The following is a 575,554-nucleotide window of genomic DNA, read 5'->3' as shown; positions in this document are numbered from 1 at the left end:
TCTCCTCAGCTCTTTCCGGGACAGTGGCGCAGCTGCCCCTCTGTTGGTCTTCCTTGGTCTCTTGTGTTCTGGGGGCCTCTGGATGTCTGGAGTTTTGATCTCCTCCACACCTGCTTCACGCCCTGGAGGACGGGGCTGTGGCCCCCCCACACCCTCTAGCAGATTATTACATGAAGGAACCTTTTAAAAAAACAAAAAACAAGCGCGTCCATGCTCACAGGTGTACACACGGGTGATCACACCCACAAACTACACCCTTTTTGGCTCCTACCTCAAAGCACACTGTGTTCTGTTGATCTTATGTGCTGCACAATAATGTTTAACATTTAGTATTTACTGTCATATTCCCATATATCATTGTGATGTTGTTTATTCTATTACTCTTGTTCTCTTCTGCTTGCTTTCTTTTTTCTTTCTCAGCAGGTGATCCAGGTGATTGATATATGCATTTTTTTTTCTCTGCCCATTCTGTTGGTTTTTGTCTTTTGCCCTTCTCCCCCGTCCCTCTTCTCAGCTGTTTCTCTTTCCCTCTTTCTTTCTCCCCTTCTTTCCCCCAGTCAAGTCTGTCCCGTATTCAGTAAGTGAAAATAAAATAAACAATAAAAGGTGAATCAAATGGACCATTACGGCAAGGCTGGGATGGTCAGTTTGGTAAAGTAAATCCGTTGGGCATCTTTCTTTGCCTTTAGACAACAATTCTGATGGCAAAAGAGCCAAACGGGACAGGCCAAAAAAAAAAAAAAAAAGAAAGAAATATTACAGAGCAGAAAAGGCAATTTACACTCTGGCACACATACAACTGTTAAACCAGAAAACATTTCATAAAAGTTTAATTATTTCCTTTGTGCTTTATTTATTTATTGTGTGCTGTTGTCATGGTCACTCTGACCTCCTGTGCCGATCCGCCAGTTCCTGTATTTCTCTCTCTCCCTGGCTGCTCCTTTCCTCTCACCTTGCCTTGTGTTTCAGGGCCGGGCTCATGTTGGGACCCACCTTGTGCTCCATATATCAGCACAATCAACTCACCTGTTCCTCATCAACTTGTCCTGAGTTGAACTAATAAAAGTTAGTTGTTCCTAGCTCATTGTTGGCTCTTTGTTGGTGCTGTGTTTTCCTGTGTTTCCTTTGCCGATGAAATCTTCCAAAGGTTGAGAGAAATAATCGTTTAATTAATTTTCTACATTACATAACACCCTAATACAGAAGCTGTTGCACTTAAATTTGCCAGAGTGTACATCCATACTATTGCTCTTTTGTTTTAAACCTGTCATTTTAGTTAAGTTTCCATAACAGCTACATTACAGCCCCAGTGTAGGACGTCTAAAACGCAGACCTTTGGAGAAGCTCTTCTGAACATGTTCAGCCGGAAATCAGCAGGGTGTCTAACAAAAACAAATATGATGTATATCTGCATTTACCGTGACAGCACCAGCAGCAGTACTTAAACCTAACACTGGTCAGTATGTGGCTGCCATCTATAACAATGCATAATACTTTCCATCAGCAGATGCTGAACAAAGATATCTCTCCAGACTTCACAAAGCCTGAAGAAACTACATAATCAATTTTCTGGTCCGATAGAAAAAACAAAAACAAAAAAAGTCACGTGTTGGATACCAAGATTACAGATACAGATGATCCTCTTTGTTCCCAGTGTGAGAAATACTTTTACACAGATTTAATTATGTCTAGATGATTGCCTATATTTTGATATCAGATTAAAGAATAATTTGGCTTTTTAACAGTGTTTAAATGATGATGTGGGATTACAAATGCTGGACAAAACAAGGCTACTTACAAAGGCATATCTTAACCCATTCATACTGTATGTACTTTGAGGGCCTGTAATTCAGACAATTTCAGTAGCATGAAGGTAAAATTTTGCATGATTTCATTGGACTTGATGAGGAAAGATGTGACAAATCTCAGGATGTCAGGTACAAGGAACTTGCAGGTTTTCATTGCCAAAAACACCTCATAGTTATATGTTAGCTTCCAATCAAAATCTGTGACTCTATTGTTTTTCTTATTTCTGTTCATCCTTTGTACACCAGCAAAGGATGTCTTGTAAGTGTTCAGTGTTATACTTATTTAAAGCAGGTTAGTATAGAAGGAGAGTGTTTCTGAAATGTGGTGCAGAATGTTTATTGAGCACCATCAAAGCAGCCAAACGAAATGTTTTCTTTGGAGATTCAACTGTTTTCCTGCTGTGTCAGGAGGCCAATTAGCTTTAAGCTCCATTCAGAGAAATTCATTGTTGCAGAAATCCTCAGAAGCAGCATTGCTCTCCGCATGGAAGCATGACTTGAACACAACCACCTCAAGTTCAAAATAACACAGCGGAGCAGCAAATTCTCAATTTTTACTTTGACAATCATTTAAAAGTTTCACAAAGAAAAAACAACAACGCATACAACTGAACAATTTCACTTTTACACTTTAGGTGAACCTTTCACCCCAAAAATCCAAACACTTCAAGGCTCACCACAACAGAAGAGTGACAAATATGTCAGACAGACATGGCGGTTACAGCAAACACATGCTTTGTATCAGATGTGGTCCCATTTGTTCTTTTCAGATCTTTTATGTGATGAGATTGGTTCAGCTTTATAATCAGCGATAAATGGTTTTAAATTACAAACCTGCCTTTCATAGTGAAAAACAGGAAGCAACATCTGGGTGACAGCAAAAAGGAAGCCACAGCAAGATTTGGAACAAAGAGCCGCATGTAAGAGGCTGATTGAAAACACCAAAGGCTGCTTGCTTCTTGGTGAACACATGGGTTCAGCCACACATATTTTGCACACAGGAAATTATTTATAAGGGACTGTGTGTGAAGCTTTTCCATGAAAGTGAAAATTCTTATTGAATGCAACGTCCAATGTCTTTCAGGGCCTTCTCTCTGATTTTTACAATTAAAGGTTTGGACTTGAAAGAAAACATTTTTTTTCCTTTGTGAGTGATTTGTACAAGTGCAAAAGTCCAGAGAGAATATTTAGGGAAGAAAAAACATATAGAAATGTGTTTTTAGCAGGTTAAAAAAATTAACCACAGATTCACAGAAACACACATGAAAAAGTGAGAAAGGGTTTTCCAAAGATTAGGCGTCACAGGTTCAAACCTTGGATGCACCTCGATTTAAAGCAAGTGTGGAACAGCCCAGATCAAAAGGACACATCAACTGTGGTGAAAATATCTGTGCACATTTGGAGGGGGGAGGTATCCAGATCTTTGAATGTAATTAATAGAAGGATTTAACATGAATCCTGAAAATCAAGGAAGCCAATGAAGGGAACCACAAACAGGGATGATGAGTGAGCACCTGTAAGTTTTTGTTGGAGCAAAAGCTGCTGCATTCTGAATCAATTTAGAGTTGGCCGAGGAAGAATGAAAAGTGAGTAACAGTCTCAAGTTACAGTCTAGAGAGGAGAATATAAACATGTGTGTTGTATTAAAAGTCAAAAGAGTTGTTCACTGACCACAGAGAGTTTTTGTTCTTGTATTGGTTTGTTTTGCTCAAGTTGCTCAAACTTTGTTTCCACCGAGGCAAACATGTCCAAAAAAGCAGTTTTGTTTCTTAATTTTTTTTTCGATTCCACTAAAATTTTCTGATCCTAATGTTTTTCTTCCTACAGAGACATCTAAACAACATTCATGTGGCTTTTTTGTAGGGAAGGTGCTGCAGGTGTAGCCGTCAACATCCTGAAATTTCAAATCAAATCTGTGTCAGTGAATCAGTTCACACCCATAAGCAGCCACTGCTCCACAAATAACCACATGAAAAGGTTCTCTTTCTCCTCGTCCTCGTCCTTGTATACGAGGTACCATCTGGGCATAAATTTGTGCTCGTGTCTGCTGAACCTTTGACAAAACGTTGTCTGTATCTTTTGAAGTGTTTTTCAGTTGTGCCAAAACTGTTTTGACAAACAGATTGTGTGTGTCTGTTTTTCACCTGACAAACAGCAGCCAAATAACACATCAAGACCAACACAGCCATTCGGCACTGACGGTCACTTTTTTTTTTTTTTTTGTCAGCTGAATAAAAAACAAGGACAGCCAGCTTGCTAAAACATCTTTGGTACAAATGAAACATTAAAATTCATGTCAAAGTTTTTTCACATATTGGAAATGACACAGACAGTAATCACACACATCATCTGCTCAAAAATTCACCGATTTCCATTTTCACATTAGTCTATAGATAAAATAATGAACGCTGAGCTCTACATCCTGACGCTCAGCAGGATGTAGTGATCTATTGAACATTATATACAAAGCCAATAGAAACCACACATGCAAACATTGCCCAGATTATTTTCATGGCTGAAAAATGTCAAATGCTTTGCCAAAAATAGCAACAAGGCAATGATAAGATCTCTCCAACAGCTTTGTGACAGAGCACATTCTTTGGCCTCAGGAACAAACGTGCACTGAGCGCATGCTGTAAAAAACACTATAAGAATAAAACCGGTGGTACAGTTTTAATTTTTATGTCAACAAGAAGCAGGAGCAACGACCAGTTTGTTGTCCAAAACAAACATTACCATTTCAGTTGCATCATCAGTAAGTGCGAACTGCTGCATCTGCCATGTGAAGAAACAGGATATGACTGGATACTGATATGTAAATCACAGAATAAATGCTCACTCTCATAGTTTTGCTTTCAGGAAATATGCAACATGGTGGTGAAGCCTGCGAGATGTGGTTAAAAGCACAAAGTGCATGCAACAACTCGTGTTTAACACGAACCACAAACAAATGAGGTCAAAAAGTCTTTGCATGTGAGCACCACAGAGCGTGTTGGAAACGAGCTGCAGAGAGATCTTCAGCTTTTAAAGTCTCACTCTAATTTTAGCTGAGAGTAAACTTCACTTTGTGCATACAATATCCTGCATTTTCAGCACCGACGTGTTTTAATATCCCACCGCAATGAATTTTTTTTAAAAACTAGAGATATTGAAGTTAAAGTTTTTGTTTCTGTGTGTGCATTCCTGCAATATTTTCTTTGAAGTAAGCTCAGAAGACCCAAGGATTCTTTTTCATGAACAAAAACCCTCCAAGCTCTCTGCACGTGTACTCTTTAAACAAGCCCTTTTCTGTATTGGCTTCTCCCACGAGGGAATGCAGCCTCTCCACAACCCAAACTTGACTGAAAGATGAGCCTCAGATTCGCATCCACCACAGATGTTCGGTATTTTGAAAGAAAACAGTTAAGTTCAATCGATACTTGTGAACAAGATTCAGTCAGTCCTCAAGCTTGAGATGAGGCAGATGAGAGGATGCTCTGTGACATCCTTGAAGGATAAAATCTGGAGCTGATCCACTGGCAGTCAACCAGATTGGCTAAGTTTAAGGACTGAACAGCTGTTTGCAGCTTCTTTTTCTCAGCAAGGCTCCTCTTTACCTGCATATAATCAATACTGCAGGCCTGTGTGACTGCACTAAAGAGGTTAATGAGCAAACTGCTTCTTCCAGCCCTATTTTTTTTCTTCTGATGCATGTATCTGAATTTTATTTTGATTAGATTTGATTTCATTAGAAGTTAACACTGAAGAAATGCAGGAAAGATCCAAAGTCAGACACTTTTCTGTTAATGATCAGCATCCAAAACTACCCAAAACGAATTTTTACATTTGCATTTTTCTAATTTTCATATCATAAGCACAGAAAAAGAAGTTCCTACATATAATTAAATGTCTGAACTTTTTATTTACATATGAATTTACCAATTAAAAACATTCCAGTTTGTTAGTTTGCAGAGTTTTTATGACTTTCTTTGCAAACTTTGTGCATCTTTATCACAGATTGCAGTGAAATGATGGATGTAGCCACATTAAGTCGTCCATTACTTTGTTTGCCATCATTTTGAAACCCCTCGGCTTTTTGGCAAGCACCATCTTTGTCTTGGAAGTGATTATAATTAGTCAAGAGGATCATGCTAATCAACTAATTTAGCTCTAGCTACTTAGCAGGACTTGCCAAACCAAGGGGTGACATCAATGCGGCTGTGAGCTCTTACACGCAGTGCATGCATGGTTACTGACACTGGCAATAGCTACAATGTTATTTTAGGCTGGATAAATATCCAGAGTTCAAACAATTGAATGCTCAGCAAATGAGGACATCTTAAAATCTGAGTTTTACTTTAAATCAAGTAATAATTGACAAAATAAAGCCTGAAAGTAATACTAAGGTAAATTAAGCAGTTGGGACAGTTTCCCAAAAATACACCTCAACATTTCCTTAACTTTCTAAATCACAAGGCTTCATATATCTTTTTAGCCTTTATAGTCTATCCTATATGAGACACACTTTTAGCCACTATATGTAAAAGAAATCCAACATTTCTGACTTCAGTGCCTTCAATTACTTGCATTAAAAAAATCTTCCTACAAAATATTTATATTTACTGTAATTTACAGACATGGGATTTAAATGTGTCACTTTAGTCAAATCTTTTTTCAAGTAGAGCTCTTGGAAACAACCACAGCTCCTCTTAGAGAATACACGAGGAAACTCTGTGATGTGTTCTGCGCTTATTAATGTTGTTCAATGTTAATTCTCCTTATCTGACTCGCTCTCTCTGTCCCAGCAGAGAGCATTGGGTGTGTTGTGTCTGGAGCCCTGAGCTTGGAGATGCTCCACAATGACGCTCCTCTGAGCCTTTGGTGGCTGAGTGAGAAGGGTGGAAAAAGGAAAGGAAAAAAGGAGAGGAAGGAGGAAATGGGGACAGAAGAGAGGAAATGAAAAGACTGGAAAGGATCTTAGGAGAAGAGGGAGAAGGAAATTACATATGAGGATAGGTAAAATTATAAAGATCAGCATAAATAGCTAAGGAAAAGAAATGAAATATACACAGAGGAGGAAACTAAAGCAGAAGATAAGGCAAGAAAGGGAAATCAAGGACATAAGACAAGTGAAGAAGCAATTAAGAGAGGAAATAAAGAGTGGACAGAAAAATAAAATGCAACAAAAAGAGGATAGAAGTGAAAATGAAGCATGGAAACTTTTTATTATGACCTGACATCATCTGTGAATTTAAATGAGTCACACTGGAACAGATACAGCACCTTAGCCTTGGCTTTGAGTGCGTGAGCCACAAATCGACTGTCAACTTGTTGCTCCAAGCAGAATAAATTGTTCAAGTTATTTATTGAGCTACACCCAGGTGAAGGCTGCAGCTGGAGAGGCCATTTGGAAACATCGCTCCACGGTCACAGATAAGGCGGGTTTCACAGAGGTGAGATAGTCCAGCTGGTTTGGGACTTCTGTGGATTTGTTTTTCCTGTCATCACAGGATGAACCCCAGACATTTTGAGTGTTTTGCTTGATATGTGCATCTGATAATTCAGCACTAATGAAATAAAGACAAAGTGTTAAGTATTTCCATAAGACTTAGAGTGAAATTGACATTTGATATTGTTACAAGGCCGTGATCTTCACCGAGGCTTTAAAATATGCAAATCCAGAGAGTACAGTGATGCTGTATGTATAGTTCCCTATGGGCACATGCCAAGAATCATTGGTTTATGCACGTCAAAGCATGGTAAACACTCATTAGCAACTTTGACTTTTAAACAAGTCTGAAGTGTTCATAATAGTTCCCAACTCTTACTAAATGTTATTTAGGAACCACCAATTAGTAAAGGTTCAGTTGCGTGTCAGATAATGTTTTTCAAATGTGGTTAGATATGTGAAGAACAACGTTAGTGTGCTGACTCCCTCATGTTGCTTGATGCTGCATCTCCTGCAGCACCTTGGCTCCTACCTCAGCCCGCGATTCCCATGCTCCTCCTGCCATCTCTGGAGCCGCCGGAGAGGCTGTTGCCTACACCTAAAGTCTTCTTTGTTGAGTTGGACAAATGTGGAGGTTTTTTAACTCAGTGTCTGCTTATTATTTTTATTTTTTTTACCTGTGCTTCAGATGCTTCTAAAATCATTTTTATGCTGGCACTACTGTGCACCTGACACACCCCTTGTTTTAGGGCAGCTTGAGTAAACACAATCCACACATTGACTGGACCCAGAATACCATTGCAGGATGGAGCCTCTCCTCCCATCAGGACTGCCTATGATCAGCTTCGCCAATGGGGCCAGTCCTTCACCAGATCACCCATCTGTCCTCCATGCCATCCATCTATCATGACCTAGCCAACATTTTCCATAAGAGTCTTGATCCTTCTCCCTCCTCACTGTGCATAGAGAAGTACATCACAGACTCATTGGCTCTTGGTATCTTTTGCCCATTCTCATCTCTGCTTTGTGCAGTGCAATCCCGAGGACACTCCTTCAGTCAGCACTTGTCTGTTAAACCAGTCACTGTAGATGCTCACCTCTGTCCTGGAGTCTGCCCTGTTTTCCTTAAGGAGGATTTATGCATGTGAATTGGAGAGGGAAGTCTCTTTTACTGCAGAGTCTAAAGACAGAGTGAAATCTATTGGACCACTGGCTTGGATACTAAACATAGAGACTGTGGATGTTTTCATTTTCCCTTTTTGAAATACACTGTAAATAGTTTTTTCACATCACTGTAAATTCATTGAACTGCATTCTGTGTCTGTGTTTGAGTCCTTCCTGCTCTTGGAGTATGATAGTACCATACTGTACCTCTGTCTCTGTGCCTTTTTGAGGTTACTCACTCATCTAAAATAAAAACCAATGCCTAAAATGAGATTATAAGGTTTATAAAGCTTTGGGGGAAATTATTGTTAAATGAGTGAAGGCTTTAAAATAGAATAGAACAGAACAATCTGTCATCTTTTTAGCATTTAGTAAACACTAAAATATGTACACAAATGGGAGATGTTTCAACCCCTCAAACATCTACTTTCCTGTTTGCTGGAGTTTTGGGTTCTTTGGATTCCTCCCACACTACAAAGTTGTGTTTTTTAGGTTAACTAGTGATTCTAAAATAGCGCTGGTTAGCATCGCTCAGGGCCTCATGACCCTGGATAAGTGGTTAATTAATGAATGGATAGATACCCACATTGTCTTTGTAGAATGTAACAGATAATTTCTCTGCACCCACTTTGAGGTCAACTTCCAGTGAATCTATTTGAACTCACAGGTCTTAAGTTGCTTTGAGCTGTTTTCACACATTATTACAGTTGCCCTTTCTCAAATGTGGCAATCAGCTGGATTTTCACATGCTTCAGACGCATTCTCACTACTGGAAATTGTGTTTGGTTTATGCGTGGGAGCTGCTTGGGAAGGACGTGCAGGATGCATGACTCCCACTGACTGTCTGTGGATTCATTGAACCTGCAATATTCCCACATCACATAAACTTTGTACTTGAAAGTAAAAACTTGACGGATTAAAGATCATTTAGTATATAATCCAGTTGCACTGCACATTTGTGTTGTTCCATGTAATGAAAACTTCAGTGTTGCAGTGCACACGTGGGCTAACAGCTTTAAAGTCTCCTAAGTCTCGCTTGTGTTTGTAAGTAAATACTTGCAGACATGCATTTGCCCCATAAGTGTTTTTATTCAGTCTGAGCCCAAAGAGGATTTGGTAGCCAGCAAGTATATCCCCCTATGTCAATTAGCTAACATGTTGATGTCAGCATGGTCAGTATAATCCCCCTCTTAATGTACTATAATGACCCCCCCCCCCCCCCCTCCTTTCCCAGCTCCCCTTTAGTGAGATACTCAGCACACACACAACAATTTCTAAGGGACAACAACATGACAGGATGCTGCATTAGCTCAGTGGTCATAACAACATTAACAGGGGCTCAATGAAACCCTCCAGGGCTTTGACAGAGACAACTTTCTGACCCTGCAAACAGCTCTGACATGCAAGCGTTAAATTTAAAGTTCATCTTGATCTCTCTCATACCGCATTCATACTATGCTTCCTCTTAGCGTTGCATTTTAATTTGATTTAACTTTATGAGCAGGATCAGATGCTGGGATCCATAAACTTTTAGTTTTTCTTTTTTCTTCAGGAAAATTATCACCATTCAGGAAAATCTAAAATTGCATGAAATCTAATAAAAGAGCAAAGGGAGGCTTTCTAAAACGATCTAATAGAATCAAATTCTACAGTCAGGCTTGTGGCTTGGAAATTGAACAAAGCTGATGCGAACTGAAGGCTAGCGTGCAAATATTCATCAGGTATAATGTTTGCCATTGTAATGCACACCATGTTTGCTGAAATATATGAAAGTGGTGACTGATGTGGCTTATGTTCATCATCCTTTGAAGCAAATAAAATATACCCCTATCAGGTTTCAGTTTCTCTAACATCTGCAATCAGGCTAATACGCAGCCACATGACAGTGTATATGCACAAATAAGCAATCGCGTGCCACTTTATTAGGTAAAGCCTGCTAGTACCAGGTTGGACACATTTTTTCTTCACAGGTAACTTAATTCTTAGTGGCAATAAGATTTAACAAGATCCAGGAAAAAATCCTGTTTAAATGATGCTTAACTGCACAAAGGGACTCAAAGTGAGCCAAGAAAATATTCCCTACACCATGACAGCAGCACCTAAAGCCATGACCCATCAACATAAGGCCAGCTATTTGCATCTGGCAGAATGAGAACTCCCGCTCACTGGATATTTTCTCTTTTTTGGATAATTCTTCATAAACTCTAGATTGTTGTGTTGGGAAATTCCAGGAGATCAGCAGTTTCTTATATACTCAGACCAGCCTTTCTGTACCAGCAACCATGCCAGGCATATTAGTATCATTAACCAGTCATTAAGGCACATGTAGGTCTGATTATAATGGCACCTATGTACTAAATTAAGTTAATGACTTGCAAGATGTATTATTATGGTATTTAAGACAGTTTGAACCCTTTGGTTTCAGCTACAAAGTGGGCCCACTTGTAGGTTTCCAGTAAAAAAGGAAAAAAGAATTTGTGTTTGAGAATGTCCAGCAGGACAAAATGAAACAGGATTAAAATTTGCTGTGCAGATAATCTGTATCTCACTGAGGTTCATCAGGGAAAACGGAGGATTTAGATGGCCTCTAAAAACGAGTCTTTTAGTATCTACACAAGTCCATCACATCTTCAAGAAATGGGGAGGAATTGTCCAAGGAATTAACTGGTCACCTTCTATGGCATGATGGTGATAAATGAAATTTTTGGTGATTACGCTGTCCCTTAAATTTGTATTTTTTTTTATGTATGTATGCATTTATTTATTTATTTAATGACACAAAATGCATCATTGTTCAGTGAAATGAGGAGTTTAGAGAAGGGTTTTACTTTTGAGCTGAGGGTAGAGCTATCCTTTCTGGACAAAGTGCCAGCTACTGCTAAGACTAATGCCTTTTTAAACATTAAATTTAAATATGTATACTAAAAAAGGGGACTTTTTTTGGTTCATTGTTAAAGAGAATCATGGTAAAGCAGTACGTCTCAATTGTTGTCCTGTTATCAGGCAGTTGCAACTCATAATACCCTGTTGGTCATTTGAATTGAGTGGGTTAGAGCAGGGATTGGGATCAGCTATTGAGAGCATTGAGTGAAGATGTGTGTAAGCAACCTGCAATGTGAAAGCAATGTGTAACCATGCACTAATATTAATTTGCAGGAAATGAGCATGAGGGCTTTTCATGGGAGGAAAGAATGTGATTGGACAGTTAGGGTCATAGTGTCACTCCACTGGTGAGGGCAGTGAACTTGACGAGAGTGACAGGGGTAAGAGCCGACCCCAGAATCAGGTCAGAGGAAGCGTCAGGAGATCAGGGGTCACTTAAGCAATAGTGTGAGCATGTAAATAGGGATGTGTGTACACACAATGCAGAGTAGATCATCTCAGACACATACAGACACACACAAAGACACACAGTCACACATACAGTGTAACCCATGAATGCATGAACACAGACAGAAACACACACACTTATTTGTTATTTGTTACTTGGGGGTGGCTGTGGTTCAGGAGGTCAAATCATCAACTGATTGTAAGGTTGGTGGTTTGATTCATGGCTGCTCCAGCAATGATCCTGAACCTCAAGTTGCTCCCGCTGTGTTCACTGGAGTTTGAAAGTGTGTGTGATACAATTTCTATATGAGTATATACAGAAACCTATGATATTTTGGTACCCTACCCATTGTTGCTCAGTGAACGAACCAGTAGAAAGGTTTTATGTGTTTATCACTTATCTTGGAGTGTGACAGGTCATTAGCAGGTGTCATCATGGCAATATACCCTAGTAACATGTGAACCACTATCAACCATCCAGTGCAGACTTCAGTTCTGCTTCTGTTTATTCCAAACTACCAGTTGTCTTGAACTTAAAACACAGTGAAAGACTTTGTTTGCTTATTGTGTTTACTGATAAACATTCATCAGGTTTGTAGGATTACTGTATTTCATTTCATTTTGACCTTCACAGCTAAACCAACAATAATGATGTCCAGCAACACAACCACAATGAAACGTTATCCCCTCACGTCAACATTAATTGGCCTCCTTCTCGCTCTACAGGACTCAGCAAGCGTCTGGGCCAAGATGGCGGCTATTGATGCCTAGCTTGCCAAGGGACTCAGACAAGGCTGCCATTTCAGCCAGGGTAACGGTCCAGTCAGAGTAGCACACGCATCCAAGACAGCTGGTCGCACAAACCCAGCTGTCCAGAGAATCTGATAGTCCAGACATCCCGCTGGACAATCAGCAATGAGAGTCAAAGCCGGTCCTGGAGGTTAATGTGTGGCTATGTTTACCATTAATGTCAAACTCGTTTTTGTTTATGAGCCACATACAGCTCTATTTGATCTCATGTGACTCAGATCAGTAAAACTAATCCATAGTAAGCTCTAAAACATAATGTCTCTAAATGTTTCCATTCCTTTTCAGTCTAAAGAAGAAAAAGCACACTCTGAAAATGTTCACATTTAATGATGATCACGTATAAACAGATAAAGATCAGCCTGCAATAGTTTTAACAACAATAAGTGCAGTAAGCAACAATATGTCTCCTCTTCCACATTCACTCTCCTGTCAAGAAAAGAAATGCTACAACCATAAATCAAAGAAGGAAAGCAAGAAGTCGACATGGCTCATTAGCTTAACCACCTAAGTTCTATACTATTGCAGGAATAATGTCTTTGCCAGTTAGGAGGCAGTAATGATTAACACATTTAATAATAAATAACTAGTGGTGCAAAATACAGCATAAAGCCATCCTTCTGTACAAGATATCATTATCTATAGCGATGGTTTCATTTCAGCAGTTATTAGGAAGTCCTGCTATGCTTACTTTTTGCCAAGCACTTTTTTCTGGCTTTATATAAAAAGAAGCTTGAAGGACGTACGGTAAATGTTCTTATATAGCACTTATACAACATGCCTCATTCACCTATATATTTATACAAGCTCTATTTATTTAATATTCACTCTGATTAAAGCACTGGAGAGCAATGTGGTATTCAGTACCTTGCACAAGGATACTTTGGGATACAGACAGGAATCAAACCCCAACCTTTCTATTACTAGATGCCTTGCTCTACCTCCTCAGCTACATCCACCCTGGTTTTTCGTGGGAGAATCTCAGCAGATATTCTTTCACAGCCCATTATTGTAAATAATTTGGGTAATATTTACAACTTGCACAGATGTTTGTTTACTATGGTATTTGCATCTGTGTGTATCTTTGCTGCAGTCATGGTTGCCTCATAAATGTATGATTCTCCAACGAGCAGAGAGACAGTGTGGATTTGTGAAATCTGAGCTATCAGCTCATACAGTGAAGGGGTTGTGTGTATGCATGACAAAAAAAGGTGGGCAGTTGGTGACTTTGAAGTAGGCTATAGGTTGCCTAGTGTACAACCTATAAACCTACAACCTTGAAAAGCGCTATATAAATCCAATCCATTATTATTATTATTATTATTATTATTATTATTAATGTAATGCAAGCATATTCTGTCTTTTGTTTTTTACATTTGCTGAACTATTTTTTTTTTCTTTACTTTTTACTGCATGAACAAGACACATGTTTGGGCGGGCTCAGACCACGCCTGCTCACAGCTATCTCCGGCCCGGGTCTCCAGTGAGCTGCATGGTGAGGGCAGGATATAAATATTAACATCAAGCCCTGAGGAGGCTTTCCATGCGTGTGCAAGTAGGAGAATGCAAGTTGTGCAAAACGGTGCCCAATACACAGCACGTATTAGCTGACGGTTAGTACTGTAAGTGATTATTAAAGCAAAAACTTCAAGCAAACAACAGGATGAATTAAGTGTCTCACCTGGCCTCAATGACAATCATGTGTGTGTGTGTGTGTGTGTGTGTAAGACAGGTTGCTTTGTTTCATACACATGAGAGTCCTCCAAGGGTTGAAGTATCTTTTCCACCTCATGTCTCCATGGTGAAACAAATTAGCTTTCTTCCCTGAGAGATCATTGAGGAGCCGTGTGTGTGTGTGTGAGAGAGAGAGAGGTGGTTCCAGGTGTCTTTTGCAGATCGCAGTGGTCGGGTAGCGACGCCGGTCTCATCCCTGCTGTCTGAACACACACTTGTTTGTTATTACACATCTGTCTTCTGAGCTGCACGCCTGCTGCAACTGAATAATGATCATAAACATACACACACACACACACACAAATTATCTTTAATTGGGAGAACAAACTCGGCTCATTTGTTCAGATGAAAGTATGCATTTTGTTATTAGATGTTGTTCTTAGATACTCCTCAGGGTGGTTTGTTTGATAAGCCTAGTATGTTTATGTGATCCTTCTCCTGGCTTTTTTGTGTGCCTGTGCCTGTGTGTGTGTGTGTGTGTGTGTGTGTGTGTGTGTGTGTGTGTGTGTGTGTGTGTGTGTGTGTGTGTGTGAAGGCATTGTTTGCATGAGTGTGTTTCTGTCTGTACTAGCTAAACTAAACCTGTGAGAGTTTCACTTGTGGCCTTGATTTACGTCTCCCAGCGCTACTCTGAGAAAGAGAAAAAACTGTTGAATAATTCAGCTGTGTTTAAAAAGAATAAACCGCGATCCTCCATGAATATGACCTGCTACTCCCTAAAGATGCCTCGTCGTTCTCGTTCTCTAGTTTTATTTTCATCTTCTCTTTTCCTTGACTTCAGCCCACTCCACTGTCAGTGATTGAAAGCTCTTCTCTTGGCTCTTTTCTCAGTCACCACCGATGTTTTCACTTAAAAAAAAAGAACAAAATCAGGTCATTTGCTGGTTTAAACCTTTTTCTTACATGATTTCTCAACATTATAATAAATATACTATCCTGTAGAGACTGATTATTTTTTAGTTAGCAATACATCTATAATTTTAAATCCGTTCTGTTTGTACTCACCCATATCCACCACCATGTGACTTATTAGCAACTGAAGTCTGATGATGAAGCCTAAATGGGAGTATTTTGGCAAGCTCTATATGATCCACTTTAATGTCCTTTTTGATTCTAATAGAGACCTGATTTAAAAACCCAACATCATGTTGTGTCAAATAAGAATTAAAAATAGAGACTGAGACCATAAACACGTTAGGAAAGTGTTTACTGATGTCATAATTTAAGTGAGAAGCAGGTTTTTTCTCTCATAGGCTTCTGTGTAAGCAGACTTTGTTTTAATATCAGAGGAGTCGCCCCCTGCTTGGCATTGGAAAGACTGCAGGTGCTAAACACTTGTTAGCATCCCTGTTCAGACCAAGAGCCATTGTTTCTAATATTGCGGCAGTATTTTAGTCATCTTTCCTGATTGGTCAAAGTTAATATCCTGTTTCTATGCTGGCTTCACTCGTTTTGTTTTTCTCTGGTGTATCAATAACATGTCTTATCTACAGCATATTTTACTTTTCTATGTAAATGTGATTCATAGCAGAGAACATTTTCACTTTTGATTTCAGGCAACAGTGAAAGGTATTTTCACATAATTCAATTCAAAAGTAAAAGTGAAATGAGTCTTAATGTGAGTAGAGTTTTCAGATAATATGGTCACTGTTGGTCTTTACCCATGATTAATGAGAGCTTTTAGCTTATTTCTGCCTCAGAGAGTTTACAACCCTCAGACTGAGCCTTCGCTCTATGTCTACTCATTAAAGAGATATTAAGAGAGGAATACGTTGAACTTAAAATTGCGAGAATGCATCATTAGAGAAATCATACTTACTCCAAAGAAAAATATCAGCTAAAGCCTATAAACTATCACATCACGTCCAAGGTGCAGATAGGATGGTGACTAATTTTATCTGAATAGTTATTATCATTATTATTGTTTTTATGAGCACAGGCACAAACTTCTCTGCTCAGTGCTGATGACAGAGGAGTCGTGTCCTGCAGGTCAGCAGGTGTGACAGAAATGTGACCTCCAACTCACAACACAGCCATCAACAACTCCACTCAACACATACGTCAGTAGCAAAATGCATTAACTCCTCTTTGAACGTTTGACCCCTGCTGATGAGCTCTGTGAAGGCCTTTACATCAAACATTAATGCTGATGGTAAGATGATTTATACCTTAATATCATTTATGCAGCAGAGCCTTAATATAACAGAGTGGAATGAAATGTAATGCAAAGCTGAACAAGGCTGAGCAGCAGGATATTGTGCAGCAGCAGAGAAATAAAAGGCTTCCCCCTGCTGGCAGTTCACTTCAATCACAAGTAAATGGAAAAAGTCTGCAGTTCAACTCAGAATTAATGTGTAATCTTCAAGTCAAACTTTGCTGCTTAACTTTGCTGAATAGTGACAATTATAGGACAATGATAGTTTTCTGAGGCAACTGTTGTTGTGATTTGGTGTTATATAAATAAAAGTGAATTAAACTTAATAGAAATAATAGAATTTAAAGAAAAGAAAGCAGTTTTTAAAGTGTCACTTAGTCTAGACAAACTGCTGTATTATAGATTAAGGTACTGAGAAATATATAAGTAATTAAAATAATCAATATCTGCAAAATTAAAGAGATCTACAGCTCAACAAATCTATAATTGTGTTCCAATAATATGAAGTAAAAAGTGGTATTTGTATCAGATTTAAGTACTTGTGCATCACAGTGTTTCATAAAAAAACGTGTTTTCCACACTGATCATTCTCTGCAATAACAGAGGATGATGAGTGTTAATTGTTACTTTTCATTGGTAATCATATGATCTTAATTACTACTCCTACAGTGGGGCAAAAAAGTATTTAGTCAGCCACCGATTGTGCAAGTTCCCCCACTTAAAATGATGACAGAGGTCAGTAATTTGCACCAGAGGTACACTTCAACTGTGAGAGACAGAATGTGAAAAAAAAATCCATGAATTCACATGGTAGGATTTGTAAAGAATTTATTCGTAAATCAGGGTGGAAAATAAGTATTTGGTCAATAACAAAAATACAACTCAATACTTTGTAACATAACCTTTGTTGGCAATAACAGAGGTCAAACGTTTACTATAGGTCTTTACCAGGTTTGCACACACTGTAGCTGGTATTTTGGCCCATTCCTCCATGCAGATCTTCTCGAGAGCAGTGATGTTTTGGGGCTGTCGCCGAGCAACACGGACTTTCAACTCCCACCACAGATTTTCTATGGGGTTGAGGTCTGGAGACTGGCTAGGCCACTCCAGGACTTTCAAATGCTTCTTACGGAGCCACTCCTTTGTTGCCCGGGCGGTGTGTTTTGGATCATTGTCATGTTGGAAGACCCAGCCGCGTTTCATCTTCAAAGTTCTCACTGATGGAAGGAGGTTTTGGCTCAAAATCTCACGATACATGGCCCCATTCATTCTGTCCTTAACACGGATCAGTCGTCCTGTCCCCTTGGCAGAAAAACAGCCCCATAGCATGATGTTTCCACCCCCATGCTTCACAGTAGGTATGGTGTTCTTGGGATGCAACTCAGTATTCTTCTTCCTCCAAACACGACGAGTTGAGTTTATACCAAAAAGTTCTACTTTGGTTTCATCTGACCACATGACATTCTCCCAATCCTCTGCTGTATCATCCATGTGCTCTCTGGCAAACTTCAGACGGGCCTGGACATGCACTGGCTTCAGCAGCGGAACACGTCTGGCACTGCGGGATTTGATTCCCTGCCGTTGTAGTGTGTTACTGATGGTGACCTTTGTTACTTTGGTCCCAGCTCTCTGCAGGTCATTCACCAGGTCCCCCCGTGTGGTTCTGGGATCTTTGCTCACCGTTCTCATGATCATTTTGACCCCACGGGATGAGATCTTGCGTGGAGCCCCAGATCGAGGGAGATTATCAGTGGTCTTGTATGTCTTCCATTTTCTGATGATTGCTCCCACAGTTGATTTTTTCACACCAAGCTGCTTGCCTATTGTAGATTCACTCTTCCCAGTCTGGTGCATGTCTACAATACTTTTCCTGGTGTCCTTCGAAAGCTCTTTGGTCTTGGCCATGGCGGAGTTTGGAGTCTGACTGTTTGAGGCTGTGGACAGGTGTCTTTTATACAGATGATGGGTTCAAACAGGTGCCATTCATACAGGTAACGAGTGGGGGACAGAAAAGCATCTTACAGAAGACGTTACAGGTCTGTGAGAGCCAGAGATTTTCCATGTTTGAGGTGACCAAATACTTATTTGCCACCCTGATTTACGGATACATTCTTTACATATCCTACCATGTGAATTCATGGATTTTTTTTTCACATTCTGTCTCTCACAGTTGAAGTGTACCTCTGGTGCAAATTACTGACCTCTGTCATCATTTTAAGTGGGGGAACTTGCACAATCGGTGGCTGACTAAATACTTTTTTGCCCCACTGTATATTATATCTTTTCTTGCTCTAAAATACGAGTGCAAATGATTTTGTACCTCCTCAAAGAGCACGAAGACGATATCATTGATTTTTGGATTAAAGATTTTTTAAATTGTGTGTTTTTCCAGGTGTGGGCAGAAGAATCAGTGTTCAAGGTTTTCAGTTACCTCTGGATGGTAATGAGACCTGGTGGGATCACAGTGGTGGTAATAAATCATGAACACTTCCAAAAATAAATAAATAAATAAATAAATCATGAACACTGGAGCTGAAAGATGAGCCTTCCTTGGTTTTCACTTCCATTTCACTGCAGTAACAGGCAGTACTCATTTTGATATCACTCTACATGAACAAACACTTGTAGTAACTATCACTGTCATGGTCCCAGGGTTTGGTACTTTTGTGCTTTGGGGTTTTGAGGATTGATTTAGAGCTTTTTTTAATCATTTATTTTTTTTTATTAGTTATCAGTTTTTTATTACTGTCAAACTTTTAGTTTTGCAGTTCACAGTATTCACCAGTGTTTCCTTTTCTGTAAAGTTGCTGTGTTGTGTCTTCCAACTCTATATATTTGTTACTTCCTGTTTTAATTTGACACAATTTCTTTTTTGGTCTGGGTTTTATTGGATGTTGCTGCTGGAAACTCAGCCATGGACTGTATGTAAGGTATACAGAGATACAGTAATCTTTCTGAAGTCTACAGTCAAGGCAGATCCTTGTAAAAACAAGATGAGTCAAAAGTAATAACTTAGAAATCCGGTTAACAAATAATATTTCACATTGATGAGCACTGATGAAGATTAGAGGAAGCATTTCACTTTATTCTTTATTTAAATCCTAATTGGTTATTAGCACCAGAACAACCATCCTTCTAGAGGTCCTCAGATGACAATAATGCAAAGTATTCGACCATCAAACTACAATCCACCAGTAACGTGAAAAAATAAAACACCACAATGATGGTACAGTGGAAATCAAGTAGTTTCCACTTGATCATACTGTATATTGTACAGCTGTTGTCCATAATGGGAAATAAACAGAAAAGATCGAACACACCTTTGTCTCAAGTTGGGAAATCCCTGTGTTGCATCAGCATAATGGAATACAACGTGACATATAATATATAATAGCCTTTATTAATACTGCAGTCAGGAAATTTACATTATTACAGCAGCAAAATAAAATTACTCACTTGCTCTCACTTGAGCATTACAACACAGCTGGATATTAATCATACATGAAGGATGTAAGTGCTATGACTGAACAACATTTATTATACCTTTAGCTTTATTGAATAGAGAGTTTTATAGTCTTAAAAAATGACTGCAAATCTATAACACTCACCAGCAACCGTATGATGAGTGGAGACATGGAAAAAATAATAAAATGACAATATATAATACATCTCTGTGCATTTGGACCTTTGTTTAATTAATCAGGCTGCAGAAACTGAACCCATGAGCATGAAGGGTTCAATTCCTTAACAAAGGCGACCTCTGCTGGACAAAAATAATAAATAGCTAGAGCTGGCACTTCATACATCCTGGATTTAAATCTATGGGATGGAAATTTATCTCTAAACATAACATCACACGGCTGTGTGGAACAAAATCTCTAGTGTACCTGTCTCTTGCCTTAAGACAGCTTGGATAGGCTACAGTGCCCCCAGCGACCCTGAAAAGGATAAGCTGAAGCAAAAGAATGGATGGATAATTCTGACATTTATAATAACTCTGGGCAACTGATGTCACTTGTGATTTCCTCCAACACTGGGACTCAATTGGTTATTTATTATGAAGCAGTGGGTCACCGATTATATTTTAAACACTCCACTGCTTCATTCAGACTGAATCAACTGATCTGACAGACAGATGTTTGAAAATTGGGCCCTATACTCATGTATTTAAGATGACGGAAACACCCCTGCGCAGTTTGCATCACTAATACCTGTCGCTTCAGTCTGAAAATGTGTGGAAAATCTTGTTACCTTCTTAAAGAGTGACTGCTGAAATTGCCCAAGAGCAAAGAATGTCAGGCTCCAAAGTAATCCCATTAATTCACATGCTCAGACATAGTAGACTTGTAGTCAAGACCGCCTAATCCGAGACCAAGACAAGACCAAGACCAGGGGGTATCGAGACCAAGACAAGACCAAGACCAGAGGGTATCGAGACCAAGACAAGACCAAGACCAAGAACAAGTCAAGACGAGACCAAGACCGAGACCGAGTCAAGACGAGACCAAGACCAAGACCGAGACAAAAAAAGTCTTTAAACTGCAGCCAGATGCTATTCTATGCAGGCCACCTTAAACTAGTTTTTTAATTAAGCAGCAAGGCAGAACAAAGTCGGGCCTGTATCAAGACACAGGGACTAAACCCCAATTCAACCAGACCCAGAACTGATCCGGAATTAAAACAGGACTACAACAGTTCAAAATCAGGACTACTGAGGACTTAACCAAGACAGAACCAGAACTAGATGATAGTAGCACTAAAAAAAATCATCATAGACCTGCACTACACTTATTTTTTAATTCTACCAAAGTACAATATTTAGATTGAGAAAAGTTTATATAATTATTTAGCCTTGTTGTGCAAACAAGCCTGCATAACTTAATAAATATAGAATTTGAAAAGTAACAAATGGTATCTAAAAAGAAACACTAGGTACATGTTCTGATGAGTTTTGGCAAACAACCATTTGACTAACATGTGTGTCTCACCTGCTCTTGTTCCATCTCTGTTCTGTCCTCATTCTCTCTCTCCCTCTCTGCTCCTCTCTCTCCCTCTCTGTTCCTCTCTCTCCCTCTTTGTGCTGACAATCAAGCCAAACACCAACATCATCAAATATACAGTTGAAACCAGATATTTACAAACTCTTCAGATAAAAACACAAACACTTTTTTAATTGTAACATCAAATCAGACTAAATGTTTATTTTTTTAGATTGATAAATATAAAAAACATATTTGTTAACTTTAAGAGTAAAGAGAGAAACTATCTGTATTTCTTAATTGCAAATGGCACCAAATTGTATTCAAATTGAGCCACACTTATGGAGCTCCACAGTTGTCTTCCTGGTGTTTTGGTTGACATCTCTTGATTTTTCCCATGTCAAAGAAACAGGCTCTGTGTTTTGCCTTATATGCATCCACAGGTGTGCCACCAATTTACTCACATGGACTCTACTAACCTATCAGAAGCTTCTTCAGCTCAGAATGGAATCGTCTGGAGTTTTCTTATTAATTAACAATAAACTTAGTGTACATGTGCTCCTAAATTTGATGAAAGTGATTAAAATAGACAGCTCCCTCTTTTTATTCTGACATTTAACTAATTCAAAAGATATTTCAACATTTATTTATCTAAAACAAAAGTTTACTCTAAATTGATGTTTAACAGTAAAAAACTGTTTTTATGTTTTCTCCATAAAGTGTATGTAAATATCTGGTTTCAAGTGTGAATATACTGCTGTGTATTGAAATTCCTCTTGTTTTGCATAGATATACTAAACAACATCCAAAGCATAATATATAAAATAACATCTACCTGAGTTTTTTCTTTGAAAGAAGCTCCTTATGTCCATTGTTGTGTACATCAGTACACAATTGAAACCGATTTAGAGAGTTTGTTTAGCCGTGGAGGGTAACAACTGAAAATATGAAATGTAAGCTAAGACTCTCTAAAAAATCAGCATTGCTGTTCGGCTTTTTATTTATCCATTTGTTGATTCACTCGAAGAGCAAGTAACGCAACCAAGTGATCAGTTTGATATCAATCTTTTGTGATACACCGTCATATTTACATTATTAGTTCGGTACGAATGATTTGCTTTGGTACCTGGTCAAACTTAAGCTCTCCTCTGTCTGCAGCAAACTCGCAGGCAGCAGCTTCTCCTCCCTCGCTCACATGGGTGCTGTGCTCAGTCGCCTAGTGCCTGAGCTCGGATCATACCAAAATTAGGGGGAATTTACGACGGTGCGCTCTGTGCTTCGTGTGTTGTTTTTGTTTTATACAGTTGTCAGTCAGGCATCTAACTAACAAATTACACTCCAAAAGACCCCGGGCTTCTGAAAAAATGACCCGGGCTTAAACCCAGTAAGCCACCCCCCCGCTCCGCTGATGGTTGACTCCAAATCTCCCGAACACTATGTCGATTTGAGAACGCAGGACCGAAACAGCAAGACCAAGACCGAGACCAAGACAAAAGTCCGTCGAGACCAAGACGAGACCAAGACCACGTAAAAGTGGTCTCGAGACCGGTCTCGAGACATCCAACTCTACAGAGCGGCAGATCAGAGCAGAGTTCAACAAGCTCCAGCAGTTCCTGAAAGAGGAAGAGGAGTCCAGACTGGCAGCTCTGAGGGAGGAAGAGGAGCAGAAGGGGAGGACTATCAGCAGAGAGATGAAGATGATTGAGGAGCAGATCTCCTCTCTGTCAGACAGCATCTCTGCTGTTGAAGAAGAGCTGCAGAAACACAGCGTGCCATTCCTCAGCAGTTATAAAGACACTCAGAGCAGAGCCAGAGCCCAGAGCTCAGTGTCAGATCCACAGCTGGTCTCAGGAGCACTGATAGATGTGGCCAAACACCTGGGCAACCTGTCCTTCAGAGTGTGGGAGAAGATGAAGGAGAAGGTCCACTTCAGTCCTGTCATTCTGGACCCAAACACTGCAAACTGCTGTCTCTATCTGTCTGATGATCTGACCAGTGTGAAATATGGAGACACAAATCAGCAGCTTCCTGATAATCTGGAGAGATACAGTTATAGTGCCACTGTTTTTGGCTCTGAGGGCTTCAGCTCAGGGAAACACAGCTGGGAGGTGGAGGTGGGAGACCATCCTGACTGGAATGCGGGTTTAGTTAAAGAGTCAGTTGACAGAAAGGGAGAGTGTTTTGTTTCACCAAAGTATGGATTCTGGTGTTTATTGCATCGCAGTGGAAAATACACTAATGGTGTTTGTCAGACTGTGACAGAGAAGAAGAGTCTCCAGAGGATCAGCGTCCAGCTGGACTATGACAGGGGGGAGGTGTCCTTCTATGACCCTGAAGACATGACTCACATCTACACTTACAGAGACACTTTCACTGAAAAACTCTTCCCATATTTCAGTGTTGGAAATGCAGGAGATGCCAAAACCTCTGATATCAAAATCTGTCAGACTGAGATTTGATTGTAAAGGGATTCTTTATTTTAACGGGGTGGGGGGATAGCTTTACAATATTTCTCGTGTTGTTTATGTAAATATTTTATTAATTTTAAAATCTAAATGATGATGATTTTCTTGCTTTTCAAAGTTGTTGAGTGTGAACAGTAAACTGTGACACTTCTTTAAAGAAGGATTAATGATTAAACTTGTGTCACATCAGCAAGAGTCAACTTTACAACTACAAGATCTTAATTTTCCTGAATATCAGCATCTTGTTTTCAGTTAAATAACATTTTATAGTAACACGTCTACTTTACAGTTTTCCAAATTCAAAGAAATGACTTCTAAGTTCTGAAACTGTCTCATCAGCAGGTTAAAAATGTTTAAACAGATAAAATTACAATGTTTACTTCAGCAGCATCTTCATTTCAGTCATTTCAGTTGATTATTGAAAATCACAAAATGTCTCTGTGAAGTGAAATAAATCAAATTCAGTGATTCTGTTGTTGTTGTGTTTGACTGTAAATCAGCTTTCAGACACATTCAGTCATTGGTTCAGATTTATTTAACATGAAACTTCACTTTGATTGTTGTGTAAACATTTACTGACTCCTTAGAATAAATGATCATTTACTTCTGTTGGTTTGTAAATACAAACATTCACATGTAACCTCAGCTCTCTTAAACTGCATATCAGAGAAGACTTGTGCAGTTTGCTTTGATGGAGTCACTGATTCTCACTTTGGTCTGATCCTCACAGAAATCAAATGCAAATGTTGATAAAGTTTACATTCTCACACCTGTATGTTTATAAACTCTAACATATGTTGTTTAAGAGTAAAAATAAAATTCAGACGTATCCTACAGAAATATTTACACAGAGCTGAAAATAGTTTGTATGAACAAAGCTGCAGAGATGTGAGCTGAAGGTCAGATTTTATAATATTTCTTTAAAAACATTTAACGCCTAAACAGGACTGCAAAACGAATTTTCCTGACATGCTGCCATGTATGTTGTTGTGAGACTTTCGGAGATCCTGTGTCTCTGAGATGCCATCATAGCTTCTGTTTAAGCTGCCTGTGAAGATTCAGGGAACAAGCTAAAAAGAAATTCTGCCCCACTAGCAGCAGGCAGCCATCTCTGATAGTTTGATCTTCTGATGTTTTATAATAAGGCTTTAATTTAAATTTTTACACTTCACTCTGAGTTTCAGTGTTTCAGTGAATCAAAAGTTATTATAACTCTCATTTCTATTTTATTTTTAGCTGACATGTTAGAATATTGATCACAGAACTGTTCAGCATGTTGCCTCTGTAACGTGAAACAAAAATCAATTTAGGTGATTTTGTGTTGTTGTGGTCCACACTGCACAGAGACAAGCATAAAACACGAGTAGTTTATGGAACAACTTTAGTATTTGACAGGAGAAGTTCACCTTTTGTTCCACCATTCCTGCCTACTGCACACAGTACATGACAAAGAAAACTTATTAGAGCAACTTAGAGGTTTCTGTTTGCCTCATCCGGTGTCACAGAGATCCACTAGCAGACACATTTGAAAGGAATAGAAAAATAGGATAAATAAATAAAAACAGTAAGACCAGGGTAAATGACACAGAGGCTTCAATAAGAAGCCAAAACAGTAAGTACAGATTAAGTGCCGTAACTGGCTATTTATTAAAAACATTACTAAAACTGTATGAAAAATGGGAAAAACATGAGAAGACATATCTGACAACTGCAGGAAGCCAACCAACCCCACTAAACAAACATGTAAACAAATTCTATCACCAGACAAAGTGAGTGAATTCCCAGCATGCCAATAGAATCAAAACATTTCAGAGAATAAAACTATGAATCACTAAGTAAAACAATATATCAGTACAGAAACAATAAAACATTACAATATCTAAAACAACTAATAATAAGTCCAACATTTTGTTGGTCACTTCAAACTACATGAGGAACCCAGCACAGTCAAAGGAAATGGCTCCAGGTAGTTTTCACCTATTTATCCACTTGTGCTCAACTTGGTTATTCTTCTGTCTGGAGTGGCTTTGCTACAATCTGGCCCATGACGTCCCAGGCACTATGAAACACTGGGAGGGAGTGTGACTTGATTTATGCAGGGGACAGTGGATCTGAAGTGGTGATTTTCTGTTTTCCTTTAATAACATTGTCTGCTCTGCTAGGCCTTTCCCAGCATGTTGTGAGGTGATTCCAAAATTACAAAAATTAAAATAAAAATTAAAAAATTAAATCTGAAACTGAGATTTCTCTTTAATGTTCAGAAAAAAATGTTGTTGCTTAATAATGATCTCATCCTGCCAATGGACAGCACAACCTTCATGCACACTACTTATAATTTCACCAAACACTGACTCCTGATGTACTGCAATAAAACCTGATCATGTGGACGAAACTGTGAACAGTTTTGTTCCTGCAAAAACCACAAGATGGAGACAAAGTTGATATTTTCTCAACACAATCAGAATCAGAATTGCGTTTATTGAACAAGTATATGCTCAAACACATACAAGGAATTTGTTTCCGGTAGATGGTGTCTCTACTGGATCACAACAATATGTAAATGACTCAATACACACACACATCTATTGCAGTCTAGCAGTGTGAAGCAGTGTGAGACTTAGGAGGGAGATGGTGAGGGGAAAGAATATGTTCCTGTGTCGGGTGGTCCTGGTCTGCAGGCTTCTATACCGTCTACCAGAGGGCAGCAGGTCAAAAAGTCTGTGTCCAGAGTGTGAGGGGTCTGTGATGATTTTCCCTGCGTGTTTCCTGGTTCTTGAGAGGTGCAGGTCCTGGGTGGAGGGCAGGGGGGCGCCGATGATCTTTTCAGCTGCCTGTACAGTCCGCTGCAGTCTGCACCTCTCCTGCTTAGTGGCTGCACCATACCAGACTGTGATGGAAGAGCACAGGACAGACTCAGTGACTGCAGTGTAGAACTGGATCAGCAGCTCATGTAGAAGACTGTACTTCCCCACTAGTCTGAGGAAGTACATCCTTTGCTGGGTCTTTTTAAGATCTTGGTCTCCCACTTCACCTCCTGGGAGATGGTGGTACCCAGGAACTTGACAAACAGTATTATAACACAATTTAGTTTCACTTTTTCATATGTAATATGATTTGCTTCAGTAACCTTAGTTCACAAGTAAAACAAAAAAATCAAGACTATAGTTTCAGAAAATATTGCAGATACATTCATTAAAACCTTGTACTGTGTCTGAATATGGTAGCGTGGTGGCAAGAAGCAAGAAAGTCCTGAGTTCGAATCCACAAACTGACTTTCTGTTTGCCTGGGTTTCCACCAACTACTCCCACAGTTAACTGATGATTTTCAAATTGCCCGTCGGTGTGAATGAGGGTGAAAACGGTCATTTGTCTCCTTGTGTTGGCCCTGGGGCAGACTAGACTGTCTTGATATGACAGCTGGGATAGGTATTTTGTAACAATGTGTCTGTTTCTGACTTTTAAATCATCTTGATTAAAACATGACTGCTCTTTTTTTTTTCTTTTTTTTTTTAGCATTTTACACTTTCTCTTTTGGTTCAGTCTTGATTTGGATTTGATCAAAAATGTAAAAAGATTTCTTTATTTTCTATGCATGTTGATGTTGTTGTTAAAGTCATGCTGGGAAAGTGTTTCCTGTGGCAGTTGCTGAAAAACAAAAATGTTGTAAAACTGGTTTAGTATCTGTCAGTTGAAATCCTCCTCAGCAGACTAAAACAACTCAGATTTCTCCTTCTTTCTGTTATTTTTATACTTTATTTAAGTAAAAGCAAATCCTGAGAGCTCAACATATAATTTTCTTCTTTCATTTTCTTTCTGTATGGAAACAAAACTGCCAAGATCTTCTAAGATTGTATTACGACAACACCATCGCCTGGTTGACTTGCTTTTAACAGTCATGAATGAAAACATTTCCACACTGTCAAACAGACTTTAAATTCCACTGCAAGGTGTGAGATCTCCTGCTGAAAAATACAACTACGAAAAATAGACAATTCAACAGGAAGTGCCTAAACTTTTCTGTGTGTCCTGTGTGTGAGTTTTCTCTCCACAAGAGTCACAAAGTGGTTCCTGTGGAAGAAGCAGTCGTGACCTGAAGGAGCAGCTGAAATCTGATTTTAAATTCCACTGCAAAGTGTGAGATCTCCTGCTGAAAAATATAACTACGAAGAACAGTCCTGCTGTTGGTTGGATTCTGAAAATAACTGTTAAGATTTTTACACATTTTTTTTACATGCTATGTTAAAATTCACAAAAAAAGATTGTTACTACTGCAATAACATATTTCTTTGTTTCATTTTTAACACATCCTTTCTAAGAGTGTACTAGCATCAGCCTAGTGAAAAGACTAATCGAGTACACATTCTTGTAATGCAGTGATCTCTCCAGAATTTTAAAAAACAAACATGTTTTTGAATGTTTTTTATTAATCCTAAATTAGTGCACTGTTTCATAAATTCATTTATATGATGAATATGAAATTATTATCATTGGCCTAACACAGTTATATGTGACTCTGTGCATTTACTGTGCAACCTAACATTGATACTGTGGTTTCTTAGACATGTTAGTCAGTGCATTGTAGCATTATCTCGGCACTTATCTGTTTACACTGACTCTATTAGAAAGAGTACTGTCTTCAGTGCACTGCTGTTTCTTTAAATGAATGATCAAAATATTTGTTGAATGAGTTTTGTGAGCAGACACCTTCTAGACTTCACATCACTAGAGAGAATCTGTAAGTGAAATCTACTGAACAAAACTTGGAGGAGAACCCATTTCTCTTTAATAAACTTCTGTCCAGCTGAATCTTGTTTCACGTGTTCTCCAAACCCTCTGCCTTTTCTTTCAACACATGTTCAGTTCCTTTAACTTCTCGTGTGTTAAGCTCTTCAAAGCATTGCAGTTGTTTCCTATAAATATGTTTGTCTTTAATTTCCTAGCAGTTACTGCACAGGTGCATTTATCTAAAAAACAGTAATTGTATGTTAATATTTTTTAACAGGGAGTGGTGCTTGATGACACAATTCATCATTGCTGAGTCACCAACCTGATTGGATTCCTCCATCCAAATGACTGCATCCAAACTCAGAAAATAGTTTGTATTAACAAAGCTGCAGAGATTTCAGATGAAGGTGCAGCTTTATAATAGTGATGTTTTATTTGTATATTATATTTACACACAAGATGGAGACAAAGTTCATATAATACATACATTTCTTAATGAAACTTTCATACAAATAATATGTTCGTCTTTCAGCTCAACACGTGACTCCAACTTATATTGGTGTTTTATTCGTATATTATTTTTACTCACAACATGGACACAAAGTTTGTATTTTCATTTACGGAAAAACGTTTAAACATTTTATTTCCACTTTCTCACATTTTTAAATGTAAATCGTTAAATGTTAGGAATGACTTACCAGGTAAAAAAGAGCATTAAGACTGAGCCGAGTTCATCTGTAAATATTTTAAATAGACAAATAAAACATCTTTTTCTTGTATTTCCATAAACAGTGGGTCTAAATAAATAATTTGTCAGGAGTTATTAAGAAATGTTGAGTTACTATAATTATCAGAGAAAGATGAGTGATTAATTAAAAGTCAGTAAAACTGCATTTATTCATTTTACCAAGTGAATCTTTTTTTACCCTGCAGACATGCAAAAACCTGTGATATCAAGTCAGACTGAGATTTCATTATAAAGTCAGCATTTTCTTATGGGGGGAAAAGTTACAGTGGCAAAGCTTTATCGTAAACATTTGGTTGTTTTTTAAACTTTCTTCTTGTTAGCAAACATATTGTCTATGGTTGATTAATATTTTACTCATCAGCACCTGCAGTGATTTTATTGTTTGTTTTTCCTGAAAATCCTCTTTCAGACATTTAACCAAGCATGTAGTTTTATTTAATTCAAACTAGTGATGTCAAATGATTAAAATTTGTAATCAGATTAATCACAGGATTGCTGTGGATTAATTTTGATTAATCACAATTAAATATCATTCATTTTTTGTCATGGTCCTTGTGCCTGTCCTTAATAGGCGATATTAATAGGTCTGCAATTTGTTGCAATCCACTCGGCAATTGTGTCAGTCAAATTGTCCAAGGTAGGTTCACTGAGTCCCCGATGCTTCGTGAGTGGTTTGTTGCAAGCTGGGCGACAAAGTGCTAGCAGCATCCCCGACTAACGTATGCTTCGCGTTAATGTGATATTTTGAGCTGGAAGTGCTTTGGTGAAAACAATTCTTTCCTGCACAAAGCGCATAATACTTTATGTTGCTCGACTGTTCAGTCTTGTTGTTTTTATACTCAGATTTCCCATTGAGAGGGCCAACATGCTGTTTGTCATCTTGCATATTGAGTTGGTTGGTTCAGCTGCCCGTCACCAGATCAACTGCTCATTTGACTCTACTTGGACAAACTGCCCGAAATGTGTTGACAGAGACATTCCAGGGATTTTGAGTCATTCTGCTCTTCAGATGGGTTAACTGCGTTAAAAATGTTAATCAGATTAATCATGATGATGGATTAACCTGCATTAATGAGTTAATTTAGACAGCCCTAGTTCAAATACATTCATCACAGAAGTTTCTACTTTTATTGTTGTTTTTACATTTAATTGATTCCTTAGAAGAAAAGAACATTTGATTCTGATGGTTTTTAAATACTCCTGTTGTGCTGACACTGTTTTCTTGAACCAGTTGTAGCACTGATGTTGCTGTAAAATAGATATATAAGCTGCTGGACTAGTTCTAGGTTCTGAGGAGTGATGGAGCAAAGCACAGTGAAGAGACCAGAGCCAGAAACGTTTCAAATGAAAAGCAGCCATCTTTAATAAAACAGAAAAACATCAACACGATCAGTTGATGTTAAGTAGCTCACACTTATCCTTACATTTGTTCTAAACCCCACAGCTAGGTTGTTTCTTTAAGATTTAGTTTTTTATTTAAGAATCAGAAATCTTCATAATTTACTTCTTTAAGAGACTTTAAGAGAATTCAAGATCAGTCTGTTCTGTGCAGGACTAATAAAGCTAATTTAGTGTTATAAGCTCATTTAACTTGTGCTCATTATTAATCATCCTGATTAGTTTCTGTCTTGCACGAGCAATCAAATCTTATCAAAACCCTTTTTGGTGCGTTGACCCTTTAACACAAAGTTCCTGTAGAGAAATAAAAATAAATTTACTCCCGTGAGCAGGATGTCTCTCCGAGCACAGAGAGCTACCTGCGAGAGCGTGAAACTGTCACAGCGCGTGTAAAGCAGACACTGCTCTACAAAAAGGTCAAAACCACACAAAAGTTCAATTCATTTTTTATATAGTGTCAAATCACAAAAACGGTCACCTCAAGGAAGTTTTTGGGAGTCCCTACAACTCTAACCAAGTATAACACCATAGTTATTGTCTTAATTCACATGTCATGGTCTGAATAAAGCCTGTGTTTTGTGTGGATAGTTATGCTACAATCATGGCCAATAATCGGTATACCCTACACACGTTGCTCCACGTTTGGTGAAAGTAATGAGTTTAGGATTGTAAAAAAACGGAATATTTCATTCATTCGGTTTATACAACCTGATTGGATCCCTCCATCCTGATGACTGCTGCTGTGGATAATGGACCCAAACCATCCTCTGCATCTCCTACTGGACCTGCAGATAAACACTTCCTTCAACAACTGTTTCAGCTTCACTGACACAAAGATACAGAAAATCTACACCTCACACCACAATCCCTGTACTCAGTTTAGACATAAGATCCTTATTGTGTCATATTATGTATTGATTTATTGAACACTTCACTCTTTGTATTTTTTCTTTCATTGGCTTCATTTAATGCATTTATAAGAGCTCTATAATGTTGTTGTTGTTTTTTGTCTTTTTAATTATTTTTCAAGAAAGTGGACGTGATTAACAACTTCGAGGCAGTAGGACCTTAAACATGACTTTGACCAGAATCTGATTTGTGACATGTGACTGTAAATTCTTCTGTGTTGTCACAGTTCAATGTCATATTATGTCATATCAACAGTTTATATCAGTTTTGTTTTCTGATTATTAGCATTTCTGGTCTGTTCGCTGTGATTTTTCTCTTTGTTTTTCATTATTATTTCGGTGACATCTCTAACACTGGTCAGCTCATCACATTTCAGTTCATGACAAACTTGAAAGTTGGAGTCTAAAGGTCTAAACTCTTATGCAGGTTTGAGGCCACAGCCCAGGTAGTAAAAGCAGATATTGTGTTTGGTGGTTATTAATTAACTAGAAGACCATTACAACAGGTGAATTCTCTAAAACAACTTTGCTTTCTTGAAGGACTGTAAGGTTCAAGCTGTAAAGATGTGACATTTGATGAGTGTAGAAACTTTCCTGAACTGTAACGTGTTCAGAGACATTCAGAGATCCTGTGTCCCTGAACTCGAACTACTTACAGGATGTAGTCAGTTTACAGTAATACAGTCATCTTTGATTGAATCTGGTCAAAGGAAATTAACTTCACTGGTATACAAGCATATTTTAATGATGTATTATTTGAGAAAATAAACTTTTGACTTCATGTATTTCAGCTGCATTTTACTCAGAATTATACCCTCATGTTCATGAGGGTCAAGAATTTTTCTTTGTTTTGAGTGTGAGAGCGGAGGTCTGGCAGGCTGACAATCTAAACCCTGTGATGAATCCAAATTTATGTCTTTGGCTGCAACGACAACTTTAGTTCAAACTGCAGATAAAAACTCTGAGAACATGCTGACTTTTCCTACTTGAACTTCTGAAACACCACAGCTTCCTTTGTGTCATTTTTATGTTCTATTTAGGTTTCGTTTTTTTTTAAAGGAGAAGTCAAAATTTTCTAAATTTTTCACTTTTGTGTCGTTTTAAGGAGCACAAACTGAAAACTATCTGAATGACACACACAGCGCCCTCTGACGGACACAAGTGTTTTGTGCGTGTTTCAGTTTAACACGTGATCGTGATTCATGAAAATGAAAGTAAATTCCGACACTTTTGAACTGAGCTGAGACGCCATTACAGGGAGTCAGATCTCTGCTGAAAAACACACGTTTGGAGGATTTTAATCAGAAAGTTCAAGAGACACTAATTTGGTGAGTTAAAAATACTTAAAGATCAAATGGCTGAGAAACTTAGACTTTTTGAAAATTTTCTGAGCTGCCATGTGTGTTCAGAGACTTTCAGAGATCCTGTGTCTCTGAGCTGCAACCACAGCTTCTGTTCAAGCTGCCTGCAGAAATTCTGGGAACAAACTACAAACAAAAACTGTCCCATTTGTAAAAGAAAATCTTCAAAGGATCATCCAATTGTCAACTTTACACTGAAAGAACTTGCTGATTCAGTTGCTGGGAGACAGAAATCTGGATCATCTGAGACAGAAAAGAGAGAGAAGAAATTAACAGTGGTGTGCAGTAAACATGAGGAAGTGCCTAAACTGTTCTGTGTGGACGAGCAGAGAGCTGTGTGTCCTGTGTGTGACTTTTCTCTCCACCAGAGTCACAAAGTGGTTCCTGTAGAAGAAGCAGTCAGTGACCTGAAGGAGCAGCTGAAATCTGACTTAAAGTCTCTGCAGGACAAGAGGAACAAATACAAACAAGTGGAGAAAACATACAATAAAGTGATTCAACACTCCAAGAAGCAGCTGTTGTCCACAGAGAGGCAGATCAGAGCAGAGTTCAACAAGCTCCAGCAGTTCCTGAAAGAGGAAGAGGAGTCCAGACTGGCAGCTCTGAGGGAGGAAGAGGAGCAGAAGGGGAGGACTATCAGCAGAGAGATGAAGATGATTGAGGAGCAGATCTCCTCTCTGTCAGACAGCATCTCTGCTGTTGAAGAAGAGCTGCAGAAACACAGCGTGCCATTCCTCAGCAGTTATAAAGACACTCAGAGCAGAGCCAGAGCCCAGAGCTCAGTGTCAGATCCACAGCTGGTCTCAGGAGCACTGATAGATGTGGCCAAACACCTGGGCAACCTGTCCTTCAGAGTGTGGGAGAAGATGAAGGAGAAGGTCCACTTCAGTCCTGTCATTCTGGACCCAAACACTGCAAGTGGCTGGCTCTATCTGTCTGATGATCTGACCAGTGTGAGATATGGAGACACATGGCAGCAGCTTCCTGATAATCCAGAGAGAAACACTAAGCATACCAATGTTTTTGGCTGTGAGGGCTTCAGCTCAGGGAAACACAGCTGGGAGGTGGAGGTGGGAGACCATCCTGTCTGGAATGTGGGTTTAGTTAAAGAGTCAGTTGACAGGAAGGGAGAGTGTTCTGGTTCACCAAAATATGGAATCTGGTGTTTAACACATCGCATTGGAAAATACACTAATGGTGTTGGTCAGACTGTGACAGTGAAGAAGAGTCTCCAGAGGATCAGCGTCCAGCTGGACTATGACAGGGGGGAGGTGTCCTTCTATGACCCTGAAGACATGACTCACATCTGCACTCACAGAGACACTTTCACTGAGAAACTCTTCCCATATTTCAGTGTTGGAAAGGCAGGAGACGCCAAAACCTCTGATGTCAAAATCTGTCAGACTGAGATTTGATTGTAAAGTGATTCTTTATTTTAACTGTTTTTTCAGTACAGCAGCAGGGTTAATTTTAGGGAAATTATTAATCACACTGTCTAACTTCATTATCAGGTTTTATTTCATTTTGTTGTTCTAGTGGAACTATTAGCAATTCAATGAAACCAAAGCAACTTTTTCATGTGATAATCTTGTGACCCACTCGAGTTTCTGTAAGAAACTTTTACATTTTTTTCTTGTTTCTTTTAAATTAATATTTTCAGAATATTTCTCATGTTGTTCATGTAAATATTTTTGATAGTTTTAAAATCTGAATGATGATTTCTTTGCTTTTCAAAGTTGTTGAGTGTGAACAGCAAACTGTGACACTTCTTAAAAGAAGGATTCATGATTAAACATCAGCAAGAGTCAACTTTACAACTACAAGATTTAAATGTCCTGATTATCAGCATCTTGTTTTCAGTAAATAACATTTGAAAGTAACACGTCTTCTTTAAAGTTTTCTAAATTCAAAGAAATGACTTCTAAGTTGTGACGCTGTCTCATCAGTGTAACTACACTTGATTGATTTCATTAAAAATGTTCTTTCTTGTGTTGTTTTTAACCTTAATCAGAAGCTGACATCTCTCACAGTTTGAAAGGTTTCTGGATCTTCTCATGTTTCATAATTAGGTTTTAATTTGATTTTCAAACTTCACTCTCAGTCTCAGTGTTTCAGTGAATCACCTACCTTTGATTTGTACTTCAATGTTATTCTTTAACTGCTCTCTTTGATTATTGAGATCACAAAATGTTTCTGTGAAGTGAAATAAATAAATTCAGTGATTCTGTTGTTGTTGTGTTTGACAGTAAATCAGCTTTTCAGACACAGTCATTAGTTCAGATTCATTTAACATGGAAACTCACTTTGATTGTTGTGTTTACATTTAACTGACTCCTTAGAATAAAATATTATTTGCTTCTATTAGTTTGTAAATATTCTTGTTGTGCTGAAGCTGTTTTATTGAAACAATCAGCAGATTTTATCAAATCAAGAATTGATTTTAAGCAGCTACATTTTAAATCTTTTTTTCAGACCAACATTCACATTTAACCCCAGACAGAAATCAAATGTGATCATTGATAAACTTTACATTCTCACAGCTAATCTGTATGTTTACAACCTCAGAAAATAGTTTGTATGAACAAAGCTGCAGAGATTTCAGATGAAGGTGCAGCTTTATAATAGTGATGTTTTATTTGTATATTATATTTACGCACAAGATGGAGACAAAGTTCAGATTTTGTTTTCTAGTAAAAATGTTTACACTGTAAACATTTACACTTATCCCATTTTTAAATGTAAATCATTAAATGTTAGAAATGACTTCACTTAACAGATAAACAGAACACTAAGACTGAGCCAAGTTCATCTGTAAATATTTTAAATAAACAAATAAAATGTCTAATCTCACTTTCACCTCAGGTCAGTGTCAGTCTGATCAGCTCAAATCCAGAATCCTGCTGCGATAAAGCAAATTGTCTCTTTAGGATCAAATCAAACTGATGCTGCTGATGTGGTCGCTGTAGTGTCTGTAAGTTTGAGTCTTGTGTGTCATCTGCAACCACCACACATTCAGAGGGGGAGAGAGGGCAGTACAGGCCTCGACCAACACCCACAAAGCTCTCCTGCAGGGAAAGAATCTGGCCAAAACTCCACTGGTTAAAATGTCTCTGCTCTCTGGTGTCACTGTAGTGCAGAGGCTTCAGAACTAGAATCCTCTGGTTTAAGGATTTCTTCAACATTAAATAATCCAGTGACAGTTGTCTGTATTTCCACCGCTGCACACAAACAATAACTGTTAACAATGAATTCAGCAAACTTTATTTTTCAAATTGTAAACAAATACAGTTTAAAACAGCATTTCTGTCGCTGCCACAGAGTAACTCACATTAGGACCCCGTCCTCGTTTGGGCTGTTAAAAGTCAATTTACTCGCGTGAGCAGGATTTCTCTCCGAACGCAAGGAGGTGTCCGTCAGAGCGTGAAACTGTCACAGTGCATGTAAAGGAGACACTGCTCTACAAAAAGTGTGATTTTTATCCTGGTGGGAGCAGAACAGCTAAAGTAAGAGGGAAATTCATAACAGTTTTTTAAATGAGACATGTAGTTTTGATCTTCTTTTGCTGCTGGTTCAGTGAATTTTGGTCTGAGAGTGACGAAACCTGCAGCTGCAGAATCTGTGAGGTGTCGGCTTTCAGCTCCTGACAGCATGTCCACTTACGTGACATCGGATGAAAGATCCACACTTTGTGTTTAAATCCATTCACCTGCTGTTATTTCCTGTTTTAGCTGTTTGCTGTGTTGAAATAGTTTTGTGAGCTTTAAGCTGAGATTTACACCTTAAGATCACACACAGAAACACAGAGAGAGTCAGAAGCAGGTCCAACCAGCTGGGCAGCTGCCCTTTTGTAATGATCCCTGGCAAGTGATTGACCTACTGTGCACAGATCAGCCAATAGACACATACCAATTAACTTTAAATGGGCCAATAGATACAGGCCTTACACTTGAAAGACAAGAGAAACAGAGGAATAACACTGCCACTAGTCGTGGCATGTAACAATTATACCTCAGACTGCATGTTTGAGGTATAATTTTAATCTCCAAAAAATGCATGAATTTAATACAAATATGTGGGGATAGAAACAAAGCATCAATCCTATCATGGTAGACTTGATCCCATAGCAATACCAGAGTCGGTATCGATACTATCAATACTTGGATCGATCTGCCCACCTCTACTGATTGCATTGTTCTTCAATACGTAAGATACACTTCACATTCTTGGTCTCATTTTTTTTTTTTTTTTTGCCATATTAAGATAAAGTAAAACATGAGAAGTTAAAATGTTTTATTTCTTTTCCTTTTTTGTTTTTGTTTTGAGGGCAACTACTCACACAAATAATATGAGTATCTGAACGACAGCCTAGCAGCACCATCTGGTGAAGACAAATAACATATTGTAGATATCAAGTGGAGGTGGAAAAAAGGCTGCAGAGAACCCACACAAACATGACAAGTCCACACAGAAAGGCCCCGCCCAGGTGATGAAGATGAACTTGGGGCCTTCTTGCTGTGAGGCAACACTGCCTTTGGACACCTGCTTTTTAGGTGGTCAGACACACTGAAACACTGAGGAGTCTGAGGCTATCATGTGGGTAATCTGTTGGTTTCTGGCTCACTATTTTTGTCATGTATGTCTTCTTATTGTCTTTTAACAAGAGAGTGGAGAGCAGGAGGCAGAAGCTTCAGACAAGAGGAGGCTGCAGCTGAAATTGTGGGAATCATCACTATAACATCATAGTTTGTGAATGAGCTCTCCAAAACCACTTTCAATCCTGCCTTATGTAAAAGTTCAGGTTTGCTCAATGTATAAAGTGATGTTATTCATTTAGACACAGGTCACTGTTACATTAAGATTCTTCATGAGTTCATTCACATGTTTTCATAAACCCGATTAAGAAATGAGCAACATCATGCATTTCTATTTGCAGAATTTGTCAGTACATGAAGTGGTGCATGATGCTTCTGATTTGATTTTGTTAGCTTGGCAGCTATATTTTGATAGTTAATTTCATAATTACAACAGGCAAACTTTAAAGTGAGTCATATAAACTACAGTCTGCAGAGAGCTGTCACTGCCATTTGCTGTTAACTCATCCTTGATCCTGCTTCTACTTCCTGTGTAATACGTTTCCAAAAGACACAAACTAACCCTCGTATTTTTTTGTTAAATCTCAGACTATAATTATTACTGTCACCTGTCACAGATTGTCTTCATCATGATAAACATGTTAAAATTAATTACAAATACATTACATACAAATTTTATATACCATATATGTACTCAGAGCAGAGCCCAGAGCTCAGTGTCAGATCCACAGCTGGTCTCAGGAGCACTGATAGATGTGGCCAAACACCTGGGCAACCTGTCCTTCAGAGTGTGGGAGAAGATGAAGGAGAAGGTCCACTTCAGTCCTGTCATTCTGGACCCAAACACTGCAAACTGCTGGCTCTATCTGTCTGATGATCTGACCAGTGTGAGACAAGGAGACACAAAGCAGCAGCTTCCTGATAATCCAGAGAGAAACACTAAGTATGCCACTGTTTTTGGCTCTGAGGTCTTCAGCTCAGGGAAACACAGCTGGGAGGTGGAGGTGGGAGACCATCCTGTCTGGAATGTGGGTTTAGCTAAAGAGTCAGTTGACAGGAAGGGAGAGTGTTCTTCTTCACCAAAATGTGGAATCTGGTGTTTACTCCATCGTAGTGGAAAATACACTAATAGTGATGGTCAGACTGTGACAGTGAAGAAAAGTCTCCAGAGGATCAGAGTCCAGCTGGACTATGACAGGGGGGAGGTGTCCTTCTATGATCCTGAAGACATGACTCACATCTACACTCACAGAGACACTTTCACTGAGAAACTCTTCCCATATTTTCATGTTTGGAAGGCAGGAGACGCCAAAACCTCTGAAATCAAAATCTGTGAGATTGAGATTTGATTGTAAAGTGATTCTTTTTTTTTAACTGTTTTGATTTTTTTTTTCAGTCCAGCAGCTTAATTTTAGGGACATTATTCATCAAACTTTCTAACTTAATTATCAGGTTTTATTTATTTTTTGTTGATTTAGTGGAAGTATTAGCAGTTCAATTAACCGAAAGCAACTATTTTATGTGACCCACTCGACCGACTCGAGTTTTTGAAAGAAAAGTTTACTTTTTATATTTCTTTTAAATTCATGTTTTCAATATTTCTCATGTTGTTCATGTGAATATTTTTGATAATTTTAAAATCTGAATGATGATTTATTTGCTTTTCAAAGTTGTTGAGTGTGAACAGTAAACTGTGACACTTCTTAAAAGAAAAAAGGATTAATGATTAAACTTGTGTCACACCAGCAAGAGTCAACTTTAAAACTACTGGATCCTAATTATCCTGATTATCACCATCTTGTTTTCAGTTAAACAACCATTTTAAAGTAACACGTCTACTTAAAAAAAAAAAAAAAAATCAAAGACTTGACTTCTAAGTTCAAAAACTGTCTCATCAGTGTAACTACACTTGATTTGATTAAAAATATTTTTTCTTGCGATATTTTTAACTTCAATCAGCAGCAGGCGTCTCTCACAGTTTGAAAGATTTCTGAATCTTCTGATCCTCTTTTATAATCAGGTTTTTGATTTTTAAACTTTGCTCTCAGTCTCAGTGTTTCAGTGAATGAAAATAGGTCCTACCTTTGATTTTTACCTCAATGTTATTCTTTATTTGGTCTTTTTGATTATTGAGAATCACAAAATGTCTGTGTGACGTGAAATAAATCAAATTCAGTGATTCTGTTGTTGTTGTGTTTGACTGAAAATCAGCTTTTCAGACACATTCAGTCGTTAGTTAAGATTTATTTAACATAGAAACTCACTTTCATTGTTCTTTTTATATTTAACCGACTCCTTAGAATAAGAAATTATTTGCGTCTATTGGTTTTTAAATATTCTTGTTGTGCTGAAGCTGTTTTATTGAAACAATCATAATCAGATTTTGTTTTCAGACCAACATTCACATTTAAGCTCAGCTCTTATAAACTGCATATCAGAGAAGACTTGTGCAGTTTGTTTTGATGGAGTCACTGATTCTCACTTTGATCTGATCCTCAATGTGAAACATTACCAGGCAGAAATCAAATGTAATCATGGATAAAGTTTACATTCTCACACCTGATCTTCATCTTTATAAACTCTAACTTGTGTTGTTTAACAGTAAATTTAATATTTACACTGACAGAGCAGAGCTGGAAATAGTTTGTATGAACAAAGTTGCAGAGATGTTTGATGAAGTTCCAACTTTATAATATTGGTGTTTTATTCATATATTATATTTACTCATAAGATGGAGACAAAGTTTATATCATCAAAGGTTTTTTAAACATTTTATTTCCAGTTTCTCACATTTTAAACTGTAAATCATAAATGTTAGAAATAACTTCACTTAACAGGTAAAACAGAACATTAAGACTGAGCCGAGTTCATCTGTAGTTCAATGCGAGTTTAAACACATTCATCACAGAAATTTCTAGCTTTATTGTTGTTTTTACATTTAATTGATTCCTTAAAATAAAAGAAAATTTGCTTCTGGTGCTTTTTAAATTTCCTGTTGTGCTGAAACTGTTTTCTTGAAGCATTTGTAGCACTGATGCCACTGTAAACAGATATATACGATACTGGACTAGTTCTAGGTTCACAAGAGTGATGGAGCAAAGCACAGTGAAGAGACCAGAGCCAGAAACCTTGAAATGAAAAGCCACCATCTTTAATAAAACACAAACACAATCAGTTGATGTGTAGTACATCACACGTATCCTTCCATCTGTTCCAAATCCAACACCTCGGTTGTTTCTTTAACCTCCTAAGACACGAACTCTTCCACAGCATGCATTTTTAATTTCTCTTTGATATTTGGGGCCTGATGAATGTAAAAACAAAGAATTACCAGATTTTTTTTTTTACCTTATTTTTTTTTAAGAAAAATAAGAGCCACATATGAGGATATTCGTTTAAAATTCTGATAGAACAGTAGCAGTATAATGTCCTCGTAAGTGGATATCAGGCCCTTGTAGAGCAAATTGAGTATTTTGGTCTAAATAACCCAAAATGTGATGTCCACATATGTGGATGCCAGGTCCTAGGAGGTTAAACTTTAGTTTTTGATTAAAGAATCAGAAACCTTCAGTTTCAGAATTTACTTCTTTAAGAGACGTTAAGTGAATTCTGTTCTGTGAAAAGCAAATAAAGCCAATTTAGTGTTATGAGCTTATTAAACTTGTGCTCATTATTAATCACTATGATTAGTTTCTGTGTTGTATGAGCAATCAAATGTGATCAAAACCCATTTTTGGTGTGTTGAGCCTTTAATGCAAAGTTCCTGTAAAGAAATCCAGTTTGGCTCAAAACAAAAAAAAATAACATCACTCAATGTCATTAAAGTCTGAATAATCACACTTTCAGTTCAGGTCAGGTTTTCACAGTTTGTCTTTGGGAAATAAATCCTTCATTTTCCGAGTAAACACAATTATATCTCTGATGCTTTACATTCATGTCTCTGCTCTCTGATGTTGCTGATTTAATTTATCAGAAGCTAATGTGCTCTTATGGAGGAAGAGGGAAGGGTTACGCTAAAGGAGCATTCCCACAAATCACTTCAATATGATCTTAGTCTAGTTCGAACAGGAGTTTTTACACACATGTTATACATTTGAACATGAATTTTAACTATGATGGCTTTCACTATGAGGGCGTTTATTTTTCTGTTGTAGTATAATATTTGTGGCCTGGGTTGCACAATCATAATTAGATTAGATAAATTTATTTGAAGAAACTCCGTTTTAAATCATCGTTGTTAAATTTCCATTTTAAATGTAACCTCTGTTCTGATGAACCGCATATTACAGAAGATGCTTTGATAGAGTAGAGAACAAATCTCAGCAAAGTCTTTACAAAATGGGAATTTTAAATCTTTTTGCATGTTTGTTCAGTCGTCTTTAGTCACAGACACAATCCTGCTGACATGTTGGCAGAAAATGTTTCCTGTTGCAGCTGAAAGAAAAAACCCCACAACATTCACATTCTGATGTCATTTTTACGTTATATTAAAATAAAGTAAAGCATGAGAGGTCAGTGTTTTATACTTGTTTTCCTTTTATTTTTTATTCCTGTGTTGAGGGCAAGTGCCCAGGCAGAATATTTAAGTATCCAAATGACAGCCCAGCAGCGCCATCTGCTGGAGAGAAATAACATATTGTAGATATTGCAGTCTATTTACACCTGCAGGCCAGTGGCCACTCTTTCAGTGATGAGGATGTACATGTCCTGGACAGGGAGGAACGCTGGTTTGAGTGCGGAGTCAAGGAGGGCATTTACGTGAAAAGGGAAAGACTGTCTCTGAATCAAGGAGGGGGCCTTTTGCCATCTTGCTGTGCCGTGATTGCAGCCATTCCCCAACTCACTGTGAATCGTACTCATGGCCATCAGTGGTCTTTGATCATGACAATTTGCATATTAATGATCACGGAACTGACGTCCCAGCCCATTGTTCATTCAGTGGGCTGTGAGGTCAGTTATTGTGCAAAGGTACTGTTTATAAGGTTGGGGAAACTTACAGTCAGCTGAGACTGAAGAAGTCACTTAGATGAGTGACAAAACGTTTCTCCCACTGATAACGCTACATCCAGATGAACAGAATCAACCTTTTGGGATCTCAGGTGGTAGTCAGTTTAACTGCTAATCTGTTAGCAGAGAACTAATCGCCCTACTAATTATCTCACTCACATACTATACACATGTAGCTTCTTCTTTTGACTATAAACATCACAGCAGTTATTCTAACACTTTGCTGAAGTATAACAAGGCATAAAGCACTAAAATGAATGTGAATCAATACAAACTCACCAGAGCAGTTTGGTTAATGCTGAATGTCTGAACTCAGCTCTGCTTCAAAGTTAGTGACTTCTCACTCTAACAACACATTAGACTCATTAGTTTCAATCATGTACATTTTTATCAACTTATCTAGCATGACTCATTTCATCATACCGGCACACAGAGGACACCTGGTTTCTATCACAGCTGGGATTTCATTCTGCTGTGACGGGCCATCGTAGTCTAATCACAAAATAGCATAACTGAATTCTTATATCAATAAATCATGTTTAGTTCCATCTATCTCTCCTTATTGAAATATCTGCATTAACGCTTAAGTAAACAAAAACTTTGCAGCTGTTTATGAGCCCTCTGACAGAGAAGAGAAGTTTGTATAGAGAAAGTTGCAGAGATGTCAGATGAGTGTCAAAATGTATAATATTTGATTGTTTTTTAACACATTTGGTCACTCAACAAAATTTAAAAACACATCTAAAAACAGAAAATACTACAACATTCCCAAAAGGAAAAATCTCAGCAAAGTCTTCACAGAACAGAAATTTTGAAACTTTTTGCATCTTTGTTCACTGAGTCGTCTTTAGTCACAGACACAATCCTGCTGACACGTTGGCAGAAAATGTTTCCTGTTGTTGTTGCAACTGAAAAAATAAATCTTGTAAAACTGGTTCAGTGACAATCAGCTGATTGCTAGTGCTGTGTGAGCCTGCAGATTTTTATATTGACCTGATACAGAGTAAATACAGGGCCAGTACCAATACTTGTAACCTATATAGGCAACTTATGTTGGGGAGAGCAGTGTGTCATGACTTAACAGAGGGCATTTTCCAATGAAAGTATAACTTAGATTGAAAGTAAAATTACTTAAACATAAATTAATTCACATAAATGTGATCACACTTTAGTGGGTATCACACACTCCCTGACAAAAATAAAATGGTTCCCGATATTCACAAAATCATGACATTTAAAACTTTTTTTTCAAACTCTCTCAAAACTTATCATAACTGATTTTATCAGTCCAAGAATTACTTTAAACAATAGGGGTGATGTGTATGCAGATGGGGTTAGTGATGCGTGATACTGGTATGGTGAGTATGGTATTGGGGTGCAGTACATTGGTGAATGTGACATACACGCAGGCAGCACAATTGCCAATGGTGGGCATGGAAATACAGTGCATGATGGTATGGTTGTGACAAGTAAATGTGGTGCTGTGCGTTTCCCCAACTAGATTAACTGCTGCATGTGACTGCACTGAGGGTTCACCCAATGATTCATAAGTCAGAAACTGTTGTGGCTTTCTGTGACAGGTAGACCTTGTAATGTCTATATAAGTGTGTCCCAGTGGTTGAACCTGTAAGTTAGACTGCAAATGAGTTTAAAGCTCATCCTCTCCAGGCCCTGTGGGTTCAGATAGATTGTCACTATCCACTTGCATTTCTTTTATCTCCTCTCTCAGAGAAAATGGCACAGGTGAACATTCTGTCCCAGTTTCATTTCCATATGCAAGGTTGAATAGCTTTAAATATCATCATAATACCCATATGTATGGCATATTCTTTGGGTGTAGCTGGAACGAAGTCATAAGTTTGCTGTACTGCGCTGCTGCTCCAGAGGGAGAGATAGTACTTCCAGGTTAGTTTTGTTCACCTCCTCATGTATGTGTATATATTAGGGGTGCAACGATATTCGTATCGATATTGAACCGTTCGATACAGTGCTTTCGGTTCGGTACGCATATGTATCGAACAATACAACATTTGTAATTTATTTTATCAACTTTCCTTCTGACGATGCTGTCTGTGTTGAGCGCTCAGTGAATCTGCGTTCGACTACTCCGCCTAGGCTCCACTGTCCAGCGCAGATCCACTGAGCGCTCAACACAGACAGCATCGTCAGAAGGAAGAGCGCAGGGCAAGCTAGCGAGACAGAAGTTAAGCTCTCCTTGCAACATGGACCTCCCCCACCCTCATTCAGATCTGGCGTTTGGAATTATTTTGGTTTTCATGTGACGTATGACCCTGAAGGTAAGCGTGTCATGGACTAAAGTAAAACAGTATGTTGGATGTGCCATGCAATGCTCAATTACATGGGTGGGAGCTAGCGTGTTAGCGCAGTTAGCTCGTTAACGTGTTGGCCGTCTAGCCCCATGCCCGGGGCGATCGGCGGTAGCTCGTTAACGGAGATTTGCCATGTTGTGGTGTTAAGGTCATTTCAACGAGATTAACCTGAAAGCACTAGTGGGAACACAACGAATATGACTGCACATTTACGCCGACATCATCCTAGTGCAAAGACAAAAACAACAAGCATGCTACTAACTTTAGCTGTTAGCACATGATTCTCCTTATGGTGCTGAGAATATAGCCCAGAAGAAGCGGATAGTATAGCTTTTATTTTGGAAAGAGACATTTCTCTGTAATAAACTCTCTTTTCCAAAGATGAGTGATTCCTCAATCAGATACAGGGCTTGCAATATCGCTAGCCCGACGTCCTGGGGCTAGCAATTTTTTCAGTCGGGCTACCAAAATCTATCTCTTCCCTGCCCGTCGGGCTATTGTAGGAAGGAAAAATATATGTCAATGCTTTTGCATTCTTTCGGAAATGTAGCTGGGTAATTATGTCATTGGCATCGGTGAGCCACTGTCAATATGTGACATATTGAAATCGCGTTTGAATTTGCGCTTGTTTTTTTGCTTTCACTTTGCAATCGCGTGAACTGTGTATAGAGAGCGACAGCACTGATCTGTGAGTGATGATAATTTGTGCACCAATTCCTCTGACATCGTCTTATTAATCGTTAGCTTACTATGCAAACATGACAAGTGAAATCTCCCGCAGCAAGCTTAAACATGTGAGAGGTTGATCGCGCAGAGAATCGCTGAGCATTATGTGAGTGCGCGTGTAAAAGCAGCAGGATTTATATTTTAGTTCTGCTGAGCCAAATAAGACAGGTCAGGGTGAAGAAGTGACAGCCAAAGAAAAGCTTACCACAAAACGGAAAAGTTATGACAAATCAGACTATAAGGCAAAAAGAAAGTGCAGCTTTATGGTTTCATGGACAAAAGAATTTCTGTGGCTGCGATATGATGAGCTATATAACCGGGGCTGCACATAAGTGGTCCACAGGTGCGCATTCGCTGTCAAAATAAAAAACACGCACAAGGGTTAGGGTTAAATTTAAAAACTGTACTTTTGAGTTAAAATATATATTTATAATTTTAATAAATGACAAATTAAAAAGGCATGAACATTTTTTTTGTATCGAAAAAATATCGAACTGTGACACCAAAGTATCGAACCGAACCGTGAATTTTGTGTATCGTTGCACCCCTAGTAGACATGTTACTATAAAATGTTATTTAACTGAAAACAAGATGCTGATAATCAGGATCATTTAGATCTTGTAGTTGTAAAGTTGACTCTTGCTGATGTGACACAAGTTTAATCATTAATCCTTCTTTAAAGAAGTGTCACAGTTTACTGTTCATACTCAACAACTTTGAAAAAGCAAAGAAATCATCATCATTTAGGTTTTAAAATTAATAAAATATTTACATAAACAACATGAGAAATATTGTGAAAATATTAATTTAAAAGAAACAAGAATATTAAAAGCAAAAATTTCTTACAGAAACTCGAGTGGGTCAGATTTTCACAAGAAAAAGTTCCTTTGGTTTCATTGAATTGATAATAGTTCCATTGAATCAATAAAATAATTAAAAAAAAACCTGATAATGAAGTTAAACAGTTTGATTAATAATTTCCCTAAAATTAAGCTGCTGGACTGAAAGAAAACCTCCCAAAACAAAACAAGACAAAAAAAAAACCCCAATTAAAATAAAGACTCACTTTACAATCAAATCTCAGTCTGACAGATTTTGATATCAGAGGTTTTGGCGTCTCCTGCATTTCCAACACTGAAATATGGGAAGAGTTTCTCAGTGAAAGTGTCTCTGTGAGTGTAGATGTGAGTCATGTCTTCAGGGTCATAGAAGGACACCTCCCCCCTGTCATAGTCCAGCTGGACTCTGATCCTCTGGAGACTCTTCTTCACTGTCACAGTCTGACCAACACAATTAGTGTATTTTCCACTGCGATAAACTAAACACCAGATTCCATATTTTGGTGAAACAAAACGCTCATTTTTGTCAACTGACTCTTTAATTAAACCCACAATCCATTCAGGATGGTCTCCCACCTCCACATCCCAGCTGTGTTTCCCTGAGCTGAAACCCTCAGATCCAAAAACAGTGGCAGTATAAGTGTTTCTCTCTGGATTATCAGGAAGCTGCTGCTTTGTGTCTCCTTGTCTCACACTGGTCAGATCATCAGACAGATAGAGACAGCAGTTTGCAGTGTTTGGGTCCAGAATGACAGGACTGAAGTGGACCTTCTCCTTCATCTTCTCCCACACTCTGAAGGACAGGTTGCCCAGGTGTTTGGCCACATCTATCAGTGCTCCTGAGACCAGCTGTGGATCTGACACTGAGCTCTGGGCTCTGGCTCTGCTCTGAGTGTCTTTATAACTGCTGAGGAATGGCACGCTGTGTTTCTGCAGCTCTTCTTCAACAGCAGAGATGCTGTCTGACAGAGAGGAGATCTGCTCCTCAATCATCTTCATCTCTCTGCTGATAGTCCTCCCCTTCTGCTCCTCTTCCTCCCTCAGAGCTGCCAGTCTGGACTCCTCTTCCTCTTTCAGGAACTGCTGGAGCTTGTTGAACTCTGCTCTGATCTGCCTCTCTGTGGACAACAGCTGCTTCTTGGAGTGTTGAATCACTTTATTGTATGTTTTCTTCACCTGTTTGTATTTGTTCCTCTTGTCCTGCAGAGACTTTAAGTCAGATTTCAGCTGCTCCTTCAGGTCACTGACTGCTTCTTCTACAGGAACCACTTTGTGACTCTGGTGGAGAGAAAAGTCACACACGGTACACACAACTCTCTGCTCGTCCACACAGAACAGTTTAGGCTCTTCCTCATGTTTACTGCACACCACTGTTAATTTCTTCTCTCTCTTTTCTGTCTCAGATGATCCAGATTTCTGTCTCCCAGCAAATGAATCAGCAAGTTCTTTCAGTGTAAAGTTCACAAATGGATGATCCTTTGAAGATTTTCTTTTACAAATGGGACAGTTTTTGTTTTTAGTTTGTTCCCAGAATTTCTGCAGGCAGCTTGAACAGAAGCTGTGGTTGCAGCTCAGAGACACAGGATCTCTGAAAGTCTCTGAACACACATGGCAGCTCAGGTAATTTTCAAACAGTTTCTCAGCCATTTGATCTTTAAGTAATTTTAACTCACCAAATTAGTGTCTCTCGAACTTTCTGATTAAAATCCTCCAAATGTCTGTTTTTCAGCAGAGATCTGACTCCCTGTAATGGCGTCTCAGCTCAGTTCAGTAGTGTCGGAATTTACTTTCATTCTCATTTTGAATTTTCGTGTCCGCCAGAGGGCGCTGTCTGTGTCATTTAAACAGTTTTCAGTTTGTGCTCTTTAAAACGACACAAAAGCGATAATGTCTTAACCTCTTAATTAAAAACAAAAGAAAAGCTAAACAGAACATAAAAACGACACAAAGAAGATGAAGCTGTGGTGTTTCAGAAGTTCATGTAGCACAAGTCAACGTGTTCTCAGAGTTTTTATCTGCAGTTTGAACTAAAGTTCAAAAGGACAGAAACTTAGATTAATCACAAGGTTTAGATTGTCAACCTACCAGAGTCCTGCTCTCACACTCAAAAAAAAGAAGAAAAATTCTTGACCCTCATGAACATGAAGCAATAATTTTGAGTAAAATGCAGCTGAAATACATAAAATTAAAAGTTCATTGTTTCAAATAATACATCATTAAAATATGCTTGTTATAAACTAAATGTATACCAGTGAAGTTTATTTCCTTTGACCAGATTCCATTAAAGATTTCTCTATCATTGTAAACTGACATCCTGTAAGTAGTCAGAGTTCAAGATCACAGGATCTCTGAATGTCTCTGAACACGTCACAGTTTAGGCAAGTTTCTACAGTCATCAAATGTAACATCTTTACAGCTTGTACCTTACAGTCCTTCAAGAAAGCAAAGTTGTTTTAGAGAATTCACATGTTGTAATGGTGTTCTAGTTAATTAATAAACACCAAACACACTACTGTCTGCTTTTACTTCCTGGGCTGTGGCCTCAAACCTGCATAAGCTGTTAAACTTTTAGACTCCAACTTTCAAGTTTGCCTTGAACTGAAATGTGATGAACTGACCAGTGTTAGAGATGTCACCAAAATAATAAATAGAAAACAAATACAAGAATAACAGTGGGCAACAAGAAACCAGAAATGCTAATAAATGGAAATAAACAAACTGATGTAAACTTGTTGATATGACATTAAACTGTGTCAATCACATCCACTTTTTTAAATGAAAAGTAACACTGTAGACCTCTTATAAATGCATTAAATGAATCCATGACAAGACAACTGATACTTTATTTATCCCAGACGTTGTGACATTACTTTGTTACAGCAACCATTCACACACACACACACACACACACACACACACACACACACACACACACACACACACACACACACAAAGTGAAGTGTTCAATAAATCAATACATAATATGACACAATAAGGAGCTTACATCTAAACTGAATACAGGGATTGTGGTGTGAGGTGTAGATTTTCTGTATCCTTGTGGCAGTGAGGATGAAACAGTTGTTGAAGGAAGTGTTTATCTGCAGGTCCAGTAAGAGGTGCAGAGGATGGTCTGGGTCACCACAGCAGCAGTCATTAGGATGGAGGAATCCAAACAGGTTGGTGACTCAGCAATGATGAATTGTGTCATCAAGCACCACTCCCTGTTAAAAAATATTAACATACAATTACTGTTTTTAAGATAAATGCACCTGTGCAGTAACTGCTAGGAAATTAAAGACAAACATATTTATAGGAAACAACTGCAATGCTTTGAAGAGCTTAAAACACGAGAAGTTAAAGGAACTGAACATGTGTTGAAAGAAAAGGCAGAGGGTTTGGAGAACACGTGAAACAAGATTCAGCTGGACAGAAGTTTATTAAAGAGAAATGGGTTCTCCTCCAAGTTTTGTTCAGTAGATTTCACTTACAGATTCTCTCTAGTGATGTGAAGTCTAGCAGGTGTCTGCTCACAAAACTCATTTAACAAATATTTTGATCATTCATTTAAAGAAACAGCAGTGCACTGAAGACATTACTGTTACTAATAGAGTCAGTGTAAACAGATAAGTGCCGAGATAATGCTACAATGCACTGACTAACATGTCTAAGAAACCACAGTATCAATGTTAGGTTGCACAGTAAATGCACAGAGTCACATATAACTGTGTTAGGTCAATGATAATAATTTCATATTCTTCATATAAATGAATTTATGAAACACTGCACTAATTTAGGATTAATAAAAAAACATTCAAAAACATGTTTTTTTTATTCTGGAGAGATCACTGCATTACAGGAATGTGTACTTAGTCTTTTCACTAGGCTGATGCTAGTACACTCTTAGAAAGGATGTGTTAAAAATGAAACAAAGAAATTTGTTAATGCAGTAGTAACAATCTTTTTTTGTGAATTTTAACATAGCATGTAAAAAAAAAAAGTGTAAAAATCTTAACAGTTATTTTCAGAATCCAACCAACAACAGGACCTAAAACTAGCAGCTCAGTAATTGGGTACTAGTCTTGTCTTTAGTCCAGGGGTGGGGGGACCTCCAGGCCTCAAGGGTCAGTCTCCTGTAGGTTTTACATGTGCCCTTGATCCATCCCAGCTGATTTATATTGCTAAATTACCTCCTCAGCATGTCTTGAAGTTATACCGAGGCCTGGTAAGGAACTAATCATTAAGGTGTGTTGATCAATGGTGATATCAAAAACCTGCAGGACACTGGCCCTTGAGACCTGGAGTTCATAACCACTGCTTTAGTCAATTAAGAAGTTTCACAGTTTGCTGTTCACACTCAAAAAATTTGAAAACCAAAGAAATCATCATTCAGATGAAATGCGAGAAATATTCAGAAAACATCAATTTACAAGAAACAAGAATATAAAAAGATTTTGATATCAGATGTGCTGGATTTATATTTTATTAATGTCATTTGTATTTATCCATCCATCCATCTTCATCCGCTTTATCCGAGGCTGGGTCGCGGGGGCAGCAGCCCAAGCAAAGAGGCCCAGACCTCCCTCTCCCCAGCCACCTCCTCCAGCTTATCCGGGGGAACACCAAGGCATTCCCAGGCCAGCCGAGAGATATAATCTCTCCAGCGTGTCCTGGGTCTGCCCCGGGGCCTCCTCCCGGTGGGACATGCCTGGAACACCTCACCCAGGAGGCGCCCAGGGGGCATCCTTGTCAGATGCCCGAACCACCTCAGCTGGCTCCTTTCGATGTGGATGGCCGAACTTCTCACCCTATCTCTAAGGGACAGGCCAGCCACCCTTCGGGGGAAGCTAATTTCTGCCGCTTGTATCCGCGATCTCGTTCTTTCGGTCACTACCCACAGCTCGTGGCCATAGGTGAGGGTAGGGACGTAGATCAACCGGTAAATTGAAAGCTTCGCTTTTACACTCAGCTCCCTCTTCACCACGATGGACCGGTACAGCGTCTGCATTACTGCAGCTGCAGCCCCAATCCATCTGTCGATCTCCGGCTCCCTTCTCCCATCACTTGCGAACAAGATCCCGAGATACTTGAACTCCTCCACTTGGGGCAGGAACTCATCCCCGACCCGGAGTGGGCACTCCACCCTTTCATTTGTATTTAGAGGCATATAATCATTTATGCTTAGAAGTATATAGTTGATTGCATATTGAAAGAATGTCTCATCCTAGGAGGTCTGTAACAACTCTGTGTAGCATGAAGAGGGGAGTTCGTTCACTGCTCTTCAGAGTGTTCTGGTATAGATCACACACCTCCTAGGATCATGAGAGAGGTCGTATCTTCTCTTGCTGATATAGGGTATAGCAAACACCAGTGATGGGAATGATGGCGTTACAAGTAACGGCGTTACTAATGGCATTACTTTTTTCAGTAACTAATTACTATTCCTATCCAGTTGTTCAGTGATGACGCGACGAATCCTACTTCCGGGTCTAAAGTAGTCTGTGTTTAATATGGCTTTTGTGTTGTTAACATGTTTAATGTTATGTATTTTCTTCTATTTGATCTCAAAAAGCTCCTAAAACAGTCAGTGATCACTGTTGACCTCCCTCGGCTTTTATTACCGCTAATCATTTATTTAAGCTCAGTTTTTAAAACCTTACGATGTAACTACAGCCCAGCCCATGCAGCAGTATATGAATGACTAACCTCGTATTGTGGATGGATTATCTCAGTTGTTCTCCTGGCTGAAGTTTGGTCCTTTTACAGCATCCTGCCATGCGATTACATTTGTTCCTGACCACCGAGAACACTCACATTAACTTTTATCGAGTGGAAAAAAAGTTAGCTTGTTTATATTATGCTAACATAGCTGTGTCGCTAGCGGTCACGTAGCACATCATTATATACCAGCTAGCCCAACTTCAGTAACCCTACAAACGTCACTGCTGTTTAGTTTTCTGTCTTCATTTATGCTGGAAGTGATAGCAGAGCTGTACGTTTTAATTTGTTTCCAAAACCCCGCAGTCAGGACATGCTATATTGTATTTAGATAGAAGCTAGCGAGCTAACTCCCTGCTAACTTCTAACTCCGTTAAATGTCATAAATTCCGTTTTCATGGATGCCTGGATGTTAAACTCAATTGTTACACCTGGTAGAGCAGAACGCTGATCATTTTATTAAAGATGAAAGACTTTAGACAGTTTTTCAACTCTCAGTAATCCCATAGTGATCGTTTGATATATGGACCTGCAGCGGAGTTTAGACCCAGACACGGCTAGTGACGTCAGACTGAACAACCGGATTGTTACAACGGTATTACAGTTACTAACGAGAAAATTTATGTGGCATCTTATTGAATGCAGAACAGCTGATTGTTCTGTAAATAGTTTGAAATTGTTATTTAAAAAATCAAGGTAAAAAGTAAATGGATGCAAATAAATGGTTTATATGGATGCATGGTTATTTGTTTGCAAACTTTGCAAAACTTGTGCATGAGATTTTAAAATTGACAATTTATATTTGCATTTAAAGTTATGAATTATGATTCATTAAACATGTTTGTGGTTGTTACAGTAAAAATATAACTTTTTCTAGTGGATTTTATGTTTTTTGTCTGATTTTAGATCAATTGTGTTAATACAGTATGTCAAAATGAAAACATAACTGTAAATTCAGACACATGAGGTTGTGCTGAAAAGGATGATACCAAACAAGGCAAAGTAAATAGTTTTTAAAGATAAAATGTTGAGGAAAAATCAAAAGTAGTTAAAAATGGGCAATTATACCCTGGACACCAGTGGGTTAAACGTTTTTTTAAAGTAACGCAATAGTTACTTTTCAACTATTAATTACTTTTAGAATATTGTAACTCAGTTACTTTTTTGAAGAAGTAACTATAATTAACTACATTTTCAAAGTAACTTGCCCAACACGCAAACACACGTATATCTGTTTGAGTGTAAGAGCCCTTTGTCTATGTGAACTGCTAGACTCCTGGCACCAGCTTTGGGGAGTCTTCTCAGGGACACACACACACACACACACACACACACACACACACACACACACACAGAGAGAGAGACAAGGTATTCTTTGTATACATGTACTGTATACTTGTGTAATACGTTAATGAACCTATGCATATTCATGTAACCACAATAAAAGGAGTGCTGCAGGGAACCTGGCTGAGTGTCTGATGGAGGTCAAGTGGGTGGAACGACACTTAGCTCCAGTTGGGTCTCCCTCAAATCTTGCTTTGCTGTGCAGTAGAATTGTCTCGTTCCAGCGGTGGGGTTGTGCTAGACAGACCCATTAAAATGTTTTTGCATTTCCTGCCTTTCCGACACCAAAATATGGGAACAATTTCTCAGTGAAAGTGTCTCTGTGAGTGTAGATGTGAGTCATGTCTTCAGGGTCATAGAAAGACACCTCCCCCCTGTCATAGTCCAGCTGGACTCTGATCCTCTGGAGACTCTTCTTCACTGTCACAGTCTGACCAGCACCATTAGTGTATTTTCCACTGTGACAAACTAAACACCTGATTCCATATTTTGGTGAAGCAAAACACTTTCCCTTTCTGTCAACTGACTCTTTAACTAAACCCACAAGCCAGCCAGGATGGTCTCCCACCTCCACCTCCCAGATGTGTTTCCCTGAGCTGAAGCCCTCAGAGCCAAAGATAAAGGCATACTCAGTGTTTCTCTCTGGATTATCAGGAAGCTGCTGCCATGTGTCTCCACATCTCACACTGGTCAGATCATCAGACAGATAGAGCCAGCGGTTTGCAGTGTTTGGGTCCAGAATGACAGGACTGAAGTGGACCTTCTCCTTCATCTTCTCCCACACTCTGAAGGACAGGTTGCCCAGGTGTTTGGCCACATCTATCAGTGCTCCTGAGACCAGCTGTGGATCTGACACTGAGCTCTGGGCTCTGGCTCTGCTCTGAGTGTCTTTATAACTGCTGAGGAATGGCACGCTGTGCTTCTGCAGCTCTTCTTCAACAGCAGAGATGCTGCCTGACAGAGAGGAGATCTGCTCCTCAATCATCTTCATCTCTCTGCTGATAGTCCTCCCCTTCTGCTCCTCTTCCTCCCTCAGAGCTGCCAGTCTGGACTCCTCTTCCTCTTTCAGGAACTGCTGGAGCTTGTTGAACTCTGCTCTGATCTGCCTCTCTGTGGACAACAGCTGCTTCTTCATGTGTTCCCTCATTTCATTGTATGTTTTCTCCACTTGTTTGTATTTGTTCCTCTTGTCCTGCAGAGACTTTAAGTCAGATTTCAGCTGCTCCTTCAGGTCACTGACTGCTTCTTCTACAGGAACCACTTTGTGACTCTGGTGGAGAGAAAACTCACACACAGGACACACAGCTCTGTCTTCATCCTCACAGAATAGTTTATATCCTTCTTGATGTATGTTGCAAACCACCGCCACTTCTTTTTCTTTTTCTGTCAGAATTTCTGCAGGCAGCTTGAACAGAAGCTGTGGCTGCAGCTCAGAGACACAGGATCTCTGAAAGTCTCTGAACACACATGGCAGCTCAGGTAATTTTAAATAACTTTTTCATCCATTTGATCTTCCCTCTTCACCAAATTCCTGTTGAATTGTCTGTTCTTCATAGTCGTATTTTTCAGCAGGAGATCTCACACCTTGCAGTGGAATTTAAAGTCTGTTTGACAGTGTGGAAATGTTTTCATTCATGACTGTTAAAAACAAGTCAACCAGCAGATGGTGTTGTCGTAATACAATCTTAGAAGATCTTGGCAGTTTTGTTTCCATACAGAAAGAAAATAAAAGAAGAAAATTATATGTTGAGCTCTCAGGATTTGCTTTTACTTAAATAAAGTATAAAAATAACAGAAAGAAGGAGAAATCTGAGTTGTTTTAGTCTGCTGAGGAGGATTTCAACTGACAGATACTAAACCAGTTTTACAACATTTTTGTTTTTCAGCAACTGCCACAGGAAACACTTTCCCAGCATGACCTTAACAACAACATCAACATGCATAGACAATAAAGAAATCTTTTCACATTTTTTATCAAATCCAAATCAAGACTGAACCAAAAGACAAAGTGTAAAATGTTAAAAAAAAAGAGCAGTCATGTTTTAATCAAGGTGATACAAAAGTCAGAAACAGACACATTGTTACAAAATGCCTATCCCAGCTGTCATATCAAGACAGTCTAGTCTGCCCCAGGGCCAACACAAGGAGACAAATGACCGTTTTCACCCTCATTCACACCCACGGCCATTTTGAAATCATCAGTTAACTGTGGGAGTAGTTGGTGGAAACCCAGGCAAACAAAAAGCCAGTTGCTGGATTCAAACTCAGGACTTTCTTGCTTCTTGCCACCACGCTACCATATTCAGACACAGTACAAGGTTTTAATGAATATATCTGCAATATTTTCTGAGATTAGTCTTGATTTTTTTGTTTTACTTGTGAACTAAGGTTACTGAAGCAAATCATATTACATATGAAAAAGTGTCATAGAGTGAAACTAAATTGTGTTATAATACAGTTTTTCAAGTTCCTGGGTACCACCGTCTCCCAGGAGGTGAAGTGGGAGACCAAGATCTTAAAAAGATCCAACAAAGGATGTACTTCCTGAGACAAGTGGGGAAGTACAGTCTTCCACATGAGCTGCTGATCCAGTTCTACACTGCAGTCACTGAGTCTGTCCTGTGCTCTTCCATCACAGTCTGGTATGGTGCAGCCACTAAACAGGACAGGAGCAGACTGCAGCGGACTGTACGGGCAGCTGAAAAAATCATCGGCGCCCCCTGCCCTCCACCCAGGACCTGCACCTCTCAAGAACCAGGAAACACGCAGGGAAAATCATCACAGACCCCTCACACCCTGGACACAGACTTTTTGACCTGCTGCCCTCTGACAGACGGTATAGAAGCCTGCAGACCAGGACCACCCGACACAGGAACATATTCTTTCCCCTCGAAGTGTGAAGTGGTGCTGGTTTCAGTCATTGTGCAAATTTACTGTTTATAAGATTGAGGAAACCTGCAGTCAGCTGAGACTGAACATGTCACTTGGATGAGTGACAAAATGTTTCTCCCACTGAAAACGCTTCATCCAGATGAACAGAATCAACTCTTGGAGTTGTATGAACAAAGCTGCAGAGATGTCAGATGAAGGTCCAACTTTATAATATTGGTGGTTTTTTTTTTGTATATTATATTTACTCCCAAGATGGAGACAAAGTTCATATTATCAAAGATTTTTTAAACATTTTATTTCCAGTTTCTCAAATTTTTAAATGTAAATAATTAAATGCTGTTAAGAAATATACTCTAAAACACTTCTTCAGTAAAGAGTCAGAGAAGAGAAACACACAGAACTTCTTGCTAGCAAGGGCAGCCTCCAGAACTGAGACTCGCGCTGAGAAACTGCCCCGGTCTTTATTTATACTTCAGTGGGTGCTTGTGTGTGTGTGTGTGTGTGTGTGTGTGTGTGTGTGTGTGGGGGGGGGGAATAAAAGGTGTGGCCCCATAAACAATTTCCCTTAACCTGCTGGTCTGGAAAATCCAACAGTTCATCTATATGTAAAAAAGCACTTAGACTAAAACTGACATAGCTACGTTAATCCTACCATAAAACAATAAAACAAGGTACGTCCTCTTCCCATGCTCCCAGGATGTGGGGGTGGACGCTAAAAGACCTTAGAATGTTACAGGACCCCTAGGATGAGACATTCTTTCAATATGTCACCAACTATATACTTCTAAACACAAATAATTACATGCAGTATTCTACCATATGCAAACTTATATCATTAAAATATTATACTGACTACTAAGTACAATTTCCTATTGACAAATGCTTTCACTTAATAGGTAAAACAGAACATTAAGACTGAACCAAGTTCATCTGTAATTATTTTAAATAGACAAATAAAACATCATTTTCTTGTATTTCCATAAACTCTGGGTCTAAATAAATCATTTGTCAGGAGTTATTCAGGAATGTTGAGTTACTATAATTGTCAGAGAAAGATGATGAGTGATTAATTAAAACCAATAAAACTTAATTTATTATTTTTGCCAACTGAATCTGTTTTAAACCCTGCTGCCAAAACTTGATATCAAGTCAGACTGAGATTTCATTATAAGGTGAACATTTTCTTATGAGGGAAAGTTGCAGTGGCAAAGCTTTATTGTAAATCTTTGGTTTTTTTAACTTTCTTATTATTGGCAAACATATTGTCTATGGCTGATTAATATTTTACTCATCAGCATCAGCAGTGAAGTTTTGTTTATTGTTATAGTTATTTTTCCTGAAAATCAGCTCTCAGGCATTTAACCCAGCATTTAGTGTTATTTAATCTAAACACGTTCATCACAGAAATTATAATATTGGTGCTTTATTCATACATTATATTTACTCATAAGATGGAAACAAAGGTCATATTTTTGTTTACGGAAAATGTTTTTTAAACATTTTATTTCCAGTTTCTCACATTTTTAAATGTAAATCACAAATGTTGGAAATAACTTCACTTAACAGGTAAAACAGAACATTAAGACTGAGCCGAGTTCATCTGTAGTTCAATGCAAGTTTAAACACATTCATCACAGAAATCTCTACCTTTATTGTTGTTTTTAAATTAAATTGATTTCTTAGAATAAAAGAACATTTGATTCTTGGGATTTCTTCAATACTCTTGTTGTACTGAAACTGTTTTCTTGAATCAGTTGTAGCACTGATGTCACTGTAAAACAGATTTATAAGATAATGGACCTGTTCTGGGGTCACAGGAGTGATGGAGCAAAGCACAGTGAAGAAACCTTGAAAAAAAGCTGCCATCTTTAATAAAACAGGAACACATAAACACAATCAGTTGATGTTAAATAGGTCACACTTATCTTTCCTTTTGTTCCAAATCTGACAGCTCAGTTGTTGATTTAAACTTTAGTTTTTGATATAAGAATCAGAAACCTTCAGTCTCAGAATTTACTTCTTTAAAAGACTTTAAAAGAATTAAAGATCAGTCTGTTCTGTGCAGGACTAATGAAGCCAATTTAGTGTTATGTGCTCATTTAACTTGTGCTCATTATTAGTCACTCTGACTAGTTTCTGTCTTGCATGAGCAATCAAATGTGATCAAAACACTTTTTGGTGTGTTGAGCCTTTAATGCAGAGTTCCTGTAGAGAAATCCAGTTTGGCTCAAAACAAGAAAATAATATCACTCAATATTATTAAAGTCTGAATAATCACACTTACATTCAGGTCAGTCTGATCAGCTCAAATCCAGAGTCCTGCTTTGAAAAAGCAAATTGTCTCTTTATGATCAACTCAAACCGATGTTTGAAGTGAACTGAGACGGAGTCAGATCTTTGCTGAAAAACACACATTTGGAGGATTTTAATCAGAAAGTTGAAGAGACACTAATTTGGTGAGTTAAAAATACTTAAAGATCTGCACGGTCGTTTGATGAATATTTATTAGTTTCATTTGTCTTCTGGAATGCTTCTGGTTGTTTGTTGGTGTGATCTGCTCCTGTTCCCTCGCTTCCCTGCGTTCAAGTTGGAGGGAGTGTGTTTGTGTTTGTGTGTGTGCTGTGGTATGTTGGTTTTTGTTGCCACACCTGGGATTAAAAACTCACCTGTTGCCGATCTGCCTGTCAATGAGCCCGACTTAAGAGAGCAGTGGAGCGGCAGTTGGCGTGGGATTGTTATACTAGGAACACAGTTAGTTGTCCAGCTCATATGATCGTTGTTTCTGTTATCTCCTGTGAACTGGTTTAAGTGTTTTTGTCAGCTGGTGAATAGGACTGTACTCACTGTGATATCTCTCGTTTCTAGGTCAAATGCGGAAACATGTGGAGGGAGCAGTACACTGTGTACAAAGGCACCAAGGAGGACAAAACTTCACCACATATCAAGGAGAGGAATCACAGCCTGGGAATGACTATGACAGGGGGGAGGTGTCCTTCTATCACCCTGAAGACATGACTCACATCTACACTCACAGAGACACTTTCAGTGAGAAACTCTTCCCATATTTCAGTGTTGGAGAAGCAGCAGATGCCAAGACATCTGATATCAAAATCTGTCAGACTGAGATTTGATTGTAAAGTGATTGTTATTTGACTTTTAACTCTGTGTATGTGTTCTCTTAGATACATTCTTGTTTCTTTAAACAAGAGTATTCTGAATATTTTCAGAATATTTTTCATGTTGTTAATTTAAATTCTAAGTGTGAACAGTAAGCTGTGACACTTCTAAAAAAAAGGATTAATCGGTAAACTTATATCCCTTCACCAAGAGACGACTGTACAACTAAGTTATCTTCATTATCCTGATTATCAGCATTTTGTTTCAGTCAAATAACAATTTTTAGTATTTTACTTTAAAGATCTCCAAATTCACACCTAATCTGTATGTTTATACAAGATTAGTTGCGAGAATGTGTGAAATATTGAGACAAAAAGCAGCAGCTTCAGAGAGAAATCCAGAAAAGGTGTCCAAAGAGAAACAGATAAACTAATCTGGAGAGAAACAGAAAATATTCTTTTGTTTTTGGCTCTGAGGGCTTCAGCCCAGAGAAACACAGCTGGGAGGTGGAGGTGGGAGACCATCCTGACTGGCTTGTGGGTTTAATTAAAGAGTCAGTTGACAGGAAGGGAGAGCTTTTCCTTTACCAAAGTATAGAATTTCATGTTTGCTGCATCACAGTGGAAAATACTATGATGGTGATAGTAAGACTGTGACAGTGAAGAAGAGTCTCCAGAGGATCAGAGTCCAGCTGGACTATGACAGGGGGGAGGTGTCCTTCTATCACCCTGAAGACATGACTCACATCTGCACTCACAGAGACACTTTCACTGAGAAACTCTTCCCATATTTTGAGGTTGGAAATGCAGGAGATGCAAAACATCTGATATCAAAATCTGCTAAACTTTAAAGTGAGTCTTTATTTTAACTGTGTATGTGATGGGCGGGTTTTTATATTCTTGTTTCTTTTAAATACATAGTTTCTGAATATTTCTCATGTTTCTTATGTAAATATTTGATCAGGTCAAAATCTGAATGATTTCTTTGCTTTTCAAAGTTTTTGAGTGTGAACAGCAAACTGTGACACTTATTAACTGACTAAAAGCAAGAGGGGGCGAAGTCCAGGCCTTGAGGGCCGGTGCCCTGCAGGTTTTAGATATCACCATTGATCAACACGCCTGAATCAAATGATTAGTTCATTACCAGGACTCGGTATAACTTCAAAACATGCTGAGGAGGTAACTTCAAAATCAGCTGTGTTGGATCAAGGACACATCTAAAACCTGCAAGACACCAGCCCTTGAAGCCTGGAGTTCCCCACCCCTGGACTAAAGACAGGACCAACACCCAGTTACTGAGCTGCTAGTTTTAGGTCCTGCTGTAGGTTGGATGTATGGACTTATGATTTTTTTTTTCCCCACCAGAATCTGACTCATGACATGTGAGAGTAAATTCTTCTGTGTTGTCAGTTTCAAGTATTTGTCCTGACCCTCTACTTGATAACCTACAGAAGATGAACGTTTCACAAACATGACTACAAAGGCACAGTCACACACAAACACTGAAACAAATAATAATTTAGTAATAATATCTTTGTTGTTTAATTGTGTTCATCATCCATCAGCAGAAACACACAACGATCATTAATGTCATGTCATATTGAGTTATATCAACAAGTTTATGTCAATTTATTTTTTTATTGGTATTTCTCACACTGGTCAGCTCATCACATTTCAGTTCATGACAAACTTGAAAGTTGGAGTCTAAAGGTCTAAAGTTTTATTCAGGTCTGAGGCCACAGCCCAGGTAGTAAAAGCAGATATTGTGTTTGGTGATTAATAATTAACTAGAAGACCATTACAACAGGTGAATTCTCTAAAAGAAGTTTGCTTTCTTGAGGGACTGTAAGGTACAAGCTGTAAAGATGTTACATTTGTTGAATGTAGAAACTTTTTCGAACTGTAACGTGTTCAGAGATATTCAGGGATCCTGAGTCCTTGAGCTCGAACTACTTACAGGATGTAGTCAGTTTACAGTATTACAATTGTTACTTTAATGAAATCTGATCACATGAAATGTACTTGACTTGTATACATTTGGTTTATAACAAGGATATTTCCCTTAATGATTTATTCTATTTTTGTATAAATAAGCATTTGGTTTGATATGTTTCAGTTGCATTTTAATAAAACGTATTATCTTTTTTTAGGGCGGGAGATGAGAGCAGGGGTCTGGCAGTTTGTCAATCTCAATGTTGAATCCAAATTTCTGACCTTGGCTACAACCACAACTTCTGTTCAAGCTGCAAACAAAACTTCTGAAAACAAGCTGACTTGTGATACTTGAACTTCTCAAACACCACAGCTTAATTTTCTTTGTGTCATTTTTATGTTCTGTTAGCATAAAAAGCTCAAAAGGTAAACATTTTTTACATTTTGGCTTTTATGTTTTTCTATGAAGCACAAACTGGAAAACTATCTGAATGACACAAACAGCGTCATCTGGTGGACACAAATGATATATTCATCTTTCAGTTTAACACGTCACTGTGATCCATGAAAATGAAAGTAAATTTCGACACTTCTGAACTGAGCTGAGACGCCATTACAGGGAGTCAGATCTCTGCTGAAAAACACACGTTTGGGGGATTTTAATCAGAAAGTTGAAGACACGCAAATTTGGTGAGTTAAAAATACTTAAAGATCAAATGGCTGAGAGAGCTCTTTTTGAAAATTTCCTGAGCTGCCATGTGTGTTCAGAGACTTTCAGAGATCCTGTGTCTCTGAGCTGCAACCACAGCTTCTGTTCAAGCTGCCTGCAGAAATTCTGGGAACAAACTAAAAACAAAAACTGTCCCATTTGTAAAAGAAAATCTTCAAAAGAAGGCCCTGGAGTGAACTATGCGCTGAAAGAACTTGCTGATTCCTTTGCTGGGAGACAGAAATCTGGATCATCTGAGACAGAAAAAGGAGAGAAGAAATTAACAGTGGTGTGCAGTAAACATGAGGAAGTGCCTAAACTGTTCTGTGTGGACGAGCAGAGAGCTGTGTGTCCTGTGTGTGACTTTTCTCTCCACCAGAGTCACAAAGTGGTTCCTGTAGAAGAAGCAGTCAGTGACCTGAAGGAGCAGCTGAAATCTGACTTAAAGTCTCTGCAGGACAAGAGGAACAAATACAAACAAGTGGAGGAAACATACAATAAAGTGATTCAACACTCCAAGAAGCAGCTGTTGTCCACAGAGAGGCAGATCAGAGCAGAGTTCAACAAGCTCCAGCAGTTCCTGAAAGAGGAAGAGGAGTCCAGACTGGCAGCTCTGAGGGAGGAAGAGGAGCAGAAGGGGAGGACTATCAGCAGAGAGATGAAGATGATTGAGGAGCAGATCTCCTCTCTGTCAGACAGCATCTCTGCTGTTGAAGAAGAGCTGCAGAAACACAGCGTGCCATTCCTCAGCAGTTATAAAGACACTCAGAGCAGAGCCAGAGCCCAGAGCTCAGTGTCAGATCCACAGCTGGTCTCAGGAGCACTGATAGATGTGGCCAAACACCTGGGCAACCTGTCCTTCAGAGTGTGGGAGAAGATGAAGGAGAAGGTCCACTTCAGTCCTGTCATTCTGGACCCAAACACTGCAAACCGCTGGCTCTATCTGTCTGATGATCTGACCAGTGTGAAACATGGAGACACAAAGCAGCAGCTTCCTGATAATCCAGAGAGAAACACTAAGTATGCCAATATTTTTGGCTCTGAGGGCTTCAGCTCAGGGAAACACAGCTGGGAGGTGGAGGTGGGAGACCATCCTGTCTGGTATGTGGGTTTAGTTAAAGAATCAGTTGACAGAAAGGGAGAGTGTCCTGCTTCACCTAAATATGGAATCTGGTGTTTATTGCATAACAGTGGAGAATACACTAATAGTGATGGTCAGACTGTGACAGTGAAGAAGAGTCTCCAGAGGATCAGAGTCCAGCTGGACTATGACAGGGGGGAGGTGTCCTTCTATGACCCTGAAGACATGACTCACATCTGCACTCACAGAGACACTTTCACTGAGAAACTCTTCCCATATTTTCATATTTGGAAAGCAGGAGACACCAAAACCTCTGATATCAAAATCTGTCAGACTGAGATTTGATTGTAAAGTGATTCTTTATTTTAACTGTGGGTTTTTTTTGTTGTTGTTGTTTTTGGGGGTCGTTGTTGCTTGTTTGTTTTGTTTTCAGTCCAGCAGCAGCTTGATTTTAGGGAAATTATTAATCAAATTGTCTAACTTCATTATTAGGTTTTATTTTATTTTGTTGATCTAGTGGAACTATTAGCAAATCAATGAAGAAAGAAACTTTTTCATGTGAAAATCTTGTGAACCACTCTAGTTTCTGTAAGAAACGTTTTCTTTTTCATATTCTTGTTTTTCAATTAATATATTTCACAATATTTCTCATGTTGTTGATGTTAAAATTTTGATAATTTTAAAATCTGAATGATGATGATTTCTTTGCTTTTCAAGGTTGTTGAGTGTGAACAGTAAACTGTGACACGTCTTCAACGAAGGATTAATGATTAAACTTGTGTCACATCAGCAAGAGTCAACTTTACATCTACAAGATCTAAATTATCCTGATTATCAGCATCTTGTTTTCAGTTAAATAATATTTTAAAGTAAAACATCTACTTTAAAAAAAAAAATCAAAGAATTGATTTATAAGTTCAGAAACTGTCTCATCAGTGTAACTACACTTGATATTATAAAAATGTTCTTTCTTGTGTTATTTTTAACTTTAATCAGCAGCTCTCTCTGTCTGTCTCTGACAGTTTAAAGGACTTCTGGATCCTCTGATGTTTTATAATCAGGTTTTAAGTTTGACTTTGAAACTTCAGTGTTTCAGTGAATGAAAATAGGTCCTACCTTTGATTTTTACCTCAATGTTGTTCTTTATTTGGTCTCTTTGATTATTGAGAATCACAAAATGTCTGTGTGACATGAAATAAATCAAATTCAGTGATTCTGTTGTTGTTGTGTTTGACTGAAAATCAGCTTTTCAGACACATTCAGTCGTTAGTTAAGATTTATTTAACATAGAAACTCGCTTTCATTGTTCTTTTTATATTTAACCGACTCCTTAGAATAAAATATTATTTGCTTCTATTAGTTTTTAAATATTCTTGTTGTGCTGAAGCTGTTTTATTGAAACAATCATAATCAGATTTTGTTTTCAGACCAACATTCACATTTAAGCTCAGCTCTTATAAACTGCATATCAGAGAAGACTTGTGCAGTTTGCTTTGATGGAGTCACTGATTCTCACTTTGGTCTGATCCTCAATGTGAAACATTACCAGACAGAAATCAAATGTAATCATGGATAAAGTTTACATTCTCACACCTGATCTTCATCTTTATAAACTCTAACTTGTGTTGTTCAAAAGTAAATTTAATATTTACACTGACAGAGCAGAGCTGGAAATAGTTTGTATGAACAAAGTTGCAGAGATGTTTGATGAAGGTCCAACTTTATAATATTGGTGTTTTATTCATATATTATATTTACTCTTAAGATGGAGACAAAGTTTATATCATCAAAGGTTTTTTAAACATTTTATTTCCAGTTTCTCACATTTTAAACTGTAAATCATAAATGTTAGAAATAACTTCACTTAACAGGTAAAACAGAACATTAAGACTGAGCCGAGTTCATCTGTAGTTCAATGCGAGTTTAAACACATTCATCACAGAAATTTCTAGCTTTATAGTTGTTTTTACATTTAATTGATTCCTTAAAATAAAAGAACATTTGCTTCTGGTGCTTTTTAAATTTCCTGTTGTGCTGAAACTGTTTTCTTGAAGCATTTGTAGCACTGATGCCACTGTAAACAGATATATACGATACTGGACTAGTTCTAGGTTCACAAGAGTGATGGAGCAAAGCACAGTGAAGAGACCAGAGCCAGAAACCTTGAAATGAAAAGCCGCCATCTTTAATAAAACACAAACACAATCAGTTGATGTGTAGTACATCACACGTATCCTTCCATCTGTTCCAAATCCATCTGTTCCAAATCCAACCTCCTAAGACACGAACTCTTCCACGGCATGCATTTTTAATTTCTCTTTGATATTTGGGCATATTGGGGCCCAATGAATGTAAAAACAAAGAATTACCAGATTTTTTTTTTACCTTATTTTTTTTTAAGAAAAATAAGAGCCACATATGAGGATATTCGTTTAAATTTCTGATAGAACAGTAGCAGTATAATGTCCTCGTAAGTGGATATCAGGCCCTTGTAGAGCAGAATTGAGTATTTTGGTCTAAATAACCCAAAATGTGATGTCCACATATGTGGACGCCAGGTCCTAGGAGGTTAAACTTTAGTTTTTGATTAAAGAATCAGAAACCTTCAGTTTCAGAATTTACTTCTTTAAGAGACGTTAAGAGAATTCTGTTCTGTGAAAAGCAAATAAAGCCAATTTAGTGTTATGAGCTTATTAAACTTGTGCTCATTATTAATCACTATGATTAGTTTCTGTGTTGTATGAGCAATCAAATGTGATCAAAACCCATTTTTGGTGTGTTGAGCCTTTAATGCAAAGTTCCTGTAAAGAAATCCAGTTTGGCTCAAAACAAAAAAATAACATCACTCAATGTCATTAAAGTCTGAATAATCACACTTTCAGTTCAGGTCAGTCTGATCAGTTCAAATCTAAAATCCTGCTGTGATAAAGCAAATAGTCTATTTAGGATCAAATCTGGCCCAAACTCTACTGATTAGTTTTCACAGTTTGTCTTTGGGAAATAAATCCTTCGCATTTTCCGAGTAAACACAATTATATCTCTGATGCTTTACATTCATGTCTCTGCTCTCTGATGTTGCTGTTTTATTTATCAGAAGCTAATGTGCTCTTATGGAGGAAGAGGGAAGGGTTACGCTAAAGGAGCATTCCCACAAATCACTTCAATATGAACTTAGTCTAGTTCGAACAGGAGTTTTTACACACATGTTATACATTTGAACATGAATTTTAACTATGATGGCTTTCACTATGAGGGCGTTTATTTTTCTGTTGTAGTATAATATTTGTGGCCTGGGTTGCACAATCATAATTAGATTTGATAAATTTATTTGAAGAAACTCCGTTTTAAATCATCGTTGTTAAATTTCCATTTTAAATGTAACCTCTGTTCTGATGAACCGCATATTACAGAAGACTATATGCTTTGATGGAGTAGAGAACAAATCTCAGCAAAGTCTTTACAAAATGGGAATTTTAAATCTTTTTGCATGTTTGTTCAGTCGTCTTTAGTCACAGACACAATCCTGCTGACATGTTGGCAGAAAATGTTTCCTGTTTAAGCTGAAAGAAAAAACCCCACAACATTCACATTCTGATGTCATTTTTACGCTATATTAAAATAAAGTAAAGCATGAGAGGTCAGTGTTTTATACTTGTTTTCCTTTTATTTTTTATTCCTGTGTTGAGGGCAAGTGCCCAGGCAGAATATTTAAGTATCCAAATGACAGCCCAGCAGCGCCATCTGCTGGAGAGAAATAACATATTGTAGATATTGCAGTCTATTTACACCTGCAGGCCAGTGGACACTCTTTCAGTGATGAGGATGTACATGTCCTGGACAGGGAGGAACGCTGGTTTGAGTGCGGAGTCAAGGAGGGCATTTACGTGAAAAGGGAAAGACTGTCTCTGAATCAAGGAGGGGGCCTTTTGCCATCTTGCTGTGCCGTGATTGCAGCCATTCCCCAACTCACTGTGAATGGTACTCATGGCCATCAGTGGTCTTTGATCATGACAATTTGCATATTAATGATCACGGAACTGACGTCCCAGCCCATTGTTCATTCAGTGGGCTGTGAGGTCAGTTATTGTGCAAAGGTACTGTTTATAAGGTTGGGGAAACTTACAGTCAGCTGAGACTGAAGAAGTCACTTAGATGAGTGACAAAACGTTTCTCCCACTGATAACGCTACATCCAGATGAACAGAATCAACCTTTTGGAATCTCAGGTGGTAGTCAGTTTAACTGCTAATCTGTTAGCAGAGAACTAATCGCCCTACTAATTATCTCACTCACATACTATACACATGTAGCTTCTTCCTTTAACTATAAACATCACAGCAGTTATTCTAACACTTTGCTGAAGTATAACAAGGCACAGCACTAAAATGAATGTGCATCAATACGAACTCACCAGAGCAGTTTGGTTAATGCTGAATGTCTGAACTCAGCTCTGCTTCAAAGTTAGTGACTTCTCACTCTAACAACACATTAGACTCATTAGTTTCAATCATGTACATTTTTATCAACTTATCTAGCATGACTCATTTCATCATACCGGCACACAGAGGACACCTGGTTTCTATCACAGCTGGGATTTCATTCTGCTGTGACGGGCCATCGTAGTCTAATCACAAAATAGCATAACTGAATTCTTATATCAATAAATCATGTTTAGTTCCATCTATCTCTCCTTATTGAAATATCTGCATTAACGCTTAAGTAAACAAAAACTTTGCAGCTGTTTATGAGCCCTCTGACAGAGAAGGAAAGTTTGTATAGAGAAAGTTGCAGAGATGTCAGATGAGTGTCAAAATGTATAATATTTGATTGTTTTTTAACACATTTGGTCACTCAACAAAATTTAAAAACACATCTAAAAACAGAAAATACTAAAACATTCCCAAAAGGAAAAATCTCAGCAAAGTCTTCACAGAACAGAAATTTTGAAACTTTTTGCATCTTTGTTCACTGAGTCGTCTTTAGTCACAGACACAATCCTGCTGACACGTTGGCAGAAAATGTTTCCTGCTGTTGTTGCAACTGAAAAAATAAATCTTGTAAAACTGGTTTAGTGACAATCAGCTGATTGCTAGCGCTGTGTGAGCCTGCAGATTTTTATATTGACCTGATACAGAGTAAATACAGGGCCAGTACCAATACTTGTAACCTATATAGGCAACTTATGTTGGGGAGAGCAGTGTGTCATGACTTAACAGAGGGCATTTTCCAATGAAAGTATAACTTAGATTGAAAGTAAAATTACTTAAACATAAATTAATTCACATAAATGTGATCACACTTTAGTGGGTATCACACACTCCCTGACAAAAATAAAATGGTTCCCGACATTCACAAAATCATGACATTTAAAACTTTTTTTACAAACTCTCTCAAAACTTATCATAACTGATTTTATCAGTTCAAGAATTACTTTAAACAATAGGGGTGATGTGTATGCAGATGGGGTCAGTGATGCGTGATACTGGTATGGTGAGTATGGTATTGGGGTGCAGTACATTGGTGAATGTGACATACACGCAGGCGGCACAATTGCCAATGGTGGGCATGGAAATACAGTGCATGATGGTATGGTTGTGACAAGTAACTGTGGTGCTGTGCGTTTCCCCAACTAGATTGGCTTTCTGTGACAGGTAGACCTTGTAATGTCTATATAAGTGTGTCCCAGTGGTTGAACCTGTAAGTTAGACTGCAAATGAGTTTAAAGCTCATCCTCTCCAGGCCCTGTGGGTTCAGATAGATTGTCACTATCCACTTGCATTTCTTTTATCTCCTCTCTCAGAGAAAATGGCACAGGTGAACATTCTGTCCCAGTTTCATTTCCATATGCAAGGTTGAATAGCTTTAAATAGCATCATAATACCCATATGTATGGCATATTCTTTGGGTGTAGCTGGAACGAAGTCATAAGTTTGCTGTACTGCGCTGCTGCTCCAGAGGGAGAGATAGTACTTCCGGGTTAGTTTTGTTCACCTCCTCATGTATGTGTATATATGTGTTCTACTGGTGTGCAATACTGCACATTTTGGTATGGATGTGATACCAAGTAAATACAGGCCAGTATCGCAGATACCGATAAAGAGACTTTTTAATAAATAAGGTGGATGCGTCATTGAATTGTTAAATCTCTGTAACCGAGGACAAGGTATGAGTAAACAGGGCAAAGAAACAAATTGATCATTTATTTATTACATTAGTTAGACATACAAATTCCCAGTTATTTCCAGACAGGACTTACAATACATCCTGCTGATATCCCAGCTGCACATGAGACTTACCACACAAACTGTGCGAAAATAACAACACTGCAACCCGTCACACCCCGTTTAGCAACACTGCAATCGTGGCACACACTGCAAACAATTCAGGTCTCAGCACAGCTGGGAATCAGTGCTATGCATGGCCTGCGATCTGGGAGATAAAGGGAAGTGGCACAAACAATTAGACCAAAAACAAAAAGGGAGGTTAGTCCGCCCTTACACAACTTACTCTCAATCAATAACTGCCTTTACGGCTGGACGGACTAACCAAAACAAAATTACAAATCAATCAAAAGAACGAAAAAAGGACAGCAGAGACAGCACAGCTGAAAAACACAAACAACATTATCGATTAAAATATTACCCAATAAAATATCAATTTTATGAAACCATTCAAAATCATGAAGCTAAAACAAACACTCAATATACCTACAATATTGATCAGTTTCCCTGCGCGCAGTCGATCTAGGGCTTGATCAATTCTTCTATTAAAATTCGTGGTCACACTAAAAAAGTCCAATGACACATTAAAAATAGGCACATACAATAGCAAATGATCCAAACAAAAATGGCAAAAGTCTCTTACCGACAGTATACCCACTCACACCCGAGTGAATTAATTGCCTCTGGTTTTTTCCACAGAAGAGCGCTGACTTCACCCCACACACCCACTACCTTTTCACAGCACTAAAATGAATGTGCATCAATACAAACTCACCAGATCAGTTTGGTTAATGCTGAATGTCTGAACTCAGCTCTGCTTCAAAGTTAGTGAATTCTCACTCTAACAACACATTAGACTCATTAGTTTCAATCATGTATATTTACAAACGTATCTAGCATGACTCATTTCATCTGTTGCAACTGAAAAAATAAATCTTGTAAAACTGGTTTAGTGGCAATCCGCTGATTGCTAGTGCTGTGTGAGACTGCAGATTTTTATATTGATTTAATACCAAGTAAATACAGGGTCAGTACCGATACTTTTAACCTATGTAGGCAGCTTATGTTGGGGAGAGCAGTGTGTCATGACTTAACAGATGGCCCATTATCAGTTTGCAAATTGTGACCACTAACTCACTCTGATTTTTGCTAACACAACAAAACACACCTTCCAGCTTTTCAAGTATTTTGAAACTGGGTTTTTGGAGACCTGGAATGTAAATGTTCCTGTCTCTAAAGGTCTTTGGGTCAACTTCTGTTGTTTGACATTTTTCATTGTGGAGGTTTGAGGTCCTATTTTAATTTCCAAAAAATGTACTAATTTAATACAAAAACGTGGGATAGAAACAAATCATCGATCCGATCGTATCAATCCCATACCAATACCAGAGTCGGTGTCGATATGATCAATATTTAGATAGATCTGCCCACCTCTACTGATTGCAGTGTTCCTCAATAAGTAATATACCAAACACTTCACATTCTTGGTCTCATTTTAATGCTATATTAAGATAAACTCACAATATTTTACTTGTTTTCCTTTTTCGTTTTTATATTGAGGGCAACTACTTACAGAGAAAGAGAACCCACACAAACATGACAAGTCCACACAGAAAGACAGAAAGCCAGGTGGTGGAGACAAACTCAGGGCCTTCTTGCTGTGACGCAACACTGCTAACTACCACTCAACCATGCTGCCTGTTGACTATAATGAATGAAACTTAAACTAAATTTCTACACTGTTGAGCTGAGACACATTGATTGTGTCAGATTTGTGCTGAAAAACACACATTTGGAGAATTTGTTATGTTTTTTAAATCCATTGATTGTCCAACATTTAACTGTTTGCTATATCTTTACATAAAAGAAGGTTGTGGTCAGGAACATTTGTTAATCCTCACTAAATACAGACTCTCACTCATGTATACTATTAATATTAATATGATAAGAGGGACTTCACCATGAATGACAGCACAGAGGGAGAGAACAATATTTGCTTTTGTACTATTAAAGGTACTTTTACTATTGTTTTAATAGTAAAAGTTAATTGAATGGATACCTGCTTTTTAGGTGGTCAGATACACTCTGTATGGAAACTGAGGAGTCTGAGGCTATCATGTGGGTAATCTGTTGGTGTCTGGCTCACTAACTTTGTCGTGTCTGTCTTTTTATTGTTTTTTAACATGAGAGTGGAGAGCAGGAGGCAGCAGCTCCAGAGAAAGCAGGAGGTGCAGCCTCAGAGAGGAGGAGGCTGCAGCTGCAATTGTCATGGCTGTGTGCAGGCAGGAAAAGGACCCAAACCCAGACTCCAAAACACAGAAGAAAAACTCAAAACACTCAGCTTTATTGCTGGCAACAACAAAACAGAGACCTGAACCTAAACCAGGGCCGCTATGGACAGAAAACACAGTGAGTATGAGGGTACTACACCATTACAAGTGGAATCAAGGATAAAGTTTACATCCTCACACCTGATCTGCATCTTTATAAACTCTTATGTTGCTTAACAGTAAATGTAATATTCACATTGACAGAGCAGAGCTGGAAATAGTTTGTATGAACAAAGCTGCAGAAATATCAAATGAAGGTTCAACTTTTATTTTATTCGTATATTATTTTTACTCACAACATGGACACAAAGTTTGTATTTTCATTTATGGAAACATGTTTTTTAAACATTTTATTTCCACTTTCTCACATTTTTAAATGAAAATTATTAAATGTTAGGAATGACTTAACAGGTAAAACAGAGCATTAAGACTGAGCCAAGTTCATCTGTAAATATTTTAAATAGACAAATAAAACATCTTTTTCTTGTATTTCCATAAACAGTGGGTCTAAATAAATAATTTGTCAGGAGTTATTAAGAAATGTTGAGTTACTATAATTATCAGAGAAAGATGAGTGATTAACTAAAAGTCAGTAAAACTTAATTTATTCATTTTACCAAGTGAATCTTTTTTTACCCTGCAGACATGCAAAAACCTGTGATATCAAGTCAGACTGAGATTTCATTATAAAGTCAACATTTTCTTATGGGGGAAAAGTTACAGTGGCAAAGCTTTATCATAAACATTTGGTTGTTTTTTAAACTTTCTTCTTATTAGCAAACATATTGTCTATGGTTGATTAATATTTTACTCATCAGCACCTGCAGTGATTTTATTGTTTGTTTGTTTGTTTTTCCTGAAAATCATCTTTCAGACATTTAACCCAGCATGTAGTTTTATTTATTTCAAACTAGTGATGTCAAACGATTAAAATTTCTAATCAGATTAATCACAGGATTGCTGTGGATTAATTTTGATTAATCACGATTAAATATCATTCATTTTTTGGCATGGTCCTTGTGCCTGCCCAGCCAGCCCAGTATGGATGGTATGGATGTGATACATTTTGTGCTCATTATTAATCACCCTGACTAGTTTCTGTCTTGCACGAGCAATCAAATCTTATCAAAACCCTTTTTTGGTGCATTGACCCTTTAACACAAAGTTCCTGTAGAGAAATAAAAATAAATTTACTCGCGTGAGCAGGATGTCTCTCCGAGCACAGAGAGCTACCTGCGAGAGCGTGAAACTGTCACAGCGCGTGTAAAGCAGACACTGCTCTACAAAAAGGTCAAAACCACACAAAAGTGACATCAACACATAACCCAGTGTTTTTAACAATTGTAGCTCTGGTGTCCAGCCTGCCACCACAAACAATCTGTTCACACTAGGGCAGGGTATCGATTTCTGTTTCTATAACTGATTCGATGTCAATTCACGAGGTCAACCGTCAGAAATATTATAATTATGATCATTTATCAGTACATTTATCCATATTTTTATATCTGTGTATTAAAACAAAGCTGACACTTGCGAGACTTTATCAAAGGTGTAACTGAGGATAAAACACAGGAAAATATGAAGGAGATTTTCCTGGCCTGGCTTTCTACAGCACACAACACTCTTAAAATATTCTGCAGTTGAACAAAAACACAAGAACACCATGAATCAAAATATGAACATTACCTGATGTTGCTGAAGTGAAGCAGAGCAAAGTTACAGAGGTTTTATTAGAGACACAGCTAAGATTTTTGTAATTTGGCATAATTTGTAAGAGTTTATATTTCTTCAGTATTGAACAGCAGAAATGAAACTTTCTTGTCAGAGGCCAATTTTGAAAAAACAAAAGCACTGAACACAACTGTAGACTGGTGCGTAATAAAAAAGCGAATAATGCAGAAAACAGATTTTTCATGGGAAACTGGTCTCTGAGTTACTGAGAGAGAGAATTCAGTTCAATTCATTTTTTATATAGTGTCAGATCACAAAAACGGTCACCTCAAGGAAGTTTTTGGGAGTCCCAACAACTCTAACCAAGTATAACACCATAGTTATTGTCTTAATTCACATGTCATGGTCTGAATAACGCCTGTGTTTTGTGTGGATAGTTATGCTACAATCATGGCCAATAATCGGTATACCATACACACGTTGCTCCACGTTATGTAAAATATTTTATTTGGTGAAAGTAACGAGGTTATGATTGTAACAACAAAAAAAACACCAAAATAAAAAATGAATATTTCATAAATTTGCTTTATACAACCTGATTGGATCCCTCCATCCTGATGACTGCTGCTGTGGATAATGGACCCAAACCATCCTCTGCATCTCCTACTGGACCTGCAGATAAACACTTCCTTCAACAACTGTTTCAGCGTCACTGACACAAAGATACAGAAAATCTACACCTCACACCACAATCCCTGTACTCAGTTTAGACATAAGATCCTTATTGTGTCATATTATGTATTGATTTATTGAACACTTCACTCTTTGTATTTTTTCTTTCATTGGCTTCATTTAATGTATTTATAAGAGCTCTACAATGTTGTTGTTGTTTTTTGTCTTTTTAATTATTTTTCAAGAAAGTGGATGTGATTGACAACTTCGAGGCAGTAGGACCTTAAACATGACTTTGACCAGAATCTGATTTGTGACATGTGACAGTAAATTCTTCTGTGTTGTCACAGTTCAGTGTCATATTATGTCATATCAACAGTTTATATCAGTTTTGTTTATTTTTGCATTATTAGCATTTCTGGTCTGTTCACTGTGATTTTTCTCTTTATTTTTCATTATTATTTCGGTGACATCTCTAACACTGGTCAGCTCATCACATTTCAGTTCATGACAAACTTGGAAGTTGGAGTCTAAAGGTCTAAACTCTTATGCAGGTTTGAGGCCACAGCCCAGGTAGTAAAAGCAGATATTGTGTTTGGTGGTTATTAATTAACTAGAACACCATGACAACATGTGAATTCTCTAAAAGAACTTTGCTTTCTTGAAGGACTGTAAGGTTCAAGCTGTAAAGATGTGACATTTGATGAGTATAGAAACTTTCCTGAACTGTAACGTGTTCAGAGACATTCAGAGATCCTGTGTCCCTGAACTCGAACTACTTACAGGATGTAGTCAGTTTACAGTAATAAAGTAATCTTTGATTTAATCTGGTCAAAGGAAATTAACTTCACTGGTATACATTTATTTTATAACAAGCATATTTTAATGATGTATTATTTGAAAAAATAAACTTTTGATTTTATATATTTCAGCTGCATTTTACTCAGAATTATTGCTTCATGTTCATGAGGGTCAAGAATTTTTCTTTGTTTTGAGTGTGAGAGCAGAGGTCTGGCAGGTTAACAATCTAAACCCTGTGATGAACTTCTGAAACACCACAGCTTCACCTTCTTTGTGTCATTTTTATGTTCTATTTAGGTTTCGTTTTTTTTAAAAGGAGAAGTCAAAATTTTCTACATTTTTCACTTTGGTGTCGTTTTAAGGAGCACAAACTGAAAACTATCTGAATGACTCTGACAGCGCCCTCTGACGGACACAAGTGTTATGTGCGTGTTTCAGTTTAACACGTGATCGTGATTCATGAAAATGAAAGTAAATTCCGACACTTTTGAACTGAGCTGAGACGCCATTACAGGGAGTCAGATCTCTGCTGCAAAACAAACGTTTGGAGGATTTTAATCAGAAAGTTCAAGAGACACTAATTTGGTGAGTTAATAATACTTAAAGATCAAATGGCTGAGAAAGTCAGACTTTTGGAAAATTTCCTGAGCTGCCATGTGTGTTCAGAGACTTTCAGAGATCCTGTGTCTCTGAGCTGCAACCACAGCTTCTGTTCAAGCTGCCTGCAGAAATTCTGGGAACAAACTAAAAACAAAAACTGTCCCATTTGTAATAGAAAATCTTCAAAGGATGATCCAATTGTCAACTTTACACTGAAAGAACTTGCTGATTCAGTTGCTGGGAGGCAGAAATCTGGATCATCTGAGACAGAAAAGGGAGAAAAGAAATTAACAGTGGTGTGCAGTAAACACGATGAAGAGCCTAAACTGTTCTGTGTGGACGAGCAGAGAGTTGTGTGTCCTGTGTGTGAGTTTTCTCTCCACCAGAGTCACAAAGTGGTTCCTGTAGAAGAAGCAGTCAGTGACCTGAAGGAGCAGCTGAAATCTGACTTAAAGTCTCTGCAGGACAAGAGGAACAAATACAAACAAGTGGAGGAAACATACAATGAAGTGATTCAACACTCCAAGAAGCAGCTGTTGTCTACAGAGAGGCAGATCAGAGCAGAGTTCAAGAAGCTCCAGCAGTTCCTGAGAGAGGAAGAGGAGTCCAGACTGGCAGCTCTGAGGGAGGAAGAGGAGCAGAAGGGGAGGACTATCAGCAGAGAGATGAAGATGATTGAGGAGCAGATCTCCTCTCTGTCAGACAGCATCTCTGCTGTTGAAGAAGAGCTGCAGAAACACAGCGTGCCATTCCTCAGCAGTTATAAAGACACTCAGAGCAGAGCCAGAGCCCAGAGCTCAGTGTCAGATCCACAGCTGGTCTCAGGAGCACTGATAGATGTGGCCAAACACCTGGGCAACCTGTCCTTCAGAGTGTGGGAGAAGATGAAGGAGAAGGTCCACTTCAGTCCTGTCATTCTGGACCCAAACACTGCAAACCGCTGTCTCTATCTGTCTGATGATCTGACCAGTGTGAGATGTAGAGTCACAAAGCAGCAGCTTCCTGATAATCCAGAGAGAAACACTAAGCATACCACTGTTTTTGGCTCTGAGGGCTTCAGCTCAGGGAAACACAGCTGGGAGGTGGAGGTGGGAGACCATCCTGACTGGATTGCGGGTTTAGTTAAAGAGTCAGTTGACAGGAAGGGAGAGTGTTGTGCTTCACCAAAATATGGAATCTGGTGTTTATGGCATAACAGTGGAAAATACACTAATGGTGTTGGTCAGACTGTGACAGTGAAGAAGAGTCTCCAGAGGATCAGAGTCCAGCTGGACTATGACAGGGGGGAGGTGTCCTTCTATGACCCTGAAGACATGACTCACATCTACACTCACAGAGACACTTTCACTGAGAAACTCTTCCCATATTTCAGTGTTTGGAAGGCAGGAGACGCCAAAACCTCTGATATCAAAATCTGTCAGACTGAGATTTGATTGTAAAGTGATTCTTTATTTTAACTGTTTTTTCCCTTGTTTTTTCAGTACAGCAACAGGGTTAATTTTAGGGAAATTATTCATCACACTAACTTCATTATCAGGTTTTATTTCATTTTGTTGATCTAGTGGAACTATTAGCAATTCAATGAAACCAAAGCAACTTTTTCATGTGGAAATATTGTGACCCACTCGAGTTTCTGTAAGAAACTTTTACATTTTTTTCTTGTTTCTTTTAAATTAATATTTTCAGAATATTTCTCATGTTGTTCATGTAAATATTTTTGATAGTTTTAAAATCTGAATGATGATTTCTTTGCTTTTCAAAGTTGTTGAGTGTGAACAGCAAACTGTGACACTTCTTAAAAGAAGGATTCATGATTAAACATCAGCAAGAGTCAACTTTACAACTACAAGATTTAAATGTCCTGATTATCACCATCTTGTTTTCAGTTAAATAACATTTTATAGTAACATGTCTACTTTAACGTTTTCCAAATTCAAAGAAATGACTTCTAAGTTGTGACGCTGTCTCATCAGTGTAACTACACTTGATTGATTTCATTAAAAATGTTATTTCTTGAGTTGTTTTTAACCTTAATCAGAAGCTGACATCTCTCACAGTTTGAAAGATTTCTGGATCTTCTCATGTTTCATAATTAGGTTTTAATTTGATTTTCAAACTTCACTCTCAGTCTCAGTGTTTCAATGAATCACCTGCCTTTGATTTGTGTCTCATCAGCAGGTTAAAAATGTTTAAACAGATAAAATTACAATATGTTTACTTCAGCAGCATCTTCATTTCAGTTGATTATTGAAAATCACAAAATGTCTCTGTGAAGTGAAATAAATCAGATTCAGTGATTCTGTTGTTGTTGTGTTTGACTGTAAATCAGCTTTCAGACACATTCAGTCATTGGTTCAGATTTATTTAACATGAAACTTCACTTTGATTGTTGTGTAAACATTTACTGACTCCTTAGAATAAATGATCATTTACTTCTGTTGGTTTGTAAATACAAACATTCACATGTAACCTCAGCTCTCTTAAACTGCATATCAGAGAAAACTTGTGCAGTTTGCTTTGATGGAGTCACTGATTCTCACTTTGGTCTGATCCTCACAGAAATCAAATGCAAATGTTGATAACGTTTACATTCTCGCACCTGTATGTTTATAAACTCTAACATATGTTGTTTAAGAGTAAAAATAAAATTCAGACGTATCCTACAGAAATATTTACACACCGACAGCTGAAAATAGTTTGTATGAACAAAACTGCAGAGATGTCAGCTGAAGGTCAGATTTTATAATATTTCTTTAAAAACATTTAACGCCTAAACAGGACTGCAAAATATATTTTCCTGACATGCTGCCATGTATGTTGTTGTGAGACTTTCGGAGATCCTGTGTCTCTGACATGCCATCATAGCTTCTGTTTAAGCTGCATGCGAAGATTCAGGGAACGAGCTAAAAACAAATTCTGCCCCACTAGCAGCAGGCAGCCACCTCTGATAGTTTGATCTTCTGATGTTTTATAATAAGGCTTTAATTTTATTTTTTACACTTCACTCTGAGTTTCAGTGTTTCAGTGAATCAAAAGTTATTATAACTCTCATTTCTATTTTATTTTTAGCTAACATGTTAGAATATTGATCACAGAACTGTTCAGCAAGTTGCCTCTGTAACGTGAAACAAAAATCAATTTAGGTGATTTTGTGTTGTTGTGGTCCACACTGCACAGAGACAAGCATAAAACACAAGTAGTTTATGGAACAACTTTAGTATTTGACAGGAGAAGCTCACCTTTTGTTCCACCATTCCTGCCTACTGTACACAGTACATGACAAAGAAAACTTATTAGAGCAACTTAGAGGTTTCTGTTTGTCTCATCCTGCCAATGGACAGCACAACCTTCATGCACACTACTTATAATTTCACCAAACACTGACTCCTGATGTACTGCAATGAAACCTGATCATGTGGACGCAACTGTGAACAGTTTTGTTCCTGCAAAAACCACAAGATGGAGACAAAGTTGATATTTTCTCAACAGAATCAGAATCAGAATTGCGTTTATTGAACAAGCATATGCTCAAACACATACAAGGAATTTGTTTCCGGTAGATGATGCCTCTACCGGATCACAACAATATGTAAATGACTCAATACACACACACATCTATTGCAGTCTAGCAGTGTGAAGCAATGTGAGACTTAGGAGGGAGATGGTGAGGGGAAAGAACATGTTACTGTGTCGGGTGGTCCTGGTCTGCAGGCTTCTGTACCGTCTGTCAGAGGGCAGCAGGTCAAAAAGTCTGTGTCCAGGGTGTGAGGGGTCTGTGATGATTTTCCCTGCGTGTTTCCTGGTTCTTGAGAGGTGCAGGTCCTGGGTGGAGGGCAGGGGGCGCCGATGATCTTTTCAGCTGCCCGTACAGTCCGCTGCAGTCTGCTCCTGTCCTGTTTAGTGGCTGCACCATACCAGACTGTGATGGAAGAGCACAGGACAGACTCAGTGACTGCAGTGTAGAACTGGATCAGCAGCTCATGTGGAAGACTGTACTTCCCCACTTGTCTCAGGAAGTACATCCTTTGCTGGGTCTTTTTAAGATGTTGGTCTCCCACTTCACCTCCTGGGAGATGGTGGTACCCAGCAGGGGCGGAGCGTGGGGGTGGCTTACTGGGCTTAAGCCCGGGTTGTTTTGTCAGAAGCCCGGGGTCTTTTGAAGTGTAATTTTTTCATAGTTAGATGCCTGGCTGACAACTGTATAAAACAAAAAGTACACACAATATTCGAAGCACATAGTGCACACTGTGGGAATTTACGACTGTGCGTGAATCCCCCCTGATATTGGTATGATCCGAGCTCGGGCACTAAGCGACTGAGCGAGGGGGCGGGGCAGCTGCTGCCAGCAGTGAGTGCGCTGTTGGAGAAACGGAGCCAGCCATACTAAGGAGAGCTTAAGTCTGACCAGGTACCAAAGCAAATCATTCGTACCGTACAAATAATGTAAATATGACAGTGCATCACGAAAGGTTGATATCAAACTGATCACTTGACCAATATTACGTTACTTGCTCTTCAAGTGAATCAACAAATGGCGAAATGAAAAGCCGAACAAATGCTATTTTTTTAGAGAGTCTTAGCTTACGTGTGTTTATTTCATATTTTCAGTTCTTACCCTCCCCGACTAAATCGGTTTCAGTTATGTACTGAAATATAAGAATGGACATTAGAGGCTTCTTTCAAAGAAAAAACTCAGGTAAATGTTATTTTATATATTATGCTTTGTATGTTGTTCAGTATATTTCTATGCAAAACAAGAGGGATTTCAGTACACAGCAGGATATTCACATTTGTAACCAGATATTTACATACACTTTAGGGAGAAAACATGAAACATTTTTACTGTACAACATCAATTTAGATTAAACTTTTGTTTTAGATAAATATTGAAATATCTTTTGAATTAGTTAAATGTCAGAATAAAGAGAGACAGAGCTGTCTATTTTTTATCACTTTGATCAATTTTAGGAGTACATATACACTAAGTTTGTTAATTAATAAGAAAACTCCAGATGATTCCATTCTGAGCTGAAGAAGCTTCTGATAGGTTAGTAGAGTCCATGTGAGTAAACTGGTGGCACAGCTGTGGATGCATATAAGGCAAAACACAGAGCCTGTTTCTTTGACATGGGAAAATCAAGAGATGTCAACCAAAACACCAGGAAGACAACTGTGGAGCTCCATAAGTGTGGCTCAATTTTGAATACAATTTGGTGCCATTTGCAATTAAGAAATACAGACAGTTTCTCTCTTTACTCTTAAAGTTAACAAATATGTTTTTTATATTTATCAATCTAAAAAAATAAACATTTAGTCTGATTTGATGTTACAATTAAAAAAGTGTTTGTGTTTTGATCTGAAGAGTACATAAATATGTGGTTTCAACTGTATATTTGATGATTGTCAGCACAAAGAGGGAGAGAGAGGAACAGAGAGGGAGATGCAGAATGAGGACAGAACAGAGATGAACAAGAGCAGGTGAGACACACATGTTAGTCAAATGATTGTTTACCAAAAGCATCACCGTATCATAGGTACTCATGTATCTCGTACCTAGTGTTTCTTTTTAGGTTTGCTATTTTTCAAATTCTACATTTATTAAGTTATGCAGGCTTGTTTGCACAACAAGGCTAAATAATTATATAAACTTTTCTAAATCTAAATAGTGGACTTTGGTAGAATTAAAAAAATAAGTGTAGTGCAGGTCTATGATGATTTTTAGTGCTACTATCATCTAGTTCTGATTCTGGTTCTGTCTTGGTTAAATCCTCGGTAGTCCTGATTTTGAACTCTTGTAGTCCTGTTTTAATTCCGGATCAGTTCTGGGTCTGGTTGAATTGGGGTTTAGTCCTCATGTCTTGATACAGCCCCGATTGTGTTCTGCCTTGCTGCTTAATTAAAAAACTAGTTTAAGGTGTCCTGCACATGTGATATATATTTTTCCCTATATGAAGTCATTCTTTTTTGAACAAAACTCAAAACAGAGCCTATTAATCTTTCAGTCATTTCTAAACCCCCCCCCCCCCGCCAAAAATAATAATAATAATCCCACATGCATACTACCCTTTAGGGCTAAGCCCCGGGTGTTTCAAATGTCTGGCTCCGCCTCTGGTACCCAGGAACTTGAAAAACAGTATTATAACACAATTTATTTTCACTTTTTCATATGTAATATGATTTGCTTCAGTAACCTTAGTTCACAAGTAAAACAAAAAAATCAAGACTATAGTTTCAGAAAATATTGCAGATACATTCATTAAAACCTTGTACCGTGTCTGAATATGGTAGCGTGGTGGCAAGAAGCAAGAAAGTCCTGAGTTTGAATCCACCAACTGACTTTCTGTTTGCCTGGGTTTCCACCAACTACTCCCACAGTTAACTGATGATTTCAAATTGCCCGTGGGTGTGAATGTGGGTGAAAACGGTCGTCTGTCTCCTTGTGTTGGCCCTGGGGCAGACTAGACTGTCTCGATATGACAGCTGGGATAGGCATTTTGTAACAATGTGTCTGTTTCTGACTTTTATATCATCTTGATTAAAACATGACTGCTCTTTTTTTTTTTTTTTTTTTTTTAGCATTTTACACTTTCTCTTTTGGTTCAGTCTTGATTTGGATTTGACAAAAAGTGTAAAAAGATTTCTTTATTCTCTATGCATGCTGATGTTGTTGTTAAAGTCATGCTGGGAAAGTGTTTCCTGTGGCAGTTGCTGAAAAACAAAAATGTTGTAAAACTGGTTTAGTATCTGTCAGTTGAAATCCTCCTCAGCAGACTAAAACAACTCAGATTTCTCCTTCTTTCTGTCATGTTTATACTTTATTTAAGTAAAAGCAAATCCTGAGAGCTCAACATATAATTTTCTTCTTTCATTTTCTTTCTGTATGGAAACAAAACTGCCAAGATCTTCTAAGATTGTATTACGACAACACCATCTGCTGGTTGACTTGCTTTTAACAGTCATGAATGAAAACATTTCCACACTGTCAAACAGACTTTAAATTCCACTGCAAGGTGTGAGATCTCCTGCTGAAAAATACAACTACGAAAAATAGACAATTCAACAGGAAGTGCCTAAACTTTTCTGTGTGTCCTGTGTGTGAGTTTTCTCTCCACCAGAGTCACAAAGTGGTTCCTGTAGAAGCAGTCATGACCTGAAGGAGCAGCTGAAATCTGATTTTAAATTCCACTGCAAAGTGTGAGATCTCCTGCTGAAAAATATAACTACGAAGAACAGTCCTGTTGTTGGTTGGATTCTGAAAATAACTGTTAAGATTTTTACACATTTTTTTTACATGCTATGTTAAAATTCACAAAAAAAGATTGTTACTACTGCAATAACATATTTCTTTGTTTCATTTTTAACACATCCTTTCTAAGAGTGTACTAGCATCAGCCTAGTGAAAAGACTAATCGAGTACACATTCTTGTAATGCAGTGATCTCTCCAGAATAAAAAAAAACATGTTTTTGAATGTTTTTTATTAATCCTAAATTAGTGCAGTGTTTCATAAATTCATTTATATGATGAATATGAAATTATTATCAATGGCCTAACACAGTTATATGTGACTCTGTGCATTTACTGTGCAACCTAACATTGATACTGTGGTTTCTTAGACATGTTAGTCAGTGCATTGTAGCATTATCTCGGCACTTATCTGTTTACACTGACTCTATTGGTAACAGTACTGCAGGCACGTGCAGGGGGGGGGGCTAGAGGGGCTTGAGCACCCGCCCCTTTCCTGATGGGTGCCCAAAGTGCCCTTTTGATAAGGCAACTTTTTAAAAAAAATTATTATTATTTTTTTAATGTGTGTGTGGGTGCGGAGTCCTGTCTGTGCCCCTCAACAATAATATTTAACTATTAATCACAGTTTTGCTAAATAAAAGGATCTGGCTTGCATCAGTCACATGATCACATTTAACCAATGATCGCCCTTGACGGAAGAACGCGCTGGTTACGAGCCGGGAACGAGCTCACAAAGAGCACGCGCATTTTTAGCGGTCCGGAGCTGTAGGAGAAACACAAGTTAACTCGGAGACACAGACTGATGCGACAAAACCAGTAAGTAGGTGTACAGCGCACACTGTAGTGTGTAGCACACAGGAGTATTGGCTTATTACGTACACGTTGGTAAGTTGTCTTGTTGCAAACATTACCTGTCCTTTTATTAACTGCACAGGTAGTGCTGGTCATAGCTGCTGGCTACCTGTGTAAGGCTGTCATGGGTCTGTAGCTCTGTCACCGTTTTAGGGAACATATTTAGTTTTAAATTATTTAGAACATATTTAGTTTTAAAGTAAGTTTCCGGGCTTTTCCTGCCTTTCTGGAGGGATTATATTTCACTAAAAAACGATCTAATATGCATGTCCACATAATTATGCATTATTATAATATTTTAAAAAACACACGCTGTATTTTAAAGAACATACATTAAGAAGCAGATTATATTAGATTTATATTTTAAATAAGACAAAATTTGGATTTTACAGCAGTAAAATGATTGTATCTCTACAGTTTAAAAATGTAATAAGCTTTGCCCCTGCACAGAGTGGATAGTGAAACAAATGGAATCATCATAAATACATTATTTCATATTTATTACTTCCCCCTCCTCTTTGCTTTATTATTGTAGCTCTAGTAATAAATAATAATGTAAGGATTCTGGATCAGCACCATGATGCCCATAGTATATACAGTATTCTGAAGAAGGTCTAACATGTCACTGTGTGTGCGTGCATGTGTGTGTTTTATTTAGATGGATTTTTAAAAAAAAATATTACTCATGATATAACATTGTCCAGACATGGCTGGTAAGGACATGAGGAGGAAACAGTAGGAGCTGTGTGAGGCTACTAAAGGCAGTGCTATAACATTTTTCTGTCATCATTTTATTATAGATTAAGTGCAAGAGTTGTTAGGTGTGGATAATTAGATTATAGTTTATTGCAATAACAAGTTGTGCCTTGTTCTCAGATAGACAGCAAGTGGAGAGTGATATATGAAATGATGGGATGGAAGGAAGAAGAGAAGCAAAGAGTGATTCACAGGCAGAGCCTAAATTATTTCTCACAGTTTTTTGTTGCCTTATGGTTCCAAGTGCTGTCACCAGTCTTTGCATTTTGTTATTATCTCATGACACTTGTTTAATCAGCTACCATCTCTCCTATGGACTTTTTAATGTCTACAGTCTCAGATCAACACAGCCCTGCCCTTCCCATATTAGATTCTTGATGAATGTGTGTTGTTGTTATTCAACCTGGTTCAATGTGCCCCTTTTTAACTTTGAGCACCCGCCCCTTTAAACCTCTCTGCACGGCCCTGCAGTACTGTCTTCAGTGCACTGCTGTTTCTTTAAATGAATGATCAAAATATTTGTTAAACGAGTTTTGTGAGCAGACACCTGCTAGACTTCACATCACTAGAGAGAATCTGTAAGTGAAATCTACTGAACAAAACTTGGAGGAGAACCCATTTCTCTTTAATAAACTTCTGTCCAGCTGAATCTTGTTTCACGTGTTCTCCAAACACTCTGCCTTTTCTTTCAACACATTTTCAGTTCCTTTAACTTCTCGTGTGTTAAGCTCTTCAAAGCATTACAGTTGTTTCCTATAAATATGTTTGTCTTTAATTTCCTAGCAGTTACTGCACAGGTGCATTTATCTAAAAAACAGTAATTGTATGTTAATATTTTTTAACAGGGAGTGGTGCTTGATGACAGAATTCATCATTGCTGAGTCACCAACCTGATTGGATTCCTCCATCCAAATGACTGCATCCAAACTCAGAAAATAGTTTGTATGAACAAAGCTGCAGAGATTTCAGATGAAGGTGCAGCTTTATAATAGTGATGTTTTATTTGTATATTATATTTACACACAAGATGGAGACAAAGTTCATATAATACATACATTTCTTAATGAAACTTTCATACAAATAATATGTTCGTCTTTCAGCTCAACACGTGACTCCAACTTTATAATATTGGTGTTTTATTCGTATATTATTTTTACTCACAACATGGACACAAAGTTTGTATTTTCATTTACGGAAAAACGTTTAAACATTTTATTTCCACTTTCTCACATTTTTAAATGTAAATCGTTAAATGTTAGGAATGACTTACCAGGTAAAAAAAGAGCATTAAGACTGAGCCGAGTTCATCTGTAAATATTTTAAATAGACAAATAAAACATATTTTTCTTGTATTTCCATAAACAGTGGGTCTAAATAAATAATTTGTCAGGAGTTATTAAGAAATGTTGAGTTACTATAATTATCAGAGAAAGATGAGTGATTAACTAAAAGTCAGTAAAACTTCATTTATTCTTTTTGCCAATTGAATCTTTTTTTACCCTGCAGACATGCAAAAACCTGTGATATCAAGTCAGACTGAGATTTCATTATAAAGTCAACATTTTCTTATGGGGGGAAAAGTTACAGTGGCAAAGCTTTATCGTAAACATTTGGTTGTTTTTTAAACTTTCTTCTTATTAGCAAACATATTGTCTATGGTTGATTAATATTTTACTCATCAGCACCTGCAGTGATTTTATTGTTTGTTTGTTTGTTTTTCCTGAAAATCCTCCTTCAGACATTTAACCCAGCATGTAGTTTTATTTAATTCAAACTAGTGATGTCAAACGATTAAAATTTGTAATCAGATTAATCACAGGATTGCTGTGGATTAATTTTGATTAATCACAATTAAATATCATTCATTTTTTTTCATGGTCCTTGTGCCTGTCCTTGGCCGACGCACCTGCAGCTGATTACCGATGATTCCTCACAACTGTTTGCTGACTCTTCATAAGGCAGGGGCGCTGAGCTACTCCTCGCTGGAATATTGAGTAACTCTAGTTAGTATTGACTGGCTCTGTAGAAAGCAATCATTTCTTGTGCGTACCTACGAGTAACTTTCGTGTTTGTGTGTAGATTTCCCGGAGCTGTGACCCTGGACCCCTGAGTGCGAGTGGAGCTGTTCAGAGTGGAGTTGTGTGTGCGAGGAGCGTGAAGAGTGGAGCGTGTGTGAGGACCTTGTGTTTCCCTACCCTGTGGACCCTTTTCCCCCCGCGTGTATATAGAGCACCCGGTGTGGTTAATAAAGCTCAGTTAAACTGTGTTTCTCAGTCTGCGCCCGAGTCTGTTCCATTCATCCTGACATTTTTAGTCGGTATAAATCGCATTTCATTTTGCATGAGCAAACAGACTCAAGAAAAAAGGGAATACATATGCACTTAACATGCTTATTGAACATCTTGAACATTCATGTTAACAAATAACTCTAAACATTTATCAACATCAATGTGGCCCTGTTACTAAGACTAACTTGTTGATAATGTTCGAGAGGAGAGCTGACCGCTTCTTATTTACAATGTTGCCTGCAACTGAGAACAGTCTACAGTTGTGATTTTTCCCTCAGTTTCCCAGTCATGTGCCACTGTTAACAAATGTTCAGCAGAGGAGGCTACCCCCCCCCCCCCCTCTGTCCCCTTCTGGCTGCCTCTGCCTCAATTTTATCCCACAACTTAGACATTCACATTACTCACACCCTCATTACACATACATATAGGATCTTGGGGGTGGGCACGATACACGGAGTCCAAATTACCATCAGGGTGTACACCTCACCCCTGGCATCGTTGCCCACCTCTCAATTTTAAATACACGTAGACATTGAGGGCTAGCAGGAGGGACTATGCGCTTACCTGCTGCTCTCTGGCAGGTAGCTCCATGCCCTCCTGGGTTTTAAATGCACCTTAGAACACACATGGAACAACACTACAATGAGCGGGTGGAGGGAGGTTTGGAGTCTTCTCCCACCCCCGTTCTCTGCGACCTGCTGGAGCGGGGGGGCTAGGAGGAGGAGTTGGCCGTCCGACTGCGGTCTGGAGTGTGGGGCCTCCCTGCTGCTGCGGAGTCGGGGCGGTCTGCCTCTCCCCACCGCAGGGACAAGGGTAACACCACCTGGGTCTGGGTGCAGTTCCCCCCTCCAGGGGCAAGGGTACCTAGACCCGGTTCGTAGAGTACGCTTGGGGAGTGTGATTGTGTGTACAGCGTCTCTGTATGTCTGTCTCCACGTTGGTTGAGTGTGGAGTAAGTGCATATGAGAGCATGAGGGTGGAAATGGATGTTTGTATCTGTGTGTGCCTGTATGTCTGTGTCTATATGTCAGGTTGGGTATCAGACGCCACCTCTCTGGGGACATCTCGGGCCCTCCAAGGTTTGGAGGCCTATCTCCCCACCACCACCACTTCCCCTGCCAGTGGCGGACTCCCTCAGGTGTCGGTGCGTTGGTGGTTCTTTGTGTCTGGGGATGGGCGTCCAGGTACACGCCAGCTCACTCCTTGGCGGCCGCTTATCGGGGCCTGGAGCCTGGGGCTCGCTCGGGCCACTTCGGAGGTGGGGTGCCCCCGGCCTCTCGGCCTGGGGCTCGGTCACTCAGGCACAGCTGGCTGCCAGCGGAGCTCACGGGCGCGTCACTGCAACTCCCCCTGGCTTCTGCTCCGCGGCTGCTGAGTGACCCCTCATCTGGGACTCTCCTCAGCTCTTTCTGGGACAGTGGCGCGGCTGCCCCTCTGTTGGTCTTCCTTGGTCTCTTGTGTTCTGGGGGCCTCTGGATGTCTGGAGTTTTGATCTCCTCCATACCTGCTTCATGACCTGGAGGACGGGGCTGTGGCCTCCCCACACCCTCTAGCAGATCATTACATGAAGGAACCTTTTAAAAAAACAAGCGCGTCCGTGCTCACAGGTGTACACACGGGTGATCACACCCACAAACTACACCCTTTTTGGCTCCTACCTCAAAGCACACTGTGTTCTGTTGATCTTATGTGCTGCACAATAATGTTTAATATTTAGTATTTACTGTCATATTCCCATATATCATTGTGATGTTGTTTATTCTATTACTCTTGTTCTCTTCTGCTTGTTTTCTTTTTTCTTTCTCAACAGGTGATCCAGGTGATCGATATATGCATTTTTTTTCTCTTTTTTTTTTCCTGCCCTGCCCATTCTGTTGGTTTTTGTTTTTTGCCCTTCTCCCCCGTCCCTCTTCTCAGCTGTTTCTCTTTCCCTCTTTCTTTCTCCCCTTCTTTCCTCCAGTCAAGTTTGTCCCGTATTCAGCAAGTGAAAATAAAATAAACAATAAAAGGTGAATCAAATGGACCATTATGGCAAGGCTGGGATGGTCAATTTGGTAAAGTAAATCCGTTGGGCATCTTTCTTTGCCTTTAGACAATAATTCTGATGGCAAAAGAGCCAAACGGGACAGGCAAAAAAAAAAAAAATGTTCAGCACTGCAAAGTGACGCTCCTCTGTCTTCATTATTCTCAATGCAAATGACTTTAATTCCTATGCAGCAGTAAGTAGATATGCAGTAACACCAAGATAGTTCCTGTTACTCACAGAAGTCCAGTAGTCACCTGTCAGGGCGACATGTTTGGCTACAGCTAAGCCCTCGTGCTTTTTTTCCTTTTCAGTTTCATAGAGCCCATGAATTTTTGACACTATTGTGCTTCTTGTTGGAGCTTTTTAAAAAGCAACTTGCAAAACCTTTGTAAAGCCCGTGTCCTCGGCGATATTAATAGGTCTGCAATTTGTTGCAATCCACTCGGCAATTGTGTCAGTCAAATTGTCCAAGGTAGGTTCACTGAGTCCCCGATGCTTCGTGAGTGGTTTGTTGCAAGCTGGGCGACAAAGTGCTAGCAGATTAATCCATAAAATATTATTTGCTTCTATTAGTTTGTAAATATTCTTGTTGTGCTGAAGCTGTTTTATTGAAACAATCAGCAGATTTTATAAAATCAAGAATTTATTTTAAGCAGCTACATTTTAAATCTTTTTTTCAGACCAACATTCACATTTAACCCCAGACAGAAATCAAATGTGATCATTGATAAATTTTACATTCTCACAGCTAATCTGTATGTTTACAAACTCAGAAAATAGTTTGAATGAACAAAGCTGCAGAGATTTCAGATGAAGGTGCAGCTTTATAATAGTGATGTTTTATTTGTATATTATATTTACGCACAAGATGGAGACAAAGTTCAGATTTTCTTCTCTAGTAAAAATGTTTACACTGTAAACATTTACACTTATCCCATTTTTAAATGTAAATCATTAAATGTTAGAAATGACTTCACTTAACAGATAAACAGAACACTAAGACTGAGCCAAGTTCATCTGTAAATATTTTAAATAAACAAATAAAATGTCTAATCACGCTTTCACCTCAGGTCAGTGTCAGTCTGATCAGCTCAAATCCACAATCCTGCTGCGATAAAGCAAATTGTCTCTTTAGGATCAAATCAAACTGCTGCTGCTGATGTGGTCGCTGTAGTGTCTGTAAGTTTGAGTCTTGTGTGTCATCTGCAACCACCACACATTCAGAGGGGGAGAGAGGGCAGTACAGGCCTCGACCAACACCCACAAAGCTCTCCTGTGGGGAAAGAATCTGGCCAAAACTCCACTGGTTAAAATGTCTCTGCTCTCTGGTGTCACTGTAGTGCAGAGGCTTCAGAACTAGAATCCTCTGGTTTAAAGATTTCTTCAACATTAAATAATCCAGTGACAGTTGTCTGTATTTCCACCACTGCACGCAAACAATAACTGTTAACAATGAATTCAGCAAACTTTATTTTTCAAATTGTGAACAAATACAGTTTAAAACAGCATTTCTGTCGCTGCCACAGAGTAACTCACATTAGGACCCCGTCCTCGTTTGGGCTCCGCCTCCAAACTGTCAAAAGTCAATTTACTCGCTTGAGCAGGATTTCTCTCCGAACGCAGGGAGCTGCCCGTCAGAGCGTGAAATTGTCACAATGCGTGTAAAGGAGACACTGCTCTACAAAAAGGTCATAACCACACAAAAGTGGCATCAACGCATAACCTAGTGTTTCAACAATTGTCGCTCTGTTGCATCTGTCCAGCCTCCACCCACAAACACTGTTCTGATTCAATTCATTTTTGACTCACTCAGAAATATAATTATGATCATTTATCAGTATATCCATATATATCAATATATGTGTATAAGTATATATATGTGTATGTGTATAAGAACAAAGTTGACACGTATGAGACTTTATGCCTTTGTGTCAAAGTACACAAGGATAAAACATAGAAAAAACATAAAGGAGATTTTCCTGACCTGGCTTCTTATAACAGATAACCGCCTTAAAAATATTCTGCAGTAGATCAAAAACAGAAGAAAACCATGAATCAACATATGAACATTACCTGATGCTGCTGAAGTGAAGCAGAGCAAAGTCACAGAGGTTTTATTAGAGGCACAGCTAAGTGCAGAAATGAGACTTTCTTGTCAGGGGTCATTTTTGAAAAAACAAAAGCACTGAACACAATTGTAGACTATAGTGTAATAAACAAGCAAATAATGCAAAATAGAGATTTTTGATGATAAACCAGTCTTGAAGCACAGAGAGAGAGAGAGGGAGAGAGAGAGAGAGCTTCTTCTTTATATTGTTTATTGGCAGTTGGCAAACAGCAATATTGTGCATTACCACCACAAACTGTAGAGAGAAAGCTGTGCAGAAAGTGTGGTTTTTATCCTGGTGGGAGCAAAACAGCTAAAGTAAGAGGGAAATTCATGACAATTTTTTAAAATGTGTAACGTGGTTTTGATCTTCTTTTGCTGCTGGTTCAGTGAATTTTGGTCTGAGAGTGACGAAACCTGCAGCTGCAGAATCTGTGAGGTGTCGGCTTTCAGCTCCCGACAGCATTTCCACGTACGTGACATCGGATGAAAGATCCACACTTTGTGTTTAAATCCATTCACCTGCTGTTATTTCCTGTTTTAGCTGTTTGCTGTGTTGAAATAGTTTTGTGAGCTTTAAGCTGAGATTCTGGCGTGCCGGGCAAATTATATTTCTTTTAGAAATCAATTCAGGATTTAAGGAATTAATTTTGTTTTATTCAAACTAAACTGATTTGAGTCAGGAAATACATTTCTTTTTTTTATTAAACCCACCTTAAGATCACACACAGAAACAGAGAGAGAGTCAGAAGCAGATCCAACTGGCTGGGCAGCTGCCCTTTTGTAATGATCCCTGGCAAGTGATTGACCTACTGTGCACAGATCAGCCAATAGACACATACCAATTAACTTTAAATGGGCCAATAGATACAGGCCTTACACTTGAAAGACAAGAGAAACAGAGGAATAACAGTGCCACTTGTCGTGGCATGTAACAATTATACCTCAGACTGCATGTTTGAGGTGTAATTTTAATCTCCAAAAAATGTATGAATTTAATACAAATATGTGGGGATAGAAACAAAGCATCAATCCTATCATGGTAGACTTGATCCCATAGCAATGCCAGAGTTGGTATCGATACTATCAATACTTGGATCGATCTGCCAACCTCTACTGATTGCATTGTTCTTCAATAAGTAAGATACCAAACACTTCACATTCTTGGTCTCATTTTTTTGCTATATTAAGATGGTAAATGGTAAATGGCCTGCATTTGTATAGCGCTTTTCTAGTCCTTAAGGACCCCAAAGCGCTTTACACTACATTCAGTCATTCACCCATTCACACACACATTCACACACTGGCGATGGCAAGCTACATTGTAGCCACAGCTGCCCTGGGGCGCACTGACAGAGGCGATAAAGTAAAGATAAAGTAAAACATGAGTTGTCAAAATGTTTTACTTCTTTTCCTTTTTTGTTTTTGTTTTGAGGGCAACTACTCACACAAATAATATGTGTATCTGAACGACAGCCTAGCAGCACCATCTGGTGAAGACAAATGACATATTGTAGATATCAAGTGGAGGTGGAAAAAAGGCCGGAGAGAACCCACACAAACATGACAAGTCCACACAGAAAGGCCCAGGTGGTGGAGATGAACTTGGGGCCTTCTTGCTGTGAGGCAACACTGCCTTTGGACACCTGCTTTTTAGGTGGTCAGACACACTCTGTATTGAAACACTGAGGAGTCTGAGGCTATCATGTGGGTAATCTGTTGGTTTCTGGCTCACTATTTTTGTCGTGTATGTCTTTTTATTGTCTTTTAACAAGAGAGTGGAGAGCAGGAGGCAGAAGCTTCAGACAAGAGGAGACTGCAGCTGAAATTGTGGGAATCATCACTATAACATCATAGTTTGTGAATGAGCTCTCCAAAACCACTTTCAATCCTGCCTTATGTAAAAGTTCAGGTTTGCTCAACGTATAAAGTGATGTTATTCATTTAGACACAGGTCACTGTTACATTAAGGTTCTTCATGAGTTCATTCACACGTTCTCATAAACCCGATTAAGAAATGAGCATCATCATGCATTTCTATTTGCAGAATTTGTCAGTACATGAAGTGGTGCATGATGCTTCTGATTTGATTTTGTTAGCTTGGCAGCTATATTTTGATAGTTAATTTCATAATTACAACAGGCAAACTTTAAACTGAGTCATATAAACTACAGTCTGCAGAGAGCTGTCACTGCCATTTGCTGTTAACTCATCCTTGAGCCTGCTTCTACTTCCTGTGTAATACGTTTCCAAAAGACACAAACAATTCAATTCAATTCAATTTTATTTATATAGCGCCAAATCGCAACAAAAGTCACCTCAAGGCGCTTTATATTGGACAGTAGATACAGAGAAAAACCCAACAATCATATGACCCCCTATGAGCAAGCACTTTGGCGACAGTGGGAAGGAAAAACTCCCTTTTAACAGGAAGAAACCTCCAGCAGAACCAGGCTCAGGGAGGGGCGGCCATCTGCTGCGACCGGCTGGGGTGAGAGAAGGAAGACAGGATAAAGACATGCTGTGGAAGAGAGACAGAGGTTAATAACAGATATGATTCAATGCAGAGAGGTCTATTAACACACAGTGAGTGAGAAAGGTGACTGGAAAGGAAAAACTCAATGCATCATGGGAATCCCCCGGCAGCCTACGTCTATTGCAGCATAACTAAGGGAGGATTCAGGGTCACCTGGTCCAGCCCTAACTATATGCTTCAACAAAAATGAAGGGAAGCCAAAACAGGAGAAATCTGCTCTCTCTTTCTAGTCCCCGTCAGGACTCTTGCTGCAGCATTTTGGATTAACTGAAGGCTAATTAAAATTAATTACAAATACATTACATACAAATTTTATGTACGATATTTTTCGGATTATAAGGTGCACTGTCGATGGACGGGTCTGTTTTCATACGTAAGGTGCACCAAGCAAAACAAAACAGTCACATCAAACTTTACTCGACTCCTTCTTCTTGCTTCCTCCACTTCTGTACCATTGATTCATTAATGTTGAAATTTCTTGCAGCTGCTCTATTCCCATGTTGTTGCAGTATATTAATGACTAACCTCGTATTGTGGATGGATTATCTCAGTTGTTCTCCTGACTGAAGTTCGGTCCATTTACAGCATCCTGCCATGTGATTGCATTTGTCCCAAACCATCGGGAACCCTCACATTAACTTTTATCAAGTGGAAAAAAGTTAACGTTCATCCTTCAGCTTCACTGTTTATGTTACACTTTAAATAATTCGAAATTAGTAAAATTTAAAAACTTGTATTTATCTAAAATTTGACAATGGTTGTATGACAAAAGTTTTTTGTCTAATATTTTCAATGCTCTTTTGTAGCATACTTCGATTGGCCCAATAGCAACAAGACTGGTAAAGGACCAACTTGTAATACAGTATTCAATATGAGCCAGTATCATAGAGTGCAGGAATGTAATCACTGCTTTTTCCGATGTGCGGATATGTCTAAAGTTCAGTATATTAACATTTACAGTTCTCACTACTTTTAAACGTGTTTTTTTAAAGGGTAATTTTGAGTCTAGCAGTACTCCCAAATACTTAAATCCTCAACATTAATTAGTTTTTGTGCACCCAAGAAAACTTTTACTGCAGCCACGGTAGTTTTAGGTTTACTAAAAAACATTGATACAGTCTTTTTAACATTAAGGCACAGCCATGAGTCATTCAGTCATTTTGTAAATCATGTAATGCCAATGAAAGCTGATGGGCTGCATCATCATCAGTTTAAGCTTCTGTAAAAAATTACCGTATAAGTCTCCTAATGCTAATTCAAATTAACACAGTTTACTTACACCCCACTACACAAGGTACCCAGTACTAGCATCGGCCTATTTAATCAAGTATTTATTGCTGCCATTTAGTGATCTCTCCAGAATTAAAAAAATTGTGGTTTTGAATATGTTTTTATGAATCATAAACTAATGCACTGTTTCATACATTCATTTATATGAAGAATATTAAAATATCATCATTGGCCTAACACTGTTATATGTGACTTTGTGCATTTATTGTGCAGCCTAACAACAACAGCCTAACTCTGGTTTCTCACACAAACTCTGTCTGACTTCATCAGTCACAGAAAAGTCTTAAGAGCTCTGCTGCTTCTTTAAGTGAATGATCAAAATACCTTTTAATATAATTTGTGACTAGACACCTGCCAGACCTCACACCATTAGAGAGACCCTGTACGTGAAATTGGCTGCTTTAACACAGTAATGTCACAACTTCTGGAATAAATAAAGTATTTGTTGTCTTGTCATGGATTCATTTAATGCATTTATAAAAGCTCTACGGTGTTCTGTTTCATAAAAAAGTGGATGTGATTGAGGCAGTAGTACCTTAAACATGACTTTGACCAGAATCTGATTTGTGACATGTGACTGTAAATTCTTCTGTGTTGTCACAGTTTAATGTCATATCAACAAGTTTATATCAGTTTGTTTATTTTTTCATTATCAGCATTTCTGGTTTCCCAGTGTCCACTGTGAATCTTCTATTTATTTTCTATTTATTATTTTGGTGACATCACCATCTCATCACATTTCAGTTCATGACAAACTTGAAAGCTGGAGTCTGCAGGTCTAAAATCTTATGCAGGTTTGAGGCCACAGCCCAGGTAGTAAAAGCAGATATTGTGTTTGGTGGTTATTAATGTATAAATGTATTCACTGGTACACATTTAGTTTATAACAAACATATTTTAATGATGTATTATTTGAGAAAATAAACCTTTGATTTTATATATTTCAGCTGCATTTTATTCTAAATTATTGCTTCATGTTCATGAGGGTCAAGAATTTTTCTTTGTTTTGAGTGTGAGAGCAGAGGTCTGACAGGTTGACAATCTAAACCCTGTGATCAATCTAAAATTCTTTCTTTGGCTGCAACGACAAATTTAGTTAAAACTTCAGATAAAAACTCTGATAACACGCTGACTTGTGCTACTTGAACTTCTGAAACACCACAGCTTCACCTCCTTTGTCTCATTTTTTTCATCTGTTTAGCTTCCTTTTTTTTTTTTTTTTTTTTTAAAAAGGGAGAAGTCAAGATTTTCTATATTTTCGCTTTTGTGTCGTTTTAAGGAGCACAAACTGAAAACTATCTGAATGACTCTGACAGCGCCCTCTGACTGACACAAATGTTATGTGCATGTTTCAGTTTAACACGTGATTCATGAAAATGAAAGTAAATTCCGACACTTTTGAACTGAGCTGAGACGCCATTACAGGGAGTCAGATCTCTGCTGAAAAACACACGTTTGGAGGATTTTTATCAGAAAGTTCAAGAGACACTAATTTGGTGAGTTAAAAATACTTAAAGATCAAATGGCTGAGAGAGCTCTTTTTGAAAATTTCCTGAGCTGCCATGTGTGTTCAGAGACTTTCAGAGATCCTGTGTCTCTGAGCTGCAGCCACAGCTTCTGTTCAAGCTGCCTGCAGAAATTCTGGGAACAAACTAAAAACAAAAACTGTCCCATTTGTAAAAGAAAATCTTCAAAGGATGATCCAATTGTCAACTTTACACTGAAAGAACTTGCTGATTCAGTTGCTGGGAGACAGAAATCTGGATCATCTGAGACAGAAAAGGGAGAGAAGAAATTAACAGTGGTGTGCAGTAAACATGAGGAAGAGCCTAAACTGTTCTGTGTGGACGAGCAGAGAGCTGTGTGCACCGTGTGTGACTTTTCTCTCCACCACAGTCACAAAGTGGTTCCTGTAGAAGAAGCAGTCAGTGACCTGAAGGAGCAGCTGAAATCTGACTTAAAGTCTCTGCAGGACAAGAGGAACAAATACAAACAAGTGGAGGAAACATACAATGAAGTGATTCAACATTCCAAGAAGCAGCTGTTGTCCACAGAGAGGCAGATCAGAGCAGAGTTCAACAAGCTCCAGCAGTTCCTGAAAGAGGAAGAGGAGTCCAGACTGGCAGCTCTGAGGGAGGAAGGTGAGCAGAAGGGGAGGACTATCAGCAGAGAGATGAAGATGATTGAGGAGCAGATCTCCTCTCTGTCAGACAGCATCTCTGCTGTTGAAGAAGAGCTGCAGAAACACAGCGTGCCATTCCTCAGCAGTTATAAAGACACTCAGAGCAGAGCCAGAGCCCAGAGCTCAGTGTCAGATCCACAGCTGGTCTCAGGAGCACTGATAGATGTGGCCAAACACCTGGGCAACCTGTCCTTCAGAGTGTGGGAGAAGATGAAGGAGAAGGTCCACTTCAGTCCTGTCATTCTGGACCCAAACACTGCAAACCGCTGGCTCTATCTGTCTGATGATCTGACCAGTGTGAGGAATGGAGACACAAAGCAGCAGCTTCCTGATAATCCAGAGAGAAACACTAAGTATACCAATGTTTTTGGCTCTGAGGGCTTCAGCTCAGGGAAACACAGCTGGGAGGTGGAGGTGGGAGACCATCCACGCTGGAATGTGGGTTTAGTTAAAGAGTCAGTTGACAGGAAGGGAGAGAATTTTGTTTCACCAAAATATGGATTCTGGTGTTTATGGCATAAAAGTGGAAAATACACTAATGGTGTTGGTCAGACTGTGACAGTGAAGAAGAGTCTCCAGAGGATCAGAGTCCAGCTGGACTATGACAGGGGGGAGGTGTCCTTCTATCACCCTGAAGACATGACTCACATCTGCACTCACAGAGACACTTTCACTGAGAAACTCTTCCCATATTTTAATGTTTGGAAGGCAGGAGACGCCAAAACCTCTGAAATCAAAATCTGTGAGATTGAGATTTGATTGTAAAGTGATTCTTTTTTTTAACTGTTTTGATTTTTTTTTTCAGTCCAGCAGCTTAATTTTAGGGACATTATTCGTCAAACTTTCTAACTTAATTATCAGGTTTTATTTATTTTTTGTTGATTTAGTGGAACTATTAGCAGTTCAATTAACCGAAATCAACTTTTTTTATGTGAAAATCTTGTGACCCACTCGAGTTTCTGTAAGAAAAGTTTACTTTTTATATTTCTTTTAAATTCATATTTTCAATATTATTCATGTTGTTCATGTGAATATTTTCGATAATTTTTAAATCTGAATGATGATGATTTATTTGCTTTTCAAAGTTGTTGAGTGTGAACAGTAAACTGTGACACTTCTTAAAAGAAAAAAGGATTAATCATTAAACTTGTGTCACATCAGCAATAGTCAACTTTAAAACTACTGGATCCTAATTATCCTGATTATCACCATCTTGTTTTCAGTTAAATAACCTTTTTAAAGTAACACGTCTACTTAAAAAAAAAAAAATCAAAGAATTGACTTCTAAGTTCAAAAACTGTCTCATCAGTGTAACTACACTTGATTTGATTAAAAATATTTTTTCTTGTGTTATTTTTAACTTCAATCAGCAGCAGGCGTCTCTCACAGTTTGAAAGATTTCTGAATCTTCTGATCCTCTTTTATAATCAGTCTTTTGATTTTTAAACTTCGCTCTCAGTCTCAGTGTTTCAGTGAATGAAAATAGGTCCTACCTTTGATTTTTACCTCAATGTTATTCTTTATTTGGTCTCTTTGATTATTGAGAATCACAAAATGTCTGTGTGACGTGAAATAAATCAAATTCAGTGATTCTGTTGTTGTGTTTGACTGAAAATCAGCTTTTCAGACACATTCAGTCGTTAGTTAAGATTTATTTAACATAGAAACTCACTTTCATTGTTCTTTTTATATTTAACCGACTCCTTAGAATAAGAAATTATTTGCGTCTATTGGTTTTTAAATATTCTTGTTGTGCTGAAGCTGTTTTATTGAAACAATCATAATCAGATTTTGTTTTCAGACCAACATTCACATTTAAGCTCAGCTCTCTTAAACTGCATATCAGTGAAGACTTGTGCAGTTTGTTTTGATGGAGTCACTGATTCTCACTTTGGTCTGATCCTCAATGTGAAACATTACCAGGCAGAAATCAAATGTAATCATGGATAAAGTTTACATTCTCACACCTGATCTTCATCTTTATAAACTCTAACTTGTGTTGTTCAACAGTAAATTTAATATTTACACTGACAGAGCAGAGCTGGAAATAGTTTGTATGAACAAAGTTGCAGAGATGTTTGATGAAGGTCCAACTTTATAATATTGGTGTTTTATTCATATATTATATTTACTCATAAGATGGAGACAAAGTTTATATCATCAAAGGTTTTTTAAACATTTTATTTCCAGTTTCTCACATTTTAAACTGTAAATCATAAATGTTAGAAATAACTTCACTTAACAGGTAAAACAGAACATTAAGACTGAGCCGAGTTCATCTGTAGTTCAATGCGAGTTTAAACACATTCATCACAGAAATTTCTAGCTTTATTGTTGTTTTTACATTTAATTGATTCCTTAAAATAAAAGAAAATTTGCTTCTGGTGCTTTTAAAAAAATTTTTACCTTATTTTTTTTTAAGAAAAATAAGAGCCACATATGAGGATATTCGTTTAAATTTCTGATAGAACAGTAGCAGTATAATGTCCTCGTAAGTGGATATCAGGCCCTTGTAGAGCAGAATTGAGTATTTTGGTCTAAATAACCCAAAATGTGATGTCCACATATGTGGATGCCAGGTCCTAGAAGGTTAAACTTTAGTTTTTGATTAAAGAATCAGAAACCTTCAGTTTCAGAATTTACTTCTTTAAGAGACGTTAAGAGAATTCTGTTCTGTGAAAAACAAATAAAGCCAATTTAGTGTTATGAGCTTATTAAACTTGTGCTCATTATTAATCACTATGATTAGTTTCTGTCTTGTATGAGCAATCAAATGTGATCAAAACCCATTTTTGGTGTGTTGAGCCTTTAATGCAAAGTTCCTGTAAAGAAATCCAGTTTGGCTCAAAACAAAAAAAAATATTATCACTCAATGTCATTAAAGTCTGAATAATCACACTTTCAGTTCAGGTCAGTCTGATCAGTTCAAATCCAGAATCCTGCTGTGATAAAGCAAATAGTCTATTTAGGATCAAATCTGGCCCAAACTCTACTGATTAGTTTTCACAGTTTGTCTTTGGGAAATAAATCCTTCGCATTTTCCGAGTAAACACAATTATATCTCTGATGCTTTACATTCATGTCTCTGCTCTCTGATGTTGCTGGTTTTATTTATCAGAAGCTAATGTGCTCTTATGGAGGAAGAGGGAAGGGTTACGCTAAAGGAGCATTCCCACAAATCACTTCAATATGATCTTAGTCTAGTTCGAACAGGAGTTTTTACACACATGTTATACATTTGAACATGAATTTTAACTATGATGGCTTTCACTATGAGGGCGTTTATTTTTCTGTTGTAGTATAATATTTGTGGCCTGGGTTGCACAATCATAATTAGATTAGATAAATTTATTTGAAGAAACTCCGTTTTAAATCATCGTTGTTAAATTTCCATTTTAAATGTAACCTCTGTTCTGATGAACCGCATATTACAGAAGACTATATGCTTTGATGGAGTAGAGAACAAATCTCAGCAAAGTCTTTACAAAATGGGAATTTTAAATCTTTTTGCATGTTTGTTCAGTCGTCTTTAGTCACAGACACAATCCTGCTGACATGTTGGCAGAAAATGTTTCCTGTTTAAGCTGAAAGAAAAAAACCCACAACATTCACATTCTGATGTCATTTTTGCGCTATATTAAAATAAAGTAAAGCATGAGAGGTCAGTGTTTTATACTTGTTTTCCTTTTATTTTTATTCCTGTGTTGAGGGCAAGTGCCCAGGCAGAATATTTAAGTATCCAAATGACAGCCCAGCAGCGCCATCTGCTGGAGAGAAATAACATATTGTAGATATTGCAGTCTATTTACGCCTGCAGGCCAGTGGACACTCTTTCAGTGATGAGGATGTACATGTCCTGGACAGGGAGGAATGCTGGTTTGAGTGCGGAGTCAAGGAAGCCATTTACGTGAAAAGGGAAAGACTGTCTCTGAATCAAGGAGGGGGCCTTTTGCCATCTTGCTGTGCCGTGATTGCAGCCATTCCCCAACTCACTGTGAATGGTACTCATGGCCATCAGTGGTCTTTGATCATGACAATTTGCATATTAATGATCACGGAACTGACATCCCAGCCCATTGTTCATTCAGTGGGCTGTGAGGTCAGTTATTGTACAAAGGTACTGTTTATAAGGTTGGGGAAACTTACAGTCAGCTGAGACTGAAGAAGTCACTTAGATGAGTGACAAAACGTTTCTCCCACTGATAACGCTACATCCAGATGAACAGAATCAACCTTTTGGAATCTCAGGTGGTAGTCAGTTTAACTGCTAATCTGTTAGCAGAGAACTAATCGCCCTACTAATTATCTCACTCACATACTATACACATGTAGCTTCTTCCTTTAACTATAAACATCACAGCAGTTATTCTAACACTTTGCTGAAGTATAACAAGGCATAAAGCACTAAAATGAATGTGCATCAATACGAACTCACCAGAGCAGTTTGGTTAATGCTGAATGTCTGAACTCAGCTCTGCTTCAAAGTTAGTGATTTCTCACTCTAACAACACATTAGACTCATTAGTTTCAATCATGTACATTTTTATCAACTTATCTAGCATGACTCATTTCATCATACCGGCACACAGAGGACACCTGGTTTCTATCACAGCTGGGATTTCATTCTGCTGTGACGGGCCATCGTAGTCTAATCACAAAATAGCATAACTGAATTCTTATATCAATAAATCATGTTTAGTTCCATCTATCTCTCCTTATTGAAATATCTGCATTAACGCTTAAGTAAACAAAAACTTTGCAGCTGTTTATGAGCCCTCTGACAGAGAAGAGAAGTTTGTATAGAGAAAGTTGCAGAGATGTCAGATGAGTGTCAAAATGTATAATATTTGATTGTTTTTTAACACATTTGGTCACTCAACAAAATTTAAAAACACATCTAAAAACAGAAAATACTAAAACATTCCCAAAAGGAAAAATCTCAGCAAAGTCTTCACAGAACAGAAATTTTGAAACTTTTTGCATCTTTGTTCACTGAGTCGTCTTTAGTCACAGACACAATCCTGCTGACACGTTGGCAGAAAATGTTTCCTGTTGTTGTTGCAACTGAAAAAATAAATCTTGTAAAACTGGTTTAGTGACAATCAGCTGATTGCTAGCGCTGTGTGAGCCTGCAGATTTTTATATTGACCTGATACAGAGTAAATACAGGGCCAGTACCAATACTTGTAACCTATATAGGCAACTTATGTTGGGGAGAGCAGTGTGTCATGACTTAACAGAGGGCATTTTCCAATGAAAGTACAACTTAGATTGAAAGTAAAATTACTTAAACATAAATTAATTCACATAAATGTGATCACACTTTAGTGGGTATCACACACTCCCTGACAAAAATAAAATGGTTCCCGACATTCACAAAATCATGACATTTAAAACTTTTTTTACAAACTCTCTCAAAACTTATCATAACTGATTTTATCAGTTCAAGAATTACTTTAAACAATAGGGGTGATGTGTATGCAGATGGGGTTAGTGATGCGTGATACTGGTATGGTGAGTATGGTATTGGGGTGCAGTACATTGGTGAATGTGACATACACGCAGGCGGCACAATTGCCAATGGTGGGCATGGAAATACAGTGCATGATGGTATGGTTGTGACAAGTAACTGTGGTGCTGTGCGTTTCCCCAACTAGATTAACTGCTGCATGTGACTGCACTGAGGGTTCACCCAATGATTCATAAGTCAGAAACTGTTGTGGCTTTCTGTGACAGGTAGACCTTGTAATGTCTATATAAGTGTGTCCCAGTGGTTGAATCTGTAAGTTAGACTGCAAATGAGTTTAAAGCTCATCCTCTCCAGGCCCTGTGGGTTCAGATAGATTGTCACTATCCACTTGCATTTCTTTTATCTCCTCTCTCAGAGAAAATGGCACAGGTGAACATTCTGTCCCAGTTTCATTTCCATATGCAAGGTTGAATAGCTTTAAATAGCATCATAATACCCATATGTATGGCATATTCTTTGGGTGTAGCTGGAACGAAGTCATAAGTTTGCTGTACTGCGCTGCTGCTCCAGAGGGAGAGATAGTACTTCCGGGTTAGTTTTGTTCACCTCCACATGTATGTGTATATATGTGTTCTACTGGTGTGCAATACTGCACATTTTGGTATGGATGTGATACCAAGTAAATACAGGCCAGTATCGCAGATACCGATACAGAGACTTTTTAATAAATAAGGTGGATGCGTCATTGAATTGTTAAATCTCTGTAACCGAGGACAAGGTATGAGTAAACGGGGCAAAGAAACAAATTGATCATTTATTTATTACATTAGTTAGACATACAAATTCCCAGTTATTTCCAAACAGGACTTGCAATACATCCTGCTGATATCCCAGCTGCACATGAGACTTACCACACAAACTGTGCGAAAATAACAACACTGCAACCCGTCACACCCCGCTTAGCAACACTGCAATCGTGGCACACACTGCAAACAATTCAGGTCTCAGCACAGCTGGGAATCAGTGCTATGCATGGCCTGCGATCTGGGAGATAAAGGGAAGTGGCACAAACAATTAGACCAAAAACAAAAAGGGAGGTTAGTCCGCCCTTACACAACTTACTCTCAATCAATAACTGCCTTTACGGCTGGACGGACAAACCAAAACAAAATTACAAATCAATCAAAAGAACGAAAAAAGGACAGCAGAGACAGCACAGCTGAAAAACACAAACAACATTATCGATTAAAATATTACCCAATAAAATATCAATTTTATGAAACCATTCAAAATCATGAAGCTAAAACAAACACTCAATATACCTACAATATTGATCAGTTTCCCTGCGCGCAGTCGATCTAGGGCTTGATCAATTCTTCTATTAAAATTCGTGGTCACACTAAAAAAGTCCAATGACACATTAAAAATAGGCACAAACAATAGCAAATGATCCAAACAAAAATGGCAAAAGTCTCTTACCGACAGTATACCCACTCGCACCCGAGTGAATTAATTGCCTCTGGTTTTTTCCACAGAAGAGCGCTGACTTCACCCCACACACCCACTACCTTTTCACAGCACTAAAATGAATGTGCATCAATACAAACTCACCAGATCAGTTTGGTTAATGCTGAATGTCTGAACTCAGCTCTGCTTCAAAGTTAGTGAATTCTCACTCTAACAACACATTAGACTCATTAGTTTCAATCATGTATATTTACAAACGTATCTAGCATGACTCATTTCATCTGTTGCAACTGAAAAAATAAATCTTGTAAAACTGGTTTAGTGGCAATCAGCTGATTGCTAGTGCTGTGTGAGACTGCAGATTTTTATATTGATTTAATACCAAGTAAATACAGGGTCAGTACCGATACTTTTAACCTATGTAGGCAGCTTATGTTGGGGAGAGCAGTGTGTCATGACTTAACAGATGGCCCATTATCAGTTTGCAAATTGTGACCACTAACTCACTCTGATTTTTGCTAACACAACAAAACACACCTTCCAGCTTTTCAAGTATTTTGAAACTGGGTTTTTGGAGACCTGGAATGTAAATGTTCCTGTCTCTAAAGGTCTTTGGGTCAACTTCTGTTGTTTGACATTTTTCATTGTGGAGGTTTGAGGTCCTATTTTAATTTCCAAAAAATGTACTAATTTAATACAAAAACGTGGGATAGAAACAAATCATCGATCCGATCGTATCAATCCCATACCAATACCAGAGTCGGTGTCGATATGATCAATATTTAGATAGATCTGCCCACCTCTACTGATTGCAGTGTTCCTCAATAAGTAATATACCAAACACTTCACATTCTTGGTCTCATTTTAATGCTATATTAAGATAAACTCACAATATTTTACTTGTTTTCCTTTTTCGTTTTTATATTGAGGGCAACTACTTATAGAGAAAAAGAACCCACGCAAACATGAAAAGTCCACACAGAAAGACCCCGGCCAGGTGGTGGAGACAAACTCAGGGCCTTCTTGCTGTGACGCAACACTGCTAACCACCACTCAACCATGCTGCCTGTTGACTATAATGAATGAAACTTAAACTAAATTTCTACACTGTTGAGCTGAGCTGAGACACATTGATTGTGTCAGATTTGTGCTGAAAAACACACATTTGGAGAATTTGTTATGTTTTTTAAATCCATTGATTGTCCAACATTTAACTGTTTGCTATATCTTTACATAAAAGAAGGTTGTGGTCAGGAACATTTGTTAATCCTCACTAAATACAGACTCTCACTCATGTATACTATTAATATTAATATGATAAGAGGGACTTCACCATGAATGACAGCACAGAGGGAGAGAACAATATTTGCTTTTGTACTATTAAAGGTACTTTTACTATTGTTTTAATAGTAAAAGTTAATTGAATGGATACCTGCTTTTTAGGTGGTCAGATACACTCTGTATGGAAACTGAGGAGTCTGAGGCTATCATGTGGGTAATCTGTTGGTGTCTGGCTCACTAACTTTGTCATGTCTGTCTTTTTATTGTTTTTTAACATGAGAGTGGAGAGCAGGAGGCTGCAGCTGCAATTGTCATGGCTGTGTGCAGGCAGGAAAAGGACCCAAACCCAGACTCCAAAACACAGAAGAAAAACTCAAAACACTCAGCTTTATTGCTGGCAACAACAAAACAGAGACCTGAACCTAAACCAGGACCACTATGGACAGAAAACACAGTGAGTATGAGGGTACTACACCATTACAAATGGAATCAAGGATAAAGTTTACATTCTCACACCTGATCTGCATCTTTATAAACTCTTATGTTGCTTAACAGTAAATGTAATAATCACATTGACAGAGCAGAGCTGGAAATAGTTTGTATGAACAAAGCTGCAGAAATATCAAATGAAGGTTCAACTTTTATTTTATTCGTATATTATTTTTACTCACAACATGGACACAAAGTTTGTATTTTCATTTATGGAAACATGTTTTTTAAACATTTTATTTCCACTTTCTCACATTTTTAATGTAAATCATTAAATGTTAGGAATGACGTACCAGGTAAAAAAGAGCATTAAGACTTAGCCAAGTTCATCTGTAAATATTTTAAATAGACAAATAAAACATCTTTTCCTTGTATTTCCATAAACAGTGGGTCTAAATAAATAATTTGTCAGGAGTTATTAAGAAATGTTGAGTTACTATAATTATCAGAGAAAGATGAGTGATTAATTAAAAGTCAGTAAAACTTCATTTATTCTTTTTGCCAATTGAATCTTTTTTTACCCTGCAGACATGCAAAAACCTGTGATATCAAGTCAGACTGAGATTTCATTATAAAATCAACATTTTCTTATGGGGGGAAAAGTTACAGTGGCAAAGCTTTATCATAAACATTTGGTTGTTTTTTAAACTTTCTTCTTATTAGCAAACATATTGTCTATGGTTGATTAATATTTTACTCATCAGCACCTGCAGTGATTTTATTGTTTGTTTGTTTGTTTTTCCTGAAAATCATCTTTCAGACATTTAACCCAGCATGTAGTTTTATTTATTTCAAACTAGTGATGTCAAACAATTACCGTAATTGTCGGGCTATAAGCCGCTACTTTTTGCACAAGCTTTGAACTCTGCGGCTTTTAGTCAGGTGCGGCTTTTCTATAGATTGTCCATGATTTTTGTGATATCATAAGACGATTTGTTTTGTTTGTTCCGCTGTTGTACGGCACTACGTTGCCTGGCGGAAGGATCGGGGTTCAAGAGTGGTATGTTGGTCACATGTCCATCCGCCAGGCAACATAGTGCCGTACAAGTAGCGCGAAAAACAAACTTCAAAGTAGCGCTACGCATTCAGCGGGAGGCGTGGATGATGAGCGGCGATAAACTTGCGAAAAGCAAGTTGTGTTCAACTCTACCGGTGGATTCTGACAGCGTGGAAAAGTGTGCAAACATCCACGATCACCAACGGATTTCGAAGGGCTGGACTGCTGCATGATGAAGAGGAGGACACCGCCACGGCCCTTCAGAGGGTGTTCGACTCCGACACTGACAATGACAATGAGGATTATCTTTGGTTTTGAAAGTGACAACGAAGGAAAGAAGCTGAGAGTGGATGACGAAGCCATCCTGAGCCTGTTCGTATCCGACACTGGAGAAGAGGACTTTGGTGGTTTTAGAGCGCAGGAAGATGGTGGTGAATGACTGACTTTTCTTCTTGTTAAAGCCGTGTCACTGCACCTGAGCCTAAAAGGTAGTCTGAATCTATTTTTCTGGTGTGCTGTAGGTTACTGTTATGTACTACATGTGCAAATATGTACCCATAACTTGATTTTCAAAATATTAATAAAAGGGGTGTGTCTCCAAACAGCCATCTCTTTCCTGACAATTCGCTTTGTGCATATTCTCTTACATATGATAAGTCAATATTGAAACACCTGCGGCTTTTGGTCAGGTGCGGCTAATGTATGTACAAAACAGGATTTTCCCCTGATTTTAGCTTGTGCGGCTAATATTCAGGTGCGCTTTGTAGTCCGGGAAATACGGTAAATGTTGTAATCAGATTAATCACAGGATTGCTGTGGATTAATTTTGATTAATCACGATTAAATATCATTCATTTTTTTGGCATGGTCCTTGTGCCTGCCCAGCCAGCCCAGTATGGATGGTATGGATGTGATACATTTTGTGCTCATTATTAATCACCCTGACTAGTTTCTGTCTTGCACGAGCAATCAAATCTTATCAAAACCCTTTTTTGGTGCGTTGACCCTTTAACACAAAGTTCCTGTAGAGAAATAAAAATAAATTTACTCGCGTGAGCAGGATGTCTCTCCGAGCACAGAGAGCTACCTGCGAGAGCGTGAAACTGTCACAGCGCGTGTAAAGCAGACACTGCTCTACAAAAAGGTCAAAACCACACAAAAGTGACATCAACACATAACCCAGTGTTTTTAACAATTGTAGCTCTGGTGTCCAGCCTGCCACCACAAACACTCTGTTCACACTAGGGCAGGGTATCGATTTCTATTTCTATAACTGCTTCGATGCCGATTCACGAGGTCAACCGTCAGAAATATTATAATTATGATCATTTATCAGTACATTTATCCATATTTTTTATATCTGTGTATTAAAACAAAGCTGACACTTGTGAGACTTTATCAAAGGTGTCAGCATCACAGCAAATGCCTTTGTGTCAAAGTAACTGAGGATAAAACACAGAAAAATATGAAGGAGATTTTCCTGGCCTGGCTTTCTACTGCACACAACACTCTTAAAATATTCTGCAGTAGAACAAAAACACTAGAACACCATGAATCAAAATATGAACATTACCTGATGTTGCTGAAGTGAAGCAGAGCAAAGTTACAGAGGTTTTATTAGAGACACAGCTAAGATTTTTGTAATTTGGCATAATTTGTAAGAGTTTATATTTCTTCAGTATTGAACAGCAGAAATGAAACTTTCTTGTCAGAGGCCAATTTTGAAAAAACAAAAGCACTGAACACAACTGTAGACTGGTGTGTAATAAACAAGCAAATAATGCAGAAAACAGATTTTTCATGGGAAACTGGTCTCTGAGTTACTGAAAGAGAATTCAGTTCAATTCATTTTTTATATAGTGTCAAATCACAAAAACGGTCACCTCAAGGAAGTTTTTGGGAGTCCCAACAACTCTAACCAAGTATAACACCATAGTTATTGTCTTAATTCACATGGGGCGATCGTGGCTCAAGAGTTGGGAGTCCGCCTTGTAATCGGAAGGTTGCCGGTTCGAGCCTCGGCTTGGACAGTCTCGGTCGTTGTGTCCTTGGGCAAGACACTTCACCCGTTGCCTACTGGTGGTGGTCAGAGGGCCCGGTGGCGCCAGTGTCCGGCAGCCTCGCCTCTGTCAGTGCGCCCCAGGGTGGCTGTGGCTACAATGTAGCTTGCCATCACCAGTGTGTGAATGTGTGTGTGAATGGGTGGATGACTGGATATGTAAAGCGCTTTGGGGTCCTTAGGGACTAGTAAAGCGCTATATAAATACAGGCCATTTACCATGTCATGGTCTGAATAAAGCCCGTGTTTTGTGTGGATAGTTATGCTACAATCATGGCCAATAATCGGTATACCATACACACATTGCTCCACGTTGCGTAAAATATTTTATTTGGTGAAAGTAACGAGGTTAGGATTGTAAAAAATAAAATAAACAACTGAATATTTCATTCATTCGGTTTATACAACCTGATTGGATCCCTCCATCCTGATGACTGCTGCTGTGGATAATGGACCCAAACCATCCTCTGCATCTCCTACTGGACCTGCAGATAAACACTTCCTTCAACAACTGTTTCAGCTTCACTGACACAAAGATACAGAAAATCTACACCTCACACCACAATCCCTGTACTCAGTTTAGACATAAGATCCTTATTGTGTCATATTATGTATTGATTTATTGAACACTTCACTCTTTGTATTTTTTCTTTCATTGGCTTTATTTAATGCATTTATAAGAGCTCTACAATGTTGTTGTTGTTTTTTTGTCTTTTTAATTATTTTTCAAGAAAGTGGACGTGATTGACAACTTCGAGGCAGTAGTACCTTAAACATGACTTTGACCAGAATCTGATTTGTGACATGTGACTGTAAATTCTTCTGTGTTGTCACAGTTCAATGTCATATTATGTCATATCAACAGTTTATATCAGTTTTATTTTTTGATTATTAGCATTTCTGGTCTGTTCACTGTGATTTTTCTCTTTATTTTTCATTATTATTTCGGTGACATCTCTAACACTGGTCAGCTCATCACATTTCAGTTCATGACAAACTTGAAAGTTGGAGTCTAAAGGTCTAAACTCTTATGCAGGTTTGAGGCCACAGCCCAGGTAGTAAAAGCAGATATTGTGTTTGGTGGTTATTAATTATCTAAAACACCATGACAACATGTGAATTCTCTAAAAGAACTTTGCTTTCTTGAAGGACTGTGAGATACAAGCTGTAAAGATGTGACATTTGCTGAGTGTAGAAACTTTCCTGAACTGTAATGTGTTCAGAGACATTCAGAGATCCTGTGTCCCTGAACTTGAACTACTTACAGGATGTAGTCAGTTTACAGTAATAAAGTCATCTTTGATTTAATCTGGTCAAAGGAAATTAACTTCACTGGTATACATTTAGTTCATAACAACCATATTTTAATGATGTATTATTTGAGAAAATAAACTTTTGATTTTATGTATTTCAGCTGTATTTTACTCAGAATTATTGCTTCATGTTCATGAGGGTCAAGAATTTTTCTTTGTTTTGAGTGTGAGAGCAGAGGTCTGGCAGGCTGACAATCTAAACCCTGTGATGAATCCACATTTATGTCTTTGGCTGCAACGAAAACTTTAGTTAAATGCAGATAAAAACTCTGAGAACAAGCTGACTTTACCTACTTGAACTTCTGAAACACCACAGCTTCACCTTCTTTGTGTCATTTTTATGTTCTATTTAGGTTTCGTTTTTTTAAAAGGAGAAGTCAGGATTTTCTACATTTTTCACTTTGGTGTCGTTTTAAGGAGCACAAACTAAAAACTATCTGAATGACACACACAGCGCCCTCTGATGGACACAAGTGTTAGGAGCGTGTTTCAGTTTAACACGTGATCGTGATTCATGAAAATGAAAGTAAATTCCGACACTTTTGAACTGAGCTGAGACGCCATTACAGGGAGTCAGATCTCTGCTGAAAAACACACGTTTGGAGGATTTTAATCAGAAAGTTCAAGAGACACTAATTTGGTGAGTTAAAAATACTTAAAGATCAAATGGCTGAGAAACTTAGACTTTTTGAAAATTTCCTGAGCTGCCATGTGTGTTCAGAGACTTTCAGAGATCCTGTGTCTCTGAGCTGCAGCCACAGCTTCTGTTCAAGCTGCCTGCAGAAATTCTGGGAACAAACTAAAAACAAAAACTGTCCCATTTGTAAAAGAAAATCTTCAAAGGATTATCCAGATGTGAACTTTACACTGAAAGAACTTGCTGATTCATTTGCTGGGAGACAGAAATCTGGATCATCTGAGACAGAAAAGGGAGAGAAGAAATTAATGGTGGTGTGCAGTAAACACGATGAAGAGCCTAAACTGTTCTGTGTGGACGAGCAGAGAGCTGTGTGCACCGTGTGTGAGTTTTCTCTCCACCAGAGTCACAAAGTGGTTCCTGTAGAAGAAGCAGTCAGTGACCTGAAGGAGCAGCTGAAATCTGACTTAAAGTCTCTGCAGGACAAGAGGAACAAATACAAACAAGTGGAGGAAACATACAATGAAGTGATTCAACACTCCAAGAAGCAGCTGTTGTCCACAGAGAGGCAGATCAGAGCAGAGTTCAAGAAGCTCCAGCAGTTCCTGAAAGAGGAAGAGGAGTCCAGACTGGCAGCTCTGAGGGAGGAAGAGGAGCAGAAGGAGAGGACTATCAGCAGAGAGATGAAGATGATTGAGGAGCAGATCTCCTCTCTGTCAGACAGCATCTCTGCTGTTGAAGAAGAGCTGCAGAAACACAGCGTGCCATTCCTCAGCAGTTATAAAGACACTCAGAGCAGAGCCAGAGCCCAGAGCTCAGTGTCAGATCCACAGCTGGTCTCAGGAGCACTGATAGATGTGGCCAAACACCTGGGCAACCTGTCCTTCAGAGTGTGGGAGAAGATGAAGGAGAAGGTCCACTTCAGTCCTGTCATTCTGGACCCAAACACTGCAAGTGGCTGGCTCTATCTGTCTGATGATCTGACCAGTGTGAGATGTGGAGACACATGGCAGCAGCTTCCTGATAATCCAGAGAGAAACACTAAGTATGCCAATGTTTTTGGCTCTGAGGGCTTCAGCTCAGGGAAACACAGCTGGGAGGTGGAGGTGGGAGACCATCCTGACTGGAATATAGGTTTATGTAAAGAGTCAGTTGAGAGGAAAGGAGAGCTTCTTGCTTCACCAAAATATGGAGCCTGGTGTTTATTGCATAAAAGTGGAGAATACACTAATGGTGATGGTCAGACTGTGACAGTGAAGAAGAGTCTCCAGAGGATCAGAGTCCAGCTGGACTATGACAGGGGGGAGGTGTCCTTCTATCACCCTGAAGACATGACTCACATCTACACTTACAGAGACACTTTCACTGAGAAACTCTTCCCATATTTCAGTATTGGAAAGGCAGGAGATGCCAAAACCTCTGATATCAAAATCTGTCAGACTGAGATTTGATTGTAAAGTGATTCTTTATTTTAACTGTTTTTTCAGTACAGCAGCAGGGTTAATTTTGGGGAAATTATTAATCACACTGTCTAACTTCATTATCAGGTTTTATTTCATTTTGCTGTTCTAGTGGAACTATTAGCAATTCAATGAAACCAAAGCAACTTTTTCATGTGAAAATCTTGTGACCCACTCGAGTGTCTGTAAGAAACTTTTACATTTTTTTCTTGTTTCTTTGAAATTAATATTTTCAGAATATTTCTCATGTTGTTCATGTAAATATTTTTGATAGTTTTAAAATCTGAATGATGATTTCTTTGCTTTTCAAAGTTGTTGAGTGTGAACAGCAAACTGTGACACTTCTTAAAAAGAAGGATTCATGATTAAACATCAGCAAGAGTCAACTTTACAACTACAAGATTTAAATGTCCTGATTATCAGCATCTTGTTTTCAGTTAAATAACATTTGAAAGTAACACGTCTTCTTTAAAGTTTTCCAAATTCAAAGAAATGACTTCTAAGTTCTGACGCTGTCTCATCAGTGTAACTACACTTGATTGATTTCATTAAAAATGTTCTTTCTTGTGTTGTTTTTAACCTTAATCAGAAGCTGACATCTCTCACAGTTTGAAAGATTTCTGGATCTTCTCATGTTTCATAATTAGGTTTTAATTTGATTTTCAAACTTCACTCTCAGTCTCAGTGTTTCAATGAATCACCTACCTTTGATTTGTACTTCAATGTTATTCTTTAACTGCTCTCTTTGATTATTGAGATCACAAAATGTTTCTGTGAAGTGAAATAAATAAATTCAGTGATTCTGTTGTTGTTGTGTTTGACAGTAAATCAGCTTTTCAGACACAGTCATTAGTTCAGATTCATTTAACATGGAAACTCACTTTGATTGTTGTGTTTACATTTAACTGACTCCTTAGAATAAAATATTATTTGCTTCTATTAGTTTGTAAATATTCTTGTTGTGCTGAAGCTGTTTTATTGAAACAATCAGCAGATTTTATAAAATCAAGAATTTATTTTAAGCAGCTACATTTTAAATCTTTTTTTCAGACCAACATTCACATTTAACCCCAGACAGAAATCAAATGTGATCATTGATAAACTTTACATTCTCACAGCTAATCTGTATGTTTACAAACTCAGAAAATAGTTTGTATGAACAAAGCTGCAGAGATTTCAGATGAAGGTGCAGCTTTATAATAGTGGTGTTTTATTTGTATATTATATTTACGCACAAGATGGAGACAAAGTTCAGATTTTGTTTTCTAGTAAAAATGTTTACACTGTAAACATTTACACTTATCCCATTTTTAAATGTAAATCATTAAATGTTAGAAATGACTTCACTTAACAGATAAACAGAACACTAAGACTGAGCCAAGTTCATCTGTAAATATTTTAAATAAACAAATAAAATGTCTAATCTCACTTTCACCTCAGGTCAGTGTCAGTCTGATCAGCTCAAATCCAGAATCCTGCTGCGATAAAGAAAATTGTCTCTTTAGGATCAAATCAAACTGCTGCTGCTGATGTGGTCGCTGTAGTGTCTGTAAGTTTGAGTCTTGTGTGTCATCTGCAACCACCACACATTCAGAGGGGGAGAGAGGGCAGTACAGGCCTCGACCAACACCCACAAAGCTCTCCTGCGGGGAAAGAATCTGGCCAAAACTCCACTGGTTAAAATGTCTCTGCTCTCTGGTGTCACTGTAGTGCAGAGGCTTCAGAACTAGAATCCTCTGGTTTAAGGATTTCTTCAACATTAAATAATCCAGTGACAGTTGTCTGTATTTCCACCGCTGCACACAAACAATAACTGTTAACAATGAATTCAGCAAACTTTATTTTTCAAATTGTAAACAAATACAGTTTAAAACAGCATTTCTGTCGCTGCCACAGAGTAACTCACATTAGGACCCCGTCCTCGTTTGGGCTGTTAAAAGTCAATTTACTCGCGTGAGCAGGATTTCTCTCCGAACGCAAGGAGGTGTCCGTCAGAGCGTGAAACTGTCACAGTGCATGTAAAGGAGACACTGCTCTACAAAAAGTGTGATTTTTATCCTGGTGGGAGCAGAACAGCTAAAGTAAGAGGGAAATTCATAACAGTTTTTTAAATGCGACATGTAGTTTTGATCTTCTTTTGCTGCTGGTTCAGTGAATTTTGGTCTGAGAGTGACGAAACCTGCAGCTGCAGAATCTGTGAGGTGTCGGCTTTCAGCTCCTGACAGCATGTCCACTTACGTGACATCGGATGAAAGATCCACACTTTGTGTTTAAATCCATTCACCTGCTGTTATTTCCTGTTTTAGCTGTTTGCTGTGTTGAAATAGTTTTGTGAGCTTTAAGCTGAGATTTACACCTTAAGATCACACACAGAAACACAGAGAGAGTCAGAAGCAGGTCCAACCAGCTGGGCAGCTGCCCTTTTGTAATGATCCCTGGCAAGTGATTGACCTACTGTGCACAGATCAGCCAATAGACACATACCAATTAACTTTAAATGGGCCAATAGATACAGGCCTTACACTTGAAAGACAAGAGAAACAGAGGAATAACACTGCCACTAGTCGTGGCATGTAACAATTATACCTCAGACTGCATGTTTGAGGTATAATTTTAATCTCCAAAAAATGCATGAATTTAATACAAATATGTGGGGATAGAAACAAAGCATCAATCCTATCATGGTAGACTTGATCCCATAGCAATACCAGAGTCGGTATCGATACTATCAATACTTGGATCGATCTGCCCACCTCTACTGATTGCATTGTTCTTCAATACGTAAGATACACTTCACATTCTTGGTCTCATTTTTTTTTTTTTTTTTGCCATATTAAGATAAAGTAAAACATGAGAAGTTAAAATGTTTTATTTCTTTTCCTTTTTTGTTTTTGTTTTGAGGGCAACTACTCACACAAATAATATGAGTATCTGAACGACAGCCTAGCAGCACCATCTGGTGAAGACAAATAACATATTGTAGATATCAAGTGGAGGTGGAAAAAAGGCTGCAGAGAACCCACACAAACATGACAAGTCCACACAGAAAGGCCCAGGTGATGAAGATGAACTTGGGGCCTTCTTGCTGTGAGGCAACACTGCTTTTGGACACCTGCTTTTTAGGTGGTCAGACGCACTGAAACACTGAGGAGTCTGAGGCTATCATGTGGGTAATCTGTTGGTTTCTGGCTCACTATTTTTGTCATGTATGTCTTCTTATTGTCTTTTAACAAGAGAGTGGAGAGCAGGAGGCAGAAGCTTCAGACAAGAGGAGGCTGCAGCTGAAATTGTGGGAATCATCACTATAACATCATAGTTTGTGAATGAGCTCTCCAAAACCACTTTCAATCCTGCCTTATGTAAAAGTTCAGGTTTGCTCAATGTATAAAGTGATGTTATTCATTTAGACACAGGTCACTGTTACATTAAGATTCTTCATGAGTTCATTCACATGTTTTCATAAACCCGATTAAGAAATGAGCAACATCATGCATTTCTATTTGCAGAATTTGTCAGTACATGAAGTGGTGCATGATGCTTCTGATTTGATTTTGTTAGCTTGGCAGCTATATTTTGATAGTTAATTTCATAATTACAACAGGCAAACTTTAAAGTGAGTCATATAAACTACAGTCTGCAGAGAGCTGTCACTGCCATTTGCTGTTAACTCATCCTTGATCCTGCTTCTACTTCCTGTGTAATACGTTTCCAAAAGACACAAACTAACCCTCGTATTTTTTTGTTAAATCTCAGACTATAATTATTACTGTCACCTGTCACAGATTGTCTTCATCATGATAAACATGTTAAAATTAATTACAAATACATTACATACAAATTTTATATACCATATATGTACTCAGAGCAGAGCCCAGAGCTCAGTGTCAGATCCACAGCTGGTCTCAGGAGCACTGATAGATGTGGCCAAACACCTGGGCAACCTGTCCTTCAGAGTGTGGGAGAAGATGAAGGAGAAGGTCCACTTCAGTCCTGTCATTCTGGACCCAAACACTGCAAACTGCTGGCTCTATCTGTCTGATGATCTGACCAGTGTGAGACAAGGAGACACAAAGCAGCAGCTTCCTGATAATCCAGAGAGATACACTAAGTATCCCACTGTTTTTGGCTCTGAGGTCTTCAGCTCAGGGAAACACAGCTGGGAGGTGGAGGTGGGAGACCATCCTGTCTGGAATGTGGGTTTAGCTAAAGAGTCAGTTGACAGGAAGGGAGAGTGTTCTTCTTCACCAAAATGTGGAATCTGGTGTTTACTCCATCGTAGTGGAAAATACACTAATAGTGATGGTCAGACTGTGACAGTGAAGAAAAGTCTCCAGAGGATCAGAGTCCAGCTGGACTATGACAGGGGGGAGGTGTCCTTCTATGATCCTGAAGACATGACTCACATCTACACTCACAGAGACACTTTCACTGAGAAACTCTTCCCATATTTTCATGTTTGGAAGGCAGGAGACGCCAAAACCTCTGAAATCAAAATCTGTGAGATTGAGATTTGATTGTAAAGTGATTCTTTTTTTTTAACTGTTTTGATTTTTTTTTTCAGTCCAGCAGCTTAATTTTAGGGACATTATTCATCAAACTTTCTAACTTAATTATCAGGTTTTATTTATTTTTTGTTGATTTAGTGGAAGTATTAGCAGTTCAATTAACCGAAAGCAACTATTTTATGTGACCCACTCGACCGACTCGAGTTTTTGAAAGAAAAGTTTACTTTTTATATTTCTTTTAAATTCATGTTTTCAATATTTCTCATGTTGTTCATGTGAATATTTTTGATAATTTTAAAATCTGAATGATGATTTATTTGCTTTTCAAAGTTGTTGAGTGTGAACAGTAAACTGTGACACTTCTTAAAAGAAAAAAGGATTAATGATTAAACTTGTGTCACACCAGCAAGAGTCAACTTTAAAACTACTGGATCCTAATTATCCTGATTATCACCATCTTGTTTTCAGTTAAACAACCATTTTAAAGTAACACGTCTACTTAAAAAAAAAAAAAAAAATCAAAGACTTGACTTCTAAGTTCAAAAACTGTCTCATCAGTGTAACTACACTTGATTTGATTAAAAATATTTTTTCTTGCGATATTTTTAACTTCAATCAGCAGCAGGCGTCTCTCACAGTTTGAAAGATTTCTGAATCTTCTGATCCTCTTTTATAATCAGGTTTTTGATTTTTAAACTTTGCTCTCAGTCTCAGTGTTTCAGTGAATGAAAATAGGTCCTACCTTTGATTTTTACCTCAATGTTATTCTTTATTTGGTCTTTTTGATTATTGAGAATCACAAAATGTCTGTGTGACGTGAAATAAATCAAATTCAGTGATTCTGTTGTTGTTGTGTTTGACTGAAAATCAGCTTTTCAGACACATTCAGTCGTTAGTTAAGATTTATTTAACATAGAAACTCACTTTCATTGTTCTTTTTATATTTAACCGACTCCTTAGAATAAGAAATTATTTGCGTCTATTGGTTTTTAAATATTCTTGTTGTGCTGAAGCTGTTTTATTGAAACAATCATAATCAGATTTTGTTTTCAGACCAACATTCACATTTAAGCTCAGCTCTTATAAACTGCATATCAGAGAAGACTTGTGCAGTTTGCTTTGATGGAGTCACTGATTCTCACTTTGATCTGATCCTCAATGTGAAACATTACCAGGCAGAAATCAAATGTAATCATGGATAAAGTTTACATTCTCACACCTGATCTTCATCTTTATAAACTCTAACTTGTGTTGTTTAACAGTAAATTTAATATTTACACTGACAGAGCAGAGCTGGAAATAGTTTGTATGAACAAAGTTGCAGAGATGTTTGATGAAGTTCCAACTTTATAATATTGGTGTTTTATTCATATATTATATTTACTCATAAGATGGAGACAAAGTTTATATCATCAAAGGTTTTTTAAACATTTTATTTCCAGTTTCTCACATTTTAAACTGTAAATCATAAATGTTAGAAATAACTTCACTTAACAGGTAAAACAGAACATTAAGACTGAGCCGAGTTCATCTGTAGTTCAATGCGAGTTTAAACACATTCATCACAGAAATTTCTAGCTTTATAGTTGTTTTTACATTTAATTGATTCCTTAAAATAAAAGAAAATTTGCTTCTGGTGCTTTTTAAATTTCCTGTTGTGCTGAAACTGTTTTCTTGAAGCATTTGTAGCACTGACGTCACTGTAAACAGATATATACGATACTGGACTAGTTCTAGGTTCACAAGAGTGATGGAGCAAAGCACAGTGAAGAGACCAGAGCCAGAAACCTTGAAATGAAAAGCCACCATCTTTAATAAAACACAAACACAATCAGTTGATGTGTAGTACATCACACGTATACTTCCATCTGTTCCAAATCCAACACCTCGGTTGTTTCTTTAACCTCCTAAGACACGAACTCTTCCACAGCATGCATTTTTAATTTCTCTTTGATATTTGGGGCCTGATGAATGTAAAAACAAAGAATTACCAGATTTTTTTTTTTACCTTATTTTTTTTTAAGAAAAATAAGAGCCACATATGAGGATATTCGTTTAAATTTCTGATAGAACAGTAGCAGTATAATGTCCTCGTAAGTGGATATCAGGCCCTTGTAGAGCAAATTGAGTATTTTGGTCTAAATAACCCAAAATGTGATGTCCACATATGTGGATGCCAGGTCCTAGGAGGTTAAACTTTAGTTTTTGATTAAAGAATCAGAAACCTTCAGTTTCAGAATTTACTTCTTTAAGAGACGTTAAGTGAATTCTGTTCTGTGAAAAGCAAATAAAGCCAATTTAGTGTTATGAGCTTATTAAACTTGTGCTCATTATTAATCACTATGATTAGTTTCTGTGTTGTATGAGCAATCAAATGTGATCAAAACCCATTTTTGGTGTGTTGAGCCTTTAATGCAAAGTTCCTGTAAAGAAATCCAGTTTGGCTCAAAACAAAAAAAAATAACATCACTCAATGTCATTAAAGTCTGAATAATCACACTTTCAGTTCAGGTCAGGTTTTCACAGTTTGTCTTTGGGAAATAAATCCTTCATTTTCCGAGTAAACACAATTATATCTCTGATGCTTTACATTCATGTCTCTGCTCTCTGATGTTGCTGATTTAATTTATCAGAAGCTAATGTGCTCTTATGGAGGAAGAGGGAAGGGTTACGCTAAAGGAGCATTCCCACAAATCACTTCAATATGATCTTAGTCTAGTTCGAACAGGAGTTTTTACACACATGTTATACATTTGAACATGAATTTTAACTATGATGGCTTTCACTATGAGGGCGTTTATTTTTCTGTTGTAGTATAATATTTGTGGCCTGGGTTGCACAATCATAATTAGATTTGATAAATTTATTTGAAGAAACTCCGTTTTAAATCATCGTTGTTAAATTTCCATTTTAAATGTAACCTCTGTTCTGATGAACCGCATATTACAGAAGATGCTTTGATGGAGTAGAGAACAAATCTCAGCAAAGTCTTTACAAAATGGGAATTTTAAATCTTTTTGCATGTTTGTTCAGTCGTCTTTAGTCACAGACACAATCCTGCTGACATGTTGGCAGAAAATGTTTCCTGTTTAAGCTGAAAGAAAAAACCCCACAACATTCACATTCTGATGTCATTTTTACGTTATATTAAAATAAAGTAAAGCATGAGAGGTCAGTGTTTTATACTTGTTTTCCTTTTATTTTTTATTCCTGTGTTGAGGGCAAGTGCCCAGGCAGAATATTTAAGTATCCAAATGACAGCCCAGCAGCGCCATCTGCTGGAGAGAAATAACATATTGTAGATATTGCAGTCTATTTACACCTGCAGGCCAGTGGCCACTCTTTCAGTGATGAGGATGTACATGTCCTGGACAGGGAGGAACGCTGGTTTGAGTGCGGAGTCAAGGAGGGCATTTACGTGAAAAGGGAAAGACTGTCTCTGAATCAAGGAGGGGGCCTTTTGCCATCTTGCTGTGCCGTGATTGCAGCCATTCCCCAACTCACTGTGAATCGTACTCATGGCCATCAGTGGTCTTTGATCATGACAATTTGCATATTAATGATCACGGAACTGACGTCCCAGCCCATTGTTCATTCAGTGGGCTGTGAGGTCAGTTATTGTGCAAAGGTACTGTTTATAAGGTTGGGGAAACTTACAGTCAGCTGAGACTGAAGAAGTCACTTAGATGAGTGACAAAACGTTTCTCCCACTGATAACGCTACATCCAGATGAACAGAATCAACCTTTTGGGATCTCAGGTGGTAGTCAGTTTAACTGCTAATCTGTTAGCAGAGAACTAATCGCCCTACTAATTATCTCACTCACATACTATACACATGTAGCTTCTTCCTTTAACTATAAACATCACAGCAGTTATTCTAACACTTTGCTGAAGTATAACAAGGCATAAAGCACTAAAATGAATGTGAATCAATACAAACTCACCAGAGCAGTTTGGTTAATGCTGAATGTCTGAACTCAGCTCTGCTTCAAAGTTAGTGACTTCTCACTCTAACAACACATTAGACTCATTAGTTTCAATCATGTACATTTTTATCAACTTATCTAGCATGACTCATTTCATCATACCGGCACACAGAGGACACCTGGTTTCTATCACAGCTGGGATTTCATTCTGCTGTGACGGGCCATCGTAGTCTAATCACAAAATAGCATAACTGAATTCTTATATCAATAAATCATGTTTAGTTCCATCTATCTCTCCTTATTGAAATATCTGCATTAACGCTTAAGTAAACAAAAACTTTGCAGCTGTTTATGAGCCCTCTGACAGAGAAGAGAAGTTTGTATAGAGAAAGTTGCAGAGATGTCAGATGAGTGTCAAAATGTATAATATTTGATTGTTTTTTAACACATTTGGTCACTCAACAAAATTTAAAAACACATCTAAAAACAGAAAATACTAAAACATTCCCAAAAGGAAAAATCTCAGCAAAGTCTTCACAGAACAGAAATTTTGAAACTTTTTGCATCTTTGTTCACTGAGTCGTCTTTAGTCACAGACACAATCCTGCTGACACGTTGGCAGAAAATGTTTCCTGTTGTTGTTGCAACTGAAAAAATAAATCTTGTAAAACTGGTTCAGTGACAATCAGCTGATTGCTAGTGCTGTGTGAGCCTGCAGATTTTTATATTGACCTGATACAGAGTAAATACAGGGCCAGTACCAATACTTGTAACCTATATAGGCAACTTATGTTGGGGAGAGCAGTGTGTCATGACTTAACAGAGGGCATTTTCCAATGAAAGTATAACTTAGATTGAAAGTAAAATTACTTAAACATAAATTAATTCACATAAATGTGATCACACTTTAGTGGGTATCACACACTCCCTGACAAAAATAAAATGGTTCCCGACATTCACAAAATCATGACATTTAAAACTTTTTTTTCAAACTCTCTCAAAACTTATCATAACTGATTTTATCAGTCCAAGAATTACTTTAAACAATAGGGGTGATGTGTATGCAGATGGGGTTAGTGATGCGTGATACTGGTATGGTGAGTATGGTATTGGGGTGCAGTACATTGGTGAATGTGACATACACGCAGGCAGCACAATTGCCAATGGTGGGCATGGAAATACAGTGCATGATGGTATGGTTGTGACAAGTAAATGTGGTGCTGTGCGTTTCCCCAACTAGATTAACTGCTGCATGTGACTGCACTGAGGGTTCACCCAATGATTCATAAGTCAGAAACTGTTGTGGCTTTCTGTGACAGGTAGACCTTGTAATGTCTATATAAGTGTGTCCCAGTGGTTGAACCTGTAAGTTAGACTGCAAATGAGTTTAAAGCTCATCCTCTCCAGGCCCTGTGGGTTCAGATAGATTGTCACTATCCACTTGCATTTCTTTTATCTCCTCTCTCAGAGAAAATGGCACAGGTGAACATTCTGTCCCAGTTTCATTTCCATATGCAAGGTTGAATAGCTTTAAATATCATCATAATACCCATATGTATGGCATATTCTTTGGGTGTAGCTGGAACGAAGTCATAAGTTTGCTGTACTGCGCTGCTGCTCCAGAGGGAGAGATAGTACTTCCAGGTTAGTTTTGTTCACCTCCTCATGTATGTGTATATATTAGGGGTGCAACGATATTCGTATCGATATTGAACCGTTCGATACAGTGCTTTCGGTTCGGTACGCATATGTATCGAACAATACAACATTTGTAATTTATTTTATCAACTTTCCTTCTGACGATGCTGTCTGTGTTGAGCGCTCAGTGAATCTGCGTTCGACTACTCCGCCTAGGCTCCACTGTCGAGCGCAGATCCACTGAGCGCTCAACACAGACAGCATCGTCAGAAGGAAGAGCGCAGGGCAAGCTAGCGAGACAGAAGTTAAGCTCTCCTTGCAACATGGACCTCCCCCACCCTCATTCAGATCTGGCGTTTGGAATTATTTTGGTTTTCATGTGACGTATGACCCTGAAGGTAAGCGAGTCATGGACTAAAGTAAAACAGTATGTTGGATGTGCCATGCAATGCTCAATTACATGGGTGGGAGCTAGCGTGTTAGCGCAGTTAGCTCGTTAACGTGTTGGCCGTCTAGCCCCATGCCCGGGGCGATCGGCGGTAGCTCGTTAACGGAGATTTGCCATGTTGTGGTGTTAAGGTCATTTCAACGAGATTAACCTGAAAGCACTAGTGGGAACACAACGAATATGACTGCACATTTACGCCGACATCATCCTAGTGCAAAGACAAAAACAACAAGCATGCTACTAACTTTAGCTGTTAGCACATGATTCTCCTTATGGTGCTGAGAATATAGCCCAGAAGAAGCGGATAGTATAGCTTTTATTTTGGAAAGAGACATTTCTCTGTAATAAACTCTCTTTTCCAAAGATGAGTGATTCCTCAATCAGATACAGGGCTTGCAATATCGCTAGCCCGACGTCCTGGGGCTAGCAATTTTTTCAGTCGGGCTACCAAAATCTATCTCTTCCCTGCCCGTCGGGCTATTGTAGGAAGGAAAAATATATGTCAATGCTTTTGCATTCTTTCGGAAATGTAGCTGGGTAATTATGTCATTGGCATCGGTGAGCCACTGTCAATATGTGACATATTGAAATCGCGTTTGAATTTGCGCTTGTTTTTTTGCTTTCACTTTGCAATCGCGTGAACTGTGTATAGAGAGCGACAGCACTGATCTGTGAGTGATGATAATTTGTGCACCAATTCCTCTGACATCGTCTTATTAATCGTTAGCTTACTATGCAAACATGACAAGTGAAATCTCCCGCAGCAAGCTTAAACATGTGTGTTCTGGCTCCTTAAGAGTCACCACTCATGTTATGTAGTGTTATACAAGTTCATGCAATCTTTATTCGTTTCTGGCACACTGTTCATTTTATTTTGACATTCTACCGGAAGTGCTACTTCTCATTACTTCCTGTCTAACGGGAGAAGGACAGTTTGCTACTCCTGTGCCTGCCTATGCTACCTCTTAAGCCAGCACAGTCTGTAAGTTGGCAGTATTGTTGTGTTTTATGTTAGCACTAACTGCCGTGTGTTGTTTGTGATATTTTGAGAAAGCAAATTGACTCAATGATGTGCTTTATTAGTCATTAGCCTAAACGCTAATTAGCGCTAGCTAACCGCTAACGTTAGCTTGTTAGCTTGTTTCGTTCTGCTTTGCTTTGCATAGTAACAGGTCATAGCATCTTCTAATTGTAAGAATGTTTGCTTATATTAGCTCACATGGGATATTTTGTGTTTGTTTACAGTTTTACCATTCATCCATTCATGTATTTCGACAAAGCCATGCTATGCATCCAATCAAATAAATCCACCAGAAAGGAACAACGGTGTGGTTTTTCTACATGGGATGATGGTTGTCTGTCTGCCTAGTTAAGTGCGAGGGCAGAACAGTAAAAAGACTGGCGAAACGGCTACTTCAGGAGGCAGTCTTCCAGACATCTGACCCAGACGCCACTATGCTGTCAGCAGAGGAGGAGCAGCTGGAGGTACGGTCCACCTGCTCTGGATCTACATCCAGATCCCGCAGCTCACTCGCCAAAGCAGCAGTCGAAGCACGGGCAAAGGCCGAAGCAGCACGCGCCAGAGCAGAGTTTACACGACGGGAGATTGAGGTGAAAATGAGGCAAGCAGAGTTAAGTGCTACATTAGAAGCACTAAAAGAAGAAAAGGAAGCAGAAGCTGCGCTCGCTGAAGCCAATGTATTTGAAGCAGCAATAGCAGAGGAGGTAAGCGGGGAAATGTGGTCATCTCGTGTGTCAGAAAAACAATATGGGGAATCACGACAGGGTCAAGAGAACTCACAACCAGCGCTGAACTCTCACGCTCTACTCCAGCTTCCAGCTTCAACCCAGTCATACAGACTACAGAGTTATCTTGGATATTCTTCACCAGAGCATCGCAGAGAAGACTTGCCGGACCCCAAACACTTTACGCTGATAAAACAATGTGACATCAGTCCAATCCCCGATCCAGCCACTTCACCTCAATATGTCCCACAGGTAAATCAACAGGACATCAAATATGAGATTGGCAGCCATCTGACACCAGCTGCTGATACCCAAGAAAAATGTGGCCAAAGGTATGTAAGTACCACACCGCAACCTATGAGCTTTTCCCCTTACACTCCACCTTTCCAGCCAACGCAAATCAACAACGGGAACAGTGACTTTGCTAATCTCGCTAAGTTTCTGGCAAAAAGAGAATTGGTGGCAGACGGTCTGACAAAGTTTACGGACAGAGCAGAGGACTACTGGGCATGGAGAGCTTCTTTCTGTAACGCTATTGAAGGGTTAAGCTTAAAGCCTAGCGAACAGTTAGATTTGCTCACCCGGTGGCTTGGAGAAGAGTCGTCTAAGCATGCCAAACGTATACGCTCTGTCCATCTCAACAATCCAGCAGAGGGCCTACGTCGAGTTTGGACACGGCTACAAGAATGTTATGGCACCCCAGAGGCTATTGAGAAGTCGCTCCTTGACAGACTTGAACGCTTTCCTAGAGTGTCAAACAAAGACCCCCAGAATCTCAGAGAACTTGGCGACCTACTTTCTGAAATTGATGCAGCCAAATCAGACGGCTCTTTACCTGGGCTAGTGTATTTGGACACATCACGTGGCATTGCCCCGATAGTTGATAAGTTGCCAACAAATCTTCAAGACAGGTGGATGTCAGAGGGGACTAAATACAAGCAGAGACATGATGTATATTTCCCTCCATTCTCATTCTTCTGTCGCTTCATACAAGATGAAGCGAAAATGAGAAACGACCCCAGTTTTAAGTCTACTGTATCAGGTCCCACATCCTATCCAACAACTCACGACAACCACTATACAAGATTTGCCAAGTCAAGACCGCCTGTTGCCGTCCACAAAACAGAGGTAAACAAAACTCACAAACCAAACTTAGGCAGCACGAGTGAGTTCACAAACAAACTGTGTCCCATCCACAAGAAACCGCACCCGTTAAAGAAGTGTAGAGGTTTCAGGGAAAAGACACTAGATGAGCGTAAGGCATACCTCAGGGAACACAACATCTGTTTTAGGTGCTGCAATTCCTCAGCTCACCAAGCTAAAGACTGTAAGGAAGAGATTACTTGCCTAGAGTGCAACAGCAACAAACACGTTGCAGCGCTGCATGCAGGTCCAGCTCCATGGACACAAAACACAAAAGCTCAAAACATTGCCCCAGACCAGGACAGGGAGGAGCATGGCGGGGAGAGTAGCCTAGACTTGGAGACTAGCTCAGCATGCACTCAAGTTTGTGGGGACTTAGGTGGGGGGCGTTCCTGCTCCAAAATATGTCAAGCCTACATTTATCCAAAGGGGCATCCAGACAAAAAGGTCAAGGTTTACGCTATCATAGATGACCAGAGCAATAGGTCATTAGCGAAGTCAAATCTTTTCGACACCTTTGGCATCCCAATGAGCAACCTAGCGCCATACACACTTAAGACATGTACAGGGGTTTCCACTACAAATGGCCGCTTAGCTGAGAACCTCTTTATACAGTCTGTTGATGGCCAGTTCAGCTCTCCTCTGCCTTCTTTGCTCGAGTGTGACTCACTCCCAGACAACAAGAATGAAATACCAACGCAAGAGATTGCCCTAGCCCATCAACACCTCAAACACCTAGCAGATCATATGCAGCCCCTAGACCCTGAGGCTGACATTATGTTGCTGTTAGGCCGAGACATAATACAAGTGCACAAAGTGTATGAACGAGTGAATGGACCAGTCAATGCTCCATTTGCCCAGAGACTTGCACTTGGGTGGGTTATTGTAGGTGATGTATGCCTAGGAGGAGCCCATAAGCCAGCCATCATAGGCACATACAGAACGAGTGTTCTAGAGAACGGGCGTCCAAGTCTCCTAACACCCTGTCAAAACAGCTTTCATGTCAAAGAGCAGTCACACAACAAATCCTGGAACACTCACAGTTCATGTCAAATAGGGAAACACATATTCCAGCAAAGTGAAAAGGACGAAGAGCTAGCCCCTTCCTTTGAGGACCAAGCCTTTCTGGAAATTATGGAAAGAGACTTTTACCAAGACGATGCAAATAGCTGGACAGCTCCACTTCCTTTCCGTACACCGAGAACCCACCTCCCAAACAACAGAAATCAAGCACTCAGCCGCTTAGAGTCGTTGCGCCGCACATTAAATAAACGCCCTGAGATGGAGAGACATTTTATGGATTTTATGCAGGGGTTGTTTGACAGGGATCACGCCGAACCAGCACCAGCTCTCGAAGAAGGAGAAGAATGCTGGTATCTGCCCTTCTTTGGCGTTTATCACCCGCAGAAGCCCGGGAACATCAGGGTGGTATTTGACTCAAGTGCTAAGTTTCAGGGAGTGTCCTTAAATGATGTGCTGCTCAAAGGTCCAAATATGAATAACAGTCTGATTGGGGTGCTCATCCGTTTCAGAGAAGAAACGGTGGCTGTCACAGCGGACATACAACAAATGTTCCACTGCTTTCAGGTGCGAGAAGACCACAGGAACTTCCTCCGGTTCCTTTGGTACCGCAACAATGACCCAAGAGAGCCAGTTGTCGAGTACAGAATGAAAGTGCACGTGTTCGGCAACAGCCCCTCTCCAGCGGTGGCAATTTTCAGTCTGAGAAAGGCAGCACACCTGTTCGACACACAGCACTATTCTGAGGCCAAACAGTTTGTTCAAAGACATTTCTATGTCGACGATGGACTCAAATCCCTCCCTACTGAGTCAGAGGCAATTAAGCTCCTCAAAGACACACAGGAGCTACTCGCTGCGTCCAACCTGAGGCTCCACAAAATAGCTTCAAACAGCCCAAATGTCATGAAAGCATTCTCTACTGTAGACTTGGCAAGCGGGCTCAAGGACATAGATTTCAACACAGAGTTTCCTCCAATGCAGAGAAGCTTAGGAGTATGTTGGGACATTGAAGGCGACACCTTCACATTCAGAGTCTCTCAAGCCGAAAAGCCTTACACGAAAAGAGGTGTTCTGTCCACTATCAACAGCCTTTTTGACCCGCTGGGGTTTGCAGTGCCAGTGAGCATCAAGGGGAGGGCACTGTTGCGGGAGCTGACAAAAGAGACTTGTGGGTGGGATGAGACTCTTCCAGAGGGCATGTTTAAGGAGTGGTCAGAATGGAAGAATGCTCTCAAACAACTCGAGCAAATCCGTATCCCAAGGCCATACTGCTCCTTCTCCTTTCTTGGTGCGAAGCACAGAGAAATCTGTGTCTTCTGTGATGCATCAACCCAGGCTATTGCAGCCGTGGCTTACCTGAAGTTAACGAACAAAAATGGTGAGACAGAGTTTGCGTTCATATTCGGGAAAGCCAAACTTGCCCCCAAGCCCGATCTTACCATTCCCAGGCTCGAGCTGTGTGCATCGGTGTTAGCGGTGGAAGTTGGGGAACTAATCAGAGATGAAATGGACATTCAGATTAGTAACATGCGCTTCTTCTCCGACAGCAAAGTCGTTCTTGGCTATATCTACAATGAGGCAAGAAGATTTCACGTTTTCGTGAACAACCGGGTGCAACGCATCAGACGAGCAACAGTACCAACTCAGTGGGGCTATGTACCCTCGGTGCACAACCCGGCCGATCACGGATCCAGATCTCTACCTGCCGAAAAACTGTTGTCCAGCACATGGTTGAAAGGGCCGGAGTTTCCCTTAAAGCCCTTACAGAGCAACTCATCAGGTACATTCCAACTTCAAAACCCCGACTCAGACATTGAAGTTCGTCCCTTGATCACTGCCACCATTCAAACATCATACCCCTGTTTAAAGACTGCAAACTTAGAATCTTTCTCCAGCTGGCAGTCCCTTACCAGGGCAGTTGCACGTTTGGCACACATTGCACGCACCTTTAAGGTAAAGCAATCAGGCGGACAATGTAAGGGATGGCATATATGTCATGAACTCACTACCTCAGATTTTGAGCAAGCAAGAGAGACGGTTATAAAAGCAGTCCAACAAGAAAGCTTCCCAGAGGAGCTCAAACAAATAGAGTCAAGGAAGGACATCCCAAAGAAAAGCCCTCTCTTAAAGCTTTCTCCCTACCTTGACAAATCAGGCCTCCTGAGGCTTGGCGGACGCCTTCTTCATTCTGACCTTGAGTCCGCAGAAAAACACCCCTTGATTATGCCGCACAAACACCATGTAACTAACCTGTTAGTCCGCTATTACCATGAAAGGGTCAGGCACCAGGGGCGTCATCTTACAGAGGGTGCTTTAAGATCCGCAGGTTACTGGGTCTTAGGAGGTAAACGCCAGATCAGCAGCCTCATTTACTCATGCGTAGTTTGTCGCAAGCTAAGGGGAGTAACACAGTTCCAAAAAATGTCAGATCTTCCTGCAGAACGCCTTAGTGCTGAGCCTCCATTCTCTTACGTAGGCATAGATGTGTTCGGGCCATGGTCTGTTGCCTCTCGTCGTACTCGGGGCGGACTTGCCAGCAGCAAACGATGGGCAGTGATGTTCACCTGCATGAGCACAAGGGCAGTTCACCTTGAGATCATAGAGGGGATGGACACGTCTAGCTTCATTAACGCTCTCCGCAGGTTCTTTTCAGTCAGAGGACCTGCAAAGCAATTGAGATCGGATTGTGGAACTAACTTCACAGGAGCCTCCAGGGAGCTAGGGTTTGACAAAAGGATTCCTTGTGACCCACGTGTTAAATCCTTCCTAAATGATCATGGATGTAGTTGGGTCTTCAACCCTCCCTACTCTTCTCACATGGGGGGCAGTTGGGAGCGGATGATAGGAGTGGCACGTAAGATATTAGACTCCCAGCTCGCTCAACTTGGTTCCAGGCCCCTCACGCACGACGTCCTGATCACCTTCATGGCAGAGGTGGCCGCCATCATCAACGCACGGCCGCTGGTTCCAGTGTCAAGTGATCCCGATGTTCCGTGCATCCTTACTCCCGCCACACTCCTCACGCAAAAAGTTGGTGCACCTCCAACACCCTTAGGTGACTTCGGGGAGAAGGACCTCTACAGGCAACAGTGGAAAAGAGTTCAGAGTCTGGCCAACTCTTTCTGGCATCGCTGGCGTAAGGAGTACTTATCAACACTGCAGTGCCGCCGCAAGTGGCATTCCACCAGACCAAACCTGCAGCAGGGGGATGTGGTCCTCCTGAAAGATCCTCTCGTGAAGAGAAATCAGTGGCCCATGGGGGTGATTGCAAAGGTTCATCCTAGTAGTGACGGACTTGTCAGGAAGGTAGAAGTCAAGGTGGTGAAAGATGGTAAAGCCAAAGTTTACTTTAGGCCAGTCACAGACGTTGTTCTTCTTGTATCAGCTGCTGTGCAACAAGTTTAGTTTGGGTACAAGTGTGACATCTTACCGATGTCAGGCGGGGAGTGTTCTGGCTCCTTAAGAGTCACCACTCATGTTATGTAGTGTTATACAAGTTCATGCAATCTTTATTCGTTTCTGGCACACTGTTCATTTTATTTTGACATTCTACCGGAAGTGCTACTTCTCATTACTTCCTGTCTAACGGGAGAAGGACAGTTTGCTACTCCTGTGCCTGCCTATGCTACCTCTTAAGCCAGCACAGTCTGTAAGTTGGCAGTATTGTTGTGTTTTATGTTAGCACTAACTGCCGTGTGTTGTTTGTGATATTTTGAGAAAGCAAATTGACTCAATGATGTGCTTTATTAGTCATTAGCCTAAACGCTAATTAGCGCTAGCTAACCGCTAACGTTAGCTTGTTAGCTTGTTTCGTTCTGCTTTGCTTTGCATAGTAACAGGTCATAGCATCTTCTAATTGTAAGAATGTTTGCTTATATTAGCTCACATGGGATATTTTGTGTTTGTTTACAGTTTTACCATTCATCCATTCATGTATTTCGACAAAGCCATGCTATGCATCCAATCAAATAAATCCACCAGAAAGGAACAACGGTGTGGTTTTTCTACATGGGATGATGGTTGTCTGTCTGCCTAGTTAAGTGCGAGGGCAGAACAATGTGAGAGGTTGATCGCGCAGAGAATCGCTGAGCATTATGTGAGTGCGCGTGTAAAAGCAGCAGGATTTATATTTTAGTTCTGCTGAGCCAAATAAGACAGGTCAGGGTGAAGAAGTGACAGCCAAAGAAAAGCTTACCACAAAACGGAAAAGTTATGACAAATCAGACTATAAGGCAAAAAGAAAGTGCAGCTTTATGGTTTCATGGACAAAAGAATTTCTGTGGCTGCGATATGATGAGCTATATAACCGGGGCTGCACATAAGTGGTCCACAGGTGCGCATTCGCTGTCAAAATAAAAAACACGCACAAGGGTTAGGGTTAAATTTAAAAACTGTACTTTTGAGTTAAAATATATATTTATAATTTTAATAAATGACAAATTAAAAAGGCATGAACATTTTTTTTGTATCGAAAAAATATCGAACTGTGACACCAAAGTATCGAACCGAACCGTGAATTTTGTGTATCGTTGCACCCCTAGTAGACATGTTACTATAAAATGTTATTTAACTGAAAACAAGATGCTGATAATCAGGATCATTTAGATCTTGTAGTTGTAAAGTTGACTCTTGCTGATGTGACACAAGTTTAATCATTAATCCTTCTTTAAAGAAGTGTCACAGTTTACTGTTCATACTCAACAACTTTGAAAAAGCAAAGAAATCATCATCATTTAGGTTTTAAAATTAATAAAATATTTACATAAACAACATGAGAAATATTGTGAAAATATTAATTTAAAAGAAACAAGAATATTAAAAGCAAAAATTTCTTACAGAAACTCGAGTGGGTCAGATTTTCACAAGAAAAAGTTCCTTTGGTTTCATTGAATTGATAATAGTTCCATTGAATCAATAAAATAATTTAAAAAAAACCTGATAATGAAGTTAAACAGTTTGATTAATAATTTCCCTAAAATTAAGCTGCTGGACTGAAAGAAAACCTCCCAAAACAAAACAAGACAAAAAAAAAACCCCAATTAAAATAAAGACTCACTTTACAATCAAATCTCAGTCTGACAGATTTTGATATCAGAGGTTTTGGCGTCTCCTGCATTTCCAACACTGAAATATGGGAAGAGTTTCTCAGTGAAAGTGTCTCTGTGAGTGTAGATGTGAGTCATGTCTTCAGGGTCATAGAAGGACACCTCCCCCCTGTCATAGTCCAGCTGGACTCTGATCCTCTGGAGACTCTTCTTCACTGTCACAGTCTGACCAACACAATTAGTGTATTTTCCACTGCGATAAACTAAACACCAGATTCCATATTTTGGTGAAACAAAACGCTCATTTTTGTCAACTGACTCTTTAATTAAACCCACAATCCATTCAGGATGGTCTCCCACCTCCACATCCCAGCTGTGTTTCCCTGAGCTGAAACCCTCAGATCCAAAAACAGTGGCAGTATAAGTGTTTCTCTCTGGATTATCAGGAAGCTGCTGCTTTGTGTCTCCTTGTCTCACACTGGTCAGATCATCAGACAGATAGAGACAGCAGTTTGCAGTGTTTGGGTCCAGAATGACAGGACTGAAGTGGACCTTCTCCTTCATCTTCTCCCACACTCTGAAGGACAGGTTGCCCAGGTGTTTGGCCACATCTATCAGTGCTCCTGAGACCAGCTGTGGATCTGACACTGAGCTCTGGGCTCTGGCTCTGCTCTGAGTGTCTTTATAACTGCTGAGGAATGGCACGCTGTGTTTCTGCAGCTCTTCTTCAACAGCAGAGATGCTGTCTGACAGAGAGGAGATCTGCTCCTCAATCATCTTCATCTCTCTGCTGATAGTCCTCCCCTTCTGCTCCTCTTCCTCCCTCAGAGCTGCCAGTCTGGACTCCTCTTCCTCTTTCAGGAACTGCTGGAGCTTGTTGAACTCTGCTCTGATCTGCCTCTCTGTGGACAACAGCTGCTTCTTGGAGTGTTGAATCACTTTATTGTATGTTTTCTTCACCTGTTTGTATTTGTTCCTCTTGTCCTGCAGAGACTTTAAGTCAGATTTCAGCTGCTCCTTCAGGTCACTGACTGCTTCTTCTACAGGAACCACTTTGTGACTCTGGTGGAGAGAAAAGTCACACACGGTACACACAACTCTCTGCTCGTCCACACAGAACAGTTTAGGCTCTTCCTCATGTTTACTGCACACCACTGTTAATTTCTTCTCTCTCTTTTCTGTCTCAGATGATCCAGATTTCTGTCTCCCAGCAAATGAATCAGCAAGTTCTTTCAGTGTAAAGTTCACAAATGGATGATCCTTTGAAGATTTTCTTTTACAAATGGGACAGTTTTTGTTTTTAGTTTGTTCCCAGAATTTCTGCAGGCAGCTTGAACAGAAGCTGTGGTTGCAGCTCAGAGACACAGGATCTCTGAAAGTCTCTGAACACACATGGCAGCTCAGGTAATTTTCAAACAGTTTCTCAGCCATTTGATCTTTAAGTAATTTTAACTCACCAAATTAGTGTCTCTCGAACTTTCTGATTAAAATCCTCCAAATGTCTGTTTTTCAGCAGAGATCTGACTCCCTGTAATGGCGTCTCAGCTCAGTTCAGTAGTGTCGGAATTTACTTTCATTCTCATTTTGAATTTTCGTGTCCGCCAGAGGGCGCTGTCTGTGTCATTTAAACAGTTTTCAGTTTGTGCTCTTTAAAACGACACAAAAGCGATAATGTCTTAACCTCTTAATTAAAAACAAAAGAAAAGCTAAACAGAACATAAAAACGACACAAAGAAGATGAAGCTGTGGTGTTTCAGAAGTTCATGTAGCACAAGTCAACGTGTTCTCAGAGTTTTTATCTGCAGTTTGAACTAAAGTTCAAAAGGACAGAAACTTAGATTAATCACAAGGTTTAGATTGTCAACCTACCAGAGTCCTGCTCTCACACTCAAAAAAAAGAAGAAAAATTCTTGACCCTCATGAACATGAAGCAATAATTTTGAGTAAAATGCAGCTGAAATACATAAAATTAAAAGTTCATTGTTTCAAATAATACATCATTAAAATATGCTTGTTATAAACTAAATGTATACCAGTGAAGTTTATTTCCTTTGACCAGATTCCATTAAAGATTTCTCTATCATTGTAAACTGACATCCTGTAAGTAGTCAGAGTTCAAGATCACAGGATCTCTGAATGTCTCTGAACACGTCACAGTTTAGGCAAGTTTCTACAGTCATCAAATGTAACATCTTTACAGCTTGTACCTTACAGTCCTTCAAGAAAGCAAAGTTGTTTTAGAGAATTCACATGTTGTAATGGTGTTCTAGTTAATTAATAAACACCAAACACACTACTGTCTGCTTTTACTTCCTGGGCTGTGGCCTCAAACCTGCATAAGCTGTTAAACTTTTAGACTCCAACTTTCAAGTTTGCCTTGAACTGAAATGTGATGAACTGACCAGTGTTAGAGATGTCACCAAAATAATAAATAGAAAACAAATACAAGAATAACAGTGGGCAACAAGAAACCAGAAATGCTAATAAATGGAAATAAACAAACTGATGTAAACTTGTTGATATGACATTAAACTGTGTCAATCACATCCACTTTTTTAAATGAAAAGTAACACTGTAGACCTCTTATAAATGCATTAAATGAATCCATGACAAGACAACTGATACTTTATTTATCCCAGACGTTGTGACATTACTTTGTTACAGCAACCATTCACACACACACACACACACACACACACACACACACACACACACACACACACAAAGTGAAGTGTTCAATAAATCAATACATAATATGACACAATAAGGAGCTTACATCTAAACTGAATACAGGGATTGTGGTGTGAGGTGTAGATTTTCTGTATCCTTGTGGCAGTGAGGATGAAACAGTTGTTGAAGGAAGTGTTTATCTGCAGGTCCAGTAAGAGGTGCAGAGGATGGTCTGGGTCACCACAGCAGCAGTCATTAGGATGGAGGAATCCAAACAGGTTGGTGACTCAGCAATGATGAATTGTGTCATCAAGCACCACTCCCTGTTAAAAAATATTAACATACAATTACTGTTTTTAAGATAAATGCACCTGTGCAGTAACTGCTAGGAAATTAAAGACAAACATATTTATAGGAAACAACTGCAATGCTTTGAAGAGCTTAAAACACGAGAAGTTAAAGGAACTGAACATGTGTTGAAAGAAAAGGCAGAGGGTTTGGAGAACACGTGAAACAAGATTCAGCTGGACAGAAGTTTATTAAAGAGAAATGGGTTCTCCTCCAAGTTTTGTTCAGTAGATTTCACTTACAGATTCTCTCTAGTGATGTGAAGTCTAGCAGGTGTCTGCTCACAAAACTCATTTAACAAATATTTTGATCATTCATTTAAAGAAACAGCAGTGCACTGAAGACATTACTGTTACTAATAGAGTCAGTGTAAACAGATAAGTGCCGAGATAATGCTACAATGCACTGACTAACATGTCTAAGAAACCACAGTATCAATGTTAGGTTGCACAGTAAATGCACAGAGTCACATATAACTGTGTTAGGTCAATGATAATAATTTCATATTCTTCATATAAATGAATTTATGAAACACTGCACTAATTTAGGATTAATAAAAAACATTCAAAAACATGTTTTTTTTATTCTGGAGAGATCACTGCATTACAGGAATGTGTACTTAGTCTTTTCACTAGGCTGATGCTAGTACACTCTTAGAAAGGATGTGTTAAAAATGAAACAAAGAAATTTGTTAATGCAGTAGTAACAATCTTTTTTTGTGAATTTTAACATAGCATGTAAAAAAAAAAAGTGTAAAAATCTTAACAGTTATTTTCAGAATCCAACCAACAACAGGACCTAAAACTAGCAGCTCAGTAATTGGGTACTAGTCTTGTCTTTAGTCCAGGGGTGGGGGGACCTCCAGGCCTCAAGGGTCAGTCTCCTGTAGGTTTTACATGTGCCCTTGATCCATCCCAGCTGATTTATATTGCTAAATTACCTCCTCAGCATGTCTTGAAGTTATACCGAGGCCTGGTAAGGAACTAATCATTAAGGTGTGTTGATCAATGGTGATATCAAAAACCTGCAGGACACTGGCCCTTGAGACCTGGAGTTCATAACCACTGCTTTAGTCAATTAAGAAGTTTCACAGTTTGCTGTTCACACTCAAAAAATTTGAAAACCAAAGAAATCATCATTCAGATGAAATGCGAGAAATATTCAGAAAACATCAATTTACAAGAAACAAGAATATAAAAAGATTTTGATATCAGATGTGCTGGATTTATATTTTATTAATGTCATTTGTATTTATCCATCCATCCATCTTCATCCGCTTTATCCGAGGCTGGGTCGCGGGGGCAGCAGCCCAAGCAAAGAGGCCCAGACCTCCCTCTCCCCAGCCACCTCCTCCAGCTTATCCGGGGGAACACCAAGGCATTCCCAGGCCAGCCGAGAGATATAATCTCTCCAGCGTGTCCTGGGTCTGCCCCGGGGCCTCCTCCCGGTGGGACATGCCTGGAACACCTCACCCAGGAGGCGCCCAGGGGGCATCCTTGTCAGATGCCCGAACCACCTCAGCTGGCTCCTTTCGATGTGGATGGCCGAACTTCTCACCCTATCTCTAAGGGACAGGCCAGCCACCCTTCGGGGGAAGCTAATTTCTGCCGCTTGTATCCGCGATCTCGTTCTTTCGGTCACTACCTGAAGGAAATTGCCATCCCGGGTTTCCTCCGTGGCGTGAGCGATAAGCAGAGTTTTGTCCTTTCCTTCTAAGATTCCTAATTATTTAAAGTAACACTCAGGTATGCCATTCAGCGTGTTAGTACGAGCTCGGGAGCAGCTTGGGAGAACAAGAAAACAGAGACTGCTTTAGGTTGCCCTCCCAATCGACTCAAAGGTTTATTTGATACACAGCAGTTTATATAGAGGAAAAAAAGGTTCGTGTGTCAGCAAGTTCTCAGTTCAAACCAGTACAGACCAAATAAGGAAACGTCTTCCTGCCTTCTGAGCAAAGTATCCCTTGTGTAGTTTATCAGTTCAGCTATAATTTATGATCATCCCAGCAAAATACACAGAATACAGAGTTCTTTCATTAGTGAATTCTGAAACAAACCACCTGGCCTTTAACGAGCCTTTTTCTAAGAGATAAGGAAGGGAGGATGGGAGTAAGGAAGTGGTCTCGTCTCTGTGGTGTTTTCGACCTTGGGGTACCAGCCTGTGAGTCTTACACATTAATTCTTGGGTCAGAGAGAAAGAGAAAAACAACTAGTAGATGGACCTTATTGAGTAACAGTTTTCCTGTATAAAACAATCTTCTGTAAATGCTAACCGTGGTATCAAAATATCATAACAGTTCTCCCCTTTTATCATGAAATGATAACATAGTATAAAGACAGAATGTAATAACATAATATAAAGACAAATCATAAATGTGAAACAAATCATAAATGTAACTAGTCCTTTGAGGAAGCTTAATATCAAAAATTCTGAGAGCGTATACATGGTATCACACAACAGACAATAATCATCGAAAACATGCTGCAACGGTTACAAAGGCTACAATTAGTTCCTTCCATCTTCCAAACGTGTCCTGTAGCCACTTATGTAGCCACTGACCGTGACCTGCATTGGCAATTAGTTCTATCTGCAATGCTTCAAGTTTATTCATAGCTTGTGTGAATGAACCGTTAGGAGCGGTGTTATTGGGAATGAAAGTACAGCATACATCAGCGGTTACTAGACCACAGGTACCGGTCCAATTAACAGGTAGAGCTAATCTAAGGGTATTATTGCACATCCAATAAGCATGTGGGATTGCTCTAGTTAGGCGCGTGACCATGTGTGATTTAACTAACTCCCCCCAGTCAGTATCATTTAATACACCCTCTGGGGGAACAATGATCGATTCTCTGCTCGAACTTGAACTGTGTGTGTGTTCCTCCAGATATGATAAAACTTCAGCCACAGAGACAGCTAGCCATGTCTCATTACAGCGTGCACCTGGGGAGTCAGAGAAGAATGTATAGTTATCCTTTGTATAATCTATGTGTGTGTCTGGGCCAGTTAACTTTAGTCTGCGCAGACATATCATACTAGTATTAAAATGGAGAGGGATCTGTCCTAAGGGCAGTGAGGGTTTTAACCTATTCTTAGGGCGTTTCATTGGGGCGCAGGTCCCTGCGGTGTCATTAGATAACTTCAATAATTCGCCTAATGGAGTCTCAGGGTTAGTTGGTGTGTGTGTGTGTCTAAGTAAGCAGTCGAGAGGGCTCAGAGTCAACTGTAAAGCGTCTTTAAAGAGAGCATTATCTCCGCCGATTTTCTCTAGTCCCTCAGTGAGGGGGAAACCGGATATGGGGTATCCTACTATTACCTGTTCTGGATTAGCCTTTGAACAGACATAACAGTTACTGTTTCCTAAATCACGAGCGGCTGTTCTGGCATTTTCATACCAGGCGTTAGCTCCTGCTCTAGAGGGTGCATAAAATGGTTCATTAGTGGCGTCTATGTTGCTATTTACTGATTTTAGGGAACGTGAGGAGTGCATTAAGTAGGTGTCTTGCAAAATAGAGCATGAGGTATAGTCAGCAAAATATGACCTGCAGAAATGTGAACATGGTTGCAGTTTACAATACAAAATAGCAAAGAGAAATCCTAAGGTTAATGCGATAGATATGATAAATAACCTAAATATATAAGACAATATATAAGAAAAACAGTTCTTCAGTCGTCTCCTGGCCTGGTCCCAGGTTCGAGAGACATTGAATAAGCGTCGTATGATGACAATGGGCATTTTCATTTTCTCCATTATCAGGATGGAATGAGTCTGGCTTTATCAGGTTAGACATCATGTGGTACTTTTGGCTTTCTGTTCCTGCTGGATGTTTGAGTACCTTGTTGTTGTTCTTTCAGACGTTGTGTGTTAATCAGTGATTGCGTGTGTGTATGTAACTTTTGGATCCGGGCGCTGGCTCGCCTGAGATGTCATCTACCCGTGTGTGTTTATTTGCTCTAGTTCCGGGCGCTGGCTCGCCGGAGATGTCGTCTGCTTGATCCGACGCCTGAGATGGTCCGATTGGGCTGGTCTTAACCCTGCTGGCATGAATCCACTGAGGTTGTCCGTCCGTAAGGATGCTGGTTCTTCGTCACTGCCAGTACAGTCTGGGGCTGGAACACGCGCGGCCTCCCAGAGAGTCCTTGGTTTTAGTGGCTTCTCCAACATGCATCTCCTTGTCTCCACTGGTGGAACTGTGGAGGGGAAAGGCTGAGAGAGACAAACTTTCTGATAGTTATTATTCAGTTTTTCTACCAGGTTGTGAACATCAGTGGACAATGCAATATACATCACCTTCTACTAGCGGTGCCCCTCTGGAAGCTGACCATGGTGTTGGAAATAGTCTTATTTCAAATGGAAATAATTTGGTTACTGTAGATTGAGTCATTCTAATCTCACACAGGACTTGAGTAAGTAATTTGACCCAGGTCATTAAAGTTTTAGCACACTTTTGAATTACTTCTAATGTGAATGAAGATCCTCTATCACTGTTAATCTGGTGAGGTATTCCGAATCTGGGTATTATTTCATTGCTCAACTTTTGACAGACTACTTCTGCAGTTTCTTTTGAGGTTGGATAAGCTTCTACTCATTTACTAAATTGATCCACTATTACCAGTAAGTACTTGATGCTTCCTTGCGCTGGCATATGTGTAAAATCAATTTGTAATGTATGAAATGGAAAATCTGGTTGTGGTAAATGCTGATGTTTCGCTTTTGATTTTCCTACATTAGTTCGTGCACATGTTAAACAGGTTGCTAATATGCTTTTTACTGCATGTGATGTTTTCTCAATTACAAATCTTAATTTTATTGCCCCTATTACCCCTCTTTGTCCGACATGACCCACACAGTGAAAATGTCGGGCAAGGACTGGCATCAGGGAATATGGGAGGGCAACCAAACCCTTAAGATTTTGTATAAGCCATCTCTGTCTTCTAAGGTACAGTCATTATTCTCACAATAGGTGTAATCACATGCAGAGGCTTGCTCTTGTATGAATTTTAAATCAACATTTGTGTCTAAATAGTCTGGGAGTGTAACAAGTGGCAGCTGTAGGGGCACAGATAATACTTCCTGCGGAGGTGGGAGCTGTGATGCAGCTGCAGCCTTGGCTGTCACGTCTGCTAAGGCATTACCTGTTGCTTCGTCTGTGTCAGCTGTACTGTGTCCTTTCGTTTTTACAACTGCAACGGCCGATGGTAGCTGTATAGCCTGAAAAAGTCTTTGAACAAAATCAGAATTTAGCAATTTATTTTCCATCAGCAGATCTAAATCCTCTCTGTCTCCACAATGTGCCAAAGTCATGCACAACGCCAAATGCATAGCGGCTGTCTGCGTAAATTGTCATACGCTTATCCAAATGTAGCTCACAGGCGCGTATTAAAGCCATGAGCTCTGCTTTTTGTGCTGAGTGAAATGGTAATGAGTGAGCCTCTAGTATGATGTCAGGCAATGTTACCACTGAATAGCCACAAAGAAATGAGTTGTCACTCGGCCTTGAACAGGACCCGTCCACATAAACCGTGGCTGAGTCTGGGATAGGTGTCTGCTCTAAATCTGGACGTGGTGCTGTGGATTCCTGTATACGTGTCATGCAGTCATGATCGTCAAGCCTGTCTGAGCCATCCTGTCGGTCAGAAGAACACAGCATAGGATCAATAAATGTGCTGGCGAATCAGGTGTGCTGCTCGCTTTTATAGTGAGATTTGCATATGTTGTGTAGTTATGTTTGCTACAATGGTCGTGACCTGGTGATTGGTGTGTAGAATAGTGTCATGTGAGAGTGTGAGCTTCTCGCAGTCCCTTATCATGATAGAGCAAGCTGCTACTGCCCTCAGGCAGGCCGGCATTCCTGAACAATTCAGGCAGCACCTTTGAGTGGCGGAGGTCAGCACTCCCTGTAATGCATTGAAAGAGGCAGTCATTTCTGTGGACCACAGTATTCGAGGAGGCTTGTCTTTTTTACAACAGTCACGCAGAATGTGGTCATGAAAAGAACAGTCTGGTATCCACTGTCTGCAATAGTTCACCATGCCCAGGAAGGACAACATTTCCTTCTGTGTAGTGGGACGAGGGACAGAGGTCACAGCTTTGACCCTGTCTGCAGTCATGGAACGTTTTCCGTGAGACAGTGTGAATCCCAAATATTGAACAGAAGTCTGACAGTACTGCATTTTCTTTGCTGATGCTTTGTGGCCAGTCTTTTGGAGGTGCTGGAGAGGCATGTGTGTAGCAGTTTGACATAGTTTTTCACTTTCAGCACAGAGGAGGAGGTCATCCACATGTGGATCAGGGTGCAGCCCTGGAGGAGTGAAGCACCATTGAGAAAGCAGCAGAGCTGTCTATCATGCCTTGGGGCAAACGAGTCCAAGTGTACTGCTTATTTCTATGTGTGAATGCAAATAACGGCTGTGTGTCTTACTGAGAAAAAGGAGCGGAGCATAAATCCACCACGGTGAAATGTGTATGCAATGCATGTCAATATGCTGTGAACATCTGAAACGAGAGGTGGCAGAGGAATGTTGACTGCATTAATTTGCCTTAAGTCTTGTATGAAACGCCATACGCCAGGTTTGTTAGGCTTTGGCACAGGATTGACAGGAGTGTGGGCTTTATTACTCCTGTAGTCAATAAATCTCCTATCATGACATCTAGGGCTGCGGCTTTTTCCGTGGAAATGGGATGCTGCTTGACATATACTGCTTGTTGTGTTTTAATAGGTGTACGTGATAAAGTGTACAGTCAATAAATCCTATATCATTCTCACTTTTTGACCACAATGTCATATTCTGGTATTCAGCTGGCAACGTAAGTGCAGAAATAGTACAGTCGATAGGGTAGGTTAGATCTGTGACGACATGGTGTAGTTATGTCATAACCTATGTCTGAGTTATGTGACAAAATCACTGTTTGACCTTCACTTGTGTGAGCAGTTATCATGTTGTTGAACAGTGTGAGAGAAACAAAAGTGTGGCTCCCAGTCATGGGATTACCTGTTAGTGGCGTCTGTACACGTTTTTTTGGCACAGTGTGTGACATAGAGTACCGGACAAAAAGGATGTTGAGTTCATTCTCTGCTGAGGGTCCAGCTGACACAGAGGATGTTCCTTCTCCATCATGTCGGTACATAGGGCAGAGAAAACATAAGCTGTTATCAGTGTCAGCAAACATTTCACACTTTGTGTTAAATTAAATACACAAATTCATTTTTGCTCTGGGTGTCTGCGGCTGCTGGAAAACTGAGCTAAATTTGCACCTCTAGCTTGTCCAACAGTGCATAAAGAGTTTTATGAATACTAGGATAGATTCATCAGGCTTCTGTTTACACATAGTTACTGCATTTAAGTCAATTTTGTCTCTGGACATTGTTAGCAGGAATTTCTTTAGATTCTTAAAGAAATCGGTGATTTTGTCATTATTTACCCACAAAAACTCTGCAGTTGTGGATGCTTTATCATGCTTTGGGTCTAATTCACCTATCTCTCTTATGAGTTGTGACTCGGTTACTCCAGGAATGCATTGCATGCAAGACTAGCTTTTCCCGCAGTAGATTTATTTTCTTTGCTAGAGCCTGCACTAGTTTTATTTGATGTTAAAGTATCTACGCCTGGTTCCGGTCCTTTTGTCCATAGCGGTAACATTTGATGCATCACGTCGCGGCATTCTGTCATATATTTTCTACAGGACTTTTTAAGCAGACTACTTTTCTTATCACAAATGATATTCAACATTTCTACTGACCTGTTTTCTGGCGATAATCGTTCGGGATAAGGCTCCGGAAATAAATTAGAATGCATTGAACTTCTTAAGTTGTAAACAAAGTCAGTCACATAAGCACTCCCGCATGTTCTGGATACGTGATCATGGACGTCTTCACCGATTCGCGGACGTAGGTTACACGTAACTGGAAATGGGAGTCGTACTGAGCTGTTGTTTGAGACTTTAAATTTAATTTTTGTTGGTTTTACAGGTAATTTTGATTTTTTATCGGACCTGTCTGTGGTCTTTGAATAATTCTGACTCATGTTCAGTGATTTCCAGAGGGGTTTACACGCTAGGAGGATTTATGTTAGTATTTTCGCTGCGGCACAGCTGAGGTCACTTTAAATTTATTGCTAGCAATTTTTTGTTTGTGTGAGCAACTCTCACTTAGCGAGCAACTTCTCGCTTAACGAGCAACTTCTCGTAAAACAACAGGCAACTTCCTGTGTCTTTCTGCTTTTAATTTACTGCTTTTAACCCTTGTATGGTAATCGGGTCTGTGAGACCCGTTTTCAGTTTTCTTTCGTTTTTTTTTTTTTTTTTAACAAAATTAAATTTAATTATTTACTAGCTTTCTGTGAGTGAGCAACTTCTCACTTTTTAACGTACGTTTCAAGATAACAGGCAACTTCCTGTGTCACTCTTTGGTGAGCAACTTCTCACTTAACGAGAAGTATTTAAGACAACAGGCAACTTCCTGTGTCACTCTTTGGTGAGCAACTTCTCACTTAACGAGAAGTATTTAAGACAACAGGCAACTTCCTGTGTCACTCTTTCTGAGTGAGCAACTTAAACAAAATTAAAATATTCAAGACAACAGGCAACTTCCTGTGTCCACCAACACCACACAAGGGTTAATTTACTTTATTCGGGGACTGAGGAAGTCAGTCAGTGTATCTCTCTGGATCACTAAGTGAAACTTCGTCAGCATATCCCGTTTTTTTATGGATCGATCACTGAGAGAGGTATAATAGGTCTTTATATAAATATGAAAGACGCATATTTACCTTCTGTCAGTCATCCCACTTCTGACACCAAAATTGAAGGAAATTGCCATCCCGGGTTTCCTCCGTGGCGTGAGCGATAAGCAGAGTTTTGTCCTTTCCTTCTAAGATTCCTAATTATTTAAAGTAACACTCAGGTATGCCATTCAGCGTGTTAGTACGAGCTCGGGAGCAGCTTGGGAGAACAAGAAAACAGAGACTGCTTTAGGTTGCCCTCCCAATCGACTCAAAGGTTTATTTGATACACAGCAGTTTATATAGAGGAAAAAAAGGTTCGTGTGTCAGCAAGTTCTCAGTTCAAACCAGTACAGACCAAATAAGGAAACGTCTTCCTGCCTTCTGAGCAAAGTATCCCTTGTGTAGTTTATCAGTTCAGCTATAATTTATGATCATCCCAGCAAAATACACAGAATACAGAGTTCTTTCATTAGTGAATTCTGAAACAAACCACCTGGCCTTTAACGAGCCTTTTTCTAAGAGATAAGGAAGGGAGGATGGGAGTAAGGAAGTGGTCTCGTCTCTGTGGTGTTTTCGACCTTGGGGTACCAGCCTGTGAGTCTTACACATTAATTCTTGGGTCAGAGAGAAAGAGAAAAACAACTAGTAGATGGACCTTATTGAGTAACAGTTTTCCTGTATAAAACAATCTTCTGTAAATGCTAACCGTGGTATCAAAATATCATAACACTACCCACAGCTCGTGGCCATAGGTGAGGGTAGGGACGTAGATCAACCGGTAAATTGAAAGCTTCGCTTTTACACTCAGCTCCCTCTTCACCACGATGGACCGGTACAGCGTCTGCATTACTGCAGCTGCAGCCCCAATCCATCTGTCGATCTCCGGCTCCCTTCTCCCATCACTTGCGAACAAGATCCCGAGATACTTGAACTCCTCCACTTGGGGCAGGAACTCATCCCCGACCCAGAGTGGGCACTCCACCCTTTCATTTGTATTTAGAGGCATATAATCATTTATGCTTAGAAGTATATAGTTGATTGCATATTGAAAGAATGTCTCATCCTAGGAGGTCTGTAACAACTCTGTGTAGCATGAAGAGGGGAGTTCGTTCACTGCTCTTCAGAGTGTTCTGGTATAGATCACACACCTCCTAGGATCATGAGAGAGGTCGTATCTTCTCTTGCTGATATAGGGTATAGCAAACACCAGTGATGGGAATGATGGCGTTACAAGTAACGGCGTTACTAATGGCATTACTTTTTTCAGTAACTAATTACTATTCCTATCCAGTTGTTCAGTGATGACGCGACGAATCCTACTTCCGGGTCTAAAGTAGTCTGTGTTTAATATGGCTTTTGTGTTGTTAACATGTTTAATGTTATGTATTTTCTTCTATTTGATCTCAAAAAGCTCCTAAAACAGTCAGTGATCACTGTTGACCTCCCTCGGCTTTTATTACCGCTAATCATTTATTTAAGCTCAGTTTTTAAAACCTTACGATGTAACTACAGCCCAGCCCATGCAGCAGTATATGAATGACTAACCTCGTATTGTGGATGGATTATCTCAGTTGTTCTCCTGGCTGAAGTTTGGTCCTTTTACAGCATCCTGCCATGCGATTACATTTGTTCCTGACCACCGAGAACACTCACATTAACTTTTATCGAGTGGAAAAAAAGTTAGCTTGTTTATATTATGCTAACATAGCTGTGTCGCTAGCGGTCACGTAGCACATCATTATATACCAGCTAGCCCAACTTCAGTAACCCTACAAACGTCACTGCTGTTTAGTTTTCTGTCTTCATTTATGCTGGAAGTGATAGCAGAGCTGTACGTTTTAATTTGTTTCCAAAACCCCGCAGTCAGGACATGCTATATTGTATTTAGATAGAAGCTAGCGAGCTAACTCCCTGCTAACTTCTAACTCCGTTAAATGTCATAAATTCCGTTTTCATGGATGCCTGGATGTTAAACTCAATTGTTACACCTGGTAGAGCAGAACGCTGATCATTTTATTAAAGATGAAAGACTTTAGACAGTTTTTCAACTCTCAGTAATCCCATAGTGATCGTTTGATATATGGACCTGCAGCGGAGTTTAGACCCAGACACGGCTAGTGACGTCAGACTGAACAACCGGATTGTTACAACGGTATTACAGTTACTAACGAGAAAATTTATGTGGCATCTTATTGAATGCAGAACAGCTGATTGTTCTGTAAATAGTTTGAAATTGTTATTTAAAAAATCAAGGTAAAAAGTAAATGGATGCAAATAAATGGTTTATATGGATGCATGGTTATTTGTTTGCAAACTTTGCAAAACTTGTGCATGAGATTTTAAAATTGACAATTTATATTTGCATTTAAAGTTATGAATTATGATTCATTAAACATGTTTGTGGTTGTTACAGTAAAAATATAACTTTTTCTAGTGGATTTTATGTTTTTTGTCTGATTTTAGATCAATTGTGTTAATACAGTATGTCAAAATGAAAACATAACTGTAAATTCAGACACATGAGGTTGTGCTGAAAAGGATGATACCAAACAAGGCAAAGTAAATAGTTTTTAAAGATAAAATGTTGAGGAAAAATCAAAAGTAGTTAAAAATGGGCAATTATACCCTGGACACCAGTGGGTTAAACGTTTTTTTAAAGTAACGCAATAGTTACTTTTCAACTATTAATTACTTTTAGAATATTGTAACTCAGTTACTTTTTTGAAGAAGTAACTATAATTAACTACATTTTCAAAGTAACTTGCCCAACACGCAAACACACGTATATCTGTTTGAGTGTAAGAGCCCTTTGTCTATGTGAACTGCTAGACTCCTGGCACCAGCTTTGGGGAGTCTTCTCAGGGACACACACACACACACACACACACACACACACACACACACACAGAGAGAGAGACAAGGTATTCTTTGTATACATGTACTGTATACTTGTGTAATACGTTAATGAACCTATGCATATTCATGTAACCACAATAAAAGGAGTGCTGCAGGGAACCTGGCTGAGTGTCTGATGGAGGTCAAGTGGGTGGAACGACACTTAGCTCCAGTTGGGTCTCCCTCAAATCTTGCTTTGCTGTGCAGTAGAATTGTCTCGTTCCAGCGGTGGGGTTGTGCTAGACAGACCCATTAAAATGTTTTTGCATTTCCTGCCTTTCCGACACCAAAATATGGGAACAATTTCTCAGTGAAAGTGTCTCTGTGAGTGTAGATGTGAGTCATGTCTTCAGGGTCATAGAAAGACACCTCCCCCCTGTCATAGTCCAGCTGGACTCTGATCCTCTGGAGACTCTTCTTCACTGTCACAGTCTGACCAGCACCATTAGTGTATTTTCCACTGTGACAAACTAAACACCTGATTCCATATTTTGGTGAAGCAAAACACTTTCCCTTTCTGTCAACTGACTCTTTAACTAAACCCACAAGCCAGCCAGGATGGTCTCCCACCTCCACCTCCCAGATGTGTTTCCCTGAGCTGAAGCCCTCAGAGCCAAAGATAAAGGCATACTCAGTGTTTCTCTCTGGATTATCAGGAAGCTGCTGCCATGTGTCTCCACATCTCACACTGGTCAGATCATCAGACAGATAGAGCCAGCGGTTTGCAGTGTTTGGGTCCAGAATGACAGGACTGAAGTGGACCTTCTCCTTCATCTTCTCCCACACTCTGAAGGACAGGTTGCCCAGGTGTTTGGCCACATCTATCAGTGCTCCTGAGACCAGCTGTGGATCTGACACTGAGCTCTGGGCTCTGGCTCTGCTCTGAGTGTCTTTATAACTGCTGAGGAATGGCACGCTGTGCTTCTGCAGCTCTTCTTCAACAGCAGAGATGCTGCCTGACAGAGAGGAGATCTGCTCCTCAATCATCTTCATCTCTCTGCTGATAGTCCTCCCCTTCTGCTCCTCTTCCTCCCTCAGAGCTGCCAGTCTGGACTCCTCTTCCTCTTTCAGGAACTGCTGGAGCTTGTTGAACTCTGCTCTGATCTGCCTCTCTGTGGACAACAGCTGCTTCTTCATGTGTTCCCTCATTTCATTGTATGTTTTCTCCACTTGTTTGTATTTGTTCCTCTTGTCCTGCAGAGACTTTAAGTCAGATTTCAGCTGCTCCTTCAGGTCACTGACTGCTTCTTCTACAGGAACCACTTTGTGACTCTGGTGGAGAGAAAACTCACACACAGGACACACAGCTCTGTCTTCATCCTCACAGAATAGTTTATATCCTTCTTGATGTATGTTGCAAACCACCGCCACTTCTTTTTCTTTTTCTGTCAGAATTTCTGCAGGCAGCTTGAACAGAAGCTGTGGCTGCAGCTCAGAGACACAGGATCTCTGAAAGTCTCTGAACACACATGGCAGCTCAGGTAATTTTAAATAACTTTTTCATCCATTTGATCTTCCCTCTTCACCAAATTCCTGTTGAATTGTCTGTTCTTCATAGTCGTATTTTTCAGCAGGAGATCTCACACCTTGCAGTGGAATTTAAAGTCTGTTTGACAGTGTGGAAATGTTTTCATTCATGACTGTTAAAAACAAGTCAACCAGCAGATGGTGTTGTCGTAATACAATCTTAGAAGATCTTGGCAGTTTTGTTTCCATACAGAAAGAAAATAAAAGAAGAAAATTATATGTTGAGCTCTCAGGATTTGCTTTTACTTAAATAAAGTATAAAAATAACAGAAAGAAGGAGAAATCTGAGTTGTTTTAGTCTGCTGAGGAGGATTTCAACTGACAGATACTAAACCAGTTTTACAACATTTTTGTTTTTCAGCAACTGCCACAGGAAACACTTTCCCAGCATGACCTTAACAACAACATCAACATGCATAAAAAATAAAGAAATCTTTTCACATTTTTTATCAAATCCAAATCAAGACTGAACCAAAAGACAAAGTGTAAAATGTTAAAAAAAAAGAGCAGTCATGTTTTAATCAAGGTGATACAAAAGTCAGAAACAGACACATTGTTACAAAATGCCTATCCCAGCTGTCATATCAAGACAGTCTAGTCTGCCCCAGGGCCAACACAAGGAGACAAATGACCGTTTTCACCCACATTCACACCCACGGCCATTTTGAAATCATCAGTTAACTGTGGGAGTAGTTGGTGGAAACCCAGGCAAACAAAAAGCCAGTTGCTGGATTCAAACTCAGGACTTTCTTGCTTCTTGCCACCACGCTACCATATTCAGACACAGTACAAGGTTTTAATGAATATATCTGCAATATTTTCTGAGATTAGTCTTGATTTTTTTGTTTTACTTGTGAACTAAGGTTACTGAAGCAAATCATATTACATATGAAAAAGTGTCATAGAGTGAAACTAAATTGTGTTATAATACAGTTTTTCAAGTTCCTGGGTACCACCGTCTCCCAGGAGGTGAAGTGGGAGACCAAGATCTTAAAAAGATCCAACAAAGGATGTACTTCCTGAGACAAGTGGGGAAGTACAGTCTTCCACATGAGCTGCTGATCCAGTTCTACACTGCAGTCACTGAGTCTGTCCTGTGCTCTTCCATCACAGTCTGGTATGGTGCAGCCACTAAACAGGACAGGAGCAGACTGCAGCGGACTGTACGGGCAGCTGAAAAAATCATCGGCGCCCCCTGCCCTCCACCCAGGACCTGCACCTCTCAAGAACCAGGAAACACGCAGGGAAAATCATCACAGACCCCTCACACCCTGGACACAGACTTTTTGACCTGCTGCCCTCTGACAGACGGTATAGAAGCCTGCAGACCAGGACCACCCGACACAGGAACATATTCTTTCCCCTCGAAGTGTGAAGTGGTGCTGGTTTCAGTCATTGTGCAAATTTACTGTTTATAAGATTGAGGAAACCTGCAGTCAGCTGAGACTGAACATGTCACTTGGATGAGTGACAAAATGTTTCTCCCACTGAAAACGCTTCATCCAGATGAACAGAATCAACTCTTGGAGTTGTATGAACAAAGCTGCAGAGATGTCAGATGAAGGTCCAACTTTATAATATTGGTGGGGGTTTTTTTTGTATATTATATTTACTCCCAAGATGGAGACAAAGTTCATATTATCAAAGGTTTTTTAAACATTTTATTTCCAGTTTCTCAAATTTTTAAATGTAAATAATTAAATGCTGTTAAGAAATATACTCTAAAACACTTCTTCAGTAAAGAGTCAGAGAAGAGAAACACACAGAACTTCTTGCTAGCAAGGGCAGCCTCCAGAACTGAGACTCGCGCTGAGAAACTGCCCCGGTCTTTATTTATACTTCAGTGGGTGCTTGTGTGTGTGTGTGTGTGGGGGGGGGGGGGGGGGGGAATAAAAGGTGTGGCCCCATAAACAATTTCCCTTAACCTGCTGGTCTGGAAAATCCAACAGTTCATCTATATGTAAAAAAGCACTTAGACTAAAACTGACATAGCTACGTTAATCCTACCATAAAACAATAAAACAAGGTACGTCCTCTTCCCATGCTCCCAGGATGTGGGGGTGGACGCTAAAAGACCTTAGAATGTTACAGGACCCCTAGGATGAGACATTCTTTCAATATGTCACCAACTATATACTTCTAAACACAAATAATTACATGCAGTATTCTACCATATGCAAACTTATATCATTAAAATATTATACTGACTACTAAGTACAATTTCCTATTGACAAATGCTTTCACTTAATAGGTAAAACAGAACATTAAGACTGAACCAAGTTCATCTGTAATTATTTTAAATAGACAAATAAAACATCATTTTCTTGTATTTCCATAAACTCTGGGTCTAAATAAATCATTTGTCAGGAGTTATTCAGGAATGTTGAGTTACTATAATTGTCAGAGAAAGATGATGAGTGATTAATTAAAACCAATAAAACTTAATTTATTATTTTTGCCAACTGAATCTGTTTTAAACCCTGCTGCCAAAACTTGATATCAAGTCAGACTGAGATTTCATTATAAGGTGAACATTTTCTTATGAGGGAAAGTTGCAGTGGCAAAGCTTTATTGTAAATCTTTGGTTTTTTTTAACTTTCTTATTATTGGCAAACATATTGTCTATGGCTGATTAATATTTTACTCATCAGCATCAGCAGTGAAGTTTTGTTTATTGTTATAGTTATTTTTCCTGAAAATCAGCTCTCAGGCATTTAACCCAGCATTTAGTGTTATTTAATCTAAACACGTTCATCACAGAAATTATAATATTGGTGCTTTATTCATACATTATATTTACTCATAAGATGGAAACAAAGGTCATACTTTTGTTTACGGAAAATGTTTTTTAAACATTTTATTTCCAGTTTCTCACATTTTTAAATGTAAATCACAAATGTTGGAAATAACTTCACTTAACAGGTAAAACAGAACATTAAGACTGAGCCGAGTTCATCTGTAGTTCAATGCAAGTTTAAACACATTCATCACAGAAATCTCTACCTTTATTGTTGTTTTTAAATTAAATTGATTTCTTAGAATAAAAGAACATTTGATTCTTGGGATTTCTTCAATACTCTTGTTGTACTGAAACTGTTTTCTTGAATCAGTTGTAGCACTGATGTCACTGTAAAACAGATTTATAAGATAATGGACCTGTTCTGGGGTCACAGGAGTGATGGAGCAAAGCACAGTGAAGAAACCTTGAAAAAAAGCTGCCATCTTTAATAAAACAGGAACACATAAACACAATCAGTTGATGTTAAATAGGTCACACTTATCTTTCCTTTTGTTCCAAATCTGACAGCTCAGTTGTTGATTTAAACTTTAGTTTTTGATATAAGAATCAGAAACCTTCAGTCTCAGAATTTACTTCTTTAAAAGACTTTAAAAGAATTAAAGATCAGTCTGTTCTGTGCAGGACTAATGAAGCCAATTTAGTGTTATGTGCTCATTTAACTTGTGCTCATTATTAGTCACTCTGACTAGTTTCTGTCTTGCATGAGCAATCAAATGTGATCAAAACACTTTTTGGTGTGTTGAGCCTTTAATGCAGAGTTCCTGTAGAGAAATCCAGTTTGGCTCAAAACAAGAAAATAATATCACTCAATATTATTAAAGTCTGAATAATCACACTTACATTCAGGTCAGTCTGATCAGCTCAAATCCAGAGTCCTGCTTTGAAAAAGCAAATTGTCTCTTTATGATCAACTCAAACCGATGCTTGAAGTGAACTGAGACGGAGTCAGATCTTTGCTGAAAAACACACATTTGGAGGATTTTAATCAGAAAGTTGAAGAGACACTAATTTGGTGAGTTAAAAATACTTAAAGATCTGCACGGCCGTTTGATGAATATTTATTAGTTTCATTTGTCTTCTGGAATGCTTCTGGTTGTTTGTTGGTGTGATCTGCTCCTGTTCCCTCGCTTCCCTGCGTTCAAGTTGGAGGGAGTGTGTTTGTGTTTGTGTTTGTGTGTGTGCTGTGGTATGTTGGTTTTTGTTGCCACACCTGGGATTAAAAACTCACCTGTTGCCGATCTGCCTGTCAATGAGCCCGACTTAAGAGAGCAGTGGAGCGGCAGTTGGCGTGGGATTGTTATACTAGGAACACAGTTAGTTGTCCAGCTCATATGATCGTTGTTTCTGTTATCTCCTGTGAACTGGTTTAAGTGTTTTTGTCAGCTGGTGGATAAGACTACTCACTGTGATATCTCTCGTTTCTAGGTCAAATGCGGAAACATGTGGAGGGAGCAGTACACTGTGGACAAAGGCACCAAGGAGGACAAAACTTCACCACATATCAAGGAGAGGAATCACAGCCTGGGAATGACTATGACAGGGGGGAGGTGTCCTTCTATCACCCTGAAGACATGACTCACATCTACACTCACAGAGACACTTTCACTGAGAAACTCTTCCCATATTTCAGTATTGGAAAGGCAGGAGACGCCAAAACCTCTGATATCAAAATCTGTCAGACTGAGATTTGATTGTAAAGTGATTCTTTATTTTAACTGTTTTTTCAGTACAGCAGCAGGGTTAATTTTAGGGAAATTATTAATCACACTGTCTAACTTCATTATCAGGTTTTATTTCATTTTGTTGATCTAGTGGAACTATTAGCAATTCAATGAAACCAAAGCAACTTTTTCATGTGAAAATCTTGTGACCCACTCGAGTTTCTGTAAGAAACTTTTACATTTTTTTCTTGTTTCTTTTAAATTAATATTTTCAGAATATTTCTCATGTTGTTCATGTAAATATTTTTGATAGTTTTAAAATCTGAATGATGATTTCTTTGCTTTTCAAAGTTGTTGAGTGTGAACAGCAAACTGTGACACTTCTTAAAAGAAGGATTCATGATTAAACATCAGCAAGAGTCAACTTTACAACTACAAGATTTAAATGTCCTGATTATCAGCATCTTGTTTTCAGTTAAATAACATTTTATAGTAACATGTCTACTTTAACGTTTTCCAAATTCAAAGAAATGACTTCTAAGTTGTGACGCTGTCTCATCAGTGTAACTACACTTGATTGATTTCATTAAAAATGTTCTTTCTTGTGTTGTTTTTAACCTTAATCAGAAGCTGACATCTCTCACAGTTTGAAAGATTTCTGGATCTTCTCATGTTTCATAATTAGGTTTTAATTTGATTTTCAAACTTCACTCTCAGTCTCAGTGTTTCAATGAATCACCTACCTTTGATTTGTGTCTCATCAGCAGGTTAAAAATGTTTAAACAGATAAAATTACAATATGTTTACTTCAGCAGCATCTTCATTTCAGTTGATTATTGAAAATCATTAAATGTCTCTGTGAAGTGAAATAAATCAAATTCAGTGATTCTGTTGTTGTTGTGTTTGACTGTAAATCAGCTTTCAGACACATTCAGTCATTGGTTCAGATTTATTTAACATGAAACTTCACTTTGATTGTTGTGTAAACATTTACTGACTCCTTAGAATAAATGATCATTTACTTCTGTTGGTTTGTAAATACAAACATTCACATGTAACCTCAGCTCTCTTAAACTGCATATCAGAGAAGACTTGTGCAGTTTGCTTTGATGGAGTCACTGATTCCCACTTTGGTCTGATCCTCACAGAAATCAAATGCAAATGTTGATAAAGTTTACATTCTCACACCTGTATGTTTATAAACTCTATGTTGTTTAAGAGTAAAAATAAAATTCAGACGTATCCTACAGAAATATTTACACACCGACAGCTGAAAATAGTTTGTATGAACAAAACTGCAGAGATGTCAGCTGAAGGTCAGATTTTATAATATTTCTTTAAAAACATTTAACGCCTAAACAGGACTGCAAAATATATTTTCCTGACATGCTGCCATGTATGTTGTTGTGAGACTTTCGGAGATCCTGTGTCTCTGACATGCCATCATAGCTTCTGTTTAAGCTGCATGCGAAGATTCAGGGAACAAGCTAAAAACAAATTCTGCCCCACTAGCAGCAGGCAGCCACCTCTGATAGTTTGATCTTCTGATGTTTTATAATAAGGCTTTAATTTTATTTTTTACACTTCACTCTGAGTTTCAGTGTTTCAGTGAATCAAAAGTTATTATAACTCTCATTTCTATTTTATTTTTAGCTAACATGTTAGAATATTGATCACAGAACTGTTCAGCAAGTTGCCTCTGTAACGTGAAACAAAAATCAATTTAGGTGATTTTGTGTTGTTGTGGTCCACACTGCACAGAGACAAGCATAAAACACGAGTAGTTTATGGAACAACTTTAGTATTTGACAGGAGAAGTTCACCTTTTGTTCCACCATTCCTGCCTACTGTACACAGTACATGAAAACTTATTAGAGCAACTTAGAGGTTTCTGTTTGCCTCATCCGGGGTCACAGAGATCCACTAGCAGACACATTTGAAAGGAATAGAAAAATAGGATAAATAAATAAAAACAGTAAGACCAGGGTAAATGACACAGAGGCTTCAATAAGAAGCCAAAACAGTAAGTGCAGATTAAGTGCTGTAACTGGCTATTTATTAAAAACATTACTAAAACTGTATGAAAAATGGGAAAAACATGAGAAGACATATCTGACAACTGCAGGAAGCCAACCAACCCCACTAAACAAACATGTAAACACATTCTATCACCAGACAAAGTGAGTGAATTCCCAGCATGCCAATAGAATCAAAACATTTCAGAGAATAAAACTATGAATCACTAAGTAAAACAATATATCAGTACAGAAACAATAAAACATTACAATATCTAAAACAACTAATAATAAGTCCAACATTTTGTTGGTCACTTCAAACTACATGAGGAACCCAGCACAGTCAAAGGAAATGGCTACAGGTAGTTTTCACCTATTTATCCACTTGTGCTCTACTTGGTTATTCTTCTGTCTGGAGTGGCTTTGCTACAATCTGGCCCATGACGTCCCAGGCACTATGAAACACTGGGAGGGAGCATGACTTGATTTATGCAGGGGACAATGGATCTGAATTGGTGATTTTCTGTTTTCCTTTAATAACATTGTCTGCTCTGCTAGGCCTTTCCCAGCATGTTGTGAGGTGATTCCAAAATTCCAAAAATTAAAAAATTAAATCTGAAACTGAGATTTCTCTTTAATGTTCAGAAAAAAATGTTGTTGCTTAATAATGATCTCATCCTGCCAATGGACAGCACAACCTTCATGCACACTACTTATAATTTCACCAAACACTGACTCCTGATGTACTGCAATAAAACCTGATCATGTGGACGCAACTGTGAACAGTTTTGTTCCTGCAAAAACCACAAGATGGAGACAAAGTTGATATTTTCTCAACACAATCAGAATCAGAATTGCGTTTATTGAACAAGTATATGCTCAAACACATACAAGGAATTTGTTTCCGGTAGATGGTGTCTCTACCGGATCACAATAATATGTAAATGACTCAATACACACACACATCTATTGCAGTCTAGCAGTGTGAAGCAGTGTGAGACTTAGGAGGGAGATGGTGAGGGGAAAGAACATGCTCCTGTGTCGGGTGGTCCTGGTCTGCAGGCTTCTATACCGTCTACAAGAGGGCAGCAGGTCAAAAAGTCTGTGTCCAGGGTGTGAGGGGTCTGTGATGATTTTCCCTGCGTGTTTCCTGGTTCTTCAGAGGTGCAGGTCCTGGGTGGAGGGCAGGGGGGCGCCGATGATCTTTTCAGCTGCCCGTACAGTCCGCTGCAGTCTGCTCCTGTCCTGTTTAGTGGCTGCACCATACCAGACTGTGATGGAAGAGTACAGGACAGACTCAGTGACTGCAGTGTAGAACTGGATCAGCAGCTCATGTAGAAGACTGTACTTCCCCACTTGTCTGAGGAAGTACATCCTTTGCTGGGTCTTTTTAAGATGTTGGTCTCCCACTTCACCTCCTGGGAGATGGTGGTACCCAGGAACTTGACAAACAGTATTATAACACAATTTAGTTTCACATTTTCATATGTAATATGATTTGCTTCAGTAACCTTAGTTCACAAGTAAAACAAAAAAATCAAGACTATAGTTTCAGAAAATATTGCAGATATATTCATTAAAACCTTGTACTGTGTCTGAATATGGTAGTGTGGTGGCAAGAAGCAAGAAAGTCCTGAGTTCGAATCCACAAACTGACTTTCTGTTTGCCTGGGTTTCCACCAACTACTCCAACAGTTAACTGATGATTTTCAAATTGCCCGTCAGTGTGAATGTGGGTGAAAACGGTCATTTGTCTCCTTGTGTTGGCCCTGGGGCAGACTAGACTGTCTCGATATGACAGCTGGGATAGGCATTTTGTAACAATATGTCTGTTTCTGACTTTTAAATCATCTTGATTAAAACATGACTGCTCTTTTTTTTTTCTTTTTTTTTAGCATTTTACACTTTCTCTTTTGGTTCAGTCTTGATTTGGATTTGATCAAAAATGTAAAAAGATTTCTTTATTTTTTATGCATGTTGATGTTGTTGTTAAAGTCATGCTGGGAAAGTGTTTCCTGTGGCAGTTGCTGAAAAACAAAAATGTTGTAAAACTGGTTTAATATCTGTCAGTTGAAATCCTCCTCAGCAGACTAAAACAACTCAGATTTCTCCTTCTTTCTGTCATTTTTATACTTTAATTAAATAAAAGCAAATCCTGAGAGCTCAACATATAATTTTCTTCTTTCATTTTCTTTCTGTATGGAAACAAAACTGCCAAGATCTTCTAAGATTGTATTACGACAACACCATCTGCTGGTTGACTTGCTTTTAACAGTCATGAATGAAAACATTTCCACACTGTCAAACAGACTTTAAATTCCACTGCAAGGTGTGAGATCTCCTGCTGAAAAATACAACTACGAAAAATAGACAATTCAACAGGAAGTGCCTAAACTTTTCTGTGTGTCCTGTGTGTGAGTTTTCTCTCCACCAGAGTCACAAAGTGGTTCCTGTAGAAGAAGCAGTCATGACCTGAAGGAGCAGCAGCTGAAATCTGATTTTAAATTCCACTGCAAAGTGTGAGATCTCCTGCTGAAAAATATAACTACGAAGAACAGTCCTGTTGTTGGTTGGATTCTGAAAATAACTGTTAAGATTTTTACACATTTTTTTTACATGCTATGTTAAAATTCACAAAAAAAGATTGTTACTACTGCAATAACATATTTCTTTGTTTCATTTTTAACACATCCTTTCTAAGAGTGTACTAGCATCAGCCTAGTGAAAAGACTAATCGAGTACACATTCTTGTAATGCAGTGATCTCTCCAGAATAAAAAAAAACATGTTTTTGAATGTTTTTTATTAATCCTAAATTAGTGCAGTGTTTCATAAATTCATTTATATGATGAATATGAAATTATTATCAATGGCCTAACACAGTTATATGTGACTCTGTGCATTTACTGTGCAACCTAACATTGATACTGTGGTTTCTTAGACATGTTAGTCAGTGCATTGTAGCATTATCTCGGCACTTATCTGTTTACACTGACTCTATTGGTAACAGTACTGCAGGCACGTGCAGAGGGGGGGGGGGGGGGGGGGGGGCTAGAGGGGCTTGAGCACCCGCCCCTTTCCTGATGGGTGCCCAAAGTGCCCTTTTGATAAGGCAACTTTTTAAAAAAAATTATTATTATTTTTTTAATGTGTGTGTGGGTGCGGAGTCCTGTCTGTGCCCCTCAACAATAATATTTAACTATTAATCACAGTTTTGCTAAATAAAAGGATCTGGCTTGCATCAGTCACATGATCACATTTAACCAATGATCGCCCTTGACGGCAGAACGCGCTGGTTACGAGCCGGGAACGAGCTCACAAAGAGCACGCGCATTTTTAGCGGTCCGGAGCTGTAGGAGAAACACAAGTTAACTCAGAGACACAGACTGATGCGACAAAACCAGTAAGTAGGTGTACAGCGCACACTGTAGTGTGTAGCACCCAGGAGTATTAGCTTATTACGTACACGTTGGTAAGTTGTCTTGTTGCAAACATTACCTGTCCTTTTATTAACTGCACAGGTAGTGCTGGTCATAGCTGCTGGCTACCTGTGTAAGGCTGTCATGGGTCTGTAGCTCTGTCACCGTTTTAGGGAACATATTTAGTTTTAAATTATTTAGAACATATTTAGTTTTAAAGTAAGTTTCCGGGCTTTTCCTGCCTTTCGGGAGGGATTATAGTTCACTAAAAACGATCTAATATGCATGTCCACATAATTATGCATTATTATAATATTTTAAAAAACACACGCTGTATTTTAAAGAACATACATTAAGAAGCAGATTATATTAGATTTATATTTTAAATAAGACAAAATTTGGATTTTACAGCAGTAAAATGATTGTATCTCTACAGTTTAAAAATGTAATAAGCTTTGCCCTGCACAGAGTGGATAGTGAAACAAATGGAATCATCATAATGACATTATTTCATATTTATTACTTCCCCCTCCTCTTTGCTTTATTATTGTAGCTCTAGTAATGAATAATAATGTAAGGATTCTGGATCAGCACCGTGATGCCCATAGTATATACAGTATTCTGAAGAAAGTCTAACATGTCACTGTGTGTGCGTGCATGTGTGTGTTTTATTTAGATGGATTTTTAAAAAAAAATATTACTCATGATATAACATTGTCCAGACATGGCTGGTAAGGACATGAGGAGGAAACAGCAGGAGCTGTGTGAGGCTACTAAAGGCAGTGCTATAACATTTTTCTGTCATCATTTTATTATAGATTAAGTGCTGGAGTTGTTAGGTGTGGATAATTAGATTATAGTTTATTGCAATAACAAGTTGTGCCTTGTTCTCAGATAGACAGCAAGTGGAGAGTGATATATGAAATGATGGGATGGAAGGAAGAAGAGAAGCAAAGAGTGATTCACAGGCAGAGCCTAAATTATTTCTCACAGTTTTTTGTTGCCTTATGGTTCCAAGTGCTGTCACCAATCTTTGCATTTTGTTATTATCTCATGACACTTGTTTAATCAGCTACCATCTCTCCTATGGACTTTTTAATGTCTACAGTCTCAGATCAACACAGCCCTGCCCTTCCCATATTAGATTCTTGATGAATGTGTGTTGTTGTTATTCAACCTGGTTCAATGTGCCCCTTTTTAACTTTGAGCACCCGCCCCTTTAAACCTCTCTGCACGGCCCTGCAGTACTGTCTTCAGTGCACTGCTGTTTCTTTAAATGAATGATCAAAATATTTGTTAAACGAGTTTTGTGAGCAGACACCTGCTAGACTTCACATCACTAGAGAGAATCTGTAAGTGAAATCTACTGAACAAAACTTGGAGGAGAACCCATTTCTCTTTAATAAACTTTTGTCCAGCTGAATCTTGTTTCACGTGTTCTCCAAACACTCTGCCTTTTCTTTCAACACATTTTCAGTTCCTTTAACTTCTCGTGTGTTAAGCTCTTCAAAGCATTACAGTTGTTTCCTATAAATATGTTTGTCTTTAATTTCCTAGCAGTTACTGCACAGGTGCATTTATCTAAAAAACAGTAATTGTATGTTAATATTTTTTTTAACAGGGAGTGGTGCTTGATGACAGAATTCATCATTGCTGAGTCACCAACCTGATTGGATTCCTCCATCCAAATGACTGCATCCAAACTCAGAAAATAGTTTGTATGAACAAAGCTGCAGAGATTTCAGATGAAGGTGCAGCTTTATAATAGTGATGTTTTATTTGTATATTATATTTACACACAAGATGGAGACAAAGTTCATATAATACATACATTTCTTAATGAAACTTTCATACAAATAATATGTTCGTCTTTCAGCTCAACACGTGACTCCAACTTTATAATATTGGTGTTTTATTCGTATATTATTTTTACTCACAACATGGACACAAAGTTTGTATTTTCATTTACGGAAAAACGTTTAAACATTTTATTTCCACTTTCTCACATTTTTAAATGTAAATCGTTAAATGTTAGGAATGACTTACCAGGTAAAAAAGAGCATTAAGACTGAGCCGAGTTCATCTGTAAATATTTTTAAATAGACAAATAAAACATATTTTTCTTGTATTTCCATAAACAGTGGGTCTAAAAAAATAATTTGTCAGGAGTTATTAAGAAATGTTGAGTTACTATAATTATCAGAGAAAGATGAGTGATTAACTAAAAGTCAGTAAAACTTCATTTATTCTTTTTGCCAATTGAATCTTTTTTTACCCTGCAGACATGCAAAAACCTGTGATATCAAGTCAGACTGAGATTTCATTATAAAATCAACATTTTCTTATGGGGGGAAAAGTTACAGTGGCAAAGCTTTATCGTAAACATTTGGTTGTTTTTTAAACTTTCTTCTTATTAGCAAACATATTGTCTATGGTTGATTAATATTTTACTCATCAGCACCAGCAGTGATTTTATTGCTTGTTTGTTTGTTTTTCCTGAAAATCCTCCTTCAGACATTTAACCCAGCATGTAGTTTTATTTAATTCAAACTAGTGATGTCAAACGATTAAAATTTGTAATCAGATTAATCACAGGATTGCTGTGGATTAATTTTGATTAATCACAATTAAATATCATTCATTTTTTTTCATGGTCCTTGTGCCTGTCCTTGGCCGATGCACCTGCAGCTGATTACCGATGATTCCTCACAACTGTTTGCTGACTCTTCATAAGGCAGGGGCGCTGAGCTACTCCTCGCTGGAATATTGAGTAACTCTACTTAGTATTGACTGGCTCTGTAGAAAGCAATCATTTCTTGTGCGTACCTACGAGTAACTTTCGTGTTTGTGTGTAGATTTCCCGGAGCTGTGACCCTGGACCCCTGAGTGCGAGTGGAGCTGTTCAGCGTGGAGCGTGTGTGAGGACCTTGTGTTTCCCTACCCTGTGGACCCTTCCCCCCGCGTGTATATAGAGCACCCGGTGTGGTTAATAAAGCTCAGTTAAACTGTGTTTCTCAGTCTGCGCCCGAGTCTGTTCTATTCATCCTGACATTTTTAGTCGGTATAAATCGCATTTCATTTTGCATGAGCAAACAGACTCAAGAAAAAAGGGAATACATATGCACTTAACATGCTTATTGAACATCTTGAACATTCATGTTAACAAATAACTCTAAACATTTATCAACATCAATGTGGCCCTGTTACTAAGACTAACTTGTTGATAATGTCCGAGAGGAGAGCTGACCGCTTCTTATTTACAATGTTGCCTGCAACTGAGAACAGTCTACAGTTGTGATTTTTCCCTCAGTTTCCCACTCATGTGCCACTGTTAACAAATGTTCAGCAGAGGAGGCTACCCCCCCCCCTCTGTCCCCTTCTGGCTGCCTCTGCCTCAATTTTATCCCACAACTTAGACATTCACATTACTCACACCCTCATTACACATACATATAGGATCTTGGGGGTGGGCACGATACACGGAGTCCAAATTACCATCAGGGTGTACACCCCACCCCTGGCATCGTTGCCCACCTCTCAATTTTAAATACACGTAGACATTGAGGGCTAGCAGGAGGGACCATGCGCTTACCTGCTGCTCTCTGGCAGGTAGCTCCATGCCCTCCTGGGTTTTAAATGCACCTTAGAACACACATGGAACAACACTACAATGAGCGGGTGGAGGGAGGTTTGGAGTCTTCTCCCACCCCCGTTCTCTGCGACCTGCTGGAGCGGGGGGGCTAGGAGGAGGAGTTGGCCGTCCGACTGCGGTCTGGAGTGTGGGGCCTCCCTGCTGCTGCGGAGTCGGGGCGGTCTGCCTCTCCCCACCGCAGGGACAAGGGTAACACCACCTGGGTCTGGGTGCAGTTCCCCCCTCCAGGGGCAAGGGTACCTAGACCCGGTTCGTAGAGTACGCTTGGGGAGTGTGATCGTGTGTAGAGCGTCTCTTTATGTCTGTCTCCACGTTGGTTGAGTGTGGAGTAAGTGCATATGAGAGCATGAGGGTGGGAATGGATGTTTGTATCTGTGTGTGCCTGTATGTCTGTGTCTATATGTCAGGTTGGGTATCAGACGCCACCTCTCTGGGGACACCTCAGGCCCTCCAAGGTTTGGAGGCCTATCTCCACCCACCACCAGGTGTCGGTGCGTTGGTGGTTCTTTGTGTCTGGGGATGGGCGTCCAGGTACACGCCAGCTCACTCCTTGGCGGCCGCTTATCGGGGCCTGGAGCCTGGGGCTCGCTCGGGCCACTTCGGAGGTGGGGTGCCCCCGGCCTCTCGGCCTGGGGCTCGGTCACTCAGGCACAGCTGGCTGCCAGCGGAGCTCACGGGCGCGTCACTGCAACTCCCCCTGGCTTCTGCTCCGTGGCTGCTGAGTGACCCCTCATCTGGGACTCTCCTCAGCTCTTTCTGGGACAGTGGCGCGGCTGCCCCTCTGTTGGTCTTCCTTGGTCTCTTGTGTTCTGGGGGCCTCTGGATGTCTGGAGTTTTGATCTCCTCCATACCTGCTTCATGACCTGGAGGACGGGGCTGTGGCCTCCCCACACTCTCTAGCAGATCGTTACATGAAGGAACCTTTTAAAAAAACAAGCGCGTCCGTGCTCACAGGTGTACACACTGGTGATCACACCCACAAACTACACCCTTTTTGGCTCCTACCTCAAAGCACACTGTGTTCTGTTGATCTTATGTGCTGCACAATAATGTTTAATATTTAGTATTTACTGTCATATTCCCATATATCATTGTGATGTTGTTTATTCTATTACTCTTGTTCTCTTCTGCTTGTTTTCTTTTTTCTTTCTCAACAGGTGATCCAGGTGATCGATATATGCATTTTTTTTCTCTCTTTTTTTTTTCCTGCCCTGCCCATTCTGTTGGTTTTTGTTTTTTGCCCTTCTCCCCCGTCCCTCTTCTCAGCTGTTTCTCTTTCCCTCTTTCTTTCTCCCCTTCTTTCCTCCAGTCAAGTCTGTCCCGTATTCAGCAAGTGAAAATAAAATAAACAATAAAAGGTGAATCAAATGGACCATTATGGCAAGGCTGGGATGGTCAATTTGGTAAAGTAAATCCGTTGGGCATCTTTCTTTGCCTTTAGACAATAATTCTGATGGCAAAAGAGCCAAACGGGACAGGCAAAAAAAAAAAAAATGTTCAGCACTGCAAAGTGACGCTCCTCTGTCTTCATTATTCTCAATGCAAATGACTTTAATTCCTATGCAGCAGTAAGTAGATATGCAGTAACACCAAGATAGTTCCTGTTACTCACAGAAGTCCAGTAGTCACCTGTCAGGGCGACATGTTTGGCTACAGCTAAGCCCTCGTGCTTTTTTTCCTTTTCAGTTTCATAGAGCCCATGAATTTTTGACACTATTGTGCTTCTTGTTGGAGCTTTTTAAAAAGCAACTTGCAAAACCTTTGTAAAGCCCGTGTCCTCGGCGATATTAATAGGTCTGCAATTTGTTGCAATCCACTCGGCAATTGTGTCAGTCAAATTGTCCAAGGTAGGTTCACTGAGTCCCCGATGCTTCGTGAGTGGTTTGTTGCAAGCTGGGCAACAAAGTGCTAGCAGCATTCCCGACTAACGTATGCTTCGCGTTAATGTGATATTTTGAGCTGGAAGTGCTTTGGTGAAAACAATTATTTCCTGCACAAAGCGCATAATACTTTATGTCGCTCGACTGTTCCGTCTTGTTGTTTTTATACTCAGATTTCCCATTGAGAGGGCCAACGTGCTGTTTGTCATCTTGCATATTGAGTTGGTTGGTTCAGCTGCCCGTCACCAGATCAACTGCTCATTTGACTCTACTTGGACAAACTGCCCGAAATGTGTTGACAGAGACATTCCAGGGATTTTGAGTCATTCTGCTCTTCAGATGGGTTAACTGCATTAAAAATGTTAATCAGATTAATCATGATGATGGATTAATCTGCGTTAATGAGTTAATTTAGACAGCTCTAGTTCAAATGCATTCATCACAGAAGTTTCTACTTTTATTGTTGTTTTTACATTTAATTGATTCCTTAGAAGAAAAGAACATTTGATTCTGATGGTTTTTAAATACTCCTGTTGGGCTGACACTGTTTTCTTGAACCAGTTGTAGCACTGATGTCGCTGTAAAATAGATATATAAGCTGCTGGACTAGTTCATGGTTCAGAGGAGTGATGGAGCAAAGCACAGTGAAGAGACCAGAGCCAGAAACGTTTCAAATGAAAAGCAGCCATCTTTAATAAAACAGAAAAACATCAACATGATCAGTTGATGTTAAGTAGCTCACACTTATCCTTACATTTGTTCTAAACCCCACAGCTAGGTTGTTTCTTTAAGATTTAGTTTTTTATTTAAGATTCAGAAATCTTCAGTTTCATAATTTACTTCTTTAAGAGACTTTAAGAGAATTCAAGATCAGTCTGTTCTGTGCAGGACTAATAAAGTTAATTTAGTGTTATAAGCTCATTTAACTTGTGCTCATTATTAATCATCCTGATTAGTTTCTGTCTTGCACGAGCAATCAAATCTTATCAAAACCCTTTTTGGTGCGTTGACCCTTTAACACAAAGTTCCTGTAGAGAAATAAAAAATAAATTTACTCCCGTGAGCAGGATTTCTCTCCGAGCACAGAGAGCTACCTGCGAGAGCGTGAAACTGTCACAGCGCGTGTAAAGCAGACACTGCTCTACAAAAAGGTCAAAACCACACAAAAGTTCAATTCATTTTTTATATAGTGTCAAATCACAAAAACGGTCACCTCAAGGAAGTTTTTGGGAGTCCCTACAACTCTAACCAAGTATAACACCATAGTTATTGTCTTAATTCACATGTCATGGTCTGAATAAAGCCTGTGTTTTGTGTGGATAGTTATGCTACAATCATGGCCAATAATCGGTATACCCTACACACGTTGCTCCACGTTTGGTGAAAGTAATGAGTTTAGGATTGTAAAAAAACTGAATATTTCATTAATTCGGTTTATACAACCTGATTGGATCCCTCCATCCTGATGACTGCTGCTGTGGATAATGGACCCAAACCATCCTCTGCATCTCCTACTGGACCTGCAGATAAACACTTCCTTCAACAACTGTTTCAGCTTCACTGACACAAAGATACAGAAAATCTACACCTCACACCACAATCCCTGTACTTAGTTTGGACATAAGATCCTTATTGTGTCATATTATGTATTGATTTATTGAACACTTCACTCTTTGTATTTTTTCTTTCATTGGCTTCATTTAATGTATTTATAAGAGCTCTATAATGTTGTTGTTGTTTTTTGTCTTTTTAATTATTTTTCAAGAAAGTGGACGTGATTAACAACTTCGAGGCAGTAGTACCTTAAACATGACTTTGACCAGAATCTGATTTGTGACATGTGACTGTAAATTCTTCTGTGTTGTCACAGTTCAATGTCATATTATGTCATATCAACAGTTTATATCAGTTTTATTTTCTGATTATTAGCATTTCTGGTCTGTTCACTGTGATTTTTCTCTTTATTTTTCATTATAATTTCTGTGACATCTCTAACACTGGTCAGCTCATCACATTTCAGTTCATGACAAACTTGAAAGTTGGAGTCTAAAGGTCTAAACTCTTATGCAGGTTTGAGGCCACAGACCAGGTAGTAAAAGCAGATATCGTGTTTGGTGGTTATTAATTAACTAGAACACCATTACAACAGGTGAATTCTCTAAAAGAACTTTGCTTTCTTGAAGGACTGTAAGGTTCAAGCTGTAAAGATGTGACATTTGATGAGTGTAGAAACTTTCCTGAACTGTAACGTGTTCAGAGACATTCAGAGATCCTGTGTCCCTGAACTCGAACTACTTACAGGATGTAGTCAGTTTACAGTAATACAGTCATCTTTGATTGAATCTGGTCAAAGGAAATTAACTTCACTGGTATACATTTAGTTCATAACAACCATATTTTAATGATGTATTATTTGAAAAAATAAACTTTTGATTTTATGTATTTCAGCTGCATTTTACTCAGAATTATACCCTCATGTTCATGAGGGTCAAGAATTTTTCTTTGTTTTGAGTGTGAGAGCAGAGGTCTGGCAGGCTGACAATCTAAACCCTGTGATGAATCCAAATTTATGTCTTTGGCTGCAACGACAACTTTAGTTCAAACTGCAGATAAAAACTGTGAGAACATGCTGACTTTTCCTACTTGAACTTCTGAAACACCACAGCTTCACCTTCTTTGTGTCATTTTTATGTTCTATTTAGGTTTCGTTTTTTTTTAAAGGAGAAGTCAAAATTTTCTAAATTTTTCACTTTGGTGTCGTTTTAAGGAGCACAAACTGAAAACTATCTGAATGACACAGACAGCGCCCTCTGACGGACACAAGTGTTTTGTGCGTGTTTCAGTTTAACACGTGATCGTGATTCATGAAAATGAAAGTAAATTCCGACACTACTGAACTGAGCTGAGACGCCATTAGGGAGTCAGATCTCTGCTGCAAAACACACGTTTGGAGGATTTTAATCAGAAACTTCAAGAGACACTAATTTGGTGAGTTAATAATACTTAAAGATCAAATGGCTGAGAGAGCTCTTTTTGAAAATTTCCTGAGCTGCCATGTGTGTTCAGAGACTTTCAGAGATCCTGTGTCTCTGAGCTGTAACCACAGCTTCTGTTCAAGCTGCCTGCAGAAATTCTGGGAACAAACTAAAAACAAAAACTGTCCCATTTGTAAAAGAAAATCTTCAAAGGATTATCCAGATGTGAACTTTACACTGAAAGAACTTGCTGATTCATTTGCTGGGAGACAGAAATCTGGATCATCTGAGACAGAAAAGGGAGAGAAGAAATTAACAGTGGTGTGCAGTAAACATGAGGAAGTGCCTAAACTGTTCTGTGTGGACGAGCAGAGAGCTGTGTGTCCTGTGTGTGACTTTTCTCTCCACCAGAGTCACAAAGTGGTTCCTGTAGAAGAAGCAGTCAGTGACCTGAAGGAGCAGCTGAAATCTGACTTAAAGTCTCTGCAGGACAAGAGGAACAAATACAAACAAGTGGAGGAAACATACAATGAAATGAGGGAACACACGAAGAAGCAGCTGTTGTCCACAGAGAGGCAGATCAGAGCAGAGTTCAACAAGCTCCAGCAGTTCCTGAAAGAGGAAGAGGAGTCCAGACTGGCAGCTCTGAGGGAGGAAGAGGAGCAGAAGGGGAGGACTATCAGCAGAGAGATGAAGATGATTGAGGAGCAGATCTCCTCTCTGTCAGACAGCATCTCTGCTGTTGAAGAAGAGCTGCAGAAACACATCGCGCCATTCCTCAGCAGTTATAAAGACACTCAGAGCAGAGCCAGAGCCCAGAGCTCAGTGTCAGATCCACAGCTGGTCTCAGGAGCACTGATAGATGTGGCCAAACACCTGGGCAACCTGTCCTTCAGAGTGTGGGAGAAGATGAAGGAGAAGGTCCACTTCAGTCCTGTCATTCTGGACCCAAACACTGCAAGCCCCTATCTCTATCTGTCTGATGATCTGACCAGTGTGAGATGTGGAGACACATGGCAGCAGCTTCCTGATAATCCAGAGAGAAACACTAAGTATGCCAATGTTTTTGGCTCTGAGGGCTTCAGCTCAGGGAAACACAGCTGGGAGGTGGAGGTGGGAGACCATCCTGACTGGATTGTAGGTTTAGTTAAAGAGTCAGTTGACAGGAAGGGAGAGTGTTCTTCTTCACCAAAATATGGAATCTGGTGTTTAAAATATGACAGTGGAGAATACACTAATGGTGCTGGTCAGACTGTGACAGTGAAGAAGAGTCTCCAGAGGATCAGAGTCCAGCTGGACTATGACAGGGGGGAGGTGTCCTTCTATCACCCTGAAGACATGACTCACATCTACACTCACAGAGACACTTTCACTGAGAAACTCTTCCCATATTTCAGTATTGGAAAGGCAGGAGACGCCAAAACCTCTGATATCAAAATCTGTCAGACTGAGATTTGATTGTAAAGTGATTCTTTATTTTAACTGTTTTTTCAGTACAGCAGCAGGGTTAATTTTGGGGAAATTATTAATCACACTGTCTAACTTCATTATCAGGTTTTATTTCATTTTGTTGTTCTAGTGGAACTATTAGCAATTCAATGAAACCAAAGCAACTTTTTCATGTGAAAATATTGTGACCCACTCGAGTTTCTGTAAGAAACTTTTACATTTTTTCTTGTTTCTTTTAAATTAATATTTTCGGAATATTTTTCATGTTGTTCATGTAAATATTTTTGATAGTTTTAAAATCTGAATGATGATTTCTTTGCTTTTCAAAGTTGTTGAGTGTGAACAGCAAACTGTGACACTTCTTAAAAGAAGGATTCATGATTAAACATCAGCAAGAGTCAACTTTACAACTACAAGATTTAAATGTCCTGATTATCAGCATCTTGTTTTCAGTTAAATAACATTTGAAAGTAACACGTCTTCTTTAAAGTTTTCTAAATTCAAAGAAATGACTTCTAAGTTCTGACGCTGTCTCATCAGTGTAACTACACTTGATTGATTTCATTAAAAATGTTCTTTCTTGTGTTGTTTTTAACTTTAATCAGAAGCTGACATCTCTCACAGTTTGAAAGATTTCTGGATCTTCTCATGTTTCATAATTAGGTTTTAATTTGATTTTCAAACTTCACTCTCAGTCTCAGTGTTTCAATGAATCACCTACCTTTGATTTGTACTTCAATGTTATTCTTTAACTGCTCTCTTTGATTATTGAGATCACAAAATGTTTCTGTGAAGTGAAATAAATAAATTCAGTGATTCTGTTGTTGTTGTGTTTGACAGTAAATCAGCTTTTCAGACACAGTCATTAGTTCAGATTCATTTAACTTGGAAACTCACTTTGATTGTTGTGTTTACATTTAACTGACTCCTTAGAATAAAATATTATTTGCTTCTATTAGTTTGTAAATATTCTTGTTGTGCTGAAGCTGTTTTATTGAAACAATCAGCAGATTTTATAAAATCAAGAATTTATTTTAAGCAGCTACATTTTAAATCTTTTTTTCAGACCAACATTCACATTTAACTCCAGACAGAAATCAAATGTGATCATTGATAAACTTTACATTCTCACAGCTAATCTGTATGTTTACAAACTCAGAAAATAGTTTGTATGAACAAAGCTGCAGAGATTTCAGATGAAGGTGCAGCTTTATAATAGTGGTGTTTTATTTGTATATTATATTTACGCACAAGATGGAGACAAAGTTCATATTTTGTTTTCTAGTAAAAATGTTTACACTGTAAACATTTACACTTATCCCATTTTTAAATGTAAATCATTAAATCTTAGAAATGACTTCACTTAACAGATAAACAGAACACTAAGACTGAGCCAAGTTCATCTGTAAATATTTTAAATAAACAAATAAAATGTCTAATCACACTTTCACCTCAGGTCAGTGTCAGTCTGATCAGCTCAAATCCAGAATCCTGCTGCGATAAAGCAAATTGTCTCTTTAGGATCAAATCAAACTGATGCTGCTGATGTGGTCGCTGTAGTGTCTGTAAGTTTGAGTCTTGTGTGTCATCTGCAACCACCACACATTCAGAGGGGGAGAGAGGGCAGTACAGGCCTCGACCAACACCTGCGGGGAAAGAATCTGGCCAAAACTCCACTGGTTAAAATGTCTCTGCTCTCTGGTGTCACTGTAGTGCAGAGGCTTCAGAACTAGAATCCTCTGGTTTAAGGATTTCTTCAACATTAAATAATCCAGTGACAGTTGTCTGTATTTCCACCGCTGCACGCAAACAATAACTTTTAACAATGAATTCGGCAAACTTTATTTTTCAAATTGTAAACAAACACAGTTTAAAACAGCATTTCTGTCGCTGCCACAGAGTAACTCACATTAGGACCCCGTCCTCGTTTGGGCTCCGCCTCCAAACTGTCAAAAGTCAATTTACTCGCGTGAGCAGGATTTCTCTCCAAGCTCAGGGAGCTGCCCGCCAGAGCGTGAAACTGTCACAGCGCGTGTAAAGGAGACACTGGTCTACAAAAAGTGTGATTTTTATCCTGGTGGGAGCAGAACAGCTAAAGTAAGAGGGAATTTCATAATAATTTTTTAAGTGTGAAATGTAGTTTTGATCTTCTTTTGCTGCTGGTTCAGTGAATTTTGGTCTGAGAGTGACGAAACCTGCAGCTGCAGAATCTGTGAGGTGTCGGCTTTCAGCTCCTGACAGCATGTCCACGTACGTGACATCGGATGAAAGATCCACACTTTGTGTTTAAATCCATTCACCTGCTGTTATTTCCTGTTTTAGCTGTTTGCTGTGTTGAAATAGTTTTGTGAGCTTTAAGCTGAGATTTACACCTTAAGATCACACACAGAAACACAGAGAGAGTCAGAAGCAGGTCTGACTGGCTAGGCAGCTGCCCTTTTGTAATGATCCCTGGCAAGTGATTGACCTACTGTGCACAGATCAGCCAATAGACACATACCAATTAACTTTAAATGGGCCAATAGATACAGGCCTTACACTTGAAAGACAAGAGAAACAGAGGAATAACAGTGACACTTGTCGTGGCATGTAACAATTATACCTCAGACTGCATGTTTGAGGTATAATTTTAATCTCCAAAAAATGCATGAATTTAATACAAATATGTGGGGATAGAAACAAAGCATCAATCCTACCATGGTAGACTTGATCCCATAGCAATACCAGAGTTGGTATCGATACTATCAATACTTGGATCGATCTGCCCACCTCTACTGATTGCATTGTTCTTCAATACGTAAGATACACTTCACATTCTTGGTCTCATTTTTTTTTTTTTTTTTTTGCTATATTAAGATAAAGTAAAACATGAGTTGTCAAAATGTTTTACTTCTTTTCCTTTTTTGTTTTGAGGGCAACTACTCACACAAATAATATGAGTATCTGAACGACAGCCTAGCAGCACCATCTGGTGAAGACAAATGACATATTGTAGATATCAAGTAGAGGTGGAAAAAAGGCTGCAGAGAACCCACACAAACATGACAAGTCCACACAGAAAGGCCCCGCCCAGGTGGTGGATATGAACTTGGGGCCTTCTTGCTGTGAGGCAACACTGCTTTTGGACACCTGCTTTTTAGGTGGTCAGACACACTGAAACACTGAGGAGTCTGAGGCTATCATGTGGGTAATTTGTTGGTTTCTGGCTCACTATTTTTGTCGTGTATGTCTTCTTATTGTCTTTTAACAAGAGAGTGGAGAGCAGGAGGCAGAAGCTTCAGACAAGAGGAGGCTGCAGCTGAAATTGTGGGAATCATCACTATAACATCATAGTTTGTGAATGAGCTCTCCAAAACCACTTTCAATCCTGCCTTATGTAAAAGTTCAGGTTTGCTCAATGAATAAAGTGATGTTATTCATTTAGACACAGGTCACTGTTACATTAAGGTTCTTCATGAGTTCATTCACATGTTTTCATAAACATGATTAAGAAATGAGCATCATCATGCATTTCTATTTGTAGAATTTGTCAGTACACAAAGTGGTGCATGATGCTTCTGATTTGATTTTGTTAGCTTGGCAGCTATATTTTGATAGTTAATTTCATAATTACAACAGGCAAACTTTAAAGTGAGTCATATAAACTACAGTCTGCAGAGAGCTGTCACTGCCATTTGCTGTTAACTCATCCTTGATCCTGCTTCTACTTCCTGTGTAATACGTTTCCAAAAGACACAAACTAACCCTCATATTTTTTTGTTAAATCTCAGAGTATAATTATTACGTTCACCTGTCACAGATTGTCTTCATCATGATAAACATGTTAAAATTAATTACAAATACATTACATACAAATTTTATATACCATATTTTTCAGATTATAAGGCGCACTGTCGATGAACGGGTCTGTTTTCATACATGAGGTGCACCAAGCGAAACTAAACAGTCACATCAAACTTTACTCGACTCATTCTTCTTGCTTCCTCCACTTCCGTACCATTGATTCATTAATGTTGAAATTTCTTGCAGCTGCTCTATTCCCATGTTGTTGCAGTATATTAATGACTAACCTCATATTGTGGATGGATTATCTCAGTTGTTCTCCTGACTGAAGTTCGGTCCGTTTACAGCATCCTGCCATGTGATTGCATTTGTCCCAAACCATCGGGAACCCTCACATTAACTTTTATCAAGTGGAAAAAAGTTAAAGTTCATCCTCCAGCTTCACTGTTTATGTTACACTTTAAATAATTTGAAATTAGTAAAATTTAGAAACTTGTATTTATCTAAAATTTGACAATGGTTGTATGACAAAAGTTTTTTGTCTAATATTTTCAATGCTCTTTTGTAGCATACTTCGATTGGCCCAATAGCAACAAGACTGGTAAAGGACCAACTTGTAACACAGTATTCAATATGAGCCAGTATCATAGAGTGCAGGAATGTAATCACTGCTTTTTCCGATGTGCGGATATGTCTAAAGTTCCGTATATTAACATTTACAGTTCTCACTACTTTTTAAACATGTTTTTTAAAGGGTAATTTTGAGTCTAGCAGTACTCCCAAATACTTAAATCCTCAACATTAATTTGTTTTTGTGCACCCAAGCAAACTTTTACTGCAGCTATGGTAGTTTTAGGTTCACTAAAAAACATTGATACAGTCTTTTTAACATTAAGGCACAGCCATGAGTCATTCAGTAGAGAGTTAATCCCATACAGCTTATGACAAAATTTGATCCGAAGTGATTGATGGCCCTAATCACGACCTTTTGACCCCCCGCCCCTCCCCTCCGTGGGAAACCCCCAGCGTGACGAATCGTATCCGGAGAAAGGGGGGTGGGAAACCCCCCGCGTGACGAATCGTATCCTGAGAAAGGGGGGCGGACCCCGGAAGCGCGCCATCTGTTGCTAACCGTAACGAATTGCACCCCGAGAAAGGAGGGGTGAACCCCCGGAAGCGCGTCATCTGTTGTTGGGGGAAAAAAAAAAGTTTTTAGAGGGAGGGGGAAAACCTCCGGAAGCGCGTCATCTGTTGTTGGGAAAAAAAGTTTTTAGAGAGGGGGAAACCTCCAGAAGCGCGCCATCTGTTGGAGGGGAATAAAAAAGCAGAGAGAGGAGTCCATCACAATTTCTAAGGCACAGACACAAGATGGATTTCCTTCTGCAGCCCCGCAGCGGTCCTGTGTCCGATGAGATCTGCTCTCCCAAAGAAGAAGGTTTTGAATATGACATATTCAAATACAGCATATTTACTATGGAAGGCATCGATCCGGACCTTATGACCCTACCGGAAATACTCCGGAAGTGTCTAGTCATTTTCAGACCTGTTGCATCATGTTCCCTAACCACAGCGGTGATGCAGCAGATGATTCTGTGATGTATAGAGAGACAGAGCGGATGTAATTTTACTTTCTTAAGCTGCACCGGCGTTTGTAATGGAAATAAAGAGTGACTTCCTGTAGAGATTTCAATAGTATTTTATTTTCCTATAATACAGACGCTGTAAAAAACCTTTAAGATACACCATAGCTTGTGATGAAAAGAAGAACTTTCTATCCGCTTGTAACCTACAGGCTGCCTATGTGTAAAAAACGAATAACTATCGCTTAGTGAATACTACTTTTCCTTTTGAGAGTCCTTTTTTTACAAGAGACTGAAAAAACAAACCAGCGACAGGCGATCTTGTTTCACACACACACACACACACACACACACACACACACACACACACACACACACACACACACACACCCCGCGGGCCAAGGAGGAGTTTTTTTCTTCAATACTTTATCAATAAGTTTTTTCAATAGATAGAAAATGATGACGCTGAGGAGTCAACATCCGATATTATCATTGCTTGTAACCCGGTAAATAATTTCGTACATCTCCCCATAAAACAAGTCTTAGTGGAAAAAAGCTCATATTCAAATAAGTTTATTCCCCTCTGTGGGAAAGAGTTTTTTTCTCAGAGTCAACCATGAGGCGAGTTTTGTCAACAGCAATTGTCCATTTGGTAAAACAAATATCCGCCTCAAAGTCGTATTTTACCGTTGCCGAATGTGGAAAACAGACAGCCCTCACAGGAGGCACCATAGTTAAAATATTTAAATTTCAACTAAATTTGTAGTAATGATCGGATTTCCTCACTTATCTACACCACACTCCTTGTCCTTGATTTCTTATCGTTTCTTATCGTTCCTCTGTCCCTTAATAGAAACCACATATATAGAAACTATCCTCCCTTTCAGTTGTCTTTTGCACTTCCATATCGCAAAGCAGTTACTGTAGGTTATTTTCTGCTTATGCATTAATGTAATTAATTAACTTATTTATCCTTAAGTAAGGTAATGACTTGAGTTCTAATGCTTTTTGTCTCTTGAGTTAGCTGTCAATGTGGGATTTTTTTCCCCTTTTGTCCAGTTAAAGCTGCCTTTCATTCTTCAACACAGCTTAAACTCTAATAGGTAAGCTTTCTTGTAATTTCTTAGTTCTGCAGGCTTCTTGAAAGACATCCGAGACTCTTCTTTGGATGCTGGCTGCCTTTTGTTTTGTTTTGTTTTCTGTCAAGATGATCCCACACTGCTTCGATTATCTTGAGGTTCGAACCCTGGAGAGATCAATCCATGACTGATGCGTTGTTTCATCCAGGCATACTTTGACTACATTGGCAGTATGTTTGCGATCATTGTCGTACTGAAAAATGAAGTTGAAGCCAATCAGACACTACGTGGTATTACATGGTCGATCAAAATCTGGTGGAACTTTTCTACATTCATAATTTGATTAATTTGGATAAGAGCTCCAACAACACTGGCTGAAATCCAGCCTCAAAGCACGGTAGAGTATCCACGCTGTGTTAAAGACGGCTATAGACATTCACTGTTGTATCTCTCTTCGGACCTCTTCCGTGCATATTTCAAATTTGGATTCATTACTCCATAAGACATATTACAGCTGATTTCTTTTTCCAGTCAATTTCTTGTGTAATTTGGCACACCTCAGCCTTATTTTTCTCTGTTCTCCTTCCTTAAGAATGGCTTATTAACAGCCACCCTTCCAACTCAGATAACTTTTGATGAGGTTTCATGAAATGTTTACAGCACTTGAGTTACTCGCCACGGCCATCCTAAATGCTAAAAACACTAAACTTTAATTCTAAATTACGTAATTAACGTTAACCAGAAAAAACAAGCCAAAGTCGAAATGTTGCTGAGCTGACCTGTGGTATGCTATGTCTTCTAAAGCACGTATAATGTAAACAGAACTGGTCTTTGCACAGAAGCCTGTGGAGCTTCATAATTAACCTCAGTGTGTGAAGAGGACTCTCCATTTAATAATAGCTGTAATAAAATGTTCTGGCCGACGGTGTTAAACGCTGCACTTGGGTCTAGCAGGGAAGATTTCAACTTTTCAATACGAATGAAGGCTGAAAACTGATTAGATTAATGTCTGATGATCTTTTCCGTGCTTCTTCAAGTTTGTAACACCAAACATATTAAAGGATGATGTAAGGCTCACAGGAAGAGTTTAATTAGACACACATTTACTATTTTTCTTTATACTCTTTCTTTCTTGACATGTTTAATATGATTACTATCAGAGGAGAAAATGAACCTTGTGTAGTCTAAAAACTTTTTTATTTAATCAAACTGTAATGTTGTTGAACTCTGACGGACGTGTCTTTTAATCTTGTCAACAAATCCTTAATCATCTAAATCTGCCATTTATCATCTTGTAAAATGTTCCCTCTGCTTCTGTTGCACATCTCCCCCCGACACTCTCTGCTTCACCAGCCCTGTGCAGGTGGTCCAACCCCTGCCTGCCTCCTTAAACTGGGGTGTTTAAATCTCTTTACCTCTGTTGTGAACTTCACACAAAGTTTGTGGTAACAAAATCAAACTGACGAGGATCTCGTTTGAAAAACACACACACTCACGAGACAAAATAAAAACAGACTGCTCAAAGCAAAAGCAGAGCCTTCACAGCTGGTAGTACAAACACAGTGACAACATGCGTATTAGATACCCTCAGTGCCAAAAGCATAAATATGAAAAAAATGTGATCACCAAGAATATCCTAAAAATGGCATTGAGGTGCGTGTTACAGTAAAGAAAAAAAAAAGTAGCCAAATTTTCATCGGAAAATGTTGAATTTTAGTAAAAACAATGCTCTGTAGTTTGATACTGTCGTTACAGACAAAGCAGATGTTTAAAGCCTTTGGACGCTCATTTGAAACGCACTCATTCTCCTTATCAGCTGGAAACATTAAAGCCGTAAAATGACTTTTTCAAACGGATAAAAACTATTGAACAGCAGCAATGTTGAGCCTGTTCCAAAATTTGAATGTACATGTGTTGAAGGTGCGGGTCTTGTTGAATTATTAAACATACTTTCTTTAATTTTTCGAGCCACAAAAACAACAACTTTTAATTTTCTTCTGCTTGAGTCTCGGCCTCGGGTAGCTCTACTTATCATTGCTCAGTCAGTTGTCTGTTTGTGCTACTTTTTTTCAAGGAGCAGTGGATTATTGGTAAGGGTGACTTTATGTGTTTAGTTACTTAAGTGGAAGTACTGTGGAAAGTTTTACCTTACATACATAGATCTACCAGTACAGCTTCTGAGGTATCTGTTTACAAAATGTTATAATCTATTCAAAGGTTCTTTGCAATTTTACATTGATAAACATTATCCTTAACACATTTGGCCCACATAAAGTACTATGGCCATCACACGGTCATTTAGAACTGTTTAAATAACTCGTGTCTTAAGTCCTTCCATCAAACAGAAAATTTAAAAAAAAAAAAACATGGTTCACTTTTACATCACAAAATGTTAGAAATATAAGCCGTTCATAACAACCTGAAAGGTTGGGAGTTTAAAATGCAAACCGATGGAAGCAGAAGTAGAAGACTATAATGTCTCAGAGCACACGGTGTCTATTAATGTGTAGACATGTATAAATAAGAGCTTAATAAAGATGCTTAATTTCTTAAGAAATAAACAGGTGGAGTGATCTTTATCAAAAGTGGATGTTGCATCTGTGGCTAAACCACTGTACCCAAAAAAACTTTAAAAATCTACTGTGTGTGAGGCTGTGTAAGTAAAGCTTGCCCTTCACACCTGCGTGTAATAAACCATTTGTTGGGGGTTGTGGATTTGGCACCTCAGCATTGTGAAAGTGGGGAAACATGTTTCTGGCTGTGCATAAGATTCCTCCTTACAACTTAGAATCTCAGTTCTAAATGAAATTCAGATGTTTTTTTAAGTATGGCTAATGTATTATTTGACTTCTAAGGCACGCACACACACACACACACACACACACACACACACACACACACACACACACACACACACACACAAGAACAACACAGAGAAGAAGAAGAGGGGGTCGTTTTACTACACATCATAAAAACGCAATCATTCATCTTCCAACTGTATCTTTCTGTTCTGGCTTTAGAATCATAGGTTGTTTACTGAGCCGTACTTTGGGAGTCATACTGTTGTGATACTGAGGAGAAAAGGGTAAGGTTTGATAGACTAAACCATTACACACACATAACTTGAAAAACCTAAAGAGTGTGTGAGACTGCTAGCTGTGTTGTTCAGCATTAAACTCATCTACAAATGTGTTAGTAAAGAGCGACTTGTACTTCTGTCCCATTAAGCAACGGTTTAACAAATTTCACTGCAAACTATAAAAGGAATCTGGATTTATATAGAACATAGTAGTGATGGATTAAGTGCAGGAAACACTAGTATAAGGTGTCTATGGAACAAATCTCCTTCAGCGTTCAAAATGACCAAAGTGAGGCCCACAGGCGTTTCTCTCGGTTGGTTGTGTTCAGGGAAAAAGCAGCTAAATACACTGAGACTGCTCCACATTGTTAGTGAGTTAACTCTGGATATCTGTAGGTTTTGTCAAACTTGGAGTGAACAAAAGCAGAAAAACAGTAAAAGATGCAGACAGTGAAAGTCTGGTTTATTTCATGAACACAATGAAACATTTTACAGTCCACAGAGCAAAGTAGCATACATGATAAATAGATACACATAACATGAGAAGTAAAACTCGTCGTCTTACCACATGTTATATTCTGTAAACTTAAAATAACCACAGAAATTAGAGTTTAGTGTTTTAAGTCATCTATTAAAAAACATGAGTCAACATTACTGAAGTGACGCTTTAACGATGCGTCTTATCACCGTGTTTATGATGATAAAACATGTCCTCTCGTTAGTAGATGTCAGCGCTGTCACTTGTCATGAAAATGTCCAGAGCCAGGGTTCCTCTTTAATCACCATTGATCATTAATAAGGTCACAAAAGATTTGTCACATTATCCCCATAAACAAAATGCTTTTATAGAAATCATTGTGATACAAATATTTAGATTCTTGATTCACAATGTGCACGAACTCAAAATCTTTAGAGGTTCATATTTATAAAGTATCGCAAATAATACATTTATACCATTGTATGAGCTACTTCTTGTAAAAACTGATTGAAAAAAGCTCCTGTCGTGACCTTCCTTCTGTGAGGACACACACACACACACACAGAGAGAGAGAGGGGGAAGATCATTAGGATTGGAGGCGTTTTTGGATTTTCACTTATTGTTGGCTTTACAGTCACATAAAATTCATTCCAATTTTTTTGCCTTTGCTTCAATTAAGGTGTTTCTTTAAATCTACAGCAGCTTCCTTTTCAAAAAGTTTACTGACATAGTAAGGAAGTAGCTAGGGAACTCAGTAAGTATGAGCAACAACAGCTTAGGGACTGTTTCTACAATAAAGAGGAATTCATCATCATCCGCAGTTCATCAAAAAAAAAAAAAAAAGTGCCATTAAAAACAATTCAGCAGATCCTCAAAGTATGGATACAATCTGTTTTCAGCTGTAGAGGTACGCTTCATGTACTTATCAACATGCAGTTTAGAGGCTTGCATTAGAGTGCTTTGGTACTTGGGCCTCTTTTATTTAGCACGGTTATACCATTGTGTATTTAGCTATATAAATATGCTCAAGAGTCTATTGTATGTTTGTCATGCAATTAAAAATTCAAAAATATAATTTTTAAATCAGTAACTTTGCAAATTTAGCGCGGACCCTCACCCCTCCCTCCGGCTCCCACGGCCCCGCTGTCACCGTAAGACTCATACTCTTCCCCCACGTATGCTGCTATTTCCCCGCGCCCCAATAATTCTTGTCCTTTTTCTGTTGCAGCCTCCCACAGTCCCGTTTTCGGCGTTCCTGCGCGACTCATCTCCCGGTCCCTTGGTTTCTCGAGTTTCACGCGTGTTTTCCTTCTACCCTCCCGGGACACCTTCAGTTAAAATAAAGTTTATTTTCTCGTACTCCTGTGTGTGTTGGCTCTGCTTCTGGGTCCAGCTTGTGCGCTGAACTTTGGTTCATGACACTAATAGTTTTAAATAGAGCACCACAAACAACAGGTATTCCTTTAGAAATAAACTTTTCTTGTGTTACTTCTAAAAACTACAGATTCTTAACTCTGCAACAGTTAGACAGAGTTGGTTACAGTTAGGCCCTCAACAGTCAGCAAAACAAGTCATAAAACAATAAAAGAGGCTCCCTTATCAAGAGCATCCCAGCACTGTAGTTCCATTACAATCAGTTTCCTTTATTTTATCTTATCATGTCAGAGGCCAACTGAAACCAAGTCCACCTATATAAAAACACCCCATCAGACACACAGTAGTTTCCTCAGCACTTCACAACTGCCGCAAGGTATAGCGTTTTAACTTTTTATTTTTTCGGATCCCAGACACAGCGGTGTGAGGTAGTTAGCACACAGTTTGGACGTGTAGAAAACATTGCTTGTTTGGAACACATCAGCAGAGAGGTAGAGTTCATAGCTGTTCATAAGAGTTTAATTTAATCAAACCTCATTTTACGGATCTAAGTGGCTCCTCATCACTAGCCAATTCACCATTTTATTTAAATATCTGAATTTTCGGAATGAGGATCCAAGCGGGACACAGAGGCTGCTTTAACGCACCAGAATGCAAATATAAATAAAAGCCTGACTATCCTGAGAGCCTAGCTGCAGCGAGACCTTTCTTTCACACGGATTCCTGGATGTGCGTCGGATCCGACTTTGCTACCCGCACAGAGCGTTTCTGACAGTCGGGCGCTGCTTATACAATAGAGAAAAGCAACAATACACCGTGTTTCTCTGCTCCAAGGTAAGGATGTCTGTTATACCCAGCGCATAAATGTCTCTGTGTTAACGCTGATTATTCAAACCCTGTTGAAAATGTGACACATTTGTTATCCAAAAACATTTCCTCTAAATTTGCAAAGTTACTGATTTAAAAATTATATTTTTGAATTTTTAATTGCATGACAAACATACAATAGACTCTTGAGCATATTTATATAGCTAAATACACAATGGTATAACCGTGCTAAATAAAAGAGGCCCAAGTACCAAAGCACTCTAATGCAAGCCTCTAAACTGCATGTTGATAAGTACATGAAGCGTACCTCTACAGCTGAAAACAGATTGTATCCATACTTTGAGGATCTGCTGAATTGTTTTTAATGGCACTTTTTTTTTTTTTTTTTGATGAACTGCGGATGATGATGAATTCCTCTTTATTGTAGAAACAGTCCCTAAGCTGTTGTTGCTCATACTTACTGAGTTCCCTAGCTACTTCCTTACTATGTCAGTAAACTTTTTGAAAAGGAAGCTGCTGTAGATTTAAAGAAACACCTTAATTGAAGCAAAGGCAAAAAAATTGGAATGAATTTTATGTGACTGTAAAGCCAACAATAAGTGAAAATCCAAAAACGCCTCCAATCCTAATGATCTTCCCCCTCTCTCTCTCTGTGTGTGTGTGTGTGTGTCCTCACAGAAGGAAGGTCACGACAGGAGCTTTTTTCAATCAGTTTTTACAAGAAGTAGCTCATACAATGGTATAAATGTATTATTTGCGATACTTTATAAATATGAACCTCTAAAGATTTTGAGTTCGTGCACATTGTGAATCAAGAATCTAAATATTTGTATCACAATGATTTCTATAAAAGCATTTTGTTTATGGGGATAATGTGACAAATCTTTTGTGACCTTATTAATGATCAATGGTGATTAAAGAGGAACCCTGGCTCTGGACATTTTCATGACAAGTGACAGCGCTGACATCTACTAACGAGAGGACATGTTTTATCATCATAAACACGGTGATAAGACGCATCGTTAAAGCGTCACTTCAGTAATGTTGACTCATGTTTTTTAATAGATGACTTAAAACACTAAACTCTAATTTCTGTGGTTATTTTAAGTTTACAGAATATAACATGTGGTAAGACGACGAGTTTTACTTCTCATGTTATGTGTATCTATTTATCATGTATGCTACTTTGCTCTGTGGACTGTAAAATGTTTCATTGTGTTCATGAAATAAACCAGACTTTCACTGTCTGCATCTTTTACTGTTTTTCTGCTTTTGTTCACTCCAAGTTTGACAAAACCTACAGATATCCAGAGTTAACTCACTAACAATGTGGAGCAGTCTCAGTGTATTTAGCTGCTTTTTCCCTGAACACAACCAACCGAGAGAAACGCCTGTAGGCCTCACTTTGGTCATTTTGAACGCTGAAGGAGATTTGTTCCATAGACACCTTATACTAGTGTTTCCTGCACTTAATCCATCACTACTATGTTCTATATAAATCCAGATTCCTTTTATAGTTTGCAGTGAAATTTGTTAAACCGTTGCTTAATGGGACAGAAGTACAAGTCGCTCTTTACTAACACATTTGTAGATGAGTTTAATGCTGAACAACACAGCTAGCAGTCTCACACACTCTTTAGGTTTTTCAAGTTATGTGTGTGTAATGGTTTAGTCTATCAAACCTTACCCTTTTCTCCTCAGTATCACAACAGTATGACTCCCAAAGTACGGCTCAGTAAACAACCTATGATTCTAAAGCCAGAACAGAAAGATACAGTTGGAAGATGAATGATTGCGTTTTTATGATGTGTAGTAAAACGACCCCCTCTTCTTCTTCTCTGTGTTGTTCTTGTGTGTGTGTGTGTGTGTGTGTGTGTGTGTGTGTGTGTGTGTGTGTGTGTGTGTGTGTGTGCGTGCCTTAGAAGTCAAATAATACATTAGCCATACTTAAAAAAACATCTGAATTTCATTTAGAACTGAGATTCTAAGTTGTAAGGAGGAATCTTATGCACAGCCAGAAACATGTTTCCCCACTTTCACAATGCTGAGGTGCCAAATCCACAACCCCCAACAAATGGTTTATTACACGCAGGTGTGAAGGGCAAGCTTTACTTACACAGCCTCACACACAGTAGATTTTTAAAGTTTTTTTGGGTACAGTGGTTTAGCCACAGATGCAACATCCACTTTTGATAAAGATCACTCCACCTGTTTATTTCTTAAGAAATTAAGCATCTTTATTAAGCTCTTATTTATACATGTCTACACATTAATAGACACCGTGTGCTCTGAGACATTATAGTCTTCTACTTCTGCTTCCATCGGTTTGCATTTTAAACTCCCAACCTTTCAGGTTGTTATGAACGGCTTATATTTCTAACATTTTGTGATGTAAAAGTGAACCATGTTTTTTTTTTTTTAAATTTTCTGTTTGATGGAAGGACTTAAGACACGAGTTATTTAAACAGTTCTAAATGACCGTGTGATGGCCATAGTACTTTATGTGGGCCAAATGTGTTAAGGATAATGTTTATCAATGTAAAATTGCAAAGAACCTTTGAATAGATTATAACATTTTGTAAACAGATACCTCAGAAGCTGTACTGGTAGATCTATGTATGTAAGGTAAAACTTTCCACAGTACTTCCACTTAAGTAACTAAACACATAAAGTCACCCTTACCAATAATCCACTGCTCCTTGAAAAAAAGTAGCACAAACAGACAACTGACTGAGCAATGATAAGTAGAGCTACCCGAGGCCGAGACTCAAGCAGAAGAAAATTAAAAGTTGTTGTTTTTGTGGCTCGAAAAATTAAAGAAAGTATGTTTAATAATTCAACAAGACCCGCACCTTCAACACATGTACATTCAAATTTTGGAACAGGCTCAACATTGCTGCTGTTCAATAGTTTTTATCCGTTTGAAAAAGTCATTTTACGGCTTTAATGTTTCCAGCTGATAAGGAGAATGAGTGCGTTTCAAATGAGCGTCCAAAGGCTTTAAACATCTGCTTTGTCTGTAACGACAGTATCAAACTACAGAGCATTGTTTTTACTAAAATTCAACATTTTCCGATGAAAATTTGGCTACTTTTTTTTTTCTTTACTGTAACACGCACCTCAATGCCATTTTTAGGATATTCTTGGTGATCACATTTTTTTCATATTTATGCTTTTGGCACTGAGGGTATCTAATACGCATGTTGTCACTGTGTTTGTACTACCAGCTGTGAGGGCTCTGCTTTTGCTTTGAGCAGTCTGTTTTTATTTTGTCTCGTGAGTGTGTGTGTTTTTCAAACGAGATCCTCGTCAGTTTGATTTTGTTACCACAAACTTTGTGTGAAGTTCACAACAGAGGTAAAGAGATTTAAACACCCCAGTTTAAGGAGGCAGGCAGGGGTTGGACCACCTGCACAGGGCTGGTGAAGCAGAGAGTGTCGGGGGGAGATGTGCAACAGAAGCAGAGGGAACATTTTACTAGATGATAAATGGCAGATTTAGATGATTAAGGATTTGTTGACAAGATTAAAAGACACGTCCGTCAGAGTTCAACAACATTACAGTTTGATTAAATAAAAAAGTTTTTAGACTACACAAGGTTCATTTTCTCCTCTGATAGTAATCATATTAAACATGTCAAGAAAGAAAGAGTATAAAGAAAAATAGTAAATGTGTGTCTAATTAAACTCTTCCTGTGAGCCTTACATCATCCTTTAATATGTTTGGTGTTACAAACTTGAAGAAGCACGGAAAAGATCATCAGACATTAATCTAATCAGTTTTCAGCCTTCATTCGTATTGAAAAGTTGAAATCTTCCCTGCTAGACCCAAGTGCAGCGTTTAACACCGTCGGCCAGAACATTTTATTACAGCTATTATTAAATGGAGAGTCCTCTTCACACACTGAGGTTAATTATGAAGCTCCACAGGCTTCTGTGCAAAGACCAGTTCTGTTTACATTATACGTGCTTTAGAAGACATAGCATACCACAGGTCAGCTCAGCAACATTTCGACTTTGGCTTGTTTTTTCTGGTTAACGTTAATTACGTAATTTAGAATTAAAGTTTAGTGTTTTTAGCATTTAGGATGGCCGTGGCGAGTAACTCAAGTGCTGTAAACATTTCATGAAACCTCATCAAAAGTTATCTGAGTTGGAAGGGTGGCTGTTAATAAGCCATTCTTAAGGAAGGAGAACAGAGAAAAATAAGGCTGAGGTGTGCCAAATTACACAAGAAATTGACTGGAAAAAGAAATCAGCTGTAATATGTCTTATGGAGTAATGAATCCAAATTTGAAATATGCACGGAAGAGGTCCGAAGAGAGATACAACAGTGAATGTCTATAGCCGTCTTTAACACAGCGTGGATACTCTACCGTGCTTTGAGGCTGGATTTCAGCCAGTGTTGTTGGAGCTCTTATCCAAATTAATCAAATTATGAATGTAGAAAAGTTCCACCAGATTTTGATCGACCATGTAATACCACGTAGTGTCTGATTGGCTTCAACTTCATTTTTCAGTACGACAATGATCGCAAACATACTGCCAATGTAGTCAAAGTATGCCTGGATGAAACAACGCATCAGTCATGGATTGATCTCTCCAGGGTTCGAACCTCAAGATAATCGAAGCAGTGTGGGATCATCTTGACAGAAAACAAAACAAAACAAAAGGCAGCCAGCATCCAAAGAAGAGTCTCGGATGTCTTTCAAGAAGCCTGCAGAACTAAGAAATTACAAGAAAGCTTACCTATTAGAGTTTAAGCTGTGTTGAAGAATGAAAGGCAGCTTTAACTGGACAAAAGGGGAAAAAAATCCCACATTGACAGCTAACTCAAGAGACAAAAAGCATTAGAACTCAAGTCATTACCTTACTTAAGGATAAATAAGTTAATTAATTACATTAATGCATAAGCAGAAAATAACCTACAGTAACTGCTTTGCGATATGGAAGTGCAAAAGACAACTGAAAGGGAGGATAGTTTCTATATATGTGGTTTCTATTAAGGGACAGAGGAACGATAAGAAACGATAAGAAATCAAGGACAAGGAGTGTGGTGTAGATAAGTGAGGAAATCCGATCATTACTACAAATTTAGTTGAAATTTAAATATTTTAACTATGGTGCCTCCTGTGAGGGCTGTCTGTTTTCCACATTCGGCAACGGTAAAATACGACTTTGAGGCGGATATTTGTTTTACCAAATGGACAATTGCTGTTGACAAAACTCGCCTCATGGTTGACTCTGAGAAAAAAACTCTTTCCCACAGAGGGGAATAAACTTATTTGAATATGAGCTTTTTTCCACTAAGACTTGTTTTATGGGGAGATGTACGAAATTATTTACCGGGTTACAAGCAATGATAATATCGGATGTTGACTCCTCAGCGTCATCATTTTCTATCTATTGAAAAAACTTATTGATAAAGTATTGAAGAAAAAAACTCCTCCTTGGCCCGCGGGGTGTGTGTGTGTGTGTGTGTGTGTGTGTGTGTGTGTGTGTGTGTGTGTGTGTGTGTGTGTGTGTGTGTGTGTGTGTGTGTGTGTGTGTGTGTGAAACAAGATCGCCTGTCGCTGGTTTGTTTTTTCAGTCTCTTGTAAAAAAAGGACTCTCAAAAGGAAAAGTAGTATTCACTAAGCGATAGTTATTCGTTTTTTACACATAGGCAGCCTGTAGGTTACAAGCGGATAGAAAGTTCTTCTTTTCATCACAAGCTATGGTGTATCTTAAAGGTTTTTTACAGCGTCTGTATTATAGGAAAATAAAATACTATTGAAATCTCTACAGGAAGTCACTCTTTATTTCCATTACAAACGCCGGTGCAGCTTAAGAAAGTAAAATTACATCCGCTCTGTCTCTCTATACATCACAGAATCATCTGCTGCATCACCGCTGTGGTTAGGGAACATGATGCAACAGGTCTGAAAATGACTAGACACTTCCGGAGTATTTCCGGTAGGGTCATAAGGTCCGGATCGATGCCTTCCATAGTAAATATGCTGTATTTGAATATGTCATATTCAAAACCTTCTTCTTTGGGAGAGCAGATCTCATCGGACACAGGACCGCTGCGGGGCTGCAGAAGGAAATCCATCTTGTGTCTGTGCCTTAGAAATTGTGATGGACTCCTCTCTCTGCTTTTTTATTCCCCTCCAACAGATGGCGCGCTTCTGGAGGTTTCCCCCTCTCTAAAAACTTTTTTTCCCAACAACAGATGACGCGCTTCCGGAGGTTTTCCCCCTCCCTCTAAAAACTTTTTTTTTTCCCCCAACAACAGATGACGCGCTTCCGGGGGTTCACCCCTCCTTTCTCGGGGTGCAATTCGTTACGGTTAGCAACAGATGGCGCGCTTCCGGGGTCCGCCCCCCTTTCTCAGGATACGATTCGTCACGCGGGGGGTTTCCCACCCCCCTTTCTCCGGATACGATTCGTCACGCTGGGGGTTTCCCACGGAGGGGAGGGGCGGGGGGTCAAAAGGTCGTGATTAGGGCCATCAATCACTTCGGATCAAATTTTGTCATAAGCTGTATTGGATTAACTCTCTTTCAGTCATTTTGTAAATCATGTAATGCCAATGAAAGCTGATGGGCTGCATCATCATCAGTTTAAGCTTGTGTAAAAACTACCGTTTAAGTCTCCTAATGCTAATTCAAATTAACACAGTTTACTTACACCCCACTACACAAGGTAACCAGTACTAGCATCAGCCTATTTAATCAAGTATTTATTGCTGCCATTTAGTGATCTCTCCAGAATTAAACAATTGTGGTTTTGAATATGTTTTTATGAATCATAAGCTAATGCACTGTTTCATACATTCATTTCTATGAAGAATATTAAAATATCATCATTGGCCTAACACTGTTATATGTGACTTTGTGCATTTATTGTACAGCCTAACAACAACAGCCTAACTCTGGTTTCTCACACAAACTCTGTCTGACTTCATCAGTCACAGAAAAGTCTTAAGAGCGCTGTTGCTTCTTTAAGTGAATGATCAAAATACCTTTTAATATAATTTGTGACTAGACACCTGCCAGACCTCACACCATTAGAGAGACCCTGTACGTGAAATTGGCTGCTTTAACACAGTAATGTCACAACTTCTGGAATAAATAAAGTATTTGTTGTCTTGTCATGGATTCATTTAATGCATTTATAAAAGCTCTACTTTGTTCTGTTTCATAAAAAAGTGGATGTGATTGACAACTTCAAGGCAGTAGTACCTTAAACATGACTTTGACCAGAATCTGATTTGTGACATGTGCCTGTAAATTCTTCTGTGTTGTCACAGTTCAATGTCATATTATGTCATATCAACAAGTTTATATCAGTTTGTTTATGTTTCATTATCAGCATTTCTGGTTTCTCAGTGTCCACTGTGAATCTTCCTACTTGAACTTCTTAAACACCACAGCTTCATCGTCTTTGTGTCATTTTTATGTTTTATTTAGGTTTCGTTTTTTTAAAAAGGAGAAGTCAGGATTTTCTACATTTTTCACTTTGGTGTCGTTTTAAGGAGCACAAACTGAAAACTATCTGAATGACACACACAGCGCCCTCTGATGGACACAAGTGTTATGTGCGTGTTTCAGTTTAACACGTGATTCATGAAAATGAAAGTAAATTCTGACACTTTTGGACTGAGCTGAGACGCCATTACAGGGAGTCAGATCTCTGCTGAAAAACACACGTTTGGAGGATTTTAATCAGAAAGTTCAAGAGACACTAATTTGGTGAGTTAATAATACTTAAAAATCAAATGGCTGACAAACTCGGACTTGTTGAAAATTTCCTGAGCTGCCATGTGTGTTCAGAGACTTTCAGAGATCCTGTGTCTCTGAGCTGCAACCACAGCTTCTGTTCAAGCTGCCTGCAGAAATTCTGGGAACAAACTAAAAACAAAAACTGTCCCATTTGTAAAAGAAAATCTTCAAAGGATTGTCCACTTGTGAACTTTTCACTGAAAGAACTTGCTGATTCATTTGCTGGGAGACAGAAATCTGGATCATCTGAGACAGAAAAGGGAGAGAAGAAATTAATGGTGGTGTGCAGTAAACATGAGGAAGTGCCTAAACTGTTCTGTGTGGACGAGCAGAGAGTTGTGTGTACTGTGTGTGACTTTCCTCACCACCAGAGTCACAAAGTGGTTCCTGTAGAAGAAGCAGTCAGTGACCTGAAGGAGCAGCTGAAATCTGACTTAAAGTCTCTGCAGGACAAGAGGAACAAATACAAACAAGTGGAGGAAACATACAATGAAATGAGGGAACACATGAAGAAGCAGCTGTTGTCCACAGAGAGGCAGATCAGAGCAGAGTTCAACAAGCTCCAGCAGTTCCTGAAAGAGGAAGAGGAGTCCAGACTGGCAGCTCTGAGGGAGGAAGAGGAGCAGAAGGAGAGGACTATCAGCAGAGAGATGAAGATGATTGAGGAGCAGATCTCCTCTCTGTCAGACAGCATCTGTGCTGTTGAAGAAGAGCTGCAGAAACACAGCGTGCCATTCCTCAGCAGTTATAAAGACACTCAGAGCAGAGCCAGAGCCCAGAGCTCAGTGTCAGATCCACAGCTGGTCTCAGGAGCACTGATAGATGTGGCCAAACACCTGGGCAACCTGTCCTTCAGAGTGTGGGAGAAGATGAAGGAGAAGGTCCACTTCAGTCCTGTCATTCTGGACCCAAACACTGCAAACTGCTGTCTCTATCTGTCTGATGATCTGACCAGTGTGAGATGTAGAGTCACAAAGCAGCAGTTTCCTGATAATCCAGAGAGAAACACTAATTATTACACTGTTTTTGGCTCTGAGGGCTTCAGCTCAAGGAAACACAGCTGGGAGGTGGAGGTGGGAGACCATCCTGTCTGGATTGTGGGTTTAGTTAAAGAGTCAGTTGACAGGAAGGGAGAGCGTTTTGCTTCACCAAAATATGGAATCTGGTGTTTAAAATATGACAGTGGAAAATACACTAAAGGTGCTGGTCAGACTCTGACAGTGAAGAAGAGTCTCCAGAGGATCAGAGTCCAGCTGGACTATGACAGGGGGGAGGTGTCCTTCTATCACCCTGAAGACATGACTCACATCTACACTCACAGAGACACTTTCACTGAGAAACTCTTCCCATATTTCAGTGTTGGAAAGGCAGGAGACGCCAAAACCTCTGATATCAAAATCTGTCAGACTGAGATTTGATTGTAAAGTGATTCTTTATTTTAACTGTTTTTTCAGTACAGCAGCAGGGTTAATTTTAGGTTAATTATTAATCACACTGTCTAACTTCATTATCAGGTTTTAGTTCATTTTGTTGTTCTAGTGGAACTATTAGCAATTCAATGAAACCAAAGAAACTTTTTCATGTGAAAATCTTGTGACCCACTCGAGTTTCTGTAAGAAACTTTTACATTTTTTTCTTGTTTCTTTTAAATTAATATTTTCAGAATATTTCTCATGTTGTTCATGTAAATGTTTTTGATAGTTTTAAAATCTGAATGATGATTTCTTTGCTTTTCAAAGTTGTTGAGTGTGAACATCAAACTGTGACACTTCTTAAAAGTAGGATTCATGATTAAACATCAGCAAGAGGCAACTTTACAACTACAAGATTTAAATGTCCTGATTATCAGCATCTTGTTTTCAGTTAAATAACATTTGAAAGTAACACGTCTTCTTTAAAGTTTTCCAAATTCAAAGAAATGACTTCTAAGTTGTGACGCTGTCTCATCAGTGTAACTACACTTGATTGATTTCATTAAAAATGTTCTTTCTTGTGTTGTTTTTAACCTTAATCAGAAGCTGACATCTCTCACAGTTTGAAAGGTTTCTGGATCTTCTCATGTTTCATAATTAGGTTTTAATTTGATTTTCAAACCTCACTCTCAGTCTCAGTGTTTCAATGAATCACCTACCTTTGATTTGTACTTCAATGTTATTCTTTAACTGCTCTCTTTGATTATTGAGATCACAAAATGTTTCTGTGAAGTGAAATAAATAAATTCAGTGATTCTGTTGTTGTTGTGTTTGACAGTAAATCAGCTTTTCAGACACAGTCATTAGTTCAGATTCATTTAACTTGGAAACTCACTTTGATTGTTGTGTTTACATTTAACTGACTCCTTAGAATAAAATATTATTTGCTTCTATTAGTTTGTAAATATTCTTGCTGTGCTGAAGCTGTTTTATTGAAACAATCAGCAGATTTGATAAAATCAAGAATTTATTTTAAGCAGCTACATTTTAAATCTTTTTTTTTTTGCCTGTCCCATTTGGTTCTTTAGCCATCAGAATTGTTGTCTGAAGACCAACAAGGATACCCAATGGATTTACTTTGCCAAATGGATCATCGTGGCATTGCCGTATTGGTCCATTTGGTCGATCTTTGTTTTTATTATTTATTATATTTTATTTTCAGATGTTACAGACGGGACAGACATGAGTGAGGGATAGGAAAGGAAGAAAGAAAGAGGAAGGAAAGGAAAAACAGAAGAGGAGAGGGACAGTGAGAAAGGGGGGGAGAAAAAAAATAAAAATCTCCTGGATCACCTGTTGAGAGAAGAATAGAAAACAAGCAAAAAAAACAAAGCAACATACTAAACACAACACCATCGCATTAATCTAGCTAAGTGTAAACAGCAGTAAATACTAAATATTCAATGTTGTTGTGCAGCACGCAGGACAGATGTGCTTCGAAGTAGCGGCCAAGAAAGGTGTAATTTGGGTCTACGAGCAGTGAACACCCGTGTGCATACCTGTGTGGATCAGCGCGCTTGTATTCCAAAGGTTTCTCCACGTAATGATCTGCTAGGGAGTGTGGGGGGGCCACAGCCCCGTCCTCCAGGGTGTGAAGCGGGTATGGAGGAGATCAAAACTCCAGACATCCAGAGGCCCCCAGAACACAAGAGACCATGGAAGACCAACAGAGGGGCAGCCGTGCCACTGTTCCAGTAAGAGCTGAGGAGAGTCCCAGATGAGGGTCCACTCAGCAGCCGCGGAGCAGAAGCCAGGGGGAGTTGCAGCTCCGCCGGCCCCCAGCTGTGCCTGAGTGACCGAGCCCCAGGCCGAGAGGCCGGGGGCACCCCACCTCCGAAGGGGCCCGAGCGAGCCCCAGGCTCCAGGCCCCGATAAGCGGCCGCCAAGGAGTGAGCCGGTGTGTACCTGGACACCCACCCCCAGACACAAAGAACCACCAACGCACCGACACCTGAGGGAGTCCGCCACCGGCAGGGGAAGTGGTGGTGGGTGGAGATAGGCCTCCAAACCTTGGAGGGCCTGAGGTGTCCCCAGAGAGGTGGCGTCTGATACCCAACCTGACATATAGACACAAACATACAGGCACACACAGACATAAACATCCATCCCCCCCCCCATGCTCTCATGTGCACTTACTCCACACTCAACCAACGTGGAGACAGACATAAAGAGATGCTGTACACACGATCACACTCCCCAAGCGTACTCTACAAACCGGGTCTAGGTACCCTTGCCCCTGGAGGGGGGAACTGCACCTAGACCCAGGTGGTGTTACCCTTTTCCCTGCGGTGGGGAGAGGCAGACCACCCCGACTCCGTAGCAGCAGGGAGGCCCCACACCCCAGACCCCAGACCGCAGTCGGACGGCCAACTCCTCCTTAAATCTTTTTTTCAGACCAACATTCACATTTAACCCCAGACAGAAATCAAATGTGATCATTGATAAACTTTACATTCTCACAGCTAATCTGTATGTTTACAAACTCAGAAAATAGTTTGTATGAACAAAGCTGCAGAGATTTCAGATGAAGGTGCAGCTTTATAATAGTGGTGTTTTATTTGTATATTATATTTACGCACAAGATGGAGACAAAGTTCAGATTTTGTTCTCTAGTAAAAATGTTTACACTGTAAACATTTACACTTATCCCATTTTTAAATGTAAATCATTAAATCTTAGAAATGACTTCACTTAACAGATAAACAGAACACTAAGACTGAGCCAAGTTCATCTGTAAATATTTTAAATAAACAAATAAAATGTCTAATCACACTTTCACCTCAGGTCAGTGTCAGTCTGATCAGCTCAAATCCAGAATCCTGCTGCGATAAAGCAAATTGTCTCTTTAGGATCAAATCAAACTGATGCTGCTGATGTGGTCGCTGTAGTGTCTGTAAGTTTGAGTCTTGTGTGTCATCTGCAACCACCACACATTCAGAGGGGGAGAGAGGGCAGTACAGGCCTCGACCAACACCCACAAAGCTCTCCTGCAGGGAAAGAATCTGGCCAAAACTCCACTGGTTAAAATGTCTCTGCTCTCTGGTGTCACTGTAGTGCAGAGGCTTCAGAACTAGAATCCTCTGGTTTAAAGATTTCTTCAACATTAAATAATCCAGTGACAGTTGTCTGTATTTCCACCGCTGCACGCAAACAATAACTGTTAACAATGAATTCAGCAAACTTTATTTTTCAAATTGTAAACAAATACAGTTTAAAACAGCATTTCTGTCGCTGCCACAGAGTAACTCACATTAGGACCTTGTCCTCGTTTGGGCTGTTAAAAGTCAATTTACTCGCGTGAGCAGGATTTCTCTCCGAACGCAGGGAGCTGCCCGCCAGAGCGTGAAACTGTCACAGCGCGTGTAAAGGAGACACTGCTCTGTTCTGTGATCTCTGTTCTCCCACTCAGAGACACAGGTTCCTGAGTGTCTAGCATTCCTACAGCTATCGGAGGCGCTGAGAACACTCTTCGTGTGAGAGAAAATCTCCTCACGCAAATATTTAGAGCCAAATACTGTCAATAATGCAATGTTCTTAAGACTTGTCAGGTAGTCGAGCTTTTTAGTTCAATCAGCTGCATTTCGATGTCTTCTGTGTCCAGCCAGTTTAAGAGAGACACATCCAGCTGCTCATTAAAGCTTTCTGACTTGATCAGAAAAGAAAACATTGGTCCATAAACCCGAAAGTCCTGAACATGCACAGTGATTTCTGTCTTGAGTCTTCGGATGTATCCGTGTATTTCCGTGGTGCTGATGCTGCGTTGAGTGGGCAGCACCTGAAGCATGAAGCGCCTCTGTCAGTGCGACCCAGGGTGGCTGTAGCTACAATGTAGCTGCCATCACCAGTGTGTGAATGTGTGTGTGAATGGGTGGATGACTGGATGTGTAAAGCGCTTTGGGGTCCTTAGGGACTAATAAAGCGCTATATAAATACAGGCCATTTTACCATTTTTACCATTTGAAGTGTAGGAGTGTGGACGTTTCAACATTGCTTGAAAAACTGCCAGCTAGTAACGTCTCTCACCGGTAGGCGAAGTGATTTTTAGCCAATTACAAGTTGAATCATGTAGTTGGGGTTGTTAGCTAAGATACTGTCATTAAGAAGCGGCACAACTAACATGTCTACTCGAGCTAATTTGCGATGTGCACCGCTGGCCTGGCCGTAGATATTTATTTTTAATGCACGTTTTCAGATTAATTTATTGCGTGTCGTGCCATCAGTGCCAGCTGTGGTTAGAGTGCCCAGGGTTGCCAACCCCTGATCTATTGCTTTCCTCACATCAAGAAGTTGTCAATCAAAATCAATACAGCTCTTCCTGCATCTGGAGCTTGTGAAAGACTGTGTGAGACTCCTGTTCACTGCTGAACAGTTACAGCTTCACAGCAAGAACCTTGAGAGCAAACTGCTCCTGAAGCTCAACCATGACCTTCCTGTGTGAAATAGAGTGAAGAAATAGTGCATTTTTAATAAATATGCAGAAATTGATGCACACCCATACAACTTATGGTAAAGTGAGCTACTTTGTATCTGTCACGGCTGCCGAGGCGAGCCGTGTGGAGTTGGAAGAAGGACCCAAGATGCAGGCAGTGGATGAAATGCTAGTGAGGTTTATTAACAAAGGTGTAGTGGCAAACAAGCAGTGGGGCATGACAAATAACTGAAGACACCTAAACTGGGAGAACTAAAAATAACAGACCTGGGAGCATACGACAAAGGGATGAGAAGCAGAGAGACGCAGACGAGGAACAGGACACCGTGGACCACAGGGTGACACCGTGGACCACAGGGTGACACCGTGGACCACAGGGTGACACAGACAAACCAACAACAGGCAGGAGAACACACAGGGCTTAAATACACACACCAGTAATCAGGGGATGAGAGACAGGAGGGCAACACAGCTGGGAGGAATCAGAGCTGACGGGACAGGGGAAACGTAACCTGAACACACTCACATCAGACAGAGACCTTCACAATAAAACAGGAAACTAACAGACAGAGAACCAGACAGGACACTGAACTTGACAGGCGGACTCATAAGTAGACACAATAACACCATGGACAGACAGAGGGAACACAGAGAAGTGGGAGCAGGCAGGCAAAGAACAGAAACCTAACAAATGGCAAAATCACAACAGAATACATACTCGGAATGAACAAAAGCATAAGGAAACACAAAACACTGAGTCCTCAGACTCAGGACCATGACAGTATGTACATATGTTGAAGTTGCCTCGTTCTAATGTTGTTGTTTTTTTGAGGCTGCTGTGCCATTTAGAGTAAAAGTGAATATAATGTATACAGCACATCTTGTCACTGGAAATGGTTTGCACTGTTCATATATTTATATTATTTATTGCAGTTATTGGTTAAAAAGCTTTATGTTGTGAAAAACTGAAATCTGGAAATTCTAGATCTTGTGCCTTATTTTGTTAATGTTTTTACATATTCTATTTGAAAATACTAACATTTGTATATTTGTTTATTTATTTTTGTATGTATGATAGCATTTTTTTAAGGTGAAAAATAAATCAGACATTACAACCAGTTACTCAGTACTTGATTAGTCTTTTCACCAACTACTTTACTCTTACTTGATTAATTTTTTGGACGACTACTTTTCACTTTTACTTCTCTGTAGACTGGTGCGTAATAAACAAGCGAATAATGCAGAAAACAGATTTTTCATGGGAAACTGGTCTCTGAGTTACTGAGAAAGAGAATTCAGTTCAATTCATTTTTTATATAGTGTCAAATCACAAAAACGGTCACCTAAAGGAAGTTTTTGGGAGTCCCTACAACTCTAACCAAGTATAACACCATAGTTATTGTCTTAATTCACATGTCATGGTCTGAATAAAGCCCGTGTTTTGTGTGGATAGTTATGCTACAATCATGGCCAATAATCGGTATACCATACACATGTTGCTCCATGTTACATAAAATATTTTATTTGGTGAAAGTAACGAGGTTAGGATTGTAAAAAATAAAATAAACAACTGAATATTTCATTCATTCGGTTTATACAACCTGATTGGATCCCTCCATCCTGATGACTGCTGCTGTGGATAATGGACCCAAACCATCCTCTGCATCTCCTACTGGACCTGCAGATAAACACTTCCTTCAACAACTGTTTCAGCTTCACTGACACAAAGATACAGAAAATCTACACCTCACACCACAATCCCTGTACTCAGTTTAGACATAAGATCCTTATTGTGTCATATTATGTATTGATTTATTGAACACTTCACTCTTTGTATTTTTTCTTTCATTGGCTTCATTTAATGCATTTATAAGAGTTCTACAATGTTTTTTTTTTTTGTCTTTTTAATTATTTTTCAAGAAAGTGGACGTGATTGACAACTTCGAGGCAGTAGTACCTTAAACATGACTTTGACCAGAATCTGATTTGTGACATGTGACAGTAAATTCTTCTGTGTTGTCACAATTCAGTGTCATATTATGTCATATCAACAGTTTATATCAGTTTTATTTTTTGATTATTAGCATTTCTGGTCTGTTCACTGTGATTTTTCTCTTTATTTTTCATTATTATTTCGGTGACATCTCTAACACTGGTCAGCTCATCACATTTCAGTTCATGACAAACTTGAAAGTTGGAGTCTAAAGGTCTAAACTCTTATGCAGGTCTGAGGCCACAGCCCAGGTAAAGCAGATATTGTGTTTGGTGGTTATTAATTATTATCTAGAACACCATGACAACAGGTGAATTCTCTAAAAGAACTTTGCTTTCTTGAAGGACTGTAAGGTTCAAGCTGTAAAGATGTGACATTGGATGAGTGTAGAAACTTTCCTGAACTGTAACGTGTTCAGAGACATTCAGAGATCCTGTGTCCCTGAACTCGAACTACTTACAGGATGTAGTCAGTTTACAGTAATACAGTCATCTTTGATTGAATCTGGTCAAAGGAAATTAACTTCACTGGTATACATTTAGTTTATAACAAGCATATTTTAATGATGTATTATTTGAAAAAATTAAACTTTTGATTTCATGTATTTCAGCTGTATTTTACTCAGAATTATTGCTTCATGTTCATGAGGGTCAAGAATTTTTCTTTGTTTTGAGTGTGAAAGCAGAGGTCTGGCAGGTTGACAATCTAAACCCTGTGATGAATCCAAATTAATGTCTTTGGCTGCAACGAAAACTTTAGTTCAAACTGCAGATAAAAACTTTGAGAACGAGCTGACTTTTCCTACTTGAACTTCTGAAACACCACAGCTTCACCTTCTTTGTGTCATTTTTATGTTCTTTTTAGGTTTCGTTTTTTTAAATGGAGAAGTCAAGATTTTCTACATTTTTCACTTTGGTGTCGTTTTAAGGAGCACAAACTAAAAACTATCTGAATGACACAGACAGCGCCCTCTGATGGACACAAGTGTTATGTGCGTGTTTCAGTTTAACACGTGATTCATGAAAATGAAAGTAAATTCCGACACTTTTGAACTGAGCTGAGACGCCATTACAGGGAGTCAGATCTCTGCTGAAAAACACACGTTTGGAGGATTTTAATCAGAAACTTCAAGAGACACTAATTTGGTGAGTTAGAAATACTCAAAGATCAAATGGCTGAGAAACTTAGACTTCTTGAAAATTTCCTGAGCTGCCATGTGTGTTCAGAGACTTTCAGTGATCCTGTGTCTCTGAGCTGCAGCCACAGCTTCTGTTCAAGCTGCCTGCAGAAATTCTGGGAACAAACTAAAAACAAAAACTGTCCCATTTGTAAGAGAAAATCTTCAAAGGATCGTCCATTTGTGAACTTTACACTGAAAGAACTTGCTGATTCAGTTTCTGGAAGAAAGAAATCTGGATCATCTGAAACAGAAAAGGGAGAGAAGAAATTAACAGTGGTGTGCAGCAAACATGAGGAAGTGCCCAAACTTTTCTGTGTGGACGAGCAGAGAGCTGTGTGTCCTGTGTGTGACTTTTCTCTCCACCAGAGTCACAAAGTGGTTCCTGTAGAAGAAGCAGTCAGTGACCTGAAGGAGCAGCTGAAATCTGACTTAAAGTCTCTGCAGGACAAGAGGAACAAATACAAACAAGTGGAGGAAACATACAATGAAGTGATTCAACACTCCAAGAAGCAGCTGTTGTCTACAGAGAGGCAGATCAGAGCAGAGTTCAACAAGCTCCAGCAGTTCCTGAAAGAGGAAGAGGAGTCCAGACTGGCAGCTCTGAGGGAGGAAGAGGAGCAGAAGGGGAGGACTATCAGCAGAGAGATGAAGATGATTGAGGAGCAGATCTCCTCTCTGTCAGACAGCATCTCTGCTGTTGAAGAAGAGCTGCAGAAACACATCGTGCCATTCCTCAGCAGTTATAAAGACACTCAGAGCAGAGCCCAGAGCTCAGTGTCAGATCCACAGCTGGTCTCAGGAGCACTGATAGATGTGGCCAAACACCTGGGCAACCTGTCCTTCAGAGTGTGGGAGAAGATGAAGGAGAAGGTCCACTTCAGTCCTGTCATTCTGGACCCAAACACTGCACACCCCCGTCTCTATCTGTCTGATGATCTGACCAGTGTGAGACGTGGAGACACATGGGAGCAGCTTCCTGATAATCCAGAGAGAAACAAAGAGTATGGCAATATCTTTGGCTCTGAGGGTTTCAGCTCAGGGAAACACAGCTGGGAGGTGGAGGTGGGAGACCATCCTGACTGGGCTTTGGGTTTAGTTAAAGAGTCAGTTGACAGGAAGGGAGAGTGTTCTATTTCACCAAAATATGGAATCTGGTGTTTAAATCATCGCAGTGGAAAATACACTAATGGTGATGGTCAGACTGTGACAGTGAAGAAGAGTCTCCAGAGGATCAGAGTCCAGCTGGACTATGACAGGGGGGAGGTGTCCTTCTATGACCCTGAAGACATGACTCACATCTGCACCCACAGAGACACTTTCACTGAGAAACTCTTCCCATATTTTAATGTTTGGAAGGCAAGAGACGCCAAAACCTCTGAAATCAAAATCTGTCAAACTGAGATTTGATTGTAAAGCGAGTCTTTATTCCAACTGTGTGGGGTTGGGTTTTTTTGCTTGTTTTTTGTTTGTTTCTTCAGTCCAGCAGCAGCTTAACTTTAGGGAAATTATTAATCACACTGTCTAACTTCATTATCAGGTTTTATTTCATTTTGTTGATTTAATGGAACTATTAGCAATTCAATGAAACCAAAGCAACTTTTTCATGTAAAAAATTTGGGACCCACTCAAGTTTCTGTATGAAACTTTTACATTTTTTTCTTGTTTCTTTTAAATTAATATTTTGAGAATATTTCTCACGTTGTTCTTATAAATATTTTTAAGAGTTTTAAAATCTGAATGATGATTTCTTTGCTTTTCAAAGTTGTTGAGTATGAGCAGGGAACTGTGACACTTCTTGAAAGAACTTTAAATTATAAAACATCAGCAAGTACCAACTTTACAACTACAACATCTTAATTATCCTGATTAGCTGCATCTTGTTTTTAGTTAAATAACATTTTAAAGTAACATGTCTACTTTAAAGTTTTCCTAATTCAAAGAAATGACTTCTAAGTTCTGAAACTGTCTCATCAGTGTAACTACGCTTGATCGATTGGATTAAAAATGTTCTTTCTTGTGTCATTTTTAACTTCAATCAGCAACAGATGCTTCTCGCAGTTTGGAAGATTTCTGGATCTTCTGATGTTTTATAATCAGCTTTTAAATTTGATTTTTAAACTTCACTCTCAGTCTCAATGTTTCAGTAAATGAAAATAAATCCTACCTTTGATTTTTATTTCAATGTTATTCTTTAACTGGGTTCTTTGATTTTTGAGAATCACAAAATGTTTCTATGAAAGTGAAATAGATCAAATTTGGTGATTCTGTTGTTGTTGTGTTTGACTGAAAATCAGCTTTTCACACACATTCAGTCATCAGTTCAGATTTATTTAACATGGAAACTCACTTTCATTGTTCGTTTCACATTTACTGACTCCTTAGAATAAAAGATTATTTGCTTCTGTTGGTTTGTAAATATACTTGTTGTGCTGAAGCTGTTATATTGAAAGTTTTTATTTTTATTTTCAGACCTGCATTCACATTTAACCTCAGCTCTCATAAACTGCATATCAGAGAAGACTTGTGTAGTTTGTTTTGATGGAGTAACTGATCCTCGCTATGGTCTGATCCTCAGTGTGAAACATTACAAGGCAGAAATCAAATGCAAATGTTGATAAAGTTTACATTCTCACACCTGTATGTTTATAAACTCTAACATATGTTGTTTAAGAGTAAAAATAAAATTCAGACGTATCCTACAGAAATATTTACACACCGACAGAGCTGAAAATAGTTTGTAATAGAAGAGTCTCCAGAGGATAAGAGTCCAGCTGGACTATGACAGGGGGGAGGTGTCCTTCTATGACCCTGAAGACATGACTCACCTCAGCACTCACAGAGACACTTTCACTGAGAAACTCTTCCCATATTTTAATATTGGAAAGGCAGGAGACGCCAAAACCTCTGATATCAAAATCTATCAGACTGAGATTTGATTGTAAAGTGATTCTTTGTTTTAACTGTTTTTTCAGTACAGCAGCAGGGTTAATTTTAGGGAAATTATTAATCAAACTAACTTCATTATGAGTTTATTTTATTTTATTTATTAAATGGAACTATTAGCAATTCAATGAAACCAAAGGAACTTTTTCATGTGAAAATCTGACCCACTCGAGTTTGTGTAAGAAATTTTTGCTTTTAATATTCTTGTTTCTTCTAAATTAATATTTTCACAATATTTCTCATGTTGTTCATGTAAATATTTTATTAATTTTAAAATCTAAATGATGATTTCTTTGCTTTTCAAAGTTGTTGAGTATGAACAGTAAACTGTGACACTTCTTTAAAGAAGGATTAATGATTAAACTTGTGTCACATCAGCAAGAGTCAACTTTACAACTAAAGATCTAAATTTTCCTGAATATCAGCATCTTGTTTTCAGTTAAATAACATTTTATAGTAACACGTCTACTTTACAGTTTTCCAAATTCAAAGAAATGACTTCTAAGTTCTGAAACTGTCTCATCAGCAGGTTAAAAATGTTTAAACAGATAAAATTACAATGTTTACTTCAGCAGCATCTTCATTTCAGCTGTTTCAGTTGATTATTGAAAATCACAAAATGTCTCTGTGAAGTGAAATAAATCAGATTCAGTGATTCTGTTGTTTTTGTGTTTGACTGTAAATCAGCTTTCAGACACATTCAGTCATTGGTTCAGATTTATTTAACATGAAACTTCACTTTGATTGTTGTGTAAACATTTACTGACTCCTTAGAATAAATGATCATTTACTTCTGTTGGTTTGTAAATACAAACATTCACATGTAACCTCAGCTCTCTTAAACTGCATATCAGAGAAAACTTGTGCAGTTTGCTTTGATGGAGTCACTGATTCTCACTTTGGTCTGATCCTCACAGAAATCAAATGCAAATGTTGATAAAGTTGACATTCTCACACCTGTATGTTTATAAACTCTATGTTGTTTAAGAGTAAAAATAAAATTCAGACGTATCCTACAGAAATATTTACACAGAGCTGAAAATAGTTTGTATGAACAAAGCTGCAGAGATGTCAGCTGAAGGTCAGATTTTATAATATTTCTTTAAAAACATTTAACGCCTAAACAGGACTGCAAAACGAATTTTCCTGACATGCTGCCATGTATGTTGTTGTGAGACTTTGGGAGATCCTGTGTCTCTGACATGCCATCATAGCTTCTGTTTAAGCTGCCTGCGAAGATTCAGGGAACAAGCTAAAAACTACTAGCAACCACTAGCAGCAGGCAGCCACCTCTGATAGTTTGATCTTCTGATGTTTTATAATAAGGTTTTAATTTTATTTTTTACACTTCACTCTGAGTTTCAGTGTTTCAGTGAATCAAAAGTTATTATAACTCTCATTTCTATTTTATTTTTAGCTGACATGTTAGAATATTGATCACAAAACTGTTCAGCAAGTTGCCTCTGTAACGTGAAACAAAAATCAATTTAGGTGATTTTGTGTTGTTGTGGTCCACACTGCACAGAGACAAGCATAAAACACGAGTAGTTTATGGAACAACTTTAGTATTTGACAGGAGAAGTTCACCTTTTGTTCCACCATTCCTGCCTACTGCACACAGTACAAGACAAACAAAACTTATTAGAGCAACTTAGAGGTTTCTGTTTGCCTCATCCGGGGTCACAGAGATCCACTAGCAGACATATTTGAAAGGAATAGAAAAATAGGATAAATAAATAAAAACAGTAAGACCAGGGTAAATGACACAGAGGCTTCAATAAGAAGCCAAAACAGTAAGTGCAGATTAAGTGCCGTAACTGGCTATTTATTAAAAACATTACTAAAACTGTATGAAAAATGGGAAAACATGAGAAGACATATCTGACAACTGCAGGAAGCCAACCAACCCCACTAAACAAACATGTAAACACATTCTATCACCAGACAAAGTGAGTGAATTCCCAGCATGCCAATAGAATCAAAACATTTCAGAGAATAAAACTATGAATCACTAAGTAAAACAATATATCAGTACAGAAACAATAAAACATTACAATATCTAAAACAACTAATAATAAGTCCAACATTTTGTTGGTCACTTCAAACTACATGAGGAACCCAGCACAGTCAAAGGAAATGGCTACAGGTAGTTTTCACCTATTTATCCACTTGTGCTCAACTTGGTTATTCTTCTGTCTGGAGTGGCTTTGCTACAATCTGGCCCATGACGTCCCAGGCACTATGAAACACTGGGAGGGAGTATGACTTGATTTATGCAGGGGACAGTGGATCTGAAGTGGTGATTTTCTGTTTTCCTTTAATAACTTTGTCTACCCTGCTAGGCCTTTCCCAGCATGTTGTGAGGTGATTCCAAAATTCCAAAAATTAAAAAAATAAAATAAAATAAAAATCTGAAACTGAGATTTCTCTTTAATGTTCAGAAAAAAATGTTGTTGCTTAATAATTATCTCATCCTGCCAATGGACAGCACAACCTTCATGCACACTACTTATAATTTCACCAAACACTGACTCCTGATGTACTGCAATAAAACCTGATCATGTGGACGAAACTGTGAACAGTTTTGTTCCTGCAAAAACCACAAGATGGAGACAAAGTTGATATTTTCTCAACAGAATCAGAATCAGAATCAGAATTGCATTTATTGAGTGTAAGTATATGCTCAAACACATACAAGGAATTTGTTTCCGGTAGATGGTGTCTCTACCGGATCACAAATATATGTAAATGACTCAATACACACACACATCTATTGCAGTCTAGCAGTATGAAGCAATGTGAGACTTAGGAGGGAGATGGTGAGGGGAAAGAACATGTTACTGTGTCAGGTGGTCCTGGTCTGCAGGCTTCTGTACCGTCTGTCAGAGGGCAGCAGGTCAAAAAGTCTGTGTCCAGGGTGTGAGGGGTCTGTGATGATTTTCCCTGCGTGTTTCCTGGTTCTTGAGAGGTGCAGGTCCTGGGTGGAGGGCAGGGGGGCGCCGATGATCTTTTCAGCTGCCCGTACAGTCCGCTGCAGTCTGCACCTCTCCTGTTTAGTGGCTGCACCATACCAGACTGTGATATAAGAGCACAGGACAGACTCAATGACTGCAGTGTAGAACTGGATCAGCAGCTCATGTGGAAGACTGTACTTCCCCACTTCCCATCCTTTGCTGGGTCTTTTTAAGATGTTGGTCTCCCACTTCACCTCCTAGGAGATGGTGGTACCCAGGAACTTGAAAAACAGTCTTATAACACAATTAATTTTTACTCTATGACACTTTTTCATATGTAATATGATTTGCTTCAGTAACCTTAGTTCACAAGTAAAACAAAAAAATCAAGACTAATCTCTGAAAATATTGCAGATACATTCATTAAAACCTTGTACTGTGTCTGAATATGGTAGCGTGGTGGCAAGAAGCAAGAAAGTCCTGAGTTTGAATCCACCAACTGGCTTTTTGTTTGCCTGGGTTTCCACCAACTACTCCAACAGTTAACTGATGATTTCAAATTGCCAGTGGGTGTGAATGTGGGTGAAAACTGTCGTCTGTCTCCTTGTGTTGGCCCTGGGGCAGACTAGACTGTCTCGATATGACAGCTGGCATTTTGTAACAATCTGTCTGTTTCTGACTTTTGTATCACCTTGATTAAAACATGACTGCTCTTTTTTTTTTTTTTTTTTTTTTTAGCATTTTACACTTTCTCTTTTGGTTCAGTCTTGATTTGGATTTGATCAAAAATGTAAAAAGATTTCTTTATTTTCTATGCATGTTGATGTTGTTGTTAAGGTCATGCTGGGAAAGTGTTTCCTGTGGCAGTTGCTGAAAAGCAAAAATGTTGTAAAACTGGTTTAGTATCTGTCAGTTGAAATCCTCCTCAACAGACTAAACCAACTCAGATTTCTCCTTCTTTCTGTCATTTTTATACTTTATTTAAGTAAAAGCAAATCCTGAGAACAACCTAAAAACAAAAACTGTCCAGTTTGTAAAAGAAAATCTTCAAAAGATGTTCTATTTGTCAACTTTGCACTGAAACAACTTGCTGACTCCTTTGCACTGAGACAGAAATCTGAATCATATCTGACAGAAAAAGAAAAAGAAGTGGCGGTGGTTTGCAACATACATCAAAAGGGCCAAAACTGTTCTGTGTGGACGAGCAGAGAGCTGTGTGTCCTGTGTGTGAGTTTTCTCTCCACCAGAGTCACAAAGTGGTTCCTGTAGAAGAAGCAGTCAGTGACCTGAAGGAGCAGCTGAAATCTGACTTAAAGTCTCTGCAGGACAAGAGGAACAAATACAAACAAGTGGAGGAAACATACAATGAAATGAGGGAACACATGAAGAAGCAGCTGTTGTCCACAGAGAGGCAGATCAGAGCAGAGTTCAACAAGCTCCAGCAGTTCCTGAAAGAGGAAGAGGAGTCCAGACTGGCAGCTCTGAGGGAGGAAGAGGAGCAGAAGGGGAGGACTATCAGCAGAGAGATGAAGATGATTGAGGAGCAGATCTCCTCTCTGTCAGACAGCATCTCTGCTGTTGAAGAAGAGCTGCAGAAACACAGCGTGCCATTCCTCAGTAGTTATAAAGACACTCAGAGCAGAGCCCAGAGCTCAGTGTCAGATCCACAGCTGGTCTCAGGAGCACTGATAGATGTGGCCAAACACCTGGGCAACCTGTCCTTCAGAGTGTGGGAGAAGATGAAGGAGAAGGTCCACTTCAGTCCTGTCATTCTGGACCCAAACACTGCACACCCAGTTCTCTGTCTGTCTGATGTTCTGACCAGTGTGAGATTTGGAGACACAAAGCAGCAGCTTTTCAACAATCCAGAGAGAAACACTCAGTATTTTAATGATTTTGGCTCTGAGGTTTTTAGCTCAGGGAAACACAGCTGGGATGTGGAGGTGGGAGACCATCTTCGCTGGAATATTGGTTTGACTAAAGAGTCATCTAACAGGAAGGGAGAGCATTCTGCTTCACCTGAATTTGGAGTCTGGTGTTTGCTATATGGCAGTGGAAAATGCTGTAATGGTTTTTGTCAAGCTATGACAGTGAAGAAGAGTCTCCAAAGGATAAGAATCCAGCTGGACTATGACACAGGAGAGGTGTCCTTCTATGATGTTGATGGCATGGCTCACATATACACCTACAAAGACCCTTTCGCTGGAAACTCTTTCCATATTTGCATATTGGAGAGCCTGGAAGCATAAAAGTCTGTCAGACTGATATTTCCCCCATAGTGAGAAAGATTTTGTACTATAGTCAGTGTATCATGCTTCTGTGTACTGTATGCACTCATGACAAGTGTACTTAACTGTATGTTTATACACTACATGGACTGCATTAAATATATTTTAAGATGACTGTATGGAGATGGGTTACATTTGTGACTTTTTTATATTGAAAATAGTCCGTGACTGATTAGATTTTCTTTCATCCCACAAAAGAAATGATTCGTTGCTTTGATTGCTTTTACCCGAAATACTTGAGAAATTAGATATATTTTTGTTTTTTGTTTTTTTAAAAATGTGTTAATGACGATGATAATAACTGTAAACAAAAGGAAACTTTCTGTTTTTGAAATGTACTGAATGTATTTTGATGAGATTTATCACCCGTAGGGGGCTGTCTATGGGGAAATGGTCAGCCAACAAACTGATCTTAGGTTGATAAGTTGGAACAGCACATATCAGATGCTGTCATGGCTACATGATGAGAAAGAACCAGTCTGGGTATCTCTTGCTTCTCTTCCAACAGATTTAACGCCACTTACGGCTGATGAATGTGACATCGCAAGGAAGGATGCGGTAACATTAATTTAAAAAATGACCTATGTTTGTTCGTTATTGAGCTTTTACAGCGTGGCAGGAATTATTTTTAAATAAATACAATTTCTTCCACCTTTGGCTCATTAAATTTTTTAAAGTGAAAGTCCAATTTATTTCATAATTGTAGAACTGTATCTTATTTTGGAAAAAATAGACGGAAGTTTTACTTTCTCAGTGATGCTGTGATGTAAACAACGACCATTACTTCCGGTTATGGCCGCAGGTATGGTTTTTCCTGATTTCTAAAGCGGTTTGCGGGAAATTAAATTGATTTTTTTGCACACTCTGTTTATTTCATATCACTAATTTTAGAACTAGTATCAGTTTCACGGATATTTTTATGGTTTTTGGTCCTGAGCGCGCTAACAGCTAGTTTAAAAAAACTGACTTGATAGCACATTGTTAAGCTAGTTACGTTTTTCTCGTTTCGACCGTATTTGCAGCAGTTTAAACGCAACTGTCCATTTCTCGCTGTAAACATCAATGCCCAGTAAGTATTCCTTTTTAAAAAAATATCCTGCAGAGACTGATATGTTATTTAGTGCGGTGCAGCTTCAAGGGTCGGTGACCCACTCAGCTAAAACACATTTTGGTGCTAAGCTGACCTGTTTTTCGTAAAGCGAAAGGCTGATTTCAGTTACTACATTTTCCCTTCTTGCATGTTCTTACGTGTGCGTTTTCCAAAATGTTTTGGTATTGATTCATTATTTTATGATTTTTCTATTGTCTTCTGCCCGTTTTCAGCTTTGAAAACCTGAATTAAAAATTAAAAACACACCACAGAAAAGTAATGAAATTCTGGTATTATAATGTTCTATTTCTGTTAGGACCTCTACTCAAGGAAGTAAAGGAGACTTTCAAGCAGTGAACTTTGATGGTGATGGATAACCCGACAGCAAATAAGAGCCACATTCCCTGTCCGTCTTGGATGGCCCAGAATGGCTGGTCAGCAGCTTCATCTCAGAACCCGCTTGTCAGCCTTCTCCCCACCTCCTATGAGCACATGCAGGCACCCAATCAGAGTTGTACTAACAACTTGAACACTGTATCTTCCAGAAACAACCCTCATGCTGACATGTATAAAACCTCTCATATTGGCAGCATTCCATCATCCAGCTCGCTGTTTGCCACAGATATCCCAAATCTCTCTCAAGGTATTTCTTTTAATCAGCAAAGCTCTAACCTTTCATCGATCATGGTATCAGCGAACCAAGGAAAAAATGTTACTATACCAGCTCTTCGACAGTCAAACCAAGGACTTCAGCTTTGTGGGGCCCAGGATTTATCTGTTCTCTCATCCCACAATGCCTTCAAGACATTTCAAAATCCAGTATCCAGTCAGGGTTTGTCAAGTGGGATTCAAGGTCTACCCCCCCGCCTGCCATCATGCAGACAACATCAAGCTGCTTTTGAAGGAGAAAATGTGGAGTCCGCTCATGGTGCAGGAAACACTCAAAGCTATACCTCATCCACCTCTCAGGAGCAGCGTGAGTGGTTACCTTCATCACATTGCAGAGGTAAGCTGTAGCTGTATTACATGCATGTTACAATGTATTTTTTCATATCATATTAATGTAGGTACGCATGCAAGGTTGGATTTAAACTCGGTCCAAAGCAGTGTTTAGTATTTTAGTTGGTGCATTAGTTAAGCGGCTTACATAAATGCAAATAGTTGATTAAGTGTTAGGGTTTTGAGGGGTGTTGAATCCTATTCTTGCTATCACAGGACAAGAGAACAACACTGTATGACAAAGCTAACAAATTAAATTCTTGAATATCTGATATTTAAGGAAAGCACTTGTTTTACTTGTTTTTTTTTGTTTCTTTTTTGTTTTTCTTTTTTTTGGAAGTGTAAATGTTTTTAAAGTCTTTTAGCTCTTCCTCACACAGTCTTTAAAAATGTAACCAAAATTTAAATTTAGTTACATTAGACTGATCTAATTTGTCTGTTGTGGATTGTTATACTTAAAATGTAAACTAAAAAGTTGACCTTGTTTCACCTGTCTAAACAAGTGTTTGCAGAACTGTTTAACACTTTGTGTGTTTGTTTTTAACTTTACTGTCTTCTCTTCAGGAGCTGTGAATGACCCCGTCCCAAAAGAAGCTGTTCAAAACAAAAACACAAATAGATCTACTACGGTGAGGAAAATAACAGCAAATGTTGTTTGATGGATGATTTGAAGATATTTGCATTTTTCCACACCTTTTTGCTTTTACAGAGGTTTACATTTTAAGTCCCTTTTAACTGTAGCACTGCAATAAAGGCAAAATCTTCCCTTTTAACCGACATCATGTTAAAGAGCCTTGGAGATTTTACATGATTACTACTATAACTATTATATTTTGTCCTGTAAAGGTTTTATTATGTCTGCTTTCAGGCCAGCAGTGAAAAGCGGCGTTCAGATGTTTTACAGCAGCGCGCTGAGCTGCTTAAACAACTGGCAGAGATGGATAAACTTGTAAGTGTGTTATGGCTTTTTTTTTTTTTTAAATAAAGGAGGTAATTGATGCTTTTAAATAGTTCCCAACAGACATAGTTGAAACCCTTATGGCACATCTCTGGTCAAAATTGTGCGCAGTACAACAACAAAAACAGAACTGTGAAGTGGTGGACATACCGATTAATTTGTTAACTAAGTAGTCGTGAACAGATGGGAACATGTTTTCTCCATGTGCAATAAGTAGAATTACGAGAGTCTGTTATTGCTATTTGTGTTAACATACATCAGTTTTGTCTCATGTTGCAATATGAACTTAAGTTAGTTCCCCCTGCCCATAATGTCGACGTCTTCCAGACTGAAAGACGTGGTGTTTAATTTTCTTTCTTGCTAGAAAGTGTAATGATGAAGCTGATGTTTTCTCAAAGTCAAAATGTTTGCTGGGTTGTTATCTAGTATTAATACTTTAAAATTATTAAAGAAAATTCTACACCGTTGCTCCCTGCTTACTTCACTTTCCTCCTGTTAAGCTGAAAGCATTGCCATCAGAAAACAGCAGCGATGGGCAGTCGTCAGATGATGAGCCACCTCAGTGTGAACAGACTGCTGCAAATTCAAAGGTAACTGCACAATAAATTATTGCCTGCACGTTCTTTGGGCTTTTCATATGCTGTGTGATTGTCAAGGTTGTTATCACATCATATCACCTTTTAATTATTTCTATTACAGTCACGTAATTCAGCAAATGGTTCTTCACCTTCATACTATGACGAGGAAAATGATGCTTGTGATACGCCAGAGTCACCTGCAGAATCGCTGGTATTTACCTGCATTTTTAACTTTGTTTATGATATTAAATTTTGCATGCTGATTACAGCATGTTGGATTTTATTATTGTATTACATTATAAATTGTAAATTATCATTAATAATAAAAAGTGACCATAACCCCATGTTTTGGGGAACCGAAAAGGACTTTTTTGAAGGGAAAAATGTTAGAGGTTTTTAATTTGTTTATCTTTGTTTGTTGTTGTTGTTGTTGTTGTTTTTGTTTAATCTTAAGTCAAGGAAAAAAAGATTTATTTTATTTCTTTCAGAAAAAGGAAGTTGTTTCAGACATGTCAGGGGACGACGATGATCAGGATTACTCACCAGGGAGTGATGAAGAGTTCAAAGAAGGTTCTTCAGATGAATCCAGTCATAGCGATCCAGAGTCCCCCGTGAGTGAAGAACCGCACCAAGAAGAGCAAAACTCAAAATCAGAAAATTCTTCTGGAAAGGATAAAGGAGTCACTCCTGTAAAAAGGAAACCTATGATTAGTCAGGCAGAAGCGTCACAAACGCCAGTGTTGCCAGCTGTAAAACGACCAAATTCAAAAGCTCGATTTTATGACAAGAAGAATTACTGCTTGTTTTGCTCCAAGGCTGTATTAAAACTGTCACGGCATTTTGAGTCAATTCACAGTGACAAACCAGAGGTTGCAGCTGCATTTCAGTATCCCAAACACTCCAAAGAAAGACAAAATATATGGAAAAAATTAACAAATGAAGGAAACTTTGCACATAATAAAAATGTTTTGAAAACAGGAGAGGGAACTCTTGTCGTACGACAAAGACCGAAAGTGCTTGGACAGGCCCGTGACTTTCTTCCTTGTCTTCACTGTCATGGTCTTTTTGTGAAGAGAAACCTGTTCAAACACATGAGGACGTGCCCAGCGAAAAGCAAGATTGAAAAGGATTCAGGTGTTGGAAAAAAGCGCATTGCATCAATGTGTGTGCTGGCAACTGTGGACTGTGAAGACCGTGGCATAAGTGATGTCGCTAGGAGCATTCTGAATGAAATGATATACGATGATGTGACGCGAGCTGTCATGGATGACAGGATTCTCTTGCAGTTTGGGGAATACATGTACAATCATTATGGCCGTGATGCGAAAAAGCACCCATATATAAGACAAAACCTTCGTCAGATAGCAAGACTTGTGCTTGAGGCTCAAAAAACGACCCCAATGAAGAAGCTGGAGGACTTCTTTCACCCTTCAAACTTCCAGCGTGTGGTGTCTGCAGTGAACGTCCTGGCAGGCTATGATTCAGAAACCAAAATTTACGCCGCTCCTTCCGTTGCAATCAAGCTTGGTCACAGCCTGCAGAAGACCTGCAGTATTGTTAAGGATAACGCGGTAAAGTCTGGTGATACAAAACAGGCAGAGGCTGCTAAAAACTTCCTCTCTGTGTACCAAAAGAAGTGGACTAAGCTTGTTTCTTCGGCCGCATTAAGAAGTCTCAGAGAAATTAAATCAAAACGAGCAAAGCAGATACCACTTGTTCAAGATATGAAGCGCTTGCATTTCCACTTGGAGAAGGTTCATACTACAGCTGAGAAGAATCTACGAGACAGTCTTTCTACAGAAAATTTTGTCGCTCTGGCCAGAGTCATGCTTTCCCGGATAATCCTCTTCAACAAGAGAAAACCTCGAGAGGTTGCAACGATTCAGCTGACGGAATTCATGTCACGAACAAAGTCAGATCCGCCTGATGACTTGGACCCGTCTGTCACAGAGTTGGAAAAAACCATGTGTAGGTTCTTCACCAGAGTTGACGTACGTGGGGACTGTGGGAGAAAAGTCCCTGTTTTACTGAAGCCCTCATTTGAGTCGGCTCTGGAGCTTCTAGTGGATTCTCGTGAGGCATGTGGGATCACCAGTAAGAATCCCTTCGTCTTTGCCCGACCAAATGCTCTGTCTAACTACAGGGGGACAGATTGTCTTCAAGGATTTATCAAAGAATGTGGAGCTCAAAACTCTGAAGGTCTGACATCAAAAAATGTCCGCAAGCATTTTGCAAAAATGCTACAACTGATGAACCTGGATGAAAATGAAGCCAACCAAATTTTTGGGCCTAATAACAAAATCCAGATCCTGCGGCAGTGCAATGACTCCACACTGGATGATATTGAAATGGATTCTGAAGGTAATAAGGCTTATAAAAAGTAGGCCTACACTACATTAGACTAATTGGCACTGATTCCTGACTCCCATCACTAGCTAGAAATATAAGAAAAAAGTAAGATAGTTGGATATTTTTAACTGATTACAGGGCTCTCAAAATTTCAAAATCCCTGGTAGCCCTTCGGGCAGGGACTCTTCAGTTTTTGGTAGCCCAAAATAAATGTAAGTAGCCCGAATAAAAAAAGAGAGCAATTTTTTGATTGATGTTTTGTTTCCTGTTTTGTTTCCTTTACAATATTATACATTAAAGTATAATATTGTAAAGGAAACAAAACATTAATCAAAAAAATGTTGAAAAACAAATTACAACATTGTATAAAAATTACAATCATCAACTCAAATACTTGGTTCTAATTGAACAGAAATTTCTATGAACTTGTAAGAACTGTAGGACATGAATCAGTCTGTGTCAGATCCTGACTTTGAAATTTCCGCTGAAGTCACGGGTAAGAGACAAGTGGAACCAAGATCGAGGCCATTTGCTTTTTGAAGTTTGCAAAGACTGCTAAATTTTGCCAGTGGTAGTTCACTCTTTGCAACATAGTACGCTGTTCTAAACAGATTTTTCAGGTTTATTTTTAGTATGTTATTTGCAATTGGTGTTTGTTCTGGGAAAGATATTGCAGACTGAGCAATAATGCATTTCTTGCATTTCTCATGGGTTCTAATGGGGGCCTTTCTTAAAATGACTGGTCCCAGTAACAAAGGCACTTGTCGACTCAGAAATCGAGAGAAAACCAACAACACATCCGGCAGAACATTATGTTATTTACACGGGTGCACATAAGTGGTCCGCATGTGCGCATTCCCTGTCAAAATAAAAGACGCGCACCAGATAAGAAGTTGCAACGCGCGTTTGCGTCCATATAAAAAGCACTGTTTTTGTCTGCTAGAGTGGGATTTTCACGGCACATTCCGCACCACATCTCTGTGCGTTCATCATTTGTTTGAAGCCAGCTCACCTCCTGCAACCACTTTTCTGAGAATACGCGCTTCTTTTGTGGTTCGGACTCCTTCTGACATTTCTTTGGAGGTGGAGGAACACCAAAGTAATTGCTTAAAGGAGCTTCTTCGACATCTTTAAGAGTTCTAAACAAATGTCTGTCCTCCTCGAGAAAATCTTATGTATGCAAACACGCGTTGCAACTTCATATCTTGTGCGCGTTTTTTATTTTGACAGCGAATGCGCACCTGCGGACCACTTATGTGCAGCCCTGGTTATTTAGCTCGTCATATTGCAGCCACAGAAATTCTTTTGTCCATGAAACCATAAAGCTGCACTTTCTTTTTGCCTTATAGTCTGATTTGTCATAACTTTTCCGTTTTGTGGTAAGCTTTTCTTTGGCTGTCACTTCTTCACCCTGACCTCTCTTATTTGGCTCAGCAGAACTAAAATATATATCCTGCTGCTTTTACATACACACACATAACGGTCAGCGATTCTCTGCTCAATCAACCTCTCATATGTTTAAGCTTGCTGCGGGAGATTTCACTTGTCATGTTTGCATAGTAAGCTAACGATTGATAAGACGATGTCAGAGGAATTGGTGCGCAAATTATCATCACTCACCAATCAGTACTGTCGCTCTCTATACACAGTTCGCACGATTGCAAAGTGAAAGCAAAAAACAAGCGCAAATTCAAACGCGATTTCAATATGTCACATATTGACAGTGGCTCACCGATGCCAATGACATAATTACCCAGCTACATTTCTGAAAGAATGCAAAAGCATTGGCATATATTTTTCCTTCCTACAATAGCCCGACGGGCAGGGCAGAGATAGATTTTGGTAGCCCGACTGGAAAAATCGCTAGCCCCGGGACGTCGGGCTAGCGATTTTGCGAGCCCTGGATTAAAAAAAACGTACACCATGAGCTACTCAGTTGTGATTGTTTGCAGAAGGCAACATGCTGAGTGAAGTTATAAAGCTGGAGTCACTCAGTTAAGTTAAAAAAAACAAGTGTGTGTAAATCCTGCAATTTATTTGAAGAAATGTGTGTATACGTGCAGGGATTGCTGAGAGAAAACATCTTTTTGTCTTTAATCCAGCTGACTCGTGGGATCAAAGTGAAGGCAGACCAGCATCGCTTAATCAACAAAAACATGGAGGAAAAAGTGCCAACAAATCTATCAGAGGTAATCATGGTGAACTTTAACAGACTTTCTCTTGTTTCTTTTTCATTTTTAGCCAAAAAAAAAACAGGACAGAAAAAAATAATAAATGGCAGCTAAGTCATTAAAAAATAGCAGGTCATGAAACAGTAAAAGAAGCAAAAGATTTGTTAAGCTGTTGTGTTCAAAATGTTCCAAAAGAGGTGCGCTCGTTGGCTTTTTTGCTGTTGATAAACCTGAACCTAAAAAACATTCTCACTGTCATCATCTGTCAGATGATTCTGTCCTCGATTATGCTCTCTGCATCCGTGAGTCCGCTCGTGTCCAAGTGACTTAATATTCATGATAAGTTAAAAGGGTCTGTGCAGACGTCCGTGTGCTTTGTGTTTTGTGACTGTGTTGACTCGTCCACAGGGAATTTCCGTTACAGTGCAACAGTAACTTGACACAGAAAAAATCCAGATTACAACAAGCGAAAGTGAAAATGCATTTGGCAAAAAAAAAAAAAAGAAAGAAAGTGAAAATGCACAAAACACAGTTTATGTTTGGAGGTTTTACATTTTCAGTGGAAAACAAGTTCTCAGGTTCAAAATGTTAATTCAAATCATTTTACGACTATATTTAAATGTGCAAACATGTTTCAACACATGGCTGAAATATGTTGGAGGTCACTAGAAAGATTTTAACGTGAAATGCATTCAGAAAAAGATTGTCTTACAGGGAATTGCAAACCTTTCTGAAACCCTACACCGTAACCTGATGTCCACCTCCCTTGAAATGTAACTGTAGTCTGGGTCAGTGCAGCCCACAACTCTTCTGATTGGCCAGCTCAGTACTGTTGATTCTTTCTATGCATTTACTGCTTAATATCTAAGCACGTTTGTAAATATGAAAATGTGGGCAAATTGCTCCAATATGAGATTTGACATCGACTGTATCAATAAATAAGTGAGAACTGAGTGATGGTGGAGGCGTAGCAGGAGAGGGTGAGATTCAGAGAGAATCTGTGGAAGAAAACCTGCCACCAAGCAGGTTGATTTCAGTCTGTTACCCCAGTAATTGTCAGAGAGTTTAACTTGGTTCTGTTTCTAGAACAGAAACTCCGGACATTTCCTCTTCTCAGGATTAATGTGAGTTCTCTTTTTTTTTTAATTCTGTTAGGCTCTAAATGTACACCCAAACACGTATGGGGGGATGCTGAGGTTCGTGCTGTAGAAACACACATGATGCGCTTCATTCAGGAGCACAAAGTGCCCCAGAAGGACGACTGCGTCAAGTGTCTTGAAGCTGAGGCAAAAGCACTGAGGAACCGCACGTGGAAAGGTCTAAAGAACTACGTCCGAAACAGGATCACAACTCTGAAAAGACAAAATGACTCTTCGCAGGATTCTCCGACCAGCTGCAAAAGGCCCAGAGAAGCAGAACCACAGCAAAGTACTGCACATTACCTACAGCTATAGATGTGATATGTTGCTGAAGGCCAAACCTGTTTTTTTGGTTTTTTGTAAATGTCTTCAGCAACCCTTTTTCCTTATTCTTTGCTATTCTTCCTTTGCTTATTCTTTACCTCCTTCTCTCACTCTTCGATCTCTCTGTTCAGCTTTTTTTTGGTATCTGTCTCTTTCACAAAGCCATGAGTGTCTTCCTCTATTAGAATGGCCAACAAAAGCTAATAATTGCCCACCACTTTAACAATACCAGTCTGTTCTTTTTATGAGCACAGCAGTTTTCATCGTGGTGTTGTTTCAAATAATCCAGCTGATTTTTTGAATACTCACAGTTTTATGCTGTACCCTTAAATGCTGTTTTAGGGTACAGATTAGAATCATAGTTGTTGTAAATATTGTATTTGCATGTCTGTGTATATGTGCTGGGATTTCTAAGGTGAACATAGACTTAATTACTTAATTACTTATTTATTTATAGCGAGACAGCCTTCGAGTGGACGACAAGCTGACTCACAGGATCACGATGAAGGCTCTACTGCAGACAGTGGAGAGGCACCTTTTAATCATCAAAAAGCACATGGAGAAACAAGAAGCTCCAGCAAGACTACACGTCCCAAATCTGTCAAATCAGGTGGACATGGTAATAATGGTAGTATTTAAGACTGACACGGTATTTTTAGGTAATATCATGTCATGCTAGCTACTTCCTGAGATGTTTTCATTACCAGACTGTCAGACTTAATTTTACTTACAGTATTTTACGTATTTTACGTACATTAGTAGAATTCAGTTGATCTTTTAGACCTCCATGGTTCTTACTCTGTCATTGCGTGGCTAGCATTTTAGCCCAGGTTTTAGGGATACCTGCTTTTTATCAGTGCAAATTAAATAATTAGATTTTATTTTTGGTTCTGGTCTTGCACACAGATCACAAGGAAGTTCTCAGAAAAATATTCCTATACTCTCTGCCCAAGATGAATTTTAATGTCAGGATCATTGATTTTTTTTCTTTTCTGCATGACAGGTTCCCTTCATAAAACTAAACACACGTGGGAGGAGGCAGAGGTCCACGCTGTAGAAAGACACATGATGAGTTTCATTCAAGGCCACAAGGTGCCTCAGAAAGACGACTGCATAAAGTGTCTTGATGCTGAGCCAAGAGTGCTGAGAAACCGCACGTGGAAAGGTGTAAAGGACTACGTCAGAAACAGGATCACAACCCTACAAAGACAAAGCGGCTTCTCCCTGGATTCACCGAAAAGCAGGAAAAGGCCCAGAAAATCAGCAGAGCCACAGCAGAGTACTGCATATTACTAACCGCTGTAGATTTGATATGATGTTGTTTTCTTCAACATTCCCTCTTAATTGACTTATCTCTCCCCCTACTCTCCCCATTAAGATTCCCAGTAAAAAGTAATAAAGTAATAATTTTCCTTATACGTATATATTTTTTGTCTTCAATACAGTGAGACAGTCTGCAGGTGGAGAACAAGCCAGTTCATGGGATCACAATGACTCCTATGCAGGTGGTGGAACAGAAATGTTTTATGATCAACAAGAAGATGAAGAAACAACAAGCTCCAGCAAAACGAGCAGATCTGTCAAATCCAGTGAGAAAGGTAATAATGGTCACCTTTAATATACTTCCTGTCTATTCATTTCTGTTTGCCTTTGGTTTAGATTGCCTTCATCACAATAATGGGACCGTCACACAAACTTATAATAAATTAATAAAAATACAAGAGTCAAATTAGTAGGCCAACCACCTTTTATGTGTTGCTGAAGGTTCAGGACACCTTACATCTTTCTTCATCTGCCTCGTTCATCTTTGCAATTTTTTGGAATGTTAGCTTTTTACCACGATGAATGAAATAATCACATATTTTGTCAAATAAGATTCAAACTATTTCACAAGTAAACCCACCAGCCTCTAGCAGCACAGTATATTAACACAATCTAGATATGGCGGTCCTACGTGCAGCATTTTAGGTGAAAAGAGCTCATGGAAAATAAACAAATAGTATCCAAAATGGAACAAAGTCTGTGTGTGGAGCATTTTACTTATAGCCCTTCCAGTTCAATATTATATATTTCATAAAAAGTAAAGTAGGCATTTATATTTAACATCTAAAAATAAACGGAATAGGTGTACCCACTTCTTTGTTGGGCATGATGGATGCACTTTCTCAACAAGCAGTCATTAGCATCCGAATGAAACAGTAATCTGGTATTATCTATAAAAACAAGGTGGGCACAAATACAGCAAATAATACATTCAGTTGCATGATAGAAGCATCTACAGATGGCCCCTGACAAAATCATAAAAAGAAATAACCATGAAAAAATAATATATTGTTATGGGTTTTTTTTTCATCCTCATAGGTTTCCACCTTAAAACTAAACACACGTGGGAGGAGGCAGAGGTCCACGCTGTAGAAAGACACATGATGAGTTTCATTCAAGGCCACAAGGTGCCTCAGAAAGACGACTGCATCAGGTGTCTTGATGCTGAGCCAAGAGCGCTGAGAAACCGCACGTGGAAAGGGGTGAAGGACTACGTCAGAAACAGGATCACAACCCTGCAAAGACAAAGTGACTGTTTCCAAGATTCACCAAAAAGCAGGAAAAGGCCCAGAAAATCAGCGGGACAGCAGAGTACTCCACATTACCAACAGCTGTAGATTTGATATGATGTTAATACTCAAACCTGCAACATTTCACATCCTTCAGCCGACTTATTGTTCTTTAGTCTTTCTGTCCATTTGTATATCAGATGTGAGAATATCTTTCCATTATGGTTCTCAGTTTTTGTTTTCTTTTTTTTTATGTTTTATTTTATCAAGTTTGTTTAACAGAGACTGTTCATGAATACTGAAAAATTACTGTTTTATTCACATTTAGATAAAAGGTTTTTTTTATGGTGTTCCTGGGTACTGTGACCAATTTTGAATACAGTATCTGGTTACATTGGTTGGTATACTGGCACATGATGCTTTGTTAAAATAAATGTTCAACAGTAAAGTCTCAAAAATAATATTGTAGCTTTTTTTTTGGCCAGGGGGGCAAAACCTTGTATCTTGATGGCACATTATTGTACACCAAGAGTGTACAGGAGTGGTAGGAAAATTAGTCATTCAGAATGTTTGAATTTGATCAAATATAACTATAAAAGGTTCATCAAAACAGTATCTTAATTTCTCAAAAAGAAAGTACTTGGTGACAGAACTGCACTGTTCATTCTTAACAGTAACAGAGAGGCATGGTACACCCTTAGTAGGTCGCCAATCTGACACTCATTTAAGCACGTGTTTAGTATTGTAGCTTCTTGTTGGCTGACCTTATTTCATTTACCATATATGTATTTAGTTACTTTTCAGGTTTTCTGGGCATCTTCAGCTGGAAAGAATTAGCAGCTACTTTTAAATTATTTAAATAAATGTGCAATAATCTGAAATTCAGCACAGATGATATAGTATAGAAAACATTTTCATCTAGTCCCATTATATAACTCCAAATTAGTAACCGAATTAAATATGTACGTTTTGGAGGCTTTTACTGTGAAAGGACAAACGGAAACGTGAGACTTTCCAGCGTGATGACGCTTCCATTGCAGTGAGTCTCAGGTGTATAACGGGAACCGGGGATGCTGGAGCTACTATCAAACGCTTAAAAAACTACTATTATTGCATTCGTGCATTCTTCTACATTTTAATATAACGTAAAGCATTTCGCTTCCGGTGTAGGGGAGGCGAAAATGAGGACGCAAATGTTCAAGTGCTGCATGCGGAGCCCGCCGTTTCCTTTGATGTCCGAGGGTATTAAGTCTTTTATAACCGAATATGAATTTGTTTCTTGAGTCATTGGTGTTTTATCTCATCGTGTTTGCTTATGTGTACTGTTACTGATCTGTTTCATGATCATTTAGATCCGGTGCTATCCGAAGGACAGCTAGCGGTTATGTAGACTCGACAGTTTCTGCTAAAATTTGCTTAAAAATCATAGAAACTGAACTCATAGCGAAAAATCTGTGTTTTTGAAAATGCAACGTATTCCAAAATCTAACCTGTGTCAGTGGAGAGCGCAGGATCACATTACAACCCTCCTGATATATTTTTCTGTTTTCTCTTTAGGTGACGCCTCCAAAACGAAATACACCTATCAGTGATGGTTATGGAGCATGATGGACGTCCCCTCAGCCAATCAGAGCCAGACACCCTGCCAGCCGTGGGCGGGTCAGAAGGACTGGTCCACAGCTTCACCTCCAAGACACCTCTTTGACCCTCTGCCCAGCTTTCAGCATCTCAACCTGAGGTCTCCTTCTGATTACACTCCTTGCTACAACCACCTCCAGATGTCCAGCTCCAGCTTCCAGAGAGACTTCACTGTATTTTCACCCAATAACAACAATCCTCATAACAGCTTGTTACATGTTAATAACACCGACCACAGTGTGCAGCCAGTCATTCCTGATGTTTCAGCCACGATTCCAGCTGCAAGCCAAGGAGGTAACATGAATGAAGACATTCATCCTTGTGACACCCAATGGACATCACTTCATTCCCCTCACAACCCTTACCAAGCTGTAGCTCAACATTTCCAGCATCCCTACACACAGCAGGATTCAGTAAATGGACCTCAGTCACCACATCAAAATCATTTGCCCATTAGGCCTCCTTTATATGAAAACGAGAGTCTACAGTGTATACCTCAGCCTGGATTTGAGGGAGCAAATGCCAGATCATCTGCAGTATTTACTCACAATCATGCCTCGCCCACATCTCCCATCGAACAGCAGCCTCAGTGGACACTTCCAGCACACTCTGGAGGTGAGTTCATTAATATTAATCAGATGTCATGTGCTGTAGTGTGAATAAAAATAGACCACTTATTACTATTCTGGATCTCCCCTTTCTCCCCAGAAAACATAAACCAGTTTGTTCCCACTGCAGCTGCACAGGTCAAAAGCTTCACACCTCAGGTGAGGAAACATCTAATATTAAATATGCATATATATAATTCTAATAATTTATAGCAAAATAATTTCTTAGTCTTTAGAACCCCATAAATTTAAGGAAGTTGTTTATAAGTTTCTAACATTATAAGCTAACTTCTTCACGTGTGTTTACTCTGCTGTAAAACTGAGGAACCTTTATTCTTTAGAATCAGAAACTAGGTTGAACATCAGCTCGTGTTGACTCTGTTATCACCTGTGTGTCATCTTAGCTCTGAGAATGAGCTTTTACCTTTCCTCTCTGCAGTCTCTTAACTCTGAATCTCGTTATGGTCTGGACCCAGAGCTACTGCCTAGCGCTGTAAGTTCTTTTATCCTCTTACCTTTCTGTCTTTTCCTAACTAACTCCTGTCTGCTCCTTTAAAGTGAAGAACAATGTTCTCTTCAACTTCTCTCAGGCTTTTAGTCTGAAGGACGATGCATGTTCTCTCCCTAATATGTCTAATTTCCATTAATGTAAAGTATCGTTAACTATTTCTGCTTGTTTCTTTTGCAGCTTAGTATTTATCCTTAATTCCATGCATTTACACGTATATGTCTTTCCTCTGAAATGTTAACATATTCTTGATTCCGCCTCTTGTTTCTCTCTTGGCCTTAGGTGAAGGTGATGACGGAAGACAAGGCTGAGTGGGAGGGGAAGGTTTTTACCTCTGAGCCTTTTTCCAGTCTTCCTCCATTGGCAACTACTTCCTGTATCGTAGAGGACAGAGGTGAACACACACAAAACTGTCTGTATTCCTAAATTTATTTTATCCAGCACTCTGGTTGCAGATGGCATATTCACCAGTGCATCACCATTACTTAAAACCTGCATCCCATCTTTGATCCTCTGTGCTTATCTCTGTTGTAGGTAATGCAAGTCCTTTTGCCATCCGCTCCACTTCGTACTGTGTGCCCTGTGAGGGTCAGGCCGCTCTGCTTAGCTGTCTGCCGCTGGGCGCTCTGATCACCCCTCTGGTAAAACAAAGTGCTGAAGAGGTTAGTTTCTCGCTGCTCAGTTTGCTTCATATTCTGTTAAAAATGGAGATGAAGCTACAATACTGTTGCTACAATCAACTAATATGGCATTTAGATATTAGATGCATTAAATGTGTTTGTTTGTTGCCTCTAGAAGCCACTCCCACTGTGCAAAGAGACAGAGTGTGTTGTGGGCTGTGGGGGGTGTGGAGCTTCCATGTGTCCAGCGATGGGCTGGCAGGATTGTGGTCAAAGGTTTTACTGCCCCTTCTGTGGCAAACTCAGTGAAGGTAAGATTTAACAGAGAGAAGGTAAACTCACAAATACCAGAAATACAAAAAAAAACTATATTTGATTAAATTCAAATACACTAAACTTCATCTATGCAGTAGTTATGTGGTCTGTACAAACACTAAGGGCAGTCGTGTATTCCAGGGGTCGAGCTTGATAATAAACTCCTTGCTTTCACTTTAAATTAAATTAAATTTGTACTGTCTTTTGTTTCCTTCAATAGTTTGTTTTTTTACCAACTTTTTCTACACTGTACTGTTTATTAACAGAAAAATATTTTGTGTCTTTTTGACCTGAAGACTTTATGGATTTATGGAACGTACTTGTTTGAGTAAAAATACTTAAAATATTGGTGGAATGAAGACAAGTAAGAAGTTTAAAAGCCATTTCAGTGTATTGAACTGCTGTGGACAAACTGAGTGTAGTTTGTTGTATTTTGTTGCTTTTTGTGTAGCTGCAGTTTGTCTGGCTTCTCTTGTGTTTCAGTACCATGGCAGCACTACCAGCCTACCAATGGTGTGAACGGGGTTCGGCTTGATAAGGAGAAGAGGCCTGAACTCAGCACGGGGTCATATGAAATCCTCAATTCTCAGAAGGTTACCCATTTACAGTTTTGTTTGCACGTTGATGATCATTAGCTGCTCTTGAAAACAGGCTTTGTGAAATTTAAGTACAACTGTGACACGCTTGTCATATTGTTTCAGGGGGAAGCTGCTGCACTCCTTCTAGCCATAGATGTGTCTGTCTCAGCACTGAGAGGAGGACACTTGGAATTTGTAACACAACAAATACAAATGCTGCTTAACTCTATGAACAGGTAAAACAGTGTTCAGTAATATTCCTGTGCAATTTTGATAAATCCTGGTTTGTCTTTAAGGTTTCATCCTGTGTGTTTAGGGAGGATGGTGATGCTTTAGATGTCCGTGTTGGTTTGATGACGTATGACAGCAGGATCCACCTCTACGACCTCACTCCTGAACTGTCCCGCCCACACATGCTGGTCATCACAGAGACAGAAGACCTGCAGCTTCCTGTGAGGGAAGGACTTCTGGTGCCCCTCAAAGACTGTATCAGCAGCATCGACAGGTAACAGAGATGCTAGCAGTTTTTTCAGATGTATTTTGCCGAGTCTGTATGACGAACTGATGCAGTGGTGCTACTTTGTTCATGTCAGTGTTTCATGTTTCACTCTTTCAAGTAATATTTTATCTTTTATTGGTAGCAAAGCAGGGAATCAGCACAGGCAACCACAACGTTTGAGGTCCATGTTGATAAAAAGCTGTGGAATTTGGCACATTTGTCATGGTTACTCCCCTGATCTCATTCAGTGGCCTTGACCACTGTGGTGCCACAAATGCTGCAGTCACTATAGTGAAAACGCTGGCTGGAGACTATAGAACAGGCAAAATAATTGCAAATGTATGCAATAAACCTGCAATCGTGTTGCCTTTGAAATGATTGCTTCAAACACAGGTACCAGGTGTGCGACCATGTGGGGTCAAGCTGGCATTTACATGCAGGCTGTTTCTGATAATGCAGCAATTAACTTGACCCATCACAAACAGGTGAACTCTGTCTTATTGCCATTTTATTTCTCACCTTTCCTCGTTTACAAAAATTAAACTCATGAGCTGTTTTTATGGCTTAATAAGGTAGATAATAGCCCTATTACCCTAATAACCCTAACCCATGGTAGACATGTTTTTAGGAAAACAATGCTAGTATGCTAATTACCACAAAACCCTGGCAGGCAGGCGGTTAGGTGTCATTTACATTCAAGTTTGTTAATGCACTTACTTAGGAAGTCACCCAGGAATTTCAAATTGATACCATAAGTGCTAGGAGGCTGATTGGTAGCACTTGCAGAGCACTTGCAGGTGCCACTGTTTTTAAACTCTGATGTAAGTATAGTCTTGTCTTGATGTCTTTTATGAGTTTCACAATCTGTTTGTCTCTGTTCTTCATGCAGCGTGTTACAACTCGTTCCTCAGTTCAACACAGAAGGAACTGACTCCGGTGGAGTTCCCATGGAGCTGCCTGTCAAAGCAGGACTTGCTGTACTACAGGTTTGGCATAACTGCACTAAACTTCATCAGGCTAAATGTCACAATTAAAGGTTTTTCTTTGTGCGATGTGGCTGCATTAAATATTGATAAAATCATAACTGACTGTATTACAAACTAGGGTCTGGGTTGTCCTGGCAAGCTGCTGATCTTCCATACTACCTCTCTGATAGAGACTGGACATACAAGCTCAGGCTTCTTTGGCACCAACAAACCAAAGGTAGACTATCTCAATGCCATAAGGTGTAAACATCTGTGGGTACTAGGGTCGCAATGTAACCGTTGAACTCATCCTTGGTGAATGACCCCTCACCATATGTAAATTTCTTTCTCCTCCCCCTCCCACAGTCCATCTTTCAGCCATCAGAACAGGCCGTGTCAGTGGTCAAGGAGTGCGTCCATCAGGGATGTGGTGTTCATCTGTTTGTCCTCTCTCACCAAGATGTGGGTGGGGCTTGGCCAGGCGACATTCCATATTTGACAGGTGGAGCTCTGCACACTTACAGCCACCTCCAGGTAAATCAGCGGCTTTTCCTACTGTTTCACTGAGAATTCCACAAATGAAATGGTTAAAATCCTGGACGTTGAATAATACTGAATTAAGTGATGGTTGTAAACACTGCAACATCAAACATGGCATATTTATAACCATGAAGGTTGCCACATGGGAGACACAGTAACTAAAAATGACACTACACTAAAGTCCAGCTCAATTTAAAGCCTACAGCCTGCAGTTAGTTATCCTAATGGGGTGACAAATTACATTCTGCTTCACTCTTACAAATCCTGTTTAAAATGTGTGCAAATACATGTGACAAATGGTGCTTTTTAAACCAAGAATAAAAACAGGAGGTCTAGATTCTTACATCAGCAGACAAGCAGATGGAACTAGAAAAAAGCCATCTGGAGAAAATCAAAGAGGCCATCAGATTTATCAGTACTGCAGGAGGTCTTTTATCTGTATCTGTATAATGACGATTTGGAAAATGTTTTGTGAGGTCTGGTTGTAAACTGGTATCTTTTTTATATGCTCCACAGGGAGAATTGGACAGAGAGCGTTTCAGCACTGATCTAAAGAGGACTGTAGAGACACACACAGGCTACAAGGCTGAGCTCAGGATATTTGTCAGCAAAGGTGAGATTTATTTCTTAGTTAAGATTTTGCAGGGAGTGCTCTGCAGAAATGCTTCCATTACATGTACGCGTCTCACTAGATTTACGCGTGTCCGGCTGTTACGGGCTGTTTGTTCCTGGTTCTAACCCTGGACGTGTCACTTTGGCCACCCTCGATACGTGGACCACACTGGCTGTGGAGCTCGCACACACCAGAGCTCTGGATGAGACGAGGGGCGTAGCCATACAGGTGGGTCTGTCATTTAAATCCATTATAGTGACAATTTTAAAGCTTTTTTGCTGATGTAGTTTACAAATAAGGTGATATCGATGTATCGATGAAACAGTAACTGCACATACTGGGAACCAGTTTACATGTTAGCTGTACACTAAACCTGTTTTTTTCCCTTTTGTCCTGTGTGTCAGGTTGTTTTATCTTACACCCTCCAGACAGGAGACCGGAGGACCAGGGTTCACACTCTGACCCTGCGGTGCTCACGTCAGCTACAGGACACCTTTCGTCACTACCAGGCCCAAACACTACTCACCTTCTATTGCAAGAAGAGTAAGGAGTTTGCACTGTTCACGGGTAGACTATTAGAGCTGTCTTTGATCTTTTCTAACTTTATAACAATATAAATTATATTGTGTGACAAAATCTACCTACACACAAGTTAAAGGAAGGAGTCCTGCTGGGATTTCAGCTCTACTTTCATGTAATATGAAGACTCAGAGAGCTGCAGCCTTCTGTCACTCGATAAACAGAACAGGAGCAGAGAGCAACACCAAGGAAACGAAAGTCAGATTAAACAGCTTTCTGCTTTTTAAGACGAATAAATAACTAAATCCTTAAAGTGAACAAATATTCAAATACTAAAATATTTAGGTGAGTCAATCCTAAACATAATGAAAATTGCATGAAAACCTGAAATTAATCAATATACAATTATCTGCGCTCAATAATCTGTAATATTTTTTAATATTATTATTAATAAAAATATGACGTCATTAAAACCACCTATCTCGTGCTATTAATTATCTGTTTACCAGTTTTATTTGGGGTTTTTGTAAGTCTGTGCAATAGTAAGTTTATCTCTTTAAAAGCTTATAGATGCAGCTTTACAGTCTCTCATGTGGCATCTTGGTAAAATTATTCACTCGCCCCTGTAAAGTGACGGCATTTACACTGAGGTCTGAATGAAGCTTGATGTAAAGATTCTGAGGTATTGATGTTGTCTTCTCTTCTTTTAATAAAGGCACCAACATCCTCATAAATATTGACATCTGAAGCTACCAAATGATATTCAAATGATGCCTTCGTTCTGTCTGGTCAGTGTACTGTGCAGTACAGGAGCGCCCCCTGCAGGAGCTGAGGGAGGAGCTGCAGACGGAGGTTACGGAAGCGCTGGCGTCCTATCGAAAACACTGCTGCTCTGCTTCAGTGTCCGCGGGGCAGGTGAGAACATTGCGTACACATGTCCCGCTTTTTATGGTTTTATTATATTGCACATAGTTGAATTGTTTTGAATCTTGCTGACCATACGTACTGCACTGTGTGCGTCCTGTAGCTGGTTCTTCCTCAGTATCTGCGAGCTCTTCCTGTTTACATCAACAGCCTGAGGAAGAGTGAAGTGCTGCTGCCAGGCTTGAGGAGCTCCATCCATCAGCGCCTGCAGCAGCGCTGCCAGGTGCTGCGCATGGACACCTGCAGCACTGCCACACACTTCTACCCTCTGCTGCTGCCTCTGGTCAGTGCCATCAACACATGGGAGTTTGTCTTACATGTCTTTATTCTGTTAAATAAAGGTGTTCTTGATCAGAGTGACGCTAATATGTCAGGATAAAGTTGTGATAAAGTAACTTCAAAATAGTGTCAGATGCTCATTTGGATGAAGCAGAGAGAAATGGTTAGAATTTATGCTCACATGTCGTGATGAGATATTCTAAAAGCAAGAAGAATTTATTCTTATGGTACAATAAGTGTCACTAGCTGTATTAAAAATTACTTTATTTATTTTTAATTGTATCATTACCGTGATTTTTAAATTTACATATATATTTAAATGCAGTGAGGTTTCAGCAGAAAAACTGTCTGCACAGTTTAGTTTTTCATTCATAAAACGAAAGGAGAAAGAGAAAGGATTGATTTCCTGTTACATGTAGCAAACTATTCTCTATTTTAAGAACAGAGTGCAGTCACAGCCAGGCAGCACAGGCCACGGTGCTGATGAGTCATTGACAAACTAGTATTTCTCCAGCCCTGCATTAGTGGTGAACTGTGACCTCTTTTTCCATTGAACAAGTCAGCATAGAGATTGCGCTTAAAATAGCAACGCTATGTATTTAGTAAGTGATTGCTCCTTTAAATAGTCACCATTAGCTTAGCCTTTGCACCATTGGACAGTTCCACTTGTGCCATTTTGAGCTTTGAAGACTTTTACTAAATTCAGCTTTTCACTCCTCCGTCACCTGCAGCCTTTATCAACTGACAGCTCCAACCTTCCAAAACCAGAGGAGGCACTGCGCTGCTCTGCAGCTAGCCTGGAGCCCAGAGGTCTTTATTTGGTTCATACACCCCTCACGCTGCTGCTATGGGTGGGCACCCAAGTCCCAGCATGCACACTGGTTGAGCTCTTCAACACCAGCTGTTTTTCATCCCTGCCCTCTGGAGAGGTGAGGATTGAGGAAAGATATGGATGCATAGAAGAGATTATGTCAGATTTTAGTGGTATTTAAATTTTCTTTCTTTATGATGATAAATATATTTATTACTTTATTGTAAATAAAATGTGATCACTATAATAACTGATTTACAGAGCAGAGCTTTGTTATTTTGATGGAAAGGGTCACAGAAGTCTACCATAATGTAATTTCTGCTCTCATTTTTGATGTACTCATTAAAATGAGTCATATTTAATAACATTACATTTTCAAAAACAACTTCATTACAATAACATATACACAGAAAACACTATGCATTTATGAGGGCATGGAGATAAAAGATAAGAGGCACACCGTACGGTCGCTTCCCACGTCAACACCACATGAATCGGATGAATGATTTATTTTCTGCAGTTACAGCAGAGACTAAAGCGCTGCAGTCGTCGTGCATAAACAGGCAAACGTGAACTAAAGGGACTGAAGCTGGCTGCTTATTTGAGTGAAATTAAATGTATCAAGGGAGGTTGCTGCAGAGGCAATGCTTTTTCAGTTTTACATCTTCACTGTTTTATTTCATTCTGACCGCTGAACCCTCGCTCTGCTGCCCCCCTGGACACTAAAATTACCGTCAACATTTCAGCTAGTTTTATAGTCGGGCAATATTTCTCCCATGGAGGTGATCACAAGTCAAAAACCTCTGAGCATGCAGCTTTCTAATCCTGCAACCACCTCACAGAGAGTGAAGAATGGGGTATCTGTTATAAGAGCGCAGAGAAGATGAATAGACATGCACACCGTGTGGTCACTTACTGGTGGAGCAGCACATAAAGCAGAGATTTTTTAGCCCATTGTGACCATGGAGGCCATTAAAGCAAAGCAGCCACCGTGTTAAAAAATAAACTAAATGCACTTAAACTGGAAGCGCGTCTGATCATCAGAGATTACTCCAGAAACAAATGCCATTCAGTGTAACATGAATGCTTGTCTAACCAGAGCTCACAGCATAATCATCTGGGTTGGGATGCACGCTCAATAATCCGAGTAAAACCCAGGAAAGTTGATTCTGTTTATCTGCAGCGCTTTCACTCATCCGAGTGACTTCTTCAGTCTCAGCTGACTGCAGGTTTCACAGTCTTTTAAACAGTACAGCTGCATAACAACCGAGACTATCACCACTGACTAACAATGAGCCATGAGCTCAGTCTCTTTAAACGTATACTTTCCCGTCAATTCAGAGTTATCGAATCACATGACAGAGAAAACAAGTCGAAAAAACTCCACACAGAAGGGCCCAGCTGTAACGTTAAATGTATGATTTAGCGTCTTTTCTGATAATTGAACTTGTCTGGACTCCACCAAAGAACCACCTAAGTTTCCTGATCCTGCGAGCTTGTTTCTTCTGGAGGAAATCCTGAAGCATGAGCGTCGTCCACACCAAGGTGCAGCTGCTTCACTCTATAAAACTTAGTGGCCACAGATGCACTCCAGGACCTTGAGGGAGGATTCAGCAGTGTCATGTTGGATGTTAGGAGTAAGATAGACCACTGATGCTGCGAGCACTGTTTCTGACAGTCCTGCTTGTTTATTTAGAGGTGCACTAGCTCACCATCAGTGTTAGTGAGCCTTTTGGTCATATTTCAACATTCAGCCAGTTTGCATGACTGAATTAACAAACAGTAAGGCCATCATTCTGTAATCATTTTAATATGTGTGTGTGGGGGAGGGAGTTTAACTGTCCTACTCTGTTGAGTCAGTAGATGTTAGTCAAAAGTGGCCAGAGTAAAAAAACAAAACACAAAAGCCCATAAAACTGTTAAATCTCAGCTCTTTTAGTAAAAAAAGAAAATGCAAGTACATAAAGTGATGATTGCTTTTGTTTGTAACAAAGTGCTATAAAAACACACCTATGAAAATGTCATCCACAAAGCAGTTTATGTGGAATGAGAAGTTCTTTTAAAAAATATATTTTTCAGGTGTTTCTTTTTCATTTTTGTTCCGTTTTTTCCTCCAGACCAAGCTGCCAGTTCTGGAAAACCATCTGTCCATCAGTATCCGATCCCTGATCAACACACTGAACTCAGGGGCATCGTGCACGCGCAAGGTGAGCGGCTGTGTCAACTGCAGCTGAAGGCTGAGCTTATTTGTTCAGACAGCATCACCCCAGTATGATGACCTTATGTTACACATCTGCTGTCATCTCAGCGAGTTCAGTCCACATCTGTTCCCAGCTCTCATTTGAGCTATAAACCTGCACGCTGAGATACACTGCTTCTTTCAGGAATGGTGATGCCGTTTTGTACAGAATCAGTCAGTAGGTTTTGTAGGGGCTTATTTATTATCTGGAACATTAACTCCTCTGGAGAAGGTGAGTTATGTATCAGCTGCAAGCTGAAATCTTGCAAGAAAGTTTCCCTGCAGAGCCCGATGCCTTCTTCACAGTAGCACCCTGTGATTCCAGGTCATAGACACAGACGGGGTTAGCTGCAGAAACTCGTGTTTTGAGTCTTGGTGTGTATATGTAATGCAGCTGTGTACAGATTAGCACGACTTAAGACCGGAGACGCTTTCGAAAGCGTAACCTCCTGCGTATCGTTCTTTTTCAGCTGTGGGTGGTAAAGCAGGGCGACAGTTGCGAGGAGGCCCTGCAGCGCCACCTTGTGGAAGACAAGAGCCCCAATGGAGGCGCGTCCTACGCAGACTTCCTCTACCATCTCCACGTCAACTCTGTCCGCCTGCTGCAGTGACACACACACACACATATTTACATATTTATGTGGATACAACGTCTTTAACACAAGATGAAACCACAGAGTATCCACCTCAAACAACAACCACAGGAGGAACAAAGCTCTCATACAGTAATGTAATCGAGTAATGAGGAAAGTCTATAGTCAGATATATAAGGAATGCATGGAGACATTTCAAATGATGCAATATTTGATCTGTTGAAGGACTGCTGTGATATTATTTATGTTTGTGTGACTTCTTTTGTTTTGAATGGACTGTTCATTTATTCCTCTATCGTGGAAAGTCTCTAATCTTTGCCTGAGATTTTTGTGTACGTGTGTCTCAGTGTGTGTGCGATGCCCAGAATGTGTTTCTGTGTGAGAAATATGTCCAATAAATAAATGAACTCAGTCAAGAAGGGAAGTTTCAGGTGTCATCTTGCAGCAGCAGATTCATTTGTGGCCAAAGGGGCAACTGTCTAATGAGTCCACGTGGCTGATAACATTAATTCACAGCAATTATGTTGCTACAAGTAACACTCAAGCATGTTGCTGAAGCATGGGCGAGGGGCTGCGGGGGGCACGTGTAGTTTGACACACTCTGTGAGGTTGTAGTTGAGCCCTGGGTGCTTTGAGCTAAATGCCAACAATTGCTCATTGGCTCTCAACAGAAAATATGTAAAAAAAAAAAAATGTTTCAGGTTTCTTTCATAAAGTGCATTGGACCAACAAACCATGGTGGTGCTACTGCAAAGAATACGAGAACAACGGAGTTTTCTCAGAAAACAGCAAATATAAACCTTGTGATTTGGGTGAAACTACACAGTGTCATAGAATTACTGAAGGTATTGTCTTCGTATATTTTGGGAACTGTAAATTTACCTCGTCCACGAGTCATTCTTTGAAATATCTGAGATTACTTATTTCAGACCAACACCTCTTGTGATCTCTTCTTGTGAAGAAAGGTTTTATTGACAGAAGTGCTTAAGTAGAAAGGTGCTTATTTTTAAATAACCTATGAAGATTTGATCTCATAACGACAGAGTTTAAAAGGTCAGTGCTGTAATAATATTTGTCCTGCAGCGAATGGTTTCTTTCAGAGGTAATCTGATTACCAGCAGCCATCTGGGCCTGCATCAAACTCTGTCTCATTCTTAGTCCTCGTGTCTCTGATCTCACAGCTTTTATTTTTAGATCTTGTTACCTTCTTATCCTCCCAGATTCTCACGATTAATCACAGTTATTTTTTTGTGTGCATTTCTCTGAAGAGTATTTGTTTCTGTTCTAGCCCATTTCAGGCTTTGCCGGCCAATTTCACAATGTCCTCTGTCCAGGTCTTGAGTCCAGCTCATTAAGAAAAGATGCAGATAGAACATTCAACATTCATTATTAGTCAGCGTGTCCTTCCAAGAAATCTGCTAACTGCTGAGTTGATGTCTGTAGTTTTTATTGGCAGTGTGTAGGCTTTTCACGCATTTTGGGTAGAGCTCAGATCAGTGAAACCATTTTCACTAAAGAGGATGTGGACCTCAGGAGTAGAGGTTAAACTGCAACCAGTCATTGTCCAACACTATCTGAAATGAAACTTGACTTCTTGGGAGAGTCCAGACGGTGATGAGGGACAAAAGCTGTGGATAATCTGAATCCTCACAAATAAGTAAAATAAACAAAATTTAAAATAAAAACAATGTGGTAAAGAAGGTATTCAGATCCTTTACCTAAGTTAAAGTGCCAAAACTGCGCTTTAGAAATAAGCTATGAAATATATACTGAGGTAGAACACTTTAGTAAAAGTACTTTTACATACGCTTAACATTAAAGTAGCCAGTACTAAATACAGTTTTGCACTTTTTCATACTTAATGAGTTTTTATTGTATTTCCTGCACAGCTGTGTCCATTACTTGACACATATTTGTTGTTTTGAGGAAGTCACGAAGATGCTGATGTAACTCTTCCTCAAACTTGAAGAGAAAACTTTTATTTACTGCACACATAGCGGCACGTTTTGACAGCAGAAACAAGCTCTCTCATATTTGCCCCTATTTGGAAATACGCACCAAGCTGGCGGGAGGTGTGTTCGATTACGTTGTCGCGCTTGCCGTTGGACTGTTTGTCCACCAGAGAGCGACAAAGAGTCGAAGCTCCGCTGCCGCTCAGGAAGCCGCGAACCAACTCAAGTTGACTGCGTCAATTTAGCCGAGCTGATCAGCACGAGACCGGAAATTCATTATTGCTGTTTTCATAATAGAATCCAACATCGTTTCTTAGACGAAAATGAAGACGGATGCACTCATTTGGATAAGATAGGTGAACTATGACATTTAATTACTAATCTTCACAAAGGTGCATGAATAAAATTATTAGATTTAAGGATAAATTATATGCTACCCAGCTCTGTTTTCTGTCACTTTGCATGCAGCTAAAAAATAGTCCTGATGTGGTGGCATGACCAAAGCGATGGTGAGAGGAGTGGTTTATGCACACACGTCGATACAGACTATACTGAGCGCCTCCAAATATTAATGAATGACAATACAAAATAATACCAAATACAAAATTTCTAACTTATTTTTTTTAGATAAAGAATGAGGAAATGTAGGCTGTGCATCATCTTCAAGTATTTCAAAGATTGAACATCACATATTCAAATTGCTCCAAATACACACTTAAATGCATGCAGAGAGAATATAGCTGTATTGCTGATTTTAACCACCAGGAGCATTACAACCCCAAGATAATCTTTGCTGTCAGGACTTAGTATCAAAATATATAGTCAGTACTCTTTTCTGATTTTCAGTAAAAAAAAAAAAAAAGGAAACAGTGACGATAACGTTATGGTATTACAACTTTTATCATATTATATAATGGTATTATTTTCTAAAGGCAAATTTGCATTTTCTCTTATTTTCTCACTATAATGCACATTTTTTCAAAAAGCCTCAAAATTATTTTTTGTAAGTAATGAATTTCTGATCAGTTCTTCCTGCTGGAAAAGGGTCCATGTGGTTATATAGCCTAGCCCTTAGCCAGGCTTATCCCACTTTTCGGGTGAGCTTTAATATTTTAGGTGAACCAGTCAATAGTCAGTAGCAATGTTTAAAAATCAAATAACTCTGGGCACTCTTCTTTTTCAAATAGCTAAAATGCTTTTATTCTCATAAGACTGTAAAATAACATGAAAAAAAATAATTTCAGCATACAACCCATTTCATGGAAACAATGGCTGTTTGCTAGTGATATTTTCCATTTGTGCTTTTCCACCGACTGGAATCTTCCACTTGTGGTAATATACCAATAGGAATCATCAGCTTGGAAAATGTGTAGGAATCAAAAAATATGTTAACTTCTAAAAAGCTTTTAGCTGATTGAAAATGCTGCTGAAAGAGTGCTAACAAACACTGGAAAGAGAAGTCATGGTTCTCCCAATATTAGCTTCTCTTCATTTTCTCCCTTTTAAATCCTTTTTTTCCACATCGTGCCAATTTATGCTAACAGTGCTCTTTGCTCTTGCACTGCAGACTTATATGTGGCTCCTAGAGTTTCCAAAAATAGAACAGAAGACAGAGCCTTCACCTCTCCTCTGGATCCAGCTCCCAGTTTGGGCTCGGGAAAAAGACAGACCGTCTCTATTTTTAAGATTAGACCTTTTTTTTTCTATATAACCTTATTAGAGGTGAACCAGGTTAGTGTAAAACATCCTTTAATTTTTCTTTCCTGTCTCTTTGCTATTCTACTTTATATTCTTTCCCCCCTCGCCCTCAGCTGGTTACATATATGGGTGCTGAACACGGTTCTCTGTTGGCATTATATTGACAGACAGCTAAGGATAGTTTGATCGCCTGCAGAGAGCATTTGTTGCCAGATGGAGGCTGTGTCCAAAGTATATGGTACAACTGGTCTTGCTGTCTCTCTTGTTCTGTTGTTGGTCCATCAGCCACAGAAACTGATTGTTAAAACAATGGATTACTGTATTTTTTTTGTCTATCTTTGATGTTTTTTCATGTTTCTTCCAATCACGGAGGACTCTGGAATGGGGGAAAACCTGATTCCTCTCCCTGCTCTGGTTCCACCTTTCAACAAATAAGTATTCAGACTACAAACACCACTACACACTGTTGTGTTTTCAGAGAACTGCATGGGAGTATGTTGGAAAAATACCTACTCAAACAGACACAACCACAAAACGATACCCCTTCCTGACTCTTCGGTCCGTCCGAAGGAGTCTTCCTGTTAAAAGGGAGTTCTTCCTGCACACCAGGAAGAACTGTAGTATTTTAGGGTCTTCGTAAATAATATTATGAACAGCATTAACATAAACAATTTAATTGTTTCTGTGGTACTGGTGACATAACCACCTGAGCCCTATGGTCCTGTTTTGGATGCATGGGATGCAACAGGTCTATGCAGAGCAGAATGATGAGGTGTATAAGGTGCAGAAAACCCAAATGTAATGTTCTCCTCTGAGGGTGAAGGGACACAGGAAGTAGCAGTAGAGCATTTTTTCCCTTTATAGACAGGTTAGCAGTGAAGACTAGACAGGGAACAGAGTAAGAGACACAGCAAAGAACTGGGGTCAAACTTCAACCTTGTTTTAACTATAGGACATATGAGTACCTGCTCAACCAGTGAGCTAAACTGGTGCCCAAATATGGGACATTTAAAATCTCTGCCAGACTGCTTCCAAACAGCAGCAGAGACAAAAAAAACCCCAAAACAAAACATTGTGACACTGTAGCCAAAGTGCTTGCTCACAGGGGGTCATATGATTGTTGGGTTTTTCTCTGTATGTATTATTGTAGGGTCTACCTTACAATATAAAGCTCCTTGCGGCTATTGTTGTTGTGATTTGGCGCTGTATAAATAAAACTGAATTGAACTGAATTGAATCCTGGAAACATTCTTTCTCAAATAATTTTTAATGGAAATATAGCTGAGTATAATATCATTTAACTCATGCAAATACTCCAGTCAGTTTGTTCTTACCATTGCATGAACTGGCATCTTGTTTAAAAAATGTATATAAAACCAACTTTATGCACTTAGTTGGCTGGTCAGGGAAAAATGCTAAGGCAGTGCTTAGGCTAAATAAATGGCCGTTTAATAGAAAACCAAAGGTTGCAACTTTTTCTTTTTTGAACGTAGACAATGTCAAAGCTTTTATTGTGAAAATCGCAAAAGGAAGTGGCATGTCGTAGCTCAACTGGCTTGTTTATAGGAGCGCAGAGCGCGGTAGCTGTCAGAGAGAGGGAGGGAGAGAGAAAGAGAGATAGAGTGAACACCCACCCAGGCTTCCTCGGTTCTTTATATCAAACCCTCCGTCACTCGGCGCCTCCTAAAAGGCACTTCTCCGCTCCACCGGCCGTCTCGCTGTTGGGCGGACCTGCACTTTTTTTACGCACATTCAGCCCGAACTAACCGCGAATCTTCGGAGTTCATTAACAAGAAGAAGCGAGAGACAGGGGAGAGACATGGCCACGACAACCTGTACGCGATTCACAGATGAATATCAGCTGTACGAGGAGCTGGGGAAGTGAGTATCTGTCGCTGTTTCTCTGTCAAAATTGACGTATTTATTATTTTAGTTGTGCATGTTTGCGGTACAGCTGTCTGCTAGAAAGTGTAGTGTAGTTGAAATGTAGGAGGAGGGCAGGTTTCCAGGCAGTGCAGAGCTGAGCGAGTCTGCAGGCCAGCAGTGTTGAGCGTGTGCGCGCTCTGATGGTGCGCGTGTGTGTGCGCCTTTTCGGGGATGACAGCTCTCAAAGTACACCCCCCCCCCCCCCCCCCTCTCTCTGTTTAAGCTCACCAAGTGTTTTGTTTGTTTCCTGATCATCACGAGAAACGGACGTCAGAGGCAACAATATTTGCAAAAACGTTGCAACGTTTTTGACGAGTTCGCTCGTTTCACGGTGAAACACGGAGAAACGTGGGGTGTCAGCAGAGTCCTGTGGTGTAACCATTTGAACCACAGATGAAAAGAAGACAACTGCGGTTTATGGAAAGTGCAGTTGCACGCTTTTTTTTTCTTTTTTGAAGACGGAGAGTCGAAGTTTACAGAGAAAAACTAAGGGTTTCACATATGACAGTTGCGGGTATGACCAAATATCAAATTCCTGTCTTCTGCAAAGCTATGCAATAAATATCCGATCAGAAAACCCTTTAAGACTGCATCTCGATTGACCATTTTGTCCTGTTTTATTGCATTGGTTTGAAGTGTGTGTGCTTTACTAACCTTTATATGAACAAACAGCCTTTTTTCCCTAGAAGACATTTTTTTTGCAGCACTATGGTGGCAGATTACACCAGCTAAGATATTCTGCAGTGCAGCAGCAAGCAAAAAAAAAATAAAAAAAATCCATCCGATAAAAGCCGATCTGTCAAAACCATAGGAATCATACGTTATCATACTGTAGGAAAAAACAATCATATGGCAGTGCATATGCAAAATATATTCTAGGTACTATTGTTGTTGTGGAAAGTTTTGATACCATAGGGAATTAAAAGTACTAAATACGGAAACTGAACTCATATTGTTTCATTATTTGTGTAACTAAATACTTCTGTGTATAATAACAGATGGAGGGAAGGGAATAGGTATGTAATATGTCTGAACCTAATCTTTGAACATGACACACGGTGTGTAGTGTGTAGCCCTTAAAAGGGCTGGGCAGTTCATTAAATGTTATTTTAAGTTATGGTTGTGGTGTCCCGTAATTATAAAAAACAAATTATTCGTGATTTAAAAAAAAAATACAAATTAATTGTTTTGCATCGATGCTCTCATTTTCTAGTCATTTAATGACCCAACACACACTTTCCTGTCCAGCAGTGGCTGTTGCTTCTTCCCAGAAGCATGTTTAGTTTAGTTGTTATGTATCAATTTTGTTATATTTTCGTATTTAATTGGAATTCTACACACCAGCCACTTTGTTAGGTACACTTGTTCACCTGCCCAAATGTTTAATCAGCCAATCACATGGCAGCTACTTGAATTACGCTTGAAGTTGAAACTGGGCATAGTCACCTCTAGGGTTTACAGAAGATGGTCCGAATAAGAGAAAATATCTAGTGAACGGGATTCCTCTGGATGAAAATGCTTTGTTGATGCCTGAGGGCAGAAGAGAATGAACAAGTGCTTTTGAGTTGACAGAAAGGCTACAGCAACTCAAATGACCGCTTGTTACAACCTCTGAACCTTGGAACGCACAACATGTTGGACTCGAAGTAGATGGGCAGACACAGAGTTCCAGTCTAACCAGCTAAGAAGAGGAAACTGAGGCTACAGTTCACAACTGACTGGAAAACTTCTGGCTGGTCTGATGAGTCTCAGTTTCTCTTGTAACATTCAGACGTTAGGTTTAGAATTTGGTGTAAACAACATGGAAGCATGGATCCATCCCGACTCATATTAACAGTTCAGTAATTGTGTAATGGAGCAGGGGCATATTTTCTTGGCATACTCTGGGCACCTTAGTACCATCTGAGCATCCTTTAAATGCCACAGGCTATCTGAGTATTGTTGCTGACCACTTCCACCACTCTGGGACCACAGTGTACCCATCTTCTGACAGCTGCTTCCAGCAGGATGGTGCACCATGTCAGTGCAGCTCAGATAATTTCAAACTGCTTTCTTGAATGTGACGATGAGCTGAGTGTGGTCAAATGGCCTCCACAGCCACCAGATCAGAATCCAAGATAGCTCCATTGGGATGTGGTGGAGCGGGGGATTTGCATCATTGATGTCCACCTGTGATGCCACCGTGACCAAAATATCTGAGGACTGTTTCCACCACCTTGTCTAATCTATGCCACCAAGAATTAAGGCAGTTCTGAAGGCTGAAGGGATTCAATTTGGTTAATCAGTACTCATTTTAAATAATCACAATTTAATCACGATGATTATGAGAGATAAAAAAAATTAATATAGAGGCAAACAAAACTTTTGGTGATTTCATTACAGTAGGTGATCTACACTTGGCACGGGGCAAAGGAGTAAAGGGGACAATTTCAAATCATCCTTCTGTGTCTATTGTTTACTTTGTTGCTGCAGCCCGTCATGCATCTTGTACTGGCATTATTTGATTATCATTCATATCACTCGTTATGTACTGCTAGCTTGATTTGCCTAATGCTGTTTATTCAGCCACCACAGTGATGACAACTTCAATGAGAACACAGAAACAGCCAAGTTATCTGGAGTGAAGTGCAGTTAATGTTGTGTTAGCTTTGTGGCTCTGACAGAATAGAGACTGAACTATGCTGTCATTGAGGAACACTGGAAAAGACCCTAGTGCAGGGCTGTCAAACATAAGGCCTGGGGACCAGAATTGGTCGGACAAAGACTTTAATTTTTTTTTTTTTTTTTTTTTTACAATAGATCCACAGGTAAAAACAAAACTGCATTTCTTTCATTTAAGTGGTGCTGACAGATTTATTTAATTTACTACAGCAGCATTTCTTTATGATGTTGAAAAATTGAGATGTGCTGTTGAAATTGCACTTCGTTTTCTTATGTTAAGATCTCTCAGTGAATAAATGTTTAGTTAATCTTCTTTACACAGACAGAAAGGGGAGTTTCACTGGTCTGGCCACTTACGATCAAAGTGGGCTGTATGTGGCCCTCGATGTAAAATGAGTTTGACGTCCCTGCTCTAATGTAATCCACCTCCGTGTTCCAAAGATTATATAATGAAAGATATTTTTCTTTAAGTTTTATTAGCTGTTGCATGATGATGTATAAACATGGAAATCGTGTTTTTCTTGGACTTTGTTGGCTTGAATCTTTAATCTATTTAAAAACAATGGAAAACGAGCCATGTTAAAGTATTCTTTTAATCTATTACGTGTTGTCCTAGATTTATATTATTTACAGGCCTGTGGAAAGATAGCATGATTATTCATAGGTGCGGAGAGACTTTTTAAACATGACGGCATAGTACTATTTTGTACATTTGGAGTGTTAACAGGTGTTTGTGACAGCTCATTTGATGTCTCTCTTCAAAGGCTGGTAAAATACGCACCTAATATGCAAATATGTCAAGAAAAAGTCAAGATTCATTGAAGGATTAATAAAAGGAACTGAAAAGATGCGTCACTAGAAGCCTTTGATTTTGAATATTTACATTCAGTCCTTGCTAACTTAACTGCCATCTTTTTGAGCCAGTTTTATCTGTGATTGATAATGAGAAACAGAAAGTTAGATAAAAAGCATATCTGGTATTTTACCATATCGTGGTGATGATGGGTTTTACAAAGCACACTTAATGCAGGGACTTGTAGCAGAGAGGTAAATTAGTGATTAGTTTATATGAATATTTTTAAGTCATGAATCTAGGTCGCCATTTCAATTTCATGCACTGCAACTGCTGTGAAGCTAATCTAGCCACGGCTGCCATCCATAGTGAAGTGCAATCTATGAATTCTTCAGAGTCTTCACTTACAGGAGGGGAGTGTATATACTCAAGTCCTGTTTCCTTGGTGGGTTATTGTTATTGAGCGAGCATAAATAGACAGAGTCATCGTCTATGTGACTGACTGCTTGTAGAAGACACGGGGCTCAGACTAATTTACAACACTGCATCCTTCCCATTCTCTTTTCATCCCATAAGTAATAAATACTGTTCGCAGGGATCATTATGCCAGCGTAGCTCCAATGCCTCCTGAACCCTATGAGATTTCATTCTATGGTGCCGGCTGTTGATTTGGAAAAGAAAAAAGACATTACAAAGACTGTAACTTATCAAATGCATTGGTTTCGCTGTGTTGAGATAAATCTCAACTTCTACCAGAAACTACCGGCTTTGAAGCTCTGGGTGCATGAGGGACTAAGCTGCACCCCCCGGTATGCAAAAAGCTTTTTCTGTAGGCCCATCTTATTATTCACCCAGGCACCTAAAGCTTGGAGGAAGGAGTGCAGGTGTGAGTGGCTTGGCATCCTTACGGTAACACTCTCTGGAACTTTGTAATACTAATCCAACATCTGAGGAGAGCTAATGATTGTGTGCTCACTCTCTGCTGGTGTCACTTTCTTAGCAGGACTTGTGACATTTAAGCTCGGTCCTTTTGCTTTAGTGTGCTTAGCCCGTTTGTTACAAATATTGCCAGGCTTGTTTTAATAGAAACACCACAGCACCGATTGAGGTGTGCTAAACACTGGCTCCTGGTTAGATAATGCTTCTGTGTTTGTTCTTGCACAGAAGTAATGCACATCATTGCTTAAATTGGTCAAATTGATCTCAATTAGAACACAGATAACAAGCTAAACAGCTTGAAGAACAATAACGTGAACAATCGCAGAGGCTTGAGTGTAGCTTGTGTTTGTCCTTCTGCTGCACAGCTGCTAAAAAGAAGTCTGTAACAGCACAAAGGCTTTTGAAAGACTTTTGAAGACTTTTTAAACAAATTTTTTGTTGTTTGTCTCAGTTAGGCTTGAAACCTAAGAGTATAGATTTACACACCACACAGTATTTAATTCTTCCACATCAGAGGGAGACTGTAACAGCATACCAGAAGCTCAAACTTATCCAGTTACAAAACCCTTCACTTCTGCAGGCACCAGTGTTTTTCCCTCAAAAATAGTTTAGGCATGTTTAAATCTCTCCATGTCAACTTTCTGGATGTCAGACCACAGTTGTGATTCATGACCTGTTACCCCATTTAACCGTCTATGTGTGTTAAAGCATATTTAGTCCAGACGTTAGATACTTACCTCATGGAGTATGAACTTTCCAAGCACAGCTGTGGAGTTTGGTGTCAGTAGCATATGTGTTTGTTTGTGTGTGTGACTAGTGAGTTTTTTGCTTCAGGCGAGTTGATTCTTTATCAGAATTCTGATTGACAGTAATGACCTTGACGTTGGGGCATTAAATGCACTTCAGCTTGTTGTTGAAAAAGTGATGAAATGCCCTTTGTATTCTAGAGTTTGTGCCTTTTTATATAGAAGTTTACCCCAGTGTCAGGTCAGCTGGCCTTCACCTTTGGCACTGACTTTGTTGGCTGTCTGTAACTATCCCAGTATGAAGGCTGACTAGTGGCACCATTCAACATCAGACTGTTTCACACCCAACTAAATCAAAACCAAGGCTGGACAGGACTGTGTAGTCTTGTCCAGCCTTGGTTTGTATAAGTATATTCAAACATTTGTTTTTGGTTGAGCGTTTATTGAAATTAATGGTTATATTTTGCAGAAATGCATAGATGTAATAGCAAAATTTGGCTTTGGACACTAAAACGAAGGTTTAGATGAGTTGGCAGTAATTCAGCTTTCATTCAGTTTAATTTGATTTATATAACTCCAAATCACAACAACAGTTGTCTAAAGGCACTTTATATTATAAGGTAAAGACCCTTCAATAACACAATACAGTATTATGATTTGATTTTGTGTTTGACTAAACGTGCCTAAACAATACTGAACTTTTGAATCTGGTATGTCAAATATATTGTGTGTTAATTTATACTGGTGGATCTAAAAGGAAAAAAACAAATTCTAAACATCTGTGACGGCGCAGTGAAAAACATTCAGGTATTGGGGCGACATGTGCTGTCCTACAGATGGTCGTTCTCTTTTTCGCTCTCTCTCATTTTTAAAATGTATTATCATTAGTTTTGAGGGGAATATTCTGCTTATTTACTTTTTGCTATTTATTTATTTATTTATTTTGGATTAAAGTAAGACCGACAGTATTTGAAGGTACAAAACATAAGGTGCAAAGACATCATGCTTAAATGTCACAATAGGAGACCTGCCCATAGTCCAGACCTGTCACCCACTGAAAACATTTGGTACATTACAAAACAAAGAAATAAAACATATAACGCAGGAATAAGAACACAAACTACACCAGCAGGTCTCTATGGGTTCCAGGTACAAGACAGTTGGAAACACGGTTGTAAGTGAAACAAATTTTAAGCTTTATGTCCTGACAAAAAGAAAATCATATTCATGCATATCAAACAACATAATATTGATATTGATATATCCGTGATGGGCTAGTGTTGGCTGATAATATGGGCTATGTGACTCTACATCTAATGTGTTTGAGAGACCAGTTTAGCTCTTACATTTTACCAATTTACCTTTCGACATCCCACATGTGTTCGCATTACTTGTATCCTGACTGGAGATCTCATGGGATCTTATTAACTAAGCAGCAAAGTGTTTAATGTGTCCACGGTGAACATGAAAAGTGTTATCAGTTCTGTTATGTTCTGAGTCTGAAAAATGCTCATTCTGCAAAGTTGTGTGCAAATTTGTTCACTCAGCAAAACCTTCACCATGCTCATTATTATCCAAGGTCCATAACCACTCAAGAATTTGCAAGAGAACAATGGTCTCAACTTGTTAATTTATGATAAAGAAATGAAGTGTTGTTTCAGCTGTTAGTTTTTTTTTTCTGATAGAGTTGTCCTATGATAACCATGCATGAAATGTTAGTCAATGGGTTTTTTTTCTGTGTTTTCCAGGGGAGCATTTTCAGTGGTGCGCAGATGTGTTAAGCTGTGCACAGGACAGGAGTATGCTGCTAAAATAATCAACACCAAAAAGTTATCTGCAAGAGGTGAGCACAACTTATTTCAGTGTTATATCACATATGCATCCAGTTCTATTGAATCACAGCTTCCATGGGAGCCAAAGTGTGATCTCAAACAACACCACTGTTTCGATATTTAACTGTTAATTCATGAGCTAAAAGTACAATTTGCAACCATTCAAAAATGACTAAGTTGTTCATAGCTTCTCTGTCCCAGTGGTCACCACCCCCACCTGTAGTGTAGACAGTTATATAAGCAAAATGTAGCAGCAAAATTTGGTTTCCTTCTCAGATGCCACTTCATAGGACAAACTTTTAATTTCTTATAAATCATGTCTGTTTATAAGAAATGGAGGAAGCTGGAAAAGCCCTAGCAGCAGTAGAAACAGCACTGGTATGGTGATGTGACAGTCATACAGTAGGTTTGCTCAACACTGGTTCACCTTTTACACTACCCTGTTTCTGAGTTGTGTTGAGGAACCCCTGGAGAACAAATTGTAGAGTATTGTTCGTGTGCCCTATATACGACTGCAGGAAAGATCGTAGCAGTAATTGTCTTTAAATCAAGTCCAAAGAGTTCAACGTAAATCAGTCAGGACCATTAAAGTCGAAGCTATTTTCAGCTGCAGTAATTTCTATTTAGCTGTATGCGCTATTCTGGGATCTTCCTGCCCTCTACATGCATACATGCAAATGTGAAAAGCAAAGGCGGGCAGAAGAGAAGTAAAACTCAGCACAGCAGAGAACAGAGCAGGCATCACTGATAACCAACCCTATACACACTACTTATCTTGAAACCATCTTGTTTAGTTGTTTAGCTGCAATTCATATTCTGCTGCATGTGTTGCAGGATAATATGGGCGTATCAATAAATCAGTCAGTCTTCAAATACTGGCTTGTATAATAATGTAAAGTGAAAAGGTTTTTCTATATATTGGGATTTTGTTTCTTCTGAATAACATAGACTCTGTAACCACCGTAATTAGTGTCACATGCTACTCAGCCAGTAATGACTTAAGCCAAAGCCAAGGCTAAATGCCTTTGCCACCAAAGCCAGTCGAGCACCACTGTGGTCGCCGTGGCAATTTACACCACCACTTGCCCAGTGTAAATCTCCTGCTGCCCTTGCAGCCTCGTAACTGGAGAACCACTGCCGTGGCCCTGCCAGGTGGCACCACACTGTCACTTGACTGTTACCCTGCCTTGACATACGCTCACCAACGGATTGTGTGTTAAAATGTTGAGTGTGGTAGAAAAGGCATTTTAACAGGCATGAAGCAGAGGGCTTGATCCTGAAATGTCTGTCCTTATCTGCCTTCTCTCCCAAATGTTACCCTCAGTTCGGCTTGTCAGTTTGTAGATGTTAATTTTCTTACCAAACCATTGTTAAAGTATCAGTGGCGTATGCAGACAATTTAAAAAAAATTATACTTTGTGTGTTCACGATTATGTGAGCTTCTTAAAGGTCAGGCTCCTGGGTATAAAATTCAATAATAATGTTTGAAAATATTAGACTTGAATGTTTATATAGTCAGGTTAAACTCATGTGTGTTCATCTCCTTTACTAGGCAGACACTTGGAAACAGTGCAGTGTAATAAATAAATGAGATGATGTTATGATGCACTTTTAGCATTGTATTTCAGCATACTATTTCCAGCTCCAGCAGGCATCAGACACAAATGAGCATTGCTACTGTCACTCATAACTCATAACATTTTGTGCAGTGAAATTACAAATGTGTTTCTGATTTCAAACATTACGAGGGTGGTAGAGGGTATATGATCTGAGCATCTGTATTTATCTTTCTTACTAAGCCGTAACGAAAATATAGTCTAATATTAAACTTTGCAGACAAGCTTTTTATAAAAATTTAAGTTTCTATGAAAAATAGAAGTCGACTGCAACAAACATTGTTCTAATTGTGGTGTCACATTATTCTTGACAGTAATTGTATCTCATTTTTTGCCTGCATTTTATTGCATTGTGCAGCATTTAATGAGATTAAACCCATCCTAGATTATCCGGCCTCTATTAACTGCAAGAGGCTAGCAGTTAATTCTAGAGATTGGTTTAATGAGACTTAAAGTTACACATACACAGACACACAGAGTATAAATACACTTCCTATAGATTATGCTATCATTGGACTTCTGCATAATTTCACTCCAGCTGCTTTATCGGGCAGTGCAGCTGCTTTCCACCATTTTTCAGAGGCACAGTGTAATCTCTCTGCTTCAACATTTGATAGGGTGACTGATCTGACCTGACTGAGCGGTGCGCGAGGCCCGTGCTGCGCTCCTTACTAATGGATGAGCCATGTTCTGTGAAATAGCAGGGCTATGCTAGAGCCAACAGAGCTGCTGCATACTACTTCTACTCAAAGTCCTTTTTATAGCTCCATGACCTTTGTGACATGGGCTGCTGCTGCATTCACGCTTTATGGCAGCCCTGATGGCTTGCTGCTCTACTTTATAAGTGGGATTTGGTTTAGGCCTTTTATGATGTTGTAATATTTCTCAGGCAGCAGGTAGGGTCGGTGAGTTTACAGCCCTGGTTTCACCAACTTAAGAGGAGCGTTTGTTTAGGATCAGCAGATGGAGATGGTAGCTGAGGGGAGGGTGGGGTCATCAGAGCAAAGGCACCCCAGGCATTTGGCAGCTGAGGGCCATGCGCCTGTACGCCTACATGCCTTTAGCACGGGATACTCATCTGACTCTCCCTCTCTTTCTCTCAGACACACATGGGCAGATATTCAGACAGCCACAGCAGAGAAGCAGTGTCTGAGATGCAGGCAGTCAACTGGACAGTGAACTCTATCAAGAAACTATTAGTTACAACCAAAAAGTGTCACAATTCGTTGGTTGTTGTAGTCATAACGCTTGGTTCACACACTGAACATTCAAATTTATGAATAGAGTAGTAGTCGGGCTTCTCATTACATCTTCCCACCACCCCACCCTGCCGTTCCCTTTTCCAGCCGACAAACGGTTAATGCCAATCCAACACATGTCAACAGGAAATATAGGGCAGGTCTGCTGGGCAAGGCTTCCAGCCAATCATAGGACTTGTTTATTGGCAATGATCTCTGGACAGTGGATGCCAGAGGTTCCTGTATGGCCATGTAATTATATCATGATAGAGTAGAGCTTGTGTGTCTGTGTGTGGGGGGGGGGGGGGGGGGTTGATGTTCACCTGCAATGCAGTAGAAGTGATCTGACCTGGTTTTGGCCAGTGAGCTTTGTGTCAATGTCACATAACCAGGGCAGATATAGTCAACTAAAGTGATGAGACTTAAACCCGAGTGTGAAATCAAATCACTGTGGCTGCAATTACAAATGTAAATAATTCAAGATGTGTTGGTACTTTTTCTGTCAATTCACACTCTGTTTATATGGAAGTATTTCACCCATTATGTAATTATGTAATGTCATGTAATGAGATTACAAGTTCAGGTGTTTCACTGGAAAAATGATGCTTTCTTAATCATATTACTCTCAGGAATCCACTTAGATTTCTATATACATGCAGCCCCTCTGCACCACCACTGTCATGCTTCACCTTAAACTCAGAGGCTGCTTTTTGATGCTGTGCTTCTGTAGGATCTATAGGATATAGGAAACTTTTCAATCCCCACTCCACATTTCCCTGCTGGTAGGGCTCACGCTGTTACGAGTCAAGTGTTCCGAACAGTGGTTATATCTGGCTGTCTTTGTGGCTGTCTTTTTACATCTCCTCCCTCTCTAGAGACTTAAGTCCTCACTGGTGATGATTAACCCAAATATATTCCTCTCCTCTGCTCTCTTCTCCTTCAGCATGAAGATTCCCACTGATTTCACTGAATGTTGTCCTTGGGTTATCCTACTCTGTGCATGTGTTCTTGTCCTTGCCTTTCTTCCTTACCCCACTCTCTGGTCTCATTTCTTATTTACCCTGCTGCTTCTGACTGACCGGCACTTTGAAAGACTCATTAAATGAATATTTTAAGCAGGCTGCACTAAAAGAGCCGCACGGCCACAGTTGCTGACAGTCAAGTAATTACAGTGAGAACCACACAAGGAAGTTCTCATTTGATCTTGTTTGTGTGTCATGTTTTTACAAAAGAGTACTTTTTTTTTTTAAACCCCAGAGCGAATGCATTTTGGACCAGCTTTTACGTTTTCAGCATATAACTGTAAACTGCAATAATTAATTAAAGTCCAGAAACAAGTGTAATGTTGGACACGTTTCAAGATACGTGTTTAGGGTTTTTCTGACTAGAAATGGGCCTTTGGGAGTGAAAGGGTGGGGGTTGGAGCGCCTTACTTAACAGAAATCAGTGCATTTTATATTAGGTGGAGGGCCAAAAAGGCCTTTTTTTTTTCTTTTCTCTGTGGAATAAAAATTCTTGGTGTTTTAAATGAGTGCCGTTATGCTCACGTCCTGCTCCGTGTTTTTATTCTGACTCTACTGGAGTAGCTATGCACAACTCAGATTTCACAGTAATCTTCATTTATCTTATAATTGGTTGTTTCTTTATCTGAAACGAGTTGTCTCAAATCTTTCGTCCGTTCCTTTTGGTTAACTTTCTTTGAAAACTCGCCACATGTATTTACATCACCAACAGCCTAAAGCCTGTTAATAAAAGGCAGCATTGTTCTGTTCTTTTATCTTATTTATGCCAGATTATGATCCTATTATCTAAATGACAGAGCAGGACTAGTCTGAAGGCCAGGCAACGTTTTTCCAATATTTTATTGTTTAGTTTTGGCCATCCAATCGAACTGTAGCATCAGTGTCCTATTCTTAGCAGACAGGAGTGGTGTCTAATGTGGATTTCTGCTGCTGTAGGCTTTATGCTTCTGTTATAACTTGTTGTGCATTCAGAGAAACCCTACAGGTGGTATTGCGGGAAAAATCCCAGAAGATCATCAGATTCTGAAATGAGACCAGTCTGTCTGGCACCATTTGAACAATGACATGTTCAAAGTCACTTAAATCACCTTTCTTACTCATTTTAATGCTCGGTTTGGTCTTCTTCACCAAGCTTGTCTGAGTGCGCTGAGTTTCGGCCATGTGATTGGCTCATTTGCATTAATGAGCAGTTGAGCAAAAGATGAAATTAAGAGTGAGAATATATTAAAATTGTAACTAGATAACAAAAATGCACATGATAATCTTCTTATATGATCTGCCACTACATCAGCTGTCCCTACTTAGAATAGTTTCTACCTAGCTAAATACGTAAACACAATTATGAAAACAAATGGAGCTCTCGGCCTTACAGTAAATCTATTTAAGTAAATGTTTAGTGTTGCAGTAGCTCTGGCAAATCTCCCACCATTTATACATGAGAGAAGGTACCTTTTATAAACCGGGTTTTTAACTGTCAGTTACATATCAGTTTTATTCTGATACACTACATGCAATACGTAAATAAAATTACATTAATCTCCATAGTTCTTGTTAAACTACGCTGACCCCTCATATGCAGTACTAAAAATACTGTCGTACAGTTGAACCTGATAGCTGACTTCTTCTTTGGTACACATATACACACACACACACACACACACACACACACACACACACACACACACACACACACACACACACACACACACACACCACAAGGTTATCACACACACTGCAGACTGTATAGACAGTTATCAGTTGTGTCCTCTTTTATGCAGGGCAGTTGAGAAGAGCATCTGTTATGAGTGTTCTGCCATGGGAAGGTCATCTGTCATACACAATTTTTTGCTGTAGTGTTATCTGCCGGTCTGATAAAGCTCTGATAAAAGACCTGATAAAAGACCATGTTCATTTCAGGGGAGGTCGTGTATCTCATCCTCAGTTATCCTCCATCTGTAAATCATATGATGAGTTTTTTTTTTAATTACCTCACCTCACAATGCCAAATGAGTTTTAAGCAGAAACAAGGCAAGAAAAAAAGCCCAGTAATGACATATGTGTTATATTTCAATAGATCTTTCAATACTTGATATCACAATATTAATAATAAAACTGTCCCACGTAGATGATGGATTGATAACAAAGGCACAGATGGTAGACGATAGATGATGCACCACAGCAGCTACTGTGAGCCAATTCTGTACTTGCAGAGTAATATTAGCAGATGCCACTGATAGAATGAAATGCGATGCGAGTGCCCATGACAAGTTTTCCAACACTTGACATTAGTATGACAGATAACATCTGGGAGTGCTAAACACAAGCTGAGAGTTGGTAGTTTTTAAGAGTCAGTCAGATACAGTTCAACTGCAGTGAAAGCTTGCACGATCGCGCAGGAATGATAGCCTTATTTAAAGTGCTAATTTGCAATAGGTCTCTCCCAGTAAATCACAAACATTGTAATCGGTGTGTTTCTGAGTAGGTCAGATGTGAATCCATGTTTTGAAAAGATGAAATTCAGTCCCATTAAAATGCAGTTTGTTACACATGGACAAACAAATAAATGGGAAAAAAATATTCAGTGAGTTCATAGCCTCAAACAAAAACCAAATGTGAAGAATAAATGACTAGAGTTAAAAAGAAAAAAAAAAGTAGCAGGCAGTGATTAGCGGTGTCTTATTGTTTCAACAGAAAGACAGCAACCAGGCTTTGTGCATATTAAACGTCCTTGTATTTTTTTCTCTCCTTCCTTTTTCCTCCTCCTCTCCTGTCCCCCTTCAACACTCCTCCACTCCTTTCTCCGCCTCACTCCTCTCATCTTCTGAGACTATAATCACCACGCTTACACTTCACTGTCACTCCACAGTGCCAGTGTGAATGTGTGCACTTGAGTTTTGCCAGTCTGTGTTCTCTTAAACTCGTACAGATTGTACGCGTGTGGGTGCAACCTATGCATATGTACGTTTGTGCTGACAGTCACGCTTTGTGGATCCGGTGATCCACCCCCTGTGTGTACGTGTGTCTGTATGTGTGTGTGCTTTATATGCCTGCTGTGACTTGCACGATAACCCTGTAATGCATGTTGGTTAGCATCAGTAATCTGTTATGTAAAGGGACATGCTGATGTAAATATTTTAGCTGCATACATACATAGTGTGTCTTGAAGTATATATGCTCATATATTTGTACTTCCACTCACAGTAAATTACACCCACCGATCACTTCGTTAGTTGCACCTTGCTATGATCCTCTTTTCTCTTCAGAACTGGCTTAGAGTCAGAGATTTTGGTCTGTGTTGACATGTCAGCATCACACATTTCCAGCAGATATTTTCATCTGAGCATCCACGATTGAACTCTGCTGTTCCACCCATCGACGTAACTTTGTACTGAACATAGGAGGGGTCAAGATCTCTGTCTAAATAAATAAATACATCTGGATAAAGATGATTAAACATGCAACTATTTTGCTGGTAATACCTGAAAAGAGTAAAGAAAATCAAGAGCCTATTTATGCAAGATCATTCACAATTTTATTGGGGGGGTTATATTGGTTGGGTCTGATTATTGGGGGGTCATAACCCTCTAACCCCCCTGGAAATTACGCCCCTGGTTCCACCACAACCCAAAGATGCACTATTGGATTGATTCAGTTCAGGTGAAGGAAACCACCAGACATGATTTCAGCTTTGTGACACTGTATTTTATCCTTAAAGTAGCCATCAGAAGATGTGTAGATAGCGGTCATAAAAGAATAAACATGGTCAGCAGCAGTAGTTGGTATGCTCTGGTGTCAAAATGCTGCTCAGCCAGTACTGAAGCTCAGAAAATATCCCTATAAAATAATTCCCACATCATTTCTTTATTGATATAACACATCCACTGTGGAACCACTGTTTCATGTTGTTTGCACCAAATGTTGCACAGACACACCAGGCAACAAATTTTAGTCTCAAAGTAGTTTTCTTTGCAAACAGGAACGGCAGGCAGTGTGGTCTTCTGCTCCTTCCTGCATTCAGAGATGCTCTTCTGCATATCTTGGTTGTAATAAGTGGTTATTTGAATTACTATTCTCTTCCTTCTGGGTGGAAGAATTATGGCTATGCTCCTTTGAAGTCTGGGAGTAACAAGGTATCTTCTCCTAGTGAACCGCTGCTCATTTTCTCTTTACGGGACCAGTCTTTGTAAACCCCAGAGTTGGTTGTGTGGGAAAATCCCAGTAGATCACGAGTTTCTGAAATATTCAAAGTTCAAAGCCACTTAAACATAATATATTAAATTTATGTTGCATTATGGAGAAAAATGTAACACACACACAAAAATTCAGCAACATTATTTAAATTCAGTTTGGTGTTTTATAATTTGAACAACTTGTATTTTTGCTAAATATTCATGCTCAGTTTTTACATAGACTCTTGAATTCATGGACACGAAAAATGCTTTGTATGGATGGATATTTATTTGATCTTTTTGACCTTTTTTTTCATTTTTCATTCATTTTTATTTATTTATTTATTTTTTGTGCAGTTTTATGTTTAAGGAAATATTGTTTTTCTTGTGCTCTAAATGACCAGAAAACAGTTATGTTGTCAGTCACCAATACAGAAACTTGCTGAATCTTGTGGGCCTTAGTGAAGATCACCCATTAAACTATGGAGTAAAACAAGAATGTGTTTGTTTGTTTTTTTTAAATTATAGTATGTAGCACTGGAATCCACCTTGAGCCTTCTTAGTTTAAAACTTGGAAGAACAACACGCCTTATTATGTTTCACTTTTTCCATATTTTACACCCACTGGGTTCCTTTGCGTTCTCTTCGTCCTTTGTGACACGAAACCATTTTCTAAACTGTTTTTGACACATTTGACTTTATCGTCCTAAAAAGCCTTCTACAATATAGATATAACATATTTATAACCCAAGTTTAACAATAACTCTGACATACCTCTCTCTCTTTTGTTGCGCCTCAGATCACCAGAAGCTGGAGCGAGAGGCTCGTATTTGTCGTCTGTTGAAACACCCCAACATCGGTGAGGACACGCTTTTCTTATTTTCAACCCACTGAAAATAATTTGAAAATAATTTAAATGAGTTTGAATCCATTTAAAAGTAAAGACCAGTTTAGATTTGATTAACAGTCTTTTATTCCTGATACAGAACAATTTCTTTTTTTTGCCAAAACACACACTTAACATTTTTTATTAAAAGATCCAATAGAAGTATATAGTTTTATTCATTTGTTGTTTAAACCGAGCCCTGTATTGCCAGAAGCTCCTACCCTATTGTAAACACATATGATGTAAGACTCAATTATTTTGACTCCCTGTGGTTTCTACCCCACGCGCACTCTCACTATCTCTTTATCTCACCTTTTTCCTTTAAAAAAAAACAACAACCAAAAACTTAAAATGCAGCAGTCATCCCCAGTGTTTTTCAGAAACTCTTTGAATAACCATCATAGCTTGAATGCTCCAGCTACACAGAGCCCAGGTATCACTTTATCTCTCTCAATCTCTCTTTTTTTCTCTCGCAGTTCGTCTTCATGACAGTATATCAGAGGAGGGCTTCCACTACCTCCTGTTTGACTTGTAAGTCATCGTCATCGTCGTCATCCTCTCCTCTCTGCTCCTCCTCATCCCTTTTCATCTTCTGCCCCCCTTTTCTTTTAGCTGCTGCCTCTCAGTTTTCCCAGCTCTTCCATATACATATACAATTGCATAACTCTCTCTTATATTTGCCCCACCACCACCACCACTGCCACTATCACCACCCACGCTATCCACATCTATCTCTCAGCAATTCCCTCTAGTTTCCATGGTAACGGTGTGGGAAGGGGGGATGAAGTGAAGGAGGATTGGGGGGGAAGGGGGGAGCTGTAGAAAATAAGAACTGAAGTAGGAATCCTTGATTTGAAGCATTTATAACCACACACCACCATCACTACCTCCTCCTTCCACTCCAACCATTCCAGCTTTCCTAAATAAATGTGTGTGTGTCTGTGTGTGTGTGTGTGTGTTGTCTGCTTTTACAGGGTGACCGGAGGTGAACTATTTGAGGACATCGTAGCCAGAGAGTATTACAGTGAGGCCGATGCCAGGTAGGAGCGCAGCCTTCACTCCTGTATGTGGGGCTTCTCTTTGCCCTTAAATGGTCTTTGTCCTCTGTTGTCTTCTTGTCTGTTTTTTTTTTTTTTCTTTGATTGTACATGTTCTTCCTCTTCTTTTGTGACTCTGCTCTACTCTTCCTTCCCCTCTTCGTCTCACTGTCCTCTCCTCTTACTACTTGCTCTGTGTTGTCTTATCTTGTCCCCTGTTTTCTGCCCCTTACACTGCATGTGTTGCTGTTCACTTCTGTTCTTTCTCTGTATTTTACTGTCTTCTTTTGTATCTTCTTGCCTTTTCTATTCTGTTAGTGGTCTTCCTTCCACTTCCTGTTTTCATTGCTATACTACTACCACCGCCACTTTCTTTGTTCTTTTCATCTTTATCCCCCCTTTGTTTGTTATATTTCTCCTCTGTCCTTTGCCTCTTCCTTTACATCAGAGTACTTCACCTCTCACACTGACACAGGACTACCTTTAAGACCAGACTGAGGTTTGACCACTATAGGTTTTCAGTACCAAATCACACACAGTAAATTGTGGTGACTAAGATACTTGTATTTTTGTCACCTATGGTTAGGGTCGAAGTTGCAAACACATGCATAACACAAGATATGTGTTAAGATGTTTATATAACTACAAAATATCTGAGCAATAACAATAACTGTTGTTGCATTGATATAACATCCTTAAAAACACAGTTTACCAAGTTTTTGGATGAAAAAGCAAAACATTCTTTTGTTTTCTTTTGCTTCTTTCTTCTGTGAACTTGTTATTATGGAGCTGATTTTTCTGCTAAGTGGCTTAAAGTCGGACCCAGACGTGCTCAGCAAAATCCTAAATCAGTACTAAAGCATACAGAGAGCAGGTGGACACAAACCAGCTATGGGTTTAGACACTTGCCACAGGACGGAGTTCTGTCTCTGTTTAGTTACAGCTGTTTGTTACAGCCATACATTAAACTCCAGCTGACAACACAGCCATCAAACATGACATGATGCATGTTTGACATCAAAGTTTAGAAAAACATTTCATTTGCCTTTTAAAGGTGATCAGTCGGCACAGAATAGAGAAGTGGCTTAATTTGGGACTCACTCGAAGTCATCTTTAACCTATTCAGGTCTATACAAACAAAATCTAGGCAGTTTTTTTTATTGCATTTCATATTATTTTAACATAAATGTATAAATCTTAATGTCTTTCAAAACATTTTCTTAAATTAAATCAAAAGCCGTCTGTGTGAGTAACCTCTCAAAATGCACCATCGAGTCTTATAAGGAAAACAGGAAAAAAAAATGAAGCCAGAAAAAAGTGGTGTTTGTTGTAAACCTACAAATGGGCTGCAAAGCGTAAAACGTGTCACAGCAAGAAGCTCTCGGCACAAGTGTTTTGATGAATACGTCGTTCGATTTTTTGTTCTCAAAAAGAAAATAAATAATTTCACTTGAAGTGCAGCGTGTGGTGCTAAAATAGCCTCAAAAGCAGTAATTATTTTCTGGCACAGGAAAATCGAAACCCCAAGATAATGACAGCCTTTGCTACAAAGAACATAAAACTGCATTGTATCTCTCACATAATAGGTTGCTGGTGTTTGTAACTATGTGTAGAACTCTAATTGGTCAAACCTCAGGTATTTTTCTTTCAATGATTCAAATAGCTTAGCTGGTGTGGATGTTCAGGGTACACCTTTACACTCTTATGTTGCTCATTCATGTTCCTCACATGCTTTTCCTTTAAACACTGAGAAATATGAAAACAAGAATATAAGCATGACCCTGTCCACCTCGTGCGTGTGCGCGTCCTACCTACTTTCTTGCTTTTCTCTTTCTTTCTCTTTTGCTTCCGTCCCCCACTTTACTTTCTTTTTCACCCCCCCTCCCCCTTCCCCCACAGCCACCCATGCCGTTTTATATCTCACACCCACCACTCATGCTGACTCATCGACACACATACACACAGTTTGCTTTTTAACCAATGGCGGAAGAGGAAATGGAGTGGGGGGGGTGGACAGACAATAGGCTGAGAGAAGAGTGAGAGAGATGCTTGAAACTGACAGTTGTGATGTGGGTGTTAGTCCATTCAGCAACATTAAAAGCAGAACTGAATAGTCTGCTGTTGTAGAAAATCACACCAGTTTGGCACAGTAAATGGCCAATTTCAGCCCAAGTCTCCACTCAGAGTTTGACTTAGTTTGTTTAAAGTGCTTTTACTCTTTAGCATCGACTGTGTAACTGATGGAAAAGGCTAACTTTTATTTTCTGAGGTTTCTTCGAGTTAACGAGGATGGTGAGGGTTCAGGTAATCATGAAACTTTGTTTCTTTGATATCCTTGGGTAAAACATCCCCGACCAGTGAGCTGTTTACACACTTTACTGTCATTGTTTGATTTGTAAGTCAGGAATCATCATCATCAAGTTCAGTAACTCTTGTTAATATTTTCCATTAAAGTAAGCTGCACTGTTCTTCCCTGACACCATATATCTCAATCTATATGTCAGTTAAACCACAGTAATCGTGTTATTTTTAATCACGCTATGCTCCATCAACAGGTAAATCAACCCTGATATGGCCTGGTCCTTACGGTCATTAATTTTAGCACTGGGTCCAAGATTAGCTCGTAAGATGGACTGGATATGCATTGTCGTCTTTGTGGGTGAATTGTTTTGTTTTTCAGGAAAACATTCATATAGATGTCAGCTGCTAATGTCAGCAGTTACAACAGGTGGCTAAGAGGCACTTATATCACTCACAGCAGAAAGGTCATAACCCACAGTGCTCTGTAATTTGTTCACTTTAATGCAAATGTACCCACTCACAAGTCTAAAATATAAGAGATTTTTTTTAAAATCTTTATCTCAAGAAACGATTTATGCTTCCAAAAAACGTAAATGTGGTTTCGCTGTTTCAAATGCATCTAAGATTCTCTGCTTTTCAGAAACTTACAGTACGATAGAAATTGTATGAAAAGGCAAACACCTTACTTACTGTCATTACGATGGTCATATATATAAAGCAATACAGATATCCTATAAATATCCATGCAGGCACTTCCTGACTTTTTTGTTGGTGCTTATCAAATAAAATTGATAAAGGGGATGGAAACAGTATTTGCAGTGAAATAGAACGAACACACAAGACGGCAAATCCAAGAACTAACTTGTTAAGATGGCATATTGAATTATTATCAGATAATAACGATAACATACATACTCATGCGGATTACAAGTGAATTAAAAGTATACATAATTACTGCCTTCTGCCTTTTTAGTGGTTTTCTTTACTCAGTTACACAGAATTTGTGATGAATATCTTGTCTCATCACAGAATCATTTTATATCGCGATACCACTCAAACCGTAATAGTATCATCTTGTGAGATTTTCTGATTCTCACGCATACTATAATTTATGTAATGAGGGTGATAGCATATCCGAGACATACAGAGAGAGATCTGCTATATATAAATCTGACTTTCATTCACTAAATTACCATTTTGATGGTGTCAGAGAAAAGAATGATGAAATACTAGATGTAGCTCTGTCGTGATGGTGCTTCTAAATTCAACAGGGGTGATTTTTCTTTTTTTCATTCTGGATTAAATGTTGTCTTTCTACTGGGCATTTTCCATCAGAGGCTACTGTCTCATTTATTGCATACTGGCATCTCACTGCGTGTGTGATGCTTTTAAACTAATAAAACAAAATGCACTTTATTTATTTTAGTGGCCAAGTAAAGGCAGCTGAACTATACTTCCATAACAGGATATAAAGAAATGTTCTTGTATATGTTTTGGAATTTGTAATCTGTTTTGACAGCAGCGATGCAGTGGTTTACTCTTTATGTGTAGGCCGCCAGGCACCTGCTTTATCCTACAGTACACATAAACCCTACAGCATTTGCCACCCACCTTGCAACCCTTGAAATGTTCATTCCTTGCTCATGCACACATACACACACGGACTCACTTTCCTTTCCCCTCCTTTCTGAATGTCACTCATTCAGGCCAGTACCCCCCCTCCCCCCCTCCCCCCTCCACCTACCACCCCCACCCCAGTCCTCCCCCCTCGCTCCCTTGGAGACCAGCAAGAAGTGGGACTTTAATTAGCTACGATAATTAGTCTCACAGACCCCAAACTGTGCAGCATAACACCTTGTCGCCCCCCGTCAGAATCGAGTTTCTCTTAAGCAGCGTTTGATTGGATCGAGGCCATCATGCTTTATTTGATTACAAATAAAGCTGCATTCAGGAATATTTAGGGAGCAGGAGCTGTGGCACACAAACATTGTTGATTTATTAAGTTGTTTTACGGTTAAGGTTAGCAAACCATTTTCCCCACACACTTTCTGAAACATCTTAAAAGTAAAAAATATATAAGGTGTGGGTCATGGATTAATATATTTCCAGATGACAATGCCAGGATTCTTTGGTCTTAGGTTGTGAGAGTGGTTTACAGAGCATGAGGCATCATTTTTATACATGGATTGGCCACCAAAGAGCCCAGACCTTAACTTCTATTGAGAATCTTCTGGATGTGCTGAAGTAGATTTTAGGGGCTTAGTAAAAAAAATAACACAACTCTGCATGGAAATCAATATTAAAAAAGCTTAAAAGTAGTGCAGTGAAATGTTGTTTTTTTTTCTTTTCTTTTGACCAGGCAGATTATGTGAGCTTTTTATACCAGCCAGCAGTTTAGTGAAACTCTCCGTGGAGTGAAATCTGATGCACATGCTCAGACTGTGCAGCCTGAGATTAAGAGATTCAGTTTAGTGTTTAATCTAGATTTGTTCCTGTCATAAGAAGGTAAGTTTAGTCCTGATTTGTAGATCAGCGTTGGACTACGCATCCTCACACCACCCCACAGCATTAGACATTAAATATATTGTGAACTTTGATTCTGTCTTGTCTTTAATATGCAAAACATTGCTCTGAGAATTTACTTTCTGCTTGGCTACAGTGATGCACTGCCACGAATGGTTTGCGCTTTAGTTTCCATGGTGAAGTATTTTGAAAGGTTGTTTTGTTTGTTCTTACTTGTTTTTTTTTTTCATCCTCATCTTTATGTAGCACAAAAAACATGGCAGCCAATCTATTTTTTTCTATGATCCTCTTTTAAAAAAAACATTTTAACCATGCTCACAAGAGAAAGCACGGTGTAGTTTGAAAGCATCTCAGGCATATGAGAGGTACAGAAGGTGCCCCACGCTTGACACATTCACTGATGCTGTATTTGATTTTCCTCCGAGTGTCACTTCAGCTTCCTGCAGAGAACAGTGGGACGTTATAGCTGAAAGTGCTGAGCAAGTCACATTTTTTTTTAGCCAGTAAGATGAGCGTTGCACTCCCCCCCCCCCCCCCCCCCCCCTTGCCCCGCCAGGAGTCCATAAACAATCACTCGGAATGACAAAATGGTTTTGGACAGTGAGATATTAGAGGCATGCACAAATGGATAAACAAAGGAGCAGCATGGAGACGCTCCCCTATTTCTAAATGCCATACTCAGTGGGTTTCTGTCAGGCCAAACACTGTGTCCACGCAGGCATGCAGTAAACTTTCAAATCACTGTCACTTTATATTAACTGACAGTCCAAACAGCAGCATCAGGAAGTGTGAAAAAGCAAATATAGAGCAGGTTATATTGAAGAGAAGAAGCCAGACGGTGTGGTGTTCTGTGCAGGTCTTCACCTCTTATCTGAGTAAGTCACAGGCATGTCCTTCCTGAAACAGTCAAACACAAATAGTTATCATAACCACTTAATGATAACTGTTAACTTTGTGACTCATAAAACATCTTTATCTGTGCTGTACACCCACCTATGCTTTTCTGCGGTGCTGCTGTTAAGTCCTTACTCTAGGGTGGATTTACTACATGTAGCGCCCTTTCTTGTTTCGTCAACCATTCAACTATCATGTATAGAATCTGGAAAACCTTTTAAAACATTTTTTTTAACATTACATGGAAAACCAATACATGCTTTTAATAGATTATAATTATAAAAATATAATATTTTAATTTTTTTAAAATTCCCTTTGTCATTAAAATTACACTAACTGCTACTGCAAAGTAACTTTCCTTGATTGTTATGAATAAATATTATATGTTTACTTTGTTTACTTTTACTATCTGACTCTTTGTCAGATGGATTGTTCACAAGTTAAAGTACACTAACAAAAATATAACCGATTATTATTCAACAGACTCTGGCTGCATTATGCTCACTATATTATATATTTTCAGCTGTATATATCTGATTATCCCTCCAAACAAGACCAAAAACCACCTATTAGTGACGTGTCAACATCTTTTTGTCTTATCTAATTGGAGATTAAGTATCAGAATTTCAGGAGTGGGACCACACCTCCAAACACGCACCTTCTGGTTCTTATCTATATAGGTTCCCCCAGTTCTAAAAGCTGTTCATTCTCGTGTATGTGCCCCACCCTCCCTGACCTTTTCAATTCTTTAACTTCTTCACTTCTATTTAGTACATGGGGACCGGCCAGGCCTGGGAGCTGCTGCCACTCCCCTTCGAGGCCTTCCCCAAACTGCGGCTCAATTAATGTCCAAACCATTCACCTTTTACCTACTAAAATGCTGTCAAACCTAAAATGAGGACGTGGACCCAGCTAGTGAAATGCCTACAAAATGTTTTTATTTTACTGATTTTATTTTTAAGGAAAATACATTTTAAGTAAATATTAATGTGTAAATCTGCAGGGTACCATCTAGTTTTTCTGTATTTAATATATCATAACATCTAACTCTTGATGTTGGGTGGCTCCAGGTGCCACACGAATGGAGTTTGGAAACCACTGAGCTCCCGTTTAGTATGCTGCGGGTTAGAAATCATTTAACACAAGAGCTCAGGTCAGGAACTTGTGACTAGGGTTAAATTTTAAACAGTGCTGCACCGATCTTTGATGCTGATGATGGTCAGTTGGTTCATTTTGAAGTTCACTGCAGCAACGGTGCAATGCTGAGCCTGCAGCTTTTTTTTTTTTAAGTTACTCTTTAAGATTAGAAAAAAGCATTATATTACATCTTCTAAATGCCTTTACTTTACATACTCAGGTTTCTTTTTTGAAACGCATTAAATGTAATGGTAGGATTACCATGTGGCTGCAGATTGCTTCCAGGATCAGGAAATTAGTGCAGTCAGTAGGATTTACTATAACAGAAATATGCCTTTTGGTGTTGAGTATCAAATCACAAGCTGTGTGTGTGTGTGTGTGTGTGTGTGTGTGTGTGTGTGTGTGTGTGTGTGTGTGTGTGTGTGTGTGTGTGTGTGTGTGTGTGTGTGAGCGGGCATGCACATACGTACTGTATATCTCTGATTCTCTCTCTCAGGCCTCCCACTCATTAGACACTGTGTGGGTGTGGATCCTGCAGGCTGCCTGTCTCCTTGCGCCTGCTATTAGTCACATATTCTGCACATTAAACTCTCTCATTGCACTAAGCCTACATGCACACACATTAAAATACAAACGCACACACATTATAGCGAGTTAGTTTCATGTGTCTCTCTGCAGTGCACACGCATGGTGATGTGTTTTCCTTTTAGTGATGGAAAAATAGCCTGACAACAGCCCACCAGTCTTCTATGATTCAGTTTCATCCTATACATAAGTGTTCCATTTCTCTTATGTATTATTATCATTTTCTTTCTCCTCTGCAGAACATTTTTATCTTCACTTTCAAAACCTGTCATCTTTTTTCGTTTCCTCCTCTCCTCTCCTTTCCTCTGTCAGTGTTTAATGTGTTTTTTGTCTGCCAGGTTGTTCTGCTGTGGCTGCCCCTGTCTCTCATCATGTTTAAAGAAGCAAAACGAAACGTTTTTGTCTCCTCCACCTGCATTCACTCACCCATCCCTCTCCTTCCACCTCTGTCTGCATCAATCTCTCTTGCCTTCTCCTTTCTCCCTCCCACCTGTTACATGACCTCTCTTCCTCCTCCTAACCTGCCCTGTTCTCATCTTTCATTTTGTCTTTTCTCTGTCACTCATTTGGCATCCCTCTTTCTTCTCCTCCACTCCTTCTCTATCATTTCTCCACCTTCACCCCTCTCTATACATTCCTACGGTCCATCCATCTCCATCCATCCTTTCACTCCCCTCTCCACTCCCACCGTCCCTCCTCTCTCTGTTTTGTCTTCACAGTCACTGTATCCATCAGATTCTAGAAAGTGTCCATCACATTCACCAACATGACATAGTGCACAGGGACCTGAAGGTTAGTAAAAGTAGAGAAGCATCTGCATCCCTCACCCTCCTAACGTCCCCTTCCCCCCCATCCTTTTGCTTGCTTCCTTCGTTTCTTTTCTCCTTCCTTCCTCCTCAATCTCGTCAGTTCGTGGTGTCGTTCCTGTCAGTTACTGGTCTGATGTCCGCCTGTCCGACTTGTCTCTTGGTATGCTGTTTACGTTTTGCTGTCTTATTGCGTCGTGTTTTAAATTTTAATTGGAGGACCCTGGCCTACCTCACTCACCCTCCCTGATCCATCTGCCCTCCCCTTTCTTTTCAACCTTTTTTTTTTTTTCTTTTTACAGCGCCCACATAACAAAAGCTCCTGTTGCACTGACTGACAGCCAGATCTATTAATGAATGCACTTCAACAAATGTACACACAGTCACCTGCAGCAAGCACACAACTTTCTGCAGGTGCAATAAATATCCAGGCCATGAAACCATCAATTTCTCCCACCAGGCTCGTTAGGAAAAATCTACAGCTATATTTACTGTGTTCTTCATTGATTTTTTTTTCTCTTTTTCTTCCTTCTTAATCTTCTCTTCCTTTAAAATGCCGACTTCTCTTGTATTGATCCCTGAATTTTCAGGACAGCCTCATTTAACCCCTTTATAGAGGTGTTACGGGATCTTAGGCTCGAAGACACACAGCAAAATAGGAGCCGAGATTATAAAACAAAGAATATTTTCCTTAATATTTTTGATTTTCTTATTAGATATTCAATCTGTCTCTTCCTGACGTCACCGTAGTCAGACTCAAAGTAGCTCTAATATAATAAAATGAAACCTTAGGATGCTGCTATAATATTACTCATATGATAATATTAAAACATCAGAGATATCACAAATTAAACCCACTTAAGCAAACTCATTTTAAACACAATTTCATTCTGATATGAAGTCTTAAAGGTGATTTCATAAACAAGTGTAGTGCCTTAAAAAAAGCTTTTATTCTAGACCTTCAGCCGTACAGTACGATGCAGGAGTTATTATTATTAATATTACCGCTCATTCAATCTCAGGTAATAGATATCAGTGCAGTATACTATGATATTTAGTCTAACAAGACATACATCGCTGTAGAATGAAACACTGAATTCATTGTATTTTAAAATGAGGATTTATGGTTATGCATCCGTGTCCATTTGCATAGTTCTCAGGCTATGCTGAGAGAAGGATTATGGGAATTCAAGAGTGTAAAGGCTCTGGAGACAGACTTGTATGGTCCTTCAGTAAGCCAACAGTGTGCCAAAGGTGTGCAATTCACTGCGTGGGTTGAATGGTGATTATTTGAAAATCTAAAGGAGGAATACTGAAGAGCTGACAAAGGCACGGTATGAACAAGAATAGTCCCATTACACTGCCTCTAAGTGGCTGTGAAAAATCTACAACTTGTAGATGTTGATCTATGAATCTCTGCAGGAAAAGACCAACAATCAGTGCAACAGTGCAGTGAGATCTCCACACGGTTGAGTCTACCTGTGGATATAAAAACAAAAAGGAAGAAAAGATGTTGTTTTCTTTGCTCTTTCCCTTGGACACCTGTTAGAGTCGCTGTCAAACATTGCCTTTTTGGGGGAGAGTTAGAGATTAGACTTTAAAAATGTAAACACTGCAACATTGAATGTTGGTGTTAAATGATAATATGTTAAGGAATTTATTAGCATTGCTGATGTTAAGGTAGTAGTGGCAATGGCAATGTGTATTGCTGCCTATAGACTGGAGCATTTAGGGTATCTGATTGCTGTTTTGAGCTCATGTTTCTCAGGTTTAGACAACAGTACAATACTGCACCTTTAATTCAAGGCACAGAAGCAAAAATAATTCTGACCAGCTTATAATTCATCAAACGCCTGCTTGAAAATGTACAATTTAAACCACAAGTGAAACATTGTTTTTGTTGTCACGTACTGTCATAGTAATGTTTTCTATCTAGAACCACAACACAAAAAAACAGGCACAAATTATTCCTGTCCTGTGGTGCATCTGCTGCTGTGATCTGTCGACCTAATTATTCACTTCCTCTTTGAAGAATATTGTAAATTGGACTAACTTGTTAGTTTGCAGCAGAACTACAAGCAAATGTGGCTTGTTAGAGCAGATTGTATTGCTTATCCACAAAGTGTACAGAAAGCCATATGTGTTGTCTTACAGTTAAACAAAGTTTGGCTGTGTTTGTTTCTGAATCCAGGATAATACTATATGCAAAAACTCCAACTTTATATTGATGTTAAATACAAATGCGCACACATATATTCTGTTTGATGCACAAGGATGGCTTGACGAAAGAAGACCTGTTCTCAATTCCAAGTTGTAACATACTAACACTTGCTCAGGACCTGTAGGTATCATATAGCATGCTGGTTACTCGCGTACAGTCATTTTACAAAGTGCAGGGCAGTGCTATTGAGCCAGTAGTCTGTAGTGCTCTGCTTCTGTTGTCACTGCGAGTAACATAAAAACAAAAGAAATGCAAATGGGAGAAGTTTGCTTTAAAACACGTACTTAACACTATGAAAGGGTGTATTTTTACCCAGTAAAATACCCAATAAACACTTGTGATTTGTACCATCTGGCACACCACCTACCTCTCAAAGCGAACTTTTGTAGTTTTCATTGTTGCTTCACTCTAAAAATGACGCTAAAGGGGTTTCCCTTGTAGTAGGAGTCTGTATATGATGTTTCAATGACCTGAAATAAATGCTGCAGAATGCCTGCAAAAATTGGGCATGACTTGCATGACATGACCACTCCTAACAATACCCAATTCAGGAGTGCTTGGGTTCATGTGGTTTTGCTTACTGGACGCTCAAACACACATACAGACAAGTAAGAGAGCTCAACAGCTGACAAAAGTGTTGGAGGAAGCTTGAAATGTGCATATGCACACAGTCTCTCATTTTGAATTGCTTACATACCAACATATTTATCCATGAACATGAATACAAAAGAGCACAGACACATTTCATGGAGAGAAGTTGTTTTAGCCTTGACCGCACGTTTACAGCCACATGCTGGTGTGACCTGCCTAGTATTTATTCACTGGGAGACCTTTAGAAACAAGACACAGGATTCTAATTTATAGCCCTGAACTTTACAGTCTTGCCAGTCCATCGCTCTCTCTTTCTCTCTCTGTTTCTGTCTCTCCCTGTCTCTTATTTCTCTCATGTTATAATATTTCACAGACTGGCCCGACTCGTGCTTTATTGCACTCTATGGCTGTAATTCAGCCTTCGAGGTTTAACATGACTGCAGTATCAAAACATCTCCCTCATTACAGCTCAGTTTCTGATAGTTGAAATCTTCAGCTGCTGCTATACTGATTTTTTTTTTTCTTTCATTGTTTATTTGCAAGAACTTACTGAAAATTTAATTTGCCTACCTGTGCAAGTACGCTTTCACACTGTTGCACTGTTTACAGCATCTGGGATTGAATAAAACATCAGATAGCATTTTAAAAAATACTTGACTTGGTTCCGACTTCTCTTACACATATCCGGTTTCCAGGATTTTAACCGTATAAATAATGGAGACTTAAAGGCTGCACGCAAGAAATAATCCATCCGGCTGTGGTTACTAAAGGAGTTTGTGTAACGGAAAATCCCACAAACACGATAATGATGATGCTTGTGGTCTTCAGTTCAGTTTTTTTTTTAATGCAACTAACTTCAAAATAAATGCCATCTGTAAGCTATTTTTTAAATGTTTGGTACATCTCGCACCAGTCAAAATTAATTCTTGAGGATGACCTTGAGAGTAGTGGAGAGAAAAATCCAGGATGTGTGACAAATTATTTGTTGATTAATTGCCAAGCCATTAGAACATACTGTCCTCAAACTAACGAAATAAAAAATGTTTAGAAAGAAAAATGAGGCCAGCTAATTTCTGTCTGACTTTTCAACAAACATCATTTCTTAACCCTTGGCAAGTAAATTCCCTTTGTGAAGCTTTGAGCTTCTCTGTGCTGAGAAATTAATAATTCATGCTTTTTCCGACTTTTGAATGCTTTGAAATATAGGAAAGGTATTTTCTTCTCATAATGTATTTATTACTCTGTATTATCGACAAGGATCAAGTGGGTTTTTTTTCCAATGAAGGGAGTTCATTTTCACCTTCTGACTGGCTGCGCAGTGGTAAAAAAAAGGTGCAAAAGCATTTTCATAGTCGCTTTAACGATGCCACAGAAAATATGCTTTAGTTTCATTTCCCAAGTATTAGTGGTGAGAACAAGTGAGCCCAACTTTTCAATATTTCCACTGCCTTCACACTGAAAACAAGCCTGGTTTCAAATGTAAGCAGCTGCTTAGCAGGACGTGACACAGGTGAGGTGGTGAAATATAACTCAGGGTTAAATGAATCAGTGACGTTGAAATGCCATACTGCTTTGGAAAGATATCTCTGTCTTACTTGTTTTTCTTTTTTCTCATTTTGCAAGAACTGTCAGACAATAGAAATGAAACTTTCTTATTAGAAAATAATCCCCCCGCTAGTTTTAATGCTTTTCAATAATGACTCAATTTTTTTCATTTTGAATGAGAAATCAGGGTTGTTAGTAGAGACAAAAGCCCTTTCCCTTTGCACCCTCAAATACTGGTAACTGAATCTAGTAGATGTTGCATTACATTTCTAATAATACCATTTATTTTTTTTTTATAATAGTAAACCTGGAATTTTGTTTCTCTCCTCAAAAGAATTTCTGTTTAAAAATAAATAAACAAATGAAAGGTGGAAAAACGTTGTCAGTGCACAGGAAGCATATATGCACGGTCACAGCAAAACATTTCCAACAGTACATTTGTGAGTGTGTATTACTGCGGCTCTGCATTAATTCACACCTCACCCTGCTGAGGAATATCATCTAATTTCTGCATACACTCACACCTCGATCGCCCCTCAGCGTCCCTTGTACAGTTTTTGGCTTTATTTTTAGTGTCTGGAGGCTTGCTGACACCAGAATGACTACTCTTGTCAGCATAGGCCAGCTAGACTGGCAGTAGACATGGCATTGATCCCAGACACATCTTGTTATTAATTGCACAATGACTCACTCCTTCCCTTACCTCCTTCATCAACGCTTTCTGTAGCCCCCCTTGGCCAGCCATTTCCTCACACCCCTCTTTCATCACTCAAAGCCTGCTGGCTAGTTCATGGAGGGAGGTGGGGTATTGAGAATCCGCCCTTAGCCAACAGTAAATGTGTTTCTTAGATTGGGTTGTCATCTACCAAGAATAGACCACCTAAGACAAAGATCATAGGCTGTATCCATTGGTTATTTGCAGATTAAACTGACTCAAAGGAGTCTTCTGTTGCATACCTCTGACCTTGCAGTCCACAGAGTCAAACTCATGGCTACAGCCAGCCCCCAAAAACTTCACTAATGAAGGTCAATGATGACGTCTGATATGCTGGAAGGTGTTTGTTTCACAGCCACAGTCGCCACCTAAAACTTAGGTCACCTTTTAAGTGAGAAGCTCACCAGAGATGAGCAAGCCTGAGCAATCCATTTTTTAGTCTTGCAGTCTAAGAAATTAATGTTATAGTAGGTATTATGCCGGGTTCAGCCTATATGATATCAGCCTAGTTATGGCCACAGCACAGGGGCGTCAGTTTGGGTAAAGCGTGAAAAGGGTTGATTATTCAGCAAGACCTGACTGATAGTCAGTCAGTCATTTTGTCTTGTGTAGTGTGTCATAATGGACAAAAAACATTCTTGCATCTGGACACTAGGTTGGTATATGTGTTATGATTGGACATGATGTGATCATGTGACCAGCAACATGTAATTTAAGAAGCTGTTATTGTCTGATGAAGAGCAGGAGTGGTAGATATCATCAGACATTAAAAAAGACTAAATTGGAGTCTTGCAGCATGCATGCTGTTTTTATGGACACTTCAAGATGTCCACTTTTAACTTCTGTGATGTTGACCAAAAGTAGCACAGAGAGATCCACCAGCCATTAAACCATTTATTTATTTTTTCCCAGCTGTGTGTAGCTACACCTGTAAACATCACAAAATGAAAGAGGAAGTGGAATAATGCCAGCTGGCCACTATCACATACACTGTGGCAGTGGTTGCCATTGTCGGTTTACATTCTTTGCTTGGAAATAGCCAGCTCCTCCTTCCTGATGACATCATGCGCAATTTGTAAGAGAGCCAGCATGATCGATAGTGGAGCAGTCTACGGTGTCTCTCGGTCAAACAGATGCAAGACTTTATGACTCTATAATCACCTCAAACAATCACAAATATTGTGTAGTCTGAGCTCGGCATCACATTTGGATCCAGTGGAAATTTGCAAAACTGAACCCTGATTGGCCAGTAAAAGGTCAAAGCAACAGAAGAGCCCTTGCTACCTCTTTTCTAACCCTCTTACCTTCCATAACACCCCCACTCCTCACCTCACACCCTACTCCCTTGGCCTGTGCACGCGAGTGAAGCGCTGCTGAGACTAACATGAGCCCCCTCCTTGGTGTTTGCATGCAGTCATTGCATCCAGCAGATCCTGGAGGCGGTGCTTCACTGCCATCAAATGGGCGTGGTGCACCGGGACCTGAAGGTGAGTAATTAGGATCACCTTGCTGTCCCTTGAGAGTTATATATTCGTGTCGGGGGGGTTGTGGGTGTGTTATTTGTCTGGTCTGGTTTGTCTGATTTATTATTGACAGACTGTCTGTATTATTTGTTGATGTAATGTCGCTTGCAAAGCCTCCTGCCTTCTGATCTAACTGTAAAACATATAGTATTTACTCAGATTTAGGTAAAAGCTTTTGCCCCCAGTCAGCGCTCCAACAGCCCCTTTAGGCTTTGTGGTGATGACTGAGGGACTGTTAAATGCTTTTTCCAGCTTTTGTCTGGCTCTCTTCTGTCGTACGCAGCCTCCAGCTCTCTGCAGTCACCTTCTTGTTGTATAAACATGACTTTCCCTGGTGTAAGAGGATTTTAGACATGCACGCAGGTCACTCCACCTGACCTGCACCTTCTCTCTCTGTAACCTTTTTGGAGCAGGAATTTGTCATTTACACAGCTGTCCCATTTTTATCGATGGATCCATCTAAGTTCTACCAAGAGGATACTTAATCTGATCTCTGGTTCATTTACCAGATAGAGATGGATGTGAACTATTGATTATCAGGCACCCTGTGAGGTTTAGATTGACTTAAACGTGACAGCTCATTTTTTGTAAAGGCCCGATAATTAACTTGTAGTGTTCTGAAGTTTGCCTGTGTTAGCTGACTGCCAGCTAGTTCAGTCCATTTTAGAGCTGGAAACAGTTAATGCATTTTCACATTGTTCTCACTGCTCTCAGGGATTTTTTTTCTTTTCTCAAGATGCCTTTTAGTTTTCCAAAGCAACACCTTAAATATAAACCATGTGTGAATAAGCATCAGAATAGAAACAAGTCTTTTACCTGTTTGTGTTTTGCATTTGCATGCCTTTATGTTGCATCTTGTTTTACGTGATGCACCTCTGCTGTCCAGTAGACCTTTATGCAAATGTCAGGCATTCCAGTAAAGGCGTGTTGTGTTTATCAGAACTGTTGTGGCTCATGTCTTTATTTAGCTGACACACCTATCTGGTTTCACACCCGAGCGTTGGAGAGTGTTTCATGCAGTAGGTCATAGTGTGATGGCTGAGGACAGTCTGAGTCACAAGAACCCTCAAATTGGGAAAATGGGATACAGAAAATGTCGGCAACACACTGTGCACTTTCACGTGTGTGCCCCAAAAACCCATATCTATGTACAGACTGTAAAGCAGATGCTATATAGTGTTTTTGACATCTCAGAAATTAAATGTGTACTGATCCCAAGGCTATATGTCTATGTTGCTGGAAACCTCAGCAACAAAAGTAATGAAGGTAACAGGTCTTATAAGATGCATTAATTAAACTGTATCAAACTTAATTACTTGGGTATATAAGACATAACCTTGTTATTTTACTCTTGGATGACTGTTTTTTATGCTGCTAGTTTTTAAACCATCTATAAGATAAGGGTTTGCGTGTCTAGTGCAAAAAAAATCTGTACATATTAATCTCTTTAAGCATTTATGTCACTGTAAAATGAAATGGGAGCAATTTTCCTTCCACACCAGAGCAACATATTTGAAATGGTGTGCTTTCTTATTAGAGGTCTACATCCGTGCTGCTTTATCTAATGGCAGGAATGCCACAGCATCTCCAGATTCTCTACAGGCAAAGAAATAAAAGGGAGAAGAGAAAGCCTGGAATCATACCATTTAAAACACCCACTCATGACCTGCTCTTCAATACAGATTTTTCTGTCAGCTGTATTCTGTCCTTTTCTGCCCTCCTCAACCAAACCAGTTGCTAGTCATCTGTGTGCTGAGCTGTGTGTAGATGTCCAAGTGTATGTGTGCGCTGAAGAGATGGAAAAGGAAGCTGTGCCTCTGCCAAATGCTGATGGTGATTGCTGCTGTTATGTCTGAACGTTTGGCCTGCTTGTTTTGCATCACATTTATGCACCTTTTTGATGGAAGCGGATGCTTCATCGTGAATTCCGCCCACATCCGTTTTCACGGATTATCTTAGTGCTGCAGTGTTGGCAAGTTCTAACTCCCCATTTACAAAAGAGTAAAGCCTAACGAAGTGGTAGAGCCGGGAGAATGTGATGACACAAGGTAGGCTCAGAGCCTTCGGATTACTGCTTCACTCACTCAGTCGCTCTCTTTTACTTATGGCCTCAAAGACTGTGAAAGAACACTTTCAACAATCTGTGCTTCAAATACACAGTATGCCTCTAAACATATTAGGAGAGGGAACAGATAGAGGAAGGCAGAGGATGTGAAAACGCATGCTGCTGCATTGCAGGGGAGTCAGTGACAGAAATGCAGTCTAAATATATTGTCCTCATTCTCATAAAGTTTAGATTAGTGTTGCTGTCTACTATTTAAGGAAACAACTACAGCGACTAATTGGACGAGCAGAGTAACTTAACAGGTGGAGTTAAACGAACAGAGGGAAGGACTTAACTGTTTCTGTCTCAGATTCAGTGTACAGGTTGGTGCGCAAAGCCTAGTATTATCAAGCCTCTGGTTATCGGCTGAAATAACACAGTATGTCTATGGACGTCAATGGAAAAGTTACTGTATTTCCCACCAGAGTGCTTTATTTGACATTCAAGATTGTCAGTTGCTTTTACGTAGGCACTGATTAAGTGAGATTGAGAGAGATGTAGTGAGTGAAAGTGAAAAAGAACAGGGACCAGTGGGGATTGCAGCCCATTATTAGAGCCCTCCTCTGACAGAGAATAATGAGGCTGACTGTATTATCTGGGCCACAGAGATGGAGACTACAGGGCCACAGCTCATCACATGAGCCTGGGACTAAAAAACACTGAAAACCAACAGAGTCGCTACAGAAATGCGGACTAACCTTTATTGTATAATTTCCATGCATGTTGTTGAAATAACATCTGTTTCTGTGTGTGCGTGTGTGTGTGGGCGTGCACGCACTGGAAAAAAGTGAGAAACTGTCCAAACTTTTGCATGCATGCTTAGCTATGTGCCTGCAACTCTTTCTCCCTACTAGGACAGTTTATTTGTTTTGTACCCAATCCTCCATTTCAAAGTCTTAATGCCAATGTTGTTGTTTTTTTGTCCTCTTTCCCTCTTCAGCCAGAGAACCTGCTCCTGGCAAGCAAGTGTAAGAATGCTGCAGTGAAACTGGCCGACTTTGGCCTCGCCATTGAGGTGCAGGGGGATCAGCAGGCCTGGTTCGGTGGGTACAGTCACATCTGCATTTTAACCCATAAGCTATTGATGGGCTCACAGTGACCGCAGTGATAGAAACGTAGACTGGTAATGAAAGATAAATTTAGCTTCCAGTTCTGAAAAAGCCACTGAACAGAGGCATTTGCACAAGTCAGTCTGGCAATATCAAGATTAGTAGTGCTGATACACCCGTACTGATCAGTGAGTGTGTCTGTGGCATTTCTCAAGGAAGAGATTAGCCAGTGCTTCACAATCAACTCATCTTAAATCCTCAAGATTTCAGTCCTGTTTGGACCAATAGGTCATATCTTACTGAAGATTATGTTGCTTCCTATATAAGCTGATCCACAGATAGCACCAACACAGTCTATTGCCTTGAGCATGTCAATCAATTGTTTGGGGGGGGGTTTTTTCTGCAGGATTTGCTGGCACACCGGGGTATCTGTCCCCTGAGGTTTTGAGGAAGGAGGCATATGGCAAACCTGTGGACATCTGGGCCTGTGGTGAGTTGTTCAGAGAAATATACACAAGGCACATATGGTATTTCCTAGATGATAAAAACTGAGAAACAAACTGTCTGAAATCCAGTTTCTAACAAAATGTGCATTTTGTGTGTTTGTGTGTGTGTCTGTGTACTTGTTTGTCCATGTGTTTTTGTGTGTGTCTCAGGGGTGATCCTCTACATCCTGCTGGTGGGCTACCCTCCTTTCTGGGACGAGGACCAGCACAAGCTGTACCAGCAGATCAAGGCTGGGGCTTATGATGTGAGTCTCCTCTCCCGCTCTCTCATTTCTCCCTTCCTGCTGTAATGCCCTCCCCTCCCCTCCCACTGCCCTCTTTCCTTTTTGGCTGCTATTACATAACTCAGTCACCTCATTCATATTTCAGGGGGTGCAAGGGAATGAGCCTCACCTTAGAACACATGGCATGGAGATCAGATTGAGCTCCATGTCAGACAGAGATAGTGAGAGAGAGAGAGAGAGTCTTCCTGAGTCTGGCAGTGATTCTGGGCTCATAGGACACAGTGTTTATGCCTAAACACAACGGGACCTGATGGGTTGAGAATTTCTTAACAAATTGCTTGGGGCTGTGTTGGACTGGCCTTTTGGTATCGTTAAACAACACATCCGCAGGGAGCCTGAGTGGCTGTAATGTTGGATGGACATCTACTGGCAACATCCTGAGGTCATGTGTGGTCAGGGAGCTGGGTTGTTTGTTAGTCCCTCTGTGTTTCTCTGCTCTGCAGATTTCCAACAAAGACATGTAAGCTATAAGTAAAGCTGCTATTTTAACACATCGGGGTGTGTTACATACAAAGTTGCATTTCAGAATTGTAATATATTCTAGATGCACTGCAAGGAGGGTAAGCCACAGAAGTTTCATTGCTGAACAGTCTGGATGTTCACAGTGCTGTGTTGAAGTATTTTAGTGGAAGGTTGACTGGAACAGAAAAGTTTGGATAGGAAAAGGTGCACAAGGATGACCGTAGCCTTGAGGATTTTCACGTAAAGTCAATTCCTCGAAAAAAGAGCTACAGCGGTCACATTTCTTATATCAAGTCTCTTCTGAACCAGAAGTATCTTACCTGGGTTAAAGAGAAGAAGAACCGGGCTGTTGCTCAGTCGTCTAAAGTCCTAATTTCAGATAAAAGTAAATTTTGCATTTTGTTTGAAAATCTTCCATCTGCTGACAAGCTTCATGGAGATGCTGGTTTTCTTATTCAGCAGGACCTGGCACCCCCCCTCAGTCCCAAAAGTATTAACATGACCAAGTTGTTACTGTGTTCAACTGGCCAGCCAACTGGTCTGACCTGAACCCCACAGAGAATCTCTGAAGATGAGGGGAAGGCTGCGATCAAAGCAGCCTTAGTAGTGCCACAGCCTGATTGCTTACATGCCTCGCCGCTTTTATTTATGGTAAAGGAGCTTGAACAAAGTCTTGAGTATATCAGTTAACTAATTAAATTGGACATTTTTGATTTTTTTTTTTTATCTTAATGAAATGTTTACTGGTGTTTACTGTGCTTTATTTTTTTTATCTATTTTTATTTATTTACTTTTATTTACTTTTACTTATTTGTTTGTTTTACTGGTTTTCTGTTATTCACGACCTATAAACTGTAACCATCAGAATGGAAACAAAGAAGGGTTGAAATATTTCACTTTTTTATTGAGTGTCGTATTTATGGAAATGAGGTTTTTTTTTATTTAATAATGAAGAAACTGCACTTTTTCAGTATATTCAAATTTTTGAGCTACACATCTAAGCAGTACAGCAAACACACGTTCACTCTGTCAAACGAGAGAACGAACGTTGGTTCATCTACATGCATTAAATTTTGTAGTCACACTGTAAAAAAGCATGCCTGAAAATTAGAAGATTTGTACATGGTACAGGTGAAATACTTACAGAGACATAACATCAAAGAAAATAACTACATAAAGTCATGATAAAAGGCCAAGGCATAGTTAGATTTGCTATTTAAAATCTACTGACTGCAGCATAGATTTAGGAAGGATGTAAGATTGCCATAAACAGCTGGAAATGAGAAGGTAGTCAGAACCACTAAATGTTTAAAGAAGATGAGCCTGAGCTGAGGAGAGCAGCAGAAAGACAGCTTAGAACAGAGCAGGCATCAGTAACGGCACTTATTAAGACAGAAAGGGGAAGAAAAGAAGAAGCTGGGGTAGAGGTGGGTTGCAAAGCAGCCTACAGTGCTAAGGATATGGTAACTTAGAGAGCCAATTGGATAAATAGAGATAAACACAGATATGTGTTAATTTTCAGATGGTGATTATGAAGGATAATTTTGCTCCCCTTATGTGAGGTGTTTAGATGAAGATAGGCAGCAGGTGTAATATGAAAATATGTTTTAATCCATTTAAAGACTATCTAAGGACATTCTATATCCTCTCTGTGAATGTGAGATTTATGTTTTCTCTGCCTCTAGTTCCCATCCCCAGAGTGGGACACAGTCACCCCAGAGGCCAAAAACCTGATCAACCAGATGCTGACGATCAACCCAGCCAAGAGGATCACTGCTCAAGAGGCCCTCAAGCACCCATGGGTCTGCGTAAGTGTCCTCTGCTTGATAGACAAGCTGACAAAAGTTATTTGTACACATCTGGAGTACACTACTGGGTGCCTTAAATGTAAATCTAAAGAAGGCAGACAATGTTCTTTTTATCTTTTTCTTCTCCCTAAATATAATTCTGTATTTGTCACCCTCTTCCTCTACCCACCCCACTCCTCTTCTTCCGTCTCTTCTTCCTTTTCTCAGCAACGATCCACAGTGGCATCTATGATGCACAGACAGGAGACCGTGGAGTGCCTGAAGAAATTCAATGCCAGGAGGAAACTCAAGGTCTGTTCGCATACTCACCCTATTACACTTCTTCCCCTTCTGCTCTAATAAGCTCTCAGTCCTTCTGCTGCTGTCCTCACTCACTTTTATTACCCCATTACTTTAGGGTTCACCAAAGTGATTCAAGAAAACATAAGTGGGTTTAATTGGCCTGCAGTATAAAATATAGCATTTGCTTCATCTATATGATATTTACATATGCAAAGTCATTTCAAATTTAGATTCAGTGTTATGCATGGTTTCCCTTTTACACTGATTTATTGCTTAGATTTTGTGTGGACGTAACAGCTTAGCCATTGGAGCATGACACTGTTACCCTGCTGCTTTTGGCCACTCTTGGCATGGCTTAAATACCAGCACATGGCAAGCTGAAGTGCAGGTGGCTGCAGGCAAATGTTGCACCATTCAACTAACATGCCAACAGCGTCAAACAATCGTCTCAGGCTTTTCACATTTAAAGTCAAGTGGCAAGGTTAGATGTTTTGCTACATAGTGAACAGAAACTGCAAAACACAACAAAAAATATAAGAAAATCAAAGCATGCACAGTATGAAAAGAGGACAAAATGTACAGACAATCAATCTGTGATTTAGTGCATTTAAATAAAAACGAACACAATAACAAATTTTAATTGAATAAATCCAATTCCAGGTTTATGCTAAAATTTAGCATACTATGATTAACTTATGGTCTTCTGGATACTTCCTAAAGCAGGGACATGTTTTATGTGTTAGTGGTCAATAGAAAAAATCTACAATAACCTTTCTGCACACTTAATTTTTGCCATCTCAAGTCAAACCAATCTACTGTTTTTAGCTTTTAGAAACTCTAGTCCATGACAGGAGGCCAATTGCAAAGAGTTGATATCCAGATTTAACAAGTCCACACAGGAAATAAGAAGGGAGGCCCAAAGCTGATGCATTTCAAGCTGAGAGAGTGGGTTTTAAATTGTGTGTCGAGCCAAAATTCAAAATTGACTTCTTTTTAGTGTGCATTGTCTGGTGAGGGGCTAAAAAACTGAGAGTGAGAGAGTGGAGAGCATCAAGAGGAGGGCTGTTTATTTTCAAGCTTTTTTGTGTGTACTTTGTTTTTTAAGTCTTTTTTTTCTAGATTTTACTCTAGTGTAGCTTTAATTTTTTGTAATATGTTGCATAAAATCATTTAGAGATGCAAAAATCTCCTAGACATTTACTGCCTGTTCTTTTCTCTTTAATTCTGAATTTGAGCTGGATGTTTCAGATGTGGACTTCATATCTATTTCTGACCTTTTAGACATTTGTTACTGCCACTCTATTCGCTCTGATTACAGGGAGCGAGAGATGTGTCATGTGTTATCTATTCTGATATTAGGCATATCATCATCCCATCGTCTGTTTGAAATTCCAAACCATTTTTGAAAAGTTTTCGCCTCCAGTTTGAGATGATTTCTCCAGAGAAAAAAAAGTGCTAAGACGAGCTGCTTTCCTCATTGTTCTTTGTTTTTTCTCTCTTCTGTTTTTTTGCTTGTCCTTTGTCTCCTGTCTTTGTATCTCACACATTTTTGTTTGACTAGGACAATACTGCAGAACATTTTCGTGTGCCAGGCTATTATACGGACTCACTTTGCAGTCATGCTGCATTTTATCAAGTAGTTTTTTTGCTGTTGATTTTCATAGCCTGGCCTTGTTGTCAGCGCTTTAGATGTGAGTAGGTCTGAGTGGGTTACATGTGCAGCTTGGTATTCTTTGTTATTGTGGAGGAAAGTTTTTTTTTTTTCTCTCTCTATAATTTGAATCTTAATTTGGGGTTATATCTTTATTGGTGATGAATTACTGTGTGTATTTTACACTCCACATTTAAGAAATCATTTATAAATCAAACACAAATAGTGGCCTCTTTCAATTGACTTTTACCCCTCAGCTGTAAAAGACTAATGGGGTATTATTGTCACCCTGCTGGGCGGGTGGTGTAGACACCTAATTTTGAGAGACAGGAGGCTGAGGGGTAGCACTGAAAGCTTCCAGTGTGACTTTCACCTGCTGCAAATCAGGATTGTTCCAAATGAAGACAGTTTTATTGATTCAAGCGGCAAATATAACACTTTAATCACCTGAATGTTGGTTAAATGATGGCTGTGACCAATCAATTGCTAGCAGAAGAGGGGAAAAATGGGTTTTAATTTCCATAAAAATACCAAAATCATTAAGTTTATGTCCTTTTGTTTTCTTCTCAGGGGGCCATTCTTACTACCATGCTGGTTTCTCGAAATTTCTCCGGTAAGTGCTTCTTGAATCCTCCATTTTTGTAAACCTACCATTCATATCTGTGAACCAACACCTGCCGGTATTAAAATTACTCCACCTAAGAACTTGACTTATCCTGTGTATTCACTATTGATCTCTGGTGCCTTCCACCACACATCTTTTCAGCCACAAACAAATTACTGTGTTTCCCACAGAATTACATTCTGTCTGTGAAAATATAGCCAGAGGATGGGGTGGGGGATCTGGTTAGGGTATGTAAGAAAAAGTAGGCTGTCCTAAAGTCTCTGTTTCAGATGCAAAGCTATTGTAGTAGAGCCTAGGAAGAAAATTGATTGGCAAAAAAAAACCCCTGTAAATTATGCTCTATATACAGTTTGTGACAATTAAATAAAGGACCGATAATTGGCTCGGTCTCCAGTAAATCACTCATTAAGTAGACTAACTCCACCTTAAACTGTATTTGGCGAGCGTAGCTGTAGTTTTGCTCTGCAGCACTGATGAACTGCAATGTAGTGGCACGTGAACTACTCTACTCACTTTGGGTTCTGGTTAGAGTGACCCTACATTAACAGCAGATCCCTGGAGTGGATATATGTCGGTGGAGTTGGAGTGTGTGTGGAGAAAAACCTCTGAAGAGGTAGCTTAACAATATCAAGGGCTGTCACATCAGTGACCTGGTCAGCCTGCCGGTATGGAAATATGAGACAGGCTAAAGCCATTAGTATCTGGTTAGCAATGACAAAACTTTTAAACTGTGAAAGGAAGTGTGAAAAGATTGTCCACTAGTAAATTGGCAGCTGGTGTCATTCTCCCGGACAGGTGAAAAAGAAAACACATTGCTAGTTGTTATTTTATGTCAGTGCAGCCCACTCGAGTAAGGTATTTCTGTGGGAAACTCAGTTTTTATTTCTTACAGTGAGAAAAGCAAAGCAGGTAAAATGAGGCTTTTGATGTTTAAAAAAATGGTGGCATGCACCTGGTAAGCACAGGTAAATGTAAATATTTAATGACAGACTCATTTGTCTCTTTTTCAAGAGTTATATTTTACATAAAGATTAAAGAGCATGCTTTCAGATTCACATTTCCATTTCATTTCGATGCAGCTTCAGTGTTTCCCTTGGTTTTCTTGTGTATGTAGCTGTTAACATGTAATGCAGGATGTTTTTATGAAAAGAGCTGTTTTTATGTGATATTTTTCCAATAATTTCACATTTTAAAACCACATTTAGTCTAATAACAACAGCTGCACATTGTTTCTTCGCTGCTCTCACGTCCCGATGTCCTGAGAATATTTTCACACTCTGTAAATATGAGGTACAACACCTAAGACCATTTCAACCTGACATTACATTAACATTTAATGACAGTTTTTCAGCTACAGGAAGTGAATCACCCACAGCAGAATCTTAAAGTACAGCAACAATAGTTGGAAAATGATTCAGTCATTCTGTGTGTGTCTTTTGCACCACGCTGAACTGGAACAACAAAATGTGGGGAAACACTGAATTGATCCGCAAGCTGTTGATGTCTGTGTACTTGTCTTTGTATTTGTTTATATCTCTGTAATAATAACTTTATTGAAGTTTTACATGATCTTGAATCTGTGCTTTAATTCAAGCAACATGGTGTACTTTAGCACTCCCTCTTCCCCTCCCAAACTTTGGGAAATTAATTTTTCAAACTGAGAATTTTTTTTTTTACCTACGATGTATTAAATGCAGTAGATGGTTAAATAGGAACTTACTAGGTTGATTTTTATTGGCACTGTTGTGGTCTATGAAACGGGAGCTCATCTACTGTACAATGACAAAATATTTTGTCATTTACTGTGTATGAACGTTCTAGTGCTTTAATGCATTCAGGGTAATCGCTTTGGAAGAATTATACCCACGGAGTCTTCATTCTTGTACAAATGTGTATTTTGCATATATAAATGTGTGTATACGTCTGTCTATAAGCATGCTGCTTTAGTAAACATGACTCACAGCAGCTGATTTAACACTGCAAGCATCGGCATGGGAAGCAGTCTGAATATCCACTAAACAATCAGTCAATTCTTAAATCCCCCCACACATACACACATTGACCCAGGTGTGTGGCCTGCCTGTGCGACCGCTCTCAGAGACCTTTTTTCCTACCATTTTTCCTCTTGTGAGAAAGCAGTACTCAAATATAAGAGTAGGTCAGCAGGTGAATGAGTCAGAGAGAAAATGAGACAGAGTTAAAAAAGTAAAAAGTCAGAGATAGGCTTTCAGAGAAAGATAGCTGTGGCACATTACATCAAGGCAGGATCCAACGTCAGTGCTTTATGCAATGGCTTGCTGTATTTTCAGCATATATTATGAATCATGTGTTACACAAATCAGTTTCAGTGTCTGTGCTGGTACAGAGGTGGTTCTATTTCTCATCACATTTCAATGTGTAACGTACCAAATAAAGATGCTGTCAGGAAAAGATGATGTTTTTTAGTTTAGTTTTAAAAGCACAGACGCTACAAATCTAACACAAACTAACTGCGGCTTGATTCTGCATCATCATTGCCATCATCATCCTAACATTAACACTCTTCTCAGGTATTCTTTGAGACAAATGGCAAGATTTAAAGTGTCCCACATGGAAGTAAAGATTTGTGTCACTGCCTGATGTTTTTCTGTGGATTCTTCTGTCAAAGCAGCGACTCCGTTTATAAAAATGCTTTCAGTGGTCTGTGTATATAAATTAATCCTCCTTCTAAACTAATGAGCCCCCGTGTGTCTCCGCCCCTTTTGTTCCTCACCTGTTATTTCCTTCCCCCACCCTACCTGCCTACCTCCTGTTGTATCCGACTCCTCGTCAATCACCTTCTTACTAAATATCACTCCACCCTTTCTCCATCTTTACCCCTTGTTCCTCTTTCACCCTTTTCTCACATCCCTTTCCTCCTGGCTTTGTAACTCTTTCTTCACGTGTGACTGGGTATTTGACTCTTAACAGTGGGCAGCAGGCAGACCACCGCTCCAGCCTCTGTCACTGCAGCTGCAGCAGCTGTGGCTGCAGCCGCCGGCACCACAGCAGGGCTGGTGGAACAAGGTATCACGGTGGCTCACCCAGGGCATGCCACCCCTCCCACCCTGCCCCTTGTCTGCACCTGTCTTTGACTCTTTGAACTTCTTCTTCTTCTGTTTTCCCTTTACTCAATCTTCTCTGCTACCCCTCCCTCCTTTCCGAGCATGGGAGTTCAGAGCATGATGGCTGACAACATTGCTAACTACACCTCCCCTCATCTCAACAGCTGCAGTATTAACTATGCTTCCAGCTAACTATTACCGTGTTTTACATACGACAAATGAAAGAAATTTAAGCTTTTTCCTTTTCACATCTATTATGTTAATAATTTTTAATGTGAAAGAGTTTTGCTTCTAAAACATGTCTTTAAAATACTCATTTAGTTTCTTTTTGATAACCTGTTATTGGACATTTATACAAATTAATGACTATTTAATAGATTTTTAATTACAGATACAATATTTGCATATTCTATTTTCAAAAGATTGCAGTACATTTAAAAAATCCTGTCACTTTAAAAATAAGCTGAAGAAGCTGTATAGCAATAATGATATATTTTTACACATAACAATATATTCTTATAAAAATGACTGGAATTTTACAAACTTTAGTAGCACTGACAACACCAAATGTTTCCATATGACACCAAACGTGACATTTTTAAAACCAATTTACAGTCAATGTGCACTATATGCTTTTTTTCCCCCAATGTAAAAGAAAGATACCCAACTTTTAATTTAAGCTAAATTAATTAATAAAACAAGGATTTTTACTTACATACAATGTTAAGATTTTTAGTTATAAAAGTTTAATTGGCGAGCGCTTGAGATGCCCCATATCCTTTTCTAGAGGATCCTGAAACACATAACATAGGATCATATTAATACATATTTAAAAATATCATTAGAAATGCACTGACACAAGAACAACTAGCAGAGTAATATTAAAACAAACACATACGTTCTCTCCCACTATACAAACCCACACCTTCTGTGTCTGCTGGTAGTGAAAACGCGTAAGAAATAAAATAAATAGTCCAACATTATGACTAACTCTGTCTACTCCAAGTATGTTAAAAAGAATGAATATAAGGCCTATTTAATGTTTTAATGTAAGTTTCTTTTAATGTAACTGGGAAGTATTAATGGTGATCTGATCTATTGGTTTATACATATGTCTCTTCTTGATGTTAAAAACACCACTAACTTTAAATTTAATTTGGTAAGAAAGACTGAAAACATTTTTGTTTAATGAGAAAACCAGAAATTAATTTCCGCAAGATAACTAAATATTACAGCTTCCGTCTTTTTCAATCTATGTTTAGGCTTTTAAATTTGAAAAGGACATAAAGAGTGGAAGCCCAGCTACTGCTGTCATTTACTATGTCAGCACATCTCTCATCTCCTGTCTGGGATTTGATAGTTGCTTCAGAGCCCATCACTGCTCTGTCATTACCACACACCCCTGTTCATCGTATTATCTTCATCTCTGCACAGAGTCACCGAGCATGGCCCAAACGCACTGCTGTCCTGTCTCTCAGTTTCTCTTTTTTTCTCCACTCTTTTCCTGCCATCTCAGTTGTGCCATCTCTGTCATCACTCAGTTTTACCCCATTTCCTTTTTCTGTATTCTGGCATTTTTACTTCTCTGGACATTGTTGATTCTTGAGTCATCCAATACTTTTCCACAACTTCACCAGTTTCACTCCCACTTTCCCTGTTTCCTCAAATGTCACATCTTACCTTTCCCCTCACTCCTCACTCTTCTTTCCCTTTCTCTTCTTTTCTCTGTCTGACAATGACACTGGAAAGTTCACCCCTGTAACTTTAAGGATGGAACTGCCTGAGAGCTGTCGGTGAATGCTGCATGGGGCACTGGACTGGTGCATGCGCTGCAACACAAGGGGACTCTGGTGCATGATGAACACTGTAAATGATGCAAGGCTGGGCTTGTTTTCATGAAGTCGAAGCCTTTTAAAGTTGTTGTTTGTTTTTTTTTTTTAAGATAAGTCCCGTATTAGTACTTATTCAGTAATTGTGTTGTGAACTGAGCTGTAGGTTTTACAGTCCAGTTTCGTATGTAGCTGTATTGCTGTAACATGTAGTCATTGGTCGTTGGACCAATGTTTTAATTGTAAATGTTGGAGCCTTGTTGTTTTACTTTTCAGACTGAATGTAAGGCTTTGTTTTAGACAACCAGATCTAATTAAAGTCTGTTAACTTCAGCTTAATTTTTCAGTGGTGAAACTGAAAAGTGCTTTCCAAAAAAAATGCCTATTTGTAGTCCTGTAAACTAACCAATCACATTTGAGCAATATTTAGTTGCCTGTACATAACAGTCCACGTTGAGAGCAAGAAGTATTTTCCAGAATCCAAAAACAAGAAATCTTGAACCATCTACATCTGCCCTATCCAGGTATCCTGACTAAGAAAAACTCCAAAAACTTTACAAGGCTAAGTTCACGGGTTCCCAGATTGCAGTTGGCACATGCATTTCTGGATAGTTTAGACCAGATAGCAGTAATTGTTTGGCCTAACCTTGGCACATGCTTGCATGATGCTTTGGTCTACATGTGGCCTTGACTCAGGCATTAACTTGTGGCTCCTTTAACTCAGTCACAACTCAACCACATATTGGTTTGTTCTCAGGTGTGCTGTGGTATTTTTTTCCCCCACATCAGACCACAGAAGACTCACCATAACCTATTTCAAGCCCACTATGTGGTGAATCAACACAGTGGTCATGTTTTAAGAAGTTATGCAAGGCAAGACAAAAAAAGACTTCATCGTCTGTCTAAACATATTAAGACAAGAAAATGATAAAACTCTGCAATGGCTGTATCAAGTGGTTCAGGTTGACCTAGCTGCCAAACAGCTGCACATCCAGCTGATGCACAACAACCTAAGCAACTCCTATGAGCTTTATATCTTCCCTCCTGACAAATGTAACTTAGCTTGTAGCTTCAGCAACCACTTCAAGAAAAATGTCTATCTTACTTCCTCTTTTATTTAAAAGATGTTAAGTCTGTTAAATTGAAATGTAAGCTTAAAAGCCTCCCTTCACAGACCACAGATCACCTAAATTTTTTACCGTATTGTTCCTTGATGCCATTGTGCATCGGGGAATGCTCATAAGCTTCTTATCACTGTACATTTGCTTAGTAGGGTGCCCGTTTATGAACAGCAAAGAACTTCATGTGACAATCTAGCGTTGAGCTAAGGAGACAGAAACAGTGGCTGTGTCCTTGTTTCTATAATCTACTGGGACACCACCGTCCTCTCTGTGTCCCTCAGCCTCCACGAGACTCCGATCAAATATTTATAGTGGACTGCCTCTCCATATCAGCCTCACTTTGCCTCACTGGATTACTAGAGGCCTTGTTCTTTTACACGTATTCATACATTAAAAGTACAAGTAAAATCTACTCAAACTCACTCCAACATCCTGCAGGACAGCAGCGGACAGTCTTTTAATCTGTCCTGGACTGTGTTATATGAAGAAGATATTGAGGGGCTCTTCATTATAGGCATATCTCTCCATTAGCTTATTCCGTTATGTGGGACTTCATGTGAATCAATGCCCATCCCTGCTTTGTTCTTGCAGTGGTCCATCTTGCATGATTTTAATAGAAATTTATTAGTGATGCCTTTGATTTAATCTCTTCCTCCTCTCTCTTCTTGCTTCATGTGTAATTTGTGGCAAGGTAAGGAGCACCCCTTGCTTCTAAACCTTTGGGTTGAACTAAGCTAACGTTGGCTCTTTTCAGATTTCCACAGCTATGCCTGGAACTTAAAGACATTTTTGGAAGATCCAGTTTGACTGAAAAATGTCACTTTGGAAAGCACATTTGAATACCTTCATCACTTCCACTCATGTTCTCCTTACTCTTCCTCTCTGCTCTCATATCCTCTCATTCTCTGCTAAGCCATCAGAGAATACGAGAGAATGAACTTGACACTATTTCTGACCCCATTTCTTCTCCTCAGTAACAACCGGCCTTTGGAAGGAGACTGAGGAAGAACAGCACAACAATTAAACATGCACATTCATGCCTTCCTCACATCCCTCCAGATTACAAAGTGCTTATTTATCACTTCCTATTGCTCCGTTTTTGGCTGCTGAATATGCAAACCTCACTTCAAGCACAATATACTGAATCACTGAGGCAGAAAAGAAAAAAAAAAGATGTAGTGTGCACACCCTATCTTCCATGTATTTTTCTCTCTTGATCTTTATCTTAATGGCTATTTCAAATGTGCTCTTATAAGGATACAGTTTAAATTTGGCATGGCCTGCAGTGGTCTTTGAAGTGACCGCTCTCTGTTTGGACTTCTGCTCCCCCAAAGAAATCAGCATACAGTCCGAATTCTCATCGACTTGAAGCTTCTGATCACTCAGTGTAGCTGCTTTGGTACATGTTTTGAAATGGAAGTGGGGAAATCAAACAGGAGGTTGATGTTCAGAGAAAGAGGAATGAGGGAGAGAGGGAAGGAAAGAGGAAAAAGCAAAAAGAAAAGAAAAAACAGCCAGACTGCCATAAATAGTGTTTTATGTAACATGGCTGGATACTGATGTGATTGCATCTGATTAGACTTGAAGCTGCACTCAGGCTCTTAGCAAAAAGTCACAGCAAGCATCTATGGAAGTAACACTGAGAGGAATCCAGCTTTTTAACTCCCAGGTGATCACAGCTAGATTATTTACTATAAGATAGGCACACTATGGCAGTGATAATGTAAACATCTTTGTACAAGGTAACCTGTATGAGATCTATGTATAGCACTGACATCTATACTAAAGCAAAACAATATTTCTGAGAATCTTTTTTTTTTTTTTTTCAAAAACAACCCAATTTAGGTATGTTTAAATATATTTTATTTGCCTTTTGAGAAGGTAGATTTGTGCCTTCTATATCATGCTCTAGCTATTGTCTTCAGGAGTAATTGAGTAATTAAACTAACTGAGTTAAGTGTTCACTTTGGTAAATTAAGACACCGCAGACAGAAAATAATGTTCCTATTGTAAAATAATAATGATGATCAAAATAGGAACTCTAGAAGTCATAACTATGCTCTCCTGAAGTCATTTTTCTATCCTTGTGTTGGTGTTTACAGCTGTAAAATACCAACAAGCAAGAAAGTGCATTTTGGTACCAACTTTAAAGCTGTTGAATTGCACTAATTTGCACGTCCAATCTCATCATCTGGTGTCGTGTTAGTGTTAATCCTCTGTCCACATCCCCACAGATGCAGCCACAGGCTCCACTGACCAGCAAGCCAGAGTCTGGCTCTTACTTTGGAGCCCTCTGGGTGAACATGTAGCTATCTAATGCAATCAGACCACCTTACTTTCTGGGCATTAGCAGTGCAGTCACAGTAAATGCCCTGCGGACTGTCTTCTGTTGACTACACGCACTTTCCACTGTTGTAAAGGATTATGGGTATTATGCTCATCAGTGGACTTTTTCTATAGTATCTTTCTTTCTTTCCTGCTTTCCTCCCTCACCCCCTCGTTCATTACCCCTCATTAGAGAGCAGACTGAACACTAATCCTCCTTTGGGCCTCTGTGGAGTTCTTTAAGGCAGGGCTTATTGTTGGGTTTATGGCTGCCGTGTGAGGCAGCCATCTTTACTTTGACTTCCTCATGGCTTCAGGGAGACTTTAGCCTGAGAATTCCTGTGAAACAATGCAAATGGAGAGTATTTTTATTTCACTGACAACAGCGTCTTTGTGCCAACTATTCTTAAGACAAACTGATGTGAAAATTACATATTCGGAAAATTTCTAGTCTGTCTGCTTGTAGCCTGTTTGAGTGGCTCGGGGACTACAGCGGGCTGGCTTATAATTGAAAGGTTGGTAGTTCAATTCCCTGGCTCCTCCGCTTTATATGCCAACTTCTCTTTGGGAGCAATACTGTTCCCAAGGAGACAGTGAGATTTGTGTGGCTGTTTAAAAGCATAGAACTACAGCTACAGCAGCCTGGTTCAACTCAGCTGTTCATCGAAGCGGTCACACCCCAACCCTGAAGCCTTAACAAATGAATGAGTAAAAACAAAACCCAAAAACCTCCCATCAAACAGTTGCTGTCAAGGGGGAAACTATACATAAAGCCCCAAACTGTTTTTTACCAGGCTGTAAGCACATTGTTGACTAATATAATGGTGGGCATTTAACATAAGAGTCAGTGGGGATTGACTGGTATTTAAAGCCAGCCTCAATGACCATCTTTAAGTACTGGTTTTTCTGCACTGGCTTAACTTTTCACCCTGCCACTTTGCAGTTTGACTACCTTGACATTAGTATTACACATCTTTGAGTTGTTGTACATTTGTAGTTCTATGTAAGCCTTATTAAGAAAGGTTGGTTTTAACTTTACTTTTCAGGCAGTCAAAGAATTCAGTTTTACAGGTAAATCCTGTTATGAAATTGGGGGGGGGAAGATCAAGGCAAGTTGTTTGACTAATAGATGAATCAATATACTCATACTGTATCCATCTGTAGACTCTAGTAAATTCAGGAGGTTGTAGTTGTTTAGCTTTGAGTCATTTTGTAAAAACACTTTTTTTTTTAAGTTCAGTGTGCAAAAGGTTCCCTTTCTCTTTCAGCCTCAGGCAACCTTTACTTATCATTACTCAAAATAGACTATTACTACTAAGGTCAGTAAAGAACATTATTTCAGTCAAATCCAGATTATCTCTGAAGGCTTCAATGTAGGTTAAGGTTGTAGCTCATACCAAGACTCACTGAGAAACATGGAGTTGCTATTGCTCAGCTACACCTTTAACTGGTTGTTTTTCCCTGTTTGTCATTGCAGCAGCCAAGACTTTGCTCAACAAAAAGGCAGATGTCAAGGTAAGGGGCACACTCTTACTTCTCTACCTATCTCCTTCCTTGACTTTTCCTCCTTCCTTACATTTTCTGGGCTAGAAACTCTGCTTCTTCTTCCTCTTCCCCATTTTTTTTCTGCTCGATTGTTCATTTCTTTCTTAATCTTGCTAGTCTCACTTTTGCCTACAATGTCTTTCTTGTCATGTATGTTCTGTCATTGGATGTTTGTCTAGTGTTACATGTAAAAGTTGTGTTTTTTGGCTTGAGGTGTTGTGTATCAGAATGAGAGCTGCTGGATTTTTAAGTTATTATCTAATTATTTTATTAAAGTGAGTGGCCCATTCTGAATACACATCTGTACACACATCTGGATGTGTGTCTACATGTATGCGAGTCTGTGTGTGCTATGCGTATCAGCCTTCATGCCACTTGCCAGTGCACAAGCCTCGAGTAGCGCATCCTCCTGAAAGGACCTCTTATTTTGATTTAGCATTATTTAGCTCAGTGCCACCTCTCCATCTCCATTATTAAATCTAACCATCTGTCAGCCCTTCACATTTTGTTTTTTCATCACTTCCTCTCTCTCATCCCTCCATTTCTGCCTTTTGCTCCTCTTTCAATGCTTCTTTTTCCTCCTCACCCCATCTGGTCTTTAACCCCACATTCCTGTTCATCCATTTAATGAAGATCTCTCACATCCCACGCTCTCACATGCACACGCTGCAGTAGCACATCCCACACACAGCTATCATGAATGTGTCTGTGTGCGCCACGTACATGCAACGTGCTATTCATGCTTCTCAGCATTATACATTATATTAGGCAAAGGTTTGGGCACATGCACGTGGACATGGAGGTGTGTGTGTGTGTGTGTGTGTGTGTGTGTGTGTGTGTGTGTGTGTGTGTGTGTGTGTGTGTGTGTGTGTGTGTGTGTGTGTGTGTGTGTGTGTGTGTGTGTGTGAAAACATCCCATTTGTTTATCAGCTTGAAAAGAGACTGAACGTGCAAACGGGGCTGTGAGCATGCCTGCACACAAGTGTGCGTAAGCGTGGGTGTCCATGCGTGTTACACTCATGCGCAGCATCGAGTGTCCATGCGTGTGTGTATGTATGGATTTGGTGTGAGTGTGTGTGCGTGAATGTGTCCCCCCCCTCCCGTTCCTCCCTGCGCAGTCGGTTCAGCAGGGAATGTGACTCCGGTTCCAGGAATAGCTGCCAGTCTGGACCCTGGAAACTCAGACGACAGAAATAGACGCTTACTTCCACTGCGGCGCACTCATTGCCTAGCAACAGGCTCCCCACACACTCGCCCCAAACCATTTCTAAAGGCGTCTTCTTCATTTGCTGCCGTCCCTGCTTGCCTCCTTTTTCTCCCTCTTCTCTTGTTTCTTCTTATAATCTCCAAATGTCCTTTTGTTCCTTTTGAAACTCTGAGCTCCTCTCATGGTCTTCTCCTCTTCCTGCTTTTTCTCCCGCTGGCTCATTAATGCCTAATGACACCTGACGCTTTTCAGTTGTAGCACCTGTCCAGTGCAAGCAAGCGGTCTCTCTCTGGCACTGGTTGCCCACCACCTTTCACCTCCTTCAACGCCAGCTACTGCTCAGAGGAACCAACATATTCTGCATTTTAAACAGTGTTGTTATATGACACACTGTTTATCCTTATTAAGTTTACACTAGTTATTATATACACAATGTGCAGATTTCTTTAGATTAAAAGCTGCAAAACAGTTTTAGATGAATGTAAAATAACAACATTGAGAACATTTATTTTGGTCTCCGATAAATTATTGATGCATTAATGCAACATGTAACAACAAAATTCAAGCCAGTTGTGATTTTAAATTTAAGATGAAGTCTGGGAAAACACTTACATAATAAATCTTGCAGTTCCTTGTCATGCTATTTTCTTACCGTGCCATCTTCCCTTTCACTGTCCCCGAAGCAATAGGTTGAATTTTTGCCTTCTGACTCTTCCATGAGCTGACTCCTCTTCTAATTTTCTCTCTCTGATGGCCTTCACTTCAACCACTGCTCCTTTCACTTCTTTGAAGGAGCTGCTCCTCCTTTTGCCTTTTCTAAGCTGTATAGGAACTTCTCTTCACTTGCCATCAAAGTGTACAGCTTTTGGTTTATGCTGACAAGTTCTATTTTGCTCTTTGTTTTTTAATTTCATTTTTTTTGACAGTACACTCACTTGTTGTTTTTTTGGTTACTTTATTTTCCTCCCCATCCCTCCTTCTTCTACCATCTGCTCATCCATCAATAAATCCATCCATCAATTGCCTGAGGACAGAAACGCAAGTCCAGCTCTACTGTCCAGTATATGGTGAGCATGCTATTTATGCATTTTGCCATGTCACTTCTTTTTTTGTTCCATCCCTTATGGTCTCCTTTCTTCCTTCTGTGTAATAGATTTGAGACTCCCTTCCTTCACTAACTTATTATTCTGTGGCACAGTGGGTGCCGATTCATAAATCATTTTTATTCAACAGCAGTCAGATGTCATGTAGGCACTTCTTGTTAAAAATGCTCTGGTGTACACGAGGTAATGCATTTTACATGACGGCAACAGCAGCACCTTGTTAGGAACTACAGAGGCTGAGTAGCTTCTGAGCGGCAACAGCTGCCATGTCACATAAAGAAAATGACAGCGTTAGAGCTGGGCGATATGAGATTTTTTCATATCACGATATGTTTTTTTCATTTCAGGCGATAACGATATCTATCACGATATAAGCCAAATAACTATATTTGTAAGATTTAAATGTGCCGTTGCTCACAAGTAAAATGTGAAATAATCAGCAGCTTGTTTTTAAATATTTATTTCCCATAATAAGTTCAACAGGGTAGATGTACTTAAGGAACATGAGACTTTTTCAGATAAATAAAGGCAAATATTGCAAACTACACAAAAGACAGCCGCTAAAGCGTTTAAGTTTCAAAATAGAACAAACGAAACAGAGACTACTAAATTGTCAATTCCACTTAGAAACAAAGTATTAATTCTAAAAATAAATCTTAGTTTGTTTTACAGAAGAACAGACAAAACTGACTAACTTTTGTCAATATCAAATAAACAGAACTAAAAGGAAATTCTCAATCTCTCCTTGTTGTATAGCTGAGCCTTTCAAACAGTTTTAACAGTTACTTTAGTCTGACAAAAGCCGAATGACGAATTAGCGCTTCCAGTCAGAGACCGAGGCTACGTCCACACGTACACGGGTATTTTTGAAAACTGAGATTTTCCGTTTTCGTTTTAAAAAATAATCCCGTTCACACGTAAAGGCAGAAATGAAGGAAAACACTGCTATGAACATGCCAAAGCAGCAGGTGGCGCTAGATTCCTAACCGTGCAGAAATGTTGGCCAATCAGAAGTCTAGAAGCCTCGGTGGGAAAAAGTAAACAAAGCTGGGGCATAGAAGCAGAACCGAGTCGTATGTGTGGACCGACAGTAACTGTGTGTATATGTAAGCATTTAAACACTGCAGAGAGTAGAATTAACAGTAACAGTATTGTAGAAATTCATTTCACCGAAACAATAACGTGGCGCACAGTGTGACGCATGCACCAGTTTATTGTATTTCCAGACTTGCTTTCGGCACAATTTACAGTGCACGCTACTCTGTTTTTTGTCAGACTTGAAATAGCCGAAATACCTTCACACTACGGAACTTCTATGGCTCTTCCGTTCGACAATCTCTCCGGCATTGGAACCATCATCTGTTTTCTCTAGTCGGCACACTCATTTCCTCCATTATGCGCTGGCTCCATTACCCGCTGGCTGCTTCCCAAACAAACACACGTGCGGCTTGGCACTTGTGCTGTACGTAACAAGTCACGCGACGTGAAGCTGCGGCTGTGATTGGTTCGGCTCTGCGCTACTTAATTTGGATCGGCCGACCTTTTTTTTTTTTTTTTTTTTTTTTTTTTTTAAAGAGGACAAGAGCGGCGAGGTCTATCGCGATAGCTTAATTTCTCTATCGAGTAAAAGTTATATCGCGATAGATATCGTTATCGTTCTATCGCCCAGCTCTAGACAGTGTATACAGAAAGTTATATTTCATTGACAGAAAAAACCAGGCACAAGTCACAGCAATGGTCTCGCTTGATTGACAGGCCGGGATGATCGTTGCAAAGTACGGCGTCACGAGAATACTCTGAAAACGTAATGGAAGCAGGGTGTTTTAGTTCCATCAGAGTTACTCCAGGGATGTTGCTCCAGATCTGTCAGGCACACACTTTTAGAACGGAGCCAGTACTTGTAGTTTTGAGACAGAGCCCTTGAGTTTAACAAGGTGCATACTTCAAACAAGAGTAAAAGTATAATTATTTAATCCTCCACCTCTAAGAACGCTATAGTTTTCACCTACTACGCTGAATCTGTAACCTATGCTGACCATTCACAGAGCAGATGCTGCAGCAGCCGGGCAGTAGGGCTGGGCCATATTATACCGTTCACGGTAATACCGGTATAATGTTAGGCAACGATAGGAAAATGAAATATCGCGATAGAATGGGAGTAAAACGCGCATGCGCGGTGCCTTTGTTTTCATACGCACATGGCCGATTGTTGAGTGAAACAGATGAACCAGAATTGGTTTGTAAAAACGGTGCAACTTCCGTGATGTGGAACTGGTTTGGTGTTTGTCTGTCAGATACACAACAAAGCACATTTTTTGCAGAACATGCAAGCGGCCGTTGTTATTGTCATATTTGTCGGACTAAGATGCTCTTAAATCTGGGAGTAATCTGGGTCCTAAACTCCGTATGCTTCAGGTCAAACAACACTGCAGCATCACTTAGAGTTAAAAACTGTCTAAATTCTTTCATCTTTAATAAAACGATCAGCATTGCTGCTTTACCAGGTGTAACTATAAAGTTTAACTTCCAGGCATCCATGAAAACAAAAGTTATTACATTTAACGGAGTTAGAAGTTAGCAGGAAGCTAGCGGAAGTTAGCTCGCTAGTTTCGCTAGTTACCTAAGCATGATATTGCATGTTCTGACTGAGAGATTTCTGAAAAAAATCAAACGTACAGCTCTGCTATCACTTCCAACATAAATGAAGACAGGAAACTAAACAGCAGTGATGTTTGTAGGGTTACTGAAGTTGGGCTAGCTGGTATATAATGATGTGCTACGTGATCGCTAGCGACACAGCTATGTTAGCATAACATAAACAGTGAAGCTGGAGGACAAACACTAACACTTTTCCACTTATAAAAGTTAACGTGAAGGTTCCTCATGGTTAGAGACAAATGCAATCGCATGGCAGGATGCTGTAAACGGACCAGACTTCAGTCAGGAGAACAACTGAGATAATCCATCCACAATACAAGGTTAGTCATTAATATACTGCAACAACATGGGAATAGAGCAGCTGCCAGAGAATTCAACATTAATGAATCAATGGTACAGAAGTGGAGGAAGCAAGAAGAATGAGTTTAATAAAGTTTGATTTATCTGACTGCCTTGTTTCGCTTAATGTGCCTTATAATCCCGTGCACCTTATGGTCCGAAAAATGCGTACTGCACACTGCAGTTTAATGTTGCAAAGCACCTCTTTTTAACTTCAGTGGATATTATACATGGTTATGCTCAGGATATGTCAGCCCATTTCTACTGGAAATGCCTTTTGGTTAAACTTTCAGCAAGGAATTTGCATTTGCACTGTTACATTTTTATAAAGCTTTAATGTACATAAAAACCAGCTTCTTGTTTAAGTGAAAATAAATGGAAGGTTGTCTTTTTGCGCTAGTAATGTTGTGGAGTTGTATTTTGTCTCGCATCAATTATATCGTCGGTTATATCGTTATCGCAAATTTTCAAATATATATCGTGATAAATATTTTTGGCCATATCGCCCTGCTCTACCGGGCAGCATATGAAATTCCATAAAAAAAACATGTTGAATATTAAATATTGTTTAATAAGGGTTTCATCCAGTGTGTTACAAGCCCAGCAGCCCACCTGGCCTAAGGTGACTCCCCACGAGGCTCCGGAGTTAAGTTAGCTCAGGACTCTTATTAACCTACTGTTCCTGTTAGCTATACTTCCATCTATTCAAAAACAACTTAGGGAAAAAAACTATAATAGGATTACAAATGAATAAAGAACCAGGCAAATATCAGAACCTAATACTGTTCAGCTGATATTCATGCACTAATGTCCAGTAATTACTGATTACAGTAGGCTAGGTCATTGATTGCTGTGGCTCGGTTCTCTCTCGCTGTTACAGGCTGTAAACGGGAAATCAACTCCTCACTTGACTCGTTACCCACGGTGTTTGCAGAGGCCAACATGCATGTGCATCAGAATTGGCCATTGCAGCGGCTCAGCATACTTTACTGTAGATAAACATTAGTGTGCTATTTTTCCAGTGTACTACTCACAGTGTATCAATGTATTTACTGCCACATTAACCTGTGAACATTGCTATATGAGGCTTGAGCAGAATATACAGTATGTGGTTCACATATGCCACTGAGTTCTCCTCTGCAAATGTAAAAATAGACCAGTCTTTTACTTTTAAGCAAGGCGCGCATGTTCCTTTTACACAGAAATGGGTCAAAACGTGTTCCAGTTTTTAAATTAAGCTTCTGGTATACTGGAAATGACTCCAGCGTGTGCACTTATTTTGTCAGTACCAGCTTGACTTTAGACAGTCTTAGGTAGCGTTTAGATGTTTACTTATTTGTTTTAAACAAACTTGGGAGAAAAAAGCAGGTTTATAGCACAGTACTGCATCCAAACGCTGAAGACACGATCACAAAACAACAGCCTGGCTTTGCCTGACTAAACACAACATGCAGTACATGCAGTACAAAAGTCTGATCTAGGGCACATACACTCTGTGAATGGTCCATGTACCCTACATGTTCAGTGTCATACTTGGAGGATTTAAAATGAAACAGGAATTTGCATAAGAATATTAAACCACACAGAATTACTAGTTTCAGTTCACTTATTTCTGACCCCTAACTTCTTGCCCTGCCGTTACGCAGAAGGAACTTTTTTTCCTCTCTGATCTTCTGATCTGGCTCATCCTTTACCACACTTGTCATCTCTTCTGCACCTTTCCCTCCTTTGTTCTTCCTGTACCCATCCTGGAAACCTCGTGTGGATACTTTAACCCCCTTTTAACCCTCATCTATGGTTATAATTGTCTGTGATCACTCCTGATGTCCGGTGTTCTGTTTCATAATTTAGAAATGATCTAATGGACATTTTGCTTTCAAGATGACAATGATTGGCAGTCGTCTCCACAACTGGCGAGCCGTAGCACTGCTGTCATCATTCCTTCTTTTTTTTCTTTTTTTTCTTTCAATGCCTCCCTGAAGTGTTAGCAGTTTTCTCTCCACAAACACACATGACGTAAATGCTAAGGCCCCGAGTTGATACTGCAAACACGCTCTGACTAAGACTGCTCACGATGGTATCGTTGCTTTGAGGAATGCATTTCATCGTCACAAAGGCAGCGGAGTGACAGCCACTTTGTTTGGTGTAATTTGTGTGTGAGTGTGGAGATTTGTTTGGGAGTGGCTGTGTGTGGGTTACTGTATGGGTGCTTAAAATTTCTATATGTCAGCTTATTGTCAGCTAACACCAGCTTTTACTTGCTGTTTAGTGCGTGCTTGCATTATGTGGTGTTTTCGCACCATATGTGTGCTGGCATCCTCTCCTCTTCTCTCTCCTCTCCTCTCCTCTCGTCTCCTCTGAGTAAGCCCAGTGGCTTAAAAAATTCATATTATGGTAAACATACACACCCACAACCACACACACATCAGTCTTCATCTTTCCATCTTGAAAGTCAGTGTTAAAGAGTCACCATTACAGTCACTCTGATTCAGCACTGCTGCAGCACCAAGATTACCAAACATTTTGTTTTATTGAATCTTCTGGGCTTGTTTAAAATGTGCACTTTTAAATTCTCATATATTGTGCTTATCTAATTAATGTTAGGTGGAATCATTCACTAGCTTGGCAGCACACCAACATCATGCCATATCTTAGCCAAGTCTTAATAGGGGATTAGGTAATCCTCCTGATTACTTAAGACCTCTTGAAATTTCACTTACAAGCAAGATTGCTTGCATTTTACTGTATCAACTCACATAATTACCATTGACGTAATTGTAGCTTATTCACTGTCACACCCAGGGCTTGATCCTTTGTAGGGTTTAAACTGGATATTTCCCCCCCAGCAGGATTACAAATGTAATGTAGATTCAATGCAAAAATAATTTAGATCAATCTACGCTCCAAAGAGCCGGCCGCTCTTTGATGTTTGATCTTCAAAAGAGCATTTCATCCAGGCTTCTAAAGGTGATTCACTACGGCCAAACGGCACGTCTTGATGTGGAATCCCAAGCAGGGGAAGTCACTTGTGACATCACGATGATGTCAGAGTACCCCTCAGCCCGTGGTGTCACCTGAGAATTACAGATCAGTCTTGAGAGTGAACGTTTTAGGATAATCCCTTCACAGTTGCTGCGTCTGCCTGCCACCTTCAGGCCTCACTGGGATGCACACCTACATGTATCCTACTACTTTGCTCTGATCCGCACGGTACAAATTAAATAAATGTAACACAGAACAGCAGATAAATTCTGAACGATGAATATCAAAATGTTGCATTGAGTTTTTACTGAATGAAAAGACAAATCCTAACTCTTTACCTTACATGAGAGCCACTAAGGTGAGACCCTCAAAGTTGATTCTGTCAAAGAGACATATATGTGCTAATTCCAAAAACACACGAGCACAAGCATGGACACACACTCACAAGCCCACCTCTTGCTGTTGTTAACACTCTTGTTGTGTCTCCTCCTTTTCCTTACCTTTCCTTTCCTTTCCTGCACAGCCCCAGACAAACAGCACCAAAAACAGCATAGTCACCAGCCCCAAAGGAAACATCCCTTCACCCGCTCTGGTATTTATCTCCTAACCCGCCCTTCACCTGTGTGTTTGTGTGTGCCCGACTTCCCGCCGCCCTTATGTCCTTTAAGACCCTTACCTTCACCCTATCCCACACCTTTTCCTTCACCTTTGTGTGTTTTTCTTTTCTGTCCATTCTTGTTGGTTTTGTTTGGTCTTTATCGAGCCACTGAGATGGCCAAAGCAGTCGGGTAGGTCGTAAACCAGCAGTCGTGTCAGGAAGCATTTTCCCACGGCAGTTGGGAATGCTTTGTGACTTGGACTCGGGTTGATAGTCTACCGCCATGTTGTTTTCTCTGTCAGTATAAGTTTGCCAAAGACAAATAGACAACCAGTGCCTGCAGGGACTGTCACTGCGATTTACCCCCTTCCTCCTGTATTGAAGCTGTCCCCCACCGTGTCAGTCCAAAGGTCTGCAGATTGTCCTTCCAGCGAAAAAAATTCCACCCGTGGATTTTAGAGAATTCCTCTGTAAAATTGGCTGATGTTTTGGAATAAAAACCTGTAAGCTAAAAAGGCCCACAGTATTCAGTCTTGTTTGTCAGCTTGTTAGAAAAAACATGTTTGAACTAAATCCAGCTACTCTCTTGCCTATGGATTTGTCTTTTATGTCAAAAAATGATGTTAAGTCCATTGTCAAATAGTTGGGAAAATTCAGCGATATTGCGAGTGAGGTTTTCTTATGGAACAGAAATGGGGAGTTCTAGTTTCCCTTTGGGAATCTTTATTGTTCTGATTACTATATATACACAGGGCAGCAGTTTGGCTTTATGTTCTAGAGGGCACTCTAGTAATCTCACCAAAGTAGATACAGTAGGATGCAAAGGTTTGGGCAACCTTGTTAATAGACATTATTTTCCTGTATAAATTGTTGGTTGTTACAATAAAAAATGTCAGTTAAATATATCATATAGGAGACACACACAGTGACATTTGAGAAGTGAAATGAAGTTTATTGGATTTATAGAAAGTGTGCAATAATTGTTTAAACAAAATCAGGCAGGTGCATAAATTTGGGCACCACAAAAAAAGAAATGAAATCGATATTTAGTAGATCCGCCATTGGCAGAAATTACAGCCTCTAAACGCTTCCTGTAGCTTCCAATGAGAGTCTGAATTGTGGTTGAAGGTATTTTGGACCATTCCTCTTTACAAAACATCTCTAGTTCATTCAGGTTTGATGGCTTCCGAGCATGGACAGCTCTCTTTAACTCACACCACAGATTTTCAATAATATTCAGGTCTGTGGACTAAGATGGCCATTCCAGAACGTTGTACTTGTTCCTCTGCATGAATGCCTTGGTGGATTTTGAGCTGTTTTTCGGGTCGTTGTCTTGTTGAAAGATCCAGCCCCGGCGCAGCTTCAGCTTTGTCACTGATTCCTGGACATTGGTCTCCAGAATCTGCTGATACTGAGTGGAATCCATGTGTCCCTCAACTTTGACAAGATTCCCAGTCCCTGCACTGGCCACACAGCCCCACAGCATGATGGAGCCACCACCATATTTCACTGTAGATGTTTTTCTTGGAATGCTGTGTTCTTTTTCCTTTATGCATAACACCCTTGTTATGCCCAAATAACTCTATTTTAGTTTCATCAGTCCACAGCACCTTATTCCAGAATGAAGAGTTGTTTTGAGACCCCCCCCCCCATGTTGCTACTCTTCAGAGAAAATTAAAAGAGGAGGGAAACTTACAATTGTCCCCTTTAAATACTCTTTCTCATTATTGGATTCACCTGTGTATGTAGGTCAGGGGTCACTGAGCTTACCAAGCCAATTTTAGGTCCAATAATTAGTTCTAAAGGTTTTAGAATCAATAAAATGACAACAGTGCCAAAATTTTGTTTAAACAATTATTGCACACTTTCTGTAAATCCAATAAACTTCATTTCACTTCTCAAATATCACTGTGTGTTTCTCCTATACGATATATTTAACTGACATTTTTTATTGTAACAACCAACGATTTATACAGGAAAATAATGTCTATTAACAAGGTTGCCCAAACTTTTGCATCCCACTGTATATAACACAGCAGTAAGTGAGCCAGTTCCATTTAGCATCATGTGTAGCTATATGAGCTTTTTTTTTTTTTTTCCACAACAGAACGTTTTTCTTTTTGCCAATGTGTGTGTTTCTGTTTGACTACATGTGATGCTAACTTTAGCACTCTGCTTGGCACATGTACAATGACTCACATTCAGGGTTTGAATGGAAGTTCACATTTACGTGTTTCAAAGTCTTTGTGGTAGTGTGGGTTCAAGCATGGAGGACAGGTGTTTATTGCTGATCCTTGAAGGGAATAGAAAGTAGGAGGGCGGCTGCAATAATCGCACTGTTACCAGGGACTTCATCTAGTTTGTGTTCAGCCATTTGGTGCATTATCTCCTTAATTACAGCAGGGGACTGACATTCTTCCCACCTGGAAGCAGTAGGCAGGTGGTAGTAAATCCACATGAATATATGTTTATATATATGAATACATTAGTGCTTCGTTTAAATGAATTCCATCTAGAGTGAAAAAGGGGAAATCATTTAATTAGCTGCACAGCAAAAGCATCCCTAGTAAAGGGATGATAGTGGTGTTGCCTTGACAACACCACTATCATCACCAGGGAGACAGCTGATGATTGGTCATCACAGAGGTGTCACTTCCTGGCGGGGGGGCTACACAGGATGTTCTACATCGAGTGACAGCTCCTAGTAGAGGGAGAAAATATCTCTGTCTCCAGTCTGAGTCATCAGCAATCAGTGGCTACTGTGTGAACTTGAGAGGAGGCAAGCCTTTGAGGGTTTCAAGACAAAGGTCAAGTACTGGTGTAAATGTGGTAAAACTATAACTGTTATAGCAAAAAGTGGCAAAGAAAGAGTACAGCTTTGTACCTCATGTGGTGATTTGCAAGCTGCAGTACAAGTGCTAAAGGAGATACTTCTGCAGTATCGAGGTGGTACGTGGACAGAATTGCACAGTGAATATGAAAAACAAAACAAAATTGCAGTGTAATTTAGGGTTTTTTGTTTTTTGGTGGATTTGAACAGCTTTTATCAGAAGATAGCATTGATAAACAGCAGAAAGTGAGACTCTAGATAAAAGCACTTTCATGGATTCAAATAAAGTAATTGCGAATTTTATTAATTACCAGATGAAATAATAGAAAATAGTCCAGATAAATTACTGAAATTGCAAATTAGAAAATGGAAAAATATATAGTAATGAATGATTGTTTATAAGGAAACTGTATGGCAAGCAGTTAAACTTAATTCTATATAGAGTATGTAGAAATATACTGAACTAGTTTGCTGAAATGATTGATAAAAAGTTGCAATTCATTAGCTAGACGTAACTACAAGCAAAATGGTTAAAATAGCCAAAAGTATAAATTAATAAGTAAAATTGCTAGATTAAAAGTATACATTGAAATTGTTAGCTAAAATAAGCGATTGGAAGTGGTCCCTGCACATAATGAGTAGTGTTTAAATGGAGACTATGCCTATACCTAAATGGTCATCATTCAGAAATGGTAAGCTAAATGCTTTGAGTAACTGGTGAGGTGAGAGTGGTTTGGGTCTGCCTGACAGGGTTTGGGGGTATGTCAGATAAAAGATAAAACTTGGGAACCACTACCTTGCTGTACTTTAAGAGACAGCTTAGTTTCAGCATGAAGTTTAGTGTTGGTAGCAGCAAAATTAGCATGACAAATTGTTATATGGCTAATCCTGTTGAGTGATTGAGCCATTTCTTTGCACATAGTCCTGAACAACAATAGCTGTTTCTGATTAAATTCCATTTCAAAAAGGACCCTGAAATGATGCCAGCGTCTGCCCGGCAGTGATCGCCGTTTCTGTTGAGACGAGTGTGAAAGAACAGAATGACCCGTTTTTCATCTTGTGGGGCATCTGAGTCTTTCTGCTGGGTATGCCAATGTTTTGCAAGATGTTGAGGCCATTTTCTTTTAATCTGTCACATTATATTTTATGCATATTGTATGAGCTGGCTGATTTTTTTGTCATTATGCCTTTGTCCCTTTCGATTTGCTATTTCTGTGTTTTGGCATGCATTTCCATCTTTTCAGGCATAGAAAACAGTTTGAAATTATGCATGCACAGCAAGGTGGTGCAGAAATAAGGAGTACCCATGTAAACAAAAGCCTAGATAAGTTAAAGTTCAAAAAGATGTCACAGCTTTGAGTGCAACTTCATGCCATCTCTTCCCTTAGGCTGTGTACTTACTCCGTGTATGTGTGTATTTGCACTTGTATTACTTATGTTGTGGGGACATATGTAGAGCTGTTTATATTACGGGGACTCTCCTCCGTTTTGAGATTTTAAAAAACAGGTCATTAGATTTTAGTGTAAGGATGTAGGATAAAATGATGGTCGCAGTAGTTGGGGCGCAGTGTGGGTCAAGTCTTCAGGAAAAGAAGAACAGTCAGTGTAATGTCCTCTGAAGTGATGCAAAAAAACACTGTGTGTGTGTGTGTGTGTGTGTGTGTGTGTGTGTGTGTGTGTGTGTGTGTGTGTGTGTGTGTGTGTGTGTGTGTGTGTGTGTGTGAAATTGCGTGAGCACTGATGTGCCCATTGCAGATTTGTGTGTGTGTGTGTGTGTGTGTGTGTGTGTGTGTGTGTGTGTACAGGCAACAGAACTGACTCCAAATTACAGTCTTCAGTTCATCCACCCACTCTATGACTTTGGAGGATTCTCCCCCTCTTTTCTGCCATCCTTAACAAGCACTTTCTCTTCATACAACATTCATGTCACTCTTTCTGGTACACTTGGTTCATTTATATTTACGTTTATGTCAAATTCTGCTCTCTTCCTTTCCCTCCCTCTCTTTCTCTTCCACTTTTTCTTTACTTGCTCTCTTTTATTTCATCTTCCTTCATCTCCCCTCCTCATTTTCCTCTTCCTCCAGGAACCTCAGACAACTGTCATCCATAATCCGGTGGACAGGACAAAGGTATACGTCATTCCCCAGTCCAGACCTCTTCTTTCTCCTGCTCTGTCATTCTCCTCCTCTTCCTTACCTTCTCCTCTCCTTTGATATTTTTTTTCATGCTGCATCTGTGCGAGTGCAACATGGCTTTGTGCACTTGTCTATGTGTGTAACTAAATATTAATCTCAGATAAAAGTCTGTCTGAAGGGAACAGGTGCTAGGTAGCGAATGTTGTTTACCCCAACAACCAAACTTGTGTTAGTCTGCCACCAAGGGGGACCTCAACACATGCATGTATTAGGATTAAGGGAATTCTAACTATACTTAATGTCTATTCAAGTGAGAATAGTGGCAGTCCTTATAAGCTTAGATGTCATGTTTGAGCTCAGATGTTATATTTTAGCCAATGAATGGAACCTGAGACTGGTGTCTCTGGATCTTTAAGACTGTTATATTCAGCATTCAGCATTGTAATTTATTTATATATATGATATAGGTAAAACTTTTTATTTGCATTATACTGACTGATGGTGTCTTGTTGTACCCTCTCTTACTGTCATATAATCTCTTAAAAGTTGCTGGTGTAACCAGTGTGAATGTGTATGTGTTTATAGCTTGTGCATGAACATGCATGCCTTTGCAGTAAGATCACTTCCTCATAGGCATGACTGAGGTGTTTTTCCCGAGTTGTTATACCCAAAGTGAGAAGTAGCAGAACTTTGTTTGAAAGAGATATTCATGTTTTTTAATAAAGCGCAGTGATCTTTTGATTGTGGGTCAGTTATATGTGTGAAATACAGTACATGACTTTGAATTCTCACTCTCCAAGCTCAAACAGAGGCTATGCAGGAAGGCGATGAAAGTATGTGGAAGATTAGTCTTCAGTGCAGTTTATGTTTTCACACCCGCCTGGTTTAAAGAAGCACACTTGACCTCTTTAGCACTTACTCACTCAGCTCTGTCCATCTGGTAAGTTAAGTTTGATAGATTCTGGACTTTGTGAGGCAACAATAAAGAGGAGTCGAGATCAAGTAAATGCGAGGCTTCAATATGTGACCCGAGAAATGAATGTCGCATAAAAGAACAAAGAAAATAAATTCACCATATTTACACAATGAGTAGTTTTCAAAGGAGGGTCAAACAAAATGAATAAGATGCAGAATGTTACAGGAAACATCTCAATGATTCAAACCAAAGAAAACAAACTGTAGGCGTAATCACACTTTTAATTATATTTCAAATAGTTGACAATCCTTTCCACACTTCTTTCCTTCGCATTCACATGAAAACAGTTTTTCTTTTCGCTCTTCCTCTCCGGTCAGGCCACCAGCTGCTCTTTAAAAGGCTATGTATGAAACCACTTTGGTGCTTTGTGCTCGTGAGGCTGTTAGCACACGTGCATGCTTCTAATGAGGTCACAGAGTCTCTCAACTCTTCATGCAGGGGAATTTAGGCCCATTTAATCTTCTAATTGGAAATGAGAAACTCCTCCTCTGGCAAAAGCCTAAGAAGAGGGAGACAGCCAGCCAGGCAGGCAAGCAGGCAGACGGGTAGATGATTAGATTTGAGGGATGCAGCCCCTGATTAAGATGACAACATATCGCCCTGTGAGAATCTGTTCTGTCTACTAGCGTTATTGAAATGGAAAGCAGTTTCTGTCAGTTTTAGCATGATATAAGTGCTCCCACTGAAGCAAAGGCATCATTTGTCCACTTGGTGCAGTACACAGATAGGACGAAGCTGCATGAGTAGAAGAAAAGAGGTTTGAGTGTAAAAAGGTTAAATATAGACTGACACTTTTAAGTTTTTGAATTGTTAATGCAAAAATAAGTAAACAAATAATAGTTACAAAGGCTGGATGATAGTAACTAACGTATTTGCAGTTCGATTTTGTGTTTTGCTTATGAACTAAATCCACAGTAAGTAACTGGTCTTGGTGTATTTTACGCTGTTTTGGGTTTGTAAAGACATGACATGGCAACATAGGGTGCCCCCTGCTGGCCAGTCTTGTGTCTGTGTACATCAAGTCTCATTGCCCTTCTTGTGACGTCCCTCTTCATGTGCATTCAGCGCGAATGTGTGCCCTGTCATGGCCGAACCTTAGCTAACTGTTTATCTCTGATCTCCAGGAATCGTCGGACAGCAGCAACACCACTGTGGAGGACGAAGATGTGAAAGGTAAGACTGCAAATAAAAGGAGAAGCTGTTTGCTCCGAATGAAAAGTCACAACACTCCAGGGGTCTTGACCAGTTTTGGATCATCACTTGACATTTCCAGGCTTTTGTTTGTCACTGCAGTCAGTCAGTGAACAACTTGTGTGACAGCTGAACTTAATGTGCATCTAGTAATCAAAAATTTCAGGAGCCAGAAAAGTAAGTTTTTAAACAACAGAAACACTAAAACTGTTCATTACAAGTCGATGACAACCGTGTGACAGCGCACTTTAATGGAATATGTTGGAGATTTGGCTGATTGCCTTTCAGTTGTTAAGTTCTCAGCTTTATAATGGTGGATTTTGACAGGCTCTGTTATTGCTCTTTAGTTGCTGGGAAAATGGATTCTCCTTGCGGTGAAAGCTGCTCTTTGTTACTGACATAATTGTACCTTAATGAATGCCTCTTTATGAAATTGCTACAATTTTTAAAAGCTTAAAAATTACAGTCAAATGTACTGAGGGTCTAGGGAGGCTCTTAATACTTACATGCTCTGCTTTGCATGAGCTTCTCTTGTTTATTAGACTGTGTTATCACGAGCCTTGGGGCAGAATTTTTTTTTTTTGATGCCAACTGCTGACAAACTCTCATGCGACCGGCTTTGTCTTCATAGTGGCTTCGAGTGGAATGAAGAGCGTAATGACTGGATTTATTTAAAATTCTGTTGCTTTGCAGAAGGCTAAGCAGCACATGCTATATGTACTAAAAGGGTTATTGTTTAAAAAGAGTCCTAGATGCACATCATGTGTGGTGCACATGCAGTAGATTAGCTCTAATTTAGTCATCTGGCTCACGTCTAACCTCTTACTGATTCCTCACGGAGCTCTATAACGAAGACATGTATGGTTATGATTTTGTGTGTTTGAGATGTGAGACGAGGGCTGTGAAATGTAAGAGGCCTTGTAATGCTGTTGTGGTTTGGCTCAAAAGTGTTTGGCTGAAATCTTAATACTGAGGAGCACACACCCCTTAAATACCAACATGCCTGTGTGGGGTGTCAGCTTTTGGAGCTGTGTAGTTGTGGCTGTGTGTGCGTGTGTCACTTGGCTAGTGTTGCGAGAGAGGAAGAAAACACTCTTTCAAAGGCGTATCACACATATCAGCAAATAACTCCACAAAGTGTTTTTGTGTCTAGCCTTTTGTGTCCACTCGGTGTGTGTTTTTCTCTTGTGTTACTGTGAAAGCATAATTTCAGCTTATCTATACCAACACACTCAAACACCCCTGTTCTCCACATCTCAGCTGAGTACAATGCATCTAAATCGGGTCATGAATGTCTCATTTTGGTGCCAAGCATACAGAACAGGATGTGCGCTTCCATCTCCTCCTCCTCATCGTCCTCCTCCTCCTCCCTACAGAGGTTTTGCTGCTATGTCACAAATTCCCTAGCAACCGCAGAAGAGCCATCATGTAGGTCTCGTAGAAAAAAAATGTTGGAAACAGTACTCCAAATGCTTTTATTATAGTTGCTTATTACCTCTGCCAAGGAAGCGATGTGATCAGGGCGTTTGCCAGCACAAAACTTGCTCCAACTTGCTGGATTTGAATTAAAATTTTAGCACCAAGTTGGGAGTGATTAGTGTTTCGAGTTAATGCATCCTAAAAGTTTTTCAAAAGAAGATTTAACCTTTTCTTCATATATTCAAAAAGACCTATTAAGTTGAAATAAGAAAAGTTGGGAGACATTATCTCGATGTTCTAGAGGAAATATCAAAAATTGATCCTGATCCAGATATCCTCCTGGAGTCAGGAGATCGGTTCATACAGAGGTGTGCAGTTTAGGATTCATGTTACTTTGATGGCTCTGAAGTCAATTAATGTGTTGTACTAAATGATACATGAAACTAATTTATTATTGAGACCATAAAATCAGTAGAAATGTGTTTATTGAAGTCATAAATCAAGCGAGAAGTAATTTTATCGTACATTTCTCCAGTCACTCTTTTTATAAACAGAGGTGTAGCACCCTGCTGGCTGTCAAGAAGGGTGCAGGTTTAGTCTTTTTAATCTATCGGTTTTTTTTAAAAAAATTGATGCAGTTCCAGTCAATTTGGTCTTTTGGCGCTTTGATTAATTTGTCTGAAATCTTTCAGTGAACTGATTGGAAGTGTTTCTGTACTGCACCTTAGTCAAATTGTCATCCAATGTCAAATGATGTGCCTAAACGTTAGCATTAAAACAAACGTTATGAAGGTAGGGCATCTTGACAGAACATTGTATCGCCTGGAAAAACTTTATGCACAAAGGAAGTACTGTATACTACTGTACTTTTCCTGCATCATCCCCCTACTCTAAATTGGAGCGCCACCACCCCACCCCTCTGGCAGAAGTGGAGGGGGCTAGGACACCTTTGGATGGAAGTCTGGGCTAAAGGGAGAGGTGTCTAAACTTAGCACCAGTGGCAGGAAACCGAGACGGAGCTCCCGGAGAGGTGTTAAAGACAAACCGCTCGGCTAGCGCCACCCTTGGATAGCAATAGTTTGAGGGCTCTTAGGGAGCTAACACTCAGATTGCTCAGAGAAAACTACAAGAACCAGGTGAGTGTGGCGTGTTTGGTTGGAGTAGTTTGTCTCTCGCTTGGCTTTATAGGATCTTCTTGTGAGGTCAGTGCTCGACAGCTGGCTTGTAACCCAACACCTGCACTGGCCTTCAGAGCATCTGAGTACATATCTGTTTTGTTAGCCTCAATAAGTCTGTAGAAGCGAATATGTTGCATGCAGCTTTCTGAGGGCTGATTGCTGTTTTCAGTCATTAATTTACATGTTTTTGTGTTAGAATTTGAAGGGTTATTGGGTGTTAATTTAGTAATCCCAGTATTCTTCTTATTTGACATCTGTTGAATTAACTGTCCATCGCTGGAATATTTATGCTCTGCACTTCCGAGATATCGCTTGTCAGTCACCTACTGTTGGTTGCACACTGACAGATTTTTCTTGGTTTCCCCTCATTATACTTGGTTTCTGTACTTAGCACAACTAATTTTAGTGATAACAGAAAAATGTCAAAATTACTGTTGCAGAAGGTGTGGATTGTTTAATAGTTGGTCTGTGAATTTCATGTAATTGTGTTTGAGTGGGTGTACTTCCAGTGGCAGCAAATTCCTTGTTTCCCTGCAGGGGCCTTTTCTTTCCCTCTATTTGTCAATGAGTTGTTCGCGTGCCAGCTGATTAAACAGACAAGCGATAATGAGTAACATCCAACTCTCTCTCATTATCATCATGGCCATCACTGTTGTCATCATTCGTCCTCTGCTTACTGGCAAGACTCCCATTGAAGTCTCAGTAAAACCTCTCATGCAGCGGCAGCCGCAGTTGTAAATCCTGCCAAAATGGAGTCATTAACTGAGATAACGAGAAAAAAGCTTCTTTTTTTCCCTCTTTTTTTTTTTTTTTTTTCCCTCTTGCTCAATCTATTGACAGACTGCTGTGCCAAATAGTAGCAGTAATTTTTCTGAAAATGTAAAGACAGACTGCGCTCATCACATTCATCTGCCCCCTTCATGCCATCTCATATGTAGTTCCAACCGTTCCTCACTGGGACATTTCTGTTTTTGTGTGCAAAGTATGAATATGGCTCTCATCTCTCTTGTGATTGGTGTCACTATATGTGTGTGTGTGTGTGTGTGTGTGTGTGTGTGTGTGTGTGTGTGTGTGTGTGTGTGTGTGTGTGTGTGTGTGTGTGTGTGTGTGTGTGTGTGTGTGTTAGGGAAGAGCTTAGACAACAGCTCGCTTAAGGCGCAGTCCAGCACAAGCTCCCAACCCGATAGCTCTCACAGCTCCTCAGCTGCTGTGCACTGTAAGTCAGCATGGCCGCCAAATGCCTATAACGCATTCAAAAAGTTGACTAAATCACTTTCTGCGTGTTTTGCTTGTATTAAAAACAGTCCTCGCTTATATTAAAAGCATGCATCTGCTGCTGTGTAGAGCCACTAAATCCCTGCAACGCCTTGACTTAGAAAGCCTTGTCTCTATTTCTGCATCAGTCTGAAATTAACAACTTAAATACAGAAAAGGGAAAAGTTCTATAAACCACCAGAGTGCTCTGTAGCATATCGCTCCTCTACCGTCCCTTCCTCCCACCTTGTGCCACCTACACCACATAGGATTAGGACAACTCTTTGTCTCCCTCAATTGGATGTTCATGGAATAACAACACAGTGCGACTGCTTTCCAGTTCTTGGCATGAACCCTGTCTTATGTTTCTTTCACTGTCTTTGTTTGAGTTTAACTTTGTCTTGAAGAGCTCTGATAATGTAGTCAGCACCGTAGCGCTACATCAAATGATGTGTCATTTGATATATTCATGTAAATAAATATAGATCTTTTTTTTTTCACATTAGTCTGAGAGGACTGCTTGTCTTAGTGCTCTCCTAGACAAACTTTCATTCGTGCGGTTACATTTAAGTGTCATTCCTCATGTTCCTCCGTTCCTAAATTCAGCTGCCGCAAAGTTCGCTGACCTGCTGGGCTCAGTGCGTAGGGGATCAGGGCCCGTAGCTGACGGAGAAGGGAGAGCCAACACTCCACCTCCCTCTGCCCTCTCTGCCCCCTCCCCTCCACACACCCCGGTAGTCCCCATGCAGAGTAAGTAGAAAAGAGCGACAACAGACAGAGAAAACTAAATGAGAAATATATGTATAAGTTAGCATCTTCCTCTTGCTCTCATTTATTGCCAAGATGATGCATGAAAAGATGCACTGATACTGATCTGATTTTCATGTGCTATTTTGGGAAAGATGAGGAGGAATTAAAACTGCTGTTTTTTCACAGCTGTTTTCTGGATATTTCTGTAGTCCCTTTAACAGTTTTAAAAATAACCTTTATAGTTGCAGGAGAGATATAAATAAAGCTTATCCGTCTAAAGCGACCTCAAAATGCAGTCTCAAAATATATGTAGTGCAAATAGGGTTTTTTAATTTAAAAATGTCAATATTTATTGCATAATCATCACATAGTATTACTTTTGTATCCTGACATGTTTTTAGTTCAGTGTTACATTGTTTTAAATTTGAGCTTTCTTACATTTCACACATTTAATTAATTATTTAAATAAATGTGCACTTTAACATGTCAGACTGATGATAAATCATTCTTAAGACTTTATATGTAATCTTGCCGTACAAAGGCACCTAAACCTTGCAGATCTATGATGGTCTATCTATGATTACCTGTAAAATTACTCTGCATAATTTAAGTTCACTGTACTGTTATAGTGAACTATAGTTCCTGAAGGGATTTCCTTGTTTATTCATTCCTCTCTTCTCCTTGTCTCTACCACCTTCTGACAATGTTTTTAATCTGTTTCTATGCGTTCCTCCTTCACCCATCCATCCATCTTGCCTGGACTGCACTCAGTGTCTCGGCTCACAGACCTGGTAAGCAGCGTTCGCAGGGCGCCGGCGGCCCCTGCGCCCGAAGTCGATGCTGTGCCGGCGCCGGTACCTAGTGCCAGGCCTACCCCTCCACATGCACACACCACTTCCCCACCTCCCCCTCACACCCCCTCCAGCCCTCCCCTGTCTTCCTCCCAGAGTGAGTACTTAGTGAGCCAAACCCCAACCCTGCGCATGGTATCCAGTCAGGAGCCCTTATCAAATGACGTGTTAGGATTTCACAGGGCGCCTGTTTGGTAGTTTGTGTTCTGATTGTGCGAACAGGTGTATATGGAGTGAAGTACTTTGTGTTTAATGTGATGCACTTTACTTCTGAGCCTTATTAACCTCCTGTGTGCTGCTCCACAGAGAGCACCGCTAACAGCACAGAGGATCTGTGTGTGTTGACTCACTGTTATGCCCTTAAATATATAGGTGACACGGTTTGTGGTGATGTAAAGAGAAGCCTGGTGTGTGCTCATGTTAAGGTGTGTTTGACAGTGTCCAGGATCACATGATCACCCGGCCTCTTGTATGTGTCTCTGTGGCGTGTATGAATTAACCTGCTGCTGCTACATTTTGCTCATTGATTTATTTTCTCAGTTTTTCTAGCGTAGCTGGTGCGCTAACTGCCTTTGCCTGAGCATCTGTTTGGTGTAAATGAGTTAAAACTGTGTTTAAATGACCTGAAGTTAAATGAGCTAACATTGATGGCTCTTGTGTTTGCCTCTGAATAACCTTTGCTCGTACATGTTCACTGCAGCACGCAAGCAAGAAATTATCAAGATAACCGAACAGCTGATAGAGGCCATCAACAACGGAGACTTTGAGGCATACGCGTGAGTCTCTTTTTGTATGTACTAGGTAGTTTCTGTGGTTTAAAGTTAGTGTTTGGCATCTTTAAAATGCGCTCATGTGTGCTCTTCAGTAAGATCTGCGACCCTGGACTGACTTCATTTGAGCCGGAGGCCCTGGGCAACCTGGTAGAGGGAATGGATTTCCACAGATTCTACTTTGAGAACCGTAAGATTAATAGATACATTTGATGAAAAGCATATTTGCCTAAACCACAAACCGAGATTAATACAGACGAATACTCCACGGCAGCGCTTACATTTACACTCGGATGAGTGTGTACTGGTAACACAATATATGCTTTTGTATGTTTACCTACTTTTTTCCTGCTTCCTGGTATTGTGAATTAATTTCCATTGATATAACTAAATTGAATCATCAGTAGTAACACTGGTCCTGTCATTATTGTAGTTGTGCCATCGTATTTGATGACGTTGTCCTCATCATCCTTTCAGTTTTGGCTAAGAACAGCAAGCCGATCCACACCACCATCCTGAACCCCCATGTGCACCTGATCGGCGAGGATGCAGCCTGCATCGCCTACATCCGCCTGACTCAGTTTGTTGACGGCCAGGGTCGGCCGCGGTCCAGCCAGTCAGAGGAGACTCGTGTCTGGCATCGCAGAGACAGCAAGTGGCAGAACATCCACTTCCACTGCTCAGGCGCACCAGCTGCGCCACTCCAGTAAGGTATGGACTGAGTAAACTGAAAGCAGAAGGATTTGTTCCAGTTCCATGTGTATTTTCTTGGACCTTACCAGTGTACCTTTACATGATTGATAGTTTAAGTTAAAAAAGGATTTTTTTAAAAACTGCATCTTGGTGCACCTCCTGGGCTCTGAATCAAGCTGTTTCTCTTACTGTAAGCCAAATTCCTTGTGATTGGCTGCCCCTCATAAACGTAAAGTTTAAACAGTAGATGCTCACAGCTCTCATTGACACTCTCTTTGAAATAATGCAGAGCCAAGAGCAGAAGAAAAGTATTGAGTACTCAAAGTATTCCTGAGCTTTTTGCTCACCTGTTATACGCTGAACCTGTTATGCCAAAGTGAATTGATATCAGCACCCACCTCTGTATATTTTCAACTGGAAATAAAGAAAAAGACCCTTAATCAGTTTGCTATGAACAGCTCTTTATATAACCAGACTGATTTTTTTTAATCCTTGGGTGCATTTTGGTTTGTTCTCTTTGATTGTTTATACTGTTTAATAGTAGAAAGGGTAAGCATGTGAGAATCCACATCATATCAGATTTACCGATGTGCAAACTAATTGCAGTGGTGTGATGTGTGCTGCTTTCTGCACGCTCTGTCCAGGCAGCTCTCTCTCTGGAGTATTTTCATTAGTGTGAACACATCCAAAGCAGGCTAATTCCTGCTGTGGGCTACACATTATGTGAGAAAGGACAAAATATTCCAACCTGATTCTCCTAAAATTTATAAACATTCTTGTGTCGAAACTGCAAGATGTGCATGCTTGTTAGTCGCCTTTCAATTGCACAGCTTCCTGGAACAAAGTGTGATGATTAGGGCTGCTCGATTATGGCAAAAATGATAATCACGATTATTTTCACTGAAATTGAGATCACGATTATTTGACGATATTTATTTAACCCTTTAAGACCTACTATAGAACCAAGTCCACCAGAGCTTATATTATTTTTATTTATTTTTTTTACATGCTGTAGTGCCATTTGTGGGAGCATTTCAAGTTGCTATACATCAATACAACTGTTATAGCCCATATTTTAATAATATGTATGCATTAAGTCCATAGTTATTACATAAATTGCAAAAAAGTGCAATAAACTACAAAAAAAATTGAAAATCGCTTTTGTTTTGTTTACATATATTTCTACTTGGAGAAATTTAAGAGGCTTATCCCTCAAAACTTTAAATACAATAAAGTTGCAAAAAATAGTTTCCCACCACAGGAAATTTATTTTGAGTGTCTTCATAGTTTTATTTTGGAGATACAGCAATTTTTATATACTGCAGGAAAAACAAAAAACAATCCTATGATGCAAATTTGCAAAGAAAACAGCAGGTGCATCATTTCACTGTGGGAAGTGTTACGAACAGCTGATAGGAACGGCAAAACGTGTTTCTGGAATATTATGTTTTTGTTCCTGCAAGCGCTTTTTATGCAATTTTTGCAAAGCTATATGTGGAACGAAACCGTGACCGAGGACAAGCTGATGGCATCAGATGTAAGTACAACTCCTCCGGTTTCATATGCAAAACAAATTATTGCGCTAGCTTACACGGTTCAGGTTCTACAGGGATTTAAAAATAGTTACGCAAAACGGAGCGTGCTGCTCTGACCGGCTTTAAAGGGTTAACAATGACTTTAAAAAATAATATAAAATAGTGTGCAACACCACTGAAGTTTTTTTTTTTTTTTAAACTCTCTTTTCAACCAACGGCAGTCACTCTCCAAATAACTTCTGCTTAGCTTTCCGAGCTTCCCTCGGGTCCTCTTAATCAGCGGTCTCCAACCTTTTTTGCGCCACGGACCGGTTTATGCCCGACAATATGAGGGAGGGGCTAATAATCGGCTCAGTTATTTTTAATGATCGTTGAAAGCCCAGATCGTAATCGTGATTAAAATTCGATTAATTGAGCAGCCCTAGTGTGATGTTGGCAATAGTAGTAACAGGCTGGTGCATTCACTAATAACACGTGGGCATCGTGTGTGCTGCCTCCTGTGTGCTATATCCATATATTATTCAGGGCAGATGCATCAGAAGTGGCTATTTCCTGTTGTGTGCTACATGTGAGAAACAGCTGAGGAAAATATTCCAGCTCGATTCGACTAACAGTTGTTATGAATCCACTAAATCCATTTACCAGTGTTTTAAAGCCATTTTTTAAATTATGTATGTGTGTGACACTTTGATTTGTGTAATTATTTAATGTTCAGGGTGTTTTTGTTGTTGTTTTTCCTTCTCAGGGTTAAGTGCTGTAGTTTCATCTGTCAGGAGTGCTCTGCTGGAGAGAGGAGGAGGCAGAGGAGGAGGATGAGGAAGGGGTGAAAGAACACGTCCAGTAGTGGTCTGGGAGCTCTTTGTCCTCCAACAACAAACTGGACGCCCAGCCTCAACCCCCTCCCAGCATGCATCTCTTCTTTTACTACTACTGCCCCCTGTTTGTCACCTGTCCTACCGCACCTTCTGACAACCGTCGAACAGCAGCAGCGTCCTTCATCCCTCACGACTTCCTCTTCTTCCCTCCGGCACGCTGGGTGTTTGATGGGGGTGGGGGTGTTTTTCAGCACTGGGTGTGATTCCTTCCTGTGGTCTTTTGTGACACCAACCCTCTTGTCCTCCTGTGAATCCACACTTGTGTGACATAAACACTGCACTGGAAATACAGTATGTAAAGTTTTAAGTAAAATCTATTATCATTACTCTATTATTATGATTATTATTATAATTATTATTACACATTTGCAATTGTATATGTAATTTGTATAATTCAGAATTCTTGATGCCAGTGGTTTTTAGAGTTAAAGAAAATCGTTTTTTCTCTATCTTTTTAAGGAAGCATGTCCCCCTGCCCCATATTTACAGTGGCTGTTTTTTATTGTGGCTATTAAGTGGAAAATGATATTGGCAGTTTTTGTAATTTGCTTCTTGTATGTTAGCTATAACAGTGTGCCCAAACTCATGGTTAACATGTTTTTGTGCGTTTGCAGTTTTATTTTTTAATGTTATTTTAATTGTATTTTCTTTTTTGTTCTTTTTTTCTTTTTTCTTTTCTTTTTTTTTTTTTTTGGAAGGGGTGCGTCTGATGGGCGTCCATGTAGAGATCGAGCCCTGAAGTGTGTGTATGGGTGTGCTGAGTAAGTGCATGTTAGTCCAGTCACGATAAGTCGGTACAGTTGGAGGAACTTGTTGTTTCTCCCTTGCTGCAAAGTAAAAGACAGGAGAAAAGGTTTGCTTAACTGGGCTTCAAATCAAAGCAAACAGCATGCAGCAGGAGTGCTACTTTCCAACACCGGTGACGCCCTGATCTCTAAATGTCTGAGCTGATGGGTGTAAAACGAAGCAGTAACAAGAACATGGACATGAAGAGGTTTGTCTCTGTGACCAGGATGCTTGATTCTAGAGTGATGTATCAAGCTGTTGTAAGAAAAATGTGTCACGGTGAAACCTCTGCTCCAATGAAGGCTATTCATTGCTGGTATTTGAAAAAGCACAGATGATTAGGAATGGTTATAAAGTAACTGAAGCTGAGTACATCATAGTGCCTGTTGCCTCTTAGGTTGTTATAAATAATTTCTTTTGATGGGATAATTTGGCTTCTTTCAGGTGAATTATGTGAGGCATTTATTCACATTCAGTATATTACTTACACTAGATCGAGGTCAGCAGGCGGCTAGCTTGGTGAAGCAGGGAGGAGTACTTTTATAGAGGCTGTATTGTACTGGGCTCGATTAACAGCAAAACCCAGTTAAAATGAATTAAAGTTTGCATTATAATTTAGAATATTTCCCAAAAGCTCAAAAATCAAAAAAAAAATTAATTTGCTGCACAACAAATAATAATAATGTTCCTGCGACTGAAACTTTACAGTGTTGAAGAAACGCTTGTAGAGTTTCAGGAGAATAACTCACGGCAAGAAACTCAATGTGAATTGGAACAAAGTGCTGTGCTAACTTAAATTATTTATGGATTTCAAGACTTTCAAACAGGTTAGAAAGGACCACAATTTATTAAACGATATCAGATATATGTATTTCATCTTATAGTGACCATCTTGTGAAGGTGAATGTGTTTTGTTATAACCAATAATGAATCAGATATGCTGAATATTATTATAGCGTACAGATAATTTCTTCTGAAATAGTCTGGTCAGGGTTGCTTTGACGTGCTGTTTCCTAAACCTTGCTTCTCTCACGAATCTCTGTGAATGCTGGTTCAGCCTTCACCCCACCTGGAGATGGTTTTATTTTCTGGTCAGTGGTGCAGAAAAGGTGTTTGGCGGAGAGATGGGATGTTGGGCGAGTCCTGCTGTTTGCTAGGCAACAGCTGAATATCAGAGCTCTGTGGTCTTTTCTGAACGTGTGAGGTATTTTTAAGTTCCAAAAATCTCGGTGAAAAACAGCAGGTCCTTTTTTCCCCACTCAAAATGACAAAAGCAGTCAGCACATTGAAGAAAGGATCCCGGTAGATGTTTGAGCTTTCTCACTTCCAGAGCCACAGCACAGCACGCTGGTGCTGCAGCTTGGTCTAAACGAAGCACACGCAGATCAGCGTAACGCCCATATCAGCAATGAAGAATGAAGGCTGCGTTTGGCTGGGCGTGTGCATTTTGCTAGTCTTTTGCCACAGGTGCAATATTTATGTGAGTGTGTCCGCACGCATGTACATTGGTTGCTTTCAGTGTGTATTCTTTACAAGCCTGGGAGGATATTTTGGAAGTGTGTGCCGTGTGGATGATGAAATGAGAAGGCTTTTTTTTTTCGGAGGGCACATCAGTCCCCTGCCTTCAGCCCAGGACTGTTTTCATCTGCTTTCTTTCATGTGTTTTTTTTTTTTCTTTTTTTCATGCTTTTACTCTGTTATTTTGGTTTGTTTGTGTTACAGTAAAGTGTTATCAGCTTTTTATGATATAAAGTGCTTGTGCCAGAGGTGGCAGGACTGAACGGATGGACTTTGCAGCACTGAAAACTGATTTTGTGGAGGTTTGACTTTTCATCAGCTCCACTTTACTTTGCTCATCCACCATTGGCTGCCTTCACATTTGTCTCGCCCCTATTGGTCAGACCAAGATAGAAAAAGACCGCTCAGTCGTCTTGGTGAACAGTCCTCAGGTTTTAATTTATTTTGAATATTTATTTATTTATTGTAGTCGACATTTTTACTGTGCTTTTTTTTTTTCTTTTCCTATTGTACAAATCATGCACTTGTGCAAGTGCTGTCTGCAGTTGTTTAAAGAGACGATGCTTCATGTATAAACATGACTGCTTTTAAATGGATAGTACACCCAATCTGCATTCTGCATGTGTTTTTGTGTAACGACCAACATGGTGGAAATGACTTTTGCTTTTTCTGCTGTTTTTCTTCTGCAGATTTACATTTTTTGCTGTTTTACGTTGTCCATTTTTTCCTTCTACTTAATGTCATTACCACTTTTACAGAGTGGGATACATGTTTGCTTTGAAATTCATATGATACAGGACTGTATTTTGTGTGAACTGTCCCACCCAACACTTCGCCTTTTTGATAAGATGGTGAAGATTTTGTCAGATTAACGTTTTGTTTTTTTTCTTGCAGTAAACAACAGAGATGTTGTATCATACTTGTGTCTCATCTAGTAATGATGTTCATGTCTAGTTCAGCCTGTTCTAATACTCAAAGGTCAAAGGTTACCTTTGACCACACATATGTGCGTGACCGTGCTAACATGACCCCCTCCCTCCAGAAAAAGAAGAAAAAGCAGCATGTACAGTACAAAGGTGTCGTTCTTCTGTTCTTCTTTGTGTGTTTCTAAACTTTAAAATCATGATGAGATTCACATATTTAAAATGAGTTCACAGTATTACACAACTGCAACTAACAAGCAGAGTAGCTGGCCTTTTTTTCTTTGCATGACAGTCAATAGGACACTTGTTTTTACTTGTTTTTTGGTGTTTTTCTTTTTATTTGGGTTCATTTTCTACTGAATGCTGGTATACTCGACCTTTCTCTCTCTATTTTCTCAGCTTTTTAAGTGCATATAACTATTTTTGTCTCCAGATGATATAATGAAGATGATTGTAATGATAAGGAATATTATATATAGATTATAGAACTGAGGATGACTATGAGGAAGTTGACAGTTATGATGATGATGATGATGTGATGATGATTATTTGGCATGCTTCTCTATGGGGCTCTGTGTTGCCAGTGCAGACTGGCTGCCTTTTGTACATAGCTGAGTGACCGTCAGCACCAAGAGTCACTGCTGCTTCAAAGAGTAAAGATGCTCCAGCAGGGGGCGCTGTCACACAAAATAAAGCACAAACGCACACTGAGGCAGCTTGATGCTTCTAATGTAGCTGCAGAATAACTTTAGATCAAACAGACAATCCAGTCAGAGACATCAGCAGTTCATCAGTGTAGAAGAAGAACCAGTTTCCATTCAGATTATTGATCAGAGCTGCACAGTTAGGACTCAAATGACACTGATGCCTCTAATAAATCATCATCTGTAAGAATCATCAAAGGTGAAATAAGGAACAGTGATTCATTGTGCAGCCCTGCATATAAACTACATGAAGTGTCCTCCTCTTGAGGCCACTGTGAGCTCTGCTGCCTTCCTGTTATTTAGTCAGATGAAGCATCACTGAGATGAGCTGGAGCCACTCTGAACTTCTGCCATCTTCTTTTTACAGTCGCTGACTGAGCTGCACTGACAACACTGAGCCGGCTTCTCTTCATAGGGTGTCTTTCACTCTTTCCCCACTCTCTCGGTTTCCAACCTTGTTCCATCATTTCTCTGCAGTTGGCTCTTTCTACTTTCCCTTTGTCTCTTTCTGTCACTTTGGGTTTCTTCTGTATAATAATATTAATCCTCTAGTTCTCTGATTCTTCTGATTATTGCTCTGTTCTCTTACATGCTTCACGTGTTTCTCTAACTTCAATAAAATGTGTTAAGGTGTTATCAATAAAATGACAGTTTAAATAGAAAGTTCAGCGTCCTTCTGTGTTTACAGACACATCAGACAGGCTTTGATGTATTTAACTGACAGAAAAAAAAACAGGAGATTAATGAACTTGTTTTGCTGATATTTTCACAATTTTTGTTCATCAGGAGAAAAACTTGAACTCCACAGTTAATAAGACTAATTAGTATCAAATACAAATACAGAGGAAATGTTCTCAGCTTCAGTATTTGTATCAAGACTTGCCTGATGAGGTTTTCAAATGTTCAGTGTTTTCATTATAACATCTTCAGTGAGTTTTGTAAATCCTCCATGCAACAATAATAATTAAAAAGACTCAAATTGCTTTCAAATACAGCAGGTGTCCAAAAAAGGAGAAAAAAAACGTTATTTTTAGTGTTTCAGCCACTGAAACAACCAAAAGATGAACTAGTCAAATTGTTATTTAAATGGTTTTTGATCACTTTTAGTCGCTCCAAATCACAGTGACTAACAGAAAAGTTTCAGATCAGGCTTCTCAGATTTCTGCCTGCAGGCCTGTAGTGACGGCTCTTGACCTTAAATGACAAGAAATGAACACATGACTGTTCTGTGTTTCAGTCATCAGCAGTTCATGTTGTACATTTCAGTTACTCCAAGAGATATTTTAGTGTTTTCTCACATAGAAAGAAATTGATGGAATTGATTAAAGATTGAAAGATGAAACAAATACATTCACAATAATTTACACAAAAATGTAAAATGAACCAAAGGAAAGAAATTCACTGAGATCTCACTGAACTACAATGAAAAGCTCTAAAAGTCTAAAACAGGTTATTATCAGTTGTTTTGGCATCTCCTGCTTTTCCAATATTACACAAATCTCAGTGAAAGTGTCTCTGTGAGTGCAGATGTGAGTCATGTCTTCAGGGTGATAGAAGGACACCTCCCCCCTGTCATAGTCCAGCTGGACTCTGATCCTCTGGAGACTCTTCTTCACTGTCACAGTCTGACCAACAACATCAGGGCTGCACAGTGGGGACTAAAATGGCACTGATGCCTCTAATAAATCATCATTCTGTTTGAATTATCAACGATTAAATAATAAACACAGGTTTTTTGTGCAGCCCTACACATAAACTACATGAAGTTTCCTCCTCTTACTTTTCCTTTTGTCTCTTATTGCTACTTTAGATTTCTTCTGTATAATAATATTAATCCTTAAATTCTCTGATTCTTCAGATTATTGCTTTATTCTCTTAGGTGATGCACGTGTTTCTCTAACTTCAACAAGATGTGTTAATGTGTTACCAATAAAAGGACAGTTTGAATACAGTAAGAATTAAACAATAAAAATTAAGAGATCAAATTTTCTTCTATGTTTATACACAAATCAAAACGCAGCCAGACTTTGATATTTTTATTGACAGAAAATAATCCAGGAAATCAGTGAACTCATGTTTCCGACATTTTCATCATATCTGCTCTGCAGGTGTAAAACAGGAAATCCACAGTTAACAAGACCAAATGCTGAATGTGCTGATGTGATCTGGAATATGAAGTGAGAGTTCACAGAAACACACTGGAACAAACAGCAGCTCCAACTGTACAAATGTTCAACAATTATGAAATAAATGCTTTGGGTCAGTCAGTAGCAAAGAAAACAGTGTCTGTATCTGACAAAGCAATTTACACAGAACTTAGGAACAATAATGAACTTTAGTTTGTATGAATACAACTGAATAAATGTCAGACAGTCAACATTATTCTGCAATGACACATTTTAAAGAAAAACATGGCTGAATTATTATGACAACCTACACAGTTTGGTTTATTTTGCAACGTAATGGAGAACATGCTATAAGAAACACATTTAAATGAAGCAAATCACTTAAATGAATCACTGACAGTTAAGTATTAAAAGGAGACATTAGAAGCACAAATTGTCACGATGCTGTTATTAGCTGATATGGATCTAAATAACTGATAAAGGTAAAGAAAGTGACATTTATCAGAGCTTGTTTATCAATGTCACATCTATTTTATACTGATTAAATGTTTAAAAACAGTTTCATGAACACTTAATGGCTTTAAACACCTTCAAACTAAATTTGCAACAAAACAAAAAATATTACATTTATGATTTTGTTTTACTCTTGTTACTCTTATTTTGAAAATAATTTTTATCTTATTGTATAAATTGCTTCAGGTGCTAAATTTTTCTTTCTGAAATTTCGCTCATAAAAAATAACAACAGGAGTAGCCGAAATTGAAAAACAAACAACCACAAAACAAGCTGTAACAAACAACGAGAAAGTTTGAAACAAGAGAAAAGAAAAAAGAATTCACAGAGACGTCGTTGCAGTTTTCAGAGAAATCTCAGTCTGACAGATTTTGATATCAGAGGTTTTGGCGTCTCCTGCTTCTCCAACCTCAAAAAATGGGAAGAGTTTCTCAGTGAAAGTGTCTCTGTGGGTGCAGATGTGAGTCATGTCTTCAGGGTCATAGAAGGACACCTCCCCCCTGTCATAGTCCAGCTGGACTCTGATCCTCTGGAGACTCTTCTTCACTGTCACAGTCTGACCAACACCATTATTGTATTCTCCACTGCGGTGCAGTAAACACCAGTTTCCATATTTTGGTAAAGGAAAACGCTCTCCCTTCCTGTCAACTGACTCTTTAACTAAACCCACAGTCCAGCCAGGATGGTCTCCCACCTCCACCTCCCAGCTGTGTTTCCCTGAGCTGAAGCCCTCAGAGCCAAAAACATCATTATACTTAATGTTTCTCTCTGGATTATCAGGAAGCTGCTGATTTGTGTCTCCTTGTCTCACACTGGTCAGATCATCAGACAGATAGAGACGGGGGTGTGCAGTGTTTGGGTCCAGAATGACAGGACTGAAGTGGACCTTCTCCTTCATCTTCTCCCACACTCTGAAGGACAGGTTGCCCAGGTGTTTGGCCACATCTATCAGTGCTCCTGAGACCAGCTGTGGATCTGACACTGAGCTCTGGGCTCTGCTCTGAGTGTCTTTATAACTGCTGAGGAATGGCACGCTGTGTTTCTGCAGCTCTTCTTCAACAGCACAGATGCTGTCTGACAGAGAGGAGATCTGCTCCTCAATCATCTTCATCTCTCTGCTGATAGTCCTCCCCTTCTGCTCCTCTTCCTCCCTCAGAGCTGCCAGTCTGGACTCCTCTTCCTCTTTCAGGAACTGCTGGAGCTTCTTGAACTCTGCTCTGATCTGCCTCTCTGTGGACAACAGCTGCTTCTTCATGTGTTCCCTCATTTCATTGTATGTTTCCTCCACTTGTTTGTATTTGTTCCTCTTGTCCTGCAGAGACTTTAAGTCAGATTTCAGCTGCTCCTTCAGGTCACTGACTGCTTCTTCTACAGGAACCACTTTGTGACTCTGGTGGAGAGAAAACTCACACACAGGACACACAGCTCTGTCTTCATCCTCACAGTACCAGTAAGGGACGTCTGGATGTTTATCACACACCACCTCCTCCTTCTCTTCCTCCTTCTCGTTTTCTGTCTCAGGTGAGCTCTCACTGTGTTTCTTAGCAAAGGAGTCAGCAAGTTCTTTGAGAGCAACGTTTATAGATGGTTCATCCTTTGAAGATTTTCTTTTACAAATGGGACAGTTTTTGTTTTTAGTTTGTTCCCAGAATTTCTGCAGGCAGCTTGAACAGAAGCTGTGGCCGCAGCTCAGAGACACAGGATCTCTGAAAGTCTCTGAACACACGTGGCAGCTCAAGTAACCTTCTAAAAGCAATTTCTCAGCCATCCCTGATAATTTACAGATTACTTAAAGGACAAGACTCACCGAAATACAGTCACTCTGACTTTTGAACAAAATTGTATTCGTCAGTACAGATCCCAGCCTTTACTGTAATGCGTTCCCGGGTGATCGTGAAAGTGAGTCTTTAGGTTTCATTTACTCTCTTATGGGTGGAGCTGATATCAATGACCCCGCCATTTCACTCTGTCACCACTAGATGGCGCAGTTTTTCAGAGTGTTAAAGAAATACTGCATCAGACATGCTCATACCTGTCTGTGTCTGTGAACTTGTGCAGAAATACTGTTCAGTTGTGCTGCTGTTTTAAAGGCAGGTTAGACACTGAGCAGGTCAACAATCTGTGGCAGGGTTAAAAAAGTAGAGACAGACAGACAATTTTGGATCATCAGTTAACCTAACCTGCATGTGTTTGAACTGTGGGAGGAAGCCAGATTACTCGGACTGAACCCACAGAGACAGAGGAACAACATCTAAGCTGCAGAGAAAACCCCCACCCTGAATAAACCCAGGAACATGTTGTTGTGAGGTGACAGGACTCACCACTGCATCACTCTTCACTAGGATTAATCTGAAAATGTTCTAAACAACATGCAGTGGTAGGTAAACTCTAAAGAGTGCTGTGACATTATTATTATTTTTTATTTTTTTGCCAAACCAGCATTTTATCCAAATAAAGGTTTAAAGACCAATAATTTATTATTTGGGAAAGATGCATCACTTCAAAGTATTCAATTCAATTCAAAGTAATATCTTTAAACTGGACTTACTGTCCAGTACAACCTTCAGGTAACATGAAAATATTATGTTTAAATTTTCTGTCAAAGACATTTATCTATACAATATAGAATAGAAGGTCCCGTGATGACGTAACTGCCTTCATCACCTGGATATCTGGGAAGATGAACCAGTCCTTTCACTTGTGACACCACCATGAAACTGCAGTTTCTCTTTACATGTCTAATCCTTGTAGCCAATTTAGATACCAACAAGTCAGATGAGGCATCACTGAGATGAGCTGGAGACACTGTAAACATCTGCCATCTTCTTTCTCCAGCCAGTGACAACACGGAGTCAGCTTCTCTTCTTAGGGTGTCTTTCACTCTTTCCCCCACTGCCTCTGTTTCCAACCTTAGTGCATCATTTCTCTGCAGTTGGCTCTTTCTACTTTTGTTATGTCTCTTTTTTTCATTGTGGCGGGGCCTGATCTGCAGTGCCGCTGCAGGTGAGGCAGACACATCAAAGCGGCATCCACAATCACGCCTCTCCGGCATAAACCAATGAACTGAGTCCAGAGTGAATGTTGTTGTTGTGTATGTGTGGCTGGCAGCAGGGAAGCTGCAGCTGCGGGGTGTTGTGACAGCAACCGTGCAATAAAAGTGGTTAAAGATGCTGAAAAGCATAAGTGTGTCATCGGGTCTGTCGTGGGTTGTTTACTTCCACCTCATTTTTGAAGAAATCTCATCGGACACATTTTGATATCAGAGGTTTTGGTGTCTCCTGCTTCTCCAACCTCAAAAAATGGGAAGAGTTTCTCAGTGAAAGTGTCTCTGTGAGTGTAGATCAGAGTCATGTCTTCAGGGTCATAGAAGGACACCTCCCCCCTGTCATAGTCTTTCCCTTTGTCTCTTATTGTCATGTTGGGTTTCTTCTGTATAATAATATTAATCCTCTAGTTCTCTGATTCTTCTGATTATTGCTCTGTTCTCTTACATGCTTCACGTGTTTCTCTAACTTCAATAAAATGTGTTAAGGTGTTATCAATAAAATGACAGTTTAAATAGAAAGTTCAGCGTCCTTCTGTGTTTACAGACACATCAGACAGGCTTTGATGTATTTAACTGACAGAAAAAAAAACAGGAGATTAATGAACTTGTTTTGCTGATATTTTCACAATTTTTGTTCATCAGGAGAAAAACTTGAACTCCACAGTTAATAAGACTAATTAGTATCAAATACAAATACAGAGGAAATGTTCTCAGCTTCAGTATTTGTATCAAGACTTGCCTGATGAGGTTTTCAAATGTTCAGTGTTTTCATTATAACATCTTCAGTGAGTTTTGTAAATCCTCCATGCAACAATAATAATTAAAAAGACTCAAATTGCTTTCAAATACAGCAGGTGTCCAAAAAAAGGAGAAAAAAACGTTATTTTTAGTGTTTCAGCCACTGAAACAACCAAAAGATGAACTAGTCAAATTGTTATTTAAATGGTTTTTGATCACTTTTAGTCGTTCCAAATCACAGTGACTAACAGAAAAGTTTCAGATCAGGCTTCTCAGATTTCTGCCTGCAGGCCTGTAGTGACGGCTCTTGACCTTAAATGACAAGAAATGAACACATGACTGTTCTGTGTTTCAGTCATCAGCAGTTCATGTTGTACATTTCAGTTACTCCAAGAGATATTTTAGTGTTTTCTCACATAGAAAGAAATTGATGGAATTGATTAAAGATTGAAAGATGAAACAAATACATTCACAATAATTTACACAAAAATGTAAAATGAACCAAAGGAAAGAAATTCACTGAGATCTCACTGAACTACAATGAAAAGTTCTAAAAGTCTAAAACAGGTTATTATCAGTTGTTTTGGCATCTCCTGCTTTTCCAATATTACACGAATCTCAGTGAAAGTGTCTCTGTGAGTGCAGATGTGAGTCATGTCTTCAGGGTGATAGAAGGACACCTCCCCCCTGTCATAGTCCAGCTGGACTCTGATCCTCTGGAGACTCTTCTTCACTGTCACAGTCTGACCAACAACATCAGGGCTGCACAGTGGGGACTAAAATGGCACTGATGCCTCTAATAAATCATCATTCTGTTTGAATTATCAACGATTAAATAATAAACACAGGTTTTTTGTGCAGCCCTACACATAAACTACATGAAGTTTCCTCCTCTTACTTTTCCTTTTGTCTCTTATTGCTACTTTAGATTTCTTCTGTATAATAATATTAATCCTTAAATTCTCTGATTCTTCAGATTATTGCTTTATTCTCTTAGGTGATGCACGTGTTTCTCTAACTTCAACAAGATGTGTTAATGTGTTACCAATAAAAGGACAGTTTGAATACAGTAAGAATTAAACAATAAAAATTAAGAGATCAAATTTTCTTCTATGTTTATACACAAATCAAAATGCAGCCAGACTTTGATATTTTTATTGACAGAAAATAATCCAGGAAATCAGTGAACTCATGTTTCCGACATTTTCATCATATCTGCTCTGCAGGTGTAAAACAGGAAATCCACAGTTAACAAGACCAAATGCTGAATGTGCTGATGTGATCTGGAATATGAAGTGAGAGTTCACAGAAACACACTGGAACAAACAGCAGCTCCAACTGTACAAATGTTCAACAATTATGAAATAAATGCTTTGGGTCAGTCAGTAGCAAAGAAAACAGTGTCTGTATCTGACAAAGCAATTTACACAGAACTTAGGAACAATAATGAACTTTAGTTTGTATGAATACAACTGAATAAATGTCAGACAGTCAACATTATTCTGCAATGACACATTTTAAAGAAAAACATGGCTGAATTATTACACCAACGTACACAGTTTGGTTTATTTTGCAACATAATGGAGAACATGCTATAAGAAACACATTTAAATGAAGCAAATCACTTAAATGAATCACTGACAGTTAAGTTTTAAAAGATGACATTAGGATTATTTAAGTCAAGTCTATTTATCATTTTGAAACCATTAAAACACAAATTGTCACGATGCTGTTATTAGCTGATATGGATCTAAATAACTGATAAAGGTAAAGAAAGTGACATTTATCAGAGCTTGTTTATCAATGTCACATCTATTTTATACTGATTAAATGTTTAAAAACAGTTTCATGAACACTTAATGACTTTAAACACCTTCAAACTGAATTTGCAACAAAACAAAAAATATTACATTTATGATTTTGTTTTACTCTTGTTACTCTTATTTTGAAAATAATTTTTATCTTATTGTATAAATTGCTTCAGGTGCTAAATTTTTCTTTCTGAAATTTCGCTCATAAAAAATAACAACAGGAGTAGCCGAAACTGAAAAACAAACAACCACAAAACAAGCTGTAACAAACAACGAGAAAGTTTGAAACAAGAGAAAAGAAAAAAAGAATTCACAGAGACGTCGTTGCAGTTTTCACAGAAATCTCAGTCTCACAGATTTTGGCGTCTCCTGCTTCTCCAACCTCAAAAAATGGGAAGAGTTTCTCAGTGAAAGTGTCTCTGTGAGTGTAGATGTGAGTCATGTCTTCAGGGTCATAGAAGGACACCTCCCCCCTGTCATAGTCCAGCTGGACTCTGATCCTCTGGAGACTCTTCTTCACTCTCACAGTCTGACCAACACCATTATTGTATTCTCCACTGCGGTACAGTAAACACCAGTTTCCATATTTTGGTGAAGCAAAACACTCTCCCTTCCTGTCAACTGACTCTTTAACTAAACCCACAATCCAGTCGGGATGGTCTCCCACCTCCACCTCCCAGCTGTGTTTCCCTGAGCTGAAGCCCTCAGAGCCAAAAACATCTTGATACTTAGTGTTTCTCTCTGGATTATCAGGAAGTTGCTGCTTTGTGTCTCCATTCCTCACACTGGTCAGATCATCAGACAGATAGAGCCAGCCACTTGCAGTGTTTGGGTCCAGAATGACAGGACTGAAGTGGACCTTCTCCTTCATCTTCTCCCACACTCTGAAGGACAGGTTGCCCAGGTGTTTGGCCACATCTATCAGTGCTCCTGAGACCAGCTGTGGATCTGACACTGAGCTCTGGGCTCTGGCTCTGCTCTGAGTGTCTTTATAACTGCTGAGGAATGGCACGCTGTGTTTCTGCAGCTCTTCTTCAACAGCAGAGATGCTGTCTGACAGAGAGGAGATCTGCTCCTCAATCATCTTCATCTCTCTGCTGATAGTCCTCCCCTTCTGCTCCTCTTCCTCCCTCAGAGCTGCCAGTCTGGACTCCTCTTCCTCTTTCAGGAACTGCTGGAGCTTGTTGAACTCTGCTCTGATCTGCCTCTCTGTGGACAACAGCTGCTTCTTGGAGTGTTGAATCACTTCATTGTATGTTTCCTCCACTTGTTTGTATTTGTTCCTCTTGTCCTGCAGAGACTTTAAGTCAGATTTCAGCTGCTCCTTCAGGTCACTGACTGCTTCTTCTACAGGAACCACTTTGTGACTCTGGTGGAGAGAAAACTCACACACAGGACACACAGCTCTGTCTTCATCCTCACAGTACCAGTAAGGGACGTCTGGATGTTTATCACACACCACCTCCTCCTTCTCGTTTTCTGCCTCAGGTGAGCTCTCACTGTGTTTCTTAGCAAAGGAGTCAGCAAGTTCTTTGAGAGAAACGTTTATAGATGGTTCATCCTTTGAAGATTTTCTTTTACAAATGGGACAGTTTTTGTTTTTAGTTTGTTCCCAGAATTTCTGCAGGCAGCTTGAACAGAAGCTGTGGCTGCAGCTCAGAGACACAGGATCTCTGAAAGTCTCTGAACACACATGGCAGCTCAGATAGTTTTCAAAAAGTGCGACTTTCTCTGCCATTTTCCAGGGTTTGGTTTCAATGACTCACCGAAATACGACCTCTTTGCTTGATAATGCCGCCAAATTGTGCTCTTCGGTACAGAGCGCAGGTTTTAATGTGAAGGCGTCTCCAGCGTGGTCGACAATGAGTTTAAGTTTCATTTACTCTGTTAGGGGCGGAGCTGATAGTAATGGACTTGCTATTTTATTACATTCTCACTAGATGGCGCTGTGTCTGTGATATAGATGTTGAATACACCACCAGACTACCGCCGATAGTCTCTATGCTTCAGAGAGAAATGTGACTGAACCAACATTAATATGCGTCGCTTTTTAAATTCTGGTTTGAACTTAGGCTGCACTGAGCTGTCATTAATAAATGCTTCTCTTGGGGACGGTCATTGATCCTCTGGAGACTCTTCGTCACTCTTAGAGTCTGATAAACAACATCAGTGTATTTTCCACTCTCATAATTTAAACACCAGGTTCCAGTTTCTGGTGAAATGAATGATTCATTCTTGTCAGCTGACACTTTTATTAAACCCACACTCCACTCAGGATGGTCTCCCACCTCCCAGCTGTGTTTCCCTGAGCTGAAGCCCTCAGAGCCAAAAACGTCGGGATACTTAATGTTTTTCTGTGGATTGTCAGAAATCTGCTGTTTTTTTAAATCCAAGTCTCACACTGATCAGATCATCAGACAGATAGCGACAACAGTGTGCAGTGTTTGGGTCCAGAATGACAGGACTGAAGTGGACCTTTTCCTTCATCTTCTCCCACACTCTGAAGGACACGTTGATAGAATATGATACCCATTTACACAAAAATTAAAAATAAACCAAAAATAAAAACCAAAAAACAGAAAATTACTGAGATCTCACTGAACTATGATGAAAACTCCCTTAGACTGTTTTGGCATCTCCTGCTTTCCAAATATTAAACGTGTCTCAGTGAAAGTGTCTCTGTGAGTGTAGATGTGAGTCATGTCTTCAGGGTCACAGTCTGACCAACAACATCTGTATGTTGTCTATTGTTATATTAGAAACACCAAATGTCTAACTTTGGTAAAGCAGGATATTCTTCCTTCCTGTTAACTAAGCCTGTAATTCTTTTATTTATATGATGCTAAATCAGAACAACATTCGCCTTAAGAAGTTTTATACTGTAAGGGAAAGACCCTACAATAATACCAAGAAAACAGAGAAAATCCCAACAGTCGTATGACTCTCTATGATTTTGGGCTTTGGCAACAGTGGGAAGGAAAAACTCCCCTTTAGCAGGAAGAAGCCTCCAGCAGAACCAAGTTCAGGGAGTGGGCAGCCATCTGCCACTTGTAGTCAAAGTAAAAACAAATAAAGGAACAAACATAATCAAACAGAAAGTCCAGTCAGAGACATCCGCAGTTCATCAGAAATTGAACAGAGACTGTTTGTGCAGCCCTGCACATAAACTACATGAAGTGTCCTCCTCTTACTTTCCTTTTATCTCTTATTGACACTTTTGGATTTCTTCTGTATAACACTATTAATCCTCTAGTTCTGTTTCCTCAGATTAGATGCTTTATTCTCTTATATGCTACACGTGTTTCACTAACTTCAAGAAAATGTGTTAAGGTGTTATCAATAAAATGACAGTTTAAATAGAAAGTTCAGCGTCTTTCTGTGTTTACAGACACATCAGACAGGCTTTGATGTATTTATTGACGGAAAATAATCCAGGAAATCAGTGAACTCGTGTTTCCAACATTTTCATCATATTTGCTCTGCAGGTGAAAAACAGGAAATCCACAGTTAACGAGACGAAATCCTGAATGTGCTGATGTGATCTGGAATATGAAGTGAGAGTTCACAGAAACACACTGGAACAAACAGCAGCTCCAACTGTACAAATGTTCAACAATTATGAAATAAATGCTTTGTTAAATGCCCATATAGGTGCTATGTTGGTAAAATCTGGGAACTAATGGGCCCCAACTGGGCAAAGTACACAGAAACCCCCCCGGGCCCCATCTTTCAAGCTTTTTGTGGGTACCATGTGGGCACCACAAAGACTAAAAAGTGGGTTTTAAGTGTGATTGTCCGCGGGTTCCATAATGGCCCCATTTTATAAGCCCATCTCGGTGTTATATTGGTAGAATCTGGGAACTAAATGGACCCCAACTAGGCAAAGTATATAGAAATCCATCCGGGCCCCATCTTTCAAGTTTTTTGTGGGTACAACACGAGCTAAAAAGTTGGAATGGCATTATCATTGGGTTCTGTAGTTGCATCTTACTTCTAGTTTGAATTGGCTAATTTATGGCACTGGGTGGGCCCCATGTAGCAAAACAGTCACAAAATCAATTTATCAGACGGCCAATACGACACCAAATATATTAAAGCTGACCGCAAACAAAAACAAGTTTGTAAATAAAACCATTTCAAAAATCACGAGGGTAAACAAAACAACATTTTTCACATTTATTTTGTCCAACAACTGTGACTTTACGTAACTGTATTCCAAAGTGCGTAAACTTTTAAAAATTACACAGCCTTTGTACGTGCTATGGAGTTTTTACGTGTTTTGGGGTTTGTACGTGCTTTGTCTCTAGCAGGCACCATAAATATACTTTTATTTATTCACTCCACATAAAATCTTTAACCCTTAGATGCACACGTGGGGTCAAAAATGACCCCACAGGTTGTTTTTCTTCAAAATCTTTAAAATGAAAAGTTGTAATATATTCATATTCCAGGTACTCCTCATAAAATATGTTTGTAACATGAAGACATTTCTATTTTTATTTATTTTTTCATTAATTAAAAAAAAAAAAATGCAGTTTTTGTATCACTACCCCACTCTTCCACAAGTGGGGTCGAAAATGACCCCAAGCAGTTCCTATGGAATCTTCTATGAAACCTTCATTGTTAGCACGAAATAAAGAGGGTCTCGTACATTTACGAGCATTTAATTTCCTGGATTTAATGGTTTAAAAGTTTAATAGATCTTTGAATATAAAATTGAGTCCATTATTAGCAAAAATAATTTTAAAAAGAGCAAAAAAAATGCTTAATAAATAATAATTTTTTTAAACTTAAGCTTTGTAATTGTAGCAGATTTCATTATGTCTGTAATTTTTTATTTAGCCCCACAGTAGTAAAAGCCATAAATGGGAGTTAGATTTATTACTAGTATTTTACACAGCATTCAGCTATAGTAACATGTTTTGCATTTTCCTACTTCACCGAACAGCTGCACTCTCTTAATAAATTAATAACCAAACATTTCTCAATAACCAATAACTAGATGGAACAGCACAGTATCTAAGAGAGAGATCAGACAGTGTTTGAGCTAAAGAAGCTGTGTGCTTCTTTTGGGGGCTTTTTGCACACTGATCCACCACTGTTTTCCTATAGTACAACGCATATCTGGTAACATTACCGTAAACGTGACCAGTAGGGTCAGGTTCAGATCAGAAAACCGTTTCAGCTGCAGGCATCTACTGCTGTAATTTAAACAATCACTTCATACGCCTCATGTTTTACACCCCTATAAGGTGAGCTTGCTATACTGCACATGAATATTACGTTACATGGCATGACTAGCTCATGTTCAAACATTTAAGATATTGTTCAGTCATTTTGTTTACTGGATAGTGCATAATGGCCAAGTTACGTGAGTGGGAATCCAGTAAAGCCAAAAAAAGAATAATTTTTTTTAAGATAAGATAAGATACCTTTATTAGTCCCACAAGGGGAAATTTCATGTTAATTAATTACAAATACCTTATAGGAAAACCCAAGAAAAGGTTGCAGAAGTACAGAAAAAAACTGCCGTGTACGTTACAGTATGTAAATTCAAAAACTGTAGAGAGAGAATGGCGGAATGAAAACAGAATAAGAAAAGATGAACTTTATTGAGTAGAATATAGGCAGTAAGAGTTTAGTAATTAACTTTTAATTATGTTTGCCAAAGACAATGACAGTAAATTAACCCAATTCTACTTGCTAGCTAAAGATGTTATGCTTCTCCCCCTGAGGGACTAGTAAAAGCGCTATACAAATACAGGCCATTTACCATTTATACCGTTTAGGACAACTATAGAAAGTTAAAATAATCATTGATGAAAACTTATCAAACTTTGAGTATTTAGCTTTGTCATAGTTTTCGATTCTTTGGTATCCTTTTGTCCTCCACATTCTCAAACACCAGGGAGAGAAAAGGCCGCAACTGACGAAAGACCGCAAAGACCAGTTTTGCCAACTCCTCAGTAAGGAAAATCGCTATCGGTTGTCCTAAAAGTAGCTAGAAGTCGCTAAATGACGTCATTGCCTAATTTGCATAATTGGTCATGCTAATCTAATTGTAACCTATGTTGTTGGAGAGAGAAATAACATCGTGGAAGAGACATAAAGTGAGTAAAAAACGTCCTAAATGCATTTAGAGTTTATTTAGAACTACAAATTAAATGTCTTTTAGCAATTATTGTTTTTTTTTATGTCACAATTCCAACCCTGCTCCTTTACCCGGGCTTGGACCGTCAAAAGTGACCCGAAATAGGCACTCTGGTGGAGTTACTTTGTGTGTGTGTTTATAAGTAGTTTTAAACCTTGTGATCCACAAAACAGCATAAGAGTAAAAGAAGAACTGACTGCGTTACAGCACCCGCTGCTTGTTGAGAGTAAAAGCGATACGCGCTTTCACGTCTTTTTAGAGACTTTTTTTTAGAAAAAAAGTCGCTAAGGGGTCTGAAAACTCGCTAAATATAGCGACAAGTTGGCAACACTGGGGAAGACTAGACGCTAGGCGGTGCAATCTGCTCCTCCCTCTTTTTAAACGAGCCAATTCGATTGTTCAGTGATGACGTGATGAATCCTACTTCCAGGCCTAAAGTAGTCTGCGTTTAATATGGCTTTTGTGTTGAGTGCTTTTCAGACATGGACCCGCAGGAGCCCCAAAGTGAGCCAATGGAGAGAATAGATGAGCGCCTCGAGCTTGTCATAGAGCAAAATATAAGGCTTTATGACAAGATGGACATCATTCAAAAGGAGTTGAATGAACATGAGATGAGGCATGAGGAAGCATCACAGAGTGATTTTGGCAACTTTGTGAGCTTCGTAGGTCTAGGTCTTGCCATAACGAGCACCATTCTCGTTGCATTTTTCGGCAAGTTGCCTCATTAACCTTCAGTTCCGCTCAGCGGAACTGTCAATAAATAAATAAATGCATCAAAAAATTGAAAAATATGGCTTTTGTGTTGTTAACTCATTCACTGCCATTGACGTCTATAGACGTCAATTGAAAAACTTACGACGTCAATGGCAGTGAATGAGTTAACTCATTCACTGCCATTGGCGTCTATAGACGTCAATTGAAAAACTTACGACGTCAATGGCAGTGAATGAGTTAACTCATTCACTGCCATTGACGTCTATAGACGTCAATTGAAAAACTTACGACGTCAATGGCAGTGAATGAGTTAACTCATTCACTGCCATTGACGTCTATAGACGTCAATTGAAAAACTTACGTTGACTGCCATTGACGTCAATGGCTATAGAAATAAATGTTTCACTATGTACATTTTATTTTTTCATATATTTTGATAAAACATAACCTTTCTCAGTGTTATTTCTGTTTTATAGAAGTGAAAAACTATGTTATATGTTAGAGGTGTCACAAAGCAAGAAATATTAGTGTCAAAGGCACTTTTCTGCTTGAAATGTATTTTTCACAAAAAGCTCGTTTTCTCCCTTTTTTTGGTCAAAACAGGCATTTTTGGTGGAACCCACCTCTCTTCTACAGCTGATTACTAAAGAATGGAAAATGGTAGAAACAAGCTTTTTTTTATGGATAAAAGAAGAGAGTCTGTTCTTCATTTTGGTAGGTTCAGCGTTTATATGATCATAACACACAGTTTTCTGTGGCTCTTCAAAAATGAGTAAAAATGCTCAAAAACCCTGGCAGTGGGGAGTTACCTGATTTGAAAATGGCTGGCAGTGAATGAGTTAACATGTTTATTGTTATGTATTTTCTTCTATTTAATCTCAAAAAGCTCCTAAAACAGTCAGTGATCACTGTTGACCTCCCTCGGCTTTTATTACCGCAAATCATTTATTTAAGCTCAGTTTTTAAAACCTTAGGGTGTAACTACAGCCCATCCCATGCAGCAGTATATGAATGACTAACTTCGTATTGTGGATGGATTATCTCAGTTGTTCTCCTGGCTGAAGTTTGGTCCTTTTACAGCATCCTGCCATGCGATTACATTTGTTCCTGACCACCGACAACACTCACGTTAACTTTTATCGAGTGGAAAAAAGTTAGCTTGTTTATATTATGCTAACATAGCTGTGTTGCTAGCGGTCACGTAGCACATCATTATATACCAGCTAGCCCACTTCAATAACCCTACAAACATCACTGCTGTTTAGTTTTCTGTCTTCATTTAAGCTGGAAGTGATAACAGAGCTGTATGTTTTAATTTGTTTCCAAAACCCAGCAGTCAGGACATGCTATATTGTGTTTAGATAGAAGCTAGCGAGCTAACTCCCTGCTAACTTCTAACTCCGTTAAATGTCATAAATTCCGTTTTCATGGATGCCTGGATGTTAAACTCAATTGTTACACCTGGTAGAGCAGAACGCTGATCATTTTATTAAAGATGAAAGACTTTAGACAGTTTTTCAACTCTCAGTAATGCCATAGTGATCGTTTGATATATGGACCTGCAGCGGAGTTTAGGTCCAGACACGGCTAGTGATGTCAGACTGAACAACCGGATAGGAGCTGCTCACATTAAAAACAACTTTAGTTAAAAAGTAATTTTACACCTGATACAAACATTTTAGAAGTCAAACAATACACAAGTTTAAAAGAAAAAAAATATTTTTACGTTTTTTTTTTTAAGCATAAGGATGGTTAATATGTTTAGAAAATTAATATATAATATTTGTCAAATAATTGTCACCCAAATCAACATCATAATAAAAATATAATTAATAAAATATATAATAATGATGATAATAATAATAACAACAGAAACAGTTTACATAAAAGCTCTTCTAACATTAGACTGCTTTTGAAAAGTGTCAGTAGTGTCAATGCACCATAAGGACAAGGGAGTTATTACACAGTTGAAGTGTGACTGCTTGAAAGACCCCATTCCCTCTCCTACAGCCTGAGTGTCATCACGATCTTTCTTGTCTATTGGAGTATTGGGCATGACAATTGTTTTTTTGGTTTTTCGTATTAAACTGAATTCCAGGTTTTTAAAGATGTTAAATTGAATAACCTTGACATTATTGGTATTTTGGATATTAGTGATAAATCTGGCACCAGGGCAATCTTCTGTTGTGCTGTGCAAGTTGACTGTTGTTTCCTGTGAAATATCAACTGGCATTTCCGTGTTACGGTCAACTGTGTTAGAGGTCTGTGCAAGTTCAGGAGCTGTCTCTCTGTCTCCATTGAGGCCACTGTTGTTGTGCTAGTGACAGCAGTGTCCTGGCAAAACCTCATTTCTGCACCTGCCGACAGTGAGCATAAGGCAATGACATTATCTACAAAATTACACAGCCTTTGTAGATGCTATGGAGTTTTTACGTGTTTTGGAATTTTTACGTGTTTTGGGGTTTGTACGTGCTTTGTCTCTAGCAGGCACCATAAATATACTTTTATTTATTCACTCCACATAAAATCTAATAAATAAATCATATAATAGAAAAACCAACTATTTACATTTCAACTTTTAACTATTTAAATTTTCAGGGGGTTTTTTTATTATTAATTTTTATTTCCTTTTGTCTAGTGGTTTGGTGCTGTTTCTCAACTCAAAATGTCCTGTTGTAATTGGACATTTTGAGTTAAGAAACAGCACCAAACCCCAACAACACTTCCCTCATGGTGCTTTATATTGTAAGGTCAAGACCCTACAATAATGCACAAAAACTCCAACCCCCTAGAGCAAGCACTTTGGGGACAGTGGGAAGGAAAAACTCACTTTTAAAAGAGAGAAACCTCCGGCAGAACCAGGCTCTGGGATGGGGTGGCCATCTGCCTCGGCCAGTTGGTGATGAGGGAAGGAAGTTGGGAAGAGAAGAGTACGGTAGTTATTTTTTAACCACTCTGGTTTTAAAATTAAATTTAGATTGCCCAATGTAAATGCATATTTTAAGCCAGTTTCAGAGCTTTGTCACGTAATCACATGCACGTTTCAGTTCAATTTTAGCGTGCACATGAGAAAGCCCTAAGGATGATATTTTGGCTCCTCAGTTTGGCATGTGTTTTGAAGGTTTTGACGATTGCTTCGTCAGCCACTGGGTTGTTTGACTTCATTAAGAAGACTAGAGAAGGCCACCTGTCATGGAGTTCGTTGTACACCGTCAGGCTGAGCTGTTCAATGTTCTCTAAGGACATTTTGTAGGTTTTGGACAAGATTTTGTCCCAGACCTTATGGGAAAGCCTCTGTACAATGAAATCTGATGTTCCTGGATGCCATGTCGCTGTCTCATTTTCTTGGCTCATGGCGTGCATTACCAGATCTTTAGTGAAATTTTTCACCACTTCTTTGTACTCTTCCCTGTTTTTAGAGACACTGAGTACTCGTCTTGGTAAAGCCAAAAGGTGTTTGGTGAAGGTTGGGACTGTGATATTATCAAGTTGTTCCCTCAGATAAAAAATCAGATACTTTTCCTTGCAGTTGTGTGTTTGGCACAGATCCTTGAGAATGGCCTTGTCTATCTTTTTCAGCCATTTTGTGGATATGTCCAAATGTTTCAGCCCAATTTCAGGCCAGATTCTCTCAATCAGGCGATCGCTGATGCAGTCAGGAGTCAGGCGCTCTGTGAAGAGCTTGTATTTAGAAGAGACTTTTTCTATGGCCTGTGAAACCACCAACTGAATAACTCTGTGGACACACAACTTCTCCCCCATGTTCTGTGTTTTCGTGTTGACTCCGCCCTTCTCAGCGCTCTGATTCACCTCCTGTATTTCTAATGAGGAGGACTCTGGGGTTGCCGTGTCTTCTATCTCCGTCTTAGCCTCCGCTAATTCTTTTCTCTGCGTGTCCAGTTTGTTCTGCATTTCTTTTGTGTCCTTCACCAGTTTCTGATCTTCCAGGACTTTCTCTTTTTCTTCCTCCAGATTTTCTGTCTGTGTTTTCTGATTCCACTGAGTTTCTTTCAGAGGGGCCTCGTGTTTCTGAAGCTTTGCGAGCTCGGCAGACAGACCGTCCTTCTCCTGTTTCAGGATCAGGATTTCACTGTCCCTCTGCCTAAGCTGCTCTTTCAGACGGTTCATCTCAAGGTCAAAGATGCTGGTCTTTTCCTGATCTGAACAAGTCTGTTCCTCTTTTTCTTCTCCAGCTTGGATCCCATATTGTTCCAGCTTGGTACGCATCAGTGAAATTTGGGCCAACAGCTGTTTGACTTGCTGTCTGGCTGTCTTTGAATCCTCTTTTAAAAGTTGATTTTCCGACAGAGTGTTTCGAAAGGCTTCCTAACCTGAGTAAGTTAGTCCAGAACACTTTTTGGCAGAGTGCACCTAATTTTTTCTTCCTTGCCTTTCTGAAGCTGTGCAAGCTCAGCAGACAGACTGTCCTTGTCCTGTTTGAGGATCAGGATTTCGCTGTCCCTCTGCCTAAGCTGCTCTTCCAGACGGTTCATCTCAAGGTCAAAGATGCTGGTCTTTTCCTGATCTGAACAAGCCTGAGCCCCTTTTTTGTTAGTGGTGCTCCTCATTTGCACTTTGCGTGACACTGACTCATCAGTGAGTTCTCCAGCTTGGATCTCATATTGGTCCAGCTTGGCACGCATCAGTGAAATTTGGCCGCCCATAAAGAACAGGCTGTCAGATTTTCTGACGTCATGGCCCCGTTCTCTTGGCTTTCATGTTTGAAACAGGCTCCGCCCTCCACAACGTTCCATATTGGCTCATTGAAAATAGATCCCGCCCACAAAGAACAGGCTGCCAGAGTTTTACAATTAAATTCATATTTAGAAATAATAAAATAGAAATTATTGAAAAATATATTCATTTAAATTTATTATGATTCATCCCTCTTCATTTACCCAAAAACCATTTTCACCACTTACTCAAAAGCCCTTCTCTGTGGTAGAAAACCTTTATTTTCCACGCTCACTTCACTTCCATCCGCCTCTATCACGTCTTTTTGCCCACTCCGAGATTATTGCCTGTGCCCCTGTTGCTTACTCATAATAAGGTAGGAAGGAGAGTATTTCAAACCAGCAGGTGACCTGATCTATTAATGTTTTCGACACACAGTTTACTTCTAACTGCGCAATTTTTAACAATGAAAAAATTATACCTTCATTTTCTTTGTTGAAATAAGCTGAACTCTCTTGTGTTTAGAAAAGAATGCAAATTTTTAAATCAACCTTAAAACCAACCACACCGATAAAGGCTATTTGCTGTTTTAATAATGTTTAATTGCCACTGTATGAGCTTATCTTGTGTTGCATCCTTAAGAGAGAGACCTGCTGCTGCCTCCTTCCTTTGGCTCCTTGTTTGTCTTTATCTGAGCATCACTTTTGCCTCCACTATGACGCCCCTCGTAGCAACATTTAACTTTCAAGGCAGATTAAAAAAAAAAGTCTCAGTTTTGAGCGTAATCAGCTCTTAGTTATTCTGACCTCACCATAGCGCCATCTGTTCAACACGACGTCTGTGTGCAGACTCATGACCAAGGAATTAATTGTGGATTTTAGGAATACCGGGAAACCCTTGACCCCTTTGACACTCAAGGGGGTCAACGTGGACATTGTGGAGGACTGTAAATATCTCGGAGTACACATAAACAATAAATTTGACTCGGTCAAAAACACCACTGCACTTTACAGGAAGGGCCAGTGTCGTCTCTATTTTCTGAGGCGGGTGAGGTCCTTCATCTGTCGGACAATGCTCAGAAATTTCTATGAGTCTGTTGTGGCCAGAGCTATCCTCTATGCTGTTGCATGCTGGGGCAGCAGGTTGAGCATTGCTGATGCCAACAGACTCAATAAACTGATCCACAAGGCCAGTAATGTTGTGGGTATGGAGCTTGACTCTCTTAAGGCGGTGTCAGAGAGGTGAATGTTGTCCAAGATAAAGACAATGTTGGACAATACCTCCCACCCACTCCATGACATGCTGGCTAGCCACAGGAGCACGTTCAGTGAGAGACTGAGATTACCAAACAGCGCCACTGAACGACACAGGAAATCATTCCTGCCTGTGGCCATCTCCCTGTACATCTCCTCCATCTAACACACTGTAAACACTGCAATAGTTACATCCTTTTGCACATGCTCCTTCCTGCTTGGTAATGTTGCTGTCTATTTTCTGGATATATTTATTATTTGCTGATTTGTATATATTGTGCTATTCCTTATGCTCACCTAGTTACACCTACAGTGAGTTTTGTAAATCGTGCCTCTGACATATGCCCTCCATACAATAATAATTAAAAAGACTGAAACTAATAAAAAAAACTAAACAAACTGAAACAGTTTTAAACAATAAAAACTAAACTGATATGAGCAAACACAGACTGGAAAATAACTGAAGGAAACTAACTGAAACTAAAATCAATGAAGTAAAATAACTTTTCAACAATTAAAACAGGTCTCTCACAAATAATCAGTCGTCATGTAAACAACCCTGAGGAGTAATATAAATCGTGTCTGAGATTATTAAGTAACGACAGAATGGTGCAGCATGATAACCGTTAAAAAACAAGCAAACCAAAAGTTCAAATAAGACTCTTCTTTGATTTTATATGTATAATATAAACTGTACATTTATTCTTTGGGGATATACTGTATTTAAAAATTATCTAAACAAAATGTCAAATAATTCCTTAAAGACTAGGAAAAAGAGAAAAAAAACGCACAGATGGTTAAAAAATCACTTTGTCCTCATTGATGTTTTCAATGAAATATAAGCGTGACAGATTCTGATATCAGATGATTTGACATATTCTGTCTCTTCAATAAAATAATATGCAAAATGTTTCTCAGTCAAAGTGTCTCTGTGAGTGCAGATCAGAGTCATGTCTTCAGGGTCAGGACACCTCCCCCCTGTCATAGTTCAGCTGGTCTCTGATCCTCTGAAGACTCTTCTTCACTGTCACAGTCTGACCAGCAACAACTGTGTATTCTCCACTGTCACAATCCAAACACATTCCAGTCAGGATGGTCTCCCACCTCCCAGCTATGTTTTCATGAGCTGAAGCCCTCAGAGCCAAAAACAGTATGATACTTTGTGTTTCTGTCTGGATTATCAGGAAGTGCAGATCAGAGTCATGTCTTCAGGGTCATAGAAGGACACCTCCCCCCCGTCATAGTCCAGCTGGACTCTGATCTTCTGGAGACTCTTCTTCACTGTCACAGTCTCACCAACACCATTATAGCATTTTCCACTACGATGGAGTAAACACCAGATTCCACATTTTGATATTTGATATTTACTTTAAAGGTTTTCTGTGGTTTTAGGCTGAAGTCAGCTGCAGGGGTTCTGCACAAATTAGCAAAATTAAAATTTCAAATGCCTCGAATTAACAAATACTGATTAACTGTGCAGTCATACAAATAAACTACATGAATGTTGTCTTCTTAATTTGAACATGAACTCTGCTGCCTTTCTGTCTTCTATCTCCAGTCACTGTCTGAGCTGCAAGGACAACACTGAGCCGGCTTCTCTTCACAGGGTGTCTTTCCAAACTTACTTCATCATTTCTCTTCAGGCGGCTTTTTCCTTTACCTCTTATTGTCACTTTGGTTTTCTTCTGTGCAATAATATTAATCCTCCATGTCTCTGATTCTTCAGATTTTTGCTTTATTCTCTAACTTTAAGAAGATGTGCTAAGGTCTTGGCAATAAAATGACAGTTTGAATACAGCAAGAGTTAAACCATAAGAGTTAAGATAAAAATTTCCTTCAATGTTTATAGACAAATCAAAATGCAGCCAGACTTTGATATTTTTTATTGACAGAAATAATCCAGGAGATCACTGAAATCAGGAATCTGACATTTCCATCATATTTGTTCAGCAGGTAAAAAGAGGAACTCCACAGTTAACAAGACTAAATCCTGATTGTGCTGATGTGATCTGGAATATGAAGTGAGAGTTCACAGAAACACACTGGAACAAACAGCAGCTCAACTGTACAAATGTTCAAGAATTATGAAATAAATGTTTCTGGTCAGTCAGTAGCAAAGAAAACCACGATTCTGTCAATGCCACAGACATTTAACTGTTTTTCAGCTCACATGTTATTAAGGGACGTCAATGGGGAATTGCTCCAATAAGACTTTTTTTAAGACACAATGGTACACTGTTGGGCCATAAATATTCCAAAAACATAATAGCTTTCCACTTTGGCCTCCTGCCCTGGTTTCTATAGATACACTTTATGTAACGTGCAGTATCGGCTATTTGATTGGTTGATGAAGTGCCTTTCAATGCCCCCTAGGTCTCAGAGGGCCTCGTTCAGGTCAAAGGTATGCACAGCCTGGCTTTTAATAAGGATGGGGCATACTGGAACTAAAGAGGTGTTACGTAATGGTCTATATAACTTGAAACAAGGTTCCATGATGTAAACCAAGGAGGCTTTAAAATGAACTCTAGGCTTAACATGGAACATTATACAATGTTTGTTGGAGGCCGGTTTTGGCATAGAGGATATATCATGTTAACTCTGAGGTATTTTTTTATATATTTTTTTATTCGCTCAGATTAATCACAGTGCTCAAGCCAATGCAGGGCACTTGCACATATTGCATCTCCCTTTGTCTTATCAGCACTGTGAATATGTAACTGCCTCACATATTGATTTCTTATCAAACGCTGCTTCAGAGACAGACTCAGGAACTGAAATCTGAGGAATAATATGAATAGTATCTGACAAAGCAAATTACACAGGACTTAGAAACAATCTGAAAAACAAAGAATGAGCTTTAGTTTGTATGAATACAACTGAATAAATGTCAGAAAGTCAACATTATTCTGCAATGACATGTTCTAAAGAAAACATGGCTGAACGTACACAGTTTGGCTTATTTTGCAACGTAATGGAGAACATGCCATAAGAAACACATTTAAATGAAACAGATCACTTAACTTATTCACAGACAGTTAAATATCAAAAGATGACATTAGGATTATTTATGAATCAAGTCTATTTATCATTTTGAAACCATTAAAAGAGAAATTGTCACAATGCTGTTATTAGCCGATATGGATCTAAATAATTGATGAAGGAAAGGAAAGTGACATTTATCAGTGCTTGCTTATCAAAGCCACATCAATTTTGCACTGTTTATATATTTAAAAAACTGTTTCATGAACACCCAGTGACTTTACAACTGCTACATATTGGCAAAAAAGGCAGAAAATCAACAAAAAATGAACAAGTAAATAAAAAGATTTTAACACATTCAAAGTGAATATTAAACAAAACAAAGACAAATGACATTTATGATTCAGTTTTGCTGTCTGTGTTTTGAAAATCATTTCTATTTCATTGTATAAATTCATGCAGGTTCTAAATCTTTCTTTCTGCAATTTCTCACATAAGAAAGAACAACAGGAGTTGCCTAAATTGAAAAACAAATAACCACAAAACAAGCTGTAACAAAAGCAAGAAAGCTTCAGAGAAGAGAAAACAAAACTAAAAGAATCACAGAGACCTCATTGCAGTTTTAAACCGTAATATGATTTTTACTGTTTTGCTTATCTGTTTTATTGGGTTGAGTTGAAAATCTAAGGTGTATTATGAATTGTCCCTGACAAAGCAATTTACACAGAACTTAGGAATAGTCTAAGAAACAAAGAGTGAGCTTTAGTTTGTATGAATACAACTGAATAATCTTTTAGAATGTGTCATTGCAGATTATTCTAAAGAAATTATTATGTCATCGTACACAGCTTGGTTTGTTTTGTCGTGATGAAGAACATACCATAACAATCACATTTAAATAAGGACAATCCTTTACTTAAATTCATCACTGATTGGGAAGTATCAAAAGAAAAGAAGACACTGTGTTTATTTATTAGACAGATTTAGCACAATCTGAAAGCGGTAAAACACACAACTGTTATAAATTTGGCAAAAATGGAAGGGAATCCAAGAAAAATAAACAAATGGAAAAGACGGCTCATGTCAGTTTTATATCATCCAACATTTGATGCATTATTTCTGAAATTGGATTGTTAAACTTAATTTGAAAAATAAAAGGATCTGAGCTTGTAATTTCATTTTGAAAGTGTTAAAATTTTATTTCTGCATTTCTCACATAAAAAATGCGTTGAGAACAAAAAAAACAAACAAACAAATAACCACAAAACAAGTTGTAACAAAAGAAAGAAAACATGAGACAAGGGGGAAAATTCACTAAGACCTCACTGAAAAGACTTTGCTAAAGAAGTCCAGACGCTTTTCTTTCCAAGCTCCGTAGACCTCACTGAAGTTTTCAAAGAAATCTCAGTCTGACAGATTTTGATATCAGAGGTTTTGGCATTTCCTGCCTTTCCAATATCAACAACTGGGAAGAGTTTCTCAGTGAAAGTGTCTCTGTGAGTGCAGATGTGAGTCATGTCTTCAGGGTCATAGAAGGACACCTCCCCCCTGTCATAGTCCAGCTGGACTCTGATCCTCTGGAGACTCTTCTTCACTGTCACAGTCTGACCAGCACCATTGGTGTACTCCCCACTGTGATGTGTTAAACACCAGACTCCATATTCTGGTGAAACAAAAAGCTCTCCCTTCCTGTCAACTGACTCTTTAACTAAACCCATATTCCAGTCAGGATGGTCTCCCACCTCCACCTCCCAGCTGTGTTTCCCTGAACTGAAGCCCTCAGAGCCAAAAAGAATATTATACTTAATGTTTCTCTCTGGATTATCAGGAAGCTGCTGCTTTGTGTCTCCATTCCTCACACTGGTCAGATCATCAGACAGACAGAGAATGGGGTGTGCAGTGTTTGGGTCCAGGATGACAGGACTGAAGTGGACCTTCTTCTTCATCTTCTCCCACACTCTGAAGGACAGGTTGCCCAGGTGTTTGGCCACATCTATCAGTGCTCCTGAGACCAGCTGTGGATCTGACACTGAGCTCTGGGCTCTGGCTCTGCTCTGAGTGTCTTTATAACTGCTGAGGAATGGCACGCTGTGTTTCTGCAGCTCTTCTTCAACAGCAGAGATGCTGTCTGACAGAGAGGAGATCTGCTCCTCAATCATCTTCATCTCTCTGCTGATAGTCCTCCCCTTCTGCTCCTCTTCCTCCCTCAGAGCTGCCAGTCTGGACTCCTCTTCCTCTTTCAGGAACTGCTGGAGCTTGTTGAACTCTGCTCTGATCTGCCTCTCTGTGGACAACAGCTGCTTCTTCATGTGTTCCCTCATTTCATTGTATGTTTCCTCCACTTGTTTGTATTTGTTTCTCTTGTCCTGCAGAGACTTTAAGTCAGATTTCAGCTGCTCCTTCAGGTCACTGACTGCTTCTTCTACAGGAACCACTTTGTGACTCTGGTGGAGAGAAAACTCACACACGGTGCACACAGCTCTCTGCTCGTCCACACAGAACAGTTTAGGCACTTCCTCATGTTTACTGCAAATCATTTTCAGTACCTTCTTTTCTTTTAGTGTATTAGATGATCCAACTTTCTGTCTCTGAGCAAAAGAGTCAGCAAGTTCTTTGAGAGCAAAGTTTACATCTTGATGATCCTTTGAAGATTTTCTTTTACAAATGGGACAGTTTTTGTTTTTAGTTTGTTCCCAGAATTTCTGCAGGCAGCTTGAACAGAAGCTGTGGTTGCAGCTCAGAGACACAGGATCTCTGAAAGTCTCTGAACACACGTGGCAGCTCAGATAGTTTTCAAAAAGTACAAGTTTTTCAGCCATTTGATCTGATTTTCAGATTTCCTTTTTCCCCCCAAATAACACGACTCACCATAAATACAGATCCCAGCCTTCAATGTAATGGCGTCTCTGCTCTGATCAACGTTATGACTCTTTCGGTTTCATTTACTCTGTTGTGGGTGGAGCTGATAGTAACAAACCTGCCATTTGACTCTGTCCACAATAGATGGAGCTCTTTCTGTGTTAAAGGAATACTCCACCACCTTGTCAAATTCAAGTAGTTGTGTAAAGAAATTTTACTGCAATAACTTTCATATGCATCACTGAATTCTTTTGAGCTTCCTCTTAAGCCAGCAGTTGGAGAATGTTTGGTACTCACAGGTCCAGTTTTCTATGGATGAACATTTCCTAAAATCCTAATAAATCCCAGCAGTCACCACCTGGCTGACAATCATGGGGAAACCAGTATGACAGATATTTAATATCAGTGGTTTTAACACCATGATTGTGATTTTTTATTTCTGCTTTGTTCTTCAGTTTCAGATTTTCACAGCCTTAGACACACGTTTATTATGTTTATTTTTATCTACTTAAGTCATTGCCAAGTTGCCAGAGAGGAAAATCTTTCACTTTAAAATTCATATAATACAGAATAGTTTGTCCCACTAAACACCTCATCAACTTTTTTGTAAGATGGTAAAGATTTTGTCGAATATTTTTTATTTCTCTTTGTTTAACATATTTAAAGGTCAAAGGTTACCTGCAGGCATTTGTATTTGACTGTGCTAACTGTACATGTGAGTACAACAGTGTTGTTCTTCTTTGTGTGTTTCTAACCTTGAAAATCACTGTAATGATATTCACATATTTCAAATGAGGAAGTGCACAGTATTACATAACTGAAACTAACAAACACAGAAGCTGTTTTGTTCTTCTTTGGATGACAGTCAACAGAAATCTTGTTTCTACTTTTTTCCTTTATTATTTTGGTTTCATTTTCTACTAAATGCTGGTATAATCAGCCTTTGTCTCTCAATTTCCTCAGCTTATTAATCGCATATAACTATTTTTCTTTGAAGATCATATGAAGATCAATATAATAAGGATTATTATTTCTCTTTGTCACTTTGGCTTTAACCTGCCTTTAGCTGCTGCTCTGATCTACAGTTTTCAGTTTTCTTACTAATTCTTAGTTGTTGTGAGTGGAATTGAAGATTGAGGAGTAATATGAGTTGCATCTGACAAGTCAATTTACACAGAACTTAGGACAAAATCTAAGAACCAAAGAATGAGCTAGTTTGTATGAATACAACTGAATAAATGTATAAGAATGTTAGACAGTCAAGATTATTCTGCAATGACACTTTCAAAGGAATTATTGCTGAATTGATATATACAAGTGCACAGTTTGATTTATTTTGCAAAGTAATGCAGAACATACCATAAGAAACATATTCAAATAGAGAAAATCACTTACTTAACTTACTTAACAAGACATTAGCATTATTTATTAATCAAGTTATCAATCAGGGTTTTTTTTTACATTTTGAAACCAATAAAACACACATATTAGCCAGAGATTGTTATCAGCTAATTCTGATCTCAACACTGATAAAACTAAGCTAAGTAATATTTATCAGCATCCATTTATCTTTGTCACATCAATTTTGGACAGTTTTAATGTTCAAAAATAGTTTCATGAAGAGTTAAATGACTTAAAAACATTTATACATTTAATAAAAAAAAACAAAAGAGCAGGGAATGAATGGAAAATGAAGAAATAACCAATAACGGATAAAAGATTGCATCACCTCACATTTGGTGCATCATTTTTGAATCACCTTTAAACTGAATTGGAAAAAAACAAAACAAAAACAAATGCCATTTATCATTTTGCTCTCTGTGCTTTGAAAAGAATTTATATTCTATTGTGTAAATTGCTTTATGTGTTACATTTTTATTTCTGCTTTTTTCAAACAAACAAACAAATAACAACAAAACAAGATGTAATAAAAGAGGGAAAGTGCAAGAAAAGAGAAAACAAAAACAAAAAGTTCACAGAGAACTCGTTGCACTTTTCAAAGAAATCTTAGTCCGACAGATTTTGATATCAGAGGTTTTGGCATCTCCTTTCTCTCCAGTACTCAAATATGGGAAGCGTTTCTCAGTGAAAGTGTCTCTGTGAGTGCAGATCAGAGTCATGTCTTCAGGGTCATAGAAGGACACCTCCCCCCTGTCATAGTCCAGCTGGACTCTGATCCTCTGGAGACTCTTCTTCTCTGTCAGTCTGACCAACAAATATAATGTAGTTTCCACTGTGATGCAATAAATGCCAGATTCCATATTTTGGTGAAGCAAAACGCTCTCCCTTCCTGTCAGCTGACTCTTTAACTAAACCCAGATTCCAGTCAGGATGGTCTCCCACCTCCACCTCCCAGCTGTTTCCCTGAGCTGAAACCCACAGAGCCAAAAACAGTGGCATACTTTGCTATTCTATGGGTCTCTTTCGTACTTATCGAAGAGGAGATGAGATGCATTTGCTGCTATTTCACTGACTCTACATGTCAATGCTATGCAAAATATAACTGCACAATAAGTTTGGTGACAGATCAAACAGATAATTCAGTCAGTCAAGTTTGTCAGCTTGGAATAAAAAAATAATAATAATAAAAAAAAAACACAGCTTCCATCCAGACTATTGATCAGGGCTGCACATTTAGGACTGAAATGGCACGAATATCTCTAATGAATCCCACAAAACAAAAAAGATTTCGATTGTACTAACAAAACTGAATACATATGTATACAGCATGCAGTACAGTCAGTACTGACATGCATAATAAGCAGACAACAGAAAAAAATACATCAGCATTTGGTCGTTTCTACACAGTTGTAAATTACATTGTATTTCAAAAAATAACAGACCCAAATGCAGACCCTCAAAGCAGGGACAGGGTTTAACAAAAGGTGAGCCATTTATTAGGCTTGGAGAAGGTAACAAACAAAGGCAGGCAGATACCAAAGCAAAACTTAACTAGATCAAAAACTTAACTAAAATGGGAGAAACTAAATGCTAAACCCAAGGGACAAAAAACATCAACTGAATATGAGAAAAACCTGAAGATGGGATAACCAGAATGAGGGCATCTTGAAAACCAGGAAACATGAAAGCCAGGAAACGTGACGTGAACACAACAGACTACCGACAATAAATGACAGAAAACTCACACACTAAATACACAGAGAGGGGACAAGGTAAGTGGAATCACATGGGGAATAAAGCTGAAACAAATGAATGTGATACCACATGGGAAGCAAAACTGGACACACTGAACATGGATCACGAGACTATCAAAATAAAACAGGAAACGGTGACGTGAGAAATAGTGACGTCAGAACGACAGAAGGAAAGGTAGATGAGAGAGGGAGCAAGGGAACATGAGAGAGAGCACAAGAGAGAGACATGATGGGCTGGGCAAACATGGAATACACATGACCGTCAGGGGTGACACGGAATGAGACACAGGAAGGGGAGACGAGACATCTCGACAAGACAACAGGGAAACTGAAAAACCGTACAACTAAATAATAAAGAGAACTCAATAATCAAAAAATAGAAAACCAAAATATTACAACACACAAAAAAACACCATAAACTCAAAAGGCCAGGTCAAATGACATGAAACAATGACAAATCCATTGTTTTCCATAACTGAATAACTTGACAGTGAGCTCTGAATAACTAAACAGACTAAAACAAAAGCAGAAAATGTTTAATTCTCCAAAGCAAATTCAATCTCCATCCATCCATTTGCTTCCACTTCTCCTTTTCAAGGGTCCCAGGGGGCGCTGGAGCCTATCCCAGCTGTCTTAGGGCGAGAGGCAGGCAAAATCTCTTTGGTCATTATAAAGGCTTATAGCCATATATCAGTAAATATATTGTTTTGAACTGCATTAAAGATTTTGAATCTTATTTTAGTCTTATCATTATCTTATTCTATTATTTTTGTTTGATATTTATTTGTAAGCAAACTTACAAATTCAGCATCAGAACAGAATGCAAACGTTCCACTTTTGTCTCGTCAGTCCACAGAATTCCTAAAAACATGCAACAAGATGTTTGTTTGTTTTTTGACAAACGTGAGATGAGTCTATGTGTTCTTTTTGGTTAGCAGTGATTTTCACTTTGGAACTGATCAAGTATATGTATTTTTAAAATTGTTATGAATATGAAAAGTTATAAATACTTTACTAAATGTCGTAAAAAAAAGTGATTCGAAAAAACATGTTTTTGTAAGTTTTTGAGCTAAATGTGGAAAAATGTTGCCGTTAATTTCAGCATGTTTCACTTTACAAAAGTACCCCCTTTTTTAGCAGTATGTACCACACTACATTGTTTATGTTCTATACATTTTACATTGACATTATTCTGAGTTCTTATTTTAATTAAGCAAACAAATAAACAAAACCAAAGTCAAGAAATTGAAAATTAACTTGAGAGTGGAGATTGAATTTGATTGTCACACAGTTTGCTGACATGTTGTCCAGTTTCATTCAGGTCATGAGAGTTTTTAACTGAAAAATGTAGAAAGGTAAATTTCACAAACAATCAGACTAGGATAAGATACTTGTTATAGCATATTTACACCATAACCCAAAATCTGGAAAATATGTCTCACTTCCCCCCCAAAAAAGGCCTGCATTAATGCTTTAACATCTCAGGCTCTGTTTTAAAAGTATAAAAAACTAGCTTTGAATTTAATCATGTAATGGGTTAGAAAACATTGTTTTTCTTATAATCTTTATCGTTATATTGATTTCATGTTCCTTTAGTTTAACTGACAATCTGAAGATAGAAAATAATTCTATTTTTTAATTAAAGATGTAAAATATGTACCCCTATATGGTGAACGTTGGTGTCTTTTCATGCCTTTACTTGACTAGATTAAATCTTTATAAAAAATAATAAATTTAGTTTAATACTATTTAGCTGCAACTTTTACTTCCAGATTAAAATATCAGCAGTGAATATTAATTTCCCCCACATAAATTCAAAGTCTTGTCATTATATACTGGCCTATATATTGGTAAATGAATTCTTTTACAATAAAGATGTTTTGTTAGAATCAGTTTTGTTCAATGTCAATTTTCTCCAGTTTTGAGGATTAAAGGAAAACATTTAGGATTTAGCATTTCTATTAATTGGGGATATTCTGTATTTTAGAACAAAAATAATTAATTTCTTCGATTAAGCAAAAATCGAATTCATTCTTTTACGAGTATTTGTGGTTTTACCAAATATAAATTAGTTACTTGAATAGAGTAAAGACTAGAAAAGCACCACACTGACATTTAAGAACAACAATCACTTAAATTTCAATGAAATCTCAGTCTGACAGATTTTGATATCAGAAATTTTGGCGTCTCCTGCCTCTCCAATATAGAAATGTGGAAACAGTTTCTCAGTGAAAGTGTCTCTGTGAGTGCAGATCAGAGTCATGTCTTCAGGGTCATAGAAGGACACCTCCCCCCTGTCATAGTCCAGCTGGACTCTGATCCTCTGGAGACTCTTCTTCACTGTCACAGTCTGACCAACAACATTAGTGTATTCTCCAGTTTGACGCTCTAAACACCAGATTCCAAATTCTGGTGATACACAAGGTTCATTCTTATCAGCTGACTCTTTAACTAAACCCACATTCCAGCGTGGATGGTCTCCCACCTCCACGTCCCAGCTGTGTTTCCCTGAGCTGAAGCCCTCAGAGCCAAATACTTCAGCATACTCAGTGTTTCTCTCTGGATTATCAGGAAGCTGCTGCCATGTGTCTCCACGTCTCACACTGGTCAGATCATCAGACAGATAGAGCCAGCAGTTTGCAGTGTTTGGGTCCAGAATGACAGGACTGAAGTGGACCTTCTTCTTCATCTTCTCCCACACTCTGAAGGACAGGTTGCCCAGGTGTTTGGCCACATCTATCAGTGCTCCTGAGACCAGCTGTGGATCTGACACTGAGCTCTGGGCTCTGGCTCTGCTCTGAGTGTCTTTATAACTGCTGAGGAATGGCACGCTGTGTTTCTGCAGCTCTTCTTCAACAGCAGAGATGCTGTCTGACAGAGAGGAGATCTGCTCCTCAATCATCTTCATCTCTCTGCTGATAGTCCTCCCCTTCTGCTCCTCTTCCTCCCTCACAGCTGCCAGTCTGGACTCCTCTTCCTCTTTCAGGAACTGCTGGAGCTTGTTGAACTCTGCTCTGATCTGCCTCTCTGTGGACAACAGCTGCTTCTTCATGTGTTCCCTCATTTCATTGTATGTTTCCTCCACTTGTTTGTATTTGTTCCTCTTGTCCTGCAGAGACTTTAAGTCAGATTTCAGCTGCTCCTTCAGGTCACTGACTGCTTCTTGTACAGGAACCACTTTGTGACTCTGGTGGAGAGAAAACTCACACACAGGACACACAGCTCTGTCTTCATCCTCACAGTACCAGTAAGGGACGTCTGGATGTTTATCACACACCACCTCCTCCTTCTCTTCCTCCTTCTCGTTTTCTGTCTCACGTGAGCTCTCACTGTGCCTCTTAGCAAAGGAGTCAGCAAGTTCTTTGAGAGCAAAGTTCATGGATGGTTCATCCTTTGAAGATTTTCTTTTACAAATGGGACAGTTTTTGTTTTTAGTTTGTTCCCAGAATTTCTGCAGGCAGCTTGAACAAAAGCTGTGGCCGCAGCTCAGAGACACAGGATCTCTGAAAGTCTCTGAACACACATGGCAGCTCAGGAAATTTTCAAAAAGTGCGACTTTCTCCGCCATTTCGTAATTTTTTTTATGACTCACCGAAATACGACCTCTTTGCCTGATAATGTCGCCAAATTGTGCTTAGCTGAACCAACATGAATATGCGTCGTTGTTTAAATTCTGGTTTGAGTTTAGGCTGCACCGACCTACCTCTGTACACCAAGGATCGACATTCAAGTATAGCGTTATTCATGTTATTCATGGCACAGCAGTTAAAAAAGGGCAAACAATCCTATATTAATACATTAATATTTCAATATATTACTGTAATATATATTATAATGACATAATCGTCCACAAAGAACAACTACACACGACCATTTAATTCTCTCGCTTTTCTGTCTCACATGATGCTTTGTCTCCCAGCAAAGAATATCTTTCAGTGTAAAGTTCCTTCCTGGAAAATCAAGATTTCTTTTCACACATGGGACAGTTTTTTCCCCAGTTGCCAGAATTTTTTATATAATATTTATTATTCCAGTAAAACTCATACTAAGATTCATAATATCAGGAGACAGGACTGATAAACTGGTCAAACTAAACACAACATCCAGATAACATGTAATAATGTACAGTCCCAATCAAAAGTTTAAGATCACTTGAAAAATGGCAAAAAAATATTATTTTACATGGTTGGATCTTAACAAGGCTTCAAGTAGAGCTTCAACTTACAACAAGAAGAAATGGGAGTGAGACAAAACATTTGGGCATTTAAAAAAAAAAAACGGAAACAGGCAGTTTTACAGTTGATCCAAAGTTTAGGACCACATGTGCACTTCAGGGCCACCGTACACATGCCTTTAAATGTAAAAATTTGAATTTATTGTCATTATCTTTCAGGTCACTGTTATGATGTTCTAATGGCAAAGGCAAAAAAAAAAAAAAAGTTCCCTTTTTGAATGTGGTCAGGTTGTTGAACTGCATAGGTACGATCTCTCGCAGTGTGCCATTGCTGCTGAGGTGGCACAAAGTAAGACAGTCATTTTGAATTTCTTAAATGACCATGAGAGTTATGAGACAAAAAAAAGTCAAGTGGAAGACCCACAAAAATTTCACCAGCACTGAGCCGAAGGATCCAATTGTCATGCACTGTGTGCGGCAGGCAGGTAGGGGAGACCAAATGTGCAGACTCCAGGAGGTGAAAATTGCCATCAAAAAAACTTTATTGCTGGAAACACGCAAAGCTAACAAAATACAAAACAAATTACTGTGTGGCAGAACACACAGTATGGCATGAGGGAGATCACAACACAGACCAAGAAACACACAGGGCTTAAATACACACAGGGATAACGAGAGGATGGGGAACAGGTCCTCAGCGGCCGTTTGACGCCCCTGCACGTCCTGAAGCCCTATTGTTCCACTGAAGGAAAAAGCACCCCAGACCATTATGGCGCCCTGTCCACTGTGGTGATTAGAAAACATCTCAGGTGGAATCTGCTTGTCATGCCAGTAAAGTTGGAAGCCATCAGGACCATCAAGGTTAAATGTTTACTCATCAGAGAATAAAACTTCCTTCCACCTTTCAATGTCCCATGTTTGATGCTCTCTTGCAAAGTCCAAACGGTTATTTCTGTGACGTTTAAGGAGACAAGGCCTTTGAAGAGGTTTTTTGTTTTTGAAGCCCTTCAGTCTCAGATGCCATCTGATGGTTATGGGGCTGCAGTTGGCACCAGTAATGGCCTTAATTTGGGTCGAGGATCATCCAGTGTCTTGATGGACAGCCAATTGGTGTTAGGGTGCCTGGGTGGTCCACCCAGTGTGTTATGGTCCAGGTGAGTGCTGGTGTTTTTCCATTGTACCTGTTTTTCCACCTTGGGGCGGAGCCGTGGTGTCTACACGCATTGGCGACACCTGTGTGTAATAGGTCTGTGATGATATAAGACCAGCACTCACAATCACTCTTTGTGAGATCATCTGCTAACCACTGTTAGTGAGGGCTGCCACAGTCAATATGTTTAGTTATTGTTGCGCTGACAGTGTTTCTTAACTTAAATGATTATTGGAAATTCATTATTAATGGAAAACACTCTGTCCTTTGATTTTACTAGTACTTTTGTCAGAACTAGGTGGGGCTGAAAACCTGTGCAATGTTCCCATCAGACTTTGGCTTTTGGTTTATTGTGAACAAATGTGGAAAACCTACTTTGTCACAGCACAGATACCTGTGATGAAAATAATGAATGTAAAGTGAATTTCAAATTCATTTTGATAAAATGTTTGGTTTTAGTTTTAGTACTGACAGCTTTAATATCCTGATCTTTGCTGTATGCAGCATCTTAATAAACAACAGACTCCTCATGTATTTCCCTTTAGTTTGTGTTACTAATTTATTTCCCAGTTGTATAAATTGGATGATTTTCTATGTGCTCCCCTCATTACTTTTTTTTAAAAGTGAATTTAACATACACTAACTTCTCACTGTGTTTATTGCCTGGTAATATATGATCGAATATAGGCATTCTTTGCTTTTTAAAAACCAACCAAAAGTTTTAAGGCGTAAGTGCTTCCAAGCTTCTCATATGCAGTGCATGTATGGATAAAAACTACTTCTAAACAAAAAATAACTTAAAGTACATTTTACCAAGAGACAAGACATGAAAAAACTCTAAATGTTAACAAACTGATGGTGAATTTACCCCTAAGACAATCTGTAAGGGAAGTGTTAGCTTTGGTTTACCTGGTGGATATAAACACAGAGAAATGATGTCCACACAAATTCAGATGAGTTTTTGCTAATTAAATATAAGAAAGAAATGAGCGTTAGTAAATCAGCCTTGATATTGTTTAGGTGGTCAGACTGCTTTATATGCGTGCACAAGCTTGTTCTTGTTCCACAGCAGTAAAGCACCATTCTTCATCCGTCTTTCTCCAGTGTTGTCACCACTTGCTTCTTATATTTGAAATATCCTTTTCAATCGACTCGCTACATATCTCTTTGTTTGATTTACAGTGTTTGTGTTTTTATGGTCTGGAACTCCATTCAGCAAAGTTGAGAGTACTCAAATTAGCTTCCCTGGAGGAAAACTGACACCACATCTTCTTAACAGCCCAGGGTGCAATTTGATTCATTAACAATTTAAAAACTGTAACCCTCCCTATGAAGAGCCTTTAATACAGATAGATATCTAATACTATTGTGGTTACTTTATCAAAATATAACCCGTCCTGTTTGAACAATCACCACATAAATTATGCTATAAAACAAGTGTTTAAACCATGAAGTCACTGATTCATTAAATGAATATTCATGTACAACTGCAAGAGAAATAAGGCAGAGTAAGTCTTCCACAAAAATTTGTGTTTGTAAAATAAAGTATTTTACTTGAAATACACAAGTACATAAGAGAGAATTTACAAAGCAAAATGTTCACAAAAACATAACAAAATATGCATAAATAATATAGAAAAAGGACAAGAAGAGGTGGGGTCATTTCAAAAGTGCCTTCAGATTCCTCAGTTAAGCCAGCTTCACCAGTCTCTCACTGGCCTCCCACAGCTTTTTGGCCACACCTGCATCTTTTGCAAAAGGACGGAGCACTGCAGGTCGGCAGTCGACGAAGTACCCCCCGCTGTGTTTGGCAGCTTCATCTGACACGGCACAGTAGATGACAGTCTGAGCTCCAATCTCACACGGCACAAAAAACATCCACATGATCACCTGCATCAGCATCCGGAACAGGAAAGAGTAGTGGCATGTCCAGCTGCTTTGCACAAAACCTGGAGTAACATAAAAATCCAAGATATGAGGATAATTATTAACTTTTTAGGTCTTTAAATAGTTGAATGACACAAGTTTGTATTTTTGCCTCTGTACATCACTACAATGGATCAAACAGTCAAGATGCGGTGGAAGAGTTTGGTACTGTTAATTTCAGCTGTCATGCTTGGTACCATTTTTTTCCTCATCCAGGTAATTAAATAAAACGAAAAATCATAATCTCCTATACTGCTATTCTCTCTAAATGGTTTCGTGAGCAAAGGTGGATCTGACTGAAAAACCATGTCAAACGTGATTCATTAATAACACGGCAGACCCAAACGGTTATCCCAAAGGAAACCCTGCTTTATTGCCTTCTCTGACTCTAAAGACACCATAATTTAAAAAAAATCAACTGCATGTTTCATTCAGTAAGTTGTGAAACTTGCACTTGAAACCTCAACAGATTGTTCAAGTCATAGATCAAGAAAGGTGAAAAGTTTTTTCTCAAAGACTAAGCACTTCTTTTTGCAACCAGGAGTCGCCCCCTGCTGGCTATGAGAAACAATGCAGATTTAACTACATCCAACATTGGTCTCACTTTTCAAAACCAGAAGAGACTTCCCAAATATTGTATAAAAAGGAAGGGGAGAGGGGTTTTTTTGTTTTGTTTTTTTTTACAGTAAAACTGCAAGCTCTGTTAGGAAAATGTACCTCTTGAAGGATAAAGATGGAAGGGTAAAACAAAATCTCTTTATAATTTTTAACCATTCTACCTCAAGGCAAATTATAGAAAGAAGACATAATAAAAACTAATTAAAGAGAACTGTTGATAAAAGATTTTTACCAGGGTGCACAGCATATGAAGTCACTCCTTTCCCGTCAGTGATGCGAGCCAGTTCCTGACTGAAGTAGATATTAGCCAGCTTGCTGCGGCAGTAGGTGAAGAAGGGAAGCAAGTTGTAATTGAGGTCCTGGAAGTCCAATTTCTGGTATTTGTAAGTGGAGCATGTGAGGGTCACCACCCGGCTGGGGGCACACTCCTTCAGGCGAGGAAGAAGCAGGTTGGCTAGAAGGAAGTGCCCCAAGTGGTTGACGCCAAAACACATGCTGAAGCCATCATCCGTCCAGTCAAGGATGCTGGGCATGCCTGCACAAAGAGAAAGAAAGAGATCAAAAAACAATGAGATGGTGAGGCAGGAAACAGGTGACTATAAAATCCTGCTTTTTTTTTTTTGGTTCCATACAGTGTAGCTACAACACAGATGTTTACGACAATGTGTGCTGGGAAGCATCTGTAGTTTTAAAGTAAAACTATCAGTCTACAGTCTCAATAAGCTTCTGCTGTCACTGCAAACTTTTCTATGCAGGATTCTGCACATCAGCAGCTTGCTTGTTTTGGATCCGACATGGAAAAACAAACCTAAATAGTGTAAGCTAATCAACTCCAATCAAATGTGATTTATTAAAAGGAAATAGTTCCTATTCTATATATTGCTTTTGATATTGTTTCATAGATCAAGAGACCTAAATGTGGTTGACACACTCACCTGCATTATTGATCAGGATATCAAGCCTCTTCTCTTTCTGGAGAAAGTTCTTACAGAATTCCCTCACTGAGCGCAGGTTGGCCAGATCCAGCTCCATGTGAAGGACGTTCAGACTGTGACTCTTTAACTTGATCTCTCTGACGGCCGTCTCGGCCTTGTCCGGGTCTCTGCAAGCGATGACGACACGGGCGCCTCTCAGTGCCAAGGCAACAGCGGTCTCCTTACCTATACCTGAATTACCACCTAGGAAAAATGATAAGCACTAATATATAAATGTCCTATGTGAAATCTATTACTGTAACCCTGCTTGGAATAATCTAAGTTTTATTGTAATATTATTTAGTATTTTGACTTCTATTAAAAACTTAAACCCCACTAACACTGCATCAACAACAAAGCTTACTAAAGGTGTGTGCTGCCCCACACATTTACCTGTTATAAGAACTGTTTTACCATCAAGTCTTTTCAGGTCGGTGAAATATCTCCTCTTTTTCATCCATTTCAGAATGAAGAAAAAAACTAAAGATGCGAGAATTGTGTAGAAAACATACATTTCCCAGCGAGCAGTCTCACCGACACTGACGTCTTTAATACAACCAGCTGATGATGCTGCTAGCTGGTTAGCTTGTTAGCTAGATGACTGAGCGCAAAGTCGCATTTCCCCCCGTTATTCCGACATTTGGGTTCGTTGTCGCGGTAAACGTAGGAGACAGTAGATGAAGCAGGGCGAATTTCAGACACAAATATAGCTTAATTCAATACAACAATTCAATGCTGCCCATTTCGAGTCATTTGCAGGAAGATGCGAGGTGTGCGCATGCGCGAACCGCTCGCCCTAAAATCTCGCGAGTGTATGCGTGGATAAACCCATATGTTAGTGGAGTGAACCAAACGAGTTAACGGTTAAAGTTGTAACTTTAAATAGCTGAAAATGAAATTAAATACGTGACAGTGCGAGTTTTGGAAAGAATATATACATTTTGTTGGTTTCCTGTAGGAAAAATAAATAAAAACGTCAGACCTTAGCGTCTGTTAATCAGTACCTCGTGATTTAGAACTGTTACTAAAGTCGAATACTTAATTTTGTTTGCTACCTCAAATGACCTTTGGCAGACTTTCAGCCAAAGATGGTGTAACACAGGCAGGAGCGTGAACGTTATTTTGTTGTCCAAGCTAAAGATGAGGGGAAACTGTAAGATATTTTGTCTCAGTGGGCTTCTTATTGTTTTCTCATATAACACAGCTGGTAAGTCATTTTCAAAGTTTTTCATTAGACAGATAATCAGAAATTATGCGCACCCTGTAATGGAATGCGGCTGTGCTGTTGTAATATAAAGTCGATATATATTTTGAGGTATGAAGTGCAAATATTTTTTGTTACTATTCATTAGGTCAAACGTGCAGGGGACGCTGTGGAGATGTACTGGAGAAGTGCTCCTGCCATGATACCTGTATGTCTTTGATGAGCTGCTGTGCAGACTACAATCAGTCCTGTTTCCAGGTGATCCCTTATTCCAGCTCCATGCTGGGCGGAAAAGCGCTCAGGATCCTCGGATTGGACCTTCATCCCCATGGGCAGCTTCTCTGCAGGTGTGTTTTTGTAGTATAAGAGTGTAATTTTAAGGTCAGAGATATTTTACTAGGATTTAGATGGCATTGTGGGTAATTAGCCAGATCTCAGCAAACTGATGGGAAATGTGGGGCGGAAAGTGCTTTACCTGTGCTGAAAGGTGGTCTAAGATGTTAACATAGCTTACTAAACTGTGAAGGTGAAAGGTTTGGCGTTTATGTTTATACACTAAGCATGAACGGAAGCTAAGGTTTGTAGTCAGATTTCACTAGTCTCTCTATATTTGTGTTTTCCATCTGAATCACACAGTTCTTGTTACTAATAAATTGTGTTCTTTTTTTTCAGGTTTAAAGGTGAAATTTTACGTGATGGATTTATTGATGCTGAGGGCCGTGCATACTGTATTTCTCCTCTATTGTATGAGACAGGTTGGATACCATTTGATGTCTCAACAGATGGTATTAAGTTTGACAGATCTGCACAGTATTTCTCAGGTAAGCTGCTGAAATATAAAGCTGTTTATTAGGGGTGCAACGATACCCAAAATTCACGGTTCGGTTCGGTACTTTGGTGTCACGATTCGATATTTTTTCGATACAAAAAAATGTTCATGCCTTTTTAATTTGTCATTTATTAAAATTATATATATATATTTTAACTCAAAAGTACAGTTTTTAAATTTAATGTTGCTGAAACAAAAGTAATTAAAAAAATAAATATATCTCAGGGCTCTCAAAATTTCAAAATCCCTGGTAGCCCTTCGGGCAGGGACTCTTCAGTTTTTGGTAGCCCAAAATAAATGTAAGTAGCCCGAATAAAAAAGAGAGCAATTTTTTGATTGATGTTTTGTTTCCTTTACAATATTATATATTAAAGTATAATATTGTAAAGGAAACAAAACATTAATCAAAAAATTGTTGAAAAACAAATTACAACATTGTACAAAAATTACAATCATCAACTCAAATACTTGGTTCTAATTGAACAGAAATTTCTATGAACTTGTAAGAACTGTGTAGGACATGAATCAGTCTGTGTCAGATCCTGAATTTGAAATTTCCACTGAAGTCACGGGTAAGAGACAAGTGGAACCAAGATCTAGGCCATTTGCTTTTTGAAGTTTGCAAAGACTGCTAAATTTTGCCAGTGGTAGTTCACTCTTTGCAACATAGTACGCTGTTCTAAACAGATTTTTCAGGTTTATTTTTAGTATGTTATTTGCAATTGGTGTTTGTTCTGGGAAAGATATTGCAGACTGAGCAATAATGCATTTCTTGCATTTCTCATGGGTTCTAATGGGGGCCTTTCTTAAAATGACTGGTCCCAGTAACAAAGGCGCTTGTCGACTCAGAAATCGAGAGAAAACCAACAACACATCCGGCAGAACATTATGTTATTTACACGGGTGCACATAAGTGGTCCGCATGTGCGCATTCGCTGTCAAAATAAAAGACGCGCACCAGATAAGAAGTTGCAACGCGCGTTTGCGTCCATATAAAAAGCACTGTTTTTGTCCGCCGCTAGAGTGGGATTTTCACGGCACATTCCACACCACATCTCTGTGCGTTCATCATTTGTTTGAAGCCAGCTCACCTCCTGCAACCACTTTTCCGAGAATACGTGCTTCTTTTGTGGTTCGGACTCCTTCTGACATTTGTTTGGAGGTGGAGGAACACCAAAGTAATTGCTTAAAGGAGCTTGCTTCTTCGACATCTTTAAGAGTTCTAAACTTAAAGAGTCTGTCCTCCTCCAGAAAATCTTATGTATGCAAACAGGCGTTGCAACTTCATATCTTGTGCGCGTTTTTTTTTTAAAATTTTGACAGCGAATGCGCACCTGCGGACCACTTATGTGCAGCCCCGGTTATATAGCTCATCATATCGCAGCCACAGAAATTATTTTGTCCATGAAACCATAAAGCTGCACTTTCTTTTTGCCTTATAGTCTGATTTGTCATAACTTTTCCGTTTTGTGGTAAGCTTTTCTTTGGCTGTCACTTCTTCACCCTGACCTGTCTTATTTGGCTCAGCAGAACTAAAATATATATCCTGCTGCTTTTACACACACACACACACACACACACACACACACACACACACACACACACACACACACACACACACACACACACACACACATAACGCTCAGCGATTCTCTGCGCGATCAACCTCTCACATGTTTAAGCTGCGGGAGATTTCACTTGTCATGTTTGCATAGTAAGCTAACGATTGATAGGAGGATGTCAGAGGAATTGGTGCGCAAATTATCATCACTCACAGATCAGTGCTGTCGCTCTCTATACACAGTTAGCGCGATTGCAAAGTGAAAGCAAAAAACAAGCGCAAATTCAAACGCGATTTCAATATGTCACATATTGACAATGGCTCGCCGATGCCAATGACATAATTACCCAGCTACATTTCCGAAAGAATGCAAAATCATTGGCATATATTTTTCCTTCCTACAATAGCCCAAAGGGCAGGGCAGAGATAGATTTTGGTAGCCCGACTGGAAAAATCGCTAGCTCCGGGATGTCGGGCTAGCGATTTTGCAAGCCCTGTATCTGATTGAGGAATCACTCATCTTTGGAAAAGAGAGTTTATTACAGAGAAATGGCTCTTTCCAAAATAAAAGCAATACTATACGCTTGTCCTGGGCTATATTCTCAGCAGCATAACGTAGAGGGTCAGGGCTGTTCGAGGTTCTGTTTGTACAGTTATGTTTTGTTTATGTTGCCATAGTGATGGGTGACCCCTGCGACGGTGTGTCCTTCCGGGGTCAGAGGGCGCCCTGTGTGTTGTTGTTGTTGCCGTGCTGAGCAGTTAGCTAGCGGCAGTGTTCTTCTGCAGATGTCAATAAACGGCTGTGCTCCCTGGCTAGCTCACGGGAAGCAAGACTGCCTTCAAAAAGGGACTCATAATGATTGTTTTTCATGCTTTGATTTGCCACAACATGGCAAATCATGTGCTAACGGCTGTCTAAATGACTCGGGTAAAGTTTGTAGCATGCATGCTTGTTGTTTTTGTCTGCTTCCACTTGTCTTTGCACTAGGATGATGTCGGCGTAAATGTGCAGTCATATTTGTTGTGTTCCCACTAGTGCTGTCAGCGTTGTGTCGTTGAAATGATGTTAACGCCACAACATGGCAAATCTCCGTTAATGAGCTATCCCTGATCGCCCAGTGCGTGGGGCTAGACGGCCAACACGTTAACGAGCTAACTGTGCTAACGCACTAGTTCCCACCCATGTAATTGAGCATTGCGTGGCACATCCAACATACTGTTTTACTTTAGTCCATGACACGCTTACCTTCAGGGTCATGTATCTGATTCAGGAATCACTCATCTTTGGAAAAGAGAGTTTATTACAGAGAAATGGCTCTTTCCAAAATAAAAGCAATACTATATGCTTCTCCTGGGCTATATTGTCAGCAGCATAATGTAGCGGGTCAGGGCTGTTCGGGGTTCTGTTTGTACAGTTATGTTTTCTTTATGTTGCCATAGTGACGGGTGACCCCTCTCGCTGCGACGGTTTGTCCTTCCGGGGTCAGAGGGCGCCCTGTGTGTTGTTGTTGTTGTTGTTGCTGCTGCTGCTGTGCGGTTGCCACACTGAACAGTTAGCTAGCGGCAGTGTTCATCTGTAGATGTCAATAAACGGCTGTGCTCCCTGGCTAGCTCACAGGAAGCAAGACCAAACGACACCTCCGTCTCCTCCTTGTTTGTGAATCATGTGCTAACGGCTGTCTAAATGACTCGGGTAAAGTTTGTAGCACTTCTCCTAGCACTAGGATGATGTCAGCGTAAATGTGCAGTCATATTCGTTGTGTTCCCACTAGTGCTGTCAGCGTTAATGTCATTGAAATGAAGTTAACGCCACAACACGGCAAATCTCCGTTAATGAGCTATCCCTGATCGCCCAGTGTGTGGGGCTAGACGGCCAACACGTTAACGAGCTAACTGCGCTAACACACTAGTTCCCACCCATGTAATTGAGCATTGCGTGGCACATCCAACATACTGTTTTACTTTAGTCCATGACACGCTTACCTTCAGGGTCATGTATCTGATTGAGGAATCACTCATCTTTGGAAAAGAGAGTTTATTACAGAGAAATGGCTCTTTCCAAAATAAAAGCAATACTATACGCTTGTCCTGGGCTATATTCTCAGCAGCATAACGTAGAGGGTCAGGGCTGTTCGAGGTTCTGTTTGTACAGTTATGTTTTGTTTGTTGCCATAGTGATGGGTGACCCCTGCGACGGTGTGTCCTTCCGGGGTCAGAGGGCGCCCTGTGTGTTGTTGTTGTTGCCGTGCTGAGCAGTTAGCTAGCGGCAGTGTTCTTCTGCAGATGTCAATAAACGGCTGTGCTCCCTGGCTAGCTCACGGGAAGCAAGACTGCCTTCAAAAAGGGACTCATAATGATTGTTTTTCATGCTTTGATTTGCCACAACATGGCAAATCATGTGCTAACGGCTGTCTAAATGACTCGGGTAAAGTTTGTAGCATGCATGCTTGTTGTTTTTGTCTGCTTCCACTTGTCTTTGCACTAGGATGATGTTGGCGTAAATGTGCAGTCATATTTGTTGTGTTCCCACTAGTGCTGTCAGCGTTGTGTCGTTGAAATGATGTTAACGCCACAACATGGCAAATCTCCGTTAATGAGCTATCCCTGATCGCCCAGTGCGTGGGGCTAGACGGCCAACACGTTAACGAGCTAACTGCGCTAACGCACTAGTTCCCACCCATGTAATTGAGCATTGCGTGGCACATCCAACATACTGTTTTACTTTAGTCCATGACACGCTTACCTTCAGGTTCATGTATCTGATTGAGGAATCACTCATCTTTGGAAAAGAGAGTTTATTACAGAGAAATGGCTCTTTCCAAAATAAAAGCAATACTATATGCTTCTCCTGGGCTATATTGTCAGCAGCATAATGTAGCGGGTCAGGGCTGTTCGGGGTTCTGTTTGTACAGTTATGTTTTCTTTATGTTGCCATAGTGACGGGTGACCCCTCTCGCTGCGACGGTTTGTCCTTCCGGGGTCAGAGGGCGCCCTGTGTGTTGTTGTTGTTGTTGCTGCTGTGCGGTTGCCGCACTGAACAGTTAGCTAGCAGCAGTGTTCATCTGTAGATGTCAATAAACGGCTGTGCTCCCTGGCTAGCTCACAGGAAGCAAGACCAAACGACACCTCCGTCACCTCCTTGTTTGTGAATCATGTGCTAACGGCTGTCTAAATGACTCGGGTAAAGTTTGTAGCATGCATGCTTGTTGTTTTTGTCTGCTTCCACTTCTCCTAGCACTAGGATGATGTCGGCGTAAATGTGCAGTCATATTCGTTGTGTTCCCACTAGTGCTGTCAGCGTTAATGTCATTGAAATGAAGTTAACGCCACAACACGGCAAATCTCCGTTAATGAGCTATCCCTGATCGCCCAGTGTGTGGGGCTAGACGGCCAACACGTTAACGAGCTAACTGTGCTAACACACTAGTTCCCACCCATGTAATTGAGCATTGCGTGGCACATCCAACATACTGTTTTACTTTAGTCCATGACACGCTTACCTTCAGGGTCATGTATCTGATTCAGGAATCACTCATCTTTGGAAAAGAGAGTTTATTACAGAGAAATGGCTCTTTCCAAAATAAAAGCAATACTATACGCTTGTCCTGGGCTATATTCTCAGCAGCATAATGTAGAGGGTCAGGGCTGTTCGAGGTTCTGTTTGTACAGTTATGTTTTGTTTATGTTGCCATAGTGATGGGTGACCCCTGCGACGGTGTGTCCTTCCGGGGTCAGAGGGCGCCCTGTGTGTTGTTGTTGTTGTTGCCGTGCTGAGCAGTTAGCTAGCGGCAGTGTTCTTCTGCAGATGTCAATAAACGGCTGTGCTCCCTGGCTAGCTCACGGGAAGCAAGACTGCCTTCAAAAAGGGACTCATAATGATTGTTTTTCATGCTTTGATTTGCCACAACATGGCAAATCATGTGCTAACGGCTGTCTAAATGACTCGGGTAAAGTTTGTAGCATGCATGCTTGTTGTTTTTGTCTGCTTCCACTTGTCTTTGCACTAGGGTGATGTTGGCGTAAATGTGCAGTCATATTTGTTGTGTTCCCACTAGTGCTGTCAGCGTTGTGTCGTTGAAATGATGTTAACGCCACAACATGGCAAATCTCCGTTAATGAGCTATCCCTGATCGCCCAGGTGGGGCTAGACGGCCAACACGTTAACGAGCTAACTGTGCTAACGCACTAGTTCCCACCCATGTAATTGAGCATTGCGTGGCACATCCAACATACTGTTTTACTTTAGTCCATGACACGCTTACCTTCAGGGTCATGTATCTGATTCAGGAATCACTCATCTTTGGAAAAGAGAGTTTATTACAGAGAAATGGCTCTTTCCAAAATAAAAGCAATACTATATGCTTCTCCTGGGCTATATTGTCAGCAGCATAATGTAGCGGGTCAGGGCTGTTCGGGGTTCTGTTTGTACAGTTATGTTTTCTTTATGTTGCCATAGTGACGGGTGACCCCTCTCGCTGCGACGGTTTGTCCTTCCGGGGTCAGAGGGCGCCCTGTGTGTTGTTGTTGTTGCTGCTGTGCGGTTGCCGCACTGAACAGTTAGCTAGCGGCAGTGTTCATCTGTAGATGTCAATAAACGGCTGTGCTCCCTGGCTAGCTCACAGGAAGCAAGACCAAACGACACCTCCGTCTCCTCCTTGTTTGAGAATCATGTGCTAACGGCTGTCTAAATGACTCGGGTAAAGTTTGTAGCATGCATGCTTGTTGTTTTTGTCTGCTTCCACTTCTCCTAGCACTAGGATGATGTCGGCGTAAATGTGCAGTCATATTCGTTGTGTTCCCACTAGTGCTGTCAGCGTTAATGTCATTGAAATGAAGTTAACGCCACAACACGGCAAATCTCCGTTAATGAGCTATCCCTGATCGCCCAGTGTGTGGGGCTAGACGGCCAACACGTTAACGAGCTAACTGCGCTAACACACTAGTTCCCACCCATGTAATTGAGCATTGCGTGGCACATCCAACATACTGTTTTACTTTAGTCCATGACACGCTTACCTTCAGGGTCATGTATCTGATTGAGGAATCACTCATCTTTGGAAAAGAGAGTTTATTACAGAGAAATGGCTCTTTCCAAAATAAAAGCAATACTATACGCTTGTCCTGGGCTATATTCTCAGCAGCATAATGTAGAGGGTCAGGGCTGTTCGAGGTTCTGTTTGTACAGTTATGTTTTGTTTATGTTGCCATAGTGATGGGTGACCCCTGCGACGGTGTGTCCTTCCGGGGTCAGAGGGCGCCCTGTGTGTTGTTGTTGTTGTTGCTGTGCGGTTGCCGCGCTGAGCAATTAGCTAGCGGCAGTGTTCTTCTGCAGATGTCAATAAACGGCTGTGCTCCCTGGCTAGCTCACGGGAAGCAAGACTGCCTTCAAAAAGGGACTCATAATGATTGTTTTTCATGCTTTGATTTGCCACAACATGGCAAATCATGTGCTAACGGCTGTCTAAATGACTCGGGTAAAGTTTGTAGCATGCATGCTTGTTGTTTTTGTCTGCTTCCACTTGTCTTTGCACTAGGATGATGTCGGCGTAAATGTGCAGTCATATTTGTTGTGTTCCCACTAGTGCTGTCAGCGTTAATGTCATTGAAATGAAGTTAACGCCACAACACGGCAAATCTCCGTTAATGAGCTATCCCTGATCGCCCAGTGCATGGGGCTAGACGGCCAACACGTTAACGAGCTAACTGCGCTAACACACTAGTTCCCACCCATGTAATTGAGCATTGCGTGGCACATCCAACATACTGTTTTACTTTAGTCCATGACACGCTTACCTTCAGGGTCATGTATCTGATTCAGGAATCACTCATCTTTGGAAAAGAGAGTTTATTACAGAGAAATGGCTCTTTCCAAAATAAAAGCAATACTATACGCTTGTCCTGGGCTATATTGTCAGCAGCATAATGTAGCGGGTCAGGGCTGTTCGGGGTTCTGTTTGTACAGTTATGTTTTCTTTATGTTGCCATAGTGACGGGTGACCCCTCTCGCTACATCACATGAAAACCAAAATAATTCCAAACGCCAGATCTGAATGAGGGTGGGGGAGGTTCAATTTGCCATGTTGCAAGGAGAGCTTAACTTCTGTCTCGCTAGTTTGCCCTGCGCTCTTCCTTCTGACAATGCTGTCTGTGTTGAACGCTCAGTGGATCTGCGCTTGACAGTGCAGCCTAGGCGGAGTAGTCGAACGCAGATTCACTGAGCGCTCAACACAGACAGCATCGTCAGAAGGAAAGTTGATAAAATAAATTACAAATTTTGTATTGTTCGATACATATGCGTACCGAACCGAAAGCACTGTATCGAACGGTTCAATATCGATACGAGTATCGTTGCACCCCTACTGTTTATGTCCTGTCTCTAAACTGATCGATATCTAAACCTTTTGGGGTATTAACTGTCTATTAGGTTGATTTAGAAACTATAGAAAATATTTTAAGTGCTATTTAAAGAAGACTTCATTGCAGATACAGTATTTTAATTCCCACTTCCCCAACTAGATATTGGCCAGTGTGAAAAAATTAAATAATATAGACCCATTTTGCAATTATTCATGCTGCTTCCAATACATTATTAAAACTGTTGCTACAACTTGTGAATTACAATTAAATTTGTTGTGTTTAACTATCAGTCCATCCAAGTAAAGCAGATCCTGCTTATAAAGTTACCCTGGGGAATGCAACGCAGTGGCAATACTACGGCACGCCGAATGTGGCAGGACGACTTGAGTTCACTTGGAATAGTTCTTTGATCAGTGCAGAGAAGGTCAACATAGAGCTGTGGGGTTACAGAGAGTTTAAAGCAAAAGAAGAGACAAATGCATCAGCCCTTTTAGAGGCAGAGCTGCGGTATCTGTATTCTCTTGGAAGAAATCTGACCAACACTGGTGCCTTCAGCTTCATCCCTGAGCCCAAAGAGGACTACTCTGACTGGGAGTTGGGCAATATCCGCATTACTGCGAGTTCTAACGTGGAAGGAGCAAGGTATCTATAATACATATCAGGCATTGGACATGTCATATTTAAACATTATTTTGTCCCATATTTGTAAAATCTTGCTATAATGCTAACAATTTTGCATCCTTTTCATAGTTGTTAAAATTCTAGGAATAAGGTGAAAAAATGTGAACTGAAACTATTATGCTAATTTCAATTTCTGTATTGTTATTCTTGCATGACTCCCAGGTCAAAATAACCTTTGTTGTTATACTGGCCATCATTTGCCATGACAGCTCCTCAGTCTTTAAGGCCATCTTAAGGCTTTCTTCTGATTGGCAGCCCCTCACAGGCAAAAGATTTGAGCAGCAAGTGGGAGTGGCTTCTGTACTTACAACCAAAGCTCTGTGACTGAAATGGAGAAAAACATTGTCTGAAACAAAGAGGCTTAGCCTTTTTTTTGCTCAAACTTACGCTGACCTCAGTGTTCAAAACTGTGGCCATATTTATTATTAGCATCCACCACTGGAACAGTGTATTTATGAACATGGATGACAATAAGAGGTTCATCTTAAACGTATAGTTTTATATCTGTCAGATATCAGAAAGAGGTTATTTGGATTTAATCTGATCATAAAATGTGCCTGGCTTTAAAAACTTAGATTTAAGGTGACTGTCTTTGTAATAACCAAAGTTTTTATTTAAGGTTTGACATTTGGATTGATTGTAAACCTTGTCTACAACCCTTCATCATTGCAAATGTCTGCTAGCATCTGAAACGCGAGGATCTACTACTGTTTTCTGTTTTTATTTGTACCAAAATCACAGTTTTGTTTATAACACAGAGATGTACAAGGCCTCTGGAGTGGAGGCCACGTGTTGGCCTGGCACCTGGAGCAGGCTTTCAGAGAAAACTCTGCAGCCTGGGCACACAATAAGTGTCTGAAATGGGATGTGCTGGAGGAAAACCTGCCAAACTTCCTGAATGAACTCATCGACTGTCCTTGCACACTGGCTCAGGCCCGAGCAGATACAGGCAGGTTTCATGTGAGTACATGTACCTCAGCGAATCCTCAAATAATATCTGTACAGATTGTGTGTCACATGGTCAGATACAGTAGAGCATAAGACTCCTGTACTGGATTGCCTTTCTTCAGTTGTTCTAGACTGAAGTCTACATACCCTTACCGTTAGTAAAAGTATATTTACATCATGTCCTTAGGGATTAATAAAGGATTCTGATTTACAGCTTAAAAAATCCCAACTAAGAACCTTTACTGTTCTGAACTGTTTTTAAAAGGAAGCTGTTCTTTAGTATTCTCAGGGTTACGGTTAGTAAGGCTAATAAGGGTGGAAATTAAAAAGATAGCATGGATTTTGGATTTTGTTCTCCTCTGTCTTTTTGAAAATATTTCTAATCTTGTTCTGTTAAATTGTCAGTCTGGCTGATTTGTGCCTCTGTAGTGGACTGCGAGGGTAACATTGTCAAGGCCTGTTAAAGATTTACACCGGTCATTGTTATTTATTTTCCATCCATTTTGCCGTTTCAGACTGATTATAGTTGTGACATTGAGAGGGGGAGTGTGTGCACTTACCACCCAGGTTGTGTCCACTGTGTCCGAGCAATTCATGCCAGGTAGGCGTGGCATAATCAATAAAAAATCAAGTTTTTAGAAATGTAAAATTGAAATACGCTTTTCCTTTTTATTGCGATTTTTGTTTTATTATTTATAGTCCTATCCATGGATCAGGGCAGCAGTGCTGCTATGACAGCACAGGTTCTCTGGTGCTGACTGGAGACTCAGTTGGTGGAAGCACCCCAGACAGGGCTCACGACTGGGGCTCGCCACCCTACATTAAACCCCCACGGGTGCCAGGGTATTCCCACTGGCTTTATGATGTCATGAGCTTCTATTATTGCTGCCTGTGGTCCCCACACTGCCATATATACTTAAAACGTCGACCTTCAAGTGGGTGTCAAAACTACCGACCACCAAGAGCAGGTGAGACGACTCTTCAGTCAAGTCATATGTCTTTATTTAATTCATAGATGGGAATGAAAAGTGGGTATCAAGACCTGATAAAACCGTTTTTATTTGAGTCTTATATCAGAATTATTGACTAGTTAATTTTGTTGTTTAACTTCAGTAAGTAAGTCAGCTATATAAAAATGTGTCTTATACTGCATACTGCAGTAGTAAGTATCTTTTTTTTAAAAAGTCAAACATCCTCATTTATTGCTAAAATAAATAGGCCCACACTGAGTGTTTGTTAATCTTTATCCAAATACTTCTGTCTTCCTTGAACCTTATAATATATTCTGCAAACGGTCATTAGAGCAGCAGGTTACATAAGATTGGTTTGCAGGTAAAGTAAATGAATGACAGAATATTGCTGAGAGTTAAAATGTGAAAAACAAAAAACTGACTCCATCTCATTAGTTTAAAAACAACATTGCAACCTCTATGTTGATATTAGAAAAGCTCTGCGAGAGATGAGAAATAATTATGTTTGTGGGCATCGCTGCTTTTTTCTCAATGCCTCGCAGGTGTCGTCCTCGGGGATCCACATTTCATAACGTTCGATGGCCTTAGGTACACTTTCAATGGCAAAGGAGAATATTACCTTGTGTCGTCACCAGCAAAAGGCCTGAGTGTTCAGGCCAGAACAGAACAGGTGAAACTTAAGAACGGTGAGTCCACGTTTGAGGTGAATGGCCTGTCTGAATCCACTCTTTGATCCCCATGGTGTGCCTCTGGAATTTGCCCACGCATACTGACCTTAACATCGCGTGACGCATTCTGTCTTGTTTTGCATGCACTGTTCCTCTTAATGTTTTACACACTGAGAGGAAGCAAACTAAGCCCCTAGTTTAAGAGAATGCACTAGTGCTACAAAATGACAGCCTTGTTTTTTACTCAGTGCTTCTTAGAGTCAGATGTGTTGAAGAAGAACAGATGTTAGCTTCGCTCGTTAGAATTTTTTCCAAGTCATTATATAAGAGCCATGGGCCAAGTGACTTGGAAAGCCAGATGCCATTAATAGTCCCCTCATTAGATCAATGTAGACAAACATCTGGATTATTTGAAACGGCAGAGACTTAAAGTCAACCTTTATTTCTTTTTTCTTTTTTTTTAAATACATTTATATTATTACTCTGGTTACAAATAAGAGTTAGTAAGAGCCAAAATCTAAGGCCCTCCTGAAACGCACCATGTTTTTTTTTTCTACTCTTGGCCCTGTCTGATGTCATTAAGAGGGACTGTCCCAAATAGGGTTCTAATATCTTAAGCACAGAGTTCTGACTGTGACCACAGGAGCAGAAAAAATTGCTTGTTTCTGGCAGAGGATGAAACGAGTGTTTGTACCGAGACCCAACATAAGATAAACAAGGAGCTGTAAATTATGTTAATTGAATGATAGGTCCCCTTTTATGTTGACTTCAGAGTACATAATGCATATTTAAAATGTAATTATGTCCAAAAACAAGGTACTTTGGCCAAAGCCACACGGCTGTCGTCAGTGGCTATGAAACAGGATGCATCAGATGTCATTGAGGTGCGTGTAGCAGGGGCCCATCTTCAGGTGCTGAGGAACCAAAACATCCTACCATTCACTGAACAGAGATGGATGGACCTACATGGTGAGGTGCTTTAGATTCTCCTGACTTGGTTAAAGCTCTGATAAAAATCGTTACACTTTTATTACCCAAAGTTACATCAAAAGAAGGATCTTAATTATTAACAAAGTAACTTTAATAAAATAAAAACTCTGATTTTGGAGGTGATCTTTTGTGATTTCCTGTCATTACTGTGCATTCCTCCAACAGTTTATTCACTGCTTTTTGTTCTCATACTTTTTTCGTGCTTTCTTGCTTACATGTTAAGGTTTGCCTGTTATGTGATGCAAAGCCTGCAGACAGTTATTGTTTAGGATGATAAAACACAAGTTTTTTAAAATTTAAACCATGCCTTGTACATATTTTAGTTGCTCAGTTTTTTGTTTTATTGTTACATTTATTAAACTGGAACCGTTTGTTATAAACTCATGGATGAATCTATGTTTTCTAGGAGTGTATGTGTTCAGCCCCAGTCCTGGGAATGTGACTGTAATCTTTTCCTCCGGTGTTGGCGTGAAGGTTCGTCTGTATGAAGGAACCATGGATGTGACCATGCTGCTTCCAGGAGAGTTTTACAACCACACCCAGGGTCTCCTTGGCTCAATGAACTCTGACCCGTCAGATGATCTGACCATCCAACTCGGAGAAGTCATCTCCTCAGCTGATGCCACGTTGGAAGAAATCTTTACCTTTGGAGCCAGCTGTAAGTAAGAGAGCCTGTTGTTTGTGAAACAGCAGAAAATCAATCACATTGAGCAAACGCTGACAACCAGTTATCAATCGAAAACACTAAATGTGCTTATGAATCATTTTGTTTTTGCGAGCTCTTTTCTGTGTTTACAAAGGCAAAAGGAATATAAAGATTTGCTAATAATCCCCACATCAAATCGGTTTTTTCAGCGTTTTAATAAAAGGACTACATATTTGGCTCAATTTATGATAAATGTTTTGAGAGTGCACAGAAGGAGAATATGCAAGTTTTAAGTTAGCCTTAATAGATTTTAGAGAGTGAGCAAGTAAAAGCACATAAATTGGTGCTTTTCAGTTGTTACAGATCCTTAAAAACTAGTGAACAGCTGACATACAATTAACCGTTTAACTGATTTCATGTGCTGTTTTAACTGAAACAGACACTCAAAACAAAACGACAGCATGTATTTGACTCTGCTCTGGGTTTTTTTCTTGCTTACATATTGTGTACTTCTAATTCTTTACTTTTCATACCACATTCTAGAAAATAATCAGTTTCATCCAAGGTTTAAAAATAGTTGTTTTTTTATTCAGAGATATGTCCCCTATATGTTACAGACCTTTAGTTTCACCATTTATAAGCCGTTTTGTTAAGTCCAAACCTAAATGACAGTGTGTAGTAATTTCACAAATATACTTGTATGGTTTTTGTTTTTTAACCAATGAAAATATTGTGTGTTTCTGCCCATAGGGAACATTTCAAAGAATTCCTCCCTTTTCACATATGATTCAGAGCACCTTTTGGATATGTATAATATCCCACCGAGCCATGACCCCACTTTTGTTCCAGCTTTTTCTCTACCCGAGAGCCTTGATGACCCTTTGGTGGCAGACATGTTGACGATGTGTTATGGAGAAGGTTCACAGTTTTGTAAATATGATACCCTGACGACTCGGGACCTCACAGTGGGAAATGCCACACTCAAGGCCTACCAGAAACACCAAGCCCTACTGCACGCCCTGAAACCAGGTACCACAGGAAATAAGAGGAAGCCTATTCATATGTAGTTTGTGATTACATGTTTATTCTTACTGTTTCATTTTAAATAAAACTGAGTATCTGAACAACACTGAACACCAGTGTTGTTACGTAGAAAGGATTATACATCACATTATGCCATAAGAAAACCTACCGGTAATAAGAGAAAATATTAGTTTTGGAAAAATTTTTATAGTCATACATCTGAAAATACCCCCCCCCCCGTATATATATTTTTTAACCTTTTCTTTTGTACTTGGCAGAGCACAATGAAATGATAGTTTAGTGTGTTATTCTTCCTTAGTGGTGTCTTGTGGCTGGCTTCCCACACCAAGGAATGGGAGGAAGAACGGGACTGATTACCTGGAGGGGAGCACTCTAAGCTTCGCCTGCAACAAAGGCTACATAATGTATGGATCTGCAGAGCGCACCTGTCTGGGTGATGGGACCTGGACAGGAGATCAGCCCTTCTGTATTACAGGTACGCTCTAAAAGTAAAGCCATAATAAACAAGAAGCTCTCTGAGAACGCAAATCTCTGCTGAGGCAGGGCACTCTGTGGGCAGTATTCACCTTTAGTCGAATTGAAATTGTTTACATTTCTTGTTTTTATACACACTTTAAGAAGTTTATAATTTAAAATAAATCTAATTTTGTTGGATTTTTGACCCCACTCTACACCCCTGCAAAATTTGATCAGATATCATGCAAAACTTTTTGAGCTATCATGTTTACAAACAGATTAATGACATGCGGGCGCGCACACACACACACACACACACACACACACACACACACACACACACACACACACACACACACACAATACAGTATATCCTTCTTGGCGGAGGTAATGAATAGCTTTCTGTGTTTGGTAAAATGAGTTCAGCGGATATGAATGTGAGAAAAGCAGCAATAATATGATCCAGTACTATATAACTATTGCAGACATTATTAATGAAAATCTCTCTTCCAAATGATTCATGAGCTGTCTTTTTAAGACAAACAAGTGTGTTGATGATCTGAACAGAATCACGTGCATTTGATCAATTTTTTTTATGTCTTTAAAGATGGGAGATGGTGGATATTTCAAAACAGTTCCCATTGGCAACAGAGTTCAGTGCCACATGTCTGAAAAACATTTAGAAAAAAAAGAAGTCTCACTTTCTTTGTGATAGATTCCATATCTCAAACTCTTTGTAACTCCCTGCCGGCTGAGTCTTGTAGCATGATGTATACTGTCATTGGCACTGAAGTATAATATAATTTAGACTGGAGGGAAAAATGTGAACGCTGTAATTTCTCTGTCAGTTTAAACTTACACGTTTTGTGCTCCACAATTGGTAGCAGCTTCCTCTTGAAATTGAGATGACTGGTGAATCTCTTTCTTGTCATGCAGTCTTTTGGACAGCAAAGATTACATAGACTTGGCTCGCGGTTGCTCATGCAGACCTTCAGTAACAAAGCTACAAACGTCTGAACTTGAACGGGCTCGGCTTTGTGTCTGTGAATTAGAACCACCTGGAACCATCTAATGCTTTCATTCATCACCTCATCTAAGAACTCAAAATGAGTATTGTAGTTTTAAGCTGATGCCATCAGATGGCAGTATTTCCAATTGAATACTCTTAGTGTGGTCAGTACCAGTTCTCCCAGTATGTCAAGATTCGTACAGCATCAGAATTCATTTTGCAGCCTGATAACCAGAATGTTTTTTTTTCTGGTAACTTTAACAGAGTTTTTATTTTCTATGCTCTGAAAAAAGCCTCACACATATGCACAGCCAAGCTGCTTCCAATTAAAATCATTTTAATAACCTTTTTTTTTTTCCTTTTTGTTTTGCCTTTTTTGGCTCTACAGATGAGACAAATGTGTGAGCAACAGTTTATCTCACAAATATATATATTCACGCAGTATGCCCTGTTTGTTTGCATACTGCTTGTAATGCATGTACTTTCTGTAGTATGTGTTCAGTATATTCTTTGTAACATCAGTCGCAGAGTTTATGGAAGTAAAAAGAAAGTGAGCTGGAACGCAGGCCCAGTATAATGTGTTTGTGACAGAGCGGGTTAATGCCTCATTTTGTGGAAATAAATGGTTGGTTTTAAGAAAACAACTGGCAATGACATTTGTATTGCAGTTAAATTAAGATTTGATGAAATGGTGCATCTGAGAAGTGATGAAGCAGAGAATCGAAAGCGCTTAACTTCTCATCCACCTCTGCTTTCGTCCTTTCGTGGCCTCACTCCTGCCCTCCATCCTTTCCTCGTTATAACCACAAACACAGACTTCCTCTTGATAGTGATCGGGGATAAATGAGCTTCACTGAAAAGATTTGGAGTCCCTTGTAACAAACAGCTTGGTACAGCTGGATACAATTGATCCAAACTCAATTATTAGCATATTGGTTTCATAACGTGGTTATCTAGAGCAGAACTGTTTAGAAATGTTTGTTATTAAGCCTGGTGATATCTCTTTGTTTTTCTCTACATCTGTTATTTTGCTTTCTTTTCACAGCGATCTCCTTTCTGACTTTTTTGCTAAGGTTTCATCTTAATTATTATTACATTATCCATAATTGGAAAATACCATGCATATCCCTTTTCTGACTACTTGAACTTGTGCGACTGTGATGGATGACTCTCCTTCGGTGTGTCAAAAACTCAATTTGAATTTTATTTGGGAGAAGAAGAAGAACTTTTGGGCCTTCAATTGTCACAATTAGGATTGGTGGTGAGCAAAGATTGTGGGCGAAGAGCACAGTAGTGCTACTGACCCCTGGGGAGCGAAGTCATGCTGCGAAAGCTTGCAAATGTTGGAAAAAATGACAAGAATTCTCCCGGTCAGGCTCCTGACCTGATGGGCTGCCTGTGGCCTTAGACACTGTGAACTTTTCCACTGTTGAAAAACTGCTGGGTCATTGCAGTAGAGCGGTGATGTTCATCAACACTAATGTCAAGTTAGTTTGAAACAGGCTTTATACTTTGTTGAAGTTTTGGACACATTCCTGCTATACTTCTCATCTCTTTATGGGCGCAGAGTGCTCATAAAGGCCACGTGGTTTTATTTGTTTTTATGGTGCAAGATGTGGAAATTGTTGATTGTAGCTTGTGCTGTCTCTCTGACAGATAGGTGCACAAATAAACAGTCATATTCTGTGAGGTAGTGCTTTAATGTGACCGTTCTACACGGGCGTACACACATACACACACAAAGGTGGGCCTTTTTAGCCTTGTGGAAAATGATTATATTTGCTGTGGCACTCTCGTTACACAAATCAGAGCTAACAACTGCAAACATGACCTGAGGTTCGGAATGGCAGGTGTTGCATGAGCTGTTACCTCCGCCATTCGAATGTGACCTCTAACCAAGTAAACATACTAAATACAGACAGAGCTGGAGACGCCCTGGTGGATCTCGCCTCCTCCCCTTAAATGAATCACTGCAGCACGATGTGCAGGCTGAACAGTTGCAGAATTGGAGTCACAGCTGAGATGAAAAGGCTGTGCCGCTGAACAACAAATGTGACCACATCCAGTTTGACTTCTTCTCTGAGTCACTTTAATGAGTTGCTGCTGAAATGTTGCCTGCTATCAGCAGAGGTGACAGTAAGTCCTTTCCATCAAAAGTGGATCTCTGTATGAATTTTCCCATCACTAAAATCCCCAGCTATTTGAGATGGATGCTGTACTTGTCGGCGTGCTTTTTTAGCCATTTTAGAGTTTAGGTAGTGGTGGTGCAGTGTGTTGTGAGGATAATGTTAATATCTTCTGCTAGAAAGATGGGAGTGTTGGAGAAGTGAAGGTGGAGTTTGGACTGAAAGTCCTCTGAGTGCTTTTGATCTCACGACTGACAGGGCTGTGAGAGACTTACAAGGTCCTAGAGCTTACTAGCATTGCTGTGCCTTGTCACGGTCTTCTGAAAAACAATACCCCTGGTTGAGTATCAAATGCATACCAATAACAGGTTTGGCCCACCTTAATGGCCTTATAATATTAATACAGTTTCTTGCGTAGAGGGGAAGAAAGTGATTAAAGGGAAGGTGACAGCTGCCAGAAGGGGATCGAGCAATTTTCATAGGGAGTAGTGACGTGGGTTGCAAGACAAAGCCTCACTCAATTTACTCGCTGTGGTTCTCTCTTAGATTCCCCTGAGATAGTGCAGCTGAGCATTGAGAGAGAGGCAAAAGTGGTTGGTAAATTCAGGTTGCGTAGGAGAATGAGAATTGAAATGCCAACCAGGGACAGCTCGAGACCTTAAAACCAGTCATGTTGCTCACATTTTAGTGTCTTGCTTGTGGCCATTTCTGTCACTGAAAGTCTCTAGTTGATAAATTCCACTTAGCAGGCTTTTTCACCTCTGTTATATTTTAATTTTGAGTTCAAGTTACATTTAATTCAAATTAATTCAACATTCAATTAAAAATGAACACAAGAATGTGAAGTCAGCAGTGTTGAATGTTGAAACATTTGACATGTGTTGTTTCACACTGTGCTGAGCAAGATTAGAAGAATTGCAGCAAGTACTTCATATGACCTTCAAACCGCATTTTTCTAACTGTTAGTATCATACGCAGTAGAAAAGATGGACGTGTACTATTGCATTACCCACTGGTTTGTAAAGTCCTGTTACAAAGCCACAGTTTCATTATTTTCACCTCAGCCATCTTGATATATAGAAACCAGATGTGATGAGTGCGGGGTGGATCTGACTGTGAAACTTCAGTTATTGATTTGTGACTGGCAAGTGACGAGCAGAGATGGGCAGTAACGCATTCCGATTACTTTTTTCAAGTAACGAGTAAAATAAGGGATTACTATTGCAAAAACGGTAATTAGATTACTGTTACTTTCCCGTAAGCACGCTGCGTTACTAAAACCGTGATTTTTTTTTTTTTGCGAGAATGTCTCATGACAGTGACGTAAGCGAGTGCGACGTTCGTGACAACAGCTGTGTGCAGATCAACAATGGATAATATATTGAGTGCGGGAGAGAGTATGAGCATGCAGCGTTTAAAGCGTGGAAGTACTGACCTTACTTTGAGTTTGATTCCATAAAAAGTGACAAAAACATTAGCGTCCATTGTGCGTGGGAAGAAAACTTCTTTTTACAGCGAAAAAACCTCCCCAAAACTTCCAAGCAAGCACCGAGTGCGCTACGACGTGATGGGGAATTCACAGAGAAACTTGCGGATTCTTCAACTGACCGCGGCACACCTGCACCAGGGTAAACCTCCGCCTACCCCGCTCCAGCTTTACAGGTGAAAATAGAGCAACAGGACCGCTAGTGTTTGATTTTATTTATTTTCTGCTGTGTTTTACTTGCAAAAGAGACTTTTCCATTTGATTACATTTTGTATGATGGATTATGCAGAATTGGGCTGAAAAATCTATTGCTTTATCACCTATTCAGGTTGTAAATCGTGTTTTTAAAAGTAATTAATTACTTTTGAAAATGAGTAATCAGTAAAGTAACGGGATTACTTTTTTGGGGAAGTAATTAGTTACTGATTACTTTTTCAAGTAACTTGACCAACACTGGTGACGAGTCCACCAGCATGAACAGATAAGCCTCTTATGACTCTTAGAATGACCATAATTTACAAAAATAACTTATTGTTCTATTCACACATGTCACAGACATTGTGGTGGATGATCTGCTTCAGCTCATCTAAGAGCAGGTGTATGACAAAAAGGTTAGGTTCTGCTGATGCACAGCACTGGTATTTGCCTTTTCCTTAACCAAATAAGATGCATTCAGATGTAACATTGCCATTTTTCACCAGCTTTCCCCCCTGTGCTGCCGTCATGAAGACAAGATCACTTCTGGTTTTAAAACATCCACTTGCATGAAGCTCATAAGATACTTACTGATTTTTCTCCATCTTCATCTTCTTCATCTTCTTTACCTTCTCCAACAGTATGTGCGTAAGTGCAAGTAAAGGAAAAAATGTCTGATTTTTTTCTTTTAGAATGTAATGTGTGCTTTCACCTGCTGTTTCTAGTATTTGATGGACAAATAAAATCTCATACTTGAGTTATTGAAACTCTAGTCAACAAAACAGGTTAATAATTATTTTAAAAAACAGTGAATCTTCTTTAGATCTAATGAAAACCTCTTTGGAGGTCGCCATTATGCATGAAAAACCCAGTCAAAGGAAAACAACAGAACCATTTCTGTTTTGTTTGTGTGTTCAAGGCTTTATTTTCAAAGGAGATTTTGTACCAATCTGTATTGTTACTCTGTAGCCACTGATTTGTGCAATCAACATCTACTTCACAAGCTACTCTACTTTTTCTGCTAAGTAGAGAAAAAATGGGCAAGAAACGAGTACAAATGCAAGAAATTGAGGAGTGGATGTAACATAAATATATTAAAAAAAATTCTGTGTTAAAACATACACATATGCTGTAGATGTCGATGCAACTACAACTACAACTGCTGTAATTTTGTGTTCAAAATCACATTTTTAAATGCCAGATGATTGACAAGCAGTGTTGTTAGTTAGCGCCTACCTTACTTTTTGTCAGTGCGGTGATGCAATGCAGGTTTTTTTTGTTTTTAATTTTGTACAGGGAACCTATAATGACAAAAGTTTCAATCATATACATGTTTCAGATTCCAAGAATATTTGCACCTGTCAGAATAACAAGAACAAGAAACGTCTTTGCTATTACCAAGGAGAGAAAAGTCAACAGAATGATTTTGAGATGGTATCAGCAATGACAGAAAAAAAAGGAAAACCCAGAAACTTATCTCTATGTTAAGAAAAGCTTTATGCATTAAGAACATAGCTCAAGGGTGTCCGGGTGTGTTAGCGACTAGCAATTTCTTTCAGAGATAAAGACAAAGGAGTGCATTTTAATCAGTCCAAGCCATTATGAACTCATAAATATTCTGAGGTTGAATTGATAATATGTAACATATAATTTCATCTGTTTTCACTGTAGGATAGGTGAAGCAGGTGAGGGATACTCTCTGTCAAACCCTGTGATATTTATCATGTGTTTATTTCATCTCAGTGGAAATGTGATGCTTTCAACCTGAGTGCTGTTGCTCACTGTGGGTTTATTATTTGATCAGTGAAATTTGAGTGGACTAACCAGATTGATTTTAATGGTAAAGATTATTACTATACTGGGAGCATGTGGAGGACTAGCATTCAGTCGTTGTGCAGAAGTTCGATGTCAGTCCTGCTGCATCCAGATCTGATCCATTGATATTAACACAGAGTAGTTTAGAAGCTTGTGAAGCTATTAGTACATTGTCAGTGTGCATCTCGGTGTAGTTCTTTATTAGCTTTAGTTGTGCCTTGGTTTTTTGTGTTTTGTTTTTTTTTTCACACAGCTGAGGTTATTTTTAAGGACCAGCATCACACTTAACATGTGCTCAAATGAAGACTCAAATAGAAAGTCGTATAGTTCATTTGTGCTTGCCAATTCCCAAAGGAACATTTTAGATTTTTTTAATTTAATCACAGTATCACCTAAACAAGTGCGCACAATTTAGAGTCAAGTTATTTTTTTAAGCCAGGTTTATCATTTTAGTTTTGTTTAAGCCCGTTGGTATGTTTAAAAACTGCTACACTGCCTAGTAACTGTTGCTTTCTGGCTAATTGGCCAATCATACTTTTTTTAAATATTTTATGAATTGGTTTAGATGAGAAAATACCTGCGATTTGTTTTTTATATGAATGGCATACATAACAAAGTGATTCGTTAGAACAAAATGAAACAACAATAAGCTTTCTAATATGAGCACAGTGTTTGCCTGTTTAGCACAAAGGAAATTGTCAAATCTGATGATTCTCTTTGGTTCATATTCACTTTATACTGACTCACCATGCCCATGTTAAAATTCATAGGACAGTCTTTTTAATTCTGTACTTTATGTGTCTGTAGACCACTTGGCACTGTCCACTTGGTGCATTTATTCTTGTCTTGCTGTTACAACGGTTACTAACCCCTTCATTCTAGTTATTGTAATAAAATGTTTTGTATATCCAGTTAAATATTAAAGATCAAGGCTTCAGCATTTTAGCGTATTTTCCTGTTGTCATTTTCCTCTGTATACATACTGTCATCAGTTCCCTGCTGTAAAAATAAATACACTTTTTCAGTGTTAATATTACCAAAGTCTTTGTAGATTAAGTGTGCCTGATATGTCACCACAATGTTGAAGAACCAAACTGTCAAAAAGCAAGTGGGGGACTTTTATATTCAGTGTACCAGTTGGATGAATAATAGATTTTTAACACTGTGAGCAAAATTTATGTTGTGTGGGGAAAGAGTACTTTCTTTTTCTTTTTCACCCAAAATCACCCTGAGCCTGACACTATTTATAGTGCTCACCAGACTTATTTGTCTGGTGAGCACTATAAATAAATCTTGTACTACTTAATAACCATTTATGCCTCTGTGTGTGCTTCCTCGGCCACTCAACCAGTCCTTGGACACATAAACGTTCACTATATATGTAACAGTTTAGCCCAAAAAAGGACTTTTAGTCATTCATCATTTGTCACTGTTTATAAAGTTTCTAAGCTTGTGCTGAGATCTTAAAACAAGCTCACTGTTTTACAAACTCTTGATGTTGTTGATACTCCAAATAATAAAGTTGCGATGGGTGCATGACTGTTCTGAAGGATAAATAGTTTATAGCAGTGTTTAACTACATTCTTGTGATTTCTCACAGACGATAAAGTGGGCTTTGTTCTCGGTGCTGTTGGTTCCCTCTTAGCACTCGTCACTGTGGGAATAATAATCAGTCTACAAAACAGGAAACAAAAAAGGTGAGATGCTCATGATTTGCTACACATGAAAATCAATATTTTTGTGCTTATGCCACTAAAAGTAATATAGGACACAAGAAATATAAAAAAGGTATGGCAGTGTTAGGAGTCACAGTGCTCTTCACAGCATTAGCAGCAGTTCTGCTGCAGCTTGATTTTCTGTTTCTCTTAATTAGATTTTTTTTTATGAAAAGATGAATTCTCATTTTTTCACTGGATTCTTTTTGATTTGAGAGGTACAGTGTTGGTATCCACCAAGTTTTATTATGTTACAACAGTAAGTTTATGTTTATAGTGTGAAAAAAAGGTAAGATTACTTCACTAAAAAGTATGAGTAAATGGAAGAGCATGTTTCTACTCTACCAGTATTCAGACTGTATTCTTGATGTCTGATTAATTAATTTGTATTGTAGTTCCTAAATATTCCTTTCTATTGTCTCTGAGTCTATTTAGAGTTCTTGATTTCTTTCTTCCATTTCTGTGTCCATGTTCTGTCTTCAGTGTCATCATGTTTGTTTACCTTCAGTCTCGCTAGTCTGTTATCTCTGTGTTTACTCCTTCCCTGAAGCTAGTTTTGAGTCTGGAATCTGGGGCTGTGTCCCAATTCAGGGTCTGCACACTTGAAGTACGCGCACTACGCATACTACGTACGGTGCGTACTATAAGTACGAGAAGTGCGGAAGTGAGAGGCTTGTGAAATGGGACGGTATACACTTCGTCGCGCTGTTCAGGTTGCCTAGCAACCATGATACTAACCGCGAGACACGTTACATACAGCTTTGTTTGACAGAAATGAAGGAGAAAAATGTTTTGTTGGTCATTCATTTTTGTCATGACATAACTTTGATTAGTTGAGTATCTGAGGCTGAGACCACGGGACTGTAAAACATGATTGTTGGGCTTCATTTCTGTGCTGAACAGTCATTTAAGATTAGTTAGTAAATAACAATTAGTTAATGTTGTTCATGAGACTAAAGTCATCTCACTGTGGTAATGTAATATGGCCAATATAATATGGCTAATATTATAGTATTGTCAGTGCGCAGGGCAAGCTAGCAAGACAGAAGTTAAGCTCTCCTTGCAACATGGCAAATTGAACCTCCCCCACCCTCATTCAGATCTGGCGTTTGTAATTATTTTGGTTTTCATGTGACGTATGACCCTGAAGGTAAGCGCGTCATGGACTAAAGTAAAACAGTATGTCGGATGTGCCACGCAATGCTCAATTACATGGGTGGGAACTAGTGGGTTAGCGCAGTTAGCTCGTTAACGTGTTGGCCTTCTAGCCCCACGCACGGGCGATCAGGGGTAGCTCGTTAACGGAGATTTGCCGTGTTGTGGCGTTAACGTCATTTCAACGAGATTAACGCTGACAGCACTAGTGGGAACACAACGAATATGACTGCACATTTACGCCGACATCATCCTAGTGCAAAGACAAGTGGAAGAAGACAAAAACAACAAGCATGCATGCTACAAACTTTACCCGAGTCATTTAGACAGCCGTTAGCACATGATTCTCCTTATGGGGACCTGATATGTTTAATATTGTGGCGAGCTCAGACAAGGTGGAGACGGAGGTGTCGTTTGGTCTTGCTTCCCGTGAGCTAGCCAGGGAGCACAGCCGCTAGCTAACTGCTCAGCGCGGCAACCGCACAGCAACAACAACACACAGGGCACCCTCTGACCCCGGAAGGACACACCGTCGCAGCGAGAGGGCGTCACCCGTCACTATGGCAACATAAACAAAAAATAACTGTACAAACAGAACCCTGAACAGCCCTGACCCGCTACATAGCCCCCACCTAAGGGGTCAGTCGTCCCCGATGACCCCATTACCCCACACAAAGTCCTGCAAATGTCCAGGTGCCTTCTTTTGGCGCACCGGCTAGTCACGACCGGCGGGGGAAAAGTCACTCGGGTCAGAACATGGGGTGCCACCATCATCCCACTTCTGACACCAATGTGGCGAGCTCAGACAAGGAGGAGACGGAGGTGTCGTTTGGTCTTGCTTCCCGTGAGCTAGCCAGGGAGCACAGCCGTTTATTGACATCTGCAGAAGAACACTGCCGCTAGCTAACCGCACAGCAGCAACAACAACAACACACAGGGCGCCCTCTGACCCCGGAAAGACACACCGTCGCAGCGAGAGGGCGTCACCCGTCACTATGGCAACATAAACAAAACATAACTGTACAAACAGAACCCCGAACAGCCCTGACCCGCTACAATATGCTGCTAAGGATATAGCCCAGAAGAAGCTTATAGTATAGCTTTTATTTTGGAAAGAGCCATTTCTCTGTAATAAACTCTCTTTTCCATACAGGGCTTGCAAAATCGCTATCCCAACGTGCCGGGGCTAGCGATTTTTCCAGTCGGGCTACCAAAATCTATCTCTGCCCTGCCCGTCGGGCTATTGTAGGAAGGAAAATATATGTCAATGCTTTTGCATTCTTTCGGAAATGTAGCTGGGTAATTATGTCATTGGCATCGATGAGCCACTGTCAATATGTGACATATTGAAATCGCATTTGAATTTGCGCTTGTTTTTTGCTTTCACTTTGCAATCGCGCGAACTGTGTATAGAGAGCGACAGCACTGATTGATGAGTGATGATAATTTGCGCACCAATTCCTCTGACATCGTCTTATCAATCGTTAGCTTACTATGCAAACATGACAAGTGAAATCTCCCGCAGCAAGCTTAAACATATAAGAGGTTGATCGCGCAGAGAATCGCTGACCGTTATGTGTGTGTGTGTAAAAGCAGCAGGATATATATTTTAGTTCTGCTGAGCCAAATAAGACAGGTCAGGGTGAAGAAGTGACAGCCAAAGAAAAGCTTACCACAAAACGGAAAAGTTATGACAAATCAGACTATAAGGCAAAAAGAAAGTGCATCTTTATGGTTTCATGGACAAAAGAATTTCTGTGGCTGCAATATGACGAGCTATATAACCGGGGCTGCACATAAGTGGTCCGCAGGTGCGCATTTGCTGTCAAAAAAAAAAAAAAACGCGCACAAGATATGAAGTTGCAACGCGTGTTTGCATACATAAGATTTTCTGGAGGAGGACAGACATTTGTTTAGAACTCTTAAAGATGTCGAAGAAGCTCCTTTAAGCAATTACTTTGGTGTTCCTCCACCTCCAAACAAATGTCAGAAGGAGTCCGAACCACAAAAGAAGCACGTATTCTCGGAAAAGTGGTTGCAGGAGGTGAGCTGGCTTCAAACAAATGATGAACGCACAGAGATGTGGTGCGGAATGTGCCGTGAAAATCCCACTCTAGCGGACAAAAACAGTGCTTTTTATATGGACGCAAACGCGCGTTGCAACTTCTTATCTGGTGCGCGTCTTTTATTTTGACAGCGAATGCGCACATGCGGACCACTTATGTGCACCCGTGTAAATAACATAATGTTCTGCCGGGTGTGTTGTTGGTTTTCTCTCGATTTCTGAGTCGACAAGCGCCTTTGTTACTGGGACCAGTCATTTTAAGAAAGGCCCCCATTAGAACCCATGAGAAATGCAAGAAATGCATTATTGCTCAGTCTGCAATATCTTTCCCAGAACAAACACCAATTGCAAATAACATACTAAAAATAAACCTGAAAAATCTGTTTAGAACAGCGTACTATGTTGCAAAGAGTGAACTACCACTGGCAAAATTTAGCAGTCTTTGCAAACTTCAAAAAGCAAATGGCCTAGATCTTGGTTCCACTTGTCTCTTACCCGTGACTTCAGTGGAAATTTCAAATTCAGGATCTGACACAGACTGATTCATGTCCTACACAGTTCTTACAAGTTCATAGAAATTTCTGTTCAATTAGAACCAAGTATTTGAGTTGATGATTGTAATTTTTATACAATGTTGTAATTTGTTTTTCAACAATTTTTTGATTAATGTTTTGTTTCCTTTACAATATTATACTATAATGTATAATATTGTAAAGGAAACAAAACATCAATCAAAAAATTGCTCTCGTTTTTATTCGGGCTACTTAAATTTATTTTGGGCTACCAAAAACTGAAGAGTCCCTGCCCGAAGGGCTACCAGGGATTTTGAAACTTTGAGAGCCCAGAGATATATTTATTTTTTTTAAATTACTTTTGTTTCAGCAACATTAAATTTAAAAACTGTACTTTTGAGTTAAAATATATATTTATAATTTTAATAAATGACAAATTAAAAAGGCATGAACATTTTTTTGTATCGAAAAAATATCGAACCGTGACACCAAAGTATCGAACCGAACCGTGAATTTTGTGTATCGTTGCACCCCTAATAAATCTATCGGTCTATCTGTCTGTCTGTCTGTCTGTGACTTTAATTATTAAACGTTCGCACATAAATAAGTGATGTCATATTCAGTACTTTTGACAGTTCACTCTTCGGCCGCTCCATCTTATTAGGGAAATTCCATATACATAAATGTACATTTCAAAACTCAACCCCATCATTTAATTTGTTTTTGATTGAAATTGAATATTACTTAAATGGCCTGAATTTTATATAGCCCTTTACTAGTCCCTAAGGACCCCAAAGCGCTTTACATATCCAGTCATCCACCCATTCACACACCCATTCACACACTGGTGATGGCAAGCTACATTGTAGCCACAGCCACCCTGGGGCGCACTGACAGAGGCGCCCCAGGCAATCTTACTTAAACTCTCTTAAATTAACTTCCAATAAAAAAAGGTTTATCATTGATTGAAATTCATTCAGAAATGTTTAACGAATGAGCTGTCACAACTTTCAAGTACAAAGTTGTTATGAAGTCTGTCACATTCCCCCCCTTTTTCTTTTTTTTATCATGTATTTATTTATCCTTCTTATTTCATTGTACTGTATATTGTTACTCTTATTTGCCTTGTATGTCTACTGTACAAACTGAACTGGAATGACTGACTGTTCGCTTTATAATTTCAATAAAGTTTGGGGGAAAAAAAAAAACCTCTTCGGCCGCTCGCTTCTGCCGTATTTTGCGGCAAAATTATCCACACCCACCGCCGCGCTATGAATTGTGGGATATATGGGACCACGAAGCGTGCACCGGACCACGCTTGATATTTGGGGAAGTCGACGGCGCATTTGGAGTATGCATTTGAAGTACACTTCGAATTGGGACACCCGTCGTCGCGTGGCGGTGACGTAACCGCACTTAAAATGCGTACTTCAAGCGTGCAGACCCTGAATTGGGACACAGCCTGGGTCTCTCTGTCTGTTGGTTTCCTGTCTTATTTTGATAGTCTCTCATCCTGTGTGCACTGAGTTAAGTTCTGCTTGCCCTGTTTCATTAGTCTAATTTAGTTCACCTTCCTGATTACCTCATGTGTATATTTAAGCCCTTAGTTTCCTTCTGTCCTTGTTGTGATCTCTTCAAGCTCCGTCCGGTTGCCCTCACACACCCATTCTTACAACCACTTTCTTATCTGTGCTTTTTCTGCCTAACATTTGTATATATTCATACTGTGATGGATCTGTTGGAGAGCAACTTGTGGTTAGTATTTTGCCAAAGGATATTTAGTATGCAGACGTGGATAGAATCACCATGACCTGTGCTACCTGCTGAGGTACAGCCACTTCTCAGGCATGCAGCATGTCCCCTTTATCACCACATCATGGGACCAGACGGCATTCTTGTTTCATAAATACACAGGATAATAATTTATTTTTTTCTGTCAAGGTTGCACAATAATCGTGTCCACTGTATTTTACCAACTGAATACTTTAAATTTGCACTTGCAGTAAATTTAATATAGCCTGAGCCTGAGACCCTGCATTCTCAAATGGGGCTTTTGGTTTTTCAACACCTTGTAGTTGATTGTGCTCTATAGTGTTTTATATTTGTTAAGCCATGTAAGGAAATTCTGACTTTCTGTCCTAAGAGAAAGCTTGGTTTGTATACTTATCAGATCCAAGTAATCACAAGCTGACAGCAGAAAGCAAAACTTGGCTCTCAGGATGATAATGCAGAGAAAACACTGCAGCTGATCAGTAAGATAAAATTACACTAATAGCAGATAACATACAGAATACATGCATGCATGTCTAAAAACTATGGTTATCTCTGATCTGTGTCTCTCTTTCTGTGTGAAGCAGCAATGCCAAGGTCTCCTCAGGTCAGGCACACTGTGAATTAAGACATAACTATTGCCTTGTTTTTGTTTGGTAGGCCTCCAGCCATAGCCACCCATATATCTTTCACTCAGTCTTTGATGAGATTATATGTTTGAAGTTGGAAGTTCTTGTCATCTTGTGCAAACTGGTACATAGCTAGAGGTCCTCTTTCCCTCTCATTTCCTCCCAAGTCACCTTTTTGCTGTGCTAGCAGAGACATACAGATGCAATGAATCCCACCTGCTTATTTGATATTCAGCATGTCCCAGCCTACTAAACGTTACTCATAAATTTTCTTTCTGATCTGATCAAACCCATATACCCTGCAGAATCATGCAGTCCAGAGAAACAAGAGGCTAATAGTAGTGCTTGCTCCTGGGCATATACAAGCAAATTAAAGGCCTGTTTTATGGCCTCGTAGATTTCATTTGGGCTTTCCCCCACTATAACTATGGCAAGGGAGGGGAAAAAAGATGGATATTGGGAGTCAAGAGCTGCCTCCCGCTTCCAGCATCACTTGGGGCAGCGACTTGATGAAACTACTAGGTTTATAAGTCATAAGGGCAGGGAGCGCGCACACCTGCCCTCTCTTCTTGAAGTCTTGATCATAGGAGGCCAGGTGCAAAAAGATATGATGAGTGTCAAAAGGTCTGCAGATGTGAGTCAGGTGATCTCACACATACAGCATGCTGGTACACATACTGCAATTGGAGACCTAAGGTGCATACACACTAGAAAAAATACAAGTATGCTTTGAAAATTATGCAAACTTAAATTGATTGGTTAGAATTCCTTTTTATTGAAAAGAGCGGAATTTTAAATGATGTACAAAATACTGAGCCAAAGTAACTGACCATGGCTTAATTTATCCATCAGTAGAGAGTTTTCTCACTGAAAATAATTAATCACTACAAGTCTCATCCATGGTGGCCTGTTGTTATAGCCAAGCCATAACCCTGTTCTTTACCACACAAACATTAAAAACCACATCACATATCCAGCACGCTCACACTATTAAATTAGTGATTTGAAGTTAAACATTAACAGTCCTATGGGTCTTAGCACTCACCCATGTGGAACTGTCAAAATAGTCAAGTATATGTTATTAAACAACTAATTCTCAAAAAAGCGCAGAAAACTTTTAAGTAAATCAAATTATAAAACTAATAGAAATTAGGTTTAATTAAACATTTAATTTAAGGACACAGATTGTTTGTTTTATAGCAAATACTACTAATAATATAAAGTTTTTCCATATACAGTAGCCCAAGTGTGTTGAGACACCTTATACATTCACATGCATGAAAAGTCTCCTACGGACAAGTGCAGACACATCGATTCCTCTTCAACATCTGAAGCATATCAGGATGGAAGTAGCTGGGGTCTTACCGTATTTCAGATCATGTCTGGGTTGTGTGTCTGGAGGAAAGAAGCAGTGAAACTACACAGCTCTGTGTGTGCATGAGGCTATGTGTGTTTGTGTATACAAAGCTCGCAGAGCTCCTGAGCCCCTGTTCCATGTGTCTTAGACCTGCAGGGGTACTTTCCACATCTAGGGTTACTTTGCAGGTTTCAACAGGTTGACTGGCAGCTCACCACAGTAGTAGGAAAGTCATTACACCATATGATGTGAGTCTGTGTTTGTGTGTCTGTGTGTGTGTGTACTGTGATGTCTTCTCCACTTCTGCTTTATGACACATCAAAAAGGTAGAGGGGTGTTTGTCTGAATGTGGAAAAGGGTTCAGAATAGATTTAAGGATTGATGTGGGAAGCACATTTAGAAAAGAGAAGTAAACCGTCTCAACACCAAATGGTAGGAAACTCTGGTGTCTCACTTATGCATCTGAAAATATGACTTAAAAATAGCTCTGAATTTGGGAGGTTTCTTCTCTGCTTCTCATCATGAAATTTTAATCACAATCCAAATGTTGACATATCTAAAATGACTGTCAGTATCCCATTAGGTGCACCTTGCTACTATCTGGCCTTTAAGTCTAACATCATTAGCCGTTTCTGGGTCCAAACTCCTCTTCAGGTCCCAAAGTCAAACGAACACTGCCACATGTCTGAGAGTTACAAACTGTTTAAATTCTTTCACCTTTAATAAAATGATCAGTGTGGCTGCTCTACCAGGTGTAACAATGAAGTTTAACATCCAGGCATCCATGAAAACAGAATTTATTCAATTTAACAGAGTTAGAAATTAGCAGGAAGTTAGCTCGCTAGTTTCCACCTCAACATAATATACCACGTTCTGACTGAGAGATTTCTGAAAAATTAAGACGTACAGCTCTGCTATGCTATCACTGCCGGCATAAATGAAGACAAAACTAAACAGCAGTGACGTTTGTAGGGTTACTGAAGTTGGGCTAGCTGGTATATAATGATGTGGTGGCTAGCTACACAGCTGTGTTAGCATAATATAAACACATTAGCACAGTGAAGCTGGAGGATGAATGCTAACTTTTTTCCACTCGATAAAAGTTAGGGACAAATGGAATCGCATGGCAGGATGCTGTAAATGGACCAAACTTCAGTCAGGAGAACAACTGAGATAATCCATCCACAATACGAAGTTAGTCATTAACATACTGCTGCATGGGCTGCGCTGTAGTTACATCGTAAGGTTTTAAAGACTGAGCTTTAAAATGAATAGTGGTAATAAAAACCGAGAGAGGCCGACAGTGATCACTGACTTTTTTAGGGACTTGTTCAGATTAAATATAACAAGATACAAAGCATTAAAACATGTTAAAAACACAGCAGCCTCAATAAATGCAGAGTAGTTTGGATCCAGAAGCATATGTCATCACCGAATTGTGCCAGGACTGCCATATTTTCTGTGGCATAATTAAACAAAGAGTTGGAAACATTTATTTGAGATTTTGCTGTAAATTGACATCATACTATCACACAGTTGGTGCAGATTTGTCAGCTATGCAAATCTCTTGCTCCAGCACATCTCAAAGGTTTGACTGAGGTCAGTTGACCGTGGAAGTCATTTAAGTTCAGTGAACTCACTGTCATGTTTAAGAAACCAGTTTGAGATTATTTCAGCTTGGTTCGTGACATGTTACGTATGATGGAAGCAGCCATTACAAATGTGTCCCTGAAGGGATGGACACAGTCAGGAACAATACTCGGGTAGGCTGTGGCATTTAAACAATGCTCAGCTGGTACTAAGGGTCCCATTATAATTGCTGTGCAGTGCCTCACACATCACACCATAAACCAAAGTTGATGTCAAACTGCTTGTCGCTAGCTCCCAATTTAGAAGGTCTTGCACCCCTGGATTGTGGTAACCCCTGCGTTGTGCAACCACAGCAGGTATACTGGGCCTTAAGAGGCCCGAAGTATGCCAAGAAATGTATGCCAAGGTCTCTCACACCACTACACAACTACTGCTACTAGTGTGAACTATTGATACAAGGCAAGATGGATCCATGCTTTCATGTTTTTCACACAAGCTTTACTGTCTGAATGTTGCAGCAGACCATGCACTTTTCCAATCTTCTATTTTCCAGTTTTGGTAAGCCTGTATAAAGTTAAGCCTCAGCTTCCTGTCTTTATCTGACAGCAATGGCACTCGGTGTGGTCTTCTGTTGCTGTAGCCCATCTTCTTTAAAGTTCCAAATGTTGTGCATTCAGAGATGCTCTTCTGCATCCTTGGATTGAAAAGAGTAGTTATTTGAGTTGCTGTTGTCTTTCTGTCATTTTGGAAGCTCCATTGTTCTGATGCTCGGCTTAAATTTCAGCAGGTCTGCATGATTAAACACACTAAGTTGCTGCTGAAAAGATATTTGCAGTTTATCACGTGTACCTAACAAAGTGAAGGGTGAGTGTTTGTGTTCTTTTAGATTACAAAAAAATTGCTCAGATATTGCCAGCGCAGATGCTGGAATAACTTACTGATCTAACCCTGAATAACTACCGAAGTATGAATGATGATCTGTGAATAGGACTTAAAGGATGGGTTACTATTTTATCAGATCTCCCTTAAAACAATACTCATCCACTCAACATCCACGTTTTTAAAACTAGGTTTAATCTTTCTGTTCTTCAGAAAACAGTTCTTTCGTAATGCCCTTCCAGTCATTGTGGGATCAAATCCAGTCTTTTTAGTACACGTTTCCTTCTTTTCATCAAGTTCAAATGATCCCAATGAGCCCTAAGGTCAAAAACCACCTAATGCTTTACTACTGTAGTTTATGTACCACAGAAGGCATAGTACAGTTTCCTTTCAACATTTATTTCCTTGTTTTGCAAGTTTTATAAAAGCTGCTTAATAAAACACCGTCAATAAGAGCAATAAAATGCTTTTATTATGAGCCGAGTTGAAAATAATGCTTGCCCTGCTGCAAGGTCACCACACAATTTACTCGCAGTTAGTTTTGATTAAACAAGTGTTCTCTATTACTTCTACTACTCCCATGAAGCTGCAGGAGAAACAGTCTGGAGGGCAATGTTTTTCCCCCCACAGTAACTTTGGAAAGATGACAATGATCATCTTTGAAATAACAACACACCCAAAAGGGATTTAGGATGAAAATGTGTGTTTTTCTTGTTTGTTGGTTGCTTTTCAGGTCTCACTGTTTAATTTTGTTTTAACAGTTTGTTCAGTGACTACCTCTTTTATCTGTATTTCCAGAGAAAGGAAAGACAAACCAATCCAGATGGTGAACCAACAGCAGCCTTCCTAAACTCTCAAAGTCCTTTTGAATTATGGATCAACCATATCAGCAATGGCCACAAATATGTTCAGAGCTGAGCATTTGGAAACCAACACACACAGTTGCACTACAGAATAGGACGGCGCTCTTCTCTTGACCTGTTGACTTTATCAAGAAAACCTCAGGCGTTAGGCTTTCAGTCTGTTGTTTGGCCTCATGTTTTTCTTCTTGTTTAGGTTGGAAAACCTCCAGGTTGTGGTAAATGGTGCATGGGGTGACGATTGAGGGAACTGAAGAAAAGGAAAAATGCCATGATTGTTTTTATATCCCAGTTTTGCATGACTGAACGCCTGATCTTTGCTAGAGAGAGAGAACTGTGTAAATACTACATGGACATATCATCATTACAATCAACACTCCCTTCTCCCGTTCAGTTTAAAATAGGACCAGATGTGTTCAGACTCATGTCAAATGTGAAGTGAACCTGACCAGTTTTTGGTTGAAAAACTTTGAACTCTGTTCAGCCTACGTGTGGGCTCGTAGCCTTCAGTCAAACGAAGGGCTTTGCTGAGTGACTGAGCCAGAGAAATCCGCAAATGTTACATAAAGGTCAACTTTTTCACTCTGTCAACACTTGCTTTCTGAATCTTTGTGTACACGGAAGACATTTGCCTTCAATGCTTTAAGAAGCTCTGTGAATTGTGGTTAATGTTTTTGAAATGTTGCTTTTAAACTAAACTAAAACCTTACCATATTTTAACCGTAAACTGAAAATAATGCAAAGAAAGAAGCTTATTTTTATGCCAAATCTTTTAATGTGAACTTCTCCCACTGGAAATCTTTGAACTACATTATATATCTGTATTTGAAAACAATGATCGAGTATCTATAACTCGCATAAAAAATCAATAAATCTAATGTTGTCCCATGGTTTTCTAGTTGTTTCTCCTTTATATGTGTACACTACTGTTTAGAGCTCAGAAATAAAAGAATCATCCATATTCACCCCAGCAGCATGCCTCATCGGACAGACCGTCATCTCATGTTACCCCACGGTCTTCTCCTCCACTTTGAACCTGACTGGCTTCTCCTTTTCCAAAACAAAGCCCTTGGGGGGTAAAAGGAAACACAGTGACAGGGTCCCCTGTGGCTGATCTCTGGGAGTGATAGGTGGGGGTCCAGCTGGGGTAGAAGAAGGGTTTCTGTTGAAGGCTAATTGAAATAACCTGGCCTTCTGCACATGGAAGGCTTTGAAGTTTTTGCTGCATGTGAATGCTGTTTCCCAAATAGCAGTGGTGCAATGATGTATCTATTACTAGCTCCTGCAAACCCTGGCTATTACTGCTCTGCTGTCCCTCAAGGACCCTATCGTTTTTCACATAAAGTCACATTAATGTTTCCTAAAAGCATAAATAAGTACACATGTTCCAACTTCCTCGACTTTGTTACCTGGTAACAGGTCCTGATACTCTTACAAAGGTCAAGTAAACCTCCCAGTGTGTCGATGTCTGGGGTCTTTCTGCACTATCAGCTCGGATTTGACTCACTTGCTGTATAATCTCCTAACTGGGTGCAAATTTCCCTCCTTTCATGTGTCAGTCAGTGCTTACAAGAGAGGCAATGGAGCAAGCCTGTTTGCAGAGTCAGATGCTGATTAATTGCGTATGGATGAAAGTAGAGGTTTTTCATCTCAGTGGGGGCCTGTTCTAACCCTCAGTGTTTACACTCGCTTAACATCTCAATAACCCGCCGTAATTAGTTCAATCATATTCAAACACAAGTAAATGCTAATGCACTCTGTGCAAGCTTGTTGCTTTCACGTGGGACTTTTCCCATTTCTCAGATCTGCTCTACATCCCTAGATTATGAGGAAAGACTTCTGAAGTGGCTTTTGGATGAGGCTTTTGTTTTGGGTGTGCTTTTTGTTTCATGTCAACTGCAGCTTTGCAGGTGTGCTTTGTCCCTTAACTTCTAATGCCTCGTAGCTGAACAGCACCTTCTGATGTTCTCCTAATTTTAAGGCGTACGTTGAAATAAAGATTGATTTTGGGATTAAGGTGTTTGCCCAAACACAGAGTTTTGTCACTGGCAACGTGAACACTTTACGTCGAAAAGAAGATTTTGGAAAAGTCGTCTAATCCTAAGATGGATAAAAACAAAAGCTTTGCTTTTTATATTGCAGTTATACTATATTTTTACATTGTCTTTTTACAAACATGACAAAATCCTAAAACCAACAGGCAATTAACAGACTAATTAAAAATCATCTTACTATCAGTAATTTACTTGCATCTGTATGTAGCACAACCACACAAAAGCTTGAGGTCAATTGGAAAGGCCCGTGATTTTGAAGGAATTATTCTTGTTTTTATGTAATATATTTAATATATTATAATTATAATAAAAATATATCAGAAATGTTGTAAATGCCAAAACTGTATAATGGGGTCTATAGTTTCAGGCCTCTGTGAAGTAGTTGATTCTCAAATCTAGAGAATAAAGTCCCAGTTTTGTTTATCAGTTGTGCACCAGTGCCTCCCACTTCTATTGCTATTCTGGTTGGAACCAGTTTGTGCTGTTTTATGGAAGGTGTAGTATACACAGTTGTATGAAGTCTTTTTTTGGACAGTTTTCCACATGAAAAACATCCCCTTTTTTGTTTACAACATGAAGAGTATATACAGTATATCAGCGGTCCCCAACCTTATTTGCGCCACGGACCGGTTTGTGCCCGACAATATTTTCATGGACCGGCCTTTAAGGAGTCGCGGATAAATACAACAAAATAAAACTAGTACCGGTACCGAAAAAAAGAAGATTTATTCATAACACACATGAAAAGACCCAGGAAAACCGAGTTAACGAAAAAAACGATAACAAAATAACGCTGAAAACCGATAAAAACCCTGAAAACCATACATTTCACACCCGAGTCTCAACTCTCGCGGCCCGGTACCAAATGGCCCGGGGGTTGAGGACCGCTGCAGTATATGACTATATACTTTCACATAACTATATATAAATGTATAATGTTCTGTACAGTGGGTGTCACTGCCCTGAGTGCTCCGATTACCACTGTTACCTTCAACCTCCACATCTTCTCCAGCTCTTCTCTTAGTCTTTGGTATTTCTTGAGCTTTCCATGTTCGTTCTTCCTGATGTTGCTACCACTTGGTATAGCTACTATCACTATGGCCATCTATGGACAGTAGTTTATGTAAAATCATTAGAATTTTTTTTTTCCTAATTATAATTAGAAAATAATATTATTATATGGAAAATTTTGCATTAGATATCACAATGTTCTACTTGAAAACAAAAATGGTGGTTGCTGAAAACAGGCTACTGTGCACCTCCACAACAGGCTGATTGGTGAGCCACAGCTGAACCCAGCATCTTTGTATATCAGACATTGGCAATTGGCAGTTGGCTGGTTCAGTTTGCACAGTGAGAATCATGTTTACTTCCACATGAAGGCTTCATGTAAAGAAGCCCAAATGCCATCTCGGCAACAGTTTTATAGTCAGATGAGACAAAGATTGAGCTTTTTGGTCGCAAAGACAAGATACATGTTTGGAGGAGTAAGGTGAAGCCTCGACATCTAAGAACAGTGTACCAGCTGTCAAGCAACTGTCTTGCTCTGGTGCTGTTTTGCTGCCAGTGGTAGTGGTACATTGTACAAAGGATATGAAATAATGAAGGAGTATTACCTCGAAATTCTTCAACTTCACCTCAAATCAGGAGCTAGATGGTTGAAATTTTGACACAATTTGGTGTTCAAGCAGGACAATCATCCCATATAAAATAGGCTGACCATAAACTCCTGGAATAATGGCCTTTTGAAAACCGCTGACGTCAACCCTATTGAAAAGATTTATGCCCTTGAAGAGTGTAAATGTCTGACCAAGACTACAAGTTGACATATTGTTAACCTTGATTTATCAGGGATAATTTGACAAAGATTTTATACTAAATGCAGTTTGTGATGTAAGGGGGATAGATGAATAATTGCAAATGTTACAGCACTGCAACAAAAAAAGGGTAAACATGATGCATATCAGACATTTTATGCATAAAAGAAACCCATCTTAAAACTATATTTTAATTTTACAAAACCAGAGTACTTTTTTTCCATAAAAATATCCCCAATTTAATGCTTCTCACGAGCTAATTTCTTTGTTATTGAACACTCTGAGTTTTATTTTCAGCTAATTTAGTTTTGGCTTGATGTTCTTTTCCAATTTCCTGTGATTTGCTTCAGTGCTGTGGGTCTAAAGATTCTTAATAAATATCCACAACATTAATTTACTTGGATCTTAAGCAATTTTACCATCTTATCAGAGCTGTGACTACTAGAATACCAAGAAGATGGAATCCATAGTGAAGCTGACTAAAATAGCCCAAAGCTGAACCCTTAGCTTCTGTATCGACTCAAAGAGATGAGTCTTCAAACTACTCTGGACATTAACACTCAGTATAACTTTATCACTCGTAGCCCAGCTGCTATAACCCCCCACCCCCTAAATCATCTGTCATCAACATCTGAGGCTAAACTTCATCCCCTGAGGCACTATGAGCCACTCAGCAACCAGTGGCCGCTAGGACCCATGGCTCATTTTTCAGTGGAGTCAGTGCTTTTTATAATGGAGCACGTCATTCTCTCAGGCCACAGTAAAGGCAGATACCTCACTTTACTACACCACAGATGAGCGTAGCAGAGCAAAAGAGAACCAGTATGCCCGATCCACCCTTACAGATGTTTGTCGTATGCTATGCCCAGCACAGGAAGCCATTAAACAGCGAATCAATCAACGGGATCTGTGGAAACTGGGGGGGGGGGACAAACCTCCATGGAAAGCTTGTGGACGGGCACATTGCCAAGGGAGTGAGATGCACTACGCAGCTTGTACCAAATATAAATTCATTGCAGGCTCTTGGAAACACGTGTTTTCATAAATACGAAAGCTGGGTGGAAGCGATTTCCTGATTTTTGAGGGATTCAAATGCAAAGCGGTGGAAGGCATCAACAAAAGAAAAGTGCGAGGAGAAAATAAATAAAGATTGTTGGTGTTCACTTTCTATTTGCCCAGAGGGGGAAAAAAATCAAAGCTTATTCTCTTGCTAAGAAATCATTTTGGCGCTCATAATCCTCAAACAACATCCCGTTCCGATTTCTCTACTGAAAGAAATAGCAACCATTTTCAAAATAAACTTTTATGCTCAGATGTATTGTTCTCATGAATAAAGATGTACGCCCTGGTATTTCTTCATGGTGTGCAAAGATGCAGTTGTTCTTTGTGCTGCCTGTTTGTTTATGAATAAGTTCAGCCCTTGCAGATATGAATTCGTTTGTCCTGTGACCAACTTCAGTCCTTTCCCTATCTCTATTCACCAAGCATGAAAAGCTGCCTGCACACTTTGTGATTTCTTTCCATCTGTGTTGATTAGATCCTACTTACAGCCACATGGTTTAATGTTGTGTGGTCTACTCAGAACCAAACTGAGAACGACATCAGGTTTGTAGGTTTAGGTTGTTAGTTGTAAAAGAATATTAGTTTATGAGTTTAAATGAGGATTTGTACAATACTATACTTTATCAATCTTTTCTAAGCATAGGCACACTCCAGATGACATCAAATATACAAATGGCTGCTGGACTCGTTGCTTTTCTTGTACCTGGGATCATTCTTCATGACTCTGCCACATGTTTGGGTTCCTTTTCAAGCTGAGTCAGATGATCTGATGGTTTGTGAGATGGATATTCTGCATGCTATGCTTTTCACAGTATATATTCATTCCAGGTTTCTTTTTTTGCCCATTTATATTTCTAAATCTTTGATTTATTGTCACGTGTCACTGGCAGGCATTAAAATACTGGCGTCAGTCCGGGGCAGAACCTCCAAGCTCTAGATATACAGTAATCTGTCAAAGGATAACTTTATCCCTATATGCCCAAGTCCCAGTATGTAAAGCTGAGTCAGTAATTCCCTGACTATAGATTTATGATAGCACCTGTCTGTTAGCACAGATCAAAATGTTTCAAAGTAAACTGTTCCAGCAGGCATGGGAATTCCCATCAAATCCAGCTCCAGAATCCCCCAGATCATCAAGAACTTTGTTCTTGCCATTAGAGATAAAGCTTTGCAATCCTCGCCAACCATTACACTTAATGATCTGCTTAAGTAGCCACGTTACGCCAAACCCAATTCCAAGAAGAAAGACAACTTCAAAAGGCACATATTCCTCCATGCTTGGTTTGTTTTTTTCCTCCTTTTTTCTCGTTATCATGCGCTGTGGAACTTGTACGATGAATAGATATGATAAAGAAAGAATTAAAAGTCTGTTTTGTGCATGTGCATGTTTCCCTCTAAGGATTTTTGTGTGTGTCTCTGAGTGGGTGTGCACGTAGTCTGAAACCGTGTGAGTCGTAGTACAGAGACACCACACACATGCACTGGAGATATCTTTCGAATGAAACCATGCCAGTAGAGACGAAGGCAAGCCTGGGCTGGTATCTTTTTTTTTTTTTTTTTTTACATTTACTGTCATTAATCAAAAACATCTAAATATTCAGTGCTTCAAGCACAAGTGCTTTTTCACTATCATTTAACCTGGTGCAACCAGCTTGACCGACTTCTATTGAGTCTACTGAGTGCATGAAATGATTCATTCACAATTGTTTATGCTCACTTTCAAGACACTGTCGCACTCTGTTTTGTATCTGTTTAGCCCACATTCAGAGGCCCTGGAGGCATTTTTTGTTTACTGTCTAGGCGCACTTGCTTGTGATGTCTCTGGATGTTCTGCTCTGTTTGTGTCTGGATATACCTGCTTATGGATGTGCGATAAATATCACCGGGGCTTTGAAGGTCCTTTATTTTTCTCTCTGTCTCATTATGAATTCTTATTGCTGTGATTCACTATTTTCTCTCTCTTCCTCAGTGCGTCCAAACTCACAAGGTCAAAGATCTCATAAGTATTCATGTCACTGCTGCACTACTCTAATCTATGTCTATAAACTTTAGGAATTCAGCACTCGCATTTTTTTATTCACACATAACTTTGAGGATTGAAAGAGAATTAATTAAAAACTTTTAACTGCAAAACTAAAAGAATTGTTTAATTAATATATTTTGCTAATCAGCTAATTGTTTCCTTTAAGCAAAAAATGGCAGACTTTGCCTAGTTCCCCTGTTTATCAAATATATTCTTTGTCTCATCAGAACACTATTATTTTGTTTTACTATAGTCTCATGAAATAATTACTTTTTAAATTTTTATTTATTACTTTTTCACTAAAAAGAATAACAAAACACTTATTGCCTATTTTGAATAGAATATTTATCAATGCAATGTCTTAATTTTCTGTGGGGTTTTTTTTGCATTATACACCATATATTCAGCCCTAGATAAAGGTATTCTATATCAAGCTTACCAAACACACCACGTTCTATGTGGCAAATTGTACACTCACCAGAGGCTTTGTTAGTTACACCTTTCGAGGTGTCAAACCCTCTGTTGGCTTTTAAACCATAATAGTATCACAGAGTTCCTGCAGATTTGTTGGCTACGTGTCCAACATACAAATTTCACATTCAACCACATCCTAAAGGTGCTCTATTGAGACCTGGTTACCACTGAGGCCATTTGAACAGCAATCATTTGAGCTTCGGAACATGTCTCAGTAACCTGCAGTCTTGGGCAGATGAGTAGAGTGTGGACATAAATGGATGGATATGGTCAGCAACAATAGTCAGGTAGTCTGTGGCATTTAAATGATGCTCAGTTGGCACTGAGTGGCTCAAAGTGTGCCAAGAAAATATCCCCCACACAGTTACACCACCACCGCTGATACAACAAACACTGGATCGATGATTTCATGATGGCTGCACCAAATTTTTCACCCTTCCATTTTTTCATGTTGGAACCAAAATCGAGACTTATCAAAGCAGACGATCTTTTCTCGATCTTCTGTTGTCCAGTTTTGGTAAGTCCATGTGATTTGTAATCTAAGTTTCCTCTTCTCAGCTGATAGAAGTGCCACTCAGTGTGGTCTTCTGCTGCTGCAGCCGATCTACTTCAGTGCTCTGATGGTTTGTGCGTTCAAAGATGCTTTTCTGCATACTTTGGTTGTAATGAGTAATTATTTGAGTTACTGTTGCCATCCTGTCAGCTCCAAACAGTATGAGCATCTCTGCCTCTGACATTAAGAAGATAGAAAGCTACCACTTACTAGATATGCTCTCTTACTTTGACCTCCGTAAATCCTAGAGACAGTTCTGCTGCAAATGTCTAACAGATAAACAGTTTCTGAAACACACCAGCATGTCTGGCATCAACAACTATGCATGTTCACAACTACTGAAATCACTTTACTTCCCCATTCTGATGCTGGGTGTAAATGTCTACAAGCCTAAATGCACTAAGTTGCTACTGTGTGACTGGCTGATTACATATTGGTGTTAAAGAGCAGTTGAGTAGGTGTACCTAACAAAGTGGCCGGTGAGTCTACGTGTCTCTCTACATAGACTCTGAAGAGAAATTCATTTAAAATGAGCTTTTAAGGAAATGTTTGATATTTTGGGAAATGGGTTTATTTTATTTTTCCCCCTTGTGCTTTAAATTAAAGAGAATTGATTCCACATTTTTTTCCAGTAAATATGTTGCTGGAGCCAGCAGCTGGCTAACTTAGCGCATAGACTGAAGCCAGAAAGGAAACACAGTAAAAGACAAAACAAATGATTAATATGAAAAACCACTGTATTCTGGAGTTTACTGGATGTACTTTATGATAATTTCTTAGAACTTCAAGCAGCAGAACCTCCAAACCTATTAGTCCTGACTACAACTCAGTTTCACTTTGCAAGCAAGGATTTGACATGCTTTGTGAACTGACTGTTCATGGGTTGCATGTAAGAATGTCGTTTCGTTTCAATTTGTGACTACGATGTAATGGGAGACCAACCAAACAACAGCACAACATGGCATATTAACAGTGACCGTGCCGGGGTCGGGTTGGCCTTGTTTATATGCTGAAGCCATAAACCTGTAAACATACATTTGTCTTTGCACTCTGAGACCTGTAACGAGGCTCATGAGTGTTGTCATTGTAGTTATGTGACTCTACAGACCTTTGTTTCTGTTTTCCCATGGCCATAAAGTGTTTAGTTGCGGAATTAAATGTGACGTCAAGACCCTTGCCATCATCCTTTTGTGTAGCTTGTGTAAACGCTGTAGCCATACCATGTTTTGGAACCTCAAAGTGTGTTTCTCAGAAGTTTACATTATGCATATGGTGGACTGTGTTGCCTGGTTTGCATACCCTGCTTAGGTGACATGAAAAACCTATCTATCACAGCGTGTTTGCAATTGGCCCTCAATATATGCCACAAAGGTAAACTGCTGGAACTGTTTGTGCTCAAAATGAGGATTTGAATTAATGCTGATTCAGGCCTGGTGACCACTTTTTGAAATCCTTTGAAGAATCTTTCACAAGTCTACAAAGAAACCAGAATTAAAGGGAGTCTGTGTAGACTTTTAGGTTTCACATGAGCAGTCCCAATGATAAATTGTGTTTTGTTGTTTAGAAGCTAAATTTGAGCTTTAGTGCCATGGCTTTGGACCTGTATGCTCCATAAGTTCTCGAGATAAATAAGAGATACCGCAGATATGCTCAGTTTTCCATTAGCTTCTCTTCCTCTGTGTCTTCCTGTGAATCAGATTTTCTGTCACTGTCAGCCCACAATAAAGATGTATCACAAATGAATGCTCTGATTAGGGACTTTATAGCAGGAAGTCCGGAACAATTGGCCAACGAGCTTCTGGCTCTTTCCCTAGTCTATGATGAGTTGGAGGAATTATGATAATAACAACCGTGATGTCCTTATCTACACTGTTTTTATCATTTATCCTACTCAGTAAGAGTATAACAATTCTCCAAATCCACTGTTTATTTCATACCACTGTCTTTAATTTCGACAGAGGACATAAATAAGAAAAAATTAGCAGGAAAAAAAACAGAATTGTTACACCTCTACGAATCTTCATAATCAGGGTTAGGGTTATCTATCTATCTATCTATCTATCTATCTATCTATCTATCTATCTATCTATCTATCTATCTATCTATCTATCTATCTATCTATCTATCTATCTATCTATCTATCTATCTATCTATCTATCTATCTATCTATCTATCTATCTATCTATCTATCTATCTATCTATCTATCTATCTATCGATACATAGATAAGATACATAGATAGGAGAAGTGCTAAATTGGCTTGTTTCAGACAGCGAATGAAGTGAACGGCTGTACCAAGGCCCAATTTGAGATAAATAAAGGTTACTTTGAACTATGACTCATGCAAAGACACTCATCAAAATATGGACCTAGAAAGGAGCATTATAGGTTTCTTTTAACTTTGGGACCACGTGTGTTAGATCAGTGATGAGGAGGAAAGACATTAGCAATAATCTTAGAGAATTATAGCACAGTTATTGCTGCACACTAATCTGGAAAGGTTTTTATAGCCATTTCCAAACAATTTGAAGTCCATCATTCAGCAGTGAGAAAGATTAATCATAACATTCAAGATAGTTACCAATTCTCCCAGGAGTGGACGTCCCTACAAATTCACAGAAATGTCAGACCATAAAGTGCTCATAGAAACTGCAAAAGACCCAGAGCTACGGGCCTCACTTAGCATGTTAACTGTTAAAATTCATGACAGTGTAATTAGAAAAATACTGAGCAAGAATGGCTTGTTTGGAAGGGTTGCCAGGAGAAAGCCTCTTGAAGGGTATGGCAGTATGGCTTAGATTTGCAAAGTTGCATCTAAACAAACCACAAGACTTCTGGAACAATTTCCTTTGGACAGACGAGACCACGGAGATATTTGGCTGTAAATGCAAAAAGCCACATTTGGTGGAAACCAAGCAGCATATCAACACAAACTCCTCGTGCCAACTATTAAGCACATACACCTCACATTCAGCAACCGGCGAAAAAACTGAAATAACAACTGGATTTTCCTGAAATCCAAAAAAGAGACTTTTGTTTTTCTCTTTTATGTCTGTGCTTGATTATGGTGATGTGATTTATATGCATGTGTCCTCACAGTGCTTACACATGCTGAATTCTGTCTGTCATGGAGCACTGAGATTCATTACCATCTTTAAAGCTCTTACTGACCACTTTTGTTGCATGTTCAGATTAGGTGGTCTGTTTTTCATGTCCTTGACTCGACCACTGATATATTGTTATTTATAAGGCTGCTTTTGATTTGCCCCCATCTCACTAACGGAGCTACATTCATTAAAAAATGATTGTCATAAAGTAGGTCCCAAGATTAATTCCTACTCTGTCCACCAGTGCATAGAGTATTCTAGAGTCAAATGTGAGGCCATCTGTTTGACAGCTAAACTTTAACCGAAACTGGGTCATGCAACATGACAATGCTCCCAAGCACAGCAGCAAATCTACAACAGAATGGCTGAAAAAGAAAAGGTGAGGCAATGGCCCAGTCAAATTCCAGACCGGCAGGACTGCAAGAGAGCTGTGCATAAACAAATGTCTGCAAACCTCAATTAAACTGAAACAACATTGTAAAGAAGGGAGGGCCAAAATTGACTTCAAGTTATTGCTGCTAAATGTGGATCTACAAGCTGGTTAATCATGAGGCGTACTTAATTTTTTATACACTGCATCTGTGTTTCGCACAGAGTAACATATCAAGTATTGTTGTTCGTCTCAGCGTGTATTTACCTAATTTTAACACTTAGTAAGGCCCAGATAATTTTTTATTGTTTCCTGATGTACAAAACCTTAGAAATAAAACTAAATTGAATTGAATTGAATTGAATTGAATTGACAGAGAGTGTAGCTCATTTTTATACAGCAATAAGGTAATTTTATGTTTGAGTTTACAACTCATTCTGATAGCCACCAGAAACCAAAACTTTGGTTGGTTTATGCTTTAAATTAAAAAATCTGCTTTCATTGGTTCAGTTTTAGTGTGTTAATCCAATAATAAACAAAACAATGTTTTAGAGGATTGTTTTTTTGGTTTGTCTAACTCATAGATTTTCATTTATGTCTGTTGTACTTTAATAGGCTGTATGTAATACAAATTTGTGGCTTGGTAGAGCTCTACTCTCAGCAATTAAAAATATTTTTACTGTTTTTTTAAAGAATTATTTTTCTGCTGTTTCTCTGCACCACTGCTGTTGTTGCCACCCTTTCCCCAGTAAATTGTCTTGCATCACCAAATAAATCCATCACTTTTTATGGGATTTCCGAAAAAAGAAATGATCACTTATGCAGGAACCAGGGTCTGGTTTACAAGAGTTGAAATGCTTTAGGTTTGGTTTTTGGTTTGGTTATAAAAGTTTTTGAGGCCTCCAATGTGTTTGGCCAGTGAGCCTGATAGACAAGGTGCAAGAAACATGAATGATGTGCATTCATTGTGCCTAAAAAATGAGTCCTGGGTTGCAGCGTCACCAGGTCATTTTGTTTTTGTGCTCGGAGTTTATCCACTGAGGGAGGGGCAGCCTCCCTGAGCAAAACAAGTGGCCTGGACTGATGAGTTTCCATTTCGCTGCAACATTTGCATGATGGGATCCAAATTTAGTATAAATAACATGAAAGCATTGATATATCCTGCTTTGCATCAACAGTTTAGGCTGCTGGTGACGTAATCATGTGGAGAATATTTTGAACTCCATAGTACCAAATGAGTATTGTTTAACCAGCAAAGTCTTTTATTACCACAGTGTACTCGTACTGTGATGGTGGCTAACATCATGTCACCTACCTCAAACTAGTTTTTTGAACATGATAATGAGTTCACTGTACTCAAATGGCAACAGTCAAAAGTTCTCAGTCCAAACAAGTGCCTTTGTCATGTGGTGGAACAGGAAATTCACATTGTGGATATGCAGGCAAAAAAATCTGCAACAACTGCTGCAACGTGCTGTCATGTTGGAATGGACCAAAATGTCAGAGGAACGTTTCCAGCACTGTGTTGAATCTATGCCATGAAGAATTAAGGCAGTTCTGAAGGCAAAAGGGGGTCCAACCCAGTTCTAGCAATGTGTACCTAATGTAGTGGCTGATTGTTTGTGGTTGAGTTGGCTGAGGAGCTCAGGAGGTAAAACAGGTGATCTGTTAATTGGAAGCTTTGTATTTCAGTAGCTTGCTGTGCTGGTCTGTGTGCCAAAGTATTCTTGGGTGAAATGATGAACCCCAAGTTGCCCTCAGATGCAGACAGAAAAGAACTTAGGCATAAAAAATGCTTTTATGAATGTGTGAATGAGTTGAAAGTTGAAAAGTGCTATATAAGAATGAGTCTATTAACCCAAATTATATATGTAAAATGAAATAAATGAATATAATTTAATTTGTATGTTATGTTATAGAAACCTGTTCCGTCTTTCTTTCTCTGCTTCTATGACTGTTTCTTCTTCTCCTCTTTTTGTCTCTCTTTTAAAGCAGATATAGCTGAAAGATGTTACAATAAACATTCCAGAGGGTGTCACCCACCCGGAGACTAATTAGAGACCTGGGAGGCTGAGCAAGATGGATGACTGCTGTGTGTGTCAGTGAAGAGAGGCGGAGGAGGAGGGGCCGTGCTGCTACAGCGGCTGATGCTTATATGCAGGTGGCTGGATATAAACAGTGGCTTTTATCTTGGCTTTGAACACGGGTAAGCTCAGGGGCCTGTACAGGTGTGTACGCAGGGCATGAGAGTTGAGAGAAGATGGTGGTTGGGGAGTCGTTACTGGTTCAGAAAAGGCCAGAGGCAGTCATTTGTCAAAGAGAGCCCACTTTGGCGGATCTTTGCTGGGGTCATAGAGTGCCACAGTAATGTGTGTTGTGTTGTGTGTGTGCAACCACTAATGATGTGGATCATATAGACACTGATGTGGCCATGTGGGGAGGGGGGAGGGGGGGTGTTGGCCAGGTCGCACAGACTTCAAACAACAACCAGATGCTTTGGTTGAGTAATCGCATTGACTCACTGTGTCCCCCATAGGACTAGACAAAAGGAGTTGTGCGTCAATGTGTGTGCCAGGGTGTTTTGTTTTTAATTAGTGTAATGAGCCAGGCGATGGCAGAGATTATTTTGGCACTGAGGAGAATGATCCCGACAGCAAACAGTGACTCAGTGTTGATGTCAAAGAGGGAGAAAAAATATCTTTCTTCTTGTCACGTTGCAGCCAAAAAGAAAAAAAAAAACGGAGGAGTTTTTGTTCATAAGGGTGCGAGACGCACGTCCCAGTTCTCCTTAATTTTAGCCTCAGAAGTGTTGCCTGTCCCTGCTGGGATGTGCTAGTTTTTAAGATTAATCCATCAAATTACATTCGAGTTTTCTTTCTTAGGAGATAGCTTTAGTTATGGATATACAGATAGTTCAGGTATTCTTGTGATTTTTCTGGCGTGGGTGTTGAAAAAAGTCCTATTGCAACAATAATGTGTAATCCAAGCAATAATAATATAAATCACTCTGGTTAGTGTCCCCTTTAACCATTTTCAACTTTCCCGGATCATTTTTATACCTGATAATTCCTTTTAGTGATAGTCTTGATTATTTTGGTAATAGCCTCATCTGATCATCTTTAAATGTTCTCAACACCCAAGAAACAATCCAAAGATACAATACAGACCAGTGATTTTGTTATTACTAATGTGATTGGTTGAATTACAATTATGGTAATCAAAACAATCCATCCATTCGCTTATCAGAGTCGCAGGGGTGCTGGAGCCTATCCCAGTCGTCTTAGGGCGAGAGGCGGGGTAGACTGTGGACAGGTCGCCAGTCTGGCGCAGGGCTAACACATAGACAACCATTCGCACCCACACCTATGGGCAATTTAGAGTTTCCAATTAACTGCATGTTTTTGGACTGTGGGAGGAAGCCAGAGTACCCGGGGAGAACCCACGCAAACACGGGGAGAACATGCAAACTCCACACATCTGATGGTGGAATTGAACTCAGGACCGTCTTGCTGTGAGGCAACAGTGCTAACCACAATGACACCGTGCTGCTCACTATCTCAAGAAATCGGAACATCAAACTTTAGGTAGCAGCAGAAATGTCAGAACCAGCAAACTCTGTATGGGCCATTTGTGACCCAGGGGCTCTATATAATATGGTTCTCTGAAATGCCAAGAGCAAAAGCCTAGATGGAGAAATAATATTCAGCTACAAAAGAAAGAAATGTGACATTAAGATTCAGGGCTAGGCACTCGTGTTTACCCAAGAGAGAACAAGGACATGACATAGTCTTGGCCCCGAATTTGTGAATTCAAAGCATCTTGGCCAACTTCTTATTCAGCTATGCATAACTTCGCATTGGCAGGCAGATCAGGGATGCTGAAGTACTTTCTAATACATCTCAGTGGATTATTCTTGCTGTGACCTCCAGCCCCCATCCTGTATAACTCAACAGTCAGGACACATAGCAGGGTGAGGGGCTCTGCTGCAGCCACCCATGCTAAAAATCCACACACGTGATACTGGAAGAAACGTACCTAAAGGAAAACAATCAGAATTCCTAAAGGGCAAAATGCCAAAAATATGGATGATAACTAAATAAATAAGTGTGAATGAGATGTGTGGAAGTGCCAGCTTATTTCTGAAGACGGCAAAAAGGGAGAACAGAATTACAGTAACTCCAGCAGACCACAAGGAATGTGGCCGGGCAGCATGTACAGACAAGCCCAGCATACAATCAGACATACGGACTCACATGCACGCACACACACACACACACACAGATACAAAGAAGACAAAGGAAGCCTTGCTACTTAAACTGCACAGCATCTCAGACTGATAGCGCCAATTCACATTCATTTTCACATGGACAGGATGTTTTCTTTTATCCGACTGGCACAAAATCTGTTTGTGTGAGGATAAACACATAACACACCATATTTAAAATAATAAACACAATTTTGTTCACATAATTGCAGAAAAAACTGTTTATGGCCTCACTGGCATTCCAAAGAAATTGCCATCTGATATTATCTAAGCCCTAAATTGTAAATAAATACTATCTGGCTGAACTGACAGCACAAAAACAGCCGTCATGTCTTTAAGGACATTTGGAGTAATAATAACAATAAAAGCCAGAGGAAGATTTTAGTGAACCTGGTCATGTGTTTTAGTTAAGAAAATGAGGCTAGGTTGGAAATGTAAATCCATATAGAGTCTAACAAATCTGAACTTCTCAAGCAAGAGGAGATAGAGAGAAACAGAAACTGCATAACGACAATTTCAGGGCAGCAGTAAGTTCATGAACGGTTGGATGATGCAACAATTTAAAGGAAATAAACAGATGAATAGTTCCAAAGAAGAAAAAATGTGTTTTTTAAGGCTTAAGTGAGAGTCCTGGCATTACCCCAGTTGAAATGGTGTGGTCAGAAGAGGGCTGTTCAGTCTAGACATCCAACAAATCTTAATGAACTGTAACAGTTTCACGAGGAATGGTCCAAACTTCCTCCTCAGAAACTGCTATAGCAAATTCTAAATGGAGGCTGGTGCTGATAAAGGCTCTACAGGTTTGAAGGGTATTGAAAAGCTACAAACTTTTCTGTCCTACAATGTTAACCCCTTTCACATTTTGCTTCTCAAGACATTCAAAATCGGTGGTTATGGATGAACACAATAGTACATTAATTAGTCAGAAGATAGCTACACATTTTATTAATTGACTGGAATAATTAAGACTATAGAGTAAGTATAAAGTAGCAGACGTGTACAGTACTTGAGTTCGACTGCCACAGGTGAATATTTTAGGTTTAGGTTTAGATATAATATTCCTTAAATATGTCAGACTAAAAGCTGGCTGTTCTACAGTAATGCAATTCAAACAAACAAACAAAAAAGTCACAGTCATAGCAAACGTCCAACGTAGTTAAATTCTAAGAACTTCCTTTCTCCTAAACAGTCCCAGTCTTTGAATTTAAAACAAGTTAAGCTTTTACCAGCAAGCATCTCAAGGCCACACAGTCGCATTTGTCCAAAGGGCACACGTCATGCTAGATTACTTTCCCAGAACACCCCTTCTCAACCCAGTCTTTTTTGGCCAAATAAATGTTGAGCTTTCCCACCCCCCTTTCAGCATGGCGGAATCATACTACTTTTAGTCTAACGGGCTGCTGTTTGGGCTTGAAAGCGTGTTCTCAGTGCTTCATGGTGATTGCTGTTAAACACGTGAGGGTGCTGTTTCTCACGAGGTCAGACTGACTGACTGTAATGTAATAATAAAGGGCCGAGAAGTGCTCACAGTGGGCTTGTACACTCAGTGCACCTGTTTCTATTAGTGAATAGGGCTGGACAAGCTTCGGTGGAGATATGCAAAAGAGGAACCGTAGAATTAGGATCTGACTTTCCGATTTTAGATTGTGATAGTTGTGTTTTCTTTACGAACAATTAAAGGTTTTCACATGAACAATAAATAAAGCAAAACGCAGATAAATATATAAATAAATGTAGGCCTTAAATGTTTTGTGATTTGTTAAGTTTTTTTGATCAGAAATCCCGCCAAAAAAAGTAATTTCTTCCAAGAAATACTTAACAAGTAGTTTCCCCAGCTTCATTCCTCCAGTTAATCTCGTTTGTGTTAAGATGTGAGACTATACTAAACTATGGCTTTACTCACTTTTCATCTTTTCCACACTTTTGACCATATTTTCTTATATTAGAAGGATGTTTGGCCTCTCCTTGTCTTTTGTTTAACACAGTGCATGAGAGGGCATGGTTTCCAAACACAGTGGACCATTAGTTATATTTAGACTCATCATAAAAACAGACAAAATAATATTTCAGAATGTTTATAATGTGTTTCTTATAGTCTTATAGCATGTTTTCCATTAACTGCCCTGCTTTATGGTAGTATTGAGCCTCAGCTGTGTCGCTACTCTGCCCGTGTTGACCTAAAACATGCTTCATTGTCGTTGTGATTGTATTGGATACTGATTTATTATATTGTTTTAGTTTAGCTGTAATATTAAACTTGGTTTGCGGTCAGTTGTGATTATTATGCTTTGATGTGATTTGATTTTTAACTTTGCGGACCTGCTGTTCATTGCACCACAGAGACCACCTTTAAAACCCCATCGCGCCACCCTCTCTCCCTCCCTCCCTCCTCTTTTCTTTCTGCTGCTTTCCCAGTGCTGCAGGTTGAATCCATTGCCCCTATTTCCTGTCACATGGGTTGGAAATAGGATCCCTGTTTTCTACTATCTGGTCTCGTCGTAGTGGTGTCAGTGTAGTAGTAGCTGTAGGACCTGCCTTGAAGTTCAGGGACTTTTTAACACCGGCCAAAGCGCGACTCCTGCACAGACAGACAGACAAGCAGCAAGTCAGACAGCCAGTCAGTCAGTCGGTCCAGCAGCCTGCCGCTCTGCGCACCCGTCCGTCAGGCTGCACTTCACCTGAGAGCGAATTCAGACTCTCTAATCACACGATGGATTCCTGGACCGTCACCTCTGCTCTGCTTCTCGCTGGCTTTATTTCTTCCGCGGCTTTTAATGATTTCGACACCGGTAAGTCAAACTTTTCTCTTCGCCTTTTCCTTGCAACGGGTTTGCGTCTCCAAAGTTCCTCTTTAGCGCGACGCACAAGCGCTTCTCTTCTTTAAAGAGAAAAAACAAACAAACAGCACAACTCGCACTAAAAAGTGCAGCAGTCCTAAATATGCTCATGATACTCTTGGTATTTGTTTCGCTATCCCACATCTTGCAGTTAGCAGTAACTTCATTCATAGTTAATCGCCTTGGTAAAAATCCCACTACGGCATTGTTTCCCAAACGGCATGAGGTATTTAATTGAGAGGTTTACAGTTTCCCTCCGAGCAGCCAAAGCTCACAGGGAAATTGTTTTGATTTTTCGGCTGCAGGGAGGAGAGTGGTGCTCTGGAGTGAAGTGTCTGGTCTGACGATCAGGCGTCACTTCCACACGTACTAAGATAAACACTTGTGCTCCTAACTGTAAGGTGTCCGGGACACATTCGTACCATGACGTTTACGGACCACAGGTCGCCTTTATTATATTGTTTTACAGACATTGTTTTAATGTAATCAGGGAAACGGCGAGTTTCCCTGATTACATTAAAATAAGACAAACCTGCAGCTGCCTCACAATCCACTTTCCAACACATCCGGCTCTATTTTTATTTACCTCTTCTACATCAGCCCCTCAAAGTTCAACGGATACATTTGAACTGATTGCATTTTCAGCTTTTCTTGCAGAAATAAAACATTTTTCATTCCCAACATCATATCGCCAGAGGAGGCCTGCTGGCTGTTTAATTGAACCGTGCAAATACGGGTTCTCCCCGGAATGAACTTGAAACCGTCCGCTAAGTCATCTGATATCACCCGTTTAATTTGCCATCAAGTTCAGATTAATACGCAAAGGGTACGCTTGCGTCTATCTGCTGCACTTCAAAGTAACAGCCGGATCCCCAGTGAGAGCCGCCTGCTCTGAGACTATTTTGTTTGAATGTGAATATCTAATAATGATGACCGCACTAACCAGCTTCTCCTTGCTGTAATTTGTGCCGCGTTTCATGTCGAAGCAGCAAATCCTCATGCTTTCCTTTTTAATTTTTTTGTCTCTTAATTATACCCTTGGATTTCAAATTAGAGGGTCCACCATCTGGGCTAGTGCGTAAGTACTCCCATGTGTACCTATGTATTAACAAAGTATTTAAAGCAATGGTATTCCCCCTCATAACACAGGGGAGAAGAAAAGGCCAAGTTTATGTTTAGTTTGTCAGCTGTGCCATATTTACTGTAAAGTAAAACAATAATTTAATGTCTCTACAAGAAGTCAGTCTCTTGTTGTAAATGATAGAATTGACTTAGGCTGTCTTTGCTGGTTGAAGGTTAAATACCCTCAATTTGACTGGACTGTGAGGCCAAACTGAATGTTAAAGCCAGCAGCACCTAAAGCCCTTCTATGTCTTTCAAAGTAATGAGAGCTGAGGAAGATGGGCTCTGTGGCGCAGGCAGAGCTGAATTGCACTGAACGGTTCCATTCAGTGTTTGGATATCTGGATGAAAAGAATCAAGTGAACATCTGTAATGTTATTAAGCAACAAATCAGGGTAACATGGGCAAATATGAATTTTTCAGCACAGCGGCATTTTCCTTTACCCGCTGAAGTTATTACCTGCAGCAGCTTATTAATGTCGTCCAGAAAGCCAGCTGCTGCTGCTGCTGCTGCCACCTTTGTGAGACAGCACCTTAAACAGTTACACTTGAAATGCTTTCTCTGTCCTTGTGGACTGCAGCTTTGGATCAAGCAGAAGTGTATTAGCATCAAAGTGTTCTTCATCTCCTGCTCAGTGGTAATCACGCACTTGGTGCTGTGCACACATGCAAACATGCACCTAAGTGCAAATGTATCTAAGGGTTAGAGATGGCATGATGGTTGTAGCGGTGGAGCAGTTAAGTACCATTATGCAACATATAATATGACAGTGTGCTCTTCTTCCATACAGCACACTTAACACTCCCACTATAGAGTGATAGTTAACCACAGACCCTTATCTTTATAAAGAAGCTTTATAAAAGAAACTCATTTAGACTCCCACATGCTGTTGTGCCCGACTGCATCCTGCTGTTGTTTTCTTGGCAGCTGCTTACAAATGTACACACAAGTAGAAGCTGAAGTCTGTCAGAACTGTCAAGATGAAGTGTAATTGAGTTGGTCTATAAGCCAGTAATGATCTAGCTCATGGCATTGTTGTCTTAAACAAGCTCAAGTTGGTGAATCATGGCAGATTTATGATCTTCATGTTTCTGGTAACCAGGACTGTCTCTACTAGTAGGTGGAAGACAGGTGGCCACTGGTGAAACTTAAAGTCTTTTGTTTATGTAACGAGTTCACACAATTCACACAGTTTTTTAATTAATTTTCAAGTATTGACATTACAGTAAGGTGGTTTCCCTATTAAAATCTGGGTGTGTGAGTCCTTTTTTGTCTCAGTACATGCTGGTGTAGCTCATAGGTCAGTTTGATCAGAAGATCATTACCACTCTCACATCTGTCTATGAGGCGTCAGTGTGTGGTTGATGAACTTAGTTTGTAAGACTGAACACAAATGTAACAAAATTGTATAACACAGCAGCTTTACAGTTCACTAATTATTTACATTTTTGTTATTTCTCTTCAGAAATTGAAGCATAAAAAGAAAACTTCATGTCTTTGTTGATACACTTGTTTTGGGCCATGGCCAGTAGTTTTCTGGAGTTTTTGTTAAAACTGTTTTAAGAGGCCTGTATGGCTGTGCATTAAATACTACAGTCATGCATTTTGCTTTTTATTGGAATAAACAATGACTATGTGGAATGCTTATTAGCTTGCTTTATGGATAATGGCAGCCATCTTTTATCTCCTTTGGACAGAGTCAGTCAACCCGTTGCCGAAGACAAGGGATGTGTGTATGGGTATGTGTTAGATTTAACAGATCCATCCATCCTTCCATTGACCTCATATAACCCCAGTTCACCACTTCACTCTCAGACTGATGGTTTAGCTGTAGTCCTACAATATTTAAAAGTAGAATGGGAGGCAGAGCCTTCAGCTTTCAGGCCCCTCTTCTGTGGAACCAGCTCCCAGTTTGGATTCGGGAGGTACACACGCTCTCTATTTTTATGATTTGGCTTCAAACTTTCCTTTTTGGCAAAGCATAAAGTTAAGGCTGTATCAGGTGACCCTGAATTCTCCTTTAGTTATGCTGCAGGAGGGCTAGGCTGCTGGGAGTTGAAGAGGGAAGAGAGTGAAGTGTGCTTCTTCTTCACTCACTATGTTTTTATGCACAACTTGCATTTAATTATCAGTTATTATTAATAAATCACCAATTATCCTAAACTGCCTTTGAATGATGCGAGGAAACCGAAGCATCTGGAGGAAATTTGTGCAGGTGAAGACTCCATTTAGAAAGGCATAACACAATTTATTTCTTCTGTTTGCTATTTATTGCTGCAGTCTTACTATTTATGTTTTACTCCTGCACAGTTGGTGTGGAGCACCCATAATTTCATTGTACATGTACAATGACAGTAAACGGCTATTCTATTCTATTCCATTCCATTCTATTCTATCCTATTCTATAGTTGACATTGCACTCACAGAAGCTTAAAGAAATAGGCAGCAGAGAGCTATGACTCTGATTACAAAAAAGTCTAAATATGTAGAAAGTTTGGAGAAAATGGCCATGCTGTTAATGAAATCTGTGACCTTAGTAAAAAGTTACCCTATGAGTTTATGGTCTCTAGTTTTAAGTTTTATTTCATATAAGATGATGCCTGTATTTTAAATTACAGTCCTAATAAGAGTAAAATAGATAATATTGCAGGATATGTTTTAGGGTGTGGCTGTTGTGACTGACAAGTCACTGCTGCATGAGTGTGCAGTTTCCTCAGATTCTTTGTCAAATCTGGCCCCAGCTCATGTCAGGATGTTTTAACACCAGTTGTTTGTATACAGTCTGTGCATTGTATATGAGGAGTTTTCTCAACTGCACACATTGCAACTTTAATGAAAACGCTTAGCTTTGGCTGTGTCAAGCTGAAACTTGAAAAGGGCAAGCTGTGGCATTTTGGCAATATGGTATGCACTCTCATTATGTGATCACAGAAGACAGAGCTGTCAGAAATAAGCCCTGATGAAAAAAACATCAGGTTAATATCAGGCTGTGCTCGACCAGCTGAATCTTGGCCTGATCGAAGGCAGTGTGAGGTGCCTGATGGGACTGCTTTTTTCTGCACTTTTTGCAATGTCTCTTATTAGCTAGACATGCATGAAATAATGCTACGTGATAAGATTTGTCAAGCTGGTGATATAGCCTATCAAATGAGCTTGCTGCATATCCAGCCATGCTAACATATTTATCTCAGGGTTTTTTTTGCTTCTTTTTTAAACTTTATTCAACGTAGGCATCTGAAGACCAGAAATGAAATAAATTGATGGTTGGATGAATGACCACGTGTTGTGAGTTCTCTTTGTACCCTGACTTGTGTATAAGCTGCTGCATAAACTGGCAACCCTCTGTTGCATCTGGCAACCCTCTTTCTTTCCTGCTCAGTGTCTGATCGCTATCCAGCAGGGCATGATGTTGGCCTGGACTCTGACCGATTCATCGCCCTTGACTACAGACAGAACTGAGTGTCTTGCGGTGCAGCAGGCGAGGAAAAACTGGTTCATAAGACTGTACAGAGGTGGTAGCTTCATTTTGGCAACTGTTATGCAGCTTCTGTCTTCACTGGGTTGTTGTGTGATTGATAGGAGTTATTTTCAGATGTCTGGCTTAATGTCAAGTTAGCGTGAATTGCCTGTGTGTGTTTGTGCTTGTCTAACCTCACCCCTCTGTGAAAAACAGGGGAACATGGCAGAAGCACATACGGTACCTTAGAGTTTAGGGCTAGAAATAACAATTAAGTTTGCCATAGTACAGCAGTGAAACCTGTGACAGTTTGGCTGTAAAAGTACATTCAGTTCAAGGGTGTCAAACTCATTTTAGTTTTTGGGCGACATAGAATCCAATGTGATTTCAAGTAGGCTGGATGAGTTAAACCTATGCATCCTTATTGATCCTCTTATCGATTTTCATTGGCTCCCCTTTGACGGCCATCACCTACACTAAGCAGCATATAAAAGACATCACATTTGTACAAATTAATTGCATGCTGTGTGTTCAAATGTTTGGATATGTTGGAGGTTTTCCTCTCTGTGTTGTGATCAGTATTGAGGTCATTACTCAAAAAAGTGGTTATTACACATATTACACAGAACACTTTTCTACTCACTCCCAGGAGAGGGTAATTTGTTATACTATGTGTTACATTACTTTCTTGTTACTGTATAAACTGACCTTAAATAATTACTATTTAACTTTTTAAACCTATAGGCCATCGTCCCACACAGCAACACAAATCCATATCTAATGAGGACACACACAGGATCTTTCTTGTTGTATTAAATAAAGGATTTTTTTTACAAAGCAATAATGAAAACCAGCAAAAAGAGAGTTGAAAGCGATCGCCACAGTGATTCTACTTTAGAAACATGAACACGTAGAAACGGAGGCTGGAGTCTGACTGCTCATCAGTTTATTACCTGTTGAGCTTCGATTTCTGGCTGCTGAGCTCAATATTCACTCAGCTTTAACGTCACTCTGGGTTCTTGGCTAGCTTAGCATTAGCATGCTGTCTGTGCAGGTCCTTGAAAAGAGCTGAAAAGTTGTCTTAGCAGCATAACTATTGGAAGTATTTCTGTCCTGGATGCAGTTTGCACTTTACCATTGCGCTCTCATGCTTTTGTGCAATAAAAATAAAAGTAATGGCTGTATCCACCCTGTGGACTGCCCCGCCATTTTTCTCCTTCAACACACGAACTGAAGTCAACTGATTGTAGCGAGAACCCATAAGCGGGATTGATAGACAAGCAGACTCACGATTCCAAGAAATTGGACTGCTGGGACTTCTCGATTCCCATCCTTAATAGTATGTCACGTCTTTGGGATTCAAACAACTTGTCATGATCTAGAAACACTTTAACTTCCCAAGCATGTCTACCCCTGTGTAGTAATGCTCACTAAACTTGAAGAAGCAGTGAATTTTATAGAAAAACTATAATTATTAATGACTTGTCTGCAAATTTCACACTTGGAGTCTTTGTTTAACACCCCTAATTTAGTTGGTCAGCAGCAGCGTTTAATTGTAGATTAAATAGCAACTCCACAAGAACTTCTTGTCATTGCTAGATTAAAAGCACAGGTTCCAGTTTGAATTTAATTAAATTTATGATTAAACAGTTATTAAGTTCATAAAATGAAAATTAAAAAAAATCCAAAAAATTAAAAATGGTCATCATAGATGGTTAGCGCTTAACGTCTTTAAATCACTTTTTTTTTCTAAAGTCTGAAACCAAAAGACATTTAATTTAATGACAGAAAAGCATTGTCCAATTTAATTTAATTTCAGCTCTGTGTGTGTGTGTGTGTGTGTGTGTGTGTGTGTGTGTGTGTGTGTGTGTGTGTGTGTGTGTGTGTGTGTGTGTGTGTGTGGGAGTAAGTGAAGTTTAACTGTGAAGCAGCTGTTACCATCTGGAGTCTCTATAAACTTTCAGTGTTTCTGCTTAAGAGTTTAAAGGGGCCATGTCAAGTGTCAAACCAAGAGGTGCCATGTTTCTCTCTTCCAACTACAGCCACACTCATATAAACACATATAGATAACCACAAGTGTATGCATACACGGCACACTGGATGCCTCCAATCATCATCTCTCCCTCTTTCACCCAGTCAACATCCTCAATCTTTCTTGACTTAATCTTCTTACAGCTCGTCCACGCAGCCTATACAGTTTATGACTGGGCTCCATCAACCTTTGTAACCCTTGAGACGGCGTAATCTCGGTGAGTGTGTGTGAAGGAGCGATGCTCTGAATCGTTTGCCTCAGAGAGATAATAACAGGCCATCCTCAGCCATTTGAAGAATCACGAGCTTTGTGTTGGCAGAGGTGATCGCAGTGAAGCATTGATTTGAGGGGAGACAGTGGGTTCTTAAAGAGTTTAACATAAGGACTAAATCCTCAGTGCCCAGAGTGGGGAGTGTCAGGGAGCATTATGGGAAGTGGGAGCATGGAGTCTGGGTCTCAGATGTGGGGGCTGCGGTTCCCCCTGCTTTTCCGGTTCAAAGATGGAGATGGAAACCTCTCCTCCCCTGGTGAGCTTCTGTGCAGCACATTCTGACGCACACACACAAAAACCACTCGTGCAGATTTGTTTTACTGTACTGTACTGTGTGTGTATGTGTGTGTGTGTGTGTGTGTGTGTGCGAGAGAGAGAGAGAGAGAGAGAGAGAGAGAGAGAGAGAGAGAGAGAGAGAGAGAGAAAGAGAGAGAGAGATGATTAAGGATGTGATCATGTGTAGCAGCAAGAGGAAGTTTTTGAGTTATTTAAAAATCCTTTGTCCTTTCCAGGCTTTGGAGTTGTGAAAACAACCAGCAATAATCAATATTTTACACAGTAATGGCAGATTAAATAGAATGATTTACTCACACTGATACTTTACAAAGAATTAGCACCCACTTTTGCAGACAAGGAAATGCTTGACTCCAGCACAGCCCCACAGATTTATTTATTTTTTTTAGTTATTTTTTTTAATTGCAGAGTATTGCAAAATTATAGGTGCAGCTTGTCTGTATTGTCTGTGAGAGAATTATTATGAAAAGAAAGCTAAACTAATTCTAACTGACCTATTTCTCTGTTTCCACATCTATCTATGAAACTAGGTAAAGAGCTAATACTAGGCAAAGATGCCGGGGGGTGGCTGCCAAACCGTTTTAGTCTGGGTTTTGCTGTATCTCCAAAATACTTTTCCAAGTGAAAGATTTGTAATTACAGTAATATGTGAGCTAACCTGGGATCAACAGTACTGAGACAGAGATCTTAGTTTGTCATAATAACTCTTGAGCCTCAAACACAGTGCAGCTAAAGAGACATTGCTTTATTTAATAGTTACTTATTGCCATATTATGCCCACTGGCCAGATGTCTCCCATTCCACAGTAACCCCCAACCATGATGGCCAGATACTTGCTAAAATTAATACCAAATCCACCAGATGTGGTGCTAGGTGAGCGTATATATATATATGTATGTATATATGTGTGTGTGTGTGTGTGTGTGTGTGTGTATCTATCTATCTATCTGTCTATCTGTCTATATGTATGTATGTATGTATGTATACATGTAGCTTTATAAAACTCTATCTAATCTGTTAGATTTATGCTTCTATCTTGGAGAACAGTCACAAGATGTTGTTTGGTTTAGAGTTATTGTGCATCACATCATCCATTTCTTTTGACAGATTATCTGCTGCAGAGAACAGTGCCTCATCTTTGAGTGAATAATTCAATGTGACATTTATTAGCCTACCTCAGTATTTTACACTGAAACTGTTTGGATTAATGTATAGCATTCTTCCTAAGAGGAAAGGCAAGCTTTGGAGCTGCTGCCCATTTTCAAATGACTTTTGAAATAACATAGGCCTTTGCATTTCCCTTCAAGGACATGCAAAAGTGGTTGCATCAGTCGCAGGACAGAACAATCTACTGGAGAGACACATGGTTGCTTCTGCTGCCTTTTCTCTCATCACTCATTGAAATGATGAGTAAGCTAATGCCCCTAAAAGATTTGTACACTTCTTAAACACTCTTTTTGTGTCTTTTGGGATATATACTTGTCCAGGCAGTTTGTCCTTGTTGTTTTCAAAGTATACTCAGGCACTCTGTCTCCTTTTAATGTTATGTGGATGCATAATGAGTCAAAAAGCACATAAAGAGGCATAATAAATCTTTAATGCAATGCCCACAATACAAGTTTAGCAAAGCAACAAAATCTAAAGTACATGCACTGACTTCATCTGGCACTGGGACTTTTTAGCAAAATGCTTAAATGCTACTGTGCACTAAAGGAGTAATGAATTTACTGCATAGCCTATGGGCACTAAGACAAGCACTCCCAGCATAGTGGAAACATCAGTGTTTTCTCTCCACTCAAACTGGTTATATGTGACTGTTGATGGACAGACACTGATATGTCGTAGTAAGACCTTTTCCTATAAAGCAAGAAATATCAGGGATATTTTTGGAGTGAAGAAATTAAATGCACTGCTCTTTATTTTTTCATGACATTTGATTGTCATCCATCTATCTATCTATCTATCTATCTATCTATCTATCTATCTATCTATCTATCTATCTATCTATCTATCTATCTATCTATCTATCTATCTATCTATCTATCTATCTATCTATGTGTTTTGCATCTCTGAATTGTCAGAGCAATGACCTCTCAGCCCTCCAATATGAGCTTTGTAAGTCTTTGCCATGATCAGCTCAGTGTCCAGTTCAGTAGCATAAGAAAGAGACTTCAGATGGAGAGGTCAGGAGTTTAAATCACCTTGTTAATGCATATACTTTCTCAGTTTTCTCTTGACAGAAAATGTTTTGCTTTCTGTTTTTCTAGCAGCTAAAATGACAATGAAAGGCAACTCTTAAACACAAACCTTCTCTTGCTAGAAAATCCAATATTGGCATCCAAGTAATGTCCAAGAAGCATACCCAGAAGATCGCCGGGCTACATCTCTGATGTCTGTACATCGTTCACTTTGGAACTATTTTTTAGCCAACAGAACATGTTCAGGTATTTTGAATTATTGGCAAGTGGACGTACCCAGATTATGCAATCAGAACAAGGACACTTTGCAGCCACTGAATTAACCAACAGGTGATCAAAGTGCACATCCTACAGAATGTGTTCGTGAAAAACAAGCAGGCTAGCTTATTTAGCAAGTTATGAGTGGTAACATGTTAGCTTACAACACGTTATGCATACAATTATTGTTTTCTAAAAAATGTAAAATTAGTTGCTCCCTTCACGTGTAATGTTTACTACAACTAAAATAAAAAAATCACTAAATAGTGTTATGCATTTGTAGACTGTCCCAAAAAATCATTTTGTTTCAAGCTGTTTTTATAATTTATTCTTACATTTTAATTTTAACTGACCAAACAGTCATATGTACACATAAAAGGTACACTGGTGTTGTCGATCTTCATAACCCAGAAAATTGAGCTTTCTAACTTGTGTTATTGTTCAACACAATTTGGAATCGCACAAATTAATTCATATTAGCGATTTGATGATTAGCATCAACGCAAGTCATGATCTTATCTTAAACTTGGCGTAGCTATACTGCCTGAACCAAAGCAAACAAGAATTAAAAGTAAAACAAAAAAAATGGTCATAGAAGATATACAAAAGAGGATGCACTTTGAAGGATGCCTCAAGGGCAATTCAGGGTTTGGTATCTTGCCCAAGGATACTTTGGCATGCAAACTGGGGGAATCAGGGATTGATCCACCAGTGGACGACCTGCTCTACCACCTGAACCACAGCTGCCTCAATGTCACTTGAATGTTGGGTGTTTTTGATAACGCCTCCTTTGTTTTTTGGGAGTTTTTTTCAGACGGACCAAATAACTAGTTGCAGGATTTGTTGTAAATTTTAACCGTGAGGTAGATCGAAATAAATATTTACACCAGCTCTCTGGTGACGCTAGATGAGAAGAAAGAAGAATTCACATTTACTTTGATGCCACACATAGAGCCCAGAAACTCTGAGTTTGCACTTCTTAGCACACACATACTCAGCCTGTCTTGACTTGTGAAGACAGGTCAAAATTTTGAAGAATTCCTTCATTTACTTGGCAAAAACTAAGGTGAATCTGACTCATAGTTTGGAACATGTTGCAAATGTGTGCTTCTGTGACAAGTTGCTGCTGATGGAGTTCCTGTTGACCTCTGGGTGGTGCCCTGCGAAGGTCAAGTTGTGGGTGATACCCTTGTTCTCCAGTGCCAAGGGACTGGATCGCCTGTAAAACCATAAGCACTAAGAGAGAGAAACAGAGAAGAAACAGACCCGGTTATTATAAACACAATCATGCTTATTATCGTGCCACTCTGATTCTCGTCCTGTCGTGTTCAAAGGCTTACATTCCTTTGATCGAAGCACCTCAGTGTGTGTCGTTCCTCAGTCACTGCACTTCTCTTATTAAGCTTCTGCTGAGTGAAGCTCTTTCATTTCTCCTGCACCATGTGCAAATCACCACCTGCTCTGGCGGTTGGCCGGGTGACCCATCATGCAAAACACCCAGACCTGTTCCAGCTTCAGGATTTATGATGGCAAGGGAAGTACATGGATAACCCCCTCCCCCCACAGGTGACAAGGCGTGACAGATGCAGCAGTCATATTAATTACAAACTGTCCCCAAACAAAGTGCTGAGAGGTTGAGTGTGTCACCCCAGTCCCTGATCCACGGAGGCGGTCCTGTGAGACAACATGGAATTAAGCTGTCAAGCTGCTGCTGGTTGTACACAACTGTCAGGCTTTAAAGAGATAAACAATGTTTAGGTGGGAGAGTGCACTCATGTGGTCAGAGTACTGGTTTGTGAGGTTTTGTTGCTCAAAGGTCAGTTGAGACCAGTCAGAGTATTTTGCTGAATGGCTGTGACATGTTGGTTTTGGACTGTGAAAAGTGCTACCTTATTCTTTCATAACTCCCTTCCGTCTCAAAGTGTCTGGATTGTTCTCCAAGTTGTCTTTCTCGTCTCTTGCAACTGATTCACGTCTCCTCCCATTTTAATGCTATTATGCATGAGCCGTGTTGCCTGGCCGCTTCGTGCGCCTTGACATTTGCGTATGCATGAGGAGGCCCACTCCAGTCAATGCAGAGTGACATTCTCCCTCAGCTTTGCTGGTGCTCTCTGCTGCAGTCAGAGCCCATCAGCTGGAACACACTCCAGGGCAAGAGGGTAAATCAAATACTCAGAAAACAGTAATGAAATACTATAGAGCCTTATGTTCTATGAATTCTATTAACTCTCAAACAAACAATTGTTTTCATTATCAAAGCTCAGTTTAATTCACAGAGAATGGGATTTTAAAGGAGGCTTAAGGCCCCGGGGATGAAGTGGCTGATGCATGAAAACATTACACAAAATATAACTTTTTGCCACAAAGCTGGATTTATATTATAATGACGTGAAGCGAGCGTTATCAGCTCTGGCTGTGTTGATAGAATAGAAGTGCAGCTTTGCTATCATCTAACAGCTTTCATTGGCTGATGTATTGTTTCCACATTTCAAGGAGAACCGGGGATAAAAACTATTAGCCTTTGGTTTGATTTATTTTGGTCGTGGCCCAGAACCATACAAACCAGCTTCCTGTCTCAGTATTTGTCTTTTTCAACATACTATTAGTACGACTCTGACATAGTATGATTAAGGTAAATTAGCTGTTTTTCTTTCTTTTAATCAAACGTGTTCCAAACGTCTTTCTAGTGATAGGCTGGGTGTTTTTTTGCAAAAAATCTCCACAGGCTGAGTTTCAAAGCAACCATGTATTTTTGTGGTGTCACATGCAGTTTGGAGTTTTGAGAAGCGTAACCAAGAACATAACGGGAGGATATTGAATTGCTACTGTGTGAGACATGACCTGTCCGGCGAACTTTAGTTCTTTTTATACTGTAGTTATGGTTGGGCCAGGGCCACTGAGGTCTGTGTTCTACTGCGGTAGAGTAATGGAAACCACTTTAAATAAATGGAGCGTAATTTTGCTGCTGAGCCTCGGGGTCTGGTTTGTGTCCAGCTGCAGTAGTTTGTGGCCGAAGAGGCAAATTTTCACCTTTCTTCCCTTTGCAGGAAACGCCCACAGCAAGTGACGATTTGACAAGGCCGAGCAAGTGGACATGGCTAAGTGGACAGAGCAAACATTTGGACAAGTAAAGGGAGCAAGCATAGCTAAGCAGACTGAAAACAAAGGAACAAAGCCAGCAGTGGACAGAGCTAAGAAGCCATGACAGGGAATCTGAGAGTGCAGAACAGAAGCTGGGAAACATGAAACGTGTGGTCTTTTTAGGAATATGGAAATAAATTAACACAAGCCGTAAAGCTCTGATATTAGATAACCCCATGAAAAGTAGTCCCACCTCAATGCTTTGAGAATGTGAGATTTTTTGCATTCTAAAGTCTTTAATATATACACTCTAACAAACAGACATAAAAATTATTTACACTCTCTACAAAAAATGGCCTTTTACTCCAAGACATATTATAAGGTTAGGGTTCTTCTTGTTCACCGTAGGTTACCTGAGCTTCAAAAGTTCAAGGACTTCACTTTAAAAGTGCAGAGGAACATCTCTGTCCACCGTTTTCACAAACCACCATTGTCCCTCAAGCCGTGGAGCCGATCATATCCCATTGCACTGCCTTTCAAAGAGGCTTCGAGTCAAAAGGGATGTAACTCAAGTCGCCAGGAGGCCCCGATATAGTTGTCTGTCCTGCAGCAAAGGTGAATACAGCTCTCAGAGGTGAACACAAAACGGGCTGGGTCTGCAGTAGCCTACGTGGCACCAGCCCACGACCCACACCGACCGAGGAGTGGTCACACTTGGCCAATGCCATGAAACAAAATCCACTGGCCCTCAATAGATCCTACGTAATGGATCCCCTTCTTAGTGAGGCCGGTGGGATACCCCCTGTCTGTTACCAGAGCCATCTGGTTCCCAGTACTCCTGCTCTTCCCACAGCCGCACCAACCACAATGAAAAAGATCGCTTTCACAGTCAAGATCAGGAACTGAAGACGTGGCTAGTTAAAAGGGGGCTTATGTTGAACATTGCGGTCCCCACTGTAGCAGTCCATTGTGCTCTTGTTATTGTGTCCTTCTAAGTGCACTCAATTGCGGTCTGACAGCGTTTTGTGATTTCATGCGGTGGAAATGTGCTTTATTAATTCTCCGACCTGGTCATACAGGCAAGATAATTACACGAGAAAAATTTAAACAAGTCAAGCAAAATCAAAAGTCAACTCAAATAAAGGTGTCCTTTGGCGAGGTCATTGTTCTGAGGCCTAAAACAGGCAGTATTTGCACCAGTGTAGCAAGGGATTAGCGCAAAATGTCCTGAGTAGGCTGAAGATGAAGATGTTCTCTTCAATGTAAACACATTTAAAGTGTAAAAAATCTAAACATGACGAAGAATGTTGAAGGAAACGTCCAGTTCCTCCATCTGTAGTTTAGAAAGATAGAAAAAACAAACACGCTGAGGCCTTTATTCATATGTGTTTACCACTCTGCAAATGAGCATGTTGGAGATTCATTGAATACAGATGGGTGCATGTTTGCGCTCCACACATGGAGTCTGTTAATCCACCAGTGTAAACAAGAAGTAAAAGTTGCCCAAACCTCAGTATTCAGTATAGATTGTGTCCATTTTGTCCACGCTGGCATCCTCGAGTACGCTTCTTGTTGTCCGCAGTTTCCAAAGCACGAACAAAATCCTGTTTTTGTCTGTTTTAGCTACATATAATGACAACATGTGGTCCTAAGCTTCACTCAAACACTAGATTAACTTAAGCCCCATTTCCAGTAACCATGTTGTTCCATTTCTGGAGGTCACACTTACCGAATATCTACACTAAGTGGCAGACAACATATTTTGTTTTCTACTTTTCAGAGCAATAAAATGAAGCATTTCGACAGCTCATTATCCATTTGGGTAAGCTTTAAAACAAAAACATTGTGTCTATAATTGCAGCTTCTTCAATATGAGAACTATTTTCTTTTCAGGAGGTTTTTTTTGGTTTCATATCAAAGCAGGACTTGGAGTTAGCAAATGTTTCTTGGAATTTAGGGATTTTTCTGACTAATCTGTTACTTTAAGAATAATTATATAGAAAATAAATAAAAGAAACAAAGCACAGTAAACATTGAGTAATTGACCCAGATATTCAGATGTGACAAATGTCCTTAGCTTATAAAGTATTTTATTGGCAAGAAGAAAAGGCTTGTTTCAGATATTATGTAATAATACTATATAATAATATAAAACTACTGGAAAAAAATAGAGACAATAACCACCTGTTTAGCTACTCTGGTCTCTTAGCTCTATCTGAAACAGATATGGAATATCCCTCCCTACTTACTGGCATCGATTTCTACAGTCCCCAAATTAAATTTTTGTGTCATGTATGACTGCTGGCAACAAAAATGTTCCACAACAGGAAATGACCAATCAAAACAGTAGAGCAGAAATCTATAAACTCTCTTCAAAGCAGAAACAAGTAAGTGTTCTGCCAGAAGAAAGCTGGATACTGTCCTAAAAAAGTTCTTCAAAACATAAGGGAATCCAGCTTCCTCTTGCTTTACGCCCCGATTCACTCAACGAGAGAATAAACATTCTTTTTTAATAATGATGTCTGTTAAGGATAAACAGGAAAATGGGCTGTGTTTTTGATCTGGTTTCGCAGTTATTTTTTTTCCCATTTGGTGTTTTTGGGTTTTTGCATTAGCAGGCCCTGTCACATTGATCCCTCTCCCTGAACCTGAGACATTTATTTATCCGAGTCTGACCTCGTCTTCTCTGGACCCTGTAATCACACAGGACCTCTGAGAGTGTGTGTGTTGGGGGATCACTAATGGCTGCACACAAATCCCTGCAACAGCTCTGACAGAACCTCAGCTCAAACAAAAACCACATATAATTTACATTCCTCAGATACCAGGTAACCTGAGCACAAACAGGACGATCGAAAACAGGTGTGTTTAGAGGCAACCCTTCCCATATTCCTTCATGGTTCACCTTTCTTTCAGGTGTAGTCGTCTGGCTTTCACGTTACCTTAAGGTGGCATGCCTTACAGTGCAAAAGGTATCCCCAGATCATACTTATATATTTTCTGTCTCTTTGTGCTCTTTATTAAACTAGATTGTTTTGGTGTTTTAAAGTTATAATTATATGTTATATATATGTAGAGGTCTCTGCTTTCTGTTGAATAAAATATAAAAACAGATGGTACTTGCTTTTTGGAGCTAAAAAAATACCTATAAAAAATTCAGCAGCAGTATCTCTTTGCACAAATCACGCCCCAGTTATTTAAAGAAATCCACAAACCTTGTTTTGAGAAAATTTCTACAGGAACTGTTTTCTTTCTCTTGTCTATATTATCCAGATAAAAGAAGCATGGAATCAGCTAACAATACATCTTAACCAAGGGGGATGCCTTAGTCTGCCATGTGTAGGTGAACGATACCCCAGATTAGATCAGATTAGCAGTTCAGTTCAATTAGTTTAAATCCAAATGTAGTCACCCTAAGATGCTTTATATTGTAAGGTAAAGACCCTACAACGCAAGACCCCCTAAGAGCAGGCACTTGGTGACGTTGGGGAGGAAAAACTCCCTTTAACAGGAAGAAAGACACTGTAGAAGAAAGCCAGAGATTAATAATAATAACTAATGATTAAATACAAAGTGGTGTATCATGGTGCATCATGGGAAGCAACGTAACTAAGGGAGGATTCAGGGTCACGTGATCTAGACCTAGGAGCTATGAGCTTTATCAAAATATAAATTTTTAAGCTTAATTTTAAAAGTAGAGTAAAGTGTCTCCAGAATCCCAAACTGAAAACTGGTTCTGTGCAGAAGAGGGACCTGAAAGTTGAAGAGTCTGCCTCCCATTCTACTTTTAAATTCTCTAGGAACCACAAGTAACCCCGCAGTCTGATAGCAAAGTGTTCTGTTGGGGTGATATGGCACTATGAATCCATTAAGATAAGATAGGGCCTAATTATTTAGGATATATATAAGGATTTCATGGTTTGCGGCTTTTGTGCTACTGCGTCATAAATTCTGGAAAGAGATCATGCTCTTTTTTTTTAAGCACAACTAATCAAGTGCCATAGCAGTAGATGGTCAGCACTAAGGCCAGAGGACTTGAATTCGAGGTAGACTGGCTCTTTAATGAGCTGAAGCCCCGCTGGCCGCAAAGCTTACACAGTGTTACTGCAAACTGATTACTGCCTTTGAAAGATCGGTCTATTGTGAGCAGAGGCGTTAGGGAATTGACAGACGTGCACTCAAACATGCAAACATGTTAGCTCACACACACACATGCACACCCTCAGTGGGCGATATCTACAGTACAGCGATGAGTGGGTGAGAATGGCATCGCCACAATGACACTGGCCCTACCACTGAAGGAACAAAGGAGCCTGTGTGCATGTGTGTGTGCAAGTGTGTGTTCGTCCTTCCTTCCCTCCACATCGGATCCATCTTAAAATACTGCGGCTGCTCGACTGATGAAAATTGCTCCCTTTCATTCTTACTGTAAGTGCATGTGGGGGGGAAAGTAGGGGTATGGGGGGGGGACTGGAATGATGTGGGTAGGAGCTCAGATTAATGCATGTTTTGTCACTGCATATGTTTATCTGAGCATCTGACAGTACAAGTTGACTGGGAGATCATTTTACCATCCATTTACAGGCAAAACAAAAAGAAGAGAGGGAGCTTAAAATACCCCCATGTGAGTCAAACATGGCCATTAGCAACAGTGAGCCATCATGACTTGAATCACGAGCCTTAGATCCTCTGGTTATCAAAGGCTGCCTGCAACGAGGAACCCATATGGGTCGTGTGTTTTTCTTCATCGAAGGCACGCATTAGAGGAGCATATTTTCTCTCCCTTAAGTCCTGCATCAGTTGTTTGTTTGCTGGTAAAGGGCCCCAGCACGCAGCTGCACCACAGAGCTGTTCTGGAATGAGATTTGTACCTTGAAACTCAGACCCCTGGCACTGGGCTGTGTGTTTGCTGTTAATTTTACAAGCCTGGGCTTTGTCAGCCCTGTCTATAACACGGGGAAGTGCAAAATAAACCAAGTGTTCACTTCACTGGTGCAGTGGAGAAGAAGAAGAAAATTAGAGCCTGGGTTAACTATCTGTGGTATCATAAAAGCGGTCTTTGTCCCACCCTGATTTACTCTGTGTTTGCCTGTCTGTTTTTCTCTCTTCTTTCTTTTCTGCTTAATTTTGCTTCCCTTGCCATCGCTCTGTCTTTCACAATCCTTCCTGCCGTCTCAGTGCTCTGCTCTAATTTGCAGTTTCGTTTAATTTAAGATGGATCGATCCCAGACGGCCTAATTGTGCACCTTGGAAAGCTCAGCATCTCTATCTCTGCTTCCTCTATGTCCTCACTTAAAGTGCCTGCTTTCTTCTGACTGCAAAAGTCATGTTTACTGTGATGTCTGGAGCTGGTTTAGAGCAGGTTCAGTGGCATGTGTTGAGTATGCAGGAGATTTCACCTTCTGTTTGTTTAACCCTGTAACCTCTGTTTTCTCATCATATGGAAAGGGAACTAAACTAAAGACAAAGTATTGAAGAATCAAAGGCAGTGTTAGAGTAAGTACGTTTTTATTGTTTAGAAATACTGACTCTTTTTTTTTTCTTTTGGCACATGTTGACTGTGATTAGAGGAAATGGTAAGGAAGTCCCTGGGGGAGGTAATTGAATAAAACACCCTATCCACCCTCATGTCAGCCTAGTTGACAGGCCCCTGATCTCAGTATTTTGCTAGCAACTTCCCTCAAGGGTTTCAGTGAGACTCCAAATGTCCTTTACGTCACTGACAGAGTTTGTAGCCCATCCGTCACTCCCTGAACGTCTGCCAAGTGAAACTCAAAATCGTCCCACATAGTTCCATCCTTGTTCATTTCCAGAGCCAAAGCTAACCTCGTCAGTCTGTGCTGTATTTTATCAGATATTAATTTGGCCTCTACAGGAAACCCTGAAAAGACGGATGCATTATCTTCTTCACTAATTTTGTTGATTGATTTTTTTCAAAATTGCTTTAGACAACACTAAGTTAGGGGGCCTTTGAGTAGATTGGGGTAAAAGTAAAATACTTGTATGCTTTCCTTTTTTTTTGCCTCAAGCAACTTCAAACAAAGGGGATTTTGGCAGAACACCCAACCCACCAGCAGATTACACTCTTTCCATTACAGAACTAAATAATAGGGGCTGCACAAAAATGAGATGGGGCCGCGTTTTATAGGTGCTACCCAGAAACTTTGGCAGGGAGTCCTGTGGCTACTGTGGTAGTGAACACGGGGGGTGGTGCAGTGGCGTTTTTTTTGCAGGAAAAGTGGTGGTGGAGGCTATTTTAGGAGTGAATGAGCTTTTGGTTTATGACCTGGTTATCTGAGGCTACAACCTATGACAAAAGCAAGGAATGAAAAGGGAGACTGTAAATACCATTTAGAAGTCATTGTCTGCAGATTTACCTACTTAGAGGCATCTGTTCTCATCGCTTTGCTTTTTTCTTTGCACTTGCATTGACCCTTGCATGAGGGTGCTTTTAAAAGAAAAACCTCTCAAGCAAGGAGGTGAGGTGTGGTCCATTAACCGCTGAGCTGCCTCCTCTTAGAAGTCACTGACTTCTCCGAAGCATCTTCTAACTTCATTAAAGCAGCCGTACTAAACGTGCGACTGTCAATTTGCCTTTCTGTGATCTTCTGAAATTTACATGTGGATTGAGGATGCTGTTGTACAAAAGGGGAACCACACTTGTGTTACCACCAGCTGTGTCGCCTCTGAAAAGAACCCTGTAACCCCACACATCTGGCCCAGTTTGGCCAACATTAATGGCAACCAGTGCAATGCACTGTATTAATCATGTGTCATTTCTGTCATCTTTGTTTGTAGACTTTGAAACAAAACTTTGAAACATTGCACACATTCTGCGGGCTGCCTCCAGTTTTTGAGCTTTGTTAGTGCCTGAACAAATTGGTTTTAGTCCGTAATACTGTACATGCTTACTTCTATCATAAACTCATTTTGTGTAATGTTGTTATAGGGGAAATGTTGCTCACGCAGTAAGCCTGTTTTGCTGTCCCCTGAGTCCAAAGCATGTAATAAAGATGGAAGGAAGCTCTTTATGTCAACCCTCTGTGAGGAAGCAGTTGTCTGTAATTATCGCTGCTTTTCATCCCTCCTAGCAAACACAACAAATAAGTGCTCTCGTGTGACCGGGCAACATGTTTCAGAGAAACTATTTGTTTGTTTGTGTTCTTGAGATCACACGACCACAACCCCACAACCCCCATATCGCTTTTCGTCACCCATCTTTTTTGGAGCATCAAGTGGATTTCGAGTTGCAATGTGGAAAGCATTAGCCTCAAATCCCAGCAAATATAATAACAGGGCGATTAGTTCTCTCTCTCAGTGATTTTCTCCAGTTTGTGCCTTTTTTTTTTTGCCTCTCGTTGCTGGGGTGGTGCTGTATTTTGTGAGCACAGGGCTTGGTCAAGGGCGAGTCCTCCTCTTCTCTTTCCCGGACTTTTTCTATTTGTAGATCTGCATGTATTTTATTGGAGTTTTTTCCCCATTTTCTCTCGCTTTTATGCGGTGGTGGTTCTGTTTCCCATCACAGTCTATGATGAAACCACAAGAAAGCCCGGGGCCTTGTGACGAGAGCGCAACAGTTGCTTGGTGACAAGTAAGAGGGTGTGAGGAAAGGGCTGGGTGTGTTTGGAGGGGAGTGGGCCTGAAGTGGCGAAGAGCCAATCAGTGGATGAGCTCTTCCTTTTCTGGAGGACAAGGATAAAGGGTCCATACCTACGCCGTTCCAATGCAAAATTGGCCTTTTCTTTTTAGTGTGATAGATGTGTGGGCATCCGCAGGGCTTTTAAATGGGCCATTCATCTTTACGATGGCCTCACTTATATCAGAGTCCTTGCAGATCTGTTACTTCCCATTCCCACCACAAGCAAATGATGCCTCAAAACCACATGGATCAACCCCCTACCCTCCCACCCCCATCTCTGTAACAGTGGCAAAACGCTGCCATATTTACCCTCTCATCCTGGAAAGCTAACTTGGCCACAGCGGTGCGGGATGTTTGCCAGCGGCAACCCATTCCAAGCGGACCATGTGCAGACAAGCAATGCTTCATCCTGAAACTCAAGAGGAAAGTTTCCTGAAGGAGGAGAAGAGAGAGAGATGGAAGACATTTGCAAAGTCATTTGGCTCTTTCTTTTTGATACAGTGCATTGAGCAGCTCTGCATGCAGCCAAGTTCGGTCAGTTTAATGCTCACTCTGTTTGAGGAGAAGATATTTGAAGGACGTGAGCTCATTTGGGATGCAGTCAGTTGCCCTGTCCCTCCTGATGTTATCCTCTTTGACTTGTGGAGTAACAGCCATGATTGCTTTTGGGGAGCAGTGACTCATAATTGCTCTCGTCCTGCTGCCAAAGTCTCAGAAGCAGTGTTTCCCTGTCTTTTTGTTGCCATGACTGCCAACATCCAAAAAATTGTAAATACAACATAAAATCAACATATGAGTCCCATTTTACCAAATGAGGATACGTTACATTAAGAATAATTATCAAGATAAGTGTTGAAGCAGAGCAGCCAGCATTAATCCTGAGAAAAAGCCCCCCCCTGCCAGAAGTCCCCATAAACTCTGCATCTGTTTGCAGGTGCATCTTTTGAGGCCTGAGAAGTGAGCATTATTTAATATGCCTCGTCTGTCCTCTGGATGTCAGCCTGATGATAACTTGTTTCCTCCACTCATCTCATAGCTCCCCTATGTAAGGTTGGCAAGTGCATGACCCCCACTGAAACACCATTAAGCTGTTTTTCCAATTTTATGGAGTCGTGTTCTGCCTCAGCCGCTCTCAGGTGGATTTACGATCTGCTGGTTGATATCCTTGCATGCCAAGACAGTATTAATTTGCTAAGAGAGAAGGGAGCCATTTACAGACAATAGAGTGGCATCATAATTGCAGGAACCTGACACCCTGCAGCTCCTTGCTGCTGTTGAACTGCTGTCAGCCAGACGATGAATAGCTGATAAGCTTGACTGAACAACACAGCCGAAACAACTTTAATTAAAATCAACTTTGGCTGACGCACTGAGAGCAGTCGGGATGCTGATTTACTCTAAATTAAGTGTTAGCACTACTTTGTGGTGGATGCAAGAAGCTGGAATGCATGTTTGCGTGCAAACTAACTGCTGTAAATATCGCACAGCATGCTGCAGAGTATGGGAAGCTAATTATAAAAGATATGAAACTTTAACGACACTTAGTTTTAGTGTAAGTAACTTAATTGTACATTTATTTACCGCTTCACGTGTACCAATAACACGCAGAGGGTTAACTTGGAAGTTCATTGATCTACCACAGAAAATAACTTTTTATCAGTGCTGCTCAGCTCTCCTTATCTGTGCGACTAGCTCAGAGAACCAGCAAAGAACGGACCTGGCAACTGACCACAGAAGTAACGTTTAAAGTCTGTGAGGGTAAAGCATCCCCAAAGAAATGCTTATCTGTGTCAGTTGAAAGAGAACGACAGAAAAGCAACGGCAGAGAAGAAGCGAGTAGACGATAGCGAGAGAGCAGAACAGATGACAACACACCAGAGAGGAAGTTGGGAAACTTTGGATTGAAAAGAGAATATGAAAGAGCCTTGGAGCACAGCTGGCTCACCAAGGGGTATAATGACTGTCATATTGCAGTGCATTAGGTCATACTCAGCCCAGACAGCTTAGCTTGATAAAAGGGGCCGGTCATTGGCGAACCACATACATAGCAACAAGACCCCAGTATTGTTTGCTCCTCATTAATGTTTGACTGACAGGCAAGAAGTAAAACTGTTGTGATATTTATGTGTGCTCTTCTTCTTTGTGGAAATGTCAACTTGTTGCTCTTGCAGCATCTTTTGCACCTTCTGTTTGCACAAAAATGAATGCCATACCTGTACACTGAGAAGCCTGTTTTGATCCCCACATATTAAAGAAAACGGGTTTCCTGATCTATCAGCCATTCAAGTTACGAGCATTTACGTCATCTGTAATCAAAACAGTCACACAATAAATTAATATTTTCCATTGTAATGCAATCAAAAGAGGAATTCAGTTGTAGCTGTTAAAGCTCTCTTGACAGGATCCCCCCCGAGGCTCACTGTGATGAGCGGTGATAGCTCATCATCGTTCCATCAGCCGTTGTTTATTTGAATTCCCTTTTCAGCGAAGAAAAGCTCTGAACCAGCCATTGTTTGCCTTGGGAACCCGGCTTTCTCTTTTTTTCTTGCGCTTAGCCAGATGGTTGTTATACACTTCCTCAAAATTCAATCCATATTTGCTTTTGCTACATATCTGCAGGGTCTTTTCTTTTCTTTATGCTCGTGTGTTTGCATTAATTGAAACAATGTTGTCATTGATCTTGCTTTAACATTTTTTTGGCCAGAGTTTAAAATGTATGGAGCCTGGGCAAAGAATATAATTATTCCAAACTTTTCGTCTATAATCATTCCAAAGACATTAAAAAATTTAATTGCACAAGTAAATTTCACAGTCCAGATTCTTAATAAAGCAGGACACATGTGCGGCTGAGTTTTACGCGCCTGTTTAAAAGCTTTCTCCAAGTGTTTGATTTTCAGTTTAATACATGGCTAATTCCTTACTGCAAACATTAGAGGCTGCTTTATAATCGTAGTTCACGTTCTCTCTCTCTCTTTTTACAGAGTGTTACACTGCCAACGGAGAAGACTACAGGGGCTTCCAGAACCAGACCAGCCTGCATGGGGGTAAACCTTGCCTTTTCTGGAATGAGACCTTCCAGCACCCTTACAACACCCTCAAATACCCGAATGGAGAAGGAGGTCTGGGCAGCCATAACTACTGCAGGTGAATATTTTACTTTCCACAGAACCATGGAGCCATAACTTTAATTTCAGTGGTCACTGGGACATAAAAACTGCAGAATCAGACCCAATGAAAAATCCCTCAAAAGTTGGTTGACTTTACCTCAAATTTGAAGTTTATATAGCTTTTACAGTAAGCTAGTCATCTGCTATACATGCACACAGTTTCACAACATAAAAGCTTCGTTCGTGACACAATCCAGAACAGTATCTGTGTTCAGCTCAACAGAGCACTGAGCAAATGCCATGCTAATTCACACTGTGGATAACAAGAAAAAGTTAAAAAGTACATTTTTACAAGATTAATGAGATGTTTGCCACCATCCACACAGCTGAAATAAAACACTGCGATCTGTTAATGCATAGAATTAAGAACTTAAACTCCAGTACATCACAAGATACAAATGTGACTAAAAAGCCTGAAGGAAAGGAATGTGCACAGTCAAATTTGTCTTCTTTCTTATCTCTTTGCTCACAAGCTCTCAGATTTCGCATTTTCAATAGAAGTATTTAGTTAGAAGAGAGTGGCATTGTTGTTTTCATCACAAAATATGAAGCTGCCGCCAGCAGCTGTCAGCTTGCTAACTGGGCTTAACACAAAGACTGGTAACAGGTGGAAACAAGTGGCCTGCCTTTGAGCAAAGGTAGCAAAAACCACTAATGAACACGTTGTATTCTGTTTGTTTCATCCTTACAAAACCGAAGCTCATGACCAGTAATTTCCTAGCCGGGAACCACTGCTCCAAAACTGTTTCTGTTCAACCTTTTTTCTTTTTATACCTTTGTTACTCTAAATCCAGGATGGACTCACTTCCCTCGGAGGTCACACTCACCTCAAAGTGACCTGTGCATCCATAAATTGATTTAAGTGATTAATAAATAAGGCCTGATTTCACAAATGCAGTTTCTGATCTTTTGTTGACAAGGATTTTAGTGTCTAGATGTAGAGCTAAGGGTAAAAGTTCATTTAGGCATTTCTCTGCAAGCTTCACTCCTTTCCACACACAGCCTTTTGAGCAAGCTTTTCTGGCGGTTGCCTGGAAGAATAACAAATTTTTCCCTCATGCTGTTTGTTGTAAAGCAATCTTCTTTTGTGTTGCAGATCCATCAGATTTACCACAAAGTCCTAAGCTGTGGCTCACAGTCTAAGCCTACCAATTATATAAGCACTTATCTTGTTTTTGTTTATGATGATGATCATTTGTTATTGATTAGTAGCGCCTTAAAAAGTTTCTTTTCAATACTGCTGTTTGACGGAGCTTTGAACTTCGTGGACAAAGCACTTGACTTTGTGAAGAATTTAGAGTCATGTTGTTGTTGTCTTGCAAAGGGTTTAAACACCAGGGACCAGCTAAGACATTTGCTTCTGAATATTTTATATGTAGTACCAGAGGAGAACGTTTAGCCCTGTCACCACAAGGACGCAAATACGCCTGAAGAGTTTGTGTAAGCAAATCTCTATTCCTCATCCCTGGAATGTGAAGGGACACAGTGGCTTTGGGTGTCTAGCAAGCCCTTTCTCTCCGTCAATCACACTCCAAGTACAACTGTCAGTATTGCATGCACAACTGTCAAACTTGTGTATTTTCAGGGAGCCACACTCATTCGTGAGTCAGTTCAAATTCGCAGAGACGTCCAGAACAGTGGCTTGGCCCAGATCGCCCGGCCATAAGAAACAGAACACCCCTTCCTCCTCCTCCTCCCGGGCCCAAAGCCTCTGAAAGCCTCTCTATGTCATGGTTGTAAACTCATAACGGAACAATGCTTTCAAGTGGCACTGGACAGATTTGTTTTTACTTCAGCTGAATGGGAATTCGGAAGATTTATGAGCAGGATACATGCAGAGGATGGAGAAAAGCTTTCCTGCGTATTAGAAGCGTATTATGTCCAACACACCATTCAAAATGGACATCTTCATTTTTAGGATTTGGCTGTTTTCTTGGCCCCTGAAGCAGTAAGCAGACGTTCCAACTCATTGATAGCACGTAGCTTTGCTTCACTCACGACAGAGGGATTTCTGTCACTTAGGGCTGTAGCAACAACTGTTTTCAGAGACCCTCCTTGTAAGGAGTCACCCATCAGCATTGCTATGGGAAGCAAAGTGGCCTGTTCATTGTGGAAAGATGAGGGATGGCATTTTTGTCTGCAAGGTCAAGCATTTGTGAATGTCTGTGCATGTTGTTGACTGCAAATGTTATGAACATACCCGCAGAAGAGGGAGTTATCCCACTGCATAAAAATGTGTAATGCTTGATTTGTTTGATCACAGAAAGCTGGCTCACGAGATGGATTTTTCCAGCCATGTGGGAAAGTGTCTTGGACATTGTTGCCCAATTTGAATTGTAAATCTCCTTATTTGCATGTGGTGCATCTTGCAATTCAAATTGTTTCCAGTGTTTCTTTAACCCTCTTTAACCTTCAGATGCTTTCTCATCTCCCTGACCTACCCATGTTTGTCTCTCCTCTAAGGTTTAGATTTTTGTCGACAGTTCTGGCTTGAAAACAAATAGGTGGTAATCCTTGGACAAAAGGAGAAGTACCAGCAAGAAAATGGAGTAAAATGAGGAGAGCCAGGGAAATGTTGGCATGTCTAACTGTTAGGCCAATTGTAGTGTTAAGAGGTGAGAATTGAAGCCAGTGCCCAGGTGGAAAGTGTGAATCCAGGAATCATCACACATCTTAATTTTAACACACAGCTCCAAGCAAATATCAAGTTTTGTGAAGCAGAGAAGTAGAGGATTACAAACTGACTTTTAGTCCCATCATTGGCGTTTTTCCTGCTGGTGATTTATTGGAGAGGACACCAGAGTGGTGCTGAAGAAAGAACCCTAACAGCCCCCACATTTCATTTTTATAGCCCGCTATAAAATATCCGAGTGAAAACAGGGGGAAACTGGGCAGAGGGGAAATGTCACATTATTCCCCTGCAAAGAAAGGAGCACAAAGCCTCAGGAAAAGGACAAGAGCGCTCATTTCTAAGCTGAGTCTTAGCAAGGCAGTGAATATCACATCGCTAATTATCAGCCTGGTTGGATTTTGAGCTGATTTCTTGTTATGAAATAGATGTTAATTCTAACTCTTGGTGTTGAGCTCGGATGTTGCGTCCTAATAATTATGCAGTTTTACGCTTAAAAAAAGACACTTTTTTTTCAGACCTTAAGCACTTCTTTGACATTTTGGTAATACTTTGTGACATTCATAAGAAGAGCATCACAGAAATAGAAATCCTGATTTATATTTCATTTGTTCGTTCTAATCCACTGTTCCTTAAGGGCTGCTATTGGACTGCATTAGTGTGAGGGTGTGAATTGCTTGAAGGTTCAGTGGGTGGTTGAATAGCTTTGCCATCCATTTGATGGCTATATATATGCAGGTGTGTGTGTACGGTAGGATTTATGAGTGTTCAGTATGGCTTCTAATGCTTTTCCCTTACATAGATGAGATAATGGAAATGCCAGAGTGAAAAGTGTTCCCCAAGTTGATTGTAATTGAATCTCCATGATGTCAGGTGCAAATTTGAGGTCAGACAAACTGCAGCCAAGTTGTCCACTGGTGGTATTACTTTATTGTGATCCCAAGGTGCTGCTTTGTTAAATTGAGGAAGTTAATAGAAGTGTCCCACAAGAAGATGTACATCAACATTATAGTAATATCAGAAGCATAGAAGGAACAAACTTCCTGTACTAAAATGTTCTCCTTATTTGAGCAGGTTTTTGTGTTCGGTTTACAGATGGTTTGGTTTCTTTCGTCTTCGTTTTGAGATGTTAAGAGATTTCTGCCTCCATTCAGCAATGCACACCGCTGCTGGATATGTTTGGGGAACAATAATGAGCTCCTGATTGTATAGTATTATATTATAATCCACATTTTATCATTTTATCTGTGTCTCCAAGATGTAATTTGTTCTGTTCAGACTACTTTGGTGTGTGGTCCTATGTCCGGGTTAAATAATCTTTAAATAAGTGTATTAATACTGTGATACTTTGTTTTCTTAAAACATACTCTCTATTTATTTATTTTTGCTGCCCTTTGCATTGCAGATCACAGCACGTTGTTGTCCTTGAAGCAATTAACTTCTGCCTTATACAGACTGATATTGACTGACTGATCTTTGCTGATGCCGGTGTTCATCTTTTGCAATGTTTTTGGAGTTTGAGCGAATACAAATAGTGGATTGGTCAATCTGAGTTATTTTGAAAAATCACTTTTGGAGCTAGGTGGTTTTAAAGTATTTCCTGCAACTTGGTTTGTGGTGTACAAAAAAGTTAACAGTGTGTTAATCAGCAGCAGTGTCCTGTTTCCTCAGGCCTCACTGTCAACAGCTTTCATTTGGGTATGTTTTGTGCTGAAGAAATTGTTTAAACAAAAACTGATCTGCTGATTACCCAAAGCAGTGACGACTGTTTATCTCAAAGCATACACCAGTCAGCCACAACATTAAAACCATTGACAGATGAAGTGAATAACACTGATCATGTGGTCGCAATGCAAATTATCTGCTGGGAAACCTCAGGTCCAGGCAGTCATGTGGATGCTACTTTCACACGTACCCCACCCCCTCTCGCTACGCACTGGGACAATGCTCCCAGCCGCACTGCAAAAATGCTCCAGAATGGCTCGAGGAACATGGCCCGGCCTCCAGAATCCCCGGATCACACTCCGATTGAGCATCCGCAGGATGTGCCATAACAGGCCAGAGCCACAGAGGCCCCACCCTGCAACCCACAGCACCCAAAGGATCGCGTGCCAACATCCTGTTGCCAGACACCCAAAGGCGATTTTGTGTCCATGATCCAATCAGACCAAACTGTTTTTGTGGGCTCACATCCCCTACGCATTATAGGCAGGAGGTTTCAATGTTGTGGCTGATCAGTATATAGTTTCTGTTGCTGCTGTGAGTGCTGTGAAATCATTTCATTTCCCTTAAACATATCAAATCTCAGAAACTGATATTTTCCAGGCACGTTTAAACCAAGATTATTGACATATAAGATATGAATAAAAGTAAGGTAAAAAAGTATGAGGCTGGTTTACCAGCAAGACAGGACACGGGAAGATCACAACTTCACATTTAGCACAAGTAGACCATGAGAGAGCAACAATAGACAGTAGACTATACATATCAGCCTACAACTGACAAGCCCTCTTCTTCAATACATGCATTCATGGAGCACAGCAGCGGGCAGCAGTTTGCATGCTAAATCATCCAAGTCAATTAAAGAGTCTTCTCTTAGGCAGTAAATTGCCAGACTCTGATCTGCTGTTGACCTCAAATCCCTATCCAGACAAGCCTCTCGCCACCACTGTGCAATCAGCATTTCTCCACTCTCCAATTCACCAAATGATGAATGTGACTCTTTCAAGTTTTTTTTTTCCATATCTTCAATTGTTTAAACAAAAGTCACTGTAGAATCTCGAGTTTATCTCATGAAAAAATGTTAGGACGTTTCATCTCCAGATTTCCAGAATTTGAAAACATAGTCTGAAGTAAAGGATTTCTTTTCAGTAGTTACGTGCAGTTTCCGTGCCAGGCATCATACATTTTGGGACTAACGTAAAGGAAACCTTTTGAACAGCAGCCAGCTAACAACAGCTGTTTTTCTCAGTCTTCGTCTGTAAGCCCCTCTTTCCTTCAAATGCGCAGCTTCGGAGCCTTTAAGGCAAAATGCAATGTGGCTATAATTGGCTCAGTACCAAAGTGTGTGGCTCACTCTGAGCAAAATGAGTCGATCAGCATAATTGTGCCAATTAAATGTCCAAACATCTTCTGTGATCTACCTCTGGGTATGGGAGTGTTTCAACAAGCTCATCTACTCAGAGCCAAGCAGGCAATCTGTGACGCACACAGAGGTGAATGCAACCTCAGACACACACACACATACACACACACAGACAGACACACTTTATGCAGTATATATATATATACGTAAAATGGATTTCCGCATTACGTTTTCCGCTGATCTGCCCTATGCTACCTCAGCTGTCTGCTTTCCACCTTCCATTTTGACCCTCACACACACTCTGTATGTGTGCGAGCTAGCAGCTCGAGGCAGGATTGATTATATTTCCCAACTTTTTGGGCTTGCCTGTTCATTTAGCTCCGTGGATGATGTTCTCATGCTTTTACTGAAAGGGTGTGTGCAGGTGTGTGTGTGTGTGTGGGTTAGAAAAAGGATAAAATGCTATCTGAGCTCCAGGGTTTTGGTGAAAGCTCAGAGAGGGGGAGCACACTACATCATGTACTGTTCAAAGATGTCAGTAGGTCAGATTTGGGTTGGGTGGTCTGCTGGATGGATGTTTTTTTAATGCTAATGGCTGTAATTCATGCCTGACTTTTGGAGGGATGATTAAGAAAGTGCACTAAATTACATAAGTGGCAGCACTATCTTAGGTTTGTTCTTGGAGTCTTATTTCAAATAGGACTATTATGTGTTGACAGGCGCAGAAAGGAAAGAAGAGGAAGAAGAAATGGAGAAAGGGTATATATATCAGTGGTTTTATGCTTGGACCCAGTTTTTTTGCTCTTTTTCGCCATTTTAACAGTAGCCTCTGGGTAAACAAACAGGTGTCTGCCTCCAATTTGGGTGGAGCGACAGACAGATCTGCACTCATGATATCAAGTCCAAATTTACTGGCAACCAAGGCTGGTTTCCTGTGAACATGGGAACATTTTAGGTTGAGAGAGATGATTGTGACTAGATGAGCCTTTTCTTTAAGACTCCCATGGCTAACAGGATGCAGTAAAGAAAGCCATGTTTGCTATGAATTCAGAGTAAAAGCTTTAAGGAGCTTAAACTTCAGTTCAACTCTGAAAAGTCTTCTTTGTCAATACCTCATTCTCAGTGTGAAAAGAGAGGAGGAAACTCAGGATAGTGTGTTAGATAGCAGAATAAAAGACGTGGAAACGCCCTTCACAACTGTGCGCACAAAAGGTGAAACGGGATAGTGCAGCGCTGCAGGGCTTTGTCAAGATGCTACAATGAGGTGTGTCAAAAGAGATGAAGAAAAGGTTTTTGGCAATTACCGTCAGCGCTAAAAAATAGCGATGTCATCTTAGAAGGCTTCTTTAGTCAGCAGAGAGTGTATTTTTCCAGTTTGGAATTATCTTGAAATGGAGCTTAAAGACATGAAGCAGACCAAGTTGCGCTTCCGCTGCACACTTGCTGCTTTGACTTTATTTATCGACAAATTAGAAGTTACTGTGAAGGTCATGATTTACAAAGCTGGATGATTACCCTGGAGATATGAAGCCTGCACAAGGCTTTTAGGTATCTTCAATCCCACTTCTCATCGCTTTTGTAAGTGAAACTGAAAAGGAAAAGCACTGAGGGGCCCATCAGCCTTATTCTCATGGGTTTAAAGGGCCTTGATGAGGATCAAAAGAGGCCATAGTCTCAGACAAAAGCTTGGCCCCATCAGCCGTCCTTTTTTTTAGGTCTGTGTCTGGCCCAGAACAAAGAGGCTTCCCCCCCAACCTCTAACTAGACCAATTGGACTGGCTCTTGACTGGCATGCAGGGTCGAGCCTCCAGAGTACAGAGGAAGGGGTGAAACCAACAAGCACCAAAGGGTGCTACTAAGGATGACTGACACAGCTGAGATAATCTCCTTCTGAAACATAGTTGAGTATTCAGTCGATAGCCGGTCTTTTTGATCTGATATCCCACTATCATTTCTTCTTCCCATGCTTTTCCCTAATCCTTTTTTTCAGCTCTCCTCAATCTTTACTCTGAGAGAGAGCAATCTGATGCATTCACCCATCATTTTTTTAATAATAGATATCTCGGTACGTGCAAAATTTCCTTATTTCCACTTTAAACAAAAAATGTGCACAACAACAAACATCTGGCAAAGAGCAGGGCAAACACCAACCAGTTTTTAAATGAAGCGGGTTGTTAAACAGGGAAACATTGCAAATTATGTGCTGCTATACTGTCAGATTATAATTTTATAATCACAAGAGGAGCTTCAACTATTCTTCCCACTATTTGTTTCTTGTTTAAAATTATCCAATGCAGGCAAATGATTGTTATAATTTTCTGCAGGAATCCTGATGGGGATGTTCAGCCGTGGTGCTACATTGCAGATCATGAGGACGGGATCTACTGGAGATACTGTGACATCCCTACATGCCAGAGTAAGAGACTGCCACTTCTTTATCTCGCTCTCTGTCTTCATCCCTTCCATGCCCTCAGGGGCAAATCTTGGGCATACGGTCCAACCACTTTCATTGCTATGCTCATCTTCTCGCCTGCTATGAATAGCTTTTATGGACTGCGGTGGCTTGTACACAGCTATTATCATCTAAAAAATGTCTCTAATTGCCTTCCGTCACTCCTCCTCCTGCCATGCCTGGGCCTGTCTTCAAGCTGTCACTGCCTACTTGTGTGTGTGTGAATGTGCGTGTGTGCATTTTTGTATATATCTATCTTCATAAGTTTCCCCCTTTGGCTTTGCAGCTTGTTTTGACATGCTTTTTTGATGTGAGCGACTATGTGCATCTACCAGTTTGTGGATGCTTTTGTGTGTTTTGTTCACATGTGGGTGTGAGAGTTTCCCTGTCCAGTAATTCCGGGATTAATATGTGTGATGGACTGTTTACACAGGGAGATTTAGTGCTTCTGTGTGTCTTCTCTACTAGTTTGGCACATATCTAGAAAGAGCTGCCTGTCTTTAATCCCGGTGCTTTTGTTCCCTCCACCTTTTTAATCGCTCCTGTTGAAAACAGACTCTGATGGATCAGCCTAACACTGTTTTTGATGCCAAATATCTGAATACCCGCAGAGGAGATTCAGATCTAGTGATTTATGGCACGTAACTGGTGCACATGCTGATGTTATTAAATGCAAACAATGTGTTATTATAAAAGTGCCAATAAAGTTGGGAAACAAATATTATTTTAATAACTAAATGAATCTGATAAGTGAGCACAATAGGAGAGATAAAGGCAAAAAATTTTACCAAGCAGAGCTTGACTGATTTGTTTAACTTACATAAATATTCCATTTTCCTCTTCAGTCATGAATGAATAACATTCCATTTAATCTAATCAAACCCTACTTTATCGCTGCGTGCCTGAGATTCCTTCTCTATATTTATGTATTTTCTATTATTATTTTTCCAAATCCTTAAATATCTATTGTACTTCTCCTGTGGCTGCCTGAGCCCTTTTCATTCCTTAATATTTAATGTGTGTAGTGTTTAGTTATATCTGCAGTGCTTACCACTGTCACCGCATTAAGGGTCTAACCTGTTCTGCAGGGTTAGTGATGCTAGTCCAGAAATCCTAATCCTACAATTCTACAATAAATCCTATATTGTAATATATCTATATCACTAAAGCACTTCTGGATGGATGCAAACTGCATTTCGTTGCCCTGTACCTGTGCATGTGCAATGACAATAAAGTTGAATTCTATTCTATTCTAATTAATAAAGACTAAAGACCACAAAAAAGAGGTAAAAAAGAAGAAGAAAATGCAGCCTGTCTTGGAACTTGAGGTAAAACAGTAGAAATAGTGCAGGTGGAAAGCTGCAAAGCTTGCAGTAGGTACTACGAGGCACTACTAGGCCTCAAGAACCTCCCAGCCCCTCTAGCTATCCCACCATTATCCTGTCTGAGTAGCATGCCTGACTAAAGCCTGCTGTTTGAATGGCCCGGAACCCATTAACCCGTCTAATAATGCCTGTTGGCTGCACGGCCTGTGTGTGTAGCCATAGTTATCCTCGGTATATTATGCATATAGGAGCTTGTCTGTATCCCATTAGAGTTTTGACTGACCTATTTCAGACAACTGTCCATTTAGCACAGTGTGTTTTTCCTCCCAAACCACAAAGGTTTGGAAGAGCAGTGTGTACATTGAGAGCTTGTCACTGTCTTTGGTAAAATTAGGCCAGCTTTTATTCCGTATGGATATACCATGTGGTTGAGCCTTGTTTTTGTTTGGGATCCTAGTACTGCGTATGTAACCCATCCTTGTGACATGTGGCCAATTTTCAGCTGCTCAGAGCTTTGCCCATATCAAGTGCTGCCTTACATGATCGTTCCCTTTTTTGTTTGGCTGTTGAAAGTTAGATAGAGCAATGAAACATAAGAAAAGGAGGTGGGGTGTGCTGCGAGCCAGGCATTCAGTGTCATGAAAACATGCTTGTTTGGTGGAGACGGTTTCTCCCTGCAGGGGTACGAGGCAGCTTTCAGACACGAATGCTCTGTCTCATCTATTGTAAAACCACAATCGCCACGTGGTGCCTCACCTTCTGGCGCTGTGTGTTCTCAATCTTCTGCGTTTGAAAGCTTCGGCTGCCAAGTGAGAGAATGCTGATGTTCTTTTGGTGTCAGTGTTCTCAGTCTGCGGCTGGCTACAATAGCCTCAAAAACACTGTGGTGTGCCAGAGGAAAGGCAACAGTGGTCTGTGTTTTCATTTTGTCTCACTTTTGTTTTGTCTGTGCCTTCGTTTTGTCTGCTTTTTTGCTTACGTTTGATGTCGTGTGGTTGGTAGTGGGTCGCCACTCGCTGAGCCACCTGCCGCAGCCTTGCTAGTGGTTCGTCTGTGATCCAGCTGGGTTTCCTGTCATCTAGGGTCATGCCACCCCTGTTGAGGGTGACACACCCTGATGGAGCATCCACAGGCAGGCAGGTCACACGAGGCCAGGAACACAACGTCTGACAGTGTGGATTACAGCGTAGGTCAGTACATTTGTTGATCTTAGTAATCCCTCATGGCAGCGTCATGTGGTGGAATTGTCTAAACATTTCAAAAAGGCACGCTGTCAGTGCACGTCTGTACACAATGACAGCTGCGCAGCAAGTTTTGTCCTAAAGGTAGAGCCGCTCCTCGTTGCCAGATCGGTAAATGCTCGCTGTCGTTATATATTGAAGTCCACATCTTGCTTCGAACATTAGCCTTGCTCTTCTGACAGCAGTTCTAAACATTTTCACATAACTAAAATCTCAATTCCCCTAAAATTATCTCATTATTAAACTGCACTGAATGTTCTTTTGAGTAATGTGACTCTTTCATTCATTGTGAAATTTAATTTTCTCAACGTTGTAGGTGAGTTGAATGCTGATACATTTTAACCAGGCTTTTAGTGTACCGAGAGGACTATGTTTTAGCAATGAGCTGTAGAAAGCAACAAGTCCACTCAGGTCCTCCAACTAAGTGATCGCATCTGTCGTGTCTTACTAAACCCATACAAGCATTCCTGAAACAACATACACAACGTGATAACATGCACGTCAGAAGGCCTCAACACACCCATTTTTTGACCCAGAGACTGGAGGTTAAAGCTTGCCTGTGATGGGTTTGGGATGATGTGCACACTTGTGATAATGTTAAACTCAACGTAAAAAGCTCCATTCTACAGGATGCCAAGTTAAAGGTGACGCCACTCATTTTTTACATGCAATTTTACATGCAATTTTTCACGCGTTCCACAGAGGCCATACTATAGATCATAATAACAGCTTGTGAAATCATTTTCTGAGGAAGGATATATAAAGGATGGACATGGCCGCACTGATGTCACAAGTAAAGTAGTAAATTCCCGTTGTAACACCTCAAGCTGAGCATTTTGATCATGGCTGTCTTGGTATCTTGACCATGGGGTGACTGTGTCAGAGCAACCGTCCTGCCTGCTCGTGTTCTAGTGACTCGACAATGACAAGACGAGTGTGCCCTAAATAATAATATCAGTAGAGACCAGAATGTTTGCTGAAGAGACTTTTTTTTAACCAAAAGAGTCTGGCTGTTAGAAAGAATGCATTTTAAGGAACTTCAAAACTGGTTTTACATTTTAGACTTAAAAGCTACATCCATCCTTTATGTACAGTCTGTTGGGAGGAAGGAATTTTCTAATGAGGTGGAAGGAAAACCTGCGACCAAACCAGCAGGTTTATTAAATTTAAAACAAATGCAACTGCTAAATCCATTAATTCAAAGTGAGACAGTAAGTGGGAGGTAAAAGAAAAATGAGTTTGTGGTTACTTGCATTGACAGCAGATTCATCAAACATTAGCTCAGTTTGAAAATATGCTTTACTCACTTGTTAAAACATGCAGTCATATTAGTGATTGATAAGATGACAAAAAAAACACGAAAAAAAAATCTGGTTAAAATTATAGACCTAACTTTTTACAAAGGATTCTGTTGCTGTACGTCTCTGTTGTGATGTTCTGAAATGCTTGTTTACATGACCACTGACAGTGTGATGGTTCCTTCCCTAAAGCATTCCATACTGCAGAGACATTTTCTTTTGGTGTGGCTCCTTGAAGCTGACACGCATTTGCTTGATGCTATGCGCTGACTGAATTTGACTGACAGAGTGAAACTGTCAGGGTGAAGTCTTCAAGCGTTTGCCAAGATAAAGTCGCTTTGATGTGCACATTGGAAGCTCATCTTTCAACAGCATATAACCAAGAAAAACTTGTTATGCCACTGTGTTCCTGTAGTATGGAGACGTGGAGCATTTGAGTTTTCCCCTTGGTTTCCTTCACTAGAATAGTTTGAAAATACATTTTTCCATGACCAATCCTAGGAATAATAAGAGTTGATAAACCCAGCTAAGCTTGCCCATGTTGCCGATTTATTTCAAGTTATATAGACTATGTGAGTGTGGTGTACAGTCTCTGTTTATTTTAGACATTGTTGCTGTGGCTGACGATACCTGCTGGGTGGTGTTAGGATGAGAGACGTTATCTTTATGCCAATATTCCCTTAAGCTCTGTGATACTTTAAGATATCATTTTGTTACAGAGCTGTCAATGTGTTTGCACCACACTTACAGTAAGTTATTCTTTTATCTGTTTAAACAATTGAGGGAATGTCTGACTAACGCTGCTGGTCAACATGCAACAATAGTCTCAATATGAGCAGTACTACACTCATCTGGCAAGGCTAACCAGTCACACCTTAAAAAGCATTAAAACAAAGCAGTAATGTGTTTGGTTCAGGTTTTATTGCTGAACATTGAGGTAAATATGAAGTGTTGAGATAAGTGCCTTCATTTACGGTGATTTATGATGACGCTAAATGCCACTTTGAAGTTGCGGATCACCTTAGTAAACCCTGACGTACTCTTGAGTGAATGCGATCAGGTGTGCTCGTCCTCGTCGTTCTTGTTCAGTGTTTTGTGAGGAAAGTGAACAGTCTGCATGTCAAAGGTTTATAATGTCTGAAACGAGTGTTTCTTGGACTTAACTTACTTTTGAAGTTGCTATAAATGTCCATCGTCACTGCTTAAATACAAGCTGTAAACTTTAATGAAACCCTTTCCTTGTAGTGTAGATTATTTTTGTCCCCATTATATAGAAAGATGCAGTATACCACATCCTTCCACCCAGTTAATGATTTGGATTCAGTTAGTAACAAAAAGTAGAACCACTGGGTTTGTAAGGTTGTGATTAATAAAAACAATCTAAAGGGCATCAACCAGATTTTTTGACAGTTTATATAAATCTACTAAATACAGGATAGTTCAGGGTTCACAGGTGTTTTTGATTTTATATATTTATAATCAAACTATTTTTATATGCAGCTCTAATAGATTTATATATATTTTCGAACTATTTTTTATATTTTATAACTTTTTAATGTATTGTGTTATTTAAATCTGTTTATCAGTTACTGTTCTTACTGCCTTGGAGCAAATGAAACCACATAATTTTCTCAGGGATTAATAAAGTATTCCAATTCAAATTGTGATGGTTTTTAAAAAGGTTTTACAGTGAGGATCCTTTTTCATCATTCCCTGATGTCCATTACTGTCCACTTTTTAGGGATAAAATGTTCTGTAAATGAGGCTCTGCTTGGTTTATGAACACAATTGTATAAAGACCTTCAGATTTTTGTATAAAATTGACTTTAACCTTGTGTAACCGTAAATCTGTGTGTTTTTATACAAATCTACCGTGAATAGGTAAAAAGTCAAAGTAGCAGATATTGTAATAAAATGTCTGTACAATATAAAATGTGTTTTAAATTAAGGATTCATTTTTGAATTTTTCATTTCCCCCAATAATGTCCAGAAATGCCTAACACTTAAACTGTGTTTTGCTTTTAATGTCTTGCATCTGTTTTCTTCATGTATTACAAACTAACAGCAGGTCAAGTAAGGTTGTAGGCGAGACTCATCTCGAGGTGTCTAATGCAGGCTTGTCTCTATGTTTTTATTTTCATGTCAGAGTTAGTCCTAATGTGACACCATCCAGCGCTGAATGATTATACATGGGTGGTGTTCCTTAAGTTTAAGCTCTGGGAAAAAGGGAACGGGTTGGAGAAAGTTTTTATTTAGTATGCTATGATTGACAGGAAAGCTCAAGTAAATGGTTGAATGAGTGTCTGAGACGAGGACAAGTGCGAATCAAAATAAGCAAGAGGTCAAGACAAGTTGGACATGTGGTTTGGAAGCCCGGACCGAAGCACCACAGCCCTGCCTCGTGGCTGCTGTGGTTGCCTAAACCAGGGATGCCTTCAGGTTTTGCTACTGCAGTATTTTTCTCACTCTGTCATTGTTTTTAGAGGCCGAATATTTCCCTTAGGTGGTCTTGCACCAGCTTTCACCACAGCCAGCTTTTCGGCCATAATACTGACACAGGTTCAGGCAACATTGCATGCGTGTGTGTGCACGTGTGTGTGCACGTGTGTGTGCACGTGCGTGTCCCTGCACTGTTACCAGTGCAAAACCCAGTGAGATATTTAGAGTCTCAGAGAGAACATTTAACGAAGTGAGCTAATTTAGGCATTTCCTTATTTCTTTAATAAGCTCCTGTATGTAAAAAATTATAAGTACTGAAGAGGTAAGGTCAGTCATGCTGTACTTATGAGTTTTCTCTGGAGATTCTCCCCCCACACAAACACATTTTATAATGGAAAACTGAAAATATGAGTCATTCTGTGTTGTTAAAACACAAAGAATGAACATAACGGATGATCCTTGAGAGCCTTATAATGTGGTTTCCCTTAAAATCATTACATTCACAAAAGGATACTCATTTTGTTAAATGGAGGCTTCTATTAAGGATGAAATAGTGTAAGTGCGTGCATGTGTTTGTGTCTGTGCGCAACCAAGTGCAACTAATGCCTGAATTCAGATTTTTGACTTAAGTACCCAGAGAGTATAAATTAAAAAAATGTTACCTGCCAAGATTATTGTCTCCCAGCCAAATTAATTGCACATTTTTTTTTTTTTTTTTTTTTTTTTAAATGACATCAGAAACAGCAGTATGCAACATTACGTGATGGCAGAGCTTCAGTTCATCCTTTGTCATTTTTTTTTTTTTTTTTTTTTTTAATAAATAGGACAGGGGGAATGAATGAGAGAAAGAAGGGGAGAGAAAGAAAGAAAACCAAAGGGGAGAAGAGACGGTGAGAAGGGGGGGGAAGAGAGAGAAAAAAAAAAAAAAAACTCCTGGGTCACCTGTATGGAGAAAAAAAAAAAAAACAAACACAAAAAACAAACAGAGGAGACAGCAAACAACAAAGAGCAACATAATAATAGAGAAAACAAAGCACCATCACAATAAACTAGCTAGTCATAGATATCAATATTTACTAAATAATAAACGATATTGTGCAGCACGCAAGATAGACAGCGCACAGTGTGCTTTGAGGCAGCAGCCAAGAAAGCTTTAGTCCGCGTCTGTGAATACCCATGTGTGCATACCTGTGTGGATCAGCATGCTTGCATTCCAAAGGTTTCTCCATGTAATGATCTGCTAGGGAGTGTGGGGGGGCCACAGCCCCGTCCTCCAGGGTGTGAAGCGGGTATGGAGGAGATCAAAACTCCAGACATCCAGAGGCCCCCAGAACACAAGAGACCATGGAAGACCAACAGAGGGGCAGCCGCGCCACTGTTCCAGTAAGAGCTGAGGAGAGTCCCAGATGAGGGCTCGCCCAGCAGCCGCGGAGCAGAAGTCAGGGGGAGTTGCAGTGACGCGTCCGTGAGCTCCGCCGGCCCCCAGCTGTGCCTGAGTGACCGAGCCCCAGGCCGAGAGGCCGGGGGCACCCCACCTCCAAAGGGGCCCGAGCGAGCCCCAGGCCCCAGGCCCCGACAAGCGGCCGCCAAGGAGTGAGCCGGTGTGTACCCGGACGCCCACCCCCAGACACAAAGAACCACCAACACACCGACACCTGAGGGAGTCCGCCACCGGCAGGGGAAGTGGTGGTGGGTGGAGATAGGCCTCCAAACCTTGGAGGGCCTGAGGTGTCCCCAGAGAGGTGGCGTCTGATACCCAACCTGACATATAGACACAGACATACAGGCACACACAGACACAAACATCCATTCCCACCCTCATGCTCTCATAAATTGCACATTTTTCACAGAAACATGCCAAACTCCTTCTTTTTAATGCAGTTTTATGTATAGTGTTCTCGCAGGTGTTCCGTGACTAGAATTAGATGGTTACTGCTTTGCAATAATGGGACTAAAACTTTGTGCCATATATTAGGTTAACTATTCTGGAAGAAGTGAAGTGACTTTTTAAATGTTTTTAGTACTAAGCTTCACTTCTTTATGGGGTTGACATGCCCCTTTCACTTTCATTAGGCCTGCCCTTACCTGAAGAAGTGGGCAGAGGAGTTTTGAAATCACTACTATTAGCTTATTGTGACCTCTGACCTCCTTAAAGCTCACCTCCACCCACACCTGCCCTCAGGGAGAATACCTGTATGAAGTGTTATGAGGAAACTTTTAAATGCAATCTAGAAAGTAAACACACAAAAACAAACCAGAGGACAATCAGGTAAATATGGTCTCTCAGACCCCGTCTCTGGCTCCTTCCCATTCTCAAAATGTCTGGGGTTAAATCAGTCAGGACCATTAGGGAATTAGATGTATTGATCACGAGGTGAGCTGCCTGTGTAGAATGTTTGCTAATGAGTAGATGGCCATTGTTTAGTATTTCTCCTGGGAACGAGGAGGAGATGAATAGCAGGTCAGCTACTTTAGGGCTCACAAATGAGGGCTCGCTGCCAAATGTAGATCAGCTCTGCACAGTTATAATATATTTAATTTTATTTAGTGTCTATTGTATGGCAAATGGCATTCGATCGCCTAGTGTTTTTACCTGTTTTGTGTGTGTAAGTGTGTGTGTTTTGCAGGTTTGCCCATTTTCTGCTAAATTTGATCAAAATGCTTTATCATAGTCGGTCTAAGTTTTAATATTGGAAAGTAGTGACAGTGACAAAATGAGTCTGCGGTGTGTGCAGACAGTGTGTCTCACTTAATTGGGTGTTTTTAAAAGAGTCATTCTGGGAATATACTAAAAGACTACATTTAAATCGAATCTATCAAGTACTCTGTACAGTTTTTACTTTATTACTCAAACTATAGGATATGCAAGTGTCCTGCACCCTTTGGTAGTACAACACACCCATCCCATATTTCATTTTCAAGGCAATTGGTTTTTATGCTTTTTTTAAAGGTAAGGTTAACTGACTAGAACTCACATTACAGCAGTTCTGTGAGTCTGTATAAAGACGCCCTGTAAGCCAAGTAAAAGTAATCTCTACTAATCTTCTTGTTGTGCAATATTTGTTTGGCAAATGCAAATATTTGCCAATTCTCTCTAAAGCCAATGGGCCTGGGGTGGTGGGGGGCAGTGCACTTTTGCACCAAATTTCATGGCAGTACATCCATTAGTTGCTGAGATTACAAATAATAACTTAATTAGTAGAGTTTCTTCGAGGGCTCGATATATTTGGCTGTTTTTGTCTATTCGTGATCAACTTTCCTCTAATTGTAGTTCGGGCCTTCTCAACCGATCAAGGAAAAATGCAAACATTTTTGGCTGAATTCCATGAAGCACAATGCATTAAATGTGTTTATGGTCCATGATAATATGTGTTTTTGGTAACCACCTGATGAGTGCAGGCATGCAGACCACATTCTCCTGCGGCACATTTATGCCTCCCAGAGGATTCATTTCAGTTTTTCTTTCAGTTTTTCTTTCATCGTTGTTTTGTGTTACCCTCAAACGAAAATATCAGCTGCGTGGATAAAATGGAGTATTTAATTATCTAATGGACAAATATCCCATGAATTTTATGGATCACATTTAAACTCCCTCTTTAATAAGGCTCTTTGATTAATGACTGCATGTTTTTTTTCTCTTGCTTCATCCTCAGGAAAAAAAAAAAGTTGTGCGTTTAAAGGGACCATTACTGGTGCTTGTAGCTGCTAGTCTTTTATTACCTACTCTCATAAGGTTTCAAAGGATGTCTGGAAAAATGCTTTTTCCATCTACCTTTCCATTGTTGTGTTTTAGTGTCCTCTGCGGTTACACAGCTTCAGCAAAACTGTTGCTGATGCCAATTGGACCAAATAAGGGATGCAAGAATGATGCACTTATTGTTTTTGCCCGATGCTGATAGAAATACTGCCAATGAGTAAAAGTGTCACAAGTTTGAAGTTCTGCTCGTGTGTCGTTTTTACTGAAATTGCAAGATGATAAATAAAGGAGCTTATTTAACATCTGAGGTGGTCACAGAGCGTCTGCTTCTCTCTTCATCTCCCAGCTGCTCTGATATCAAGTCTCATAAAACTCCTCAGGACACAGGCTGTTTGGTTTTGTGAGGGGAGGCAGTGATGTGGTATGGTGATCGTTTTTCATCTCTTCCCTGCATTGTTCTTCTCGGACTCTGAGAGCACTAATTATTCACTTAAAGCTTTGGCTCCTGCTTGTTCCCTCTAATTAGATGGTTAGTCAGTATCCCAGGCCCCTGGGATGAGACATTGATCTCCTCCATCACAATCACATTGTGACACAGTCACCACTACACTACAGAAATGTTTAAATGGGATAAGAAACAGACATCATATACAGTAAACAAGCGCAATATGCAGTGCATTTGCCTCTCTGTCGCTCTTTCACACACACACACGCACTCTCACACACACACGCACTCTCACACACACACACACACGCACACGCACACGCACACACACACACGCACTCACACACACACACACACACTCACACGCACACGCACACGCACACACACACACGCACTCTCTCACACACACGCACACGCACACACACACACGCACTCTCTCACACACACACACACACACACACACACGCACACGCACACGCACACGCACACACACACACACACGCACTCTCTCACACACACACACACACACACACACACACACACACACACACACACACACACACACACACACACACACACAGTAACGTGCTTTGAATGTCCAACTTGCAAAGTCACTCTGCTGGATACAAATGCTTCTCTCATTCTGTCCAATAATAAGTGCTTTATTGTATAACTGTAAACTGTTCCCATTTACAGGCTGGAGAATTTATGATCTCCATAGAAAAACAAAGCATAAACGCAGCAGAAACACATAATGGCAACACCCACCTCCTTACAAACAATACTGAGTTTCCAGAAATGATTCTCCTGGGGGAGTTTGTGGCATATTTCTCGATTTCTCTTGTGTTCTCGTGGGCTGTGGTGCAGTCGACAAGACTAATCAAAGGCTTGATGAAATGCAGCAGCTGTATTTGTTTATGTATTGAGCATACTGTACTACAAAAGGGGTAATAAATGGGGCCGAGACACAATGAAAGGGAGACAGAGCGAGGAATGAAGGCAGAGAGACAGAACGGGATGGAAAGGAGAAAAAAACAGCACATAAACACCAACTGTGATAAGTGTTGTTTTCTTGCTTTGTTGCAGTTAGCATTCCTCAGAAGGCAGTGCATGTTTCAAGCGGTGTGTGTGTGCGCCTCCGATTTGAATGGTTAACCTGCTGGTGGTGGATTAATGGGCTGCCGGGAGAGTTTCCAAGGTGTCGACATACCTGTGTTTTAAATTACTTCAATTGAGCCTATTAGCACTTGAGGAATGTGCCTTTAAAATCCTGCTTCTGCTTTGTGACCACACATCTAGAACGTCCCGTCTCTAATCTGAACGCACTAATTCGCTTTTTGTTATGGTGTGATTGGATGGTAATGAAGCATTGGTGATGCTTAAAGAATCATTTTAAGGTTTATATTTTTTGAATAAACGGGTTTTACGTGGCGATTCTTTTCAGCGATTTTCTCTTATCTAGAGTGTTATTGAAACTAAATCTCTCGAGATTTCAGATTTGATGCGAATATAATAAATTAAGCTGTCAAGGAAACAGGTGTTTATAAAAATGTTTGAGGGCCATGATTCAGGCAGCACGGTGGTTGCACGGTGGTTAGCACTGTTGCCGCACAGCAAGAAAGTCCTGAGTTCAATTCCGCCATCAGGCCGGGGTCTTTCTGTGTGGAGCTTGCATGTTCTCCCCATGTTTGTGTGGGTTCTGGCTTCCTCCCACCGTCCAAAGACATGCAGCTTGTGGGGATAGGTTAATTGGATAATCCAAATTGCCACTAGGTGTGAATGTGAGTGCGAATGGTTGTCTGTCCCTGCGTGTTGGCCCTGCGACAGACTGGCGACCTGTCCAGGGTGTACCCCGCCTCTCGCCCTATGACAGCTGGGATAGCCCCCCGCGACCCTGAAAAGGATAAGCGGAAGCAGATGGATGGATTCATAAAAGGAAAAACCGATGAATCTTTCCGTGCTCACAAAACATTCAGAAGAGAAGGAAATGCTATATGTTTTGCACGTCACATCATGTGCATATCGCTCAAGAGCTGTCTGCCATATTGGACGTGACACTGGTAGTGATCACGCCTAAAGTCATGCATTGTTTACACAGAAATTATCACTGACTGTTGGGTGTTGCAATCATCAAGGACACAAAATATTTTTTTTATTGCTTTCCTGCTGATTTGGAAGGTGAAAAAGACAATTTCTTTGATAAATAGTTGGGTCAGTTATAAGTTATTTGAATTTTAAAGTTTAACAGTATCTGTTTCAAAGAATATTTGACCATTTGACACTTTTACTTTTTATATATTTCTATTTCTAGTTATTTCTTTCTCATCTTCTTCATCTGCCTCCTTCACCGCTACGCTCCTCCTCGTCTCCATCTCATCCTCTTCCTCCTTACCTCAAGCCTCACTCCTGAACTGAAGTTGGTTCTAACATAAGAAATCCAACAGGAACGTGTTTATTTATTCTTGATGTTGTCGCATTTAGTTATTGTCGTTAAGTAAGCTAAGAATAGAATCTGTCACCCCTCCCAGGGTATGGGCCGCCAAAGATAGATCTCTAGAGTTTTAAGACTCTAGCATCCCAAAACTCTCAATCACAAATGAGCTACATACACTTGTCGACAGTGTAATGCACAGTGACACATCAATATCAAAATGCAATAAAAATCAGGTAAATACCTGAGCAGTGACCAGTGACCATGGTCCCCTTGGTCCAGTGACTGCAGTTCCAGGAAGAGTCCAGTGACTGAGGCTTGTTACCCATTTTGCAGGACTTCAGATCTGGTCCAGTATAATTTTATGGGCTGTTGATAGCATAATGATATAAATCGTTTGTTGTGAAGTCAGGGAGAGCACCACGGTTGCACTTCAGAGCATCACTAAACTCACTCAGTGGGAGTAAGTAAACATCCATCTTCAAGTCCTCCCTCCCACATTTCTCCACATAACGAGCAAAATGCTTGCCATGAGAGTGTTTTACTTCCTCTGAGAGAGTGTATACACTAATACTTACAGCTGCCATAGTCTATATCGCCTTCATAATGTTTAGAAGGTTTTTTACTCACTTGGCGTGTCAGGATTGTTACACGTTTAAAAATGGCCGACAAATTAATGTCATGTGGTGAGTGGTCACATGTCTGCAAAAGCTCTAAAGCAGGAGCTTGAATGAAAACCAAAAAAAAGTTATATTGTTATTTATTGTTTTTATATCCCAAGTTGAGCCGGCACACAAATAAAATAAGTGAAATTTGGCATTTTCATCTAAAAGTATGAATGTGTTTTACATTTTTTCTACATGTGTGTATGTCTGGTTCCCCACTTGTCATCACTACATCTTTATCCCCATACATCAGACTCGGCCCTGATTAAGTTGTATAGCTGTATAGCTTTGTATTGTCTTATTTTCTAAGGATGGCTTTTGAAGCATTGGTAGTCAGAGCCAGATGTTATAATAATGGATTTTTTATTCTCTCAAAAATTGATATCAGTATTGGCTGAGCCCAGCTGGGCTTTGTTCTGGGCTCTAGTCTGCATGAGGATGCGGAAAAGAGAATTTGTTTCCTACAGTGATGCTTCCTCATTCCTCACACCTTTGAACTTCTTACACGTTGCGCATTTCCCTGGTGTTGAAGGCTGTTTCCTGAAATCTGCTGCTTATATTCTCAGGAAATCAGTTCTTTTTTTTGTAATATTTTAGTAAACTAGTGGACATTATGATATATATCTATTTACTGTAGTTCAAGGTGATATTTTTTTCTGAGCCAAATGTGAAAATTAATCAGTTGTTCAGTGTGTTTTTGTGTCAGTTTTGTTTGTACTTGATAAGTCTGGCGGACGAGTTGATCTAGAAAGTGAACATAAATTTCAACACAGTTATTTAGAGACCTTGTGCCATCACCCACAGAGTGAAGCCACAGAGCGATATCATTCATCACCTGAGTGGGCATCGTCAGTCATCCCCTTTTGACATTAAACTTGACATTTTATGTTCCCACGTCCCAAATTCTTGAGACAGTAACTCACAAACCGCTTACAGAAAAAGAAACTAAATAAAACAAAACCAAATGACTGGATTCGTTTTTGTCAGTTCAAATCATGAATAGAGAGTCCATTCAAAACAACTAAGTTAGGTATAGAGTTATGTGTGCCGTAAGGATTCTTTTTGCTACCCTGCTTTTAGGGACAGAAAAGACTCAAATTTTTTTCATCTCTTCTAGATTATAGGATTAGGACAGACTGCAAGAATAACTTTTCTGCCAAATTCTCCAGTGTTCCAGTGATTATAATACAGAAAAATCATATTCATCATTCAACTTCACTATCTTGCTTCGTGTGGAGCATTCTGCTGGGTGGTGCAAGCGAACGGGGTTGAAATAAGAAGTCCTACCCAGAGTCCCATTAAAAAGAAAACATTTCTTTAACTCTCTCTCACCCTCTGTAGCTTATTCTTATGCATATCTTCAGTTCTTTACCCTCCACGTCATAGAAATTTATAACTATAATTATGTTTGCTTAATGTTATGCTCGTCCCTCCAGCTCATCAACCAGCTTGCACGTACTGCTTGCCAAGCACATTTGCCAAAGCCTGCTGCACATGTTTGATGTTGTTTGTCATCATTCTGTGTTGGAGCTTTTTTTTTCTTTTTCTCTCATGTGTTTTAGGTCAGTGGTGCTGTTGTGTCTGCTGCCTGGCAAGACCTCCTGTTAAACAGACACCCATGAACTTTGCAGCTTTGCCCAGTGCCTCCTGTCTGCAGTGCATTGTGGGAAAGCTGGCTGACTGCTCTTTAGTGAGCTGAGGCTGCCAGGTTGGGATGAGTGTGGCTGGGTTTTTTTAAACATTGTAGAAGTCCCCCCCTTTCCCCACTGTGATCTCCCAGGGTTTTCAGAGGTCTGGTGTGGGCTAACTGGAGCATTTATACACCTTGTGTTTCCTCCATTTCTCCCCTCTGGCTCGTTAAAGTCTAAATTCCAGCAACGGCTTTGAAGTGTGTTGAGTGTGTTTGTGTGTGTTTTTTCTTTTACTGTACGTGAAGATATTTGCACTTGTTGCGCCTGCAAAGCAGATGTTTTTAAGCGAGATGCTGCTGTGCTCAGGAGTTTTCATATAAGAACAATTCTGTGCTTTTTGTGGATGCACACTGCAGGGCGGTGCATAGAAAAGCGATCGTCGCCGTCTTCAGTTCTGCACAAACCTCCAGTGCACCGGTGTATGAGCCGGACACCTACCGCTCCTCAGCCAGTACTTCTCAGCCCCTAAAACGAGAAGAGGACAAAGAATGATAAATTAAGTTTAGTCTGCAATCTTCTTGTCAAAGCCAAGTTGAAAAAGAGCATTTGTGCCTTTAATCTAGCTCCTGAGCACAGCAGTAGCATTTTTTCCTCTGCTTTTCAAAACCTCTATTGAAGTAGTACCTGCCTGCCTTGCTCGGAGGGAAGTTGCTGGTTCCCTACCAGGTGTTTATCTCTCTTTTCTTCTCTGCTTCCCTGTTGTGCACCTCACCGCTAGTGTGTACTTAAGCAACTGATAAAAAAGAAACCGCTTCTATAGCACCGTGGAAAATACGAGAGACCTCAAACATTCTTATAACTGTCATGTTTGCCTTTAACCTGTCAAATAATCTGGTGCTTACTTTTGCAAGTGTGCACCGTGGAGTCTTAGTAAATGATCCCCCCATCCCAACCAACCACATTAATCTCTTCTAAAGCTCTGGCATGTTTGTGGCTGAAAAAGGAATATAGCACATGATTTATTGCTGGTCTGAGTGTGTCTGAGGACTTTGTCTTCAAGTGTTGAGTCATTTGTCAAACACAGTTCTTGGCTGCTGCCAGAATTTCGCCAGTCACTTAACGGTCATCAAATGTGAGCGAATTGCAGGGAGTGGCTGTCTCTCTGCCAGTCTGTTTCGGCACCATTTTTCTTTCTATTCGTCTTCATTTTCCAGTCTGTGGGGGACATTCTTGTGGACAACAATTTGTGAAGAATCTAAAACATGTCACACTTTTTCCCCAAAGAGTCTTTGTGCCTCAAACAGAGAGAATCTACAGATTCTGTTGGTGCTTTGTGCAAGCCAATAAGTTAACTTTGGCAGCAGCTGGCACGCCAGTGACAATGCACATGTGTGGTCTTTATTAGGGTCACTTCAGTTCATGAAGGCAGAGTTGATTGATGCTCTTCTGTAGTAATGTTATAAACATTCAAACAGAGTTGTATGCAAATCCATACTCCCTTTTTTGTTTGCACAATACCAATATATTCCACATTTCATGACAGGCTTGTAAAAATAGATGAAGTGTTTTTCTGTTTCGTGCTGGGAACTGCTTGTGCACTGGTGGAACTTACTGTCATCAGCCGAGCTGTGCCTGCATGTTTGATGACAGGCAGAGCTCAAGAGATTCTTATTTCTAGGACAGTGTTGGTGTACAGTATCAGGGGACTTTACAGTGTCTGAGCATGTTGTCAGACTTTGGTGTACCCGCAAAGCAAGACAGTGTTGTTGTACAAATAGACAGGAATTGCTATTGTGTAATGTCTTAGGATCAAATGAACGTCTTGCGCTCTTCTCAATTCGTGAGGAAACTAGCGGGGAGTTCTCTGTGGGATTCTATTTGCATGTCATTAGAGAAATAAATAAAAAATCAATACAAATGCTATTAAGGCCTCACAGGCCATCAGTGACCATAAATGTGTGAGTGGTGGCTCGCATTTGCTGTGAAATTGAATGTAAAAGCCCCATTCTTGCAGGCCTAGAGACCAGTTAATGACCCAGTGGTAACCACCAATCCCTAGGGAAAAGGGTATATTCTGTGACCAGTAAGCAAGCGGTTACTAGCAATTGCTAGTGTGAAATTACTCACAAAGAGAAAACCTCTATGGGATTTCTTTGGTTGCCAGCAGGTTGCCGTGGTCACCAGTTTGCAAATCATTACCAAGCGATAACGAAACTGTGAACAACGTGACGCAAATCGAAAGCAAAACACTTGCTTTCAAAGTAAAAGTCGTGTCTTGGCAGTCATCTTTTTTTTTTTTGCAGACAACTCAGCGTCTTCCATGCAGACTAAGATCAACTGCATCAATCTGGTAGTTGACCAAAGCAATTGCGGAGGTTTTTGGTGCAGCACCCTCTTTGCATCTGATCTCACATCGCTGACCCTTTGGAGAATGTGCGTTTTTTCTGGAAGTTGCTGATCTCCAAACTATGATTGTCCTGCATTACACAAAAATCTAACAATGATCTTTGTGTAGCGGTTTGATTTGCAGTTATAGGATTTCAGCCACTGTGCTTTTTCATGACTGTATGAAATAAGGAGCAATCAGACTTTGAGTTTTTACTAAAGGTCATTTGAAATTGGAAATTGTAAATGCTTTAATACAGACCACAGTGTCACATGCTTTTGATTTTTGCGTCCTTGTTGTATCTCACAGCAGACTTGACAGCTATTTTGGACGCAGTCTTTGCTCTTGTCTTTTCTATCGTTCCCTAATGATCTCTTTCACACCCTAAGGCCACATGACACCACTTCCAATTACACTGAAGAGAATTTTTTTTCAACTTCCCGTTGAAATTACTTTCAGGGTGTGCATTTACTTATGTTTGTCAAATTCATTTTAGCTCTGAACATCAAAATAAATAACTTTAAGCGCATTTGGATTTAAATGAAAAGCAAATCACAAATAGGATATAGATTGCTGGAGGCTTTATTGGCACTTCCCAAGCTATTACATTGAATTTAAAAGCTTTGCAGCGTTTAATCACTGTACTAGATTTTGAAAGATTGTATAGTATTTGATGAATACATAGTGGATTAGGGCAGACAGTTTGATTCATCTGCACGAATGTGATCTGGAAAGGTGTCAACATCCATCTTTCATCTATCTGTCTGGTTAGAAATCCATCTGGCATTGTTGGCGCATTGGTCTCACATATTGTAAAATCTAACTTGCATGCAGAGAAACTTTTTGGTGCACATGAGAGGCTATCATCAAAGTATCAACAAAATAATTCAAAAGTAATGTTTTTAGTGTCGGTTCTGTTCTGTTTAGTCAAAGAGCCTAAATTCACGAGATTAGAAATTGTGCTTACCTACTGTTTGATGTCAAGTGGCTGCTGTGCAAAGATCTATTGTTCAGCTTAAGCCTGTCTGAGTGTAAAAGCACAGAAGTATTATATTTTTTTATAACACGTCCGTCAGGACAACTGATTTATGAATAGGATTTCAGCCTCCTCATATGAAAAGTGAAACCAGCATAAGAGTGATGTGATTTCTGTAATCTATAATTTTAGTAAACACTATCTTGTGGTTTGTAATCATTAGCTTTAAGTCATATTCAGAAGATAAAGGTCATTTTTTAAAGATTATCCACTTAGCAACTTGTCAATGAAATGTAGCCAATATTCATGCATTTTCACGGTTTGATCAATGACAAAAACACTTAGCTTGGGTCTTCCTAAATAGACTTTATTAGCCATCTATGCTGTTTATGTGTAGAAATAAAACAGGCATAGATGGCAATGACTGGGAAAAAGTCAGACATAGGATAAAAATGAGGAGTTGGTTTAGAGATGGGTTGCAAATTGGCTTGCAGAGGCAGGACTGACTGAAGACAGTGCTGAACAACTAAAGCAACAGAAATATTGTGCACTTTACTGAAGGGTGTTGTAATCAGCTGTTGCAAGTTTATACACAATGATTGCTGGCAAAGCTTAATTTTGGAACGTGCCAAAACTAATGCTGCTCTTAATTTTTGTGTTTTACAAAAATACTGAGTTTAATAAATCTGAGTTTAATAAAGGCCCAGGTGTTGGACATGGTCTTCTTCCTGTCATGTGACAAATTCCACATGGGAACCCCCCCCCCCCCCCCCCCCTTTTTTTTTCTTTGTACGTGAGACTTTAAAAAATTATTTTCTCTCTCTCTCTCTCTCACACACACACACACACACACACACACACACACACACACACACACACACACACACAGTCACACATTTAGAAAATGTTATATTCCTAATCTGATGCAACAGCTCTCAAATCTGACATGGTACATTTTCTAAATTCCAGCTCTGTGTCGCTATGACTTAAACATCCTTGTCCTCTTCACCCCTTTTTCTTTTCTCTGCTCCTCTTCCTCCATTGCCGCTCGCCACCTCCTCCTCCTCTTCTCTTTTTCTCAGAAGCCAAATAGTTGGCTTGCTTCTTGGCAGTTCAAGCTAGAAGTTTCAAACAGAGTTCTGAATATTTGACGAGTGTGTCATCACTGATTGTTCTTTGGGCTGGGTTTTTGAGATTAAGCGTTAATCACAAACATGATTAGAAAATTGAAACAGCATATAGACCATGTAAATATAGTTTGAAGCATGTTCTGTATGAAATAATCCATTTCTTTCCATATCTGTCGACTTGTTTCTAACACCTGCTGTACTTTAATTCCATTATACATTTGATCTTCCCTAATCATGTGAAAACCTCGCCTTACTGTGTGATGCAGACTGCATCTAAGATGCAACATATAACTAATCATTTTTTCCCACTCTGGTCTGCTCTCCCTACAGTGCCTGGAAACTTGGGGTGCTTCAGAGACAGTGGTGACCCCCCCACCCTGACTGGTGCCAGTGAGACCTCCAACAAACTCACTATCCAAAACTGTATCAGCTTCTGCAGGAAGCAAAGATACAAGGTGAGATTTGGAATTAAATTAAAAATATATTAAATAACAAGAAAACATGAGAAATTTTATTTCAACTGCAATCAAACATGACAAGTTCTGTAAAACTAAATGTAAAAAAAAAATCCAAAATAAAAGAGGAAAACAAACCGTAATTGGTTTATGGTTTATCCTCTGTCCTATCACTTCAAATCTACCTATTGGATGTAAAAACAGAGTAAATTGTTGTTTTTAAAACAGGCGTGAGCAGTCTTTTTGCAGTAGTCAGGCTTTTATGCAAATCATCTGCTTTTATGGGTAGTTTTCTGTCAGTTATCTAGATGATGCCCTCTTTATTCAGCCATCACACTTCCTGTTTGAAGCCAACCAGCAGATGACGAATCATCACAATAATCAAGGCTGACAGCTGGAAATGAATGGTTATTAGCCCACTGGGTTCCTCCTCTTCACTGCATTTTCCCTTCTCTCTGTTTCTGGCGTGCCATTGTCCCTGCTACAAACAGTGCCAGGTGTTAATTTTCTGTCTCAGCAGATCCACTTCAGCTCAGTATGCATTGACAGATACTGACAGGCACCCCCTCCCCTCTCAGTTAGGCAGATGTTACAGGAAATGGCAACAGACTGACATCATCTGCCTACCCTTGGACTGTCACTGTCCTCAATACACACGTGAAACATCAGTGCTCTGAAATATGGATCCCACGTGACTTTGTGACAGAGAGCATGCCTGATGAGTGAGACAGCAATCCATGGCTTGTTTACTCTGCCAAAAGTATTTGTGTACGTGTTCTCAAATTTAACCGCATCAGATAGAATAATACAACAAGGAGCTTGATACATCTGGGTGGAAGCAGAGGCTGCGTGAATTCTTATTCCATGAGTAGGAAATTATCCAGTACCTTCAGTTGCGTGTGTTCGTTTAGAGCCTGAATATCGAACAACGGCGTCCTTCTGAATGAAGAACAATACCTCTTTTGACAGCGAGTGGCCAGCAGTGGCGAGGTCAAGATGTGTGAAGGTTTTTGACGTGTCACATTCCTGCGCTGACACTTTCTGGAATGGTTTACTAACAGTTTTGATTTGAAAGACAGATAGGTGTTATTCCTGTACCGTTTCTTCTGTACACCCCGTGTGCAGCTGCGTGTTTGAAGGGAGTCTTCTAATCAGCTGAGAGGCCACAGTTATACAGACTCGGATTACAACATCTTGTAATCACGAGAGAAAGAGCAATTAGGGCGCTTTAGGCTCGAGTCACTTATTTCAGAGGGAAGTAGCTACATGTAGTCAACTGTTTACCCCACGTTTACACAATTCCACATAAATCGAACATGAAAAACATAATTGGTCCTTTTAAAATGAAAAAATGTAATGTAATCAAGTCTTATTTTATGGGAAAACAACAATCTTTATAGTTTGAGAGAACTGAAAGAATGTGTGTTTGCAGTCAGCAGAATGACCCCCTCAGTGTTTTCCTCAGTTGCACAACTCCTTTTTCTGTTTTGCAGCTTGCTGGTATGGAGTCAGGATATGCCTGTTTCTGTGGCAACGATGTGGACCTACAGAAACGTGGGGAGTCACCTAGCATGGAGTGTAACCATGTTTGCTTCGGTGACCACACTCAGCCCTGCGGCGGAGACGGCTGGGTCATCATATTCAGCAGTGAGCACTGACAGTTGTCATTCTTGATCTCATTCTTTAGTCTTTTCACATCTCTGCTGTAATTTCACATACATTTTCAAACATTTAGTCTAGTTTTATTTTGTACAAATCTGATTTGGGGACAGCTCATTTCTTTTATCATCGTAAAGCTGTAAGAAGTCAGAACACAACACACCTACAATTTTAAAATTAGTAACCCTGCCTGCAGCTAGCTCTTCTTTATTCTAAACCCATACCGCCATGCCATCAAAGACAGGATCTGCTCTGAAAAGACTTTTGACTGACAAAATCTGCTATCAAAGATCAGGTTTTGTACAGCCTGAAATTAAAGCCCAAAGGCTCAGCAGTCTAGTTTTCTCTCAGACCACCTATATTTCAGTCTCCTGAAAAGGTTTTTTTTGGTCCATTCAAAAACATGTTTCTTGCATAACATTTATTCATATGTTATGTCCAGTTAGGCTCATTTTCCAGAAGCTTTGTTGCTGGTTATGCATGAATCCTATTTCTTGTTTTTAATACTCACATACTCTTCAGTTAAACCACATTCTTCTTCAGGCTGTTTTTAGGCTGAATCTTGTAAAGATGCTTTGAATTAAATTCTGAATCTAAATCAGCTTGAGTTTAATAAATCAGATACCACAGCTATGGTGTTTTGTTGTGGTGCTAAAAATCAAAGGACATGTCTGTCCTTTGTGTCTGATCAATCACAAAAGGTCATGTACAGCATGATCACAAGTCCAGATGTCAACCATCTCCACAACTTTTAATCTTTAAACGAATAACACAGGCATTTTTTTACTGCTCTTTTTTCAGCCCGAGTGGGGGCCTGTGGTGGGAACTACACTTCTCCATCAGGAGTGATCTACTCCCCTGACTTCCCTGACAAATACGGGGCTGGGCGTGTTTGCTACTGGACTATCCAGGTCCCTGGATCTTCGGCCATCCTCTTCAATTTCACCTTCTTTGACATCTCCGACCAGACCGACATGGTGGAGCTATTGGATGGCTACACAAATCAAGTGGTGGCCCGCTTCGACTGGCGAAGCCCTCCGCGGGATCTGGTAAACATCACGGGCGACTTTGTCATACTGTACTTCTACTCTGACCGAACCAACCAGGCCAAGGGATTTGCTCTTCTTTACCAAGGTGAGAGCTCACCAGATTTTCTGAAATGTCTCACCTATTGTGATGTTTTCCTTCATTATAGCTTCTGTGCTCAGCCTGCCTTCATTCATAACACTTTGCAAACAAAGTAAGAACCCTCATTTGCGTGGCTGGCTGGCTGGCTAGCACTATGATAGAGTTTTGCATAGCATCCCTAGTTTAGTAAAGCAACACCTGTTAGTTGTGGTTAGGCAGTTGTCATGGCTTTGGCAGGCCCTTTTCTCTTTTCATTTGCTAGTCAATGTCTCACAGCCCCGGGTGATATTGCATATTTAAATGTGTTCTGTTTTTCTAGGAACTCAGTCTCTTATCAAGCTGCTGCAGAGTGCTCACCCAGAGTGTGTTCTCTGCTAAATTGCACTGAAAGTTTTTATGCCACCTACATAAAAAATACAACCATCGTGTGCATTACGGCTTCTGATATGCCGATTTCATTGTCTAGTGGATGCATTTCTAAGAAACTACAGCTCAGAGGACTTCAAAGTAATTTTATTCCTCCCAGGCTAATGCAAAGAATGTATAAGGATTCATGTGGAATAAAAAAAAACCTTGTTTTTTTGTGTTATGTTCTCTCATGAATAGTCTGAAAGCACCAGAAATGATTTAACCCTCCTGCCATCCTTTAAAAAACTCACACCCATCACCCTAGGGACCATTCTCAGCCACGCCATAAAAAGACCATATATCCATATTTTATTCCACTTTAAATTAGCCAACCTTGTAAAACTACTTCTCCCTGAAATATTCATGTAAAGTTTTAATTATATTTTCGTTGTTTTAACCCTTCAAATCCCAGTGTTATTACATGAGCGCCCTGTGTTATAAGCCCCAAAAACCAAAAAACGAAACTAAATATTTCCACAAAAAACCAGTTGAAGTAATATGTGATTGTCATTATAAGTAGGCCTTTAGATGGACCAAAGATTGGCACCAACATACATTTTGACCTGCCATTATTTTTTTTGCATTTTTTTTGCAATTTAAAAATTAAAACTTCAAGGCCCTGAGTCTTCATTGACATCCAAGAAAAGAAGAAAAAATAAAATCATACGATGATAATTTGGGGTTGAAAAATAGCGTTTATAATGGAAGTCAATGGGCAGAAAATGGTCCCCAGGGTGATGGGTGTGGGGATTTCTGCTGCTCAGCCATTTTAGGCTGATTTAAGGAATTCACACTGGAATATTAACATTGACAGGTAAAAACTATCCTGTGGCAAGTTTGGTTATATTCCACTGAACACAGTGGAAATGGCAGCCATTTAACACATAGCAGTGGCACAAAAAGGTCCCAAGAAGGCAGGAGGGTTAATAGATTAATTTCTGCAGGAATGAGCAAAGCACACCCTGATATAATTCACTGTAGGTGACATTCAAGCTCACATTAAGAGGCAGTCTCCAGCCGCCCCTCCCTCTCTCCCTCCATCTGTAATTCTGTGTCATTTTTCTTTGCCTGCTGGCATTACAGTAAAAACAATATTGGAAGGTCAAAATCCTCTGACCCTCAGACAGGCACGATCCTTTCTCATGGCATGGATCTTGTTTTGCGGGAGGTATAGTCTATTCCAGAAATGCAATCTGAGATGGGTTATGAGAAAAGGTCACCTCCTGAATTAAGTAGTTGTTTTTTTGTTTTTCAAACAAAACTATATAGATAAAAACACATAGTGACTGAGGTACAAATAGAAAGCAGACAGTGTCAGCACCATATACGTTTAATATCTCCTTGGTGGCAGGCTGAGCGGTTGGATCTGTAATTTGAGGATAAACGCTCTCAGATGACAGTGACAGCACATTTCAGCTGTGACTGGGTTTGAAGCATGGTATTTTGTTTGCAAATGGGAAACATGTGGGCAGTTCTGGGAACATCACAGCCAGGTTGAGCAATTACGTGAAAAAGAAAAAAAAACCCATGCTGGTTTAACATCTGACCAGCATTCATAAAAGAGTGGAACAGTCCTGGAATAATCGATATTTGAAAGTAGTTCACGCAGCTGAGAAACTCGAAGCACCTCAGCAGTGGAAGAGGCGAGGTGATGTGAAATAAGATAAATAAATGTACAGAAGATTCATGAGAAGCAATATAAAAGAACTGCACAGTACATGTCATGTGTTTAATGTAAAGTTAATAATTTGTTGAACATACTGGGGTATTTAAAAAATAACTTGAGCCTGAGTTGGTTAGTTGGAAGGCCACAAAGTCAAGCTTAACTGCAGTTCCCAGCAAATAAGTTGACGCCAGTCCCAACCCACATGCCAGCAGCTGTCGTAGCCCATAGTTGCTGCATATCTGCAAGCCTCTTTGCAACCCAGCTTGTGTTTTATTTCTGACTTAATTAGTCTCCAGAACATATCCATGCCACCAGATATAAATTTCTGCAGTTGAACACTGGTATTCCCGAATGAAATATGCTTTTGGTTCGACCATTACTCACATATTGGAAAGTTTATTCTGCACTGCCAATGGAGCAGTCAGTGGAGAGTTGTGGAAACTATCATTTCCATTGGACTGTTTCAAATTGTTAGAGATGGCTAGGTCCTTACTAAGTCACCTGAAGTTAAATATGCTTAAAAAAAATGTTTTTTCTCAATTTATAACTTAAGTCATTTATTCTGTTTCTTCATACGTGTGCTTAATCTTTTGATGTTTTGTGACTGTGTCTAAAAGTTTTAATTCTTTAAATCTAATTTCTGATATTCACAGACATCTGCTCTAAGCATCTAAGTAAAGCACAATATCTCATCTGCGGATGATTACAATTGCAGCATAATGACTCAAACCTTAACATGTAAGAAAAATAATAAAAGACCCAAGTGACACTCATAAATATCAGTGTGAGACTGAAACACTGCACAGTTTGTTTCTCAGCGGCAACATTTCACACGGAGGACGAGGACATTTCTTAAAATCACACAGTGATTTTAAATAAATCGCAACTATGTTTAGGAGACGTAAATGAAAGGCAGAGGAGATCTCATTTAGGATATTGCTTTCCTCTGGGAGCCCATAAATGAGCTGAAATAGTCCATGCTCCCTGGCACTGTTGTTTTATGAAGCAAACTCTGCCCATCTGGAGCTGTAAGCAGGTTAAAGCAAACAGAATTTATTGCAAACACTTTTTGAATCATGTCTTGAATTTAAAAAAAAAGTTCTCAGCACCACATGTTTATAGCACGCTTGGGTGTTTTTGCAAACTCCATCTGTTTCTTAACAAATGCAGTTAGTATTAAATATTCACTCGTGCCTCTGCTGTATATACTTTCAACAACATGATCAGCATGAAGTAGTATAATATTACCTCATGCTTGCTGCAGCCCAGTTTATACAATGGAATAATTAAAGGAGTGTTAAGTGATCGATGCCCTTAACTTGTAGAAATTACAGTGACATGGCATAACATTTCCCTCTTCTGCATTCGACGCTACATTCATCACTTCATTGTGAAGACACGGGATGTTACATTACACAGAGCTGTAATCTAGTAAGGGCAGTAAAGCTAAGTTATAATAACAACCAAGGAGTAATTTTACTACTAAAACTGATAAATGATTTATATATTTCCAGATGAATAAAAGATTTTCTTGAATAATGAAAGTCGTTTTCCTCTCCTATCTTATCAAAAGCTCCTTCTAGCCTTTTCTTATTGTGGCTAAAGGGTGACATTTTCACAAATGATTAAATGCAAATGATGGAGGACTTCATAAAAACTCGCTGATATAGCGAGATGTGATCTGCCTTCCGTTAACGTTGCTTGTTTTGTTGCTACTGACAAATTAAATGCGTCAGATCAGATTTGTATTATATCAAAAAGAGCTCATCAGTGTGCAAAACAGCAGTAGCGTGATCAGAAATCACTGTGTCGAACAAATTCAGCACAGTGATTTAGTTCAGACAGGCCAAAACTCAAGCTTAGTCACAGTCCTAGCAGATCAGCTGATCTCAGTGTCAGCTGATACCCTTATTCACCTTCAATATTGGACTTATTCAGTCTTCCTACAGTTGCTACACAGGTGCAAGCAGCTTTGCAACCCGCTTTCCACCCTTTTTCATTCTGTACCTAACATTATCAATGTCATATCAGTGTAATATGTCATGTGTTATCATTGATCCCTGCTGTGTTGTTCTGCATTTAGTTGCTCCACCCTGCCCTCCTCTGGCTTTAAATGTAAGCACATGAATGGATGGGAAGGTCGCAGAATTGAGCTGGTCATCAACTGAAAACTGGATATTGAAATCCCAGTGCTCTTCTGGCTATAGTGGTCCTGAATGAAATTAGTTTTTACCACAAAGAGCATGCAATCATTATTCTCCCTGACAAAAACTGATGCATTACCTAAAAACTGGGGGGGAAAGTGTCAGTTTACAGACAGGTGTGCTGTTATAATATGGCAGGGAGCGATATTTTAACGTTTTTAACTCGTCGTGAGACAGAATGTGAGAGAGGAGATAAATATTGGCCACTGAGTCCATATTAATCCTGTCTGAGTTTATATCTTCTCCCTGAGGATGTGTTAGTTCGTTTCAGGTGCTGCAGTTTCTGCCACAGTTTAAAGACTTGTGTGTTAGGTTAACTGGTGATTGTCTGCCTCCTGTGGTGAAGTGGTAACCTGTCCTAGGTGTAATTTACCTCTTGACCAAAGTCATCTGGGTTGTATTCCAGCCTCCCCATGACCCAAGGTGGATAAGCAGTTAAGAAAAAGGATGGAAGTAATGTTGTTGTATTGTATTCATGCATTATTTTCTTTTGGGACTGAGAACTAGTTTTATTGCTGTTAAAGTTGACGTCTCTGCTTATACCTCAAGGACAGGACAATCATTTATGTCTGAATAGTTGGAAAGTTGCAGTTTTCTTTGGAAATGCCAGTGCTGTGAGACACTTCACATCAGAATTGAATATTCTTAGCACCACACCTGACAAAGTAATCTTTTAGTCACTGAAACAACCAGATCAACTTGGTGCTGTGGGATAGTAAGCTTTTGATTTGTTCCATGTCTCCACCTGATAGTTTAAGGAATAACATTCAACTGTCTGTTTCTTTTTCCCCCCAGCACTCCGAAGCCAGGACACTAGAACAATAGAGTCTGAAGGAGCGCTTCAAAGCCAGGACACCAGAACAATAGAGTCTGAACGAGATGACGAGGAGGAAAACGAAGACGTGTCTAGCACAGCAGGGCCCCAGCTGGCTGGCGGAGTCACAGAGAAATCTAACGGTACGACGAATGGACGTTCGTCCCAGATCCTCTACGTGATCACGTCCAGCCCCGGTAAACCGGAGCACAACATGCCAGGTCAGTGGGCTGGACGCGGCGAGACCACCGGCCACAGCGCTAGTATGTTAACATCCGTCGTACACTGCACTTACCGCGCCTCTCTCTGCCTCTGCTGGGATGCTGTTGGAGGTTTCTTAGCAAGAACTCCCACTTAGCATGACCTGGTTTCTCTGAAAGTTTGAAAATTGTTCTGGTTTGTCGAGATACTGCTAGAAGCTCTGGCCCAGAGTGACTCCCTATGATCATAATTGAAGTAATGCCACATGACGCTTGTTTTCACTTGTCATTGTCTCAGAAGTCCCCACTTTTCCCAATCAGCCATCTAGTCAACACTTTGCAGGGTGGACTGATGTGCTCTGCGCTTTTCTGCTTCCTCCAAATGTTATTCTTTCCAAGCCCTAATTCTTTTTCTCAAACAGCTAGCTGATAACAGATGTGCACTGATAATGTATCGCCATTTCTTGACAATTAGCTGACTGAACTTCTCACAGGTGTAAGTTTGAATTAAGCAGCGCTTGAATAGTTCTTGACTCGCTAATCTCTTCAGTCTGCTGCGGTTTGTTTTAATTACCGTGATCGGATGTCTGATGTCTTGTTAATGTGCTCCGCTCTCTGTCTAGTGTGGACCATCTACGCTTTAGCAGCTCTCCTCATACTGACTGTCATCGCCATGGTAGCAAAGCTGCTGCTGCACGTCACAGTCAAGTAAGTATGAGGATGTTCGAGGCGTGGCGGATCAGCCAAGTATCACGTTTCCAAGCTTTTACCCGTACGCCACGATATCCATACCATACTGGTTGAAGATGAAAGAACAAGTCCTTATGTAAAGAATTTTTATCTGGAGCCGCAAAAGTCTGTTTTTTCACTTTGACTAAAGCCAGAAATTTTCCGATCAAAGAATCTCCTAGCATCAACAGAACAGAAAATTGAAAAACAAGAAAACGACGTTGTTTAAACATTTTCTTCCAGTAGAACATAGTTTCCCTTTCCCTTCAGTGAAAACACAGAAACATTTATATAAAGATTTTTCCCCTGAAAATGGATCCATTTTCCTTAAAAAACGAATGCAATAAATATAGTAAGTTTAAGTTAAAGCCAAGGTTTACCACTAATTACAATAATTTTGAGTCCAAAAATATTGAGGGCTTTTAAACAAGTACCCAAAAATTGTAAAAACCTACACAAGAGCTTTAGTACCACCGTTTTAATGGATCTGTCTGTGACATTAATCGAGGACACATTTGTGACTCTCTTTATTAATCTCTGTTCATTGTTTTCCATCTTTTCTCCTTTCCCCTCTCTTTTGTGCAATTCCTTTTCTTTGTCTTTACTTCGTCTTCATTTCTACTCTCAGGTCTCCAAACATCCCAACCGTCAGTGGTTCAGACACCTGCAGCCAGAGCACAGCGTCTTCTGAGCCTTGGATCATCCTGTACCGCCCCTCTACCATCTCCCTGTTCAAGAAGAAGCTAAAGAACCACCACGGTGACCTCAGCCCCCTGGTGGGCAACTAGTGCTCCTGCTGCGTCCTGCCATCTAACCAAACAGTACCGCCACCCGCCACTATTCTGTTCAAGGGCCGTCAGATGCCAGGCCCTCAGACAATGAAACTCTTTGAGGCGCTAAGCAAACAAGCCAACAACTGAGTGGCTAATGACAACTGACTGAGTGAATGCTACTAAATGGTCTGTGTGCCAAAGTGGCCACGCCCTCCTAACCTGCTCAGCACCGAAGAGGAGCGGGAGGGCAGGCAGGACTGTAAGACTCCACTCTTGGAGAGGAGAATAAAAGATTGGATAGAGGAAAATCTCAAAGATGCTTTTATCATACAAGAAGCTGTTTCCATCACCCATGGATGACCCTACCAATCAAGATACCTCCAAAAACCCCTCTGGACAGCAAGCTCACTAGTGAAAATATGACAAAGCTGGAGTGCAAAAACAAATCAGCTCAGTTCAGTTTCAGTGGCAGCCGAATCTTCATCAGCATCAACGAGAGGATGAAGAAACTGAGTCTTTAATACATATACACATATGACACATGCTGTAAAACTTCAGTTTTTTTTAATAACTTAACTGCCTCATGCGGATGAACATTTTCAGCCAAAATCCAGAATCCTCCCATCCAAAGAGTTGTTTATTCATTTGTGTTCTTAATTCTGTATTCAAACTGCTAATATTTTTTTGTTGTTTTTTTTAAATATATGTTTTACGTGACACCTGGCTTGCTGAGGAAAGGGAAACAGGACGCGGAAATGTCACACGGAAGGTAGATATGACAGCACTTTGGGGACGAATCAGTCACCGCAAAATGAAAAGATCAGCGAGAAAGGGAGCTTGTTCGCCCACTCGTTCACTCAGCGCCCATGGATTTGTGTGGCGAGGAGAAGTAGCTAGCTGGCTGGGGGGTTGGGGGGTTGGTGCAGTTTGCTCACAAACTGCCATTTAGGGAGGCTCGGGAAGATCTGAGGGCTTTTTCTGCTCGGTTGTGGGTGGGAGTCTTTCCGGTTTGATGCTGTTCAAGTGCCTTAAGGATCTCCTCTTCCCTTGACTCAGTTCCGCACATCTGTTTCTTTCACAAAGTGGACTGGTGTCCCTCACAAAAGTCTGCACTTCTTTAACAAATCCATGTAGATATGAAGAGTTTCATTCCAGAATAGGGTTTCCGCCACTTAAATGTCAAAAATGCCTCCCGGTCTTGTGCAGTGATTGAAAGCATTAATCTCAGACGGGATCTTTTACATTGTTTTTTTAACATGATTTTGTTGATGTCGATTTATTTTCTTTGACACACTTAGCCTTTTGGGATAGAACTCTTCATATAATGACAGACGAGGCTTTAAAAGGCTTTTTTTGTTTCTTATTTGTGTATCTTATGTGTAGTCTTGGACGTTTACTGAACATATTGTTCACATTATGTTGTCTTTTGATTACAGGGGGATGAATATTGTTGTATATTATGTAATTCAGTGTGGGAATGATGATATTTATGACTGCTCTTTCATTTTGTGTCTCGGCAAAGCATTTAAGCAACTTGTCAAAGTTCTTTTGTGTTACTTTAGCTCAAAGGTGGAGTGCTTTTAAAAAAAAAAAAATTCTAATCTTTGATACCAGTAAATTGTCTAAATTCTGCAGAATGCTGCAGACCTTCAAGCTTTTACTTGTCATATAGATTTCAGGCCAAAAGGTTGAGTGCGAACAATATAGTCAGACAGAAATATAACCAAAAGCACCCCAAGGTACTATCCACAAGCTGACAGAAGGTTTCCAGCTATAATGGTTTTCTGTGACATTTTAACTACTTGTGAAAGGTCAGAATCTACTAATGCACCAACGGCATAGTAATTGGCCTTTCCTGATGTGAGACTGGATGTTCAAGGTTTCTGCAGATGGCCGCTGAGTTATTTTCTCACTGGCAAGAAAAATAAAAAAAGATCCTAACTTTGAAGCACTTAATTTTGGTTCAGCTTACAAGATGAAATGGTACTTAATCACTTACAGCTCTGTTTCAGTGAAAAGACAAAAAAAGGAAAAAAAATACGCACTTGTACAGCAACCTGAGCACTTGAAAGAAAGGTTATATTTTATGCATGACACAGCATTACAGTGACATTCAAATCAAAAGATTTATGGTTTTCGAGAACTGAGACAGAATTTAATACCCGTAAAAAGATGAATAACTTTTGTTTCCCAATCAGAAGTTTTCTAAAATGTTACTCTCTGCTATGTTTTGCCTGTCCTCTCAACTGTAACTCATGTTAATTATTGCAAGACAAGAGCACATGCCCCTGGGTCTGTGATGTTCAGAGCTGACCAAGCGTAGAAAGAAGGGGAGAAACGGAGAGCAATGGGAAATTAATGCGCGTTCAAGTCAAACACAAGCTAACGAAATCTGACAGTTAAAATCTAACAAGGGCATATTTGTTTGGATAGCCTGGTGAATTATGCAAACTTCCATTTTCTGTCCGGTCCTCCAATCAGTCGTAAAATTCCACGCCGTCTTCTGAGCGGTGGAAACAGTCTTTTTCTTGTCTCCAAAACTGTTTTTGTTGATATGAATGTCCTGTAGTGCTCGATAACATGAAAACAACACCAGAAGCCCTGAGTCATCACAAGAGGCCAAAACATTGTTTTCATCAAATTGTAAATAGCAAAATAGTGAAAATTTTAATTTATACAGTAAATTATTGTTATTTTGTATGTGAATGGGATATAATCTATCTTTTGTATAAGTGAAGTATCTTTGTAGTTTTATTTAATGTGTCCTGGTTGCAAAATAAACACTGTATGCATGTTTCTTATACCTGTGTTGTGCTTACTCTACTGTTTTCTTCTGCCCCAGCAGTACAGTTTATTTCATCATCAAACTCAATTTCTGATACCCGAGCTGCTGCAAAGCATATGGGCTGCAAATATCAGATCAAGCTAATCCCATTCTCCCCGTTTCCATTTGAAGTCTTTCTGTGCTTTGTGTGCGAAAATCTAAAGGTGCAGTGTGACTTTCTGAAGTCTACTTGCCTTGATTGGATTCAGGCTCGGGACATGTGTACAGGCCTTCGCCTTTTCTTCCACGAAGCACAAAACTTATCAGATATGCGAAATGACTCCCAGATTGTTTGGAGATGCATGCGCAAGAGTGAGGATTTAGAGTGCCATGTGTGAGCCATTGGCGCCACTGTGGGATGAGGTCAAGCATGCAACCTGCACATTTTAGAAGGAACAGCAGGAGTCCAGCTTTACAACTGGAAACACACTGCGAGGAAGAAAAATCCAAAAACAAAACCGAACACAGAGGGGCGTTTAATAAGCTGGAACACTTGCGACATTTACAGCATTGATTTCTTAATTCATGAAAGGTGTTTCTGTTTTCCTTTCATCATTGCTCACTTTGAAACTGCTTAAAGCTTGGCTTTGCTGAAATCTGGATTGTATATTTGGTGGTTAGCCACATGCAACTTCATGGTAAAGTCATTCTCTCAGTGGTAAACGGGAACTGTCCTGTTTTTTTGACTATTGTTTGAGAGTAAGAAAAACCTCCTCTGAGGCTTCTGAATGAAGCAAATTTTAAAGCAAAACACCTGTGCACATAACAATAAGCAATTTTAAGACTATCAATGGTCTTAATATGCAAAGTCCTCTGGAGATCAGCAAGAACATTCCAATACATCAGACAAAAAAGCAATCTGTAGACAATCCTCTTACTCCCTCTACTGGTGATAAGATATCTAAATGATCCTCGCCTTGATGCTTGGTACCAGCGGCATCCTTTTTGCTACTTGTGTGTAAAATAATCGTTCTACACCACAGATAATCTGAAATGTTGCTAAAATTGTTGGATGAATGTATTCATTGAAAGTGTTTTTTTTTCTCCCAATAGCCGTAGTGCAGATTAAACTTTATTATCGCTCCTCTGGGTCCCAATGAAAAGTCTCAGCCTAGTCAACAGACAAGGAAAAGAGACTTGAGTAAGCAGATCCCTCTGAACCCAAGTCGACCAGTAATTAAGACAACAATGGGACAAAAGGTGACAGTGTCTGGTTACTGTAAGAACGAGAAAGTGAGAAGAATAGGAGACAATACCTGCCACTTTCTGCACTCAGGGTACTGAAGTCAGGTTAATTTGCAGGGATGTAGCATTAGAGGGTAAAGGAGCTTGTCTCACTTGATAGATCTGAAAACGATCCCTGTGAAAGAAGTTGACTGGTCGTGGAGGAACCTGCCTGTTTGACCCACTTCACTCTGCAGTACTATCTCATGAACGTCAATGAACAGGTATGCTGGCCTGTTTAATGCTTTACTTTTTTTTTTTTAAAAACATTAAATCTCACAAAGTGCATTACAATAAAAGTGGTAGAACAGCCAAACAATAAATTTACCCAAAAGCAAGTTAAAAAATGGATACGTAGCTGCTTTTTGAAAGAGATCACAGATCCACAGAACTCAGGCTCAGTGGGAGAGCGTTCCATACTGGGAGGCCACTGCTGCAAAAGCTCTGTCTCCTTTAGTCCTCGGCCTTAAATGCTGCACAGCCAGCAGGCCCCTGATCACATGACCTGGGCATGTAAGGATGTAACGTTTTATGATGTAAGCTGGCGTTTGTCCATGGAGACCTCTAAGAGTCAAAACCAGAATTTTAAAGTGAACTCTAAAGTTAATGGGATGCCAGTGCACCTTAAAGGTGTGACATGTAAGTACAAACAACCTGCAGACGAGCTTTAAGATTTCATAGGAGACGTGAACAATGAATTACAATCATCCAGACATGATGAAATAAAAGGATGATTTCCAATTTCCAGCTCAAAGCGCGACGCAACTGAGCTCAACTTAACAATTTTCCCTAAATGATAGAAGCAAGAGTGAGACAGAGTGTCTAAAATGAAAGCTGACTCAAAACATACTCTGAAGTTCCTGATGAACTAGTCACCATTACTTTCTGCATAAATTTGTTGGGGGCACAAACAAGGACTTCTGTTTTCTCCTCATTAAGTTAGAGACAATTTTCAACCACTTTTAATAGAGTCTAAACACCTCTGAAAAATCTGCAGACTTAAAAGAGATGTATTACTGAATGCCATGTGCATAATGCCATGTGCATAACAGTGATAAGAGACAAACTTAAAAATGCTCAAAATGTGCTGAAGAAGGAATGAATATAAGAGAAACAATAGCGATCCCAAAACAGAACACACAGTAGGCAAGAAGAGCTTAACTTAGGAGCAACAACAGAAAAGTAAAATATTACATTTCACCCCTGATGATTTATACAAAAAGTAATAAAAAAGAAGAACCAAGCAGATTTAGTAAAATCACTGATTCATCTGTTGAATGGATACTGCGAGGTTTAGTTCCCTGGCAAACTGACCTTTGAGAAAGGCCTAAAAACCTGAACCCGAACCAGCTCTTCGTATTTGTGTCTTCTTGGATAATAATATTTTCTCAGTGAATGAAATGAAATTATGATAAAGTTTTTTATTTTAAAATTTTGGTCACACAGTAATTGTTTGATTGCATAACGTCAACTATGAAACCCCCCTAATGGCCTTGCTAACCAGAACAATGTCATGAAACAAAAACAAGCTTTCAAATAAATTAAAATCTTGAGCTTTATAATATTTATCAACAGTCTCTATATATTTTAGATTTAGACCACAACAGGAGATTTACATCATAGTTGCGCAACAAACAAATCTGCATCAACTTTGTGATGCTGCTGTATCATGTATCATGTGGACCAAAATCTCCGATCAATGTTTGTAGCACCTTGTTGAATCTATGCCACATCTATGCCGGTGAGTGTATCATTGATTTTTACCTACAGTTATGATTCTTATTTGAGTAATAATATCCTTTTTTTAAGCAAGTAACCAAAAACATATCGTAGAGAAAAAATATCTAATATCAAATATTTAATACACTGTACTACAAGGACACACTCTGATACAATATCCTTTCCATGAAAAAGGTTTAGCTGATACAATTTATACAATAAAGCAATTTGCATGGAGAACCCCACAGGACACTAAAATGCAGCTAAAGAGAAAATGTAGCCTGGCCAGCTACCATAAAAGTTTCCCTTCACCTGTGTTACATGAAAATTTCACAAAACCTGCATTAAACTGTTATTATTATTATTATTATTATTATTATTATTATTATTATTATTATTATTATTATTATTATTATTATTATTATTATTATTAACGTATTTAGATTTTTGTAATATTGCTACTTAGAAAAAAAGACTACATTGTCGCCTACGAATGACGACATCCCGTGACATAACTGTCAGGCAACATGGCGGCGTCCGTGAGGTTTCTTGTCCGTCAAGCGATCCGACTTTCTCACAGAAACATCACCGTTACAGCCGCCGGGGTTTCTGCTCGGCCGTCCTGTCGATGTTTTAGCGAATCAGCCGAAGAAAGAAGTACGCATTTTGGTTTTGAGACCGTGTCGGAAGCAGAGAAGGCGAAAAGAGGTGAGCGACTGTGGAGCCAGTCTTCATATAAAAATCTCTCCATTTAATAGTTCGTTGCCTCTCTAGACATGTACAGACTTTGAAGCACGCGATATGAGGTCATTTTAGAGTCGTGAGGAACTGCTAGACAATTCGGCTAACCATTTATGTCTGAGGCAACATTCAGTGAACTTCTAAGTGTTTAAAGTGCGATGCCGTCAACTTTATTTATGATTATTTTCATAGTGACACCTTTAATATCCCACAGCATCCTGTCATACCAGCCCATATACATTTCCTCCTTCATAACATTCATGAAGCTTCCCTGTGGTCTTCCTCTTGTCCTCCTGCCTGGGTGCTCCATATTTAACATCTTATACCCAGTATATTCATATTCATCATATTTCACATGTGCAGACATGGGATGTCTGCACATGTGAAACCATCCCAACCCTACCTACCTCTATAACTCTCCAAAATTCCAAAAAGTCTCCCAAACTTTTGACCTGGGCTGACTTAGCAGAGCAATTTTATCACAGTCAACTGGAACTAACCTAAAAACTGAAACTAGATGTGAAAACAAACTAAACTTTAAAAAAAAATGTAGAGGTAATGGCCTTAGTTTTAGTGTCTGTTAGTTTGGTAACTTGGCCTGCTAGTCACCGAAAGACATTATATTATTATTGAGATGTCTACAATACTATGACACACTATGAGTTTGTCATAAGTTTTTATTGTAATATCTGCACTAATTTTCCTAAATCTTGCCTCTAATACATGCCTTTAATACAATAATAATTAAAGGACTAAAACTAACACTAACAACTAAATTAAAACTAAACATTTATTAAAATAAATAAATAAATAAAAACTAGACCTGAAACAAGGAAATCCACTTTGGAAAATAACTAAACTAAACTGAATTTAAAAACTAAAAGTTCAATGAAGAAAAAATCTAATTAGAAAATACAAAACTAACTATAACAACTCTGTAGCAGTCAGTAATTCCTGACTCCTTGTGCATTAGCTTGCCATATTATTGAGGGTAAAAATAAAAAATACACAAAATGACCTTCAATTCAATTCAATTTTATTTATATAGCGCCAAATCACAACAAAAGTCGCCTCAAGGCGCTTTATATTGTACAGTAGATCGCACAATAATAGATACAGAGAAAAGGAAAGTTTTAATCCTAATCTTAAAAGTAGAGATAGTGTCTGTCTCCCGAATCCAAACTGGAAGCTGGTTCCACAGAAGAGGGGCCTGAAAACTGAAGGCTCTGCCTCCCATTCCACTTTTAAATACTCTAGGAACAACAAGTAAGCCTGCAGAGCGAGAGCGAAGTGCTCTAATAGGGTGATATGGTACTACAAGGTCATTAAGATAAGATGGGACCTGATTATTTAAGACCTTGTATGTGAGGAGGTGGATTTTGAATTCAATTCTGGATTTAACAGGAAGCCAATGAAGGGAAGCCAAAACAGGAGAAATCTGCTCTCTCTTTCTAGTCGCTGTCAGGACTCTTGCAGCAAACCTTGAAGTGAAGGAGGAACTCACTCACATTGAGCTGCTACATTAAAACGAATAACTGTGATACACATACGCACTAACGCTCTGCTTTCTAAACTTTTTGGGGATATTCTTTTATTTCATTTGCACAGATTACTGATATTTCATATATGGACTATTTTGCATTGTATCACTAAACCACTGTATCATGTCATATTTGATGTCCAGGGTAGCTATGATAATATTATAGGTTACGTCATAAATCCTACCCCTATTCTATACCTCTTTCTTATTGTTTTTTTTTTCTTTTTCAGTATATAAAGTTTTTGAGAATGTGGCACAGAAGTATGACATAATGAATGATGCCATGAGTTTGGGGATTCATCGATTGTGGAAGGACATGCTGCTGCATGCGATGCATCCGCAGCCTGGTGCTCGGCTCCTGGACGTGGCGGGTGGAACAGGTAAAACCGTTTGTGTGCGCTTCTGCGAAACATCAAACTGAAACATCTACTGGCAATACACATCTGTATTCCCTGTGATGATCTTCAGGTGACATTTCTTTCCGTTTCCTGGAGTACGTTCGCTCTCAGCGGGAGCGGCAACAGAGGCGGGCGGTACGCTTCGGCCAGACGCTGTCATTGCAGGACATTTCCAACAGCTACTCCACGATAGAGACGGACGGGCCCCGGGAGTCAACGGCTGTTGTCTGTGACATCAACAAAGAGATGCTCAAAGTGGGAAAGGAGAAGGCTGAGAGCTTGGGCATCACTGCTGGTAATCTTCTAAATGCAAAACTGCTTCAAGTGTCTTCAAGCTGGATACTCGGTCCCTGTGATTCTGTGCATGTACAGATCTCATCAGTAATAGGAGCCTTAGCCTCACTTTGGCTGAGTTGTTCTGAAGGAAACTGGCAATGTATGCTGTGTCACGTAGCCTCAGATGCATTATAACTGAGAAATCAACAGCTTTTCATTGATGAAAGCTGGCTTTGTGTCTGACAGAAGGAGAACTAACCATTCAGAATCAAAAGGTTAATGTGGAAAATACTGTTTTTTAATTTAAGATGTGCAAAAGTGTCACTAATATGTCTATAACATATTGTCATCAGCCTGGAGATAATACTTGAAATGCCTACAGTCTGTGAGATTTCAGAAATGGCTCTTGTAGAAATGAGGTTTGGTGCACAGTTTCCAAAGGTCATACCTTCTGATTCATTGGGTCTGATGCATAGCAGCAGTTCCTCAAATATTCATTCAAATGTGGTCCTGGTAATAGCTAAAATAGTAGATCACATATACAGATGAAGTTTTTGCTACCACAGCTCAATGAGATTTTCTCCTTTCTTGAAATCAGAAATGTCTGTTTGGGTTTGTTCTTCTCCGCAGTGATGCCAGTATTGAGTTGATCGTTGTGGTAGTTAAGCAAAAGTTTTGTTTGTGGATCTGTGGAGCCCAATATAGGACAGATTCTATGCAATTCCACCAAAAAAAGACTGATGCCAGTGCCAAAATGTTTACCACTGCTGTGGTCCAAAATTGAACCTGGAGTTGTTAGTGGCTTTTGGGCTAAGTCACAATTAAAAAAACAAACAAAAAAAAATATCAATGATTCAGAGATTCTTTTCATCATTTCCTTCCCACAGAAATTCCCCTACCTTCTGCTTGTAACTCTACATAATAATCGGTTCTCAAACCTGTCAAAATATCGTCTGGTTCTCAAAAGAAACCATGCAGAACTGGTAGAGCACCAGCAGTGACACTGTATTATGGGAAAAAGGAGTTGTTCGAGAACGCTATCCAATCATTATACGTGTTTAATTGCATGTTCCGATGCAAGGTGGTGATTCCTGAGATATTTATCCCACCTGCATCCTCTCTGGAGCCGGAACAGTTGAACACATCGTACAGACCAAACTTCTGCATCATACTGGTTGGTTTGTTACAAAAGGCAACTCGCTGTTACGTACAACTGCGTTTTGGAGCATTTCCTTCACGTTGGTCGTCTTTCTTGTGGGACAGCCACAATTGCAGTGTATACCTGGCTTACGTCAGTGGAAAAAAGTTATTTGATTGTGAAATCTTGACAACAATGTCAACCTGACACCAGAGCGGAGGAGACGTATGCACGGAAATGCGTTTAAAGAAAAAAACCTGCGTTCACTGATATCAGATATAAGCATCCAGCTTTAGTGGTGGAAACACTGCAACTTGACTGTAAACACTTTTAGATCAAGTAAAACAAAATGTAAATTAAATTTGTGCCACTATTCAGCTTGAAACATTCTGCAAGTCATGGTGGTGGGAACGACACACAGGATACAGGAGATGCAAACAGTTTAATTATAAGTGTGGGAGATTTCTGTTCAGCCATGCATGACCCGAACAGATACACTGTAATTATGGCGGAGCTATTGGCATAAACTGTCACGAGGAATTGCAAACTGCCAATAACCCACAGAATTCATGCTTGTTTGCGTTTTCCTTTGTATCAGGTCTATCATGGGTGGTTGGCGACGCAGAGGAACTGCCCTTTGATGACGACCAGTTCGATATATACACCATCGCCTTCGGCATTCGAAACGTTACTCATATAGATCAGGTAAGTTACTTTTAACGGTCTTTTTATTTTCTGTTTCCAGTTAAATTTTATTTTTTACTAATTTATTCTCAGTTTAAATAAGAGATGAATCCAGCAGCTGTGTTTTTAGAGTAACATTTTTTTGTGTCCTTTGACATTAAATTAATAACTGGCTGTTTCAGGCACTGCAGGAGGCTCTGCGGGTCCTGAAACCTGGCGGCAGGTTTATGTGCTTAGAGTTCAGCAAAGTGACAAATCCCCTGTTAGCAAGGTGAGGAGGAGATGATGGCCTTGAGTGCATATGTAATATAAATCAATACTGTAAAAAATAGTCTTGCTGAAATGTTCATTTTCTCTATAAGAGATGCTTTTATGGTTTTATAAGTTTATATAATGTGATGAATATTGCTTAATTACAAGTCAGTTGACTTTTTCTGAAACTGCAGATGTAACAGACTAAATGAGCTCTTGCTGCCCTCTTCTGGTTCTCTTTAAGATAGTATGCATGCACTTAAGTAGAAATGGAGTTTTGGGATATTTAAAAAGAAGTTGAGAATCATCAGCTGATCATTGATCAGTTTGACTTGCAGACTGTTGACTTAAAGTTCAACAGATTTCAACACAAAGTGAAATGAGGCACTAGAACTGTGATTGCATGTGATTTAGAGGTTTTAGTTTATTGAAAGGTATAAATACATGATATTCACAAATGAACTCTGGAAAATCATATAAATCAAGAGTAAAGGATAATGTTTATTAAACATCTGTGAAATAAATCTGGTCAAGTAACAGCAAGTAGCAGAGGGGTTTGTTAATCACACACACACACACACACACACACACAATCACCCCTGCCCACCTGAGTAGCCCTCATCTCCCAGGCCACTCATGCATGGACTCTACTCAAACCAAGTCCTTGCACTACTTCCAATGATAGATACCCTGACTGCCATTAGGTATCAGGATTAAACGAGTGTCAGACCTCACACTGTTGCAGTGGGTCCTGGCTCCCCCCTGGTGACGAAAAAGCTCAGTCTCATATGGCGAGAGTATCGAGGCAGTTCCTGGAGGAAGTGATACTATTGAGTAGCCCCATGCTTACCTGACATGATTTGGTGCATCCAATTCTGTCAGGCTGCACCTCAGACTGTCCAGGAGCTCAGTGAAATGTGTAATTATGGGAGTTATTTGAGACTAACACTGGGTTCTAGTTCTGAGAGATTCCCATTTTCTTTTTCAGGCTTTATGATGCGTACAGTTTCCAGATAATCCCAGTGTTGGGAGAGGTTATTGCTGGAGACTGGAAGTCTTATCAGTATTTAGTAGAGAGCATCCGCAAGTTCCCCAGCCAGGTAAGGCAGATTTATGGTCTGTATCTTATTTCTGTCATTGCTGCGCTTACTTTGATTACAGTTCTGAATTTCAAGTTCCCTTCTTAGATCTTTCATTCACATAATTTTTTCTGAAAGAGAGATTTGATTCATGATAAATGGCGTGAATTTGTTTATCTGAGTACTCGATTGTACTGGCACTGTTTGTCACATTTCTAAACCCCCTTTTAGTCTAAGAAAAAATTGACAGCATTTAAATGAGGTTACAGTGTCTTTAGTGCACATCAACTGATTGGATCTATATGCACAGTCACAGTATTAAACATCCACTCTGGAAAAGAAACAGCTGAAGCTTGTTATGTATTCACACTGTACTGCTGTGTGCATGTCTGTCACTTTGTGGATTCACTGTTAGTCATTGGTCCCCTTGTTCTTTTTCCTCTGCAGGAGGAGTTCAAATCCATGATTGAAGATGCAGGTTTCTATTGTGTGCAATACTACAATTTCACAGGTGGAGTTGTGGCTCTTCACTCTGGTTTCAAGCTGTGAGATGCACTCCGAATGCCTTCTGTAAAATATCGAATAAGTAAAGTCAGTTTCAGGCGTCTCTGCAGTATGACTGTACAGATTTTTCAGACTTGAGTTTTCTAGCTTGAGGCTTCCATCTGCTCATTGCAGAATGACCAAAGGTCAGAGAACATTTATGAAATCCAGAGGAATTATTATGAAAACTGCTCTTAATAGATCTCACTGTATGTGTACTTGTACAAATGACAAGATGATTTTTTTTTTTTGGTAATGTGTTTTGGTGATGAATAAAAGCTAAAAAAGCTAATCATAATATCCAAATGGATTATTACCAAAGCTGCAAAAGGCACATTAATTACTCCTTATAATGAAGCTCTTAGAATTTAAACCACTGACTTTTTGCACAAAATAAGAAAACATTAATATAGAGTGCACATGATGAAAAGCAGGACACCACAACATTAGTTACTTGAATAAAACTGTATATTTTACATATCTTTATACACTTTAATTACAAAACTGTATGGTACTAAAGTTTTAAAATCAGTTTTTTGGTCAGAGAAGATTTAATCGTCTTTTGTGCAATTACCATGTATATACAAAGTCTCATGTTAGTGATTTTCCTCAAAATAAAAAGCAACTCAAATGTTCATACACTCGGAACATAAGACATGGCTTAAAGATAAATATATTAGTAAATAAATATTCAGAGAACATATTTCCATTTATGAAATGTGTTTGCTATACAGGTACAGAAATATACAGATTGATTTCTAGCCTCTTTTTTTTTTTTAAACATTTGTAATAGTAATGACAGAAAATAATTATATTCTTAAAAAATATTAATTTTTGTACACATTTTTTAATCTTAAGTGCTAGAAACAATAACAAAAACAAAAAAACTTAAATAGTGACTCAAGTACCCCAAAATGTTATATTTGCAGTAGGTACATATCTCTATGCAAAAGGCAAGATTAGATTCTCACTTGATTACAGCACTGGGTTAACTTATAAATAGGGTTATTTCAGGTTTTCCTCTGTGTAGAGAATGTGTATATTTCATAGAAACAGTATTAAAAACAGTCTGCAGGACAAACAGAAAGGCATGAATGACAAGCAATGATATCGCAAGTATGTATTATGCACAGCACGATTCAAACGGATACACTGCGGTACTTATAACTGCATCATTCAAAAAGAAAAGTCACAGTACAAATAAGGAACCCTTTTAAAAGATGAGTCTTTTCCAGCTACTTTCCTTTGGCCTTTTGATACATGCTAGAACCTTTAAAGATATTTAATAGAGCATGTTTCATTGTGGAAATCGGGTAAGTGACAAAAAAAATACACTTTTAAGGGCTTCCAAACATTAAGTAGAGTGCTACACTCTATGTTTGAATCTATTGACCCCGAGACACTCGCTCTGGTCTGAAGTTTAACGAAAACCTGTGCAGTGTCTAGATATTGCTACAAATAGCTTCCCAGCCCAGCATAAGGCTTGCCACGTTGCTCTGGCATCTCTCATACAGGTAGGCCACAACTGGACAGAAATGCAATGCATAAAACAAATTCTGTGTATTGACCAGTGTCAGCCTTGCATTCACATTTCTATGCAATTTTCTGTAGTTATACATAGCTTTTTTTTTTTCTCCATGGAGAAATGAGTGGGTCACAAATACCTAGAAAGACCCATTTCCCTGCTTGAAAACAGTTTAAAATAAAACAATCATGTCTTTCTGTTTTGGTATTGGTAGCTAAGTCCATAAAATCTACTTGACTTGGTGGATGAAGCTTTAAAGGCAGTGGTCATGTGCACAAATATGCAAAATGTATATGTAGATGCGGATAGTGTACTTATGTGTAAAAAAAAAAAAAAAAAATCAGATTTCTAGAGCTGGCACATAAAAACAAAACTGAGTTGAGATTTTATTAAAAACTGGGCCCAGATTGCAAACCCTTCATGGCAGCAGGAAGTCTTCAAATAGATGCCAATACCAACCCAATTGAATTTTCAGTTAACAACCTCCATCCATGTGTGTAGTATAATTTGTGGCCACAGGAATGAACTTAATAATTAATATATATATATATATATATATATATATATATGAATGACAGGCCATTTCAGTAGAAATCCACACAATCTAAGATGATAACATTCAGTGCTCAGAGAGCAAGGCTAGAACAAGGCAACTGAGGGTTTCAATGATTGACTGACACGGTACCACATACATTGTCCCATTCTTTCAGGACTCAGGTTCATATGCCCAAACCTCCCTCATATGTTGAAGTACTGCTTCCCAGTACAGTGGGGCTTGCAGAGAGCTGAGGGTGAAACAAAGCCCTGGTCTCCTCCTCTTGAAGGTATGGGTGACCTCTAAACTGTCCTGAGGTGAAGTACCTGTCCGTGGGCTCACGCTGCTCCCCTGTCCGCAACTCCGTCTCCACTGTGACACTGACTGGTAATAAACTGCTCTGGGTCTCTGCCCCTGTACCCGATTCACAATCTGTGTCCTCAGGAATAATGGGTATTCTCTGGTTGAGTTCGCAGCAGCCCTGTCCTGAGCAGGCCTCTGAGTCTGCGTGTGCATACTGCACATTAACAGCGTAGTCCTCAGTATAACGCCCTGCTGTGGCCCTGTGGACCTTCATCTCTTTGTAGAAGCAGCAAGGCAGCCCTTCATAGCTCACCTGCTCAGAGGAAGGGCACAATTGCTCAGAGGCAAAGTAGTTCTTGGAGGTTGACCCCTGGAAGTCCATTTCCCTGTGACAGCGTTCGGAGGCAAGACGCCCTGCTTGGTCCAAGTCCTGCCCTTTGCACTCAACATTGGGCGGAAGCACCTCAAAACAGCAGCTACAGGCTGCGGCCCCGAGCTCCCCCGACTCCTCTTGTGCCCCCTGTCCCCTGTCACCTCCGGCAGCCTCTGAAGCCCCGGCTGAGGTAGTACTATTTTTGCTGTTCTCCCTGGGTTCCAGTGATGAGCGACTGCTATAGTTGGGCTCCAAACTGCAGTTGGAGAGATGGTCCCCCGTGTTATATCCTGAAGCTCCAGCTGGGAGCTGGAGGCAGTCATGTCCCAAGGGTGCAGGGGAAGATGAGTCCTCAGCTGAAACTGTGTTGCAAGCCGTAGCTCCCGCTTCCCCCCCGGAGCCCCGACACGGACTCTTGCTCCGGTAAACGTAAGGATCGTAGTCGCTGCTCAGTGAGCTGCGGAAAGTAGAGCAGCTACCGTAGACCCCCTGGTTGCTGACTTCAGTACAGTCCAACATGGAGTCACTGGAGGAACAATGGCACTGGCCAGAGCTGCTGCTGCTGCTATCACTGCCAGGACAGTCAGCGAGGTAGCCGCTGCACACTGAGCGGTGCCCGTGATAGCAGCTAAGGCCAGAAGTGCTGCCATTATCAGCTATCCTTGAAGAAGACGCAGGTGCCATGTGTACCACCGTGGGGTACAACAGCCCTTGCTGAAAAGCCCTGCTGTGGTGGCTCTTGTGGACCCCTCCTCCACCAAGCTGCCCTGGCACAGCAGATCCTTGGCCACCATCAGGAGGTTGAGGGAAAGTCAGCCCCTGAAAGTAGTAGTGCTGGTACATGGTTTCATACTGCGAAAAACAGGCTGCCCGGGAGAAGTTGCGATTATGGATTTTGGGTCTTTTAAACGTAACATGATGAGGCTGTGAAGGGTAAGCAGGGGGTCCACGGTGCTCTAATCCACAGTGGTGAGGGTTGATTGAATGCTCCAGGAGAGTGGGGTGGTAGCTCCGGAGAAAGGCCGACGTCGATTGGGGTGGGTACAGACCTTGGGGATCTGGGTGCTGGTCCACAGTGAGCACCGTGATTGGGTTGCCATGCGGGTCCATGCTGGTTCTAGTTGGGTAAGCTGTCACCTGACCAGCACGGTGCACCCTTCCCGGGTAATGAACTGGCAGGACCACTCGTTGCCTGCCATGGACTGGATTGCCGGGGTCCATGCATGCTGGTCCTGGATTTCCCTTCTTTTGCTCTGTGATGACAAATAAAACAACATTAAGAAACATTTCTAAAAGGGACCCTCAGCATAACCAGAGGTTGAACATCAACTCACCAATGATGTTGTGTCTGCAGTGGGGACAGGTGTGATGTTGGAGCAGCCAGGGGTCGACACATTTCTTATGAAATCTGTGGGCACAAGGGATAACCCGCAGCTCCTGCAGGAGAAAATAAAAAATTCAGCAGTTAATCTTCATGCACTGTCAAAGCACAAACAGCAGCAAATACAGCAATGAAATATATCAAACGCATGCTCTTATTTTTAATTACGCTGATATAATCTTTTTAAATCTCATAATACTGTCCGATAAATAATTCATTCTAGAAATATTTTAAAAAACATTCAATATATCTGGTTTATGTCAGTGGTTAAAAAAAAATCAAATGATTAATGTAAAAAATAAATAAATAAAATTTAAAAAATCAAACACCCAAACAAGTCATTTAGTTTTTGGGGGTTTTTCTTAAACCCAGTTAAGACATTTTCAACATTTTCAAGCCAATTAATTTCTTACCAATAAGTCATTCATATGTATATTGCATTAAAGGAGTCCTAATATCTTGATGCATGCTCATGTTCGTACTTTCCAACGGAGAAATGTTTTTGGTCTCCACAAAGAAAGAAAGTCACATGGAACAGTGACGAAACGTTTCTCCGACAGAAAACATCCTGATGAGCAGAATCAGCTTTCAGGGGTTTCAAGCTCCATATGTCCATCCTTGGTTACTAAAAGAGTGACTGCAGTATAAAAAGATTTCCTCATTTTATCTTATACTCGGCTGTGATGCAGGAAACAAGCCATTTATTTCCATTTACCCACCCTTTAAGCCAGCGTTCCCCTGATTCCTTTAATACAGCTATCATCTAATTGGCTGCTGCTTGCAAACAAAAGATTTGAACGGCAGGTGGGTGGGGGCGTTGTATTTATAGCTCTGTCCCTAAGATGACCATATTAGCGATAAACCCATCCTCTCTGACATCATACAAAGCCTAGAGACAACTTGCACATACTCTGATAACATTATTTGAAACTTCCCATGTATCCAACAGGTCTCCTTTAAAAACACATTTTATATGTATTATTTCATAGTTGCAGTTGTATTATATATGCAGAAAAGTTTAAGAAAGTGTGAATTAATGTGAACTTAAGAGAAGCCTGGTGTCCAGAAGGTGGCAGCAAAGCTACACTGAACTGTTATCAGTTGATCGTGAGTCTAATTGACTTTTTAAAACTAACTTGACATCATGGGACAAACACAATACTCACACCACAGTAAAATGCAACTTTAATGCTCAATGAAGCCACGTTTTCAAACAAAGCAGGCTTTTACTCATACACCATTAAATATGATAATTTTCCATTTGAAGAATTCCAAAGTATTAAACTAGGAGCACTGGTTTTCCAGCGACAACTCTTTCACTGCCACAAATACTTTACTGTGTGGCTTAATATGACTCATCTTTAGGCTCTTTTGTTGCTTGGTTCACTGCTCAAAAACAGCTTTGATGCCATTCAGTCTTTTATATCGCCACTTCCTCTGTGCAATCCTGGCGCCATGCTTTGTTCTGTTTTCTTCTCCTCCTTACCGAAGACACACATAACCACAAACTCTCGCGCACACACACACACACACACACACCACTACGTCCCTTCTGGGCACTGGGGTTTGTCCCCCCCATCATCGTTGAACGAGGATGAGCAATGCTCTTACTGTAAATCTACAAAGATTAGGATACATAATTTGACAATGACTCCTTGAAGGATTAAAGAAGGCCACAATGCGAAAACAGGAAGCCTAATCACAATCCAGTGCACTCTGGGTACCCTTATCTCTCCAGGTGCTCTGAAAGACTGAGCTAAACATCTAAAAAGGTAGCGGAAAGCGTGTCACTAAAGATCGCAGGACTGCGGTCCCCGAGCACATCAGGGGGACTTCCATTCCATTGTCCATAAAAACTGCATTATGTTTCATGTCAACAGAATATGCAATGAAAAGAAAACAAACGAGGCGGGTGGATGACCGCTTTAGCACGACCAGAGTTAAGCATTCTGACTCCCATATGGTTCACTTATGCCTGCGTGAACCTTGAAGCGTTTAAAAGCATCCATCTCAATGCAGATGTTTTACATTAGTCCTGCGTTTGTGTTGAACTTTTCGGTGTTTTGCAAAGTGTCACTCAAACTGTTAGTCTGGACTGCATTATTATGCATTTTGCTTTAACAGTTTGAAATATTCTCATTTAAAAAAAATCTGATTTAAAGAAACAAAACGTGTCGGCAGTTATCAAATAAAAGTGCTTTGCTTTGTTACAAGCAGACAACATTCAGCACAGTCTTTCCTAATCCAGCTTTGCTTTATTTTCTTCCCTTTCATCCATGGTCATCTTTTTATTTGTGCAGATTTATAACATTTTGCTCAGTTTTATTATCAATTTCTCAGTTTTAAAAGACATTGGGGCGACCGTGGCACTGGGGGTTGGGAAGCGCATGTGTAACCGGAAGGTCGCCGGGTTCGATCCCCGGGCTCTCTGTCCTGGTCGTTGTGTCCTTGGGCAAGACACTTTACTCTACTGCCTACTGGTGTTGAGAGGGGCCAGAGGGGCCGATGGCGCAATATGGCAGCCTCGCTTCTGTCAGTCTGCCCCAGGGCAGCTGTGGCTACAACCGTAACTTGCCTCCACCAGTGTGTGAATGTGAGAGTGAATGAATAGTGGTATTGTAAAGCGCTTTGGGTGCCTTGAAAAGTGCTATATAAATCCAATCCATTATTATTATTAAACAGTGCTACACGCAAAGAAAGTTTGATTGATTGATAATATGGTCTGTCACGAAGGCGGCCTAAAAAAAAAAAAAAAAAACAACCTATGTGAAGCTTCAGAGAAGTGAAATAACTCCTTCATTCCTTCCAGATTTCAGGGTACCCCAGGTAAAAAACTCTTCTTACCTCACCATCGATGTACTTCTCCAGACAAATGGCACAGTCAGAGGTGGAGCTGCTGCTCAGCGAATCAGAGGCTCCGCAGCTGCTCTCGCGCTGTCCCTTGCCTTTGGCCTTGAACTTTCTTGTCTCCATCTTTTCCAGAGCCTGGATGGCCATTCTGTTCATCGAGCTCTGTGGAGAGGAGGGTGTGGCACAGTGTCAGAGGGGGTAGCAGCACATTTGAGACCAACATCTGACTTTTGCACGACCTTTCGAAGCAAAGTTGACATAAAAGCTGAGATGAGCGATTTCAAAAGAAATTCCATTAAAGTGTCTACACATTACTGTTGGCAAGTGTGCGTTTTGGGGGGCTGACATCATGATTTAACACTTCTCCCTCTGACACAGTGCATCATTTTGCAATATTTCACTGATGCATGAGCATCTTTCTGGTTTTAATTCCCTGTCCTCGTTTCATCTTTTAATTTGCTTTGCGTCGCCTTAAAATTGTTACTTATTAGGAAATGTTGACTGATAAGTCGGCACGTACAGAACTGCCTACTAGGCACAGAAGGGGAATCAATCAGCGGCAGAGCTACTGTCGCCTGACGCAACGCCTCCAACTCCCACTAAAGTCGTGCTGACTGGAAAAACAAGGCACGGCGTTGTATATCTGGGTGTGTTTTCAGCACGACGCGGGCATACGTTTGGTTGTGACACACACAGACTGGCATATTATGAAACAGTTTCTCAAGTTATTTGAGCTCCTCACTAACCTGGCTTCTTCTCTGCTTCAGTTTGATCTTGATGAGCAAAATGAGGCAAACCAACGACACCACCACGAAGAAGGCCAGAAAGATGCCCATGTCAAAATACTCTGTGGGCTGCTGTGGAAAAAGGAAAGCAACAGAAACACATGCGTCTCGTTAAAAGGGTTATTTCATCGTATAAAGACTTGCATTTAAAAGAAAGAAAATTCCATTTACTGGCATTTCGACATATTTGATTATAGTTTTTGTTACTTGCTCAGCAGACCAGAACACGCAAAGCTGTGACTCATTCGCCGCTCAATGCAAATAATATAAAATGCGACCTTCATGCATAATTCAGTGGCGTGTTAAAGAACAGATACGTGGATGATTATACATGCTGGCCAGTTCACTTTGCCATGTGCATCACTGTCTTCTCACTCTGTCAGTAATTTGCACAGGTTCGAGCTACAACTACACAGTTGAGACCATTCTGCAGACTAGAGCTTAAACGAGTCAGTAGCAATAATAATACGGTTTGTTTTTTTTACTACACTGCTACACTACTGCTCCCTGAAAAGTCTCTCTCATCACCAATCCTTTCTCTTGAGGTTTCATTATGTCAAGTTATTTGACCTCAAAGTGTGCAGGTCTCTTATCAAATATTCCAAGCAAACAAACAGCTCTTTGAACGGCTGATATTAATCTCTCAAAGTGCTGCGAAAAAGTCTTTGGCCTCGGGGCAGCAAAGAGCAGAGAAGAAAGGAAAAGGGGTCAGATTTCACAGCTGGAATTTTCGTTTGTCTTCACATCCAAAGCTTCTCTGCGCTGTTTTGCCGCGTGGGCCTCACAAACATGTTCACCTCATCCCCAAGTTCCTCACATGCGCCTGAGATTTGTCCCACACACATGCACTCCATCTACACTGAGCGATTTTGAGGGTTTTTTGTGAGTAAGCACTTACCCTCGGTGGTCTGTGTTGTATCCGAGCACGGGCCACTTTCTGCTTGTTGACGATGTTCATCAGTTTGACGGCGTCGTTGCCCTTCACATAAACCACCGGCCGCTTCAAGGGATCCTCAGCAACCTGGTTGAGCTGAAGAGGAGACGGAGAAAGAAGACACGTGAGACACAGGCCTCTTGTTTTCTAACTAAATTAGGCCGGTTTTGTAATTTTGACATGAAAGCTGTCGTGTTCAAAAGGGACCTGTTATGCACGGCCAAGGTTTTAAATAATGCGGTCTGTCTATGTAGAACTCCACATTTACAGGTTTTTTTTGTGGCCCTGTATGAGCACAGATGCCCCAGCCACCTTCTTCTTGCAACGTGCAGCCAATCAGAACAAAGCTGGTTAAAGGAAGGGATAAAGTAACTAATATAGTTTGTTTCCAATAACATATCTACTGAGAGGGTGGCACCAAAGCACTATGTCACACACAATGATAACTTCAATGTCCAACCTCGTGTGAAGACAATGAGAGAAACTCACATTAGCTGAACGTTACTGTTTAAGGCTTTCTTATATGTAGGTTATTTTTAGATGATCAAAAAAAAAAAAAAAAAAAATCATCTTTCTTTTTTTTTTTCCCCCATAAAACATGGACGTAGCTTTCCAGTGTTGTTCATGGCGACAGCTATGGTTCCAATCAGAGCTCTGGTCCTAAAGAAGTGTGGGTGAACCTCTTTCTGTACTGACCCTGTAAACACTTTACTGTTGAGCTTATGCACTCGGTCACTAGTTTTCAGTCTATTTTGTAAATCTCGGTTATTCTGTTTCATAATGGAGGATTATCTGTGGTATTAGTCAATCGCAAGTTAACCGATAAGTTTGTGCTTTCACAGCCAGAACTACCCTTCCTCCTTAATTAGTGGAAATAGCGGATCCCTCGTCTCCAGGGGACGCCACAGTGGGTCGCTCCGCATGTTTTGATTCAGGCAAAGTCTTAAGCCAGATCCCCTTCCTGTCGCAAACCCCAGGGGAGATGTGTGTGTCTGTCTGGAATCAAAGCAGACCACTGCAATATGGAGGTACGGACAGGTTGAACCTTTGTTTTTTTTTTTAGCTCCATTATAGTTTTAATTTCAAGCTGTTTTTATATATGTAGAAACAGTTCATGGAAAGGGTTGCTTGAGGGTTGCTTGAGCTGAAGTTTGGTCTGTGGATATTAAACCTTGAGCTCAAATGCATTTGTGTCAAATATGCAAAAATGAGGCCTTTTTAATTTTAATTAGTTGAATAAAAAAGAACAATCAGTCCTGATTGTTCTTTTTTATTCAACTCCAACAATTTTAAACCACTCTCTGGTGGATTGTTCTAGACCAATTAACATATGTAGTGTGAGACAAAGAGGACATGAGGCAAAGAGAAACCGGTGACCTTTGTGAATGTAAAAAGTTTTAAACTTTTCCCAGCTGGGAAAAATGACCTATAGGCCCGAGACATGGAAACTGCGGCCACGTTTGCCAGAGGGAGTAGGAGGAAATAGTCAGTGAATAGTATGTTCTGGCTTTTGAGTCAGTTGGCATACTCCTTTACTCCTCCTCGCCCTCTCTGTTCTTCCCGCTCGTCTGCTGGTTGGAATCTGTAATTTGAAAAGCCCAAGGGAAATACCGAAGATATATTCACATTGCTATTTCTTCTGCTGTCGTCATGTTCCCCAGTGAATTACTGTATGTTCCGGTTTAAAAGTATAGATGCTGAAACTTTTGATCTCCCGCTTGATTCTGGTGAGCTGCTCTTACTCTGAGAAACGATTCCACTGCAACTCGAGTTTCCCCTTTAACAAGTAATGCCCCAATAAAAATTAGCTAAAAATAAAAATACAGTACACAAGCACAAAGTTAACCATAAACTTAACTTTTCCCAAAACAAAACTCCAAGTGGCACTTGGCCCCACATTACAGTATAAACAGAGGAAAAAGGAGGTCAAGTACATTAAGTTTATAAAGCTTCTCCTAATTTTGGCCCCAGGACCTTAATTCTCTTTAAGCTCCTCCTCCCTGCCCCTCGGCCTTGTGACTCCTGTCTCTGCTGATCGGGCTGCTCTGACTGGAAAAGCCTCTCGGGGGAATTTAACACAGCCGCCTAGCGCTGCCTTTCATGTGGTCTGCGCGCAATCCCTTTTATCTCTCAGCTACGCGCTTTATGATCCGGCAGCAGAGAAGAAGAGGCAAGGAGAGAGGGAAAAAAAACCCTGCAAGTCCAGGCCTGGTGTGGCAGGGATGAATACCACAGGAGAATTCTTGCGACAAAGGCGTTCAAGAGGAGCAACTCGAGTATTATACCTCTTAACGGCAGAGACACGGGAGTCAGGAATACTGTCTCGATTTGTGTGACAAGAGATATGCTTTCTTACTTTAGCCTGTGCTCCCCTAAACTTGCACTCAAAGAACGCTCTCAGGAGGTGAGGTAAAGTATGCTACCTGTGCAATTGTGAGCTCAACAGAGTTTGGTCATGGTCTAGTGAAAGCTGAACCTGGATATCAATTTTCAGTCCTCACAGAGTGTAGTGCACTCCTCCAAACACAAGTTGGGAGAGATGAAAGGCCCGGAATGGCTGAATGCGCGAGGCTGATCCGCGTGCTTTTGAACAGAACTAAAGATAGAAAGATCATTGTTTGTACACACACACACACACACACACACACACACACACACACACACTGCCAGCCAGAAGGGCAGGGCAAGCTGCTAAGCTTCATTCAGAAATGAAAAGCAGAGAGTCTTTCACGGAGAGACCGAGACAGATTAGACTGTTTCAGTGCTGTTGAGAGCGTGAATGCCGGAGTAATTCTCTGTGTGTACAAACCTGGTCGATGGCATCCGGATTCTCAGATACATCAAAGATGACGGCTGTGGCTCCCCGCTGCACCGCTCTCTTTGCCTGCCAACACAGAACAAAGTAATCATTAGATATATTGAGGAAAAATAGCCGGGGAATGCATAATCATACCGATAAAGACACTCAACTCCCAAAGTTGGATTTCACATTTTACTCAAGGCCACTAGAGGGAGTTCTCTGCCCGAGTGTAACCTTCACACACATTATCTGAAGTGAGAAAACGAGAAGGAAAAATTAAATCGAACAGATGAGACGTAAACAAGCCGGGGACAACATTTGCTTGGATGCACATGTGGCTTTCTCCACCATGATGTCATTCCACGTATATCTGCGCCATATTAAGTTAATAATACGACAGAGACTTAAACACTTCCATAAGGAACTAACGCATGCACAGCTCCATGTGATGCAACTCTGCTGTGCAGGTTTAGAAAAGTTAAATAAAGTTATCATGGATTTCCTGCTGTTAAAACTGTGAGCTCCTTTCATCTGAGAGGGGGGAAAGTCATAACACAGAGGCCTTTTGAAGAGTTCTGCTAAAGGCAAAAGATAAAGGAAATGCTTGGATCTGCAGAACCCTGAGTATCTCCTTGCAGAATCCAAATTGGCTTCCCCTCGTCAGGGAAAAAAAAAAAAAAAATATATATATATAGTTCCTTTATCTTAACTCCTGCCTTCCCCTACAACCCGTTCTCACCCCGCCTGATTCACGGTGCCCTATTTAGACAGCGTTTTGATGTCTACACTACATGATCTAAAAGAGCGCGGCTGGATCATATCCTGGTATTATCAAGTGCCCTTGGGCTCTTGCCAGCGTTCTTCATAACTGGAGGGAACAGGGACGGGGGGTGAAGATCAAAGTGACAATGTACAGTGCTGTGACTCCGCTGCCGACTGGCTGCAGAGTGTCACCGCTCCACTCTGCAGGCACGGAGGACGGACACGGAGTGGGGACAGGGAGCGGTGGTATGTGCGGGGGAGGCACAATTGCTCTTTTCCCAACATATCATGTTGATTTCTGAGGTAACAACATTCAACAATGGGATGTTGAGCAACTTTCAACATCATTTGTCAAAAGGGCAGCCATGTAGTTCAGTAGAAAGACCACCGTGGGTCTCAAAAAGGCCCTCAGCGCTCCTCAAATCAAAGGCTTGTAAAGCCCTCGGTGCGCTATTCAAGTTTTATTTGTCTAATTGGTAGCTATATGGCACATCATGTCACAAAGGCTTCAACTGACAATAATTGCTGACTAATTTATCAATTACTTGTCATGAGTGAGTCTATAGGATGGCAGAGAATTGTAAAAACAGGCCACTAAAGGTCCTGTGTAAAAATGAGGCGTGAAGAAAAGTAAAAAGGCTTTTAAATTCAAAATAATCCATTATTTAATATCATTTTTGTGACTTTACCCTAGATTAGCTTTTCTACAGGATGCTTGCGTGACACTCTTAAGTTTCCTGTGTTTCCTGAGTCTGTAGGAAGGTGGTAATGATTAACATAGCTGTCCAAGAACAAGCAGGTGAAGTTAAAGCAAGTTTGAAATAAACTTTTTCCAACTTAACTGGCAGCTTTTAATTCCTTTACACAGTCCACTGCTACTATTTGCATTCACAGCAAATAATGAAACTGTATAGAATAGTTAGATTTTCAGTACATGGGCTTATTTTACAGCACAGGGGAAGAAAAACAAAAGGAACAAAAGTCCTCTGATTGGGGGGGGCTTGACTCTGAGTGACTGAGTGAACATCAGCTTCAGGAAAATGTAAACATATCATGTCTCTGAATTTCAAGCTGTCTTAATTAGATTTCCCCTTGGCTTAATCCATAGACAAGATGTTTATGAATCTGGCTTTCATAGCTCATTAAAGACTAATTAACTAAACAAACTGAATCAATCATTCCCAGCAGTGAAGGAAAGCCCCATGAAAAACAACAGCAACACGCAATAAGTACAAGCGCTTCCAACTTTCTCTTTCGTTCTGCTTCCTTTACATAAACTAGCATTGCTCTTTTCTTTCTCCGTTTTTCTTTAACTTTTGTACTTGGAAAGTTCAAAAGCGAGCGGTGTGGAATCGGCTTTTCCCTCTCACCCAGTTTTCTCTCAGCTCCACGCTGCCAGGCTCCAGCCCCCATTTAATTCAGCACAAGTCTGCTCCTTTGATGTTAGCTCTCCCAGTTAATAATTAATAGCTCTTGGTAAGACGCTTTGAGAAGAAAGAGATCTCCCTCCTGAAGAATCTCCACTTGGGCAGGCCCGCGCTGCAGTGCAGGGACTTGCCTGACGACAACAAAAATGCACCCACAGGCAAACTGGCTTGCTTAAAAAAAACACCATAAAAAAAATTACAATCTTCGGACACCAAAAGATGGATTAATACGGTTAAAAAACTTGCTCAGAACTAAAATACGGTTTATTTCAATGAGTCAAACTGGGTTTAACGAGACATTGTGCAAGAAATCTGAGACAGCACCAAGTCGTCTGTGGTAAACCTTTCAAAAAAAGATGAATTGCACACTAGAAAAGTGGGCTTTCATTGAGATTCAACAGGGATTTCAAAGAGGTCTGGTCATTAAGCTTATCGGGAAGGAAGTCACGATGAAAGTTGCAATAAGACAGAAAGTTGCCTGACAAGTAACAGTTTACAATATTTGGGTTTTATAAAAACTAATATAACATTAAAGGGTGAATTGTTCAAGAAACAAGGAGATGGGAATTTTGGTGGTATATTTACCACCATGTACTGGTACATTGTCCACATATTACATATGTGGACAATGATAAAATGTAGTGATGTAATTATGGAACTATTTCTTTAGTGTAGTGTAATTTCATAAAATACAACAAACTGTTATTTAAGTTACTCCCAAGCACCCCGGTTTGTGATAATGAGTGAATAACAATGTCATCTATAATAAAAAATACAATAAACACTAAGAAGATCATTTTACTGCAGAAGTACTTTTACTTTTGACACCTTTGAAGTGAAGTATATTTAAACAGAGCTTCTTTCACCAGTGGAGATTCACTGATCAAGAACTTGAAACACTATAAAGTGTTCAGATAATATTAGATTACCATGATTCCCCATCTTTTGTACTTTTTTACTCAACCAACGGTAGTTTGTAAGATTTGATCTTTATCCATGAATCAAAAAGTAAACATATGAGGACAAAACCCCTGTGAGGCAAACAGAGGTGGTCAAAAACAAGGCAAACCGAAAACTGTCTCACTGTGAAATCCTGCAAAAAGTTAATATTTTTCTCAAAGCTGAGACGTGATCTCTCTCCCTCTCTTGATCAGTCATCCATGCTCAAAAGTCAGCTGAACTCTCAACCCGAACTGCCTGCCAAAATGGTGGTTGGGGGGGGGGGGTTACAGGTACTTCACAATAATGCTGGCTAAACAAACTTCCCGCTGGCTCGGAGACATTAGAATTAGGGTACAATCGTCCCTGAGTGAACAAAAACCGCAGCAGAAAGCACTGAGGACTCAGTCTAGACGCAGGGGAAAATGAAAGCTATGTTTAGCATCCCTAAGTAAACCTGCCAGCTTGTAAGATCTGAGGGAGCGAAATTTTCACTCGTCTGGAAAGAGTCTCTTCTCAGTGTAGAACTCACTCCGTCATTCACACGGACCGAGGGTTGGCATATTAACTCTGTGTCACACACAGAGCCATCCGTGTGTGTTTATAAATGCATGTTTAACAGAAAAACACAGGCTCACGTGCAAACCGAACTACACCTGGATACACCTGCAACATCTGTCTCACGCTCCAGCTCTTCTATCCCACTGCTACCTTTCTTCTCCTCTGCTTCCCTTGTTTTTTTCCTTCTTCCTCCTTCTGCTCATGCTTTCCTTTCCTGCTCCCTCTCTCTCTCTCTCTCTCTCTCTCTCCCCCCGCACTGCTATAATTAAGGCAATTAAGTCTTCAGAAGACTCTCCACTGCTATTATGCTGTAATTTCATGTTGCCTCCTGGCTTTACCGTTTATTAAAAGATAAAGGCATACTTTTCTCCCGTGGATTTTCTCATATGTGGTCACCCCCTCTTTTTTTTCATGTCCTTTTCTCACTCCCTTTCAGGGAAGGCATGTGTGCCGAGACATTATTTACATTCAGCTAAAATAAAATCAGAGTTTTCAATGTGGCTATGCTTCATCTGATTGGACGCCTTTGCAGCTGAGAGAAAGAAAAGCATTTCTGAAACGTCTCTCCTTTGTTCTCCGTGGATGCTGAACTTCAGCAGACAAAACCTGGCTGTATTATCGTGACATTTTCAAAACAGCAGGATTAGGAGCACTTACTCACCTAACTAATCCTTCTTCATCTCCCACCGTTTGATGTGAGCACTTCACCGACAAACCGTTGCTCTGTCGTAACATGTTTTTCTATTTACAGATATTCGACATAACTGTTTTGGCCTGTGTGTCATTTAATCAGCAGGTTTAGCGATCCTGCCGGATCTGCTTACTGTTGTGTCATGACCACTGTAATATTAAGACCGCGCTATTGTGAAATCATTTACAAGGACACAATGTCACTCAGAAAACCTTGATGTGCTAAAAACACCTGACTAGTGTTGAGTCTAGGGCTGCACGATTTTGCATAAAATGAGAATCACGATTTTTTTGGCTTAGAATTGAGATCACGATTCTCTCGCGATTTTCTTTTCCAGTATAAATATTTATTGCACTTATTAACTGCACATCAACTTCGTAAGACTGAACATAAAAACAATAAATAAACATAAAAACAACAAATGTCTCACATTTTGTCGTTGCCGCAAAATGTTGTACTGCTTGAAATTCTGTCTCCACCGTTGCTCGATGCTGCGTGTATAGAGCAGGTAGTGCAACAATAGAAAAATAGTTGCGGGACGGCACTGTGTAGCGTTTGTCTAGGGTGTTGATCATTTTCCTAAATCCCTCGTTTTGCACAGTGTTGATGGGAGCCATATCTTTGTTCAGGTGATAAGTAATAGCCTCCGTAATTTCTTTGTGCCTGCAGTAGTTCGACGTGTATAGGGAAGCGCTGTATAAGGTTCCCGTTATTGATGTTTGGGTGGTTGACCGGTGTTGTGCCAAAAAGTGATTGTCTGCCAAAAACTGATTTCCGGTATTTGCCAAAAACTGATTGCTCGTATTTAAACTGCTATAAGTAACTTGTTGGGCTATAATATGTGAAACATATGTCAAATGCATCCCTCATGGATGACATAAAGTCATCTTGAGCCACAAACAACATTCGTGTAACAAGGTAGAAGCCGCAATCAGTTTTTGGCAGTGACTTTTATATAACCTTTATTTATCCAGTTAAAAAAAAATCTCATTAACATTAAAAATGTCTTTTGTAAGAGTAAGTTGGCCAAGAGGACAGCAGAAATGGCAGCAAATATTACAATATTTCCGTAAAAATATTTTAAGTGGGGATAAAGGACCGGATTGGTTATAATGTAAGTACAATAGCAGAGAGTTGTAAAGATACTTGAAAAACAGATATTGTTTTAATTCTCTATATAACCCCTTTGTAAACCCTGTTCACCGAAGTCTATTTACGAACATACGTAAAGATATTACACATAAAAAATACACAGAAACATTGGAAATCAGTTTTTGGCAGACAATCACTTTTTGGCACAACACCGGGACGGATTTTCTCCTGTCACTTTCTCGTCGTCCCTGACGTGTTCTCCGTTGTTTTTCCCCTGCTAATTTTAGCAGCCAGCTTCTGTACCACGTGGTATAAGGCTCCGCCCTTGTCATTTGTTGAGCAGGAAGAGTGAGCGCTTGTTTTCATGCAGATTACGTCCCGGATCAAAATGCGGTACAATCGTCGTCGTCTTTTTTCTCTCTTTTTAAAAAAAATCGTTGTCATTTGGAAATGAGATCGCACATAAGTATGAATTGAGATCGCGATTTTCTAACGATTAATCGTGCAGCCCTAGTTGAGTCACCGTTCAGTTTCTGATTCCATTCTCACAAACTTTTGAACTCGCCCATTCGCTCCCTTTTTTTTTTTTTTTTTTTAAATATTAATGCTTTCTCGCAGCTGCAGCGTGTTACAACAGTCCTAAGGGCAGTCTAAGGCACCATTTCAAATATTTACGGAGCACATAAAAATCCACTTGTGTGTCACACCGATGGGGGATGGGGGCCGGCAGGCCTCTGAGCTCCTCTCCATTCAACCACTTTCATATAAACTGACAGTTCACCCAAAGTAAACACACAGGGGGAAGAATCACTTAAAGCACTCAGTGAGCTCAGTGACTGCCATTAATATCCAACATGCAGATAAGAGGTGAAGTAAGGAAGTGGATGCTGACCTGGTCACCATGTGCTGAGGAGTAAGGACGCTGAATAAAAGAATGGTTTAAGCCCTAAAATTTGTTTAAGACGACAGGCAACTTTAATAATCTGCTGGCATAATGTCAATGTTACTTCATCAGGGTCTGTGCGAGTGTGCCACATGGTGCTACAGGGTTATAGCACATTTCCCACACCCACTTCTAGATTGGGTGATCCATCACGATAATCATGTCAACTCAGAAAGAAGCACGAGAGGCATCGTGTACATGCCTACCTGTTAATGCGGCTGCGGCATTGAAAGTGATAAGTAAATGTTATTAGGTCTGACCTGGTGAGACTCCCCGGGAAGCTCATTCCCAAATGAAAACATGTTCACATGGCGTCCGATCAATGGAGCGCAGGTCTGCCATAAATCATGGTTTCATTTGAGCTGCTGGGGTAAGGGTTCACTGTTCATAGGAATCACACTTTTATCTGATGTTTACAAGTTAGGTCTTTACTGCTTTTTTCTCCCTGCTTCGCCAATTTCTAGAAAAATATCTGGGTGGCATATATTTGCTTGTCTTTGCCAGATTAATGACTATTAGCCATTTGTTGGTTTAAGATAGCTCACAGGCTTGGCTATCAGAGATTTTCTATCATTTTGTAATAAACATGAAAGAAACAGTTTTGTTCCTCAAACAATAAGACTTACAACCTGCTGAGTAAGAAACATTCAAATAAAATGTGTGGTCCAACCCTTAAACCTGCTGTGAAGCAGGATGTGTGCAAGTATGTAATTTGTGTGTTTAATTTAATTATATTGATCCTGATTTGAATCATTTCATGGTAAGGTTGCTTGAATTAGACCAAATTTAACACATTTTGTTTTTATGACTCAGTATTTATGAATAGTTGTGAGATTTGTCCAGGATGACAGATTGAGAGAGATGTAGAAATCTGGAGCAGATATAATGAACTCACTATCAGACAAACTTCAGGTACACTGACCCTTGACCCCATCTCTGTGCTGTACATATAATTGACCAGGACGCATGCACACACACACACACACAGCATGAAATGACTATCTTTGTCACTGTGACACTGTAATCAGTTCCCCTAAGTCCAGCCAAAGGACTTTCTTTGCACTGAAGCCCCAGAGCTGAAAAATTGTAAAAAGTGAGGCAGAAAAAGCAGACATTTCCAGGTTTCCTTAGGAGGCAAAGAGCTTTCACCTAGAGTCACTACTCTGAGGTTTATGGTGGACAAAGACTACACATCATCTGTCATTTCTGACAAAATCAGCCGTATTCATTATCTCTCTTGATATTGCTGGACTAAAGAAAAAAAAACAGATTTTTTGGGGGCGGTCCATTAGCCCGCCTTTGTAGTGGCCCTTTGGGATTTGTCCCTCCATGGCTGATGTGTGGGACACCAGTGTCCCCTCTCCATTTCTGTATCTGCCTCAGCGCACAATATTGGGTGGCCATTCACCCATTATTGCATAACCAGCATTATACAAGTGAACTGTGCTATCAAAATATGTGTGTGTGTGCATGGGTGTGTGAGGGGGCACCTCTGAGGAGGCCTGCCAGTGGAACTTGGCAAGGAGCCGACCCCATTAAAGAGTTGAGACAGAGAGAGAGAGAGAGAGAGAGAGAGAGAGAGAGAGAGAGAGAGAGAGAGAGAGAGAGAGAGGCATTAAACGCCGGATCAATTTTCTCTTCTTTATTTGTTGATTCGATTCTGCCTGGCTGAACTCACATTTTCCCCACATGTAGACATGATTTTATTCAGAAACATTTAAAAGAGAGAAGCATGTAAGAAGTTTGCATTTTTGTCCATCAGTAATATAAATATGAGCGCTGCTGCTGCCATCATGGATTGCAAAGTCAGAGTTGGTGGACTTTCCAAGTGGGAAATCCAACATGAGGGGGCATTCCAGCTGAAAATTCCAACCTGGAAGTTGAAATTTCAAACTTCCCACTTCAAATGGAATGCACCTTTACCTACTACTCTGCAGTCTGTAAAAAGCAGCATGTAATCAAAACCCATATACTAAGTATCATGTTTGCTGTGAAAATCTTTAAGCTGCATGTCACTTTATAGGAAGGAATTATAAACTTCACTTCCTAGAAGAAAAAAAATAACAAAGAAGATTACAACTAACCCATGTTTTTTAGTTTTGGTGTCTTTTTCTCCAGTGAATTTGAGACACTATTAGCCCTTTTCCACTAGTACCTGCACGGCTCCACTCAGTTTTGCTTGTTTTCCATTACAATCGAGGACCACCTAATGGGGTCTGTATAGCAATGCTATAAAGTACCGTGGCGTCATTTGTACGTGGCATGAACACCACAACAATGGAGGACATCGAGGCGATGGTATAACTCCTGCTTGTCAAACTCGGACGACATTGTTGTTTTTAGTGTAGCCTTTCCCCTCGTCGCCTGGTTTCAAAAAATGGCGGTTTTGATTTTCGTGAAGGACTCATGTTTCATCGAGTGACACCACCGACAAGCCAATCTGTGGCATGTGTCTGTTAACAACACATTTTTGGATCCCCACAGATTTCTTGGAATCTCGGCCGAGAAGGCCGTAACGTTTAAACATTGGCTTCAAATGTTACCATTTTTAAATGAATTTTATTCAGTGCAACAGTCAACAGTATGTTCACCTATCAGTGGCGTCATATTCTCTTTAAGCCCTCTCCCGTGGCTATAATTTCCAGGAAACACCGTAAACACCAGATGAGAATGTGCGCTTGAATGTTATAACATTGCCGTTTTTAGCGCAATTGTTTTGAACACGGATAGCAGATTGAATTAACCAAAACAAAACAAAACAAAAAAAAAACATGTTTTCACAAAAAACCTCGATCAGAATTATGTAAAAAAGACAATGAAATCTCATTATCTTGTCATCATGTGGGAAAAAACAAAGATTACTTAGGATACACTGTGGTTTTTACAAAATGAGAGACTTTCATGAAGCATCGAGTTGAATATGGCCCTCGTTTTATGCTTGCTTTTCTTTTTAATTACATTTATTTTGGCGGGAAATTTGAGCAATGGTTCGGTTTTCTTATGTGCGTCCCGAAGGCACAATAAACAACAAATGATGGATGAAGTGCAATCACTGAACTCGAACTTTTCGCAGAATACGTCGCATTTTTATCTCTCTCTGTATATAAAAATACACGAGCTCGTCTTTGCCCGTTTTGCACCACAGACAGCGTTTCCCATCTCTCCCTGTGGTTTGATGTCCTGTGGTGTCAGACACACACACACACACACACACACACACACACACACACACGTAAATGCACTGACTGAGACTGCCGCTAATCAAGATGCTTTTTAGTCTTCTCTCCTCCCGCTGCCCACTGCTCTGCCCTGCTGAGACCAAACATTGAGACCGGAGGAATGGACAACCGCTAATTAAATTTCCTCCACTTTTCCTCTCCGTCCCTCCCATGTTGTTTTCTTACCGGTTTTGGTTTCTTGCCCTTTGTGATTCACAGGAAAATAAACAAGCATCCAGCTAGGAACAAGAACACTACTTCTCAAAAGCTTCTTCTCCACCTAGTGTCTAAAAGAAGCCGTTGGGGCCAAAGTGGGAGAAGTCATGACTAGAAAAGACGGACTATAATCCCACTTGTTATTCATTGGTGGGATTTTACTAGTATTACTGATTGTTAATTTGGCCTTCCGTCATTTTAATCAGCCTCACAGAACTTTAATGAATGGAAGAGTGATTTTATGATACAAGTTAGATTATAGCTTCTAGAAAGGGTTTAAAGGATTTTTTTAAATGAACACTCAAAGGCAGAAGAACTGAAGAGAGCTGTCAGATGAAACTAAAGAAGACAGCAGGCCTGGGATGACACACTACATTGTGCTTTCCTTCCTGCAAGGCTCTTGGCACATAACAGATCAATACTAGTGTTTCTCTCTGACTGCCAAGGATACTGACCTCAAACTAACAAAGTTAAATATTAAAACAGAAGGTCAGGCGGGTTTAGCTGATCACTTTGAAAAAGACTTTTTATCCTTTTTTAAAAAACTGATTCTGTTTATAAATCACTTTTTCTATTGTCTTGCTGGGGGATGCCGCTGCCATTGAGGTGTGCCATTACTCTGGGCGGGGTGTGCTTGGTCTGCAGCATTGTTCCCATGGGTGGTACATGTCAACTAACATCAATGTAAATTCAAGGTTATTCACTACACCTGTCAGTGGTTTTAATGTTGTGGCCAATCAGAGTACAATATGAATGAATAAACTGTTAGACAGCGTGTGCAGACAGCTTTATTGATTGCAACAGCTGTAACATCAACTGCACGTGAGACGCAGCTGAAAAAGACGGCCAAAGCTCTCGCTCAGTCAACAGCCTTTTTAGCTGCAAACAAAGAGAAAAACATCTCGTTCTGCCTCCCGGGCTAGCTGCTAACCACAACACATACAGGTGTACCTGCCATACGCAGCCGACGCAGGTGTCTATAAAACATGGATGTAGCTACAGTTACACCAGTGTTTTTTACAAACCTCAGATGAGAACGAGACTGACGCTCACATGGTGGCATCTCGTCAGTCGCAAGGCAGCCACCATAAATGCCCTGAAGCTTGTCATCCTTTGTTGTCTATTTTATGCAAAACGCAACCTTAATTTACAAAATGAATATCGTGATGGACTGAAAAAGATTTAAAACTAGTGATTGAAATCATCAACTTACTGGTCAAGCGTTTAACAGGGTACATGAAGTAAAGAAGTATGGCTGTTTTTCAGTAGACCGCTTTAAAGTCAGTAAGGCAGAGGAGTTGTGCCGAAATTTCTTTTCTTTTTTTTTCTTCTACAAAACAAAACAGCAACAGCACAATATTTGTTGTCCCCAGTGTCCACGCTGCTATATTGTGAACTTGCACAACGTTTAAAATGCAACTATTTCAGTCAAGTGGAGGCGTTTCCCTAAACTGCTACTTCTCCCCTTCCTGTAATTCGTCTCCAGTTATACGGTTTTTCTCTAATCTCTGACTCGACGCTGCTTTAGGAGACCATGCCCCTGCACGCTTGAAAGAGACACCGCCGCTGTTGCTTCTCTTTCTTGTAATACGCTATCCTCCTGCTGGTTGGGGGTGTTGCCATTGCCTGCTCACTTCTTTGCCTGGGCAAACAGCAGAGCGGGTCAGGACTTGGCCCTATTCCCCTTATTTTGCATCCTTCTTTTTTTTTTTTACTGTTCCTTTCTTCCCCCACTATAAAGCCTAACAGTGGGTCAGCAGAGGAGGATGACTGTGGTTGATTATGTAGAATAAAGAAGAATACAATTCTTCTTTAAATTGGGATACAATGTGACCAATTTGTTGTGAGCACACGGACTTGTCTGCTTAGCTGCGACACTGAAAAGGCATCAACTGCATGTATCCTCCAAATGGAGTAGAGAAGAGATAATTATAATAAGGAAAAGTCTTGATACAACTATTTTCACATATGCAGTTTCACGCCAAGATCCTTTTTGATATGTAAAAATTTCCTTTTAAGTAATCTGGGACAGCTTACAAACCTCAAGACAAAAATCTAAGGACTCGTGAGATGTTTGATGGCACTGGAAAACATAAAAAAGCCTTTTTATTTCTTCTTCCAGTCTTTTCTTCCTCTCATGACTAGATTTTACTTGTTGTGGGCTTCTAAAAAATATTTATATGAAGACACTGGACTTGAAACTAGAACACAGGACCTGCTGCAAATAGGATTTGACCAACCTTTATATTGCATGACCTTAATGCCTCCATATAAAGGTGCGTTTATTCAGCTATTACTGCAATAAAACACCTCACACTGTCATTTCTCAGCAAGTCATCTCTTGGTTATAATATCTTTTGGTCAACAAATCCATTTCTGGATCACACACACCTTGTCTTTCATGTACCTCTATTTTGTAAAAAAAAAAATTTACAGATAAATTTGTATTCCTTATATTTATCCGATAAATTTTTCACTGACTTTCTTCTTCAAGTTCTTCTTGCAGCATGTAATCACTTATCCAGATGTTAGATCTTTATTGTTATACTGGTCTCCAGTAAACAATACTAATGTGCTACCCAGAATCTACTAGGTGCATTCCCATTCAATATCCCCTCCCTATCTACATGTTTCTCTTTCTCTTGTTCCATTACCTCACTGTCTGAGGGCACGACCAGCTCCGATGACACTCATACATCAACCCACACACACACACACACACACACACACACACACACACACACACACACACACACACACACACACACACACACACACACACACACACACACACACACACACTCTCGCTTAGGCACACATCACTTCTTCTCCATCTTCTTGTGCTGGACCTAACCATGCCTCCCTGGCAAAGCATGAAAGAAAGTTTGAACCACAAGAACAGGATGCCATTTTCACCCCCGCTAACCCTTCAGTTTTGGAGTCATGTATAGCAGGGAGAGGCATCAGATTAGCTGTGTGGGACCTCGGGGCTTCAGTTTCCAGCTTTTGTGCCAGGCCGTGGGCTCGAGCCGTACAGACAACACGGCCCTGACATACACAGTGAGGCGCGGGACACGAGGATTCTCACGCACACAAGCACATTCCCATACAAAGCAACGGGCTTAGAGATGAAGGGAGAAAAGACAAGGCTTTGCTTGATGTGGGTGGATGTCTGGTCCTATCTTTTCTAAGATTTACTTTTTCCATGGCTCATCTTTTCTTTTGTCTTTTTGCTCACTGTCTGACAGACAAGACAGCTTAAGCTCAGGCTGTTGTCAGACTTTTAAGTAACAATTGTGATAAAGATCAAAAATCAGTGTAAAGGTGGAGAAAATAAAAAGAAACATCCATAGTAGAGCTAAATGCACTTTCTTCTCCCCTCTTCTCTTCCTCCCCCCTTATTTCTCTGCCCCCCTGCCTCATCTTTTCTTTTTCTCTCCCTCCATCTCTCTCTCATCTTAAGTCCCCAGGGCTCCTTTCTCCTCTCTTTAAATAGAGGCCTTAGCTGTGAAGTCTAATAATGGTCATTTGGCCTCCCATTGAAAGCTGGGTAATTCGGTCCAGGGACGGCTCACTTTGAGCCACATGACACAAGGAGCTTCCCAGTGACCATGGAAACGAGCGCAGTGGGACCCCTGGGTCCCTCCAAGTGCCGTGAAACACGGCAAAGCAGTGATTTAGGGGAGAGACTTACTTGGGAGGGGGTGATGGGGGTAAACTGAAGTAGGAAGATGGGTGAGTGTTCCAACACACCCTAAGAGAGAAGAAGCCTGCAGAAGCTTTGTTTTTTATAGCTCCAGTAAAGGTTGAAGACAGTACCCTCTTTTTTCCTGTGGCCTGCATAAAATGGGAGCCAGGGTGATTTTAGGAGCTTTATTTATAGGGTCTTTTATTATGAGTTATAAGCTAAATTGGAAGTACTTCCTCAATATAGGAGGAACTTTGAGTGGTGCAACACTGGTAAAAGATTAAGAGCTGCTGTCCAAGACTAATGTTAGCCTCAGAAAAAGGAGCAAAACATACAGAACAGAACTGATAGTGAAGTCAAGGCTACACTGAGTCTATATGTAAAATTCAATCATCGGAGTGAAATACATTAGGAAAAAAAACTCTCCACGTTCACTTCACCTTGCTACTAGGCATTCACACACAGTGAGGAACTGTAGGTAGAAAATAAGGAGGTTGGAACAAGACTGCAAGAAAATCAAAGACTGCAATAAAAAGGTGATGCTGCATTACTATTTACAGGCCACTGGAAACTGCACCATTATTAGTGGTTTGAATGCAAACAGGGGAAAAAAAGGCTTGGAAAGTATACAGTCTACAGAATGTCACATGACATAGGCCCTTTTTAGAGAGGAGACTTAAAGCTCAGCTTGTTTCATCGGTCCACTAAAATGCCTGTTTGCTGTCGATCGCATTTCTAACTTGTCATTTTTATTTTACAGCTTTAATCAACTTTCCAACACAAGTGAGTCACCGCAGTTTTGAATGCTTTCAAAACTTCATTCTTTGCACCGTTATTACCAAGAGCAGGTTCTTGCTGTCTGTGCTGCCTCTGCAACTTGTACACAGGCTGCGAAGGGGATCGTTCTTCTTGCACTTCCAGGTATGAAGCCTTACCCTGAATTGGCAACGGTTCTTATTGTGGGACAGATACGAGACCAAGGACTTCCTGTTTCATCTAAAGGTCAATGTTTACTAATGCAGATCACTTTTAAAAGCTAATTAAAAGCTAGGTTATCTTTAAGGAATATCAGATCGCTTGATGATTGTATTTCTGCAAGTGTAACCAGCACACAACCAAATATCTGACTGCAGGTAAACTACAACTGCAAATCAAAAAGCTTTCAGTACCAAAAATCCCATGTTGATAGATTCTAAATGTTCATATACATATGCTAAAAAAAAGTTTGCTCAGGCTGCGTAAGACTGCGGTCATGACTTTTCCAGAAAAAAGTGACTCAGGCGCTCATTCAGATATAAATCCACCATGTTCAGAGGACGTCAGGTTAATAGAAAAGAGTCTGAAAAGGGGCTACACAGATAAGAGGGAGAAAGAGAGAGAGGCTCCTGCCTGGTCACAGTGGAAACCTCTCCTGACACCCCACCCGGAAGAGCGGCCAAGATAATATCAGCAAGTTGAGGCGCACACAAACATGAAAGAAGCACCCAAGAGGCAGGCCCCTGAGTGCTCCATGCTTCACAAGATTTCTTTTTTCCTCCCCCTTTCTTCTCTCCCTGCTGCTCCTCCTCTCTTTTTCAGTTTCTCTTTCTATCCCTCCCTCCGCGCTGCCGCGTTTGAAAGTGTTTGTGCAGAGTGCTTAGGGCGAGGGCCAGGTGGAGAGAAAGCTAAAGAGTTAGTGTGTGCATTTCACCCCATCAGGGTAACACGAAGTTCATCAAGTATTTCCTTTCAGATCTAGAACCTTTCTTTCACGACTTCATGATTTGTTTCTAAGAGCTAATAAGGCTGCACAGAACACTAAGTCCTGAGTGATCACCTGGCTATTATTTCAATCATTTGAAGTCTCAGATAGAATTGCATCTGCATTCAAATGTGTGGAAACTGTTTCAAATTGCAAGCCGTCGAATTCGACAAAAACGTGTTTCAGTGACAAAAAAAAGCAAATCCCTAAAGTTAGGTGAAAACTCAACAAGTTGAAGAAGTTTAGCCTTCAATTCTTTTTCATACTGGGGTCGCCAGAGTTAACAGCTTTGATTTAAACAAAAAGACTGGCTTTCGGTTTGCGGTATTCAACTGAACGGGAATAAGCCCCCGTAAGTTTTAGCACAATCGCAGGGGAAAATTGTCTCATCGATATCATGCATCTTTATGGATCTTCTGAGAAAAGAGTTCTTTTAAAAACTTTGAACAAAAAGACAAGCTTCGTCATTATCGAACGGTCCCTGTGCAATTTGCAGATCAATTGCAATTTAACAAAACACTCGGGAGAACGCGGAGCGTAGAACTGCAGCAATTTTCCTTCTTTCTGTTCACGAAGGTCTTTTCTATAACAGAAGGAGTGAAATGAAGAAGGCAAAAAAAATAAAAAAAAAATGGCGTGAGAAGAGAATCGTTAGAGAATGTGAGTCATTCAGCCATCTTCATCAAAACACAAGCTGATCTGCCAGCCCATTAGGTCTCCATGTCCATACTGATAAACAGCGGATGAGCCACAGCGTGCACACATTCACAAATACACCCACTGATCAAACAGTATTCGTATGAAAAAGTCTGAAAACAAGGCCACATAGAGCCAGTTCAATCCAGCATGTAAGCTTCTTTACCACACGGCCTGCGGCATGACACCCTACTGGCATTGCCGTGGCCTCGGGATGACCTCTAACAGTAAAGTGTGTAAAACTATAGCGTCTAGGATGGCTAATGTGGCCACAGGCTATGAGCCAGTCGCCAGCAATATCGCACTCATCTGTCTGTAGCCATGTCTTTCTTTTTAATGCCCATCTATCCCCTTTTCCTCAGATGCACATCATTCTTGTAGCCCTCGTGCACTTTCCCGATCATTCCTTGCCGACACACACACACACACACACACACACACACACACACACACACACACACACACACACACACACACACACACCACCCTCTCTGCAGCTCTGGCTGAGATGCCAGACACAGTTAGAGTCCAAGAGCCACTTAGCACTAAGACTCAGCAGCTGTTTGCTCTGGCCTGCTGTCCCACAGTGCCAACTTCAGGACCACAGTAGAAAAGGACACACTCCTCTGCCCGCTCACATTGTTCCAGAGAAACTGCTGTTTTAAGATGAAGCTTGTGTGTGTGTCAAAGACAGAGCTGCCCACACAGGATACACTTTTTATGGTGGTATGCCTCTGGCAAAAACTTTAAAGTAGCTGGCTTTATTTCGGGGAGGATATGTCAGTAAAGGTCTCGAAACTTTTCTTGTTGCTCTAGTTATTTTTAAGTGCTTTGTAGCGGCCGATCTCATGGCCAGTCGCGCTCCGCTGCGATGAACTGTTGTTTTTGGCTGGCGTTTAAGGTGGAACTGATCATGGTTCAGAGACAAGCTGGTTAAGGCCAGCACCAGGCCACACACAACAAGCACATACCAGGGAGATTTACATGCTATGCCAGCCAAAAGTCTTGCTTTTCACAAGCAGCAGGGCCGTGTGGGAGGACAGGTTCCATTTTGCTACTTATGTGCATATATAAAAAGAAAATATATATACCATGCTAAATGCAAACCCCAACCACCCACTTACCAAACAGACACATTTACCCAGGTCATCTCTTTGAGACACCAAGTCTCCGAACTCTTTACCTTAATTTTCTGCCCATACACTCTTCTGCCTTCCCTCTCCTGGCTTCCAGGGATGGGGACTTATGTCATGAACACTCGGGCGGGATGAAACGAGGAAAGCCGGCATGCTAACGCCCCGAGTGAGAGTCCAGTGCCCACTGGACTCGCACTGCAGCACTGGAAGAAGAGATCTCTTGCTGGCACTGCAACAAAGACACCGACGGGTCTGCGCCCCCAATGAAGGCCAGTGGCATGATTTCATGTTCCAGAGGAGCTGCCAAAAATTGCAGTGAATGCGTGTGAACAGACAGCGTAGCGAAGACGGGAGGGAGGTCAATTCTGAGAAAGTCGAGCAGCGAGGAGGAAATGACAACCAAGAATATGTAACTGGCTGCAATAAATAGTTCAACATGAAAGAGGATACATGTGTGCAGAGCTGTAAGCATGATTTACAACATTTACAAACACCCCAGAGAAAGTTAAGGGTTGATAAGCTGGAGTTACAGAGACGGCGCTGTGAAAGCAACAGGGCAGGCCTTCGGACATAGGACATTATAAACAAGACAAATGCACTTTTTAGCCAAATCTGATAAAGAACACATCAAACACTACAGTGAGAGCCCATTTGCTCTCAGTTCTCCTGCTGTTATGGGGAGGGGCTCTAGTTCTGTGGCACACTGAGGTCAGAGGTTTTATAGTCCTGGAGCTCTCACAGGAACCAGACAGGAAGTGCAGGAAAAAACTGTGTACATATATATGACACACCAGCACTTTAGTGAAGTTTGCACATGGACTTCAGAGGCTGGAATGACCGACCCCTTTTCCTGTGTCTTCCTCTACTGCGATTATTTTATTTGTCAGAGCAGTTCTCTATAATAATGAGCTCAACCCGACATCCCTGTGCCACTTAGCTGAATAACCGAGTACAAATCACAAAAGCACAGAGGAGCAATGTCCTGTGTAGCTCCAGCTAAATGCCCATCAGTGAGTGTTGATCAGCTCCGAAGCACAGCTGGGGGCCCAGTGTTCCCAGACAGTTTATATTTAGACGCTAGGTTTTTGTAATTGAATGGAATCTAAATTGACCAGACAAGACCCTGACACTGTTGGTGGCAAAGTGGCAGTAAAGCACACTTGGGTTCAGTCAGGGGACAGTCTGGTAGGGCGGGAGAAGGGTGGGGGCCGCCGAGCACGAGGCCAGGCCAGGCGGGGTGAGGGTGCAGGAGTGGGCATCGTATCCGGAATGGGGCTGGGCGCATAGCGGCCTGGTGGTCTGGCTGGCTGGTCGGGCAGAGGGAGCAGACTGGTAGGGGGTAAACACTGGACTGTCTGGCCTGGCAAAAGCGTTTGTGCCAACGCAAAGCACCCAGCTGTGTTCAGGCCCCAGGCGAGGGTTTGTCAAGATGCAACAATGGGCTTTCCCTCCTCTAATTATAGTCCTGGCTGAGTACACACAGAGGAAACAAGAGTGACCTAGAAGTTGGGGAGGCTGGCTAGAGGCCAAAAGGTCACAGGCCAAAGTTCTTGCCATCACCGCTACAGTGTCCCTTAGCAAAAGATCAGATCTAGAATATATAAAAATGGCCAGCTCATTAGGACTCTGCTCTGACCTGGTCCACTAAGCGGAAGGTGTGGGTTTCTCTAACTTGGGGTGTCCCCGTGGCTCAGTTGGCTAAGACACATACCGCGTAACCACAACATTGTGCATCTGAATCTGACACTGGTGCATACTGTATCCTCCATTCATCCCGTCTCTCCTGTGTTTTTATTTTTTCTTTTAAACATGGTATGAAGGAACAAGCTGATGGGAACGACTGAACAAAAACTATCAACCTCGTTCCGATTCGCTCTCTTCCTTCTGAAAATGCACCTGCTTGTATTAAATTGCTGATCTAATGTTACGGACATGATTCGTATGCTTACAGAAAAGGCAAACACACATTCAGCTTTACGTTTATAGAAAACTGTCAGAATCAAAAACCAGGAGGGGAAATGACTGATGTTTGTGACCTTGTCAGGTTTTTGCTTGTACTTCTAGTACTACAGCCTACTACCTACCATTAAAAATCTGATAGACTGAAAACATATCTGTTTTACCATCTGTTTAAATGTATTATTCACGTGCCATTTCTTCCACTTGTGCTGCTGAAACTCAAGCGTGGGCACGTCGCCACGATAAGGACTACTTAGCTGATGAAATCCAGTTAATGAGTTCTGAGCATAACATTAGTTTTCAGGTCTCAGTGTATGTCAGCTAGAAACCATCATCAAACAAAGTGCACCATTAGGATGTTTATATGGCACGTGGGCTTCTGATATTATGAATGGCTGCTCTCTTTCTGTCACCAGGAATGTACAGGATAAATGAGACTATGGACAACACTCCCTTATTTCATCCTCTGGGGAATGTTGGTACATTCCATTAAGAGGAACACTTAATTAAAGCACGATAAAATACCACTGGAGGTGCCTGGGCACTGGAGGAAGGGAGGGCGGGAGGATAGGGATTGGGGAGGGATCACTACACTCTTGTTCTGACCACAATGGGAAGTAAGAAGCAAAATAAAACTAAACCATCCTTCCATGAATTGTCTCAGTGACTGCACTATATCAAAGCTAAACCCTTAAAGGGATTTTCATCAAATGCAAGGAAATAACTTTTCTTTACTCGCATGTTGACAGGTGACAATCTATTGTAATTTTAGGCAAATAGTAATCAAATTATTAGATATTTGTGCCCCAAGATGGCAAAATCCAAGGTGTTTTTTTGGGCTCTGAATATCAAAGAGTATTGCTAGCTTCTAATTTACAGTGAATTACGGTGTCAAAGTGACTCACCTGCATTGTTAAATGCTGATTTTCATTTTATCGCATGGTTCAACAAACCTGCAGTAGCACAGTAAAGAGCAAGGTGCTGTAATATATTAACTTTCTGAAAGGATAGTCATTGGATGTACATTAACGGGAAACAAAAGGCAAATTCAGAAACTAACACGGTGGCAAAACGGAAACTTGAAAACATAAAAAAGCAGTTCTTTACCTTTCCAAGCACCGTGAGACAACTGGGGTCCAACTCCGGCTGCTCCAGCTTCACCACACCAACCCAGCCATACTCGTATAGGTCCTCTTCATCATTATTATTACATAGTCCCAAAGGATGCATCTGGAAAGACAATAAGATGGAGAAATAAATATTTGTCTCTATGCTACGGAGCTAGTATCACATTAGAAAAGTCAGAATGTGCAACCTTCAAGATTAAAAAATAAAATGTGCATCCGACATACATGATGTATCAAGTTTCAGGGTCTTGGCATCCCCACGTTCTGAATTTGACTCACAAAGAGGTAAATTACAAGCTTAAAGCTGCACAAACATCTCTTGGATGCATTCCTCATATTTATAGGGAATATAATGTTCTTTTAACCTATGATGAAATTTAAAAGCATTAGGCACCTGAGCTATTCTCTGTGTGCTTAACTTATCCAGAATCTAAACATACAGAAGACCTTTTAAAGAACAGCAGCAACATAAGCAAAATCAGGATTTATGTGCTTTCATGGATCTGCTGATCAGGCACATTTTTACTGAATTTCTACTTAGGGAAAGGTGCATTAAGTCTACTACCATTGTTACTGCTGGAAATGATTAATGCTGCTGCCATTTCTATTGTGCTTGTGCATACATGCACAGTGACTGGTTACATTGCATCTTCTCTTCTTAAATTGGAAAGTGAATGTTGACATTTTCTTCGAGCAGCATCAAACATTGTCTATCAGGTAACTTCAGGTGTCAACGCATACACAAGGTCACTAATATGCACCAGTTCTTTGCTTTGCAGAGCAAGCACATTCACATTGTTTACATATAAAGGAGGGCATAAATCACTGATTGATGAAGAAGGTTGGAAAAATGCAAAGTGGAATATTTTCAAAGAATAAGAACAAAACAAAACAACAAATTCTGTTCTACAGTTTGACATCAGGAGACGGCTAAAAGCTAATCCAATCACCAATCTTGTGGATATGCTAGAATGCACTCCCAAAAGATGTGTACGTCATGAGGAAAATTAAAAGATGATAAAAAAAAAACTAAAAAAAAACCCAAATTCATTCTAAGCGTGTAATTACAGGTTATTATATTTTTATTACATTTTATGTGTTATTAAGGGTCCTTCTTTTTCTTCACATACCCACAAAAATATAAAAGCTCTCCAGCACAAAACATCAAGAAACCAAAAAAGGAATGGCTAGAGGACAGCCATGACTGTCAGGCTGTAATTATCAGGAAAAAGAAAAAAGAGAAAGAAAAATAATCGGATTAAAAACTGTAACCAAGTGGAGTCACCAAAATCCTGGATCAATTCCCCACCTTGGCAACACAGCAAAGACAAGCTCGCGTATTAGCATTAGAACTGGGCCAAATGACCTGCAGGCCGCTTTCGTATTAACCCAGTGACCACGGCACCCCAATCTGTGGCTCCGAGCCTTAGGCTACTCTGGGCCGGGGGCTACTGCTGATGACCCAAGATACCCTTCTTCCACTGGTGAACCCTGACCTTTGAACCCCACTTCATCGCAGAGGGAGCAGGTTGGTTGTGCAGCAGGCCAATTGAAGAGAAATTCAGAAAGTGCCCAGTCACTTCAGTTCCACAACCCTGAGAGGTCAAGCCCCTGACCTGAAGGGGTTTTGGGGGAGGACTTAGCTAATAGTAATGGGGTCAAATGCAAATCAAGTGGACTAAGTTCGAGTCACAGGAAAGGAATGTGGACAACGTGCATCATGCTAGAGCTCCACAAGGTAGCATCTTCTCTTTCTGCCTTTAGGGAGGAAATCTGAATAAGAGGAATCGGCTTTAATAGCACGAAAGCAGACAGCAGAAATCATTTGCTTTTTGAGGTATCAAGGTTAGAATTACATTTAGAAAAACCTAATATGCTCAATTTATGCTCTTTATTTGCATTCCTAGATTGTACTAAAGTAACTTTTGATGATTAACTTTAGGGATGGTTGATATGGCCCAAACAGAATATCATGAAATTTCAGAGTATTCTCACGATAACGATAAATTTTACGATATGACAAATTACAAAACTACAAAACTTCAACTTCACAACTTTATTAACCTCATTCTACATGACCCATGTGAGCATAATCCACTGCCTAATGGGGCGACATGTTTACACCATGAAATTAGCATATCATGATATAGTTTTTTGGGACTTTAGAGCAATCTGAAGCCTGATTTAGGCTTCTAATAATTACTTGTACATCCGCTGAACTCATTTGAAACTTTGGCCATTTTTAACATAAGCGTCTACCATTGTTAACATGTCTGACAGAAAGTAAGTATAAGTCTCCTTTCATACTACATACACTTACTTTTCCACGTTTTCTCTCTTATAGCCTGAATTACACCTTTACAGGGAAAAAAAAAAAAATCCTCATCCTTGAATCCTCCTCCTCCTCCTCAGACCTCCCACACACAGACAAAAGTACGTGTGCTCAAACATGAAAGCTTAAGCTCCAACATTCAATCACAACCCTTTGAAACAAGTGGATCATTCTTGCAACAGCGCGCAAACACATAAAAAGTCATCACCAAGCGAGGCTTTCCTGACTCAAAACACCTTTTTACACATCCACAGGATGCAGTCACCTTGTCTTTCTGATTTCACATAAAACAGATTTTCAAAGCTGCCCTTTCTCTCGTTGTAGAGCAAAGCTTGCTCGGGTTGACCGTTCGCCTTAGGCTGACAGGAGCAGGCAGGCGGAGCAGGTATACATTACATACACATTTGGTATGATAATTTTAAAGCATATTTTCCCTCTCAGCTTTTGGAGGACGGCAAAATTGAAGGGAAAGACAAAGATTAAAGTGCGTAACTTGGTAAGTTTTCCATTCAACCAGCATCTCCCGACCTGCCCCCCTCCACATGTCATCACTGTACAAATCATACCATCTCATCTGCTCTGTGCATACCGCACACTGCAGTCAACTAAGGTAACATTTTAGATGTTATGTTAGATAAGGTGCAAGCGTGCAGATGGGAAAGACTCAGAGATAGTGTTGTGGTGGATCTACATGAGGACCGGGAAGCGTAGCCCTGCTTGCACTGTGATTATGACCTCCCTCTCTGGCTTGTCTAACAGCTTGGATGGTGGTGGGGAGCCCCGCCTGCGCCCCTGGTCCCTAAACACTAGGCCATTGTGCGGGGGCACTTGGACTCCAAATGGGACAGTGTTGTTGTTGTGCACCATGTTGTTATTTTAGAGGCTGGCCATTGCACCATTATCTCCACCACAGAGACTTTTTTTTTTCTTTTCTCAGATGTTGACGTATATGCGTTGATGGATGTGGGGATGGGGAGCAAAAGGAAAAGGAGCTCGGACTTGGATGAGAGATGAGAGGTGATCTTGCGAAGTGGGTCACAGCTACTGGCCGAGCAGACAAAAGATTAACGAGCACATATGCAAACGTGCGTTCACGCACACGCGCAGTTCCACGAACACACAATAAGACAGAGACTGTTCTCTCTTGTGTTCCAACTGCTAGCTTTCCCTGCAAGGCCCCAAAAATCAAACCAGCTCAGCCTGCTGGAAGCACCGAAGTGCTCCACTTTGCTCCGTTGCTTCGTACCCCAGGTTTGGAGGAAAGGCATAAGGCACTCCCTAAGTACCACAAGGGGGCGTCTCTTGTTCTACCCCATCTGTCCTGCCCCTTGGGGAGGCAGCCTTTCACATGAATATCTTGTTACACAAGCCACACTCGCAATAAAGTCCTGGCGGGGATTTGAACTTGGCTTGTCACTCAAGCTAGTCACAGCCCGGCACCGACCAATCTTACACCTCCGTCTGGAGAACCACCTGCAGACATTGTTAATATTCAGCACTGGTATAAAATGGAAATTGACGCAAACTTTGTTGTAGCAGTGCACCAGTTCACTCTGGTTGTTATAGCAACACTGGATGAATACATTTCATACTTTAATCTAAATATTTTCAAACACTTTCACACATTATGACTCATAAGAACATCACACAATCATCTTTCACTCAGAGATCCTTAATGGTCAAACAAGTGACCTGATAACTGTTGGTAATGGGATCAAAACAGAGCCGTGCTCCTTAAAACTCCCACCATCACCACTCGCACCCCCCAAGCTCTCAAAGGAAATCAAAATGCAAGTCACACCACTCAATGCCATTCTTCCCACTCTGTCTGTGACACAATTCGCTCAGCCTTTGATCGTACAACAACCACTTCTGCTGCTTCCCCATCCCGCTTCCCTCCCCTCCCCTTTGCCACACCCCTTTTCCCTCTCTCCTTCTAAATTATTGGTGGCCCCAGTTACAGCCCCCCATTACCCCTTTTCCCTCTTACACGTCCAAGACAGTCGCCCTACCTTGCCCTCGCCACACTATATTGTGCTTCTGTGAAAGTGGTAGTTACATTTTTTTCCCCTGTGCTGTGTATTAATGTGCTTTTTACAAATTCCATTCCCTCTGGTATCCTAACAAGATGAAAAATAGGAATGCTCAACATAAAAAGGTCATAATCAGCACTTTAACTCAACTTAAAAAAAATAAAAAAAATCCTGTTTATAACTCTTTCCAATCTATTTTTGACACAGAAAAATAAAAGGCTTTTTATTTTTTGCGACAAAGCACAAACTTCAAAAAGATTACTCTCCAATCGTGCTTTTAGCACCACCAGCAAGGAAAGCCTTGTGAACTGGAGGGGAGCTGATGCTCACAGGGTACCAGAATCTAAAATTCCAAAAGAAGCTGCTGAATTGCATGTTTATTTAAAGTGATGCACTTGCTTGAAAATGGTGCATTACAACAAGCCATCCATACTACAGCACGGCAGGAGCCAAAAAACATCAAAAGCAAGTAGGAGGGGATGATCCCTGAGCTAAACCGATCTATACATGTTTATAGACTTGCATGTACTGTCTGTTCTTGACACCAATATTTTACTCAATCTGAATTCCAACACTTCCTTTAATGAGCTACAGGCCGCAGACAATAAGCCTCGGTTACAACAAAGTGGAAGTGCACGACAGTTTGTATTTGAAGTTCTTGAAGCTGGCTAAATGATTAACCATGCAGATCTCTCGTTTACCGATTCCACCTATAAGTTTTGGAAGAGGAGCTGGCACCAATTTCACAAGCACACAAAATCCAGAGGAAGAAAAACCTGGGCAGGAAGCCAGTCCTCGCACCCACCTGCTTCCCCGGTGCCGTGCATGTGTTTACGTATCTCACTGTTTGAGAACAGGCGTAGGGGTTTGTTTGTAGCGTGAAACATATCGGGGTGACCAAGGGGTGACTTATTCACTCCAGTGGAAAAGCATCTCACGCACAGCCCCCGAGCCTTTGACTCAGCCAGGTCCTTCATCCTCCTCACCGCCATCACTAGGGCTGGGCCATATTATACCGTTCACGGTAATACCGGTATAATGTTAGGCAACGATAGGAAAATGAAATATCGCGATAGAATATGAGTAAAACGCGCATGCGCAGTGCCTTTGTTTTCATACGCACATGGCCGATTGTTGAGTGAAACAGATGAACCAGAATTGGTTTGTAAAAATGGTGCAACTTCAGTGATGTGGAACTGGTTTGGTGTTTGTCCGTCAGATACACAACAAAGCACATTTTTTTGCAGAACATGCAAGCGGCCGTCGTTAATGTTGTATTTGTCGGACTAAGATGCTCTTAAATCTGGGAGTAATCTGGGTCCTAAACTCAGTACACTTCAGGTCAAACAACACTGCAGCATCACTGAGAGTTAACTGTCTAAATTCTTTCATCTTTAATAAAACGATCAGCATTGCTGCTTTACCAGGTGTAACAATTCAGTTTAACTTCCAGGCATCCATGAAAACAAAAGTTATTACATTTAACGGAGTTAGAAGTTAGCAGGAAGCTAGCGGAAGTTAGCTCGCTAGTTTCGCTAGTTACCTAAGCATGATATAGCATGTTCTGACTGAGAGATTTCTGAAAAAAAAATCAAACGTACAGCTCTGCTATCACTTCCAACATAAATGAAGGCAGGAAACTAAACAGCAGTGACGTTTGTAGGGTTACTGAAGTTGGGCTAGCTGGTATATAATGATGTGCTACGTGATCGCTAGCGACACAGCTATGTTAGCATAACATAAACAGTGAAGCTGGAGGACGAACACTAAGGTTCCTCATGGTTAGAGACAAATGCAATCGCATGGCAGGATGCTGTAAACGGACCAAACGTCAGTCAGGAGAACAACTGAGATAATCCATCCACAATACGAGGTTAGTCATTAATATAGTGCAACAACATGGGAATAGAGCAGCTGCCAGAGAATTCAACATCAATGAATCAATGGTACAGAAGTGGAGGAAGCAAGAAGAATGAGTTTAATAAAGTTTGATTTATCTGACTGCTTTGTTTAGCTCAATGTGCCTTATGGTCCAAAAAATACGTACTGCACACTACAGTTTAATGTTGCAAAGCACCTCTTTTTAACTTCAGTGGATATTATATATGGTTATGCTCAGGATATGTCAGCCCATTTCTACTGGAAATGCCTTTTGGTTAAACTTTCAGCAAGGAATTTGCATTTGCACTGTTACATTTTTATAAAGCTTTAATGTACATAAAAACCAGCTTCTTGTTTAAGTGAAAATTAATGGAAGGTTGTCTTTTTGCGCTAGTAATGTTGTGGAGTTGTATTTTGTCTCGCATCAATTATATCGTCGGTTATATCGTTATCGCAAATTTTCAAATGTATATCGTGATAAATATTTTTGGCCATATCGCCCTGCTCTAGCCATCACTACCAAAATACTGTCAACTTCCTGGAATAACACACCGGTTTCTTGTGTTGATGGTTGTGGGGATGGGATGGCAAGGTGGGTATGTCTAATCACGGCTCAAAGACTCTCCCCTGGGAACTGTGGTGTCTTTGAGAGTCTCAAAACACAGTCATGAAAATGGCTAAGTCAGACTGGAATGCAACAGGATGTCCAGAGCCAGACAGGCAGAGCACACACAAAGCTCCACACACAGTTAAACAACCTTGAGCCTCAGTACATCTGCACACATTCACAGTATCTAGCAGTGAAAAACACAACATGAATCATATCATAAGGTTTTACTCAATAACGGTTAACAGCCTTTTATTGAGTATTTCAATTAGAAACTGTTACCTTCAAAGACAACACTGCATAATATGAAGGAATAACATGAATATAGCAATTAAAGTAATAATCTCATGTATTCATAGTAGAATTTATAGCTCACTCTTACTGCATGAAGGTGGCTGATTCTACAACTAAATTAAACTCATTTTAATTGATAGCTCACAGATTTTCTAAAAACTACCCATTCAAATCTTCCAGGTCTTTCCAGGAAAACAACAGTCATAACCACTGAAGATTTTACCAAGTAAACCAAATTAGCAAGTCTAAATTTTTCAGTAACAACTTCAAAAGTCTTCATGCAAACCAGCACATAACATGGATGCTCAATTGTGTAACATCCAGCTAACAAGCCGGGCCAAATCACACAAACCACCACAATGTCAACATAGCACCAGCTCCACCACCAGCCACTTCAAACTGTGGTGTGGTCAGGATGCAGTCAACTTCACCCCCAAACGCCCCTGCAAGCCAGACGTGGAAGGAGACTTCAACCAATTAGAAACACGCTGGTGTTTTACCCCCCCAGATGTCTTCTGCAAGTGTGTGTACACACAAGCACACCAGCTCTTAATCATAAGGCCGCAAATGAACTCTCTGCCCCAGTAAATGCAGGTCAGACTTCCAGTAAACGTATTAAAAGTGGAAGTATATGAGCTGCAGTTCCTGTGAGCCAATGCGGCTCAAATAAATGGGAAACGCAAATACTCATGGAAGCCGATTCACTCTTAAAAAGTTAGCATTTACAGAAACACAAAAAACAAACAAGCTGAGAACACCAACGACATTTGCGAGGCACAGTTTTCATTCGTATGACCTATAGTAGGTACCTGCAAGGAAAACATAGAAGTAACATCTGACTGAGATTCAAATGTCAAAAGGTCAAGCTGTCATCTGTTTACGTGAGATGCCTCTTTATTTTCTTTTTTGCTTCACATCACCTCTATTTAATTATCACGCATTCCCCACTGACTCAGAGAAATTGAATGAACCCTGAGGAGCTCAGACATCACGTTAGACACACAGAGGAAGCCAATCAGTCTGACACTGAGCCTTAATCCAAAAGATGACCCAAAACCCCCGAGTGAAGCAAGCAGTCTACCTCCTCATGCAAGTCGCTCCAGTTCAGGCTTTATGAGGTTAAGCTTCTAGTGCGGGTTGAAACGTGCGTGTTTAACAGACACTCGGAGACCTTACCAGGAGGATTTACACTAAGCGTCCTCAGCTGCAGACAGGTTACTTTAACCATGAGTCTTAGATGGGGACAAATCTGGCTACGCATGAAAAATTAGAGCAAGTTAACCCTGATCTTGAGAATCCAATTAGCTGATTAATTGGGGCGACTGGAGCTGAAGAAGTAGAGTGGGTTGTCTGCTAATTGGAAGGTCAGTGGTTCGATCCCTTGCTCATACAGTCCAAGTGTCAAAGTGTTCTGGGGCAAAATAATGACCCCTACCCACTCAATGCATCCATCAAAGTGTGTGTGTGGTAGCTATGGTTTACTTTGAACTTAATTTGCTCCACAGTACATCAGACTGTGGCTAAACAAAAGTATACGTCAGCGAGTCTTCTGATCCCGCTACACAAGTTCAATGTCAGATCACACTGAGGGGGGTGAGCACAAGAAAGGAGAAAGAGTTTTGAATTGCAGCCTTCTATGTATAGCATGCACAAATAGACTTACAAACTCAAATGCATCCAGTAAAACGCTACACACACACCTCCCCTTTTACAGTCACTCTTTGCCCCTCTCAATCCCTCTCTGCCCCTCTTTCCCAGCACTAGAAATAACTTCAAAGAGGGCTGGTAGCCTTGAGGAGAGAGGGAGCGGGATCCAGTTACAGTGGAGCATCTGGGAGGGCCATACAGGTGGGGCTGACACTCCTCCTCCTGTAACATTATCGCTGTAAAGGGATCCTTCTGCTTCTCCTCTGAAATAATGAAGACTTCCTCCCTTTTGTCTTCTCCACTGGGACCAAAAGAACAATTAGCCAAGCTAGCCATCTTTTATTTTGGTGGTATAAACCAGCCAACAAAGGCAGGGCAATAAACAAAATAATGTTGACAGAAAAAGGATCCAACAATAATAATTACATGTTGGACTTTGATCACTTAGACTTAAGAAAGCTGTAATGTCAAGGCCATGCCCCAAGCGAGCCAGCTTTGTGATACGAGCCTCAGAGCCGTCATCAACTGTCCGTTTGCCCCCCTCTACTCCAAGTCCACCTCTTAAACTCCCCTGAAAAATCACCTCTACACCATCTTCATAGCAACGGGCAAAGCAAACAAGTGTCATGGTTTCAGTGTGAGCAGGGGACACTGGCAGAGGACACCCAATATCATGTAAATGTCCTGATATGTAGCACAAGGCACTAGGGTTGACAGCTTTAACACTGAGCAGGACGCCGAGCTTGTGACTCTATTAACTCTCGGCGAGTGCATCCCGAAACCATCAATGGCGTGTGTGTGACTGTGTGTGTGTACGCACACTCAAAAGTCTCTCTGGTGTCACTTTCAGCTCTTCAGTCTTTAAAACCTAGAGTGACATGAACAAAGGACAGGCTGACAAAGTTCAGGGGTCAACACTGGGTTGGATGGCACCATTTTTTGGGGGGAGGAGTGGAAACAATTGAGATCATGGTGATCAAAGAAAGGAACAACAGCGAGCAAACATATTGTCTCCATGTGCAAGATGCTGCTGTCCTTATGAGGACAATTATGAAAGTAGGTGAACACATGCATAAATTATTTGTCGGCATCAAGGTGCCACTGTGAATTAATTAGCATGACTAACAGTGTAACAAGCAAAGGGAAATGGGGCTCATTAAATCTATACAGCACGCAACTGCACAGCTGTAGTACAAAACTCCAACATAATCTTTTTTCCACAACTGTCCTGACAAAGTTCAAAGTTGGAGATGATGTCGCCAAAATAATTATTCGATCAAATCAAGGTGAAAAATCCCAAAGTGACACAATTCTTAGTCATTATGTGAAACAAAGAATTTGAGAAGCTGAAATAAATTTGGACTTTTCATTTACTTGTTAAATAACGTACAGGATCTATGTACTATATGCATTGCCCTCAAAACATCAGCTATTGATGGCACTCGCAACAATAAAGTGAACCGTGATCAGCATTTCAGAAATTAAGCTGAATACATCAGATAGTTACCGAGGCAACCAGAAACCGGAAATGTCCACTAGCAATCAGCTGTCAGCAACAAGGTGATGCGCTACAAGAAGATGTTTTCTTGTGTAGATGCCTCTTAGATCTCAGTACCACAATAAAGCAATCATGGCCACGACAACACAGCACTAAATACATGCCAAGTATTTAAGTTATAGCTACGTGGCTAACCACCTCCATCCTGCATCACTCATGGCTACGAAAGAAAGCTATTATTAGTTAGCAACCGTTAGACACCTTGGCTTTACGTTTATATTATTTATTACAGACTGCAATCAAGACAGAACAGATGACTGCACCTCCCTCATCCTGGTTCTGCTGGAGTTTTCTTCCAGTTGAAAAGGATTTTTTCTTTCCCACTGTCACCAACAGCTTGCTCACAGGAGGTCATCTTATTGTTGAGGTTTCTTTCTAATATTGCTGGGTCTTACCCAACATACCATATAATATAAAGCACCTTACGGTGACAACTACTATCAATTGTTTTATATAAATAAAATGGAATTGCAATGACACATCTAATCAGGACAGTGTTTTGCTATAAGAGAAAGCTTGCAATTCAGCTGAGTTAGGAAAACTATCCGGGAGAAAGCTGGCTCCATTTTGATCCTCAAAACTAAACAATGGTTTCTGAATTAATGATGCAGAACATAATTTCGCCCCATCAAGTTCCCACTTGACCAGATGGGCTTCACTCCAAATGATCCCATTCATCTGGCTAACGTCAGCTTACCTACTAAATCCAACAATTGCTTTTGCTTGCAACTCAATGTAGCATCTAGCTGAACAGGCTAAGCTGGTTTTTATCATTTTAATTCAGAGCACCGCCCCCCTTCCTTGTGTTGTTTTTGTATTGTTGCTGGTCATTTTTTTTGCCGTTTATTACTAGTGGGCTCGATTTCTACATTAACAATAGCTGGTACTGCTCACTTTGAACACTGCAGGGGATAAAAGACACTTTGAGAAATGGAACTCAGGAGTAAGGACAAAAGTCACATCCTTCAGATTTTTGTGGCAAATGTGACCACAAAAATCAGTTGCCTTTTAATAGTTCACACCCTATTAAAAGGCAACTGAGAATGCTGAGGAAGGTTGCATTAAAAAAAGCTTTTAATACATTAAAAAAAAGAACAATAAGCACTTAAGTGTTTTTGATTGTGTTCCACATTACCAGCATTAAGTGCTCATGGATTGTTATTATGTTTACCACCAGCACCACCCCAAATATTAGTGGTATCCCCTGCTGCAGCGAGCCCGGCTCATCCTCCTTCAACTCTCTCCATAAAACAAAAGTCAATGTCACTACTTAATGAGCAGTGATTAATAATGCTGCAGAATGGCCACTGAGCCTAGGGAGGAAGGAGGGTGAGCATGCTTGGCGCAGCCTGCCTGCTCTATGTGTGCATGTGTTGGAGGGCTAAGGGGTTGAGGCTGCTAAAAGTGGACTGAGAGGAGGATTGCAGTCATCAACACCTTGGCTATGAGTAGCCTTTGATGTTGTGCGGCATCTTTGATGGCCCCGGCTATGGAGGAATGTTACTCCCCCCACCCTAAAAAGCTTGCAGAGCTGTGGAATGCGATGCAAGCTGCTGCCGCTTGGCCCGCTGGAATGGGATTAGCGTATAGGCCCATGCTACCCTTCCCCTCCTTTACCCCTCCCTTCACCCTGCCCTCAAATGTCCAGCACGGCAGCAACTTCGTCCAGACCCCGAAGTTTAAGCATTCATCAACCCTTTTGTATTTAATTAGTCAGAAAACACAGTAAACCTCACAAACATTCTTTTAAAGACTTTTAAGTACGAGCATTTTCGTAATCTGTATTTCATTTATGATGTAAAGAATGAGAATACAGGCGAACAAGTAAACAAAGCTTTGCTCGGGACTGTGAATTCAACTTTATGACCGTCACATCAGACTTTGATCAATAGATAAAACTGCAGAAAACTGCCAAATTTTGGACATGCAGTATGTGAAAGAAGAAGCAGAGACAGCTTATGGAGCTCGTGCTTGTCTGCAGCAATGCAGCATCAGAAAGATGCTTTCAGATATGCAGTTTAGGCGATGGAACCACTTCAGATGACCAAAGTCACTTGTGAAATTTGTATAGCAACCTTGGCATATCAAAGCAGAGAGCCAAACGTTAAATCAGCGAGAGACGATGGCCTCCACAGTGTTGGGGTGTGCGTGCGTATGTGTGACAGTTACAGTGTGAGATGAGTATTATAATCCAGCTGCTCTCAAAGGAGGGATACAAGGCTTTCTCCAAAGGTCAGGTTCATTTTGTCCTTGCACACACTTAATGTAGCGAATGACCTTCTGCACGACAACTGCACAAACAAGCCGTTTTGGCCTTGCATGCCGGTGTCTGTCAGGGCTTGGCTAGACGAGGCCAACCTGAATATTGGCTCACACCACACAGTGTGTTTGCAGAGGATTGCAGCTCCCTGCCAGTCAGAGCTGAGAGGAATGTGAACTGGACTTACAGTACATGCGCATGTTCACACACTTAAATGAATGTGTACAAAGTGGGTTTCATACAGTAAGAGCTACTCACCCCCCCTCCCTTCCACCTTACCTCTGCTTCCCCTGTGGCCACAGGGTTTTGGGAGAGAGAACCAAGGTGGGGAGACAGCCAGCATTAGCGTGGTTTCAGATTTCAGCTGCCTCCAACTTGTTTTCTTTAGGAAACACTTACTGGGGTTCCAAATACACCAGAGGAAATGCTCAGCTACATCACTTCCGGGTCATATGGCTAAGGTCACGCGGCACTTAGAGCGAAGAAGATGAAGAGCGGGGACACCATTAAACCACATGTGGAATGTGTTATGCGTCGCCTGCAATTAGCCTTGTGATTCTGTTTGAAATGTAGAGACACTTAAACAAAACAGGGAGGAATATGCATCGGAAGAGATTTGTGAAAACTGATGAACAGCCTCTGACGACTTCCCCAAGTCTGCTTTTTTCTTGGCTTGCTTGGCTTTTTCCTGAACCCTCTCTGTCTTTTGATTGTTCTCTAGTTTCTGTGATTGGCTGCACAATCACCTTTCATGACAAACCAGAGGGAGAGAAGGAAAGCACAACCCAGAAGCTCACGCTCTCCAACTAGCTAATGATATTCCACAGGAAACGACAATAAACAATAAACAAAGACAGAGCCATTTTAATGAATAATGGGAAACAGAATGAAGAGTTCTTAGGTGGAGGGAGGGCTGTTATCAGCCTGCGGCGTTCTACATACATTCCTTAAGGGAAGATCCTGATGGAAAGAACAAGGGCAAAGGAAGCTATTTGGATGCTTTCCAAACTGCCAATTATGTTCTCGTTGTTGTAGCTTCTAGGAAAAGCCCGGGTCACATGGACACAATGCGTATACAATATGTGCCTCCAGAGCTTTGCATGGTAAACATAGTGGAATATTTGCTGATAAGTAAAAAGCGCTTGAGTCTCCAGCTCGGTAAATACTTTAGTCGCACTTTTTGCAACAACTACATTTAAGTTATCCCCATTTTTCCCCTTTTATGCAAAATGCAGATGCTAAATATTCACACTGACCTTGACTGTGCACCAGCTGAAAGCTATTTTATATTTGTATATAAAACACAAGGACTCCTGTGACACATGGGTTTATGTCATGTCGAGTGTCATTGCAACCCTTTCCCTGAACTAGAAAGTATGGAGGCCAGTTTCCGCCACAAAAAAAAAAAAAAAAAAAAATTATCCATAACTCAAAATTTCGACTTATTAACTCGAAAAAATTTCGAGTTAGCTCTGCCAATCAGTAATCTATGTGGAATGCGCGCTCAAAACCGGATCACAACTAATTGGCGCTTTTTAGAGTACGTTTGCTGATAGTAACGCCATGTGATTCAGCTAATAACACAAGGATTTCATCATTTGTGAAGTCACGCTGAAAATAATCAGCAATTTGTGCATTCATGACTGGCTGTGATACTGCTAGCTTAGCTGTAGCGTTTGTAGCTGAGGGCTTCAGCTTCCGGGTAACAAGGAAATGATGTCAGTCACGTAGATTATTGACCGGCAGCGCTAACTTGAAATTTTGAGCTATTAACTCAAAATTTTGAGAAAAGTCAAAATTTCAAGCTACTTTTCTCAAAATTTCAAGTTAATAAGTCGAAATTTTGAGAAAATAACTCGAAATTTCAAGAAAGATTAGTTGAAATTTTGAGTTATGGATACTTTTTTTTTTAGTGGCGGAAACAGGCTTCCATAAGAAAGTCATCATTTTTACATAACTGAAAAGCTGACGCTGCAGTCTTGACAAGTTGCTCCTGGATGTTTTTGCCTCAAGATCTGATCAAAGAAATCGTATTGTAAGCCTAGCTGCAGCTTTTTCTGTGGGGCCGTTCATGTTTTGATGAGGGGTAGCCATCACTGCATCATAGCCTTTTAGTAACCACAGACATGGATCACATCAATGACGTCTCCGAATACTAATATAAAGATTAGTGATATATAAATTACAGGCACAGTCAAATTCTTTTTCTGCATAGTTTATTAGTTTGTTAGCAAGCTGTGGTCAGTGCCCAGGGTCAGCCATGATACGATCCCCCCCAGCCCTCAGAGAAGACAGGGTTTAGGGGCTTGCTCAGAAACTCAAGCTTTTGATCAGTAAGCCAGAGCCCTAACTGTTAAGCCACACTGCCTCAAAGGAAGCCAACAATGATTCGGAAACACAAATATGGTGGAAGCTAGATTTTCTGTCCAGCTTTGGAAATGTGTTTTCCTGTCTTCTATTATTCATTAATGTTCTCATTGTAAAGAGAATTATGAGGTGTGGGCTGTTAGTTTGGCAGACACCTTAGAGACATCACACTTATTTTCTATGAATCCATCTGAAGAAATAACAGGATAAAGTCATCACAAAGCTAACTTAAAAAAGACTGTTTTGTTTTTTTTAAATCCCACCATACTTCTCATCTAAAGTTTCAGTTTAAAGCGCCCTTTCAAAAGATTCTTTCAAGTATTAGGAGGTCTGGGACAAGAGCTATGCTAGGCAGAATAGAGGTGGGATAAACCACTGGTCCAAACTTAAAAGCAGCAGTCGTCTCTGCGTGTGGTTTTTGAACCTCTCCCTGTGCTTTTTCTGACCAGTGATCAGGTTAGACAAGTCCCTCTATTCAGAGCTACACAGCAATACCGATATCCCCAAAGAGAGGGAGGAGGGTGGAGAAGAAGAAGGGAGAAAAATCCCATCTGAGAGATTAACTCACAGCACCCAACCGAGCCAGTGCTGGGTTCACTGGCTCACTCGGTGCTATCTTGCGCACTAGTCTCGTTCTTAACCAAAGCATGTCTTTGATACTCGACTAGAAGGAATCTGGAGGCGTTACAGGTTTCTTTTGTGCTCTACACTGCAGTTTGTGTGTGTGCGCGCGCATGAGTGTGTGTGCCAAGGCTGGGATTTCTTTTCTTTACCCCCCCTCCTTTCCCCCCTCCTTTCTATTTCACCCTCTTCCCTCTGCCTTCATCTCCTGCTCCCCTTCCCCCATCCCAAACACCAAATCAGTCAATCATAAACATTTCCTCTGTTTTTTGGGGGGGGCTTGCAAAATAAAATCCTCATAAATGCTTCTCCTCCGTCTACAAACTAACTCTACCATTGAAAGTTTCAGAGCCGCTGTTCCTGCGTATCATATTTTGATGTTGACCGAAGGTGGTGACCACTTCAGAAGAGTGGATTTTAGACTGAGGTGGTGGCGGGGCAGGGGGGTTTGGTTGGGGTTGTGTGGGTGAGGTTTGACTCCCCTTGGAGATTTTCTTAAACCCATTACATCAGCTTTTTTCTCCTTTATGGGCTCCAAGTCCAGGGCTTTTGTGAGGGTAGAAAATGACCTAAATTGACATTCAGAATGGTCGTGGTTGGTTAATTGTGGCCAGGCATTTTTGGCATAAATAAAACAAGATTCCAGAGGCCTCCTCCTTTAAGCCTTTTACAGATTCTGCTTTTTAGTAAGCACAGCCCCCAATAATTGTGAAGTGGTCATACCCGAAGCCACGTGAGCTTTCTCAAATATGCTCAAACCTTGCAGATCAAAAGAGAGGAGTGTGTGCTATCAGAGTGATTCTGAGAAGTGATAAAGAAAAGAACAGTAGAATATCAGCGAGCAATTGCTCAACGCCCACATTCTGATTCACCTTTTGTAGAAACTTCTGTGGTTTTTCACCAACTGTGCAGTTTTTGCATTTCTGCTTCCTCAGTGGCCAACATATTAAGCGTTCCCCAGCTTTCATGGCCTCTTTGTGGTGATCAAAGTGGCACATCCGCATGCCGTTGCTCTCTTTCACTTACAAGTGCATGTTTTTCCTACAGATATGATCGCAGAAGTTGACATTTTGAGAAAAGCAGTCAACACAAGCTCTTCCCAACAAAAGGGAGAGAAGACTCAAGAGAAAAGTGTGAAATAAGAAATGAAACACCAGTCCTGCTAAGCTCTACCCACACATTCTAATCAAAAGGCTTAACAATGGCTGGCCTAAAAAACATAAAAGAGAGAGGAAAAATTCAAAAGAGGCCACTTGCTGGTGCCGGGCAAACTGATCAGCTGCACATAGACTGTCAAAAGCTAGTGGGAATGTCAAAAGCACCACTGATCTCTCTCTTTCTCCCCTAATGTGATCAAACAGTGGTTCGTTCCCGAGAGGAGGTCAAAGAAAGAGAAGGAGAGAAAGTGAATGGGAGCTTTGGTGCGCCATAGGAAGCCGGCCACCAGCAGCATATCCAAGCAGTGAGCACAAAACAACATGCTGTCTCTCAAGCTTCCTTTCACTTCCACGGCGAGAGGGAAAAGAAGAAGAGTGGGCTGAGGAGGAAAGAGTGGCTGGGCAAACAGTAAGGGGTAAGGGCTCAAAGGGGCCCGGTTGCCCGGGTGAGGGAAACCCAATGCTTCAACAATGTCCGCCATCAACCGTCCGGCTTTGGGCCAGACCCCGCAGAGGTGCGCTTGGAGGTCAGTGGCATGGACAAAAATGACTGGAACAGCCCTGCCCCTGGCAGAGCAGCTGGGTTCAGGGTATCAAAGCCTGGGATTAAACCGGGGCGAGGTGTGTGACTGAAGAATCTTTTAAACACATCCAAAACCTGTGGCCAGTGAATCAGCTTTAAAGATTGCTACTAGTTTCATGGTTGGGCAATATTTAAAGATTTTTCAACTGATTGCAGCTGCCAGAAACAGCCATGCACAAAGTCGCTTGTGAGGAAATAGGAATACAAATCACTCGATTATGTTGATTGTAAAATGGATAAAACTGGAAAGCCAACCACCTAAAAAAACCAAACAAACAAACAAACAAACGAAGAACACCGAAAAGCCTCTAAGTGAGCAACCAAGTGCGGAGAACAAATGCTATTAGCTATTAGCACATCTGTGACATTCATTAGTCATACATGTGGAGAATGTTCATCAGTGTTGGTGCCCAGCTCTGCCACACAAAACAGGAAGGGTATTCCAGAGCTTCATTTTACAAGTGAATCAGTTAATGAGTTGAATTATAAAGAATTATAAACAAAACCATAAACACAACAGCAGTGGGGTTAGCATATCGATATATTAGCTCAATCACTCACCCTTAACAGTTTTTTTCTTTATTTCCCAGCATTTTATAAATGAAAAATGCACAGAAATACATAGTTTTGCTGGACAATGTAATGAGGCAATAGGATAATGTTGTATGTATGGCAATCTCTGTTCATTCAGTATGATATCCGGCTCTCAAAGCAGCTATACCTATAACCCTCAGGCAATGTTGCTAGGAAGAGAAAGCGTGTCGTGGGCATGAGCTGTATCAAAAATTCAGAACACCTCAGTGCAGAAGCTGGGGACAAAATACAGTTCATATGTGACCTGATTTAAACTGCTGAATGTTTTATTATAACTCTTCAAAGCACGTTTACTTATTCATAGTGCAGCCTGGGAGTTGTAGTTGACTTGGTTCCTTTTTCAGTACCTTGGACTTTTGATCAAACAGTTGCTCATCTTTTCTGTTGCTAACAGTTTTAAAAAGACATTCAAGAGTTAATTTCCCATCAAAGCCTCGGAAGTGCGCCAAAAGCCTGTCACCTGACACCATCTATGCGTTGTCAATCTGGGATGCTCCAGCAAACGCCTCCTGCTTTGCAAGTCTAAAACATGCGCCGAGCTCCACTTTTTGTCCCCCTCCGCTCGGTCAATATAAGTTACCATAACGATCCAGCCACACCTCCCTCCGACTGCTTGAAAAACCGTTTGCGCACACAGACCTACACACTCACTCACTGTCCCTCCGCATGCACCAATAAAAGCGGGGTGGGGCCGCAGCGGTGATCGGACAAACAACGTTCTTGGACTTCTGCCGAGCGAGGCTATTGTGCAGGCGCGCAGTAAAGAGACACAGAAAGGTTGTGGAGGAGTGGGGGTGGTGTCGAGGTTGCTTCAATGGCTGGCTCCATCAGCGGGTGGAGATAAAAAGCAGAAATGTGCCAAGTTGAGGCCTGGGCGAGGAGGTGAAAAATGCAGTGGTAGGTGATAGCAGGTGAGGTGGATTTAGAGAAAACATTTGTTTGTCTTCTGAGTAAGTTTAAGTTCAGATAATATTATTTGTTCCAACTTAATAAAGTACCTGGATTTGTATAAATCACAGTCTGATCAAACAGTCTGTTAGCCATTAAACTAAACACAATATTTGTAATATTTACTGCATTCAACTTTACTATTAGCCCGACTGACTCATGGCCCATATTTACCAATATATTCACGATCCTTCTTGATCCTAAAGCTGAGGGGTTAAAAAGAGCAAAACTTTAAATCATCAGAGCTGTTTAAATATTATAGAACAAACTCCCAAGGCGAGAAATACATTGGGTTTGTTGATTTGATTGAATAAAAACTCTAATAGTAAGCTTCTCTTCCATAAAAAACAAAAAACACAAAAACGGGAACATAACATGCTCTTCCGTATGCGTGACATTTCCTCATCACCTCATGGCCACATCACCTGACCATTTAATGCTAAGCCACACCAACACTTGAGAACGGGGTCTATGTATTTTAAATGTTCCACAATGGGTGAGGATGTGTTTTTTTTATTTTATTTAAACTTTCAGGACTTAAGCTTATGCAAGTAAAAGATAACCCAAATTTAAGAACAGTCATTGAAAAGTAATTATTTATGATTGGAGTTCTGCATTTCAACTGATCATTTTCGCCACAAGCAGCCGCAGCTTGAGAAGATGCCATAAACACTACTGCAAAAACTGCACCTCCCCGAAAATTTATGTATGCGCCCTGGGCAATAGAACGCTTCCCCTTTTTGCAGCAGGGTCAAAATAAATAGTCTACACAAGGCCAAGAGAGAGCCAAAGTATATTTTAATTGATGTGGAAATAATTCCATTACCATATATCTCCCTATAAAGGGTGATTTGTTCTTTTGATCACTTCAGAGAGTGTTTATGAAGTCACTGTGGGATCAGCTTGGGCCCAGGGGCAAGGCCAGCCATTAGAATTCCTCCGAACATTTGTTTAGCAGCAGGCCAAGTGCAGAGCAGTGCACAAATGCCGTATTGTTCCTCTCCTTCTCCCTAGCTGCGCTGCCAGAGGTACAAGCTGACGGAGACTGCAGGAGAAGAGGAACAAGAGCTCTGGAATAAGCAAGACCCAGAGGATAACCATCGTTTAAGAGTTAAACATCAAACCTACTTTACACAAATGTATTTTCTGTCTGGCTCTTTGAAAAGCTAATGGCCAGCATCTAAAGATAAGGTCATTTCACAGTTCAGAGAACTGTTCAGCAGCCCAGTGGTCAGCTCTTTGCCATGTTGTGGCTTTAATAGTCAGAATCCACTGTGTGTAGTGCACAGAGGTAATATTATGAAATAGCTATAAATCTAAAGGCTCATGAACCTGACAGTAAATTATACAATCGCAGCCAAAAAGTTCCTCCCACATTCAAATATTTGCATGGGGACGTTTGAAGAGGTTTATCTGCCCTGGAGTCCAGAGACTGTAGCGCTATAAACCCCTAGGGAGCCATGTTATTTGATTTGTTTTTTTATTAGATGCAAGGAACCACTTAGCTGACTGTGACCTACGGGGCATTTGGCTCCACATCTAAGAGGACTGCAGGTTGCAAGTCCTTTTCTGGAAAAAGAGGAGCTGTGGCAAATAGTGTCCCTGAAGACAAAAAAGGCTTGAAAAACTGTCTGAAGTTAGAGTCATTTAGAGAGGATGTCAAAACAAACAATCTTGAGTCTTCTCAGGAAGCAAAACTCTTATAGTTTTTGAAAACCTCTTAGGTGGCTTGGACCCATTTCAATGTGAAGTACTTTGAAAACTAAATCCTGCAGCAGCAATTAGCTCAGAACTCGTGTTTGTTCTGAACATTGAGGTATTGGTGAAGCTAGATTTTAAACAGACAATTGATGCGATGAAAACACTGTAGAGGAAAGGGGCAAACTAAGGCTCTTTGACGTGTTAAAGCTGACTATCCAATTCAGAAGATCTAAGGGTGATGAATGGTAAAAGCGGATGGCTGGACATTCAAATGGCCTGGCAAGTTTGGCCTATTTCTGTATATGAAATTCCACTGCAGCTATGGGTCAGGACCTCTTGGTCCTTAGGAAAGAATGTGTGACTTGGAAAAGGGCTGTTTGCATCCTCTGGCCTCCCAGCTGGGAGGAAAGAATAAGGATCAAAGAGGCTCCACGAATCTCTAAGAGGGGCATTTGGCATAGACCCGAAGGGGCATGTGAAGGGTCTGGGAGAACTTTCACTCTTTATGCATCAAGCCTGGAAGCCCCAAACAGCTTCTCCTTTCTTTGTTAATAATTTGAAATAAAAAACATGAAAAGACTGCAACTAGTCTCAGCTATTAGTGCCCCCAGCTAGCATGTAAACACATAAGATGCACAGTACAGTGAGCAGTGTGTTTACCTCACTGGCCATCTAAGCAAAGGTGGATGATACAATGATGAAACCTCTTTTAAGGCCATTGCAGCGCCTTCTTTGTGAAAATACTCTTTTGGGCTTATCTGCCAACTTCATATCAGCTTTAAACCAGCTCAATGGCCCACAGTCAAAGGAATCACAGCTTTCAGTTTTTATTAATATCTTACATCTGTTCCATGAACTGCATGAGATACATGATGTCCCCTTTTTAAGCCTCCTGACTTGGGCATTTTGCTCCATCTTCTTGTTTTGAAACCAGATGTCACCAGTAAGGTGGTAGGACCTGATGGAGAAATCACATTGTCCACTTGTATAGTAGAGCCTTGTCAATCACAAAGAAGAAGCTGCTACTTTCAGCTGTTCCCTTGTTCACAAAGGGCTGCCGCAGTGGGCAGCCCTGCATGTTTGATTTGACAGAGCTTTAATGCCGGATGCCCTTCCTGATGTAACCCCAAAGGGATTCATGTATCCCCCCTGGGATTAGACCAGGGACCTTGTGCTTGTTTTGAGAATGTGCAAACCACAAAGCCAAAGTCTTAAACAAAAGCATACCCTGCTTTTGATCTTTTTTAATGCAAAAAGAAGCTTCATTAACAAAAACATCATTTTGTATTACATGAGACCTGGAACTAGTTATTTAGACCATAAACTTGGTTACTTAGTCAAGTGTCTACTGAGTCAGGCAATACACAGGATCATTTCCTCATAGACTTCTATACAAACTGACTTATTTTTGCACCAAGAAAAGTCAGTCTCTGGAGCCCCTTGCAAAAATCAACAACACCAACATAACTAAGTATATCCCCACACAGGTGGCTATTATACTTGGTGCTGTGGGTGTGTCGGTCTCAGCTAAACTCATGTGTATGAATGTAACAGGCATGTCACAATAACAAGGGCAGGCCAAGAACAGAGCGTCTTTTGTGAGGCGAACCTGGACGATCAGCATCCTTTGTCGGGCTTCTGCCCCTACGAGAGAGCTGAATCTTCCAGACCTTCAGCACCTAGTCTGCCAGCCAACCAGGGCCCAGCCTGGAGAAGCCTGTCATCACTACCACAGAGGCCTCTATTCATCCCCGCAAAGACAAAGCCAAAAGTGTACAGCAGCCATCCAAGGCATCCCAAGCATCCAGATATCCACCAGCGATATCATTTTAGGCTTTTGTGAGCCTGTGCTTTGGTTTACCCGCCGGTCTATCCCTACCATCCCTGCTCTCCTTTCCCTCCATGTCAAGGATTTATCTTCTTTGTGATGCACAGACCTGACATACGCCGCTACTTTGCATTGAAACCGGATGCCAATTAGAACTTAATGTAAGGTTTTAAATATACTTTGCACCTGTTTTAAGGTATATTCTCTCATTGGCCACATGTGAAATGACACTTTTACAATCGCTGCAGCAGTTTTGTTTTTGCAAAAGACTATTTACACTTGTGCTCTTTGTTGGCTGAGCAGGTGAAAGAACAAAAGGCAAAACAGCTTCAACCTTGTCGACGTCCCATTTGCCAAATGCTTACACTCTCTCCAAGTGTCATGCAGAAAGCTTACTTGTGTAACTAAAAAGGCAGGTGTTTAGATGACAGTGAGGCTGCACTGTAAAGAATTTACATTGCTGGCTCCCATGTCAGAGCCTTTCCGGCATGGCCCTCCTCTGGCCACACTGGGCCCCCGAACTCTTGTGGTGAAATCTCCACCTGCTGATAACATCAGCCCCCCAAACCTCCCCCTCCCCTTTTTCTCGGGCATGTGTGGCGGCCACTGATAAAAGAACGCCAGATAAGAGGAAACGCAAGCTGTGATGAGGAACACATTGCGAGCCAGGAGCACAGAAAAGAACATCAGCCCAGTGGAATGGAAAGACAAGGAGAGAGATAGAAGAAGGAGGGGGTGGAAAAAAGGAGGAAAACAAGCCTTGAAGGAGTAAGAGAAGAGAATGACAAGGAGGCAAAGTGAGAATCTGAGACTGATTAGAGGAGAACACCGGGTGGAAGAGAATAAAATGAAAGCTGTTGTGTATCCCGCAGCTAAAAGCAGAGATAAGATTACACTCTGTCACACAAAACTGAAAAATACTAAATATGAATAGTTGCAAGACTTAAAAACACACGTTAGTCCTGCAGGGAAACTGCATTAAGTCTTTAAGGTGTATTTTTGAACCAAACCCACTGCTTCTGAGATTCAGGATGCATGTGGTTTGTGGAAAAAGACAAAAACAAAAATTGAACTGCAATCAAGCTCAAAGACAAGTACCTATAAATATCGAAACACTAGAAGTAGCATAAATACATAGTACTGCATCCACACAAGAAGATCGCTGTGTACAACGTTGTTGTTGTATTTCGCAAACAAGAGAGAAAGGGTGCAGTGTTCGGGGGGAGTGGTTTAGCTATAAAATAAATACATTCATAAACTCCATCAACTGACAAACCTCCAGATCTCACAAACGGATCTTCTGCTGATTCCAGATCTGGAAAAGGGAAAACTGTGAATGTAAATAAATCTGAGCTGTTGACACAGGCAAAGAGTGGAGGAGACAGGTGCCACAATGACACCAGTAACCTCCAGGGGATGTATGCATCCCATAGCGGTGTCCCCTTTCAAGATGGACACCAGAGGGGACAAACCAGTTGGTCCATCTCCGGGGTGTGAGCACAGCAGCGGGTCACTCTGTTACAGTCAGAAACATCCACAGCACAGGCAACGCTTCACGATCATTAGCTCGGTTCTTTCGGCACAAAATCTGATTCCCGTCCGCACTAAAAACACTTTGTGTCCTTAAGTACAACACAAATGTTCATTTGTCTCATTTTAATTATATGCTGAGAAAAAAAAAACTTTCTATTTTACTTTGTGTTAAATTATGCAGGACACAAGCAGCTCTGGTATGCTTAAAATCTAATCCATCATATATGCTACAAAGCAGTCTATTAGCCTGCATTTAACCCAGTACCTCCTACCCCTGGCCAGGCTGCCTCCTATTGGCTCAGATTCAACGCAAAGTGTTAATCCAACAGTTGTCTGGCTACGCTGAAAGTCACCTCTGAGTCCAGCTCTAGCACTCGCGTCAGGAATCCACAGGCTCTTTGCATACCGAGCGGCCGGATATCCTCTAGTTAAAGAGGGTCCTCTAAGCCAGGGACATGTGTTGGAAGACTGGGGAGGGTGACAAGGGGTAGGGTTGTTTTTCTGGGCCTGGTGGCAGGGACGTTCAGGCAGTGCTTAAAAGGCCTTTAGAGTGACATCAGCATCACTTTGAGCTGGCACAAATAGTGAAATGAGAGCAGTTCCATAGAAACCAATCCATTTTCCTGCTGATCCTCAGAGCTCTGCAGCGCGCCGGCTAAAAGTGCAGTTGCTCTTGCTCTCAGCCTGCGGATCTGCGCATCTGTGAAAGGCTTTTGTGTTGCTGTTGGGGCAGAACAAAGTGAGTTCAGGTTACTGCACTCCTCCCGTTATTGGCCCACATTGTCTCTAATTATTCCAGCAAACATTGACACAGCATGTGTGGTCCCACTTTTATACACCCTCCTCCTTCCCCTCCCATGCGGAACAGAGACACAAGACGGAGCGAAAAGACACTGAGAAAGAACCAAGAGAAGGAACGAGCAAAAGAAACGCACTTGCATTCACAGCTGTTTATTTTTTTATGACACAATTATATGTGTAACTGGCTTAAGATGCTTTCATGCCCGTGAAGAGGACTGTTGCGTTATCCTCACCTTTCTTCCATGCTGCCTCAACTCACAAGGATAGAAGTGCCATGCCAACTCAAGCTTTTAATACATAAGCAACCAAGACCAATCAGCAGGGGGGCAGACTGCAAAAATGATGGAGACTTCCTGGATGCAGTAACCAAAAAGCTGAAAAAAAGCCCTTCTCCACAACTTAAAGCTCAATCCCACACTCTAATTTGAATTCTGAAGCTTTCCCGTTGCCTGGGCGATTCAAACTCCAGCTTTTGCAAAACAGTAATTATGACAAATGTATGCATCAGTACCTTCCCAAATCCTCCGTCCATGAGCTTAGCTTGAGGCAGTGCTGCAGGAAAGCTGACCGAAATGGATAATGTGCGGCTGCCAACAGGAAACGGCTCAAAAACAGGCACAAGGATAAACTTGTGTTAAATCAAAACATAAAATTTAGGAAATGTCGTAACAGGCACCTTAATTTGTTATCACCCGTTATCATTTGGTGGCAACACTACTGAAAAACCTCAGTGGGGTGTAAAGCCATTATGGAGAATTCACATAAAAGCCTTTCTGAGAAATTCCCATCCAGATTTTTACTGGAAGCCCAACTGACAAAGTGACTGACTCAGCTGTCAGGAAGCACAGCATTTTAAGTTTTGCAGATGGATTCTGATTAATGTTAATGGATTCATATTTTCTGAATTTAACAACCCTCACCGCCTTTGAGACCGGATGCTTTGGTTTGAAGCTAATTAAGATTAGGACAGACAAGTGTGGCTCTTGCAAGCACAAAAGCCCTGAGTGCTCGACAGCGAGTCGAGACAACATAACTGCACATCTAATATCACAAAAAGGGTTATTACTGAAGCATACATGTACCCACTCGCTACCCCTCAAAAGCACCATAAGGTAGCAGCTCCTATATTTTTGTTTATGTTGAGATTGCTGGTCATACAACATCCACCCAATGTAGTATCTTGGACTCCCGGCCTTGTCTTGGCAACATTATACGCTGTGAGCTCTGGTGTGGAAGTCTGAGCTAATAAACCCAGTCTGGCCTCATGTTGCTGTTTTTTTTCCCGCCAACACATTACTGACTGTGCACTATGACCATTCATTAGCATGTTATAGAATAGCCTTTAGATGATTGCTTTAATAAGAGCCCTCAGCTTGCCAACTTAGTTAGGTTTAAAACAAAAATAATGCCAAATGGGTCTCACCTAATCTTACTCCAGCCATCAGACTGCAACATTTCCATAATAATTTTCACATTTATGTATCTTTTATTAGGCTACAGGGCATGCTTCATAATAAAGACAATGGGAACATCTGAAAGTTTTATTTAGTTTACAACTTCTGTGAAAAAACTGAAATTATTGCATAAAGTTCGCAGCACCTAAAAAAAGTGCATTAAAAACAAATTTGGTGTCATTTGCCTTGTTTGGGTTTTTTTTGTATAAAGTGACAGTATAAAAATGACAGTGATGTTTTGTTGATCCTCTCATCCATTCCCAATGTGTCAAACTACTCCTGCAATGATGCTCAGATCACAAGCATCATTACTTTTAGATCATAAAAGTATCAGAGCTTTTTCTTATGCATAAATAATACAACCTTCAGATCCTCCTGCATTCATTATATGAGAGCTAAAAAGATGCTTCCAATATGGCGAGGCCACATTCCCTGAGATGTGTTTACTTCAAAATGCCTGTGGGATGCATGTCACCCTGGGGGTGACAATTTGACTATGTCACATGCCTGTGGGATGCAGACAGAATAGCAAAGGGCTGTATTGGCCTGTCTTTTTCTGTCATTCCCATCCTCTCCCACTCCATCTCTCCTTTCTCTTAAAACAGAATTCTGAGAATCTAGATTTCCTTGACATGTCCGAGGACATGCTGTCATTAGTGAGCCAAGTGTGTTTGAACAAAGTGCCCATACAGTGTCAGGGGAGAAGGGGGAAACAAAGCATATCTCCTTGGCCTTTTATGAAATTGCTAAAAATGGGAAGAGCAGCTTTTACAATGATGCGTGACACAAGGATGAATCTAGATAAATACAAGAGAAGTTGTGAAATAGAGAAAGCATACTGACAACAATAATGATGTCCTCCATTTTATTTTGCTTATTTAGCGAGCTGTAAGCTGTGGCATATGCTTTAAAAAAAAAAAAAAAAAAAAAAAAAAAAAAGGGAGAAAGTCTTGACATTTTTCCTGACAGTAATATGCAAGAACAATGAAAGGTGAACAGATGGATTGCAAGGAGAAAGATATGGACACAGCTGGCCAGGAGTAATTATCCTAACCTTTTCATAAACCTCAGGCTCATGCTGAGCCTGGGGGGTACAGGTGGTGGGGAAGGGTGGGGTCTGGAGTAATGCAGAAAAAATTTGCATGGCATAAAAAGTCGCATCTATTAGCCAAACTGATCATGACGATGTTTTAATGTATTTAATTACAGATCAGGCGTCTTGTTCATCAAAATATACCTCTAGTGCAATGTTGTTGAAATAAAAACTCATTTTAAAATATCTACACTGATATTAGTGAAGAAAATCATGACTGATAGTACTGCATTATAAAAATACAGCTTTCCTCTACAGAGTTCCCATAACATTTTGTATAATATTGGCTTGGACAGAATATCTAACATGTAGTATTGGATATACCATGTAAGCCTTCCAATAATGGCTGAAAGACTTAGACAGCACTTCTTCCCCAGCGTGAGGTTCAATTGCAGTATCCACCTAACAGCAGCACTTTAGAGGCAATGGCACCTGCAAACTGACACTGAAACAGGGCCAACGCAATCTATAACTCACAGTGGTTCGCCACGCTTTCTGCCCCTCGCTCTCCCAGCAGCACAAAAGTCTCAGTGTGGATACAATTATGTGAAACTGCTGGCTATTTTGCTAATGAGGCTTTCACTGATGATGTGCTGACCACATAAGGAACATTTCCAGTGTAACTGAGCATTTTAACTGCTGGAACACCAGTAAAACAACAGGTTAGAATGAAAAGCAGAACACCATATGTCTTTGGGTTAGAGAATATTTTAAAAATCAGTTTCTGGGAGGAAAAAAAAAAAAAAAAAAAAATCAGAAATGAACTGCCATTTGTAGCAATAAAGGAAAGCTTTGATACAAATTCAGTTTTTTCCACCCTCCATGTAAGTATATTAGCAATTTGCTGCAATAGCCTTGAGCTGCAGCATTACAGCCTTCATTGCCGAAAATGCTGAAGCCTCTTTTTTTCTAACCAGCAACAAAGGCTTTGTGCTGCAGTCCTGACTTGTGAAACCGACCCCAGGATGGAGGAATTAAAAGGCTGGACTTCAAATGAAATAAAGTGCAGCTGTTTAGTACTAATTTAACTTCAAAGGGAACATGCACTCGCAAAACAAGGACGAGGAAAAGATAACTTCAATCGGAGGCATGCAAATAACCTCTGGCATACTGAATCAACAACAGCAAATTACTGTTGTGCGCTGTCAACAACGGAGATACTCTCCAGCAGCGTGTGCTCCGCAACTGTCATGAGAGCTGTCAATGAGTTATCAGCCTGATTATCATGGGGGCATTTTGAAGGGATCTGTAGTCATGCACATTAGAAGAGAAGTACACGCTATCTCACACATGTAAACACAAGACCTGTATAAACTTTACAAAGAACAAAGTCAACTCTGTTTCACCTGTTGTATACTTTAGAAACGCCCCGTGCATGTACCCATCCACTGAAATCACACTAAATCCATTTCCTGTTCCTTTTTCCCCCCACTGGGATTCATCCAGCAGCAGTGTCAGAGGGTGACCCAACACCTTCACCTGCAAGGTGCTCAGGCTTCAGTCAAACACTCAAAGTATTTTTCTCACCGTGCTTGTGCAAGGGAACACCTCCATCTTTATTTGTATGGGAGCGGATTTAGCTCGGGGGCCTGCAATTGCATCATCACTCGGTTTTGTGGCGACACATATCAGGCCCGGCATTAGTCAGAGAGGCCTTTGAAGAGTTTGGCCCAGCCCTCGCTCGCTCTCTTCCTCTCTCCGCCTCCCCTCCACCCCCACCTCCGCACTGCCTTTGATGTTAGCACGCGGTGCTGCGCCGAGCATCGTGGCCTCCCAGGCCTCCCTGCCTCGCCTGATCCTATCTGCTCAGGCGGCACATTCATGTGGTTTACACCCGCAGCATGACTCCCGGCAGCTATTCACCCAGCCCCGCAGGCCCCTCCCTGATCAGCCCTGTTCAGGGTCCAAGGGCTGGACAGAGCTGCTGCGTGGCCTGAGCTGCCGGCAGGGATCGAAGAGAAGAAGCAGAGGCCCTAGGCTGTACCAAGGAGCTTTTATTGGCATAGTTTGTCAGTGAAGATTCTACATTTGCAGATTCATAAAATGGAAAAAATTCACCTGACCCTTTGGGATTTCAGGAGATAAATCTGTTTTACGTTGGCAAAGAATTTACTCTTACAACTACAGAAAAAGTGATTCATCTTAAATGAAAATGAGTTTTCCTGGGGATAGTCCTTCAGCAAACATTACAGGCAACATATAGCAGAAAACCCTGTGTCCCCAATACCTTCAGAATCCCCATGAAACAGGGACAATATAAAAATAGAGTCAATTTTTCACTTCAGAATCCAAGGCGCATGTTTAGCAACAGGAAAAGGAGGAGGTGGGAAAATGCAGTGATATATTCATTGCAGAGCCAAGAGACATGCAGTGCTGTGCCAGAAAAAAAAATTACACAGATAACCCAGCTTGTTCACATCTGACCAAGCGAGACCAATCCATCATACCTCTGACCTCATTGTGTTACAGCCTGCATCGTCCTCATTACTGGAACAACTACCTGCAGACACAAAAGGAGCCTCACAGTGGTCTACGATGGGAGGGTATAGATGAACATAATGAGGTCAGAGCTTCCACCTGAAATGGATTTATCCCCATATGGCACCCCTGTACATGACCTTTGGGGGGAATTTCTCATATACAGGCTGTCAGGGGGAGCATTCACAACATTAATATGGTGCAAAAACCGAGGTTGATCTGACACGCAAAACATGTTTCTGCTTCACTGAACCATACAGAAATTAAAATCGAGCAGAGTTAGTTCAGCTAGGCCACAAAGTCGAGCTTAACTGCAACTCTGTCAGAGCAGCTGATCTCAGTGTCAGCTTGTATAAGCTGAACAGTCAGCTGATATCCTTCTATACACCCGGTGGGTAAATGTCACATAAGGTGCATTTATTTGCTTCATTCTGTCTGTTTGTTTTGCTTTGCATCTGCAAGCTACATTGCAACCCACATGCACCCCAGCACCTCCTTTTAATGCCTTAAGGAGGTTCATATCTGTCGCCTTTGACATCTGCTCCGCCACCCTATGCGTTCCCTGTATGCTCTGTCCTCCCATAAATGGAGTCATGTTGGTAAATATAAATGTCTGCAAATTGAAATAACAATCTCCTTTAGACTATAGAGGTCCTGACAGAACTATGGATCACAAAAGGGCAGGATCTTCACATATTAATAGCACCATTGTGTGCAAGTGTTTTTGTTCTTACACATGAGGCTCGTCATTATATAATGATGTACACAAAAGAAAGAACTTTGAACCCAGTGTTCTTGAACTTGGATGAGTCGGAAAGATCTGAGATAAGACTTCTCCTTTCATGAAAGACAAACAAGACGAGTGAGGGAACAATGACAGTAAATATACTTAGGAAGGATGAAAAGAAGACGGAGTGCAGGGCTAAGAGTGAAACTCTTTGCACAGCTACCTTCACTGGCAAAAAAAAAAAAAAAAAAAAAAAAAAGTACAACAAAAGGGGCGAGTGGCATTGTGGCCTTCCACAGTTAGTCAGCACATTCCTTGCCGACAACAAAGCATGCCTCTGCCTGGATGAGCTACTGTGAGCATTGTCATTTCATAACCCTCGACCCTTTAGCCTTTGTTTTGGAGACCCTCTGTGTCAGTAGATAAAAATGTGGGCAGAGAGGATGAACTGGGCCTTTCAGCACCATTTCATCAAAGACCAGGCTAACACGCCAGGGGTTATTCAGAAAGTGAAAACTCTACTCAGGACTTCTCTTCATCTTTAACTTGTCACAAATGTGGGGTTGAAAAACCCCCACTTAAGACAGGCAGCATCAAAGAAAAATCATAACCTTGGGGGAAATATGAATAAATATTTCCTCATCACTCAACTGCAATACAGAGGACATATGCAAGAATTTCATACAAGTGAGCTCAGACATGCAATCTATTGATTGCATGTCTGAGCTCATGTCAGGAGAGGACTGACTCGGGTGAACAAAGTTACTCTGGAAGAGGATGGATGCTGGAGAGGAGGCAGCCGCAAGCATCACGCTGACTGCTAATCTCTCTTGGAGTTGAACATCAAAGATAAGCTCAGCCATTCAGCCCAGTGGAAACTAACATAGCTACTGGGGCCACCAGTACCAACATGCACTTGTTCCAGGTGGAGCTGTGCATTCGGTGGAAATGTGAGGCTCGGAGAGGCAAGCGCAGGAAGATAAGACAGAGCAACAGAGCCAGCGGCAGGTGAGAAAAACAACAGTTGAGGGTTGGAGAAGCAGCATTTCTGAGTTGAAAGAAGTTTGGACAAGTACTACGTGATCAAAACAGGAAGTCAGGCATTTCAAGATTGACAGACATCTCAATATTGACTAAAAGTAATCATTACCATTTGGCACACACTTCTTTGAAATTACTATTATTGGATCTGACAGAAATGTTTTGCTATATCAAGCAATTGGGAAGTAAAAATGTCAGATGTTAGCAGGTTGGTGTCCTCAGAAGTGCAACTTGTTTAATATAACTGGGGGGGGGGGGGGGGGGGGGGGGGGGGACATGGAAATCTATCATTTGAGCTGTTTTTCAGCCAAATTTAAAGACATTAGACGATAAAGGAATTTTTAGTTATGTTTTGACTTTAGGGAAGTAAATGCAACCCTGAGATTTATTTCAAGAATGAACTGACTTTCTGTATCCTAATCATCAGGCTGCCACTGGAGCAAGGATAAGTGGGACACAGAGGTGGGGAACGGTCTGAAACTAAGATCCAGGGGCAGCGCAATTCAATATCAGCCCAGTTCACCTGAGCTTCAACTCGAAGTCAGCGGATGCATCAAAAAGACCAGCGCAAAGGTGTGGGATGAGTTTGTGCATATAAGAGGGGGGTGTTAAGCAAGAGAAAGAGAAAAACAGTTTAGTCTGTTCTATTCCAAAAAGGGGAGAAACGCAGCCTCAAATTACTTTGGCTGGGACATGAAAGTGAAACAGGGTGGCGGTTAAGAGACGATAGCACTTAAAATACAGCTGCGACCGCCAAGCCAATAAATGGAAAAAAGTAGGGAGCAGCACTTTTAACCTTTTAAACCAGCATTTGTGTACTGCTACTGTTGCTTTGGCGCTGGGAGTGGCCCGGTCCCTGGCACCTACCGTCTGGGACCGGCCCATTATGGCCTCTTGGGGTTTCCAGGCTGTGGCGAGAAAGCGCGCTGGATTCCTTAAACCACTAAAGCTCTCATTATAGTCTAAATGCAGCGCGACACAACTCCTGCCAGCTCCAAGGTAGGAGCTCCAGTATTTAAGCTCATCGTTGTCTTCGTTGAAACCACCACTTTACCCCTGCACAAGACAAAAAACAAACCCCCCCCCAAAACTGCCACCTTGAAAGAAGTCGCAGTGTTCATATGCATGGAGATGAAGCCCAAAGGCAAATGGGGTTCTGGGTGCTTCTGGACATGGGATTCAGGGGATGCTCTGTGTCCCCTCTGAGAGAAAGCAGGCAAGAGCCACGTTATTCCCTCTGGTTCTGGCCGATGACACTATGAGTTCCATCTGGTCCCCTGCATGCCCCTGCCACGTCCCTGCCTCAGCTCTTCACTCACATGCTGACAGCACGGGCCCGCTGGAAATCAGAGGCAGATGTGAACTCATGCAGTGCATCGAAGCTCATCTCGCTACAGGAAAGATGATTTGGCGTTTGAGAGACAATAAAGAGTGATGAGCAGCAGATGGCGTTTCCCTTCGTATTAAATCCATTCTAATCAGAAATGCCGTGCGAGTGCTGTCAACAGCGATCAGAATGAAAACAGCACAGCGATGAGAAGCCTAACTGAGTGTTTAGGCTTCTGAAATCAAACTATCGGTAAATGCAGAAGCAGGATCTGCTGCCAGTGTGAGAAACGCACCTACTTGAATCAACCAGGGAATGATTTGGTTGTGCCGTCAATGCCCTGCATTAAAGGTTTAACCGAAGTCTGAGCTGCCGCTAACCCGTGGAAAAGTACAGCAAGACTGCAAAACAAGAAATCGAATATTCAGTAGTTCAATCGCAGGTGATCCAAATTGGGCTTTCCCCCATTTAATTAATTGCTCATTTTCCTTCATTATAGTAGCCTATAAGGCAAGTATTTTCATCTGGGACAATAGGTGAAAACCATTAACTACCTGTGCTCTGGTTGCCTAGAACCCAAGTTGAGTTGATGCTGTAAATACACTCTTAAAGTTGTCACGCCTGTTGATACACACACACACACACACACACACACACACACACACACACACACACACACACACAGATTTAAGGAGACATTGATTACTTTGCTATTATGGAGCTGAACTGTAGCAATTAGGGAGCTGCCTTGGGAAGCCTGGGGTTTGGCACTGTGGCCAGATATGCGTCATCATGCTTCCCCCCTTTTAGAAGAGCGCAAGAAGCAAATTAACTTAATTTATTATTTTTGGCCCCAGGAGCGTGTGCCACTGTTTTCTGCACTCTTCAGTCAGATCAGCGGGGGTGTTAGCTTTAGGGAATTAGCAAAACGAGAGTCCGGAGCGTACGAGTGGTGATCGCGGTTGGGTCTTTGCTCAAGAGTGTTGCCAAGGCCCCCCCACTTTTCCCCGGAATCTGAACCCATACCTGCTGAGGTCTGACCGCTATTATACACACACAATTAAGGTAGCGCAAACCCCTTAGGGTTCTGATCAAACAGAGGACCAGAGGGCTCCACAAACCTCAGGAAGACTTAAGCGAGCTTCTTATTCGCTGAACTCGAAAGCCTTGAAAGTGGACAAGTGCAACGGCTGCCGACATCACCAGAGACAAGAACCTAAATATTTGAGTTTAACCCAATTCCAGTGTAAAACAACACCACAGAAATTTCCCAACACATTCCTGCAATGTTATTTTACAAGTATAGAATTCAAAAGTAGGAAATTGGATACTAGTTTTAAATTATACTCCTCACGATGTATGATTGTCATTCATTGTCAGTTTCAACTTACATAAATCTTTGGTAAAATAGGAAATTCAAGACGTGCTCGGGCCGGACAAACTGCCCCTCATTATAGCCTGACAAAATATAAGCTATCTCTAAGTGGTCAGAGGCCATGTTAGCAAAGAAAGCAAACCTAAATAGATGTGGTTTTCAATGTAAAGCTGAGGTCCGACAATTCTGTGTGGTTACCGAGTGGCGCCAAATGGCCATCACTGTGTATAAACAGGGCCCATTTGTGTGCTGAGTATCCCTGCCTTTGATCTCCACATATCGTGTTTATTTCAAAATAAGAGCCTATGTTTTTTTTAGGGGGGGAAGCAAAAATGTGCACTCAAAAGATGCTGCAGAGTAGCTGACTACACTGTTGCAGAGAAGTGAGGGATGGCTGCAGGGTGCTACTAGCTGTCTGGCTGACTGGAGAGCATGACGGCAATGCAACAACACAACTGAGGCTGAACCTGATTAAGCCTCAGATCCACCACGACCTGTCCTATACCCTGCAAAAACAAATGGTCAGGAATGATTATTGCTGTGGCTTCCGGGTTACTGATGAGCTCACTGACACCCATATTGAAATGATGTCTCTGATCACAATGCAACTGCTGACAAACTTTATGCACATTGCCTTCATATGGGGGCATTTGCTGCACTCTGGCTTTTACAAACATCTCCCAGTTACTGCATCAAGCTTCAAAGAGAGGACACAGGCCATTCAAAAACTGCTTTACATTTGAGTGGCTTTGAATCGCCCACAAAGAGCTGTGCACCCCCTGATCCAGGACATGTTAGAGGTTAGGAAATATAACATTAAACATCAAAGCTTTTGCACATAACCAGAACCCAAACTCTTAAAAACAGTGTCCAAGCACATTAGGCAAGAATAATAAAACATCAAATACATCCTTCTGGCACTTAAGAGAAGCTTCATATTTTAGCGACTCCCACACAGAGTTGGTCCAAGCATAGCCAGCTCCAGCCAAGTGCACTTGTCATGTCTGAGGCCAGGAAATTAAAGATGGAACCGGGATGCTTCTTCCACGACTACTACGCACTCTATTCTTATTTATTTGTGTTTCCGGAGCCTTGAAATAGTTACAAGTGAGCCTTATCCAAAAACGTGCCACTACAAATGTAGTGGTGACGGCTGCACCACGGCGGGACGTGGGGTTATTTTACACGTTGGTCCGGTCAATAAAAGCAGACCTATTCCACTATTAAAACTTGCTTTGGGTGGTTTTAAAGCTAATATAAAAACGCGGCTCAGCTCTGACACGGACAAAGTGCTAAATACGCACAAATAGTGGCTTCGTAGTGTTTTAATAGTGGCCCTTGCGAAATGCGTAACGCCTGCTCGCTACGAGTTTGCAAACTTTGTGGAGGCGGTGGTAGGGTTGTAGCTATTTAAGAAAACTGCTCCGAAATGCGTGTGTTTCAGAGTGAGAGCGACTGAATGTAAGGCGCGTTCAAGTGAGCTCCAGACATCAACAAAATAACTTGCAAGAGCATGTTTTCCCTGTGAATGAATTCCACAAGATAGGAGCCATCTTGTGACCGCATATGCTTGCAAGCTTCGTTACCATCCTCACACACACTGCCCGCACACACACACACCATGTACAACTCTTGTCAGCACCCCTAAGTCCCAGCGGAAAAAGTTTCTAGGAGGGCAGCTTGGTTAAATTACAGCCCGGGTCCCGGTAGCGTTGCTCGGGACCGCCGCTTGTCATACCCCCCAGTAAGAAAAAGGACACTTTGCACGTACTTGAACGATCTCCCCCTCCGCGCTGATAGTGGCTCCTGCTTTGGAGAACCGTCCTTGCAAGCCAGTCGTGTAAGTAGTATAATCTCCATTGGGACTGGACTCGAACAGAACCACTTCCACAAAGGCTGTATCCTTGGCGAAGACGGTACCAAGAGAAGCGGCGACCACCAAGATCACCAAGACCACCGAGTCGGGCACACGATCTGAGCCTCTCCTTGGTAAAATCATCATCTTGCCGGCTGGATCTGCGCCGATCGGGACATAATTTCACACGGATGAATTAATCGGGTGAAAATAATCGAAATCAGGTCTGTGCGCTGTGCGGGCGATGCGTCAAGAGTCAAAATTGTGCAATAAAAAACTGAGCCTTGGCTGAAGCGTGTTTATTTCACCACTGCGAGCCTTGTCAATTACATTGCCTGCAAACGCTGCCTCTCTCCCTTGCTCTCTCGCTCCCTCCCTCTCTCTCCCTCTTTTTTCTCACCCTCCTCCTCCTCCTCTACAAAGCGGATCTCCTTTGATCTCTAAACACGTGATTTTTTTTTTTTTTAGTTTTTTCTTTCTCTCTCCCAAAAGGGCTCTATCCCCACCCACCACTCGTTCTGACCCTCTCCTTTGCACTCCCCTTTCCGAAGTGCCAGCACTCTGTTAAGGAGGCACCATTGACTTCACTGCGCACTGAAAGAGGCACTTGTTGTTGTTTCAGGTTAAATTTCAAAGTTATTTGAGTCACTCGAGTTAAATACGAATTACAGTCCGTATATTTATTCCCATTAGCATTCCGTGGCTGCCTGGTGGCGTTTTTCTTAGTTCGGAGTCCTCGGTTAAATCAGTTTTCAGCCGTCGTGCCACCTTAAAACAAACACTACCCTCTTCAGGACGCTTCGTGATTTAACAGGGCTAATTTTCCAATTATGTTCAAATGCGCTTACCTTACAGGTAACAGTGTTTGTTAATAAGAAGTAGTTTCTCAGTATGACGCCCAAAGTAAGTCTGCCATCACTTTTTAGCTTCAGATCAATCAAATATAAGGAAATTTGAATAAAAATAGACATAGTATTTTATGAAGTACCTATATGGAAGCTAGCTTGATATAGCTATCTATCCAAACCTTTCATGAACAGCTCATCTCATTGCAGCTCACTTGAACTCATTTAACTGTGCACCAGTCTTAAAAGTGGTGGTTTTTGTATTTTGACTTTTGTAAAAAAGCTACAGTAGTGATTCAGCCTTTATGATACATTGTGCATTTATTAAGAAAGGTCGGTTTTGTAACCTAATCTTTAAAATGTGTCCACTGCACTTCTCTTTTATACAAACTGTTGCTGTTATTTACTGCAGAAGAATTATTACTCAGTCACTCTCTGGAATAAAGGGTCTATTGTGAAATTTCCCTGCAGCCCAGCTCCTGGGGAACATCTTCAGCCTGCTGCCTTTTCTTTCACTGCCCGTGAGGCTTCATTATGTGTCTGAGAATAAGAATCTTTTTATTCTTAGAAGGGAAAAAAAACATAATTTGAATCTTTGTGCAATTGAACAATTCATGAAAAGCACTCATGGTACCATGCAAGTGATGATGGTACTGTGCGTGCATTGTTCTGTCTTTAATGTAGGCTGCGAGAAAAAATATAGTCTAGTAAAGCTCCCTCATATTTGAAGCAGAAAGCTAGCCCATTTTTTTTCTCCTCTCAAAATATTAAAGAACAATAATGAAAAAAGACTGATTCTGCTCTGGAGAGACTAGTCTGCAGTAGTTTCACCACACTGGCCTCTTGCAGAAAATGTAAGAGCTCTGCACAGTGATTAATATCCCAAAAAGCGTAGAAAACAAGGTTTCATCTTGCTGTCAGCTGTGTGGCAGTGTGATTATGAAAACCAACTGTGAGGACTTTTCAGGTCAAGAATGCAGTCGCCTGTGGAAGAAAGAAAGGAAAGCGTGATGGTCAACATGTGTTTGGACTCAAAAAAAAAAAAAAAGAAAGGAGGGGAGAGGAGGGTGTGGGGGTGGCAATTCAAAGCCAAGACTTAAGAAGTTCTTCAGCGCCTTCAGCATGACAATAATTTACAGATCAGATTGGACACCCCTCAGTTTTATGAATCCTGATCCACACCACATGTGCCGTATTTGCCTTGTGACACTCTCCTTTTTCTCTCACTCTTAAACAGAAATGAAACTCGGGCACATTTGACCGAATAAATACATAACTGATGGGAATTTGAAAGCACTGCCTGCAGGCATAATGGTCAAAATTTAATTAGATTTACCTTATCAGCTTACTAAAGGACCACAAAATGCATTAGGAGAAGAGTTACAGTGATCCAATTACTCACTAAAGGGCTTATTCCTCTTTTATTGCAAGTCTGCCCTCTGCTGGATGCTGTAAGATTTCAATCCACAGCAACTTTTTAATGCTTAAACTCCATTTTTAGTTTCCTGTCATTTAGATTTTATCTTCCAGAATATTTAAAGGATATACGGTCGATAGTCTGAATTTGTTAAATTGATTATTGCTTCAGCGGTATGCGGAAAAATTGTCACATTTCGGAGATTCGGCAGCAGCTGCGGATCCTCTCCTGACGCTCCGGTCTATCTGCACCAGTGTCTAAACTCGGGCCACCCTGAGAAGAATCAGCTGTCTGCTTGTTTAGGCTGAGTGAGTGCTGAGGATGAGAACGGCTCTGAGTAGTGATGGCTGGCTCAGCTCTGTGCATTACTGTCCCATCTCTCTCTGTGAGCTATTCAGTTGGGGGATTTCTGTGGGATCCTTCGGCTGATTTAAGATGTTTCATGTGAAATTACAAAGCCACACTGCACTTTCCTCTCTTGTCTTTTCAAACACTCTTTATCTTCTCCTCTTCTGACTCTGTGGTGTAAACAAAACTGAAGCTGAAGAAAGTGTTTTGACTGTAATTAACATTTTAAGGATTTGATGCTTTGGGGGGGAGGGCTGGTGATTTTTGAACTGTAAGTCCACCTCATTTGGGGGTTTTGGAAATGCTTGCAGCATTGTCAGACTAAATATTTACTCTGTTGATCATAAATATAAATAAATAATGATTGATTTTCTCCATTTATTTTGCATTCTTTTGATGCTGCCCAATTTTACACAACGCAGATGTGCATTTTTTGGGATAAATGTCAGTGTCATACACATAATGTAATTCATGAAGACTGTATTTTTTTATATCAACACCGATGCAAAAGAACAACTGTTGTTTATTTTGTACAGCTTAGTTTTCCCATCCACTCCCCCCCTGCAAGCATGCCATTGTTGATAAGAATTTGGCTTTAATTGACTTGGCTGGATAAATAAATAAATATGAAATACACAAGAGCACGGGTTACTAATAATACCCAAAGGGAACATTTGTGCACATGCACCAGGCTTCCAGCCTCTGTGAATTGTCCCTTTGTTGGTACAGTGCTGACGTTATGTTTTAATGAAGAAAGGAGATGATGAGGAGGGGGAGCATTTACATTCATGGATCCCAGAAGAGTGCATCGCTGCAGCGTATTATTACACAAAGCAATTAGGGGGCCCCACTGCCCCCCAGATTATGATTTCCCCAGTACGAGGATGACTACTGACTCCAACAGGCTCGCAGTATGCTGCATGTTTGCAATGACGTCACTGAACAAACCACAGTGGGAAACTCTCATGAAACGATCTGCAACGAATTATAAGTTGAGGGGACAGTTGGGGAAAAATACCAGCACCGAGGGTGGGATGATGGAGACTCCTTTGAGTCCTTTGAAAACATTATTTATGGATTGCTTGCCAAAACAAATGAGGTTTCATGATGAAGTTAAAGTGGCAATGTGGAAATAATGCAACAATGCCAAGAGGTCCTTCTTTGGGGATCATGACACATATGCTCAGGCCCCTCACTAATACGATTTAAACATAGACTGTACATAAAAGACAGACAATCGCCAGCCGCCATCTTGGTGTTTTGAGTGAGGATTAGGTCTGAGTAGCCCCAACATAAGAAAATGCTGCTTTTCTTCATCTTCTTTTTTTTTTTTAAGTCCAATAAGGACTACATTTCACAAAAAACATTATTCTGTGTTAAAACACATTTTAAGTTGAGCAACTGACACCATAAAGAAAATACTGATTTCATACAACCAGTAACACGTAAGGTCATTTTCTTGTAGACTTACAGTCTGACTTTTATTGTGAAACCAGAGGATAAAAGGTAATAAGAGCTATGTGGAAAGGTGGCTCGCCTTCTGTAGGCTAATCTCTGTCTTTGGTGATACATGGGCAGCCTAATTCTCAAAATGCCACGGAGACACTGAGGATTCACTGGAGATTTACACCAATTTATTTCACGAGGCAGAGGCTTTTGTGTGTCTTTCCAGAGGTAGTGTAGGTGCCGGAACAGCTAACAAAAAAGGACAAGAAAGGACTGTATTTTGTTGAAAATAGTCTCTTAGATTACAACAAATATTATGTACTCACTGGGGTCGATTTCTTCTCAGGCCTTAAGATGCTTTACATGGTTACTAGTGAGGTTTTGAGTGCAATCTCTGGGTACTCCTGTCTGAAGTTTGTCTATGTTACTATTTTAAATAACACAACGAACACAAATTAGAGACTATGCCTGAAATTATTTCCTATTTACAAAATAGTGAGAAAAACTTTAGTCGCTTTGAAGTAACTGTTGTTGTGATTTGGCGCTATATAAATAAAATTGAAATTAAATTGAAATTAAACTCATCCACTACCAATTTATCCAATTACAAGACTATACATTCACTGGTCACTTTATTAGGTCCACCTTGCTAATACCAGGTTGGACCCACCTTTGCTTCCAGAACTGGCTCAATTATTCATAGATTTAACCAGTTTGCTCAGAAATTTTAATGCACATCGGTATGGTAGAATCAGGAAATTGGCCCAAATCTCAGCCCATACCTCACTCAAGGGAACACAGATCACCTGCCTTCCACCTTCTGATGCTCAGTTTGAAAGACAGCAGGTTGTTTTGACCGTGTCTAAACAAAGAGTTGCTGCTGAAGTTGAGAAGATGTACCCTAAAAAACTTTATCCACTATACAGTGCCCTCATAATGTGAAAAAGTAAGGGCTACTATGCCATAATGTAACAATAAATGCAGAAACAAACATTCAGACTGTCCTAAATTTCAATTAACTGCTTAATATTAAGTAAACTACTGAGTTGCTATTACTACCATTACTGTACTACGTGTGTGCTTAAAGAGGTTAAGTGTTTACAATTCAAAGGATAACTTAATCTAACTAAAGTTGTGAGTAGTTTTGGTCAGACAGTAACAGTCAGCTTGTGGACAAACGACAGCATCAATCACATATTTTTTTAAAGGGGTTCTCCAGTTTTCAAACAGGTCATAACTAAATATTACAGACTTTGAAGTCCTAATTATTCAGAGGGATGGACTCATTCCTGACCGGGCCGCCTCCTTGGATTTGGCTGCAGGGTGAAAGTCGACTTTGAAGTGCAGACTAGACCAGAGGAGGTATTTCAATAGGCCACTAGTTCAATGGAGGGGTAAAGTTGCAGCCGTAAGGGTGGAGGGAGAAAATGAGAGAGGAAAAGGGGAGAGGGAGAAAAAGAGAGGAGGGCTGTAGTCTTTTGAAATGAGGCACCTGTACATTTGAGGCTTGCAAGAACAGGTATGTTCCCAGGGGTTAGGGGCTTTGGAGAATTCAAAGTAATTTCAGTCAGCTTCAATGCTCATAATCTGTTCTGAGACATGGGGGATAGAGAGGATATAATGGTGATACACTCACACAGGTGGGAACATGTTCTTAAAGGACTACTGGAGGGATGGAAGGAATCTCTCTCATATGTATACACACACATGCAAATGCCCACACACAGCAGCAAGCAGAGTGCTTATTCAGGCATGGAAATGTCTATTCTACTGATTGGAGTGTGAGCAATGTAGGAAAAAACAACAATGTGTTGGCATGCCTTTATCTGAAGAAAAATTGAAGCACAATATATCAGAAAGTGTGGCTTTGAGAAAATGAAAAAGTGACTGATCTCATCAATGAGCACAAATTAAAAGAGCGAGGGGTTTGGCCGATGGCGACGTGGCAGGAAAGTGGAAGAGGAAGCAAGACAGGGGACAGATGAGAAGCCCTCAGGAGAGTGGCGTGCATGTGCGTGGACACAAAAATCATTTTTAGGTAACTTCTTCCACTTTAGAAAACTACATTGGGAAAGAGTTTTCTTTGATGTAAACATCAGGGTTTGTTTTTTTTATTACTATGATTATAAATGAAAAAGGGCTGTTTTTATTGTCTCTCTCAGAAAATATTGATGTGCAGAAGTTTAATTTTAGGAGTTACTGAAGTGTTGCATTTGCAACAAACTCATATTGGTTCTTTAAATGCCCACTAAAAAAATGCAGTCCAGCACGATAAAAACAAGTTTTCTTGAATAGATTTTAAACAAAGGCAATATAAAGTGTTAGTTATGATGATGTTATGAACCTATAAATGTGGGTTTTGGCTGATTTAGACAAGTCATTCTCTCTATTCCCTTTAGTTTACTGACTTTATGTTAAGCTAAGATAATTGAAATAATTGTAAACTTATTTTACAGTTAATGCCAATAGTTAACACAATAGAGGCAATTTGTAAAAGCGTTGATAAAGAACAGTTTTAGGGATTTTTGTTTTGTTTTTTTCAGAAGACCGTCCAATACCGCATCTGCTTGCAGTGACTGCTGGGTTTCTGTGTTTGTATAAGCAGTTGGGAGCCCACTGGTAGGAAGGGTTTTTTGTTGTTGTTGTTTAATACAGAAACCTCCCACAGTGACTTGGATCACAAAGCATCAAATGAACTGTTTGCAATGACAACATTCCCAATGTGTTAACGTGATAATAAATTTTAAAAAATCAACTAATGCATCCAAACTGAGAAACAGTTGTGGGCCTACACAAATCTTTTTGTAATATCCTTTTCTATAATTAACTGCTTTATTTGTTCTTAGATATTTTAAATGTATTTATTGGCAGCGCAGCGTCATTAACTGACATCCCACTGAGCACTAAACCCGAAAAGATTCTGTTTGAAGCTGCCAAACTGCAGATACAAAATTACCATCTTTGAGTATCTCTGTCTCATCTTCATTCATCTCCCCTATCCCCATCTCCTCACTCTTCTTCCTTATTAAGGCCCTTTCACTCCCTCAGATGGTTCAACAAATCCCCCAAAACTCCCATTTCATTGCTCTCTTGTTGCTTCTGACTACAGGCATCGCCAAATCCCAAACATCTAAATCCTCAAATGAAAAGCTGTTCTGCACATCACTCATTCTGGTTTGAAAGGAGGGATCTTGCGTGAGAGGACATGCTGACATATTACAACACTTTGCCGCATGTGCCACCCAGTGGTTGGGTGGCAGTAGAGATGTAAGGATCGTGGTTGGAGTGAGGGATGACTGGAGAACTGGTCGGGGAGAGAAATGTGGTTTGCCATGACTCAAAACAGATCATCTTCCCTCCTGGGTCTCTTTGATGTCTGTGAGACTTATTTTGTTTTCTGCTGATTTTGTGGTAATGGGTACTCACGCACATATGCTCATAGACACACACACATACAGGATCCAGTTAAAGGAGACATCAAAGGGACTTCAGCTCAGACTAGTAGCTGGTAAAACACAAATTCAATTTTGCTTGGAAATCAGAGCTTTGTGTGAAGCAGAAGGAAATTTAGTTATTATCTCACGCTGTTGAAATCATTGAGACTTAAATGGATTTTCAGCTCGCATGTAGGTCAAACCTCTGAAGTCTATTTTATCTTTAAATGCGTTTCAACTGCAAAGGTTATATTTAAAGGTTGACCTTTGACCTTGGAATCAGCACTTGAAAAAATAATGGCAACACATGCAACAGCTGTGTAGCTTTCAATCGCATTACTGGTCTTCCAATCCCATTTGGATAGCAGGGAGTGCAGAGTGCTGACATTATCTAGCTACCAGGAATAATTATGATACTGAGTCATTAAGTGCAAACAGAAGTTTGTTTTATAAACAAATGACCTAAAACTACTATAACAATCAAAATTATTTAAATTCTACCACATGACCACAGGAATCTTTTTTTTTTTTTGCTTTAGAGGCATTTGACAGGCTTTTCTTACTGGTAAATGTAAGGCAACCCTGCACAGTAGTACCGTGGTTAGCACTGTCACCTCAAACCAAGAATGTTCCTGGTTTCCTTTCTGTGGTGCATTTGTATGTTCTCCCTGTGCCTGTGTGGATTTTGTGATTATAAATTGGGCATGGATGTGAGGTAGATATGGTGTACTGAATAAAACCCTGTAAGAATGTACGGTTAAATTTGTCTTTCAGTCTAAAATGCTTTGAGTGATCATTGTGGCTATAAATGTCAGCCCATTTCCATTACTCTGCACCAGTGAGGATTTAGCAGCTGTGGCGACCCCTAAAGGGGGAACCACTAAGAAGAAGAAGAATGAGGATTTTTTAATACAAAGATAATTTCTCAGCATTTCTCAGCTTTCACCTCATGTCCTAACTCCAGAATTGTTTGATTTGCATACATAAACAAACATGTTGCATTTTGCATATGTATGCAATATATATGTACAGTGGGGCAAAAAAGTATTTAGTCAGCCACCGATTGTGCAAGTTCCCCCACTTAAAATGATGACAGAGGTCAGTAATTTGCACCAGAGGTACACTTCAACTGTGAGAGACAGAATGTGAAAAAAAAAAATCCATGAATTCACATGGTAGGATTTGTAAAGAATTTATTCGTAAATTAGGGTGGAAAATAAGTATTTGGTCACCTCAAACAAGGAAAATCTCTGGCTCTCACAGACCTGTAACATCTTCTGTAAGAAGCTTTTCTGTCCCCCACTCGTTACCTGTATGAATGGCACCTGTTTGAACTCATCATCTGTATAAAAGACACCTGTCCACAGCCTCAAACAGTCAGACTCCAAACTCCGCCATGGCCAAGACCAAAGAGCTTTGGAAGGACACCAGGAAAAGTATTGTAGACCTGCACCAGACTGGGAAGAGTGAATCTACAATAGGCAAGCAGCTTGGTGTGAAAAAATCAACTGTGGGAGCAATCATCAGAAAATGGAAGACATACAAGACCACTGATAATCTCCCTCGATCTGGGGCTCCACGCAAGATCTCATCCCGTGGGGTCAAAATGATCATGAGAACGGTGAGCAAAGATCCCAGAACCACACGGGGGGACCTGGTGAATGACCTGCAGAGAGCTGGGACCAAAGTAACAAAGGTCACCATCAGTAACACACTACAACGGCAGGGAATCAAATCCCGCAGTGCCAGACGTGTTCCGCTGCTGAAGCCAGTGCATGTCCAGGCCCGTCTGAAGTTTGCCAGAGAGCACATGGATGATACAGCAGAGGATTGGGAGAATGTCATGTGGTCAGATGAAACCAAAGTAGAACTTTTTGGTATAAACTCAACTCGTCATGTTTGGAGGAAGAAGAATACTGAGTTGCATCCCAAGAACACCATACCTACTGTGAAGCATGGGGGTGGAAACATCATGCTATGGGGCTGTTTTTCTGCCAAGGGGACAGGACGACTGATCCGTGTTGAGGACAGAATGAATGGGGCCATGTATCGTGAGATTTTGAGCCAAAACCTCCTTCCATCAGTGAGAACTTTGAAGATGAAACGAGGCTGGGTCTTCCAACATGACAATGATCCACAACACACCGCCCGGGCAACAAAGGAGTGGCTCCGTAAGAAGCATTTGAAAGTCCTGGAGTGGCCTAGCCAGTCTCCAGACCTCAACCCCATAGAAAATCTGTGGCGGGAGTTGAAAGTCCGTGTTGCTCGGCGACAGCCCCAAAACATCACTGCTCTCGAGAAGATCTGCATGGAGGAATGGGCCAAAATACCAGCTACTGTGTGTGCAAACCTGGTAAAGACCTATAGTAAACATTTGACCTCTGTTATTGCCAACAAAGGTTATGTTACAAAGTATTGAGTTGTATTTTTGTTATTGACCAAATACTTATTTTCCACCCTGATTTACGAATAAATTCTTTACAAATCCTACCATGTGGATTCATGGATTTTTTTTTTCACATTCTGTCTCTCATAGTTGAAGTGTACCTCTGGTGCAAATTACTGACCTCTGTCATCATTTTAAGTGGGGAAACTTGCACAATCGGTGGCTGACTAAATACCAGAGGTGGGACCAAGTCATTGTTTTGCAAGTCTCAAGTAAGTCTCAAGTCTTTATCCTCAAGTCTCAAGTCAAGTCTCAAGTAATGTCAGGCAAGTCAGAGTCGAGTCTCAAGTCACTGGTGTAAAAGTCCGAGTCAAGTCACAAGTCTGAAACTTTGAATTTCAAGTCCTTTCGAGTCTTTAAAAAAAAAAAAAAAGAAAAAATAATGTTGCAGTTATGCTAAATGTAAATATTAGACCATGTAATTTTAAAATCTGTGTTTTTCTCAACACATGACAAAATAGTGAACTTAGAAAATCTACACAAATTGTGAAATTGCACCTCTTTAAAATGCAGCTCAATTAAACCTAGCTCCAAGAATAATTTTCACCGACAGTTCTGAGATAAGCTGCATGTTATTCTTGGATGCGGTTGTAGGACCAGCTTTAAAATCGCATGACAAAAATATCATACACATTAAAAAAAACTGAATCACCAACGTAGCCTGGAAAACATTTGCTAGTTAGATGAAGTCAGCTATCTCATCGTAGCATATTTATATGCATATTTATAATCATACGGTTCTTGGAGTGAGTGCATACACTCATGAAGTTTAGTAACTTCCGGTCACTGCAACAAGCCCAGGTACAGTTTACCGACGGATGGGTACAGGACCTTGAAATGCACCGTGTAGAACGAAAGACCATCGTACGTATCATAAGTTTACCAGTCTCACAAATTGTCGTCATAAATACACATTCCTTAACCGTTTATTAATAGAACCTTTGAGTTCAACGGTAATTAATTAGTAGTGGAAATAATTTCTGGTACCCATCACAGAAATGTAGCAGTGACAATAATACTGTATGCTGTAATCGTACTGGACAATTAGTGATACAAAACAACTGTTTTATCCTGTGAATAAAAGTATATGTTTTTGTCAGTGTACCATAATAACAGAAGCGAAACGCAATATTGTGTCAGGACAATTCACTATTTATGCACAATAAATAAAGGAGCATAGCGCGACAATTTCTGTTCAGCGCCAGACTTGCTTGTAACCTATATCACCAATTATGTTATGAAAGTGACGTATTAACTACTAAAAAACACTGACCTTCGTGTAAATGCTTGGAGCAGACTAACCTGTGAGCTGGAGGGTTCTGGGATGTTATATTTGATCTTTGAATGGCTGCGATCCAGGCCATCCGTCGCGTCTTTGTTACTTCGGAAACATGGCTTGAACAATTTCTCTTCAACGACGTAATCCGATAACAACCGATCTCTTTACCCGTCAGCTTCTCGTGGCTGTCATGCGACCGGCTATTGCAGTTAATAATACAACAGCTTCTTGACATTTTTGTGTTTCTTTTTATCGCTGTGTGACTGATTTCAATTGAAAGCCTGCGTGCGCTAGTACCGCTTGCCACGAGTTCCCAGAATCCTTTGCGGTTCTACCCGTGAATGACGTCACATTTTCAATCTCTATATAATATGCATGTTAAATTTTATATTTGGGGTAAAATATCAAGTCTTTTCAAGTAAACCGGTTCAAGTCCAATTCAAGTCCCAAGTCATTGGTGTAAAAGTCCAAGTCAAGTCACAAGTCTTAGAACATTTTTTCAAGTCAAGTCTAAAGTCATAAAATTAATGACTCGAGTCTGACTCGAGTCCAAGTCATGTGACTCGAGTCCACACCTCTGCTAAATACTTTTTTGCCCCACTGTATATCTATTGTTTTGCATTGTTTAAGCATGCATTTTGGCATAGCCTTGTCAGCTGTGCCATTTGTTTTAAGCCACCACATGTTTTGGTGGATTTACAGCTTGAGATGTGGTGAATTTTAATTTTTTTCCTCATAAATAAACAACTGAATCATCTCTCCAGCTCATAAAAGGGGATTAATTGTGCTGCCTTGGGAGTGTGGATCGTGTCACTAAAGAAACACTAAGTGGCATTCAGGTCAGTTTCCCTTATGTGGGTAAGGTAATACTGTGTTAGAGACAAATGCAAGAATTCCCTGTTAGAAAGTTCTTGGTGACGGTACAGTGCTCCAACAGAACCAGGTTTGGGTAGGGGCAGCCATCTGTAGTGACAGGTTTTGAATGTGAGGAGAAAGAGACCAATGAGCAATAAAAAGAGAGAGAGAGAGTTGTTTAGATTACTTACAGTAGTGGCATATGAACACACAGGGAGTGAAAAAGAGAAGAGGTCATTGCATCATGGGAGCTTCCTCAGTAGCCTGGACCTGTAGCAGGGATGGCTCAAGATCACCTGATCCAAATCAAATAATAATCGTTTTCAAAAAGAAAAGTCTGAAACCTAAATGTACCCTTAAATGTAAAGAGGCTGTCTCTCCCCCGAATCCATGCTTGGAGCTGATTTCACAGGAAAGGAGCCTTGTGGCTGAAGATTCTAGTTCCCATTGTATTTTTGGAAACTCTGGCAAATTGCTCAGTCGGTATAATATACCATGTGATCTCTAATGTGATAGGGATGCGGATAATAAGGACAAGGTATTCGGGCAGTCTCGAGTTTGCTAGTACTCTATCTGCAACATTTTGGATCAACTGAAGATTTTTGAGGGAGCTTTCAGAAAATAAAAATAAGGAATTACCATAGCCCATCCTAGAAGTAACAAATGCACCAGAAAATTGTAGTAATACACGCAGAACTGGGGTAAGAACGGCTTAACTGTTTCACATGGAGATTAGACACAGGTATTTTTAAAAAATCTCTTATGAGGAATTGAATTGAACTGGTTTGTCTCTTCCCTCTGGCTGAATGAAACACCAGAGACAAAAAAAGAGAGATGGGATTATAAAATAAAGATGTAGCTACTTTCAAACGTTTTTTTCCGCCTTCCATTGAAAATAGCTCAACTCAAAGATGGTTGCAATGTACTGTTACAAACACCAGGGGGCAGTAGCACACATGACTTCTCCATGAGCAAACTTCAGCCGGGGTATTAGCGTGACATGTTATATAAAAATGAATATTACTCCTTAAAAACATTGCCACTATAGGATGTGTGCAACACACATATCTGACTAGGCAGAGAGGAAGTGACAGTCATGACCAATGGCCTAGGTTATGATTAATGCAAGATTAAGACAGATTTCATCATGTTGAGGACAGACGTTTTCCTTCTTGCTTCTGGGTTGCATCATAGTGGAGCCAATCCATCAGATCTGTCCAAGTACAGACCGACTCATGCATGTTAGTGCTGAATGTGTACATACAAGGAATTTGTAATAGTTTTTCCTTCTAATTATAATCTACTTTATGTGGCACTCTAATTTCATTCACTCTACTTTATGTCTCTTTGGTGAAGTAAGTTAGCACATTGTTGCCAGTTTAATTGTACAACAGTCTTCAGGGGACTTAAGATACTTCAGTTGACACATAAATGGTCAGGAAGTTGATTTCAACCACAAGTGCAAAACCATTTAATCTTGTTCTTAAACATAATAACAGCTGAGGTGGCTGCACAGCAACAGAGCACTATAACTCCATATATTAACGCCTCCAAAAGGGGTGGTTTCAGGTTATCATGAGGTTCCTGCAAGATCGTCTTCTTCTGTATCTGAACATTACTGTGTTGTTACTGGCAAAAGTGTTGTTGTTGTCGTCTGTCTGGCAGTACAATGAGACCAGAGTAAATGTGGCCCATCAAACAAAAAGAGCGCTATGTCAGCCTCTGCACTAACAAAGCATGGCTTATCTGGGTGAACAAAGTGCTCCCAGAGACTCTAAGACAATTATAGACCAACAAGGTTACATGCTGGATTTAGGAAAAATGATAAAAGATGCATTCAGTTTTACTGTTTCCTGTGATATCTCCTAATTCTTCAATGCAAAAAACCCCAACTTGTGATGCATCAAAGAGAAACATGGTTTCTTTGAACCAAAGGTGAGGCCATGTGTGTACTGCTCAAAACTTGTAGTGTCCCTCTAGTCTTAACTGTCACATATGCAAAGTCTTATAAGCCTTATCTGTAGACAGGCCAGCAAACAGGTACGTGAACTCAGATGCACAACCACCTGCTAGTAACTTTACTGTCTCAAAGGACTGAATGAGCTGCTGGATGATGTGTTAGTGCAGCATTAGTGTAGAAGTGGAATAACCCTGCAGTGAGTCAACAGTTCTGCATTAGCAGAGTTGCAAAAGCTTTCTCGCCAACACAGACCTAAGTGTTGTGAAAAGATGAAGTTAAAATAACACCTTGATGTAAAAAGATATGAAAAAAATGCATGCTAAATAAATATTTAGCATCCTGTTTATTTAAGAAGAGAAACAGACAGGAGAAAAAACACAGAGAAAGAGGAGATGAGAGCAGGAGGTGGAGGGTGTGGGAAACCTCCAGGCCAGACAAACACCCTGGTGGGTGTGGACAGGGAGCGAGATGTGCAGTGGGAAGGAGGTATTTGCAGACACATTGACCCACCTCCCTCTGCAGCTGGCTGTGGTCCCAGGGTGTAACCCCACTCACCTCCATTGTTCACCTCGGCTTTGCCCCATACCACCACCATTTACAAGAGCGGCCGCCCTGATGAGCACACACGGGTGTTGCTGTTTACTCTGCATGCTTAGCCTTCACTGTACAGACCAGGCCTTTCCTGGAAAAGAAAAACAACTGATGCTAAGTTGATAACAGCCTCTAATTAAACACGTATTAGTATTTTGTTCTTAATTGAATCATGAGTGCTGACACGTACTTTAATCTAGTAATATTGTTTTTAATTAAGATTGTAATGAAGAAAAAACGATGTGGAGTGCAGGGTAGGATAGAACTGGTGCAGCTGACAGCAAACAAAGCCACGAGCAGTAGTTATTTAAAGCTGGCATGCACATTTCTTCATTTTGCCTGTCTTCAGAGTCAACAATACAGATCGCCAGACTAGCCATCAAATCTAAGTTATAAAGTTATTTCAATAGTGATCAATTCCGGTCATTTTGGAGAGCATAATGGCCCACCTTAGTGCTAAATTCACATTCATGGAAACACACAAAATATTTAACTGCACACGTAGATGAAATGTAGGCGGCATAAAATGTAATTACTTTAATTACCTCTTTACTAGCATAAGAGTTACATAACCAGTATCAAATCCATGGGTAGGTTATAAAAGGAAGAACATATTTGCTTCACTTTAAACTTATTGTTTCAGTAGTAATTCAAATCAAGCTTATTCATTGTCATTTTCTTTCTTGGAAGAGACTTGGCCAAGTGAAGAACACAGAGGCAAACATGCAAGTTGTGGGTGGTTGACATACCACAGTGTACTCAAACAGAATAGTAAGTATGTCCTCCTTTGGCACAACAGTGTGGATACAGCAGGCTACAACTTTAATTTAAAAGGCCTGATTATATCTTGTATCACAGTTACAGTATGTCTCCATCTGGAAGAAATAGACGTGATTCATACACCCTGAGAGGCTTTTTGATGATTTTGGGATTCTTTCATTTTAAACTGTGGTTTTGTGGATCCGCCCACCTTAATCACAGACTCCAACACTGAACTCCAGGGAGGATCCCCACTTCTGAGTTTGTGAGTCTATCACTGTTTGCATTTGTGTTTGTGTTTAAGTACTGGCTGAGCCGAGTCTAGCGACAAGGCGGACTATACATAGGTTTAACTCTGCACACGGTCCCTCTCCGGGCCTCCAAGGAAGATTATCTGAATCCTGGTTGTGTAACCAATGATTTAAAGCAGCCAATAATGTCAGTCAGTTAGAGTTGTGCTAACACTTATAATATAGTTTCTCAACACTTTAACACATTATTAGAATGTAAAACAATGGAACGTTTCACTTAACAAACCTGACATTTCTTCACAAGCTTGCGTGCTCTGCAGCAGATTCAAACAATTCGTCTTCTTTCCAATGAAGATTAATTTCTCCCAGAAAACTAAAGTAGGTCAGGGCTATAATACAACTTTAATACTCAGTCCTAAAATAAAACGTTTTTTATGAGCAAATAAACACAGTATATAAACTAACATTAAATATGTTGTTAACACTGTTTTAAAAAAAACAGATGACATATTTCCACCATCGGTGAACAAGAATAAAAAAAAATCAGAAAATACTACCATTTCTAAGCATTGACAAGTTTGGCATCAGCACTTGAAGGGTTAATAGTAAATCACACCCAAAGCAAGTGCAGCACACGTATAGTGGGGTCAATTGTGTCTAATAAAGCATTATTTATGCAAGGCTTGTTTAGTGAGCAATACAACAGACATAAGACAGTTGCGGAACCAAAACTCGTGAATGAACTGCACTGAGGGAGGGTGTCTTTTATTGCTTAGGATATTTACTTCTTATTTGTAAGAGGAAGAATGTGTTTGTCAGATGTTATAGCCTTGCTGATAGCGGTGCTGCCTTCTTATGCTAGTACAATGTAAATGCAGACTCCATGTGATGGTGTGCTGATGTATAGAGCCTACTATTGTTACTCTAACAGTGAATCTCATGTGGCGACGCATTAAAGCCAGGTGCAAACAATCACGCTTTTATTCATATCAGAGAGCGCTTTTGTTTGGCTCATAACTCCTTCTTGAAACTTTACAGGGATGGCTGAGGTCCTTCACGATCTTCCTGGCCTTGGTCCAGCACCGCCTGCTGTAGATTGAGTGCAGGTCAGGGAGCTCGGAGCGGATGGTGCGCTCAGCTGATCGCACAACCCTCTGTAGAGCTCATCTGTCCTGCATGGTGCTGTTCCTGAACCAGGTTAAGATGTTTCCCGTCAGGATGCTCTCCTCAGGCTCTGTGATGTAACTTGAACCCCAAAATACTAACATCTTGGAAAAATGAGGATTTAGGAAATTATAACACTTTACAAGTATGTCCAGACTTCAAAATTCTGAACTATATATTAAATCACTAGACAAACCCTGCCTAGTTTTCCCATTTTAAACAATGTACAGAGCTATTCCAGTGGCCTAATAAAAAAAGAAAACAGGGAGATTTCACCAAAGCAGTTGTTTTTTAATGACATAAGAATTCAAGATGCTCTTCAAGACCCCTTTTCCTGCATTCTCGAAGTACACTTTACATTCTTTTTATCCACTTGGTCAGCAGTGACCTTCACATTTTAAGACTCTTTAATCTCCTCGTCTCAAATTGTGTTTGTTGAGTCTTAATTGTTTGTGCTTGCATTGTGTTGTTACACCCATGTAAGCAAATCATGTATTAAGAGGATTTTCATGAGGTACTTACCACACTCTGTTGTATAGTCTAAATCTGTGGTGGGATTCACTGGGACATTCTACTGTGAAATGCAGGGAAATACTGCAGACTGAAGGCATCATTTGCATTTAAAATGCTCAGCAGAACAATTCCAAGTGGCATTTGAATGTTAACTGACACGCTGGACATTTTCTTACACTTACTGATGACAGATATCCACCGAGAACAGAACGTAGTGAGAGTAAAGTACGACACACAGTAAGGAAACTCCCTTAGCAGTTATTAAACCTCCCTTCCCCTCCAGCATTAACTTGACAGCTACATGCTGCAAATATAGAAGGTCGTTTCACTGATGGCCAATGCGACACTTGTATATAAGTGTGATGGGACATCCCCAAGTCAGAAATAACAGTTTCATTCTAGAGCTAAAGGCTAGTGTATAATATGAACTGCTGTATTGCTGCCTACTTTCTTGACATAAAGAAACTTACATTTGGGGAATTTAGAGGAACGCTCACACATTTTTTCCTGTTTGCTTTGACCTATTATGTTTATATCTGGAAATACAGCACATCCTGTTTTTAAATCCTGTTTCCTTTCTTCAATTGATCATAAACCGAGGCTCTCACTTTCTCACATGCTGATTCTGTAGCGCCTGTAAAGCTTCGCAAACAGGCCACTGTTTGCTCTAGCTGTTGCAGTTACTCCTGCTGAGGTGACAAACTGTAGGGGCAAAGGGCTACAAGCTGTAAACAATAATGGTGGCCAGTTACTGCAAAAATGTGAATTCCTGTTTGAGGACAAATAGAAGTTTGAGGAAGAGTGCGTACTTGTGAAGTCGATTGATGTCTTTTCTCTTTCTGACTGTGGCCTGTTTACTTTTGGGTGGCAGCTTCAGTTGAAACCGTGCATGAGTATTTGTTGGCACTAAGCCATCTCAGAAATTTTACTGTAGTTGAACGCAGGTAGACAAAGTCTACCAGGTTATAAGCTACGCCTGGTCCTATAAATTATTATCTTTCACTGCTGCCTCATCCGTTAACACCTCTTGTTTTGTTTTGTTTTCAAAAAGCGTTGGCTTTTTGGCACTGGATCAAGATTTATGTTGCCTGACTAATTCAGTTTTAAATTCTGCAAGACATCACATGCAGGTAATAAAATATAGCTAAAAAAATACTGTTTAAATTAATTTCGAAAAGATATACAAATGTCTGTTGACAGGAACTATTTCACAGACAAAATAATAAGCTAATCAGTCCACCAGTCCAGGAAAAAGGAAATGTATTTCAGGGAAGGCCTTGTAAAGCCTGTTGCTTCATTAGAATCCTTTAGAAAAGAAAAGAATGAGGAAACTTTTCTATCCAGCACAATTTACCCAGATAGCTGGAAGGTAAAATAAATGTTTAATTAAAAAAAAAAGAAACGAATTGAGGTAAAAAAAAAAAAAAAAAGGTGAAGTTAGCATAAAGGCATTTTGCCTTTCAGACTAATATAGTAGCTGGTAACTTTTAGACTTTGCTGAACAGAAAGCTTGTAAATGCTGCACACACAATGGAAAAAAGGCTGGGTCCATCTATGCCAAAATAAGCCTTGGAGATCCACGAGTGAGGCTAGTTAATAAATATATTAATGTGGACTTGATAAAAAGTCCCATGCAAGCAGGCAAAAATAACGGACTGAAAAATTTAGACTTTATGTGACAATAAGGCTTGACTGGAAATTACAGGGAACTCGATTTTACTTTGCAAACAGAGTGAAACACTTTATGTGCAAACTTACATCAGCATTGCGACCAATCACAAGCTTCAAGCTGATTGCGTCAGAGCAGCTGAAAGCCTATCGGGTTTCACCACGATGGTAGAAAAGATCGCAGACACAGCCCATTTTCTTTAGGCATTTGAGAATTGTCGGGGCTCGGGTCAACAGGGAAACCTAAAGGTTTCTACTGACTTTAATACGGACACCCGGTAATTTCTGAGTTCAGACAGCAACACAACAGGATACATCAACATGGTGGTTGTAGCAGCTGGGGCTGGAGGAGCCCACAAAGTCCTTCTCATATCAGGGAAGCAATCCGGCTCACAGACGGCCCTCAGCCGGCCCATCTCTGTCGTTTTACCGTCAACGGCCAGCCAAGTGTCGTCGGATTCAGACTCCAACACTTCTGCAGGGCCGCCGGTGCGAAAAAGACAGAGACTCACACATTTGAGTCCTGAAGAGAAAGCGCTTCGCAGGTTTGTTCAAAAATAAACCCTTATCTATAATTATATCTGTGTGTAATTACTTATTTCTAAAGCGTAAATGGGGCCATTGTTCAAGAAATTAATACAGAGACACACCCAAAGATATCGATCCCCTAGCAAGACAATAGGTACTATGTTTACGGTTTAGTTCAAATGCCAAGAAAATATAAATGCAAGCTCAAATGCTGTGTGACTATAGCGGTGTAAATAGGTTATCTCCGCACTATAACAACTGTCATGTGAAGCTGTTAAATATCATAAACGTTATCGTATCTGCGCTGCACTTTAAGCTAGCTGGTCAAAAGTATGTGAGGGATTTAAATGCTGCTGTTACAGAGCAGGACATTGATATCATGCTTTGCCTGCGTGGCAGGAACATGGCCGGTGATTGCGCAGTACTGTGAACTCAAAGTCATGTCAGAGGGCTTAGTCAGCATCGTGGAAACTAATTTTCCCCCCACTCCTTCCTTTTTTTCCCAGGAAACTCAAGAACAGAGTGGCAGCTCAGACAGCCAGAGACAGAAAAAAGGCAAAAATGGGGGAGCTGGAGCAACAAGTCCTAGAGTTGGAGCTGGAGGTATACACTGTTACACATTATAGCCATAGCATTAATTTGTAATTGCATGTCTTAGTATGAAGAAATGCAAAGCAATTTTTTTTTTTTAACCGTTTGTGCCATTTCATGTGATACTTCACACTTTAGTTCCTGAAACTGTTGCAGGTTTCATTCACAGACATCTGTTTCCTCCTGCAGAATCAGAAACTTCACATTGAAAACAGGCTACTCCGGGAAAAAACAAATGGCCTGCTCACAGAAAATGAGGAACTGAGACAAAGACTTGGATTGGACACTCTTGACTCGAAAGAGAAGGTAAAAAAAGAATGGAGAGCTGAGAGGGGAAGTGGTGTGGGCTGGATTGCAGGGATTGGAAAATTGTATTAATTCTTTTTAAATCTTTTTTTCCCTCAAAGGTTCAGGTTATGTTGTCCACCGGGAACGATGCAGATTTGGGGATCGGGTCTTCTGAGTCCGCAGCACTCAGGCTATGTGTGCCTCCGCAGCAGGTGCAGGCCCAGCAGTCCCTAAATCTGAAGACTTCCCAATGGATACAGATAGTCCTGACTCTTCAGACAATGAGGTGAGTCCCTGCTAAAGTGTGGGTCTTAAGATTTCCACCAAAGCTCCACAACAATTCAGAACGAATACTTATACCCCCTTTCTTTCTCTCCCTAGTCTGATTTGCTGCTGGGCATTCTGGACATCCTTGACCCAGAGTTATTTCTCAAGTCTTGTGAACCAGACTGCCAGGAGCCGCAGGTCCTGTTGCTCGGAGGGGGTGAGCCAGTACCTACCACCCCATCTCCAACTGTGGGGCCCACATCAGTTAAGCTGGAGACCCTTAATGAACTGATTCACTTTGACCACATCTATACAAAGCCCGTGGAGGAAGTGAGTAGTGGGCAGCACACCGACTTGGAGAGCGGCACAAATGAGAAGAATGACGAGGTAGCCTTCCCCGTTACTGAGGTCATGGTGGAGGAGGAGACCATCTGCGTCAAAGATGAACCACAGGAAGTGGTCATCCCTGCATGTAATAGTCAGAGTCAGGCAGTTGAGCTTTTCTCTGGACCCTCCTCTCCTGCCCTCAACAGTCTGGAGAAAGAAGCCTGTCTGGCGGACACCTACAGCGACTCCGGATATGAAGGTTCCCCTTCCCCTTTCAGCGACATGTCGTCCCCCCTGTGTGCAGAGAGTGCCTGGGATGACATGTTTGCTAATGACATGTTTGCTAATGAACTATTCCCCCAGCTTATCAGTGTCTGAATCAATCCCTCTACCCAATAATACAGATGTATTTCCATAATGTATATACACATGTAAGGGTTAATGTGTAGCCTAATAAATTACAGAAGCACCCTATTTCTCATTAACAGAACATCTGAACAGGATAATATTCAGTCTCCTTTTATTACAGCCGGTCTGTATCCATCTGTGATAGATGGAGTTCTAAATAGTTTATATTAGCATGACCTAATTTTGCATATGATTTAATAGTTCACTGGTAGGTGAATCCATTATTTCTGTAAAAAAAGTAACATTTTAAGGGGGAAATGGAACCGATCATTTAAATATAAATTATTTATCTGTTCTGCTTTGGAGTCGTATGTATGCTTGTTTAAAAAAAAAAAACGTCTTCTTATTTTTGACTGCTCTCCTTGTAGTGTAATTGCCGCATTAAAAAACTTTTTGCATCGCATCTTGTCTCTGTATTGTGCCATTTTATGAAATTTCTATTTTTTGCAGGATGCTAATACTCACATTTTGTCTTATTCTCCACCCGCTGTGCTGGGGACCAAATTAAGCTTTCAGTCTTTCATCACGTTATCTATATACTAGTTTAATAGACTTTTTGCAGATGAGGCATGAGTCACATTTGAAGAGCTGATGGGAGTCAACATGAGAAATCTAACTCATCCATACCTAGCTTTTATGATTTCTACATGAAACTTTACACAGGTTTTCCTCCATTAGGTTTACACATAATCAAGAAGAAAAGAAGGCAAGATGTAAGATTGAAGAAGCATAAACTTTTGCTTTTTTAAAAAAAAAAAATTTTTTTTGGCCTTTTTTCAGCTTTTTTAGATGGATACAGGAAAGAGAGGGGAAGACAGGCAGCAGAGGCCCGCAGGTCTGACTCGAACCCGGGCCAGCTGCTCTCAGCCATGCGGCATATGGTCGCCTGCTGAAATTTAACAAACAGTTGAGGCAATTTATGGCAACTTCTTGGCTTTATATCATGTCTGTAAAACCTTGGATTGCTTAAAACTTAAACTCAGACTATAAATCTGAACAAAATCAATGAAAAATGTTTACCTTTCACAGTGTAGTTTTTGTGACCGGTGTATTTTCTCGCTTTGGAAATTACTTTCTCATAGTATAATTTGGTTGTTGATGTTACTCTACCTGAAGATGAAAAAGAAAAGCTGAGATGAATCAGATTATAAGACCTGTAATCAGCACTGAAAATAACTGTTATAGACACACAAAGTTCAGAATTCTATAGACGATTACTAAGACAGATCATTTTTAGAAGACGTGTCATCTTTTGAATCACTTTATCATCTTACTTCAACTCATCAGCCTGTTTTTCTCTTCTAGTTTTTCTTTAGTCAAATCATGGTTTATTCAGTTACGGTTATCTTGGTGTAGTATGTATGAGCAAAGGTTAGGGTACTTTTTAAAGATATCTGGTCAACTTTCCTGTCCTTGTTTGTTAAATACCCTTACATGTGCAAACACAGTGTTTATAGGCCCTCTTTCTCCTGTGCAGCACAATGTTGCTGATCCAGGAGGAAGGGCTGCATTACATAACACTTCTAATGTTACTGGGAGTTTCCTGGGCCTCTAACCTGAGAGAATTTTTGTCAAACCTTTCCATGAAAAAGAGGTCAGCAGGTGTAATTGGTGTTTTGGCTTAGTGTGAAGAGGATAAGCAGAAGAGGGGGAAAACACCATGGCCCTCAGTCATTTATTTAAATCACAATGAGGCCTCCTTGTATGCTAGAGGAGACAGTTTCCCTCTTTTTTGGTCCCTGAAGGTATGATTGGTATGACCCACCCATTAAGTAACAACCTTAAGAGTCTGTCCTTGTGAGCTGATTATATCAGGTTTTTAGATGCAGAACTGATCTTAAAACTACAGGATCAAACTGCCCATCTCCATCAGCTTTAGCTCCTTTATATGATTACAAAGCGCTGTGAAAGTATTTGCATGTCCTTCTTTGTTTTATAGCATCTGTGCTGTATGGAGTAGGTGTCAGCAATAGCAAAGACAAACAATAAAATCATAAATTCAGCTATTTCATTGATCTCTACTGACTTTTTATGTTCTTGCGGCAGGATTAAAAAAACCACAACATCCTTTGACGTAGCTATGTGTCAGCTACTTTGAAATAGTGAGGTGAAAAACTGAATTTCCTGTTTTGAAAGCCACAGCAAAGACTAAATCAGCCTTACAGCTGTTGAGCTGAAACTAAAACCTATCTGCTGCTCCAGCAGGTCTTTCGATTTCAGGTTGTAGATTCTGATTTATTTAGAGAAAACAGGCTAATTTCTGTTTCGACATGGTGTGTATCCGTGTGTGGAGTCTTTACCCTGCCAGATCCTCATTGCAAAATCAGTATGATGTCCATTTGCACCCTTGTAAAAACAGAGTAGGCAATTGTGCAATAATTAACAATGAGTCAGTGTACATCATGCTTCCTGACTCCTGTTTATTCTACACAGGCATCCTCATGTAAACCAAACTAAAGACTTTCCATTATGAGAAAATGTTAAAGTGAGCACTCTACTGACGTTTAACATGTGGCAAACAACACTTTAAAAAATCTTGATTCTCCTGATTCTTTTTTGAAAATATACTTCATGTTTAGAAAAAAATCTGGTACTTGATACCTTTGTAGCATAGATTAAATTCAATTCAATTTCATTTATACAGCGCCAAATCACAACAACAGTCGCCTCAAGGCGCTTTGTATTGTAAGGTAGACCCTACAATAATGTAGCTTGCCATCACCAGTGTGTGAATGTGTGTGTGAATAGGTGGATGACTGGATGTGTAAAGTGCTTTGGGGTCCTTAGGGACTAGTAAAGCGCTATACAAATACAGGCCATGAACCATAATACATACAGAGAAAACCCCAACAATCAAATGACCCCTTATGAAAAAGCACTTTGGTGACAGTGGGAAGGAAAAACTTCCTTTTAACAGGAAGAAACCTCCGACAGAACCAGGCTCAGGGAGGGGCGGGGCCATCTGCTGCGACAAGTTGGGGTGAGAGAAGGAAGACAGGATAAGACATGCTGTGGAAGAGAGACAGAGATTAATAACAGACGTCTATTAACACATAGTGAGTGAGAAAGGTGACTGGAAAGGAAAAACTCAATGCATCATGGGAATCCCCCAGCAGCCTACGTCTATTGCAGCATAACTAAGGGAGGATTCAGGGTCACCTGGTCCAGCCCTAACTATATGCTTTAGCAAAAAGGAAAGTTTGAAGCCTAATCTTAAAAGCAGAGCTAGTGTCTGTCTCCTGAATCCAAACTGGAAGCTGGTTCCACAGAAGAGGGGCCTGAAAACCGAAGGCTCTGCCTCCCATTCTACTTTTAAATACTCTAGGAACAACAAGTAGGCCTGCAGTACGAGAGCGAAGTGCTTTAATAGGGTGATATGGTACTACAAGGTCATTAAGATATGATGGGGCCTGATTATTTAAGACCTTGTATGTGAGGAGCAGGATTTTGAATTCAATTCTGGATTTAACAGGAAGCCAATGAAGGGAAGCCAATACGCCAATAGATTCAACAAAGAGCTGGACACATTCCTCAGAGATTTGCTGCAGTGTTGTCAACAAGGAAATTATAACACAGAAAAAAAGGTGGTCACTGAATATTTTCTCTTTTTTGGAGAACAAATAGCTCCAGATCAGCTCATTCCCTGTAAACCAAAGATTTTGTGCAGGAAATTACAGTAAAACACAAGTTTCTGAAATACTCAGACCACTCTGTCTAGTACCAACAACCATGCCATATTTAAAACCACTCAAATCATCTTTTCTTTCTATTCTGATACTCATTGTAAACTTTGGCAGGTTATCTTGAGCTTCTCCTTTAACCTCTGGCATCAACAACTCACCTCAAAGTACAAAATTTGCTTCAAAAGTAACACTTAAAAAATGATGTTCAAATAAACAATTAAAAAACATGTAAAAACCTCACAGAGCACTGTAAAAATAAAGTCTGTTATATTTTTAATACACATACAGGGCTGATGCTGGTCAATAGTGATGTTGGGCAGATATACTGGTGCATATTTAGGAGAAATACATATTTAGGCAGTGAAATCCATTTAACAAACAGCAACAGTGCATAAAGGATTATAAAAGAAGGTCAATAAACTCCAGACTACTTATTTAGATTTGTCTATCTTACAAATTCATATAAATAACAATATAAATAATATAATAACAATATACAGTGATGTAGATTTTTCAGGTGTACAATGAAATCTATGTCTTTTTACAATATTAATAACATCTTTCTGTAAAAATCATGTAAGGTGAAAAAAAAGGCACCACAACTCGGAGAGCAATATGAAGATACGGGAACAATTCCTTCCTGAAATATGATCAAATAGCTGTACACCCTTCCCTTTTTTGTCACGTCAATCCTGGTAGTTACAGAAGTCTTTCTCTACACAGGTTAACAGAATCACGTTTTCTTGTGTGAATAATATAAGTCAAATTACGCTTAATCAGCAGATTACTGTTTGTAAATATAAACATTTGCTTTAGAAGAACATGAGTCAGTCAGCAATTTAAAAGGCGGCATATTTATGACTGGGAGGTTATCTTTGTAAGCCACTTGATGTTCATTACATGGCATTAAATTATTACATAGGTTGGATTCTCGATCTGCCTTTACTTTTAAACCCTTTTAAAATATTTTTCTATGGTATTCTACAGAAAAAGTAAGTCTAATCTGTTTGTTTACATGCTTTTATGAAGCCTGCATGCCCTGTTAGAAAAATCCACTGCAGTCACCTTGCTGTATCAGCAGGTATATTATGTTAATGTTGATACTGAACATATATGCATAATGTTTTCCCTTAAAATACAATACTTTGGTGACTGCAAATTCTGATTACTTTCTTCATTTAGGCTTGTTTTCATTTTCCGAAAGGGTCCTAAATGTGCACTTCTACACCATCAGGAACCCAACTTGCTTCATAGTGTCAAAGTTCATACTTAAATTAAAGCCAGATTTGTCATGCTAATATGACACTGTTGTCACCTGTGCATGGATTTGGCTAAACCTTAGAGCATGTCTCGAGTTACTTCACTCAGCAGGATTATAAAGAGGATTGCTAAACCTACACTGCCAGCTGCCCTCTTCAATGTCAGTGCGGATCCACAGATAGAACTTTAAAGGTCTTTATAATGAACATTAAAAATATCTCTTTTAGATTATATCT

At 40.0% G+C, this 575,554-nt stretch overlaps 24 protein-coding genes, 2 long non-coding RNA genes and 3 pseudogenes across 51 annotated transcripts; 18 read left to right on the top strand and 11 right to left on the bottom strand.

The window, feature by feature from the left end:
* Positions 1 to 32,641: 32,641 nt before the first annotated feature.
* On the top strand, positions 32,642 to 38,951 carry LOC146657944 (E3 ubiquitin-protein ligase TRIM35-like). 3 transcript variants are annotated; one of them, XM_085427077.1, is made up of 2 exons: positions 32,642 to 33,780; positions 38,313 to 38,951. In XM_085427077.1, exons 1-2 carry the CDS (start codon positions 33,004 to 33,006, stop codon positions 38,949 to 38,951), a joined length of 1,416 nt encoding a protein of 471 aa, XP_085283203.1. In that variant the 5' UTR covers positions 32,642 to 33,003. The 3 variants fall into 3 exon arrangements, with proteins under 3 accessions (XP_085283203.1, XP_085283202.1, XP_085283200.1); XM_085427076.1 differs by having other exon boundaries at positions 32,642 to 33,888; positions 38,415 to 38,951; XM_085427074.1 differs by lacking the exon at positions 38,313 to 38,951 and having other exon boundaries at positions 32,642 to 34,462.
* A 7,787-nt stretch (positions 38,952 to 46,738) lies between these two features.
* Positions 46,739 to 48,151, bottom strand: LOC146657943 (E3 ubiquitin-protein ligase TRIM35-like). The gene has a single exon (XM_085427073.1). The coding sequence runs from the start codon at positions 48,149 to 48,151 to the stop codon at positions 46,739 to 46,741; it is 1,413 nt and encodes a 470-aa protein (XP_085283199.1).
* A 5,662-nt stretch (positions 48,152 to 53,813) lies between these two features.
* Positions 53,814 to 55,069, bottom strand: LOC146657942 (nuclear factor 7, brain-like; annotated as a pseudogene).
* Positions 55,070 to 56,551: 1,482 nt separating this feature from the next.
* LOC146657941 (nuclear factor 7, brain-like) lies at positions 56,552 to 63,638 on the top strand. 2 transcript variants are annotated; one of them, XM_085427072.1, is made up of 2 exons: positions 56,552 to 56,565; positions 62,231 to 63,638. In XM_085427072.1, exons 1-2 carry the CDS (start codon positions 56,552 to 56,554, stop codon positions 63,636 to 63,638), a joined length of 1,422 nt encoding a protein of 473 aa, XP_085283198.1. The 2 variants fall into 2 exon arrangements, with proteins under 2 accessions (XP_085283198.1, XP_085283197.1); XM_085427071.1 differs by lacking the exon at positions 56,552 to 56,565 and having other exon boundaries at positions 62,016 to 63,638.
* Positions 63,639 to 75,598: 11,960 nt separating this feature from the next.
* Positions 75,599 to 77,038, top strand: LOC146657940 (nuclear factor 7, brain-like). The gene has a single exon (XM_085426324.1). It carries the CDS (start codon positions 75,599 to 75,601, stop codon positions 77,018 to 77,020), a length of 1,422 nt encoding a protein of 473 aa, XP_085282450.1. The 3' UTR covers positions 77,021 to 77,038.
* A 19,050-nt stretch (positions 77,039 to 96,088) lies between these two features.
* Positions 96,089 to 97,641, top strand: LOC146657939 (nuclear factor 7, brain-like). Its single transcript, XM_085427070.1, has one exon. It carries the CDS (start codon positions 96,212 to 96,214, stop codon positions 97,628 to 97,630), a length of 1,419 nt encoding a protein of 472 aa, XP_085283196.1. The 5' UTR covers positions 96,089 to 96,211; the 3' UTR covers positions 97,631 to 97,641.
* Positions 97,642 to 110,247: 12,606 nt separating this feature from the next.
* On the top strand, positions 110,248 to 116,558 carry LOC146657938 (E3 ubiquitin-protein ligase TRIM35-like). 4 transcript variants are annotated; one of them, XM_085427069.1, is made up of 2 exons: positions 110,248 to 111,498; positions 116,022 to 116,558. In XM_085427069.1, exons 1-2 carry the CDS (start codon positions 110,614 to 110,616, stop codon positions 116,556 to 116,558), a joined length of 1,422 nt encoding a protein of 473 aa, XP_085283195.1. In that variant the 5' UTR covers positions 110,248 to 110,613. The 4 variants fall into 4 exon arrangements, with proteins under 4 accessions (XP_085283195.1, XP_085283193.1, XP_085283194.1 ...); XM_085427067.1 differs by having other exon boundaries at positions 110,248 to 111,684; positions 116,208 to 116,558; XM_085427068.1 differs by having other exon boundaries at positions 110,248 to 111,724; positions 116,248 to 116,558.
* A 6,797-nt stretch (positions 116,559 to 123,355) lies between these two features.
* Positions 123,356 to 130,523, top strand: LOC146657937 (uncharacterized). 2 transcript variants are annotated; one of them, XR_014914134.1, is made up of 3 exons: positions 123,356 to 123,545; positions 123,809 to 130,121; positions 130,385 to 130,523. XR_014914134.1 is itself a non-coding variant. In XM_085426322.1 (2 exons), the coding sequence occupies exon 2, from the start codon at positions 124,019 to 124,021 to the stop codon at positions 129,875 to 129,877; it is 5,859 nt and encodes a 1,952-aa protein (XP_085282448.1). In that variant the 5' UTR covers positions 123,356 to 123,545; positions 123,809 to 124,018; the 3' UTR covers positions 129,878 to 130,523. The 2 variants fall into 2 exon arrangements, 1 of the variants encoding a protein (XP_085282448.1); XM_085426322.1 differs by having other exon boundaries at positions 123,809 to 130,523.
* Positions 130,524 to 131,535: 1,012 nt separating this feature from the next.
* On the bottom strand, positions 131,536 to 132,948 carry LOC146657936 (E3 ubiquitin-protein ligase TRIM35-like). Its single transcript, XM_085426323.1, has one exon. The coding sequence runs from the start codon at positions 132,946 to 132,948 to the stop codon at positions 131,536 to 131,538; it is 1,413 nt and encodes a 470-aa protein (XP_085282449.1).
* Positions 132,949 to 136,659: 3,711 nt separating this feature from the next.
* LOC146657935 (uncharacterized) lies at positions 136,660 to 143,982 on the bottom strand. The gene is made up of 2 exons (XR_014914133.1): positions 142,277 to 143,982; positions 136,660 to 141,642 (listed from the first exon to the last, which is right to left on the bottom strand). It is a non-coding gene; the product is annotated as an uncharacterized LOC146657935 (long non-coding RNA).
* Positions 143,983 to 146,406: 2,424 nt separating this feature from the next.
* Positions 146,407 to 147,662, bottom strand: LOC146657934 (nuclear factor 7, brain-like; annotated as a pseudogene).
* An 18,459-nt stretch (positions 147,663 to 166,121) lies between these two features.
* LOC146657933 (nuclear factor 7, ovary-like) lies at positions 166,122 to 167,659 on the top strand. The gene has a single exon (XM_085427065.1). The coding sequence runs from the start codon at positions 166,122 to 166,124 to the stop codon at positions 167,538 to 167,540; it is 1,419 nt and encodes a 472-aa protein (XP_085283191.1). The 3' UTR covers positions 167,541 to 167,659.
* A 9,559-nt stretch (positions 167,660 to 177,218) lies between these two features.
* On the top strand, positions 177,219 to 180,988 carry LOC146657932 (uncharacterized). The gene is made up of 2 exons (XR_014914132.1): positions 177,219 to 179,738; positions 180,411 to 180,988. It is a non-coding gene; the product is annotated as an uncharacterized LOC146657932 (long non-coding RNA).
* A 6,505-nt stretch (positions 180,989 to 187,493) lies between these two features.
* On the top strand, positions 187,494 to 188,915 carry LOC146657931 (nuclear factor 7, brain-like). Its single transcript, XM_085427064.1, has one exon. It carries the CDS (start codon positions 187,494 to 187,496, stop codon positions 188,913 to 188,915), a length of 1,422 nt encoding a protein of 473 aa, XP_085283190.1.
* A 7,647-nt stretch (positions 188,916 to 196,562) lies between these two features.
* LOC146657930 (nuclear factor 7, ovary-like) lies at positions 196,563 to 197,978 on the top strand. Its single transcript, XM_085427063.1, has one exon. It carries the CDS (start codon positions 196,563 to 196,565, stop codon positions 197,976 to 197,978), a length of 1,416 nt encoding a protein of 471 aa, XP_085283189.1.
* A 2,586-nt stretch (positions 197,979 to 200,564) lies between these two features.
* LOC146657929 (nuclear factor 7, ovary-like) lies at positions 200,565 to 204,745 on the top strand (annotated as a pseudogene).
* A 778-nt stretch (positions 204,746 to 205,523) lies between these two features.
* On the top strand, positions 205,524 to 217,383 carry LOC146657928 (uncharacterized). 3 transcript variants are annotated; one of them, XM_085426320.1, is made up of 13 exons: positions 205,524 to 205,558; positions 206,163 to 206,852; positions 207,410 to 207,474; positions 207,714 to 207,794; positions 208,304 to 208,393; positions 208,503 to 208,592; positions 208,870 to 210,742; positions 212,833 to 212,919; positions 214,057 to 214,329; positions 214,822 to 214,983; positions 215,368 to 215,643; positions 215,810 to 215,962; positions 216,726 to 217,383. In XM_085426320.1, the coding sequence occupies exons 2-13, from the start codon at positions 206,210 to 206,212 to the stop codon at positions 217,022 to 217,024; spliced, it is 4,092 nt and encodes a 1,363-aa protein (XP_085282446.1). In that variant the 5' UTR covers positions 205,524 to 205,558; positions 206,163 to 206,209; the 3' UTR covers positions 217,025 to 217,383. The 3 variants fall into 3 exon arrangements, with proteins under 3 accessions (XP_085282446.1, XP_085282447.1, XP_085282445.1); XM_085426321.1 differs by lacking the exon at positions 205,524 to 205,558 and adding an exon at positions 205,565 to 205,825 and having other exon boundaries at positions 214,822 to 214,974; XM_085426319.1 differs by lacking the exon at positions 205,524 to 205,558 and adding an exon at positions 205,565 to 205,825.
* A 546-nt stretch (positions 217,384 to 217,929) lies between these two features.
* On the top strand, positions 217,930 to 229,581 carry LOC146657927 (protein transport protein Sec24C). Its single transcript, XM_085426316.1, has 21 exons — positions 217,930 to 218,158; positions 218,474 to 219,169; positions 219,263 to 219,321; positions 219,602 to 219,655; positions 219,953 to 220,064; positions 220,205 to 220,332; positions 220,466 to 220,601; positions 221,089 to 221,198; positions 221,307 to 221,419; positions 221,500 to 221,688; positions 222,572 to 222,668; positions 222,787 to 222,885; positions 223,014 to 223,181; positions 223,704 to 223,800; positions 223,880 to 224,028; positions 224,205 to 224,343; positions 225,113 to 225,234; positions 225,347 to 225,526; positions 226,254 to 226,451; positions 228,451 to 228,540; positions 229,043 to 229,581. Exons 2-21 carry the CDS (start codon positions 218,521 to 218,523, stop codon positions 229,181 to 229,183), a joined length of 3,030 nt encoding a protein of 1,009 aa, XP_085282442.1. The 5' UTR covers positions 217,930 to 218,158; positions 218,474 to 218,520; the 3' UTR covers positions 229,184 to 229,581.
* Positions 229,582 to 234,419: 4,838 nt separating this feature from the next.
* On the top strand, positions 234,420 to 314,055 carry camk2b1 (calcium/calmodulin-dependent protein kinase (CaM kinase) II beta 1). 14 transcript variants are annotated; one of them, XM_085426315.1, is made up of 25 exons: positions 234,504 to 234,696; positions 241,629 to 241,723; positions 250,557 to 250,616; positions 251,120 to 251,174; positions 251,618 to 251,683; positions 266,413 to 266,485; positions 269,566 to 269,668; positions 270,081 to 270,164; positions 270,331 to 270,425; positions 272,612 to 272,734; positions 272,942 to 273,025; positions 275,238 to 275,280; positions 278,242 to 278,337; positions 285,131 to 285,165; positions 287,437 to 287,469; positions 294,008 to 294,076; positions 298,997 to 299,041; positions 301,148 to 301,196; positions 304,938 to 305,027; positions 305,672 to 305,815; positions 306,587 to 306,763; positions 307,367 to 307,442; positions 307,532 to 307,626; positions 307,914 to 308,147; positions 310,410 to 314,055. In XM_085426315.1, the coding sequence occupies exons 1-24, from the start codon at positions 234,635 to 234,637 to the stop codon at positions 308,144 to 308,146; spliced, it is 2,085 nt and encodes a 694-aa protein (XP_085282441.1). In that variant the 5' UTR covers positions 234,504 to 234,634; the 3' UTR covers position 308,147; positions 310,410 to 314,055. The 14 variants fall into 14 exon arrangements, with proteins under 14 accessions (XP_085282427.1, XP_085282429.1, XP_085282428.1 ...); XM_085426301.1 differs by lacking the exons at positions 266,413 to 266,485; positions 278,242 to 278,337; positions 287,437 to 287,469 and adding an exon at positions 259,840 to 259,912 and having other exon boundaries at positions 234,420 to 234,696; positions 285,128 to 285,165; XM_085426303.1 differs by lacking the exons at positions 266,413 to 266,485; positions 278,242 to 278,337; positions 287,437 to 287,469; positions 294,008 to 294,076 and adding an exon at positions 259,840 to 259,912 and having other exon boundaries at positions 234,420 to 234,696; positions 285,128 to 285,165.
* A 2,442-nt stretch (positions 314,056 to 316,497) lies between these two features.
* LOC146657925 (nuclear factor 7, brain-like) lies at positions 316,498 to 319,130 on the bottom strand. The gene has a single exon (XM_085426299.1). The coding sequence runs from the start codon at positions 318,875 to 318,877 to the stop codon at positions 317,432 to 317,434; it is 1,446 nt and encodes a 481-aa protein (XP_085282425.1). The 5' UTR covers positions 318,878 to 319,130; the 3' UTR covers positions 316,498 to 317,431.
* A 3,884-nt stretch (positions 319,131 to 323,014) lies between these two features.
* Positions 323,015 to 324,586, bottom strand: LOC146657924 (E3 ubiquitin-protein ligase TRIM35-like). Its single transcript, XM_085426300.1, has one exon. The coding sequence runs from the start codon at positions 324,440 to 324,442 to the stop codon at positions 323,015 to 323,017; it is 1,428 nt and encodes a 475-aa protein (XP_085282426.1). The 5' UTR covers positions 324,443 to 324,586.
* Positions 324,587 to 339,151: 14,565 nt separating this feature from the next.
* LOC146657923 (nuclear factor 7, brain-like) lies at positions 339,152 to 341,374 on the bottom strand. The gene has a single exon (XM_085427061.1). The coding sequence runs from the start codon at positions 341,292 to 341,294 to the stop codon at positions 339,798 to 339,800; it is 1,497 nt and encodes a 498-aa protein (XP_085283187.1). The 5' UTR covers positions 341,295 to 341,374; the 3' UTR covers positions 339,152 to 339,797.
* Positions 341,375 to 342,832: 1,458 nt separating this feature from the next.
* LOC146657922 (E3 ubiquitin-protein ligase TRIM35-like) lies at positions 342,833 to 348,118 on the bottom strand. Its single transcript, XM_085426297.1, has one exon. It carries the CDS (start codon positions 348,055 to 348,057, stop codon positions 346,618 to 346,620), a length of 1,440 nt encoding a protein of 479 aa, XP_085282423.1. The 5' UTR covers positions 348,058 to 348,118; the 3' UTR covers positions 342,833 to 346,617.
* A 3,205-nt stretch (positions 348,119 to 351,323) lies between these two features.
* Positions 351,324 to 354,116, bottom strand: LOC146657921 (retinol dehydrogenase 14). The gene is made up of 4 exons (XM_085426296.1): positions 353,725 to 354,116; positions 353,293 to 353,535; positions 352,590 to 352,892; positions 351,324 to 351,762 (listed from the first exon to the last, which is right to left on the bottom strand). The coding sequence occupies exons 1-4, from the start codon at positions 353,843 to 353,845 to the stop codon at positions 351,503 to 351,505; spliced, it is 927 nt and encodes a 308-aa protein (XP_085282422.1). The 5' UTR covers positions 353,846 to 354,116; the 3' UTR covers positions 351,324 to 351,502.
* Positions 354,117 to 354,456: 340 nt separating this feature from the next.
* Positions 354,457 to 389,715, top strand: susd2 (sushi domain containing 2). The gene is made up of 14 exons (XM_085426291.1): positions 354,457 to 354,538; positions 354,684 to 354,882; positions 355,208 to 355,356; positions 363,573 to 363,924; positions 364,722 to 364,923; positions 365,427 to 365,512; positions 365,611 to 365,879; positions 366,425 to 366,568; positions 367,367 to 367,519; positions 367,947 to 368,198; positions 368,937 to 369,215; positions 369,529 to 369,705; positions 377,918 to 378,014; positions 388,788 to 389,715. Exons 1-14 carry the CDS (start codon positions 354,472 to 354,474, stop codon positions 388,837 to 388,839), a joined length of 2,478 nt encoding a protein of 825 aa, XP_085282417.1. The 5' UTR covers positions 354,457 to 354,471; the 3' UTR covers positions 388,840 to 389,715.
* Positions 389,716 to 406,990: 17,275 nt separating this feature from the next.
* Positions 406,991 to 470,921, top strand: kremen1 (kringle containing transmembrane protein 1). 3 transcript variants are annotated; one of them, XM_085426294.1, is made up of 9 exons: positions 406,991 to 407,361; positions 430,744 to 430,906; positions 438,968 to 439,059; positions 459,090 to 459,214; positions 460,708 to 460,861; positions 461,675 to 462,007; positions 467,075 to 467,236; positions 467,917 to 468,001; positions 468,651 to 470,921. In XM_085426294.1, exons 1-9 carry the CDS (start codon positions 407,283 to 407,285, stop codon positions 468,808 to 468,810), a joined length of 1,353 nt encoding a protein of 450 aa, XP_085282420.1. In that variant the 5' UTR covers positions 406,991 to 407,282; the 3' UTR covers positions 468,811 to 470,921. The 3 variants fall into 3 exon arrangements, with proteins under 3 accessions (XP_085282420.1, XP_085282419.1, XP_085282418.1); XM_085426293.1 differs by having other exon boundaries at positions 467,075 to 467,314; XM_085426292.1 differs by having other exon boundaries at positions 467,075 to 467,356.
* A 4,162-nt stretch (positions 470,922 to 475,083) lies between these two features.
* coq5 (coenzyme Q5, methyltransferase) lies at positions 475,084 to 481,450 on the top strand. Its single transcript, XM_085426295.1, has 7 exons — positions 475,084 to 475,270; positions 477,074 to 477,223; positions 477,312 to 477,536; positions 479,254 to 479,360; positions 479,522 to 479,610; positions 480,580 to 480,691; positions 481,118 to 481,450. Exons 1-7 carry the CDS (start codon positions 475,090 to 475,092, stop codon positions 481,217 to 481,219), a joined length of 966 nt encoding a protein of 321 aa, XP_085282421.1. The 5' UTR covers positions 475,084 to 475,089; the 3' UTR covers positions 481,220 to 481,450.
* Positions 481,451 to 481,643: 193 nt separating this feature from the next.
* On the bottom strand, positions 481,644 to 549,372 carry znrf3 (zinc and ring finger 3). Of its 2 annotated transcripts, none has more exons than XM_085426288.1 (8): positions 548,907 to 549,372; positions 512,876 to 512,998; positions 492,709 to 492,783; positions 489,864 to 489,995; positions 488,927 to 489,037; positions 488,175 to 488,342; positions 485,284 to 485,386; positions 481,644 to 485,202 (listed from the first exon to the last, which is right to left on the bottom strand). In XM_085426288.1, exons 1-8 carry the CDS (start codon positions 549,135 to 549,137, stop codon positions 483,458 to 483,460), a joined length of 2,688 nt encoding a protein of 895 aa, XP_085282414.1. In that variant the 5' UTR covers positions 549,138 to 549,372; the 3' UTR covers positions 481,644 to 483,457. The 2 variants fall into 2 exon arrangements, with proteins under 2 accessions (XP_085282414.1, XP_085282416.1); XM_085426290.1 differs by having other exon boundaries at positions 488,927 to 489,034.
* An 18,786-nt stretch (positions 549,373 to 568,158) lies between these two features.
* Positions 568,159 to 570,076, top strand: xbp1 (X-box binding protein 1). Its single transcript, XM_085426287.1, has 5 exons — positions 568,159 to 568,511; positions 569,001 to 569,097; positions 569,275 to 569,391; positions 569,493 to 569,659; positions 569,755 to 570,076. Exons 1-5 carry the CDS (start codon positions 568,288 to 568,290, stop codon positions 569,930 to 569,932), a joined length of 783 nt encoding a protein of 260 aa, XP_085282413.1. The 5' UTR covers positions 568,159 to 568,287; the 3' UTR covers positions 569,933 to 570,076.
* Positions 570,077 to 575,554: the final 5,478 nt, after the last annotated feature.

This window comes from Rhamphochromis longiceps, linkage group LG12, assembly GCF_057381845.1.
Source record: "Rhamphochromis longiceps isolate RC_006_pf linkage group LG12, R_longiceps_female_GT1.1, whole genome shotgun sequence".
In the NCBI taxonomy this organism is placed as follows: Eukaryota; Metazoa; Chordata; class Actinopteri; order Cichliformes; family Cichlidae; genus Rhamphochromis; species Rhamphochromis longiceps.
Note: the sequence above shows the minus strand (reverse complement) of the source record. Positions and strands in the feature narration are given on the sequence as shown.

What these genes read in the sequence shown, in the direction of transcription:
- LOC146657944 (XM_085427076.1), top strand. Translation starts at nt 33,004, where the DNA reads ATGGCTGAGAAACTTAGACTTTTTGAAAATTTTCTGAGCTGCCATGTG. An exon ending in GGGAGAAGATGAAGGAGAAG is followed by an intron (nt 33,889 to 38,414) that starts GTCCACTTCAGT and finishes ATGAAGGAGAAG; the next exon opens with GTCCACTTCAGTCCTGTCAT.
- LOC146657943 (XM_085427073.1), bottom strand. Translation starts at nt 48,151, where the DNA reads ATGGCTGAGAAACTGTTTGAAAATTACCTGAGCTGCCATGTGTGTTCA.
- LOC146657940 (XM_085426324.1), top strand. Translation starts at nt 75,599, where the DNA reads ATGGCTGAGAAAGTCAGACTTTTGGAAAATTTCCTGAGCTGCCATGTG.
- LOC146657939 (XM_085427070.1), top strand. Translation starts at nt 96,212, where the DNA reads ATGGCTGAGAGAGCTCTTTTTGAAAATTTCCTGAGCTGCCATGTGTGT.
- LOC146657938 (XM_085427069.1), top strand. Translation starts at nt 110,614, where the DNA reads ATGGCTGAGAAACTTAGACTTTTTGAAAATTTCCTGAGCTGCCATGTG. An exon ending in GGGAGAAGATGAAGGAGAAG is followed by an intron (nt 111,499 to 116,021) that starts GTCCACTTCAGT and finishes ATGAAGGAGAAG; the next exon opens with GTCCACTTCAGTCCTGTCAT.
- LOC146657937 (XM_085426322.1), top strand. Translation starts at nt 124,019, where the DNA reads ATGCTGTCAGCAGAGGAGGAGCAGCTGGAGGTACGGTCCACCTGCTCT.
- LOC146657936 (XM_085426323.1), bottom strand. Translation starts at nt 132,948, where the DNA reads ATGGCTGAGAAACTGTTTGAAAATTACCTGAGCTGCCATGTGTGTTCA.
- LOC146657933 (XM_085427065.1), top strand. Translation starts at nt 166,122, where the DNA reads ATGGCTGAGAGAGCTCTTTTTGAAAATTTCCTGAGCTGCCATGTGTGT.
- LOC146657931 (XM_085427064.1), top strand. Translation starts at nt 187,494, where the DNA reads ATGGCTGACAAACTCGGACTTGTTGAAAATTTCCTGAGCTGCCATGTG.
- LOC146657930 (XM_085427063.1), top strand. Translation starts at nt 196,563, where the DNA reads ATGGCTGAGAAACTTAGACTTCTTGAAAATTTCCTGAGCTGCCATGTG.
- LOC146657928 (XM_085426320.1), top strand. Translation starts at nt 206,210, where the DNA reads ATGGTGATGGATAACCCGACAGCAAATAAGAGCCACATTCCCTGTCCG. An exon ending in ACCTTCATCACATTGCAGAG is followed by an intron (nt 206,853 to 207,409) that starts GTAAGCTGTAGC and finishes TCTTCTCTTCAG; the next exon opens with GAGCTGTGAATGACCCCGTC. An exon ending in ATCAGCAGAGCCACAGCAGA is followed by an intron (nt 215,644 to 215,809) that starts GTACTGCATATT and finishes TCTTCAATACAG; the next exon opens with TGAGACAGTCTGCAGGTGGA.
- LOC146657927 (XM_085426316.1), top strand. Translation starts at nt 218,521, where the DNA reads ATGATGGACGTCCCCTCAGCCAATCAGAGCCAGACACCCTGCCAGCCG. An exon ending in TAAAACAAAGTGCTGAAGAG is followed by an intron (nt 220,333 to 220,465) that starts GTTAGTTTCTCG and finishes TGTTGCCTCTAG; the next exon opens with AAGCCACTCCCACTGTGCAA. An exon ending in CACCTTCTATTGCAAGAAGA is followed by an intron (nt 224,344 to 225,112) that starts GTAAGGAGTTTG and finishes CTGTCTGGTCAG; the next exon opens with TGTACTGTGCAGTACAGGAG.
- camk2b1 (XM_085426315.1), top strand. Translation starts at nt 234,635, where the DNA reads ATGGCCACGACAACCTGTACGCGATTCACAGATGAATATCAGCTGTAC. An exon ending in GTTGAAACACCCCAACATCG is followed by an intron (nt 250,617 to 251,119) that starts GTGAGGACACGC and finishes TTTCTCTCGCAG; the next exon opens with TTCGTCTTCATGACAGTATA. An exon ending in ACAAAAAGGCAGATGTCAAG is followed by an intron (nt 285,166 to 287,436) that starts GTAAGGGGCACA and finishes GCCTGAGGACAG; the next exon opens with AAACGCAAGTCCAGCTCTAC.
- LOC146657925 (XM_085426299.1), bottom strand. Translation starts at nt 318,877, where the DNA reads ATGGCTGAGAAATTGCTTTTAGAAGGTTACTTGAGCTGCCACGTGTGT.
- LOC146657924 (XM_085426300.1), bottom strand. Translation starts at nt 324,442, where the DNA reads ATGGCAGAGAAAGTCGCACTTTTTGAAAACTATCTGAGCTGCCATGTG.
- LOC146657923 (XM_085427061.1), bottom strand. Translation starts at nt 341,294, where the DNA reads ATGGCTGAAAAACTTGTACTTTTTGAAAACTATCTGAGCTGCCACGTG.
- LOC146657922 (XM_085426297.1), bottom strand. Translation starts at nt 348,057, where the DNA reads ATGGCGGAGAAAGTCGCACTTTTTGAAAATTTCCTGAGCTGCCATGTG.
- LOC146657921 (XM_085426296.1), bottom strand. Translation starts at nt 353,845, where the DNA reads ATGTATGTTTTCTACACAATTCTCGCATCTTTAGTTTTTTTCTTCATT. An exon ending in TAAAACAGTTCTTATAACAG is followed by an intron (nt 353,536 to 353,724) that starts GTAAATGTGTGG and finishes CATTTTTCCTAG; the next exon opens with GTGGTAATTCAGGTATAGGT. An exon ending in TTCATATGCTGTGCACCCTG is followed by an intron (nt 351,763 to 352,589) that starts GTAAAAATCTTT and finishes ATGTTACTCCAG; the next exon opens with GTTTTGTGCAAAGCAGCTGG.
- susd2 (XM_085426291.1), top strand. Translation starts at nt 354,472, where the DNA reads ATGAGGGGAAACTGTAAGATATTTTGTCTCAGTGGGCTTCTTATTGTT. An exon ending in CATGGGCAGCTTCTCTGCAG is followed by an intron (nt 354,883 to 355,207) that starts GTGTGTTTTTGT and finishes CTTTTTTTTCAG; the next exon opens with GTTTAAAGGTGAAATTTTAC. An exon ending in CTTTACCTTTGGAGCCAGCT is followed by an intron (nt 368,199 to 368,936) that starts GTAAGTAAGAGA and finishes TTCTGCCCATAG; the next exon opens with GGAACATTTCAAAGAATTCC.
- kremen1 (XM_085426292.1), top strand. Translation starts at nt 407,283, where the DNA reads ATGGATTCCTGGACCGTCACCTCTGCTCTGCTTCTCGCTGGCTTTATT. An exon ending in GGCAGCCATAACTACTGCAG is followed by an intron (nt 430,907 to 438,967) that starts GTGAATATTTTA and finishes AATTTTCTGCAG; the next exon opens with GAATCCTGATGGGGATGTTC. An exon ending in CTGCTGCACGTCACAGTCAA is followed by an intron (nt 468,002 to 468,650) that starts GTAAGTATGAGG and finishes TTCTACTCTCAG; the next exon opens with GTCTCCAAACATCCCAACCG.
- coq5 (XM_085426295.1), top strand. Translation starts at nt 475,090, where the DNA reads ATGGCGGCGTCCGTGAGGTTTCTTGTCCGTCAAGCGATCCGACTTTCT. An exon ending in AGCAGAGAAGGCGAAAAGAG is followed by an intron (nt 475,271 to 477,073) that starts GTGAGCGACTGT and finishes TTTCTTTTTCAG; the next exon opens with TATATAAAGTTTTTGAGAAT. An exon ending in ACAAATCCCCTGTTAGCAAG is followed by an intron (nt 479,611 to 480,579) that starts GTGAGGAGGAGA and finishes TTTCTTTTTCAG; the next exon opens with GCTTTATGATGCGTACAGTT.
- znrf3 (XM_085426288.1), bottom strand. Translation starts at nt 549,137, where the DNA reads ATGATGATTTTACCAAGGAGAGGCTCAGATCGTGTGCCCGACTCGGTG. An exon ending in CGGAGGGGGAGATCGTTCAA is followed by an intron (nt 512,999 to 548,906) that starts GTACGTGCAAAG and finishes TTGTCTTTCCAG; the next exon opens with ATGCATCCTTTGGGACTATG. An exon ending in TGAAGCAGAGAAGAAGCCAG is followed by an intron (nt 488,343 to 488,926) that starts GTTAGTGAGGAG and finishes TCCTCTCCACAG; the next exon opens with AGCTCGATGAACAGAATGGC.
- xbp1 (XM_085426287.1), top strand. Translation starts at nt 568,288, where the DNA reads ATGGTGGTTGTAGCAGCTGGGGCTGGAGGAGCCCACAAAGTCCTTCTC. An exon ending in TCCTAGAGTTGGAGCTGGAG is followed by an intron (nt 569,098 to 569,274) that starts GTATACACTGTT and finishes TTCCTCCTGCAG; the next exon opens with AATCAGAAACTTCACATTGA. An exon ending in CTGACTCTTCAGACAATGAG is followed by an intron (nt 569,660 to 569,754) that starts GTGAGTCCCTGC and finishes TTCTCTCCCTAG; the next exon opens with TCTGATTTGCTGCTGGGCAT.